At 42.4% G+C, this 576,716-nt stretch overlaps 7 protein-coding genes across 17 annotated transcripts in view; 3 read left to right on the top strand and 4 right to left on the bottom strand.

Annotated features, from left to right (window-relative positions):
• Positions 1-39,179: 39,179 nt before the first annotated feature.
• TRIM16 (tripartite motif containing 16) lies at positions 39,180-47,750 on the bottom strand. The gene is made up of 6 exons (XM_082210995.1): positions 47,009-47,750; positions 44,361-44,456; positions 42,439-42,672; positions 40,745-40,916; positions 40,567-40,662; positions 39,180-40,416 (listed from the first exon to the last, which is right to left on the bottom strand). The coding sequence occupies exons 1-6, from the start codon at positions 47,570-47,572 to the stop codon at positions 39,749-39,751; spliced, it is 1,830 nt and encodes a 609-aa protein (XP_082067121.1). The 5' UTR covers positions 47,573-47,750; the 3' UTR covers positions 39,180-39,748.
• Positions 47,751-185,533: 137,783 nt separating this feature from the next.
• Positions 185,534-220,431, bottom strand: METRNL (meteorin like, glial cell differentiation regulator). The gene is made up of 4 exons (XM_082213887.1): positions 220,103-220,431; positions 212,821-213,209; positions 189,420-189,479; positions 185,534-186,602 (listed from the first exon to the last, which is right to left on the bottom strand). Exons 1-4 carry the CDS (start codon positions 220,234-220,236, stop codon positions 186,286-186,288), a joined length of 900 nt encoding a protein of 299 aa, XP_082070013.1. The 5' UTR covers positions 220,237-220,431; the 3' UTR covers positions 185,534-186,285.
• A 23,251-nt stretch (positions 220,432-243,682) lies between these two features.
• B3GNTL1 (UDP-GlcNAc:betaGal beta-1,3-N-acetylglucosaminyltransferase like 1) lies at positions 243,683-418,489 on the top strand. 5 transcript variants are annotated; one of them, XR_014217136.1, is made up of 14 exons: positions 243,683-244,295; positions 247,119-247,235; positions 248,216-248,315; positions 253,099-253,163; positions 260,877-260,942; positions 262,815-262,847; positions 282,114-282,209; positions 368,988-369,083; positions 377,610-377,734; positions 394,663-394,798; positions 401,564-401,632; positions 403,192-403,266; positions 413,673-413,850; positions 417,854-418,489. XR_014217136.1 is itself a non-coding variant. In XM_082213875.1 (13 exons), exons 1-13 carry the CDS (start codon positions 244,098-244,100, stop codon positions 413,751-413,753), a joined length of 1,257 nt encoding a protein of 418 aa, XP_082070001.1. In that variant the 5' UTR covers positions 243,683-244,097; the 3' UTR covers positions 413,754-414,207. The 5 variants fall into 5 exon arrangements, 4 of the variants coding, with proteins under 4 accessions (XP_082070001.1, XP_082070002.1, XP_082070003.1 ...); XM_082213875.1 differs by lacking the exon at positions 417,854-418,489 and having other exon boundaries at positions 413,673-414,207; XM_082213876.1 differs by lacking the exons at positions 262,815-262,847; positions 417,854-418,489 and having other exon boundaries at positions 413,673-414,207.
• TBCD (tubulin folding cofactor D) lies at positions 415,379-541,332 on the bottom strand. Of its 4 annotated transcripts, none has more exons than XM_082213799.1 (40): positions 541,230-541,332; positions 540,054-540,270; positions 534,840-534,890; positions 533,302-533,399; positions 531,169-531,270; positions 529,719-529,865; positions 528,854-528,909; positions 527,021-527,153; positions 516,281-516,326; positions 513,480-513,612; positions 511,641-511,789; positions 510,730-510,790; positions 509,489-509,563; positions 508,204-508,298; positions 481,125-481,281; positions 473,955-474,012; positions 467,228-467,257; positions 457,931-458,016; positions 453,617-453,697; positions 452,180-452,253; positions 451,572-451,689; positions 450,378-450,438; positions 449,449-449,471; positions 447,425-447,456; positions 446,489-446,551; positions 445,614-445,690; positions 444,310-444,391; positions 441,526-441,644; positions 440,087-440,178; positions 437,550-437,690; positions 433,422-433,505; positions 432,565-432,723; positions 431,200-431,338; positions 426,631-426,752; positions 424,534-424,611; positions 422,228-422,317; positions 420,487-420,574; positions 419,907-420,016; positions 419,046-419,130; positions 415,379-415,703 (listed from the first exon to the last, which is right to left on the bottom strand). In XM_082213799.1, the coding sequence occupies exons 2-40, from the start codon at positions 540,244-540,246 to the stop codon at positions 415,695-415,697; spliced, it is 3,597 nt and encodes a 1,198-aa protein (XP_082069925.1). In that variant the 5' UTR covers positions 540,247-540,270; positions 541,230-541,332; the 3' UTR covers positions 415,379-415,694. The 4 variants fall into 4 exon arrangements, with proteins under 4 accessions (XP_082069925.1, XP_082069928.1, XP_082069927.1 ...); XM_082213802.1 differs by having other exon boundaries at positions 540,054-540,265; positions 541,230-541,310; XM_082213801.1 differs by having other exon boundaries at positions 540,054-540,265; positions 541,139-541,235.
• On the top strand, positions 499,655-507,141 carry ZNF750 (zinc finger protein 750). 2 transcript variants are annotated; one of them, XM_082213831.1, is made up of 2 exons: positions 499,655-501,253; positions 503,407-507,141. In XM_082213831.1, exons 1-2 carry the CDS (start codon positions 499,848-499,850, stop codon positions 504,110-504,112), a joined length of 2,112 nt encoding a protein of 703 aa, XP_082069957.1. In that variant the 5' UTR covers positions 499,655-499,847; the 3' UTR covers positions 504,113-507,141. The 2 variants fall into 2 exon arrangements, with proteins under 2 accessions (XP_082069957.1, XP_082069956.1); XM_082213830.1 differs by having other exon boundaries at positions 503,404-507,141.
• A 1,082-nt stretch (positions 541,333-542,414) lies between the features above and the next one.
• FN3K (fructosamine 3 kinase) lies at positions 542,415-552,000 on the bottom strand. 2 transcript variants are annotated; one of them, XM_082213885.1, is made up of 6 exons: positions 551,590-552,000; positions 548,652-548,803; positions 547,723-547,814; positions 546,816-546,898; positions 546,279-546,401; positions 542,415-544,894 (listed from the first exon to the last, which is right to left on the bottom strand). In XM_082213885.1, exons 1-6 carry the CDS (start codon positions 551,728-551,730, stop codon positions 544,556-544,558), a joined length of 930 nt encoding a protein of 309 aa, XP_082070011.1. In that variant the 5' UTR covers positions 551,731-552,000; the 3' UTR covers positions 542,415-544,555. The 2 variants fall into 2 exon arrangements, with proteins under 2 accessions (XP_082070011.1, XP_082070012.1); XM_082213886.1 differs by having other exon boundaries at positions 551,624-551,770.
• A 23,790-nt stretch (positions 552,001-575,790) lies between these two features.
• MYOCD (myocardin) overlaps positions 575,791-576,716 on the top strand; it is a 224,187-nt gene continuing 223,261 nt past the window's right edge. The window contains exon 1 of one of the 2 annotated variants that reach the window (XM_082213806.1): positions 575,791-576,628. In XM_082213806.1, the coding sequence (XP_082069932.1) occupies positions 576,626-576,628 (3 nt within the window). In that variant the 5' untranslated portion in view covers positions 575,791-576,625. The other variant, XM_082213807.1, reaches the window with a different exon arrangement.

The following is a 576,716-nucleotide window of genomic DNA, read 5'->3' as shown; positions in this document are numbered from 1 at the left end:
TTTCATTACTGTATTGTGTGTGTGTTTTAGTGTCATTGCCTTAATTAAAAGCATGGTAGATATAGACTTCCATAGTGGATAGAATAAAGCATGTCCTGTTTTTAAAAAGAAAAGTCTTCTCAAACCAGTGTCGAAATAGCAAACCAGTTACGTTATTTATGCTGCAACCAAACCTAGAGTGAATTTCACCTCCTGTTAACCATTTCACAGATACCTTCCAGTTTTGTGAGTTTGACACACGTTTCCAACACATATGGCTCATCGCCCATTTCAACGAAGTTTAAATATCGGGTTATGCAGAACTGAGCTTTGTATCCTAAGTATCCTTTTGAGGAGAGGGATAATGCTGCTGCTTCCAAGGATATTCAGTGCTCTCCCTATAGCTCAGTTTCTTCAGCTGCAGACCCTCAATGTACATGGGATATCCTGCATTGGCTCTTTGAATATCTTACAAGCCTACCCGTAGAGTAGAAAATTGGTTTTACCAAAGCCCCTGCCTACAGCAAACTGGAATGTTAGGAATGAGATTAAAAGGGATTATGTATTGCTTTCCTGGTAATGAGGATTGATAGCAGTCACAGGCTCTGCCTCAACCAATTTCCCCCCCTGAACAGTTATTATGCAAACCCTCTGTCACCTCCCCCTGTTCAACATTCCTGCCAACTTCTCAGAAAGTAGAGGCTCTGGGGATGAGCCATTTGCCACCCAATTAGCATTTTGTGTCAATTTCTTATTGTCATAATATGAGATGTCTCTTTGATGTTTGCTTGTTCCCATCATCTTCTGCCTTTCTGCACAAGGAGCTCAATGATGGTTGGGAACACACATACATGAAACACTAGGATAATTGGAGGGGGAGGGAGGGAGGGAGGGAGAGAAGTGTGCCCATGCTCAAGTGGCCTTTGTTGTGAAGGGCACCCCACCTCTCTTTGCGGAGATGTTAGCAGGTCAGAATTTGCCAGCCATTCAGCAAAGGTGGAGTGGTCTTTTTACAAAGCAAAGAAAGAAAGAAAGAAAGAAAGAAAGAAAGAAAGAAAGAAAGAAACAGGCTATCTGTCATGATGAAGTACAGGTTGCATACACATCTCACCTTTAAAACACATTCCCAAAGAATCATGGGAACTGTAGTTTACCTCACATAGATCCTCTGGCTGAAAACAGTGCAATATAAGACCAGCACAGAAAACAGGAGATTCCCTTCAAACCACCACAAAACTGATTAACTTTCAAAAATGAGCTTCTGAAACTCCTAAATTCACAGTATTTCATGTTATGCAAATATGGAATTTAAATCAGTATGTGTCAGACACTGGTGGGGATGGGGGAGGAATCCAATTCAGTTTGCATTTAAAGCTGAACATATCTAATTTGCATTTTCTGAAATAATACACAAACTGAAAAACAGCCACCCTTCAAAATTCGTACTTTTCCATATTTTGCAGTGGAATTCTTGAGCAAAGTAATGTGTACAAAAATGCATATACTAGGATAAAGTGTCCATATAAATGCATATATTGGTGAAAATGACATGCATAAGCATTCTATTGATTTGCAAAAATGGGCATATTACGCAAAACTGCAAACAAAAATTTGTCTCTTGGGAGAAATTTGCATTAAAATGCTGGTGAGTTTTCATTAGAACATTTTTTTTTTTAATCACAAACTGATGTGGAAATGTGGAAAACTGATCTTAAGACTGGGGGGGGGAAATGAGAGAAATCAAAATTGACGGATTCACTCAGCTGCCACACCAGTAGAGCCCATCCTAGGAAGACTAAAGGTCTGGGAGATTCCAGCCTGCTTGCAAAACTTTATGTGTTCATTTATGCACTGAGACACTAAAGAGGTTTTCTAGGTACAGGCTGCAACACTGATTTGGGAAGCAGTGTTCCTACTGCTAAATCAGCGATGGGAAACCTGTGGCCCTGCAGATATCACTGCCCCACACCTTCCATCCTCCTTGATCATTGGTCATCCTGTTTGGGGCTGATGGGAACCGGAGTAAAACAATATCTGGAAGGCACCAGGTTCTCCACCACTGATTTCAAACATGCTATATGACTTGCTCTGCAGTGATGAATAATATAGATCCTACTGCTATGTATATTAAAATGTCCTTCCTTCTTCCTGAAAGAATGGATTGATAGAAGTGCAATTACACTGCACATTTTAATTTTTTTGTTGCTGAAAGCAATGCTTCCCAACTCTCAGTCCCAGTTCAATTTTTCACTAGTAAATTACCATATTTTGTGACTAAGACCCTTCACAGTAGATTAGTTAACATTATGGTTTTTATTAAAGCCTAAGTTAATATCCTAATTCCCTGAAGAGGGCTTCTGGGGATTTAGTGCTCTTTTTCTTTCTTCTCAGAGACCTTATCTGTAACTGGAAAAACACCCAGCCATAGCTGAAAGGTTTATAGGGCCTCCCATGGTTTAACCCTTTGATGGGCCAGTCATCATGCAAATATTGCAATGCCATTATTGACATGAGACTTCTGTATCAACAGCTGTGTATCCTGTGCCTGATAATAAGCAGTTCTGAATGCCTCTGAGGCTGCACTCCTGCACATACTTACCTGGGAGAATACTCTGTTGAACTTCTAAGTAGGCATGTTTAGGATTGGACTCTAGGGTAGATTTTAGGACCTTCGAATGGGAAACAAAACAAGTATCAGTGCTTAAACTGTAAAATGATGTGCCAGGGTCAGGTTGACGTTTACTGTAGTAACTTACCTGGAAGATCTTCTCCCTAATGCCAGATGTGCAGCATAAAAGCACTCTGAACATGCCTGGAGACCCTCTTTTTGTGTGTGTGTCTTGAGGGTTTGACATTGCATTGAAAATATCTTATGAGGCTAAGCTTTTTAAATTGAATCTTTACATATATATAAAGTTCAATCTACAAACTGGTGTTCCTCTCTCTAACCTCCATTCCTGTCACTTAATCTTGCAAGAAGATGGCTGGGTTCTATCTAAATATAAATGGGAAGATATAATTTCTCCATCAACAGCTATCCCACCTGGCTGCCCCTTCACACTGCCCACTCCACTGCTGCAAGCACAGCTCACTCCCCATTCACTGCATACCACCACCACCCCACTCAACCTGCCCCACCACGGCAAGCCCTGCTTGCTCACACACACTGCCCAGGTTCAGAATCTGATGCTGTCATGTGGTTGTTTATCAGAAAACCTAATCTGGAAATTGTTGTTGTTGTTGTTTAGTTGTTTAGTCGTGTCTGACTCTTCGTGGCCCCATGGGCCAGAGCATGCCAGGCACTCCTGTCTTCCACTGCCTCCCGCAGTTTGGTCAAACTCATGCCGGTATCTTCAAGAACACTGTCCAACCATCTCATCCTCTGTCGTCCTCTTCTCCTTGTGCCCTCCATCTTTCCCAACATCAGGGTCTTTTCCAGCGAGTCTTCTCTTCTCATGAAGTAGCCAAAGTACTGGAGCCTCAGCTTCAGGATCTGTCCTTCCAGTGAGTACTCAGGGCTGATTTCCTTAAGAATGGATAGGTTTGATCTTCTTGCAGTCCATGGGACTCTCAAGAGTCTCCTCCAGCACCATAATTCAAATAATTCAACCTCTGGAAATAGAGGTGAACTAAATGATCAACTGTTGAATTCCTAGTTTGAGTTTAGCTAGCAAGTCCTAACGCCAGCTACTCTTTCTGTATTCTGGCTGTGCTTACTGAGCTTTTGCGAAGAAACTCAGGGGGCAGGATAGTATTCAGCATTGCAGGGGGAATTTATTGCTACGAACACTGCATTTTCACGTTACTTTTTACAGTGACGTCCACATTGTACATATTTCTTCCTCTGGATCCATGAAAAATATTAATCACACAACTGGCCAGAGCCCATATCTATCTTGACTTCCTCCAGTGTTGACCTGCTCCTGCACTACATTTTTAATTAACCTTGGAACAGCAAAGAAGGGTATTTTCTCCAAATTCAAGCCATATTTTATGGGAATGACGACAAGCTAATTAAGTTAATTCTTAAGACACCTCTTTGCAAGATGAGGCTAAGGTTGGCTTCCTCTTCAATGTGCAGTGATGGGCTGATTAAAAAATAATTACTACTTTGCCAAGGACAAGAACATGAAGTTAATTAAAAGAATGAGGTGCAACCTTAATGAAGCTCATTGGATTGTACTTTGCAGTCAGATCCCTGCCTCAAAACCTAAATTCAATTTGTCTCTTTCTTTACACATATTTGGAAATTGCACATGCAACATCCATAATCACTCCCCTTTTTTGCCAACATGGAAGGGCAGCAGAAGAAAATCTTGGCATGCATTGTGGGCTGCTATTTTTCAGAAGAACTTAATTAAGGATACAAATGTCTGCTGGCAGTTAGGGATGTCAGCGAATTCCAACGGAAATGGGAGTGGAAATGGTCAATTTTCACTTACTCATCCCATGCCCAAAAGAGAAATCAATCCTGTGAATACAATCAGTATTTGCTGTTGTTGTTGCTTCCAGTCCACAAACAATATGTAATTGATTATGTCTTCCCCCTCCTCATTTGCATTGTGTTTGCATTGAAATGAAAGAGATGGAATTACATAATGACAACCTAATTCATGCAATTTACAAAGTTAACACTATCAATTATGTGAATGACAAAAGTTATGAATTTTTGCCTGCATGGCATATGCAGCTCTGACCTCCAGCATCTTTCCACCATTCCTCCATAACGTCACTCCCCCTCCCCGAACATCAGCTGCCTGAGGTGGCTTCCTCACTCTGCCTGATGGTAGGACCAACTATGAAGGCTTGGCACAGTTTGGCTCATAGTACTAATAATAGTAAATTGGCTGGTCAGCTTATTCATATATTTAACCCCCCCTCCAACCCTATAGTGGAACAGGAGGGGTCTGGGTGTGTATAAGTGATGGGGAGATCCAATGTGAAACACACAAAACCACGTTACCCTGGAACAGCCTCACTGATGCCGATGGAACAATTCTAACGTGAGCACTTAGTGACCTAAAGCCATAATGAGAGGAGACTTTGCCAGCCTTAGCCTAGCTCAGTTGATGCAGAGGTAAGAAGCAATCAAACTCTCCCACTGTCATCTTCTCCTCATCACTGGGTTCTTGGTGTCTGCAGCTCAAAGGCTGCAATGCAGCTGCTGACAGGTATCACACCCAAAGGGTCCTATCAAAGAGTCCCTCTCCAGCCTAAGCTCCCTGGCAATTATTGAGGATAAAAGGATATCATCCCAGTTCACCACTGGGGAGCAGGTGCAGCTCTTTGCCAGGCCCCAGCAGGCCTCTTCCCCTGCCTTTGAATGTGTGTGGGCCCCACCCTTGGGCCTCGGGGAGATCAGATCAGGCCTCTTGCTGGAGAGGTTTGCGCAACAATAGCTGGGTTGTCCAATTAATTGACACCATCACAAAGGAGAAGAATACATTTCAATTCATCACGGGATCTATTAGGCCATAGTCATGGAGACTAGCATGGTTCTGACGGGCCTGTCATCTACAAGACATGCCAAGTATGTTGTCCTGCTGAGAGCAGTTCCCACAATTCCTCCTGCAGCACCCAGCAACCCCTGGCCATTCAGGCCTCAGCTGCAATGGTGTGAGAGAAGGACGAGTCACTGGATGGGGTCTTGGCTTAATTGGGAAAGCATCCGGTACCCAGCTGGCATATGTAAACCACGTTTCCAATGCATGCACACTTTAGAATGTCACACTGTATATATATACACACACACAGTGTCTCTCTCTCACACACCTTTATTGTGAGTTTCCAGGCTGAAAAATTGCCAGTGCCAACCCTGGTCTAAGCTGATGCTGAAGCAAAGCCAAGCAGTACAAATTGGCCTTGGTGTAAAGATGTCTGGCTTGCTTGAAAAGTTCAGGAGAACAGAGAAGAGATTGATAGCACAGATTAGCCGCCCAAAGGAGAATTGGAGTGCAAAACCAGGAAGTGTTAGTGACAGTCCTCCTATCTATTAGAGATGCTACCAGGCTTTGAGAGTGGTGACCTCAGCATGCAAATCCCCCCAACTCAAAATGTATGGCCTCCATTTGAGTCAGATCCAGGCGTACCTCAAAATGGAGTTTACACTCTTGCCTCTCTGCCCAACCCCAAGTCCCAGCCCAGTCCACAAAGCTTGGGGAAGGCAGGGGAAGAGTCGGAGAACAGAGACCTGCCCTTTGAGGATTTTAAGGGTTCCTATCAAACTTTTGAAAAGAAAAGAAATAGATTGAAGGTTTACAAATGTTAGACAGGCTTAACCCCCCACCCAAAAAAAGGCCAAATGGAGGAGTTATACTCACTACTTTCTGCTGATCTGCAGTCTTACTTACATGACATATTTTGCGTAGAACTACATAATACACTTGGCGTGGGTGGCACTGTGAGTTAAACCACAGAGCCTAGGACTTGCCGATCAGAAGGTCGTGATTCGAATCCCCGTGATGGGGTGAGCTCCCGTTGTTTTGTCCCTGCTCCTGCCAACCTAGCAGTTCGAAAGCACATCAAAGTGCAAGTAGATAAATAGGTACCGCTCCGGCGGGAAGGTAAACAGTGTTTCTGTGCACTGCTCTGGTTCGCCAGAAGCGACTTAGTCATGACCCGGAAGCTGTACGCCGGCTCCCTCAGCCAACAAAGCGAGATAAGCGCCGCAACCCCAGAGTCGGTCACGACTGGACCTAATGGTCAGGGGTCCCTTTACCATTGGTGTCAGGACCTGCAGTTGGTGTCAGGACCTGCAGTAAGTGATCCTGTGCATTATTGGAAGGAAAAACAAGACCAGTGAATAATACAAATCAACTGTCCATGTTGTTCCACTCTTAGTATTTTCTGTGCCACAACAAGACCTGGGCCCTTTAATTATCATGTGAGGCCCTTCTTCATATGCCTCCGCCATGAGAGGTCTGTAGAACAGGCATTTTCTGCAATGTCTCCGTGTTCATGGAACGCTCTCCCCAGGAAGGCTCACCTGGCACCTTCACTTCATAACTTTATTTGTCAGGCAAAAACATTCTGCTTCTCCTTGGCCTTTTGCTAATTAAACAAATGGTGGACTTTTAAACTGGTTTGGGGGGGGGCATTATTGGTTTGTTTGTTTGCTTGCTTGTTATGTATTTCTGTTTATGCTGTAAGAGTGGTATATAAATTTAAATAATAAATAATAACATTATTATGACCTAATTTGAAATATTTGTTTTGTGTACTCCTCTCTTAAATGCTTCACAGCAATACTTGTGTAATGAAAAACAGAATAACCTATTTGCATGTAGAATGTACATACTTATCTACTGCCTAATGTTCATTGCACTTCCTGATCTGGGCTTCACGTGGGCTCCTTGCCATTAGAGATCTGATCCCTTGACTCTGCAGCCTCCTTAAGTGGGGTATCTATCATTGTGTCCATCTCAAGGTGTGTATCAGGATCTGCGGATTCACCTTGGTCCCCCATACATCCTCAGGGTAGCAGTGAGATTGCCCTCCAATAAGGAGAGCTCATTAAGTTCTGGCTCCAAGCTGGTCTTGATAGAAAGATGGCAGATTCTGACAAAATATGAAAATCCAAAATATGTACACAAAGTGTACACAAAGGCATATGCACAGGTTCTTTAGGACCATCACATAGGCACCTGTAAATAATCCAGAGATACATTCTCATGCATGGATACGCTTTGAACACCTATGTACATACTAGGTAGGCAGGCATCTGGAAATATCTGTGGATGCACGTACATAAATCTCTATGACAAAATAAAACACACATGTGATATTTTCAAAGATCTTATATTTGATAAGAATGCCAAGACAGAAAAATAATGTATTTTTAAATTAATTTTATAAAGCTATTTTTCATATGTCAAGATTGATGCTGAAGTGTGTACTCAACAAGACCAGTGAATAATACAAATGCTTTCAGTCTTAACAGGCTGGTGGTGTCATAATTACAGACCCATAATCCATAAAACAGCTGCTGATTTTAATTTAACTAGCAGGTGATGTCAAACTGCAATAATATTATCCAAGAAACTGGAAATTTCATTAAACTTGCTATTTTTGGAATTCAACATACCAGGTTTTTTAATGTTAGTTCCCATACATGCTTTTCTACAAGTTCCCTTCCAGGGCACAGATCTAATTTGCGTGGTAATATTGAGGAAAGCATTCACTCGCTTGGGATATACTTTTCTGTATGGTGCAGAATTAAAAAAACAACAAATTGCTCTTGGGTCCTACAATTCTGTGCATGCCAACTCAGAAGCAGATTCCTCCGGCTCACACCCAGGCAAACTGGAATAAGACTGCAGCCTTACACGACCTGATAAAGAGCTCTGTGAATTCCATAAAATTAGCAAGAAAGTACCCCCTGTATCTTACGTTATGGACCTACATAGCAATATATACACTTATTATGTCAATCTACATAAGTACACAAAGGTGTGTTTTCAATCCAAAGGAGCAGCCTAGTGCCAATCACGATGACAACATAAAGCGATTTATTTTGGTTTCAAGTGCTTAACAAAAACAACCAATGTATCCCAAACCCAAGCCCCTTGTATAACTAATGCAGGGCTTTACAGTAAAACAGCTGATGAAACAAAGGGGGAAGGAGCAGCCAGTCAAAGCAGGATTGCCCTCCATTCTCATTAGTAGGGTCCAATTCTGCACAGCACTGGGTTCAAGAGTTTGAGAGCTTCCTGAAGGGAACTCATGCACACACCCAGACCAAGCATGATTGCCTTCCCTTCTCATCAGCAGATGCAGAGGGGACAATTCTGCTTAGTGCTGGGTCCCTGCTTTGTACAGCACTTCAAAGGCTCCTGACAACCAGCTCTGGAAGCTGGGCAAGCAGGTTTTGGGTCCCTGCCTTCTGACCAAGCACCATCCTAACCCCAAATGTAAGCTGGATTTATGTGACTTGCTCAAAATAGTCCCATGGACCAAATGAGGGAAACTGACAGGTCAAGACTGGCCCACAGACTGGAGGCTCCCACCTCTGCAAATCTACTTTTTTAAAAAATGACTTTTCACAATTAGGAAAGTGATGGGGAAATGCATTGAAAAGTATGGGATGGATAAATGAACCCACAAGCAAATCAGAACAAATGCTCAATAAAGACTGGACAACCTCCAAGTAGGTCTTGTGTAAGCAGATCAAGATGAATGATCTATAGGAGGCCTAAAGTGAACAGGTCTTCTCTACCATATCAGGAACTTAGCAATTCCATGTGTTGCATGAGTACAGCTGAAATTAACCCCTCCCCTGTCCAGGACAGCAAATCAATTACATTTACTCTGTTAATACAATATCAAGCCGCCTATCTCTGGCTTTGATAACATAGCCTAGTAACGACTAAGGTCTCATGTGCCATAGAGTTTTTTGTGGCCTCACCTGCTAACCTCCTTTCTGGAGCTGAGCTGAAGACTTTTTGAGCAGATACTTCTGCATTTAGCCTGGCAGCCTGGGTTCTAATGGGTTAATGGCAGCTTGTGCCTATGTGTATAATATAAAACTCTGAGTTGATAAAAATCAGTGGGATTTTTACAAAATTCCCCAGCTTGAAAACTTGCTTTTACATGTGTCAATGAAAAGAAGAAAGACTTGTGGCACCTTGAAGGCGAATAAATGTAGCTACCCTTCTGGAAAATATATAAAAATGGGAATTTTATACTTCAAATTTGCAGATTTATATGCTCCAAACCACCTAGGGACCATACATGTACAAAGCAATCTTCTGCATGTCTATTCTTGGCTAGATGTGGGAGCCCAGCCCAATTTAGCAGCCACAGCTCTACGTACATAGCTCTACAAAGAAATCTGGGCACCCTACTGATCAGCTTAAAATGAAGAGTGATGGACAGGATTCCATCTCTGCCCTCTCTAATCTGGTCCTCCTTCCTCACAGTGACTGTTGAGATCAGAATTTGTGGATTAAACCCATAGCTTACTCCTTGGGTGGATTCTCTCTTGGCTGCCCTAAGCCGCTTCTCTTCAGTTGAGGTTCTGCAAAATATATTTTTTAAAAAATATCACAAATTAGCACATTACAAATCAGCACATGGGAATGATTCAATTTTTTCAAAGGCACAATAATTATCTGAAGTCAATGGATCGGCATTTTTGAATTCTGTTCTAAGCTTGGCTCAAGTCATATTTTATAGGTTTTCTCTGCAAGCTCGCTCTATAAAATGAAACTGGAGGCTTTCCATTGTACTTCAAGACTCACACTTCTAGGTTTTAACAAACCATCGACAATCTCAACTCTTTGTAACCTCGGTATAGCTTTATTGGTTAAAAAAAAAACCCAAGGTACCAATTATGGAGTGGACAAATTAAAACTTTAAAGGATTTATTTTTAATAAGTAACAAGGTAAAATACCCCTTAGCAACCAGACTGGCAGATGAAGCTGGAGCTACATTTATAAATAACTTTTTATGAAAATAATAATCCTTGAATAAGCTGCAGCCAAAAGGACTACGTCTCTGCATCCAATTTGTATCACATTGAGGCAACTGATGTTATGATGCTGGGCCCATATATTATACAATTATGTGAATATGACTTTCATTATCTTATTAAAGCTGGAGTTGTTATGACACAGACCATACTATCAACAGATGTTCAGTTGTGGCAGCTCTGTTGCTCCTGCAACCTTCCTTTCGGCTGGTGCTGTATTACCTCTGCTGATAAAGGCCACGCGGGGTTAAACAGGAAGGGCTTCCAGGTCCCTTGGCTTGTTACTGACTGGGCTCAGCTTTCAAGGGAAACTGGGCTTCTGCAAGGCACTGCCAACTAATGGTTTGTTAGCTGTCAAAATGCACCTCTTCTCATCAGCAGAAGTATAGCAAACATAAACCAGACAGGCAAGCAGGTAATCCCAGCAAGGAAAGAAAGAAGGGGATGGTTTGATACAATCCCGATGCAAACAAGAAAATACAGCAGTTTCTAGAAAATGATCCATCTCTGTGCTTTTTGTTTTTGAACTAAAATAAAAGTTGAAAATGCATCAGTTCTCAGTCCCTAATATTTGCATGTGCCATAAACCTCCACATAATCTGATAAACCTCCACAAAAGTGAAGTCAGCCTGATTGCCATACATGTAAAATGGTTAGGGTTATCCACTGCTAAATATCTATTGCATGCAAAACCTTTGGTCATGCAAAACCTATCCTGAAAAATCACCATTTGCAAGAATGTAAGAACAGCAAAAGAGCTCTGCTGGATCGGACCCAAGTATTTCAAGTCCATCGTTCTATTGCTAGAATGATAGTACTTCCAAGGGCTGGATTGCTTGCTGCACAAAAAATCAAGGTAGAAAATTATATTATTTCAGTTTGTCAGCTCTTTATGTGCTAAAGACCCAGGCCATGTCACATTTCTTTCTGTCTCTTCTACCGCTCAGCATATAAATCATTGATCAGTTATCATTCATAATTTGGGGGTGAGCTGAATTTATTGGAATGGGATAGCATTTTTGGTTGCTATTTTTAAACAACAACAACACATAAACAATCTTGTGCCAAATTTAATCTGATAATTCCTGCTCTTTCTCCAAGCTTTAATTTTGCTCTATTGTGGGTCTAAGATGATATGTTATTGGGGTTTGGGGGTGGCTTGTATATTTATTTTATACTGCAAAGGGGGAAAAACCTTTTCACCCACAGGGCCACATTTCTCCATGGGCAAACTTCCAGGTGGACACAGGCCAACGATGCATGGGGCCAGAGACAAAATTGAACAGAGCAAGTGGAGCAGCTCTTACCTGTGTACAGTAGGCATCATGGCAACCACAAAGAAGTCTAAGGCCACAATCACACCATACATCTCTCCATCCAAGCAACCAGAAGGCTTCCTTAGAGTTCAAGGACACAGACCAAACAGGCAAAAACACTCAAGGAGAGCATGGAGCAAGGCCAGTGAGCAGTGTGGCCTAGGGGGAAGCAGGAGACCTGGGGAGAGTCCCAGTGGTCAGAGGGGGGGTGGGCCTAGAGGGCTGCATTCATCCACCAAGCCTGAGGTTCCCCACACTTAATCTGACAAAAAAAGCAGGATAAATGAATACATTTATATATACCTGTCTCTCTAGAGGCTTCTGGCTCTTCACTCTTAGTTCTGTGCTAAGTCCCCCCCCCCCACTTTGTTTCTGCAGAAGCCACAGGAAGCCTCAGCACCCCTAAAGGGCGCCCCTCCTTTAGGGTGCCCCTTACTCCTCACTGGGTGCACTTTCCCTCTTCCAGTTCTCCTTGCTCCATCCCACGATTACTCCAATGTATGTTGGTGCTGAGCTTTCTGTGACATTCCTTTCTCTGCCGCCTTCGAAGCCTCTCTGACATATTACGCTGGCTTAATTTCCTACATAAATCTGTCAACCACTCGTGAAAGTTCAGAAAAAACAGCCCTTATTAATAAATGCACCGGGAGCACTTTGCAAAGTGCCTGCTGGTCAATTCATATGAGAGGCCAAAGCGTGAAGTGCAAGTCTTAGGTCTGTGTTGTTCTCAGAGGTGTTGACTTTAATTAAAAGTTCCCCTCAGAACAAACAGAGAGGTGAGTTTGTGTGAACAGAACAGCCTGGTTGTCAGGTGACACCTCCATTTTGAATTCCCCTGTGAAAAACAGGCCGCACAGCAACGACATTTGCCTCCATCTTGGCTGGAGGCATTCTTTCCTTTCGATCCATGATGCATCCTGTCTGACTTCCTGGCATGCCTGGTTCCAAGAGACAATGAGCAGAAGAATTCATTTGCTTGGAACATTGGGTCTTCAGTAACTTCTCAGGGCTCCAACCAAGAACTTCGCAGCTTCAGACTTAGCCCAGCTTTCCATGAACTGGGTGTAGGCTACGATGCCACCTGCATACAAAATTTGGACAGGGCAAAGTATAAAGAGTCCAGGAAATAAAGATGTGCAACAATGACCCCTGCACCTGGCAGGCAGCCTCTGGAGGACCAGACTTGGTATGAACGCTAAGAGCGAGGCCTTCAGCATTGCCCCTTCACTGACAGAGCAGGGCTTTCTGTTAGCTGCCGTCCAGATTCCAGCAGCAGCCGTTGGCCCAGTCCATTCACTCCCACCACCTCTCCTTTCCTTTTGCTCAGGAACAAAATACTGTCCCATAATGACATTTTAACTAGGTTCTGCACATTTTTATAGAACGCACTGGGAGCCTTTTGAAGAAAATACTTATTTTTGTAACGAGGCTATATTGGGGCTCATCTGGTTTCTTTTGAAGCCAATTGCTTCATGTTGGCATATGACCATATCTGTTTTCAGAGCTGGTAATCTGGTCCGAACAGGGATAGGAAGACATACATACCCAGCACACGCCTCTAGTCCACAGTAGAAATAATTCAAAGGAACCAGATTCTGTTGCTGAATGTCTTCCAGACATTTGGCAATGTGACTCAGGACCCAAATTAGGTCCGGTATGGATGGCGCAACTGCACAGTACTACCATGACTCATGATATTGTGACACTTCCCAGTACTGCTTTTCCTCAGCTTACCTAGATTCAAATGTGGTTGCTGTATCTGGGGACACTGGGAACATGGGGACAAGATTCCTCATGGCTCGCAGTGGCTCTGGACACTGCTGTTTATGCTCACAGCAGTGTCCAGGACCTAAAAGAGGTCCTGTCATGGTGCCTGGTAAGCTCCTTGTCTAGCCCAAGCAAGCAGGGAAGTGGAGGGACATCAAGTGGGGAATTTAACAGATCTGCCCTGATTCAGTATAGATCCAGTGACTTCACCCCATTCCATTTTCAGGTTCCATCCCATCACTAGGCATAGGAGAAAAATGAATCCCCAGTACCACACCCTTGGAGTGTATGCATTTTTTTGTCTTCGTTGTCAGAAGAAGCAATTGACAGGCTTAACAGGGAATTAATGTCTGGTTTCAAACCTGTTTTACTGAAAAAGTCACTGTGATTGCTGTTTGAGAGAGCTGTTTCTCAGAATTAAGACCAATGTCACTTACTTCCTAGGAGGTGTGCATAGCCAGGACTACAACCTAAAATGATCCCTGGAGAAAATCCAGCCAACGTTAAGCGCTTTTAAGACCTGCTGATTTCAAGGGGAGAGATATAAGCATTTGTCACTGAAATCAACATGCCAGGAGCATCATGGCAAACCTGGTGAATTTTAATCAATAATGGTCTTCAGATATCTGAATTTCAGCTCCTGATCAATGGGGTTTTCCTCACTTCTGAAAGATTTAAATGAATGTTGTTGATACTAAAAAACAAAAACAAAAACTCCAGCCATTTAAAATAATTGTCTTTAGGAGCCTCCAGACGGTCAACATTTTGTGGAAGGGATTAAAGTACATACTAGAATTTCAGGTTTGTGAAGATAAAGAGTTATCTGTCACCCTAGTGCAACATATCCACTTTCTAAAAGAGATGGGCTTTCTGCAGTTAGAAAAACGATGGGGAACTGCATTGAAAAGTGTGGAGTGAACAAACGATTTAACACCCCACAAACAAACCAGAATGGGTGGCCATTGTTGTATAAGCCTCACTGCAAACAAATCAAAATGTTCAATAGGGACTGAATATAATCTAAACTCCATGTAAAATTAGTGTAAGCAAATCCTGCTCCCTTAGTGCAATGGCAGATATTTAATGTTCCATTTTCCAGCACCGACAGCTCTCATCACCAGCCATGGCAAGTCTTGTGCCCAGATCACAGGACTTTTAGGCAGATGGTTGCTTTCACTCTTCCTTCAGGTGCTCCTTCAACTGGAAATGGCAGAGATCGAGCCTCATACACAGCAAACCAACTACTCTGCCAATCCGCTAGGCCCCCTCCTTCTCCTTTCACAGGAAGGAAATGCCAAAAAACACTTTATCACTGTGTCCTGATAAGCTAGAGCAAATTAGCGTGGTTCCTTTGAAAACCAAAGAGTTCAAAGTTGATTTCAGTTGTCTGAGAACCTGGATATCTATAGAACAACATGAGGGTTCCTTCCATACAGCAGGATTTTTAAAAACTTATATATCAAATGGGTTCGTTCTGTTTAATGAGTGAACCCCACAAATGTTCCCTGAAATGAGGGTGATAATTGCAGCTTCGGCAGCGCAGGAAAGAGCCACTTAGGGAAACAAAATGCATGTACTTAGCTTTAGTTTTTCATTTGTTGACACATTGGAGCATTTGTTTCCTGGCAAGCAAAGAAACAAAGCTACAGCAAAAACCACTAAGTCCTGAGTTTCTAAGTCTGTCTCTCCCAGGGCATCATCACTGTTAAAAAGAGACCATGTCACTTTCCTGAGTCCATTTGGACAGCAGCTGCCCGCCTTCTTCTAGAGGCAAGATCGTTACTCTGCTTCCAGTACAGGATGCGTAAATGTGAATCTCTACTGACACCCAGTGGAAAAAATACAAATATCTTAATTGTCGTGACTTTGAAAATCAAGGCTATTGTAAGGCAGGTATCATCAACCTTTCAGATGCAGGACCCAGTTTTAAACCAAACATGTATTTAGGGACCCATTTCATAATTTTTTACCATATATTTACATGGTGGTTGTGCTCCTGTTGTTGTTACTGGCTTTGGCCGCAATAAAACTTAAACCTGAACTGCTCCTGTTGCAATCCACCCTGGATCAGGCCATGGCCCCACTAGTGTTTCTCAACCAACCTGTTGAAGACCAATGTTTTAAAGCTTCTTCTTTTTTTAAGATAATGATAGCTCATCTACTCACTGGTTGCCCACATCTGGTTCCAGTAAGTGCCAGAGAACGTGAGTCTCACAATTTCGGGTATTGTGACAGCTGTATTTTAATAGCATTGATTATTTTATGTCATTGTCATATTAATGCTAAGGCAAATATTTCAATTTATTGTCATGTTATAGCTAGATAAATATGGTTATTGTTAATGAACTGCTAGCAAGTAAGGTGACTTGATGGCTGACAAAACAACAACAACAACCCAACACTGTGAAACTAGGTGTGGATGAAGGGCAACAAAGATATTCCTCCATTAATAAAACTTACAGTACCATCTGCTGGAGTGAATGCTATCCACTGAAATACATAGTAAGTGCAATACGAACAATTATAGCAAGCTGTCAAAGCTTTCCTCTGTACCGTGGGAACATCCTTACAAACTCGTATGTTGGCAATCTCACCCAATGAGTTCTCCTTCACTTTGAGAACTGTGGATTTGGTTCAACTTTCCTTTCCATCACAAGTGAATAGCAGAGAACCTGCACAAGCAATGCTGACACCAAACCCTACATACATTAAGCAAAATAGAAACATCACCACCCAACCCCAACCCCACCCATCTTCCACCCCTCTCCCCCTTTTCTTCCTAATGTCTCAACAAATGAAACTGATTTGTAAAAATGTTACATGGGAAAAATACCAGAGAGAGACATTACACATACTTCTGCAAATCAAGAAAATCTTTAATAAAAATACAAAAAACCCCAAAAACTTTCCTTTCCAACAGCCATGGCTCTCATGTCATGTCATGACATGACATGTCATGAACATAGTCATTAGGAACATGAGCTGTAATACAGGAAGCCCCAGATTCAAATATCACCTGGCCATGAGCTTGTGGGATTGTCTCAGTCAAGGCACTATCTTGCAGCCTTGGCCCCATCCACTTCCAGCTAACAATAAACATGTATCTTACAGGGTTCTGGTGGATGTTGTAAGGCCGTGATGGCAAACTTGATCCATCTCCACAAGCAGATATTTTTTACTCCATCCCCCACCCCCAAGAACTCACCCATTTTGGTGGTAGCAGCAAAAACAAATTTTAAAGTGAACCCAGTACCTTGATGGGGATGCAGATTGCCCCCTCCCTGGTCATCAGATTAATCCTTTGTTAAGCAAGGAGGGTACAAGGATTCCCACTTCTCAACAGATCAGATCTGTGCCTGTGTGTTAGCATCCTCTGTGCATGTATGTGTGCCTGTGCCACCCACCACTAGCACAAGGCTACAATCTCTACAGTCACACTTACCTGCGAGTGAGTCCCATGGGTTTACTTCTGAGTAGATATGTGTAGTATCGCGCCATAAGTCTCCCATTTGCCGTCGTTCTTAATGGCTTTCTGACAGATTGAAACAGGTCTAGGTTTTTCTGACTAAGATCTCCTCAACAACAAAATCTGGACTCCCAGAAGTGGTTTTCCTGTGGTACAATAGTCCGTGGCGTCAAAATCCAGATGTTTTTGGTGTGAAAGAATATGGAAGACCTGGGAATTAAAGCCAGGTCTCTTGGCTCCTTTCCAGATGTTCTACCAGCTGCTCGCCCCAGGTCCCCACTGGTCAATTACTTTACTTGATGCGTCTAATCAACAATATTATATATGTGATGCTATAAACGTTTGTGTTTAATATTAGCTCATAACTCAGCATCCCGAAACAGATGTTTTTGGTGAGAAAGAAATTGATGAGTTATCAGAGGATTGGACCCAGGCCCCTTGGCTATGTTCCAGATGGCCCTGCCAGCTGAACTGCAAGGCTGGAGGGGTTGCCTCTAGCTCCCTCTGGTCAATTTCGCGTCATGAGAGGGAAATAAAAAGTATTTCTGATCTCCTGTACTGCACCAGGTAACAAACATGTGAAAAGAGTTTGTAAAATGACTTCTTTTAAAAAAATAAAAACATTAAAAGTGCAGGCACCTCCAGCATTCTCCTTTGAAAGGGACAATTTAATTTCAACACCACACTCTTTTCGCAGGAGCAGCCGGCAAGATACAATTTTACCACCATTTTCATACAAGGACAAACACATTAACAGGACTCTAACCCATTTTTCTAAGGAAGACTTAAATGGTAGGATTGTAATTCTAATTCTCAATGCCTATGCAGGAACAATGTTCTCTCTCTCTCTCTCTCTCTCTCTCTCTCTCTCTCTCTCTCTCTCTCTCATACAAACACACCATCTTAAAAATACGCTGTTTTGACTGGAAGCGTTTGGTGGAAATCTGGTCACACCATAAACTATTTGATTACGGACACATTCCACTTAAGCTTTAACAGCAGTGGGTGTTTTTCCTGCACCAGTGTTGCAACTTTAGCTTCAGTGAAACTTGTTTCAGTAATAAAGTGGCTAAGGGGAAAACTGGATTCAGCATATGTGCAAAGCCACACACACACACACACACACACACACACCCATTGTAGCCCCTTATCAACCTGGCACACTGATGGAGAAACACACATTTTACCTCGACATTTACAAATACATTCATTTCACAGAAGCTTCTGAACATCAGATGGAGATAATTAAAACAAGGTGTTCTCAAGTGGGAAGAAATGCAATTCATTTACCATTTTCAAAGTGACTCATTAAAAACCTCCCTGCAGATGCAAATGTGTGCTTATTTCACAGAGAGAAAGGAGCAAGTGCTTATCAAATTCAAGGACTTATCTTTTGTCTTACTTTTATTTGCCACATTCAAAAGAGCTGTGTTTGAATCCTGTGCCAGCTGATTAGCCCATGAGGTGAAGGTCAATTATTATTTTTCTTCATGAGCGCTGCTCATTGGTTATCTCAGAAGGTGGTACCAGATGATGACATCGGTGATGTGGCTTTAGCAGAAGTTCCTGGATGGTGCCATGGCTACAAGAATCACCTCTACTCTTCTTCCTCTCTCATGCACACACATACATACACACAATCCCTCATCAAAAAGATAACCTTTTTACACAAATTAAGGAAAATACAAGCATATGTACCAATTTGCTGCCAAACTAATAAAGCCATGGTTACTTGAAGGTGCATCTTTCCCCATAAATACCTGTGTGTGCGTGTGTTGAGATCTTTAGGAGAGGGGCTTCTGATTGCGCCACAACAAGCTTAAATTCACTATAAGCCAGTGTCAGGGCTTGGTGGTGGCACCCTGACTTTAGAACTGCCTCCCCTCCAAAAATGTCTGGCACCAACTGAGTTTCTCACACAAGCTGAAGACCCAGCTCTTTGCTCAACCTTTGGCTGAACATTAGTGTCTGAGCTTGATAGTTTTAGTCTTGTACTTCCCCACCCACCTGGGTATGAAGTTGTACCAGGACGGGGTTTTTTGGGTGCCGCTGTGTTTTATCATATGTTATCGGTTTAATTTTAAGATGCGCTACTCTCAAATTGCATTGGAAATGAAAAGCGAGTAATAATAAATATTTTAAATAACTTAATTAAAATATGCTTGCTTCAGCTCATGTACTCTTAGTGTGGTAGTCAGGGATTAGCAGTCTTTGGGATCTACTTAGTTAGTTAGTTATGCATCAGGCCTTTAAATGTTAACATAGCTATGTGGAAGCTGCTTTTCAGAGAGCAGATCCTGTACTACTTTGGGGTCCTTTTGACAACCCCTCACATGAGGTCAGGTCATCGCACTGTTACTCCAGCTGTGATAAAGTGACTTTCTGGCACCTGCTCAAAACATTTTTTACTTAAGCAAACCTATCTAGACACATAGAAGGTGCTGTGTGTTTTAATCTAGTTTTAGCTTTAGTTTTAAATTATTTTCTGAATGCTTTCATACCCTCCAACATTTCTCCGATGAAAATAGGGACATTCCATTCCATAATGATAATTTTACTATTTATACCCCACACATCTTACTGGGTTACCCCAGCCACTCTGGGCAGCTTCGAACACACATAAAAAAATAATAAAACATTAAACATTTAAAAAAAAACAAAAAAACTTCCCTATACAGGATTACCTGTGGACAGCTCGGGAGTCAGATAACTCCCTACCTTCAACATTTCTGAAATGAAAAAATTGTTGTTGTTTAGTCGTTTAGTCATGTCCGACTCTTTGTGACCCCATGGACCAGAGCACGCCAGACACTCCTGTCTTCCACTGCCTCCCGCAGTTTGGTCAAACTCGTGTTGGTAGCTTCGAGAACACTGTCCAACCATCTCGTCCTCTGTCGTCCCCTTCTCCTTGTGCCCTCCATCTTTCCCAACATCAGGGTCTTTTCCAGGGAGTCTTCTCTTTTCATGAGGTGGCCAAAGTATTGGAGCCTCAGCTTCACGATCTGTCCTTCCAGTGAGCACTCAGGGCTGATTTCCTTAAGAATGGATATGTTTGATCTTCTTGCAGTCCATGGGACTCTCAAGAGTCTCCTCCAGCACCATAATTCAAAAGCATCAATTCTTCGGCAATCAGCCTTCTTTATGGTCCAGCTCTCACTGAAAATAGGGACATCCTAAGGAAAAGTGGGACATTCTGGGAACAAATCAGAAACCGGGACAGCTTCTCTAAATCGGGGCTATCCCTAGAAATTAGGGACACTTGGAGGGCCTGTGCTTTAAATGCTTGTTTTTAACTGTTCTTTGCTGATAATGTTATCGTTACCTTCTTTTTATTAACTGCTTTGGGGTTTTATTACAATCAAGTAGTATGTATATACTGAAATGTGGAATAAAGCATTTTCCACATGGCTAAATGTTTAAAGGGGAAATGATGCAAGCATTGGCCAAGGTACAAGCAATAAGGAGAGTGCGCCGAAACAACAACAACCCTGAACATATAACATGTGATGGGGAAGACAGAATTTCTAACTTTTTACCATTGTAGGATCTCACCATGAGGGGCTAATTTCATCCATTGTGAAGGCTTTTGTTGTGGGATGTAAAACACAGGAGCAGTCAATTACAACATTCCTAGAGTGTACATGTTAGGACATGGGGAGGGATGTCTGTCCAGCAAGCAGGTAAACTTCCTGGGACAGACTTCCTCCGCATGTGACCAGAGGTGGGTGTGGCCTCACCTGTGCAGGTAATGATAAAAGCACAGGGCAGACCAGCCATCCCTCTCTTGCCTCTTGCGTCTCTCTCTCTGCCATCTTCCTTTGAAGAAGAAACATCTAAGGATGCCCTCTTGGCTCCCAGCCAAGAGAGGAGAAAAGGACTAATTTCTTATAAGATAGATTCTAAATGTATTTTTCCTTTTTAAGCCTGTCTGCCTTCTGGGATCATATTGTGAACAGAACGTGAGTAAACTCTTTTATACTTTTATCAAGACTGTGTCGTGTCTTGTATTTTAAGAGGGAACAAAGGGGAAATTACCAGAGTAATTATTATAGAGGTTCTAGCGAACCTGAGCACACGTTACCGTTGCGAATTTAAAAGGGGAATGTGTTAACTCTGCTGATATTTTGGGAACTTGTTAGCACAAGTTGGATAAGGATATAATCTCACAATATATCCTCTCCTGCACCCCTGAACATTCCCACATTTGTGACATCCAGCCCATGGAGGGCCTCTTCAAGGAATATTTGTAGAGCAAGAAGTACATTTTGTACAAAAAAAAACAACCCTTAAGGAAGTTATTCATAACACAAAGTAGCATGAGGAGAGGAACAACTCTCAGAATAGGCGAGAGGCTGTGCTGAGCAAAACACCCCTCTTGATCCCAACAATGCTATCAGTGAGATCCAAGCACCATTCATCTTGATGAATCAATTTCACCAGTTCCTGAGAAATGTTCTCAGCACTTGAGAGCTTCAACCAGGTGTGGCTGTTTCTGACACTCTGGGAGTAAAGTCTACCAAAGTGTTTAAATGAAGTGCTTCCTCACTCAAATAGCCCATCAGTTCTGCCACAGTAGATGCTGTAGAACTGTCCCACTCTGAACTACAAGGCATCTCCTCTTGGACAGAAAGCTATTTCTTTTGAGGATGCTTCGAATTCTCCAGTAGTGAGCAGGGGAGCACAAGACCTCAGCAGTGGGCATCTACAAAAGTGAAAAAACCAAGACTGAGAGATTCAGCTGAGTTGGGATGGTCTCCTTAACATTTTTTCTTTCCCTGTCTCTGCATGATTTAATTTGTAACTGCTGAATTGGCAAAAGCTCCAGGTTCAGGGAGTAAGACCTCCTTAGCAAGGCTTGCCAGGTCTGAAAGAGTGGTTAGCAGGGACCGTTAACAGGTGCTTTTATTGCTAATTGAATCTGCAGCTCATTAGAGCTCCGTGCTTTATGCAGATCCTGAGAAATGGTTCGTGGTTATTTATTGGGGAGGCAGATAGCCTGACAATAAGCTGGAAGGAATCCAGCGTTTGGAGTATTTATCAAGGTTTCGAGCAGAACAGGGGAATGGCTTTAAAAAGAGCTTGCTATCATAGACCTGATTTCAAAGGATGTCTTTTTCATGGGAAGCATGAAATACATACCAGGAGATGTATTGCTCATCACCTGACCCAGCAATAGCATTAATCTGAGCTGGGGAGTTCAGAACAGCTGCAAGGCTCTGGTATAGGGAGAATTTGACCCATCCAGGATCTACAGATCTCTCTATACATCTATATACCACAAGTAACCAACTTGGGAAGGTGGACAAAATTTCTTGGCTTCCAAGCAATGCTATCCTGTATTTCAGATTTTTTTTAAAAGAGAAGAATTCCAAGATACGTTACATGTCAATCTAGTTTGACACAAGACTGCCTTTCATCAGAAATAGCCAGCAACTCTCCACAACAATGGCAACTCTTGCTTTTTATTTCAAAAAACGCAGTCTTGTGTGGCCAACATACATGCATTGAAATTCAAGTTCAGCACCCCAAAATCTATAGCATATCATATGGGAAGCCAGCCTGTGGTCCTTCTGATGTTGACGTACTCTTAACTCACATTAGCCACAGCTTTCATAGTCATGGTTAGGAATCAAGAGAGCTGTAGTTGAGCTCAGGGAGGAATTCAATGTTGTGCTTTTTTGATCGCTCCATCAGCCCAAGCATTTTGGCTTGCCAGATAAAACTGTCTCACCACTACTCCTCCCCCTGCCCACATGCTGTTCTGGGAGTTCTCCCAACCCCCTGAATGGGACTCATTAATTGACACCTGCCCCAAATCTGGAGCACATCACATTGGCTATCCACGTCATATAAGATGAGTCATGCCCATTCATCCATAAAGTGTCTCTAGTTCAGGTTTTAACCTGTCTTCTTGCATATAACGCAAGTGTTTGCAAATACAAGTGTTTGTTACTGTCACACTTTACGTGTTAGGGGTACATTGAAAACATTCTAAATATACATCTAAGCACACCTGTGATGTTGTCCTTATTTTGCCCATCTACATCTCATGTGTCTTTTCTTTAGAGCTTTCCTGACCCTGGCTCTCCTGATCAAATAGCCATTGGTTTGTAACTACATGTCCTAAGCTAGAAATCTTCAACACCACTTGACCAGTTCTCAGTTCCAGCTGTGTGCACATTTTGTGAAAGTAACAGGATGTTACTTAGCAGTGAACGTGATGAAGCAGAGAATCTCTCCCAACCGCGTAATGCACAATAGTAATAGTAATAGTAATAGAGTATTACTAAACAAAAATGTAGTCTCCTGCATTGATGCTGGCAATATCAGTCATATACAGTGGTACCTTGGGTTACATACGCTTCAGGTTACATACGCTTCAGGTTACAGACTCCACTAACCCAGAAATAGTACCTCAGGTTAAGAACTTTGCTTCAGGATGAGAAGAGAAATCGTGCTCTGGCGGTGCAGCAGCAGCGGGAGGCCCCATTAGCTAAAGTGGTGCTTCAGGTTAAGAACAGCTTCAGGTTAAGAACAGACCTCCGGAACGAATTAAATACTTAACCTGAGGTACCACTGTAAATGAACTCTGAAGAAACATCCAGTGCATCTTTAAACATGTTACAATGTTATTTTTTAAAAAAATAACAACAAAAAAGAAAATGAAAATTCATTACCAATTATCCTTGAATGAACATGTTAAATTTCACGTTAAATACCCTCCTTTAAAAACAACAACAAACCATGCATAAATAGCTTTCACTTGAAGAGTTTTACTTATGGTTGTTGCAATGTCACCAGAGTTGCAGCTGAGGAATGAGGATGTTTTACTGTGGAATAGCCTCCCACAAGGCACTGCTCCTTTATAGCTACATTAAAGCATTTCCCCCGCTTTTGCTTCAGTTGTCAACCTGTTACATACTGAATTAAGGGTTTTTGTTGGAGCCAATTCAGCCCAGGGCCGGGCTATATTAGTGGTGCCCTCTCTTATCGTTTTATTCTGCTTTTTTACCAGCTTCAAAACACACACACACACACAGAGAGAGAGAGAGAGAGAGAGAGAGAGAGAGAGAGAGAGAGAGAGAGATTTGCTCTGTGGCTCCCCAAAGAAGCACAGGACTACAGGGGCTCTAAGGAGATCATTATCACTATTAGTGCAACCAAAGGTCAGGTTTGCAACAAAGAGCTCATTACATCTTTGAGACTCGTGCTGGACGCTGGATACTTGGTATTTCGTAATCTATCAGGGGTTACCATGGAAAGGCGGAAGAAAAGTCATACAGAGGTCAGAAGACAACACTCAAGGCATTTGGCTGCAGACAGGTGAAATTTGCCCCTTTGTGCACCTCCACATTCCCCATACACACACACTTTGCGGATTCCTTGAGATCAGACAATCCAATTACCTCTGAAAGAGATTGTGCTGTGCGAGAAGCTTTAGGAAAGGAAACTATAAAAGAGGACTGGATCGAACAAACCCATAAATACACACCCATTGTGTGTATCCATTTTTGAAGTGTCCTGTGTGTTCACTCTGTGCACTGAGGTTACATTTTTATATACAAGTGCCTCCTTTGTATTCAGTCATTGTCCATTATTTTACAACATCACAGTTCCACAAATGGATGGATGCCTCGTATTACAGATAAGTCCAAAGCAGTTGAAACATTGATCTACTCCCCTTTGTATCTCACAACTACACAGCTAATTCTACATCTTTGATGATGCCTAGTGAACTTTTCTGCAGCCCCTGTATTTGCCTTTACATTGAATGGGTTATCTAATAAGGCGATGTTATCCAGTGATTTGCAATAGCTCAGTCAGTAGAACACGAGACTCTTAATCTCAAAGTCATGCAATCAAGCCCCACGTTGGGCAAAAAAAATTCCTTCATTGCAGGAGTTGGACTAGATGACCCTCATGGTCCCTTCCAACTCTACAATTCTGTGATTCTATGATCTTCATTTAAACTCTCAGTGTTATTTTTATGGGAATGCTGTTGTGGCTCTCCCTGTTTCCTAGCCCCTCTTGCAAAACAATATTTGTTTTTTTATGAAACACTGACTCAGAGTGAACACTGGAGAAATGAGTTTCCTAACTTCAGTAGGACTTTAGATTAAACAAGCAAATAATTTAAAACAGGTACTGTACTTGGTGTTGACACAGTATGTAGCTCTTGGCATAATATGCTGGTGCAGACCAAGAGGTAGGTGGTAAAAGCAGGGTCCTTAATCATTGTCACCTATCACACATGACTTCAAATGTTGTTTCCATATGTCGCTGCAGGCAAGAATGGGGTGCCAAACTGCAAGTGGAGGCTGCAGTTCCATACTGATTCTGCTAGTCCTCTGGGCTAGAAGTGATAAGTACCAGAACCAACACACTATGGTGGGCGGAACTACTTTTTCTAAACATTTTTGGCAGTGGCAAACAACACCTCTGTTTTTTGGCGATGCTTCTGCCCTTTTGGGAAAATGTCTATTTACTGATTTACATTGTCCCAACTTCCCATTTCCTTCACTTGCCTTTCGTGATGCTATCATGTTGCCAGACCTGACTAGCTGCATAGCATGGTGATGTGATCACATGATGCCTGATTGGGTGGAATCACCCATGTGACGAATCTGGTAAGGAAGAAGAAGAAGAAGCAGCTGGGGTGAAACAGTGCCATGATATCAGCTGTCAAGAGAAACAGCGTTGCTGCAGCTGAGCAGGATTTGTAAAAGATAAATATTTACCCAGCCTATGTACTGGGGGGGGGGCATGCACAGAATTTCTGCCCCATCCAAATTACCAGATTTAAGTTGCAACTGTAGAATATTCAGTGTGCCACTATGTCACACAGTCTAGCGTACATTGATAATGTTTGGCAGGCTGACAGAGCATGCAGTTCACTCCGAAAGCCATTCCCCTGGGGAAGCACTATGATCTGTTTGGTCTTTTGCAACATCAGGCATAAGCAGCAATTTCTTTGCTATCATGCATTTCTGGTTTGAAAGATGTCCTAAATTTTGAACCTTTGGAATATAAGGATCCCAAACACCAGTAAACACAGAGGTGACATGCACTGTTGAAACATGACAGAGATGCCTTTGGGTGATGTGAAGCAAATATTTATAACTCCCAGCTCTAGTGTGTTTATAACTTTTGAGCACAAAGCCACATTTGTTTCTGGTCCTGGTTGTATCTACAGCCAGAGTAGGATGAAAACGATCATCTCTTTGGGTGGCTACAGGAACTGGTCTGTGAGCTTCTTGCTCTGTCAGAGCCAGACTGGTGTCCCTTTCTGTAACCCACACACCTTGCCATGTGTTACTTTGACATATTCCATTGCACAGACCGCATGTCTGCAGGGATTGGACTGGGGAGAGAGGGAAGGAAGGAGGAAGGAGGGGCGAACATTACTAATGAAGTGTAAAAGCTGTCCAAGAGCCTTTCACTGGCTCCTGGAGCTCTCTGCTAATTAGGTGAGACATGCTGGCATCAAGTCCTCCTATCAGCCAAGCCAAGGGAATGTAAATATTTGTAACACACACACACACACCCATCAGTGGCTGCTTATTTGTTTCCCAGACAGAAGTGAAGAGTAGCTGGGCAAAGACTTTAGATGAAAGGAAAGGGATGGGGAAGGTAATCGAATGAAGGGGAATTAGGGGTACCCGGCTGCCACAGCCACACACAGACCGTGCATCATAAGCAGTATGTGTGAAGTCAAATACCGCACATTTTTAATGGCATGTCCCACAAGCTCCTCTTGTTTCTTTGACTGCTGGTGTGGAGGGAAGATTTTTGAATATCCCACTCGTACAAAAACAAGGATGCTGCTGTGACCTCCCCTATCCATCCATAACAAGTCAGCTGGGTGACAGGAGGTGTGGGGTGTTATGAGCCAGGAAGAAAGAAAAGACATTGCTGTGGCAGCATACCTGTTCTTGTCTGCACACACCTCCTCCATCGGGCGGAACTGTCCTCTGCCACTATCCTAATGGATGGGGTGGTGCCTCCAGGAGTGTCTGGTAACTGACTCCAGCTGAGAGGTCATCTTTTTTTCTATTGGGGAGAGTTGGTTACGAGTGGGGCCAAGGCATAAAAAAGGGCACCTTTGGCCAGCAATTTCAGAAGCACTGAAAGACTTTCCCCTCCCCTTTCCTGGCAATTTTTGGCCATTGCTTGAAAGTGTTTAGAAATTCAGGGAGCTTGGCCGGTAACCCTGAATAATACACACGGTGTTTGTACTAAGCGATGCCATCACATGACAAATGGGATTGGCTGTATAGTGTCACGATGTCATCCTGTTCACTACTTTACCCTAAACTGTCTGGGAACAACTGTGTGACTATTGCCAGCTTAGTAGTGTTGCCATAAGTGAACATTGTCACAGATTTGAATGCCCACATAGGATCACGAGGAACAAAGCCTGTGTGCTTTGTTCGCTTTCTAAGGGACCATTGCTCTGGAAAGCCCTCTTCATGAACACTCCCCACCACAACTGTGATGTCACATTGGACATGTGGCCTTATTAATCAAAGCCTGAAAGGACTGCGGTGTGGTGTCAGAGCAGGGCAGTGCCAGGCACTGTGCTGCCAGATGGTAAGGGCACTAGTGACATTCGCCCGAGAGCAGGCAAAGTGTCCAAGTTGTCCTTGGAACTTAAAGCTGGCTTCAGGAATAGCTTAAAATCTCAAAATCTGTGCATTCCCCTACTCCCTTTTTATCTGTGGCTTGTAGCCCATGATGCCTGTAGCTTCAGAGGCAATAAAGTTTATCAGGTACCGGGGAACAGCAGGGAGAAGGGACTCTGTTGCCTTCATATATATATATTGCTTGTGAGCTTCCTAGGGTACCCGGTTAGAGAGGGCAGGAAGCAGGATTAGATGGGACTTTGCTCTCATCCAGCAGAGTTCTTCTGACGCCAAATGCTGTGTTCTGGCTCCTGTCTGAAGAACACGTGTAGCAAAGGAGAGAATGGATTTGATTTCTTTTTTGTACTTACAGCCCTTCCTTCACTAGATGGGTCCCAGAGCAGGTTACAACACTGTCACATTTTTTAAAAAAGTGCATTAAAATTATAAAAGGGGTTGTCATTAAGGACAGTTGTTGCCCTCTGAGCCACATTCTCTGTAATCATACTCAATGGCTTAGCACCATTTGAAGAAAAGGAAAAAAGCTTTGTTAATTGAAAAGCCAGTGCATTTTTTAGTGTCCTGTGTTTTTAAGTTTTAAGGGGTGGGAGTCTGAGTCCTGGATTAAACATTATCTGACTGCCAGTGGTGCGTGTGTGTGTTTGTGTGTGTGATTTATATTCCATCTTTCCTCCAAGGACCATGCATAGTTCTCTTCTTCCTCCTACCTTTGGTTATGCCGAGAGTGAGTGACTGGCCCAAGGTCACTCAGTAAGCTTCATGGCCAAGTGGGATTTGAACCCTGCTCTCCCAGGTCATAGTCCAACACTCTAGCCACTACACCACACTGGTTCTCAGTGTAAGGGTGGTTGTGCTGGTATAAGGATGAGAATAATGGTTGCACAATATGAGATCCATGACAACAGCTGTGCTAGCACAAGCTTGTTGTGCAATTGGTTGTGCAACAGGAAATATTGAGGCTACAGTGATCTGTTGCACAACCAGCCACAAGAACCACACTGGCTCTTTCTCAAGCCATTCCACTAGCACAAGCTAGTGTAACTAGTACAGTACATTTCTAAGGGAATTTAACTTAGCACTACATTGAATTCTTCCCAGATATCACCCAGAAGGCTACAGGGTCCTCCATCCCTGCGCTACTCTAGACAACATCCTCTCCCTTTCCGAGCTACGGAAGCGAATTCTTCTGGCAGGTCCAGCATAATAACTCTGCTTTTTAAAAGCAAGGAAACTCTGCGTAGGGAACGAAGTGTATCCCACTCCCCAGCCAAGGAGGATCACAGAATTCAGCGGTGGCAGCAGACATATTGCTCAGCCTGCAAGAGAAGCGAAAAGTCTGAGGGAAATGTAATTCGTTCCTTTTATTTAAAAGGAGATTAAATGTGCAGTTGAAATACCTTCAAGGAAATGCCATCAAAGGAGGTGAAAGGATTATTCAAATTCTCTGTAAGTGGCGAGATGCCAGATGTCGCGGCCTGCAGCTTTAAACAGAAAGTGTCAGACATAAATGCTGAGATGATGTGCCTTGGAAATAGTGGTGATTAGGTAATGACTGCAGCTAGTCCAAAGATGGGGTGTCTCTACCGTTATACGTTTTCTGCAAAGGGGTCAGCATTATGGGGATGGAAGCAGGGAATGTTCCTAAGTGATAAAAGCAGGGCTCACAAGTTAGCATTCCATGAAAAGTCTTCCATCCATGTTTTCTCCCTGACCCAGAATGCCCATTCATCTTCTGCAAGTCCTAAAGCAGACTTAGATACAGCTGAATTCATTCACGGAAAATGTTCAAAAGTGGTTCGTTGCTGGGAAGGGCCATAGCTCAGTAGAAGGGCATCTGCTTTGCATGCAGAAGGTCCCAGGTTCAATCCCTGACTTGTGAGAAACACCTGCCTGAAACCCTGAAGAGCGATTGCCAGTCAGTGTAAACCGGGTCTGTGTGTCCGTAGGGGATGGGATCTGACTGGTGGCCGCCTTGTAATCTCTCCCCGCCCTCCAAGCCAAGATAAATGCCTGTCAATCACCTGACATCAGGTGACCTTTTTTTTGCATACAGGGGTCTTCAGAAGTCCCTTTCAAAGTGCTGGCGTTTGCATAGAGCTTTGCAGCCAGTCAGAGGTGCCTGCAAATCCCCTTCTAGCCAAGCCGTCAAGTGTACAATTTTACAAGTGTACAACGTCAAGTGTACGGTAGGTGGGTGTGGTGTTGCCATCTTGTCTCTCATTGCTCTGCCCTCTTTTTTCTTTTTTTTGAAATTTTTCATTGTTAGTTTATTGCAATGTGAACCAGTTATTATGAATTATTGACACATGGAACTTCTGAACATATAAGTTGGTTTTATGTCGCAGCTGAATATAGTACAATAAAATCTGTTTATACAAAATACTCTATTGGCTTTATAAACAAACATATTCTAAAATATGAAAATACCCTGACCTGGTCCTTTTTGTACAATTTTAGAGCAGAATGCAATTACAAAAAAAGATTAAAAATCTTAATTTATCTGTATGTTCCTCTCCCCAAGGGGTGGGGAGCTGGTTGCTGCAAGAGGTGAAGACTCCCTGGATTCTTCAGCAGCCTGCCTCATCTCTGTCTCCTGGTCCGCCTCCTTTCCTGCTCTCTGCCACAGCCTCTTCCTGCTCACTCAACCCTGTTGCCCTTTCAGCTTCTGACACCTCCTTCTTCTTCCTCTGTCCACTCATTGTCATCCCACCGCCAATCCCCGGCTCTGAGCCTTCTTCTCCTGGGGAGTGTTCCCTTGGGGGGTTCCCCAGCTGGTGCCTCCCCCCCTCACTCCTCTACATCCAGCCAATCCATGGCATTCAAGCACTAGCAGTAGGAGCACACTGAAGCCAGGGTATTATTAAATGGCCATGTCTACACAGCTAAATACAGAAGATATGGGGAAGGCGGTAAGAAGTCAAGCTGTTAGGGGAAAGGGAAAGTCTCTCTTCCTTCCCCATCTCTTGTGGTTCCCCACTTGCTACATGGTGGGTCAACCTGCCTGTCTTTCCTCAGCCCTTGTTCTTTCCATTAGCTCCCGTCCTGCCTGCTCCAGACAGTAGCACCAGGAGCCAGTGATGACATTTCCAAGCCAATGGATTTCGGGGCTGACATCGATGGGTGGGCAGAACTGTCAGTCCTGAGATGTTGATAGTGTGCCGCAGACGCAGTGCAGGAGCCTAGTCGCCAGCCTCCTCCGCAGCTTGTACAAAGCTGTATATCTAATACCGATTCCCTCTTATCTCTGGTTTTCAGCACAGCATATTGTAAGCGCTCAGCCTGCCTGCATTCCATCCATCACCAGAAACCCCAGTGGCAGGTCCAGTCTACTTTTATTATTTATCAGCTGTAATGCAGGATCCAAAGCATGGCCTTCTCCCAAACAGATCGGCGTTTGTTGTCTGTGTGGAGCTACTACACATTGAGCGTACACAGACTTCCTCGGTACTGATGGGCGTGCTTGCGGAAAAGACAGGGCAGGATGCAATGTTATAAGCAGTGATCAAGCCTAAATATAGCATCTATAGCCTAGTACCCTTCCTTGCATGCTACTGGCACATGTCAGCATGCAAAGTGGAAGCCATTTCAAGCATGAAAAGTCTACCTCCTTGAGAGATTAATTGGATGCTACAGACTTTAATTCAAAGGAGAAAGGTTCCTCTTAAGACTCAAGGAGGAACTACACAGTGGTGAAAGCAAAGCCAGGCTCTTAACTCACTGCTTGCTGAAGAAGATGGATGCAGAGCCGGGAAGCTTTTTGCACGGAAAAAGCAGATTAACCCTTTCGCACACCCACATCCTGCTTTTCTCTTGCATGGGATGGGAGCGTGGCAGGGGTCATAGAATCATAGAGCTGGAAGGGACCCTGAGGATCGTCCAGTCCAACCCCCTGCAATGCCGGAATATGCAGCTGTCCCATACAGTGGTACCTCGGGTTAAGAACTTAATTCGTTCTGGAGGTCCATTCTTAACCAGAAACTGTTCTTAACCTGAGGTACCACTTTAGCTAATGAGGCCTCCTCCTGCCGCCATGCTGCCACCACACAATTTCTGTTCTCATCCTGAAGCAAAGTTCTTAACCCGAGGTACTACTTCTGGGTTAGTGGAGTCTGTAACCTCAAGCATCTGTAACCCGAGGTACCACTGTATAGGGATCAAACCTGCAACCTTGGCAGTATCAGCACCACACTCTAGCCAGTGGAGCTGACCAGGGTCCCTGAGTGGCTCATGGGATTGTGAGACCTGCATTGCTCAGGAGCATGGAGAAGCAACAGGTTTTGAGAGAGGAGGGTCTTGGAGAGAGAGGGATGTCCCAGGACAATGGGAGGGGCAGAAGGTGTGGTGCTTGGGATCAGGAGGTCCTGAGGTGGTCTTGGAAGGGGACTACGGTCCAGGAAATGGCCATGTGTGGATAGGTTTCAGAGTGTATGGGTGGCAATGTATTCTTATGACTGTTTTGGGATTTAGCCAAGTTTCTGTTACCAGTTTTCCGTTTTCAGAAATGCTTTCCCAGGGATAGAAATCTGCTGGGGGTGGGAGATGACCTGGGAGGAGGGGGCTTGGGGGATTAAGCAGTGGATCTGGGAAGAGATAAGTACCACCTTTCTGCCCACTACTTCTCCCCTGATAAAGTTTACACACCCTGCACATTTTGATTCCTCCATAAACTTGAGGACCTGACTTAACTGAGCCTGCTGACACAAAATGTAGTTCCGCTTTAACATCTGCAGCTTTAATTTTTAAAAATTCTCTTACCTGCATAGCTGCATGGGGGGCAGATCCTGAAAACCAGAACCCTGGGACATTCACTGTAGATCATGGGATGGAAAGAATCAGGAGCAAAGATCTCAGGGGAATGTAGAAACCATCAGTTCCTTTGCCACCTTCTTTCCCAGACACTTATGTGGAGCAATGGGAGGAGAAGGTTCTGTCATTCTTCCTCAGCTCACTCTTCTTCCCCCCTTTTTGCACCAGCCAATCAGAGCACTAAAACATGACGGAAGGGACTGATAGCGAGGGGAGCTACAAGGAAACTAAAAGACTAGGCTTCTCTCAGGTGTCTCGGCTACTCTACAAGATCCTGTGCTTCATCCTTCACAGTTCCTCTGTCATGTTTTCAACTCCATAGGGACATGAGAAACTGCCTTATATGGAATGAGACCATTGGCACGTCTAGCTCAATATCGACAACACTGGCTGGCAAGTGCTTCTTGAGGGTTTCAGGCAGAGGTCATTCCCTACCCTACCTGGAGATGATGCGGGTTGAACCTGGGACAGGTGCTCTACCATTGAGTTCCTTTCCCAAGAACCAAAGGACGTAGCATAAAAGGCATTATGCAGCTAAGAACCAACTACAGTTTAAGGAGGTTTGCTAGTCAGAGACCATCTAGAGATCACATCTCTAGACCATCACATATCGAAACAACCAGCTTCACAGCAGCCACTGATTTCTCCAGGGACCTTTCCCAGCCTGATGGTTTCCAGCGGTATGGAAATTGAGTGGGTGGGGTCAGGCTACATAAAAGGGCACCAGGTCCAGCAGGCCTTTGCTTCTACAGGGAAAATTAGCCCCCAGGGAAGATCCCCCACATCTTATCTATGCAGAGCACAAAAACCCCATACAAGGTTATTTGCTGCCTCTGCAATAAAAAAAACCCATTTCAATCAAATTGGGATGGTAAATGTCAGTTTAAATTAAATAACCCAGTTTACCAATGATGAAAATTATTCAGGACAAAACTCCTATCTGGGACAAGTTGCTCTTTGGAGCGGAGCAAAGCTTTGGTTTATAGCATAAAAAGCAGCTGTCTTCATAAAAGCTAATAAAATACTCTGGGGATAATTAAAACTTTAATTAAAAATGTGAAGTCCAAATAGCTTTTTATGGTAGTGGGGAAACTTGTTTTGACATCCAAAATTGCCGCACAAGCCGGATCTCCCTTGTATTCTCTCCAGGCTATTTAGATGCTGGTGTTCAGCTCAAAATGTTCTCCCACTCCATCCAAAAGTGTCAATTTTTAGTGGGTTTTAAAGTGTAATGGGGACATTTGCTTTACAGCTTAATTCAAAATTATTAATCTGATCTAGAAGCAGGCTTGTTTGCATGCCAATTCTTGCAGGATGGCTTCCCTAAATATATAGAGGGAATAAATCACATCCACAGAATAAAATGCGTTCAGCACTCTGCATATATATGCGGCATTATTGGAGAGCAAAGGTGGGCGTGTGTCCCCTTTAAACTGCAATTGGCAAAGCAGTATTGGTAGAACTGGCAGACTGCCATTCCAGGAATTACAGCTGCTGGGTGGCCAAACAAGCTTTCTGAACATTTTCCCTAACAGCTTATCCATATGTGACAAAGCTTGCCTCCCTCATAATCTACTTTGCCCTTTGTCACCCTCAAGTATTTTTGTTCTAATGCCGCCACTAAGAGAAGGACACACCATCGTTCAATCCCAAATTCCATCTGTGATGCACAGTTCTGCAACACAAGCCCAAATTTCAGATGTCCAGGTGCCAAGCAGAGAAAATTGACCGTTTATCTCTTCTCTGCATTGAGGGGTGTCTTCAAAACTCACATTAAAAAAAGACCAGCCCTCAATAGTCAAATGGCAAAGGGACAGAAACTCAGGAAGGAGGATTCCTGGAGAGCCAGGCTAGCATCCAAAAGGGAGCCTCAGGATGCTGGGAGGAGGAAGGAAAGAAGAAAAATTGCTAAAGTTTTCCTGGCACTGCCGGGGTCTTGACAAAAATCTCCTATCCAAAACATTGCCTTGAAATGCAAACTCCAGATGGTGCCAATTAAGGCATCTTTTGAAAAGCAAAAAGAAGGTTCAGAGTTGTAATTTTGATTTCTACCAGGGACATAAAGAGTTAAATTTCCCCTCCCCACCAACCAACCAACCCCTCTGAGACTGCTAAGGTGTGAACATTTGCTACATTCAGGGAATAAACATCATGTCTAGTTTGATCCCTGTTCACCAGCGTATACAAGTCTTGCAGCACCTTCAAGAGTTAAGAGATGAAGTGAGTTCATCTAGTCCACAAATGCTTATGCCACAAAAAATCTGCTAGTCTCTAAGGGGCTCTTAGAGGCTGCCCCCCATCTTCAAAAAGGGGAGGGAAAGAAGACCCAGGTAATTATTGACCAGTCAACTTGATCCTGGAACAGATAATTAAAAGAGTTGGTCTATGAGCACTTAGAAAAGGATACTGTGATTACTAAGAACCAGCATGTTTTTCTCAAAAACAAAGTCATGCCAGACAAATCTCATTTCTTCTTTTGATAGTGTTACAAGCTTGGTGGATCAGGGGAATGCTGTGGACGTAATGTATCTTGATTTCAGATAGTCTTGTAGAGAAGTCGATAAAATGTGGGCTGAATTAGATAACTGTTAGGTGGATATATAGCTAGTTGACTGACCAGACCCAAAGAGTGCTTACAAATGGTTTCTTATCATCTTGGAAAAAAGTGAGAAGTGGGGTGCCGCAGGGTTCTATCCTGGGTCCATTGATGTTCAACATCTTTATAAACAACTTGAATGAAAGCATTGAGAGGATGCTCATCAAATTTGCAGGTGACACCAAACTGGAAGAGGTAGCTAAGGCCACTGAAGACAGCTAAAAAAACAAGCTAAACATCACATTTAAATGAAAATCCGTATTATATGATACACAAATCAATACAGCATTTAAAATTTATAGAACAATATTAGCAACATTGACAAAATAACAGCCAAAAATTGAAGTTCATACACACATTCGCCACAACCCCAAAACTCATAATATTTCAGCTACTTAAAATACATATATACATAATGCCTATGGCAGGAACTCCCTCCTGGAGGTTCCTCGGGCTGGAGGTGGAGGAGCACAGGTGAAACCAACCACCCCCTGATGGCAAACGGAGTCTCTATCCCCTTGCAGTTCTTCCTCACATTCAACTCCCCACATTTCCACATCGGTTTGCAAATTCGCTTTGTTGTTGCTGTTAAAGCCCTCGTGAAAATTCATCAGCTTTTGGTGCAGATTTATTCTACTATGCATCATTTTGTATGCAATTTTGCCTAACAGTCCCAATTTTTGCCTCGTTCATTTTTGTGTTTTGTATTTTCACCAGTTTTTTATTCCATATATTTTCATACTACTTAGGATGGTCTCTAAGCTGTTAAGAAGATGCAGTTATGCTACAATATATAACAAACAGCAAAACTGGAAAACTACAAGACAATGCAATAAAATGCAATAAAATCCTGCCCTACCCCCTCACCAGCAAAAACGTAGCAGCATATTTTAAAAGCATCTTAAGAGTCGGAGATCTCTTTCCCCTTCAGCATCCCTCTTGCCAAGGCCAGTAATAGCACTCACCCCAACCAACACATGCATATATGCATTTATGTACACATCACTTGACTGGAGAACTGCATTGCAAAATGCAGAAAAGTGCACCTGAGTGTGTCTCAGTTCACGCATTGTTTCAGAAAGTGCAAATCTGGCAGATTCACCTTTCAACTCTACAATCCTATGATTCTATGAATGTCACCCCTATCTCTATGAACCAGGAAAAGAGACTCCTGGCCACAGCTGCGCATCTGGGGGCATGGCACCTTAGCAGACGTTCCCAGTCGCAAACCTACTTTTGAAGGGAAGAAGGTTGAGCCTTTATCCCAGGCATAGGCAAACTTGGCCCTCCAGACATTTTGGGACTGCAACTCCCATCATCCCTAGCTAACAGGACCAGTGGTCAGGAATGATGGGAATTGTAGTCTCAAAACACCTGGAGGGCTGAGTTTGCCTATGCCTGCCTTATCCCATGATTAGGCCCTTTTCTGATCAGGAGCACCTCTACCTCGTTTACATTGCGATTCACTTCATTAGCCCCCCATTACTGCCTGCAGGGGATGCGGGTGGTGCTGTGGGTAAAACCTCAGTGCCTAGGACCTGCCGATCGTAAGGTCGGTAGTTCAAATCCCCGCGGCGGGGTGAGCTCCCGTCTTTCGGTCCCAGCTCCTGCCCACCTAGCAGTTCAAAAGCACCCTTAAGTGCAAGTAGATAATATAGGTACCGCTTTATAGTAAGGTAAACAGCGTTTCCGTGTGCTGCGCTGGTGCTGGCTCACCGGAGCAGCTTCGTCACGCTGGCCGCGTGACCCGGAAGTGTCTCCGGACAGCACTAGCCCCCGGCCTCTTAAGTGAGTTGGGCGCACAACCCTAGAGTCGGACATGACTGGCCCATACGGGCAGGGGTACCTTTACCTTTACTGCCTGCAAAGGTCGAGACTGTGCTTCAGAAACGGCCCCATCCCAGTCAGCAAAGGATTCTAAGGTTCCTACAGCATGTGAAGAGATTTGCATTCATCTAAAACGGCCTTCCCAAGCACTTGAGTTGAAATTGCTCTGGTAACCTTACATGAAATCAGACTCGTAGCACATGACTCACGGCCAGCACATCAGATCAGTTATGCAACAAGACTGCCCCCTCGTGGGGAAAATGCATTCCTGGGCCTTCCCAAAACAGTTGTCTTGCGAGACTCCCCAAAGTTGGTATTCTCTCCACTTTTCCTGAAAACAATTCTTGTCCTATGAACGTGTTTATTTACCCAGCCTTCAAATCAAATTGGGGGATGTATAAAACAAGTAAGTTAATTTTAACCCCACGTTTTGGCTACCCTTTATCTGACCCTGAGCAGCAACCGTTCAATGCTTCTTTTATGTCTTTCTTCCGTCACTCGCTGCCGCTAATCCTCGCTCTCGCGTTCTGCCAAAACAAACCCACATCTTACAATGTTTGTCAGAGGAAAATGGGTGCACGTTACACGAGGAGAGCCACACACAGAGACAGGCCAATTAGCTTGCCCGAATGCATTGATACGATCTGACTTCAGTTACACTGATACCAGTGGAATCAAGTCACTGTAAAAACCAAGAATTTTGACTTAATTGGGCTTTGTTTGTTTTTTAAGGACAACAATCAAAGGGAGCCAACAAAATGCCCAACAATATTCAAAATGTTGGAATAATTATGCAGCTCTCCAGAACAGTAGAAACACATTTCTCTATCCAGATAACGCAGGCATTTCAAACAGAATCTGTTACAACCACTGCACTAGAGCCCAATTCTTGCATTATACACATTGCTCTTCAAGCAAACAATTACTGGGGAGCTGGCACAAAATGATGGTGTGTAAGCAGCTTTTCCTGCTCCTGATGTCCCTGTGTTAGCCATGGATGTTTACAGAGGTAAAGCCAGGGCCTTTTTTTTCAGCCAGAACTCACCAGAACACAGTTCTGGCTTCTCTCAGGTGGGCGCCATTGCCATGCTAAGAGAATGAGGGAGGTGTTCATGGTAGAATGATGGTGAGTTCTGGTACCTCTTTTTTCTAGAAAAATTAGCACTGGATTAAGCCTATGTGAATAGACTACCTACAAAAGCTTCCTTGGGAGCTAGAAACCTGAGTGCATAGCCTTCTTTGCCTGTGTACACATTGTACATTTAAAGGACATTCATAGCACCTTTCCCCCTCCAATATTTCTTTGCACTGTAGTTGCTTAGGAGTTGCTGGGAACTGTAAATCTGTGAGGGTCAAACGTATGCTTCGAAACTGTTTCAAAGGTATACTGTGCACACAGCTCTCAAGAAAGCCCACACACTCAGAAGTCTACATTGGTAGGCCTTTCCCTTGCCTAATCGAGGATGCTGGAAGCTACACGACTTTAGGAGTTCAAAGTGGTTTATGGGGCACAGGTTGTCCTAAAATCTTGACGTCATCAGCCTTTGCTTAAGCAGCAGAAGCTAGCTGAACAACTCCTTCTCTGGCTAGGATGGCTGGTACAGGAGGAGAAATTGTACAGAGAGGAGCTATGAGACATTTCTTTTGTGTCTGTGCAGTTTGAACTTCACCTGTACTGGGGAAAAGGCAGTTTTATCATCACAGCCATTTCTCCTCCATTCCTGAATTCGCAAGTGAATTAAGTTAAAATAAAATAAGGTTTCCTTTTTGTAACGCACTTCCCACAGGAAAAAGGGAATTCTAGAGAAAAACAAAATCACTTAAAGAAAGGGAAACCTTGGCCATTAGTTGCTTTGTTTCTCAGTTTAGAGGTGGTGTTTAACCGGCTAGCAAGCAAACAAAACTGTCAAGATGCAATTGACAGTTTACTCAGTGATAGCCTTGTCCAAAATGGTCCACACCCAAGTTTGCATGACCCCTGTCCTGAATCAACAGCCTTTGTACTTGCCACATACTGTGAACCTGTGGGTCGGGGCCGTGCTCATTTGATTTTTGTGAGCACCTAGTATTAAAAAAATCAATCAATGATTATCTGCTTTGCTATAGGCCAGGAATGGGCAACAGGTGGCCCACAAACAAAGTCTAGGTCCTGGGACAATTTCACCTGGTCCATTGTTATCCAGCCACATTTCACTCAATGTAACGTTATTCGTTTAGAAAATCCAAACCACAGATTTTTCCAGACAGTGTAAGCAGAAAACAAATGCTGACACCATATCAAAACAGTCAAAGAATCAAAACATGATAAAATGTGATAAATAATAAACCAACGTTTATTCAACCTGCCAAAATAATGCAGTAAATGAGAAATGCCCACAATTTCCTTTGCTAAGAAAGAACAGTTGTTTTCAGAAACTGAACAGCTCTAATGCCGTGGTACTGCTCATCCAGGCCACATGACAAGAGAACTGGAGACTTGCAGCGCTGATGCTGATGTTGTTAAAAATGCTTCCTTACAAATGTAGCAGTTGAGCATCAGGGAGCAGGCGAACACTGAGGCAGCCAATGCCAGTCTTGAAAGGTACATCAGTTCCCTACAAAGTAAACAGCGTGACCTTGGAGATTCCCTTTCCCCCAGCTGTTTCTCAGTTTGGAGAAGATATTTAGTGGGCTAGCAGGCAACCAAAAAGGTAAACATGCAACAAAACAATTCAGCTCACCCGATTTTGTGACGTGTTTGTTGGCCAGATAAAAGTATTGCCCTAATATGGATATTTGATTCCCCCCCCCCTTAGAGGCCATCATGTCTGCCTTTACCTTTTAATTAATTCAGTGGCACACTTGTAGTAAGAAGGAGTGCCCATGATCACATCACTTAATCAGTGGCTGTGTCCCGACTCTGATGTCTTTGTACTTGCCTCTGCTTGGCTCTCAGGTGCCAAGACCGTACTGGAAGAAGCTGCTTCTCCCAAGGGAGCAGGAAGAGGTGCCAGGGTGGCCTCAGCCTCATCCCACAACTTGACAATCTGCACACTGTTCTCCTTCTTGGAGAGCCAGAAGGCTGGGTAGAGAGGTTCAGTAAACTTGCACTCAAACTTATGCAAAAGAGTCATGACATCCAAAGCAATGCCGTAAAAGGAGAGGGTGCCCCTGGGGTAATCCAGGTAAACTCCTATCCTGCTGAATCCCTGGACTTTCAATGGTGTCTCCACATCACTATGCCAAGCGGAGAACTCCTTCCCATTCCACTTAACACACCAGGAGAAGTCATTCCCCGAGATGCAGCTGTTGCTTTCGGAACCCTTCCGATCAATGCTCTTGTTCGTCATGCCAATGTAAACGCCAGCCCCAAATATCTCGACTTCAAAGTAGTAGCGGCTGATGTATAAGCTTTTGCCCGACAGCACCTGGCGCCAGTGCTGAAATCTCTCTGGGTGATCCGGGTACGGGTGCTCCCACGGCGTGGTGTTGGTGACTTTGTGGTTGTCTTCCAAGAGCCTCAAATAGCGATGAGCAGTAACCGGGTCAAACGTCAATGGGCAAATATCTTTGGAGGAACAAGAAATATATTGTATTAGTTTAAAACCACTGTTTCCTCTCGCTGTTCCCCTCAAAACTCTGCTCAACAAACTGACAGGCTTGCTCTTAAGAGTCTATTCATCTGAAAGATACAGTCATGTATATAATTATGCCTTACATTTCAAGAAGTCACTCCTGCTTTTCGGTTCTGGGGCCGTTATGCGGTGCTTGAATGGGATCATGGCGGACACCATTGTTTTGATGCCAGCGTCCTCTGCAAAAAGAAAAGTAACACAACAGCTTAGTTGCAGGAACAACAGAGGAAATGGTCTCTGGACTGGTAGATAGGCACTCACCATCTTTAGCAAACTCTTGCAACTTGTCCTTGTAGGAAGTTTGTAAAAGTTGTAAAATATGTTCCGTGGACTCTGTGACCACCCTTCGGATCCCTGACAATTTGTCTTTTAGGCCAATGTAGACACTGGGCAACGTGTCGTCTCCTTCATTCTTCTTGAATTCACAGTATTCCTGTTAATAAATACCCAGATACATACATAAATACCGGTAGGGCCTCTCCAACCAACATATAATCGCCCAACCTCAATGCTACCTCCCCACACAGCAATTAGGCAAAACCAAACAAACCCTGCATCCATTGGTGGTAATGGAAGTTGTTTTAAAAGCCTAGTTGCAGTGCAAGGGCTGTTTTGTGGGGGGTCAGACACAGGTGAGAAGCCAAGGGTTAACCATTTCCACTCTGGGTGTTTGATTCCCTGCCCCCACCTCTCTCCCACACACAAACCTCACGCAACAATTAATATTTTTAAAACAACTATAGGAGTTGTTATTTAAGCCTAACTGGATTGCTTTTCAGGGGACTCACAGCTGGGCTGGGCTTATCCTTCCTTTCCAATGTGCTAAACAGGAAGATGCTGCAAAAGAGGGATATGCACTGCTTAGCCTGGCCTCACTCCCTGCAACTAACTGCTCTTCTGTGGCAGCTACAGAAAAGGAGGCACACATAATGCACATGATTGGTTCAAGTTATTGCAGCCTAATAACCTTCCCATTTCCTGACCATCATTGTTATTAATATTTATCTTCACTTTTCTTTTCCAAATCAACTCAAAGTGGCCAAATCCCAGGTCCAGAGACATAGCCCCTGTTTGGCAGGCCAAGACCCATCTGATCTCCTAACCCTGCTTGGGATGGGGAGCAGGAAGCAACAACTGCTCCAGATCAGGGCCTTGCGGGTACTCCAGGAAGGAGCTGGGCATCAGAACCATCCACAAAACTGCTCAGTCATTGTCTGATGGCTGCTAGGGCAGCAGTTTCACCCTTGCCTCTTTGGCTGAACAGCTCCCCAGCTGATTCAGGTCTCCTGGTCTCAGACTTGCTCCTGCTGCTTCTGGAAAGTCAGACAGCTCCCCAATCTCATGGTACAGGAGGAGTTTGAGCCAAGAGGCTGAAGGCTGCAGAAATGAAGTACATGCATAGGAGCAGCTTCTCTCACCAGCAGCTTCTGCTCACTCAAATGCACACATTAGCTGCCCATACAGCAGCAGCTGGTCTCACAAACACGTACACAACACATAGTTTAACGATGGAAGTTGCTCACACAGGAGACAGTGATGGGCACCAACTTGGATTGCTTTAAAAGAGGACAGGGCAATTTCGTGGAGGATACAGCTATCCATGGCCACTTGCCACCGATTGTCAATGTTCTACCTCCACTGTCAAACCTAGTATGTCTCTGTATATCACATGCTGGGAATCACAAGTGGGGGAGGGGTCTTTTGCACTTGGTTCCTGCTTGTGGCTTCTCAGAGGCATCTGGTTGGCCACTGTGAGAACAGGATGCTGGACTAGATGGGCCACTAGGGACTGGTTAAGCATCTTAGATCACGCAAACACACACGCACAGCTTACAGAAAGAAATGCAATGAGACAGCAAGGGTTGCATTTCATTAGCATTTCCTTAACCCAAACATTTGACCATGTTAAGTCAGCAACACCAACTGACCGTTTGCCTCTTTGCCACTTAAGGTACCTTCAGAAAGATGATGTCATTCGTGTGTGTGGCCATCTTCTCCAGCCTGCTCTTGCATTCCTCCATCACCACCCGCTTGTTCTCAAGGTGGATCTTTATCCCATTAGCATGATTAACAGCACCACGCTCCTTCTCCTCTAGGAACGCTAGCACAACAGACTGAGTCTTCTTCACTGCTTGGAGCAGCTCCTCAAACTTCTCTTCCACCAAGGTTTTGACTTCAGATACAGAACTCTGCAGGGGGAGGAAATCACCATCTTCGTTATTGGAAAAGTAACATAGTGCAGTGGTTAGAGGTCCAGTGTGATGTGGTGGTTCAAGTGTCAGACCAAGTCCTGGAAGTTCAGCAATCAAATCTCCATTCAGCTAAGAATGTCACTGAGTGGCCTTGGGTCTTGGGCCAGTCACTGTCTCTCATCCTAACCTACCTTAGAGCATTATTGCAAACATAAAATAAGAAAGGGAAAGAGAACCATGTATGCCCCTTGAGCTCTTTGGAGCAAAGGTGGGATATAAATATAATAAATGGATTGATAAATGTGCCCATATTAATATGAGATGTGAGGGCAAAAGAAAGAAAAAAAGCTGTTGAAGGAGAGAAAACAGAAGGCACTGTGAAAATAAATGAGCAACAGAGACAGAGAATATCCCCTTCCTCTAGTAGACAGCCAACTCCTGACAAGACCAGTCTGTCAATAGCTGTCATTCAACTACTTGGCACTGGGAGTGTGCCATACCTGGTCAACATGGAGACAGAATCATCTACATCAGGGGTGGCAAACATACAGATTTTCAGATGGTGTTGGATTCTAACTCACATCATCCCCTGCCAACACAATCAATGATTATGGATGATGGTAGCTGGAGTCCAAAAACATCTGAAGGGTCGTAAGTTCCCAACCCCCAAGATAAACCTTCAAGCCAGAGGAGCAACCCACAGAATATTTTACATTCCTCAGGCAACTACCAGGCTGGCAGAAGAGTTACGCAGTTTAAGAAGCTTTCCAATAAGTGAAAATGAATCGCATTAGTCACTCCTCTATTATTTTAAGGAGGACCAACCCTGTGGGAACCTCCCAGCCACGTAGAAATGTTACTCATCTGCTGGATGATATCATCAAGCTTTTGTTTCCACAGCAGAAACCCACATAGCGACTGAGCCTGCCACTCCTCTTCCACATTGGCCATCAAAGTTGGCACATGTGAGAAACAATCCAGACAAGGTAAGAAGTGTTTTGGGTCCATAGGAACACTGATCCTACGGTCACAGATTTTGTGGCTATACTTTGAGAAGAATCAAAGAACAAGATGAGCATAAAAGGGGGAATGAGAGAGATCAAAATGATTAAAATGCTAAACCACAAACTTTAGTCCCTGTTTTTCCATGATGACAATGGTCATCATCAGCACTCAGCATCCTAGGGGGACTACCATGGTCCTTCACATCATGAAGCTACATCTGCAAGCCATCATTTGGATTTCCCAGAGAGTTACGACATCAGATGCCCCAGGGCATCCTTCCCGAAGCCAGTGCCCTCCAAATGTTTTGGGCTCCAGTTCCAATCATCCCTGACCATTGGCCATGCTGGGATGGGAGTTGGTATCCAACAACATCCGTAGGGCACCAAGTTGCTCCAGGACATTATGAGAAATTGTTGCTGTTGCTAACACTACCAGCTATGCCTGAGAGGTCCACCAGAGGACATTTTGCCCAGGACCTTTCCAAACCTGGAGCCAGTGCTGGTCCAGATTGTTTTGTGGGGTTACAGTCAGTTGGCAAAGTCTACGAAGATACAGCCTGCTTATAACAAAGAGAGGGCTATGGATATGCCTTTCTTAATACAGTACAATACAGCCAATTTGAGACCAACCTGAACAGGAACTTAGCTGCAAAGAAAGAGGTGGCCTAGTGAAAATCTTACCACTATAGACTCTGAATTTCTCTGCAGCTTTTCAATTGCATTTTCTGCTGACTTCAGTTTCCAGTCATAGCCTGCTTGGAGCTGAATAAGTTCGTACTGTGGGCAGATAAAATCAGAGGTTATTGGAAGAGGCAACTCAACAGCAGTTTTTAAAAGCCATGAATCAAATGGAAATATCCATTTTCCCTTAAAAGCAATCAATCTGGGATTCGTATCCCCTAAGGGCCAAAGTGCACATTACATTAAATGCGCAATCATGGGCTAACAAACTGAGACAGATAGTTGGTCAGTAGGAAAGCTTAGTCCATCAGATATACCTGATGAGGATGCACTGCCCTTCAAGGACAAGGTTTGAAGTTTGGGGCACTCTTGGAACCCAACTTTGCCATGGGATTGTTTTCACAGCTTTGACCAGTGTGCCAGCTGTGCCCTTTCCTGGAGAAATCAGATTGATACTGTCACACGTGTTTTGATCACATCTATTCTAGATGAGATGCCTGAAATGTGCTCCACATGAGGCACCTTTGAAAGGTGTTCAGAAACTTCTGCTGAGGCAAGATGTGGCAGGAATAATGTTAGCCAGTTTTGCTTTCCGAATCAACATTTTGCTGAAATATACTACATTATTTGGTTCCTCTGGGCCTTTAAGGTGGGGGCAGATCTACTTGTGACTTAAGAGCATGTTCACACTGCATGTCCACATGCATTTAATACTGCATGCAGGTGCATTTTGGGGGTGCTAAACACATGGTGGCGTCCCCATGTCATTCCTATACCACATCTCCAATTGATCTAAATTTGCATTCTTCAGGGGGATAGATTATGAGTTTAACAAATCCCTTTGGTATTAAATATGAAACATCAAATAATAGTTCAATTCCAGAGAACAGGAATAGACAGAAAAAGCCAAAAGCTCACACCTTCTACACAGGTAGTCATAACGGCTATGAATACCTGCCTCTTTCACACAAACTATGATTCACAGCAATTTCTGGAATTACTGCTACATTATAAAAGCCTCAGGCTGGGAAAGTTTCAATGTAGAATCTGGGACATGGAAACAATCATCCAAATGGGAGGAAATCAGAACTCCTTCGTAATTGTTTGCCCAAAACTGCACCCTAATTCATCATTAAGAACACCGGGCACTCCTTTGAGATTATTGCTGTAGGTCTGTTTACTTTTAAGCTAAATGTTTTACAAGGAGCATGTAAAGTCCATGCTTGTTTTTGCCTAAACATCTGAATGAAAGATGCAGCGGCTTATTTTTAACACTGGGTGAAATGTGTGTTCATATTCAGTGGTTTAAATAACACTCACCTTGCATAACTACTGGGGGGGGGGGTGATACGAGTGTGATAGAAAGGGAAAGTGGAAAGGAGGAAGTAATTATTACATTATTTCTTACATTCTGTCCTTCCTCCCACATAGCCAACAATCATAAAATGACGACATTAAAACCAGCATTTTAAAACCTCAGTTCAGAATACATTGCAATATCCAATACGCTACAATGGATATTATAACACAAATCATATCAATGGAGGTACTGTAATTATGCTCCACTGCTCCAGTGCCCCATGAGAGTAAATTTCTAAGCTGCTGCCTAATTCAAGATAGTGTGGGAGACCATTTGATCTCAACTGGACAGGAGTTCTGTAACTAGGGTGCCACCACTGAGAAAGCCCTACTTCATGCAGTGGTTCCTTGAACCATATACCACTGGGTGCAAGTAGAGTTCAATGCGCACAATTGCCACAACAATGCTAACTATCTCTGAGTGAATGAATCTTAACTTTAATAGCTATTGGTCCCATGATGGTGTCGTATATTGGAAACTCTCACTGCAGCTGAGGATCTTTCCAGTTCAATTTCTACCTCGAGCCTCTATCCGTAGGAATTATGCCTACTGAACTACTGATTCTCTTGTCCTGTGGCAGCTGCATTTTTGTCTCAGTCCTCACTGAGAGTCAAGACATAAAGCCAAGGGCTGAGCCACAGAGCCAGTCATCTAAACTGCCAGAAAGACAGGCATGTGTCAGCATTTGACACTCAGTCACAGCTTCCCAGCATCTGTATCCAAGTGCCAAAAGCTGATCTGTGCCAAATTCTGCATGTGCTGCCAGTGGTGACACAACCAGTTCAGTCCTTAGTAATATAGCAAACTCCCCAGTTGCCCTGGGCTTGGGATAATTGCAAGCAGGCCCCGAGTGTAGATAACACTTGGCAATACCACCCTTTTCTAACAGAAAGCAGGCACACCCCATTTTTGTCCATCCAACTTTTGTCAGATTTCCCCTGAACTGTGATCCCTTCTGTGGGATAGCCTCCTGGGTTTCATAATATGTCAAGCTACATAACCATGAAACCCCAGGCATCCGACATTTGCAGCAAAACCCTAGCATGTTTACTCAGCAGCAAGCTCAGCTGCATTCAATGAAGCCTGTTCTCCAGTAAGTTTGCAATTCTAAACAATCTTAACATGATATCAAGCAGGAATCCCTCCAGCAGCACTCTGGGCCAGCCATGAACATGTAAAAAGGCTGTGCGCGTATGAATGAGAACTCTAGGCCCCATATTTCCTAGCAAGCCAGTATCCCATGACATTCCCCGTGAACATTGACAGCGCTCAGAAAGCTACAATTTACCTCCTTTTCTTTCCTGGCTACCCCACAGGTGACAGCCTTATGTCCCTGGTGTCCATCTGCAAGGCACTCCTCACAGACACACACAAGGTCAGTATGGCAGAACCAACCGAGGTGCCTCTTGTGGACTTCGCAGCTCTGCATGTCAATGTCCTTCATTGGATCCATAAGCTTATGGGTCTGGAGTTTGGCGTTCTCCAAGTGAGGCTTCAAGTGATCCTGGCAATAGTTCACCATGCAGGTCAAGCAGGACTTCACCGCCAGCACCTTCTCAGCCAAGCAGAAGTCACAGAGGACCTCTTCTCCCTCTACCACATCCCCTTCCCCAATCTTGCCTGGTGGCTCCTCTTGGGGTCCATGTTCAGTCACATTCTCTCCCAGGCCTACTCCATTGCTGGGAACATGTCCTCTTCCTGGATCCGATGACAGAGGGTCTGCTTCATTTTTCAACCCTACACTCTCACACTCTTCCTCGCAGATCTGTGATCCATTTGCCGCATGGATGGAGTCTTCAAGTATCAGTTCTTGAGGCAGTTCTTTGGGACGGCTGGAATCAGAGTCAGCCATTTTATAATATCTCCTGAACAGAGCTGCTTCTCCAACTCCGACAGCTGCTGCCTTCTAAGGTGTTTGCACTGTAGCTGCACGCAGTCCAGATATGAAAGAACAGTCACACCTGAACACTCCTCAGCGCTTCAGGATATTAACTCTTTCCCGTCACCTTCCATAAGCTTGAGTTAAATTACGCAGCTTGGCATCCAATAAAATAAGCTGCTGACATGCTCAGCCTCTTCTCTGTTAAGATTGCTGTGAATAAGCACCAATCCACAAGTGGCTAGTTATCTTTCTTATTTTCAAAAGGAAGGGGGAGGCCCTAACCAGAAGGCGATGGTGCGTAGTTCAGGAAATACCTGGCATTATTACTCATTCCTTCTCTCAGCTTAACTCTGAGTAATGTATACAGACCAAGAGGCTTTTCTGAAGCCGGAATGTGGCTTGGGAGGCACGAGAAAGAATTGTGCAAGACAGCGATGGGAAACTCCGTGGCTTTTCGGATTTTGCTGAACTCCAGCTCCCATCAGCCCCAGCAATGGGGCAATGGTCAGGGATGAAGGGAGGCAGAGTCCAGCCATACCTGGTCCCCAACCCTGGTGCAAGAACACGCTGCACAATCCTATACATTTCTGCTCAGAAGTCCCGTTGCATGAAATTGGAAACCAGAAGAAAAAGGCACAGCACAAGAATGATTCAAATTAATATGGCAATATGTGGGGGGTTTGGGGGGGCAGACCATCAAAGCAAATAAAAGCATCCAAACAAGAAAATGTGGAGGACAACTCTTATGGACAGTTCTATGGGTTCAGACAGCACAATCTCTTGGAAGCAAGCCCCACTGAACTTCATGAACTGTGTGAGACTTTGCTTAAGCTAACATGCTCTGGGATACACTACTAGTTGATTATTCAATGCTACCCAACAGGTTTGGAGATTGATCACACATAGTCTGAGAAGCCAATGAAGAGGAGGGCTTGGGGTGAGGAATCAGGAAGATACAAGGACCTGAGAGGGAACTTCATCAAGATTCTGAATATTCAGGTTGCAGATTGTACGTTCTCTGGGCAATGTGCACATTCTCTCATCATTATGCATAGTCTCCAGGAAACATGCCTTTTTTCTATCTCTAGTTCAGAAGCTAGCAATGTGAAGGCACTGGGCTGCTTGTCAATCACAGCTTAATCTTACATGACCCACAACATACCCTTCCCAGATCAGCTGATAGGGTGTAGGGCTCCAGAAAAGACTTCTTTTTTTTGCATTTCATCCTCTTTTTTATCCCTCTCAGCTGTTTTCCACTCAGCTGCACAACACAAGCAAAATTGTAGGGACAGGAAAGTTTTAAATCCTGCCTCCCACCATCCTGATGTAAATTGCCCCTCCTGTCATGCTGCTATTGAGCTTAGGGGAAAACTCGAAAGCAGCATGGGGGGTCAATCATCATTAGAATTGTAGTGAAGGGAAGAGTTAACCACCTGTGCTGGTCCCATGGGTTACCCGAGAGGCGAGGTCCAAGTCCGGTCCATGGTCAAAGATGCAACGTGGAGGTAGTCTGTAGTAGCTGAAGCTGAGTGCAGGGCAGGGAGTCGGGTGAAGTCAGGAACAGGCATGCAAGCAGGGAGTCAGGGTGGGTCAGGAGCTCAGGCAGGAACTAGCAACCAACAATGTTGCTCCCACAACTTGGGACTGGGGCTGGCCGGCTTTTATCTGCCCCGAGGCATAGGGTGGCCCCGATCCTCTGGTGACTCGCCTCTCCTGGCCTGGAGGCTAGCACTCCTCCTGTGGGAATTTAGTTCCCTCCACCTCTCTGCCCTGAGCCTCTGCAGCTCAGGAGAGGCTGGAGGGTTACCGGACCTAGAGGCAACCTCACCTTCCTCTGACGGGGCTGAGAGTGGAGCACCTGCAGGCAATGGGTCCTCCATCACCTCAGGAGCCAGAGCAGACTCAGTTGGTGCCTGCACCTGAGGATCCAGTACAGGTGAGGACCCTTCAGGCTCATGCCCCAGCCCTGGCTCAGCTGGTTCTGGAGGCGGGGGATCCTGTGCAGGCTGGGATTCCTCAGGTTCAGCATCCGAGTCCGAATCCCAGGCCATCACACCACCTGAGGAAGGGTTGCTCAGCAGAGAAAAGAAGGCTGAATAAGCAGAAACTGAGTTTTCTTGTTGCACCATTTGGGTTTGCCTTAAGGAAGCAAGAGACCCTGCAGCCTCCATGCATTAAAGCCCTGTTTCTCCTACTGGTCCCCTTCACCCTCTCTCTGCTGCCCTGCCTTCTGCAGCAAAGAGGAGTTCAGTTTGTGTTCCCCACAACAGATGAGAAAGAGAGGGTGGGCAAAGGGATCTGAGGGAGGGCTATGGGGCAGGGAGCCAACCAGCTGGATAGTCTCCCTGCTGCCTCAAGACATTTAAAGGATTCTCATATGAAGACATGACAAATATTGATTTAGGTGCATTGTTGCTTAGGAATAATCCAAACACTGTGGCCCCAGTTTGCCATGTATTCTTAACGAAACCTGTTTTTTGAACCCCGCCTTTTGCCTGTACAGTTTCATAGAACCATAGAATCATAGAGTTGGAATAGACCACAAGGGCCATCGAGTCCAACCCCCTGCCAAGCAGGAAACACCATCAGAGCACTCCTGACATATGGTTGTCAAGCCTCTGCTTAAAGACCTCCAAAGAAGGAGACTCCACCACACTCCTTGGCAGCAAATTCATAGAATCATAGAATCATAGAATCATAGAATCATAGAATCATAGAGTTGGAAGAGACCACAAGGGCCATCGAGTCCAACCCCCTGCCAAGCAGGAAACACCATCAGAGCACTCCTGACATATGGTTGTCAAGCCTCTGCTTAAAGACCTCCAAAGTAGGAGACTCCACCACACTCCTTGGCAGCAAATTCCACTGTCGAACAGCTCTTACTGTCAGGAAGTTCTTCCTAATGTTTAGGTGGAATCTTCTTTCTTGTAGTTTGGATCCATTGCTCCGTGTCCGCTTCTCCGGAGCAGCAGAAAACAACCTTTCTCCCTCCTCTATGTGACATCCTTTTATATATTTGAACATGGCTATCATATCACCCCTTAACCTCCTCTTCTCCAGGCTAAACATGCCCAGCTCCCTTAGCCGTTCCTCATAAGGCATCGTTTCCAGGCCTTGGCATCGTTTCCAGGCCTTGGCATCGTTTCCAGGCCTTGGCATCGTTTCCATGCCCAGCTCCCTTAGCCGTTCCTCATAAGGCATCGTTTCCATACCTTGACCATTTTGGTTTCCCTCCTCTGGACACGTTTCAGTTTGTCAGTGTCCTTCTTGAACTGTGGTGCCCAGAACTGGACACAGTACTCCAGGTGAGGTCTGACCAGAGCAGAATACAGTGGCACTATTACTTCCCTTGATCTAGATGCTATACTCCTATTGATGCAGCCCAGAATTGCATTGGCTTTTTTAGCTGCCGCGTCACACTGTTGGCTCATGTCAAGTTTGTGGTCAACCAAGACTCCTAGATCCTTTTCACATGTACTGCTCTCAAGCCAGGTCTCACCCATCTTGTATTTGTGCCTCTCATTTTTTTTTTGCCCAAGTGCAATACTTTACATTTCTCCCGGTTAAAGTTCATCTTGTTTGTTTTGGCCCAGTTCTCTAATCTGTCAAGGTCGTTTTGAAGTGTGATCCTGTCCTCTGGGGTGTTAGCCACCCCTCCCAGTTTGGTGTCATCTGCAAATTTGATCAGGATGCCCTTGAGTCCATCATCCAAGTCGTTGATAAAGATGTTGAATAAGACCGGGCCCAAGACAGAACCCTGTGGCACTCCACTAGTCACTCTTCTCCAGGATGAAGAGGAACCATTGATGAGTACCCTTTGGGTTCGGTCAGTCAGCCAGTTACAAATCCACTGAGTGGTAGCATAGTCAAGATCGCATTTTACCAGCTTCTTTACAAGAATATCATGGGCACCTTGTCAAATGCCTTGCTGAAATCAAGGTAGGCTACATCCACTGCGTTCCCTTCATCTACCAGGCTTGTAATTCTGTCAAAAAATGAGATCAGGTTGTCTGACATGACTTATTTTTCAGATCCATGCTGACTATTGGTGATCACAGCATTCCTTTCTAGGTGCTCACAGACTGTTTGCTTAATGATCTGCTCCAGAATCTTCCCTGGTATTGATGTCAGACTGACTGGGCGGTAATTATTTGGGTCCTCTCTTTTCCCCTTTTTGAAAATAGGGACAACATTTGCCCTCCTCCAGTCTGCCGGGACTTCGCCTGTTCTCCAGGAATTCTCAAAAATGACTGCCAGTGGTTCTGAGATCACATCTGCCAGTTCTTTTAATACTCTTGGATGCAGTTCATCTGGCCCTGGAGACTTGAATACATCTAAACTAGCCAAGTATTCTTGTACTATCTCCTTAGTTATTCTGGGCTGTGTTTCCTCTGCTGAATCATTTGCTCCAAATTCTTCAGGTCAGGCATTGTTTTCTTTATCGGAGAAGACTGAGGCAAAGAAGGCATTGAGGAGTTCAGCCCTTTCTGTGTCCCCTGTTTGCATTTCACCATCTTCTCCTCTGAGTGACCCCACTGTTTCTTTGTTCTTCCTTTTGCTACGGACATACCCATAAAAGCCTTTATTGTTGCTTTTAACCTCTCTAGCAAGCCTGAGTTCATTCTGTGCTTTAGCTTTTCTGACTTTGTGTCTACATGTGCTGGCTATTTGTTTGAATTCCTCTTTGGTGGTTTCCCCTCTTTTCCATTTTTGTACACATCCTTTTTTAATCTTAACTCAGTTAAAAGTTCTTTAGATAGCCACCCTGGCTTCTTTAGGCACCTTCCATGTTTCCGTCTCATTAGTATTGCCTGAAGTTGTGCTTTTACTATCTCCCTCTTAACAAACTCCCATCCATCATGAACTCCCTTTCCTTTTAGTATTACTGTCCATGGGATCTCACCCAGCACTTCCCTAAGTTTTATGAAGTCGGCTTTCTTAAAGTCAAGAAATTGAGTCCTAGTATGCTTGGCTGCTCCTTTCCGCTGTATAGTAAACTTCAGAAGAGCATGATCACTCGTGCCTAATGATCCTTCCACTTCTACCCCACTAACCAGGTCATCAACATTGGTTAGGACCAGATCTAAAATGGCTGTTCCTCTTGTTGCTTCTCCCACTTTCTGGACAATGAAGTTGTCTGCAAGGCCAGTGAGGAATCTGTTTGACCTTATGCTCTTGGCTGAGTTTGGCATCCAACAAATATCCGGGTAATTGAAGTCCCCCATTACTACTATCTCCCTTCCTTTTGCATGCTTGGCATGGGGCTCTATAGTAAACTCCCACAATGAGGTTTCTGTTATTCTTCTCTCCCTTAATTTTGACCCAAATGCTCTCACTTTGGCTTTGAGGTTCTAAATCTTGGATCTCTTCACAGGTATACACATCCCTGACATATAACGCCACTCCTCCTCCTTTCTTGTCTGGTCTGTTTCTCTGAAATAGATTGTATCCCTCCATTATTACATTCCAATCGTGGGACTTATCCCACCAGGTTTCAGTGATGCCTATTATGTCATATTTAGTTTGCTGTACCAAGAGCTCAAGCTCATCTTGTTTATTTCCCATGCTTTGCACATTAGTGTACAGACATTGAAGTCCATTAATCATTCCCCCATTTCTCTTACTTAAGGATTTTTTCCTCCCACCACTAGGTCTGCGTGCTGTTTGCTCCATTTGGTCTATGACATTTGGATGATCATCTTCATCAATTGATAGACTCCTACCTTCAGGAGCACTGTCTCCCTTCCCCACATTAGTCAGTTTAAAGCCCTCCTGATGAGGTTTCTGAGATTTTTGGCAAAAACATTCCTCCCAACTGTTGTGAGGTGCAGCCCATCGTTTGCCAGAAGTCCATCTTCAAGAAACTGCAGTCCGTGATCTAAGAATCCAAACCATTCCTGTTTACACCATTTGCAAAGCCAGCTGTTCACTTCCACTATTTTTCCTTCTCTCCCAGGGCCACGTCGTTCAACTGGGAGGATAGATGAGATGACAGTTTGTGCATTTAATTTCTTCAATTTCCTGCCCAGAGCCTCGTAGTCTCTTTTGATCTTCTGGAGGCTATTGCTTGCAGTGTCATTGGTTCCCACATGAACCAAGAGGAAGGGGTATTTGTCAGTGGGTTTTATGATTCCTTGCAGTCGTTCAGTTACATCTTGGATCTTAGCCCCGGGGAGACAGCACACCTCCTGAGACATCTTGTCAGGCCCACAGATCACTGCTTCTGTTCCCCTCAGTAGGGAATCCCCTATCACCACTACACGCCTCCTCTTAGGTTTGGTCGGGGTTCTTCCGTGAGTTGTCCGTTCCAAGGTCGCCTGCACATTCCCTGAGGACTGACTTTGCTGCTCATCTTCATATACCTGATCGACTGTAATGAGGGAGAGATCCTCAAATGGAGTCTGTTCTTCGTCTTCCATGCTAGTGGAGAGGACTTCAAAGCGATTGTGTATTTCTAAACAATCAGAGTGAACCCTGGGCCTCCTACTTCTTTGAGTCACGTTTCTCCATATATCTGGCACCTGTGTTGGTGAACTAGCCTCCTTCTCAGGGGTGTCCCCTGTCTCCTCCTTGGTGGAGACGGTGTTCTCTGTTGCTTCCAAGAAGAGCTCCAGCTCTCTAATTCTTTGGAGCGTAGCTACACGTTCCTCCAGTTGCTGGACTTTGTCTTCTAAGAGGGCAATCAACATACAATTGCTGCAGGTAAAGCTGCCTGCCACCTTTGGCAAGATGGCAAACATTGCACAGGAACCACAGGTGACTGCAGCTGTTCCCTCACCCTCCATCTTGAGAACGTGTCGTTGGGGGTGGCTACAGTGGTCCTCCATCTTAAAAAGCGTGAAGACAGGACAAATAACCCCCCCAAAAAAACCTAGGTCTCCCCCAACAAACGTTTGAGACTAGCTCCCCTAAATCTAAAAGATGGATCAAACTGCGTGCGCCGCTGCCCTGCAAGCTCTTAAGATTACAGAAGACCGCATCTTTCAAGGTGAATGCATTCCTAAAGCTTGATTGTGTTATTTGCTATGCTGAGTCAAATGTATGATGCCAGGTATAAAGCAGATAAATAGGTGACTGCCCATGGAAAGTAGGGTTGACAAGCACTGCCTATAAGCTGGTGCTTGGTGCTTGCAAAGCCTTTTGCATTCTCAATTCACGTGGGGCATTGCTGAGGGTTAACTGGCCTGGCTGCTATCCCACAAGGACTGTGCTTGTGCTCTAAAGATAATGTCCCCACATTCGCTACAGGATGCAGGAGTTCCTTGACATATTAGTTGACATGGAAATAAAGTCTGAAAACCATGCCCATGGGGTTGCCAGTTTGCAACTCAGAGACCTTTCAACCATCTTGAGAAGCTGTGGTTTTCTGGATAGAGAACAAGTCACACACAACAGAGGGGGGATTTCCCAGAGTAATTTTGTTAGCTAATGTGACCACTGAACCCTGGGCAGAAATTTCAGGAAGATCATACAAACGCTGCCAAAATGGGGCAGAAGTAATCATGTCGCAATGCTCAGATCATAATATGCTGACAAGCTATTTTTCACATACAAACATGCAGTAAGTACCTGTTCTATGAGACTGACTGCTGTGCAAATGATCGTTATAAGCATATCAAAAGGTCTTGATCAGGCTTCCTCAACCTCAACCCTCCAGATGTTTTGAGACTACAATTCCCATCATCCCTGACCAGTGCTCCTGCTAGCTAGGGATCATGGGAGTTGTAGGCCAAAAACATCTGGAGGGCCAAGGTTGAGGAAGCCTGGTCTTGATGGCTTATCACCTGTGATGCTGTCACCATGAGTGATGAAAGCTCTCCCCATGCTCCATATTGACAGTGGTTTGTGCCTTTGAAATGTCTGCCTGAACACTCCATCACTGCACCACTCAAACTGAAGCACATATGCAGTCTTTTAAAAACAAGGGTGTCCTTCCTTTCTAGCACTTGAGCATTTCCTGATAATAATAAAAATAATTTCCTGATAATAATAAAAGAATTACTATTCATAATGGTGTTAGAGGTAATAGCAAACAAGATGAGAACTACGCCAGAGATACGGGGGTTAAAATTGGTACCAAGGAGTACAAGTTGAAGGCATATGCGGATGACTTGGTGTTATCCTTAGAAGAACCACAAACAAGCGTCAGTAAGGTTTTGGAACAATTAGAGGAATTCGGCAAATTATCAGGTTTCAAATTAAACAAAATAAAGACTAAAATGCTGGTTAAAAATATGGATAGGAATATAAGAGAGCAATTAGAACAAAAAATATGGAATTAAAGTCGTAAAAAAGTTAAGTATCTAGGTATCTGGTTGACATCGAAAAATATTAATTTAATCAGTGATAATTATATACCTACATGGAAAGAGATTAAAAAGGATTTGAATATATGGAATAGGTTAAAGCTTTCATGGTCCAGAAGAATGGCAGCAATCAAGATGAATATTCTCCCGAAAATGTTGTTCCTATTTCAGACTATTCCGATAATCAGGGGGCCTTCGATATTTAAGGAATGGCAAAAAAATTCTTTCAAAATTCATATGGCAGGGAAAGAGGCCAAGAATTAAATATCAACTACTTACGGACCGGAGAGAAAGAGGCGGGTTTTCCGTGCCAAATCTAAGATTTGTGATTTGGGTTTGTGAGGAAATGAAGCTTCCTGTTTATGTTGGCTTAAAGAGTGGATTGTTTTAGAAAATTCGGACTTGTTGGACTTAGAAGGCTTTAATAATAGATATGGCTGGCATGCTTACTTGTGGCTCAACAAAGAAAAGGTTCACAAAGGTTTTTCAAATCATATTTTTAGAGGAGCCCTGCATGAAGTTTGGGAGAAAAACAAAAAACTTCTAGAAAGAAACACCCCCTGGTGGTTATTCCCGGTAGATATTTTAACAATAAAAAAACTGAACATGGAGGGGAAAAGGTTAACATACGAAGATTTATTGGTAAAAACAGAAAAAGGTTGGAAGATTAGAACTTACGAGGAATTGAAAGATAGATTAACAGGTTGGCTACAATACCACCAGATAAATGCACTTTGGAATGAAGATAAAAAATTGGGAATGAATGAGAAAAAATCTAAATATCAGATAGAAATTCTAGAAGGAAAAACCAAACTTTTATCTAAGATGTACAATTTTTTGTTAGAATGGGATACAAAAGATGAGTTGATAAAGGAGGTGATAGTAAAATGGGCAATTGATTTTGGATATAACATAGAGTACGACAAGTGGGTGAGGCTATGAAATAAAGGAATGAAGTTCACGGCATGCGTCACATTAAGGGAAAACCTGGAGAAAATGATGTACCGATGGTACATCACACCGGTAAAATTGGGGAAAATGTATAAAATTGGAAACAAAGCATGCTGGAAATGTAAGCAGAAGGATGGGGACCTTTACCATATGTGGTGGGTTTGTGAGGAAATGAAAAAATTTTGGGAGCTTATATATAACGAATTAAAGAAAATTTTCAGATATACTTTTTCAAAAAAAACCGGAGGCATTTTTGTTAGGAATAATAGGTGACAAAATAAAAAAGGAAGATCAGAGATTGTTTCAATATGCGACGGTGGTGGCCAGGGTATTGATCGCTCAAAAATGGAAATCAGCAGAGATCCCTACGGTTATGGATTGGCAAGTAAAATTATTTGAATACGCAGAATTAGCAAGAATGACACATAAAATTAGACACCAAGAAGGTACAAAGTTTGTTGAAGAATGGAGTAAATTTGTGACATATATTGAAAGTAATTGTAGAAATTTAAAAACTACAGTAGGCTTAACATAAACCTTGTGACGTGTACATAATTGGAACAGAAACTGTAAGAGTAGAAGTATACCAAGAAAACCGCAACGGGATAGGAAGGAAGTCGAGGCGTGATCCAACGCAATGTAAATAAGATGATGGTACCAAAGAACGATTGTTATGAGTGTTTGCTTTAGTTTTTGATTGTTTGTTTTGGTTTGTTTTCTGTTTAACTGAAAATCTCAATAAAAATAATAAAAAAATAAAAAATAAAAAAGAGGTGGAGGCAGAAGCACCCAGCTGGATTGGACGTTTCCACCACCACCACCAAGAAAACTGGTATAAACCGAAGATGGAGTACTGCAGATTCTACTTGCGCTGTTTAACACTGAAAGCAAAATCTGGATTTTATTGTCATCTGGAATGACTCCCAGATTTAAATGCCTCTTCCTGCTCCATTGCAAAAATGGGAAACCTACATCTTCCTTATTGCTAGTAAAAGAAGTCCTGTCACATGAAGCAAAACACACCAAGGCAATACTTTCCAGCAGTTCACATAAAACCCCAAATCCATCAAAGCTTGCAAAAATTTGAATCCTGTTTATAAGCAGAGGGAAAACATTAATCTCTAGCTTTCTTATTTTGTACCCATTAAACTGTAATGCAAGGTGACATTGTTTCTGCTAGAAGTTCTGGTCTTGATGTAAGAGTATATTATATCCAACAGGATAAAACCTAATGAGATAATGATGGCTGTCAAAGGCAGTATGCCTCAATACTGCCTCAAAGGCAGTATGCTGCAGGTCACAGATGGGGAGGGAGCTGTTGGGCTCATGTTGTACTTACAGGCTTCCTGACAGGCCTCTGGTTGGCCATGGTGAGAACAGGATTCTGGACTAGATGGGTCTTTGGCAGGATCAATGGGGCTCTTATGCTCTTGGGGGGAAGATGAAGCAAGAGTCATTCAATTGAGACATTAAGTCTGCTTTTGGCAAAGATGGGAATTAACAGCACATTTTCTTGATGTAACAGACCCTCCACTATTAGGTGTCTTTAAAGTATAACTGGACACCATCCAGCTGAAATTAATATATTCTTGCTGTGTTTTTAAAAAAGAGATGCATTGAATTTCTGTCACCTGTTATTCAGAAGGTCTGTACCACCTTCTTTTTGACTGGACTCTCTCTGGGGATCAAGACCATGTGGAACAAACTGAAATAAAAAGATTTGACAAGGGACCCTGGTGCAGCCATGTCCTAGCATCACAGAGGTCTTGTTTAGATTTAAATTCTGTCATCACAACAAGTGTGGAAATGCTGTATAATATGCATGTAATACATAGAAGCATAGGAAGCCGTCTTACATCAAGTCACACTATTGGTTTTTCTAGCTCAGTACTGCCTCCAACAAGGGACGCGGGTGGCGCTGTGGGTTAAACCACAGAGCCTAGGGCTTGCCTATCAGAAGGTCGGTGGTTCAAATCCCCATGACGGGGTGAGCTCCTGTTGCTCTGTCCCAGCTCCTGCCAACCTAGTAGTTCGAAAGCACGTCAAAGTGCAAGTAGATAAATAGGTACTGCTCCAGCAAGAAGGTAAATGGTGTTTCCGTGTGCTGCTCTGGTTCCCCAGAAGTGGCTTAGTCATGCTGGCCACATGACCCGGAAGCTGTACACCGGCTCCCTCAGCCAATAAAGCGAGATGAGCGCTGCAATTCCAGAGTCGGCCATGACTGGACCTAATGGTCAGAGGTCCCTTTACCTTTACCTTACTGCCTCCAACAGCAACAGGAAACTAGATTTGGTGACAGCGCCACCCTCTGCAGCCCAAACTCTTCCTTTGTACCCCAGGCTTTGAACCCCTAGTATACTGAGGGACTTTTAAAGAGTAAGAAGCTTTATCTCCAATAAAGGCTTTGTTTAAAGATACGGTCAACAGGTTTAAATTGCAGAAAACTCTTTAACTGCTGTCTTTCAAGATGGTCTCATAATGCCAAGATTGGAGATTCTCCACAGCCTGCTGCTGTTCAGCAGGCAGATGCTTATCTCTCTGACCTTAGCCCTTAATACCACAGCACTAAGACTGGAGATAAGCCTATCCTGAATTTTAGTGCTGTGCTGTGCTGCTTAGTTCTAAGATACCTCATCTCTGATCTTAGCACTTACTGCTTAGATTAGAGATAACATATCTTCACGCCTAATGTCATAACATTAGGTTCCTGGGCATGGTTTGTGTCAATGTTGTCAACATCTACACATGCCCCTTCCCTGTATAAGAAGCATACTAATCTTCTGTTGTGGGATTGGCAAGGGAGAACTGGAAACCCATATTCTTTCTTCATTTCTGGTGGATTCTTGCTTCCCTCCTGCAATGTAGGTGATTTCTTACCTGCCCTTCTCCATAAGGCCCCAGTGCAGCTTATAGAAAATGCAAAGATCTAAACAGATAAAATCATACAGTTATGAAATATATAAAATACATAAAAAATGTTCCAAATGGAACGGAACCATGCAAATTCAGCAATAGAGCTGGGTGTGACAAAACAAACACAAATGATCTCCGACTGCTGCTTAGCAATGGGCTTCTAGCTGCTAAGGAGTTAAAGCAAGGGCTGGAACCCAGTACAGAGCTAGATGCTTAGCCAATTAAAATCAATAGGCTGAGGTAACTTGGCTCTGCACAGGATTGTGACAGAATACAAAAACCCATATCATCATAAGAACTTTATATTGAGAAATCACAAAAATCCTTCTCTGTTTACCACTGGGAATGCTTTTACTGATCATGCCTTTCAAATGGAAATGAAATGAAGTACAGATTTGTTTCAGTATGTTTTCCAAAACCACTATGATCTGGATTTTTAAAAATTATACTTTCTTACTTCAAAATAAATTCCATATTTCCCCTTTCATCCCATTATAATAACAACTTTCATTTCATTTTTTCAGAGTCCACATCAAATGAACAAAAAAATTTGCCAACTGCAGTGGTTACTGTTATTTTTTACACTCAGTTTTTTATTTTAAGTGTGTGTGTGTGTGTGTGTGTGTGTTGCACAATATTTATTCAGATTTACAACAATCATGAAATAATTTTATAATTACATTGTACCAAACAGTATATATATGGCTCAGTGTCTTCTTGAGCTTTCTTACATCAATACATTAAAAAATGTCCCACTTTTCAATAAAAATATGAAAAGGGTGTTAGTTAGCTTTACCATGTGGGGCCACCACTAAGATCCTGAAAATACAGTAAGTAGCAGTCGATGTAGTAGGAAGAACTGCTGAGCCACCCTGCTGACACCAAGGTTACTACAGATTATGACTGGGGCAGGGCAAGGCAGTAGCCAGGGTCGTAGGAAGCAGGACAGGCAGATTGCCGTCCCAAGTGTCATCCCGGGGGGGGTGACAAAATCCCCTCCGGGTGGATCGCCACCACGCCAATCACCCCCTGGGCAGCTCGCCCCACCCCCAAGTGCACAGCATGTGCACCGCTCCGGGTACCCACATGGATAGCTCCACCGCTGGTAGTAGCAAGGCCACACCTGCATGGACACACCAATGGAGCCAATCTGGTGTTCCCTCTGATGAGTCCACACAGCCCTGATGACACCATTGCCCTTCCACATCCTATCCCCACCCAGGTAGTAATGCCAGCATCAGGAGGTCATCTCCATTGCTCTGCCCCACCACTACGGCTGCAGCAATCTATTATTCTCTTCAGCATTATTTTGACTTATTAATCGCTCACTACAAGAGTCTCTAAGCGACTTGCAAAAAATTAAGAGCCAAAGGCATAGCATAAAAAAAGAATACATTACAGTAAAACCATCACAGTGGCCACTAAACAGACACAACAAAACTTCAGTGGCAGAAAATAGTTAATAAAGAGCACAATATTTATCATAATTCATCAAATGTCTGGTGTTTTTATCTGATGCAGAAAGGATTTTAATGATGGTTCCATTGGGTAAAATGCTGGGGTTCTTATTTTTCCTCCACTTGCATTATATGAGCAGCTGTTAAAAGATGTACAACATCACCATCCCTCTGTCCTCTAATAAAGCTAAATCTTTCACATAACCAACCAAATAACATAAGTACTATTTGGCAATAGATTGTGTCTGCTGGCAATTCACTTTATTTTTTCTTACTATGACTGACCAAAAGCTTCTTGCCTTTGAGTAAGACCAAAATATATGATCCAGGCCTCCATTTATTGCCTTATGTCTCCAGCAGATACTGCTTGTGATTCTGGAAGACTGCCACCCTCCACCACCCTGATACTGTCTGAAAAAATGAGATCTAGTTCTCCACAAAGTTATCCTTTTTATTAAGCCTCATGCTAACTTATCCAATGGCCACTGGGGGCCAGTAGTCAGCAATCTCCCTGACATATTGCTTACCAGCCACCATAGCAACATAAATTGCCCTCCTAGTGTGCTTCTGGATGAGCTGTTTATTGAACATCCATCTTGATTTGTTTGTAGGAAGGTTATGTAATAGTGTCATGCTACTCAGCCACGGCTGAGCTCAGTGGTGGGCAAGGCCAGCCACGCAGCCAAGTCTCAGGGGGGCAGAGTCCGAATGCAAGTTTCAGGCGGGTGGTGCTGTGGGTTAAACCACAGAGCCTAGGTCTTGCTTATCAGAAGGTCGGCGGTTCGAATCCCTGTGACGGGGTGAGCTCCCGTTGCTCGGTCCCTGCTCCTGCCAACCTAGCAGTTCGAAAGCATGTCAAAATGCAAGTAGATAAATAGGTACCACTCTGGCGGGAAGGTAAATGGCGTTTCTGTGTGCTGCTCTGGTTCTCCAGAAGCGGCTTAGTCATGCTGGCCACATGACCCGGAAGCTGTTCGCCGGCTCCCTTGGCCAATAAAGCGAGATGAGCGCCGCAACCCCAGAGTCATCCACGACTGGACCTAATGGTCAGGGGTCCCTTTAAGGTCAGGAGTATCTCAGTTCATGTCAGACGGTCCGGGGGTCAAGAAAGCTGAGAGTCCAAGGTCATGAAAAGCAAGAAGCGGCAAGGTCAGGCCAGGAACTACAAATGTTGTTTTCAGCAATTGACTGAGACTGGAAGCCCTGCTTAAGAAATCTGGAACCAATTGGTCCAGATCAGGAGCAAGAAGGCTGATCAGCAATAGGTGGAGCCACTCTGCCTTCTTCTCCTTCAGGCTGCTGCTCAGCAGGTGAAGCCAATTCCTGGCCCATGACAGGTTAGATGGTTTTGCATCAAAACAAGTGTTATCTCCCACTGGTATTTAAGGTGAACCAATCCTAATACCCTTGAATGGATCTGTCCTCCATGAATTGTTTGATCTACTTTCAAAGCCATCTAAAGGGGGCACCTTGATGCAATGATGTCAGGGACTGGTACGACTCCAAAGAATCTATGAAAGAGGCAGGGGACCAGGGGAGGGACCCAGGAGAGGGGGCTAGTGATTTATGTGGTTTGATGCCACCTGCAAAACAGGAGCCAGGGAGGAAGAAGAGTCTGGGCAGTCATGCAAGAGGAAAAAGGAAAGGAGTATAAAGGAAGGTGGTGAGTGGAGGGAGGGAGGGAAGGACGCACAAAGGCAGGCAGGCAGATGGACCAACAGAGGAGGAATAGGAGAGGAGGAGGAGCAGAGCAGACCCCGATGACCGCAAAGGAAGGTACTGGTGGAATGTGAAAGTTGACGAAAAGCAAACTTTTTGAGTTTCTTGTCCATGGTCTCTCCCAGCTACAGAAGCACCGATTCAGTTCCTTGCCAAGGGCACAAAGGAGCCTAGGTACGCCTCTGCTTAGAACCCTGTGCAATCAGGTTCCACATCACAGGGGGACCCTGTTGGGAATTTCCATCCCACCTTTAGTTGCAGACATGGAACTGTTGCGTGTCACATGTCTGTTTACATTCCAGCACAGTTTGCTGGGAACTTCCATTGTGTATAGGCTTTTGACTCTCTCTCTGAGGAGACGAAAGAGAGACGACATGTTTTCTTTGTCCTTGATTTATGCTTAATAAATCTGTAGCTTACATAGAGAGAGCAGCAGCTCCTCTTCACACCTTCCCCCAATGCGTGAGCAGCCAGAGGCTGGGGTTTGCAGAGGGCAGGATGGGTAGGTGGGTGGGTGTGGGTGTGGATGAAGCTATTCTCTCTTCCTCCATGTAATCCATGTAAGAATTACAGGGAGGATAACAGAGAGGATACATAAATGATATCCAGGTAGGACAGTGATGGGAAAACCTGTGGTCCTCTTTGTGTTGTTGGGCTACAGCTCCCATCACTCCTGCCAATTGACTCTACTGGCTGGGGCTCATGGGAACTGAAGTCCAATAACATATCAAGAAGCACAGATTCCCCATCCCAGTCTAGTGTTATGAGAGGAAGAGGAAAAAATACCTCTAATCAGTTCCTGTGATCCGTGCATAATTTTTAAACCACTACCACACCATATCCCCTCTTTCTTTTTCTTTTTAAAGTTCCAAATATTGGATAGTCTTTCCCCATAAGAAATATGTTCCAACCCCATTGTCATTTTTTCCCCTTTCTGTACCTTTTCCAACTCCACTTATATCCTTTTTTCAGGATATGGCTAGAACCACATGCAATTTCCAAAATGAAGTCAACTATCATTTTTATAAAGACATTACTGGCAGTATTATTTCCATTTCCACTCCTCATAATTCCTGGCATCAAATGTGCCTCTTTTACTGCTGCCAGACACTGATTTTATATTTTCACTGAGCAGCAGTGGCTCTAGGGGATAGGAACCTTTTTTTGTGGGGCGGTGGGGGGGGGAGTTGTTACTATTTTAAAACAATTGGGAAACAGAAATCTTTGGCAATGTACTACAAGTCACCCAGAGATTTGTCACTGGATCACAATCTACCCTCTGCCTGCCCCTGCCATAAACCCAATCATCCTAGGCATTGGCCTCACAGTTTGGCAAATTTGCAACTTACATAGCATGCTCTGTGTTCTTTGCAAAAGAACCACTAGGTGTCACTGGAAGGTCAAGAAAAGAAAATTGAGCTCTTTAAATATTCTTAGATGGTTGCAAGTTATTACTGTATTCAGATCCCTGGAAGAAGAGAGCTGCAAGGACAGAACTCAAAAGAAACATTTTAAAATATGTTCAATGTAGTCAAACCAAAAGCTCGAACAGCAGTATTCAAATTGTAGCAGAGGCAGTCCAGGTCCCAACCGTTTGTGCCAGCCCTCTCTTAGCTACTGTTTTTAGAAGGCAACGGGCAGATTGGCTTGGCAAAAACTGGGGGCTGAGGGACACTATGGATTTCATTAAAGCCCTCCCTATATTTTCTTCCATAAACCTACCACTGTTGATCCAAACAGTACTTGATATCCCCCAGGCATGATTCTGCAAGTTTAATGAAGGCAGAATAACAAATAAAGCATCCCTTTGGGATTTAAGACAATATTAAGGGCATAAAATGAGCCCTGCTGGATCAAAACAGAAGCCCATCAATTCCAGCATCCTGCTTTCACAGATGCCCACAACAGGACACGAGGGCCACAGCGCTCTTTTTTAACCTTACTTTTTAATGCATTTGAGGCAAGATGGCAATCTGTTGGTGGATGATTACGAGTGACCACAATGCACGAAATCTATCCTCCCCACCCTACCTTGTACTGTTGCTCACTACACATGTAGCCTGCTGTATAACCACAGACAGCCATGAGCAAGGCTGTCATTCATTTCCCAAAGCAAGTTGTGTAAAAATGCAACAGCTGTTGTTGTATACTAACAATGAATCCTTATGTATGTTCAAAAGTAAGCTCTGTTGAGTGTCACAGATTCCCTGCTCTTTAGGATTGTAAGGAGAGAGGCATTCATGCTCTCTAAGTAGAAAAGAATACTGTGCAGCAGTCTATGGCTCTCTTAGGAGATTTGGTCTTCAGATTAGTCCTAATTCCTCTCTACTGGGCATCCATGCATTCCCCAAGGCTCCACACAAATAAACTATCTGAGAGCTTTCTTTCCTTTAGGTTAACCTTCTTAAAAAGAATTGTTTCTGCGGTACATCATGGCTGAGACATTTACCAAGGATATATACATATATAATCTTCCTCTCTTGGCTTGTTGGTTTCTGTTTTCCTTTCTTTTCTCCCCTAGATAAAATTGTCTCCTCTACAAATTGACCTTTCAGGACACAGCTCAAAAAAGTCCAACAGGATAAACAGGAAAAGCCACCACCCCCTCCCATCTCTGTCTCCGTTGACATAGTTTCGGTCTAGTTCTTGGTGTCAAAGAAGTTATTCACCTCGGCCATCAATTTGCAGGCCCCATGCAAGAGGCGGGGGGGGGAGGTAGGGAGGCCGAGGGTCTGCAGGAAGGCAAGCTTCAGACTTTGAGGCCTTCGTGTAAAACAAGACTTCTCTGTGTTTTCCCTGAGAGTGTGTACACATCCTGTCAGGCGATACTCACTCCTGCCAGGCCTGCGCACACAAAAAGGGCACCAAGAGGAGGCAAGAGCTATCCAATGGCAAATTCCACCATTTAATTGAGAGGTAAAGGGCTCGAGGTATTTATGTCCCTCCAGACGTTCAGTGGGAGCCATGCTGCCACTCCACACATCACGCAGTCCGCCTGTGAGAAGAGGATTCAATTAACTGCACCGCTGACTGTCAAGGTAACAGCAAACAAACGTGTAAGGAATGATGTCGAAACATCCCTATGGTGTACAGCCTGGCAGTCCCGAGTCTAACTAGCTAGGCCTTGACCACTTACAGAGTTGGCTTTTGTGTCTGACTGAGAGAAATTCCAGAAAATGCTTTCCATGTCAAATGCCCATTAGCTGACAGCCTCCCTGAAGTGATGAAGCAGAATAACCAAAGCCACTCTGGATTGCTTATAATAAAAAATATGTAACACATGCATAACGTAGCAAAACTGACATATGGCCAGTTTTAGTTTATGTACAATCACTACCCTATTACATTGTTCCAACATTGGGGGGGGGGTTAAGAAGGACTGATGATCAATGACTATACTCCTAACCCTTTAAGACAGAATGCGAGGATTTTTGTTGTTTCTCTTCATTGCCTTCTCCCCACTTTCCTGAGCATTGAGAAATTCCAGGGGCTGCATGGTTCCAGTTTTGGTTTCTTTGGAAGCTAACCAAGTAGAAGCAGCTCCCTGCGTGGGGTAGAGTCGCTAGTCTAGCTTCCCAGCAGGTTGGCCCCTGTTGCTTATTGAGAGAGAGAGGAGTGAGGCAGCTGGGAGGTTGGTGTGGTGCAAAAACACCAGCAGAGCCAATCTGGCACTTCTGCTGGCACGTTTGCACTGTGCTGACCTCCCTGCTGCCTTGCCCTCTCCCTACCGGTGAGCAGTAATGACCTACTAGCTGGAAGGAAGGAGGGATGGGAATGAAAGAAACAAATAAATTTGTTGTTGCTGTAATATTTGCCTTGTTTACGCTTGTGTACGCTTATAGAAGTGGAGCAGAAGTGGAGGCAAGCAAGGGGCCAGAATTGCTACCCCATATCAGGCCCACAGAGAAAGGCACCAGGTATGCCATAAATTCCCTTAGATTAATATCTATCCTTGTAGAAGTTATATTCATGTTTCACAGTCATCGTACGTGCTTCGTTCTTTACAGTAGATTAAGGAATTAAGATCATAGACACATTCAGAAATAGCTTGTAGCACAACCTTCATGGAATATTGTCACCAGAGTGGAGGGGTGGGACCATATGACTGAATGCTTAATCACCAATGCCCTATTTATGATTTGGTTTGTTTTATTAAGAGATTTTTAAACTGCCTTTCAGGGCAGTGTAAAAAAAGAACAACCCACGAAAACATAAAATATACAAAGGACAGCATGAGCATTGAATCACATGGTATTATAGGATGAGTGACAGGTGGGTGGCGCTACCAACATGTCAGAAATGATTCATGGAAGGTAGGTGAGTTCTGGATCTGCCTGCTGGTCAAGTCCATTGCCTCACTCATGTCTAAAACCATCAGATTAAAGTCCCATTACACCCCCTTAAAATAAACAAAATTTGGTGGGTAGGTAGATCCACTCCACACATCCCATAATAATCATAACTCTTTATTTATTTTTTAAAGTGGACCTTTCTTCTTCTTTTTGCAAAGCAATAAAATTCACGCCTTCAACATATAGCAGTCACTCTGTCAGCATGCAGAAGCAGAGAATTGTCCAGAAATACAGGGATTTTTTAGAATAACCACATGTGGTGCGAAACAAGGGTGCCCCAGCATTCTTTCTCCAATATCTCACCCTCTTTAACCTGATTTGAAACCTGGGTTTTCCACAGTCCCACACTTCAGTATCTTCTTACTGGCTTTACTTCTCATTGCCATTACAACCAGGCAGCTGGCCCGCAAGAGCAACCTAGTCAGAAAACCCCATAGAGCCCCAGCCCTAATTAAGGAGAGAAGCACCAAACTTCCTAAAACTTGTAAGCTAAGGGAGGGTCCCCATGACTGACACAGCAGTCGCCATTCTGGAAATTCAGAATTAGTAGAGGCCCAGTGTGGTGCAGTGAGTTAGAGTATAGGACTCGAATCAGACTCGGGTTCCAATCTATACCACAAAGCTCACTGTGTGCCGTTGGAGAGACATCACTACCTTATAGGGTCGGTGTAAGAATTTTAAAAAAACAAACAAACCTGGGAGACCGAAACTGCATATGCCAGCCTGAGCTCCTCCAAAATAAGTATGCAACAAATAAGAGCCTCAGAAATAAATGCCAAACGCAGAGTCCTGCATCTGCATTTTGATCAGACACGGGTCATATTTGGAAATACATTGTCTCCCTGCCCCCTCCCTTTCACCAGAAACCAGATCTGTCACCACACATCAGCATGTTGATTCCACATCTCTCCTCATCACCTCATTAATGTCAGCAGCCAGTGTGCATATTAAATCCTCTTTTAGCCCCACCCAGCCCTGAAGGCATAAGGCAGGAGGGCAAATTACTCCGAGGGAGGGGGGGAGATGGTCTTTCCTGTTAAGCAGGTTAGGGTTGCTCAGTGTGTCTGTGTCTGTTTCTAAGATCTGGTATGTGGGTGGCAGAGCCCTCAAAAGACACCTGTATAGAGAAGGGGGGATTTATTTGGTTGCAAAGTCAGTGAAAACTATAGCTTCTGCAGTGAGGGCTTAGCACCAAGAGATCTCAACCCCTCCTTTTTGCAGTGAAAACTCCGGTGACACAGAACAGCAGCTTCCTTACATTGAAAGAGCCTCTGGTGCTTACCTGGGAATTGTTGGGATTTACAGGCTGTTCTGCCCCTCCTGCCTGACTTGCCAGCTCATGACCCCTTTAGCACTTGCGCAGCCAGAAGAAATTCAGCATGTTTGGTTTCTCCAACATGGATAATGCAAAGATGGTTTGATGCAATGTGTGCAACGCCTCTGTGCCTGCCTACCACAGACAGGTAGTCAAAGGAGCCCACCAGCAAGGGAGAGAACACTACCAAAGGCAAATTCCCAGCAACAGCTGCTTGGGCTTTCCACCAGGGCTTGACCTTGCCTTGCAACAGGGCAAAGCAGCTGGTGGCAAGAGGAGCAGAGTGGATAGGCGAGAATGAATGCTTGAATGGTGCAGCAAGGCTTTCTAAAGTAGGAGTGGGAAATCTGGCCATTGGCGCTCTCCCCAAGCCACACCCCCTCTCTCCAAGCCACACCCCCTCTCTCCCCAAGCCACACGCCAATTAGGATGTGACCTGGAACTCAAATGTCTCTTGTTGTCTGGATGGGAGATAGAAAAGAGTGTATGTAGAAACTAGCCCACCAGTGCCAGATTTACGTACAGTGGTACCTCAGGTTAAGTACTTAATTTGTCCCGGAGGTCCGTTCGTAACCTGAAACTGTTCTTAACCTGAAGCACCACTTTAGCTAATGGGGCCTCCTGCTGCGGCCGTACCACCGGAACACGATTTCTGTTCTCATCCTGAAGCAAAGTTCTTAACCCGAGGTAATATTTGTGGGTTAGTGGAGTCTATAACCTGAAACGTATTTAACCTGAAGCATATATAACCTGAGGTACCACTGTATAAGCTAAACAAGCTATAGCTTAGGACCCCACTCTCTTGGGGGGCCCCAAAAATTTAAAGGAAAAAAGTTTTTGCATTATTAAGTTTGTTATGAATAAAAAATAATTTTAAGTTAGAGCTTAATAATTATTTCACTATTAATATACTTCTTAATTGTATTTCAGTTCAACAATTACTTTGATAAATACATATTGTGTTATGTGCAAATGGCTTTAGATACCTATTAGGTCCATAAATAGGGACGCAGGTGGCGCTGTGGGTTAAACCACAGAGTCTAGGACTTGCTGATCAGAAGGTCGGTGGTTCGAATCCCCACGACAGGGTGAGCTCCTGTTGCTTGGTCCCTGCTCCTGCCAACCTAGCAGTTTGAAAGCACGTCAAAGTGCAAGTAGATAAATAGGTACCACTCCGGCAGGAAGGTAAATGGTGTTTCCGTGTGCTGCTCTGGTTTGCCAGAAGCGGCTTAGTCATGCTGGCCACGTGACCTGGAAGCTGTACGCCGGCTCCCTCGGCCAATAAAGCGAGATGAGCGCCACAACCCCAGAGTCGGTCATGACTGGACCTAAAGGTCAGGGGTCCCTTTACCTTTACCTAGGTCCATAAATTACCATATAGCATATATTCAACACAAAAAACAGTGACAATTTGTTGTTGACAAAGGACAGCTGGACATATAAAGGGCCCCATTACCTTCAGTAACTTAGGGCTTCATCAAATTTAAATCCGGCCCTGTAGCCCACTATGCCAAGATAATATTTACATTCATTATTCTGGTCACTTTTGCCTCTGGCAACCCAGTAGGTTATGTGGCCCTCCAGCTGGAAAAAAAAGTTACATTCCTTGGCCCTAACAGGAGGGAGACACTATTTGGGCTACAGACTGAAAACTGCCCTCACACATCCACTCTGCTTTCATCACATAGAAAGTTCAGGCTTGCAAACTCTGTGCCTGTTTGCAAAGTGGGGACAGAGGCAATATGAGGACAGAAACAGCCTTCAGACATGATGGAGGCTGTGGTCAGGTCTAGATTTAGGAATCACACAGTGCTTGTGAGGTCAGTGAGCTGAGAGGGTGCCAGCTATGGACCACCTACTCACTTGACGGATGAAAAAAAAAATAGGACAGACAGCTCGTCTTCACTAGTAAAGCTGGTTGTACAGACACCAGCGTTGCATTAACATGTTTATTTTTCAAAGCCGGTGGAGCACAGTGACTAAAGGACTGACAATGCAGTCTTAGGCATGTTTACTCCTCACCACAGCATCCATGTTTACTAAGTTCAATGAGGTTTGTTTCTTGGTATGCAAGTATAGCAAGGGTGGGGAATCTGTGGCCCTTATATGTTGTTGGACTACATTTTTTAAAAAAATGATATTTATTGAAAAAAGAATTTTTAAAATCACAAAAAACAAAGAAAAAAACAAAATTACAGAAAAAAAACAGAGAAAAAAAGAAAAAAGAAAACCATCCTTTTCAAATTCTCCACTTTCTTTACCTTCTTTCCATGACCTCCTCCTCCTCCCATCTCTTGTATCTTAATTAATAATTGTCACAGCAAATCCTTTCCATAGTTTATTCTATTCTGTCATTTCATTACCTAGCTCTACTTTCTTCTTATCTTATATAAAACCTTAAAATTTAAAATTTAAATCTTATTTTTACCAGCTTCTCATAACCTTTACCTTTTTATCTACTTCTTTAAACATTCTTACAAGAGCCTAGTAATTTCATTTCAACATTTTTGCAACTTTCATAAAAAACATTTCTGACGATAGAAAAAAAACAACGAGAATAACAACAATCCAATCTTCTTCCAGTGTCCCCTCCCCCCCCCCCGGTCCCAGGATTGTCAGCCCTTTTTGTCCCGTTAATCTGGCTCATTTAACCTGGTGATCTGATATCCGAGGCCATCAAATCTCCTCCATGTCCCTTCCGCAGTTCTTCTTCATATTTTCCTTTCACTCGTGGGAACTCCAGCTTAGTAGTGTTTTTGACCCTTTTCGACAAATCGGCCCCTTTCTCATAGTCCAGACTAAGCTCCATGTGGTATTTTAAAACATGTTTCAAGTAGTAAGCATGTTTCACATTCCCTCCAAGATAAGTCCCAACAGCTCCAAACCTCTGACGGCCCATTGCCATTGCCAGATTCTGAAAGTCCAAACATCCCTGCGTAGGGGGGTCAGTCCAACCCCCCATTTCCAGCCAAACTTTATCTTTCCAAATCTGGTTTTTTCCAAGTTCATTTATCAAATCCAAAGGTTCATTTTCTTGCTGGGCCAAAAGACCCTCCATCCCTGGTGCCCAAGATTCAGCAAGATCCTCTTCTTTCAGCTGTTCTGTCATGGCACGCTCCTGTTTTGGTTCCTGGGTGGGCTCCATATAGATTCCCACTACCTGTTCAAAGGTTCCGACAGCATTAATCATAAAATCCGTCTTCTGACTTAACTGATCCAATAGGGCACTTATTTTACAGAAAGCACCCAACAGTGTTTCTGAAGGCATTGTCCTACAAGGTCACGAATCCTTTCCCACAGTTGTAATCAGTAACAGCTGCAAGTTCCATAGGCGCCGACTCCATGGGGCTTGAGGGGGCCCGAGCCCCCTCAAAAATTCGTTTGGGGGGGCTCTGCCCCCCCCCAATAATCTCCGGCGCCCCTCCAGCAGAGCGCCATCGCCGCCCCTCCCCCAGCCCAAAATGCACAGGGAGGGTCGGGCTGCATGCCTCCTGTCCTCCCTCCCGAGCAAAAGCTCCACCCAATTTCCTTTGGAGCTGATTAATAGGCGCAGCACGCTCTCCCCTATTCGCTCACGAGGAGGCAGCGCAACTTTATTTGCATATTCATGAGCTTATTTATTATTCATGAGCTTTCCCGGGGCCCCCCCAATATTTTTTATAAGTCCGCGTCCCTGGCAAGTTCCCAGGATTTAGTTACAATTTCACAGTTCCCCTCTAGGTAGTTATTTTCCCCTTCTGATAGTTATTTTCCTTAGGAACAATAACAACAAAGTTTCTTTTTTAAGGTATTTTGTCCATATTTGTTCTTTTAAAAGACGAAAGGAAACAATGGAGTCACAATGTTTCTCTTCTTTTAACTATCTGTCAAAGCATTTATTTCTGGTCAATGAGCTTCAAACATCAAATCCGACACCCCGCTCCAGGGTCAGGACGGTGGAAAATTACTTTACTTTAACCTCACTTCTGCAGGTTTAAACGGCTCAGGAAAAAATCCCCCTTCTACTCCTGCTGCCGAAGGGGGGTTCAGCGATTTTAAATGATGAAAGTCGATCCTTTGAAAGTAGTTTTTAAGGCTCTAGTTTGTGTTGTCTTTGCTTTGTTCTGACTACAAAGAAACGGAAGGTGACTTCCTGTTTAATCCTTCCCGTTTCAGTACCAAATTAGGGTTAGTTTTAAAGTCCAAATTCCTTCTTATTTCTCCAGTTCTTATCTGGAGTCCAAATATTTAATGTTCCAGTACTCACGGTTGGTTCTTTTAGATGCCAAATTGTCCCAGGAAAAAGGCAGCGCTCTCCGGCAACGGCTATGCGGCTTCGCTCCACAGAAAAAGCAGTTAACTCACAGTACCGCGCCACTTCCCCCTCTTCACTTTGTGGGTTGGGGGGGCGCTAAGGGTGCCCGCCGAGTCCCACGGTCACAGGCTTCATCCGCCTGTGATTTCCAGAAGGGTCCCCACTACGCCACAGCGGAAAGACCCGTTTCATGCGGAGCTGGTCCCTCCGGTTCAGAGGGAGTCCGCCACTGCCGGTGGCGCCACCCCGGAAGTCTGTTGTTGGACTACAATTCCCATCTTCCCTCACCATTGATCATGCGATCTGAGGTTGATGGGAGAGAGATGTCCAACAACATCTGGGGGACTACATGTTCCCCACCCCAGAAGTACAGAACAGCAGCTTGAGACACAAATTAGGAACTTTCCAATTTTGAATCTCTCCTCTGCCATGAGCTGCCTAGCTGGCCCTGGGCAAGCTGATCTCTCTCAGCCTCAGTTCCCTCATCTGCAAAATGGAGGAATAATAATAGTGACTTACTGTACAAGGTTGGTGTCATGATTACAACCTGATCATATACGCAAAGTGCATTGAACACTTGAAAACATTGTACAAATATTAAACGTTGTTGTTGTTGTTGTTCACAGGGGAATTTTCCAAGAGTCAATGCCCATTGAGCAAATAGTTTGCTTCTGAGTGACTATGATCAGATCCATGCATGCACATGTATCTTCTTATACAAGATAAATAATAAATTAGTAAGGATAAATTATCTGCACAAATGTTTCATTAAAGTCATGAAATGAGCTGCAAATACAAGCTTTTTAAAAAAAACACGACACCCAGATATTTAATTATTGAGCAAATGAAAGGGCTGAAGATGCTCCTTACCTGGGGTGCCACAATATTGTACTCTTGGCTCCTCATGCACCTGAACCATGGGGGGGGTCACTAACCGAGACTTCCTCTGTAGATCTCAGTGACTTGACAGGGATGAAAAGATTCAGCCTTAAAGTATTCAGGACACAATTTGTTAATGGACTTGTAAATTAATACACAAAACTTGAACTTGTCCCAGTAATATATAGGCAGCTATTGCAAGCTTTTAAGCACTAGAGTCATGTGCTGGTGGTAGTCTGTCACTGCCAGCATAGAACAAGAATCATATAGAAGAGCAAGGCTTCCTGAGGACAAATCAGCATTGCTCCTGCAGAGGAAAGGCTGGCCTCACCAGCGCTGTATTACTCTTTGCACTGACCAACCGATATATAGAGAGAAGCAATATGGTGGGCTCAGTCCCTGCTCCTGCCAACCTAGCAGTTCGAAAGCATGAAGTGCAAGTAGATAAATAGGTACCGCTCCAGCGGGAAGGTAAATGGAGTTTCTGTGCACTGCTCTGGTTTGCCAGAAGCAGCTTAGCCATGCTGGCCACATGACCCGGAAGCTGTATGCCGGCTCCCTCGGCCAATAAAGAGAGATGAGTGCCGCAATCCCAGAGTCGTCCACGACTGGACCTAATGGTCAGGGGTCCCTTTACCTTTACCTAGAAATTTGGACTCTCAAAAGCAGGGCAGGCTTGCCATGCAGCAATCTGTTTCTTGTGGCACCATGAAGGATGCTCAGGAATTTGTGCTGGACTGCTGCAGCAATACTTTTTATAGCACTAACCAAAGGGTAGTGCAGTTTGGGCTTTGCTTCAGGCAACAAAATGTTGTCACTGTCAAAAACTTTAGACACACTTCACAAAAGATACAGAAAAGGTCAAGTGGGGGGGTGGGCCTTTTCATTTATACAAAAATTTCTAAGTAGACTCTTGCTCTACTCCCAAGGCTCTAGAAACTAGAGCTTTCATGTGTTGCTAGGCTCACAACAGAATTGTACCACCTGGCACTCCACAATGTATTACATTTCTCCCCTGTTTTAACAGAGCCGACTGCTTCCCATGGGAACAGCTGCATTTTTGTTTATTTTAAATGCAATAAAAGAATATAAAGGAAAGAAAAGGGGGTGAGGGGAAGAGGCAATAGAGTAAATATAGACACTCTACTTCTTCAATCATTTGTGCAAACTGTAAATCACCAGAGATTAGGGCTCCAGTTCTTCACCTCTCTGTGTTTTCAGCCTAATATAGGCACTCAAGTTTGACCATGTTTTGTTCCCTGAATTTGGAAATGTCTGCAGTGGATTTTCTCTTCCTTTTCTTCATGTTATATCCATCTCTCTGGTTCATCAAGGACATGGGTCCAAACATGCCGCTCATACTCAACTTGATCCAAATTCCTTAGAGCAGAATTTTAGGTTCTGTGTACACTTTCATTCCTCTCCCTCACTGTGCCGCAGCTGGAGGGAAGCAGAGAAGCAGTTAAACTGTAAGGCTATGTAACAGCATGTATGCATCAATGTAATCAAGTGACAATAGCTCAACGCCCAGATCTCATAAAGACAAGCAATTCTTTCAACTTACCATTTGAGCCCTTGCACATCACTTGCACATCAGCATGTGGTCAATGGACAACTGACACAAACTGTGGTTCATGGGGCCAGCATCAACACCTGGCATCCTTGGGCTACTGCCAGGGCAGCAGCACCCTGGCAGGGCCCACCACCTTTGGGGGTAGCAGGAATTCCTGGTCTAGCAGTCTGGGCAGTCCTGAGCAACCAGGTTTGGCCACAATATGGCCAGTGCCCCTCCTCCAATGCAGTATCACTCTGGAGCATTCTGGGAAACTAAAACAGTGTCTAGACTTAGCCATCCAACCTGCCATGGCGCAAAAATGCTGGAGATGTCTTCCCTCAAGGCACATTGCCCAAGGACCCTCTTAAAACCTGGAGCTGGCCTTTGTGATATACATTGTGTGTATAACTTTGGCCTGAGCTACATAAGTAAGCAGTCAGTCTGGGGAGTCTGTACTAGAACTGGGATACCCTCAAGAAGCCTTTTAGGTTTGCAGATTGTCCTTCACCTCGTTAGAGTAAGCCCATTTAACTTTCTGGACATGAAACAATGCAAGCATAGTTAGTGAAGAGGAAAAATCACAGACCTCCAAGTTTTATGGGGAGTTGGAATACCTCCCCTGTACCCTCAACCACCTGCCAAAAAATGTAACTGTAGAAAGGCATCTATGGTCTTTCATCTGACACTGGTTTTACCAGCTAGTGAAGGATATGTAGAATTTATTGTATCACCAAGGCAGTTTATAAATATCCATAAGTGTTATATAGAAGGGAAACAGCACAAGCAGTGCCTTGGCCTAAGGTGCACTTAAAGGTCACTGAAAAGGTCCATAGTTTGATTTGTAGCTCACTAATTTGGCTGCACAGCCTGTTAAACATTAACCAAGGCTTCAGTTTCTGCCGATGCTGAGGAACTGGGGACACTGAAATCATGTGCTATGTATGTGTGAAAATTGATTCACGCATACACACACCCCTTAGTGAGCCAAACTAGCTACCGTGGGGAAATGTATCTTGGCAAGCACAGATAACTGCTGAAAAGTTCAAAATACTGCTGGAATAACATCATCGTGGGCACTGAAATGTTGACTGACTGACAATTCCCAAATGTCATACCTCACTGTGAACGGTCATGAAGCAATTCATGGTTGGTAAGGTGGAAAAGTTTGAGGTTTCATACGGGAGATGTGGAGTGGGGTAAGTGGCTTTGGAGGAGGTGCTTGTATTTTTGTGGACACAAAAATCAGTTTTGAATTCATTCCAAATTTAAAATTTCTGTTCTAGTTCAGAACAATCATTTCTATTGACACGTTCAACCTTGAGCCTTTCCCATTTATTTAGAGCATTTAACAAGGGCAAAGCTTCCACATTTTCTGAACTACATGAAATGGAGTCCCTTGCACTAGAAACATGAGAGGCTAATTCATTTTTCCTGGAATAAGAACTGGACAACATATGTAGCAGCTGTCACCTGTGCCCAATAGTAGAAATGGCTATCAGTAATTCACACCTGTGTATAAGTGGAGCCATTATTCGCAGCAACATTCACTAGCATTACATTTAACCAATTTCCATTCATGCTATCTCTGCCTCAGGATCTTCTTTGCTTCACAATCTCCTCTACTTCACACCACACATGTTAAGCACAATGCTTCCACCCAAGAATTGTGGGAATTGTAGGTTACCTCCACAGAGCTGCAATTCTCCACACCTTTAGCAAACTACAGCTTCCATTATCATTTGGGGAAAGCCATGTGTTTTAAACATGTAATTGGATGTGACTGCAATAGCCTTTCTCAAACAAGATAACTCAAATGTACCAGGCAACTAAGCACAGCATTCCAAAAGATAAGATTATGATTCCTTTACTACTTTCATAGGATGAAGACACATTTATGCAGATAAATTGTATGCACATTTCACTAAAATTACTCAGAGCTTACACATGACAATGTCCTTTATCATTGTCACTTATTTTTACATAAAACCTGGTGTGTGACAAATGTACATCATCACGCCTTGTGATCAGAAGCAAATCTTACTTCATCTTGCATACACAGGGCCAGTCCACCCATGAGGCAAGTTGAGGCAACCACTTCAGGCGGCAGAACCCACAGGGGCAACAGATCCCAATGTAGATCTTTATTCCCTGCCCTCAGTTGTTTCTAATGTAGACCTTCACTCACCCCTTCACTGGCAGAGAGGGGAACACCATTTTGTGGTTTGCCTCAGGTGCCAAAATGTCTTGGGCCCTGTGTGTACATGTGGTGGACACAACGTTTGGAAGCTGTGACCAGTCATGGTTTTCCTATGCATGTGTATTCATCACATACGACAGTGTACATGGGATGTACAGATGTTTTCCTACTTAGAAGAGATACCTATGTGAGAAATCCTTCATAGGGGGGAGCAATAACTCAGAAGCAAAAACACCATATCCCTTGGTTCTTGTTCCAGTGCAGGATATTACACTATGTCAGAATACTTCAGCAGACATTGCTGTGCACAGACGACAAAGACACATGAGCAGCTTCATCCACGTCTAATGGCTAATTCTGCCCCACAGATGCATATGGAAACAAAAAGTGAAGCCAGACATAGCAAAACATGCAAATAAAATTGCCATAAGGTTAAGTTTAGAAAAATTCAAATGATTTTTTAAAAAAAATCTCTCTGACAAGTTGCCCCAAACTGGCTAGAGCATAACTTGGTCAGAAGCACAGTCTGCTCCCAAAAAACTCAATGGCAGGTGGGTGTTTCACCCACTTCAGATCTCCGTGTTCCCATCATATTTTTCACACCAATTTCTACGCTCATGTTGATTCTCCTGGCAAGATCTTTTCCCCGCAAGGATGGAAAGGGCAGGATTTTGTGTTCTTTTGGCTGCAGGGCACAAGAAGCTTGGGAAAATGAAATCAAGAGATGCAGTTGGCAACAACAAACATTCTTTTGTGAATGCTTCACTAATGCCCAACAAATATGGAAATAGCTAAGAAGCTTCCAAATTATGTCACTGGAGTAAATGGAGCATAGTAGATACATGTGCATATGATGAATTAAATTAACTTGATTTCTCCTCCTGCGATCAGCTTAATTTTCTGTTTGCATGAATCTGTATGTGGATGGTACATATTCCTAGGAAATATCTGGGAAGTAAGAAACATGGGGCTGTATCCAACTGTTTTACTTGCAGTAGACCCACTAATTTAACCAATCCAAGTCAAGAACCTAAGAAACGCCTGCTGGATCAAGCTAATGGCCCATTTAGTCCTGAAACCTGCAACTTTGGTTGGTTGCCCTGGTTGACCAGGGGCCCTGGTAGGAATTTTTACCCATTTGACAAATTGGCACCAGCCTCTTGGTTTTTCGCCTACCTCATAGCAAATCGTCACAACTTTTCGGGTATTGGTGGTTAGGCATTGGAATATGTGTTGTGTGTTGGTGGGCAGGGTGTGGCCATCGCCTACCCCTCCCCTTGTTGGGTATTCCGTTAAAGGAATCCGGCGGTCATGGATCCTGTCCGATGCCCTGCTGGTGGCTAAGGCCATAGCACGATCCCCTGGTGACATCAGGGGAAGCTTCCAACTGTATTTGCATCAACAAGCTCCTCCCACTGGTTGTTAACCTTCAAATGTCCCCCCCCTCCGCCGGCTGCACGGGGTGGGGTCATATATAGGTTGTTTGATCCAATGCCTAAGCCAATACCACTCACATGCTGTAAGCAATAAAGTTGTGGCCTTCTTTAGCCCATTAACCTAAAATACATGTGTCCTTGTGTCTTATTTACCCCTACACAGGTTGCGGGTCCTCGACTTACAAGAGCACTCTCCCCTCCTGTGGTTTCCAGCAACTGATATTCAATAGTATTGCTGCCTCCAACCATGGAGGCAGAGCACAGCCATCATGGCTAGTAGACATTGACAGTCTTCACCTCCATGAATTTGCCTAATCTTCTTTTAAAGCCATCTAGATTGGTGGTCATCACTGCCTCCTGTGGTAGAGAGTTCCGTAGTTTAACTACGTGCCACGTGAAGAAGTTAGCCATGTCCATAATCCTCACTCATTGGCCATATTTGCCGAGGTTCAACAAGACCTGGAGAGAGCCACAATCCCTAATGTAGGAAAGAAATCGTGCTTTAGATATTCTTATTGAAAGTGCCAGCAGTAAGTTCTAATGCAGAGAAGAAGCTGAAATGGGAAATGACCTGATTTCTATGAGGGCTAGTTAGTTCCTCAGAATAATAAAGATTTTCTGTTTCTTTGGGGGGATTCATGATGACGAGTGACTATCCTTTAAGGATATATTGAATGTCACATTCCTTACACTGTGGAAGACCTGCTGGCAAGGCAGTCCATCAAAACCTGTGGTCTGCAGCTGAAATTTGTAATTATGGTGAGATTATGAAGCAGAAAATGCATAGCAGACAGTGGGTGAAAAGCACAAAGTCAGTTTCCTTCAAGCTACATAAATTTTGACGTTCAAAGGAGGAACAGATCCTGTCATGCATGAACGAAAGCACAGAGGCAACCTTTAAGATGAGAAATGATGAGGGCGAGCTCTTCCCTTTGAGAACAGTGTGACTTTCAGAATAAAAATAAATAAAAGCCTTCAGACTCCAAGGCATGAGATCAATACAATCAACTTTGAGAGCATATTTGTCTCATTGTGTACTGAATTACCAGACGGCATAAACATGTAAAAATCACAGTCAAATAATAAGGAAATGTTGAGGAGCAAAAACCGCAATGGGGCAAAACCTAAAAAAGTCAAATCATAAATGGCAACTGCTTTACTTTTTTTCAGGAGATGAAAACTTAGAGACTGGGAGACTGAAATCACATCTTCATTTCATTTTGCTTTAAATGGTCACCCACAGATATTCTCCTGCTTCAGTTAACAGGCATTCAGATACTGTATGCTTTCCCCCTTTTAAATGTCATTTATGATTCCCATTCCAGCTAGTGTGAGAGACAACACATTTGCTTACCCTAGAAGCTAGTCTGTTCTGTCCTACAACAAGACTCTGATGAAATCGCATCATGACTAGTGATGCCAGTGACAGCGTATAACAACCCTTAGGTCTTTCTTTAGCATTACAGTGGTACCTCGGGTTAAGAATTTAATTCATTCTGGAGGTCCGTTCTTAACCTGAAACTGTTCTTAACCTGAGGTACCACTTTAGCTAATGGGGCCTCCCACTGCCGCCGCGCCGCCGCAGCACGATTTCTGTTCTCTTCCTGAAGCAAAGTTCTTAACCCGAGGTAATATTTCTGGATTAGCGGAGTCTGTAACCTGAAGCATATGTAACCCGAGGTACCAGTGTACCTGCCTTGCAGGCCCAACCTTCTGACAAGGTCAGAAGAAAGGCACGGCAATTTTATCAGTGCTTTGCAGTTTTATTTAAAAGGCAACATTATGCTCACAGCTCTAGTCCTTTTGAGGGGGGTGTTTCTTAAAAATATAAAGCGTTATAGAAATGAAATGAAATGAATAATGATAATAAGTCTTTTCCATTACCATGTTAGTTTCACATGGGGTTGGGGACACTGAATAAAATGGCAATGATCGATTGGCTGATTGGTCCCCTTTCCATCCCATCTTTTCCTCCCTGGAGCCCAAGGCTCTCTTCCCACCGCCCAGATTGTGCTGCACCGGAAGATGCCATGCGGATCGTACCTGCCTCCTCCTCCTCCTCCTCCTCCTCCTCCTCCAGTGCCTCAGACAAACTTCTGGAACTGCCATGGCAGAAGGAGGAAGAGGAGCGGTGGCGCACAGAGTCAAGATAAGTTTTTCTTCCATTTTTTGGTTCTACACTCTGGTGTGAGCCAACTGACTCACGCCACAGCACAGCATCAAAATAACACCTGTCTTTTGGTCCCTCACTTAGGCGTGGCCAACGCAGGGAGCAAAATGGGGGCATTCAGGATTGGGATCAGAAGCCGGGGCAGCTTCTGTCAATTCGGGATGTTCGGGTCAAATCAGGACACTTGAGGGGTCCGCCAACTCCACTAAAAGATAAGCAGAAAATTAAGATTGAAAGGCCTGGGTGAAACAGAACATTTTTGCCTGGTGCCTAAAAACTGTACTGGCACCAGGTGTGCCTCCCTGGAGAAAGCATTCCACAAACGGGGAGCCACCACTGAGAAGCCCCACAACTCGTGTCACCACCCTCCGCACCTCCCTCGGAGGGGGCACACTGAACAGGGCCTCAGGTGGAGAACGCATGGTGCAGATTGGTTCATGTGGGTGAGGCCATGGAGATACCACCAGAGTTTATAAATTAAAGGCTCACAATGCAAACTGGTGGCTCGTAATGCTCAGCTTCGATTCACAGGTGAGCATTTGGTTCCAAGTTCTTTTCCAGGTGAAATATGAATCCAGGTCATAAAAAGGCTTCTGCCTCCCATTCCTACCCAGCTGCCCACTTCAGGTCTTTTCACACATGCACCTCAGCAGGAGGAGTGCCTCTCAAAGGCACTATGCATAGCATGTGTGAAAATCTCACCCAACAGTTTCCCCAGCAATGGCAAGTTTCCACAATGAAACAGGCAATTCAATGTAATCTGTACTTGTATGTAACCTTTTATGGATAATTAGTGCATCTGTAAAGGCTTCCAGGCCAGTTCTCTCCCTGCCAAATCCTCAGGGTCTATATCATCCCAGATTTGGCTGCATTTTTAGAAAGATTTCTCTTTTTATTTTATGAAGATCAAACGTTTGCTAGCTTAACCAAGATTAGAGGCCTTGTGCTTTCAAGCTGTGCAATCAATAGCTTTTCAGAGGCTAATTTCTTCCATTAGACTGAAATATGACAATGCCATTTTGGTGATGTGGTGCTTTTCGTTTCAACAAATGACTACTCCAGATCAGGAACACAGTAGACAGGAAGGATTACAGTTCAAGATGGACTGAGACTTGGATTGTCAGACCTATGTTCTCAGGGAGGAGGGGGCAAGAAATGCTAGGTTGAAGTGCTCTTTTCTGCTCTGTACCTTCATCACAGAACATATTTGTAGCTGAAAGGTTCTTCTGTCAAGATGTAGGTGTCTAATAATAATAAAAAGACAATGGATTTGCACCCAAGCCCTATGCATGTTTAGCTGGAAATGAGTCCAACTGAGTTCAGTGGGTCTTACTCCCAAGTAAGCAAGTATGCTTAGGATTGCAACTTAACAGTGGAATCCCATACAGTCTACTCAGAAGTAAGCCCCACTGAGTTCACTACTCCTAAATTAGCCATTATACAATGTATACAGACTCACAAAGACCCTCTCATCCAAAGCCTTTTGTCTAAAGCATAGCATCTTGCCGCTGTAACAATCACCCAGCTGCTAATTCTGAATCATTTTAAAACTTTATTCTACAACTATTGCCAGGAAACCATTTTTTATCAGTCCTTCCTTTGATGCATTTTCCCTATCAACTTTCCTGCTTCTTGATGCCCTAACAATCTATGGAAATTTGTCCTAAAATCTCTGGCAATAAAAGCAATCTCATCTGCTTTCTAAAAAAATAATAACCCTAAACTCTCAAAACTTAATACATATTTTAAGATGGTTATCATGTCAAATTTGCCTCAGTCTTCTCCTCTCAATGCTAAGCACATACAGAATTGCAGGTCCTTTAACTCTTCCATATACGGAAGCACTTAAAAAACCCTTTCACCTCTTTGTTGTGTTTTGCTGAAACCTCTGTACTGAATTGCACAAAATCAATTGTCTTCCCATCATAAAAGGGCTGCCGCAGACTAGCCAGGATTGCCACATTCCTGTAGAATGGTTGAAGCTAATTTCCAGTGAACATGTACTTCCTGGTAGATGTCATTTTCCCTCTCTCCATGTGCAATAGGTGCACAGAAATTACCATAACTTTTCTCTGTTGCAGGGCAAAGCTAGGGCCATGCATTCTGTAGCAAGAAGGAGAAGAAAAGCCATTCTTCCTTTACAATAGGGTATGTTTCCGAGCACAATTCAAAGCCCTAAAAGGCCTTGGTCCTGTATACCTGATGGAGCGTCTCCACCGCCATCGTTCAGCCCGGACACTGAGATCCAGCACCGAGGGCCTTCTGGCGGTTCCCTCATTGCAAGAAGTGAGGTTACAGGGAACCAGACAGAGGGCCTTCTCAGCAGTGGTGCCTGCCCTTCAGATGTGAAGGAAATAAGCAGCTATCTTATCTTTAAAAGACATCTGAAGGCAGCCCTGCTTAGGGAAGTTTTTAATATTTAATGCTATATTGTTTTTAACACTCGATTGGGAGTTGCCCAGAGTGGCTGGGGAAACTCAGCCAGGTGGGTGGGGTAGAAATAATAAATTATTATTATTATTATTATTATTATTATTATTATTATTATAGCCCTGCTGGATCAAACCCAAGGCCTATTTAGTCCAGTTCTGCTCTCACAGTTGCCAATCAGATGCCCATGAGAAGTCAATGTCACTCTTCTACTCGTGTTCCCCAACAACTGGCATTGAGAGGCATAGTGTTCCTGCTATGAGGGAGGAAAATATAGACACCACGACTAGTAGCCATGTGCAACCACTGCTTTATTGATTGGGGAATGGAGCACCACATTCCAGGTGAGCAGGATAACATTCAGTCCTGCACTTCCCCACCTTCAGTGGAACAGTCCAGGACTAGTTTTGCCATGTGAAGAGCTGTTTGCCAAGGTTGTTGAGTGGCATCCATCATTCATTGCACACCAGGTATCAAAAACTGCATGTGGATGTGGATAAGAGGCAAGAACATAAAACAGGTTTTCTTCCTCTGTGATCACCAGAGAGCAGCAACTGTGGGCTGCAAGCAGGGGTGTACCTAGGAGTTGGCCAGGTCGACCCCCACCAAGGACGCAGGACCAGGGGGGTGCAAAAAAAAATGCCTCTCCATTTTGGCACACTTCCTGAGCCTCTTTTCTGCTGCTCTGGGCCACTGAGGCACACAGGCTCCTCTGGCAAGGGCACAAGAGGCAGGGGGCGCCAATAAATCTCCTTGCCAGTGGTGCAAGGGAGCCTTCTAGCTGCAAGAAGGGAGAGGAAGAAGTGCCTGTAGATGTATCACAAGAGGAAAACAAGGAAGCCCCAGGAGCAGTTCAGTTCTCTTGTTACTGACAGGTGATATTTTGTTGTTCAGAAGAAGCGATGGTTTCCTTCACACTTCCGTGTCTGAAATCTCTACAGCAAAACTGTATACGGATCTGCTTTTCTGGCTTTAAGCAGTTGCCAGCTGAAATCACTGCCTGCATGCCTCATGGTGTTCTATTTTGAAAATGACAATACTACAACAGCCCAGCATTGGCACAGAAGTAGATTTTGCCCATTTAGAGAGAGAATCTCTTACAACAAAGTACTTCAGCAATAGAAACAGCACTCAGAATCCAGTTCACGTTCACCTAAAAATCCAGTGCAGGTTTTGCCTGGAGCTGCGGCAGGTAAAGGGAGTTGCCTAGCAAGTGTATGACAGGTACCAAAACACCTCCCTGTAACAGGTTGGTTCACTTGGAGTAATAAGAACTGTATAACAGGTGAACTCCTTTGCTAGGTTTCCCTGAGGGTTCCTTTGCCACCGACTGCTCCTTGTCACCACTACTATAATAACACAGGTGACTATAAAATTAGCAACACCGCCACACTTTAGTCTGTTTTGCCAGGTTTTGTTTTGCAATTGTGGCCCATAGATCTTCTAGCTCCACAAGATGAAAGGAGTCGCACATCACAACAGCTGTGTTTTCAGTTTGCTGGACCTTTTCAACAATCTGCTACGTAGGTTGCTCAGTTCTTAGAAATAAAGTGGCCCCTTACAACATCCTAGAGAACAAGAATATTAGAGTGTGACATCATTCTAGGGTGACTAAGCCCTAGAGTTCACAGCCCCCATTACAACAGGCAACTGGAAAAGTGCTGAAACCTGGCTTGAAATTGTTCGAAATCCCCTTAATTGCTGTTGAATTTGGACACAGAGTGAGTGGTTTTATTGATTTTTTTTTAAAAAAAATACAGTTTCCATTCTTTGTATTTTGCCCAAATAAAAACTCTATAGAGCATAAGCTGGTCAGAAGCAAGAGAAAGGCTTAATTCAAGACTATATTCCCAGAATCTAAAACCCCAAAGGAAACAAGGTAGCCCATATAGTCCAGCACTATTTCATCACAGTGGCCAACCAGATTCCCTGCATTGCAGACGGTTGGGCTAGATGACCCTTCCAATTCTACAATTCTATGATTCTAAACAGAAAGGGCATGCCTGAAGTATAAAGGAACCTGATGTATAAGCATCATAAAGGGTTCCAAAGGCAAGAGTAGGAATCAGACCTAGAGCTACTAGTAGATCCCTAGGTGATTTGCAGTAGATTGCCAAGGTTTCTGTAGTGACAAGAAAATGACTACACACAAACTAAATTGTACTTCTGGGATTAAATGAAGAAAACCTGGGGGTAATCAGGAGTGGATGTTTGTGTGAAAGGACTATGAGCTGCATTCAGCTCTAGTACCCTTGGTCTCAGAATCTTACATTTTAACCGTTTGACTTTTGCGCCAGGTTGGTGGGCCCCAGGGTTCTAGTTTAAAAAATAATAATAATGAAGTAGACCCCCACAAGGCTGAAGTCTGCCCACCCATAAGAGGTGCCCTGCTGAATCAAGCCAGTGGCCCACCTAGTCCAGCGTCCTGTTTGCAGAGCGGCCAACCACATGCCTGTGGGAAACCTGCAAGCATAACATTAATGCAACATCAACTGGTACTCCCAACCCCTTCTGGGTACTTCCATAGTACACAAAGGGCATTGCTTGTAATTGCACCATATTGGCCTCCATGCCTTGCAGTTTATGCACCCTTTGTTCATGCATTGCAAAGTGCACAGAGAGAACAGGCATGCATGCACCATCCTCAATGCCTCCGCTTTGCTCCACAATGAAACTTTCTGCATCAAGCAGGAAGGCCTGAAGAGACCTTTGAAGTGTATTGGACTGAACAAGAATCAAATCATTATAAGCGTTCCTGATCATGAGGAGAATTCTAAGCACGCACAGCCCAACATGGTCAGTAGCCCCCTGCTCAATGCAGAAAGTCTGATCATGGAGTGAGGTGGAGGGAACTTTGTGGGTGGTGAAGGCATATCCACCCCCCTCCCTTACACCCACGTTATGTTCTCACACATTCTTTGGAATACACAGAGAGGACCACAAACCACAAGTCTGTTTTGCTACAGGCAGTTTGCAGGAGTGATGCTAAAAACACCTCTTAGTCTTGAGAGGAGGCTGTCACGCTGACCTGCCCTTAACAGCAGCCTGACACACCGAAATTATGCAGGTGAAGCTACTCCTACACTTAACCTCCTTGCCAGGAAAAGCATCCCCTGCCAAATGTGTCTGTGGGTGTGCAGCTGTTGTTGTTGTTGTGATGGTTAAAGATTGCTGTTAAAGCCACAGGAGCAAAATAAAAAAACGAGAAAGGGAAAGCAAACTCATCCCGTTTGAATGCTGCTAATTTGTCAGAGAGAAGAGAGGGGCGTTTTAAAGACGTGCATTCCAGCCAGTTTTGATCTTGCATTCAGATGTATAGTCATGTGAAATGCACAGACAAAAAAAAATCATATTAAAACAAGTGTTCCTCCTGAAAACTGCCTAAGCCTGTTTGCTAAAGAGCCGGAGTTTTTAATTTACCAAATTAGTCGTTCCAAAAATGGTCGGTAGGGGGGGATGAAAGAGTAGCCTAAGCAAGCAGTTCCCAAGAAGTCTCTGCCTGATCTGGTTTGAATCCTCTGTTCTCCCACTCATCAAACCTTTAAAATATGTGACAGCACAATTATTCCCATTGGTAATGTTTTGTATTGCAGCTACAGACATAATTATCTGATACAGCTGGAGCATGCATGTAGGCCTTAAAAAAAAAGGCCCTGGCTCATAGATTCCTATCCATACCAGGTATAGTATGGCATGATTGGGAGACTGGCTTGGAAGATGTCTTTGGGTCCCCTCCAAGCCTGTGGTTTTTCATCAATAAGATGGGAGCCTATAGTAGAAAGGATTGCTGCAATGGACAGACCAATCTCTTTGCTAAGTTAATGGCCCTGGCTAAGCCATTCATAAGGACACAGTGTGATTGACAGATGAGCAGCCCTACCCCCCTTCAAAGTTTGGCCCAATCCCAGTAAGGATCTGACCCCCCTGGAGCCAAAAAGGTTCCCCACTCCTGGTGTAAACTTGCTCCTGTTGAAAGGCTTGATGGGTGTCCCTAAAGGTGTCCTGAATCTTAAAGAAATTCATTCCCAAGCAGAAGTGTCCTTTGAAAACCTTGCCTCTCCCTTGCCTGTGTTGGGTGGCCAGAGGCAAAAGTGAACTGAGCTACTGCACCTTTAATAGCTGTGTGGTAGAAATAGGAAATTTCGGCAGGTGTAGTTAGCAAGGCAGGTGGAGGAGCCTTGACATCTTTTCCATCTGGCTACTGTAGCATAATGGGGTACCCAAACATAATCGGCTGCCTTTGTCTTGGTACCCTTCACTCCATTTGAAGGCAACAGGAAGCTGCCTTATTCCAGAGATACCCTTTTACCCCAGTATGGTATTCTAGTCAGAGTCTCAGGCACAGGGTCTTCATGTCACCTACTCACTGAACTTCTTCCAAGGATGCCAAGCACTGAGTCTGCCTAGGATCTTCTGCATGCAAAGCTTTGCCACTAAGTTATAGTTGCTTCTCCATGAGGCGGCAGCTACGGTCTCCAAAGCATCTGGAGAAGGGAAGAATATCTCCATATATTCCATCTGTTTCTGTTACCCTGGGTTGGTCTCTATATCTGGCAAACCACTCGTCCTGTTTTGTCTTTGGGGGAGATTTTAGGAAGACTGCTTTTTTTAAAAAACACATGTGAATGTGTCTGCCTGTAAACTGGCTCTTATTCCTTTACCTGCATAGCTTTCTATCCAAACACACCTGCATTTCCAGTGCTGGGTTTTTAATCTGTGTACACATGACATTATCCAACATGCGTATGCATCCTGTAAAGGTAAAGGTAAAGGGACCCCTGACCATTAGGTCCAGTCGTGACCGACTCTGGGGTTGCGGTGCTCATCTCGCTTTATTGGCCGAGGGAGCCGGCTTACAGCTTCCGGGTCATGTGGCCAGCATGACTAAGCCGCTTCTGGTGAACCAGAGCAGCGGACGGAAACACCATTTAGCTTCCCGCCGGAGCGGTACCTATTTATCTACTTGCACTTTGACGTGCTTTTGAACTGCTAGGTTGGCAGGAGCAGGGACCGAGCAACAGGAGCTCACTCCGTTGCAGGGATTCGAACCACCAACCTTCTGATCGGCAAGTCCTAGGCTTTGTGGTTTAACCCACAGTGCCACCCACGTCCCTTTATGCATCCTGTACTTTGCTATAAAATACTATTGTTTGATTAGCTGTTTCTCAAACCAGCTTCAGTCCATTCCCAATTCATCCTTTAGTCATTCCTAATCTAGCTCTAGTCAAGGTGTAAACACCTTTGCATAGGGTGAAGTATGCTCCCACCCCACCAATGCCCCCTTGTGAGGAGACAACATCGCGCTCTATGGCGGTAATGTGAGCGCAATGCTCTTGCGTGTCTTGAGTTGTGACATTAAACATTCTATTACACAGTCTTAAGCATTCAAAAAGTAAAATCTTAGTTTACCAACACAATCTGCATCAGAGAAATCAGTGCAGGACAGGCTACTGCAGAGATAACACACAGCAGAAAGGCAAGCATTTAGCAAATATGAAATAGTAAGTTGAAGATGCTTAAGCAGTACACTTTGGTGTGATAACAGGGCTGTTTCATGTATGCAGGAGTGTCACTATTTCTACCTATGAAAAGTTGGGAGGGTGTGTATTAGACCAGAAAGTAAGGGCTTGTCATCACCAGAGCAAAATTTAGACCCCCACCCCGCCCTGGATCTTTCCCCCTTTAATGGTGGGGTTTTTAGATCCTGGTTGTTTCCGACTTTCTAAAGATCAAAGTAATGGTGCAAAAATATAATAATAATGGAAAAGAGAATTTCTGGATGCCAAGATCCAAGATTGAGGCAAGTACGCTTTGGTGAGAGAACCCCAGTATATATTTAAAGTCACAAAATAGGCAGCAAAGTAAAGTGTGGAAATATAGGCTATAAAACCTCAAAATGTGCGCCTCTCCAAGTGAATTCCAAAATGTCCCATTAAAAAGTTTCTTTCCAAAGTTTCCCTCTTCCGCCGGTGTAGCCAAAGACTACACATTTGATAAGTTTAAAAATGGTACAAACTCTCCAAAGGTCAGATTCATTCAGAAAAGTTGCACAAGCAGTAAAACTTAGCTTCTTTAAAAAGTAGTGAAAGTCCTAAATTATTGATTTACAAACTCAAGAGAGGCTAATGAAAGCCATGCAGTTGAATCGGAGCAAGCAGCTCAAACCTCTTCACATTTGCATTATATTATACTTAAGCATGTTGGTTATATGAGGTGGGTTATTCCACACAAAGAGCATCATGTTTAAAGGAGAAATAGTTCAGGTCAACACTAGGATATACAGGATGTAGAAGCCCCTACATTAATGGGGAGACAGGTTGCTTCAGTGTGGATCAAGGCTTGCATCTAGTGGTGACTGGTACCGCATAGGACTCATAAACTCTTACTTACAAACTGGCCTAGTTCAGAGGTACAAATCTCAAGAACCTTGCCCAAGAAGGGGAGATTAGCAACTGGCTGGTTGTTACTTAGATTTTCTGAATCCAGGGAGGGTTTCTTGGGGAGTTGTTTTGCCACTGCCTCTTTCAAGCAGGCAGGGACTAAAATCTGTGAAGCTGCCTCAGATCAAATGTCTAAGCTGAGGTCTCATTGACAATGATTAATCATGATGGCACATTTTTGCCTGCTACATCTGTTTACTCATTTTTGTGACTCAACAGACTAGACATGCTACCATCTCAGACTATTAAAAACTGCTGCAAGAGGGCTTATTAATTTTGGCAAAATAATCACCACTTTCTAACCCGGTTGTGAACCAAAGAGGAAAATCCCCTTGCACAATAGTGTACGATTTGCACAATCACTTGGACACACCCAATGCCTCCACATGAACTTGGGACTGAGTGGCACCACAGCTTGCTCACTTGAATTATATTTTTATATATGACCCCCTTTAATCACTGACCCTGGTGACACGTTTATTGTCATGTTCTCTATTTGACAATGTGTATGGTGCATTATGTGCTAGCCATGAAGGATACCATTACAATGACATGAGTTAACCTGTGCTAGCTAGTTTTGTGCTACGTATTTGGGGGATAGAATCCAGCAATCTGAAATGAGCACAAATGGAGCTGAACGATGCTATCTTTCTCTCTCTGCTTTGTTATTATTTTTATATCTCTCTTTTTAGGTATTCTATTATCATTTCTCTTAATATTCTTTCTCACTGTGTTTGGGTAAGAACTGCATGCAGGTGAACAGTCTGCCACTTGGACACAGGCAGGCCCTCTTGGAAGATGGAAGAACTGCAGTACCTCCTCAAAGGGTTGGCTTAGCTTGGCTCTCCTCACACAAGAGGCAGCACCACAGATTTCATTCATACAAGTGAACAGTCAAAACACTGGTCCATTTAGCTCAGTACTGTTTGCACTGACTGGCAGAGGTTTCAGGCAGCCCAGCCCTAACTGGATATGCCAGGGGCCTTCTACATGCTGTCACTGAGCTGAAGCCTTTCCCCAGGCGTAGGCATATGGCCTTGGCCCTGTATACCTTAAGGAGCGTCTCCACCCCCATCATCCAGCCCGGATGTCCAGTGCTGAGCGCCTTCTGGCGGTTCCCTCGCTGTGAGAAGTGAGGTTACAGGGAACCAGTTGGAGGGCCTTCTCGGTAGTGGCGCCTGCCCTGTCGGAACGCCCTCCCAGCAGATGTCAAGGCAATAAACAACTATTTTACTTTTAAAAGAGAACTGAAGGTGGCCCTGTTTAGGGAAGTTTTTAATGTCTGACCCTGTATTGTTTTTAATATTCGGTTGGAGTGGCTAGGGAAACCGAGCCAGATGGGCGGGGTATAAATAATAAATTATTAAATTATTAATATTATTGTTGGTATCTTATTTATTTATATTTCTATACCGCCCTTCATCTGAGGACCACAGGACAGTTTACAATATAAAAACAGAAAACTGCATACCATAATAACAAACAAAAACAATACCCCCCCCGAACAAACACACAGAGATATCTACACCTGCCCATCTACCTTGCCAGAGAAGGCCTGACTCGGGCACCATTGCTGTTGCCTCAAGGGCTTCAGGGGCAAGGCAGAGGCGAGAGATTTATTTATTTATTTATTTTAAATTTTCGGCGTCTGCCTATGCTGGGGTCGTCCCATTTCTCATGAGTGAGGAAGCCCAGGAGGGAAGAGATTCCGATTGCCCAGCTCATAGACCGCTCTTGATCTCACCCCACCCACCCTCCAGAATGGACAGGCATATGGATACTATAGAAAGAATAACAGCTCAGCAAACCTCAGTGGGATTACCTACATGCTAGTAATTGAGAGCAGACCTATGTTCGCATGATTAGGCCCCCACAGCATGAGGCTTGTGCCACACCCATTGGAAATATCTATTGTTCTGCCAAAGTTAAGCACCAGTGATTTGTTCTTATGGTTCTAATAAATTCCTGGAAGAACTCAGAGTAGCACACCAGAGTTCTTGGGGCTACTCTGCCTGATAGTTTTGAAGACAACAATGAGGAATGGGTCAGCGAAACACCTGGAATGCAGACCCAAGCACCTAACTTGCTGGCCACACCATTGTGGGAAGCAACAAAAGAAGGCTGGTCTGCTATTCACAGTCCTTGGGCACCACCAATGCAGATGGATAAGAGGGGCTATGGGTCATTAACACAGCAGCTGTGAGGTGACATAAAGGGCAAATGAGGTGACACCAGGTCCTATGAAGACTCAGGCTCCGACAAGGATCCCCAGTCTGAACAACTTGCACACTGCCTAAAAGATGAACCTCCTTTGGAGCTAGCATCTAACTACGTCTTTGCTTCCCTGTTCTGTATCTGCCTTGCCACACTTCCTGCCTGCGCAGATCCAGCCACCTCTGTTTCCAGTCCACCTGCTCTGAGTATTCTAATTCAATATTCTCCCATTGGTCAAAACTATATATCCACAAAGAGGCCCCTCTTGGTGACTTGTTTGTCAATAACGTGGATACTTGAGCACAACGGCTAGCATCAGTCATAGCATGTCTAAAGGTGCAAAGCTGTTGAAAGTCTGCAATCACATTTCCCAACTTCTTCCTCTTTGTTTAAAATCAGACACAAGTTTTAAATCAGGGCCACAATATTTGGAAGGGGAAAATTCACCCTTTTCCCCTGCTCTATTCCGATTTAAATCAGCCATTGAAACTGCTATAAGCTATTAAAGGGACAAACGTTACGATGCAATGCTGAAATCTTAGCATTGTCAATATTGTGGTTTTATTGCGGGGGGTGTTGTTTTTTTGCTTTACTGTTTAAATGTTGCATTATTTTAATGGAGTGGTTTTACTAATTGCATTGGAACCTATTTTGTGGAGAAAAGTGGTATAAAAATGTTGGAAGAACCTGAATAATAAAAGAAAGACAGGTACCCATATGGAGCCTGCATTTCCCCCTCCTATGTTATTATTAGCATCTTGGGGTAGGGGAGATGTTAAACTGAGGAAATGGCACAGCACCATGGCCCCTATCCAAATGCGCTCTCTCGCTCGCTCACTCGCTCGCTCGCTCGCTCTCACACACACACCCTCACCGGCAGCTGTTAGTAAGTGAAGAAAAATATGTCACAGGATACTGGTCAAAAATTCACAGCAGCAGCTCTGCCTTCTGTCAGAACTCCATCGAATGAAAGGAACCACAGGCCAGGTCTTACAATGGCTTGGCCAAAAAACCTTTGGTTGACCGTTATGTGAAACTCCCAAATTCTCATATATTTTCAGTGCTGGGGGTGGAGAGAGAGTTGTTTTGCTCTCTCACATCTTGTAAAAAGCCCCTTTTGTGAAACCCTGCTCCACCTCATGTGGTTTCACTGAGCAGACCAAAGTATGATCCAGGAGTTGTGACAGCCTTGGCCTCTGTCCATCCACACCACAGCCCAAAGAACCATCTGGAACTTGCCTTCTGTCCCAAAGCTCAGAGCTACATTGCTTCTGTGCCTCTCCATGGAACTGGCCCAGAGAAACATGAGGCCTAGTCAAGTGATTCATTTGAGCTGGTGTGGGCAGAACAGAAGACATAATTCTCTAGGAGAAGTTCTCATAAGCTAATGCAACTTGTATTGTGCTGCATTTTCCCCCCAAAAAAGATTAATCATTTGAATAACATCTTGCCCAGCTCAACTGATAAATTCCAGATGGATAGCCATATTAATCTGTGAAGAGTCCTACAGCCCTCTAGAGCAGTACTGGGAACCTTGGTCTCAGGGGCTTAATAAAACCTATATATGGCCCTCAAAGCTCTCCCTAGGCCATGCCCCTCAGTGTTCCCTACTTCACAGCTCAAATGTTTTACCAAGCTGAAATGTGCCCTTAAACTTGGATGATGCCTCTTGCTTGTCTAGATGGAGGACAGAGGAGTGTTGGAAGTGGTGTGGTGAGTAGGTGTGTAAGCTGGCCTACTGTACAAAGGGATCATTTACATTCATTGCACCGCCCACTTTTGCCTCTGTCCCCAGCCTTCAGTGGCCAGTGGTTGTCAGAAGGCTGCCCAGATGGGAATGTGGCTCTCAGGCTGAAAAGTTCTTTCAGCCTTTAAGATGCCACAATACTTTGCATTCACGGCACAGAATCCTGCGACCCTTTCTCCGAGTCACAGAATTATTGCTTCAGCAAACTATGTCAGCGCAATGAAATGCACAAGACTACAGCAGACCTCCACAAACCGTAGGAGGACAAAGACTCCTGTTGCCTTTTTTGCATGTAAAGAATCTTATCTGTGTATCAAGAGCATGCATATCAAGTAGCATAAAGCGGGCATGTAGGTGTAGATTTCCATCCACATATATGTGTCGGGAAGCCAAGAGATTTGCATATATTGGAAGAAAATTGATATTCACACAGCTGTTCTTACAACACAGAGAGGGATACTCCCTGTGTAGAGTGATGATTGGAGTGCTGGACTAGCTTATAACACTCAGAGTGCTTTCATGCTGTTGCTAACTCTCAGACTAGCCTACCTCACAGGGTTGTTTTGTGGGTAAAATAGGAAGTGAGGAACCATGTAAGCCATCTTGAGCTTCTTGGAGGAAAGGTGGGATACAAATGTTATACTCAGCAGATACACACACATGCACAAGTAATCACAATGACTAGTTCCTCCAGTTGGATGCCTCTGAACATCAGTTGCTGGAGATTGTAGCCAGGACTGTGCTACTGCACTCATTTCCTGCTTATGGGCTCTTCACAGACATCTGGTCAGCCATCGTGAGAACAGGATTCTGTACAACATGGGCCTTTGGTTTGATCCAGCAGGGTTCTCCCATTGTTCTCATGTTCTTAATCTCAGCGTCATAAAGAGTCAATGCAATAATTTGTCTGCGGTGACAACAAATGAGGCCTTGTTCTTAGCAGAATGAGGTGGTAGAATCCTATGGTGGTAGAGTAGACTTCTCCACATCAGACAGCAGCCTGAGCTATATTGTACCATTTTCAATGCTCCTCCACCCAACTCCTGCAATTAAAGATTTACATATCCTAGAAGTGAGCGCTGGGGAGTTCTAACTCAGAACTCTTCCTGTTGTGCTACTTGAATACTGATGGAGAGTTTTTCAAACAGGGAAATAATTCAATATAGGTCACAGTGAAGTCTACCACTTCGTTCCCACCATATTCTGCTTCGTGTGTAGACCTCATTTTGGAAGCAGGAGCAATGGAAGCACAATAAAAACTCCATGGTTTTTTTACAGAGGGGAGAATGCACGGGAGGAGATGATACCCAAACGCAGCGTCCTTCCTTCCCGTAAGTCGCAGATACAAGGGAATGCATAGAAGGATGTTTCCTTTGATTATCAGGCTACACTCAGGAATGCACAGCTGGGCTGAAGGCACAAAATTAAATTAAGGCATAGAGGAAATGCTATCATACCATGTGCCCACTATGCATGAATGGACTGTACTAATTATCAGTCTTCTCATACCTCACTATAAGGAATAGAGCACATTTTGCTAAGTCCCAGAGCAATCCAATTCATGTAATACTTCCAGGGACAGGAATGTGTGGGCCAAATGGTGAGAGTGGAACCCTGCTCACTGGCCCCACCAACCTCCACATATTCACCTGAAGCTGAGAAAAGACTCTACCTGCTTGGGCTCTCCCTGCATGGCTGGCGACACTGCAAAATAATTTTCGTAATGCGGACGTAGCCATGAAATGATTCCAGTGGGATAAATGAAACCTGTCCTCTCCCAAGGGTAGCTGAGCAGATGGAGGTAGTGTTTACATTAGAACACCTGGAGTAGTTGTAAACACAACACAACCTGGCAAGCTGCCTTGCGACAAAGGAAAGAGGATTTATTTGACAGGGTGGGTGTCAAAGTCCGTGGGATTTACAATGGGATACTGGAGGACAGGTTAGGGCAGGGCTGGTGAACGCTCCAGGTACCCCCTCACGGAGAAAAGCCCTTGGAGTCACTTCTGCATTTCTCAAAAGCAATATAATATCTACATACATTGCAAGACCCGTGTGCATTTATTGGCTATGATTACTGATACAAATAAGCTCCACATACTAACTCAGGCTGAGCAAAGAAGCCTTGGGCCTGTTCCCACACACATCGTATATCTCAGACCTAGAGGTCCACCACCCAGATACTTCTGAAATGTGGACAGAGCCTTTCAATTAATGCATTACGCCACAATCAATACATATGTTATTACTGAGTTGTGGCAAGGGCAGGGGGACTTGTTAACCTGTCAGTGTAATGTTCTTGGGACCATGAAAGTGGGGGAAGTGAAACAAAGATGACTAATGACTGCCAGTTTACTTGACCTGTATATATTTGTGAATCCCTTTTGGTTTATTGTCTCAACACAATAAAGACATTTTGGAAAGAGCATATCACGCTGCGGCTTGCTTTTCACCTTGCTGATGCCCCAGATGCCTAAGCTCCCCTGCCAGCCCTCCTTGGTTCAAGAGCTATTTCTAGAAAGGCTTTTGGGCTCTCTTGTAGGACTATCTCTTTCTCGTATGCTGCTTCTAGTGAAGAGGTGGAAATAGGGAGCTACTGATGCTCACAGTGTGATTTGGGAACATGGGGTAGGCACACAGCCTAATCCATGTTTATTTGGAAGTAAGTCCCAGGGAGCCTTTGGAACTGAATGGGACTTACCTCAGAATAAACATAGATTAGCCTGCATGTCAGCCATACTTTACCTAATCACACTTTGAGCATCAGTAGCTGCCCTTGGGACTACTCCGAAGTAGTATATTGGATATCAGGATATGCTCACAAGTTCTAAGAATACTTAGGGGCCCCTCCAGACAAGGGTTGGTGGAGAAATTCAATTCAGTTCACACTAAAAGGTGAACCTACTTAGTTTCCAAAACAGTATGTGAATCAAAATGCAGCCCTCTTTTGAAATTCGCACTTCTCTGAATTTTGCAGTTCAGGTCTCCAGGGATGCAGAGTGTACAAAAAATGCATATACTGGGATAAAGTATGGATTAAAATGCATGGAATTAGTGAAATAACATACAGTGATGCCTTATGTTATAGCAAATTGTGTGTGTGTGTGTGTGTGTGTGTGTGTGTGTGTGTGTGTGTGTGTATGGCAAAATTGCGAACTAATATGTGTATACTGCATTGGGGAAATCCGTACTAAAATGCTGATGAATTGTCATGATAACTTTTTTATTTTAAAAAATTGGAAACTGATGTGGAAATGTGGAGAACTGAACTTAAGACTGGAAAAATGAGTAAAAGGCGAAAGATTTATACGATCTGAAGAGAAACCAGAGTATTGGAAAAATGAGAGAGAGAAACCAAACTTTGACAGACAAGCAGCTTTTTCAGCATTCCACCTGTTTTGCTGCCACAAAGCTTGTGTGGTGTTCGTACATCTTCACATTAGTCATCCTGTGCTTTTCAATGCATTTCTTCATCGTTTTCCAAACCCATAAACCCACTTTTTAAAAAACTGGATTTGTTGCACTATGGCAACTTTAATGATGCAAATCTAAAGTTCTGGAATGCATTTGGATCCCTCTCAAGAAATACTGACAGCCTGGAAGCACCCAGACTTAAAACAATGAAATAAAGTGGTTATGTGCACAGGGGAATTTTCTGAAGTATCTGGTGGGTATTCTTGAAGTCAAAATAATGTAGGGACGTGTACTGGGTGATCTATCCAACTTTATATGATTATGTCCTAGTACCTCATTTATTCCTTTTAGCTCATGACTATTGCCATTGGCTGGTACTAGCTATCCAGGATTTCAGACAGGAGTCCCTGCTAGCACTACTTCATATGCCAGAGATGAATTCTGGGACATTCTTCATGGAAAGCATATGCTAAAACACTAAGCTATGGCCTTTCCTTCTTAAAAACATAACAGATTTCAAATCCAGTGTCTCCTTCTGGCCTAGAATATAAGCAAATGAGCCACTGCAATGCTTGATATATGTGGGGGAACTAAGCCAGATCGGAGACATATTGCAGGGCAAAAGTGTCAGAGAGAACAAAAAGTAAGTACCAATTTGACAGTAGCTAATTCTTGTCTAAATCTTCGCAGGACCTCTTGGTGCAAGTTACAGCTACCAGGACATTGTTTCAGGTTGGAGGCATCCGTTTGCCCTTGATGCAGCCGCTGGCTCTGGAAGACATCGCTGGAAGACTAAGCAGGGACATTTGCGACCACCAGCAAATTGCTGCTGCGACAGCACATTCATAAGGTTGGCTGTGGCCACGGGTGCTGTGGAGGTCAGCCAGCGACTGTGGTGAGTTCCTCCCAGGGCGGATGAAGTGTGGCTTTGAAAAAAGAACTGGCTGCAGAATCCTTTCCTTCCAAGAGTGCTGCACTTTTCTGGTTGAGCTGCTTTTAAAAAAACACACCAAAAAACCATGTACAGTATATAATTTCTCTAGAAAAGGAACACGCCATCTGCACAATGTCACACCCTTCTACAGTGGTACCTCTGGTTGCGAACAGGATCCGTTCCAGAGGCCCGTTTGCAACATGAAAAGAGTGCAACCCGTAGTGGCGCATCTGTGCATGCGTGGGTTGTGATTCGGTGCTTCTACGCATGCGCGAGTGGCAAAACCCGGAAGTAACCCTTTCCGGTACTTCCTGGTAGCCACGGGACCTAACCTGAAAGAATGTAACATGAAGCAAACATAACATGAGGTATGACTGTACTTTATATCAATGGATACAGACCAATATAACACAGAGACACCTCCCACTTCTGTGCTTGCCATTAAACCTGGGTTGGAACCCCTACTTACATTCATAAGTATGCACTGAAGATGGGGAAAGGGATTGCACCCACTCTTTCCTGTCTTGTCTGGGAGACAGACTTACAAGGTGGCCAGAGGGCATTCTGAGGTCACTGATCTGCATGAGTTGGTCTCCATGAGCTCTTTATTAAGAGGCCAGGCTTCAGCTGACAAAGAGGGATGAAAGCACAATGCACCACAAAGGGCACTGAGGGGTTAGAAAGCTGGGCCAAGGACTATGTACCTTTCCAGCAGAATTTCCTGAGCACCAAGGTCAGGATCAAGGCTGCAGACTAAATGAAACCGCAGCAAAGTCTGCTTTGTTTGCAAGCTACCCAGCTGCTTTGAATAAAGGTGGTTGGGTGGATGTGTTAAGTAGATAGGGTTATAAAAAGGTTGGTCCCCATTTCCAGTATTTGGGGTCAAGAAAATGTATGACAAGAGGCATGGGCTGATCCCTCTCCCCTGTTCCGCCCTTCCGTTCCTCACACAGCCTGTTACCCGACCACAAAGAGCTGCTGCCCAGCACATTAGATCACAATGAATCACTGGCTGACCTCTGCCTTCTGGAGTGTTCAGTTTCTAATTTTATGGCCTGTATCAACTGGATTATTGAATCCAGATGTCTGTAAAATGCAGCCATCTAGCACAGAAACCCAACCCACATGGAACGGAGCTAAGGTCGGCAGCTAGAGTTGGTGGATGCTCACTTTTCATAAACTAACTTCTGGGTTACCTCCTTGCCCTTGGCCATCATAGGTATTGGTATTGGTAAACTTTACCATTACTTAAAAAAGAAAAAAAAATCTCCAAGTCTGTGCCAGGAAAAAAAAATCTAAGTAAATATTCCAGTGCACATAGCATTTCTCATTGGATCTGTGACTGGTACTTGGGTTGGAATGCATGTTGTTGTTGTTTTGGTGTATGATTTTGGAGGAATCAGATCTTTGAATGGACTGTCTTGGCAACCAACAGCATGGAATTCTTGTTCTAGGTCTTTCAGCTCAACAAAATGATACTCTGTATGTGGAATTCAATGTAGTGCTAAGTCTATCATTCCGTCTGCACAAGGATTTCTCATTGCATAGCAGAACAGACCTTCCACAGACACCCTAACCAATACACACACACACACACACACACACACACAAACACGGAACTGATGGGGACTTCAATAAAAACATCCTGGTTTTTGTCAACATCAAGATAAGGATCTATTAACCTTCAAACAACCCTGCCCAATGCTCCTCATGACTCGTGTTTCAAAACCTCAAGAGAAATATTCCAAAATTTCCCTGGGCAGCCTGTTCATTTATTCAGCTGGTATTGCAGTTGCTACCAGCCAAAGATCATTCTAACCACATTCATTTAAATAAAATATCAAAAGAGGAATCTAACTAATGACTGTCTAAATCCAGTTCCACAAGTCCCAGATGTGAGCTGTTGCATAAAAACAGGTCAAGGTTTCTTTTTGGAGTTCCAAAATCTCTACTTTTCTTGCCCATCTGATCAAGCATAAATGGTGGGTACGAAGGAAAGCAGAAGGCATGAAGCCAGGTTATGGGGCAAAAGACAAAAGTTGCTTCTATAGGTGGAAAGGAAAGTAAAGGTTGGCAAGTTTCATGTTTGACTCTTGCCTTTGGGGGGAAAAGAGACGTTTACCAGACTTTCAAAGAGCAGGCACAATGTTGTGAAATTATTCTGATTTTTTTGCTATTGCTTCTTTCTATTACCCTGAACACAGAGACATATGAAGCTGTCTTATACTGAGTCGGGTCTAATCCACCGAGCTCAGCATATTGTTTGCACTGACTGGCAACAGCTCTCCATCATTTTCGACTTGGGACATTCCCAGTCCTACCTGGAGATGCTGAGGACCAAACCTGGGACCTTTTACATGAGAAGGAGATGTTCTACCACTGAGCTACAGACCTTCCCCAAAACTACCCTCCACCAGCTAAGGAGGCCGGAAGACAATTCCTGATGCAGTTTATTTATCATGGCAGTCGCGGGCATGAGCCTGATAGAGACAGTGTTCAGGAGTCAGAAGATGAGAGGAGCTCCTTTAAAAAGGAGAAAGCTCAACTTTCCTTGTGCAGAAGCATGTTGGGTTTTCCCTTGACAAAGTTTCTCACAGGGAAGTGCGGCAGGGGAAGAGTCGGGAGAAGAAAACTACAAACTGCTACATTTGTTCCATTTCCCTCTAGCTTGCTGATTCGCTGTGGTTCTCTGTCATAGCAAAGGATTTCAAGATCCGCACATTCCAGGCCTCGGAGACTGGAATTTTCAGTGTGTAAGTCATTTCAAGTTTTCTGTTCTGAGGCCAGAAAGTTGATGCAAATCCCAATTCTGATGAGGCATGAGGAGTGTCCAGGCCACTGCAAGGGGAATGTATGCAGGGTGTGATTCCTTGCTATATATTTGCAAATCCTCCGTGCCTTTTCCTCTCTGTACTTTCCCCAACAGAATGAAGAAGGAAGTGGTGATTGTGATCTTGGTATACACCCACCCACAACATCACACACACGCCCATTGCCAGGACTGACAACATCTGTTTTCATCCATATTCAAATGGACATACTGCAAGGTAACGCAGAATTAATCTGCAATTACCTTTTATTTTTGCAATGAAACCAGATCTCAATTGTGCATGTACATAGAAAAAACAAGTACCCAGCCTCCATTGATAAAATGCCATGTGTAAAAAGCCTTTGGATCTTAATGGCTGAAGCCTGGTCAAAGCAACCACCAGTTGTTGTTGGCATTTGTCTGTCTTGAGAAACAACTGAGTGCACCTCCGAGTCAAACCACTCCCTTAGCAGCATTGAAGTGACCTTCCAAGGGCACAACCATGGGCAGTATGTACGAAGGTTCTGGGCTGCCCAGATGATAAAACCTCCCTCTTGGCCTCACTGGTGTGGTCCGAAGGAAAGCAGAGCAATACCAGCTTGGCTACACAAGTTGCCAGAAGGAGGAACACAAGGCGCCATCCAACCGCCTTAGGGACTCCACTCTGGATTTGTGTAGGGTTTACTCCTTAGCCTTTTCTTCACCCAGACTGAGCTCTCACCGGTGGCTCCTAGAAGCTGTCAGCATGCGACAGCACCAATGCTGGATTTATGTATAAGCTAAACAAGCTACAGTCATGTTGCGTCTTTTCGGCTTGCGAACGCGGCAAACCTGGAAGTGCACAGAAGCACCGCTGTAGTTGCAGACTTTTCGGGGTGCGAATGGCACCCCGGAACGGATCATGTCTGCAACTAGAGAGATCACTGAATAGCTTAGGGCCCCACTCTCTTGGAGGACCCAAAAAATATACTTCTTAATTGTATTTCACTATTAATATACTTCTTCTTAATTGTATTTCAGTTTAACAATTACTTTGATAAAACACATTTTTGTTATGTGCAAATGGCTTTAGATACCTATTTGTTGTTGTTGTTGTTTAGTCATTTAGTCATGTCTGACTCTTCGTGACCCCATGGACCAGAGCACACCAGGCACTCCTGTCTTCCACTGCCTCCCGCAGATTGGTCAAACTCATGCTGGTAGCTTCGAGAACACTATCCAACCATCTCGTCCTCTTCTCCAACATCAGGGTCTTTTCCAGGGAGTCTTCTCTTCTCACGAGGTGGCCAAAGTATTGGAGCCTCAGCTTCACAATCTGTCCTTCCAGTGAGCACTCAGGACTGATTTCCTTCAGAATGGAAAGGTTTGTTCTTCTTGCAGTCCATGGGACTCTCAAGAGTCTCCTCCAGCACCATAATTCAAAAGCATCAATTCTTTGGCGATCAGCCTTCTTTATGGTCCAGCTCTCACTTCCATACCTATTAGGTTCATAAATTACCATATAGCATATATTCAACACAAAAACCAGTGACAATTTGTTGTTGACAAAGGACAGCTGGACATATAAAAGGCCCCATTACCTTCAGTAGCTTAGGGCCTCATCAAACCTAAATCCAGCCCTGGACAGCACCCACACTCCAGGAACAACTTTGACTGGCCAGCTAAACCAGCAACCACCAGTATACTCTGACTTTAATTCAGAGAAACAAGTGCACCTCACATATCAGAAATGCTAGGAAAGTTAAGCAGTGGAGCAAACTGCCTTGAAGAATGACCATCTGTGCAAAAGCCAGAGGTTTCTATGCTGCTATGCAAAACAAAACAAAAATCTTAATCCTGTTAAGCAAGAAGCATCATCACAGTTGAAGGAAACATTCCAAGCTGTAAAAAAACCTTGAAGAGGATGCAGAGCAAGGCTAGTGAGGCCCTGGGAGGAGCCTGAGGACCAGACAGAGTGGCCTGGAGGGCTGCATTTGGCCTGCAGGCAAAGTTTCCCTATAACCCACCTCTGGTTCTGACATATGATTCCTGGGACCTGTGTCTCCAAGGGCCCAGGCATGCATTTGGTAGCTTCCCCTTTTCCTCTTTTCAAGCAGGTCAGCCAGTGTGAAGCGTTGTGGGGGAAGAAGGGCTGGTTCTACCCAAGAAATCACACGTGACCAAGGAGAAACTTCTGCATCCTTCACTTTTCTTGCGTGCAAATGCTGGAACGGGGAGAGCTTGTGGGAAGGCCCAGTATACCTGAAGGAGCATCTCCACCCCCATCGTTCTGCCCGGACACTGAGCTCCAGCTCCAAGGGCCTGGCAGTTCAATCACTGATAGAAGCGAAGTTACATAGAACCAGACAGAGGGCCTTCTTGGTAATGGTGCCTGCCCTGTGAAACGCCCTCCCATCAGATGTCAAAGCGATAAACAACTATCTGACTTTTAGAAGACATCTGAAGGCAGCCCTGTTTAGGGAAGTTTTTAATGTCTGATGTTTTATTGTATTTTTAATATTTTGTTGGAAGCTGCTCAGAGTGGCTGGGGAAACCGAGCCAGATGAGTGGGGTATAAATAAATTATTATTATTATTATTATTATTATTATTATTATTATTATTATTATTATTATTATTATTATATTATTATTATTATTATTATTATTATTATTATTATTATTATTATTATTATTATTAAGAAATGTGGCAGTGCTGGGGTGGGACTGAGGCAGAAAATGAAAACCAAACATATCAAGAAATCGGAGCAGGGACCGGCAGCTTTGCATTGGGTTCTTTGGCATTCGTTGTGTATACCTGCAGAGCTGAAGCTTTTTGGCTCCATCCTGCATTGCAATAATGCCCCATTGTCTTTCAAGGCCATAAAAAGCAATTTAAGGACGTTGCATCTGTGCTGATAATTCTCCAGTGTGAAAAGCTGTGCACACTCTGCTAATGCTCAGAGGACCGAAGAGGAGATGGTTTCTGCAGATGGACGGCTGCCTGCCAAGCTCCGGCGTGATGTGAAATCAGAGCAACTGCCTTGTAACGGCTCCCTCTTTAAAACGGGGGTTTATTGGGAAGACGTTTCTGCCAAAACTGGAACTATAGCAACTGCTGTTTTAAAAGAAAAGTAGAACAGGGCTAGAGTGCAAATGTGGGTTTTCATGTTATTTCTGCAAGTCAGCCCATGACATTCTGCACAGGACAATCACAGTTAAATCCTATCGGACCTCACTTTCTGAAATCGTAAATGGATAACAGAAGAAGTGCTCAGTTATAAGCATGGGCAAGTTTGACCTTTTTTCCTTCCTGTGCCACTTTCATATGTTTTTTATCCATAATTCCATTCCGTTTCTGAATTTCCCTACACATTTTGTTTAATCCTGTGCATTAAAGTAGGCATTTCAAAACCATTTTTGAATGTGTGCTTCATCTCAAAATATGTATTTAAAGTAGCCTCTCTTTTTTTTCTTAAACTGGATATTTAAATGCAATATTAAAAATAAATTTAGCATGCTGTCTCAGAACATATAGAGAGTGGGAAATCTTCCAGGGCACTTAGGCTGCCCATTGGTCCATCCGAGACCAGGAGGGTTAACCATCAAGGGCTTCCTGGCTGAGTATGGATTTTGTGTGTACAGCAACAGCTACGGTCCTCCCAGCTCCAGTGAGTTCTTTGGTTCTGACTTCTGGCTCAGACCTTTGCCTCTCATTCCCTGGCGCAACTCCTGATTCCTGGATTCCCTCTGACTACACCCTGAAAGACCTGATAGGTATGTTTTAGATGAAAAGTTGATTTGAAAAATAATAATGTTTGTATTGCTTGCTGCCTTGGGCTCCTTTGGGAGGAAGGGTGGGATAGAAATTTAATTACCAATAATAATTATTATTTACACAGGCATTCTATTTTGATCTCTTGATCCGAATCTTCTGTTTTGATTGCTGTGTTTTTAAAATTAGGATTCTTTTATTGTGTATTTTAACTATCATGTTTACATTTCCGTGTTTTATTAGGATTGTGTTGTTGTATATTTTAAGTATGGATGTTTATATTTTAATGCTGTGTAACTGTTTTTTTTACAATATTTAACAATAAATAACTCTGCAATTGCCAATGTAATATAATGGCCCAGTATTACACGATGCAATTCAAATAATTATCTGGCTGCCTGCATATATAAAATCACAGTGTTGTAGAGTTGGAAGGGACCATGAGGGTCATCTAGTCCATCCCTGAAATGGAGGGATATTTTACCCAATGTGGGGCTCGGACCCATGACCCTGAGATTAAGAATCTCATGCTCTCCAGACTGAACTATCTCTCGTGTGTGTGTGTCAAACAACCAAAATTTTCAGAGAAATACAGCATACTCCTTTTCATTTTCTTTTTTCCCTGCTTGATCTGGGTGAAATACACTCCGCACAAATACACACTTGACTTCTGTGCCATCTTTGCATCTATTCCATCTACATTACTGTGAGAGAGGACACCATACCATACTAGATATCAATAACTTACGCTTGCCTTGTGTTGTATGTGGAACCTTAACCATGAAATTCAGGCTCCCCACATGTGTTCATAACTAGCAAAATAATCCTATGCAAGTTTCTTCAGAAATTAGTCCCATTAAATTCAATGGGACTTACAAGTTGGTGTACAAGGCAACCATTCCCACCTGGGGCTCTCTAGAAGCTCTGGACCGCAACTCCCATCAGTGCATTCTAGAACCTCATGGTGTTCTAGAACTCCCTGGTGCTTTCTAGAAGTTTTGGACTACAACTCCCATTAGCCCCTGCTATGGACTACATCTTGAGGGTACCAGGTTGCTGAACACTCATGCATAGGATTGCAGGTTTAATTCCTTCACTGGCAGAGGTCATGAACCAGGCCTACACCAGGTTTTCTCCTAGGCCAAATAGATGTTATGGCCTGAAAGCTAAAGAAGTCTGTTGACAGTTAATTCAATGTGCCTGACTACAACACATGCCTCATATCCCCTGAAATATTGTTTATGATGTCATGTGTATGCAGAACTCCAATTTTGTGGCTGAGGATGGAAGGCTCTGAATGATATACAAGTGTCCAGGTCCTGAAGGATGCAGTAAAGATGTCAGCAATAGTGCTAATTCGCACCTCATTACTGAAGCGTGCATAGCAGCTAACTCTAAAGAAGGAATTGCCCTTGAGTGGCTGTACTCACACATGGCCAAATACACTTCCTGGGAGGTTTCCGACAAGTGTAAATGAGCTGTTCTAATTCCTGTGAAATCTCACGGGAAGAGCATTGTTCCCTTTACAAATAACAGGACTCTGGGGACCTGATCCCTCCATTTGCAAACAAGCACACACCTTAAGCTGTGCAGAAGTAAAAGAAGCAAATATTGTGGGCTCTTCAATCAATATTTAGTGAAGACATATCTCATCCACCTTCTTAAACAATTCCCTGCGTTATTAGCCCTGAAGAATAGAAGGGAGAGCTATTTCTTTGCCAAGTATTTACCAGAGCCGTTTATGCATGACCCCCCATTAGCGAAGCTACACAAACTCTCAAATGTGGTGAATGATGTGTCAGCAAGTAGGACTTCCCAAGACACTTTTAAGATGGCAGCCCGACAGCCAGGGTGATGCTATAAAACACTGCAATGCAGCCTACACCACTCTAAGCTTTACCTGTTCCTGGAAGTAGGCATTACCTTACTTCCCAGAAAGTTGTTACAGATGCAGGGAAAAACAAGAGTGTGTGTTCCACCCACATAGACTGAAACGTCTCACATTACTCCAAATGTACATCCAAGAGCAGTGTTGAAGCAACCTCTATCAGTCCCATGTCCAGTTTTGGGGGACTGTTGCTCAAGGGGTCCTCAGTGAAACCCCTCTTCCTCCTCTCTGGCAAGGCTCACTTCCTCTCAGCATAACTCTGTGGTGTGTGAGTTTTAGGTAATAAATGTAAAGGTAAAGAACCCCTGGACGATTAAGTCCAAAGGTGACTATGGGGTGCAGCACTCATCTTGCTTCAGGCCAAGGGAGCTGGTGTTTGTCTACAGACAGCTTTCCAGGTCATGTGGCCAGCTACTGGTGCAATGAGACACCATGACGGAAGCCAGAGCGCACAGAAACGCCTTTTTTCCGCCGCAGTGGTACATATTTATCTACTTGCGCTGGTATGCTTTCGAACTGCTAGGTTGGCAGAAGCTAAGAGGGCAACAGGAGCTCACTCCGTTGCACGGGTTCGAACCACCAACCTTCCAATTGGCAAGCTCAAGAGGCTCAGTGGTTTAGACCACAGCACCACCCGCGTCCCTAATAAAACTCACCCGTGTGAGTTTTACTACATGCACAAGAATTTTATTTTATCTGAGTGAGCATTCAGATGTGACATCCCACCAGCCACACCTGAAATCTGAAGTGGCACAGTATGGAATTCTACCACCTCACTCACTGTAATGTGTACAAAATGCCTCAGTTCTCTTTGAATGAAGCAACATGTGCTCTCGTTGCTGTGGATGAAGGAGGAGGATAAGCCACAATTCATTCATAATGGACTTGCAGCATTGTAATCATTTGAATCAAAGTGTATTCCGGTAACTGCAGGCAGATAGCCAAATCAACCCTCAGGCCAAAGGGAAGGAAATATAAATACAGTAAGAAGGCAGTGCTTGACCCACGACTTTTTTTCAGCCGGAACTCACAGGAACTCAGTTCTGGAACCTCAGGTAAGTGCCATTCTAAGAGAACAAGGGAGGCAACACCTCTTTTTCTAGAAAAATAGCACTGGATTCACCTGCAATTTATACATCTTTTAAAGTGCTGTTTTCCAGATATGTTACATTTGATCACACATACCTTCCACCTTGAAGCTTTTTTCATTTTCATTTTTGAAAATATGAGTGTTTTGCTTGACAAAAATGATTTCTGAGCAAACTATGAAGGCAATCATACCCAAACAAGCGGTGTGTATCTTGGGCATGCCTAGTACATGTGTGTGGCTGTGAATGTGCAGCTGGTAAGGTAACCTTTGGCATCTGTTTATCATCTCACTTGTGCCCACACAGAACTCTTAACTTAATACTAGATGTATATCATTTTTTTAACAGAGTGCACTATGTGCCCTACATTTAAAAGGAACTGTACAAATCGGGAAAATTGCACTCAGCAGTGTGCAGGTGCTTAGAAGTATGGGCAACAACCAATTGACACACATCCAACTGATGCATAATCCATTACACCGAACCCAGAAGTGACTTTAAAAATGGCAAAAACAGCTCTAAAAGAGCCCAGAAAGGGCAAAAAATGTGTAAAAACAGCACCTAGCAATCCCACAAGCATTTGCAAGTGCAATCCTAGGAGCCCTTGGAGCGTTTGAGCAAGGAGACTGAGAGCCACTATTGGCACCATTCATGCCCGTCTGGTAAGTGCTGTTGTGTGTTTAAAGGGGTTTCCAGGGGTTTCCAAAGGTTTAGAGGGTGTTTGCAGGCTTTTCCAGTGGTGTTTCAAATATACATGATTTCACTTATGCATACGGTTCCTTGTAATGTAACCCCAGCATAAACTGGGAGTTATGTAATAACTCATGGATGTAATAACCCATTGATCTATGGTTGCAGGGTTTGTGCCCTGACAACAGTATCTTCAGCAGAAAGATGCAGGAGAAATGCTGTTCCAGTTAGAAGGAAGTTTTTGCCATTAAGAGGCACCAGTTCAGCAGAATCAGAGAATCTGGTTTGAATAAATGGATTGTAGAGCTGATTGCAATTTATTGAAAATTGGGAAGGGGAAAGAGAGAATTATTTTTTTAAAACCCTATTATTATTTTCCAGCCATTGCCCTCTAGGAAAACCATTTTGCTGAAATGGGAAGAGCATTTTTTGTCAAACACAAAAGACTCTGGCTGTTTTCTACTATTGAGGAAACATAACAGGAATAAGTCAACAGTATCCAACATATCAAACAACAGCAGCAGCAGCAACAACAACAACAACAAAAAGCATCCTCCTGGGATAATTTAAAGCTGATCTTGGAGCTGCGAAAGATTGAGCAGAAATGCCCTAGGATAGAAAGCCCATGTGATTTATGCCCATCTCCTCCTGTTCTGCCAACAATCCAGGCAGCTCAGAACAGAATATGCAACAGGCTGCAAGAGCATCTCCAAAGTAAATGGGGTTGGGCTTTTTGTTTTGTTTTGTTTTCCTCTGGACTGACATTTGTGCTAATGAAAGAGAAAAGTCTGGCAGTATCAGAGGCAACCTCGATTTGTTATTCCTGCCAAGAGCTGTTCAGACAACCGCAATCTTAGCAGGAGCTTTTTCTTCTTCTTCCTCTTCTTTCCATTATGCTCTTCCAAGATAACACTCCAGAGAGAAGACACAATCCAGCCATCCAGCTGTGATAACTAAGTGATGGGTCCAGTAAACGCTGCAAGAAGGTAGGAGTCGTTCCAAGGTTAATTTGCTGATGAATGGCTCTGAATTCCAGTCTGTTCCTCTCCGAATTTCCGCTTAATGGAAACGTGCCTGAGGTTTAAGCAACATGCAGTTACCTAGGAGTAAGCCAGCACATTACAATCCTGTGCATGTCTACTCAAAAGTAAGCCACTCCAAGTATAGGATTGCAACCTCAGTTATGTCTTCTGTGGTCCACCTAGCAAGCTGAGATTATGGATGAAAGATTAATAGTAGCCACATGCTAGCTAATTCAATACAGTATGGCTGAGTACAGATAATTATTCGGAGCAATATGAGCAGCTTTCCCCTTGCAGCTACTGTGGGATTAGCTCTGTTCCAGCACTGGTAGCTTGATAGATGTACAGATTTGATGCCAGGGTGGGGGGAAGCGCTGTTGGGGGAAAGTGTTTTCCTCCCCTAAATCCTAATTTTAGCTGGTTCCTCTGACCATAGTGAACACTGATGAGAGGATGATGAAATTGGCCAGAAAAAAAAGAAAATGGCTAGTGTTGTTTCTTCTGGCTTTAAACTGAAAGTTCCAATTCACCACTACATTCAGAGGATAGGCGTCTCTCTATCCCTATGACCATACCCTACATGCTTTCCACAGGAAAAGGGAGAGGCAATGAGCTTTTTAATTCCAGAACAGGGGCTGCAATGAGGGTATGCCACACTGAGTGTCCAGCAACAACCTAAAGAGGCATGGGGCAATGGCAGAATCAATATCTCTTGGCACTGCTACGCACTCTCCTACACACACTGCCCCCCCCTTTATTCCCATAACAAGTCTGTACTCTGAATGGTGACACCAGAGACCTAGAAGGGGCAGGGCTTGTCAGTCCAACCCCTGCACAGTCTCATCAGGGCTGACCTTAAGGCAATTGGAGCAATTGGGCCAAATTGGGCCCCATGTGCCGCTCCTAAGGGACCCCCCGCACCAGGGCAATCTAGATGGATTTTATTTATATCTATAAGATTTTGCAGACTTTGGCTGTGAACTGGGGCCCTACAAAAGAAAAAAGGTTGCGTCACAATGCTTCAAATTGGGCCCTACTGGCTAGCCCTGAGTCTCATAGTTGCTGGGCCCAAGTTGCCCTGCCCTTGCAATGAAGTTTTGGGTTTGCAATTTTGGGAGAGAGGAGATTGTGGCACTGGAGAGCAGGCAGGCCAGCGAGGCCCCCTAGACTTAGAGGCCTGAGTTGCCCTGCCCTCACATGAAGTCTTGGGCTTGGGAGAGGGGAGATTGCCTGCTGGGGAGCGGGAGGGATGGCGAGGCCCCCTAGATTTAGAGACCCTAGGCTTCAGCCTACTTAGCCTATACATAAATCCGGCACTGATGGGTCTTGTGATGGAATTTTCTGTCTGCCCCCTTGCAAGAGCAAGGTGCCCTGAAAAGCAGTTTTTAAACCTCTTAATCGATAACATCTGTCCAATACAGAGGCAACTAACATACAGTGGTGCCCCGCAAGACGAATGCCTCGCAAGACGAAAAACTCGCTAGACGAAAGGGTTTTTCAGTTTTGTGTTGCTTCGCTAGACGAATTTCCCTATGGGCTTGCTTCGCAAGACGAAAACGTCTTGCGCTTTTTTTTTAAAGCCGCTTGAAGAGGCGCAGTTGCAACGGGCCGTGCTTCACAAGACGAAAAACATCACAAGACGAAAAGACTCGCGGAACGAATTATTTTCGTCTTGCGAGGCACCACTGTAGTGCCTTCCAGATTCTGCTAGACCTCAGCCTCCATCAGCCCCCACAACCATGATCAGGGAACAGGGATTATGGGAGTTGCAGTGAAACACCACATTTGCTACCCGTGGTCTAATATGCTGGTGAAGGAAACAGAGTTATAAATCAGTTTCAGCGTCTGCATTTGTCTATCTACAGTGGTACCTCAGGTTACAGACGCTTCAGGTTACAGACTCCGCTAACCCAGAAATAGTACCTCGGGTTAAGAACTTTGCTTCAGGATGAGAACAGAATCGCGTGGCGGCAGCAGGAGGCCCCATTAGCTAAAGTGGTACCTCAGGTTAAGAACAGTTTCAGGTTAAGAACGGACTTTCAGAACGAATTAAGTTCTTAACCTGAGGTACCACTGTATAAAGGGTACAGAGAGAAGTTAAATCATCTGCTTCTGGAGCAGGAGGTTACAATTTTTCTGTCACCCTAAATGCCTCATGCAAAGCATCTGGGGAGGGTGGGGAGGAGAGGCATTCATTAACCCTCTGCAAGTTGCCACAAATTGTGAGCAGAAACAGCCAGAGCCTGCTTAGCATTTTTTCTGACTGCTAATGACGAGAAATCTGGAGAGGCCAAGATTCAGACCTAGAAATGCTGCCAAGGAAAACACTGTCCAGGGATGATGTCCTGACAATGCAAAGTAGTCTACACCATAAAACAAACAATTGTAGAGATTAACAGGAGAGGGTGCTCGGAGCTACCGAGGAGCTCAAGCCAAGAGTTTGCTAAGGCAGCCTGAATGCAGATGCCGAGTAAACAAAAACTATCTAAAGCAGGATCCACAGATCAGTGTAAATCTTCTAAAGGCCATCTCTTAGAACACATTCAGTTCACACACAGGGCATTTTCACACGTGACGCTGAAAGGCCATTGAGCATTTCTCACGCTATTTGCGGGCAAGGGTTACACATCACCAAAGTGCTAGTCCCCAGACTGTTCCAATTCACTGATCAGCCAATCGGAAGAGAGGAACTGCAGGCATTCGGAGCCTTCTGATCAGAAGCCTCTTAAGCACGGAAGCTCAAGTAGTCCAGTAACTGTGGGCGACCAAGCAGATTCCACTGTCAGTTATGCAACTCCCACAATAGCACAAGCGATACTACCCAGACTACCCACAAGTCTCAAATATTCTTCCCCAGAAAGGTTGAGGAAATATTCCATATCCTCCAAGTGTCCCGATTTCCCACAGACAGTCCTGGAATTACAAAAGCCATCCCAGCTTCTGATTTCATCCTGGAATGTCCCAATTTCCCCTGCTAGTGATGCCGCCATGAAGCTTGAGGAGGAGGAGGAGGAGCTGGTGCTTGTCCTGAGTGGTGGCGGCAGTGAGGCACCATCCTATTGCTTTTCCATGGCCTCTCCATAGCCGCTGCTGCCAGCCTCCAGCAATGACTGCTGGAGAACAGGCAAGGAGGAAGTGAGGCTCCCACCGCCATGGTTCAGCCCCATGTAAAGCACCAGGGGCAGGCAGAGGGCAGGGCTACCCTGGGCAGACAGAAAGGGGGAGCAGAGCCGAGTGCAAGAAGACTTGGTTTAAAGGTATATATACTTCGTGTGTGTGTGTCTAATCTTGCCCCTTTCTAAAATTTATATATTGGTGTGTGTTTTTCTTTTTGTAAATCTGCCAAAGAATAAAATAAAATTGAGATTATGGGTTTTTCTCAGGATGGTGGAGGTTGTGTTTGCTGTGTGAATTGGTGGCATTTTCCCTACGGATAGGAAATGCTCTGCAGTGGTGGCAACAAAAATGAGGGGGGTGGAGGATGGTTAGTTGTGAGGGAGTGAGAAATGTCCCTCTTCTCATCTGTGGAAAGTTGGAGACTATGATATTCTTCCTTAGTGCTGGTATATGTACAGTGGTACCTCGGGTTAAGTACTTAATTCGTTCCGAAGGTCCTTATTTAACCTGAAACTGTTCTTAACCTGAAGCAACACTTTAGCTAATGGGGCCTCCGGCTGCCGCGCACCACCAGAGCCTGATTTCTGTTCTTATCCTGAAGCAAAGTTCTTAACCTGAAGCACTATTTCTGGGTTAGCGGAGTGTGTAACCTGAAGCGTATGTAACCTGAAGCGTATGTAACCTGAGGTACCACTGTATTTATATGTGCCACACTGATAGCCCAGTCCATAATGCAGAAAAGAACCCAGAAGGGCTATCTCGTATTTTCGTCATATAAGGCCAGGCCTGGTGGGAGATAAAAAGCAAGGTTTGTTCTGCCATCACCCTTCTTGTACCCGCATTGGTGGGACAAGAGCATGTGCCTGCCAACAGCCAAGGTATTTGGCATCCAATCTCTTGTGTCACCTCCAACTGCATGTGACACTTGAGTGACTGGCGGGTGTTGCACTGTTTACTTTCCTGGGGCCCTTGAATCAATGACTGTTTTCTACATCCAGATGCTTAAAGTAAACAGTCACATAATTTGTAGATCCTAAAGTGTCAAAAAGGAGCTGAAGTTTTTTAAAAGGACATTCTTTAAAAAAATAAAAATAAAAAAACCAAACAATTAAAACTTTCCCTTCTTGGAGGTAAGGCAGATGAAGTCATCTCTGTGACTTCCAAGCTGTAAACATTTCACTAGAAAATGGAAATGTGGTTTCTGTGGGTGAGGGCAGGGAGGGAGATGGGCCTGATAGCAAAGCGCAGATCCTAGTTAAGAGAGAGCTGGGAATGTCAAACATGCTTGACCTCCCAATCAGCAAATAAGCACATTATAAACAACACGTTTCATCGGAGCTATGCTCAAGGGAATGGGAACCCTTGTGTTTGTTTAACATATGGGTTAGGCTGTGAATTGTTTTGTGGCCAAGCACAATTAAAGCAATTGGTGAGATTTACTAATATTGCATTGTAGCATGCTTCACTGACGCAGCATTTCACAGACGGCACTTCCCTTTTCCGGATGCAGCCACACCCACAAAGCAATGTTTGCTACAGTTGTAAACACACATTGTGAGAAACAGAATTCTCGCCAAGGGCTTCCCCATCAGCTCAATGGACTCAATAAACAAACCCAAGCCAAGAGCTATGGTGGACACCGGATCCAACTAGCTATGAAGCAGACCAAGGCAGCTGTCAAAGGCAACCATCCAAAACTAGCCTTCATCGCCATCTTCCTACCTAAGAATCAGTGGCAGGGCATATGCCCGCGCTGCCTAGGGTGGGCACACTCCCGAGGGGCGCGGAGGGTGCCCTCCCAGGAGCAGGATAGCCACACGTGCACCCACCGATCCCGCTTCCTTCCTCTCCCCTTCTCACTCACCTGCCTCCTTCCCATCCTCTCCTGCACCTACTGCCAGCCATCAGGGGAAGGGGGGAGCTGCTGCACCATGCTCCCAGCTGGAGGAGGCAGGCAGGCAGGGGAGAGGAGAGGAGAGGAAGGAACTGGCAAAGCAGCGCAGCAGCTCCCCCCTTCCCCCAACGGCTTGCGGTAGGCGTGGGAGTCTGAGTCGCGGGCAGGCTGTGCGCCGAATGTCACCCCCGCTCAGGAATGACACCCAGAGCAATGCCCCTCCCCCGGCACCCACCTTCCTCTGCCAGTGCTAAGAATTAGAAGCATGGGGAAATGCCTTCAACATCCATCATGCTTTGCTTCTGGATCTCTCCATATTGCTTAAGGGCTCTTGGTACCTGATGGGTAGCTGTTGGGAAAATCTCTGGGTAATTTGCAGTAGATCAGGAAGTGTTTCTGATTCCCAATTATACAACAATAGCTGCAAACTCCTCCCGCACATGAATTAGTTTGAGGGAGGGGAATGCTGGAGGGGGAGGGGAAACCAGGAGTGGGGTTTTGTATTAAAGAATGTGTTAGCATGGTACTGATAAAAAGATTCCTGGGCTTAGCATATACTCAAAAGCACCCTATTCCCTAATTCCTAGCACATGTACGCCACTATTTGTACTCTGCTCTTGGTAGACCTCAGGATTCTAGGGTGGAGGAACTAAGTACCGTATTTTTCGCTCTATAACAGGCACCCGACCATAACACACACATAGTTTTTAGAGGAAAACAAGGAAAAAAAATATTCTAAACGAAACAGTGGATGTATGATTTTTTGTGTTCATGCTGTGGCCACAGACATGTGATCTGACAGTGAGTTTGGAGTAGCCCAATGCAAAAATCCTGAGGATCCATGTGGATCCGTGCTTTGTAACCACGTTTTAAGTGGGGAGGGAAGGAAAAGCACTCAAGGGACAAGGAGCACGTGTGGGGTGGGTGGAGAAGGATGCTGCTAATAATGAAGAAGAGGGATATAAGGGGAGAAGGCTCCTCTCCTCTCCCACTTTGCTCCTTAAAAGCAAACAGGCTCTGCTTTTCTTCCTCCTCCCCGCTCATCCCCAGCTTAGGGAGCTGAAAAACTTTGCTGCTATGTAGAGAGCTGAGTGGGGAGGAGAGAGGGACAGAGAGCCTGCTTGCTTTAAAGGAACCAACCGGACAGGAGCCGCTTTCACTTGTGTAAACGGCTCCTCTCCTCTCCCGCTTTGCTCCTTTGAAGAAGCAGGCTCTCTGTCCCTCTCTCCTCCCCACTCAGCGGCTCTTCTCCCGCTTTGCTGTTTCAAAGCGAGCCACGGAGGAGGGAAGGAAGGGGAACCATGGATCCTCTGCTCATGACTGCAGCAGATCCCCCCGCCACCCATAGGCATTCCCTCCATAACATGCACAGACTTTCCCCTTACTTTCTAGGAGGAAAAAAGTGAGTGTTATGGTGCAAAAAATAAGGTAGATCCCGCAAGCCTTAAGTCTCCCTGCCCCTTCTGTAACCAATCCCTGACAAATTTATGTTTGTGATACACATAGCTGCAAACACATATTCATCACATGGCATTAAGATGTCCAATCATCCTAGGGACGCACCTAAAAATAATGTGTATGGTGCTTTCTTCAGCTGTGGCAGAACGTTATGCTGCCAGTGAATTTCAGCTCTATCCAGCATAGTCATCATCACTTTTTTCATTGCATGAGTACAAGAGGAAAAGGAACAGATTAAATTACCATTTTAGTAACCGTGCAGCAACAGCAGAGAGGAGGCAGAATCCAGGGAAATGGAAAGCAGATGTGCTGAAAGCGGTGTCTCCTTGATATTGCAGAGCACAGAAAATGAACAGGGGAGCTTGTGTGTGTGACACACTGAATCAGCTAAAGGGTGTCTGCATCCAGAGCGCAGGTGCTTCAAACTGTTGCAAGAAGCTTGTGTTGTGTTGGCTGTTTCTTCTTGCCTGCAGGACAAGAGCTAGGGAAGAATAAAAGCCCAGCAATGGATATACGGGAACTTTTCGGTTTGGGAAAGGTCAGGGGTGAATAATTGTAGACCTTCCAAGCCAGAAAGACCAGAAAGAAGCACGTGCTGGGCAAAGGCCTTTTATTTGTTTGTTCAAGGATAACAATACAAGCGAGTGCTTGTATGGGTACTTGCATGAATGACCCTTGTAGCACAATTCCCCTCCTCATCGCTGCCGTTTGTTTGGAACCTGGATTTTTTTAATCTGACTTTGCCATTCTTCTGACTAGTCCAGGGCTCAAAGAATGAACTTGGCCATTCTAATTGTTTGCTAATTGTAGCACAGAAGCCTACTCTGCTTCTGTCTCACACCAACCCAATGTATCTCCAGATCATTTAAGGGCCCTGTGTGGTCTTATAACTGCAATTTAGATCCACTAGGCTTTCAGCTGTTGAGAGGGCTAATTACAGTGAAGGACAAGACCACCAAATTTTGTTTCCAGCAAAGGTTTGGGATAGTGTGCTGTTTATTCAGTGGACCAACAGATGAGAGTTGTTGCAAGGAATAAGCTCCAGACATCATTTCAGAGGTGCTGTTTTTTTCAAACCACATTACCTCATTGAAATTGCAAACTATTTAAACTTGCAGCTGGATCACCTGGTTTCTTCCTCTTCCAAAACTGTATCTAGCGCCGCATTAAAAAGATTTATTGTCGTTCTCTGCTGGCAATGTTTTTGGCAGTTTATTCTTCCCTTTCCAAAGGAAGAAAAGCAGCCTCATGATGCTTATGCATCACCTCCACTTAGATTCCTTGTATGGGACACCTGGTTATAGCATTCAATTAAATATGGACAGATGGTGGGGTTTAACATGCATTTGCTCCTCTGGCATGTCCTGCTTCACAAAGCGACATTTGTGAGATCTGTGCCAAATATCCCATATACCATTTTGATGCCCAAGTGGGAGGTTGTTCTTTTACCAAACCTGTACATCCTCTCCCCCATGTGACATATCACAATAGAACAGCGGAGAGAAATTGGGGGGGGGACTTCACCACGTATGCCTCTCCCCTCACATTTCCCTGGATCGCCATGACTTGACTTGATTTAATTTTTTTATGGCGCTTTTCCAAGAACCAAGTTAAGCTCAAATCAGCTTGTAACAACAATAAAGCATTAATAAATAAAGTCGTACCTCAGAAATCGAACGCAATCCATTCCAGAAGTCCGTTGGACTTCCAAAACATTTGGAAACCAAAGTTTGAAAGTTCGGCTTCCAAAAGAACGTTCAAAAACCAGAACACTTGTTTCTGGTTTTCAATCACCACCTATGGGGAAATGGAAAGGTGCCGCCAGGTTTGTGCCTCTCAGTGCCTCTTGGCCAAGTATGGTTGGCCTGGATACTTAGAATCATGATATTATCCCATTCTGTATCCCGAAATAACTAGAATCATCCATGTGATGAATGGGGAGAAGGGAAAAGGCATACAATTTAAAATATGAATATGAATATGAATATTCTAAGAGCTTTCTGAAAAGTATTTCAGTGTTACCAAAACCATTGCTTTTAATTAAAAATCAAAATGGGAGAATATCCAACATAGTCTTCATTCAAGTAATAAAGGGAACTCATAATCATTCTCTGTGTGTCTTTGTGATATTTGTGCAAGATGCCTATCCTCTTCAGAGCTTCTCGGGTGCCCAGTGACAGACACTGCGTATTCAATCCTGCAGACATGGATAATGGTTTCTTCCCATTAACGTAAAGCGGGGAAGAGCAAGAATAAAGTGTAAAACTGTGAGTGTGTCAGTAAAACCAGAGAAGATGGTCACTGATTTTTTTTTAACCAAAGGAAAACTTGGCTCCAAACTGTGCTCCTTAAAAACTTATCATCATCATCAAGCTCCTTTGGCACAAGCTGGTATAGATGTTCACCATCTTCAACTTGTCAGCTCATGCAAGCAGAGATTTTGGACCCATTGCATGTTTTCATTTCTCATTCCTTAGTTCTAACCAAATAGGAATGGGAGTGTGTGTGGATGAGGCAGCCCAGCATCGCAGTGTCCAAACAGCAGGGGTCATAAACTGCACCTGCGTTCTTGATGACTTGGCAATTTCAACCAAAGCTCTACACACACACACACACACAGAGAGAGAGAGAGAGAGGTCACTGAGGGTTTTTTTTTAATTGTTTTGTTTTCTCAAAGGCTTTCTTTATGAAAACACAGCCTCCTACCAAAATAATAATGCTTTTTACCAAGCTGACAAAGCGAATTAATTAGTTTGGCATTTTGTGTGTTTGTTGCTGCCCTCCTCTGAGTCACGAGCTGTGAATTGTAGGACAGAGAGCAACCGGCAGAAGATGGGGGCGGCCTGGTGTTTGTCTTGGAATGTTGCAGACGGGGCCAACGTCTGCTGAGCAGATCGCTCGTATATTCCTGCATCCCGCACAGCAGACAAAAAACCACAACTGCCTCTTGTGCCATTACAGGAGAATGTTATTAAACTATAACCGGGGTGGGGAACCAGTTCAATGTGTTTTGTGTGTGTAAAGAACAGAACACATGCACACAATTTTAAAATGCTCTGCGCAAGTTTTTGGGACAAATAATAGTTCTGTAGTAGTTGTAATAGACAGAATCGGTGTTTTTTTCTGGGGGGGACGCATACCCCTAAATGTTTTGTGAATCTAAGTTCGGCCTCATTAAGGGGCAGTATTTCAATATGAGTAGAAAAATGAGAAACACTTTTTTAGGGGGGGGAGCACTGGACAGAATAAACCTGGCATTTGCTTGTTGTGCTACTAGCTATGCTAACTACTTTGCACTTATTTTGTGGAGGGTTTCCCCCCTAAAATGATTTATAATGCATAATATTCTCTCAATTAATCCAGCAGTCCAGTCCTAAGGATCTAGGCTTGGATCAAGGCAAAGGTGTTTCCATCACTGGCCAGCCAGCTGCATCCAGAAGCTCAAAAGTAAAGTATAGCAAAGACAGAAGCCCTTGGAATTCAGAGGACATGGAGCCTCCGTTAGCTATCATAACTAATAGCATCTTATATATCAGGGATGAGGAGCCTGTTGCCCTCCAGATGTCAGGCTCCCATTATCCCTACGCATTGGCCATGCTGGTTGGGTCTGAACATCTGGATGTCTTGCAACATCTGGAGGCCTACAGGTTCCCCATTCCTGCTATACACCTGGCTAGGTTTTACTGTTTAAATAGCCTTACAGTGCATATTCTATACATGTATATTCAGATTACAGCTTTAGGCTGCAATCCTATACTCACTACCCTAAAAAGATGCTCTATTAGACACTATGGGATGTAATCCAGTTTCTACATGCATGGGGTTGTACTGTTACTTCCTACTAGGTGTATTTAGGGGCACAGAAATAAAACGGCGGAAATCTGGTGTCTTTATTTTTTGTCTGTTTCTGAGCCTACCACATGCATAGTCACTTGTAAGATAATAGAGTTGTTGCTCCAGGTTCCTTGCTTTAAGAGTCCGAATTAATTAGATACATATATAAGTCATTTGGCATGCCTAAATATTCTATAACAGATTAAAACCAGTATATTATTGGGGATTAAATTTAATACATTTTAAGCACACAGTACCCGTTTTTAAGCATGCTGAACAAACATTTTTAGGAGCCACCTTATTTTGGTAATTACAAGGTGTTTTAAGCATATATGAAACCTGAGCATAAGATGGAAAGGCTCAAAGCATTAACTCTCCAACACATCTTGTTCCCCCATGAGGTTTCGGGGGGGGGGGTCATGTGGTTTCAGCACAAGTGAAGCCTCTCTGTCTTCTCAGCTCCAGAAGAGACTATATATATTGCATACCACCACAGTATATTTCTTCTAGCTCAGAGTGAAGAACATGAATTGAATACACACTTGGCTGATCTTTACAGTTGAACAAATCTTGGGTTGTTTCCTCTTCTGGAAATGCTAAGCTTTGCAGGTACTGGAGTGTAGGCGTTATGAAAGGGATTTGGAAGGGTGTATGTGTTTCTAAACAAAAAATGCAGAAAGACTCCTACCAACACTTTTCAACCACTATATCTGAAACACTTGGATGAACTAACATTGCCAGAAGCATAAAACATTTCACAACGGGTGATGTCACAGTGGAGTGCAAGGTGAAGCCAAGAATGTCAAGAGTGGCAGTTTTATAGAAGCCGCATGTGGACAAAATACCCACATTTTGCAATGATATGAATATTTCACCAACAGACGTACTGCAAAGTAATATCTGTGCACCACCTCCAGCGCTGGAGGTGGTATGTTTCTGAATGCCAGTTGTTGGGAATCTCAAGTTGGGATGGCCCTGTTGCTCTCAGGACCGGCCTATGGGCTTCCCATAGACATCTGATTGGCCACTGTAAGAAGAAGATGCTGGCCTAAATGAGCCTTTGGCCTCACCCAGCAAAGCTCTTCTTTCGTTCTTAAAATAAATCTGCAGGCCACATATGCTGAACATTGCTAGAAGAAACTGCGGGAATTATATACAGTTCTCGATTTTAGGTCCTATGCTAGCAATATCCGTGACATTTCATGACGTTCTTCATTAGGAAGCAATAACTCAAGGGATTTTTGTGGAGAAATGGGAGTTATTTTAGCATCCCTTCTCAGTGCAGCCCACACCCAGATGCTTTCCCGCCACACATGAAGGCTGCAACTTCTAACTCCACAGCAAAGTGTCTCTTATTTCCTGGTCCCTCTGACAGAAATTCCTTCTGCCCTGGGGCTGTTATACTGACAGTGACTCTTTTATCTCTTCCCTCTTGTGCTAGTGACCCTGGAGGCACCCAGCATGCTGGGGATCAATGCCTCTCCTTGTAAACATGTGTAGGAAGCATCTATTCATCATTCCTCCACCCCCCTCCCACCATTCTGTTCTTGGGCATGTCTTTTGACAGCCCATTCTCTATTGTTCCGCCCTCACCCAGTTAGTCCCTCTCTGCTGGTTGAGTGACAGTGGCAGGAACGCCTGGCAGCTCAAGACTGAATCGGCCTCTGTGCTCCCCATCCTACAACTGTGGAGGGGAAGCATTTTGCTTTTTGCTGCTTCAGGCTTTGCTTTGGAATCCACAGCCTGGAAAACGCCATGCGTAAGACTGGCCATTTCCTTCACAGGAGGCACCCTTGAGTATGCTGCTTGAGAAATGACCAAAGGAGGAAAAAGCCACTCTCTTTCAGGTGTATTCACAATAGACAACCTGTCTCAAAAATGTAGAGTTACAGCTGGGAAGCTGTCCAACTCCAAGCTGTTTCTGCATGCACTTGTCAGTGGTTTTCTTGTGTACTATGTATAGAGTGATCATATTAGTCATGTCCCCGTGTATTGTTTGTACAGCGCTTCAGTCTGTGCTTTGCAATCTGCCCCAAGATCAATATTATTCCCATTTTACTGATGGGCAATTGAGGTTGAGCAAATACAAAGGCCTCCTGTACATTCAATATTTGCTCTGAAGAGGGTTTTTTCAGCAGTGGCAGATTTTCCTACCCTAGCATGATAAGCTGTGCCTTCCAAAACTCTCTTTTACACAAGTGTTCAGGGTACAAAGTAAGCACCCTGCCCTCTCTTTCTCCTTTGATCAGTGGCTACTAGCCATGATGGCTCGGCTTTACCTCCACTGTCAGAGACACCATGTCTATGAATGCCATTCGCTGGGATTCATAGTGAGGAGAGTGCTTTTGGGCATCCCATATAAGCATCTGGCTAGCCACTGTTAGAACAGAATGCTGGACTAGGCGTGGAACGTGGGTGGTCACGTTGTGGGTAAGGAATCAAGGATAGGGAACCTGTGTCCTCCAAATGTTGTTGGACTCCATTTCCCATCAGCCCCAGACAACACAGTCCATTGTTAAAAATGATGAGAGTTGTAGTCCATTCAGTGTCTGGAGTGCCACAACTTCCCCATTAGCATATGTGAAAGACACAGATAATCCACTCTTCAGTTTTATGCAAGGCCCTGTGTGATAGCTATGCTGAGACTTTACTGCAGAGCCTAGCTGTTTGGCAGATACTTGGGGCATGCAAGGAAATATATCCCTAGCTTAAATGAATCTCTTGCCCAGAAGAGAGCTTCAAGTGGATAAACTGTGCTTATATCTGCTTTGCCTTATGAAAACTTATTTCAGGCTTTATAGAGAAGGAGGAAATGTATTCGCCTTACTTCATTATTTGGGTGTTAGCTGGCAAAGAGAAAAATAAATAAGAGTAAGAGATAAGCCTTTATATCCAACCTCATATCTTCACAACAATGAATTGCTGGTAAATCGAGTTGAACTTGTTGTCCAAAGCTAGGCTTTATATGAGGATCACTGTTTTTCCTCTGCGGGTGGAGGGAGGAGAGCAATCCCCGCAGAGGCTTGGGAGGGGAGCTGGATGCCTCATGTGAGCAGCATGCATGCGCTGGGCGGGCTTCTCGACAGCCCACCAATCCCAGGCGCGCAGGAGGGCGGAGCCGGCCGGCTGCCTCAGCGCCCACAGCAGAAAAGCCTGCGGCGCTCCAACGGGCTCGGCTCTGCTCAACAGCAGCTGTCGGCTGGCCTGGCTCTTCAATCGCCAGGCTCCAAATCTCGGTCCCAGATGTCTGGCGCCTGGCGCCTGGGTGCCCCGCACTCCTAGCGCCTATGGGTAAGCCGGCCCTGGGAAGAGGACCTAACTCAGTGGTAGAGCATTAACTCAGGTTCCATCCCTGACATCTTCAAGTAGAGCTGGAGAAAGACTCCTCTCTGAAACCCTGGAGAGCTGTTGCTAGTCAGACAATACTGAGCCAAATGGCCAATGGTCCGACTCAGTGGAAAGCAGCTTCCTATGCTCCTATTCCAACTCTATGGTGGAAGTCATGCTTTGAGTTCTTACCCACCCAACCCAATGCTTTGTCTCAACTCTTCATTTAGCATGTAAAAAATGAAACTGGGAGTACCAGAGTATGCAGCCTGGAAGTGCCTTGTACATATCGGAAGGGGACGACGACACAGGGTGTTGGTTAGTCTTTCTGTGATAGTGTTATCTCTTAGTGATTTCTCCCAAGACACCCAAGTCCCTGCTCAAAAAAGTCAACATTCTTCAAAACAGAGATTGCAAATTAAGCATATCTATGCAACAATTTATATTAAGCATAGTTTGCTGAATGAAAAATTTTTGGAGGAGGGATTCATTCTCTCTCTCTCTCTCTCAACAGGGGTTGAACTTTTAGGGGTTGAAAGTGCACCCAACTCTGCTTATGTTCAAATGATTGGGCAGCCTTAAACATAAATAAACTCTCACACAGTGCTGCTTCTGAAAGACTAGGCCAATTTTGTGTACAGAGCATGACCACCCACCCAAGAAGCCCATAGGGTATGTGGTCTGTATCTCTCGACATTATTTGGCTGGGCATCCTGAATGTTTCAGGAAATAATAGCTCTTTTGCCACATGTAGCTAGAGTGGCTGTCGCTCACTGGGATTACAATCTCCAGGAGCTAACAAGTCCTTGCTATGAGGCAAGTTCATTGCCTCGTAGCAAGGCAGCACCTACCGGTGCTAATTAAGTTGCAGTAGCGGCACCCAACTTAATTAGCAGCCACCAGATTTGAAAATGATTTTCTTTCTTTCTTTTAATCATGTGTTAATTATACTTGAGACTTAGAGCCAAACAAAGCTCCAATGCCACAAAGTAAATATTTTAACTTACCGTGTAATCTTATGCATCTCTTCTTGGACGTTAAGCCCCACGGAGTTCCATGTTGCTTCGTCCTACAAAAGAGGGCACAGCATTTCAGCCTTAAACATAGATGACAAAGGCTCTGTGCCTTTAACAGCTTCGTATCAGGCAGAAAGCAAAGGGCACAGCTCTTCATCTTGTAACCTGTCGAATTTCTGCCTGTGGTACTGGATTTAGGAGTAAGCCATGGCCAAGTAAGCCATGACTTGGGGCTTGCAGTGTAAAGCACAATTGGCTGGCTTTGGTATGTTTGACTTGGAAGTAACTCTCTATAAATAATAGCCAGTAAGGTGCGACAACAACAGGTTTGTTGGCAGTATATCCATATTTACCTAGGATAGGAGATACAGGCACAGCAACATTCTCTTGTCTTTCATAATGTTTGGTTCTTATGTCTTTGTTTGCGGAATGTTCTCCCCAGAGAAGTTTGCCAGGCACCTTCATTATATATCTTTAGGCACCAGCTAAAAACATTTGTCTTCAAGCAGGCCTTTGGCTGGCTACAGCCTTACATTTGTGTTTGTGGGAAGGGGCTATGGTTTTGTTTTGTTTTAACTGTTTTAAACTGTTTTACCTGTATTTTTACTCTGTGAACTGCCCTGGATTCTCTTGATGAAGGGGGTTATATAAATCATTAGTAGTGGTAGTAGTAGTGGTGGTAGTAGTAGTAGTAGTAGTAGTAGTAGTAGTAGTAGTAGTAGTGAGTAAATGGCACTGAGCACAGCAATGCTCACTTCTGAGCACAAAGGTGTGGGGTTGAGTCCAACTGGGACTGGATGGTCAATGTCACTTTAATATCTCAATAAACTAGCCTTCTCTATCCTGGTGCCTTCCAGATGTTTTGGATTACAACTCCCATTAACCCTGACCACTGGCCGTACAGGCCAGGGCTGATGGGAGTTGTGAGGAAAGCTGTAATAAGCACTGCATCAAAGCAGAGCTAGGATAGCAAGTATGGTGGTTTTGTACAGGGAGTGTACTGAGTAGCACCCTGCCAATGGAGGAGACGGCAGATGTATCTACTAGGGATTAGTGTACATATTTATGGAAAGAAAAAAATGGAAATATCTGCCACTATGAATTTCTTTAAGAGGGCAGGATCCAGGAGGTAGCAACACACACACACACACACACACACACACACACACCAGAGCTGAAGGTTAAAATATGTTCAAACTAACAAGGCTCTAGATCAGAGGAACATACATTTCGTCTGTTAATGCAGTGAATCCATGGTTTCCAACACAGTACTCCATGTTTGCATACCAAGGAGAGCAAGAATGCACTACTAAACTCTCCTTGGAAACAGGATCACCTTGGGGAACATAGAAATCTGCTTAATACCAAGTCAGGCCCAATATTCCCAATACCTGGCAGCAGCTTTCCCCCCAAAAAGTTTTCTTGGAAGTATCAAACATTGTTAAGTACAAGAGAATGGGATTAAAGAGGCGGCAAATTGGAAGCCATTGCTCAGTATTTGGATTTTGACTTCATGCTCAGTTGTTAATTGATCAACAGGTTTGGGATCCTCCTGCCCGATGAGGCTTGGCAGGAGATACTTTTAGCTGCTGCCTGCTGCACAGCCTGCTTGCTATGCTAAACACCTTCCTTGATATGCTAAGGAGCATCATGAGCCTGCTTCTCCTCTGAAGGACAACATGTGTTTGCTGCCTCCTGCTCATTCTGCTAAGTGGGATACTGGACATCTGCCCTAAAGTCCCTCCCCAATGGCACCACTGCCCAACCTTGTTTAGTAATGCCCTGCCCTCCTTCTCCTTCATGAGGATGAATGAGCTCAAGTTTTCAAAGTCCACTGCATGCTTAACATGATAAAGAAGGAGCACTTCTTTTGGAACATCTTGATAATTCATGGAATTGTACGTGCACAAACACAAACAAACAAGTGGGTTGTTACGCCACTTGAAAGTTATGCTGAGCTTTTCTCAACAGCTTCTTCAGTGGCCTGAGTTCAGTTTTATGATATATCGCCTTGGATGGCTCACAACCACATTCCTAAAGACACTTGAGTGTTCCAAAGATGTCCCAAAATACTGAGGCTATTTTGGGATCAAGAGAGTGATAAATTCATACAAATAAGAAGTGCAAGAATTCAAGAGGCAGGGAGAGAAGTCTTGCAGGCAACCAAACAAAAACAAAGGAGTCTATTTCAAGGCACAAGTGTGGGAGAATGAATTACCGTGGCGGGGATATTTTTGTCAGCTTCCTGGACGTGACCCAGTTTAAAGCAGAAGCTCAGGGCAAACAGGTCACCATTTAGTTTGGGTTTCTTATTAATATTCTCAGACTACGGAGACCAGCTCTTTTCGGTGGCTGCTTACATTCAAGCCAACCCTCCATTAGCAAAAATTAAGTACAGAGAAAATGGGGCATTCATTCATATTTAAATCCATGAACTCTTTTGAACTAAATAAGAGAAAGTCCAGCTCATTCAGGACAGCTAAAGGCTGGTACATGCCTATGGAAGTCTCATGTGGAACTCACAAGGAGGACTGAGCAATTTCATCCCTGCTTCTACAAACATATTCTGTACATATTCTGGAGAGAAAATTGCCCAGTCTATGGCCAGCTGCTGATAAAGGCCTCAGATGTTGTGTCTCAGTGGAGTAGGTATGGTGTTCTTTCCAGGTTTGCATCCATAAGTTTGTGAGTTCAAATCTTATAACAGAAGAGAAGCAGAGTATATTCCTTCTTTAGATAATATTGAAGGGCCACAATGATAAGAGTGTGTAAGAGTGGTAAGCAGGGCTTTTTTTTTAGCCGGAAATCACCGGAACAGCGTTCTGACACCTCTCAGCTGAGCCCCACCACAGCTGAACAAGTGAGAGGTGAGGGGAGCTCATGAAGCTGCTCAGCTGAAGTGAGAAAGCCTCTCCATGCCAAAGCGGAGCAGCTTCAACATGCCTCTGGCTGGCGAGGAGACACACACACCAGTCCAAAGAGGTGCATTCTGGCACCTTTTTCTCTATAAAAAAAGCACTGATGGTAAGAGTGCATAATTTATATCATGCCACATATATACAAAGCAGTTATAATGGTCCCTGGTACAATTTTTTCTGGGTGTCGCCACTCTCCAGTTATAGGAACCAAAGTAGCAAACTGGGCAAAACCTCTGCCTGACAATGGAGAGTTGTTATCAGCACAGGCGATAAGGGGCTCAGTCAAACACTGTACGGAAATGTTTCATGTAGGAACCACAAACCACAACTAGTTCAGCTCATGAAGACAGCTTTCATGTGGAGATACACCTACAGAGATAGATGATAGATGATAGATAGATGATAGATAGATAGATGATAGATAGATAGATAGATAGATAGATAGATAGATAGATAGATAGATGATAGATAGATAGATGATAGATAGATAGATAGATAGATAGATAGATAGATGATAGATAGATATAGATAGATAGATAGATAGATAGATAGATAGATAGATAGATAGATAGATAGATGATAGATAGATAGATAGATGATAGATAGATGATAGATAGATAGATAGATAGATAGATGATAGATAGATAGATAGATAGATAGATAGATAGATAGATATAGATAGATAGATAGATAGATAGATAGATAGATAGATAGATATAGATAGATATAGATAGATAGATAGATAGATAGATAGATAGATAGATAGATAGATAGATGATAGATAGATAGATGATAGATGATAGATAGATGATAGGTAGGTAGGTAGATATACACATATCCTTCATCTGATGGCTGTTACGTATACTTTGACCATCACTGTATAGGAAGGAAGCAACTAGCCGGTTTATTGCGGGGGGGAGTGGTCCTATGCATATGAGGGACGCTGGTGGCGCTGTGGGTTAAACCACAGAGCCTAGGACCTGCCGATCAGAAGGTTGGTGGTTTGAATCCCCGTGATGGGATGAGCTCCCGTTGCTCGGTCCCTGCTCCTGCCAACCTAGCAGTTCAAAAGCACGTCAAAGTGCATGTAGATAAATAGGTACCACTCCGGCGGGAAGGTAAACGGCGTTTCCGTGCGCTGCTCTGGTTTGCCAGAAGCGGCTTAGTCATGCTGGCCACATGACCCAGAAGCTGTACGCCGGCTCCCTCGGCCAATAAAGTGAGATGAGCACTGCAACCCCAGAGTCAGTCACGACTGGACCTAATGGTCAGGGGTCCCTTTACCTTTACCTATGCATATATTTGACACGCTGCCTCTGTTCTCTACAGACTCCCTTGGATGTTATAATCAGCAGAGGGGGCCCTCTTGATAGTCCAGCCACCCTCAGAAGTTCAGGGGGTGATGACCTGAGAGAGGGCATTGTCTGTGGCAACCCCCAAGTTGTGAATTTCCCTCACAACAGAGGTACATCCAGCACCTTCACTTTCAGCTAATGCTGAGGATGCATCTCTTTACCCTCCTTACCTTTGACACATGAAATGTGTATTTTCAGGAGACCCACTCTATCCCTGTGCTTTGTTTTTACTGGTTTTAAAGTAGTATTTTTATATTGTGTCAACCTTTCATATAAGATCATTATGGGACTAGGTCAAGAAACCAGTGACTTTCTCCCTTTTGCTGTAGCTTTTGCCTGCCTAACTGAACTGTTCTGACTTATAATTATGAATCTGTTGTGATTTTTTAAAAAACAAGGTAACCTCTAGATTTTGATTGTACCATTTGTTCTTTTCACACAAAAGGCATTTATTTTGCCCAATAAAGAACTTCTATGAGGCCAGTTTTGCATCTTTTCTCATGCTAAATGGAGTAGCCTTGTTCACACAGGCATCTATGTTAATGTGCCTATTCAAGGATTAAAATACTAATTAATATGAATACATGGGTTTTGAATATGTCCATAAATAAATAAGCGTTTCGTATTGGCAAAATGTTGTGCTATATGCATTAGTTAATCGCCAGACAGAAGGATGCCAGCTCTGGTGTATTAGCTATATGACCTTCACTATCTGGAACACATTTAAAGTCCTGCACGCTTATCCTGCTTTTCAATTCCTAAGTCAGAACGCAAACAGCTTATTTCTCCATTTCCCTTCCTGCTTTTGTATCATTTTGACTGCCTTTCTCTTTCTATCTATTCAACAGTTTCAGTTAGCTTTCTTATGGATTTCAATCTTTTTCTGCTATCAGTGCTATCATTGTTTACCCATAATACCTTAGGAACCCATCTAGTTCACACGCAACCTTTTTTCCCCCTTCTCCCTCTCTTTCCCTCCCATGGCTTCCCTTGCAATTGCCATTCCAGTAGCAGAGTCTTCTCAGTAAGACCTTGGATGTCTATGTCTTCGAATTTTAAACTGCTCTCTCCAGAGTCGGTCAGCTGAAAAGGCCTCACAGTTACAAAAGAGAGATGACATCAGTTATTTGCAGAATAACCATGGCAACCCTCTGGAGACCAGCAGGGCTGCAACATGGGCTTTGAATAAAGAAGGAAAGCTTCATTGTCTCAACAAGATTTTAGGTTGATTTAGATTTTAGATTAATTGGAACTGGTTCTAGTTCTGGTTTGGGTGGGGGTGGGGGTGGGGTGGGGTGGCGGAGAGCTGGGGGGGAGAGCAAGAGCAAAATAGACTTGGAGCCATTTTAATCAATGAAGATGTCTTCTCTTTCAGAAGTATTTTTATGAATGGAAGTAGCCTTGGAGTCACTGTAGATGGAGAGGAATTGTTTGGAAGTAACAGTTTTAAGTGCAAATCTACAGTATCGGGGGAATAAAATGATTGGAGAGTTTTGCCCTAGAAAAGCCACAGGAGCTTTGCTAAAGCTGGCAGATCGGTTTTTCAGTGGTAGATCATTCTTCCAAAGTTTGTTACATGTTCTAAATTTTATGTTGAGGTTTCCTACAGCCTAAATTACCAGATACCAAGCAAAACTGCACTCTGCATCCTGGTTGCAGCTTGGAAACAGAGAGGAGTTTGCTTGAGCTTCCTCTGTGCATTGCCTTCTGGCACCATTGCAAATCCAAATAGCTCCACTTCCCTGTCAACTACACATCCTGGTGCTACACTGGGTTCAGCATCAGTGTGAAAGAGATCTAGTATGGTATAGTGGGTTGGGTATCAGACTAGGCCCCAGGAGGCTTAAGGGTCAGATCTCTACTCAGCCATGAAATTTACTCAGTGACCTTGGGCCAGCCACCATCTCTCAGGATTGATTTGAGGATAAAATAGGAAAGAAGGTGAGAAAAATATGTATGCCACTTTGAGTTCTTTGGAGAAAAGTTGGCCTATAAATGTAATAATATATACATTTGTACAGATGCATGCAAACAGGGACTCCTTTGTGTGAGTGAAAGCCCTGGCTAATCAGGCTTCACACTCACATGGAGAAGCTCACAGACACGTCCAGCTGTACACATGCACAATGGCACAATAAGCAGCTGTGGACTGTTTTCTATTTGATTTGGTTCGCTCTGAGTTATTTGAGGCTTACACAACCACATGCAGAATAACATTATCAGCAAGAATAGAAGCAGAGGTGTCTACCTGGATGGCTTGGGAAGAAATTTGTGATGCAGATTATTATTACATTTTTGGAACATTCAGAAACCCATTGGAGGGTTTTGAGCATTTGAAATTCTAACTGAACAGTTTTGAAGATGAGCAGCATGGTGCTTCAACAGCTCTAAGGAAGACCACACTGGGAGCAAGTCCACTTGGCAGCGTCATAGAGTAGCTTGTGAGAGAGGAGACTGTGGGAGTTTTGAAATTCCAAACATGTGCATGCCCACAAAGGACCTCCAAAGGATGGCCAGAAATGCTGCTTGAAAACTGACTAATCTGATAGGTACAATCAACCTTCTCAAGACGGGTCATGTGCATGTGGTTCTTTGCTTCTTTTCATGGTTTCTTCTTAGTTAAAACACTTACATTCTGCATTCAGTAAAGTCACTTATTTGATTTGTTAGCAGCCCTCTTCTTTTTTACCCTGGAACATCATTGTTGACATAATGTGCAAAGCAGAATTCTTTGAGGCATTTGCACAGCTTTGACGTTTTAGAGCACCTCCCTTCTGGGCTTCAACCATCAGGAGTACAAGCGATTCCTTCAAAGATCCCTTACAGCTGAAAGCCACTGCAGTGCTCTGGAGGGACTGCGTGCTGTGTAGCAACAGCTAGAGTTAAAAATCAGCTGCCATTTGCTATTCATACTTTGGGGATGAAATGTCAAAACCCGCAATGCTTATGTTTTGCATTTTGGAGTGAAGCATCCTAGCCAACATTCCGGCTGTCCGGAAAGCTTATTACATGATCTGGAGATGGATGGGAGCCATTTGCTGAGTGAATGCACCATGGCTAATTTATTTACCATTATCCAACTTTCTCCTTATTGGCAATGACTTAAAGGTTGAAACTGAGCCAATCCTTGGATCATTTACTAAGCTTGATAAACTTTAGCACAAGGTCTTCATTACAGTGTACAGCTTCACAATCTGGTGGGGGTGGAGGTGTAACCGAAGGTAATATATGGTGATGAGGCAGACCCCCACCAGTGTTTTAGTATGTAGGTGGTGATTTTAATATTTCAACCCTCACACGCAATACATAGCCTCAGGCCTGCTAATTGCTTCAGAGGAACTGAAGAAACCCTTCCATTCTCTATCCCCATCCCCCTATCAGAAACACGAATGTTGTAGCCCAAGTGCAAAGAACGTGGAGCCTGAGTACAGCTGCATCTAGAAAGCAGCATTCTCCAAAGATGAACAAGTGGTGTTTGTGGCAAAAGGTCTCCCTGAGGCCAAAAGTGCATAGGACACTATAGTTCCTACTTCTGTGTGGTTCCTACTTCATGTGTAACTGGCTCTTGATACAATACAAAGGGGCTACAGAAAGCCATCCCCTTTCCCCAATTCTTTGCATATTTTATATTGAGCCATCTACAGTGGTACCTCGGGTTAAGTGCTTAATTTGTTCCGGAGGTTCATTCTTAACCTGAAACTGTTCTTAACCTGAAGCACCACTTTAGCTAATGGGGCCTCCCACTGCCGTCGCACCGCCGGAGCACATTTCTGTTCTCATCCTGAAGCAAAGTTCTTAACCCGGGGTACTATTTCTGAGTTGGCAGAGTCTGTAACCTGAAGCATCTGTAACCTGAAGCGTATGTAACCCGAGGTACCACTGTACATCGCTTCCAGTGACTGACATTATATATCTGACCCTTTGCACCAGGGATAGGGAATCTGTGATCTCCAGGTGTTGAAAGAGTACAGCTCTCATCATTCCTGAACACTGACCATATTGGCTGGGGCTGATATGACTTAGGCATCCAGCAATATCTCACCCCTGCATTAGACCCAGAAACGCTTCCCCTACCCTTCCCTACCATCAGCAAGAGTTTCACTGCCCTGCTTATTACACTCAACTTGTTAAGGGTTCAGGACAAAATCTTAAAACTGCTTTAGCCCAAGCCCCATAAAGATTTCTAATCAAGGGTCCACATGCCTCACCTCTGCTGTTTTACGGCTGAATTATAACTCTGCAAGGTCTATCAGGTACTGGCTGTGTAATCTCTCAGAGCCCCAAGATAGACCTTGGCCTGCTGTACATTCCAGAGCTTAATTGTCCCAGAGAAAGTTATCTCCTTTTCACTTTCCATTGCAGAAGGTCCCGCTGCAGACGCTCCAAGCATGCAGGGAATGGGAGTGAGAAAGGAGAGCTCTTGACATGACAGCCACAGGCTAAAAGAGTGATAATTGGATCAAATTATCAGCGCACACATTCCTTGCACAGCTACAAGGACAGCTGACAAGGTCCGAAGTGAAGGGAGAAATTCTGGACTATCACAAATAGCTCCCCAACTAGCTCTGAGCATTGCTTTGGTGCATCTTTGGAGAGCAGCAAACACTAGTGGATCAACCCTTTCCCCAAAAATAGTAACAGCCTGGAAGCTTCCTTAGATTGTCTAAGCTATCTAAACTCATTTAAAGTAAACTTACATGGGATAAGTCTATCAATGGCTGCTGGTCAAGATGGTTGGGCCTTGCGCTGCTCAACAAAAGAGACCTTTTGCCTACATGACCTGCTTGTGTGCTTCCTGGCAACATTGTGGGAAACAGGTCATTGAAGTACAGTGGTACCTCATTCGTTCCGGAGGTCCGTTCTTAACCTGAAACTGTTCTTAACCTGAAGCACCACTTTAGCTAATGGGGCCTCCTGCTGCCGCTGCGCCGCCAGAGCTCGATTTCTGTTCTTATCCTGAAGCAAAGTTCTTAACCTGAAGTACTATTTCTGTGTTAGCGGAGTCTGTAACCTGAAGCGTATGTAACCTGAAGCGTATGTAACCCGAGGTACCACTGTATTTAATTTAATTCTACTAAAGTCACATAATATGCAGAATCCCTAAATGGTTTAGATAAAACACAGTAAGGTTTTTTTAAAAAGAAAAGAAAAAAGTACTGATGAAATACCAAACCCAAGAGAACATAAGAAAGAATTCCACTGTTATCCTGCATCAGACATGTAAAATTGCTTGTGTCCCCTGGTTCCCCCTCTGTTGCAATTCTTACAGTGCAATCCTATACCCTAAAGTAAGTCTCATTGAGTTCAAGGGGCTTAGAGCCTGATTGCTTGTTTTTTGTTTTGTCTTTGGTTGTCCCTTCCAAGTTCGGGTAAGGGCCATAGGTCAGTTGGAGAGCTTCACGTGCAGAAGGTCCCAGTTTTAATCCCTGGTAGTCAGTGCAGACAGTTTTAATACCTGCCAGTCAGTGCAGATGGTGATGGGCTAGATGGACCAATAGTCTGACTGCATAAGGCAGCTCCCTGTGTTCCTAAGTTTTATGTTCTTATGTGCTTCCACTTATGTGGAAATCCATAGTCCTATAAAGGCAAACGAACAGCTTAATCAACCCAACTAACCTATCCTGGCTATTTCAGAAGTGAAAAGTAGCTGTATTTTAAGGACAGAGAGTTTAAGTGCAAGCTTGTAGTTCATGGCCAGACTTTATGATATGGTATTAATCTTTATGCAGTGTTTCTACTGAATCCTCATTTCATTCACCCTTCTACCTTTTCTACAGAATCATTTTATTTCACATTTTGATTTCCAATAAACTTCTCTCTCCTTCCTTTTTTCAAAAAATTATTTCCCCCTGATTTTTCTTCTTCGGCTTATTGTTTGAGCAAGTAATTAAAAAAAAATAGACACGTGATTCTGACAAAGTAAAGCCCTTTTAAGCCCAATTTAGTGGGATTTATGCTCTCCCACTGAACTCAAATGGTCTTAGCTGAGCTTAACTGTTTTTGCGTCAAAACTTACTGAAATGATAAGATTACGAGAAGGAAGACAAAGCAGCAGACAGTTTAAGAACCCTTGTTGCCCTTTTATAAAATACATGAAATAACAGTATAATTCAGAATCGTTTAAGATGTTTTCCATGCCTATTATAGTATAATACAGCTTTCACCAACCCAGTGCCCTCCAGATGTTTTGAGCTACAACTCCCATCAGTTTTTTTTTTTAAAATGATATTTATTAGAAGTTTAAAAATTACAGAAAAAAGAAAGAAAACAATAAAAAGTTTAACAGGACATACATTACAATACATAAAAAGAAAAACATAGAAAAACAATACAACAATACAGCAAAAAAACAAAAACACTAAAACACACATCCAATATTCCATATCTTTACCTTTCATTTACTTGTTTCATCGACCACCTCACACCTCCCTTTTTTGTATTCTAGTACAATTAATTATTTCAGCAAATTCTTTCCATCTCTCTCAATTTTTGTTCTATAATTTATCTTAACGGTCTAACCTTAAATTTTTTCATTTTGGCCCATTATCAATCAGCTTTTACTTAATTCTTTATTGCATTTCTGCTAAAACCATATAGCTTCATTCCAGCATCCTTCTAACATTCATTAATTTTGCAATGCTTTTGTAAATATACTTTCCAATCTTCTTCCACCGACTCTTCTCCCTGGTCTCGGATTCTGCCAGTCATTTCCGCCAGTTCCATGTAGTCCATCAGCTTCATCTGCCATTCTTCCCTGGTGGGTAGATCTTGTGTCTTCCAGTACTTTGCAATAAGTATTCTTGCTGCTGTTGTGGCGTACATAAAAAAAAATCCTATCTTTCCTTGGCACCAATTGGCCGACCATGCCCAGGAGAAAGGCCTCTGGTTTCTTCAGGAAGGTATATTTAAATACCTTTTTCATTTCATTGTAGATCTTCTCCCAGAATGCCTTAATCTTTGGGCATGTCCACCAAAGGTGAAAGAATGTACCTTCAGTTTCATTACATTTCCAACATTTATTATCGGGCAGATGATAGATTTTTGCAAGCTTGACTGGTGTTATGTACCACCTGTAGATCATTTTCATTAAATTCTCTTTTAAGGCATTACATGCCGTAAACTTCATACCAGTGGTCCATAACTGTTCCCAGTCAGCCATCATAATATTATGTCCATCGTCTTGTGCCCATTTAACTCCCATCAACCCCAGCATTTAAAAAACAAATTATCTAATTCTTCACACCATTAATTTGTGGGCAGTTTTTTTAAATCCAAAACAGATCTGATCTTTAGTTGGAATGTGCTCAGTACGTAAACTAACTGTGGTGCACCTCTGCACAGCAGGATCTGTCAGGAGGTGAAAATGACAAGGAAAGAAAGATGTCTGATTACAATGAGTAAGAACAACTACTCAAAATCAGATTTTAAAAATAAAGGGATAGGAATTCTGTAATTGTGGAGGAGGGGGAGCATCGGTAGGACATTTGCTAGTGTTATGTACTGAAGTTCTCACCCAGGGCCAGCAGGGGGATACTGTAGATAGTTATGCAAATAAGGGATTGAAAGTGACGTTCAGTGATTGGATAGTTTTAGGAAATTGTTACAGTTACGTTGTACTTGAGCTCTATATAAGCAGGCTGACTGAACCCTTCAATTCAGTTCTGGTCTGACCTCTGAATAAACAAGAGCTGTTTGAAGAATCGCTGTGTCGTCTGATATGTTCACCCACAACTTAACAGCTAGCATGAAGGAAATGGTGAGGGACCAATGAAGGGACACTGTGAGAAGTTTTCCACATGGCTCACATAAAGTGAAGTACTAAGCAGGACAGGACACTGAATAGTGTGTGTTTTCAACTGGCTGTGTGTGTTATGCTGAGATACATTTTTAGATTAGAGTGCTGGTGCAGTCATACTTTCATGCAAAAGTGCTATGATCCATCACATAGCAAATGCTATGCCTGCACAAGTTCACAATGACTTGTGCTACAATACAAACAAAGGGGGGATGCCAAATGCTAATGATATATAGCATGTTAGTATTATATTGTGCTATCAACAAGGTGCAATACTAAGTAAACGATCAAGGCAAGTAAGCCATCAATGCATTCTGCAAAGCAATAAAGTGATTATCCTGCAGCAAATGGTATTGGAAACCCTGAATAAATCGCTCCAACAGTGGCTTAAAGTTGTATACTCCATAATTATTCCAAAGTCCAATACATGACTTGCTCCTAGGTAGATGCCCTTTCACACAGTAATGCTCACCATTCTACAATTGCCACAGCTAAAAACCATTCTGGAGCTGGAAAAAAATTATGTGGGAAGCCAGCCTGCTTTAGACTCTGATCACAAATGCTGCAGTATTCAGAATGTGCAATAACATTCACTGCAGGATCATCACAATATTAAGAAAAACTGGTTTGCACTTTGGGAAGTATTTTATTGATGCTTTGTTGGTCGATACTCATCATGCATTGCAACTGTTTGCTTTTATTCATCTATGAACAACTGCCCATTTCCCCCCCAACCTCATGGTTGTAAATAATAAGGTAAAAGGCAAAGGACCCCTAGACAGTTAAGTCCAGTCAAAGGTAACTATGGGGTGTGGCACTCATCTCGCTTTTCAGGCCAAGGGAGCCGGCATTTGTCCACAGACAGCTTTCCAGGTCAGGTGTCCGGCATGACTAAACTGCTTCTGGAGCAACGGAACACCGTGACAAGTGTCAGAGTGCATGGAAATGCCATTTACCTTTCCACAGCAGTGGTACCATATAATATAATATAATATAATATAATATAATATAATATAATATAATATAATATAATATAATATAATATAATATAATATAATATAATATAATATAATATAATATAATATAATATAATATAATATAATATAATATAATATAATATAATATAATATAATATAATATAATATAATATAATATAATATAATATGCCATGTATCAGGTACATAGGTGCATACTTACTGTTATTCCCACATTTTCCCTTTACTGTCATTTTTCCATGAAGAAATAAAGTATACCTGCCAAAATATGTAGCCTCTTTTGGTTGTTTCTTGTTTATATTTAGCTGTGATTCCTGCACTTCAGGCGGTTGGATTTCAGGGGTCAGTAAACTTTTTCAGCAGGGGGCTGATCCACTGTCCCTCAGACCTTGTGGGGGGCCAGACTATATTTTGAGGGGGGAAATAAAGGAATTCCTATGCTCCACAAATAACCCATAGATACATTTTAAATAAAAGCACACATTCTGCCCATATAAAAATACGTGCCAATAAAGCGAGATGAGCGCCTCAACCCCAGAGTCGGTCACGACTGGACCTAATGGTCAGGGGTACCTTTACCTTTACCTTACCCCAAACTCACCATCAAATCACATACCATGTCTGTGGCCACAGCATGAACCACAAAAATCATACATCCACTTTTTCTTTCAGAATATTTTTTTTCTTGTCTTCCTCCTCTAAAAACTAGGTGTGTCTTATGTTCAGGTGCGTCTTCTGGAGCGAAAAATGCGGTAAGTCTTATAACTTTTTTGAGAAGCATCATTACAGTGGTACCTCGGGTTACATACGCTTCAGGTTAGAGACTCTGCTAACCCAGAAATAATGCTTCAGGTTAAGAACTTTGCTTTAGGATGAGAACAGAAATCGTGCTCCAGCAGCGTGGCGGCAGCAGGAGGCCCCATTAGCTAAAGTGGTGCTTCAGGTTAAAAACAGTTTCAGGTTAAGAACAGACCTCCAGAACGAATTAAGTACTTAACCCGCGGTACCACTGTACTAACTTGTGGTGCATTTCTTGAATAATTCAACTGGTATCAAGAAAGGTGCATACCAGTACATTTAAACTATAAAAGTATACAATACATAAAATGTCTTTCTAGGCCAAGGGCGTGCAGTGTTGGTACATGACTAAAGCTGCAAAACTGGCTTGTGATGTGACGCTGCAAACGATGACTCTCTCTCTTTCGTCGGAAAACAGGCAATGGGAGGGTGCTTTGGAGTTGGGTCACAAAGTAAAGCAGGATTTGTCCTGTCCATTTCCCGCAGCAAAGCTTACCCAAACTGAACATGATCCAACAGGATTGTGGGAAAAGGCAGCAAAGCAAACAAATGCAGTAATTAAATGCCTAATTAAGGTAAGTGTGCAGGTGTAGTACCTTCTGACACATGTGGGTTTCTTTGCACTCTGTTCTGGAAAATCATTTGCAGCAGGAAGAAAGCTGTGCCTCAGCTATTGCGCCTGTTCTCCATTCTCCACTCACCCACTGCAATTCACTGTGCTGAAGTCTGGATGAAGCGCAGCTTATTCCATGCACTGCTCTGATACCTAAAAGCTGAAATGTGTCCCTTTTGAAGTTCACGTTGTTAGCAGAATGAAAGTGAGAGCAAAATTACTGAATTACCTCAAACATACATTACCTCAGTAAGCCTTACCAATGTCCAGCAAGTTAAGCGGCCACTGTCAGCCTCACATTGAAGATAGCAAGCTGAGGGAAAGCAGGCTTTCCTGGTGACCTCTAGCAAGGTACACAGCTGAGGTAAGAATTGAACCAGAAGCTTCCGGGCTCATGGCCCAAACTCTCACAGTGCAGTCCTATGCACTTTTTCTCAGACATAAAGTCCTGCTGTCCTTACTGGGGCTACTCTACCACTATATAATATTTATATTTATGCAGGGTTTGTATTGAATCCTCGCTTCATTCACTTCTCCACCTTTTCTCCAGAACCCTTTTCTATGCTATTATTTCCTATATTCTTCCCCTTCCCCCTTCTTCTTCTTATAATTTCAGTTCCCCTGATTTCCCGCCCCTCCTACAGTTAATCCGTAGTTTTTGTATGTTTTGTGTAATCTGTAAGCTCTGTTTAATACACTGTTGGGGGGCTGTTGTATGTTCCCACATGGGGCTGGGAGAATCTCCAGTTGTAGATGAGGAAATAAATTCCCACAGATATAGGGATGGAGGAATGCAGTAAGAGGCACTAACATTAAAGGCTGCCATTCTATTCACACATTCAGGGGAACCAGACCCACTGAACTCGGTAGGATTTACTTAAACATGTGAGGATTGAGTGGATGGGCAAGAAGACAGAAGGCCCAGCATAAAGCTCGATGTAGCTTAGTTTTATGTCCATGAACCATGAAATCCATGGCACTTGCAATGCATCCTAAGCATTCCTAGTTGAAATTCCTTGCCATTCTTCATTAAGCAACTGTTGAGTATCTTGTAATCTAGACATTCCCAGTGACACAGTAGGAGGTATCTCTTCTGCTAGCTATTGAACTCCAATGCATACAAAATAATGGTTTGGCAATTTACAGACTCTCTTTTCATCTTTTTGATCCAGATTACCCTAATATTTGAACATGGAAAGTTGGGGAACTGCCTCACGGCTCAATATCATTTTACAAAGCTTTATTTTTTTACAGACGAGGTTTGTCGTAAATTATTGTAAGTAATGTATGTATTAATGTATGAAAGATTCAATTTTTCTCTTTTAAAATGAAAAATATGCAGAAGGGGGAAGGGTAAAAATGAGACACCCGCAGCATTAAGCGGCAGAGCGAGTTTGGTGCTATTGGCTATGAGGAGAAGCTGTCAGCAGGTAGCTACAGGCTGGCCAAGCGTCCATCTCACAACCTTTGCATTCAGGGTTAGTTCTTACCCCGCCCCCCGCCCCCAAATAAATATTATTTTGTGCTATCAATATAAATTCCATCCAAAATAAAAATACCTGCATCTTAAAATGTTAAAAAGAAAAACCAGTGCAATTCAGAAAGTGGGATAGAATCATAAAGCTGATGAGGAAACAATGATTCTAGCAACTTGTAATGGCCAGGATTTGCTTTTCCTAAGCCAATTCTACCAGGCCACATTCAAATTATTTACAGAAGACATAAAACTGTAGAGTTGGAAAGTACCCCAAGGGTCATCTAGTCCAATCCCCTGCAATGCAGGAATCTCAGCTAAAGCATCCATGACAGATGGCCATCCAGCTTCTGCTTTGAAACCTCCAAGGAACGAGAGTCCACAACCTCCTGAGGGAGACTGTTCCACTGTTGAACAGCTCTTACTTACAGAAAGTTTCTTCTGTATGTTTAGTTGGAATCTCCTTTCTTGTAACTTGAAGCCATTGGTTTGAGTCCTGCCCTCCAGAACATGACACTGACTTATACCAAGTTGGACCATTAGTCCATTTAACTCGGTACTCTTTGGCGGCAGCACTCCAGGGTCTCAGACAAGGCTCTCTTACAGCTGTGCCACCTTGGATCCTAGGAGATTCCAGACATAAAGGGTGGAATGCAACGCCATGCTATGACAAACCTTCCATCTGTGCAAGCCTTTCAGTTTGTCAGATGGGACAATCTTCACTCTCTCTTCCCACGCATGCTGTTTTGGGTGTTTGCCTGCCCTACACCCGAGTCAAATTCTGTGGGCATGGGGGAGGAGACAAGGAAAGCCCCACTGTGCAAGTGGAAGTCCTTGTTAGAGTGTGAGCTGTACAACTAACCTGCAGCTTCTGCCAGGCTCTTATATAGTGGTACCTCAGATTACAGATGCTTCGGGTTACAGACGCTTCAGGTTACAAACTCTGCTAACCAGGAAGTGGTTGCTCCAGGTTAAGAACTTTGCCCCAGGATAAGAACGGAAATCATGCGCCAGCAGCGCAGTGGCAGCAGGAGACCCCATTAACGAAAGCACACCTCAGGTTAAGAACCGTTTCAGGTTAAGAATGGACCTCTGGAACAAATTAAGTTCTTAACCCAAGTTACCACTGTAAAATCTATACGGTTTTTTAAAAAACCAAAAAATGCCTTCGAAGGAAGGTGACTCTTCAGCTTCCCCTTCCATTGCACAAGTATCTGTTATCATTGAGAAAGTTTTGCCTAATACTGTCCCTATTAGCCCCTAGAACAATCATTCACTGCAACAATTAATGGAAGGTCACACAAACCGTACAGCATTCATTTTCTGGACCAAGCACTCTGGCATATAAAGCAGAAAGAACCAAGGGGAGGTAGAGGCAAGTATGGTGGGCTGTCGTCAGCATCACAGCTACTTACCTGTATGGGGCTGAGGCACCATGGCGGTGAGGTTGGTGCTGTGTGTGTACACTGGTGGGACCGCTCCTGCCACCAATCTGCTGCTTCTGTAAGTATACCAATATGGCCACAACCAGGTAAGCAGCAGTGATGTCAGTGGTGACCCACCATATGCGCCACTCCTGCAAAGGGCACCTCACAGTTCGCTGGATAGATCCCAAGCCAGTTGAATTGAAGTTGGTTAATACGAAGACAGCAAAGCAGGGTCAACGATGCAGCTGAAAGGACATGAATTTCATTCCACGTAGTGAAAACCATTACTAAATGTCTACATGTTTCCATCCATTCTTCAACGGAATTAAAATGTAATTCACTGGGATCAAGAGCCTGCTGCGATGGTATTCTCATTTTCCCCCAGGTTATGTAATAAGAGGAGTAGTGAGCAGTATCTGGAGGAGTTTTCCCTGGATTCCAACCCTGTAGACGGGTTTACAACTAGCAGCTTTTCAAGCAAAAGATTGAACTGGAAATATGGCCCACTTCCCCTGTGGTAGTGACATGTCTGTCTTCAATGCAGCAGAAGAAAAGTGCTTTCTGCTAAAAAGAAAAACCAGAAAATCTCACCCTCTTCTGACACCTACAAGCAGATGTTCAGAATCCACTACTACTTCTCTATTATCCATCTCCTGCGCTCTCAAAATTGGAAAGTCTGGCACAAGGTGTAGGTGCTGCTGTGCCCACTGGAAAATCTGACACACAAAACGCTCTAAGTATTTCTTTCATTTGCGCACAATACACATTTTCCTTCTGGTCCTTTCACCTATAGGAACATTTTATATAGTTTTGTCAGAGAAGGAAAATCTAAACTCCCTTTTTTTATTACCCGGTGGGCCCTGAAATGAACAAAATAAATGAACTGCATGTGGATGGATCCTAAGTTTCCATGGAAAAATCAGAGCTTTTAACAAGACAGCAGCAAGTTGCTCCAGGGACCTGGTAGTTCATACTAGTTGGGCCCAAATCCAAGTAAATTCTCCTCATAAACCCAAGGCTAATGACAGTGTTGAGAGGACCCAAGGCTCTCCTCCACCCCCAGCAATCTTACCAAGGGGTGGAGGAATTAGTGGTTGTGGGCAACAGACAAGTGGCAGTGGGCTGCTCAGCACTGATATGAAAAGTGTCAAATGAAGTGTTGGCCGCTGCAACCACAATATTATTTTCCCTGAAACACCTTTGGGGCCCAGACACATTCTGGGGAAATTAATATGGCACTAACTGCAGCCTGTCTTCATTCATAATACTCAGCCAAACCACAGCTTAGCTCCCAGTAGCAAGTAGCAGCAGGACTAGAGGAGGAGTCATGATTCTCTAAATCTGAACCAGCACGCTTGCTTGTTCACGCTAAGCCATAGTTGGTTTTAGTGGCACATGTAAACTAGGCCATTGTCTCACAAAATACATACAACCAGAGCTCTTCTTCAGCGTGTTCAGGGCATTCCGGCACCTCTCAGGTGGGTCCCGGAAGTGAGGAGAGAGACCTGATCGGCCTCAGCAAAGCCTCTAGCTCATGAGGATACTCTCCCTGGAGTCTGAAAGGGTCATCATCTATGGCTTTAGAGAGGGTCTCTTCACAAGCCGGAGGGAGAGCGGAGCTTTGCTAAGGCTCTTCAGCCTCCCAGCTAACAGGTGGCATGCGGGAAAGCCGCAACTCGGCTGAGGAAGCGCCCACTCTGCCCCAGCTTACATGAGTTGGAAAGCTGGGGGTGGCAGCTCATTAAGCTGCTCAGCTGAGGCCCAGAAGCCTCTCCACACCTCAGCTGAGCAAGCGCCATACTGCTCTGGCTCAGGTGAGCCGGGGGGGGGGGGTCATTAAGGTGCTCAGCTGAGGCATGGAAGACTCCCCTCCCCTCAACAAGCCTCTGGCTGGCGAGGATACGTCCCTCCCCTCAGCCCAAAGGGTCCTTTGAGGGTGGTGCGTTCTGACACCTTTTTTTTCTCTCTCTCTCTCTCTCTCTAAAAAAAAGCACAGGTTACCACAACCTAGATTGCTATTACCTCCCCTATTATGGATGTGAACTGCCCAGCTAAGGAGCATCCTCTGGACATACGGCCGAACTATGATTTGGAGTCTTCAGACTTGGGGCTCTCACACAACTACTGTACCTCTCACACAACTATTGTACTGCAAAAGGAAGTCCCACATAAAGAAAGAAACGGTTATATTTCTTTGCAAATATGCAAAAAAAATATTAATGGCATACCTCAACCTAGGCCAAAGCCCCCAACTCTCCTTGCCCTTATCCCAGGGCCATGAAAGGTTAGTGGGAGATGGTTATCAGGTTCTTTTTCAGATGGTGGGTATAAGGAAGCCATATGCACTGATTTACGGGTGCTGTAGTCTGCTCTGTGGCAGGTGCTTCCTGCTGAAGGCAGTGATTTTGTTTTTTATTATAATCTCGCTCTTTATTAGCATTGGAACTATGTTTTAAGATCCAGCTGACACGCTACGTTTTCTTCTTTCAGTAGATTTATGGCGTTGCGCTTTGAGAGCTACAGAAGCCAACTTTAATATGCCTTTTAAGTACGCTTTGGTTTTTTAATAGTTAAGACCTTTGAAGGCTTCTGGAAAAACACTGAGACGCCTTTCCTCCCTCTTACTTTTAGAAGAAGAAGGAGAAAAATAAAGCACGCACATTATCATTTAAATATACTATTTCAAATATACTGTGTCAAAGTGGGATTGTCATTTTGCCCACAAAGTCAGGAATTACCTGGATTCCAGGCACAACAGCAGCTTCCTTCCCAAAAATGGAACTATTGGCTCGACTTCTCAGCCCTCACTACAAAAATAGCTCTCTCTGTGTGTATACATGCGTATGAAGGTTTCTGGAGGGGGAAATGAAAGGAAGGGCATTGAGGCAATGCAATCTGCCCCATCTCAATCCAGTACTGTATTACTACACTGTTGGGAACCTGTAACAGGCTTGGTGTGGGAAATTTCAACACCCCCCCCCAGCTTCAACCAATGCCCAGGGTGAAAATCTGTTCTCGCGTCCCTTCTCTCCTTTTGTCAGGTATGTCTATATGTCAGGTAAAGGGGTATACAAATTGTGTAACAGAGTAGGGCTTTCTAAACCCACATTTGCACCATTTATTTAAAACAAAACGATCCCACTTTAACAGTCATAACTTGCTCCAATAATCCCAGGAGCAGTAGTTTTGTTAAGGGAATTGAAGTGCTCACTATGGTCTTACTCTCCTCTCCTCTAGGTGGCCAAGTGTGAATCTGCCTCAGGTGTGCTTCAGACAACCAACATTTATCTTTTCCCACTCCGCACTGCCATACCATACAACTGCTTCTACATGTCTGATATGTTAGAACACAAGAACAGGCAGGAAACGGTTTGCCAATTCTGATTTTAAAAGAACAGAAATAACTGTATAAGCACAGTTCTGCATTTTAAACTCACTTAAATAATAGCACTTTCCCAATTACACATGGAGTTTGCTTTTTCTACTGTGATACTAACCAAAATGATAATTAAAAAAAAAATTACTGTATTATTACAATTTCAGTAAACAATTACAGTAAAGGAAATTACCCTGGAATTTATCTTCCAACTTTTTTAAAAGACATCTGAAGGCAGCCCTGTATTGGGAAGTTGCTAATGTTTGATATTATATTATGTTTTTATATGTGTTGGAAGCTGCCCAGAGTGGCTTTGGCAATCTAGCCAGATGGGTGGGGCATTCTTAGTAGTAGTAGTAGTAGTAGTATTTGTTAAGTTGTGGGTGAACATATCAGACGACACAGCGATTCTTCAAAAAGCTCTTGTTTATTCACAGGCCAGAACTGAACTGAACTGAAGGGTTCAGCCAGCCTGCTTATATAGAGCTCCACTAGAATGCAACAGTAACCATTTTCTGTAACTATCCAGTCATTGAAAGTCACTTTCAATCCCTTATTTGCATATGTGGACCTGAGTGAAAACTATCTACAGTATTCCCCTGCTGGCCCAGGGTGAGAACTTCAGTACATAACAGTATTACCAAGACACCACAAATAAGGACCACTTTTGTGTAAACTTATTTGACCATTGTTCAAATGCATTTATAGAAAGCTAACAACCATTTCCAAATCGACATCAAGAATTAAGTCCTTTTGGTAAATAATATATTTGGTAATAAAGAACACTTAATTAGATTTTGAGTTGTAGTCTATAAAGTCTGAATTATGGGGCATTTACGAAACGCCTGCAGTATTTGCTAATACAATTCGCTTGAAAATTGACTGCAGAAAGAACCTTCAAAGATGCATTTTCCGTAACAAGGACCACACTGAATCTTGCATACATTGTTTACACTACCCTGCACCGTGACCACATGCCCATTTTTGCTTCTTAAACGCCACTGTCTTTTAAACCAAATAAGTGTCTAACTATAGAAAGCGTTCTCTTGGGATATAATGAACATGGAGCAGTGCAAAGTAGTAATTTGGAAACCCAGCAGAGGACAGAAGCCAATTGTTCTGACGTGTGTTTGGTTGGGTTAATTTCCTGTGCCAAGGCCCAAACGCATTAACTTCTGACTGGTTGGGGATTTCAAAAGAGGGTGGTTTGGTTTAGGATGACACTCACTCAGAGGAGCAGAGTGAAAGGTGTACTCAGGTTATTACGTAAAATTATTGCTATTATTGTTATTAAACCAATAACTGTCTGGCTGAAAAGTGCTATTTAATGGACAAACCAGCCCAGACTAAAACATCTGCACTGCTTCTAGCCAAGCGGAACTAACTGCATGCTGTGAAGAATGCATAGAGATGTACTGGAAAAATAGACTCTGAAGACCTCAAAGCCGAATGGATGGGCAGGGCCAGCTCTGAAATGGTATGTGGTGAACATTATTGCCCCTCTCCCCTTGTACTGGGTGCCCAACATGTGGGCATAAGAAGCTGTCCGACATTCATTTTGATTTGTATCTATTTATATGTATAACACTTTTGAGTTAAAATGGTCAAAGCAGCACACTACTAAAACAATTCAGCTTTAAAACAAGACTTATAACAGAAAAGTCAGCAAGAGTGGAGTTTTCACTAAATCTACTTCCATCTAATTAGCAGCAGCATTTTTAAAATGCCTTAGTTGTTGTTGTTGATACTGGATGAAATTAATAAGGTGGTGGTCAGCCAAATTTCCCAATAGCTCCCCCCCCCCCCGATAGTAGGGGCTACTATTAGAAAGGTCCTGCTCTGTGCTTTAAGAATTCCAACCTGAGTAAACCTGTTGGGAACATGGAACATGAATGACAATATCTGATAACCTAAGGCAAGCACTCTTGAAGATGTGCACATGACATATATTTTTTTACACAAAGGTTCGGCAGCACTGGGCTTTCCCATTTCCCTGTCTCTGAGATATATTTGCTTCACTACAGCCAATGTGCTGGCTGTGAAGAGCTTGACCACATACAAACAAGAACAATGGAAGCCTCCTAACCCATCTTCCTCCATTTTTTATTTGCACATTTTAATAGCCTTTCCGTGCATGTGCATTTAAAATTCTCCATTGCTGAGCATGTTGACTGAACTTCCAAAAAGGAAAGCAATAGGAAATGAAAGGAAAATTGACTTGATAGGGCGGTCATCCTTAGCTGCAGATCTCCAGGCTATTTTAAGTCACGGTAACAGAGAATGGAAAATATAATATCCATGATAGCTTTCCAATGAGGAAGGGTAACTTGTGTTTATTCAGTTATAAGTCATCTCACACTTCCTTCAGTATCTCAAGAAAAGCACCTGCCTTGAGGTCTTCGTAATATGCAGCTTCATTTACATTTAGTTAATGAATTAATGGGTTATGTGAAATCCTATATGCACTTACTGGTAACTCAATGGGACTTACTTCTGAAAAACAAGACGCTGAGGATTCAGAGGACGTGGTGGACGGCTAGGGATGTTCCTTTAATCCTTGCCTGTTTTTGGTCCTCCATTTGTGTAAGTAAAATATGTCCCATGCCTCCCCCTCCCCTTTGGAGTTCTGTATAGGAGGATAGAGTCAGAAGGAGAAGGCTTAGGTCCCAGCAGTATCCCCTTTCAGCGTGACACACAGTTCACTGCAGTCAACAAACAATCCTAATGAGAACAGTTTTGCAGTTGTCGTACCCGGTGTCAGTTACACAGCTTCTTCTGATAATCCCAGTTCCTCCTCGGCAGGGATACTTGCAGAGGACATTTCCTCACATATTAAGCAATCCTGAAGGCAGCCACAAGACTCCAGTGAAGCATTCGGAAACTAAGCCTCCTCCAAAGATTCGGTGTCTGGCAAGCCATTCAAGCAAGGGCTTCTCACAACGTTCATTTTTCTCTCTCCCTCTCACTGTGATTTAACTGTGCAGCAGGACTCATCAGCCTTAGCTTTATTTTATGGTTATACTCATCTGCATCCAGGCATAGACATCTTGAAATAAAGCAAACCAAAACTAGCAACTCTGATTAAAAGCCATACATTACTTGGACACAGCCCACTGAATAAGACACAAGGCATATATAGTAAATTTTCCTGACACCACCAGTGAGAAGTCTCTGGGAAAAGACCTTAGAAAACTGCTATGTCTTTAGAAGTTCCCTTGACAGTATTGCTTCAGAAACTGTTTCAGCTAAGCTCTGTGAAGTACTTCATAAAATTCTGTACTTTTAAGCACCTGCTTAAGTCACTCAGGGATTGAGAACCAATGGAACTCCAGATACTGGACTACAATTCCTATCTATGGCCATTAATCGAGCTAGTCAAAGCTGATGGAAATAAATCCAACTAATCTGGAGGCCCACTGGTTCTTCAGCCCTGGCGTAAATTCGTATTTCACTAAGCTGGAACTCAAAAGAGCTACTCTTTAGAGCAGTGGTCCTGTAAGCAAATTAAAACATTTTTAGTTCTATTTGTATGTTCATTTTAAATGTGTTTATCCTGCCTTTCAGCATAAACTTTCAAGGTTTGCATTCCTTTGCCATACAATGTAGAGGAGGGTATTGGGAGGGTGCAACAAAATGGGGTTGACCCAGTTGGGTTTCCATACAGAAGTCTGTCCAACTGGGGAAGTCCAATTTCGACCTGTCATTTTTTGTTATATTTTCTTAGCAGGGTCAGAGTTCATTCTGTTTGCTTTTTTATAGCTTTTCTCAGGCTTTGCTCCTCTGTTATTGACACAGCCAACAATTCTGTGTTCTAATTTGACTCTGGGTTCAGTGCAATTATTTCCTTATAGATCCTTGCCATTTATTTGCTTACCATGGAGCTATCTGTCAGATTTAGGAGTTGCCACAAAGCTGTCCCAGAGGGTTTGAGAGCCCCCATTGATTCAGGGTGTGATCCCAGGCTGCGAAGGCTGCAATCTTATCCTCATTCTTTACTCAGTTTTAATTTACTTCTGACACCAGGAGTCTTAGGCTTAAAGGCTTCAGCTCATTGCAGATGCTGACCACTGCATCAACTTTCCACTGGTTTCTTTGCCTTAATGGAAAAAGTGACATCATGAGACATTGTTTCCATGGGGACAGACAGCAATCACTACTGGTTTCCACGGTGTTGTTTAAGACATGTGCTGATGTTAAGGGAATGAAGAATACACACCCGCCAAGCTATTTGTATGCTGTCTAATCATCTTACAAGTTAAACAGTTTACCTTTATTCCGTTCATTTTCAGAGTCTAATAGATACCAATGAGTCTGTAGGCACAGTGAGACCAAAAAAGATTCCTTCACCCGGTGCTATGCTGTATTATTTGCTTGTGAACAGCAAGCTCTGCTGTCCTAGGCTAGACTGCGGCAAGAAAGTCAAAATACAGTGATAGGATTCAGTCAGGTATATCTTAGGGCAGAACATGCATATTTATCATTTCAACAATTTGCATATCATTTTATTGCTGTCATCTCCAAGCAGCGTACAAGAGACTCAATAGAACAAAACTAAAAATGAGTTAAAACTATAAAAAGCACAATTCAATTAAAAGTCTGCTCCATTTTTTTTTAATCTTCAGTAAGCACCGGACATTCAACAAGGTCATCCATCTCAATACAGGGTCATCCATCAAGGTGACCAAAAGTGGAAGAGCAAAGAAACCTCCTTTCAGCAAGCAGGCCAGGGTTAAGGGCTGAATTCTGCTGGACTTATCTGGGGAGATGGATGAGATGCATCACTGCATGATCTCCCACAGTTTGCATGAGCTGCATTTAGTCCAACTTGGGCTCCCACCCAGGGGCGGAGGAAGGGGGTGCAGTAGGTGCAGGCCATCCTGGGTGTCACCACTGAGGGGGGTGACAAAATGCCAGGCGGCACTCACTGCGGGGCCTGCAGCACGCCCGAGCCACGCGTCTCTCCTGGGAGTGACGCAGTGGCTTGGTGCCCACAGACTCCGCGCTGCCTCAAACAGTCCGCCCATTGCCTTCCCCTCAGCTGTAGGGCGGCTGAATGGGAGGAGGCAGGCAGACTCCTTGGAGAGCGTCCTGCCCCTGTTTGCCCCATCCCGTGGGCAGCTGGCCCCGCCGCTGCCCCCACCTGGCCTCATGACTGCTACAGGCAATTTCAGGACCTGTACAGGCTGAAAATTCTACATAGCTGCTTGAAAGCCAGTGTGGTGTAGTGGTTAAGAGCAGAAGATTTGTAATCTGATGAACCAGGTTCGATTCCCACATGCAGCTGCTGGGTGACCTTGGGCTAGTCACACTTCTCTGAAGTCTCTCAGCCTCACTCACCTCACAGAGTGTTTGTTTTGGGGAAGGAAGGGAAAGGAGATTGTTAGCCGCATTGATACTCCTTCGGGTAGTGATAAAGCGGGATTATCAAATCCAAACTCTTCTTCTTCTCTTCTCTTCTCTTCTCTTCTCTTCTGTCTTCTGGCTGTGAAGTTAAAAATGTACCTACTTTTTTCCAAGGAAAAATTACTTAGTTAGGATGGGAACAGATGCAGCATAGATAAATAGATGCACTTTAGGTATGCGTGTCATGGTATGTAGAGCTGGGGCCGGGGTGGGCAGGACCAGAGTCAAATGTGGGTGGAGCAACAAGTGGGTGAGCCGCCTCCTTTCTCTTTCTGCCACCCCTTTCGCCATCCCTTTCCCTCCTCCTTGCCACTTGCTTGAAATTAGCCATTGGACGCAGCCCTCGGAGCCCAAGTCACCCAACCTGCTGAGCTAAAGAGTGCTTGACTAGGACTGGAGATCCCAGGGTTCAAATCTCCACTCGGTTACGATGTTCATCTGGATCCAGTCCCAGGGTTGTTGTTAAGATAACATGTAGAGCAAGTCACGCATACTGCCCTGGGATAAAGGTGTAAATAATAATAAAACTGTAGTTTATCCAGCCTGCCTGGGAACATCTTCTTTAAAATGAACACCCAAAATTTGGCACAAAATTGAGTTTCCTCTCGGTGGTAGTATGATCGTCGTGCTCCTTCCACATTTCCCAAACCGGAGAGACATGAGAAAGTTCAATAAAATCCTATCTTTAATTATCCAATATGCATTTAATGATGTTAATACTTCACACTTTCAGGCCCTTAATGCTGTCATGCAGCAGATGTTTGTGGCTGCTGGCATTTTAAGAAATACATTTCAGCCTTGTTTTCAATGTCTATTGTTTAAGACTTGGTTCTCCATCAAGGGCTGAGTCTCAGCTGCTCATGGTCTTTCCCTTGCCTCAGAGAATTCCAGTGGGCTTTGCTGCCTAATAGGTAAAGGCCAAAAGGCAACACCAGAGAAGACGAAGACCAAGGATGAGGGCAGAAATTTTGGTATTAAATATTCTTCTCTAGATGCTCTCATCTTGTCTAAAAGCACTTCTGTCTGTTTTGCAGTTATCAGCTCTATAGGCCATTTCTGTAAGGTCATCCTTTTTATATAGCCCTGGATATTATTACTGTTTACTGTGAATGCTTTCAGGTTTGGTGGTTCTGTTCTTCCCTTTAAGCCATTAATGTGGTGCATTGTGGCAAATTCAAAGGCAAATATTGTAGCTTTGCACATCTTTTCAAATACAACATTTGTGTCATGAAACACTGACAAAATCACATTTCCTTTAAACCTGCTCAAATTTTAAGCACTTTGTACAATTTGTGAAGAAGAGTATCTCAAAACAGCAATTTAGAGACTGAGTTTTTCTTTCTCTTTTGTTTTCTTTTTCCTGTTCCTAATATTTATGTACCGGTAGCTGCACCAAGGAGGCATTTCAGTGGGAAGAAAGCCCATGCTGTACCCACTTTTGCCTGGGCTGTGTTCCAGGAATTGGATCTGTCCGTCACTTAACAACCTTCCTGCTTTCAAGTGATCTCTTCCTCCTTTAAACTTTTACTCCATAGCTCAACCCCACTAATGGTGGAAATAAGCTATTGTCTGTATAAACTCAGCCCAGAAGAAGTGAGTGGTGATTGCTTGGAGATTAGACAAATTATGCTCCATAATATATGGAGGGGATTTAGGAGTCTTTAATCTCCTTTTCTCCTTACAGACAGTCTCACATTACTTCAGGGGAGTAGGAATCATGGAAATTCCTACAGATCATTCCAAGGAACAAAGATTTTCTAGGAGGTTGTAAATTATGATAGCAAAGGAAGCATAACCTTTGCAGAGCCTTGAGGTCTTGATGGTTTATAATAATATCTCCAGCATTTTTTATCTGCTTCCTGCTAAAGTAAACAAATTAGCTGAGTAGTTTGATTTCTTGAGCATATTCAAAAATAAAATCATTTCTTTTGAAATTTGAAATTATTTAACCAGGAACAGAGCAGAGGCCTGGACTTTTATGAAACACAGGGGTGTCTATTCCCCCCCCAAAAAAAAAAAAAATTGTCTGCCTGAGTCCAAAAATAGTGAAAATTAATGGGAGAATGTTGATGTTGGACTTGAGCTTTCTATACCAATGTGATTTTCAAGCTTACTCTAGTATGGGTCAAAATACCTTTGGGCCAGATGCCACATTAACTGACCAAGGACCCAATTGGTTCAGGCTTACAAACCGACAGCCATGTTCGGCCACATGTCCTGCAACACCATTAAGTTTGTGATGACAGGGCTATAAATTCAGAAAGCAGTTCAGGCTATTGAAGCTTGTGTCAGAGATGAACTAGGGACATATAAATCATCCCCCTCTTTCCTCTTCATGTCCAAAGACTTTCTTGAACACAGTTGATAATTTACCAGAGCGTCCTCTGTAATGTTTCACCCCACACACTGCTTCACCCTGGGGTTGAAGCTAATACAGTGAACCCCACTGGTTTCAATGGGCCTACTGGCGGAGTTCCTGCACCAGTCACTAAAGAATTTCTTGCAGAGGCGCTACCTCAGATATATAACCTACCATTTCTTGACAGAATGCTTTGTCCCTGCCATCTTGGCAGGGGATTTGATTCAAAACATGTGTACTAAAGGAATAGCAGCAGCATGACATACAGGATTTCAGTGTTATTTCCTTTTGAAGCCTAGTGTGTTCTGTGGATAAGACTGTTTCTCTGCCACCTGTTTATTTTACCTGCATTAAGCCAGGTGCATTATGCAGAGTCAGGCAAAGACACTAAAATTCGGAAGAAGGCAGTTATGCAATAAACCTCTAGTGCATATAGAAAAGCAATGAAAGAATTTTAAAGCTAAGCGCATGGTGAGTAGTTCATATACACTTCCAGATGACCTGCTTACTGAACATGGATTTGTTTGCAGATAAGTTAGACAACATTGGCTTTTTAATGAGTATCCATTCTCATTTGTTTGCGGGGAGGTTAGAGGATGCTACTACATTTCCACTACATTTCCACTTCACTTTCTTTATCACATAAAGTCCAGTCCTTGGGGGAACCAGGTTTGTTGTACGAGAGCTCAAGATGGGCTTTAATTGCATACCCTGGATCTGCCTGTATGTGATTCCCACTCCAAAATAGCAACTATCTAGAAGGAGCCTAATAAAGAATTCCCTGAGTAATTATGGATTACTTGTACACAGGTTGCTGTCAGGGCTGGTTTCGATGCAGGTCGGCCCTCAAGATGCAGAAACAAGCAGAAAAGTTAACTCTTTATTCAAGGAAACAGCATACAAGACAGCAGTGCCTCAGAACAGGACTGGTCCCTATGAAACAGTCGCCAGGACAGTACCCATCTCATCAGCTGGATGTTTCCCACACACCCTTAAACTATGTTGGAGGAGGGGAGGAACCTGTGCTCTTTGTTCTGCTACACACATAGCTCTCCGTGTGGTGTAGTGGTTAAGAGCGGTAGACTCATAATCTAGTGAACCGGGTTTGTGTCTCCGCTCCTCCACATGCAGCTGCTGGGTGACCTTGGGCTAGTCACACTTCTCTGAAGTCTCTCAGCCCCACTCACCTCACAGTGTGTTTGTTGTGGGGGAGGAAGGGAAAGGAGAATGTTAGCCACTTTGAGACTCCTTCAGGTAGTGATAAAGCAGGATATCAAATACAAACTCTTCTTCGTCTTCCGTGTCCTTAGAGACAACTGGGGTGGGGAGCTTACTATAGTAGGAAAGGCAAGCTCTGTGGATGCTTCTGCAACCTCTGCTTCATTTGCTGAGTCTGAACTGCTTTCTGCACCTGTCTCTTTTTGCTCACTAAAGTCTGTTGCCTCTTCAGCACCCAACCATTCTTCTCCCCCTCTCTTCATTCTCTGACCTGTCCTCAGTGTCTTCCTCCTCTGGGGGTTCCCTGGGGGTTCCCCAACTGGTGCTGCCCCCCACTTCTCATCATCCAGCCAGTCCCTGGCAGTTGCTCTACAATGCATAGAAATGGGAGGTATTTTTTTACAAGAAGATGAATATACAGGTAATGGCAGCTAAATCCTCTGCTCCTCATCTGCTGTCTTACCATGCTTCTTACTCAAGCACTTTTCATCCCAGCTCAACTTCTATGACGCTTGGCTTCTAAAGGTAGCAGAAGTTTGTCCAGGTCAAATCAACAGTATTGCTGTTGAAAGGTCACAGGTAAGCTGCCTACACCATGGGATGCAAAGTAGAGTTGTCACCTTTGCTTAGAAGTTAAGTCATTTAAATGTCTGGGAATGTAAGCTATGAAGAAAATATATTTGAATAGCAGGTGCATGCACACACACAAACATCCTAGTCAGGATTGTTTAAAAGTAAACAGCTGATTACCTTACATGGTGTAAATCCTGGGAAATGTATTTTGAGCCCTGAAGAAGACAGTGTTCATTGCCTCCTTGGGTTCTGTCCCTGTCCCCAGACTGCCACCCCCTTCAACTTTCCTAAAAAACAATTTCCTTGCAAATGTCCTCCCTACAAGTGCTGGGACCATATTTCACTGCCTGGATATGATTTCTAATAGAGATTATGGGCCACGTATACATGCCACAAACTCAACATTGCATCCTTTTATTCCAAATTAATTGATCTTGAATAACTACCGCGTTTGCGTCCACATTTTCAGATGCTAATGCCCACAAGTTTAAGAAAAGTGACCACTTTAGCCAACTGGAATATGCATAAACAGGGATAACAACACTGTAGTCAGTGACCTTGAATATACACTCTATTCCTTGAGAGTGGCTGAGCTGAGGATATCCCTTCCTTCTCCATGTACTTACATCCCTGAAAACATAACTAGTTCTTGCTCATGAGAATATAAATCTGTCACAGCTGAGCTCATCGACTTCCTTTGAGCCGCTCTGCCCTTCCCGATCTTAATTGGTGGCACTATTTAAAGGGATTTCCCCTTAGTGAAATGGTTAAATGCAAAGCATTGTGTCCAGCCTGCATTGGAAAGGGTAGGCAAGCAACTCAGGAAAAGATTGTGCTGGCCTCTGCGGCTTGACGTGTCCATCATGCCACCCTGTAATTAATAACAGATACCCTCTTCTGTCACTTGTGATGTTATCATCAGGAGTCTTATGTTTCAAAGTGAAGAGAAGCATGTAAATTAGGGGCAATTTGGTCTCTGAAACAGTCTTTATGGAGTGGAGATTTTAATGCTGTCAAGGGAATGAGATGCCTGGGGTCTGTTGCAAGAAAGCCATTCAGGAATGGGGCCACTGAACCCTGTGTGTGTGTCTCATACATATACAAAACTGTTATGTTGTGTAATGGTGATAACAAATACATCCGCATGCCAGTCATTCTAAAGTGTGTACATATTACATGACAGAGCTAGCATGTCCCTGCTGTCCGTGCAAGAAATGCTGAGAATTGAATGAATTCCTTTTTCCCCCTTGAAAGCAAAGAAGAATAGACAGTCTGCATAGGAGCTCAAGTCCTGGAGCAGGGACTGCACTTCACAGGTATGCTCAGTTTAAGGAAGACCGAGAAGTTGCAGTTGCCTCTCGTGGATCTTCCCAAACTTCCCCCATCTCCCTCCCTAAGACATCACATAGTTGTGAGAGCTGAAGACTTCTGGGTGGCCTCAGCAGCACCAGTTTCTTTTAATTATTCAAACGATTAACCAACAAGAACACACACACGGGTAAAGTTCTCATCCCTTCAGGTGTGAGAAACATTGTGTGTTATCATTTATTTGCATATACACAATTGATTACAACCGAGAGGCACTTCGCATAGTGCAGTCGTAGCATGGCCCTTTAATGGTCTAAGGCAGGAGTCGGGAAACCTGTGGTCCTCTAGATGTGTCCAGCCAGTCATGATCAGGGATTATGAGACTTGTGGTCCAACAGGTTTCCATTTCCCATTTCTTTCCCTCCACGTATCCCTCTTTAGGTAGTAAATGTTGCTGAATATATTTGACTTGCAGTTATTCTTCAATAAAAACATCCAGATCCACTGTCAGATTAAGCATTCTGTTTTGGATGGTGGTGGTTTTATTAAACACTATTATGGTCAAGATACTAACATATCTAGACCCACGTGTGCACCACCAAACGACTAATTCTGCCCTGAATGAAAGTAATTCAGGCATCAGGCATTTTCTTTGATCATTCAATTGGCCTTTTAAAAACACTGTAGTTAAGAGTGTTATCTTCCTCTAAATGAAATTTAAGTTATGTTTAGAGAAGAGTTAACTCTTGAACCCATTATGGTTGCAACCACATCCTCAGGGCTGTTAACCTACAGCTGAACTTGCAACTAAAAAATGAGAAGAAGAAAGAATCACGCTAACCTTGCTCCTTTACAGGAGTCAGCCGACAACTGTTGCTTTAACTCCTATTTGGTTATCTTGGTTTCTTTTCAAGGGGAGACAGCTATTAAATCTTAAACTCCATTCCAATGTATAGTAGCCTTCAACTTCTCCCCAGCTGCAACACTTTCCCAACATCCCTGCTCTCAGTTAAGCAAACATTATGACACGTTCTAATGGCTTTAAACAAACTTGATTGTTCCATGTTCCTGGTAGAGTAGGGTTATCTCTCTCACTTTTAAAAATAAGGAACATTCATTCCTCTTTGCTATGTTGACTGGGACATCACCGAATCCTACAAGGAGAACTGTCTTTCTTGTTATAGTCTTTGGCATTCGCATTTTCCTGTTTTTGAATGTAGCAAATATAGGTGTTTTATTTCTTGGGACAAGACAATGAATCAGAGGTAAAGAGCTGCATAGAAGACAGAGTGATGTTGTGAAAGGTGATTGATGTCCGTTTTGCCTAGAAAACCACATTCTTTCAGAAGACATGGTCCATGCAAGATAAATTATTCTACTGTAGGGAAAAGAGGTGCACTAGGGAAGCTGAGTAAATCAGAGATGCTCACCAATTTGATTGTGTGCAGGCAAACAAGGTATCCATATAACTCAAGCAACAATGCACTGATTTCTTGCTCATCTATCAACTCCAGCAACAGAGAGCTACCTTACTTTTGTTCTCTCATGAAACTATTTCTGATGTCTGGGAGCATGAGAGGGGAAAACCTACTGAGAACTATATTTTGATATCCTTGCTCATTTACTGTTGTGCTTAATGAACCCAGTCGCACAATAAGGTGTGAGTGATTTTTTAAGAAAATCAGCCATTGTTCAGTATAGATTTCTGTACAGGCACTATATATTATACTGAAAGTCCAAAATGCAAAGACTGTTCACAATCCCTGATACTTTTTCAATATGTCTACATTCACTGGTGTCTCTCAGTACTTTTAAAACAATCTCCTAAACGGTACTTGGCAACATTCACTAGTGTCATTCCATAATTTCAATCATTCACCAGATGTGTGTGTAACTGATCATATTCCCTCCTGGTTGTCAACAAGCTGCATTTCGGACATGCACCACTGTGATATATGTTACTCTGACTGTGCATCTATATTCCAGCTGCACAGATGCTGTTGGTGTGCTTTTTCAGGAACTGCATTAAGCTGCACCTAATCTTTGCTTTGTTTCTTTGTGTTTGTTCTAGTTCCGAATTCTGGCACATCTCTAAAATGTTCACTCCACATGCAAAACAAAGCTCCCTTAGGGGGGGAAATGGTCACGGTGCTGAAATGCTGCAGGAAATGATGCAACTTGATACCTTAAAATCACCTGGGAAAATGTGCTGCTTCAAAAACGGGGGTAAAATGAAGCAACAGATATACCATCTCAAATCCAGACTGGCCTAGCAGTATAGGGGCAGGGGAGAGAATTGCTTTTTTCTGGGTCACAATAAAATTGATAACTGTAAGATATCTCATGGACATAGATATAGATATAGAGAAGTGTTCAGAGCAGACAGACATTTTACTGAAATAACAGGGACCAATGGAAATGCAAAGACCCCATAGAATGGGGCTGGTACAGGAACTGGTACCACTGTATGGTTATCAAGACTGCAAACTGATTTGCATCTGCTGTTCCATCACAAAGCTGTGAAAATGAAGAAGATTTAGCACAGATTATAGACCAGAGGTAGAGAGACTGTGAACCTCCAGATGTTGTTGGACTCTAGCTTCCATCAGTCCCCAGCCAGCATGGCCAATGGTCAGGGATGGAAGTTACAGTCCAGCAATATATGAAGGGTCACTGAGCTCCTCTTTCCGGATATTTGCTTTGCACAATCATACGCATTACTGGCTTGCTAAAGTTTTGATGGCAGGCAGCTGAATGAATGTCTCTGTTGATAAATTTTGTATGTGAAATGGTATGATTGTTTCATGTGTGGTAGTATAGTGATAGTGACTCAGACTAGGGTTAGGGAGAGTCGGGTTCGAATCCCGGTGACTTTGGGCCAGGCATCAGCTCTTAACAACAACCTGCCTCCCAGGATTGTTGGAGGGGTGAACTGGAGGGAGAGCTACCTTCAGCTTCTTGAAGGAAAGGTCATTCATTCATTAATAGCATATTGTGCTTTGGTTCATTCATACATACAAGTCATTACTTGATGCTGCAGCCATCAAGTGATGAATCTGCTCACCAAGGTACCTTTAGAGTTGCATACCCTTTAGTCTGAAGAAGAGCTGTCCGTGCAAGCTTATTTCTGAGAGCTAAATGCCACTCCTAGGGCTACAACCTATATCTGGAAACCCACTGCAGGGTCAAATATAGAGCTATTCAAACCACATCTATATTGTCCTGCTCTATCAGCTTAGATCTCTCACAGGGAAGCTCTCACAGGGAGGCACTGCTGGTCCTCAGTAAGCTCCTGGGGTCCTTCTATTATAGGTTTATGAGCTGTTGTCGCTCCAAGTGCCTAACTCCAATTGAAGCCTTATATATGTTGGCAGGACTGTAGTGCAGGAAGCCCCACATCCCCAGACAAGTTGGCTTACTGTTAAAGGGCCCTTGCCTTATTCTGCAGTCTTTGGCTTCTGCTAGGTTGGGGAGACAAGGGTACAGTGGGAGAAACCTCCTCTGAAATGGAAGTAGCCAATAAGACTGTGTCTTCCACATCTGAAGAAGGTCCTGGCAGTTCTTCCCCCAAGGATAGAGCCAGAGCCTTATCCTCTGAGTCAATCACACAGGGCATTATCTCTCAGTTATGAAGACACATAAGAACAGGCCTTATCCTATATCAGGTGAGACATTATTCAATCTCATCTGATATGGTGTGCCATGGCTTGAAGCAACAAGAGTCACCTGGGATCTTCTGCTTGTAAAGCACATGTTCTACCACAAAAATTACAGGTCCTCTATGAACTGGTATATGGTACAATCCCCTGACCAACAGTTAAGTGTTCTAAGTAGAGCTGCCAGGTATTCCTAAATTCATGGGATAGGCCTGTATTTAAATATCCCATTCCTTCCAAGGTACGCCAGCCATTTGGAACAGCAATTTAGCCAGTCAATCGTCTTCTCTGGCCAGCTGCTGGCAGCAGCTCCCTGGGGTCTCAGATGGAATATTTCCCAGTTACCTAGGATAAGTGGAGATGCCAAGGACTAAACGGCCCCAGACTGCTGCGTTCCTAATATAGGATATGATTCTACAGCCAACTGCTGAGTGCTCCAGGTAGGGCTGCCATGTACTGTAAAGAGGCTGACTTCCATTGAAAATTTGCTTACGTTCCAAAATACACCAGCCGCTTGGAAAAGTTCAGCTCTGCACAGCCCCTTTTTTGGAGTGCTCAGGGATGGGGGAAGAAAGCGCAGACAGAAAACCCCGAGGCCAAAATATCTCCATTCCAGAATGATGCTGTTTCCAACTTGAGTCCCTCCATTCACTAACTGGCCAGCTCTGCTAATGGGATGAGTCTGTTTAAAGCATCTGGTCAGCAGTGAAGACAGCTGAAAGAAAAGGGAGGCAGAGAGATAGAATAGGTGCATTAATCTTGCAAATTATGCCTATATCAGGAGGGAGGAAGAACTCAAGACAAAACCAGAAAAGCCGGCTTGTCCTGAAAACAATGTTCACCACTGTTTCCTGCAAGGAGACATCTGCTTGAGAATTCTCTACTGTAAGAATCCTACTGTTATAGTTAGGGGGAATATCATTTCCCACCATTGCAAAGCATCCTGCTTTAGTACTTAAGAAGTGGAATATGTAGATGCTTTAACAGGCTAGCAACCTGATCCCCCAAAGCAAGTGTGTTAGTGTATTAAGGAGGGAAGGAAGGTGTAGCAGCTATGTGGGAGCACTCAGTCCTGGAGCTTTCCATTCCTTACATTTATTCACTGCTTTTCACAGTGTCCCAAAGCAACATACAACATAAAAACTGCATATATCAGAATCATAAAACACAATAACTAAATATGCTCATCCAATATTATTTATAGCAAGACAGATCCTACCCCCCAACCCACCCAAAGATGAGTACTAAAAGACCAGAAAACATAACAATCCTTCCAATTAAGAATCTAAGGCCGGGGCAAAAAGAAATGTTTTAGTCTAGCGCCTAATAGCAAACAATGATGGTGCCAGGCATATTTCTTTGTTACACAAATGGAGGGCCACCACTGAGAAGTTGCCACCCTCCACACCTTCCTTGGAGAAGGCACACAGAGAAGGAACTCTTGCTGAATGTGGAGCCGTTTATTAAGAGATCCTGCCATCACCATATGCTTAGATACCAACAAAGTACTAATGTCCATGCCATATCATCATCCATAGCAGTAGTAAAGTAAGTTATTGTAGGAATATTCTGTAAGAAAACAGATAATTGGTATTTAAATAGCTTATAGCAACACATATCTAACTTTATTTGGATTCTTCTGTACCCGTACAGTGCAGTCTTGTCTGTGTTTAGTCAGAAACAAGTCCCACTGAGATCAAGGAGGGACGCACAAAGAAGTCATGTAACAAAGGAAGTTGCTAAATGCAACTTGGGTGCTAGGTCTTCCCTATATTCCCTCATGCATTCATTTCTGATTAGATCAGAGAAATGGGCTGAGCTGCCAACCAAGTTAACTGTGTCACTAAAAACACAAAGGTAGTCCTTTGCTCTGTGTGGTCCTAGCATCTAAAGACCCTGATGTTATGGCGAGAACACAAAGCACAAAGTAGCTCTCCTGACTTGACAACAGAGAACAAGAAGAGTAAGGGAGGGCACAGAGGGCGCACAGAGAGAGACTGTTTGAATGAAGCAATCAGTGATAGCTGATGGGATGTGTCATCTCATATGCAAAAGGAACAGATGAAAACCATCTGCTTTTCACCAGCTCTTCTTTAACTTGGAAAAAAGTGGAGGGGGGGAGCAAGCTTGGAATGAACTGTTATCCGGATTTACTGCCAGCATCTGACCCACAATGGGGACTTTTTCTTCTTAAATTTATAGTCTCGTGTCTCATCATGTCATGACATCATCCAGCATGATGAATTTTAGGCAAGATGCACTCACATCTTGTTGGGAGCCAGGAGAAGACACCCTTGCAGCACTGGGTCAGCTCCCCAGGCTCCCCCATTTCTGAGAATCACTCGGCACATCTGCCATAGATAAGGCCAGAGGAAGCCGCCTCCCTCCCTCCCTCCCAAGATGTACTGCATCTAAGAGAGTTTTTTTTTGTTTTGCTTTATTTAATGCAACATTTACTATTGTGTCTTCATGCTCCTCCCTAAAGCTGGATTTATTTATTTTTTATTCTTATTTTTCTACAAGGCAGCCAAACAGATTGAGGATCATAGGAATGATTTGTGTTGTTTTTCTCTTGGCAGCAAAGTGCAACCCTTCTGAGACTGGGAGGGAATCTGAAACACCACATCTCCATAACTTACTAAAGAACTTGGAATCAGAAGGGCGAAGCATTTGACACATTCCCTAGTTAAGAGAGAAATGCAGGCCAAGCCAGGACGTACAGAGTTCCCAGGGGCCTTTAAACAGATGAGCAGCTCTTAGGTGGCCAGGGCAAGTTTTCTGCAGTTTCTCTGAACCTTACACTCAGAGCTGTCAAGTAAATCTGAAGAGAAGTTATGGAAGGGCAATGAATTATGAGAAATTTAAGCACATAATCTTTGAAGAAAATCTGAAGGAAACTGAGGGCCAGTATATATGCTACAGGGGTTGTCAGCGCAGTGGTTGTGGGTACCAATGTACACACCAGGATCTCCTGTGCGGCCCATGAAAAGTCTCATTACAGATCCCCTCAAAACTCCACAATGCATGAGAGATTGTTTACTCTTCCTGCTCCATTCCTCTTTTGTGTGGCTTGGGCTCTCCTGGATCGAACACTTAAACATAGCCAAATTGAACAGATGAGAGATGCAAAGGGCTTCTCATTAGGAGAAAGCACAGCAGTGGCTGATGTAGGCATCTTTCCAACTGGTGGGGGCATGCAGACACCATTTTGCAGTCCTGTCTCTACATCCTGCCCTAAATCCACGTCTGTTCGACTGGATACCCACACATTACTCAGCTTCATTCATTGTTCTGTGATGCTTCCCCACATTATTGCTGTCTAGAGATCATAGCCGTCAACCATCCCTTATTTGGCGGGAAAGTCCCTTATCCCAGTGCTGTGTCTCTCTGCTGTCCCTTATTGATGATGTCCCTTAAATTTCCCGGGTTTCAAAGGAAGCAGCTCCTCTCCCTCCCGCCCTGCCGGCCAGGGAGGAGGGAGGCTCCAACTGTGTTACTTGGCTGCGTTGCTCACCCAATAAGGAGTCTAAGAACAACTGGGGGGTGGAGCTTGCATGCCTTGTGCCAATCAAATCGGCTGTGTTGCCTGGGGACTCGCCTTTGCTCAGCGCTTCCCAGCGGAGAGGTGATGGTGGTTTTCCTTGCTGCATCCCCTTTGCCGGGTTGCTGCCAGGTTGCTGCGCTGTGGGATCCACCGCTTGAGGCTTCATTTGGCTGCTGGCTGGGCTTTCTGCCTTTGGCTCGGAGGGGCTCAGAAGTCGAACATACATGTGCTCTGAAAATCCCTTATTTGGCTACTGATCCCTTATTTCCGAGGCTGCTGGTCTGTAAGTTGACAGCTATGCTGGAGATGCACTATTGTGCAATCAAAGCAAGACCTACACACACACTCTGACTACTTGGGGTATGAAAAGTTACAGGATTTCAGCAAAAAGCGTCCATGTGCGCTAACTGGAAACAACGCAGCCTGACCACCCCAAAAACTTTTGCAGGTGCAAACAGTTTTGAAAGCAGAATCATCATTAGGTACCCCAATACCACAAATAATCATGAATGCAGAATAAGAAAAGAAAAAAGTCATCTGGAGCAGTTACACAAAGGCAATACTGTACAGAGAGCAAGGAGGAGGAAGCTGACAGGCAGCGCCATCCCTTGGACTGGATTTAAGTAAAAATACAAGCAGGTAGGAGCTGCCTGAGGGCAGAGTGAGGTTGGTGGGGCAGTGCCCCATTTGTCCTAATGGACCTGCCTCCATTGCAAGTATGTATATGAGCACTGTGGATTATTTCAATGCACAATACAGCTCTGTCTCAGCTCTAGGTCACAGCCACTTTGTTTACAGAGACAGTCCCACGTTCAATCCCTGGCATTTGCAGCATGGGGGATCTCTGACAAGAAATCTGGAAATGCAAAGTCTCTGCCCGAGACCATGGAAAACCTCCGGCACTCTGAACAGGCAGCACTGAGCTAGGATGGCCAACAATTTGACTCAGTGTAAAGCAGCATCAACTATTTCTCCCCAATCGTTTCTGATAGAGATCTTTTAGGAAACACAAGAAATCTCTATGCTCCTGTAGCTCTGCAGCGAATCCAATTGGCTTCTGCACCCTTTTCCTACACTGCCTCATTTTCATGGCCCCCTGAGAAAGGGGGAGGGAGGAAACCCTTTTGGTTCATGCACCAGGTCGTGACCCCAGGATTTGCAAGACATTATTAAAGTTTAGCAGATGAATCACTTCTATGACAGGGAACTTCTGCCTAAGCATTTGACTCAAATATAGCTTCCTAATCAAGGAGACAAAGGGTTCTTTTTCTCTTAAAGTCTGGCCCATTTCCATCTCCCTCCCAGGTCTATAAACATGGTGAATATAAACACTGAGTTGATTCCAAAAGTAAAAAGGGGGAGGGGGTGGTTGCCTGACAGTGACTCCATTTCTGCTCTCCATTTCTACATCTTTTACAGCTGCAGAGAAAACAAATTTACGCAGCCTCCCATCAGTGCTGTTGTTGTTGTCTTAGAAATTAGCTTCACATTATAAATTAGCTGTACCATATACAAGTAACACTTCTTAGGTTACATTACATGGGCAGCTCAAGCAGCAGGGGTGGTATAATAAATCCTGTGTCAAGTCACCAAATTCTCTGCATTCCTTGACTTCCCAGTCTGTGTCAAATGTCAAATTTCTTGCTGTGGCAACACAAGCAAGATCCAGAGCCACTGAGTTACGTGGGTTTTCCAGCCATCTCAGAGCAACGCTGATAAAACATTGTAAATGTGACTTCACACTATCATATCTCATTCTGATACTTCATATCTGAAGCCTCACCCAGTTTGTGGATTACATACGCATGCGGGAATACAAGCAATTGCTGCTCTTAGCATCATCAACATCACCTTCGAATGCAATATCTTTTTTTTTTACAGCCTTTTTATCTTGCCCATGCTGTCAACGACCCAATCCATGAACTGTGGTGCTATGCCTGGTGATTGTATATCTTCAGGAACTGCAGGTGTCAGGGAAATTATTCAAAGAATCATACCCTGCCTTTCGATTAGCAACTTCTTAAGGTGGCTCGCAGCAGATTGGAAATCTCATAAAACAAATCTCATAAAAACAAATCCCCACCACCACACAAAATCCAGCAGCCCTTAGACTTGTGGTAGATGGACAGGACCAGAGACAGAGGTCAGCCATGTTGGGCAATGTTGTTGCCAAGGCCCATGTCCCAATGGGGGTCCTATGCACTGATACTCTCTTTCCAGGGTGAACAAGCAAGGAGAGAAGCATGGAGGAGCAGTAGACTCCACACACCTTGTCTTCTCCCTCCGGGAGATGGACAGATTGGGCCCAGAGGGAGAAGCAAGCAGCTGAGCAATGACATCAGAAGGAGGTGGGTCTGTTGAAAGCGATTCCCTCAAGGAACCCCCAAACGTGGAACCAGCACTGCCTCCGGATAAGGCCCTTCAGTTCTGGAGCCCCAGGGAAACGTAGCCACACTGAGGTTGTTTCACTTGCCTCCCCAGAAAAAAACACATCCCAGTAAGGGAGAGGCCAGTTTGGTGCCAGCAACCAGCCATAGGAGGAGGAGCTGCAGGGAGGTTGCTTCCCCTTCGCCCTGCCAGAAAAAATATCTTTGGCAGCTCAGGTAGTGCATGGTCGTAGAGCAGTCACTGCTCTCTTCCTCTCTGAAAAAAACCAACCACTGCCATTTGATAGAAAAGTGGCCACAGGTGAGAAGACAGGAACCAAGTATTTATAGGAACTCAAACACCAGACTCTGCTCTGTTCCAGTAACAAGAAGCCGAAAGCACCAGCCTGAAGATGACGAGTGAGACCTCGTCGAAACGTCGCACAGACACCCCGACTCTTACACGGGAAGACACCCGAAGACACCAAAACCTGCATTCCTGTACCCGTGAAAATCTACGAAAGCATATATATATAAAACTTTGGCAGTGAGTTACTCATCATGGCATTAGCCAACTGTAGGAGTCTGCCAATGTCATGTGTTATGTGTTAACTGGCATGAAGCGATGATACAATGAGACATTTTGACATGTAGGAGCTCATCAGCACAGCTCCCATAGTTACACCCAAAAGAGCTTCAAAATGCAGGCTGCTGTGTTGATTTGTGCATAAATCATACATCCCACCCCCACACCAAAGAGCAGTGGTACATTACATAATGCCCAATTTACTAGGATCAGCATTAATGTTTGATGTTTTAATATTCTGTTGGGAGCCACCCAGAGTGGCTAGGAAAACCCAGCCAGATGGGCGGGGTATAAATAATATTATTATTATTATTATTATTATTATTATTATTATTATTATTATTACTGCAATACCATTCATAGCTACCTGTAAGCATTGGATTGAGTGATGCTAATGTCTGATTCAGAGCCCCCAGGATGTGTGTATGCTAGCTGGGTTTTTTGACCCAGGCGAAGCCTCCCAAGGGGTACCATTGAAGCTCCTAGCCTGTGTGTATGTGTACGCAAATGCATGGGAGAGGGTGCCAAACTGGGTTTATGACCTAGGTGAAATAAAGCCTAGTTTCTCCTCTGTCTCACTGCATAGGTTCAACTTATAAAACACCTGACTTTAAAAAAACAAACAAAAAACTTCCATCATTTGAAAGGTGAGGTTCTGCTTAAAATCAGAAATGCAAACCATCTTGCAAAGGAGTGCTACCATTTAAGCTGCTGGCATAAAATAAGAAGCAAAGAAGTACCCACCCAGTGCTTGTTTTTGTCATTCTCTGTGCTAATCTGACAATATAATCATAAAAATTGACAGCCTCATTCTCACCTCACTCATTTTTCTGTGCAAAGAGAGTCTGAAAAAGTCCCAGAGCTGTGCTCCCCTACTTTCCCCCTAGACCAGGAGAAGCCATGGCAATGCCACAGATCCACATTCTCAACACCAGCATCACTATTGCTAACCAGAATGGCAAACAAACATAGTCTTGCAACCACCACCACCACCCCATACCATCCAGGTAACTAGGAAGAGCACTGGCAGTGGGAGGGTGACTCTAAGACGCCACCCTTCTGCTCCAGCAGCTCTCTGCTACCCCACTGGTGCAGGGCTCTCTCTTTCCTCCTGAGTTTCATGTGGGCCTCTGCTGCTGTTGAAACCGGCCTTGAATCCAGCCACTTTGGAAAGAGGTAATTGTTATGTATTCAGTGGTCTGTGTTTGCCTGAGCTTAAGTCTGGACTAAGGATTCTGAGCTCCTGTGTTCTGATTTGATACATGTTGTCCAATCACAGAACATTGGCCCTTGAACTCTGAGTTGTGATTAGCAGTTTAGAAGTTTAGACAGCCAATCACATGGGGCGTGGGAGTGGCCCAGGCTTTCAGAAATGTATATTAGCGGTTGCTTTGCCTCTATTTCCCAGTTATGTAGTTCAATAAAGGTTATTGCTGTGTCTTGCCTTGTAGGAACCCACCTACACTTCAGTAAGTGTGTTTGAAACAACACTATTTTTTTCAAATCAGCTTGGAAGGCGGGACAATTTCTTATGAGTTTTCCCTTGTGTCCTTTTTGCAGAGAGGAACCTTGTACCAGGAACCTTCAGGGCAGGACAGAGAGTGTGTATGTGGGGAGGGCAGAGACACCTTTTTTATTATTATTACTATCTTTATTGCAAAACATACAACACAGATAAAAACAATACCACAATGACAACTAAACCTTAATTAACTACACATCATCTAACATCACACATATTTTTGACTTCTGAATCACCTCATTGTGCTTTCTAAATATTCTTAACCTATACGCACTTCCTGTTACAGTGGTACCTCCAGTTATGAACTTACCGTATTTTTTTGCACCATAACACTCACTTTTTTCCTCCTAGAAAGTAAGGGGAAATGTCTGTGCGTGTTATGGAGCGAATGCCTGCGAGTGGCGGGGGGGGGGGGATCTGCTGCAGTCGTGAGCTGAGGATCCATAGTTCCCCTTCCTTCCCTCCTCCGTGGTTACAAAGCATGGATCCACATGGATCCTCAGGATTTTTGCATTGGGCTACTCCAAACTCACTGTCAGATCACATGTCTGTGGCCACAGCATGAACCACAAAAATCATATATCCACTATTTCGTTTAGAATATTTTTTCTTGTTTTCCTCCTCTAAAAACTACGTGCGTGTTATGGTCTGGTGTGTGTTATAGAGCGAAAAATACGGTAATTCGTTCTGGAGGTCCATTCTTAACCTGAGGCCTGCTTTCGCTAATGGGGCTTCCTGCTGCCGCTGTGCAACTTCCACTAGCATCCCGGGGCAAAGTTTGCTACCAGGAGCATCTACTTCCGGGTTAGCGGAGCTCATTACCCGAAGCGTTTGTAAGGAGGACAGTACGTAACCTGAGGTTCCACTGTGTATCTATTACATATCATGGACAAATTTTACATTTATAATTTTTAATATTCAAGATTCAATCTATACCAGAGATTTGCATTTTCACAATATTGTTTTAAATATTCTTTAAATATTGTCCATTCTTTGCTCATTTTCTGATTTGAGTTTCCTCTTATTCTTCCAGTCATTTCCACAAGTTCCAGGTATTCTATCATCTTCACCTGTCAATCAAACTTTGTAGGAATTAAGTCACCTTTCCATTTTTTTGCTACCAGAATTCTGGCCACTGTGGTTGCATACATAAAGATGGTTCTAAAGTTTTTTTGGATTTCAGTGGACATAATGCCTAACAGAAAGGTTTCTGGTTGTTGTTTTTTTAAGGAGAATTAAAAGATATTTTTGAGTTTGTTGTATATTATGTCCCAAAATTCTTGTATCTTCACACAGTCCCACCACATGTGCATTAAGGTGCCCTCCCCTTTTTTACATCTCCAACAAATGTTTGAGAGGGTTTTTTTTATACATTTTCGCCAATTTGGCCAGGTTCAGGTACCATCGATAAAACATTTTTATCACATTTTCTTTCAAGTTATAACATGCAGTGAACTTTATATCTTCTCTCCAGAGTCTTTCCCATTCATTCATATAGATGTTATGTCTAAAATCCTGGGCCCAACGGACCATAACTGATTTCACCTCTTCCTCCTTGACTTCCCAGGAACCTTCAGGACAGGACAGAGAATGTGTATGTGAGATGGGGAAGGGAGAGACACCACATTCCCCTCTCTTTTTGCATTCGTTTGCTCATTCAGGAAACGCAATCAAGGGAAAGATAATTTACTATATCAGCTTCTTTTCAAGAAGCTTAATAAACCACAAATAAGGCCTGTGGATTCAGACTTCAAGGATTCTGACCAGCTGTGGCCAAGAGAAAACATCTGCGGGGGAAGGAACTGCCCATTTACTTTCTGAAATTGTCAGTGAAACTCAAGAGGAGGACAGCTGTTCTGCAAGCCTCATGTAACCCGGCTGCTGTTAGTGAAGTTCTTGAACATAACTGATTCACATTGCCTCACCACCATAGTTTCAGACTTACTCAGCTTACAGGAAATATGGACACATACACATGCCTCCGCAAATCATAATATTCTTCAAAAGGGGAAGAAAACTATTTTGAGGGTGCAATACCCCTAAGAATTGGATTTCAGCCAATCATGGTGGCATGTAAAGAGTTATTTGCTTCACAGGGTATTTTGTAAGTTGTTTGCTGACAGCCAGACTGGAATATGCAATGCAGTAGTTTAAAAGAGACCCTCCTTTATTTTCTTTATAATAAGAAATATAGTTACAAAATATGAAAAATAATAGTTCTAATCAAGATCACAAACTAGGGAGAGAAAGGTTGACCCTGTCTTCTCCACACACTGCAGTCCCACTGAAAACCAGGAAGCCTAAGTCTGTTATTTAATTTTTAAAAACAAAAACAAAACCTCAGACATGGTTGCTAATAACCAGGCTATTAAAGTAATATCTGGTTATGTTGGTAACTGGCTTGGGTTGGGGGTGAGGAGAATAAGGAAGATCACAGGCTATATATCAGACTGAATCTGGGAGTTACATTTGCTCCGATCATTTGGCGAAACAGTATTCACAGCCAAAGTGGATTGCTTTGTATTTGTACTGGGATATTTAATCACTCTTGCTTAGCCAACCGTAGAGTGTGTATGTATGCACACTCTCTTGGGCAATTTGTAAGCCTTGTATGAACAAGCCTTGAGTGCTATAATCTGAAATATCAAAGGTGAGAAGACGTACAGGTTGCCTATTACCTGCCTCTGCAGGATATTTACATAGCGTCAACCACCACCCTAACAAGGCGCCAATAAATTACAATTCAAATTGGGTATAAAGCACCACCATGATTTGATTAATAGTTTGAACAGGCTGCCAAAGAAGAGGGTGGATTAGCCACCACTTTGCAACCTTCACATCAAGTCCAAGTACAATTTGAAAAAGATATGGTGATCATACTTCAGATATGCTTATTGATTCCACCCTTCATCTTACTCAACAAAGGAAGAGTAATGCTAAGCAACATAGTCAGCGTGATGCATGTCACACACCCACCCCTCCACACACAAGGCACTTCTGTGCAGTTTGTGGGCCTTCTTAGAATCTTAGCACTTAAAGCCAAGTCTAAGTTTCTAGTCCTAAGGTTTGAAGATGTTCATTTGAAAATGAGATGTCAGAGGTGGTAGTTCACCCCCACAAACACACAGCAGGTTTGTTTTTAAAAGATCAAAACCAGAAAGCTTCTCTCTCTCTCTCTCTCTCTCTCTCTCTCTCTCTCTCTCACACACACACACACACACACACACACAATCCTAACCCCTGGGTTGAAAACTCATTCATAATTGTATGGTACCTTTTCATTATTATGAAATATTTATATTGGCACTGCCAGTTTTGTTTGGATTATCCAGTGATGAATATCAGCACAACACAAATGTGTAAAACTCCTCCAAATCATGTAACTTACTTTTCATGGTCGATCCTCAGTGATATGACCTGGGATCTACACAACAAGATAATTTTTACTTTTTCATTGCATGCTGCAAACTGCACAAGCAGCGCCACAAGAATGCAACAAACCTGTTCATCTGGTTTATATCTGTGTTATGCAAATTAATTTATTAATGGAACAGGATTATTATTTTTTAACTTTTTGGTAAATGATTGTGCAAATGAGCAAGGACCCATGACACCCAACATGCCCTGCCATATGCAGCTAAGCAAGGTGTCCAGTGCTGAGCAAAGACATATGAAAATATAAATGCATGGAAATACGATTGTATGTGAACTGGTTTCACTCCGTAAGCAACTGATGGGTGTACGCTGTAAGACACCAGTGAACTCAGAAGAGGGAATCTGGCAGGGCTCAGGTACCATACTGTGTACACTGGAAGCTGATAGGTGGAGAGATATTCTTAAGTGGGCCCCCATACATCTACTCAAACAGTTCCAGCTCTCCAAGAGAACAGCCAAATTGTTTCTTTGTTAAAAGAGAGGATAAACAAGACTAGCACTGAGGCCAGTTTGCACAGAACTGAACTGTTAGGGGGCTGAAACACCCACACACAATATAAATCCCACCCACTGAGTCTTCGGAGGACCAATGGCTGCACCCAATCACCTTTTAATCCTGTATACATTGTGTACCACAGATGAAGTGGCTGCCATCCGTCTTACGGTTTTCACAGCCCAACCATAGCCACTTGCCAGTGGCAACAAGGTAAGCTGCAGCCAATCAACTCAGACCAGACCAGATCACATGACTTGGAGAGCCCATAGCAGTCCTGCCAATATTATATAAAAACAATTCTAGACTTTCCATAGTAGCAATTCCCAGAAGCATGGCCATGTCGGTCTGTCACAGCAAACACATCAAAGAGACTTGTGACACCTTAAAGACTAATGTGTTTATTAAGGCATAGACCATAGTCAATGAAAACTGGTGCCATAATAAATGGGTCCGGTCTTTGAGGTGCCACAAGACTCTTTGTTGTTGTTGTTGTTGTGTTTTTCTGGGCTTGGCTCCAAGTAGGAGCAACTCGTCTGTGACAGAAGATGCAGAACAGGTTCCTGCTCAACCCCTATCCAGATCCTGCTCTGGAATCTGACCGGTTCATCTTAGACTACAGTATCCATCCTCTGACCCTTTGCCACCAGCCGCACAGGGCCACACCATTTGCCTCTGACCGCCACTGGTCCCTAATACATGGAAAGAATATCTTCAGATAATGAGGCGACTGAAATGACTAGTTTGCATCAAGCCAACAGGCCCATCTAGCTAGTAGCAATTGGCAAGGAAGGGGCGCTTACCAACCTCCCATCACCAGTGTTGCAGCAGCTTACTAAGAGGAAGAGGAGGAGGAGGAAGGCTGAGGTGAGATCAGAATGGTGTGAATGCACTGGAGGCAGCACCGGATTAGCTCCACCAATATGTTTGTACTGTGCTGAACTCACCACTGCCTTGCCCCTCTTCCTCTTGGTAAGCCACAGCCATGTGGGTGAAAGGAGGCCAAGTAAGTGTTCCTGCCTGGATGGCTGCTTCTGGGAGTAGCCAATGTGGCGTCCGAGTCCCATCAGCATGACCAAAAGTCAGGAATGATGGGAGTTGTAGTTCAAGAGCATCTGGGGAACACTATGCCTGCTACCCTGGTGTAGCTTATTATCATGCTTTCTGCAGTAGTAGGAGCTGGTTTCTTTCAGAGGAAGTGTATGACAACCAGTGATCATTTCCTGCTCCATCACTGCATCGAGCAGCTAGACTCTAGACCAGGGGTCAGCAAACTTTTTCAGCAGGGGGCTGGTCCACTGTCCCTCAGACGCTGTGAGGGGCCAGACTATATTTAGGAAAGAAAAAAAAGAATGAATTCCTATGCCCCACAAATAACCCAGAGATGCATTTTAAATAAAAGGACACGTTCTACTCATGTAAAAACACATTGATTCCTGGACAGTCTATGGGCCGGATTTAGAAGGCAATTGGGCCGGATCTGGCCCCCAGGCCTTAGTTTGCCTACCCATGCTCTAGACACCCTGTTACCAACTATCTACCTACCTACCTACCATCTATCTAGTATACCGTCCATCATCTGAAGTTTCCAGGGTGGTTCACAACATAAAAATACACAATGAGAACACAAAACCAATAACCCCCCTCCCAGAAAAGCCAATGGCCAATAGGGGGGCAGGCGCAGCTAGTGTCACACCCAGCAACAGGCTTTCTGCCTGTAGCAACCGCACCAAAGAAGGCAGGGTGGGAAAAGGGGGAAGGAAGAACAAAAGAGCCAGAGGGAGACAGTGCTGGTGCCAAGAAACAGAAGCCTTGGAGCATCTACCAAATATAGCACAGCAGTCAGCATTGCAAATGCAAATCCACGCTGTTGGTGCAAGCCGCCTGGCACAGAGAAGCACACTGGCATTGGGCAACTGGAGCCAGATGGGTGTCGATCATGGCCTGTAGCAGCAATCAGCTCCTTGCCAGCCTTTACCTGCCTTTTCAGCTCAAGCCAAGCAAAAGTGCTAAACCGGAATGCCCTGTATTTTGGGAGCCTGATTCTTCAGTCCACCTACATGAAGCAATCCGTTGGGAGTGCAGAAAGCTTTATGTATGGAGACAATGGCTCATATCCTAATTATAAGGTAGAAGGAAGGCCCACTTAGAGCTGAGCTGTATTGATAGTGGATAACAACCCATGGTGGGGAACAACTGCTACAAATGGTCATCAATCCCCAACGTTCCATTTCCTTTGTTGCCTGCTCAGTGCCATCCAAATACATTGTGCTGCTGCTCCTGATACAGCCAACGCTTTAGAGCAAGGATCATCCAGATGTTGTTGGGCTACAAATCCTATCATTCCTGACCATTGGCCATGCTGGCTGGGGCTGAAGGGTATTGGAGTCCCACAACTGAGGAAGGGCCACAGCTCAGTAGTACACCACCTACTTTGTACCCAGAATGTCTCATGTTCAGTCCCCAGCATCTCCAGCTAAAACAGGGAATATACCATCTCTAAAACCCTGGAGAACGCCAACTGGTCAGTGTGGACAATACCAAGCTAGATGGACCAACAGTCTGACTTGGTAGAAGATAAGAACATCTGGATGGCCAGAGGTTCCCTGGCCCTGATTTATAGAGCCTCACCTACCCACTACTTATGGTGCTGTCTGAAGCTTTGCCCTGTATCTCCTAATACAGTAAAGGAAGCAGCAATAGGAAAGGCAGGCCTCACCAACCAATTAAAGGTGGTGCATTCCGTGAAAAGCATTGACACAGCTTTTGAGCTACAGCAGACAAGAGCACCTGGTTTCACCATTGTTGTCTTCTTAAAGGAAGAGCCTGGTTTAAAAAGGAAGGCTTAATTAACAAAAGAACATTTAGGTATGGATGGGTCTCATTTAGAGCCAGCTCCTCTCTGTGCCAGCCATTTGTCTGAGTCAGTCCTCAAGTGCTTCAAGGAGTCAGTACATCTTCTTACTACAATGGTGTTCTTAGGAAAACCACAGTTTCTGAATGAGTGAGTGTTAAAAGCAGCATCTTCTTTCTATTGAAAGGGTGGCTCCCCACCCCCCACCCCTTTTTTTTTACCCAGGAGGAAGCTTTACAAGGTTGTTATGAAGAATATAATGCTATGTTAAGTGTTGTCTGGAGTCATCGTTTTTTGAGCAGGATCAGGGAACCTGTTATCTTCCAGATAATGAACTCCAATGTCCATCTGTCCCAGCCAGCATGGCAAATAAGCAGGGATTATGAGAGTTTTAATTGAGAAACTTCTGGAGGACAATACATTCCCGATCTCTGCCTTAGAGGTAAAATATGTCTAAGTGCACACTGGACTGGAATGGGGTGGCTGGAATCCTGAACAGCAGTGCTTCATTTTGTTGCAGTTCCCACCAGTTTGTATTAAAAGATCCCTTTGCTTAGTGTAGAAGAGAAGTCATAGAATCATAGAGTTGGAAGAGAAGCTGAGGATCATCTAGTCGAACCCACCCCCCATATTGTAGGAATATGTTGCTGCCCCATATGGGGATCGAACCTGCAACTTGGTGTTATCAGTATCCCTCTCTAACCAACTGAGCTATCCAGGCTCGTCCTTCCTGCCTCCACCGCTGCTTACATATGCTCTTCCAGTTCTTAACTTCTGGATGATGAACTAAATGTACTTTTTATAATAATAAAAACCCACCCTAAAATTCAAATAAATGGAAATAAAACTGTGCTACAAACCTGTTTGACTTTGTTTGAGTCAGCATTTCCCTAATTAACTGGAGAGGCCTGTTTGGGGACTAGGTTGCTGGAGGTTGGCAAATCCCACCTACCCGTCCAAATCTCCTTGGCACTTTAATTACTACTGTGTCAGCAAACATGACTGCACAGGAAAACTGGTGCTTCTGACTCTGCTAAGTACATGGACATCCCCCAATTCCTGGCTCTGTTCCACTAATACATCACCCTAATGCTCCCTTCTCTATTCAGTGCAGAGTGTTGCAGTTGCACAGCTCTAAATTAGGTTCTAAATATGATATTGTTGTGAGTTTGGGGGAGGGTCAGGCTGCATGATGCCCGAGTCCCTTCTAATTCCTTCATCCAGCAAAGGGTTAAAAAATCTAATGGAGGATCCCATTGTTGAATGGCAAGGGCCATAATGGCCCCTAAGTATGGGTTGTTAGTGTAAGAAAGGACATTTCTCTGTGCCAGAGGGCAAATGGGTGGGCCACCTCCTTCACCTGGCTGAAAGGCAATAGCCAGAGAGTCACATCTGGACTTTTTGTGGTGGGAAGTGAAGTGATGCATAAATAAAAGCTTTCTAGCCTTGCACTTTTTGAGTCTACATGCCCACACACTTGATATTCAGACATATTCAGGGGAACCTCCCGGCCTTGTAGTTGTCCTGTGACTCACACCCACACCATCTCCCAGTCTGCCTGATGAAACTGGGTAGCTTCCAGCAAGTCTCGCAAAGCAAAGGGAGAACCAAGTGCCCTAAGGGAGTTGGGTCTGTTAATTCTGGAGAAAGGCAGAGATGATATGATAGCCATCTTCAAACATCTCAAGGGCTGTCACATGGTAGATGGAGCAAGCTTGTTTTCTTCTGCTCTGGAGGGTAGGACCTGAACTACTGGCTTCACGCTGCAAGAAAGGAGATTCTGACTAAATATCAAGAAGAACTTTCTGAGGCCAATAGCTGTTTGGCAGTGGAACGGACTCCCTCAGAAGGTGGTGGGCTCTCCTTCCTTGGAGGTTTTTAAGCAGAGGTTGGATGGCCATCTGTCATGGAAGCTTTAGTTGAGATTCCTGCATTGCAGGGGGTTGAACTGGATGACCCTTAGAGTCTCTTCCAACTGTACGATTCTATGATTCACCCATTAGTTTTAGGGCATGTTACATCATTCAATATATTACTCCAACCCTGACCTGCCCAGTAATTAAAGTTACTCCAGGATGGGTGGCGGTGTGTGCTGCGTTATGCAATTGTAACGTCTACTGTTGCAAGTATTTTGCAAGCAGCCTGATCCTTCACTTTTTTTCAGCTGTGTCTCTTCATTCTTGCTTTTGGAACACTCTTGTGTCTGCATTTAACTGGCAGTGGCTCTTCAGGTTGCAGACAGGGTATCTCTTACAGGCCTACCTGGAGATTCTGCAGGTTGACCCTGGACCCTTCCGAACGAACGTTCCTCCCTCTGCATTTCTGTGCTGGACTTGGAGGATGGGGGCTTGTTTGCTTTTAGACTGGCACGGAGCCTAATCGGGAGCCACTCACTCACCTGCATGGAGTTCCTGGTCACCTTTGGTTGCCAGAAGAGTGTTTCAGAGCCATGGGGTGCTATACTGTTATTGTTATTTTGTGGGGCAGAACATCAAGCCATGGGCTAAAAAGAGTGACAGTGGCACATACAGCATTTCCCACTAACCTAGGATCCTTCTCATCCTTCAAGAAATTAATGGGAGGAATTCAACATGTCAATTGTTCTGTTTACGCAGCTTCCCAGACAGAACAAGGCTCCTTCCCTTCCCCCAACTGTTTTGGGCATTCTACTGACACACACACCCCAAGCCAATTTCAGGGAGCATGGGAGTAGAGAGGAGGCTGATGATACACACTAGTTGAATCCCACCCCATATATTTATTTTGCTCTAACTGGCTTCTTGCAGCCTCATAAATCTGCCCGAGATGTGTACACAGCCTGTTTGCCTACGCATCTATCTGCATAATGGGACTATTGAGTTGGGAGCTGTTTGATGGGGGATTCCCATGGAACTCAATTGTCTCATTGTACAGACCCCAAACCTAGAACTCCACACTTTACATGTGCACAGAACACCATAAAGGGATTCTAGATAGATGACAGATAGGTAGATAGAGGCAACGTGAAGCAAGGGCTCCCCAGTCCCACCTAGCCTCAGCCTTCCAAGATATGCCTGTTCACATGTAACCTTGTTTACACATGCATTGTATGTTAGATATGGCAAACATGATGCCCCAGATGCATCTTTGTCCCCTCTCTCTTTGACTGCAGCAACAACACCTGCTCTAAGAATGTATTCCCGCCGCGCACACACCAAGTGATATGAAGAATAATATTGTCAAGCTGCACCTACGCTCACTTTGCAGACGGGTGCAAAGTTTTTATGCACATCCCATGCCCGTACACAACTGTCTTGTTACCTGGGGCATCCAGCTTTACCAACAACAAGTTAGCTGGAAAACTTGACTTTTCTTTTGCCTTCCTGTTGTGTTGCAATGATTTCCACCTACATAATTGCTGCTTGTTTGGGTAGCCAGTACAATGAGATGCTGACTTGCCTGGCTTGTCTATTTCTCTCATTTGTACCTCATTCTTCCTCCCCGGAGCTCAGGGCCACATATAGACTGAGATCACCTTCGTTTTTATCCTCACAACCCTGCGAGGAAATTTAGTTGCTTTCCATTGATCTTGTGTATTTTACTGTCTCACCTGATGCCCCCCCTCCGCCCACAACAGGGCAGCCACCTGTGCTGATTCTGCATAATGGTATACAGTGCCTGATGGAATACAGGCTTTGATTATTCTTTCAAAATGTAAACATACAAGATTCCTTAAAAGTCTTGAACCCAGGCACTGGTCAAGCTTAGTATTGCTTAGCTTTACAGATGAAACTTCATATAAAAGCTGCATGGCGTGCTGCTATCTGGGTTGCACAATGGGGTTTTTTAATATATAGGATTATGTTCACACAAAATAATTCAGGATTCTTCACTATTTACCAGATAATGTCAGCTGCTAACAGTTCGAATAGTGCTTTCCCTTCCATTGGAAGGGCATTCCCTTCCGTTGCTGCCCATGGAATGCTGTCCCAGTAGTTTTGCCTAGATGTTGGAATGGTCACTTTTCGGTAGCCTTGTCGCTTCTGTGGCTTTAAGGTAGCATTCCCTACATCCACTCAACAAGGTGCCCTTCAGAATAGACACAAACACACACACACACACACACACACACACACACACACACGGCTGCACTTAAGTGCATTAAGCAAGAAATGCTTCTTCTATCACTTAAACTCCATGCCAAGAAAAGATTCAACGTTGCATGTTAAGTCGTATTATAGACAGTGGCTGTTTATAAAAAAGTTTGCAACCCAGTGAGTTGTTTTCTAATATCTATACACTGGGGAAAGAACATTCACACCAGTATGCAAACTTCCAGAATTATACTTACTTGCATGACCCAGCTGCCAAATTTGAGAATCTGAGTTTTCCTTGAGGCTGAATTTGTGGTAGAGAACTTACAGGGGCATGTGTGTATTACAGCTACTGGCAGACAGAGGTTTTGCAGAAGGGGGAATTTTAGCAAGCTACACCTGCTGATTTCCTTCTTCTATGCAACTATTAAGGGTGCAGGAGCCTATTTTGCACCTGGCCATCCTAAGTCTCATTCCTCCAGTGCAGGATGTTTTGAGACTACAATTACCATCATCCCTGACCACTGGTCCTGCTAGCTAGGGATCATGAGAGTTGTAGGCCAAAAACATCTGGAGGGCCGAGTTTGAGGAAGTCTGCTCCAGTGCATTAACAGCAGTCCTTGTGTTTACAGAAAAAGGCGGATGCTGGCAGGACATTACAATGCATGGACCAAAAAAGACAGGCCAGATCAGCACTGCAGGAAAAACAGGTCTCTCACACAAACATGGAGCTCTTAAGCCTACTAGAACCCCATATGTCTGGCAGGTGTCATATTTCTATCTTGTGGAAACCGAAGGAAACTTTGCTAAAATGCACATAATAGGTTCTTCTAGACAGAGGTCCAAATACATCTTAAGAAGATCATTCAAGGTGTTTGCAGGAAAGTGTATCCCTTTTCTAAGCAGGAACAGCAGTTGCAGTGGCAGTACACAAAACAAACTCATAATGGCAGGCTCCAAACTTTCCTTCAGGGAAATGTTGTTTACCACACCCTTACTCTTCCAGTTCAGGGCGTGCACACACACAAGTAGGCCAGTCCAGACAGCCCACTCATCATCTCCTGCAACATGTTCTCCAGACTCCTAATCAGAGAGCTAATAAACTGAGGAGGCTCTTCCTCTGAAGTTGGATTATGACAGAACAGACGCCATCTTGAATTTATTGTTCCTGGCAAATGGAACTCTCCTTTGATGCTATGCTCCCCAGCGAAGATGTCACCTTTGCCTTTGGGGGATAGTACGCTTGTTTATGAACGACGTTGGAAATGTGTTCATCCTACAATCCCTTTGTATCGCAAATGGGGATCACTTGGGGCAACTTTCCTCAGGCACATTCCCCTGCAGATAGATAGGCACAGCTCTTTCTCACTTGTGTACAAGTTCATAACCCCTGCCCCCTCAAATGATGCATTGGTGGGAGCCAAGCTGCACGCATATAGGCAGGAGTAAAGTTGTTTTAAACTGTTTTTAATACCATGTTTTAATTGCTGTACCCCACCCTGGAACCTTAAGGGGAAGGGCTTGTAATTATTAATAAATAAAAGTAAAATAATAGTTTTAATAATAATACACATATACTAGAGCTGGTTCACATGATGAGTCAAACTATGGCTTTGTGCAAACATGTAGCCTCATTGAGAGGGGCTTGAGGCTTTGCTCCACACCTCCCCAGTCCTTTTTCCTGTCGCTTCACTTTGAGCTAAGCCAAAGTTTGGCCTCATACACAGAGGCTCATGGTTAAGCCCTCTCCTCACTAACCACAAGCTGTAGCCAAGGTTTATGTTCAAGGTTTTTTATTGGCTACAGCCTATGGTTAGTGAAAGGGGAGATGTTGTTTGTTTGTTTTGATATACCGCCCTTCATCCGAGTATCTCAGGGCAGTTCACAAAAATAACTACAAGCCCTCGTTTAGGCAGCATGCAAAACTAAACCTTGGCTCGACGCAATGTGGTGCAGCTAGGGCCACAGAGGAGGAAAAAGCTGGAGGTTCCTCTCTGGAAGCCTGCCCATTTGCACCATGTCGTCAATGAATCATAGCTTGGCTTACCACATTGTGCAAATCTGGTCACAGGCAGCCATTTCCCCAATTCTAGCAGCATCACTCATTTCTCATTAAGAATGCTGCCATATTCTGAGTTGGAGAAAAGTGCTGCCTATTAATGCTATTGCATCAAAGCCATTAACTACCATTTTAACCTCAAATGAATGATTTTTTGGGGGTGTATTTTAAACAAAATCCATCAAAATGTTGAAAGGAAAAGATGCCTTTTTGAAAAATTAAGAAAACTCAGGCTCTAAAGCAGTGCTTCCCAAACTTGGGTCTCCAGCTGTTTTTGGACTACAATGCCCATCATCCTTGACAACTGTTCCTGCTAGCTAGAGATGATGGGAGTTGTAGTCCAAAAACAGCTGGAGACCCAAGTTTGGGAAACCCCGCTCTAAAGTGTTACCCTATTTTGAATCTGAGTAAGAATCTAATTCAGCTGTAGTTGTAAGAGAAAGAGGTATTCACTGTGGCCTTTCTTTCACCACATCCAAAGTTTAGCACTCCCAAGTAGGGACTATCATCATCATTGTATTTTTAAAAACCAACCCAAGCTGGCACTTGGTCTAAACATAGCCTTAGACAAGCAAGTGGTATAGTAACATAGGGACCTTTACAAAGAGTCAGACCATTGGTCCATTGAACTCACCATTTTCAACACTGGCTGGCAGTGGCTTCTCCAGTGTTTCAAACAGAGGACACTCCCCGTCCTACTGGGAGATGCTGGGGTTTGAACCTGAGACCTTCTGCATGCAATGCAGACGCTCTACCACTGTGCTACAGCACCCAGTATTTCCAGGTCATCTTTCACCCAAGTACAAACTGGGCCCAGCCCTGCCGAGTTTCCAAGATCAGACAAGACTGGGCGTGTTCAGGGTGCTATGGCCAACGGCTATGTAGGTAGGTAGGAGATATTGCAAATTAGACATCATTCTGCGAAGGACAGGGTGTAGCCTTACTGGCCATCCAGGGTGGCTCATGATCAAGACCATGACAATCCCTCTTTACAAAAATATAATAAGAAAGACAGACGGGCTGTGTATTAAATTGCAGTTCAGCCAGTGCCTTCCTTGCACACTCTGTAATTTTAATGTGTGCACCTGCCAGTATTGTGATAATAGGCATGTAGCAATGCATGTCAGCAATTTTTTTTTTTTAACTTCCCACACAAGAGAACTTGCCGTGTGGCAAAGCACAAGATGTAAGGGAGGATAAAAACCTCGGGGGACGTTGCTGGCAGCAGATACACAGCAGGCCGTGGGGTGTGCAGCGTGGCTGGAGGCAGCAGGCAGGAAGCCAGGCTCCAAACAGGGTTTGCAGGATAAAGGAGGGAGCCAGAATCACTCAGATCACAGAAATGTACTATATGGATGGGCTAGTCTTCTTTGGAAAATGGGTACATAACTGGGAGAGGAGTCCCCTTGTTAAGAGATGCAGGGGAAGGGATCGGGACAAGGTGGAGGAAAAATTCCTCAAATGGAATGCTTAGTTTTGGTTTTAAATGCAGTGTAAGGTAGTCTCTATGTGAGTATATTGTATTCAATTATGGGGTATCAGAGTTTTTAGGAGCCGTTGCTGCTGAATGTAAAGTAACACAACTGGAGAGAGAGAGTCCCAGCCCTACAGAGGCAACTTGATGAACATAAGTTGACGCTGGCTATGATTGAACTTAAAGAAAAACAGACGAATCTGAGGATCAGAGCCCTACCTTAAAAGGGTATTGGAACTGATTCAAGAATTTGGACAGGGAGCAGGTTTTAAGTTGAATAAGATGAAAACTAAGGTTTTAGAGAAAAACTTAACTGTGAATGAGAGAGAGAAGTTTCAGGAGGAGACAGGACTAACATTGGTTAAGAAAGTGAAATATTTAGGGGTTAACATGACTGCCAAAAATGTGAATTTATTTAAGGATAATTATGAAAAATGTTGGATTGAAGTGAAAAAGGATTTAGAAGTATGAACAAATTTGAAGTTATCATTGTTAGGCCGAATTGCTGTGATAAAAATGAATGTGTTGCCAAGGATGTTATTTTTGTTTCAAACATTGCAAATTTTGGATAAGATGGATTGTTTCAAGAAGTGGCAGAAAGATATTTCCAGATTTGTTTGGCAGGGCAAGAAGACTCAAATAAAATTTAAGATATTAACTGATGCCAAAGAAAGAGGTGGATTTGCCCTGCCAGACCTTAAACTTTATTATGAATCAGCTGCTTTTTGCTGGCTGAGAGAATGGCTGCTTCTTGAAAACACTGAAGTGTTGGATCTAGAAGGCTTCAATAATGCATTTGGCTGGCATGCATATTTGTGGTACAATAAGGTAAAAGCACATAAAGCGTTTAAAAATCATATTGCTAGAAAAGCATTGTTTAATGTTTGGATAAGATATAAGGATTTGTTAGAAAAGAAAACTCCAAGATGGTTGTCACCAATGGAAGCGAAGGCACAGAAAAAACTCAATATGGAGGCCAAATGGCCGAAATATTGGGAAATTCTGGAACAAGATGGAGACAGAATAAAATTGCAGAGCTTTGAAAAATTGAAAAACAAGGTGCGAGATTGGCTCCATTATTACCAAATAATGGAGGCATACAATTTGGACAAAAAAGTTGGTTTCCAGGTGGAAAAAAATCAAAATTGGAAACAGAATTGTTAGATCCAAAAATCAAGAATTTGTCAAGAATGTATAACTTGCTGTTGAAATGGAACACTCAGGATGAAATGGTGAAATCAGCTATGATTAAATGGGCACAAGACGTTGGACATAACATAATGATGGCTGAATGGGAACAGTTATGGACTACAGGTATGAAATTCATGGCATGTAATGCCCTAAGAGAAAATTTAATGAAAATGATTTATAGGTGGTACATGACACCAGTCAAGCTTGAAAAAAAATTACCATTTGCCCGACAATAAATGTTGGAAATGTAATGAGACTGAAGGTACATTCTTTCACCTTTGGTGGACATGCCCAAGGATTAAGACATTTTGGGAGATGATTTATAACGAAATGAAAAAGGTATTCAAATATACCTTCCTGAAGAAACCAGAGGCCTTTCTCCTGGGCATGGTTGGCCAATTGGTGCTAAAGAAGGATAGAACTTTTTTAATGTATGCAACAACAGCAGCAAGAATACTCATCGCGAAGTATTGGAAGACACAAGATTTACCCACCTGGGAAGAATGGCAGATGAAGTTGATGGACTATATGGAACTGGCGGAAATGACTGGCAGAATCCGAGACCAGGAAGAAGAGTCGGTGGAAGAAGACTGGGAAAAGTTTAAAGACTATTTACAGAAATACTGTAAAATTAATGAATGTTAGAAGAACATTGGAATGAAGTTATATGGCTTTAGTAGAAATGTTATAAGGAATTAAGTATAAATTGATTAATAGAATATTAAAGGAAAAAATAAGGTTAGAATGTGTTAAGATAATTATAGGATAGAAAACAGAGGAAATAAATTGCTGAAACAATTAACAGAAGTGGAATACAAAAAGGGAGGTGTGAGGAGGTCGTTGAAATAAGTGAATGAAAGATAAGATACTGAAATTGTTTGATGTGTTTTAAACTGTTTTTGTTTGGTTTTGTTTAATGTGTTAGTGTTATGTAGTGTTTTTGTATTGTATTGTTCTTTTTTTTGTAGTGTTTAAATTGTTGGAAAAATAATAAATATTATTTTCAAAAAAAACCAGAGTTTTTAGGAGCTAACCGGGCTGGTATATTTGGGTCAGCAAGCTTGTTGGTTTTTGAATGTCTGATGTAGATTTTTCAATTTTGTTGTTCTGTATGGGACAATGACAATAAATATTTGTATTGTATCGTAGTAAGCATGAGAGGAGGTTCAAACAACAGCCTAAGTGAGTAAAGGATTCCTCCTCCTGTTATGTATAGGGGCCAATTAATAACTTCCTTTTAATTCGTATATCCTTTGGCAGCAGAAGGTTGTTATTAAGTCTCTGTTTTTGCTGAATGTTTATTGACTGTTGATTTGCTTCCAGTGTGTGTGTGTGTGTGCGCGCGCGCGCCACCTTCAGAGACCAGGCGAGAGGGGAGATCTGAAAGGTTCTTGGGAATTAGCTCAGATGAGCTGCAGCAAGCTGCTGCTTCTACTTTTGCAGACATTGAAGTGGCCACAGAAAACTAGCTGAAACATCTTATTATGTCCCCTAGTTGCAAAGCAGCATCTAGTGAAAAATTGTCAAACATCCATCCAAGCTGTTCTTCTCTAGCAATACTCAGTCAAATGTCCGAATACCCCATTTAACATATAAATGGAGCTAAGAATTCAAAGTCATTCCTGAACAGCTCCTGGTGATCAGCATCCAAGATTTAATTTAGGAATGCAACTTTTCAGCCTATAGGATAAACAGAAGAGAAACGGAGGAATCATGTACCTGCTGAAAGTTATTAAACTGGGAAAGAGCAGAGGTAACAGCTTCACCTGAACAAGTGGTTGTGATATTTACGTTTCCAATGTTCAAGGAAACTTACACCCCCAAGTAGAATTATTAAAAATGTCATTGGATACATATAGCAAGTTAGGCTTCTCTCTACAACAATGAACCCTATCTATAAGTTGTCCCCTCCAATGCTTTTGAAATACACTCATGAGTTTTCCAACAAAATGCAAGTTCTGTTTAGGGTGCGACACTTACCAAATCTCTTCTATAGGTCTTGGAGTATTAGAATCTCTGCAGGGCTGTCATAATTAAGGTGGCATTCTTGGCAAATCTTGGGAATGTTATATGGAAGGTAAGGAAACAGCATCCTTGGTTTGCTGAGTGGTACAGGGTGCTACCATATGACCCGGAATCTGTACGCCAGCTCCCTCGGGCAGTAAAGCAAAATGAGCGCCGCAACCCCAGAGTCGTCCATGACTGGACCTAATGGTCAGGGGTCCCTTTACACAGGGTGATACATTTCAAGACTGACACCATAACTTGTACCCAGACAGAAGTCAGTGCAGACATCTGGCACATGTGTGAACATGAAACAAGGGTAACATGAGGGTTAAGTAGTATTTTTGTCACCTCTCTGATACAGAAGAGCACCTTTGCATCCTGAACCATGAAAGATTTAAAGCAGGGAAGGGAAGAATGTATGGAAGTCACAATAACACTGGCTCAAATCCAGGAACTTTTTATTTCTCTGGAAACAACTCACCAGCCTGAGCAAAAATTGCAGGTGGCAATTGTACATTCTTTTAATTTTTTTTAAAAAGGAAAGAAAGTGTTTGGTTTCATAAATTTCTGTCATAAGAAACAATTTCAATTATTGTACACCAAGCTTTTTACAAAGCATCCACGTTAAGATGGTTTCACCGGCTTCTACCATGCTGTCATCCTCTTATGCCATGCAACAATGCTACATCTGCTTAACACATTTTAAAACATTAGTATTACAAAGATACAAAGGGTCACCAGTCGACTGGTATTTTTAAGACATGGAGATTGTGACACATTTCCTCTTTCGTCATTTTCCTAAGGAAGTTACAAAAAAATAATTTAGTTCACGTGGACAAGATGTGGGATTGCAGTCCAGCCTTGGATCGTTTGGTTCGTACCTCCATTCGTGTAACAGTGCCATTGGCCTCAAGGATTGGCTTCTGTGGTTCTTGTATTTCATAAGATCATAACAGTTATATGGTACCTCAAGGGTCATGGACTCCAGCCTCCTGCTTCAGCATGAGTCACTAGACTTGGACCCTCCCTGATAGATGCTCCTCCAATCACCTCTTAAGGACCTCCAAAAAGGAGAACGTCACTCCTGACATCAGATTGTTCCACTCCAAGTTATTAGTTCCATTTAGATCAGCGCATCTGCAGCAACTAAGAATTAGTTTTGGCCGAGCCCCAAGGGTTCAGGAATGCCATTTTCAGTCTGGGCCAATTTCACATGGATTCAGCCCTTTGTCCTTGGCCTCTTTGTACATCCTTTGGAAGTCTTTGATGCGAGGGGCACAGCCTAACCTGGCCTCCCCAAAGTGCATGTGGCCCATGAAGAGGAAGTCTCCTTCTCCTGGTTTCACCCCACATTGCAGCAGGGTCTTGATCTGTCCTCGCCACCTCCCACTCTCCTCTGCGGGCTTGAAGATCTTGGTCTTCTGCCTGTAGATTTTGTTCACACTCACGTCAATGATGGAATCTTGCTGTTCCTCCTCATTGATTACATTTTGGATGGTACCTCTGACAACTGGGAAGAAAGATTTGGACACATAATTAGGTTGAGGGTTTATACATGCAAATATATTCACCTAACATTCCGCTTAATATCAGTTGGGTTCTGCATAAGGATTATAATTGGGGCAACTGATTCAGCAGCACCCTTGAAGACAATGGACGGTGGCACCACCAGAAAGTGAGGTACAATTCAAGCAATGTTGCCCTCAAAACACATTTCCTTTAGAACAGAGTTCCCCAAACTTGTGTCTCCAGCTGTTTTGGACTACAATTCCCAATATCCCTGACCACTGGTCCTGCTAGCTAGGGATGATGGGAGTTGTAGTCCAAAAACAGCTGGAGACCCAAGTATGGGCATCCTGCTTTAGGGTATTTCTCAGCCTCATTGTATATTCCTGCACTGAAGTCATAACACCTGCATGAGTAGCTTTTTAATGTTAAATTTACAACAGTCAGCCGGATTTGTCTTCTTTTGAAGACGTTACTCACAACAAAGTGTTATATCATACTCAAAATTCCTCTTACAGAAAGTACCACCGAATAGGGTTTGCATGGTTAAGGTTATTAAATACACACACAGAGAGAGAAGGACATTTCAGTTGCATTCTATTAATGGCCCAGGAACATTTATATTGAATTCTCTGGCACACTGCCAGGGAGAAACACTTGCAGCAAGATGCCACCTGTCTGGGCAGCATTTTCCAGCATGGCTAACCTAGATCAATCCCACTGCAATTCCTGGGTGCTGCACCCTCACGCCCCCAGTCAGAATATTGCCCATTCTGTTCACTGTATTTATATCTGCAGCACATGTCCAAGACCCAACATGCCCAGCTGTTTCATTACAACATTTCCTTAACATTCCAAGCGTGGGAAAATTGCTTTAATGCTCTCTAACGATCACTAGGAGGAAAACAGCTACCTCGCAAGTCACGTTGGGCAAAGCCACTAGTCTTTCTCAGTGGCGGCATCAGGGTAGGGCAGAAGTCTAGGGTCCCATTCGGCAGGATGAAGAAAAGCCCCCTCCCCAACACGAGAGACATACCACCATTTGAAATAAGCAAGGTAAAACACATGGTGGCAGGTGGTGCTATGGTCTAAATCACTGAGCCTAGGGCTTGCCGACTGGAAGGTCGGCGGTTCAAATCCCCACGACAGGGTGAGCTCCCGTTGCTCGGTCCCTGCTCCTGCCAAGCTAGCAGTTTGAAAGCACGTCAAATTGCAAGTAGATAAATAGGTACCACTCCGGCAGGAAGGTAAACGGCGTTTCTGTGCACTGCTCTGGTTCACCAGAAGCGGCTTAGTCATGCTGGCCACATGACCCAGAAAAACTGTCTGTGGACAACCGCCAGCTCCCTCAGCCTGTAACGCGAGATGAGCATCGTAACCCCAGAGTCGTTCGCGACTGGACTTAACTGTCAGGGGTCCTTTACCTTTACTTTACTTTAAAACACATTAGTATCTGAGGCATCAGACACTAAGGGGGGCATAAGTTCATTGTGTGCAGACCATTGGGGGAGGCTGGAAAGAAAGAGGATACCTTGTAGTAGTTGAACTCAGGGTGTTGGAAATTTTCAAACCCCAAATAGGAACTACTGTATCAGACTCTCTCAGGCAAAATATATTTAGAGCAAAATAAAGCAATCAATCTTACATATTCTGGCATGCTCTCTGCTTACAAAACTGATCAGAGCCATTTACACCACAGCAATTCATATACAGTGGACGCTCGGGTTGCGAACATGATCAGTGCAGGATGCACGTTTGCAACCCGCAGCGGTGCGTCTGCACATGCGCGGGTTGCGATTTGGCACTTCTGTGCATGTGTAAAGCACAATTTAGCACTTCTGTGCATGCGCGCCTGCCGAAACCCGGAAGTAAACCGTTCTGGTACTTCCAGGTTTCGGCGTGTCCGTAACCCGAAAAAATGCAACCTGAAGCGTCTGTAACCCGAGGTATGACTGTATACAAGTGGGACTATATGCCACAGTTTCAGTGGATACACACATGAAAGAGATCTGTTTTCTCAGTGGTTCATAGCTCACAGACAGTTCTTTGAATTGGAACTGTTTTAAATTTCACCGCCCATCATGGACTTCCACCTTACTGAAAGGTGAGCCCGGTCATACGGGCCAAATTAAACTGCAATAGTGGCATGGCTAGGCGCAACGCTCCCTGACCAGCACAGCATTATCCTATTCCATCCTGACACAGACTGCCCCATCTCATATTCTGCTATTCTTAAAGCCCATTGTGGGTTGGCCTCTATGGGGACAAAAAGGCCTATGGTGTAGAAAAGGGCCCTACTCCATCCACATCATAAAGGGATAACATGTAAAACTCATCCATTCTTTTCTTTTTTTTACCTTCCCCCCCCCAAAAAAAAACCCCAACCCACATTTATATGAAAACAGGCATTTGAGTATTTGGGCTTTTGTTAAGGTTCCATTTAGGAACATCAAGAGGGCAATTCCTAATGGTTTCCCCTAAAAACCTTTGAACTTCTACCTCTATTATTGCTGCCTGTCCCTCTTTGTCCAGCACAGAAAAGAGCTAGCCAAATATAATGACTTTAATTGAAGCGCTTCAGAGCTAAAACCCATAAAAGCCCTTTCCTTCCTTTGTGCTTCTGGACACACTTTGTTTACTCCGAAATGGGAAGAAAAGGACACCCTTGTTTGTTGCAATCCGGAGCTTTCAGTTTGCTCACTGTTTGCTGAGGTCTCTGCAAGCCAAATCCAGCAGGTTGTCACAATGAGGGAGTGGGGAAAGAGGGGTTTGAGAGCGTGATGGTGAAGGAAACAGAAACGGAGAAATCAAATAAACTTACCGAAGTCACTAGTGCAGACAGCCAAGAGGACTTCCGTGTCACTGCAAGGTCGGCAGGGAGCTGAGGAAAACAGAAAGGGCATTTCAGTATCTCAAGAACGTGAATGCCACAAAAACCGAAGGATTTTCACTAAACACACACACACACACACACACACACCCTTTAACCTCAAAGGTCATGCTTGATGCACCACTGAAAGCAGGATGCAGGGAGCTCACATCTTTAGCTTGGCAAAAATAATGCAGGGGAGGGACCTTTGGCCATGTCCACATGATACATTTCAAGAACTCTTACTCCACTTCAAAAAAGCCCTTAACAAACTACAGGTCCCAGGATTATGTCAGGAAAACCACATCTGTTAAAGTGATCTGAGTGCTTGGCATGTGTGGTGTGGATGTGGCCGTTTTTCAGCCTGAAGCCCACCTTCCCTTCTTGAAGGGGGGGGATGTGTGTGGATGCTGCACATATCAAAGGTTGGTGGGGCCAGTGGCAAAAATGGGCATAGCAATAATAATAATAATTTATTATTTATACCCCGCCCATCTGGCTGGGTTTCCCCAGCCACTCTGGGCGGCTTCCACCAAAACACTAAAATACAATAACCTATTAAACATTAAAAGCTTCCCTAAACAGGGCTGCCTTTAGATGTCTTCTAAAAGTTTGGTAGCAACACATCCACCTATGTACAAGAGGTTAGTTTCTACTCACACTCCCCCTCCAGGCAAGTTAAAGGCATCATTAGACTTCAATGACATTTTCCAGCCAGGCAAAAACACCTAAGGAAGTTATGAAGCAGGACTGGTGAGAGGCAAGGCTGGAGGAGAGAAGGTGGGGAGGGAGATCAGAGGGCCAGATAGACACAGTTGAGGCCCCTGGGTCTGAGGATACCCCCCTCCCGCTTTAAAGACTAGATTTACAGCAGGTTCTTCCCTGCTTCTGAGTTAATTTGGCTATCTGGTTGCAATCATAATCCTATTTTTCTTATCATTAACCTTTATAGGGGTTTATTTCTTCTCTCATACACAACTGTCATCTAAGTGGAAAGTAATGTGGGTGGTGGATGATCCAGGAAGCAAGTGCTACAGCGGGGAAGGTGGTTATCTTTAATAATTGCCACAAGTGAAAAACCATTCAAGTGCCATGCCTACAGTCTTGTTTGTTTTGTTTTGAACGCCTGCCACCTTTTTGGCACTCCTTTGCAAATTTAAACCAAAGTCACTCCCATACCTAACTGCATGGAGTGCAAAGAGAAGAGTTATACATGGAAAAGTTTGATCATGACAAGCTGGCAATTCAAGATGGTGTAGATCTTTTCTATGGCTTAAAACTATGGAAATGCAGGATCCGGGCAGGCTCTCCAGGTTTGTTGGACGGGGCCATTTTCTACTTGTTTTCTCTCCAGCCACAAGGTGCAGAAATGCTTCACAATAATCATGGCAGCTGTGTGCCAGAGGACGGTTATGGGAGCCTCAGCAAATCACATCCATAAATGTGACTGGCACTTTTTCTGCACAAATCATGATCATGGGGACCAGATCACAAGTAAGAAAGTCCCCATCCCTTAGCTACTTGGTGACCTTTGTGATCAAACACAAACACACACTGGGATATAATTTGGAAATTAGAATAGTGCCATGTAAAAAGTCACATAAACGAATCTTCTGTAGTAGGTCTGCTCCAAAACCTCATTGGTCTAAGAAAATGCTGATTCAAGTATGTTTCAAGAAACAAAGGTTCTTGTGTCATACATGGCTGACACAGGAAGATCAAGTGGAGACTCAAGGCCAGATCTGTTACAGCTCCCAAGAATCATGTAGGCTAGAAACAGTAGAGAGACCCTATTGCAGGGGTAGGCAACCTAAGGCCCGGGGGCCGGATGCAGCCCATTCGCCTTCTCAATTCGGCCCACGGACAGTCCGGGAATCAGCGTGTTTTTACATGAGTTGAATGTGTCCTTTTATTTTCAATGCATCTCTGGGTTATTTGTGGGGCATAGGAATTCATTTATTTTTAATTTTTTCCCAAAATATAGTCCTGCCTACCACATGGTCTGAGGGACGGTGGACCGGCTCACAACTGAAAAGGGTTGCTGGCCCCTGCAGTAGAGAGACCCTATTGCTAATCTAATCAAGGGAAGAATGTAGCTGCTCTTTGTATGGGGCCAGCTACTTCTGCCGGGAGAAGGTGGGTGCTGTTAGGAGTGCAGATGTTTCTATAATACCCTATTCAGTTATGGAATTCCTTTTCTCTCAGAGGTCTGCCCTATCTAGCAACATGCTAATTAAATCTACCCGCTAGAGGCCCAGAGACTGGGAAGGGGGTTGGGTGAAGAACACGACCTTCTTTGTCATCCCAACAAGGCACTTGCAACCATCATAAACGTGAAAACCCTCCTCCTCCAACTGTAGTAAGGATCCAAAATTAAGCTCATTGGTGGCTTAAGACAGAACTGAAGCACTGGAAGATTATAGAACCTTTGCCCTCCTCTCATACCACCTGCTATTTAATGACTATATTTTTTCCATTTGAGCAAAAGTGAAACAAGTAGCCTGGGATCCCATCCTTAAACTCATATTTTATTTTATTTTATTTTATGTTTATATTCCACTTTTTTTCTCCATGGAGCTCAAGGTGGTGTGCATGGTTCTCCTCAATTAATTCCCACAACAACCCTGTTAGGTTGAGAGGCAGCGACTGGCCCAAGGTTACCCAGCGAACTTCATGGCTGAGTGGGGGCTTGAACCCTGGTCTCCCAGGTCCTAGTCTGATTATCTAACCACTACACCACACTGGCTCTTCAGGACTGGAAAAAGAGTCCAACTGATTTCAATGGAATTAAGAAGATGTGAATCAGTTGCCCCTCACTCCACCCCCTTTTTATAGCCACATGAAAGGCATTAATGTGCACACCGCCAGCTCATAGAATCCATCAGTGGCTGCTTCTACAACTTCACTGTATCCTGTGAGTCGCTAGCTAGCACACTAGCATTCTGTTACTATAAAGAAAATCACCCACAACAGCTGAGAAATTCAGGAGGAGGAGCTAACTTGTGACCAGCCATATGTTGTTGGAGTACAACTCCCATCAGCATGGCCAATGGCCATGGATGAGGGAAGCTGTAATCCAGCAACATCTGGAGAGCTACAGGTTAACCACCCTGGACCTAAGAAGCAGAATATAACACATTCCAGTAAATGTGCTCAGGATCATAATCCTACGACCTGGTCAGATACTGTTCCCCATGGAGAAGTAGCCAGCTTAGATGGAAATGATACCTTGGGTTGTTTCTTGTTTTATCTGAATGCAAACTCTTGTTTGAATACAGCATCCACTCCTAAACTGAGGGGACTGGATTTCTGGATAATCAAGTAAAGGTTCAGCCCAGTTTGCTTATTACTTTTTAAAAGGGATAACAGGGCAGAACAAGGAACTCAAGAGGGCATCACTACAACAAGAGTCCACTCCCAGAGAACATCTGCCTAGTCCAATACAAGTAACATTTGACGGTTTTGGTCAGGATGGTGGGTAGACTTTGGACTTGTCAGACATCCTTTTGCTTTTTATAAGATTCCTGTGACCCACCACAACAGGCATATGGTTTTCAGCATGGGAACTAAGCTGAGTTTTTCACACAAAAGCCCTCTTCTGGTCAGCTTTCTTCATTTCGGCCACTTAACTCAGGTGCTATTGTTAAGCAATTGGGAGTCAGAAAACCCTTCCTGGTCTACTGAAAATCACCCAAAGATCCACCAAGAGATGCTGACCTACCTTGTGCTCACCCCAGCATAGCTAGCTAGCGCCTAGAATACTGAATTTCCTTGCCTCAGCTTAGAAATCTAATATTGCAGAACAGAAGGTCCCAGAGAAGCACTGACCCAACCTGAAGGATTATGTCTCCAAATCCAACCAATTGCTCCAGCCAGATGATTTATATACAGCTCAGTACTTCATATAATAGGATTACACATACAAAGCACGACTTTTTCAAGAGGAAGAGAAGCCTGAGCAGAGAAATTGTTCCCTCTTTGATGCAAGAATGATTTCTTGATTAGTACAAGGAACTAATGCAAGGGAAAGCACATACAGTACTGAATACTACTTTGGGGTTTCTGTACACAACTCTTGAGCATGCTTGACAAAGGGTGCTTTAATTTAGACACTACAAGGAAGTGCCTAGAAGAAGTCTGAGTGATTCGTGCCTTCCTTTATGCACTTGTCATGTAACTACCTGAAGCAGCATGCACCTAGAAGTCATTATCACAGTGGAGATGGCAGGCACTGGATGGGCAAATCTCTTCTGTGACATCTGAGTGCTTGAGTCTACTCAATGCCACAGTTAGGATCACTTGTAACAAACATGTAAGAGCAAGTTCCCCCAACATTTATTACCTTATATAAAACCTTCACAGTGCACCAGGTGCTTTCTGCATTAAGGTGGGGGTTGGTAGGAGAAGAAGCACATGTAGAAACTCTACAATATGCTATTCAAAGTCCAACAACATTCAGACCATCAAAAATGATGGGTCTTTGTGATTAAGGATTCTCACAAGGTGAAAGGATGCCGATGAGGAGCACATTTATGCACTTCTATATTGACTTCCTAAAAGGACACGGGTAGCACTGTGGTCTAAACCACAGAGCCTAGGGCTTGCCAAACAGAAGGTCAGCGGTTCGAATCCCTGCAATGGGGTGAGCTCCCGTTGCTTGGTCCCAGCTCCTGCCAACCTAGCAGTTCAAAAGCACGTCAAAGTGCAAGGAGATAAATAGGTACCACTCTGGTGGGAAGGTAGACGGCGTTTCCGTGCGCTACTCTGCTTCGCCAGAAGTGACTTAGTCATGCTGGCCACATGAACTGGAAGCTGTACGCCGGCAACCTTGGCCAATAAAGCGAGATGAGCGCTGCAACCCCAGAGTCGTCCACGACTGGACCTAACGGTCAGGGGTCCCTTTACCCTTATATATTGACTTCCTAGTTTGTGTGTTGCTATGGGAAGGAATCGTTTACAGCTAAGATTTATGAATAGAGACATTTTTATGAGAAAATCTCCTGCACACTTAGAAAAGCAAAGCCTGCCCCCCCCTGCCGCCACCATGTTGAGCAATATAAATATATTTTAAGAAAACAAAAAATACATGCATCACGCTTACTAATGCATTTTCTGCTTTTGGCAGAGGTTTAGATATCCCCAATGCTCAGAATCCCAAGCAAGCAATAAAAACCACGTATGCTCCCCAATAATCCAATCTGCAAGAGAAAGAAAAGCAATTTCACTCCATTTCCAAAGTCGGATGCTAGCTCTGCTAAAGAGACCATGGCATAATGCTGGCATTGTGCATGCTTGCTATCAAATCAACTGGGAATTCCTTTGATGGAGTGTCGTGACCTGAAGTAACCTAAAGCAGCCCTTACCCGCACTTGCAACCCCTTGACCCCCACTGCCAACTAGTGCATCTGAAAGCCCTCTGTTTACTTCTGTACAGGAAAAGTGGAGATATTTTTACATTTTGCCTTGTGAAACTGCAGTGTAGGCCCAGGTGCCTTTAGCCAAGTGACTTCTGCTGAAACCATGGCAATAGGGTTTACTGCAAGCCAACTAATGCTGTAGAACACTTATTTGCTTCAACTGCAGTACTTCTCTGCAACAGGAAGAAATGGACATGAAAACTCCTGGGTCGGTGCAAGGTGGTCAAAAGTCTACATTATTTCTTGCAGCTTTCCCCCTGCGGTTAACATGTCTTACTGAGGAATTCTCATCATCTACATTACACAATATGTAGATTTCAGTTACCCCATGGCCAAGCCTCTCTTGCCGGCAGTCATTCACCTCCAGCTACTGCCTGGAGATAGGTTTGCCATTAGAGCTCCTCAAATACCGACCAGGGTGAGAAGTTCTATGTATACTATTGGGTTTTTGTGTTCCTAATATTAGCACAAGGAAGAAAGAGTGGGGCCAGTAATTTGTGTGACAGTTCTTTTAAGACAGGTTATTTCATGATTACACAGCAAAGGATGCACCTAACCTTAAAAGAACAAAAAGAACAAAATGCACCAAGCCCAGCGTTAAGGCCCAGCACCTTCAGAAAGCTGCTGGAGCCCCACAGCTAACACCTGCCCTGGGACCACCACCTTTAAACATTTTGCTCCAAGGCACTGCCAAAGGAGTAGATACCAGCAAAATGGAATGTAACTAAGGAAGCAGCAAAGATGGTCAGGGACCTTGAGACTGATCCACACCCTACATTTAAAGCCACATTCAACACACATGATGTCCCCCTAAGAATCCTGGGAACTGCAGTTTGTTAAGGATACTGGGGATTGATATCTCTATGAGGTGGAAACTACTGTTGCCAGAATTCTTTTGGGGAAATAATGTGCTTTAAATGGTGTGGATCTGGCCTAAGCTCTAGGATGAAAAGCTGAAGGTGTCAGGCACATTTAGTCTGCAAATGAGGCTATTAAGAGGCTGCCACATGCCAATTTTATTTTCCTGTTGCTCCAAAGGGTAGAATCTGAACCAATAGGTTTGAATTACAAGGGGGGGGGAGTATTTAGATTGCAAATGGTTAAGGACAAACCTCTTGATGGCATGAATAGTGGATCAGACTGCCGAACAGACACAACACATTTCAGCCCTCCTCAGATGTTTTAAACTGAGTCTGAATGAGATGCCGGAGTAGTGGGCTTTCTTTTTTTTTTTTTTTTTTTGCATTTTAAAAATTTTTTTATTAATCTTTCCATATATATACATTAAATCCTTGTTTCATACATCTCATTCTTTTGGACTTCCTTCAACGTCCTTGACATTCATTCGTATTTATCTCTTAATAACGCATTCCAGTCTTTCGTACTGCCATTAGTACCATCTTTCAAACATTGTTTTCCATAAGCAATACTTCTTAGTGTTTTACAGTGCCTCTTTAAATCCTGCTAGTGTTGTGTTTACTAAACATTTGTTCTCCAGATAGTCCGCAAATTTTCCCCAGTCATCTATAAATTTTTGATCCTTCATATATCTAATTTTCCCTGTTAATTTATCTAACTCCGCATATTCCGTCAATTTTAATCTCCACTCTGTTAACGTTGGGCTTTCTTCCTGCTTCCACTTCTGCGCTATCACCATTCTAGCTGCTGTTACCGCATATTGGAAGATTTTACAATCCTTTCTTTTGATATCTTTTCCAACCATACCTAATAGAAAAGCTTCGGGTTTCTTTACAAATGTATAGCTTAAAATCTTTTTGATTTCATTATAGACTTCGTCCCAAAAGCTTTTAATCTTCCCACATTCCCACCATTGGTGATAGAACGTCCCTTCTTTTTGTCTACATTTCCAACATTTGTTATCTGTTTTATACATCTTGGCTAGTTTAACGGGTGTTATATACCACCTATATAACATTTTTAACATATTCTCCCTTAGCAGTACACATGCTGTAAATTTTATATTCACTCTCCACAATTTCTCCCACTTTTCCAATTGAATATCATATCCGAGGTCCTTTGTCCACTGAGTCATCACTTTTTTAACTTTCTCATCTTTCATATTCCATTCTAACAATATTTTATACATACTTGACAGATTTTTCCGATCACAATTTATTATCTCTTTCTGAAATTTCGATGTCTTTTCATCATAGCCCCTCTCCTTCACTTCTTTTTTAAATATTTCATTTATTTGATAGTAACTCAGCCAATCGTATGTATATCTTTTTACCTGGTCGTATGGTTTAATTTTCCACTTCCCTCCTTCCTTCAATACCAATTCTTCGTACCTACCCCATTTTTTCCCCATATTGACTTTCTTTACACTTATTAACTCCACTGGTGATAACCAGTGTGGGGTTTTTGGTTCTAGTATGTTCTTATATCTGTTCCAAACTTCTATCAGAGGTCCCTTAAAGATATGGCTGCAAAATCCCTTATGTACTTTTATCTTATCTTTCCACAAGTAGGCATGCCATCCGAATTTGTTCTTATACCCTTCTAAATCCAATAGCTCTGTATCCTCCAACTTTATCCATTCTTTAATCCAGCATAGGCATGCCGCTTCGTAGTACAGTCTCATGTCTGGTAGGGCGAAGCCCCCTCTTTCAGTAATATCTGTTAATGTCTTAAACTTAATTCTGGGCTTCTTTCCTTCCCAGACAAATTTAGAAATCACCCTTTGCCATTCTTTAAAGTTTTTTATGCCCTTTATTATCGGAATCGTTTGGAATAGAAAAAGCATTTTGGGGAGTACCATCATTTTGACCATGGACACTCTTCCCCAGAGTGATAATTTCATTCTTGCCCAAATCTCCAGATTTTTCTTAATTTCATTCCACACCGGGATGTAATTATTTTGGTATAGGTCAATATTTTTTTCAGTAAGCCAGAGTCCTAAATATTTAACTTTTTTAACTGCTTCAATTCCCGTTTGTTCCTGTAATGATTCTATCTTATCTTGGTCTAAGTTTTTAACGATCATCTTTGTCTTATTCTTATTTAGTTTGAATCCAGCTAATTTCCCGAATTCCTCCATCTCCTCCAGAATTCCCTTTAAGCTATTTATAGGGTCTTCTACCGTTAATACCACGTCATCAGCGTATGCTTTAACTTTGTATTCGTTTAAACCTAATGATATTCCCTTAATTTGTTTGTTTTGCCTTATTGCGTTTAGCAGAACCTCCAGCACTACTATAAAGAGCAGCGGAGAAAGCGGGCAACCCTGTCTTGTCCCTTTAGATATTTTTATGTCTTCTGTTATAGCATTATTTATTATCAGCTTTGCTTTCTGTTCGGTATATATTGCTTTTATCCCATTCCAAAATTCTTGACCCACTTCCATAATTTCTAAATTCTTCAGCATGAAATCCCAGGTGACATTATCGAAGGCTTTCTCCGCGTCAATAAAAATCAGACTAGCTGGCTTATCAATTCTGTCCGATAGATATTCTATTATATTGATTATGCCTCTTGTGTTGTTTTTTATTTGCCTTCCCGGTAGAAACCCCGCTTGGTCTTCATGCATTATCTTCACTAGTATCTTTTTGAACCTTTTTGCTAGAATTCCCGCAAAGATCTTATAATCTGTATTTAATAGGGAAATGGGTCTATAGTTTTTTACTTGGGTTAGGTCAGTATCTTGTTTTGGGATTATTGTAATAAATGCCTCCTTCCAGGTACTTGGGATCTCTTTTTCCTTTAGGGTCTTATTCATCACCTCAGCTAGCGGAACCGTCAATATATCTTTCATTTCTTTATAGTAGCTCGCAGTAAACCCATCTGGGCCCGGTGCTTTACCTCTTTTCAGTTCCTTTATCACTTCCTCTACTTCGTCTCTGGAAATGGGGGCATTTAACATTTCTCTTTGCTCTGTCGAAATCTTCCTTACCATTTTCTCTTTTAAATATCTCTCTATTTTCCTATTGTTGTTTCTATCCTTATTTCTGTATAGTTGCTCGTAAAACTCCACAAATCCTTTTCTAATCCCTTTTGATTCAGTTATCTCTTCTCCGTTTATTTGTATTTTATTTATTGTGTTTTGTTCCTTTCTTTTTTTGACTTGCCATGCAAGCCATTTTCCTGGCTTATTAGCAAATTCGAAATTTCTCTGTCTTAATCTTTTGATGTTCCACTCAACCTCCTTATTTATCAACATTGCAAATTGGGTTTGGAGAGATTTTATTTCCTGCAGTATCCTTTCATTATTTGGTTTTTTAATTAGTTTTTGTTCACAATCCATAATCTGTCTCAAAATCTCCTTAGTTCTTTTTTCTTTATTATTTCTTTTCCATACATTTTGTTGAATGAACAGGCCCCTCATAACTGCCTTGCTCGCGTCCCATACCACGTTTATTTTAACCCCTTTGTCTAAGTTATCTGAGAAGTACTCCAATAGTTTCGTCCGACTCTTTTCCACAAATTTTTGATCATCCCATAGGTTATCATTAAGTCTCCATCTGAAAGTTCGTCTTTCAACCCCCTTCATCTCCATTATAATAGGGTTATGATCTGAGATAATTTTGGCCTGTATTTCAATTTTTGTAGTTCTTACTGTTAGTTCGTTTGATATCCAAATTTGATCTAATCTTGACAGTGATTGATTCGATCCTGAATAAAAAGTAAATTGTTTCTCCAGGGGGTGTCTCAATCTCCATATATCTACCAAATTATAGTTCTTCACCATTTCAAAAAATGTCTTAGGTAGTTTCCCTCCTTCTGTCTTAGTTTTCCTTAATCTATCTATTTCTGTTGAGACCACCCCGTTCATATCTCCCATTATTATGATTTTTTGGTCTATATAGTCAAATAATCTCTCTTCCAATGATCTGAAAAATTCTGTTTTATTGCCATTTGGTGCATAAACTCCCACTATTATCATCGTTTCCCCTTGCCATTTAATACGGACTGCAATCATTCTCCCTTCCTCATCCTTAAATAGTTGGTGTGTTTCAATGTTATTTTTAATGTATAGTACTACTCCTCTTTTTTTCTTTTTATCGGAAGAGATAAACTCGTTTCCTAACCTTTTATTAATAAGAACTTTCTTATGTTTATTGGCCACGTGGGTTTCTTGAAGACATATAATATCTAAATTTTTCTTTTTTAGAATGCGTTCAATTCCATTGCGTTTTTTCTTATCATTCATTCCATTGACATTCCAGTTCCATAGTTTTAAAGACATATTGTTTTAGGTGCTACTCTGAGTTAGATGTTACTCTGTAACCTTTCTATTTCCTCTCCTTCTTCCTCCTCTACTTCTTCTTCTAGTTCTCCTCTGCTTTGTTCTTCCTCTTCACCTAATTCTAAATCTTCCCTCAGTCTGGGTCCACCTTCTGCGCCCTTCTCCTCTTCCTCTCCCGCTTGGAGCTCTTTATATCTTCTTGTGAATTTTCCTATTTCTTCGTGACTAGTCAATCTTCTTTTAACACCTTTATAAAAGAAAGAGACCCCTTCCGGGAATTCCCATCGGAAGTCAATTCTATTCTTTTTAAGTAGTTGCACTAGTGGTTTATATGATTCCCTCCGTTTTAACAGCCTTATGGGGATGTCTTTAAATATGATAATATAATGCCCATCAATGTATAATCTTTTTTCCCTATTTCTTTGCAAGACCAAGTTTCTCATCTCTCTATCTTTAAATGTAACTAGACAATCCCCTGGATATTTCCTGGCTTTATTTGTTTTAATTTTCATTCTATACGCATTTATAATTGTCCTTGCCACATCTTCCTCCTCCACTTCCATCCACTGTGCTATTTCCTTCACTAATCTTTCTTTTATATTCTCGTTTTGTACTTCTGGGATTTGTCTCAATCTTAGGTTAATCTCCCTCTGTTTTAGATCATTCATTGCGATGGAATCTTTAATTTCTTCCTGTATTTTATTTAACTCTACTATCTCATTTCTCATTCTTTCTTCCTCTCGCTTCATTTCTTTCATTTCCTGCTTTGTCTTTTTTAATCCCTCATCCACTCTTTTTGAGACCTCTTTAATCTGTCCTTTTAACTCACTTACTGTCTCTTCAATTTTCTTATCCATTTTCCCAATTTTATTGTCCACCTGTTCCAATTTAGTTTCCAGATTTTTTTCACTTTGTTTTATTTCTGCGAACATCCTCAATATTTCTGTCCTAAATTCTGTTTCTTGTTTTGAAGCTCTCCTATCAGTTGGGATACCTCCCTCTGCTCCTTTCTTCTGCGTATGTGACATTGTCCTTAAGCTTGGGAGTTCCTTTTATGCCGAGAAAAAAGATATATAACTGTATTCCTTATAGTTAGACTATTCAGCTTTCAATTAACCCCTAAGAGGTCTTAGTCCCTCGGGATAGTATAAACCTTCTTATATTTAGCCACTTAGAATAGCCACTTGAAATAACAGCGTTTGTTTCCCCCAAAACTAAAAGGAAGATTATCCCTCCCCTCCAGAGATTTTAAAGAAGTTAATTAAGTTAATTAAGTCCACCAACCAGAGTCTGATTACACTTCTCCTGCCTCAGTTCAGACTCCTCCACCCGCTCTTTAACAACCACTTTAGCAACCACTTAACCTATAAGAGTCTGAGTCTCCAAATAATCTTTTCCAAAATTTAAGTGCAATGCTTAATTCAGTCCAGCAGGAGGAATCAGTTCTTAAGCAGGGTTTTTAGGTGTAAAGAGAGTTAGTCAATTAGTCAATTAATCTTTCCTGTTTGTGGTTTCTCGCTGTTCAAACTGTTCTTCCCCCGTTCCTTCCTCTTTCCGTAACCCAAATGTTAAGTCCAGAAGAGGTTAAAGAAGGCGTAACAAATGTAGCAGATAAAGAAAGCCCCCAAACAGCGATACAGTAGCAAAGCGATTCCGAATGTCCAAAGAGTAGTCTTCCTTACCCCCGGAGTTTTCCTTTAAGCCACCTAATGTAACGTCTCACAGGAGTCTTAGTCTTAGTAAACGTCCTCTTAACCGAAATCTCCTTTGTCTTTTTTTTTTGTATAGTTTGCTCTTTGTAGTTCTGTGTCTCCGTTGCCGCGACGACTGGGTTTTTCCTAGTACCGCGTTTCTCTGCCCTCCCTCGGTTGTTTTCCCTTTCCCCTCTACAGCAAGAGAGAGTCTAATTACAAAGTGAGCCAATGGGGGAGGGACGGACTGTGTAACCACTAGCGGTAACTTACTTTCTTCTTCGGCTCTGCAAACCACCCTGCGTCTTTCCCGCTGAAGACAAGCTGACGCTGAACTCGGCTGTTTTTCTTTCTTCTCAGATACTTCCTTACGCTTTCCCCTTTGCAGTTCCAGCACTCCTTCTGCGTATCTGAGTTTCTTTGTATCGAGAGCAAGGCGCTTAGCCTGCAGGCTCGAGGCTTCGCTAATTCGCCGCTGTAATGGCTGCCCAAATTGCCGTCTCTCGTTCCGTCGCTCTCTTCGCCTTTATACAAAGGCTACCTGGCGGCCAGACGAGTGACTCCTTCGCATTGCTGGGCACCAAGACCTCCGGATACCCTCCAGAGGGTTAGCGGGAGTTTTGTTGCCCTCAAAAACTCCCAAATCGGCCGAAAAGCTAGAGCTCTCTCCGGAGAGACAAACCCTCGCCTGCAACCGGATCCGCGCCCGCCGGAAGTCGGAGTAGTGGGCTTTCTGCAATGATAGAGGTTTGCAGTAGGTGCCATTTGATGCCCACCCACCCCCCAACTCTGTAATTCTGCTACTCTCTCCAACAATAATCAGCTTCCGGTATTAATGAAAAGCTATGAAAGCAGTAGAAGAGAACTTTTGTTTTCTTCTGGGGTTTGACAAAAAAAAGGTTTTTTAAAGGCACGCTGAACTTAAGATTGTGTTTCTCTTGACTCGTCACCATCTTCATTCCATCCATAAACTTGCCTATGCCATAATTGCAGAACTGAGAACAACATCCAGCTGCTGAACAAAACGAACTAGCTTCTCTCACAATGTTTATAAGAAAAAGCTGTGTAAATTATAGGGAATGTCAGGGAGGAATAGACACACTGGAAACTTATAATGAGGAATCATAAGTGGTTCCAAAGTTCTATCGTTCACATTCAGAAAGTAAAGGTAGAGATCCTGCACCTAGGTACATATGTACTAACCTCATTAAAAATCAAAGCAATGTACGCTTCCATTGCTGGATGCAAGATCATAAACTTACGCCCATTTAAATCAACACGTAGCGACTATTTCAATCCAAAATCGAGACAAGGGCAAACTGGTTGCTCAACTATTGGCAGCTGTTTGAGTACCAGTGGTCAGAGTTTGATTATATTCATTATGGAAGGAAATCTGTTCCAACACTAGTGGCTCTTCTGTAAAATTATATGTGGGTTCAGAGAGTCCAATTTTCTCCAAGGTTGACAACAATTATGATCAAATCTGACTGGAATGGAAATGTTAGATGGTGGGGAAAACTATGAACAGCTGGGAATTGTTTTAGGTAGGGTGCACTCAAGGGCCAAAAAGCCACAACTCCAAAACAAAACGAAGCTCTAGTATGCAAAAATAGGGAGGGGGGAGATGCTTCCTGAATAGTTCTAGTGCTACAAAAATCTGAAGTGCTTCTCCCCAAACAAACCACTCCAGCTCCTTATCATGCCCAGCCTGCATGACCAACCATCATGGATGATAGGAATTATAGTCCAGCAACATTTGAGGAGGACCATGTTACTTAAGAAGATGATCTCTCTCATGTCACCACACTGAGAAAATGGACATCCCACCGACACCATTCTTGATGTGACCCAGAAGTCCCGGGTTCTCTCACTGTTTCTGTGAAATGCCCCTTTGCCTCCTATCATAAAAGTGCACCAACCCTGCCCTAACACTTCAACAAGTTCACTATTTCAATGGAGAAGTAATTGTGTTAGTCCAGAGTCATACAGAAGCTTGATATCAGCACACTCAAATGTAAGATTTAATGGGTGAACGGGTTCAATGTCTGCGGGTCTCTGGCACAAGTCGACTAAAAACCAGAGCAACATACACCTGAGGAAAGCTTAAGGTTTCACTGTGGGGATCCTGGGGTTTGCCACCACAACTGGGGACTGAAGAAAACATAATATATTCACAAGGCTTAAGCGCTCTCGATGGTTCTTTTGGATTTGACAAAGTTATTAATCTCAAATTCTCTTTCATTCCTGTTAAGACTTGTGGCTTATTGTCATAAAAAGGTAAAAAAAGCTAAGAAAAACAACAATTCGTCTCATTTTGAACATTCAACATATAAAACGATCCCTGCATCCTTTGACTGACTTTGCCCGCTGGGACTGTGATATTTCATTAAACGTATTTACAGGTTAACCTGTTTTTCTTTTTTAGAAAATTCAAGTCCGGAACCCCATGCGCAGCAGGGCTTGGTCTGTGTCCTAAAGAATGGACTGCTTTAGTTTCTTTTGCCCCTTCCTAAGGGAAAATGCTCTGTGTAATGTGGAAAAGTAGGAAGGCAAACCTTGGGCCAGGGAGACATGGGTTCAAACCGAAAACCTGTCTCGGCTTTGTGGCTCTAAACAAGTCACCATGTGCACACCAGCCCTGCCTTTTCCATCTCATGACGGAGGGAGCAAATACAGTGGTACCTCGGGTTAAGTACTTAATTCGTTCCGGAGGTCCGTTCTTAACCTGAAACTGTTCTTAACCTGAAGCACCACTTTAGCTAATGGGGCCTCCTGCTGCCGCCGCACTGCCAGAGCCCTATTTCTGTTCTTATCCTGTAGCAAAGTTCTTAACCTGAAGCATTATTTCTGGGTTAGCGGAGTCTGTGATCCGAAGCATATGTAACCTGAAGCGTATGTAACCTGAGGTACCACTGTACAAAGCTTCCCAAAACTTCCCTGCAATCAAAAACTCTGTGTAGCATCACAGACCTCCCTTTGGACCATGCTGCTAAATGCAACCTGGTTGATAGGTCTGGGGGCAAGACATGCCCCCAAACCTCCATCACAGAAGAAGGGTACAGGTCAGCCAGTTTAGAAGTAATAGGAAACTAGAGCTTGCCCTGACATCAGAAGTCATTGAAAGATCATCTTTACTGATAGTGCTGTGAACACACTAAAACCTGGTCCCAAACTATCATTCCCTGCCTCAACTGATCTCTCTTTCAGAAATTTGGATCGTCTATACTCTGCATTGTATGTCCTGTTTGCTATGGACAAAAGGGAAGATCTTAGAACTATCTTGTTCCATTTAGTTAGAAGGAGGGGGGCGGCTTGTGGGCACACCACAAGTTTCCTGCCCTTTTATACTTGTAAGTTCTTATCTGTTATTTTGCTGAGCACAAAAATAACTTTCCCTTGCCCTCTGGTATCAGGACAATAAAACTAAGCCCTGGTATATATTAACCCAAGCTGGAGCCCTGCCAGGAAAGTGTCTCAGCCCCATATGGAATCCAGATTGGAGTGGAATTGAATTAAATGACTAGGAGCTGGTTAAAGTTAAACTTGGAAAGCAAGTTAGTGAAAGAAGATCAAAGTTTAAGGAAGCCTTTCAAAATAACCTAAGCAATCTTTTATGAGTGGTTTCTGAGAGAGGCTGGAAGTGTGGAGGAGGAGGCATGGATTTTGGTTCATTTCAGACTTTTTTCACAGAAAGTTGGGCAAAATTATAGCAACATCTGGAATTGCAAACGCAGACAAGGCTTTAGCTGAAGCATGGAACGTGCCACAGCGGCTGCTGACTAAAAGGGAAAATGCAGTCCACGAAGCTGTTCTCCTGGGCCAAGTCTCAATGAAATGAATGTGAATTACCACAAAATAGGATTTTGCCATACACACACATAAACACACACACACACACAGAGAGAGAGAGAGAGAGAGAGAGAGAGAGAGAGAGAGAGAGAGAGAGAGAGAGATCTAGCCCTTCCTTCTTTTGGTCTCAAATAATAATAAAAATGTTGTTTCTTGTATTACAGCAAAACTTCAGAGAAGTCACCCTTGAACCCAAAGAGTTCCCTTATGTACCGTAATCATTTCAGACTGCCACATCAACTCACTCTAGGGGACCTGCCTTTTGTGTACACTGTGCCCAATAACCCCAAATTCTGATGCAAGGTAATCCAAATTCTGCAACCTAAATAAAATATCCTTATCATGCCACATTTATTCTGTTTCTGCTAAAGCCCTGGAATGGGATGAAGAGCCATGCAGAGCACAGAAATCCCACCCTCTGGTAATTCTGCTTGGTGCTCCTTGAATTCAAGAAGGCACACACAGTTAAACTAATCTCTGCCATCAAGTGCTAGGAACCTGCTTCTTCAACAGTTTGATCCTGTATGTGAGTACTCAGACCCAAGTGCCATTAAACTCTGCAAAGCTCATGCCTTCCTATAGGACAGCAGCCTCATATTTTCTCTGTCTCCTATTAAAACTACATCAGCAAAAGTGACCACACTTTTGAGAAATCCAGCGAGGCGCTTCAGAGTTCATTTGCTCCTCATTAAGGTGGCTTGAAGTTTCAGGGTGTTGTTGTTGTTTTTTGGGGGGGAGGGTGTTGTAATGCCAGTTGCCTGTGAATTGTTGCATTATTCATCCCGCAGGTGAAACTTGGTATAAAGCCATACTGCTGCTCAGGGTAACCACAAGCATGAATCAGCCTTACTCAGTGGGCTTTCATCCAGAAACAATCTCAGAGCTTCAAGGGGATGAGATCCAAATACTAAATTCTGAATACAGGCAGGTGCCCTGACATCAACAGGAGATGCACAGCCTAAACCCCATGCAGATATATTCTTGGGAACTGTTCAAAACCTATGCAGGATACTGGGCTGGTAAAGGTTGTGGTACTTAGACAAGTACCTGTACACGTCTCACCTAATCAGTTTTGGTTTGTTGTTTTTTTAAGGGCACTGCAAGAGAAAGATGCAAGTATGATGTTAGCTGGCTAAAAATTGACTGGGCTTCTAAAAACGAGAATACAAGCTTGTGTTTCCAGTAATCTGCATCATATTACTCCGAGTACCCGCAGAACCTGCTGACCTTTTTTAAAATGCATGTATGTCTGAAGGATTAGAAAAAGAAAAAAAATGCTCATTTATTAATTTTAAATAACCTGTTTTGCCTCTCCAGAATGGGATGTGTCACTGTTAGGGTGGAAGGGCTCCTCTCTCTGTCTGTCTCTCTCTCCTTCTTTTTCTTTCTTTCTCTCTCTCTCCCCTCCCGGCCACTGCTTTTGGGTGTAACCTTGCTTTGGCTCTGAAAACGTAGCTTTTTTGTGAAAAGGTCATTATGAGCCTTTTGGCAGGCAAAACTCTGCAAAGCAGGTTCCAGGGGCCTGTGCAGCCTCAAATAAGCTACAGCAAGTGACTCTCTTTTGCTCACACATCCTTCCGCCCTTTCCTCTCCTGCCAACAAAATTTAAGCCCAAAAGAAGAGGGTAGGTGGGGGTGAATCATTAAACAAGGTTCAGTCGAATGCCTACTTGACATTTGAAAGAGAAGCCCTGTCTGAGAGGAAAGGTGGGGGGTGGGAATAAGCTTTTATTAATTGACAGGATTGCAAGGCGTCAAAGTGACTTTATTGCCACCTTAGGCCTACTCAGACCATACATTCTACCCCAAAGAACCCTTCCACAGGACGAGAGGGGAGGGAGAAGTTTCAGAGCTTACACAGCCCCCTGTGCTTTTCTTGGTTTTGGTGCTATATTCGGAACACGAGAGATACTAAGCTCACATAGATGTGTTTATGCTGTTCCACTGACCGTGGTTCTTACCTTGGAATCAGGCCGTGTGCTCTCCACCACCCGCTCCCCCCACAAGCAAATTCCTCTGTTCATTCTGTTCTGCATATTAACCCATGGTTACGTCTCCACCAGGGTTAACCGTTTTTACAGTCAGGACACCGTGGTTCTCCCGCAACCATACATTGGTGTGGATCACAGGGTCAAGAGAGACCCTGAATTCAAATCAATGCATGTCCTTGGATAAGAGCTATAGCTCAGCAGAGGGTGTTGCATTCAGAAGGTCTCCGGTTCAACCCATGACATCCCCAGGTAGAGATGGCGAAAACCCTGGTCTGAAACCATGGAGAGCTGCTACAGTCAGTGTGGCCAATGCTGAGCTACTTGGGCAGTGGCCCGACTGTATATAAGGCAGCTTCCTAATTTCTGTATCTTATCAGGCATTCTGTGACATTCCTCACCTGCCCTTCCGGAATCTGTCCCAAATGTCATCATGTGCAACTGTTGAGGTGTGTGTGTGTGTCACCTCTACACATCCATCCTTCATCTCTGTTTCCCACCCACCCACACTTTTGCCTCATACCAGAGAAAAGGCTTTCCAAGGGCTATATTCCTCAAACATTAACCTTTGGAAAATAAGCTGGTTACTGTTCTCACATAACTTGAGCGGCATTTCAATGTGGGCATTTATAAATGTTTTCAACTCGCTACCGGACATTAAAATATAGCAAACCCATAAACCGGCAGACCTGCCTTACCAGAAGTAGATCCCATCAAGATAGAGGAAATGTTTGTTAAAGTTTGACTTGGCCTAATGCAGAACAACCCCTGAAGGTAACAGGGGCTTATATTTCTGAATTCCAGTAAATTAAGTTTGCAGATCTTGGCTAAGGCACAGGGAAGCAGTTTTCCAGTGAAAACTAAGGAGCTTGGAGTTTAAAAAGCACTTTGAATATACAGAGCAAACTCTCATGGAGTAAAGTGCTTTTCAACATGAGTAAGGGGATTGGAATCCTAGATGAACAGCTGCAAAGAAAGATTATTCAAGCTCAGTGAGGGACCCCAACTTTCCTTCCTTTCATTAAAAAAAAAAAATTTGAGGCAGCACTGTATTTTTGTGTGCGTATATAGTGGTTACCTTTGAGCGAGCCTCAGCCCCAAACCTTCTTTGTTTATTCTCAAGTGCTTTAGTAAAGTTCCCATTCCAGATTTATATGAGAGTGTGAGACAGAGTGGAAAGGGAAGGAGGGATGGGGCTGTCTCTAATTTTATTAGTTTTCCTCTCAGTTGGTAGTGCCACTGGCTATATAGCTTTCAAGCTGATCTCAGAAGATTTCAAAGAAAGTTACTCACTACTTTGTCCTCTTCTTAGGAAAAGTAGCTGTTCTCTCTCTCTCTCTCTCTCTCTCTCTCTCTCTCACACACACACACACACAGAAGCCCCATGTTGAATTTCTATTGCAAATTACCCCATGTCCTGATTCATCATTATGCCCCCACCCACAAAAAAAAAAATACATCACTGGTTGCCAAAGATGAGGGCATGAAAATGTGTAGCATATTGATGCAAGGAAAGCAGGCAAAAAAATGTTACAAAGACAAAATGCAAGTTCTCCGCCCTTAGATCCTACACATCACATAGTGGCCTGGTTCACACATAAGGCTAAGCCATAGTTTGTTTGTTCTTTTTTTAAAAAAAAAAAGAATGTGTTAACAATTTGTCCCACAGAAGATGGCTTGTTCTTTGCCTGCTCTTGTGCTTTGGTAGTTTAGTGAGCACCTGGTGGTGATGGTGCAGGTGTTAAGCATGTCACGGTTGGGAAAGGGTGTTAGGTTTGCACATAGCACCAAGACATAGCTTGTGGCTTCATAGACCATAGCAAGTCAGAATTAAGCTGCTGCGTAGGGCTTGCTCATAGCACTAAGCCATGGTTTAGCACTATGTGTGAAACCAGTATCTCCTGGATGATGTTATATAGTTCACTTTCAGCGCCACAGTCCAGTGTGAACTTTGTGGTTTTGTGCTTACAGGAGGGGGTGGCATGAGCATCAGACACACTCTTTTTGCCACATATATAGAAATGCTGCCTAATTGCTCCTTCCTATTTACATAACTCCAGCCTTAGGTCAGCATACATCAGTGGACCAGTAATTCACTTTCAGCCGCTGAAACTAGCAGCAGACACAACTCACATGTTGCTATCCATTAAAAAGGTAATTCCCAATCTTTGCTCATTCACAAAATGTTTCAAACTCACTTATGGAGCGGAGGGAACCCAAGTAAAGTGCATACATAATGGAGATCACCTGCCATGGCTTCTGCCAATCCTATGCCCTGGGATGTAACATCAAATGACAACAAAGTCCACTGTATAGCATGTCTTTGAATGAAACTCCCAAAAAACACAGAACATAAATGGGTATGTGCCATAGGAATATGGCTAAACCAACAGAACATGGTTTACAACACAGTGTTTGTTCCCTGCTCCAAGAAGCTTGCTTGGGGAAGTCTAGTTGCATTATTTGCAAAGCCCAGATTGAGAATGGAGGAGTGTAAACTAATAAAATGCTGGATCTACTAATTAAAACCATGGCACTCTGCCAAACACTGCTTATGTGCTGATGCACTCTGCAATGTCATAATTCTGGGGGCACAACGGGTCATTAAAGTATTAATATGATGACTCGGGTGCTTTGATGACAGCTAGGTTAGGAAAAGGAGCAGGAAAAAAATTAAGGGCAGGGTTCAGTAATATCATAAGGGTGCAGGAAGAGAGGCAAGTAGTCATTTAGCTGATGAGAGTACATGACTGCAGGGAGGGGGAAGTAGGGTCAACTTATGTGAAACCTCCTTAAGCATGAACTTCACAGCTGCCTTCTTTTAGCCCTTCAAAACTATTATCTCTCAAGCTAGGATCAATTCACACCTTTCTTGAACTCTACCACCTCCCATTAGTCAGTAAGGAAGGCAAATGCAGCAATACTACACATGATCCCTGGAAGCAAGTTCCATTGAACTCAAGTGGGATTTGCACCTGAAATGCATAAGAACGTGTTGTAAATGTGGTGTAAAAAAAGAAGACCGAAATCACTAGAATTTAACTGATGGGTCCTAGCTACCAAACATGAGACAGCCTTTGTGTACCACAGTAAACCACGAACCATGGCTTACCTCCCATGAGCCGAGGTGATCACACTTGCTTTATTCCTCCTGCTCACATTTGGGAGAAAGAAACCACCATCCCTGGCTTAGCATTACATTGGAACTGAAGCTTGCTCTTCGCTTATCATTATGGTTTGTCTGGAGTAGAATAAACCATGGTCCCTAGCTCAGATGCAACACTAAACAATGGAGTGTGGTTCATTTCTCCCTAGTTTCAGTGGGGAAGAACTAAGTGGGTGCAAAAGGGCTTATAAATTTATAGCTGAATCTACAGAAATTATCAGAAGGTGGTTTGCTAGAATATGGGCAATCATATGCTAAAGTTACTATCTTCTACCTCAAGTCCCAATAAATTAAGTGGGACTTAATACTGCACAGAAGCAGGAATGCACTGCAACAGATTTTGTTGCAATGTAGTCTCTAGAATAATTTAAGATTCCAAAATATCCAACTTTAAAATATCTCAGAAAGCAAAAAGAAAAACATAATTGAGAGCAAAATATCCAATTGTCAGTTGCAATGCCAAATGCGCCACCTATCAGCTGCTGCGGAGAATTGCAGCAGCTGTTGCAGCCAAAGTAGAGTTACACGCGCAAGGTCACCCAAAAAAACAGATGTCTGCAGTCTACACATTTTGAATTGACAGGCAGCCAACATTACTTTGCAGAACCGAAAATTTCTACTCAAAAAGACAAAAAAAAAAACACCAAAAAGAATGCCTGAAGCACAAGTAGGAGCTGGACTCAAAAGTTGTGTTGTGACTTTGAAATGCAGGTTATTAAGTGGTGCTTCAGTAGCCACAAAACATTTGTATCGTGTCTCATCAGAATCAAAGGATAGCAACTGACCTAATATGATGTGAAATTTCAGCTCTGAAGACCACAACCAGCCCAACCCAGGTGCCTGAAAAACTGCCCAGTCATGAATTTGTCTGAAAACTGGTGGCAGTACCCAACAGCGCCCTGGCCTTTCCCCGTTTGATACAAAAGGTATCTGTGCCCCCTAGGATGCTGTTAATAACTCAGTGCATATTCTTTAGGCCATGCCATGCATTCTTTATTCAATGCAGTTTTGAGGATGGAGGGAATAAAACACATGAAGATACAAACGTTTGAAAGAAATGGGTTTTTTTTTTTACATCTTAGTGCAAAAGTGGTGGGTCAGAACTCAGTACTGGGCCATGGCCTGCTCTATGGTGGGTCACAACAGCAGCACTACCACCATACAAATATCTGGCTGAAAACCTAAGTAGTAGGTCCCTAAGGCCTGTTTGGGCTAAAGGCACTAAATTACACCACATGGCAAGATGTGTCATATCAACTGTACATTTCACTGAGATTGAGGAGTTTATAAGATGTGATAAGGCAGGCCTTGCCCCAGGAGAAGAACCACTCCTTTGCAACAAAAGAGTAATTAGGTCAAGGAATAGGAGGAACAGAAGCAGAACAATAGGAGTGGAATGAGGAAGGAAGTCTTTGTCCAGCAACAATTGGCTGAATCACTTGCCACTGAACCACTGTACATGCAGGACAACAGGCTGATGTGATTCTCCCAATGAGGTACATGCACTTTCCTACTGGGAAGTCTATCATGTGCAAAGTAGCTCCAAGTTTACAATTCATGACCTCTCTTTTCAGTCATTTATGTTATCATTTTGATTTGGAGCCTGTCTCACAATTCATACCTGTACACAAGGTGTGGGGTAGAGAGAAAGCAATAATTTTTTTTTTTAAAAAAAAAAGGGCAGGGGATTTGTGACTTGGTACCTTGAGGTAAACACACACACACACACACACACACACACACACACACTGAATACAGGTTGTTCATTTCAGGGGCAACAAGCAAAGTTGCATAACACTGACCTGTTAGAAAGGTAAGAAATATCTGTTTATTTCTTAACAATTTTCTTCCTAGAAGGAGCTCCTCTTCACCATAACCATTTCTGAAGAGTACAACTTTCTTTCTAGCTACTTTGTGTAACCAGACAACTGATGGACTGTAGACCCCCCCCCCAGTGTACTATTTTCACATTCACTTTGGCAGACACTGAGCATTCAAAACCAGGACAGTGCAACTGCAATGGATCGTCTCGCAACTTACCAGAAACCATGTGCAAATCGGATGCCGTCCCCTTGTTTATCAGTTCATACTGGAAGCCTGTGATCTTCCTGCTAATGTCCTGCTGAGGGGTGGCCTCGACAAAGAGTCCGCCTTGTTCAAAGCTGAAGCAATGCACTCGGGCAGGGCTGTGATCCCCATCTTGGACCAGCAGTTTCAGTTCTCCAGTTTTTTCCAAATAAATATTTGCTCCTGCGGAGTCCTTGAAGGGCTTTATGCAGACAGTCCAATGCTTGGAAGAGGAAGATACAATACTGGGTCGCAGGTTCACTATCAGCGCTCCTGTGGGATACATCCAGTCTATGGATCCTTCGGCGCAGCGGAGGTAGACCTGTTCAACATCTTTTTTGTGAGACTCGTGTGTTAGTCCACTGGGGGAGGAAAGGAAAGATGGAGAGTTTACTGTAAGAGCGCCTCCATTTATTTCAAGAGAATATACTGTACATGCTCAGATAAATAAGTTGTGGGGATTTAAATAGCGGCTGCGGAACACGGCAAGGCCATGAAGTTTGAAAAGGCTTTCAGGTATGAATTCAACTCTGGTGCTTATCTGAAAAAGTTGCAACAAGGGTAGCCAACATGGTACCCTTCAGATATCACAGACTACAACTCCCATCATCCCTGAACACTGACCATGCTTGGCTGGGGCTGATGGGAATTGGGAGTCTAAGAACATATATAGGACACCACACATTGGCTACCCTTTGGTTGCAATAATAATTTCCATTATCTGGGGCCATGCAAAATCTTTGGGAGGTTCAAATTATTAACATTTATAATAGACGTTGAGTGACAAGACTTAACTCGCTCACAAAAGCTGTGGATGACAGGTAACACTGAGGTTTGCTCAGTCCTCCACCGCATTCACACCAGCCACCCAAATCTCCCCATGTTTATGTAAATCAGCCTTCCCCAAATTTTGGTTCCCACCAGATGTTACTCAACTCCAAACCCCATCATCTCTGACCATTGGCCATGCTGGCTGGAGCTCATGGGAGCTGGAGTGTAGCAACTTGTGAAAGCAGATGAAACAATTGAGAGAATATAAGTGATGTTAAACCCCAGGAGTCAAATGACTTTGCTGCTATGCAAGAGTGGGGGGGGGGAGAAGAGGATACATATTTAAGCTCAACCGGCGTTTAAAATTAGTTGTGGGAGATATTACTGGGAAGGAGGAGAGGGAATAGGAAGCAGCACACAGCCCAACATATGGTTTCCATTTAAGAGCGAAGTGGCTGACATTATTGGGAATGTCAGTATAACATTCTGTTCAGAGGTTACATGAGGAAGCTCCAAAAAAGTCAAATTCTAATAATCATCATCATAATACTGTCTACAAACACATGCTGCTGAATAATCCTGAAAGCCACATCAAGAGCATAGATGCTTGTGGGAGAAGGAGCTGGTTCTTGACCTCTGTGCTTTTGCCCACCAGCACAAAGAAACACTTGATATATTTGAGATCTGCATCACTCAGCTGGGACATGAGATGCAGACAGTGTTCTTTGCCACAGTGTGGTCTGGTGGTGGGTAGATTGTTACACTGAGCTGGATTCAAACCCCTCTTCTCAAAAGGAGGAATTGACTGATTTTGACTAGTTGTGCCCTTATCACCCACATTTACAAAAATGAAGTCAGAGTCTCACTCATAGGGATGTTGTGTGGCTACAGTCATTCCAGGGGAGCCACTACCTACAGTGTTCGGTTCAAAAATCCAACGTACATGAAAGTCCCACTCCTTTAACCCAAACACATCTGGCATTCTCAAGGGCAAAGCAGTTGACAGCATGCTAACTGGGCTCTGCAGCCCATCAAACCTCAGATAATCTACATTTTAGTAATGACTTTACTGTGGTTGCATCAAGCGAAGAAGTTGCTGGATTTCCCCCTAAAAGCAGTTTGCGTTATCAACATCATATGAGCAAAATACTATTCCTGCTCCAAAATGTGATCATTCTTCAGCGGGGGTAAAGTTATCTAGAAAGGAAGATATAAGTCATTGGAGAAGAAAATGGGAGTTTCGCTTTGATGTTTCCATAGTACGCAAGCTTGACATTGGGACAATGGATTTATGCATGAGATGTCTGCAAGCTTTCCTTGCTACTGAAAGGAAAGTGGGTGCACTGTAGAAGTTTTCACTGGGGCCAATTATATCCCACAAGCCGCAAATGGGGTAAGGCAAAATTGGGAAGAACAAGCAGTTAGGGGTAACATGCCAAGTTCCTAATGGAATGGAGAACACTGAATGCAATTTCAAGAAACACATAGATTTCCTTGGCTAAAGACTCGTGACCTAGTTAAAGCTGCCACTCACTAGAGTTGGTCAGGATGAAAGTACATCTTTTGCATGGGGTGGTCAGAAGATTCATTACCAAAAGGTATGAAACATGAAATTAAATATCTAATATGTAAGAGGCCTGACAGGACAACAATGCATTTAATTTAACTTCTATGGTATTCTTGCCAAATAAAAATGGAAACAGAGATCTTGGGGTGGAGGGTGGAGAGAAATAAAGTAAAAGAGTAGGTCTGGCATTTTTTATTTAAACATCTTAGGACTTTTGTGATCTTTAACTATGGAGATTGCAGATTGGCCACCACAGTATAGGTACTGATGCACTACATCTCTTCACAAATTCTTGGCAGTACCTGTAACCTCATCTGCTGCCACAGGGCAATCTATTCCCAGTGCCTGGGGTGACACAAAAAGAGACCTATTTCTTCCAATGTAATCAGTCTGAATGCAGACGGGAGATTATGTGGGGAAAGCCGTAACATTCTGCGGTAACAAACGTCTTATGAGAGCAGACTACAAGGATACAGATGGGATGTAGAATACTAGGGCTGGTCACAGCCTTCCTGGTTGAAGAAATTTCCCCAATTCCCCCAGGAATCAATTGCCTCAAGCTGCTTCTTTAAAAAAAAATGCTTGCTTACAAAATCCACCAATTAAGAATTGGTGTAGTGTATTGATTACATTACCATACTGTATAGCTGAATCAAGGACCTCACAGCACAAGAACACTTTAAAGGGCAATCCTAACTTGGACTAGACAGGAGTGAGAAGCTGGACATGCACCTAGGCACCCCAAGACCTTTGGCTCACACTCAGCCAGGATGACTACTGAGTGGCTCTTCCTTTCCTTTGTGCTATGCCAGCTCCAGACTGGTGCAATGGAGGGGCCTGGGAATGGAGCTCCTTAGAGGGATTTCTAGGGCAGGGGTCAGCAACCTTTTTCAGCCATGGGCTGGTCCACTGTCCCTCAGACCATGTGGTGGGCTGGACTATATTTTGAGGGGGGGGAATGAACGAATTCCTATGCCCCACAAATAACCCAGAGATGCATTTTAAATAAAAGGACATATTCTACTCATGTAAAAACACACTGATTTCTGGACCATCCGCGGGACGGATTGAGAAGGTGATTGGGCCGCATCCGGCCCCCGGGCCTTAGGTTGCCTACCCCTGCTCTAGGGAGTGCTGGATGCAAAGCCAAGGTGCCCTTCCCTGAAAACAGCGTACCACACCACAACCCTTTCCAGTGTCAGATAACAACATTGGGCAAGGAAGGATTGCATTATTAAGTCTCACAACAACCCTGTGAGGTAGAAGCTGGTTAAGCTGAAAATGTAAAACCTTGCCTGTGGCCTATCCAGTGAACGTCAAAGCGCAGCAGGATTCTGAACCTGGTATTCCAACTTCCAAACTCATCCCTCTAGTTGAACCATGATGCCAAAGCAGCTATCCATTAAATAGTAACCATTGACTACGGCAGCTGTTGTGTGCCTGCTGGATGTTGCTGGACTGCAACTCCCATCATCCCTTACCACTGGCCATGCAGGCCGAGGCTGCTGGGAACTGGAGTCCCAAAAAGCATTTGATGGACAGCACACCAGCCAGCCCTGTAAACAGAGAGGTGCATAGGCTGTAGCATCAGTCCTTGTCCATTCCAGAAGGCCAAAAGCTCAATTTGTTACCCGTGTGATGTTCTTAGATCTATATAAGCACATAGGAAGCGGATCAGACCATAGGTCTGCCTAGTCCTGTACCCTGACTCTTAAAAATGGGCAGCCACATGCCTCTGGAAGCCCTCAAGCAGAATACACGGGGGCAACAGACCTCTCATTGCTAGTACCTGGACTGTGATCTGGGATGTGGCATCAGAACTAGCAGCCATTAAAGGCCTACCCTTCCAAGAAAAAACTGCCTTAAATCAAGTCAGGCTATTAGTGTATTCACACTGACTGGGAAGCAAATCTGCTGTGTTTCACACAGGTGAGTCTCTGCTACCTGGAGATGCCAGGGATTGAATTTGATACCCTTTGCATGCAAGACAAGTGCTCTAGCCCTGAGCTACAGCCCTCCCCACACTACTCTGCAGCCTAGGCAGTATGGCTCAGACCAGAGGCACCTGTTTTGGTCAGTTCCACCTATTTTTCAGACGTCAGATGTTCTCTGCTTGTGCAACCACAATAATGTGTCATTCCACGAAACTAAAATACATGATGACAGACGGGGGGGGTGAGGAGGGGGGAAGAGGAGAATGGCTGGGTCAGCCTCACAACAGGAAAGTGAGTCATGTTGGCTACACACATTCCCTGTGGCTGGCATTCAGAACATTGACGAGCTTAGAAGAGAGACTTCATTCATCAGCATAGCAATATATTAATGAGCTGGTAGCTGAAAGACCAAGTAGAAATCAGGAAGTCCTTGGGCTTAAATGTTTTGCCTCTATGAGGCAATTTTAAGCATGCCACTCTCTAGGACCCCAATCTAGGTTGGAAACACTAGTATCCCACCTTATAGGTTTGTTGTTAGGGCTGGGTTTAGGGACCAGCGATCAAAGCGAATCCCGAGGGCTCTTAAAACTTATTTTTGTGGTAAACCACACTGATGCTGATAGAAAATGCTTCTGTTTCAGGCAGATGTATTTAGGATCACAGTCTGAGAATTAGTGGGTTTTGCTCAAAAAGCTACCTATTTCAGCAAACCACATTGTCAGGAAATGTGGCTGTGAAACTGTTAAAATCATGCCCTGAGTCAATTGGCCATTACAATTACCTGATTCCCCCCCCCCCCAGCAAGTGGCCCATGTCACTATTTTCGGCTATTATCTTTCTAGATAATGCAAAAAATATGGAAAAATGCCAATGTACATGTGACAATCCTTGACACTCAAGATAATTCATTACCATCTGGATTCCCGTCCCCAATAAAAGAAAACAGAGGTGCCTGGATTCTCCCTCACACCCCAAACAACAATAGGAATCAGCTGAAAAGAATGTAACAAAAACCTTATTTCCGCCTCTTTGATCTTTAGCTATTCCCCAAAATACTCAAGTTGTTACTCAAAGCCACCCAATTTATGTATTAGTTTTAAAGTCTTCCACCGGTAACCCCATTTGAGGTTTTTTTAAGTGTCCAGAAGAAACCGAATATAGATTACAAATGCAGTCCATTTAGCCATGGTTTCATTCCTGAATGAAAATCTAGCCCTCAAAAGTCACGATCTATAAAAGGTTTTTGAAAACCATAAAGACACATTAAAATGATTACAGCGGACTAAAGTGGGGGGGGGAGGAGCTTTTGGAGCCAAGCAGTTTTAAAAGATTTCACAACCAGAACGATTAGCATAGCTGTGGCAGACATGGAACACTGGGTAAGAATCTGCCATCAGCGATGCTGATTTAAATCTGAAGGAACAGGAGTGACGTGATGCCACAGGTGTAACAGAGACCAGACCAGTATCTTTTCAGAGATCAGTATTGTTCAGCAACAGGTGAACTCCAGAGGAAGTTCGGGCAAATGTTAGAAACACCCACAAGTACGCACCACTTTTACAATTTCCGAGGAAGAGCTAACTCCACCCAGAACAAAAAAAAGCAGGCCTCTAAATTAGGATTTCGCCCCCTCCATAAAAAAGTATAAAAAAATCTTAAGGTAAGTAACCCAATATGGCAAAGAAGCAAAAAAACAACAACCCTGAATTAATCAAGTGTGTTCGAATTTGTGGGAGTGTGGGGGAGAGACTAATCAGGTGCGTTCCAAAGCGGGGGCGGGAATGTTAAGACAGCGAAATCCCACCGAGGGGATTTAAACAAAACCGAAGCCAGCTCTCTCGCTCTCCGCGTTGCAGCTTCGCCAAGCGCGAACAATCCGCACCAACCCTGTCAACTCGCCTCCTAAAAGGGAGGACTTACAAGCCTATTGTGTTACAGCGAAGTGAACGCTTGAATGCAGAAGGTCAGCGGCGAGGAGGTGCAGAGTGTGTTATTCGGGTGTTGGGTTGCACAGATGTGGCCGGTGTCGCTGCGTGGTCAGTCCAGAGAAACGCTCTACCTTTGTCTGCGAAAAGCCAAGCCGCCCTCCCGCTCCCGCCTTTGCCCGTTGCTTTGGCAATACTCATCCTGAACACTCCTGGAATGTTAATCAAAGTGCCCCCTCCTCCTCCTTCCCTCCGCGCCCCCCCCCTTCCCGCTTCCAATAAATCAGAGCAAACAGCAGAGGAGAGGTTGCTTTTATCCCTTCGCAACAATCAAATCCATGTGTCCGTGAGCCGCTGGAGCAAGTGAGCCCAGCGCGGGACGAAGCGCCTCTTCAATTCATCTCTCCAACACTCCCCCACCCCCACAGCCAGTTACTCCAACCCGGAGCGAAACTTTACTTAACAAAACCGGGAGAATAAGTAAGGGACCCCCCCCCCCACTCCCCTCTCCCTGCATTCATAAGGGCAGAAGTTGCAAGAGGAAGCAAGCATTCGCTCCGCGGTGAAGCCGGATCCAAGCCCCGGTTCTCTCGAAGAGCAAAAGGGAAGAAATGGTCGTAAAAACAGAGGCGCGGGGGGGGGGGGGCGGTGAGGAAGAGCTCCAAATGCAGAGCGCATGAAAGTGGCCAGAGAGAAATGGAAGGACAACATCTGCCCGCCCTTTCTGCGCCCCTAGAAGAGGAAGCGCTGAAGCGCCTCTCGGAGGGTGCGCGCTCGGTTTAAAGGGAGCTCGTCGACCCCCTCGGAGGTGGCACGGGGAACTGCCCACCGAGAGAGTAAAGAGTAGAGAAGATGGGCTCGGGCGGAAAGGAGAGAGGGAGGAGGGCGCATCCCAAGCCGTGCAAAAACCTTGCAGGGGCGCATCCAGGGAAGCAAAGCCTAGGTGCGGGGATATGCCCGGACAAAGACCGAGTAGTTGGCAGCGCACATGGAGCGCCGGGCTGATCCGTGTTGCCACCGGGCGCCGAGGGTTCCCCGTCCGCCCCGCGAGCTCTTACCTCCCCTTCCAGCTGCACAGATCGCTCGAGTACTGCGCCGTGCAGCCCCTGTCCAGCGCCAGCAGCCCCAGCAGCAGCAGGAGCGGCGAGGGCGGCGGGAGCACCAGCAGCCCAGGCGCCGGGGCTCTCCGCATGGTCCCCGCCGGGCTGCTCGGGAACAGTTCCACCAGACCAGGCGAGAGGAGAGCGCCCGCGGCCAGCGCTACATGGCGAGCAGCGAAGGCGGTCCGAATCGAGCCCTTAGCACGAGCTGCCCATCCCCTCCGTCCGGCCACTCACTCGGCGCAGCAGCCTACTAGAGCTCTCTCCAAGCCGGCGCTCGCTCTGGCTTCGCACGGGGCGGGGAGCCGGGCCAAGTCAAGAAACCACCCACTCGAGCGTCAGCTGAGAAAACCCGCACCGGAGTAGGCGCGGAGCGGACTCGGCTCCTCCCTGCACTGCCGAGCTGCTCTTGGAAGCACTTAGGAGAGACGGGGGTTCTTTTTGTGTCAAGGGATTTCTTTGGAGCACGTCACAGGCTCGGATACGTAGGAGTCAACTCCTAGGGGCCGGGGGGGGGTCTTCGGGACTCCCCAAAAATATTTGAGGAGGCTGCCCTGCTCCAAGTGAATGGGCACTGCCAGCCATAGTGATCGATTATGCAAGGCAGGGCTTACTTGCCCACCCCCAATATTTTATCTTGATGATGGTCTGGGTAAAAGGTAAAGGGACCCCTGACCATTAGGTCCAGTTGTGGCCGACTCTGGGGTTGCGGCACTCATCTCGCTTTATTGGCCAAGGGAGCAGGCATACAGCTTCCATGTGGCCAGCATGACTAAGCCACTTCTGGCAAACCAGAGCAGCGCACGGAAACGTAATTTATCTTCCCGCTGGAGCGGTACCTATTTATCTACTTGCACCTTGACGTGCTTTCGAACTGCTAGGTTGGCAGGAGCAGGGACCGAGCAACGGGAGCTCACCCCATTGTAGGGATTCAAACCGCCAACCTTCTGATCGGCAAGTCCTAGGCTCTGTGGTTTAACCCACAGCGCCACCTGCGTCCCTTTGGATGGTCTGGGACACAGGCACAAATCCAGCAAGTATGGCAGGGGGAGGGTTTCACTGCACATTAAGGACAAGTAGAATGCTTAGCTGTATATAGTATGAACGTTGACTACATTTGAGCTGCAATCCTGAATCTGCTTACTTGGGAGACCCATTGCAGTCAATGGGACTTACTTCTGAGTAGATATGCATGTGATTGTGTTGTTGATCGTGCTCTTTATATATTGGAGGGGCTTTCTGTGCGTCCCCCAAAATGTAAGACCCTGCTGCATTGGCCACTGGCCCAACTAGCCTAGAATTGTGTCCTCACACTGGCCAACCAGATGCTGATAGGAAGCACGCAAGCAGGACTTGAGCACAACAGTCCCAGAAAACTAGTTAGAGAGAGAGGGATGCTTCAGACTATGTTTATTATTTAGGACTACCTAAACCACTAGTTCAATGCAATAAATAACCACTCATGTGTTATTTAAAATTTAGTCCCTCTTCTATCCCCTAGCCTCCCTAAAGGCCACTAGCCTGTCCCAACCTGGGTTTGTTGTATTAAAAAGTGAGTTGGAGTCCTGGCATGTGATTTTTGTGGTCATTGCATATGAGTTTTCGTAGTAAAGACAGCATCCTTCTAAAAGGAGACAGTGACACAATCTATGGACTGCTTCACCTAATAATTGGACCTGTAGCAAGCTGCTGTGTCTTTGTTGGTATGGCTTACCTGAGTAAATGTGTGCCTAATGTGGCCGTCCGTTGAACCAGTCCGTTGATCCATCTAGGTACATAAGTTTATATTCTGATGGGCAATGGGTCTCCCAGTCCTCGGATCTTTCCCAGCCCCAATACCTGAGGTCTTTGGACCTGGAGCTAGAAGGCACTCCAAATCCCTGTTCAGCAACAGAGCTGGGTCCTTATGTGTCCTTAACAGGGATATAGGAAGCTGCCACTGATACATCTAGCTCATCATTGTGCATGCAAGCTGGCAGAGACCCGCCAGGGTCTGAGAGAGAAATCTTCCCCAGCCCTGCCTCAAACTGCATGCAACACATGTGCCCTAAAACTGAGCTACAGTTGTGGGTGGATCAGGTTTACGCAGCCTCAGCAATGAGCTCACTTGCAGGTTTGGCTGCACCTTCGAGGAGCATAAACAGTTCCTGATCATAACAAAAAAGGGCTGTGTCAGCACAAGGAAGAAGGGTGCTTACTGGTTATTAAACACATTTCCAGGTGCACCAATGGGGCTCCCGCATGGATACTGATGGAAGCATTCCTGCCTCATTGCAACATAAATATTTATTAGTATATACAAACCGGCACGGCATTGGAAGAGTGGTGAAGAGTGAACAGGTATGGTCAGGTACCAACATCATGCTTTCAGGTGGTGTGGCAGTACTACCATAAGCCTTAATTAAAACAAAAACAAAGCAAGCATTTGAACCGTATTTTCGGAAGCCGTAAAACTTTTTCAGGCTAAGTCTGAGGCGCACGTACACTTTTGGTTAACTTTCCGGTGTGGGTGTGGCCAAAGCAAAAGGGGCGGGGTCAAAACAAAAGGGGCAGGCCTCCCAGCATTCTCACATAGACACTCATACATATCCACACAGAAACATACACACATTGCCTGTAAAGAGAGGTGATGATTGTGCTTAATTTCTTAAGAGTGAGATGCTACAGCTCATCATACACAGGAGCCCCTCCTGGAAGCAAATATTGGGTGGGAAACTACAGCTAGTCACTGGGGAAGCCTGTACATGTTCAGAAATACTTTTCTTATGCTATTTCACCTCTGTTTCTTCATTATTTCACATCTGTGGTGTGGCCATGGATGGGAGAAGGGAGCTAAGTGGATAAAGAAAGGAGGATGAGACTCCCGAAACAACAAGAGCAACAAAGGAGCATCTTTACATACATCTGTGCAAGGGTGCCAAATTGAATAAAAATTGGGGGGGGCAGGTAAGCCCAGTCCCACATAATCAATCACAATACGCAGCACATGCACACCATTTGAATAGCAATGCCCATCAATTTGGGAGGGGGCAGCCCCTCAGAAAAATGTTTGGTGGGAGGCCAAAGGCCTCTCGGCCCCTAGGAGTTGGCTCCTATGCATCTGTGCATCAGAGGCTCTGGCCAGTTTTTGTGGGGGGAAATCAGGTAGTTTCTGTAACTGTCAGTAAATCAAACTAACACATGAATTCAAACAAAACAGTGCATTTAAGTTTGCGCAGAATCAGGGCCGGATTTAAGTTTGATGAGGCCCTAAGCTACTGAAGGTAATGAGGCCCTTTATATGTCCAGCTGCCCTTTGTCAACAACAAATTGTCACTGTTTTTTGTGTTGAATGTATGCCATATGGTAATTTATGGACCTAATAGGTATCTAAAGCCATTTGCAGAAAACAAAATATGCACATCATAGGAGCCTACACAACACAAAACACTGTTGCTGTATGTAGGTTTTATTTTATTTGTTTTTTATCTTATATTTTGGAAATGTACATCCAGTGGGGGTTTTCGGTTTTGGGGGCGCCCAAGAGAGTGGGGCCCTAAGCTATAGCTTGTTTAGCTTATACGTAAATCTGGCAATGTGCAGAATCAGCAATGGGTAGCCCCCAGGCAGAGAATACTTCCCAAACTATGTTTTAAATGTTAATATATGTGAATGTATTCTCGTTTGAGAGGAGGGTCGGCTCCAAGAATCTAAAAAATGTTGCCTTCAACCACATGCTCCCATGCTGTTGAACTGGTAGCTGGGAACTTGGAAACCACTACACAGCAGAGATTGTCATTGTCACCCTGTGTCCATTATCACAGTGGGGAAAGTCAATTGTGTGAACCTGTTCTTGCACTATAGTTCATCAGTGCTGGTATTCCTTTGCATAGGAACACACACACACCCAGTCTGCCATTTACAAGCCTGGCGGTACTGTAAATGCTTGAGAAATACACACTAGCAGATTTTGGTTTGGGGGTTATGTTCCCATAGTGCTTATGACGGAGGAGGTTTCAATCTTACAACTGTATTACCATCAATTTGTGGATTATTATTTTTGTCCATGTCAATTTTGTTTTGCAAATTAGGGTTTCTGTTTGTTTGAAAAAACGAATCAGTTGATTGCAAAGCTTCAGTGTGGTTGACAGTAATTACATCAAATGATGATGCAGTAGCCGAAACATCTAATTACTGGGCTAAAACAACACTAAGAGGCATCATTCGGAGATGAAATATTGCAAAATTCTTTATTTTCTTGGGCATGTACTATAATGAGAACTTACATTCTCAGAATCTTAATTTTTCTTAGAGGGATGTTTTATTCACCACAGGATTCTGTCTGTATGTACTGTACTACTTGGAGGGAGAGAGAACTCAAAGAAATGTGAAGGGCTTTCTTGTTCCTCCTTAGATTATCTCTGTAGTTCCTTACAAGCCTCTGCTTCACCACAGTATTATCAGACTCCACTTCTATGATAGATTGCTTATCACAAACATTGTTTCACATATGATACAAACAGGTCCTGTTCATCTAAAAGCTATGCAAAGGGGCTCCCAGAAAATGTCTACAGCTGACTGAATGATCCATTCCCTATTTCCAAGCGACTTATCTCTGCAACCAGTAATGAAATTAAAGTGAGTGGGGCCCCAATATTGGATGTGCCACAAAGTTTCATAGAGTTACAGCTCTGCTAAGAAATCAGCTTATCCTTCTCCAACCCATTTTTCTAAATAACCCTCTACTGCAGGAAATGAGAAATCCTGTCCTGGATGTTAATGCCTAGGAAAAACTGACTATTGAAGAAGCAAAGACATGGGGTTCGATCCACAAATACCATGGAGCTCCCCCCGATCTCCCTCCTACACTTCAAGTAGTATTTGTACTCTCCTACTAAGTGACTGAGGAAAAGGTCTTTCATTTTCCACCTCACTTTTTGAAAATTAATGCCATGAAGGAGCAAGAAAATGACCAAACCTGTGTTTGTATCTGAGTGTTCACATGCAATTTTTGAAGTACAGTGGTACCTCAGGTTAAGTACTTAATTCGTTCCGGAGGTCCGTTCTTAACCTGAAAATGTTCTTAACCTGAAGCACCACTTTAGCTAATGGGGCCTCCTGCTGCCGCCGCGCCGCCGGAGCACGATTTCTGTTCTCATCCTGAAGCAAAGTTCTTAACCTGAAGCACTATTTCTGGGTTAGCAGAGTCTGTAACCTGAAGCGTATGTAACCTGAAGCGTATGTAACCCGAGGTACCACTGTATGTGAACCTGCATTTGGGAGACTTACAAGATATGCACACTTTTCCCCCCTTCTGCTTTCATGTGCACTATTGTGGCTTCCCCACATGCAATTCCATAGCTTCAGATGGGATCTATCAACATATTTTAGCTGCAAGAAGGAAAGAGAACCTTCATGTTCAGAGGCAATTATACCTCTGAATACTAAACACCGCGGTGGGGGGGAATAATGAAGGTTCCATGCAAGATGAGAAAGACAGAAAGAGCAAAACAGGAGAGATACACAAAGAACCCGACAGACTGCAAAACGAGAGACATCTTCTCTAAAGCGACAGATACTAGGATTGCACAAACACCAGCGGTCTGTCTGGTCCTCCCCATGGTGCCAGATAGACTGCTAGCGTCTGTTGCAATCAGCTTCAGCTGTTTCATAGTAATCAAAGAGCACTCCTGGAGAAGGAGTCCAGGGTTCTGAAATGCATTGAACTGTAATAAATTGATGTGTTTGGTGCTTTTGAGAACAAGTTTCTCTTTTTGCATTCTTTCTGTTAATTCCATGCAGTGCGTGCTGTCTTCCCAGAATCATGTGGTACTTATTGATATTTTCTTGTGAACATTTTGTATTGCTTTATTGCAAATCGCTTAAGAGGTTTTTCTGATTAAGCATTACACAAATCTTGTCATTTGTTTAAAACAAATGTGACTGGCTGGAAATATTATGCTGGAACGGATGAGATGGTGATCCAGCAGGATTCTTCTTAGACATGCAATGGAAAAAGCAAGGCACAGCAGCTTTGGGCATGGACTAGTATAATCAGTCAAGTCCTTTCTCACCCACTGTTGTGATTTGATGGGTCTTGAAGTTAGTTCATATGAACACTTTGCTCTGTGGTATATTGGTTATTTTTTCTATTGTGAATTACCTTTTGCTTTCATTCGACCTAGCATAAATTGGTGCATGTTGCAGTTGGGTGTGTGCTTTTGCAAACGTAGTGAACTGGATAACAGCAGTCCTAATATGGGTGAACTGATCATGTGTCCCCCCCCCCTTTTCTCACTGGTGTAATTCCATTCCTGTTTGAGAGTTTGATTGTTCACAGGGTATTAGGGTGGCTTGGGGGCAAATAGCAAATTCTGGTTTCTATACACAATCTATGGGCATTTGCCAATTTAGTGCCATCCAGATGTTTTGGACTACAACTCCCATTGACCCCAACCAGTATGGTTGTGCTGCCTGGGGTTGATGGCAGTTGTAGTCCAAAAACATCTGGAGGTCATCAGGGTTGATAAAGGATGTGTCGGGACCTCCTGTAATATGCCTCTATTCATACCAAGCTACAGAAGTAGGGACAGAATTTAACACAGAAATTGCATTCCCTTTTCTCTCAATCCCATCACAAAAAGGTGGAAATGATATCTCTGTATAAAGAAAGACAAAAAATGACAAGGAAAGAAACAGAAGCATAACAGTGCAATCCTAGAAAGAAGTCCTATTGATCGCAATCAGATTTTAGAGTAAGCATGCCAGAGTGCACTGTGAGGCTTTGATCTTACTGTACAGTGGTACCTCGGGTTACTTACACTTCAGGTTACATACGCTTCAGGTTACAGACTGCGCTAACCCATAAATATTACCTCGGGTTAAGAGCTTTGCTTCAGGATGAGAACAGAAATTGTGCTCCGGCAGCACGAGGCCCCATTAGCTAAAGTGGTGCTTCAGGTTAAGAACGGACCTCCGGAACAAATTAAGTACTTAACCAGAGGTACCACTGTAACTTGCAAGAAGACACACAGGCACCTGGGACTTTACAGAAGGAAAGGATCAGACAACAGAAGTAACTTAGTCTAAATTTCCGTTTCATTATTTTAGGGGGTGGGTTCTGTATAATTCCCTATATAAATGTTTTCTTTTCATTTTGACAATAACTGTTATTTAAAGAAATAAAGTATTAAAAAAATCCCCAGGAATCTCATGTTCAGATGAGTTAAGACGAGCAATAAAGTGAAGATGAGCAATTATTTGGCCTTACATCTAGTAAACATTTATTTCCTGTTTTAAAAAGTTTTAAGTTTTGCAACTGTCGAGGCATATATTTATCTTGCTGTCCGTACTCCTGGCGGGCTTAGTTTTTCATTTTCTTCAACTTCTCTTCCCTGCATGCGCATTGCAACCTGCGGACTTCAGCGCAGGAGATCAGAAGCACTGCAGATAAACAATGTCTTATAATTTCAGATACTCAGCAAGGGGCTCTAAAAGCAGAAGATCTCTAGACCAAAGACCAAATCCATCTCACATACCACAAAGTTACATTGACAATAGCGTTCTCAAAAACCCTTGGCATGATTTAGACAAAACAAAAGCAACAGTCAGCTAAACAAATGTGATACTTAACCAAAACAGAGTAGTGCAACAATGGGAGTAAAATAATCTTGCACTATAACAGTTGCTAAGTTACCAGGAAGGAAGAAGAAATATTTTTGCAGCTATAAGAGACCGTGGCATGTAAATTTGTTTAATGGTACTGATATTGCATGCTTGCTTTTCAAGTGCATATCTGAAGAACATCAGAAAAGTTCAAGGGCTTGTGAAGGCTCTACAGTTTTAAGCTGTCTGAAATCAATGGATACCCAACAGCTTAATGCTGTGGTCATGGGCAGGTTTCCAGAGCTTCCACCATATCTGGATTGGTCTATCTGCTTTTGAGATTACTGCTGAGTTACAAGGGAACCTGTTTGCACAGCAATGAGTTCACCTGTGCCAAAAGTTGAGCTACTGAGCAATGGCCATTGCATTACATTTTTGAAAACCGTCCTGTGATCCTGGGATGAAATTTAATCAATCAATCAATCAATCTTTTATGCCTTCAGCAATGACTGAAAGACAGAGCCACTGAGTCAGCACAAAGAACCTTTGGCATAGGAATGAGGGACCCATTTGAATGATGTCATTGGGTGATTTCATCCTGTGATTTCATATCTGTAAGATTGGCATCTGTAATAGAAGGAACTGCAAAAGTGTTCAAACTAATTTCTAAGTATACGGCTCTAGCTAAGCCTCTTTCCCAACAGATGTGGGTAAAATCCAAATCCAGTAGAATTATTCTGAGTCCTGAACATTACATACAGCTGAAAGAGGAAGTGGGAAAGAATGTCACTCTTTCAACTTCCTCCTACAGCTGTATGTACTTTTCAAGGGACAGAAAGTAACCGCCCACCCCTCTTTAAGATCAGCAGGGGGTGTCTCAGAGGCTTCATGGGTACTAGGAGACATTGAGGGTGATACTGTGCCCCCAGGCATCATATTGTGAACTCCTAACTCAGATGTTCATTTTTCTGCACATTGTGACATAGGAATGTATTCAACTAGGTCCCACTTGAAGGTTGACTTTAATGAACCTTGGTTAGTCATGTCTATAAACTTCAGTGGGTTTACTCTGAGTAAGACAAGCAATGAGTACTGCCTATGGTATCAATGGGGCTTTCCCTCTCAATATAAATAGAAGGTTTGGACTGGGGTGGGTGGGATTTTCGCCGGGAATATGGTGAGGGAGGAAAGGGTTAACAATCACTCCAGTCTGGGTCATTCACTGGCTGCTATTGACAGTGGGGCGTGTGTGTGTACGTACACATAACAACACAAACAATGATATTTTAACATCACATGTTTGACCCTTAGTATTCAAAAGTCATACAGGCACACAACAAATACAGTGGTACCTCAGGTTACATACGCTTCAGGTTAAATACGCTTCAGGTTACAGACTCCGCTAACCCAGAAATAGTACCTTGGATTAAGAACTTTGCTTCAGGATGAGAACAGAAATCATGCTCCGGCGGCGCGGCAGCAGCAGGAGGCCCCATTAGCTAAAGTGGTGCTTCAGGTTAAGAACAGTTTCAGGTTAAGTACGGACCTCTGGAACGAATTAAGTACTTAACCCAAGGTACCACTGTACTGTGTTTCCGTGTGCGGCACTGGTGCTGGCTTGCCAGTTGCAGCTTCGTCACGCTGGCCACGTGACCAGGAAGTGTCTTCGGACGGCGCCGGTTCCCGGCCTCTTAAGCGAGATGAGCGCGCAACCCTAGAGTCGGTCACGACTGGCCCGTACGGGCAGGGGGTACCTTACCGCTGTACTGTAAACTCTTCAAGAAATAGATGGAAGGAAACCCACCCAGGTTCTTACACACCCCATCTCACTGTTTTTTAATTATTATTTTCCCATTGGTTCTATGCAACTGAAACATTGCTTTCACCTTCAGACCTTGCTCTGCAGAGCCCGGAGCTGAAAAGTGAAATGAATGCCTGCAAACCGTAAAGGTTTTTACATTGTGCAAATATTAAATGATACTTTTTTTCTTTTCCTTTTTTTACAAAATACTAAGCCCCATGATAAAAACCACATGAGCAGAAATTACTAACACGGATTATTTTTCTGGGGGGGAAATTGCAACATAATGATTGTGGCGTAGTACCGGACGTCATAAGGGAGGTCTGTTCTTCACCACAGGAGACATCTTTGCCTGCAAGGCATCCCAAACTTGATTCCTAGGAAGCAGAAATGTTGCTGATTTCTATTTTCCAAGCGTTGTCAAGTCTTGTTTCCTTCTTCCAGTGTCCAGCTATAAAGGGAGTTCAGTGATATTATGTTACCGTCCAACTCTAGTCTCTGAGAATTTTCTGCTGGGGACTTTACATTTTGCAGACTTTTACTGCTGCATTCCATTCCATTGTGATGGCTTGTTGCCTTTTACTGCTTCTCCAAATTTTTAGCTCTGAGCATAGAACTATTCATCTTTTCAAGTTAGAATGTTTTTTCGGTCCTACTAATGTGTCCCTTAGTGATGCCTGTGCTTCACTTCCAAGGAGTTGAAGGCAGCAAACATGGTTCTCTGCCCTCCCCTCATTTTACCTGTACAACAGCCTTATGAGGTAAGGTTAGTCTGGCTTGAGCTCCTTGGAAGAAAGGAGAGGTATCAATACTGTAAATTAAATAAATGATGGGGGGACGGGACCCACAGGATAATATGAAGGATGCTGTATTTCAGAAGTCTGCTTTTAGTGCAAAACTGTGGTGGGAACGGCACTTAAACACTATTGGAGCTTTGCACACCCATAGAAACCAAGTATTTAATGTCAAAGTTTGCCATGAAAGTAGAGCCAACGTTTGTTTGTTTGTTTTAATTTTATTTGCAAATGAAGAACTCACCTCTGAACATGTTTTTAGAAGAATCAATACCTTTAAAGGTGCACTCTGTGCACTATCGGTTGCCCTTGTATTTTTAATTTAACATTAAAGTAGGTGACTCATTCAAAGTTATTTACCAAGTAAGGCATGGCAGGGGGTGGTGGTGAATGGAGGGTGGTAGTGCCATGGTACATGGCCTATTAAATAATGGCCCATTGAGAAAGAGAGATTAAAGGATTCCTGAATGCATTTCAAAGGCGAGACTACAATCTGAATCAGTCATCAGTACTTCAGGGGGATATGGAAACTTCCCTCCCAGCGTACGTGTTGCACAGAATCTAATTATCTTCTAATTAAATGGAGAAATTGGATGCTGATGGAATACGGTTATAGGTTGTCTTATAAAGGAGTATGGGCTGAGACTCTGGAATATTACTTAATAAAAAAAAAATCTGTACCCAATCACATATGCCCAAAATAATTAAGTTATCCTGCAAGTGCACATTGTGCCTGTACACACACCTTCAGCCCACTGATTTACCCAACCATCATCCTTTGCAATTAGCCACTCAGAGACAAGTAATTCCTTGGAGGCCAAACCCTGGCACTTAAGCTGCCGTATGCCTTGCTAGCAGATGTGCTGGGAATATTTGTCAATGGTTGAGATTACCTGCCTTAATGCCCTCATCAGATATCCATGGGAAACAGTTTGGCTGCAATCCTATGCACAAACTTGCCTGGAAATAAGCACAGTTAATAAGAGGGCCTTATGTGTGAATGAACATACATAGGATCAGGCTTCTAGTTGGCCCAGAATAGGGATAAGGAATATGTAACCCATCAGATTCTGTTGGACTCCCATCAGCTGCAGCTAGCATAGTCAGCACTCAGGGATGATGGGAGTTATTTCCATTTCCATTATCTGTTTTTAACGTTAGGTATCTTCATGGCTCGATTTGGACCTGGAATTGATTTCTATGTATTGTTTATCCAGTAATTGTATGGGAAGCATCCAATCTTGGCAAAGCTCACTCTGAGAATCTATAAAAGCCACTATCTGTTTTGCCTCAGTAGGAACTCAGAGAGAACTGCTGCAGCTAGCATAGAATGATAGGCTCCCAATATTTTCTTGGGGGAATATAACAAAGACAAAGGAATACCCACCACCTCTGCAACCTTTGAGGTACCTTCAGGCTCTATCATTTACGAAAAATACATCACATATATCAGAACTTGTGGAGTCTAAGGGCAATTCAGCCGAAGTTATTCTATAGGAGTCTAAGCACTGTGAGGAGATTGTGAATTGACCTGGAAAAAGGAACACAAAATTGTAACAAATGTGGAAGTACACGTACCTAGCTGATGCCAGTATTAATTTTACATAGGAAGTTGCTGCTGAATGCATCACAATCTGTCTCTCGCTTTTTTACTTTTATGTGTCACAAAATCAGCAACATACCTGGAATGAATGGTGCTCTCCCTCTGTAAATATTGGGCGATGATGCAATCCCGATTAAGAAAATTGCTCCCATTCTTCTTTATCTTCATGTATTGTTCCATGTTCATCAAAAGGTAGTCAGTGACACGTTTGAAATGCTGGGTCAAGGAGCCCTAATGTTGTCGATTGTTTGAGAACATTTTTGGAGATAAACATGGCAACAGTATTTACCAGCTACTATGGCTTTTGATCTTCAGTGCACAAGTCTATCAAGTCTGACCAGGCTAGTTGGGGAAATCATGCATAATACACTTTTCATCCTCAAAACGTCCATGACACACATTGGGTAAACAAACATGATGTATGACCTGGGCGATCAAAAACACAGCAACTTCCATGACTGACTGATCAAAAGTTCCACTATGATGACAGAAATTGCTGCTAGGCTTACCTATCTGCAATAAGTTTGTTCTCATGATGTTCCACACATGAGCATTCACCTGAAGAAGTTCAGGAATACTCTATTATGAGGCAATGTATTGTGTGGCCCTCCAGATGTTGAACCCCAACTGCAGGTGCCCTTGACCACTGGCTATGCTGGGGGGGTAACCAATATGAGTTGGAGTCCAACAACATCTGGAGAGCCACAGGACCCCACCATTCTGAGGACATTAAACAGAATGTCTCAAGTTATTGTTAACATATCCCATTTCCAATCTTCTGAATGGAAATTAGGATGCCCTAATAAGGTGGCTGAAAAATGTCCCACCTTCAGACTTATGTGATAATCACTTTGCCTTGGCCTACATGTGTACTCAGTTGCAGCTTTTTGTGGCATGCTAAAGTACTTTTGCAATTTGGAATAGTCCCTTCTTTTGTGGCAGAAATCTCTTATTTCCCAACATTCCTAGTAATCAAGCAATCTTGGGTTGTATGTATGTACCAAATTTCATCAGTTTTCTAAGCTATATGGAAATAGTCTAACCATTCCATTACTCATAATTGACACAGTGAATCAGTTGGTCAGTGGGGTCCAAGTATCTATCTATCCATCCATCCATCCATCCATCCATCCATCCATCCTCCGATATTTGCTAATAAGAAGGGGGCCTTCTTTGAGATTTGTTATTTCTGTTTCTTTCCCAGTTCTGTGGTATTTCACACCTAGCTCCCACATTTCTCACTGTCTACACTCTTTGATTCACTCTCTGTGATATCCTGAACTTGCTCTGTTGACTATAGCTTGCTCATTCATTGCTTGTTGGCTCAGCTGGGCATTAGAAAAATGAGCCTTTGTTATGCCTCCTGACCATCTGAAATCATAATATTGAAGCAGCACAGGGTCGACTTCCTCTGCTACTATCCTTCTTTTATACGATTCCTTCCTCCTTCCGCAGTTCCTGAGTAAATGAAAATAGTCATATAGGGAGCCTGAAAAATGCGTCAGGGTCCCTAACATTCTGCTTACACGAGTTTGTGCTGCAAAGTGCCATTGTTTCCCCCTCCACAACAATGTAAAATTTAGGTTGCCAAGAAGCCAATGTCGCTTTTATGTTTTCTTAGCTAGTCTGTGGAGGGAAGTAGTTTTGTTTACTTTGCACAAATTATGAGTTCATATTTTGTTTAGGAAAGTCTTGCGCTCTGGCTGGAGGTGTTTGATAAATCACACTTACTTTTAGATCTCTCAGTCCATTTATTTCTGTAGTTGAAAAAGGGATGCTTCCCTTTTCAGACTAAGCGAGCGTGAAAATATCCAGCAGCGAGTGAGATGCAAAGGGGTGAGAATATGCATCCAAATCTGAAATGGAGTTCTATCTGGCATGCAGAAAGAACATAACTCTAGTGAACAGGATCCCATCTGAATCATGCAGGCCAGTTTTTGCGAAGGCCGGACTGCTACTGCACATTATGATATGCTTGCTGTTATGGGAATTATAATTTCCATTCCAGTGACTTTGTGCCCTGTGTGCAAGTGTTGTAGCATTTAGGGTCTCTGCGCAGGTTGCTTTCTGCTTAGCGAAGATCAGGTCCTTCATGCCACAACAGTGCAGCATTCCAAATCTATGTTGAGTTCTGCTTGGCAGAACCCCAGAATCCAACATGAACTCCACCTTAGCCCTAGGAATTTAGCACCACTCTTACCTACAACTTCCCTTCTTTCCTGATGACATAGAGTTCCAGGATACAGTTACAACTTTTCACATTCTCCATCCTGGGCATCTCTCATCCTGAGCACCTCTTAACTACAAGTTAAGCATAGATTATAGGTCTGCAATTGCTCTTATTGCCTTCATTCCCAATACCGTTTCTTCATCAAGTCAAGCAGTTATGAGAGCTTTCCAGTAAAGCAGAGGGTAGATTGGAGGGATAGAGGAGAAGAGTGCAAATTCCACATCTTAGGGAACTATTGTTATTTCCTAGTGGGATTCAACCACACAGGGGCAAATTCACATTGTGTAATGATACGCAATGTATCTTGTGCACAAAAGTCATTTCTCCCAAAGACACGACTTTCTGCATTAAGGAAAGTGATGAAGGAAACGAACTGGAAAGCGTGGGATAAAACTTGCTTTGATGCAATGTCACTTAACCTCCCCACAAATCAATCACAGTAGCCATTGTCTCCCTGCAAACAAATCAGGATGAATGCTCAACAAACAGGTCGTCCAAAAGCACCTCTGGTTGCTAGTCTCTCCAAGACATAAAAGATACAGGGACTGTCCAAAATCATATAATCATCTATAATGGGATAATTAGCCCATGAATTATTTTCATGCTCTTAGCGAATTTACGCATGGGGGGGGGAGGAATCAATTTGAAGGGAAGGGAAGGCGCATTAACAGCTACTGGTAAGATCAGGGTCTATTGACTAGTCTTTCACCTTCAAAGAAGTGGTCTCAAAGCAACAGTAGGGTTGTTATGTTGGTGGGAGTTGCTCACTGTTCCATAGCGAAATACTAAATACACCTGGATGTCTATTTAGGAGATGTTCATCAATTAAACTTTGCCAATGTACCCACATGTAATGATATCAGAATCTCCCTCTTAGTTTTATTCATCCCCAGAAGCAACTCACAAGAGAATTACAGTCTAGCAAAAGAAAACTGGGATGTTCTCATCTGGTCTGTCTGGGGATTTCCAGGGGTAAAAGCCTCAGAGCGTTGGCGTTATATAATTGTATATCTAAGGGAGCTCAAAATTGAGGTTTGTGGCAGGCTGCTTTATATGCCTCTGTGTATATCTTGGTGGGCTTGCCCCAAATGGGATTGGCTGGTGAATAAAAGATTCACTCTTATAATACAGAAAAGAACTCTTTGTTTTCTCCCGCTGTTTTCTTTCTTTAATTCCAGTACAAAAATTCCATTGGGGGAGGGATCATAGAACTCAAGAAGCCCCTTTGCTGACCAAAGGCCCTTCTAGTTTAGTTGACTCTTGGGGTACCTTCAAACTCTACAATTCTAATTCAGCATATTTGGATTTGCTTGGTTCTGTATGGGGTCCCTGAAGAACCACCATCAGATTAAAGCTTACAGTGGGAGACACCACAGTAAACACACACACAGACACACAAACACAGATCCAGTGCTTGCCAGCACCATAAAACCATGGAACAAATCTGCACGGATATTCATGTTTTTGACATGATATTCATGTTTGTTTGACAACAAACTAATGAACAAATCACACAACACATATGTGGGCACAAAGACGACCTGTGATTTAATGGTGGCTTTGAGGGGATCCCTTACAAAAATTAGGAGGAATAATAATAATTTGTGCATTTGATCTATGTTTTTGTGCCATAACAGTGCTTCAAAGCACCGGATTCAGAGAGTTCAGTTAATGGAGACAGATGTGCCTTGTGATTTCAGTTTGCAGGGGCAATTTCAAGGGGATACACCTTACTGGACTCAGCTTACATGTGTATGTGCATGTGTGCTCACTTCCTCGCTTTCTGACACTCCCCTGGTCAAACTGCTTTCTTCTCTCCTGCGACCCAGATTGCTCTCCTTTGTCTCTTGCTCATCTGCTCAAGTGCCAATCTGAGCGCTGAAAAACACAGAGAACTGAAAAGAGGAAATGGAAAAGTGTTGCTCTTCTAACTTCCTCCTTCAGCCCTGTACACTTTTGGGGGTGTGGGGAATTAATGGTCATGGCAAAGGAGCAGTAAAAGGGACGTGGCTCAAAAAATGCCATTGCACCTGTAGGCCCCATATTAGTGACATCACAGGTAAACAATACTGGATGGACCCAGTCTGTCATGGAAGTACACTATTTCCTATGTATGTGCCAGCTTCTGTCTACCTTGAGTAGGGAAGAGGTCACTAGTCCCTGAAATAGGGATTGCACCAGGGTTGGGAACACCATAGCCTTCTAGATCTTCAACCTCATCATCCCTGACTTTTGGCTATGCTTGCTGAGGCTGATTGGAAATGGAGTCTAGCATCTGGAGGGCCACAGATTACCCATCCCTGGCTTAAACTGGCAGCCTGGATCAGCCATAGAGGTGTGCAGCAAAATCCAAAGTTGTATCAGCAAGGCTGTATGAGAAGCTTCCTTACTCTAGAGAGCATTGGATCCCTTGAAGCCACAGCTTTTGGGGGCAGGCTAGTGATTGAGATGGCGGCTGCAGACTATTCTGGGGGAAGGGGAATTTATCATGGTCCAGCTCTCAGCTACAACACACAGTAAAGTTCTACTCTTCCTCTTCATTGTCATAGACATAGGAGGTTTCATCAAGTTTGGGCATGAATGGACACCATGTCTCTTTCTCTGAAGAAAGCCAGTGGTAAAAAGAGGATGCTTGATTGCCAGGACCTTTATCATTTGAGGTACAAATTAGATAGATACCATAGAGTCATAAAGCTGAAAGGGACCAGATTGGCTAGCCTTTCTGCCCTATGGGGAGAATCTTCATAGCAGAGAACAGCAGGCAGCTGTATGGTTGATTGGCAGGCAATTTGTCCTCTCTCATGCTTCCATGAAAAGATTCTTACAAGACATCCCCATATTTGGGGGTTTCAAGTTACCTGATCCAGTTAATAGTGTGGTACCAACATGTGAGCCTGTCTGTCTGCATTCTGTTCTTGATTTCTGTACTTTCTTCAGTTTGTAGCAGTTTCCAGTTTGTTAGTTTTGGGCAGAAGGGTTTATAGATCAATGCACACCAGTGGATTGTAAAATTGCATCCAGATTCCCTTTTGAATCAGCAACATGACATTGGTGATATATTTTATACAGCTGTCTTTTAATATGTACTTTATTGTTGCTTCCTGCTTTTTCTCAAGCAAAGTCAGGATATACATTTAAGAAATAAATAAACCATAAGAAACAGAAGTGAACTAAAATTCATGTTAGATATTCTCCAAGTTGAATTGGATATAAAATTGCCCCCTCTCTCACCTACGATTAGTACACTTGGAATCCACGATAATAGAAAACTGCTTGCCTATTTACTTATTATTTGTAATCATGCAGAATAATTTTACTTGTAAGAGACAGTTTTAGTCACATGCACTGTTCTCATATTAATTTGGTTTCTGCTGCAAATATTTTAGTTATTGTATTGAAGGGGGGAAAGAGCAAAGTTTGGTTTTTTAAAAAATCACAGATACTGCACTGATAGTTAATAATTTAATTTGAATGAGAGACAACATGCGTGAGAACCACCATGATGATTAAGGCTGTAATTTTATACCTATTTACTTGGGAGTAAGCGCCACTGAAGTCAATGGGATCTGTCTCAGAGTTTTGTATTGTGCCATGTCTATTACTTAAGTTGAAGTCATAATCTGTTCTTGAGCAAGCTAGTGTATGAATTATTTACTTTTGGATGAATATGGATCAGATGTTTCTGACTTGCACTCCAATCTTTATAGCCCTTAATTAATGCCAAGCCAAGTGAGAGTATCTTAAACTCTTTGAAGTCTCTTAATAACTTATATTCCTTTCTGGGTGTATAGCATATAAATATGCATATGCAATATGTCTTGTGGAATTCTACTGTAGATTCCCCCTCCCCGGTTGTGTGTACATTCCTTTGTCAGATTATGATTTATTTCTATAAGCACTTTCCCCTTTTAGGCTGTCAGATGTTTCCTGTACTTACACACTAAAATGTTTAACCTCTCAAATGTACTGTGAAAAGCAAGTTTCTAAAGCTGCAATACTGAACACATTTACATGCTGTCGTCCCACTGAAATCCAACGACCATTGTTCACAACTGGATACAGGATCTACTTAACAGACTTACCAGGATCTCACAGTACTGATTTTTTGAAGGCATGCAAGAAATGTGGAGTACTATTTTTCCACTATATTATGAGTGGCTTGCCCTTGAAAAGTTATAAAGATCAAAGGAGCCATGTGCTGGGGTGGGGAGAGAACGAAGAACAGCAACAGATTTATTCTGTTACAGCTTTGATTTTCTGTGGTTACAGGATTCTGTCAAAAGCAAGGAAATAGGATTAAAGGTTAATTCAGCAGCCTGCATCAGCTTGTTATTGCCTTTTGTGACATCTCTCCAGATTGTCTAAAAAATAAATAAATCTCCTGTTATATAGCAAACAGGAGAAATGACACTTCTGATGGTGTGTTGCCTGATCCTGTGCCACCTTTCTTAAAAACAGTCTTACTAAGCTCAACAGGGCTTATTCCCATTGTAAGCGTGCAGCCTTAATAATGAAACATCTGTTTATTTAATTTAAACATAGATAGCCTGCCATTCAATATTTCTATGTCCAGGGTGGACAATAGTAATGCAAAGAAAAACAGCAACAAACAGACAAGACAGTCGAGCAGTAAAATCAGGACATCCTAACTGCAGAATAAAAACCAGTGCTTTTATTATTGTTAAAAAAAAATTGTTATAACACCCTTCATCTGAAAATCCCAGGGTGGTTCACAACAGAAAATGCCTGCCTGGTCACAGTTAACTATGGTATTTAAGTAGTATTTGGAATGGATGATGCCAAGAAGCCTTTAAAGACATTCTCACATGTTCTGAGCATGGATTACTGTAACTAGGCTGTTTTATACAGGCTGGGTTGTAGTTGTAACACCAGCCATAGCTGGTAAAAGACACTCAATGCCACAGGAGCATAATGGGCCTTCACTGATAAAGCTATGTCTATAAGCACCCCACCACTGTGAACACAATCCTTTAAAAAGATTACAAGTAGATCCAGAACTGGTTTAGCACCACTTCCCTGGGCTGATGAATCATCCAGCAACAGTAATCAGCCACCATTAATCCTGAGATTAAGTTTATTGGACCTCATCCAGCCCATTACTGATCCCGGACATGGGTTTATCACTTCCGTGTCCTTACCCGACTCTAGTAGAGACACGGAGCTGGGTTTCACCAGGATACTGGACAACGCCTCATTTCAAATCCCTGGATGACCTTGGTCAGCGGCTTCATGTAGACACTAAAAAGCATGAGGGACAAGATGAATATCTATGATGGGTTGTCTTAGCATGAGTGCCATGGGGCCCAGCAGTACATTACAGTACCATCTTCTGAAATTTGTCCTCTAGGTAGGAATAGAACCACTGAAACACATCAGTACCAATCCTGAAACCCGTGAGAGTCTAGTCGATAGTACAGAAGGCATCAACCTAAGAGAATTATCAGAGTCACACTCCCACTGTCCTCCTACCATAGTCATCCACCAGGGTAAGCAAGGCAATTTGTGTGTCAGTGCTAGGCCTGAAACCAGATTGGATTGAGCTCAGAAATTCAGTCTCATGCAAGAGTGCCTAGAGTCCCATAGCAACTACCCACTTGCCCAAGAGTGGGATGTTCGTGACCAAACAATAGTTGTTACAACCCTTGGGGTCTATTGTGGCTTTCTTTAGGAAAAGTCTACCAACTAAATTTGTCCATGCTTGTGCTCTTAATTATCAGGGGTCAGGAAGGACTTTTCTTCAGGTAAAATTTGCTGATGGTCCCAGGATTTTTTGGGCTTTCTTTAAAGCTTGTCGTCTTGGCTAAGCTACACAAATCACCTATAGCTCCAGCTTTGGACAGGCCTCTTGCAGCACCTCTGCTCTCTGCTTGCAGCACGTTGTCTCTAAAAGCACAGATCAGTTGGAAACCTGCTAGGCAAATAATTCTAGTTTTGGACAGGAAGTTGGGGTAGATGAGTTTTTGGCTCCTTCCAACTTCATGATTCAATGTGATCACTTTAAAAAGAAACCAACTGAAGCACACCTGGGTGAATGAGTGCCAGTCTACAATACGAATGTGTACAGCAACACACACAGCAACTCCTGTTGCCAAAAGCTATAGTGTTAGCATACTGACATCTAGCACCCTAAAACTTCAATGCAATGTAAGCAAGAGTCTTCTATGACAAGTAGCAGAATATGCAGAGCAGCTTTGTCAACGTGACTTATATTTGACACTCACCCTTTGTTCCTCATTGACAATACCTTCTCTCCCTCCACCCTCATGTTTTCTGATGCAAATCTTAAGCAGGGGCCATAAGACTTTCACATCCTGAATAGTGCTCAGAGTGCTCTTAGTAGTTTCACTGATTTGTTAATACTAACAACTAAGAAAACAAGCCATGTTTCCATCTATAGAGTATTACGACTGCTATGATTCATTTAAGAACAAGATGGCTACTTCTGGTGTTTTGGGAGACAATGTTTAACATTAACTTAGCGTTCCTTTTGTTATCAGATATGCTACAGTTCAGCTCATTGTAACCTTCAAATGGGAAGAACTAGGATTAAAACTATTTGCGTGTTCATCATAATCAGCTAAACTGTAACTGATAAGCTCTGAAATGGAACAACATAGTTCAGAGACTGATACAATATTCTAATACATTTAAGATGCCACAGATTCAGTGTAACTTAATAGCGGCCTTGCTTGTTTTGATATCTTTGGGTTGCTTTGCTCAAATTCTGTAAAAAGAGTTACAAAGAAGACAAAACTACAAGCCTTCTCCCCATCTCTCTCTCTCTGTGGCAGACTGCATTCTATGAGGGGTTTATCACCCACATGCCTTCTAATGTCACACACAAACACACACACTTATACTTGACTTTTAAAAAGTTTGCAGAACTTTGAAAGACTAACTTAAAGAAATAGAAGGAAAACCAACTGACAAAGGATTGATCTTCACACCGCAGTGTACCTGTTTTCCCTCACATGTGTCCACCTGTTTCCTGAATGAACTGTATTGCCTTTTTCAACGATAGCATTTACGCATCAATATCCCAGAAATGTGGGGATTTGGTTAATTATTTATTGCTGTTATACCACACCTTTCCTCCAAGTAGCTCAAGGTGTTGTGCAGGGTTCTACCCACTTCCCTATTTTATTCTCACAATCGCGCTGTAAAGTAGGTCAGGCTGAGAGGCGACAGGCCCAAGGTCACACAGTGAGTTTCATGGCTCAGTGGGCATCTGAACACCTTGGTCTCCTAGGTTCTAGTCCAGCACCCTAAACACTGCCCCACACTGGTTACAGGGCGTGCTTTTATTTTAAGTTTTACCTTCTTCATGTGAGTACTGCTCCACTGTATCTAAGAGTCTTACTTACCACTTCAGTTTACTCTGTGCATTTTATAAAGTAGAACATTGCCTATGAAAGGTCATGTTGCAATATTAATGCTGCTAAGGCACTTTTGCTGGGCTCCTGAGAACTGCTTAGGCTAAATGGATTCAAGTTACAAGAAAGGAGATTCCAACTATATATCAGGAAGACCTTTCTGACAGCAAGAGCCATTACAGCCGGTGAAACAGAGTCCCTCGGGAGGTGGTGGACTCTCCTTCATTGAAGGTTTTTCAGCAGAGGTTGGATGGCCATTTTCCATGGGTGCTTTAGTTGAGAAATTCCTGCATTGTGGGGGTTGGGCTAGATGATCCTCAGGGTCCCTTCCAACTCTACAATTCTTTGATTCTATGAAAGGACTTGTGCTAACCCAATCCCATCCCCACTGAACAGCTGTCCCCTCTGCAAAAGCACAAAATGCTTTTGAGCACTCCTGCCACCCCAATTTCATATGTAGGTTGTCATGCAGGGAAACAAGGGGCTGTGGGCGGTTTTAGAAAAAACACACATGGTTTAAGCTTGCTTGGGCTCATGGAACTGGTTTTCTGGTTCTTTGGAATCTGTCTTCTATCTTTTTGCAGTTAACATTACTATCACACACAAATTCAGCAACTTCAGAGTGAAAGCGCGCGGGGGGGGGGGGGGATTCTGATTCTGCAACAGATTTACTCCTGGGCTTTTTTCCTGCTGAAAGTAATGAGTAATGTTTAAGATTACAACCACGCCATTAGAGTTTCCAACACTAAAAGTAAAAAGTCATAAAAACAAATGCCAATGTTACTCTCCGATAGCCAGTGTGAGAAAATACATGCATGCACAAACAACTTATGACAGGGTGCAAATACACTTAGCTGAATTCCTACTGAAAAGAAGAAGTGGAAAAGCTATTAGGCAGATAAAGTTACTAGGTACCTAGTATAGTACCCACTATTATGTGAATGTCAATAAATACTTTTAGATAACTTTAATCTATCTATGTATTTGTTTAGTTAGCAAATTTAAGTAAACTTAAACAATAAAGACTTACTAAAACAGTATTTTGTGCTGTGTAGCTGTGTGCCACCCTGTGTTTGTTTGAGTCTTGAGCCTGAAAACACAAATTGCAACAAGTTATTTTTATTTATTTCAATTCTATTCTGCCCTTCAGCCAAGGATCACAGGGCAGTTTACTGCAGCAAAATAGAAAAATAACATTACATAGTAACAAACAAAATCAATAAATTCTGTCAATGACATAAACAGGGGAAGCACAACACATAAAAGGAAAATACATGCATGTTTGCAAGATTTGGAATCATAGTCTTACAAGACTAGAAAGAATAATTAGAAATCCTATTGATGTTCCTGTGTCTAAGTAGTCAGGTGTTAATGCAAAAACCCCTGCACACAAACCTGTGAATTCAGGCTGAGCACAGATATAACTTGTACAGTGTAGCTTCTGTAGCTCAGAGCTACAGGTGGGAAAATGCCTGCAAGGCAAGGACCAGGACTCGCAACGAAGATGCTGCCATAGAGCATAGTGATCATTAGCTATGCAATCACTTCCAGCCAGGTGCCTCTGAACATGTGCAGAATGCTCTTTGCATACGTGTTAGAACAAGCACCAAGCTTAATAATATATATTAATATTAATAATACAACGCAAAGGATCTGTGCATACGCAGAGTGCCTGTCACTCGACCGGCAGCTGCGTTTTAAAAAAGCGAACGAACGGCACAACGCCTTGTGCAAAGCGCTTTTAGAGTTTGGCGGCTGCTGTTTTTAAGCGCATCTTTGTAGGAAAAAAGGGAAACGATGGCCAGCACGTGCCTCTCTCTCTCTCTAACCGGCCAGGATGATGTCGAAAAGAAATACGGCCACCGCCCCAAACCCATGGATATAAGCTCTCCTTCCCGGGTCCCCCCAGCCCACGCCGCTCCCGACTCGCGGGCTCGCCTACAACATCGCAGGCGTCGCCTCCCTAGCGCCGCTCTAGGCGTTGCGGTCTCTATTTCTCCTCCGAAAGGGGAAAGGAGCAGGAGGCGGGGATGCGCGCGCGCGGCTTCTCCGGTTGGGCGCTCGCAGAACCTCTGAAGCGGCGGGCGAGAGGGAGGCGGGGAGGCTCCGCGCACGCGCAGGGCGGGGGGCGGGGGCAGAAGAAGGCAGAGTCGCTGCGCCCGCTGTCCGCCTTCTTTGTATTTCCTCTTCTCTGTGTGGCTTCCTTCCCCCACCTCATTATTGTTGTTATTATTATTATTATTATTATTTATTAATTATTTCCTCGCCTCCTTATACCTGGCTCTCAGAGTTCTTCCCTCTGCACTTTGTTTTTATACGTCTCTCTCTCTCTCTCCTGGGGCTTTTTTAAAAGCACCTTCCCACGTGTCCCTCAGGCTTCACCTGGCAGCTCTCTCACCCTCATCTACTTTTTGCAGAAGGTGCTGGTCAGTCCCATGTTGCAGCAGGTTTAAAGAAGTCCTGGTCTGTGAGATGCCACGTGCACTGCTCCCCCCTCCCACGGCCCTCATTTTTTCCTTCATTTTTCTGAGTGTGTAAAGGTCAGGGATGGAGATGGCCAAAGGGGTCTCTGGGGGACCTGGGAGCCCCTTTTTGCAAAAAGGCACCTGTGCTGGTGGTGGCTCAGGGCTTACCCAGCGCCAAAGTCCAGTCGCCCCATCTCCTCCTCCCTTACTGGAGGGACCTCAGTCGCAGTCCGCCGCATCATTCAGTAAGGAAGGCAGAGAAAGCAATGAGATTCAGGTGGTATGTTCCATATTCTGCTTTCGCTCTCGGTTGTCTTTCTACATCTGCAAAGTTTGTCAATGGGTGCTGAATCTAAATACTGTATACTCGACTTCAGGAATGGTTGTTAATGTGAGCTGCTGCAGAGCATCAGCAAACATAACCTTAGCGACAAGGTCTTTTTCTTTTGGTCAGGCTGATACTACCAGGGGTAGCTAATGGGGTGCGCTCCAGATGTTTTGAACTACAAATCTCATCAACTCTGACCATTAGGCCATGCTGGTGGGATTTGTGGTCAAAACGTTAGGAGGGTGCCATGGGAAGTTTGCCTAGTGCCATCATTATATGCTATATCATTAGGTGCCAGGCAAAACTCTATTGCCAGGCTTTTGGCCTTTAACTATTTGTAGCCTTTTGGAAGTGGATGGGATGTTTTCAATGTATTTCTTTTTTCTCTTGGTTTTAATGTAACTATGTGGGGGATTCCCCCCCCCCTTGTTGGGTTGTAGGTGGCTTTTGGTTGGCCTGGGACAAGTTAAAATGACTAACAAATTCAATAAAGAGTAACAATAATACTGTAATAGTCATCGTTTGAGGCCTTTCCCCAGCTGTGTGGATTTTTCTAGAGAAGCAAGATGGTGTAATCTTGAGGGCTAAAGGTTCATGCAAACGCATGTAACCAAACCTTGTCAGCTGTGGTTTGTTTGCTTGTTTTAAAAGGAAAGCCACTCCAGAAGGGGCTGACTTGAAGTGGAGACGTGCGCATATTGCTTTTCCGTTGTAAATTTCCCCCATCCAAATCAGCTTGTTCCTTAAAATAGCAATAATAGTTGTGGTTTTGTCACATGCTATTAGCATGTAAAGTTAAGTTAGCTCCTACTTTTACGTTCCTGAACTTAAGGACTGCTGGGAATGCTTCCAAGAACCGTGTATGTTTAAAAGCATGTTGTGGAAAAGATACGCTCATTTCTTTGATAAGTGGATATCCTAAGAGTTTAAGGGTGCTCATTGTAAACATGCTTTTAAGCATGATATGTTCCTTGGGAAGATGTATGTTCCCTAAGCTAGCTTCTAGAGAGTTTTGCTAAATAAGAGGTGAGACTCTGTTGGCCATTCTCTCTGCCTTGCCCAATGCCCAAGACCAGGGGTGGCCAACTCCCAAGAGACTGTGATCTACTCACAGTTAAAAACTGGCAGTGATCTACCCCCTTTTTGGGGGGTTCAGGTCAAAGTTGTTGAGCTTTTTTCAGGGAGGAGGTTGAGGGTTGAGTTGTTCGGCTTCTTTGGGGGGAGCCAGTGATCTATTTACAATTTACCTGTTGGACATGCCTGCGCTAGACCTAGGAGCCTTCTTAAAGGAACTGTTTTCAGAGGAAGAAATGCGAGGGGAGAGAAACTCTGTGGTTGCTTTCAGGAAATGGTTGGTTTCACCTGTGTTGCTCACCCTCCAGCCCCAGGAGCCTTTATGAGGGAGTTGCTTAAAGGATACTTTGACATGACACATTATTAAGTTGCATGCTTACTTAAACATTGATATATGTGAAATAAACCATTAATAATTGATTATATATATTTACTATGCCTTGTAATTATTGTTTTACTGTATTTAGACTTTGATTTTTCTGTGAACCACTTTGAGCACATATACAACTTAAATATACAGCTTAAAATCAGGAGGAGGGTGGGGACTTCATATTCATAGTGCCTCTAAAGTACAGGGGAAAGGTATGCTTACCGTGTGAGCTTGACAATCAGATTTGTAGACCTTTGCATATACATTATTTCCCATGGGGAATAATCAGGGATGGGGAACTTGTGACCTTCCAGATGTTGTTGTATTTAAACTCCTCCCATAATCCCTCACTGTTGGAAGTTCAACATTTGGGGGACCACAGGTTCTTCATCCCTGATTTAGCTGCTCATTTCTTAAGACATGGGCATGCATGCTTGCGTTTCCCTGAACATAGCAAAATAGAGATACTGAAAGTGAACTTAAATGCTGACTCTAAATGAAAGTGGGGGGGGGGGAGGAGGAGTTATTTTTGTCCTTTTAGCAAACCACATTTTGCTGTGTGGCTAATTGATTAGAGAAAAAAAGTGTTAACAATTGAATAACAAATATCGTATTTTTTGCTCTATAAGATTTACTTTTTCCCTCCTAAAAAGTAAGGGGAAATGTGTGTGCGTCTTATGGAGCGAATGCAGGCTGCACAGCTATAAAGAAGCCAGAACAGCAAGAGGGATCGCTGCTTTTGCTGCGCAGCGATCCCTCTTGCTGTTCTGGCTCCTGGGATTCAGAATATTTTTTTTCTTCTTTTCCTCCTCCAAAAACTAGGTGCATCTTATGGCCTGGTGCGTCTTATAGAGTGAAAAATACGGTATGTTCTATGGCTTGATAATGCTCCTCCAATGTTATTGGTTACAGGAGTTCATCTCTTCATCCAGTTATTATAATAATAGAATAAGATTTTGAATTTATGAAACTTGATTTAAACGAGAGGATTATGAAATACGGAATTAGTTTACTATTCTTGATAAAGAACTGTGTAGTTGATAAGTGTGAAATTATGTCAGTCAGTTTGAAGCAGTCCATAGAAGTAATAACTACTACTAATTTTCATTTCAATTTATTAGTTGTTAAAATAACAATAATCAATAACAGAGCAACATTGAAGGATAAAAAGCTGTTTGTAAAGAAAACGACAGTGTCCTTTGTTTTCTGCTCAAAAACTATTGTGTGTGTTTGATTAGTGGATATAATAAAAGTAACCTTTTTGTGGAGCAGGGAATAAAATGTTGGTGCGTTTTTGCTGATTCTATGTCATGTATTCTTACTCCTTGTAGTCCATAATTCTGCCAGTTTACAATGCTGAGTGCTGGCTGGATGAATGCCTGAAGTCTGTTCTGGAGCAAGACTTCCAAGGTTCCATGGAACTATCTGTTTTTAATGACGCTAGTATGGTATGTACCTGTCAGTATACAGTTCTAGTTCTACTGCACAATTATCATTTGAATACCAATTCCAGGAATGTGTTCTTACTGTGTTTATTTCACCAGGGGTGGGGGACCTTTTTTGGGGTGAGAGCTGTATTACCCTGCTGGAATGCTGTCAGGGGCCCACCTTCCAAAGTGGATTTGGGGGGGGGGGTCAGTCCCAATAGTGTGTGGTGTCAGAGATACAAACTCACACCTTTAACACACGCAGACATACTCCCAGTCAGACCCTTCCCCTTCTTCTTCCTCTTGCTCCCAATTCCTTAGTTTGTGGGAAAGAAAAGGGCTCTCTCCCTGATGTAGCATAATTGTTGTATCAAAACTGGCTGTTTTGCAAAGTGACTTTCAGGAGCTGAGCTGGATTGAAATGCTCTGGCTTTTGAAAGGGGTTCTGTTCTCTCTCCATCCCCATGTCTTGGTGCCATTTTGTTAGTCCAATCTGTTGAGCTTGGGTGCAGTACTGTAGCTCCAGCCAGTTCTTCTGCAATCAGCTTGAGCTCTGGGGTAGTAGTGGGATACGAAAAAGGCTGAGGCTGAGGTACCTTGCAGCTGGGTTTGGTCTTTGTGTGCAACCCTTCCTCATTGAGCTGTCTTCCTCTTTTGCCACCCAGCAGCCCACAGGGGTCTGTGTCCTTTTCTTGGGACTCACTGCCTACCTGATTGCTCCTCTTCAGAGAAGAGGAAGTTGTGCTCCTCAGCAGAGCCCTCCAGAAACTCCTGATGATGTCCAAGTGTGGCTGAAAAGCACTGGAAGATGTCATTGATGTCAGATTGTGGGCAAATACTCATAAAAGTGCAGTTTAAAAGCAGTATGACGACTCGGCTGTGACTTTGCAGTGACCTTATCCCTTCTCACATGTAGCAATAAGATGTGGGAAAGAAATGCGAGGAATTAAATGTTTAACTTTTAAACATTATACCTACTCAGTGTCAATATTTCTAAACAGGACAATTCAGGAAATATATTAAAAAAGTGGAAAGTTCTATTGGAAGAAGCAGGCATTCAGATGGTACTTGGAGAAAATGGTTCATCTCAACCACGGGGAGGTAGGTGCCTTAAAAGAACAGCAGCTATTCAAGACAGTGGGATAACTTAGTTTTCTGCATAACAGCTTCCCACAAGTTGTGTAGCATTCTAGAACATTCTGTTTGTCAGTGCATCCACGTTCAGACCAAGACTCTTCCTTAATAACTGTCAGAAGTGACTCTCTTTTTGAGGTTGCTGAGGTTTTCTTTTATGTGCCAAGACAGAATTTGGCCTAATACTAAGTACACTGTTGCTGCAATCTTAACAACTCTTATGAGGAAGTAAGCCCCATTGAACACAGTTGGACTTATTTCTAAGCAAGCGTGCATAGGATTGTGCAGAAAAATAAGTCCCACTGAAAATCAATGGGACTTCTGTTTAATGGGTTTAGAATCACGTTGTAAATCATCATGACTCTGTTGGCAAAAGAAAATAGTTAGATTCACCGTATCTTATATTGCTGGAAATTCACACCAGTTTTTCCTCAGTTCTCTAGTCAGTTTTTCAATACGCGCTTAAGAGGCAAATAATATATGGCATAACTTAGCTTAGAGATGGCCAGGAAATAAATGTTGTGTGGATTGAGAGAGAGCCATCACCTTTGCTGCAGACTGGGAAAAAGCCAGGTTTGTTATGTGCTAGACTGAAAAAGCACAAATGAGGTTAAATTGTGATCCAAGCCAAAATAAATAGCTCTGGAATTGTTGTAATAGGCTGGAAAGTAATGGATTCGAGTTGAATTGCCAAGTGTGACCACTCCAGAATGAAGATCAGCTCAGTGAGATGTGAACTGTAAACGTTTGTATTGAGTTTTAAAGCTTGCTGTCCTTTCCCTGTGAGATGGTGAAAAAGGATAGCATGTTGGTGTTATGAGCAAGAGGGAATCTAAGAGCTAAGGAGAAAAATGATGAAATTAATTTAGGAAATGCTTTCTTTGTTTTCCAGAATAAACTTTTCATATACTTTTATTTAGGAAGTTTTAGTTTGTGTTTTCCTCCCTTATCTTGTTAAACATAAAATCATCTCTGTAATATAATCCTGTTGTTGCTTTTCCCCATTGATATCTATAATTTATTCCTATTCATCCTTATTTTGAAGTTGCAAGTAATGGGAAAAAAGGGGGAAATGCCTATTTAAACTGTAAAAAAATATAATTTGACTCTTACATAAAAAGAGGGAAAATATAAGTTACATGCAAATATGTGCAATGTACCCTTGATGGACTATGCTTTTAAGGAAAAACAACTCTGAGAGAGGGACTCTTTGGAAAGGCGACATTTAATGACTTCGCTGCCTTCCTGCTCCTGCTCCTCTCAACCGATCTTTCTTTTTCAAATTTTGATCTCTATGTTTTGACCTCATAGCATTGTCTTTCCCCTCTGCTGCTTCTCAGCTGTGTGCTAACCCCCTTCCAACATTTTTCTAGTTGTAAACTGGAAATGGGTCAACTAAGATTTCCAAGCCTCTTCCCATTATCTCTTCCCCAACAAACACAAGCTAAGGGGCAAAGGGTGCATTTGCCTAACCAAGAATCTCCTAGAGGGATAATGGGCTCACCTGGGGGTTGGGCTTCTGGCTGAAGTGGGGGCTTGTGCTAGGTGCAGAGTCCAGGAAGACCAAGTCATATACTGCTAGCACCTGTTTCAGATCCAGGAAACAAAGTTAGGTCAAATTCCAGTGAGACAAGGTCATGGTAAGCAGAAGGTAAACCCAGATAAACAAGGTCTGGTAATGCAGAGGTCAATGTCCAAAAGGCAAAGAAAGGAAGGTCGGTAGCACCTTGGATAGCTCAAAGTGAAGCCTAGACTTTAATTCAGACAAAGCAAGCTTGAATGTTTTTCCATCAACTAGCAATGCTAGACTGAGGGCTTATCCACACTTACCTTTCCTCCACTCTTTCCAGGCATGGTCCGAGATTTAAAGCTCTGTATTTAAGCACCCCTTTTTTGCTCTGGAGCTTTCCCCACTAAAATCTGCTCTTTAAAGCTCAATTGGAGCAAACATTAATCTGCGGAAAACCTGAATTGACGTTTGTTCTGAGTCAGTTTTAAAGCTTCGTGGCGGGGGGGGGAAAACCAATCGCTTAGACACAAAGCATTAAAGTGCAGACCTCTGCCTGGAAAGAGCAAAGCAAAAGGTAAGTGTGGAAAAGTGTGCAGTCTTAAACAAGCTCAGAGAGTAAGCTAGCCAGCCAGTGTGGTATAATAATTGGCAAATACTGGACTGGGATCTGGGAGAACAGGGTTCAAACTCCCACTCTGTCATGATGCTCATGAGGTGACCTTGGGCCAGTCGGTGCCTCTCAGCCAAACCCACCACCCAGTGTTATGGTGAGGATAACATGGAGAGGAGGGGAGGGATTTGCTTCTTCCTGTTAGAATACCAGTAGCAATATGTGCACCCTTTGTGGTATTGCAGCCCAGTTCGAAACATTTTCACATGAAAGTAAATGCATGATGACCTGAGTGAAGCCTGCTGTTCTTTCCGCATAGTTGATTTCCTCCATCAGATGTGGCCCCCTCATTTACTGTAACTATTCCTTGTATTTACCAACAATTCCTCAAGTTTATGGGTTGTTACATGGTGGCTACTCCAGAAGCATAAAACTGTCCCTTAGACACTCATTAAAGCCTGAGCCTCTTTTGGAAGCTGTGTAACATTTAAAAAACAACCATAGACTTGGGGAAAATACTGACAATTCCAAAAACAACAACACAATAATTATTTGACATTTGGTTTCCAGGCTAATATGCATATGATTGGTAAAGTGTTAGGGTTTGGGAGTCTTAGTTTTTACTTTAAAAAAGTACATTTTATGATGTGAAAAAATGCATAGACACAGGAAGGAAAAAAACGTATGGCTTCTGAATTTTCCCAGTCATTGGTAAATTGGATTAGGAAAGGTGTATTTTGTTCAAACTATATACCTTTGAAAGCAGGTTGCCATGAAGTAATCATTTTCCAGTGTGGAGCAGCTCGTTTGTATTTACATTTGGGCAGCCAGTTTAGATGGAAATCTTTGTGACCCCTTTGTCCTTAGTGATTTACTTTCCTGTGGTTAAGAGTAGTTAAAACTTGTAGGGAGTACTTCCTTTGAAACAAGCAGCCCCAATAACGAAACAAATGTGACAGTCTTCATGTCCTGGATTGTTTACCCTGGATTAAGATTCATTTCTGATTCTTTTCTGCCTTGGAAAAGGAAAAAGGAAAACAAAGGGGAAACCTCCCCCCCACAAAAGAGAGGGGTCAGTGGCTTTAAAGAAACTAACACAAAACAACTTCTTTCCAAGAGTGAGGAATGTTAATATCTCACGGGGTCTTAGTTTCCCCCCCTCCTGTGACCATGGTAACAGGCTCTTTTTGCTAAGTAAGCAGGCCTTGCAAAATGCAAAGCCTTGGCACAAACATTTGAGTCTCATCAGTATAGCAATATTGCAGCGAATTCTTTGCTTATGCCAAACAAAATTCATTGCCTTAGACCAGTTGTTTAAATAATCCAGTTTCCATGCGGAATAAAATCTTTTGGAAATCCTATAATTGTGCTGATGTCAAAAGGGCATTTTATGACTAGCTAACTACCAAAACTTTGGGTGTCTTGTTTTTAATTAAGCTTACTTCTAAACTATTTGCACTTGAACGAACAAACAAACAAACATGATTGTTTCTCCTCTGACCCACTTATCTCACCAGCTTGTTACCCATATGTGCATTTAAGTGCTGACCTTTTAAAATATTTGTAAGATTGTTTTGACTTACATAATTTTTTAAAAACATATCCTTAAACTTTGCCTGTCACATGAGTAACCAAATGTTCTCCAGCATTCATATATTATGAAATCCGAATGACTCAAGTCAGCCTTTATGACCGATTTTGTGATGTGTAAAAGCAGCAACATATGGATCAAGCTACTTATTGAGTGTTGGGCAAGTGATTTAAATGACAATGAATCTAAATTTCTGGCTACCTTTCATCACAGTGGCGACCCTACAAGCTTCCTTATAAGAATCATCCATGACTGATTTTATGACCTTTGAATGTGCCCTTAATCATAGCATCCTTTTAGCCTTCTTTGCTATAATCAGACAATTATTTGAAACATTATATGCTTGGGATGGGGAGAGAGAAAGACAAACTTGATTACACAACTGATCCTTCTGGAACAGTTACTGCTCTGTGGCAGGATTAGTTGTTCAATTTTAGTCTATTCATTTTATTCCTCAGGAGATAATTATTCCGAGCTATTGGTTCTGGTCATTCAACATGCCCAGACCTGCTTTACTTTTCAGTAAACATGTCCAGGTCTTGTAAGGTTTTACTGGGTTTTCCAGTCATTTAAATTTAGTTACGGCAGCCATAGAACTTTGAAGGGTTGAGTTTTAATTTAAATGATTTCCTAGAATCATAGAATTGTAGAGTTGGAAGGGTGTTCCAGTCCAGCCCCTTCAATGCAGGAATCCTAGCACATCCATCCCTGGGTGGGCTCAAACCACCAACTTTCTGGTTAACAGCCAGACACACACTGACCCATTGCACCACAGAGGCTTAGTTATCATTTCTTTGTGAAGTTCAAGGCTATATATTCATAATGTTCATATACATGAAGAGGTATCCAGGAAAGAAAGAATAGAATTTGTCATGGGTGTGCAACTCAATCATCCATTATGGCTTGCTTACTGTGGGCTGCAATTCTGAAATCTGGCAAGGAGCTTTAATGTCACCTAGTGTGTTTTTGAGTAGAAAAACTTAGATTGCAAATTGCAATGATGCTCATGCACTCTTTTGTAACTTTGCTTTATCTACAGTGGGCTTTGCTAAAAATCATGCAATAGATCAGAGCTCGGGGACTTATCTGTGCTTTCTGGATTCTGTAAGTGATTTTTTTTAATTTTTGCCAAATGTATTGCCTACCTGAAACAAAATGTTTAATTGTCCATTTCCTTTTTATCATTCTACGCTAATGGTTTTCCATAATTTGGTATAAAATTGTTTCATGTGGTTATGATGATGTGGTACTTTTTAAATTTAATAAGCATTCCACCTTATAAAACTCTGCTGCCGTATCTGGACATTTTCTTAGCCGTTGAGATACAGTGGTACTTCGGGTTACATATGCTTCAGGTTACAGGTTAACCCAGAAATAGTACCTCGGGTTAAGAACTTTGCTTCAGGGTGAGAACAGAAATCGTGCTCCGGCAGTGTGGCAGCAGCAGGAGGCCCCATTAGCTAAAGTGGTGCTTCAGGTTAAGAACAGTTTCAGGTTAAGAATGGTCCTCCGGAACTAATTAAGTACTTAACCTGAGGTACCACTGTATTGGCACACACCTTTTAAATCTGCAACTTAGCTGGCACTTCTAATTGGATAATAGGTATTGTTTTACATGATGTGCCATTTTTCTTAGACCTGATGGCATGAAAACAGAATAAGGAAAATTCTAATATTCTACTGTCAAATGGGTCATTATAAGCAACCACTGTGCCACGAAATAAATTTCATAACATGCACTCCAAATAATCCAGAATTACAGGAATTTGATAATAACAGACATGCTTCTGTCCTCCAAAGTCCTTTCTGAGCAGGTAAGCAATTTGTTGCAAGAAGAAGATATCTGTTTCACATGAAAAGCCAGCAGGGATTTCTAAACAAGGCCAGATGTTTTTATGTTGTTGATCTCCATCCACCTCCAGGAAAGAAGGCATTCAAACCACATGTATTTGTATCGGGTTTACCTACTTCCACAAGAGACTAGCCCTCAAATTCTGCAAAACTTAACCCTACTATCAGTTTAGATGTTCCCTTTACAGTCAAGGCAGAGCACTTTAAATATATACAGACCAGTTTGCTATTCTAGGATGATTAAGTAGGAATTGTCCCCTTCTCACAGAAAGTGAAACTGTGTGGCATCTAACCACAAACCCTCAGTTCACCCCCCCAAAAAAGTCTTTGACTGACTTATTTTGTACAGAAAAATCAGAAGTTATCTTGTGACAAGTGGAAATAGCTTACATACATCATACATGCAATCAGCAAATGAAAAAGCACTTCAAACCAGCTGTCTTTCCTCCTCTAGTCAGCTTTTCAGCCCCCGTCCCCCTGCTAGCTGCCACTGTCCTCTGGTGGGGCCAAGAAACTGTAGTGCTATAGCTCTGGTAGATTTTTGAATGGGGTTTCTCCTGTTTGAAGAGGTGCAGGGGCTCATCAAGCACCTTTTGTGAGATTAAATGGCAATTTTGATGAAGTGATAAGATTTAATTAATCTGTAGAAGTAAAGCATATAAATTTGCTTGCAGTGCAGGAAGAAGAGGCATATATTTAGTTCCTCTTTAATGCCTCTCAACTACAAATGTTAGGATGAATTCAGGAGGCCCCCAACCCACAGAAGCTTACCATGTACCATCTTGTGGAGCTGCATGAAGTGGTAGCTTCCTGTATCCCTGAGAAATACAAGAATTTGCAGTAGTGGTAACACTGAGCTTAACCTAGTTGTCAGGGGCCACACATAGCCAACTCTACATGCAATTGTGGGGACTTTATACTGTAGCTGTGTGGCCTCTGGATATCTGCCCCCACCCACACTGAACTGCCACTAAATACAAGGTGGAATAGGAAACATACTGGTAAACCAAAACACATTGCAAAGGTGGGTCTGGATTTTTTTTAAAGAAAAGGTTTTCCTTCCCCATCAATATCTTGGACTAATGAATAAATAAATTCAAAACCACAGTAGTTCCTAGGCTGTTAATCTCAATAAAACATGCTTTTGTCAAATATTCCTGAGCAATCCCCTGCCTCAATCCCCCCTCCAAATGTGTGTGTGTTTCTAACTGAATTTCTGGCATCCTGAACTCAGAATCTCTTTCTCAGTGCTTGAGAAGAGATTATTCACATTCAAGAAACTCTTATTTAAAGGTTTATAATGATTACAGATTGTGTATATTTCGTAACCGATTCAATCTCTTTGCCAGTTCAAATGCAAGAAATATCAATAAACCATCACCTACCAATAGATTTTTCTTGCATGTCTGATATACTAGAAAAATAGAAGCAACACATTTTTTTCAACCTATAACGTACCTGAATGTACAAGTACAACATTTTCTGAAGGTCAGTGCCTTGGCAATAATCAAGAGCATTTCACATGACTGACACCAACATGATATTCTGAATAATTTGATACTGAATTGGTGAACTGAAACCAAGAATCAAAAGAGGTATATAGGAGCAGTCACAGATAATGTTAGCACACACAGCTGGTAACATCTGTTTTTCAGCAGTTACTGCATAGCACCGAGAAATTGATTCCAATGAGAATACCAAGTAATTCATGGATGCGTATAAATTTCAGGAATTTCTGTTATGTTAAACACAGAAAAAGACACAGAAAACAAATGTTTATCAACACATCAGATTTTCAAGTTGCTTTGCAAAATAATTTTTAAAACATTGTGGTAATTTACATTTCTTCTAAACAAGCATGCAAGGAGAATGAGAAAATGTGTGTGTGTGTGTGTGTGTGTGTGTGTGTGTGTGTTAAGACACAGAGACTACCTAATGAATATTTTTCCAGACTGAATTTTACTGTAGATCATAAAGATTTTATTGGGAATAAAATCAAAGGCTCTGAACAGTAAACCATCTATTCTACGTTCATGCCAATAGAGACTGTCCCTTTTGTTGGAAATAAACATTTATTTGAACACTTTGGACAGAAAAAGCTATCTTACCTTCAGTGTTGGATTCTGGAACATCTCCAGGAAAGAGAAAAAGAAGGAAAGAAAGTTTAAATAGGTACAGGCACTTTAAATATAATCATGAAAACAGCTGTATAAGAACTTGAGCAGATGTGCATAACTAAGCAAACTTGCTCAAATCTAAGAATCTGTTGACCCTCAAATGTGTACTTAGATCTTATGTGTCTGTTGTTTCCCCATTTGTTTGAACTAAGGTAGAAGATCTCACATGCAAATGAATGCACTATTGAAATGAATGCAGAAGTTGTTTGAGATAGGAAACCATATGCACACGTGCAGGGCTTCTGGATCAGATCAATAGATCAGCACACACATTTCCAGTACAGTACTGGAGTTAATAAATTAATTCATTTATTGCTTGCATCTGTGTAAAGCGGATTCCCTCCCCCCCCCAAAAAAAATCACCCGCAAGTTAATCAAAGAAACAATGCAGAGTACGTTTGAGCACTTCTACAGTCCCTGCGAGTAAAGTGTCTAGATGGGTCAATGAGTCAGTTCCTCATTTAATCTTTTCATTCAAAATTGTAGGATAATCATTCTCTCTTTAGCAGAGATGTGAACAGTCGGAAATCTGCTATTCATAGAGCAAGTGGAAATATTTCAGTTTTACTGCCATAGGTCCTGCTAGGAATTTGTTGTTGTTGTTGTTTAGTCATTTAGTCTTGTCCGACTCTTCGTGACCCCATGGACCAGAGAACACCAAGCACTTCTGTCTTCCACTGCCTCCCGCAGTTTGGTCAAACTCATGCTGGCAGCTTCGAGAACACTATCCAACCATCTCGTCCTCTGTCGTCCCCTTCTCCTTGTGCCCTCCATCTTTCCCAACATCAGGGTCTTTTCCAGGGAGTCTTCATGAGGGAGTCTTCATGAGGTGGCCAAAGTATTGGAGCCTCAGCTTCAGGATCTGTCCTTCCAGTGAGCACTCAGGGCTGATTTCCTTCAGAATGGAGAGGTTTGATCTTCTTGCAGTCCATGGGACTCTCAAGAGTCTCCTCCAGCACCATAATTCAAAAGCATCAATTCTTTGGCGATCAGCCTTCTTTATGGTCCAGCTCTCACTTCCATACATCACTACTGGGAAAACCATGGCTTTCACTATACGGAACTTTGTTGGCAAGGTGATGTCTCTGCTTTTTAAGATGCTGTCTAGGTTTGCCATCGCCTTTCTCCCAAGGAGCAGGCGTCTTTTAATTTCGCGGCTGCTGTCACCATCTGCAGTGACCATGGAGCCCAAGAAGGTAAAATCTCTCACTGCCTCCATTTCTTCCCCTTCTATTTGCCAGGAGGTGATGGGACCAGTGGCCATGATCTTCGTTTTTTTGATGTTGAGCTTCAGACCATATTTTGCGCTCTCCTCTTTCACCCTCATTAAAAGGTTCTTTAATTCCTCCTCACTTTCTGCCATCAAGGTTGTGTCATCTGCATATCTGAGGTTGTTGATATTTCTTCCAGCAATCTTAATTCCGGCTATGGATTCATCCAGCCCAGCCTTTCGCATGATGAATTCTGCATATAAGTTAAATAAGCAGGAAGACAATATACAGCCTTGCCGTACTCCTTTCCCAATTTTGAACCAATCAGTTGTTCCATATCCAGTTCTAACTGTAGCTTCTTGTCCCACATAGAGATTTCTCAGGAGACAGATGAGGTGATCAGGAACTCCCATTTCTTTAAGAACTTGCCATAGTTTGCTGTGGTCGACACAGTCAAAGGCTTTTGCATAGTCAATGAAGCAGAAGTAGATGTCTTTTTGGAACTCTCTAGCTTTCTCCATAATCCAGCGCATGTTTGCAATTTGGTCTCTGGTTCCTCTGCCTCTTCTAAATCCAGCTGGCACTTCTGGGAGTTCTCGGTCCACATACTGCTTGAGCCTTCCTTGTAGAATTTTAAGCATAACCTTGCTAGCGTGTGAAATGAGTGCAATTGTGCGGTAGTTGGAGCATTCTTTGGCAAAGTATAAAAAGCAATGAAGTCCCTCGTATAAAAGAAAAACCCAGTTGTATCCAGTTGCATACAGCAAGCTAAGGTATTGCATCTTTTCCAGTAGTTCCCCCGCAGATAAAATCATGGAGGGCACGATAGCAAAAACAACTGGATCATTGCAATGTGTAATCCTACTTCCTACTTGATTCAAGATGAGCTATTCATTCATGATTGCATTTATATCCCACCTACGTCTCCAAGGAGCTCAAGTAGCATACACTCCCCCCCCTGCATTTAATCACCACAACCATCCTGTGAGGTGGGTTAGGCAGTGACTTGCCCAAGTTCATCTAGTGTGCTTCGTTACTGAGTGGGAATTTGAACTCTGGTTTCCAGGTCCTGGTTTGCACTCAAACCAGTCCAGCACACTGGCTCTCAGTAGTAGGAAAACAAACAGGAAGTATAATGAATAAGTTATAGCTTGTCTTTATGTAGTTTATAAGAGCCAAGCAAAGCAGACACAGAAATATTCCTAAGCAGTTAAAAAATTGAAATTCCTTCAGTTAGAGATGGAACATTGTGGAAGGGGTTGAAAAAGGTGGGAAAAAAATATATGCCTAGAGAACTTTAGCAAGGGAAACCCCCCAAAATCTAACTGGCCGTGATAGCATCCCACAGCTTCTAAAACGTATATCAGTTTATAGCTGTGTTGTATTGTATTGATTTCAACTATTAGCATAATTGAATAAGAGCAATCTGATGATTACATTTTAGGTTAGTGATTATAAAGTAGTTCATTTCTTCTAAACTAATGCTGCAAAAAGATGCACTAATTCTGTTGTATGCCTACTTTATTCATGCCAATGCAATTCATGTTATGTACTTCTGTAGCAATATGCTATCTAGGTGTATGCTCAGTTGACCATTTTCTTCCTGACATGTCTTTGAAAAAAACATTATGCCCTAGTTAGAAACTTGACAAATGTATGAAAAAAGTCTTATGACTCTTGTCACCAGGTTTCTACAACTGATAAGTTTACTTTCAAGTTTTTTGTTTTACCTTGAGGTAGATTAATTGTATGTAGCTACTGGCACAGATTTGTTTCCCAACCTTGTTATCATTTTTGGATAAACTGTAGTGTTAGGGTGGCTTCAAGTTCCTAGAACAGGGAGAGGGAACTAGTTGCTGAGTCTTGGACCAAGGGCTCCTTAATGTTCCCAATTGCAGCTCTTAATCCTTGTGATCCCCTGACTATGCACCTTAATTGCTTTCCCCACAAGCAAAGCACTCCACCCCCTTGCTCAAACGGCAGTGGCAGCAGAGGTTTTAGGAGAGTTCTCCCCTTTATGCTCTTCAAATATTTGCCCATGTGCAAGCTGGGACAGAGGCAAATAGGAGTGAACGGCTGCAACGTGTTAATGGGAGACTTGTTAGAAACTTCATAGGTGCTATGGGGGGCACAGGGCAGAAGGGTGTTTTGTTTAGTTGGGTTTTAAAAAAATTAGGCAGCTTATGTGGGTAGTCTCTGTCCAAAGTGTCTTACAACAATAAAAATTATAAAATAACAACCACCACCAAACTATCAACAGACCCCGGAGAATAGCCAATAAAAAAGCTTTCGCAGCAAATTAAAACACTTCCCACAGCAGTAGCAAACCACAATCCAGGACATAAAGCATCAATCACCAATTAGCCCATTGGAAAAGTTACGTCTTTAGGGAAAGGCTTTGAAGCGTGGGAGCCTGTCGAAGATCCACTCGCATGGCGTTCAGAAGTCGTAAGGTTACCAAGTTCGCTGATCTGTGAGATGGACACACATAGAAGGCCTCTCTTGTGCATCTGAATGTGTGGGTAGGCTGATATGGGTGCAAGAGGTCTGTCGAATATCCTGGGCCCAATTTTTTAAAGCTTGAAACCAGACCCATTCCACAAGGTGGTAGACTTAAGTGGTTGAATTCTGGACTATACCACTTCACCATAGCTTTGCTCACTAATCTTTTAGTTTAACAAACTGAAAAACAATGTGTAGCAGCACTCATAAAAATAACCTCCCGCCTACAGGCTGAAGAAGTACAGTCAAGAATTTGACCCTCTTGGCCTGCCACCATATACTCGAAACTTGTAGAATCAGTAGATCATGTCTGATTCTTGAGGCTCATAATAAGATGATGGCTCTGAAGGGGTCTAGAGGAGCCCTTATGCTCAGCCAATACCACTGGCTCTTCAGCCTCAGTTCAAAATATGGCTTCTTGAATGAGTTGTTAATATGATGATCAGTCTATATGCTGGCGTTGATATAATTTACAAATACCTAAACAGGCAGATACGAGTGGGTTCAAATGGCTACAATATAGTATAGTCAGTGGTTTCAGTGATACTTTGGTTCAAATCCTAATGAGGCCTTTCTTTTAGCCTTAGTTCCCCAAGTATAAAATCAGAAGCATAACCAACTCCCTCACATAACTCTTGCTAGAGTTGCTAGGAAAATGATTTTAAAGTTATTTACACATCAATATACATAAATAGCAAGACATAGTAATAGTATATTTTTGAACACTTAGGCTCTGCCGTGGGTAGGAAATTCTGAAATGTGGTTTGGTTTATTGTATAAAATGGTAACAGTTTCACTTTTGGTCTACTGTAAAAAGTCTGGATTTTCCCTTCTAGTTCTAATTTATGTTAATTTTCTTTTGGGGGCTAAATTTACTACTCTGGTAGCCATGCATAAACTATTGAAATAAAGTGGTATCTGGAATCCCTCCAGTAGTTACAGCCAATTGTGTATTTTATAGTTTTGTACTTGGGCTAGTAAAGTGACCAGTTAATCTGGCAACCATCTCTAGTTATTGTTTGAGAACAGTGGTGGGCCCTCTTTCACATATAGTTACAGTGTGCCATTTATTACAGGATGATGTGATGATGCCCCAGAGAATAAGACTGCAGTGGGAAGCTGCTATTCAGCATCCAGAAAGTGTGAGTATTTCTCTTTGTCATTTTCTTTTAACAGTGAGGCATGCAGCTTGTTTTAACAGGAAGGCTTGGGAAATGTTACAGTGGTTTTGATTGTAATTGGTGCTCCTTAATCTAGCAAATTTTAAGGAAATGTTTCTGGAAGTTTTTACTCAAGTACCTTATTTGTTTGTTTATATTCCATGAAAATTCTATATGTGACCTGATTTAAAAGCTTTATCTATTGCAAAAATGTGCTAAACAAGTAAATGACCACTGTAGTTAATGAAAACAGAATTAATGACTCATTCATCGATTAACTTTGTAAAAATGCAAACAGATTAAAACGATTGGGTTGTATCCAGCAGTGTCACTCAGCTGTGACGGTAAGGCTTCCATAAGACAAAAGTGGCAGGTTGCAAATTTCAGCCATTCTCTCCTGCCCTGCATCCCCTAAACCTGTATCAGATGGTTGAGTGACCCAGAATATATCGCTTAAAGTGCTTTGTGAATTAACACTGTTAAGTACCTAATTATAATTGTCTATAATTTTCTGTATTTTGTTTCCTTCTCATCTCACTTTTTATACCCCCATGCATATATGTACCTGCAATGTAGAATAACTCCTTAATTCATCTGATGCTTTCTGCAAAGGCAAGTTGGACGCTTCAGACGTTCTATAACTTTCCTTCATTGTTGACACAAAGCTGCTTTTTGGAGGAGTCTTCACTCTTGAAGGGATGGTGTACAGCACGCATAAGCAAACTCGGCCCTCAAGAGACTTCGGGACTACAACTCCCATCATCCCTGTCCACTAGTCCTGTTAGCTAGGGATGATGGGAGTTGTAGTCCCCAAACATCTGGAGGGCCGAGTTTGCTTATGCGTGGTGTACAGTCAGAGCACCTCTAGAGCTGGATTAGGAAAAGATAAAAGAGAAGCATTTTTATTGCTGAGGGGAAAGGTAGTAATGGCTAAGTAGACCCACCTACTAATGTTGAATAAGTTTTACAGTATTAAAGGTCCATATTTGGTAGACTGAAATTGTCCTACAAAAGCATCCTTGATAAAGAGGTAGCACTGTAAAAAGGAGTGTTCTTTTGCTTCTGTTTTTTTAAGGACCCACCTCTTGTCTATAACATATTATAAACTGATTTTAATATGTAAATGGCTGTAATGCCTCCTGGGACAGGTGGTGAAGGGGCGTGTCAGAAATTGAAATTGAATGTGGAATAAAATATTACCTATAAGCCAGGAGGTTGCACAAGGGTTAGATATTGTTAGTCTGCAACTTAACTACCCTGCTGCACTGGTTCTGCTATGGCTATCAAATTGCTGCTTTGCTTAGGCATATGAAAGGAAGTGGTTCTGAAGAACTTATTTTGCTATTGCATGGCTCATGTGAGGGAAAGCAACGTTGCATTTAATTTTTGTTTTCAGTTTCATAGTTTTAAAATAACTACTAAGTGAAATTGCTTGGCACTTGTTTCATTCTTGATGTGATGCTCTGTTAAAAAACCCCAAAAACCATAAGGGAAAGATGTGAAGCCATAAGGGGTTGGGGCCAGATGTATAATAATCATTTTCTTTGAACTAGAATGAAAACAACAAAAGTGGAATGGCTTGAGTCTAATTTTTAGGCATTAATCCATACCACAAGATTACCATACATAATTTGGCAAGCAGCCTTGTTAGAGAGGCCCACAGATGACAAAGCTTCAAAAATAGTCTAATGGGCGCAATTTTTTCTTGCTAGTAAAATATAGATCTTATAGTTGATATGTATGAGCTCATATTCTGCCCAGTCTGATTTCACTTGTTTGGACATGTTGCATAATAGTGAGATGTTACTGGGGATGGAAATTGAACAAATGCATGGTTTTTTTATGACCCTGCAGGTGTCTTCGACTGTGGTTGCTGCTAAATCAGCGGTATGTGTGTTTGGTTTGGGCAGGCAATTCATTGCTGATCTGTGCCTTTGCTTTCTTTTGCTGGGTGTGCCATGTTTTTCTTTATCTTCTTTCGTTTGTTGCTCTGTTTTCACTGTTCTCTACTTCAACATTCATTCTATTAATATAAAGCTGGGGTAGGTAAGTATAGTTGCATGAGCAATGACAATATACTTCCTCTTTGGCCTGTTTAGGAAGCTGAACTACTGGGAGGATTACAGTTCTCTTACCACAGTTTTCTGTTGCAAGACTGAGGAGTCATATGATGATATGTCATTCAGAGGCAGCATTACACAGTGGAACAAGGCACAACAGATTTGTGCAATGGATCCTTCTGCTTCAGAGAGCCAGTGTGGTGTAGTGGTTGAGAGCGGTAGTCACGTAATCTGGGAAACCGGGTTCGAGTCTCCGCTCCTCCACATGCAGCTGCTGGGTGACCTTGGGCCAGTCACACTTCTGTGAAGTCTCTCAGCCCCACTCACCTCACAGAGTGTTTGTTGTGGGGGAGGAAGGGAAAGGAGAATGTTAGCCGCTTTGAGACTCCTGAAGGGGAGTGAAAGGCGGGATATCAAATCCAAACTCTTCTTCTTCTTCTTCTTCTTCATCAGCAATGTGTACGAAAATGATCCTTACATTTTGGCTGTCGACTTTATTGGATGAGAGGTTTAATAACATACGAACTCAGCAAAGTCTGTATTTCTGAGTTTGGCCAGATTGAGGATGTCTCTCATTACCGATGTAGTTTCCCCTTACGTGAGCACCCTAGGCACACATTCCTTACTTGTATCTTCCAGTATGTGTCAAACAGACCCACCCTGGACATGATATGTACCTTGCTTGCAGACAAAGACTTGCTGATCATCAAAGTAGCAAAGAAAATACAAGGTACAGTGGTACCTCGGGTTACATACGCTTCAGGTTACACACTCTGCTAACCCAGAAATAGTGCTTCAGGTTAACAACTTTGCTTCAGGATAAGAACAGAAATCGTGCTCCGGCAGTGGTGCTTCAGGTTAAGAACAGATTCAGGTGAAGTACAGACCTCCGGAACAAATTAAGTACTTAACCCGAGGTACTACTGTAAATTCCAAAAAGCTTTGGGATGGGGGTGGGGGATTCAGATTGTGATTGTGATTGTATTTATAGCATCTTTATAATTTATTGTAGAAGAGTAATGTGTGATTTACATGGAGAAGAGTATTATTTTTCTGTTTCCTTTTGTGTATATATGTTAAATAAGGGACGTGGGTGGCGCTGTGGGTTAAACCACAGAGCCTAGGACTTGCCAGTCAGAAGGTCAGCGGTTCGAATCCCCGCAATGGGGTGAGCTCCCGTTGCTCGGTCCCTGCTCCTGCCAACCTAGCAGTTCGAAAGCACCTCAAAGTGCAAGTAGATAAATAAGTACCACTCCGGCAGGAAGGTAAACGGCGTTTCCGTGTGCTGCTCTGGTTTGCCAGAAGTGGCTTAGTCATGCTGGCCACATGACCCGGAAGCTGTACGCCGACTCCCTCGGCCAATTAAGCGAGATGAGCGCCACAATCCCAGAGTTGGCCACGACTGAACCTAATGGTCAGGGGTCCCTTTACCTTCACCTTTCATATAAGTTAAATATGTCAAAAGTATTTTTGTTTTTAAATCATAGAGCTGCAGAGTTGAAAGGGACCCTGAGAATCATCTAGTCCTACCCCCTGCAATGTAGGAATCTCAAATAAAGCATCCATGACAGATAGCTATCCAACCTCTGCTTAAAAATCTCTGAGGAAGGAGAGTCCTTCTGAGGGAGCCCATTTCACCGTCAAACAACCCTGAATGTCAGAAAGTTCTTCCTGATGTTTAGTCGGAATGCCCTTTCTTGTAACTTGAAGCCGTCAGTTCGGGTCCTACCCTCCGGAGTGGTAGAAAACAAGTTTACTCTAACTTCCATGTGACAGCCCTTATCGTGGTAGCCTGTGGCTTTAAACAATAGAGTTTCATTCATGAAAAGCAGAGTATAGAGGGAAAGAGAGCTGGTTTGAAGTGCTTTTTATTTGCTGATTGAGTGTATGGTGTACACTCTGCTTTTGAAGTTTGTTCCTACCACCCATTCTTTATACTTTGTGCCGGCCCGATAGGCAGATATTGATAAACATTCTTAGCTCAATCAAACTTGGTTTTGCTACTACTGAGCTAAAATGGTTTGGTTAGTGTTGCAAAATTGTTTAACGTTACATAATCTCATTCATTAGCCTTGTGTTCAGAAAGCTCTCTGTCAGTTTGGGATTTTTGCTGCCCAACTCTCTAGTTCGCAAGTGTCCCAGTTGTACATATGTGCCTAAATTTTTTTTACCTTGTTTTCTAACTGATTGCGCTATTCTGCATAATGAATTTGCAGTAGTCAGGTTTTTCCCCATATATTATCTGTTAAGGAAATTATTGAAAAATAAGTTTATCTAGTTTTAAGCAGATTGTATCTATTGTTTATGTGGAAACACAGTTTTTCCACTTGCAAAATATGGATATTGGAAATGAGTTTTCTATACAACAAAGTGTAATAAAGCTGAAGTACTGTAAAGTTCGTTTTTACTACGTTCATCTGTTATTCTATTGTTCCACTGTACAGTTGTCTGATGACTTCCTAATTTTGGGGTGTCAAAAAAGCAATGTGCAGGACCACTTCCTCCCCTTAATTTCTTTTAAAGCTGTGCCTGTGATCCTCGATTTTCCAACACCCATCAGCCTCAGATAGCATGGCTATTGGTTAGGAAAGGTGATAGTTGTAGTCCAAAGCATTTGGAAGGTACCAGTGTGGGGAAGGCTGTACTAAATTATAGTTTACTACAGGGGTCAGACTATATTTTGGGAAAAAATATATGAAAGAATTCCTGTGCCCCACAAATAACCCAGAGATGCATTTTAAATAAAAGCACACATTCTACCCATGTAAAAACACCAGGCAGGCCCCACAAATAACTCAGAGATGCATTTTAAATAAAAAGACACCTTCTACTCATGTAAAAACACGCTGATTCCCGGACCTTCCGCGGGCCAGCTTTAGAAGGGGATTGGGCTGGATATGGCCCCTGGGCCTTAGTTTGCCTACCCATGGTTCACTATTATAAGAATGAGCCTAAACAACCATTGGGCTGTGTTCTAGCAGGGCCACAAGATGGAGTTCAGAAGCTTTTGCTTCCTTTTTTTTATCAACTGTAGCTTGATGTGTCATTTGAACTCAACAAACACTGATTTATCTTAAGCATGGTTTGTTTGAAACTACTGTTTAAGCTTTGGATATAGAATTAACTGTGGTTCAATTGGAAGTTTAAAACCTGATCTCCTTGAAGGAGATGGGAGAGGAGAATATGAAAGCTTGAGGTTTGTGTAGGTTCGTTTCCATCTTGCTAAAACTATGGTTTTAGTTGGAATCCGGCCATTGTCACTGCTAGTTTTAAATGGTTACAAATTCAACAGTCTCTAGTTCTGTAAGTTTTGGTGAATCTGCTACAGCGTAAGGAAAAAGCCTGTTCTACATCCTTGCCTTTTTTCTTTGTCTCCTTTTCACAAGAGGGTTTGGTTTGAATAACCTTCTAGACCTTTTTCCTTTTGTAATTACAAGTCTGCACCAGCATTTGGGCCATGCTGCCACCCCATCAGACAACAATATGAGGAGGTTTTCTTTTTGCAAACACATGCCATTTAGAAATAAAACATCTATTGTGACAAGGCTTTCTGAGTAAGGCAAGGTCTAAGGTAGTATTTTTCCTTGGAGTTGATATGCACCGGAAACACTTTTGTCTCTGTAAGAATGTATTTAAGCAGACCTTGGCATGTTTTGACAGGCAAAAAATAAAGGCCCAATAAAGAATATGAATACTATGAAAAACTGAAAAAGTTGCTTGATAATTAGTGGTAATCCCATTTCTTGTTAATTCAGGATGAACAGAGAAATACAGACAATTACAGCAAGATTTGGATTGTAGAGGCCAAACATTAGATGTATCTTTTTTTAAAAAAAAAAAGGAAAGAGAAGAAAATGATTGAAGACCTCTTTGTTAGCACTGTTTCAATTTTTATTTATTTAGTCAATATAATGCATACAAATTGAACATGGATGCAGCAGTGTTTGCTTCTGAGATGGAAGTAGGTATGCTAAGATCAGTTTCTTTTAGCCTTGTGGCTCCGCAGGTAGCTGCTTCACTTCTCCATGTATACAGAACATGTGACTGAAAATTGTAACATAGGAATATTCACATATCTGAAGGAGCTGCTCATGCATATAAATATCTGTATACCTGGAGGAGTCTATAGCTCAGCCTGGACACTGAGGTCCTCCTCCGAGGGTCTTCTGATGGTTCCCTCACTCTGAGAAGTGAAGTTATAGGGAACCAGGCAGAAGGCCTTTTCGGCAGTGGCACCCTCACTGTGGAATGCCCTCCCAGCAATGTCAAGGGGATAAAGAACTACATAACTTTTAGAAGACATCTGAAGGCAGCCCTGTATCAGAAAGTTTTTAATGTTGGATATTTACTATGTTTTTATATGCACTGTAAGATGCCCATAGTGGCTAGGGAAACCCAGCCAGATGGGCGGGGTATAATTCATAATAAAAATTATTATTAAATGTAAAAGAAATAGAATTTTTTTAAAAAAATCAGAATCCCTTATTAACTTTCTGATGGCACCATCTGCATGTTTGACTAAGTGGTAGATGGAAGATCTGCCTTTCCTGCTAATACTGCTGAAAAGTTGCTAACTTGATACATAGGCTGTGTTATCTTGGCCAACTTATAAACAAGTCTTGTGGCCCCACACATAGCAGCTTCAGCCCTCCCATTACATGAGGATTAAGTCTGAAGTATTCAGTTAAGTATAGCATTATGAAGTAGATAACTATGGTTAATGGCTTTGGAACAAGCAGGGTATGCAGAGCCAGGATGACTCCATATCCTGGCTTGTTCTGAAGATGTTAACCATGGTTTCTCAGTTTGAATGGCCTGTTTGTGTAGTAGTCAAGAGTGAAGTAGTTGCATGTGAGTGCACAAGGCTCATTCGTATCTCAGCTTATTGCTCTCTACAGTCTTTAAACCCGATTTTCATAACAGATGTGAAAGGAGATCCATCAAGCAATATCACCAAATTGAAGTCAGTCTGTCCTCAAGGTTGACTGATATGAAAATCAGTAGAGAAGCTGATAAATACTATTGGATTCTATTTTGGATCTTTGATTTAATATATTGCTGCAATGTTTATGGTTTCTAAAAACTTGGAGTCTTGTATATCAGGGAATTCATCTTTCTGCAGCTACAACTGTGCCATCTGCGCACAAGAGCAAGGGATCAGCTGACTTGCAGGAATCCCAAGGTCTTCATGTATGCAAAGATTTTTAGGGGGGAAATCTAAGAGTAGAAACCAAAAAATGACCCAATGGTGATTGAGCATACCTTGTAGTCATAAAATGTGGCTGACTGTTGGAGGGAGAGACAAATCAGAAAGGGTGTGGAATGCAATGGAGTAATCTAGTACAGTGGTACTTCAGGTTACAAACACCTCAGGTTACAGACTCCGCTAACCCGGAAATAGTACCTCGGGTTAAAAACTTTACCTCAGGATGAGAACAGAAATTGTGTGCTGGCGTTGCGGTGGCAGTGGGAGGCCCCCTTAGCTAAAGTAGTACCTCAGGTGAATAACTGTTTCAGGTTAAGAACGGACCTCCGGAACGAATTAATTTCGTAATCAGAGGTACAACTGTAAAAGAAATGACTGGCTGTCTGGGACCCTGAACAGAAGCGGGCTACACTGCAACGTTGTTTTGCAAGTCAAACATGCTGCATGTATATTCCACAAACACCAAGATTTGATGTGCATTGCATTTTATTTTAAATAATGACTGGAAAAGTCTGCTAGTTGCAATTTAAATCTTCAGAATAATGTTCTGTAGCTTTAGTTCAGAAAAATAATCTCTTAAAATCTGTTTAATTTCAAGCATTCATGAAGTTTGAGGGATAGAACTGCCAAATGTAATGCTTTCAGTATAACAAACAGATGTTCTGGGAATGATGCACAAACAAACTGTATATAAAATAGAATGTGTACCCTTTTAAAACTCTTGACAATAGAATACCTGGAATGGATGTCTGTACTAGGTTTCTGAGATCCTGAACCTGCAAGATGGTCTTGGTGTGAAAAACTGCCATGATACTGTTGGAATTATTTTAGTGTCTCCCTTGGCACCTAAGCCCCTGGAAAGATCATTTAATAGACACACACTTGGCTGAAAGAGCAGTACTGGAAAAAATGTAAGAGTGACTGAAGCAGTACTGGAAAAAATGTAAGAATCCCAAGTAGTGTGAAGGAAATGGGCACACAAAAATCTCTGTATTGGAAAAAGGGTAGTTTATTGAACCTGGAAGTGCAATGCTTATGGCAGCTTTCATTAATTGGGTGTTTCCACATAAATCCATTGAACCATGCTTGAATTTAGCGGTGTGTTTGTTTTTCATTAAGCTAGGCCTGTAGATTTTTTTTTTTTAATTTGGTGTTTCTGAAAAACCACAATGGATTTTCAAAGCTAGTTGTAGTTCAGGACTGTTCTAAATTTTAATGAAACGTCACAAATGAAAACCATCCCTTCTGATACAACTTTGTAATTAAATTTATATCCAGTATGGCCTCCACATGCCAATAACCACATCTAACAATGGTTCTGTTTCTACAGCGCTATAGTCCTAGATTCATAGTATACAGCTGAATAGATTCTGTATTATATTCTCATGCATAAAACTGGGGCTGGAGTTACTAAATGTTAAAAAGATCATTTTCTCTTCCTCATGTATTGGGCAGCTAGCCATGGGCATTGCATGAGATGTGATATCTTTTATGGAACCCATATGTATGTTTACTGTTGGCATGTTACTGCTAAAGCAGTACAAAAAAAAACAAAATCCTAGCCCCAGCTTTCTAGCCAAATAGTTTCCCCTTTGTAGTGGTTATTTATGGGTTGGGTTTCTTGTTTCATCGGCTTCTAGGACTTTTCATCACTAAGAACTGCACTGGAATCATGCCAGGGGCCTGAGGATTCCATTTAATCTGCATAAGTGAAAGTTTCATAAGCCTTTGAATTGACCTTATTCCTAGTTAGCTGTTTGCTTGTTTTTGCCTCCATATAATGACTAATCTGCCCCCTGCAAGTTTGGTAGGGAGACATGCATCCTCCATTTGACCCAAAGTTTCTCCTGTAGTTGTGAGACAAAAACGGTAATCAGAAAATGATTGTGGACAAAGTAAGCATTCAACTTGCAGTAGCATTGATCTGCAGATGGGGGACATAATGAAATCTGCCCCATTTATTACCATGAAGTTTGAATATATCAGGAAGGGCTTTTTATTCCTCAGATGTTGGCTCAAGCAAGTTTTGTCCTTCGTGAATGAAAAGAGTTGGAAGAATGTTAAGCCATAGCCACAGGAAAAAGGTGACTAGGGAGAGGGCAGGCTGAGAATTTCAGAGAGAGAACGTATAGTCTTAAATATTGAGAGGGGATATTACTGTGTTTGCAATAACTACTGTTTTCTATAATTAATTAATGATTGCAGTTGCCATGCCTCCTGTAGCCTCTGCACCATAGAATTGGGATTGTTGAGCAGAATTGGGAGTTCTGAGCAGATAGCAAATGACTGTTGATAAATTTCAGTCAACCATAGTTAGCTTATTCTGCATTTGGAGCACAGCCATGGTTTGGGTTCCAAGCCTTGATTACTGTAGTGCAAATTAAATTTAAGGTTAATGGAATGCATTTGTAAAATCCAAGTAGGATGTACGTGAACATGTTCATATGTATCCTCTCAAGGAGCAGCAATTTAGGTACCTGTGCAAAAATTTTGGCAATAAAGACTTCATCTTGGTAACTGGATGAATCACAGTGAACAGAAGTAGTTTACTCCCTATTGTTTTGGCACTGCAGAAGCGGAGTACTGTACTTTACTTTGGGGATTTCAGTGTTTCAGAAGGTAGATGTGAAAGCACACATAGATGTACTGGTACTTTTTTGCCGTGCCTTTTTGCAAAAGGCTATGACCTCACCCTTCATACACGGAGTGTTATTGTTTTTTTAAAAAAAGATATTTGATTAAAAATTACAGGTGCAATATACAGATTATGAATTTATTTAAGTTTATTTACATAAAATGGAGGTAGGATGTCATAAAATGGAGGTAGGATGTCCATTTATGAAAGCAAGGCATCTCATCCATTTAAAACCTTCAAGGTAATATCCTCAGTGGTAGCAGCAGTGTTAAGTTTGCCATGTTCTCCACATAGACCTGAGGCGTAGGAAATCGTTTCAAAGCCAGGTCTCTCCTGGAGTCTTGGAGCTGTTCAGATACATGGCTTTGGCTCAGCCCCATCTCTACAGCAGTCATTAACTATAATCATGAACACATGAAAACATGACTTTTCTTCAAAGGAAAATGAGAGAGGGCAGCTTGTTGGTGAAATTTTAGAACTTCCTTCTAATTTTCCTTTTGTTTTTACCTGCGGCAGCACTTCTGAAACTCATTTAATTTACATTCCATCATAATCTAATACAGCTTGTTCCATTCCAACTTACTGTGGAATGCCTTTAACATATTACTTTATGCTGTTCCTTTGAAAATTTGTTGTTTCAGGTTCCTCTCGACTTCCTTTGAATGGCAACATTTTGTGTTCTACACGTGCGATGTGTTAAGTTATAAAAGAGGGGGAAATGTTCCTTAGCATCAATTGAATTCAGTAGAATTCAGTAACTGAACTTGTGGGTTTATATACCAAGGTTTGCTGCAAGCAGTATTTATGTATACTGAAGTATTCCTTGAGTGGTATTTTATACAGATTTGGGTAGCTTATTTGAATGCAGAGATGAATTATGTTTATTACAGGCTTGTGACTGTCTCTTTGCCTCAAGCCAGTATAAATCGCCTTCAAGTAGAGAAAATGAATTTGTCTCAGTTTCTTATTTTTCTAGTTTTAATTTCAGTTCTCCACAATTTGAAAATACAGTCTACATGAAAATTCATAATACATATGTGTGGGTTCTCCTAATACAATGGTAAAGTAAAGGTAAAGGTACCCCTGCCCGAACGGGCCAGTCTTGACAGACTCTGGGGTTTGTGCGCCCATCTCACATCTATTGGCCGGGGGCCAGCGCTGTCCGAAGACACTTCCGGGTCACGTGGCCAGCGTGACAACGCTGCTCTGGCGAGCCAGAGCCGCACACGGAACGCCGTTTACCTTCCCGCTGGTAAGCGGTACCTATTTATCTACTTGCCCCCGGGGGTGCTTTCGAACTGCTAGGTTGGCAGGCGCTGGGACCGAGCAGCGGGAGCGCACCCCGCCGCGGGGATTCGAACCGCCGACCTTTCGATCGGCAAGCCCTAGGCGCTGAGGCTTTAACCCACAGCGCCAATGGTACCTCGGGTTAAATACGCTTCAGGTTACATACGCTTCAGGTTACAGACTCCGCTAACCCTGAAATAGTGCTTCAGGTTAAGAACTTTGCTTCAGGATGAGAACAGAAATTGTGCTTTGGCGGCGCGGCGGCAGCAGGAGGCCCCATTGGCTAAAGTGGTGCTTCAGGTTAAGAACAGTTTCAGGTTAAGTACGGACCTCCGGAACGAATTAAGTACTTAATCTGAGGTACCACTGTACATGCATTTCATGTCTGAGAAATTGATCAGTTGCCTACTCTGGATGGGGTTGGCAGGGACGCAGGTGGCGCTGTGGTCTATTCCACTGAGCCTCTTGCCAAGCAGAAGGTTGGCAGTTTGAATCCCACGACGGGGTAAGCTCCCGTTGCTCTGTCCTAGCTTTTGCCAACCTAGCAGTTTGAAAGCATACCAGTGCTTCCTCTAGTGTCGCCATTACCTTTAAAAAAGAATCCTATGTATATGTGCATATTCACTTATTGTCTGCTGCCTTAGGGGACTGTTGCCAGGTTCAAAGGCAGGTTAAAAAAAAATATGAAGATACAGCAATGACCACTCATTTGCTAACGACAGCCAGAATTGGAAAGATACCATCCCTCCATAGATTCCTGGAGAGTCAAATCTGGGATATGGCATATACAGTGGTACCTTGGCTTCCAAACTTACCGTATTTTTCGCACCATAGGGCGCACCGGACCATAGGGCGCACCCAGTTTTTAGGGGGGAATTCAAGAAAAAAAATCTTCCCCCCCCGCAGCCCCAAAGAGCAGCGTACAGGCTGCACACAACCTCTCCCTGCCGGAGGGGTTGCGTGCAGCTATAGAACAAGCCAAGGCAGCGAGCAGTATGGATCCCACTCACTGTACTCACTGTTTTGGCTTCCCCTTTAGCCCCGTGCAGCCTCTTCTTGGCGGAGGGGTTGCGCGCAGCTATGGATCAAGCCAAGGCAGCGAGCGGGATGGATTCTGCTCGCTGTTTTGGCTTCCATTCTGCTCGCTGTTTTGGCTTCCCCTTTAGCCCCATGCAGCCTCTCCTTGGCGGAGGGGTTGTGCAGGGCTTTCCTGGCTTTACTGGGAGGTGGGGGCATTCCCTCACCTCTCCCAAAAGCCCGCAGAAGCCGTGCAACCCCTTTAAAGAGATCGCGGCTTCTCCTGGCTTTTCTGGGAGGTGGGAGAAGGGACTGATGCCGCCAGTCAGTCCCTTCTCCCTCCTGTGGAAAAGCCCACAAGAGTGCACGGAGCTTGTGTGCGGCTCTTGGGGGCTTTTCCCGCCTGCCTCCCCCCTGCATTCGTTCCATAGGACGCACACACATTTTCCCTTGCTTTTTAGGAGGGAAAAAGTGCGTCCTATGGTGCGAAAAATACGGTAATCTGTTCCGGAAGTCTGTTCTTAAACCAAAACCATTCTTAAACCGAGACCCGCTTTCTCTAATGAGGCCTCCCGCCGCCGGTGCCCTTCCACTGTTCGGATTCCGTTCTTAGACTGAGGTAAAGCTCTCAAACCGGGACACTATTTCCAGTTTTGAGGAGTTTGTAAACCGAATCATTCTTAAACTGGACTGTTCTTAAACCGAAGTACCACTGTATGATCAAGTTGACAAATCTGGTTAAAGTAAGAGAGGGTAGGCAACAAGAAAATGTTTTTAGTGAGAGAAGGAGTTTATTTCTTATTGGAATAAGAAAATGCAAGTGAATCCATATTCTCTGTTGGGGGAAAATTAAAACTCTGGGGAAGGAATTCATCATAGTGCTATGACAATTGTTCCATCAGCGCAAAAATTTCTGCTGCCAGATGGAGCCATTCCCCCTCTCCTCCCCCTGTGTGCTGTTCTGGGGGCTCACCTGACCCCCTCAAGCCAATTGTGGGGTGGCTTGGGGAAGAAAAACCCATTGCACAAGTGGAAACCATTTAATGGACTTCTGCTGGCAGAACTCATTAGTTGAATCTGGCCCTCAAGAAGTACAAACTCAAGAAGTGTCAAGGAAACTAAGAAAAAAAACAACTGCTTCTTTTTGAATAGAAATAGTAAAAGCAGTTAGATGATTCCTGGTAAATATTTATTGAAATGCAAATCTATAACAACATTTTAGAGCAGACTTCCTCAACCTCGGCCCTCCAGATGTTTTTGGCCTACAACTTCCATGATCCTTAGCTATAAGGACCAGTGGTCAGGGATGCTGGGAATTGTAGTCTCAAAACATCTGGAGGGCCAAGGTTGAGGAAGCCTGTTTTAGAGATACTATGATCCAAAAACATAATGTTTTGCAGGTTGTGTATTTAACCTTTTCTGTTGTTTTCATAATCAATCAATCAAACACCCACCCACCCCTTATCCCTATTATGGAGCCTTCTGGTGCTGTGTATTTGCCATGCTTAGTGGACACAGTTTGCTGCATTATGAGGATTTTTGGACTAACCCAGAAAAGTGTTGCTTTATGTTCTTGGCAATCCAGCACTTAGTAATACCATTAGAGTATTGTATAGTTTGGGCACTGCCTGTTGGCAAGTTTGTATACTTCCATTGTGCAATAATAACTGCAAAGGAACACTTCTAAAAACAAAGTGGGAGTGACAAATAAGCCCTTTGTTCTGTTTTCAAACTTGGGGCATTTTTTTTTTTAAGTCCAGTGATTGCAGCAATGCTAGACATAAAGATGTTGGAAGATGTTTAAACTGTTGGTAAGAAACCTGCTGTTAACCTTAAAGTAACCAAAGATTGTGCAATTTTTTGTAGGCCAAAAATTCAGTCCTTTGTTTGAAGCTTCTGTCTCCCTACTACTGACCTAGTGTCTATGTTCTGATATAGCTCTGTGGCTCAATGTGCTGTTCAAGCATCAGGGGCTGCATATCTATGAAAGTGGATTCCATCTAACACATCTGGTCCACTGCTATTGTTTTGTCATCTGTACAATGCACACTCCTGCTTTGAAGGGGAAAAGTTGTTTCTCTCCTGTTGGCTCTGTGTGACCATTCAAAATGGGTATACTTTAAGTGGCAATGCAGGTTCTGGGAAAATATGAAAGGACCTTATATTTTTCATCTTTGAGCTTTGTTGTACGTGCATGGCTTGGGCACCAAGGGCCACGATTTCAAAGGAATTCAAGACTCCACAGTTCAGGGTCAGACTTTCAAAAGGTCTTGGATCCCCTTAGAACATCAAAGAGAGTGGGCAGGCTTTCAAATGAGTTCAGTATTTATGGAATACATCTAACAATCTGCTCTTTATTTAGGTTTTTAATTAATTTAGCCTTTCATTCTTGACAAAAAGTTAATTCCGTCTTTAGGTGCCAATTTGAAATTGTGTTGGAAATCTGGGTTTACAAGTGGAGGCTTTCTCATTTCATAGCATCTTTCTTGAGGCAACTTGATAATCACACGTGGCAGACTTGTTGCTGCAGAGGGCAAGGCTTAGAACCAGTGGGTAAAAATGTCAGGGAAGGTTTTTTATATTTTTAGGATGGCTTTTAAGTTGCATAAAATCCAGAACAGTAAAGCAATATGAAAGAGGTACAACAGATAGACAGTATCCTTAAAACAATTCAGTACAAGTTAAAATTCATTGGGGGAAAAATTATATTTAAAATTCACCTGGGGAAAAAGGTAACAAGATTAGACACAAAGGTAAGCCTTCCTTGGGAATGCATTCCACAGACAGGTTGCCACCACTGAGAAGGCCCTCTCCCAACTCACCATTCATCATGCTTTAAATGACAGGGTCATCTAGATATGACCTCGTTGAACAGGTAGGTTCATGTTTCTGTGGACCTGTGGATGCTCCAAGGGCTGGTAGACAATATCACCTCCAGGTAGTGTGACCAATGCTCCATGACATCTGGAGGGACACAGGTTTCCTAACCCAGGACTATATTATCCTCCAGGTATTCGGGTCCCAACTAGTGAATGGCTTTAAAAGTAAGCACCAATATTTTGAATTGTGCTTGGAAGTGGGCTGGAAGCCAGGACATCAGCAAGAGATTTTCTTCATTGCTGGGTCCCAGGTAACAGCCTAGTACAGGCTTCCTCAAACTTGGCCCTCCAGATGTTTTGAGACTACAACTCCCATCATCCCTGACCACTGGGATCATGGGAGTTGTAGGGATCATGGGAGTTGTAGGCCAAAAACAGATGCAGGGCTGAGTTTGAGGAAGCCTGGCCTAGTAGCTGTAGTTTGATTCCATTTCCTGATTAGTCTTCAAAAGCAGGCCAGTGTGCAGCACCTGGGTCTAATGTACTCAGGCATCAATAACTATGGCCAGGTTGTTCCAATCTAGGAGGGATTGCTTTTGGTTAGCTGCAAAAAAAAAACTGTCAGTGCCGCAGAAGCTACTTTGGTCTCCAGAACAAACATTGGACTTGTGAGTATTCCCTGACTGCTAATCTGATCCGTTAGGGGAGAGCATATATTCATAGCAAGTCAAACAACATGTACAGAAGTCATTCTTTGAGACATGATCTCTCTAGGTTTGAAATGGTTTTTATTTTATTATTATTATTTATTTTATATTTTTATTTGTACTTATTAAATTTGTATGCCACCCTTCATCGGAAGATCACAGGGCAATTCACAACATAAAAAATATGAGAACACAAAATACATAATAGAACAAAAAACAACCAATAGCCTCTGCCCCCACAAACACATGGTTTAAGTAGTTTGTGAACCTTGCTAATTGGCAAGTATGTAATACAAAATTAATACAATCTAAATTTTAATCTATGTGGGATATCTTGTCCTTTCAGCTGCAGAATATTTTAGGTGCAACAGGCATACATTGGAAATAGGATTTTGCTTTTAATCTTCAGTTTATAAGCTTTCTGGTAACATAGAGACAGGATATATTAAAAGGCTGCTCTTATCTTCAGGGCTCTTGCTTAATTGCCACTTCATATATTTTCCTAAACTCCCTCACAGTGTTTGTTTCATGCTTCTAACAGGAAATCAAATATTGATTTTCTGCATACTTATACAGAGTGAATTTATGCAGCAGATTTGCTTTGAGAGTAATATTTCATTAAGCCAGAAACTCTCATGATTTAGCAGTATTTAAAACACTCCCTTTAGATTTTTGTTGACTTTATATCTGAAAGTAAAGGAAGAACAACAATCAAAATCACTTTGGGTTGGCTTTTGTTTGTTTTTCTGCAGCAGTGTATGAAAGAACAATTTGAAAGAGCCATTTCAGCCACGTTTTAAAGAAGAGACCAAAGGACAGAGATCTTCATATTTTGGTCCTTATTTTTCACAAGAGCCAATGGCAGTTAGAAATGAAAGACTGGGCATCAAAAACACATCAACTTTGCTGTTATAGGTTATGATGCACACTACTTGAAATAATGGTCTGAAGAGGACCTTGTTACTGTTTATACACATGATGATGGTGATGCCAGTTTCCTCAAGAACTTCATATGCATGCATGACAGTAATGATCCACTTGTTCTGTTTTCACGTTTTTGTTTACAATATCTTTGCTCCCCTCAGCCTCACTTTCTGCTAGCCCCATACTTTTTCCTTGTGTATATTTTCCTTCTATGCATTCTTATTTAGTTAAGCTGTGTCTGGTCATTGGTACCTGTGGCAGACAGTCAAGTGCTTGTCATGTGCAGAAAGCTGAGTAGGAGGGACATCCTAGGCAGGGACTTGGGCAAGTTGTAGTACTGTCAATATAGTGGTCAACATAGGTGCTGGGGCCCTGGTTGTGCTAGCCCTCCACGTCCCCTGGTGCTTTGTGGTTTTTAGCATCTTGGCTCAAAGTTTGGGAAAACTATGCTACTTCTCTTATGAAGCAAGACACTATGCACTTTTGTGGGTTTTGAGCATGCTGCCACATTCAGGTTGTAAGGAATCTCTCTCCCCCATTCAAATTGCTTGATTGCTTTTCTTATTAATGGAATCATTTGTGCCCAAACCTGTTGCCAGCAACCACCGTGGTTGGGCAAATTGCAGGGTCCACTGGGGTTCATGCTAGTTGCTCACGTCTTGTGTTATATATTATTACATTTTGGGTGCCTGCCTTCTCTTTTCCTCCATCTCTGATGTAGTGGGGCCCAAGGGCAGTATAGTGGTACCTTGGGTTAAGTACTTAATTCGTTCCGGAGGTCCGTTCTTAACCTGAAACTCTTCTTAACCTGAAGCACCACTTTAGCTAATGGGGGCCTCCTGCTGCTGCTGCGCCGCCGGAGCCTGATTTCTGTTCTCACCCTGAAGCAAAGTTCTTAACCCGAGGTACTATTTCTGGGTTAGCGGAGTCTGTAACCTGCAGCGTATGTAACCTGAAGCATATGTAACCCGAGGTACAACTATGGGATAATGAAAATGGCACTTGTATTGTGAACACTGTCTGGCATGTAAATAAAGGAGGGGGTGGGTGGGGGAGACTTTGTACCTGATAGTGTGCAGAGGGTCCCTTGTCTAGGATCCCCTCAAACTCAAATTAAGCCTTTCAGTTTTGCCCACTGCCATGTATTTAAAAGAAAATAATAGCAATTAATAAAAACAGTTAAAATAGAACAGCAAGAGATTATATCTTTTTTTCATCCATTCATTCTTTTAAGTAGAGGCGGTTTTAGAAAAGAAATGGAGATGCTACCTGAGATGGCATTTTTGGACATGTTCACCTCAGGTTACAGGCTACATTTGGGAAATGCGGAGTTGCTATAGATTGCTTCAAGTGCTTTCTTAAAGCAAGAGTTGCTTATATCAAATGGAGCAGAGGCCTCACTAAAGAAGAACAAGAGCATGTATATTAAACCATGAAGACTGGATGTTTTTGGCCGGAATCAAGTAAGTTGTTGCACTAGCAGAAGCCAGTGCAATGAGTCCCGCCAGCGCAACAGGGCTTAATCTCCCCCTACCCCCCCCCCATGCTCATCCCAAATCCGCTCAGGTGAGTTGGGACTTAAGTTTAAATTACTGACATGAGTGCAGTAGTAAACTTTTCTTTATTGACAGTGGATGTGCTTGGACTGTACTTATTGATCTCTACCAATTTCTTTCTTTTGAAAACCGCAGCAAATCAAGCTCTCATATTGGGAACAAAGCCATAGTAGAGCTCAGGATAAGGAATTATTGCTTTTTGAGGTGTTTCTTGAAGTGGGATCCAAGATGTCAATTGTTTATTGAAAGAGCAAGCTATTCTCATGGCTGTATCTTGGTATTCACAGAAAAAATATAATTGGCTATATCATTATGTTATGAGAAGTTGAATAAAATCACTTTTTAATTGTAGGAGCACCTGGGTTTTGTATTAGGGAAAAATTGCTCACGAAAGGTGTCCATTGAAAGCTCAGATTGGCTTTCTTTTTTGGGGGATGTTGTTGGACAGGATTTAAAGGAAACTTTGAACAGTTATAGCAGACCTAAGTTATAAGCATGTTTATTCAGACTCGCTGAGCTCAATCAGCTTTACTCCCTGGTGCGTTCAGGAGTGTACTGTTGAAAGTGTTTTCACAGCGATTCCCTCTCTACAGGTAACCAAGGGAACTGTTACTCTGGGAAGTGTATGGCATGGGTCTGGTGAGATGTTTAAAAGAATTTTCAGCACCCTCACTAAATTACAATGCGCAGATTTGTTTGGGGGAGATCATACCAGTTAAAATGAGTTCTGTAGTGCAGTGTTTGGTAGTGCAGATAGGCCCTTTGTTTTGGCATCGTGAATCTCGCTTTCTGAAGCCCAGGTGATCCTTTAGACTTCCTTTTGTACCCAAACCCTGTGCTTACACTGAACTGGATGCTTTAGAAATGTTACTTTCTTCTGAACTATTCTGCCATATCGGCAGGAATACTTGGGCTGAAGTCGTTGAGATTAGAATCTCCTAAATCCTGGTTAATCTATTTCAACTGGCTCATTGATTGGACTGCTAGTATATTTACCCCAGAGTATTGTGCATATCAGAGGCAGCTTTAACCTGGTGCCTCTTCATTATATAGTGTTTCAAGGGTCTGAACATAGCTAAAACCTGGTTGCTTTGCATTACTGCTTTTCACAACTTGGGGTGGAACAGCTAACATTCTGCTCTAATTGGAAACCTGGCCATAAGAAAGCCAGTATTAAGACTAATCTGTCACCTCCTGGCAGCTGTTCATTAATTTATATTTGTGTAGCTTTGGCCGGGTCAGTCTGCTTTGTGTACAGAAGCTAAGCTTTCTTATCTTTTTGTTATGGAATTCCTTTCAAACAGGCAGAGCTGTGTTTGCCCAGCACTTCGCAGCTTTTCCCACCTACTTCTTCCATTTTGTCCCACCCCCACCACACTTAGTTCTTGTCTGTACTTTAAAGCTTATTTTGTAAATCCTATGAAATGAAAGAGTCTGAGAGCGCATGTATATATCCACACACATGTGCGTATGCACATGCACACACATTCTTTGTCAAATCAATATGAAATGCTCAGTTCTTAAACAAAAAGCAAGCTATCTACCATTAGTTTTGGATGGGCTTCTCCCAATTTTGCGGTAACACAAAGGCTTGCTCCCTATGAATTATTAGGAAGAGATGCACCCCAGGGGTCTTTGTGAATGGAAACATTAGTGAGCAGTCATGATAGAAACATTTAAAAACTGCTGCTCAAGCATGGAAATTTGATTTGCGTACTTAACAAACTACATCCCCCACTATACATGTCAGTGTTGTGACCAGACAGTTGATTGAACTTCAGTTGATATTATTCTCCAGCAACCAAACACTCGTGTCGCATGGCAGATCAAATATTATACAGTTAAAAGACTCTTCATACTATGACATTTGACAGTCCACGGTGCATTTCAGGAATGCCACAGCTTGTGACCAGCCAAGCATTGGTCCTGCCAGAAGGTTGTCAACCTTCATGAGTTAGCTGGAACTGCAGATAAAAAGCAAAATATGAGAGGGTTCTTGCTCCCCAGGCCAAGTGACGATCTATGGCTGGCATGCTGTGCTTCACTCCATGGGTTACAAGTTGAGCAAGTTTTGATATGTACACAGTTACATTAAGATTGTTTTATGAGTGAACAAGACTTTGATCATTAGAACCAAAGCTCGGAATTTGTAAGTCACTTCGCCTAATGTTAATTTTGTATTCAGATAGCATCTCCGAAGTCTGTAAGCAGAAGGGCGCAGCAAGTGTGAAATGTCAGTAACAGTGCAATTAGCTCAAGATCTCTTTTGTTTACTTTGGATACATAATTAGTGGGAAAGACAAGACTAGCTTGGGGGGCCCTACTGGCCACCTAGATAAGCAAATAGATGGAACTGTACGTGTATATGCTGCTTTGGCAGTCCAATCTGATAACATTAGAAAAGCCATCACAGCTGTCGGAATGAAAATGTCTAAACAAAACTGCTGCACTCACTTAAAGGGTATTGTAGTTTTTAACTATGTATGTGACTTGATATGTCTTTAGGATGCATGGTTAACTGCTCCTTGTATCTGTAAAGTTGATGGATGGGGTAGATTGCAGTGTAAACTCTGTTAGTAGTAGCATTTCCTATGTTGAGAGTCGTGGTACATTGATACCATGTGCATAAAATCATAGAATTGTAGAGTTCAAAGGGATAACGAACCACTGCATTAGTAGCACCAAGGTGACTTCCCTGGGGTGCAAGCCCGAGTAGTGTGTATGGAGGTCCTGGGCTGCCCAGATGACAAGTTTCCCCCTCTCGGCCTCGATGATGCTGTCCAAAGGAAAGCGCAACAATACATTTGGCACCAGCTTGGTTAATGCTGAAGGTTATTGCTGCAGGGCCTTCTTCTCTCTTCAGAAAATGTCTGAAATTATTTAACTGTTTTAATGTTCTGTTATCTATACTTCCTAAAGGTAATGTCTGTTTGTACTTTCAGATTATAGGTTGCCAAATTGAGAGAGAGCCAGCAGAGGCAACTGAGCGATACACTCGATGGATCAATAATCTAACCTGTGAGCAGCTTCTTACTCAGGTATTTTCCATTTATCTTTTTCACCTTGAGATGCCAGAAGGCTGATTGCCATCTATTTATTCTGTTTTATGCTGTTTACTCACTTAGCTTGAGTACCCAGGAAGTGGAAGTGTACTTATATAAATCTACCAGGTAGCAAGAGCTAGACAGTATAAGTGTATTTCTATGTTCTTAAAATGATTATAATAGGGAGGAGAGAAGGTATAGAAAGCAGCTGTACTCCTCATATTTCTTGTTCCAAACTGTAGGTGGACAGAATCTATACCATGATCACTGCAGTTGGGCTGCACTTCATTACTTACAAGTATCATCACTTTAGCTTCTTTCACAAAATGATATTTTTGATTCAGGCTTCTATGCCTAATTATGCAGAGCAGTTAATCTATTGACATAGAAACTAGGGTAGACATTATTATACGCTTTGTTAGATTTAGATTCTTTGGGAGAGCCAATGTGGTGTTGTGTTTGGCGTACTGGACTCTGACCTAAAGTGATCTGCTGTTCAAGTCCCTGGTCAGCTATAAAGCTCAGTTGGTGACTCTGGGCCAGTCGTTCCTTTTTATGCTTGGCCTGGTCTACCTCGCAGGGTTGTGGTGAGGATATCCTTCATCTGTGCATTTTACACTGAGCTCATTGGAGGAAGGATGGAATACAAACACGATTAAGAGGAATAATTCATTGTTGTCCTGCTATCTTATTTGCCTAAAAAATAGGTTATGAAGACAGTGCAGAATTGTGATAGGCCATGCTAATTACAAATGTGAAAGGAACAGGAAACACAGAGAAATACAGCAAAGAGAACATGATTTTTAAATCTTCATCATGTTGACGCTGCTGCCGATAACCAAATACCAGCACAACTGTTCTCTTTCTAAGTTACATTGTTGTAGTTGAAATGTTCGTCACTAAAGTCAAACCAAGTGCTAGGCACAGAGAAACAGGGCAATAACTTTCGAAAATGTAAGAAACAGTTGTTCTCATTTGTTTCTGCCGAAATAAAATTTCCAGTTTCATTGGCTACTTTTTCAAAGAGAGGATTCCCCCAAAGAGCAAATAGTTACTCCTTTTTCAACGTGTAATAATAGCCCTGTTTAAGTTGGAACATTGATTTGACATTTAAGTACCCATACACATATCTATATATGCTCATTCCAATGACATGATTAGAACAGCATTGTTAATAACAAGTGGTGCCCTTTAATTATTTTATGATTCTTGTGGAGGGCAGTAGGCAGCCTTCCAAAGCACTGAAAAACCGAGGAAATGTGTTTGTGATCTGCCACTGCAGTATCTTCAGTGTGGTAGCACCAGGGTCATGGAACTCTCTACCTAATGAAAATAAGTTGTGAGTTGTAGGCACCAATTTAAGATTTTGTTGTTTGAGCAGGACTTATTTTGAAAACAACCTACTATTTTTATAACTTTGCCACATAACCCATTCTGTACCTCTCCCTCCAAAAAAATAATAATTGAAATATAGTTTGCTTTGGTTTTATTGTTATGTTCTTTGGGCCTTAACTGGGATCTTGTACACCAAATGGATATAAATATTTAAAATGAATGAAGATTCTTTCCCCTCTCTGCCTTCAGCTCTGAATTCCTTGAGTCTCAGGAACTAGTTTAGGAACTTGAAGTGGGGGTGGGGGGTAGAGGTGTTGGATGTGGTTGCCATACTGAGCTCTTTCCTACACACACCCTTATTTTTTTCTACAAGTCTGTGGATCCAACCTTCCAAGTGTCTTAACATAGCATCTCTGTGTGTATATATTTAAGTATGTGGGGAGACTAGTTAGTGTGCTACAAATTTTTACCATGGCTAGTATTATGGCTTCCATATATAATAGCAGCATTCAGAGACATTGGATTATATCCATATTTATGCAAGGTCGGGTATTTGATGGGAAGCTACCATATTTTAGTTCATTTGAGGGTTGAATAATTCTGGCCTTTCCTGAGGTGGCTGAAATAATTTTTACTATTGGTTTCCCACTAATACCCTGCTAGGTACAAAAGTGTTCTTTGTTTTTTGTTAGGTTTGATTTTTGCTGCTATTAATAGCCCATGTCATCAGATCAGTGGTGTGTTCTGTATTTGTGCATGCTCAAGTTTATGGAGTAAGAAAAAGAGGGTGGGGAGAAGAAAAATATATATTTTGCCTGTCAAGAAATTCAGTAGTATCTCGAGAGTGGCTTTATATAACTGACCCTTTTACTGGTCAGCAAATACTTATTTGGAATTCTTGAAATGCAGAAACCCAGGACAAATTATCTCTAAGTGAGATGCTTGTGTGATTTGAAACCAACATAATTACCTTAGCAACAGATTGTTTCCTACCTAATGCAACAATCACTGGATGAAAAAAAGTTTGGCAAACGCAAGTACATTTATGGAAGAAACCCATTCCATTTTCAGGGAAATATGTGTATTAGCAAAGTATGATGAGGGATCTAATGTCTGGGTCATGGCAGACCATCACAGTGTGTCTTAAGAAGCACATATTTGGGGCTTAGATTTTGTGGTATTCTGGCAGGAAGACAGGTATTTTTAATTTTTTTAGGCTTAAGTTTCTCAGAAGAGGAATAAATCTATGCTAGGTTTCATATTGTAGGAACTCTTGTTTCATTTCCTCACTGCTCTAATGTTAGCAGCAATCATGCAAGTTTCAGGGTGATAAATATAATGCAGGGAAATGTTCATGTTGCACCTTCAAACTAACTATCTGGTGACATCTCCGAAGTATGAAGCAAAATACATTGTACATGTATAAATTATACATGATTATACGGTATAATCAATAGTACATACTATAGAACGAGGCACTGATATTTAATGTCAGTTTCAGTGAAAGACTCACAAGAAAATGCCTTCTCGGAATGGAAGTACATACTTGAGTGGTCCTCAGATGAATTTTGTGTCAGATGAGCAATCGAGGCAGAAAAAAGATTTGGAAATAATGATCTGTGGAATATCCCACATCTCCATTTTATTGAATTGGAAAATGCTTATCTGTAGAGAAGTTTTTTCTTAATAGCCAACTTGATTAAACAACTAAAATGATATCAACATACTGCTTGAATTGAGGGTGAAAAGGAAAGCAACAAGTTCAGGGGCATTCACCAGGTTATATTTCTGTGGATCATTTCAGTCACTTTTAATGGAAATTGATTTGAGCTTATATAGAGTTAAGAGGAATGAGAATTGATGTGAAAGAAATCGAGTTTGCCTCTAGAATGGGAAGCTGACTCTGAATATTGATATAGTAGTTTCTAGTCAAGCGACTAGATGGATTGTTGAGGGAGGGAAGCTAAGCATATTGAAACATCATTAAATTTTGTTAGGCCAATGACTGTGTGAGGTGAAAAGATATTTATTGATTGGAGTTTAGAAATTACTTATTGTAACAGTTAAGAGTGGATTTTTGATTAATTTTAAAATGCTGATATTTAATATTATTCTATATTATTTTAATGAATGTTGAATGTTATTTTATTTGCATATTGTATATTGTATTATGCATATTGTCTTGTTTGTATAATGTTAGCTGCTCTGGGCCCAGCTTTGGCTGGGGAGGGCAGGATACAAATAAAATTTAAGATGATGATGATGATGATGATTATCCCAGGCCATTAAGGCAAATGGGTATGAGTGGAACAGGAATCCTTTATGAGCAGGGTGGCAAAGCTGCCAAGGGTCACAGAAGTTATGGTTGCGAAGGAGCTCTGTGAAAGACTTACCAGTTTTGAGAGCTTAGAAGTGGAGCCTTTGTGGTCAAGCATTAGGGTTCAGACACTCATTCAGGTGTGCTAAAATTATTTCACCATCATGAAAGTCTTGTAGAGTTTTTTTAAAAAAAAACACAAAATCAACCTGTAATAGGAGCATAAAAACAACCAACTGTGTGCTTACCTGCCCTTAGAGAGCTCTTTAGTAGAAGGAACCTGCCTCTTGGGTGTGCCAGTGAGTTTTTAACAACGAAGGGGCACTTCAGTGCAATAAGCATCAAGCCCCCCCCCCTTGATTTAGAAGAGTTGGAGAGCAGAGTTGATCACTAGTCATTTACTTTTAAAAAGGTATTAGTTTTGCTTTTTAATCGTGTGTTCACGGCCTAGGACCCTCGTACCTACGGGACTGCCTCTCCCGGTATGCCCCACGGAGAGCCTCAAGGTCCCTAAATGGCAACACCCTAGTGGTCCCGAGCCCTAAGGAAGTTAGATTAGCTTCAACCAGAGCCAGGGCCTTTTCAGCACTGGCTCCGGCCTGGTGGAACACTCTGTCTCATGAGACCAGGGCCCTGCAGGATCTGATTTCTTTCCGCAGGGCCTGTAAGACAGAGTTGTTCCGCTTGGCCTTTGGCTTGGAGCCAATTTGATTCCCTCCCCCTCTTTCTTTTTTCTTTTTTCTTTTTCCTTTCTCCTCCTGTGATGAGGCTGCATTTTAATATTTTAATGTTTCAGTATTTTAATGTTGTATTTAAGTTGTATTCATTCAACTTGCTTTTATTATTGCTTGTTAGCCGCCCTGAGCCCGGCCTTGGCTGGGGCGGGCGGGATATAAATTATTATTATTATTATTATTATTGAACAAAGAGTGTTATTTTTAAAATATATATTCTACTTTAAGAGTGTTTAACAACTGAGCCCAGTCCTATATGCAGTACAGTATAGTACAGCCCATGCCTATATACAGCACAGTTTGAGAAGTAGCATGATCACAAGTGAAGTGGAGGTGGGGAAGAATGGGTTTTGCGGTTAGCAAAATGTTAGCCAGGCCCTCACCCAAGAGGAAATGTGAGTGGTTGTAAGCCATCCAGTACACGAAGAAGGAGGAAGTGGTATGCAGCGGGCTGCTGGGTAGCTGTTGGGTTTCTGCCCTTTCAGTGGATGAGCTGGCTTCTCTGATGTGGGTGAATTTAACCTTTTGCATCAGATCTTGCAGAGAATCACTCAGTATGCACATTTTAAAATATCTTATCGTGAACTTGTTAAGTCCTCAGTGTGATATGAAATGCCACGTATGAGTTGTTCTTGCTAATTATTGAAACAGAAACTCTCAAAAACAGTGTAGGGTTTTGTTCTTCAAGGGGAATTTTCTTCTGTTTTCCATGATAAGCCCACATTTAAATTTATTCATTTATTATTCACTTATAATCAGATGGAAAGTATGCTGGTAAAAACACTTTTGGGATCTCAAAAACACTTAAGTAGAAAATATTTTTTTACTGCCAGTGGTAGCTCAGTGCACTTATAGAAATTTAATATGTTATTGGGAATAATTAAATTCCTAAACGTTCTTAAATGTTCCAGTGCTGCATTAGGAAAAGATCTCTTAAAGAGCACTCTCAGTGAGGAGTGTTTCTTTGGTCCTCTGTTTCCTTGGAGGCAAAGATCTATTGAACCGCTGTCTGGTGGGCCCAGGGAAGCAGAAAACCAAACCACATTGCACCATTCCCTTCTTACTGGCTTTTGCTATCTCCACACTGCATCTTATCTCAGCACCTAGTGACCATATGCATTTGTCTTCTCCTGCTTTGCTGTTCAACCATAGGAATGTGTGTGTGTGTGTGTTACCCCCCAACCTGGTAAACTAAATATTTGTGTTTTTTCCTGTTATGTTCGTATTTCACAAAACTCTCATTTTGGCCAAATGATAGGCAGAAGTAAGCTGTCATTGGCTGATATTTGTTGTAGTAGTTAATTTGTAATTATTTTTGGTAGAGAGAAGTAATGGAGCAATCCAATCCTGAAATGATTAAACTCAGTGGCTCATATTCTTGAAAAACCCTGAATTGTACTGTATGCCCTTTCCATACATTTAGTTTTGTCAACTTTAAGCTAATGTTTAAAGCTTCCTCAGCATGGCCAGGAAGGCATGGAATATTTTATTCTACATATTAAAATTACAAGGCAGGTTTTGTGCTGTCAGATAAAATTTTTACTAGTATGTGGCCATAAAAAGACGACTTGCTTAAAGTGTTTTGGTCTTTGCTTTTATACTGTGCATGCTATCCTTTGTAGTGTTTAGTATTTGATGCTGATTTTTTCCAGATATTTCTTGTCTGGTGACTTATTTTATTGAACACTATTTATTTACTGCTTAGTGGTTTAAAATAAAATATTAATATAAAATAAAACATAAATAAAATAAAATAAATAAAACAAAACAAATTTTTCAATTAAAAAAACAGCTAAAACATAGTATTTGTTCTGGCACAAATACAACAGAAGGTTGAGAGCTTTTTGTTACCCTCTGTTAAACAGAATTTACATTTGTTCTTTTGCAACACTGTGTGTCATTGTCTCACCACAGGACAGCCACAAAGTCACCACAAATGCAACTAACGGTACAGAAAGCAAAGGCTATGCTAAGATTATTAGAAGGAGCTGTGTGATCTTTTTTTGTGATGGGGAGGGGGTGACACTAAAATTTAGTGGTGTTCTTTCAATCATTAGATTGTTATTCCAGCAACTTAAAGGGCTAATTTTGACACAATCTTTTTCACCCACAGGTGAAGTTCCCATGTATATTCCCGTGAATGGATATACATGGAGATCTGATGTAAACAAAATATTTGCTGATTTCTTTACTGTTGTTAGGAAATCAGGAGCATACAATGGGTTTCCATTGTTCATAGTTCAGAATTGGTCATAGTTCGTGCATGAAAGGCCTTTGTACCCAACCTGTGTGTGAAAATCTAAAAACTGCTTCCAATATAGGGCCTTGTGCACCTTAAAGAGCTATTTATTATTTCATAAGCTTTCATGGAATAATAAATGAGTTTTTAAGGTGTCACAAGACTCTGTGTGATTTTTGCTGCAAGTGACTAAAACAATTACCCTTCTAGAAATCATTATGTGTGCTAAATTATGGTTTCCTTATATATTGACTTTTTGGTGCAAAGACATGCAGAGTGGTGAACAGTATATTTATGCAATAAAATAGATCATGATTATAAACAAATCATTAGAATAATATAAGAAAGCAAAATCATAAAATAACTGATAGTGGCATACAGTGGTACCTCGGGTTACATACGCGTCAGGTTACATACGCTTCAGGTTACAGACTCCACTAACCCAGAAATAGTGCTTCAGGTTAAGAACTTTGCTTCAGGGTGAGAACAGAAATCGTGCTCCGGCGGCGCAGCAGCAGCAGGAGACCCCATTAGCTAAAGTGGTGCTTCAGGTTAAGAACAGTTTCAGGTTAAGAATGGACCTCTGGAACGAATTAAGTACTTAACCTGAGGTACCACTGTACTTACACAGTGAGTGGCCAAAGTGCTACAGTATTCAACCTACTCAAGGCAGTCTTATTCAACCCAATCACCAACTTTTATTCCTATAGTCTCTATCCCTCTCCTACTACGTCAGGGTGAACAAGCAGATCCTCTTGCCCCATATGTCCCTCTTAACAGGACCCTATCTAGCCCCTCACTCCAAACTAAAGGAGTCTCCATAAAAATACTTCCAATCCTGGAAGTCCCTGTCTTCACAGGATAGGCTGGCTGTTCCTGAGCCTGCCAGCTCTTGGTTTTTCTTAAGGCACTGCAGGCCAGATGAAGCCTGAGGATGCTTGAGGGGAAACACCACCTCCTGGCAGCTGGTCCATGCCTTGTAATTTAGAGTCTCTGCTCCTCAGCTTTCCTGGCAATTGCATCTGTGTGCAAATTCTGTTTCCTAGAGATTCTTGCAGGGGTGGCAAATTGGAATTCCCCTTCTCTCATTCTTGTTATCCAGTGCCTTAGTCTGTGAGCTAAAGGCTCACATTAACTAGGCAGCTCCCCCCCCAAAAAAAAAATGACTCCTGCCTGGGGTTCAGGTGGGGAGACAGTAGAGTGCTGGGAAATGTTCCCCTTTTGAAGTGAAATATGACTGTGTTGGACTTGCTTTGGAATTGTCTAAAGGTAAAGGTAAAGGGACCCCTGACCATTAGGTCCAGTCGTAACTGACTCTGGGGTTGCGGCGCTCATCTCGCTTTATTGGCCGAGGGAGTCGGCGTACAGCTTCTGGGTCATGTGGCCAGCATGACTAAGCCGCTTCTGGCGAACCAGAGCAGCGCACGGAAATGCCGTTTACCTTCCCGCTGGAGCGGTACCTATTTATCTACTTTCACTTTGACGTGCTTTCGAACTGCTAGGTTGGCAGGAGCAGGGACCGAGCAACAGGAGCTCACCCCGTCACGGGGATTTGGCAAGTCCTAGGCTCAGTGGTTTAACCCACAGCGCCACCCGCATCTACTTACATGTAAATTGGATAGCATTGTGATTACTATTTTCAGTCAGTTGGAACTCCACTGATATCTTAACTAGATCCTAAGTACCACTTAAGTCCAGGATTGCCTCCTTTCTGGTCTGTTGCAACACCAACCTGTGGAGAGCACAATCATTTCGAGAGCACAGTCATTTAGGCTATCTCAACATTTTTGCTCTTGGTTGAGACTTGACCATGTGTTTACCTAGTCACTATGAGTGCAATGAAGTCACCCATTAACAAATTACATTTGGGGCCTTGTATTGCCACCCACAGAAAACTGGTTTGTGGAAGAGTGTTCAAAATGACTACTTCTCCTCCCTTATACGTAGGTTTAATAATTATACCTGGATCTTATGTCAAATTGTTGATGCAGAGATAGGGAACCTGTGACCCTTCAGATATTGTTGGACTCAAACTCCCCAGCAAGCCTGGCCAGTGGTTAGGGATGATGGAAGTGGAAATCTAACATCTAGAGGGCCACAGGTTTCCTATCTGTGGTTTAGTGCTTTCAAATCTACCTACTCCAATATGGCTTACATTTTTTTTCTTCAGATGGTTCTAACTACTTCAATAGTAAATTCTCAAACACACTTAAATGATGACACACAGATCCTGGGGGATTAAAGTGAACCTAGAACAGAACAAAGTATTAGATGTATGCATGTTACTGGCAAGCTTTGTCACCTGAGCAAAGCTGCTTTTTCTACTCTGTCTTCCAGTTTGATAGAATTCTGGCCTAGGAACAAACAGGTCCCTAATAGAAGTGTACCTTGAATTACATATACAGTGGATTGGAGTGGGTGAGAGCTTTTCATTGTGAAATTATTCATAGATCTGCCCAGCAGATGTTGGCAATTGCAAAAGGGAACAGAGGCCATTCTGTGGTCAGCCAGCATGCTTCATTTCACGTGGGCAGATCAAGGCTCAAGGCAGCAACTATTTCCTTTTAGCACGCTGGGTGACAGTGTGAGCAGCCTGTGTGGGCAAGAGCCCCGGTTAACTCATACAAAGTCACTTTTGTAACGCATCTGTTTTTTGTTAATAGGTAAGAAGGGACTTCAGTTCAAGTTTCCCTGTCCCCTGTTTTAATAAAAATGCTGACTCGTGAGCATAAACTTCTGCATTTGGAAGTTGATTTTTCTACTTTCTCACCTAGGAGCATTATTTCCATACATTAGTATACTAGCTGGCTCCATGAAGTTCATGGACAGAAGCCAAATTTAAAAGCAGCTCAGTCCTATGCCTGTGTAAAAGTAAAGGTAAAGGACCCCTGACCATTAGGTCTAGTCGTGGCCGACTCTGGGGTTACGGCGCTCATCTCACTTTATTGGCCGAGGGAGCCGGCGTACAGCTTCTAGGTCGTGTGGCCAGCATGACTAAGCCGCTTCTGGCAAACCAGAGCAGCACACGGAAACGCTGTTTACCTTCCCGCCGGAGCGGTACCTATTTATCTACTTGCACTTTGACGTGCTTTCGAACTGCTAGGTTGGCAGGAGAAGGGACCGAGCAACGGGAGCTCACCCCTTTGTGGGGATTCGAACCGCCAACCTTCTGATCGGCAAGTCCTAGGCTCTGTGGTTTAACCCACAGCACCACCCGCATTAGGCCATGCCTGTGTACTCAGAAGCAAATCCCTCTGAGTTCTGTGGGATGCAGAGGTAGCGTGTGTAGAACTGGCCCACAAAAGTGTCTTTAAACTTTAAACCTTCAGGTTGACTCAGGACCACAAAATCACATCTGTTGGTCTACCATCATCCCAGATATTGAATACCTTCTTCCACTTACCTTACCTGTGAACGCTAGGTTGGTAGCCTTTGGGTATTTGAAAAAAAGGAGGTTGGGGAAGAAGCCTATGGAGGGACTTCTTTGAATGTGGGTGGGGGAGTGATTGAGAGAGATGCATTTGGGCAGAGAGGAGGGAGGTGTGGGGCTGTGTGTGAGAAAGTGGGGAGTAGAGGGGACGAGAGAGAGGAAGGAGGAGATACACAATTGGGAAGAGAGAGACATGCATGTGTGACTGTGTATACATGATGTGCATCAGGGTGTGGGAGTGGGGGGTGGATGAGTTAAGTGCTGCGGCCACCCTGTATATTTTTTCTGGTACTTAGGAATGCTCCCTATTACTGGACAGAATGTGTGTGCATGTGTGTACCCGTATGAGTCAACAATGTGTGATCTCCATAGTTAAGAGTAACAGGACATAGGTGACTTCCCACAGCAGGCATGAGGTTGTGCAGTGGTGGTGAGAAGGGTGGGAAGCAGCAAGGACTTTACTCTCTCTGATTTCCGTGTCCCCTGCCCCCCAAGCAGCCAGCCATTTTGTAACTAGCATCCACAACACATTCCCAAAATTCAAAATGTGTCTCTGGTCTAAGAGTGTAGACACCCTCCTGCTTTTAGTCCTTTGGTATTAATAGTCCATTGATAAAGCAAGCTTTATCTCTGCTGGATTTCGGCCATTCTGTGTGGAAAACTAGGGTGACACCTAGGGTAAGAACCTTATAGCGTATTGTTTTCTATCCACATAGGTGTTTTTTGTTTTGTTTATAGGGTGCATTCATACATGAGGTGGAACATAGTTCGGGAGCGATTGTACACATGCTATGCCTTAGTCAACTCTTGAGCTGAACCTTCGAGGTAGAAACACGTCTGAACCAAGTGTTTCCTGGATGTAATCCAATCAGTGGTCAGAGTGGTAGCACTTTGCTGTCTTCTTATTTGAATTGCCTAGCAGCTTCATTCATTATTTCAGCCGTTAATGAATTCTGATAACATTGGATATCTCCTCTCTCTTTTGCTTCTACTGGAAATGTTTAGTGAAAGATAGAAGTGCAAAGAGGTCAAAATGTTTCAACTCTTCCAAGGGAGTAAATACATACTAACTATAATTATATAGTTAAAGCATTCGTTTGAGTTAAATATGTGCTTTCTGCAACATTTTTGCATCTTTAGCTGCAATAACAATTGAGCTTTTGTTTCCGTGAAGATGATCGCATGATTTCAGCAGTGATGACAAACTGCTGGTGTTGTAACATTTATGCTCACTTGTTGGGTGCAAGAGCTCAGTGTGTAATTCTGTTTGTAAATACACAGAAGCATGAGCCAGGAAGCAAACACCCAGCAGCTCAGATGAAATATTTCAGTATATTTAAATCTATGCATATAAAGGTGCTCCTAAAGAACATCCATCAAACATATGCAAGCCTTGAATATGTGATACTAGTTTTCTCAGGCTGTGTGGTTTTTGTATTCAGCAAGGCTGATTGCACTATCTTGGACTTTCTAGACTCTTTGCATTATAGCATTTATCTTTCAGGAACAGCACCCCTCCCAATCTTTCTTCTTTCTTTCTTTCGGCTTGTTTTCAGGGATCATATAAACTTGCTTCAAAACATCATGTTTATGGCAAATGCTTTTTTAAAAACAGAGGGGACAGACATAACAGTTGTAATAAAATAGATGATGGCACATGCATTATCTAAAACAATATTCCATTTTGGTTTTTGTCATTTGTGGTTTTGAGTATGGAACATGGATGTTAGAAGCATATTGTAATTTGGTCAATTAATGTCCTCCTACTCATGTAGTACTTGAAAAGTTAACATCTGTGTTTATGAAATGATGATACCGTGAGATTAAATATCTTGGCTAAGTATATGAATTAAATTTAATGACCAGTATGGGAAGTAGATATGGCCTTTGCCTGGTCTTCTATTGATTGTGACATATAGGGGTCAATTTACATGGTGAATTGGTGAAGTCCTCTGACTTTTTATGTAGCCTCATGAATCATTTTTTATCAAGGAAACTTAAATATTTCATGAAACATTACGGATGCAAAATGAACATTAAGCAATGACAGAATTAAGGTTACCAGGTTATTGTGGGGGAATAGCCAAAGTAGACATTTGTTAAGGGCATATGAAGCGCTCTGTAGCACATGGTCAGAGGTGCAGCTAGTCCAACATTCAGTTCTCACAGTGGCCAATCAGATGCTTCTGGAAAACACATGAGCAGGACATGAGCACAACAGTACTCTCCCCACTCATGCTCTTCAGCAACTTACAGCCCAAGGCCTTCCACCTCTGATACTGGAGGTAGTTGAGCGATCATAAATGATAGCCACGGATAAACAGATTCAAGGAAGATAAGGCTAACTGCCTTTTAAAGACCTCATAGTTGGTGTTCACTGCTGCATATTGTGGAAGCAAATTCCGTAGTTTAATGATGTGCAAAAGTACTTCCTTTTGCTGTCTTGAGTTTTTGAATATTCAACTTCATTGGGTGACCTCAGCTCTAGCATTACCGTATTTTTCGCCCCATAAGACGCACCGGCCCATAAGACGCACGTAGATTTTAGGGGGGGAAATAAAGGAAAAAAATTTTATTTCCCCCCCAGGTGCGCTGCGCTACACCAGGAGCTTGGGGCGTGCGGAGCTCAGCGCGCCCCAAGCTTCTGCGTGCAGGCAAGGTCTCCGCTTGCGTGGGAGAGCCGGGCGCCTCTCCCAGGGCTAGCGGACCCCTGCACTAATCCAGAAGCTTGGGGCAAGCTGAGGTCAGCGCGCCCCAAACTTCTGCGTGCCGGCAAGCAGTCCACTGCCGCCCTAAGCCTCGCGCACCCGGCAGGAGGTCCCGCTGGGTGCGCGAGGCTTGGGGCGGCAGCGGACTGCTTGCGCGCACCTAGAAGCTTGGGGCGTGCTGAGCTCAGCGCGCCCCAAGCTTCTGCATGCCGGCAAGCAGTCCGCTGCCGCCCCAAGCCTCCCGCACCCGGCAGGAGGTCCCGCTGGGTGCGCGAGGCTTGGGGCGGCAGCGGACTGCTTGCGCACACCTAGAAGCTTGGGGCGTGCTGAGCTCAGCGCGCCCCAAGCTTCTGCATGCCGGCAAGCAGTTCGCTGCCGCCCCAAGCCTCCCGCACCCAGCAGGAGGTCCCGCTGGGTGCGCGAGGCTTGGGGCGGCAGCGGACTGCTTGCGCGCACCTAGAAGCTTGGGGCGTGCTGAGCTCAGCGCGCCCCAAGCTTCTGCATGCCGGCAAGCAGTCCGCTGCCGCCCCAAGCCTCCCGCACCCGGCAGGAGGTCCCGCTGGGTGCGCGAGGCTTGGGGTGGCAGCGGACTGCTTGCGCGCACCTAGAAGCTTGGGGCGTGCTGAGCTCAGCGCGCCCCAAGCTTCTGCATGCCGGCAAGCAGTCCGCTGCCGCCCCAAGCCTCCCGCACCCGGCAGGAGGTCCCGCTGGGTGAGCGAGGCTTGGGGCGGCAGTGGACTGCTTGCGCGCACCTAGAAGCTTGGGGCGTGCTGAGGTCAGCGCGCCCCAAGCTTCTAGGTGTGCGCAAGCAGTCCGCTGCCGCCCCAAGCCTCGCGCACCCGGTGGGACCTCCTGCCGGGTGCGCGAGGCTTGCAGACACTCGCCCCATAAGACGCACCCCGATTTCCCCTTCATTTTTGGAGGGGGAAAAGTGCGTCTTATGGGGCGAAAAATACGGTAAGTGCAAAAGACAAAAGCATTTACCCATTCTGTTCTTCACTTTGTACACCATTACAATGATCCTCCCTTACTCAAGCTTTCTAAACTGGAAAGCCACAAATGTTGTAGGGGAATTGCTCTCGTAGGGGCGTTGCTGTCTCCCCTTTATCATGATGGTTGTCCTTGCCCAGCTCTGCAGTAAACTGTTTCATGTGAGGTGACCAGTAGTCCATGTGTGGTTTCACCCAGTGCTATTTTTCTAGAAAAATAATGTCAATGGTGGCCACCTGAGAGGACCTGGAACTGAGTTCCAGCTGAAAAAAAGCCCTGGTCTCACCATAAATTTGTATGATAACATTGTGATATTGGTTTGCCCCAATGAGCAACCGAGCTGCCACATTTTGCACTAGCTGCAGCTTCTAACTGAACTTCAAGGGCAACCTCACATCAAACCCACGGTAAATAAGCATTGAAGGTTGCCCGTGCATGGACAACAGTGATTAAATAGCAAAATGTTTTGTGTTTCATACCTCTGCAATTAACTGCAATATGTCATTATCTGAAAACAATCTTATCTATACAAGAACCTAGAGCAGTGCTGACCATGGTCTTATCTATGCTCATCAAAGCTTTTAAAAAGTGAGGATTGCCTTTAAGCTTTTCCATTCCTCTTAAAAATGTGCAGTGGACACTCCTAGTGGCTAGAAAACCTGACTGTTGGCATGGCTGCTGCCTTGCACATGAAAAACACAGCTGCAAGTGTTGGGAGGGAGGGAGCATTGTTTTCTGAGGACTTTATATGGGGGGGTTGTATTTTATATGAATTAAAGTGCAGATTTTAAATATGCAGGCTTTAAAAAAAAAGAAATGAAAACAGGACGGCATGGACTTGGGGGGGGGGAATACATGTTGAAAGTGAGACGGATGAAAGTAGACTGATCCTTCAACCCTAGTACAGTAGCACCTCTGGATGCGAACGGGATCCATTCCGGAGCCCCATTTGCATCCTGAGTAGAGCACAACCCGCGTCTGCGCATGCGCGGGTCGCGATTCGCCGCTTCCGCTCATGTGCGTGATGTCATTTTGAGCGCCTGTGCATGCACGAGCAGCGAAACCCGGAAGTAACATGCTCCGTTACTTCCGGGTCGCTGCGGAACGCAACTTGAAAATACTTAACCTGAAGCTACTTCAACCCGAGGTATGACTGTATACGGCTCCTGTCATCATTTCATGCGCAAAAATGAACAGTTCACAAGGAAATAATAGTTTATAATGGATTATTGTGGAGGGGGGAAATGCAAAGGAATGTAGAATAGACAAATGTAGATAAATGCAGTTATGTGTACTTAAAATTTGGTTACATCTGAGAATGAGTTAAAGAGATAAGCCAAAGACTGCAGAAAGGCAAATAACATGCTATGCACATGTTCAAGGAATATATTCTGCTCCTGGGGACGGGGCAACAATGGGCTTCCTTGCTTTATAGAGCAAAAGGCTTCTTGGTGGTGGGTGTTAAGAGTTTGAAGAGCAGAGTTCATAGGCAAAGATGCAATATGATAAAGTGTTGAAATATAGGGTGGATAATTAGAGGGTAACCTAAGAGTCAAGAGAGTGCTTTTTGAGAAGCGGGGCATGGTGTCATGCTTGAACACAAGAGGGAAGAAACATAAATATCTGGACAGGTTGAGATGCAGATAACTAGGGACATGGTAACCCGAGTTGGAAGGAAACGGGCTCATGGGGGGTACATTAGAGGTTCAAGAAAACAGCTGAGAGGCAGTTTCTCCTAATATAATGCATTTTGTATCTTATTTTCACCAATAAGAATATAAGAATAAAATATGCATTTTTGTAAACATACTTGGGTTGAAGAACTTCATAGCAAATTTCAGAGGTGTGAATTTTGAAAGATGGCTGTGTTTCAGTTCTCCTGTTGTTTCAGAAAGCATGAATTTCATAAATTTAGCTTTAAATGCAAACTGAACTGAATTTCTCATCCATCCCTACTCTCAAGTCCCTCAGCTGTGGTCAAAGAGATAAATGTGAAATTATTCACTCCCTTGTTCCAGTATCTCTCTCCCCCCTAACCAACCTGAACATTCCCCTTGCTGTAGTTTACTGGCCTTCTCTGTAGTTATTTTTTGGAGTTTTCACTAGGATTTGAAATAGAAAGCTAGTTAGGGTTAATTATGGTTGATGTCAGTGCCAGTATATGCCCGACATGTGGTTAAAGCTAGCTGAAGAAACAAGTGGTGGATTTTATACGTGAAAGGAGGGAACATTACATGTGTGCTGGTACTTCCCTTTGTATACTACATATTGTTCTTCTGCCTTGTTTTCTGGGATTTCCCACTTCAGGCAATACCATATAGATGCTTCCTTCCTGGTTTTGCAAGGTTCTTAGTGTTGTATGTCTTCCAAATGTTGATAATTTATCTAGTTTTGTCAGTCATGGTTACCCCCGCCCCCGCTGATCTCTTCCTCCTTTTCCACTTTAGTTTGCAAAAAAATTCACTTAGCTGGCTGCATTTTCTAACACCACCTTCTTGGTTTGCTTATCTGCTGATATTACTATTAGTAGCTTCAGCAAATTTTTTTGCTAAGGTGCATAAGAAGGTGAATGGCATGTTTGTGGTGTAATCTAACTGCAACCCCCATTCAGGTTTACTTACTGGAAGTAAAATGGGACTCTTTTGTTTTCTAAGTGTCCTATCTTACTTCCTGTCTTGCCCGTCACATTGCAAGGCTTTTTCATTGAAATCTCATTGATTAAGCTTCCAAAATGCACAGAAACTTGTAAGGGCATGTTGGATTTGAATAGAAGAATTCACTATGTCCATCAGACAGCAGAGGGACGCGGGTGGCGCTGTGGGTAAAACCTCAGCGCCTAGGACTTGCCGATCGCAAGGTAGGCGGTTCGAATCCCCGCGGCGGGGTGCACTCCCATCGTTCGGTCCCAGCGCCTGCCAACCTAGCAGTTTGAAAGCACCTCCGAGTGCAAGTAGATACATAGGGACCGCTTACCAGCGGGAAGGTAAACGGCGTTCCGTGTGCTGCGCTGGCTCGCCAGATGCAGCTTGTCACGCTGGCCACATGACCCGGAAGTGTCTGCGGACAGCGCTGGCTCCCGGCCTATAGAGTGAGATGAGCGCACAACCCTAGAGTCTGGCAAGACTGGCCCGAACGGGCAGGGGTACCTTTACCTTTACCTTATCAGACAGCAGAGAGACTGCCTGACGTCAGAATGAGATAATAAATTGTGAGAGGTGCCTACTGAAGATTTTGCAGGGGTGAATAATTTTCATGCCATGTTTAAATGATGGTGGTCGTAGATGCACTTTTGAGGTTGCTTAGTGTACAGCTAAATATTTGTCCAAGTCTGTTCAATACGTTTGTTTACTTTTGTGTATTTTTATGTTCTTACTATCTGTTGAGCTAGGAGTCGTGTACGTAGTTCATTCATATCTACTCACTAAGATACAACTTCAGTGGCCCAAATGAGAAAATGAAGGACTAAAATAGAGAATAAGTTCTGGCTGGTGGACCAGGTTCTGAGCTGCTCTTGTGTCACAATCACCTGATATCACCATGACATCACACGTTTTAACTTCAGAGGAAAGAATTGGGAGGACACAGTTCGTTTGAGTTCATGCTGTGCTTCCAAAGAAAAGCAATCATTTCCCTGGAAGCCTTTGAATTTAGACTTTGCATCCCTGACTTGAATTCAAGTCAAGGATGCGACAGAAGACTGCAAGTCCTCCTTACGTTAGGGATCTGCTCCACTTGGGGTCTTGTGTTGGGAGCTCCTGTATGGAGGCATTTGGTGCCAAATTTAAAAAGTGCTCCCAGTTGTTCCTTTCTAGCCATAGCTTTACATGCCCCACAAATCATGTCAGGTGTAGGGCATGACTGGGGTCAAACTGCCGCATGGGCCAAATTAGTACACTGGTGGATCTAATTTGGGCTGATTGCTGTAGGTTCCCCATGCTAGACCTGTGTCAGATTCTGTCACCGGTTTGTCAAATCTTGTCATGACAAATAACAATACAAAAGTCGAGAGTATGGTGCCATTGCAGAGAATGATGATTGAACTTCCCTTTGCAGCCAAAACACATATTGCTAGCTTAGCTTTATGCTGTCATTGGAAATGTGACCTCGGTCTGAGGAAGCTACAGTGGCCCACATGCTCGGAAGCTAGTGAAGTGGATCTGCCCCACCCATCAAGCTACGTTTTGCTCCTCTCCTGCCACTTCTGTGACAAGGAATCAGCACTGCCTACTCTCACTTTTTGCGAAGTGAAGTTAAACCAGTGTAGCCCTGGTGAGTCATTCGTGCTGGGGCTTCTACCTACAATGTTTTCCAGTGCAGTGGTATGTTAATTTCCCCCCAATCTGGTGTAAAATGATTATGTTGTAAAGAATATAGCTAACTTTAAGGGATTGAGACCAATATCTTACTAAAGGAATAGTTCTGTTTATAATTTACTCTTCAGAAGAGAATTGTGTGCTCATCTAACTTCCTTGAAGAGGTATTTATGAAGCAGTTTCTTGTCATGTTGGTTACTTTATTAAGCCCAAATTCTTATACAACACCATGTGAGTAGTATGGTGCTAGTTGGCATACTGGAAAATGGAGGATAAGCATCAAAATTTGTTATATTATAAATTAGGAGGCAGAGAATTGAAGTAAGTCCAGAGTGTGATAATAATAAACCTGGTTTGCTTAGGATACTTTTTTGTGAATTTTTTTTTACATGACCTTTTTGCATATAATAAATGCATTAAAGGGAACTGGATAGAGACCTTTTTCTCCCTCTCTTACAACACAAGATCTTAGGAGCATCTAACAAAATTGATTGGCAGTAGAAGCATGACCAACCAAAGACAGGGCAGCACACAATGCATAAGATGTGGTTGTAGCAGGATAGGTCTATCAAGAGCACTTGGCTATGATAATTAAATGGAGTCCTCTGGAGCATGATGGGCGGGTGTGGGGGCTGCAGGGGGTAGGGGAGGAAGGGGGATTCCATTGCATCAGCTAACATGATGTTGGATATCACCCACAGGAAATAAAATAGCATGACATTTCATTGACCTTTATGAACTAGTGCTAAACAGTCCTGCTGAAGCCTTCACTTTATGACGGTAAAACGTCTGTGGATCAAATTGTAGAATAATAATGGAAATGTAGAATCTTATTTTTCTTTGGGCCTCCACTCCCTGCCAAAATGCTTAGCTGACAATATGTGTCATTGGCAAAGGGCATGTTTTCCCATTTGGAGTTGATAAAGGCCAGATAATTTTGAAGCCTGAAAAACAGCTCAGCGTCGGAGGTTAGATCAAAACTATTTCCAAAGAAAATCCTCTTTCTTCTTTGGAATGTTTTTATGTTTAAAATAAGATAATACGACTTTGCCCATAGTCGTACTCTGTGCGAGGCCTGCTGGTTGCTGGCAAAATGCTTTTAGATGATTTTTGGCCAATATTTGAGTAATATTTAAGGTAGATTTGCAATTGCAGTAATAGAGACTTTCCTTCAGTATAAGCGTGAGGCCAGAATTATATGTTAGGGCCATGAAAAGCAACAGCCTAGCACAGCCTTCCCCAACCTGGTGACCTCCAGGATTTTTAACTATCATCACACCTTGCTGATTTGGTCAGGTTGGTTTAGCATCTCCTCCTCCTCCATTTGGAAAAGACTCCTTTGCTGCAGTTGGTGGAGCTTTATATGGGTTTACCAATATGCGTACCTGAAAGTAGCCGTTCACAGGAACTGACTCCTCTCTGAGGATATCCACTTTTAAGTTGACACATGCAGAAGAAATGTTTGTTAATTTATGCTTCTGCTAAAGTGCATATTTACGTTATTGGGTTCTTATGTTATCTGCTTTCTCAATACTTAATGGAAAACCTCAATAAACAAATATTTAAAGAAGAACAACAACACATGGAGAGTGTGATGCGTTAGGTAAAGGTAAAGGGATCCCTGACCATTAGGTCCAGTCATGACCGACTCTGGGGTTGCTGCGCTCATCTCGCTCTATTGGCCAAGGGAGCCAGCGTACAGCTTCCAGGTCATGTGGCCAGCATGACTAAGCCGCTTCTGGTGAACCAGAGCAGCACACAGAAACGCCGTTTAGCTTCCCGCCAGAGTGGTACCTATTTATCTACTTGCACTTTGACGTGCTTTCAAACTGCTAGGTGGGCAGGAGCAGGGACCGAGCAACGGGAGCTCACCCTGTCGCGGGGATTCGAACCGCCAACCTTCTGATCGGCAAGTCCTAGGCTCTGTGGTTTAACCCACAGCGCTACCCGCATCCCTTAGCTTGTCTCAAACAAGCCAATTTAATGAAGTAGGAGAGAGTGTAGACATATTGAATCAATCGCATATGTGAAACACACCTATTCTGTTAACTGCCCACCACGCCTCATCCCCTGATGGGCTTGTCTCTCCCCATACTAGGTTGACAGAGGTTTCTTAGATGCAGTATGAAGTTGGCAGTGTGGTGTTGCAATTACTGCCATGACACATGCCTATCTTTAATGCAGGGGTGAGGAACATATTGCCCCCAACAGCCCCAGCCAGATTGGCCATTGGATGATTAAAGTTGTAGTCCAACAACATCTGGAGGGCCACAAGTTCCCCACCCTGCTTTAAGGAATCTGCAGTCCTTAAAATGAGAATAGTGAATAGCTGCTTTATAGGCTAGATGAAAGAATGCTGTGAGGGAGCAGCAGTACAGGCAATTGTAGTGGGGAATATACAACCAACCCTTAAATATTTGCATGATTATATTGTTTTATATCAAAATTCAATGTGGATGTTATAAAAATTATATCAGTCAATTTCACATTGTAACTAGTAAGAGCAGTATGCTTGTCTGAAGGGTTTTCACTATGAAACAATAAAAGGAAATTTGTTTTATACTTAAAAAAATACCATACACTAATTGGCCTCTTCAGGAACATTGCTTTGTCAGGCATATTGAAATTATTCCCCCCCCCCAAGTCTTATTTATATGAGGTAGGTTGAAGAATGCATTGAGGAGGAATCCACAGAGTGGCAGTTTTAAAGAGTATTAGTCAATTTTAACTGCAGAACAGGAAGCTAAATAGGATTGATGGGGCTTTCATTTGCATATGGAGTCAATTAATTCTTAAGCAGCCTTCTAACAGTAGCTACTTTGTGGAGCTTGGAGAACATATCTGCCCTCCTTACACAACTGTTAGAATGTATATTATAGAACTGAGTCCTTAAGTATGTTTAAAGCCAAGAATAGAACAAATTGAAGAGTGTAATTTATTAATAGCTTTGCTTGTTAGGAAAGCTGTAGTCAGAGTGCAGCATGAATATATTTACAGTTATTGCTTTATTATCTACGTAAGTTATTCTACGTTATTTCTATATCTAAAGTTTTTACTTACAGAAATTGTTTACTGTTGCTTTCTCAATTAATGTGGGAAAATAAACTATAGTTGCTTCTGAAGAGGTTTTTTTCTTTTTTTCTGTGTAGATTCTCTATTATTCCTGTTCCTGAAATTCCTATTTAATTTTTAGAAATCATTTAAGCTGAAAATATCGAGCATCAGCAAACGTACATTGTGTGTCTGCATTGCGTTGGTCATTTTGACCAAAATAAAGAGAGAACTAAAAGTAGAGTATGGCGCAATATGTGTTCGGACAAAACGTAAATCCATGGTTTGTTTTTAGAAAGGGAAATGCTTTCTTGTAGTAGTTGTAGTTGTTGTAATAGTGGAAATAATAATAGTGAGAAATCACTGTATGGGTTTTTTTTTGGGGGGGGAGGAGTTTGTTTCTATGCCACCTTTTCTCCCGAAAGGTCAACAAGGTGAAACATAAAGGTTAACAGTAATAAAAAATTCAAGCAGTTTGGCAGATTACATTGCTGGGCAAGCCCATAAGAATCTTTATTATCTTCCATATGTGGTATTCAATTGCTGGTGTGACAATAAATACAAAGGAAAAATAAAATGATACACAAGCCCCTAAACATAATACTACAATTATGAACATGCTTAGCTAGTTGGATCACTCTCTCAAATCAAAGATCAATGACACAAAGCATTGCACTGGATTTTTTAATTTAAAACTGGCATGAATTTTGGGAAGGGATGGTGTGCATGCAGGAGGAGGAGAAATACCAAACTTGAGTTATACCAGTATGTACATTTAGTTCTGATTTCACTTTTATCTGCCCTGTCTTGGCTATGTGTAGCTATTGAGCGTAAAATATTATTGGGAAGTGTATATAATAAATCTGTAGACGATAGGGTTCTTTCCATAGGAAGAGTACAAGCTGTGCTTTCAGGGCATTTCCCAGAATAAAAGTCTCATGAATAAGGCCCTCAGTAGTTAACAGTTAACAGACTCTTGGGCTTTTCCAAGTTGAAAATGCCACCGGGGATTGAGGTTATTATGCAGGCACATGAGATCAGCCTGCTCAGTGCTGTGGGTGTCAGTGCTCTGCATGTAGTAATGTTTGTTCTTCTTTCTGCCAGCTGCAAAGAATTCAAGGCCAACTTCAAGATACAATGAATTTTAAGACTGCAGGGGGTTTGTTCTGTTTTGTGATACAGTTTTCTGGTAAACGGTCACACTGCTTCATTCCTATTCCAGTGGCAGTTAAGGACTAAAATAGAGCGGTTTGTATTAACACAGAGTTCCATGCTTGGGTTTGGCCACATTCATGCGCTGTACTTATTGTGAGGTAGATTAATTAAGATTTTGTTTGTGGCATAGGCACCAAGCCAGTTACTGTACGCTATGTAACAAATACGGAAATACACAAAGGGATTTCCTCTCTTTAGTCCACCTGCCACAAAGCAAATATCACTTTGTGTGTCTTTTTATTATGTCTTTTTGCGGCGTGTCTTTTACAGTACAAAATAATTACGGGACATAATACTTGCATAGATTTACGCTTATAGAAGTAGTTTAGGCTAACAATGGAATAGTAAACTTTTAATCCTTTTAGAAAGTTTTGACTCTGTTTTTTGGAAGGAGCTGAGCCAATAAAAACAGAGAGCAGCGTTGTGTGACAACTGGAGTCTAGCTCTAGGAAGAGAGAAGATAAAGCTTTAAACTCAGTCTCCTAATTCCTGTTTTTGGCTCACAACTAGGAGCGTTTCCATTTCTCTGTTTCACCACTGCGCTTTGTTAAACTTACCAAATCAATGCCATTTCCCTCAAATTTTAGATTTCTTAGTTCCAGCTTCCCTTATATTGTTACTTTAAAACATCAAGCAACATTGCACTTTTCCTTCAAGTTACGATTTTCCAACATCTTCCTCCTGTTAGGATTGGTTTCTCAGATGTTTATGTGCCAAGAAACATCTAAAATACAGACTGTTTTATCAGCAGAGCCGTATCTGTTTTTCAGCTTTATTCTCATTTTTTCTTGTGCTGAGCAGTGAGTCCACATGACTAATGCACTGTTCCCTGCCCCCTGAAAAGTGCCTCCATTTGGAAACCTTTTAAGGCCAAGTGAGGTGTGTCAGGTTGATCAAGGTGAACTTCGAGATCAGCCACATTCCCATATAAAGCAGTGAACAGGAGAATATTTTGCTTTACCTGTAAAATGAGTGTGTAAACTGCTGTTACTCTTAAAATATCTTTTGAATTCCTTGTTTATATATGGACAGGGCATTGAAAAGAAACATAATGATAATAATAATAATAATAATAATAATAATAATAATAATAATAATAATATCATCTTTATTGTCATTGCCCCCTTCGGGGACAACGAAATTACTTGACTGCTCCATAAAAACACTAATTAAACAATACAGTATAATACAGCAAGGGAGATTAGATGACTTTCAAAGTCCGGGCTTCCCATTCAGGGCCGAGATCACTCTGGAGAAGAAGCTGTTCTTAAGACGGCTCGTTCTTGCCTTCATCGTCCTGTATCTCTGTCCCGATGGCAAGAGCTCGAAGAGACAGTGACCAGGATGCGATGGATCTTTTACTATGTCCAGTGCCTTCCTATGGCACCTTGTGGCATAAATCTGCTCTAAGGTGGAGAGTGGGCAGCCAACAATGCTCTCTGCTGCCTTAACAACCCTGCACAACCCCATCCTGTCCTGGGTAGTACAGCTTCCGTACCACACACATGTCTGTCATGTTTAGTTTGGCCTGTATTGATTTGTGTGGGATCATTTGTCTTGTGACCTATTGTAAAATGTAGGTTCATTCTCAGGACCACCACCTGCTGATATCCACCTGCATGGATGCTGCTGCTGCCACTTAAGAAGGGTGACCATGGTGCTGGTGCTCCCCTGATGAGTGCTGATGCTGGCCTTGACCCAAATTGTAGTTGTTGCTTTCTATAGAAGCAAGGTGATTGGAAGAGGAGAGAGGGATGCAGCTGTAGTCATCGTTTTATTTGCATCTTTCTTCATAGGTCTTGGGTCTGAAACTGCCATATGATTAACATACTACTTCTGATATAACATTTAAAACTGAGCCTGACAATTCAGCTGAGACCTGATTCAAGTATACCCAACTCTTCATTTTTTACAGTCTGCTTCACCCTGACGACTTAAGTCAGTTAGTAATTTTAAACAGCAAATACATTCGAATGAAACTCACACAGGTTAAAATATATTAGAAGCCTCAGCCTCTCTATCAGATTGAGTTTTAACCACTGAATTTCACCCAAATATTGCAGTGCTTTTTTTTTTTTAATGCTTGGGTTCTGGTGAGTTCTCCAGCAGGAGGAAACTATGTAAAGACAGACACCCTCTGACAAAACATGGCCTGTGCCAAAAGTACTGCTTCAAATGGTTGCAAAATTAAATTTATTATTTTAACAGCAGCAGCTTATTGCTGACATAGTCTGAAAGATAACATTATGATTTACTAGTTTCTTTAGAATCTGTTGCCTGCTTGTGTGCCTCCCAGTTTGTGTATTTCCCTACCTCCAACTCTTTCCACTGGCCGACAGTTTCAAAAATGCAGCAAAAATTAAATTCTAGTTAATCAGGACAAGTTTGAATTGTTATATTATATTGAAAATTGTTTTAAGGTACAGTGGTACCTCAGGTTACATACGGTTCAGGTTACATATGCTTCAGGTTACAGACTCCGCTAACCCAGAAATAGTACCTCGGGTTAAGAACTTTGCTTCAGGATGAGAACAGAAATTGTGCTCCGGCGGTGCAGCGGCAGCAGGAGGCCCCATTAGCTAAAGTGGTGCTTCAGGTTAAGAACAGTTTCAGGTTAAGAATGGACTTTCAGAACGAATTAAGTACTTAACCCGAGGTACCACTGTATTTTCTAATCCTCATCTCGTGTGCCCCATTTTAAGATTTTAATCAGTGTCCCTTTCTTGTTTAAAATTAAGACACTCATTGCTAGAATGGTAAAATCTACCTAATTCTTAATCATCCTTGTTGATGTGCAAATGATTTGCTTATGACCATTTTGTGTGGAACTGTCAGAGAAGGCTTACTGAAAATGAGATATATTTATGCCCAGTATGTACCGGTACCTCTTATCTGTCCATCAGTTATTATCAAAGGAGAAGATTAAATTTGGTACAGTTTATACTGATGAGTCTGTCATCTACTTATCATTTCCTTTTCCCTTGGCTAGATGCAGAACAAATAACAGTGTGGGTTGATTTATTACTTTTCTGTGTATTCTACAAACCATTTTCTTCTGCGTTTGTTTTATGATAGTATCTTAGCAATGTTTTGTGTAAACACTTGAAACATTTTAACACTGATTATTTGTACTTCTTTCTTTGGGATGGAGTCTTATATTTAGGCAGATATCCATGTATCATAGCCTACAGCAGCTTTTCTCAGCCTTAGGTCCCCAGATGTTGCTGGACTACAACTCCCATCATCCTGGCTAGCAGGACCAGTGGTCATGGATAATGGGAGTTGCACTCTAACAACATCTAGGGAGCCGAAGGCTGAGAAAGCCTGGTTTACAGTAATCTGAAGGAGAGATTGTATGACTGAGGCCAGTGTGATGCCATACTAAGCTTTTTGTCTCCCACTATTTTTACTTTAAAATATTGCTGAATCTTTATCTCTGTCTGGCACATTCTCTAAAAAAACAACAACAGTGCTGCATTTTCTTTAGGAGGCTTTTATGTTACTGAAGTGTGGAATGATATGCCTTAAATGTTCAGTAAGAGCACAGTGGTTGCCTCTGTGCCAGAGCTTCACACTCAAGGAATTCTCTTCTCAGGGTGGACACTTGCTTTTTCTGGCATTCCATGAAAGGTTCCAAACTCCATGGGCATTAAAGACTCTCCCGTTGACTTTACGGCAGGAGCCTTCTGATGCAGCAGGCTTCATACTTGAGGGCTGTCTTGTCATTTTTCTTTTCTGTTTTCTATGGTTCTGGGAAAGCTGGGGGTGGGTCCGTTCCATCAGTACAGACTGTCCTGGAGAAATCCACCTAATTAAGATTAAACATCGGTTTACTATCTTTTGGACATGTTGTACAAAAAATGTTCTTTTAGCATACAGTGGCACACCTCTTCCTACCTGTGTTCACCCCTCCAATGTCCATGCAGCCAGAGAAAAGCAACAACAACCCAGCTGAGCCAGGGCAGAATGAGGAAACAGAAGTGAACGATGAGTGTTGTATTCTCATGGCTTTTTGGATAATGTTTGTTATGATGGTTGGTTGTGATTTGCATATGTTATTAGAATTAACTTCTCAGCAAAAGCTAATAACAAGGAGAGGCAAAACCTCCCCCTCCCACCAGGGAGTGGAATCAAACACTAAATAAATTAGGCAGGGTGTTTCTGTATCATTTTGCAGTGCATTATAAAATGCAACCTAGGATCAGGCCTTTTTTTTTCAGCTGGAATTTGCGGCACCTCTCAGGTGGGTGCTATTGCTATTCTAAGAAAACAAGGGAGGCGTTCATGGTGAATACTAGCACCTCTTTTTCTAGAAAAATAGCAGTGTCTGGGACCATCTCCTGAAAGTACTGAGCAAAACTACAGGCAACTTTTCAGTATTTGTCTTTTTAGCCCTTTCAATGGCGGAATCAACAAGTCCCAATATGGACAAAACATCAGTGTTTCAATTCAGACTCATATCTGGCTGTCTTCATGGCTGTTCCTTTAGCTCTGGTACTTTGCGAAGCCCAAGGAAAGGTACTTTGTACCACTGAAAGCAAGTGAGGTGTATGTTAAAGCTGTTGTAGGCCTGTGATATGTGATTGCACCATTAGTTAGGATGTGCTAGAGTCTAGATTACCAGCTTGATCATACACTGGTATGTACTGATTCACTGCCATCCCATAATGTAGTTCAGATCCGCTGAGCATCAGCATGTAGCTTGAAGTTGAATCAATCTGCATGCTGTACACAATAAGCAATAATTGTCATTTGTTTGTGGTCAATGAACTATTCACTGAAAGGCTCCAAAAACCGTTCAACTGATTGGCACTGATTGAAAGCCTGTGGCCTGGAGGCAATAATTATATGGTTTATTTGGGGGGAAGAAAGCTGCACCTGCTTTATATTCTCTTGTATAAATGAACACAGTCATTTACTTCTGTGGCAGGAGGTAAGGGAACTGCAGCTCATGATGCTATTGAGACAAAGTCAAAACCTCCCCCTGCCCCAGGCAGCAAAGTCAGTACTGGCTGGTGGTGAGAGCAGGTTTTGCTCCCAGGTCACCTGTGCTGCTGACTGCAATGGCTTTATACTTCCTGTGAATTGCTCCCATTAGCTAATGCAGCAAAACATTAATTGATATAATGGGAAAGATTAAAATGCTGGGTGTGTTTATTTCCAATTCATGTTTTTCTTTGTGAAAGAAGATGACACATATTGATTACAGGAATGAGGAAAAGGTATCCTCTCCTTGATCTGTTCTTGCCCTCCCATGATGTCTCTTATCTCCTTTTCTCAAAGTAGGGTAGAAGAATGAGAATCCCCAATGGAAGAAAGGAAACTTTTCAACTCCTTAGCTTTTGGGGAACTAGTCCCTATTCTTTCTGCATCCAGACCACCTCACAGTAATTACTATAAAACAGTAAGTGTGATGTTCTAGGCCAATTTTGGTACCTGAGGTGGAGATCCTGAATCTCAAAGACCACCGCAACAGCCAACATCTTTCCTCACCTTCTTCCTGCTTGTAGAGAGAGTCAAGCGTGCAAATAAATGCATTGTAATAAGTAGCTCGCAGCTTACACACATTTAACTTTAGTGCATTCAGCTTTGTGCACTTGGCTATATATATATATATATATATATGCTTTCGTAGATTTTCACGGGTACAGGAATGCAGGTTTTGGTGTCTTCGGGTGTCTTCCCGTGTAAGAGTCGGGGTGTCTGTGCGACGTTTCGACGAGGTCTCACTCGTCATCTTCAGGCTGGTGCTTTCGGCTTCTTGTTACTGGAACAGAGCAGAGTCTGGTGTTTGAGTTCCTATAAATACTGTTGAGGGGTGTGGTGTATAGCCTTCAACGTTCTGGGCAGAGAGGAAGTTCCTAGATTAGTGTGCCTTTTCTTCTTTTGTTCCTTAATTACTTGAGGGATATCTTGAGTGATTTCATGAGTGATATTCTGAATACCACTGGGTGGGTCATTAAGTGTAGATTAGTTGCTAAAGCTTTCGTGTCTTGACCTCTTGAGCTTGTGAAGAGTTTTTCTGAGAAGATGGCTGTGCTGCATTTAGTTGTGCTCTGGCTTGGCTTCGTGTATAGGGGCGAGCTGTGGTTTTGTGCTTTGTGCCAGCCAGATCTGTGTAGGGATTGCAGGGGGGTGCAGCATCCGGAGGTGCCACTATAGTTTGGCTACTGGATGGAGTCTGTAATATGTCTGTGGAGAGGGTCTGGGTTTGGGTCTGGTGTGGTTGATTGGTGACGGCGTTCTGTGTGCCTCTGGTTCTGGTGTCGGTTTTTGTGGGGAGGGCTAATTTCCAGATGTCTGGCAGGCGGGACGTGTCGTCACGCTTGTTCATGTTGTGAGGGTGTTTCTCTATCTCGATGGCTTCCATGATTATTCTCTTGTGGTGATGTTCCATGTTAAAGAGCAATTTGGAATCTGCAAAATTAATTTCGTGTCCTGTTTCTTTCATGTGTTGGAAAAGAGAGGAAGTTTTTTCTTCTTTTTTGATGGCATTCTTGTGTTCTGCGATACGTGCATTTATTCGTCTGTTTGTTTGTCCAATGTACGTGGCTGGGCAGACTTTGCAGGGTATTTCATAGACCCCTTGGTTTTCCAGCTGGATTTTGTCTTTTGGGTTTCTGAGGATATTGGCTATTTTTTGGTTGGTGCAGAAGGCTGTTTTGATATTGTGTTTATGGAGGATTTTGCTGATTTTGTCTGTAGTGCCCTTGATATAAGGAAGGAGGGCCATGCCATTGTTTTCTTCTGTGTCTTGGTTTTTGGGGGGTGTTTCTTTTTGGATTAGCTTCGTAACCCTGTTTTTCTGGTATCCATTGGCGATTAACACATTTGAGAGATTCTGTAACTCAGTTGTCAAGTGGTCTTTGTCAGCCAGGCGTTTGGTTCTGGAGATGAGAGTCTTGGCTACGGAGTTTATTTGTGCAGGGTGGTGGTGTGATTGTGCATGTAAGTAGCGGTTGGTGTGTGTTTTTTTCCGGTAGATAGTGTGTCCTAGGGAGCCATCAGGTTTTTTGTAGATTAGGACGTCAAGAAAGGGGAGTTGGTTGTTGTCTTCTATTTCCATAGTGAATTGTATTTTGGGGTGTAGGTTGTTGAGATGTGTGAGGAAGCTATCTAGTTTTTCTTTCCCGTGTGGCCAAATTACAAAGGTGTCGTCAACATATCTGAGCCAAAGTTTGGGTTTGTGTTCTGACTTGTCTAAAGCATTGGTTTCAAAGTGTTCCATGTACAAATTTGCGATGACCGGTGAGAGGGGTGATCCCATAGGTGCTCCTTCTATCTGTTTGTATCTTTGTCCATTGTGGGTGAAGTACGTGTTGGTTAGGCAGTGGTTGGTCAGGTCCAGGATGTATTTGGGGGGGTTGTATTTGTTTTGAATGGCTGTCAAGGCTTCATTAATGGGCACTTGAGTGAAGAGAGATACAACATCGAAGCTCACAAGTAGGTCATCGGGATGTAGGTATTGCTTCTTTATTGTTTCTATGAACTGGAAGGAGTTAGTAACGTGTGAAGCGATGGATTCTGCATAGGGCTGAAGTTGCTTAGCGAGAAATTTAGCGAGATTTTGTAGAGGTGAGCCTATGGAGCTGACTATTGGTCTGAGTGGTGTTCCTTCTTTGTGTATCTTGGGGAGACCGTAGAGTTTGGGGCATCTGGATGATTTTTCTCTGGGGATGATTCTTAGCTGGATTTCTTCACTGATAGGAGAGGCTTTTATTTTGGATTTGGTGGTTTTTTCCAGATAGGTGGTGGGATCTGTTTTTATAGGTTGGTAGGTAGGGTCTTGGAGTAGATTTGATAGTTTTGCTTGGTAGTCCGATGTGTTCATCACAACAGTGGCGTTGCCTTTGTCTGCTGGGAGAATGATTATGTTGTTGTCTTTCCTCAGGTTGGTGAGTGCTTTCTGTTCTTCTTTGTGTAAATTGCTTCTGGGTGGTTTGCTGGAGCAGAGGATGTTGGTGACTTCAAGTCTGATTTTATTGGCTTCATCTGGGTCGATTTTGGTCAGGCTAGCTTCGACTCCGCATATGATGTTTTCCGTGGGGATGCGTCTCGGGGCGACTGCAAAGTTGAAACCTTTGGAGAGTACTTTGGTTTCAGTTGGGGTGAGGATCCTGTCTGATATGTTATGTACTGTTTGTTTCATGGGTTGTTGTGGAGGGTGGCTGGGTTTCTGGCGTTTCTCTAGTTTGTAGAGTTTGTTGGTGTGTCTGTCTGTCTTATGTGAGGTCTCAGTTTCAGCTCTCCAGACGGCTAGTTGTTTGCATTTGTCCGAAGAAATCCGAAGAGCCACCATCTTATGTGATCTCCTGTTCCTACGCAACTGCCGAGACAACAACTTAACTCCCACATGCTTCCAACTTAAATTCCACTCTAAAACCCCAGCTACCGAAAGGATCCTGAAACGAACTGAACTATCCCTAATCAGAAACGAAATACATAAGAAAAGATACCTACTAAACCAAACCAACAAAGATCTGCTCACTCTTCACCTCAAACTATGTAACAAAATCCACCCTGCACTCTGGGACAAATGCAAACAACTAGCCGTCTGGAGAGCTGAAACTGAGACCTCACATAAGACAGACAGACACACCAACAAACTCTACAAACTAGAGAAACGCCAGAAACCCAGCCACCCTCCACAACAACCCATGAAACAAACAGTACATAACATATCAGACAGGATCCTCACCCCAACTGAAACCAAAGTACTCTCCAAAGGTTTCAACTTTGCAGTCGCCCCGAGACGCATCCCCACGGAAAACATCATATGCGGAGTCGAAGCTAGCCTGACCAAAATCGACCCAGATGAAGCCAATAAAATCAGACTTGAAGTCACCAACATCCTCTGCTCCAGCAAACCACCCAGAAGCAATTTACACAAAGAAGAACAGAAAGCACTCACCAACCTGAGGAAAGACAACAACATAATCATTCTCCCAGCAGACAAAGGCAACGCCACTGTTGTGATGAACACATCGGACTACCAAGCAAAACTATCAAATCTACTCCAAGACCCTACCTACCAACCTATAAAAACAGATCCCACCACCTATCTGGAAAAAACCACCAAATCCAAAATAAAAGCCTCTCCTATCAGTGAAGAAATCCAGCTAAGAATCATCCCCAGAGAAAAATCATCCAGATGCCCCAAACTCTACGGTCTCCCCAAGATACACAAAGAAGGAACACCACTCAGACCAATAGTCAGCTCCATAGGCTCACCTCTACAAAATCTCGCTAAATTTCTCGCTAAGCAACTTCAGCCCTATGCAGAATCCATCGCTTCACACGTTACTAACTCCTTCCAGTTCATAGAAACAATAAAGAAGCAATACCTACATCCCGATGACCTACTTGTGAGCTTCGATGTTGTATCTCTCTTCACTCAAGTGCCCATTAATGAAGCCTTGACAGCCATTCAAAACAAATACAACCCCCCCAAATACATCCTGGACCTGACCAACCACTGCCTAACCAACACGTACTTCACCCACAATGGACAAAGATACAAACAGATAGAAGGAGCACCTATGGGATCACCCCTCTCACCGGTCATCGCAAATTTGTACATGGAACACTTTGAAACCAATGCTTTAGACAAGTCAGAACACAAACCCAAACTTTGGCTCAGATATGTTGACGACACCTTTGTAATTTGGCCACACGGGAAAGAAAAACTAGATAGCTTCCTCACACATCTCAACAACCTACACCCCAAAATACAATTCACTATGGAAATAGAAGACAACAACCAACTCCCCTTTCTTGACGTCCTAATCTACAAAAAACCTGATGGCTCCCTAGGACACACTATCTACCGGAAAAAAACACACACCAACCGCTACTTACATGCACAATCACACCACCACCCTGCACAAATAAACTCCGTAGCCAAGACTCTCATCTCCAGAACCAAACGCCTGGCTGACAAAGACCACTTGACAACTGAGTTACAGAATCTCTCAAATGTGTTAATCGCCAATGGATACCAGAAAAACAGGGTTACGAAGCTAATCCAAAAAGAAACACCCCCCAAAAACCAAGACACAGAAGAAAACAATGGCATGGCCCTCCTTCCTTATATCAAGGGCACTACAGACAAAATCAGCAAAATCCTCCATAAACACAATATCAAAACAGCCTTCTGCACCAACCAAAAAATAGCCAATATCCTCAGAAACCCAAAAGACAAAATCCAGCTGGAAAACCAAGGGGTCTATGAAATACCCTGCAAAGTCTGCCCAGCCACGTACATTGGACAAACAAACAGACGAATAAATGCACGTATCGCAGAACACAAGAATGCCGTCAAAAAAGAAGAAAAAACTTCCTCTCTTTTCCAACACATGAAAGAAACAGGACACGAAATTAATTTTGCAGATTCCAAATTGCTCTTTAACATGGAACATCACCACAAGAGAATAATCATGGAAGCCATCGAGATAGAGAAACACCCTCACAACATGAACAAGCGTGACGACACGTCCCGCCTGCCAGACATCTGGAAATTAGCCCTCCCCACAAAAACCGACACCAGAACCAGAGGCACACAGAACGCCGTCACCAATCAACCACACCAGACCCAAACCCAGACCCTCTCCACAGACATATTACAGACTCCATCCAGTAGCCAAACTATAGTGGCACCTCCGGATGCTGCACCCCCCTGCAATCCCTACACAGATCTGGCTGGCACAAAGCACAAAACCACAGCTCGCCCCTATACACGAAGCCAAGCCAGAGCACAACTAAATGCAGCACAGCCATCTTCTCAGAAAAACTCTTCACAAGCTCAAGAGGTCAAGACACGAAAGCTTTAGCAACTAATCTACACTTAATGACCCACCCAGTGGTATTCAGAATATCACTCATGAAATCACTCAAGATATCCCTCAAGTAATTAAGGAACAAAAGAAGAAAAGGCACACTAATCTAGGAACTTCCTCTCTGCCCAGAACGTTGAAGGCTATACACCACACCCCTCAACAGTATTTATAGGAACTCAAACACCAGACTCTGCTCTGTTCCAGTAACAAGAAGCCGAAAGCACCAGCCTGAAGATGACGAGTGAGACCTCGTCGAAACGTCGCACAGACACCCCGACTCTTACACGGGAAGACACCCGAAGACACCAAAACCTGCATATATATATATATATATATATATATATATATATATATATATATGGGGGAGGAAAGGGGATGGTCTGGAAAAAAGGATTTTGGCAATCCTACCTGCCATTGAACCCAATGTGCTTTGACTATATGTGGTTTGGCTTTATCTCGGGAACGTAACCCCCATGTAAGCAGAAAGTTGCCTGCGTAAATGCAGTCTTCTCTCCTTCACTTTCAGCCTTTCAAGCAGTTGACCGCCCAAAGCTGTGGAGGAAACTCGCAGAACTAAAAATTGATCAGCGCTTATTGATTCTAATACAAAATCTATACTCTTCCAATGTCTGTCAAGTCAAACTTAACACCATAGGTCATCTTTCATCAGACATCCCAATCTCGAAAGGGGTAAAACAAGGATGTATTCTTGCCCCCTTTCTATTTAACTTATTCTTATCAGACTTGCCAGATCACCTTCAAAAAATAGAATCACATGCCCCTAAACTTAATCAGAAACCAGTTCCTCTCTTATTATACGCAGACGATGCAGTCCTACTATCATTAACGAGCTTGGGTCTGAAACGTCTTATATCTTCTCTGACCCTTTACTGCGAATGTAATAAACTCTCTATAAATTACGAGAAGACAAAAATTTTGGTCTTCTCAAATGGTTGGAAACTAGAGAAATGGAAAATAAGAGGGCAAGAAATCCAACAAGTAAAAATCTATAGGTATCTGGGAATCTTATTCCAGAGCAATCTAGGGTGGGCAAGTCATCGCACAAATGCCATAAAACAGGCAAAGTGCACCTCATCAGCAGTTGCCCGTTTTTATTATCAGAAAGGTAATCAATTTATTCCTGCGGCCAATCAGATTTTTCAAACAAAAGTGCAAGCCCAGATATTCTATGGAATCCCGCTATGGATTCAAGCATATAACAGTGATTTAAATAAGATTCACTCCAGCTTTCTGAGACGTATTCTTGGACTCCCAGCTGCGATCAAATATGAAACAATGTGTGCAGAAATAGGCATACACACAATGGAATACTGGGCCTGGTCCACCTCAATAAAGTACTGGTTACGCTGCCATTTTCGCTGCTCCCCATCAAGCCTGCTCGCTGATCTGCTCAAAGACCCCCTATAAATCAAGATGGTATCAGTACCTCGAAAAAAAGATTGAATCTTTAGGCATCGAGCTGGAGCCCCTGTATAATTCTAATGAGCAATACATTTTCCATAATATCCTAGCTAGACTAAAGGATGTGGAGAGACAAAATATTATGGCAGCTGTAAATAAAATTTGCTCCCCCATATTCTATGATTTAAATATCTTAGATAGCAGAGTCAATTACGTCACTAAATTAATAATCCCAGCCCAACGTAGGGCTTTTATGCTGGCCCGGTTGAATGTCTTTCCCTCAGCATTTGTCTGGGGAAGATATCAAAACATCCCTAGAAACAAGAGACTCTGCAGATGCTCTATGAATGTCCCGGACACTGTAGAGCATATTCTCTTTCATTGCCCATTGTACAGTACGCTCCGTCAACGCGTGCTGTCCCCTCTTTTGGGTGGTCTGGAACCCCAGCAAGGTGAATGTGCGGGATTCTGCCTATCCGACGTTGACCAAAGGGTAACGGCGGGGGTAGCCGAGTTTTTGGCTGCAGTCCTCCAAGGAGCAGGATAACAAGGAAAACCACTGATTTTATATGTATATATATATATATGATTGTAGCCAACTGCTGCCTTTTTATATATATTTCAAGGCTTTTACATGTTATTTTCCTTCTTACGGTTTTTATTTGCATAATGCCTAATAAAGGTTTGATTTCAGACCTGCCATTGAACCCAATGTGCTTTGACTATATGTGGTTTGGCTTTATGCGCTATCTCGGGAACGTAACCCCCATGTAAGCAGAAAGTTGCCTGCGTAAATGCAGTCTTCTCTCCTTCACTTTCAGCCTTTCAAGCAGTTAATATAGGATTGTTTCATTCTATCCTTGTTTCCCAGAACATGTTCATGTTAAGCACAGTTAACACTTGATTCTTCAATTATATTAATTTCTTCCTCATCGAAAGAAACTTTTAAAATGAGTCTTCAGATGAGCTGTCTCATCTTGACATATCTGGCTGGTAATGTCTTAATCACATGCAAACTCAAGAAATGGCAGCAACACTTTCACAGTTCTTTTCCCTTCTCCATTGCAAAGTCCTTGGGCAGGGAAGAGGTTATAGGGCAGTGGAATCCCTAGCCAAAGTGGATCCTGGCAAATCGCTGTTCCTATTGGCTGCATTTTTCACTAGTATGCCCTGTAAGGATGTTGGACATATCATCAGAAAACGCAACCAGGAAAAAAGAGTGCTCCAGATTTGAAGCTGCGGCGGAAAAGGAACCAGAGATTGGGGGCTGAATGTGGATCAGTACTTTTGGCAGTAGATCCAGTGCGGTCCTGACACATGAGAAAGGAACAGCTATGATGGTGGAAAGAGGGTTACTTTTCCAACAGCCACATGTCTTTAGCTTGGGCACATGATACCCCTTACATGGAGCTTTCTGTGTAAGATTTTAAAAGGTTACAAACAAATATATCTGTTCAGATATAAAAGGATAACTACCAAGTTTATGTTCAGGTCTGTTACCACTAGGAAGAAGAAGGGGTATAAAACCTGCAATTTCTCTACAATCAAAGGCTGCTACAGAAGTCAGAATATCTTGGTCGATAGGATGTGTTTTTGTGATTGTGATTAAGTACAGTGGTACCTCGGGTTACATACGCTTCAGGTTACAGACGCTTCAGGTTACAGACTCCGCTAACCCAGAAATAGTACCTTGGGTTAAGAACTTTGCTTCAGGATGAGAACAGAAATCGTGCTCCAGCGGTGTGGCGGCAGCAGGAGGCCCCATTAGCTAAAGTGGTGCTTCAGGTTAAGAACAGTTTCAGGTTAAGAACGGACCTCTGAAACGAATTAAGTAGTTAACCCGAGGTACCACTGTATCTCTCTTTGATTTTAGATAAACTAAATTTACCCACCTCTTTTTTAAAAAACATTCACTTCCCACTTGACAGGGAACACTTTCCTTAAGCCAGGCATGGCCAAACTTGGCCCTCCAGCTGATTTGGGACTACAACTCCCATCATCCCTAGCTAACAGGACCAGTGGTCAAGGATGATGGGAATTGATGTCCCCAAACAGCTGGAGTGCCAAGTTTGGCCATGCCTGCCTTAAGCAGTCCAGTCCGCTTCCAGTGTTCAACATTATGTGATCATTTTCCTGTGTTGCAAGGCAGACAAACTTCACTATTTTTTTAAAAATAGCTACTCATTCTCAATTGCTTACAAACTTCCTTTAAAGTATCATCTAACGATGCATTGTTTTATAGAGGCTTGGAGAAGAGAAGTAGGATTTAAGCCCCATATTCATAGGTCTTAGCATTTCAGTGTGTTGGGAGAAACATCCATGCATTTATGCTGAGATGAGCATTGCTCTGCCCAGGATCAATCTCAGAGCTGTGCAACGACATGCAGGGCTGGGGGCCTGGAGTAGTGGTGGGCAGACGGGGACAGCGTGGCACTTGAGATCATGCAATGTGTTGAAAATGGAAAGGGATGGAGGAAGATCCTTTCAGCAGAGAACAAGAAGGTTGGATTTGCCTTGTCTTCAGCCAGTTGAATTGCATTATTCACCACTACAGTTTCAGTTTTTCAACTGCAGAGTTCTTTTAATAAACATTTTTTTTTTATCACTGTAGGATGGAAATCTGTGCGGATACTTCGTGCTGTGAAGTCTGAGTGCGCACAGCTTTGGTAAACAGCACAGAGTGAGATTGAGTATTTGTAAAATAGTCTCTTTGGGGATAGGCTGATGAAAAACACAAAGAAACATAGCTGAAAGCCTGATGCAGAGGACATGCCAGCAGTGTAGCTGGATAAAGTAGTGGTTTAAAAGTTGGCAAGGAATGAGGCTATTCAATTAACACCTTCTTTTTTGAGTGCTCTAGACATGTATATTGGATGAAATAATGTTGACTAGATATCAGAAAGGCAAGAAGGCTGCTTATTTCTTCTCCACACTCTTCTCCACAGTGTCAAATGGTGTCTCTAGATATTAAAGGGTTGTTGGTATGTCTTAAGTTTTGTTGTATGGAGTGGGAAATCTTCTGTACATCAAGTTAATATTCCAGAACAATACCTCTATTTATGCTAGTTCTCCAAAAAGTGAGGCACGTGCAGCAAAGTGATCAGTAAAGAAGAAATAGCTATTTTGACAGATCCATGCCTTTCATTTAACCCAGAAGCTACAGTATTGGAATGGACAAAGAACATATTCATGTAGCGTTTTTTAATTATTATTACCAGTACATCCCAATTTTCAGGTGGGCACAACTGATTGTTAGCTGATGACAGAAGCTGTATAGGAGACTTGTCCTAACAAGCAATAATTGTGTAATTAGGGGCTTTTAATCAAGTCATGGAATTCTAATTCATTCTTTGCCTTCATTCTGCTGAAAGTTAATATCATCCTCATTGACTGAAATCCATCAGCAATCCTTTGTTCTCCAAACCCTTTGCAAGTGCTAGTGGCACAGTCGACCTTTATTTACGTACAAGGCAAACAAGTGGTAAAAACTGCACTATGTCAAAAACTAATATCCAAAAGCAGTCGAAGGGTGCATCTTGTTTAATCCTTGCCACCACAAATAGCCAAAAACTGCACTCCAAAATCGTATTTTGGGGAGTGTTTCAAAAGTAAAGAAAAGTGAAATCCATTACAGGAGTTTCCTGAGCAAATGTGATATTTAAGAGCAAGAAATACGTGAAATGTTAACAAACAAGCAGTGCTGAAGGTCCCTAGCATTATGGTTTTGTAACCCTTTCTGTGTTTGATTTCTCATAGAACTGAAAAATGTAGTGCCCCATCCTTTGCAACCAGGGTCATTGACAGGGTGTGTCACACGTGTAACAGGCTTTAAGCCTGCAGGGGCTCCAGACTCTTAGCTTTCATTTAAGAAAGTAAGTCATTTGGACATTTGTGAAGAAAGCTAGAAAACAAAGCATGCAGGCACCACTCTAAGAATGTAGATGGAGAGAAGCTGCTGTTGTTAACCAGTTAATCATGAGAGAGAAAAGATGCAGAGCCCTCAAATATTTCATTTCATCCTTGCTTTACACAATCTGCCATTGTTTTAAACCACCACTCCCCCCCCCTCAGTTTTCATACCTACTTGCTCCCATGCTATTGTTGTAAGCCAAAAATGGCTTATCTTCTGAGTTTATGCCCATAAAACTCAGAGACGTAAGGAGTTAGGAGTCCATCATTGTTTACTGCGAAGCAATAGGTTACAGTCAGATTGTTTTGCGAAACTGCAACCACACCCAGTGGTCGGGCAGTGGTATTTATAACATTTCAAACAAAGCATTTCAATTTTCACCAATCAAATAAATCACTACCTCATTTCATGTTTAATATGCATGCGCAATAAGCACTGGCAATTTATGGTGATTCAGGTTTGATTCTCACCAATTTCTGTTGGCTAAGCTTTGATTCCCACCGTGTGCTGTTACATTGTATTAGTATGCGTGTTGGGAACCTGTGTAACGTGTAGCCATTTGCACAATGTAGCAACTGTTGTTCTAGCTTTGAGCTGCATCTTTGTGATTCACATATTCCTGCCCCGGGGAGGGGGGGGGGCGGCAACTTGCAAAATCATCAGTTTCATAAAGCAATAGGTCACCATAACTCCTTTATTAGAAGTGCACTCTAGGATTTCCAGGGGTACACATTATCACATTTATTTTGGCCCTTTGGGCCACCACCACTATGGATACTGTTGTTGTGCAACCCGCCTTCAATTTTGCTCCCCTGACTTCTTGCAAATCCAGCACTGTGATGCATCACTACAAATCCCCCAAGGCGGGTGCGCAATGACATTATTACAATTTTTATTATAACAGAGAGACAAACTTAATATTAATATTTAGGCCTCAGCTTTCTGCTGAGGTTCTCCCCTTGTCTTTCCCCCTCTCACCTCCCTTATCAGCTCCTTTTCTCTCCAGTTCCCCAACTATCAAATCTCAACTGACTCTCCCCACTAACAAGTTTACTCTCAATTGACTAGAATCTCGAATCTTACTCAGTCTCTCCTATCACCCAGAGCAAGTGGAATGAATTTGCCTGATCCAGGCCCTGCCTAATAAATTATCAAACCAGTGGTTTCTCCGCTCTCAGAACCTGTCACCAAGCAGCTACTGCTGAACAGGCAACATATTAACAGTACGAGGCCCTGAACTTTGACAGTCGCAGAGGTCACACAATATATTTTCCTTAAAAGCACATGCATTAAATAATAATTTCAACATTTTCCCACACCATGTTATGAGCTAAACATGGTCGGCCATGTTTAGCCATGGAGGCACTTGTTTGGGTCAAGAGAATTATGGCACAGCATTATCATATTATAATAATAACAACTTAGCTTTCATTGTTCTGTTGTGTTTTTCAAAATTGAGTGTGCAAGTATTCAGTACAATTGTTTTGAATACCTAGCAGTGAGTTAAAAGTTCAGGTTACTGGTGATATCTGATCTATAATACTTTTGACTTGTTATTTTTTATGTTTAGAAGAAAGGCAAGGCAAGCTACACATTAAATTAGTCTATTTATAAAGGAGAAATAAATTCAAGTAGGATCCTAGCACAATTAGCCATGTAAAATAAAGATGATGGATAGCCTAGATGACAGACCTCCTCAAGTCCAGATGCTTTCCCTCTGAACTCACTGGACAATTATTTTCGCATTTGCCAAGGAATATTTAGTGTCTTACAATGAAATTTTAGGATTTGCAGTACTATTATATTATTCCAGAGATTGCTATAATTCTGAGGTTATTAAAGAAAATCTGGCAGCTCTTCCAAGTGCCTTAAAAGCATTTTGTTGCAATATGAGACGTAAAATCGCCTTTCTGAGGGCATCCTTATCCTGTATCCAGATTCCCATCACATTTTTCTTAAGCAGCAAAAAGTCTTTGATGCTTATTAGTTCTGTCTGTTGGATCTTAATGGGATTTTCTCCCATCTACGTTACATTTGGTGGGGGGAACAGAGAAACTCTAAATTATTTCTGTAAATTTGAAGAAAGCAGCGATACTCATTTTATACGTCAGTGCCAGATAATGAATGTGGTTTGTTGGTCTGACATGGCCAATGCAGGTCTTGCCGCATTGCCTGTTTCATTTTAAGCTGCTATTGCAAATATGTAGGCACTTTGTAGAAGTAGTTTAGCATAGGCACTTCTTTGAGTCCTGTCTGTGTTCATTCAGTATACCTGCGGTACATAAGCTCCACAGCATACATAGGCTGTTCTATTTATTACAAACCAATTTCATTTCAGACCTCCTCACCCCCATTTTCCCATTTACCTCGTCTGGTAATGGCAGCATGGAGGCACTGCTGTAGGTCAACTTCCTTCCCTACCTGTGTCTGTTGAAATGCTGCTATGGTGGCACTTCTGCACTCTGCAACATGTGTTTTTTCCAGGATTCCTGAGTTCTTTGGTTTTCAGTTCTTGGAATCTACATCTCAGGACTCTTTAGGTGTGCCTGGCCTTCATACAAAGAATTGGGGTGCTCTTGGAAAAAAAGTAAGTTTCCCGTATCTCTAATACCTGGAATATTCCAAGATATTGTGCCTGTTGTCACAAGATAAAACGGGAAAGGCAGGTGAGAATGAGGAGGGATAGGCAAGGAGGGAGGAGTTCTCATATTACAATTCTGGTTGGAAAAGAACTCATGGGGCTGTAATACTCATCTCACTTTAAAGTCCAAACAAGGACATGATGGATTTGAGTGACATCAGTAATGCCATGATTTCTTGCCATACAAATTGAGATGAAAATGGTTCATTGAAGAGAGAATTTCGTCATCTGCTGCTGTGAAAACAATGAAGGAGAGGGGAAGAGAAAATAAGGGAAACACATGCTGACTATAAAACATTAACACAAGAAGAGGCTAAATACTGCAGATTGAGGTTTTCTCTAAACTTTTTTGTAGGTATATTCAGAATTGTTTGGGATTTATAGATTCTTGGTTATGCAGAAAAAATAGAATTTCCACAAGGCAGTATGCCTGAAGTTGCTTAATAATGGAACTTCTTATGTGCATAATGCTTTCTTTAAGCAACTTGCTAGGTCTGGCAGAAATATCAGCTTTGCAGAAGAATTTTATTTCTAATCTCACTTCCTGTCTCAGTCTTGAATTTGCAAGCAATTCTTTCAGATTATGCTTAGAGCAGTGTGACACACAGAGAAGTTGTCAAAGACCTCAGTGTTCAACAACAGTGGGGTGGTTGCTAAGGGAAGTGATGCTTTTGGGTGGACAGGGCTCGGCTTCTACGTCCTGTGGTATATTTATATCCCGTGGTATATTTTTCTGCCTACAAAATATCGCAATACCATGTAATATATATTAAAGCAGAGAAACGGCCCCCTTTTTATATGGTACATCAAGTTGTGTTTCAGAGTTAATGTAAATGGTCTGTCTAAACAAATACTTTCCATATGATAGAATTTGATACCTAAAAACTATGTTTTTATTTTGAAATAAATATTTTTCTGTAGCTGCCTGCTCAATGGCTTTAGAAGCTAGAATGACATTTTTGCAGTTAGCTGTGTAATCTATTTTGAGTTGCACTTGTAGGTGCATTGTAAACATGTTTTCCAGTCTTTTGCCATAGAGTGCAAAACTCGGGATTACATGCTATTTTCCCCAGACCCTCTCTTCTTGTGTAAGCCTTAACTATGGCTAATGTGAATCCAGGGTTTGCTCTTTCTTTAAAAGCCAACTTTAAATCCCGATTAAAGATAAATTACGTTAACAGCTGTGGAGTCATGGGGATCAAAGCAGAATAAGAGCAAATGTTTTGTAGGATAGGAGAGGGCCTCACAAAAGTGCAAGTCTCATAGTGCTCTCTCTTCCTCATTCACACACACACACACACACACACACACACATTTAAATATGGAACAAATGAAGCTGTCTTACACCAAATCAGACCATGGCTGGCATGGTTCTCTAGGATATCAGGCAAGAATCCTTCCCTATCCTATCTGGAGATACCTGGAATTGAACCAGGGACTTTAAAAAATGCAAAACATGCGCTTTACCACTGAGCTCTGGCCCTTCTTTTAATGTTAACACACAACTGGTTAAGAGATGGGCAGTGGCTTGTGTGCACTAGTGCATGAAGTTATTTGGGGCTTATGCATTCCTCACCTTACCATAGGGTTGAACTGCAAACTTTAAAGCTCTTTTGGGGTGGGTGCTCACAATCACCGAAATTACAAGCCACGTAATGACATTTCTCTCTTATATATAAAATCATAAGCATGTTGTCAGTTGCAGTTCACGTGGTCATAGGCAGGTGGTAGTTTATACTTCAGTGAGACAGCCTGCTGGGCCATCAACCTAGGCAAGGTGAGGAGAAAGAGGGATATGTAGAATATAGGTACAGGTCCAGGAAAAGTGAGGAGAAGGGAACTAGAAGGTGGAGGAGTGAGCAGGCAGACCCAGGCAAGCCTTGGAGGTATGGTGAGCTGAGGGTGAGGTTTTTTGAGCAAGTTGTAAAAGGGACAGGGTTGGTGGTGGTGGTGGTGGGGGTAAACAGAGTTGGCAAGTGAAGTGATGAGGGGTACAGCACCTAGTTATGAATACATGTATAAAATGAGATATTAGTGCTTGTAATATCATTTTTATTAGTGCTGTTAATATTCTTAATACCTGTTTCTCACAAAGGAAGCTAGTAGATTTTGAAACAGCATACCTGCATACATTCTGTTAGCTAATGAATTGATTTTGCAACTATTGCTTTTAATTATGCATGTTCTTAGGGTTGGCTGGGCTTCCATTTGTGTACATGTGTTTCCTCTGCTTTCCCCCATGTTTAGACATTGAAAATGAGCCTTATGAAAAGGAGAATTCCCCCCAGAACAACCTTTGATACGAATGTGAGTTGTGGGTTGTGCCAAAGGCTTATATTTCACATTTGCTTTAGACTCCACGTCCGAGAAACAAGCGCCTTCCTGCTTTCAACAAGACAAAGTCTGTGTTGTGGGCAAAAGGTCCTCAAGGTATTCTTGACACTGCCATTCCTAATGGTTCCTTGTCATTTGTTGATCCATATGTATGGCTATGATCCTTGACCAGCTCCCTATCTTAATAGGAACAACCTGTGATGAGAAGTATATGGAGTCTTGAGATGTATAAGAAACCCATTCATCCACACACACAAAAATTGACCCGAGGGCAGGACCACCAAGAATGTACGATAAATGAGTCCCCAGGAGTACTTTAGATGTAACAGTTCTCTTTGACTTGTTTTTACAATATTTTTTTACAACGTTCCTTATTTTATTATTTTATATATTAAGGTGAAATTGAAACTAGAGTGAGTGATGATGGCACACGTTAACATTTGCAGGGATAAATTTGAGAATCCTGGAGTGTACCCACCCAAACATTACAGATGAGAATGTACTGAAGCATTAATTCACACAAAGAGTTTTATTCTGGGTTTGTAAATTAACGTGATATTCACACTTTTCAATTTTTGTTTGAATATTTATAGGAGTTGTGTTTTAAAATCTTTGCCTCTTGTACACCCCACTTATTTCTGAATATCTGTCGTTGGAAAGAACGAGTAACAAGTGAATATTGGATATAAAGTTTACAAATTCTTCAGCTTCTTTTTGTACACTGTATTGGAGTGCCAGAGGATGATAGCAAAAAAGATCTGGTTTCTCTGAAGACTTGGGATTATAAGGAACTATAAAAATAAGCTGTGTTTAATGGTCTCTGAGATTTATGAATCCAATCTCTTCCTCTGGGAACTGGACTGGCTTCGTTTTAAAACTGTAACTCTCTGATTGGCAAACGTATTTTCTCCCTATAGTCATAGATGGTATCTGATGATGCCAGAACCGAGGAGTAGTAATAAAACAAGAGGCTTTTAGTGGGGGGGGGGCACTGTTTGCTGCTAAGATACTTTTGTAAATGTAAAATTGCCACTGCCAAGCAGGCACATAAAACAGTAATGGTGAAAACCCTAAAGTGATCAGTGGAGTCTACTTAATGGTCTGTTAATTTGTGGCAACGTAATATCACTTGTTTGGATTGACATTCTTGTCTCTTCGTGTTTTTTTTATGGGATATTGAAGACATCAAAAGTACTTCTTTACCTCAGCTGAACATTTCTTTTGTTTCAAAAGAAAATATGGGATTATATTCAACTAAGTTTTACTCAAAATAAACCCACTGAAATTAATGAACATGACCAAGTTGGGTCAATTATTTTAGCAAGTACTTTGATAACAGCTTAGTTGAATAGCACCTGTGAGTTCTTTTTGTTTGTTTGTTGCTGGAAGCCCCACTTTCACCACAGTGAACATATAAAAAAACCTGTACGGAAATTCTTCATTTCTGTTCAATAAATGGAATTATTAAGAGGTATTAGTAAATACATGATTACTCATTTTTGCAATGTCATTCTTGAATGATTTTTTTTTTACTTCGTTATATGAAAAAGTAGAATTCCACAGACCTGCAGTAGTTCTTACGTGCATTCTTTCTCTCATCGCACACAGCCAGATCCATGTACATGCATGTAAGCAGAGCATTCAACTCCATTCATTCATTCATACATACATACATACACACTCTGTCTCAACATCCCTCCTGTCTTTCCTAGAAATACCAGGGATTTTTTTAATTTATGAGAAGCAAATAACAGTTTCTGAAATGTCCAGTGAAGTTTCATGGGGATTTGATTTCTGTCCCCCTCCACAGTCACTGGATACTTCAGTAACCTGGGAAATAAATTAATACTCCATCTCATTTCTTCTTCACCCAATCTCCCTGGAAATACAAAAGATCCCTTCTCACTCCATCACTTCATAATCAGTGTGTTTCTTCCTTCCTCTGAGCATGGAGGGAAAAGATTGGGGGAAAGATGCTTTATTGTCTCCATTGTAGAACGGAACAGGCAAGACAAAGAAGAAATTATTTGCAGAGGCACAGCTTCTCCCACTCCTTCTCTACTCAGACACATTCCCTCTTTGGCAGATAATGCACCATGCAATTTAGCACCCATTTTTCTAGCGAAAGGATCTGTTTCCTCTCATCCCATTTTCCTTCTTGGATCATTCCATGCTAAGATTATTATACATCTAATCCTTCAACACCTAGAACATAATTAATCAGAACCATCTGATTTAAAAAATACATTTGAAAAAACACCCAGTTTCCTATTCTAAATTGCAAACTTCATCTTCACTTAACTACTACTTGCTCATGTTGCATTATTATGTTTATCTAGTTTTAAAATCTAGAAATATGCAAGTGTTGCCTAGTCAAGTCAGTTAGTACTTTTTTTAGGATGTAGTGTGGGCTGCAGTGTCTGCATTTATCTCTGGGGAGGAAGTAATGAGAAGTTATGCAGAGTGGCTTAAGGTAGGTGGGAAGGCATGCAGTGAGAACGTGGGGGAGAGAGCAGAATGAATGTGGAGTGGTGAGAGGAAAGGCTGCAGCTGAAATGTGGGAGAAGGAAAAATGAGATGATTACTTGGGGAGGGAAAAGATAAGAGAGGGGGAGCTGGTTAAAGTGCATCAGATGGGAAAATACAAAAAAACTGATGGTTTTGGTTAGTGATTTGAGACAGGAAAGGAGAGTTGATAGAAATAAGTTGATTCAAACGACTGAGGAGGAAGTAGGGAGGCAAGTTTAGGGTCTGTGAGAAGGATATGAAAACTAAGTATTTAACAGCATGGAATAGATTAGGAATATTTTAATGAAAAATGAGATTAATTAGTACTAGGTTTTCTGGCCTTTTGAAATTATTATATTAAAATTATAAATGTAAAGTAGAAATCAGTAGGATTGCTTGATGCAATTTTGTATGCATTGTTTTCTTCATCCCCATTTAATTCCACCAGTCTTATCTTAATGACATCCCTTCTATTTCTGGTGCTGGTCTCTTATGTAGACAAAATGGCATCATCCTAACACACTATGAAGATATTGGTAGGTTGGGTAAACCACAAGGTTTGCAGAAGTCCCCCCAAAACTCCCAGTGCTGTAGGGGAAAGTGTCAGGAGCTCATCCTACACTCAAGTAGGACCCCGGTAGAGACACATGCCCGACTGGCATGTTCCCTCCCTCCTAGTCGATTGTTCAGGAGCTTCAAAAGCTTTCTTCTGCCTGAACATCACAGCGACCGATGCCAACAGACATCGGCACACTTAGTGATCTGCAGAGTCTTCGCAGCTTGCGTAACAGACCTCAGCAACTCAGCATTTTGGCTAATCTACTTTATTTACATATAAACACACACGGAGCACTGCAACATGGCTCCCTCTCTCTCTAGCATCAGACAGCAAAGAGAAAGAACAAAGGATAATAGTCCCACTTCACGGAAGACAGTAACACAAACATCCTGTCTCCGTCACTTCCCACTCTGTGGAGTCAAAACATACACTGTCACGTGATAGACAACAATCCCATGACTGCAATCACAGAGCAGGAATTCTAACAGAAAGAACCCAAGGGGTGGGGAGTCCCCAAATAGCCCAATAAGGACTGAACATGCTTATTGGCAGCAGAATGATGGTTGACTCTGGAGGGACAACATGAAAAAACAAAAACTGGGTGAGAGGTGGAATGGAAGATGGCAAGGCTGGCTAGCTGCAACAGTGAACAGGAGCATTCCTTATACTTTCAGTCTTCTCTCTATTCAAACCCACAGACAACTTGTTTGAGAAAGCAAAATGAGCAGGAAAAAAAGAGGAAAATGAAATGGAGGGAAGAAAAAGGTATGGGAAGGGGAAAATAAACAATGCTTAATGATGCACCAGCACACTTGCTCATTCATTCAAAGTAAACCATTATTTGTTTTATACTATGTCATACCATGAAGCATGAACAAAGCCAATATGTTCCAAATTCTGAACTGCTTGCACAGAGGCACAACTTTTTAATATATCTTGCACAGCTTTTAGTATAGTTGGAAGTGCATAATAAAGTATTTGAAACTGTGTGGTGGAACTGTATGGTTGAAAGTACTAGAATCTATTCTGGAAGAAAGATAGTTTGGGACCTTTTTCCCTTGTAGTCATCTCTTAAAAGAATAGTCCTTACACTATTTTCTTTGACAGATTTAGGATGTGCAGTTTTGGGGCACTTGAGTTAAGAACCTCATAAATTAAAAACTTTATGAATGGTTGCCATAGAGCATATCCCTTTACTTTCAGTGTCTGGGAGCATTTTATGCTTGTTGCAATTAAGAATAAGTTGATAAAATTGATTACACTTTTTGGGAGGAAGAAGTCATTTCCAGTCACCTGTTATTTGTAGCCCCTCTGAGGTTGAGAGACATTACAAAGCAACACTTTTCAGTTGGCTTGGCTTAATGTTTTATTTATGTCATGTCTCAGAGTTTGTGTAGATTCCAGAGAGGTTGGGGGGGGGGTCATGATGCTTTTATATTCCAGTCACTCAAGAGGATAAATATTCTATGAAATTCAAACCAAAGGGGTATGCTGAAGGCGAAGCAAAAAATAATTTTGTTTAGGCTTTGGTGATTTGTTACTACTGCCATTTTTCCCCCCTCAGCCTTTTTTTAATTGGCTAGGGAAAAGGGATATCTTTTCCAGAGTGGGATATATTTATGTCACCTGACCCAACTCCGCAGTAGCGCACACAATATATGAAATCTGTAAAATATATTTCAGGGCTGTATTTAAAGTTTAGGAATAACCCAATTTTTCCATTTTTTGATAGTCTTCTTCCCTCCCTATCAATGCTCTTGCTCTTCCCTGCTTGCATGATGTGATATATTGTTTAGATAAAGGTAAAGGTAAAGGTACCCCTGCCCGAACGGGCCAGTCTTGACAGACTCTGGGGTTTGTGCGCCCATCTCACATCTATTGGCCGGGGGCCAGCGCTGTCCGGAGACACTTCCGGGTCACGTGGCCAGCGTGACAAAGCTGCATCTGGCGAGCCAGCGCAGCACACGGAACGCCGTTTACCTTCCCGCTGGTAAGCGGTACCTATTTATCTACTTGCACCCGGGGGTGCTTTCGAACTGCTAGGTTGGCAGGCGCTGGGACCGAACGACGGGAGCGCACCCCGCCGCGGGGATTCGAACTGCCGACCTTTCGATCGGCAAGCCCTAGGCGCTGAGGCTTTAACCCACAGCGCCACCCGCGTCCCGCATTGTTTAGATAGTGAACTGTAATTCTTCCTAGGGAAATTGGCTCATAAATGTTTCTGCAGTCCAACAATTTTTGTGGGTAGCACCTTTTGGATTGTCATTTCAAGATAACCTGCCTTTTTGTTATGCTGAGGGTTTATTGTGCTCCGACTGCACTCCCTTGTCTGATTACAATTAGCAGGTTTATTATCCCATTACAGGTCATGGGGTCATTTTTAGCCAGCTGCTATAAGAAGTTCAACTACTCCCTTCACGACCAAATTAATATTACTAAGAGTTGGCTGTTATCCTGCCTTAAAACTCCCTCTAGGAGTGTATATTAGACTCATAATTGCTGTTCCTGGTTCTTGTATAATAGATTAAAATATAACCAATAAAATTTGCAGTGTGAAGTTGTGCAATGGGCCAACAACAAAAAACTCTCCCACTGAAAGTCCAGCCCTAACTGCTTATGCAGACATTATTGAAAATCGCATTAATGTGCATAACTACAAAATCCTAGTGTGTCAAGAGTTGGAAGCAACTTCAATGGTTGTAGTGTGTGAGAGGTCTTTTGGCAGTTATGCTGCAATGACTGAGGACTGTCCATAAAGTATGCCATGCTTTCAAAGACCCTTTCAACCCTGCTCTTCCTACCAGTGATATTTTAACCATCAGCCAATTCCTCCTTTGCTACCCTTCCCTCCCTCTTGATGTACGACATACTTGAAGGCAGGCCCTTGTGTAATTGTACCTGGTTTTTTGTTTGCATTTGGGTTAAATAGATAAAACTGTAGAAAACGAGTTTGTGCTTTTTGTATAACCTTTAAAGTTAACATGCACGCACATATAGAATAGAATAAGCTGAATATTTTTACAAACCTAAGGAGGATGCTGAGAGGAATTAAGAAAATGGATTCAAGATTAATCTTGACACATGGGTGAAATTTTGTAGACCACTTTAACATGAACTGTTTCACATATGCAAATTTTATGTATCCCATCAAAAATGGGTTCCAGACATTTTACCCTTTCCAAAGTTAATCTTGTGAGAGGGTGATTGCCTTGCCTTTCGCCAAGCATGGGAGAACTTTGGTGGCCAATAGGTTTCAGTCCTATACACACGTACACTTGGAGTAAGTACTGTACTGTTGAATGCAGTAAAGCTTCCTTCTGAGTAAGCATGCCTAGATTGCACTGTGAGACTTACACCCTATGAATTTGTCTTAATTTCTTTTAAAGCCATTTTTTAGCCGTATATGCTGCTTCCAGATTCAGAGGCAGCATGCTTCTGACAACCAGCAGCTGGGGAAGAATCCCTGGGTGTGGACTGTTGCTCCATGTTTGTGAGTTTCCCAAAGGCACCTCAGAATCAGAATGCTTAACTTGATGACCCTTTTTTCCTGATCCAGCATGGTGGTTCTTATGTTAAAAGAATGGTAGTAGAATCTTCCATGTCTTGCACTGAACCTCAGAAAGTTAAATGCATGCTCTTTCCTAATATTTTTTCACCTATGCAAATGTGGTTTAAAGCTTTGCGCGACTATGTTCAGTGCCATAGCTGCATGATATGCTTGGCTGTCCACACAATGGGGATGGAATTTGTAAAGCAGTGGGAAAGGTGTACTTGTATTTCCTGGGTTGTTGTTGTTATATTTATTATTTTAAAAACTATGTATTCTGCACTGAAGAAGTGGGGGCATAACCATCTCAAAGAAAAAAAATAAAACATGGGCAAATGTTGCACTAAACAGCAGATTGTTATTTTTATTTATCGGTTGAATTTCTATCATCCTTTTGCCAAGGAGCTTAAGGTAGCATTCATGGAATTTCCCCCATTTTATTTCCCAAAATTCTACTTATGGGTGATTATTGGGGAAGGCTCGGACAAAGTAGGATGTGTGGAGTCAGCCAGGAGGATTTAAAACTACAAGGGAGAGCTGCTAAGCATGATAGGAAGCAAAAAAAGGAGAAATTGTTGTCCTCAGCTTTCACTATAGCTAGTTCTTCACTTTCCCTTTGCACGTTAAGTGTGGGCAAGAGTAGAAGTTGAAGTCCAGGAAGGCTAGGGGTGGCTGGAGCTCAGCCAAACTAATTACAAACCAAATTCCTGGGCAGAGGTTGGTTTGGTTCCTAATTGGCCCAGCTTTTCCAAAGTGCACAAGTTTGTTTGCACTTCTGATTCTACATTATGAAATTTTGCACCAAACTTACTTGCTTCAGATACCTGGGAAGATGGCCCCCTGGAACACTGGCTTTGAAAGGTTTACTTTGCTCATATCTGAAGTCATTCTGGAATGCTGAAAATATGAAGCAGATCTCTGCCCTGTCACATTGCTTTAGTTTCAAAAACCAGCATTCCAGTGGTCACTAAACAGCTTACAAAGAGCTTATCAACACAGTCATGTGTTTGAAGTCTGAAAGTGCTATATTGTTTTGTGCACAATCCGCATAAGATGCACTTTCAGAACTGGATACCCACCACGCAATTTCTTAACTGTAGCGGTTTCATGACTGCCTTAGCCTACTCCTCCTCTCCTTTCAATGTGAGAATTAATATGCCTGATTATTTTGAGTTAGAGATAGGAGTAGGAGAGGAAGAACAGATCAGAAACATCTGCTGAGCACCTGTGCTCCTGGTGTGACTGGAGGAGCTGATGGAGCTGGCACTGATCCCTATTAAGCTCCAGCTTGCCTGGTAGGACAGAGTCCCAAACTGTGACTCCCAGCTGTGGAAGCTCCGGTGTCCTGCTCCTCCAACCATAGACCTGGTCTATGGAGGCACCTCTTCTTCTTTCCCCTCTCATACCTAAAAACTGTACTAACTGAAGAGCTCTCTTGTGGAAAAACAATAATGTTCAAATGTATTTATTAAGAGATGTTCATCTTGCTTTATTTTAAAGCAGTTTAATGCTTACAGCTCTGTCTAACAAACTTATGGAGTGTGTTGATGAAGTCGCTTAATAATAATAATAACAACAGTTATGATGGGGTTACCCCAGCCACTCTGAGCAACTTCCAACAAATTAAACCACAATAAGACATCAAACATTAAAAAATCCATATGCTAGGGAAAGCACTTCAGCATAAATTGACAGTTCTGCTTGGTAAAATAAGCATTTTGAGTGTTATTTACACTAAACTTAGTCTTGCTGAGGTGACCACCTTCTTCTGTTATAGAATCATCAGAATTGTAGAGGGGCCATAAGGGTCATTAGTCCAATCCTGCAATGCAGGAGTCTTTTGCTCAGTGTGGGGCTCAAATCCACGACCCTGAGCTTAAGAGGTCTCATGCTCTACCAACTGAGCTGTTTGTATAATTGAAACCTGGATCTTCACTTTATAGGTTCCGTTTTTATCTCTACATCAGAGGGATGGTTGCAGAATTCTAGTGTGACTAATGAAGGTAGATTAGAGTAAAACAACTTTGCTGCTAAAACTGGGCAAGTGACCAAGATAAGCATAGTTCTAGTAAAGGTTTGGAGAAATAGCGTGTAAGATATTCTAGACTCTCGCGTCCGCCCCCCCCCCATACTTGCCTTTCAACGGTTAGAATGTCAGTTCCAGTGGGCCAGCAGTAGAGTGGGAGCACATGTAATGTACCTACATGGGGCCATAGACATGGCTCTTGGGATGCATATGTTTTACATCTTAAAATTGCATTGTGGCCAAGGAAAGCATTCTTTTTGCTTCTGAAAAGTGCCATTGTTTGGCACTCGTAACTGCAGTCCGACTGACACAAAATCTTTCCCACACTTTTACTACATTTTGAAAACATTTTAATGCATTAATCTTCTAAATGCAGGAGCAGATATCCTTATACTCTTGCTGACTTCATCTTGGAGGTTAATCTGAAGAAAGATGGGAAGGACTTGTCCTAATAAATCTTGCGACAGACTTTGGCTGCAGGACATTATGATAAACCATGGTTTATTGTTACAGGAAAGAGGCTAGAGAGCGTCAGGTTCACATGAGCCCCATCTTCCACTGTAGGTGCAAGAAAGAGTAGTACATCTAGTTTGTGTGTAGACGCCTGAATAATTGTGAGCATACAGGGGTGTGGAGAAATCACCTTTTATAATGTGTTCACTGAGACTGGGTTTGCTTTACATATAAAGTACAGTGGTACCTCAGGTTGCATACGCTTCAGGTTACAGACTCCGCTAACCCAGAAATATTACCTCAGGTTAAGAACTTTGCTTCAGGATGAGAACAGAAATTGTGCAGTGGCGGCGCAGCGGCAGCAGGAGGCCCCATTAGCTAAAGTGGTGCTTCAGGTTAAGAACAGTTTCAGGTTAAGAACAGACCTCCAGAACGAATTAAGTGTTTAACCCGAGGTACCACTGTCTAAGAGTCAATTATGTTTGAGGGGTTATGTGAAGGGTTAAGTTTCCAATGGCAGCTGGCAGGTGGCAGCTACTTACATAAGACTGGGCTGGGAAAAGCTGGGTTCTTTTTATACTAAGTAAAATTTTGCTTATGATTGGCCTGCTGGATTGAAGTTCTTCATCACTCACTGGACGGGGGGAAATGGTCCAATGAGGGGAGAGACTTCAATGCCATTCAGACATGAGTAGTTGAAGGGTAGAGTGGGTGGAACATAAAAAGGCCAGCTTTGCCACTGTTCAGGAGAGTGCGACTGCTAGGACTGTGGACCAGAAGAAGAAGAATCTGGAAGAGAAGTCTGGAGCTCAGGCAGGTAGAGGTTACTGAAGCTAAGGAAAGCCTAGAGGTATGGCCTGCTCCCAAAGAGCTGAATCACTTTCTTAAGCCAAATATCCACAAAGAGGCCATCAAATGCTGGTGAGTAGTGAGGAAGAGTTCAGCAAGGAGTTTCTGGAGCTGACCAGAGAGGGAACTGCCTGCAAGCTTGACTCAGGGAAAACTAGCAAATGTTTTCTGTACCTGGTGGTGGCGAGAGTGACTGGGTGGGGAAAGGGTAATTGGCACATAATTTTGATAGGGAGAGGAAATACGAATTTTAAGTGCCAACCTTATGGAAGCTTTTTTATTTGAAAGTAACTGCTATTTATAATAACAGTAACTTTATAAAAGTGATCGCAAGTCTTCTAGAAACAGTAACAGTATTTACTTTCTTTTTCTTTATAGTCAATAATAATTAAAGGAAAACTTTTTTTACTTTTGTTTGCTTATAAAGTGAGCCTGGCTGCTTTTGTAACACATCTAAAGTGCTGCAGTTATTGGGTCATAGTTTAAGTTGTCGGTAAACAGCATAGTATAGATGGTGCCAGCAATTAGAATGTTATGAAATATACAGTATGTACTATGCTGGGAGTGAGAGTAAAATAGGAACCTCCACACACAATTGGTGAATCAACAGTGGTAGGTAGAAGTTGCTTTTCCGCTTATTACAGGGTTTCCCAACCTTGGGTCTCCAGCTGTTTTCGGACTACAATTCCTATCATTCCTGACACTGGTCTTGCTAGCTAGGGACGATGGGAGTTGTATTCCGAAAACAATTGGAGACCCAAGGTTGGGAAGCACTGGCTTATTGGTAACCCTCTACACTGAGGAATAAGGACCACAATAACTTAGAGCTTTGAACCAAATTGGGGGTGGTGGTGGATATATTTTCATGCTTTTTGGTGTGTACAGTCTGAATCTACATCTATTGTAGCCCGTACATTATTTAGACAAGTGAGATGTAAATAAGCATACTCAACTTATCTTGGTCTGAATGCCATGCTACCTTTGTACAGGGCTTCCTGATGAGAGGAAAGAGTGGGACAGAGGAAGTGTTCTATATTTTGTTACTCCTCTCTGTTTTTCAAGCTTAAATTTCTAGCCGAGTTTGAAGTCAACAAAAGTAGATTGTTTACTTTCTTGGGTGGGCCCTGCAGACAGACTAGTTGTATAAGAATTTATTTGTGGACTTAAGCTCTCTTGGTATCTTTCAGACACAAGGCACCAAACCTTGCTGGTCCCCTATAAGCAGTGGCTGTTAAGTTATTTACATCTCTGCTGACAGATCTATTTATATGAAACAAAATTGGATATTTTAAACCAAGGCCTATTCCTCCCCAGGCAGTCTTACAGAAGTTGATGTTTTTGACCAAAAACTTCAGTGATGCCTTTAAATATTGCCATTGGGGAACTTTACAGGTCTTGGCAATGATGTGCAATTCTGACTGTAGTTTCAGATGAAGCCAAGGGGAAACTGGAAAACATGGTACTAGCATAAATGTAGAAATACCGTGGACAGTTTTTGTAATATCAGTTGTGTGCAAGAATGTACAAATGTTTATGTCCTGTGGTATAGGGGGAAATACTTGAAGGAAGTAAGCTTAAGGCAGAGGGATAGTTCACACCTACGTGGCTGTTTCTTCATGATGATCTTAGGCTCATGCATGTCATTGCTCAGACATAAATGTGGGATGTGTTGTATGAAGCAGAAATACATATGTATATCAATGCACATAAATGTAATGAGTAAAAAATTGTGTTTTTGTTCAACCTGGATTGTGCACAGGTATAATATTTTTGTACCTGAAAACTTTCCACATAGCTGGTAAAGTATGCATCTGACAATAAGAATGCACACAGCTGAGGTGATTGCATGGAGCCACAGCCATATAAACTGACCCTTATGGATAGTCTTTGACATATATCCAAAAATTTGGTAGGGGCTGGAATTTCTGTAAAAAGCATATGTTTCATTATGCATGTGCTACTCAAAATCTAGCAATTCTTGGTTGTGTCAAGAATTTTAATGTCAGATGAAAATGTCAACATAGCTATTACAATCAACACCTCCTGATGTATTGATGCAGGTAACTTGAGACCAAAAATATTTTACCGCTGGACAAGCCTGCAAAATGTGTCTAACTAAGCCACTGTCATTATTATACTTCCAGCATCTATCTGTCTTAGACCTTGCCTTGCTATACAGACATTGTGAGGTCCATTGTACTTAAAATTTTAATTCTCTGGACCATAATAAAAATTGATTGATTGATTGATTGATTCTCAAATTCCAGTTTACGGAAACATTTCATATAGATTTTAAAGCAGTTTCCCATTCTTTAAACTGTATGATACCTTCCGGTTCCCTATTCTACACCTCTGAGTTCTTTTGCTGACTTGTTTTAAAGCAGCACATCAGTGAAGAAACTTAATCCTGTTTTCTGTCTGTAATGCGGCGTAACCTGGAAAATAATGTTTTAACTGTTAGGGGCATTTGGCAATTTTGTTGTTTCTTGCAAATATTAAATGTGTTGTAAGTTGAAGGACAACAGCAAATTTATGAACATTTTTGGCAGAGTGTTAGCACATATTAGGGGGGTGGAATTGTCAAAGTACATTGCAGCTATGTAGTATAGTACATTGCAAGTATGCAAAGGGAAAAGAAAAAGACAAATTACTATGGATAACTTATGATGCCCACCCTGAACTTGTTGAGATTATAGAAGTACAGAACTGGAAAAAAACATTTCTAGCCCAACCCTCTGATCTGAAGCCAAAATAATTTATTTCCTGAAGGTTGACAAAACAAAGTAGCAGCTGGTGAGGCAGTGTGGACGGAAGTCCATTTGCTTTTTTGGCTTCCTAACACAGTGGATTCCTAACTTTTACCAAGAGAGAGAGTGGAATAGCAAGGCATGAGGAGCTTGTCACAATGCAGCAGCTGAGAGTGGAGTGAATTCAACACTCCTGCTGCCCCATAGGGAGCTCGCCTTGCCCCACCACCCTTTCCCTCTTGGTAAGTTCCAGCAACCCGCTGTGTTGGGAAGCCAAGAGAGCAATGGAGCCCCACCCAATGGCTGCTACTTCCAAGAGACAAAGTACATCTGCAGTATGGGTCCTTAAGATTTTTAAATTATCTAGAACCCCAAGGATTTTTCAAACAATGTGGGAAGGGAGAAGTCTCATTTGCAGATTTAGCTTTCCTGGCTGCTACAGCAGATCTCCTTCCCTCAGGCAGCTGATCCCATAGCCCAATGCTCAGTCCCATCTGTGTGTTGGCTTGCTTTGCTGGAATTGTGAAGGCAGAATTCATGTTCAGAGTTTTGAAGGAGGGAGATGAAAAGGTTGTGTTTCTAGACCTTACTAATAATCAGAATATGTTGTACCACATGCGTTCCATTTCAGCTTTTTTTTCAAAAAAGAAAACCTGTCTTGGAAGTACCTTAATGCATTAAAACTCACGCAAGGAATGTATATGATAAATTTGAGTCGGCTAGATCTGGTTTCTGCCATGGGACTGAAATGTCCAAAGTGCAACAGTTACTTTAGAGCACATGCATTGTGTTATTCTGGACTGTTAAGTTGGTTGTATAAACATGTGATTAAATGTATTCCAGCGCAGACAAGAGTGGTATTCACAGCTGGGACATCTTGGGGGGAAAGAGTTCATAGTGCATTTCTCTTTAGCTTTTCCATAAGCCTTCGCCTCTGCACCACTGTTATGCCTCCTATAGCTAAGGAAGTCGCCCCCACCAACAAAACAAAAAGCCACACCTTTCATTATCTTTAAATGTCATGAGTGGCCACATTTCTCTCTTTAAATGATGGGAAATGGAATACTGCCTGCTTTTGACTTGGTAAGAATAGAGCTATGCATGCTCTGTGGAAAGTATGGCCAAAAGAAACAGAAGGCAAAAATGTTGACAAAAGAATGTCTGAGGCTTGAACAAGGAAAGGAATGCCTTGTTCAAATCTAAAATTTCTCCCCCCTCTTTTTTTTATTCTGAAATATTCAAGATCATAAGCTATTGTAGTGCTAGCTGCGAAAGTATTTCAATGTTCTATGAATGCTGAATGTCTTCTTCATTTTCTGAGGAGGCACTTGCAGCCAAGTGAAAGGGGTGTGTGCAGTTGGATATTGTGCTGGAAAGACTATTCAAATATGGCGATTTTGCCACGGCAAAGAAAAATTGAGGATTTTGTTCTGTTCATAGATACTAACTGATATTGCTCCTGTTAATTTTTTAATAAAAAGATTAGTGCAATCTCTTGAGGGGAGAGCACGTGTACAAATTCAACAGGGCTTTGTTTGTTTGTTTGTTTTGTTGCTATTTTGTTAACGTTGTTAATATTGTTTTATAGGTATGAATGCTGTAGTACTTTGTGAATCCTATAATAGGGTTTTTGGTGTAACTGTGATGTTTAGCTTATGTTTTAGTTGTTTAGTTGATAGTGCTACATAGATGGTGATTGTTTTATCTGTGATTTGTGATTGTTTTGCTGATGATTTGTTAAGTATTCTAGACTATTTATGCTGTATTTTTGATGTTCCATTATGCTTATCTTTTGTTTGTAAGCCACTTTGGGATTTATTTGCATAAAAATGGCATAGAAATAGAATCAGTCAATCAACATATCAAGTTTCAAACTAAACTATGGCTTCCTATCATCAAATTAATAAACAAAAAAGTATCCGTGTCACAGTTCTTCAAGTCAAGCCAGTTGGCTGCAGCCCTTCCAAGCATTGCAAGGGAGAATGGAATGTAGAATATCTGGTATAATCCAATAGTAATGCCCAACCTGCAGAGCATGATATTGAGGCTAAACCTGGGGGTAGGGAGGTGCCTGTTCATGCAGGTTTCCGTAAATATTTGTAAATTACCCATGGGCTGGTGCTTACTTTTAACGATGTGATATTTCATGAAAATAAGTTATTGAATAATTGGCTCCATTCTTCAGACTGAGCACCGTAATTATCTTCACTCTTGATTCTGTGCAAGTTGGATTTATATCTGTAACTTTTAAGAAGATTAAACCTCTTGCCTTACCTATATGACCTGCTGCTTACCTCTGTAGGCAAAAACTTCTAGAGGGCACCAGGTTGGGGAAGGCTGCCCTAGCACCAAGAGAATGCCCTCAAGTGTGTTCTAGGCCCCAGAGGTTCATGAATATATCACTTCAAAGTCAAGTGTGTTTTTTTAATATCTCATGTTTCTTTTGAACAAATTACATTGATTTTTTAAAAAATATGTGTTTATAATCTCCGGGAAATTAGAGGTTTTCTTGGGGGAGGAAATAGAACTCCCCAACCACAAACATGTAGATGAGAAGCAGAGGCCAAGGACCTCATGCCACCAGTTAAAAATTATTGGGTTTTAATATTTTGATGTTTTAAATATAGTTAAAACTGCTTTGAACATTGGAAAAGTAGATGGCTTAAATAAAGGCTGTGTCTACTTGAAAAAGGATAGTTTCCTCCTTCATCTTCTCATCCCTCTAGATACAGCATACAGTGGTACCTCGGGTTAAGTACTTATTCCGTTCCGGAGGTCCGTTCTTAACCTGAAACTGTTCTTAACCTGAAGCATCACTTTAGCTAATGGGGCGTCCTGCTGCCACTGCGCCACCGCAGCACAATTTCTGTTCTCATCCTGAAGCAAAGTTCTTAACCTGAAGCACTATTTCTGGGTTAGAGGAGTCTGTAACCTGAAGCATATGTAACCCGAGGTACCACTGTATTACCAACTTCTTACCTGTGCTTTGGCGTGTAACTTTTAACCTGCCCCCATACATTCCCCTTTGCTGTTTTTCCATAGCTCTTTGCCTTCAGAGACGCCTTATAAACGAGCTTTCACTGACTTTAATTTCAAGAGCTACCCACTTGTCAGCTGGCTCATTCTTAACTGCATTGAGCCTTTTTGCCATCCATTTATTAGAGCAACAGAAACAACAAATTTGTATTTAAAGCATTCCAGGAGCAGAAAGGTTACTAGCATACACATGGGTTCAAGGGGTGTGTGAGAGAGATATATGGGGAGAGCTAGCACAGCAAGTTCTCAATTTCTGAAAACGGACGTTTCTGGTCATTTAGTGGAATAAACAATGACTACGTAATATACTGCTCATTTCATTGTGGCCTTTAAAGAACTTCTAATTATTTTCAGCAGCAGGCTGGAAGCTTTTACAACACTGCAATTGTGGTAATCTGCAAATAGAAAACTGTTGTTGAACTTGGTGTTTTCATTCCAGGAGCCTGCTAGTGGACATCCTTCCTCCAACCTTTCCTGGCACATCAACAATGGTTGAAGGATTTGAGCAGGCTGTGCTTCAGAGAAATCATTTGCGTCATTTTGTACAGGGCTTTGGGGTAAAGTAATGTGTGTCATGAAGGGCCTGTAGGTTAGTGGCTGAGCACATAATTTGTATTTTCTCAAGTCTGTCTGACAGCTTGGAAAACTACTACCATTCAGAGTAGACAGCACCAGGCTTGATGGACCAGACGTGGGTGGCGCTGTGGGTTAAACCACAGAGCCTAGGACTTGCTGATCAGAAGGTCGGTGGTTCAAATCCCCGCGACGGGGTGAGCTCCCATTGCTCGGTCCCTGCTCCTGCCAACCTAGCAGTTCAAAAGCACGTCAAAGTGCAAGTAGATAAATAGGTACCGCTCCGGCGGCAAGGTAGACGGCGTTTCCATGTGCTGCTCTGGTTCGCCAGAAGCGGCCTAGTCATGTTGGCCACATAACCCGGAAGCTGTACACCGTCTCCCTTGGCCAATAAAGCGAGATGAGCGGTGCAACCCTAGAGTCGGCCACAACTGGAGCTAACGGTTATGGGTCCCTTTACCTTTAAAGCAGCTTTTGGCATTCCTGCTCCTTCCTCTGCACTATGTTGCTTAACCAGAAATGATTTAACAGTTCTAGAGCAATGCAATTTCATCACCCGCTCCTAAGCTTATCTCCCCTTCCTCCCAGCATTCTGCATTCAGAATTATTGGAGTACATATGGTTTCAGTTGGGTAAGTTCAGTGTAGTGTAAAGAGGAAATAGCTGAGCCTGCAGTAGTAAGTGTAGGATTGAATTAGAAGCACCAGGGGTTTTGCCAGCTTTCTATTGATAAACGCCTTGCTAGGCTCTCCTCCCCCCCCCCCCCCCTTTTATCCTTCCGTCCTCTGTCAGGATATTAAGAGCAGAGAACGTTTTCAGCATGCCTATTTGATTGATAATACATAATTCCAAGTCAGTGATGGGGAATACTAAAGGCAAATAGGACTGAAAGCAGGAACAAACACTGCTAGTGACTTTAAGAAGCAGTGTCTGTTTCTTTCTTCTTCTTCTTCTTCTCCTCTCTTCCTGTAGTAGATGTTATCTTCAGGCTATTAGTGCTGGGAGGATTTCTTTTTTGGTGGACCTAGTAAACAAAACAGAATTTTCCAGCCGTGCTTCTGAGCAAACAATAGTGAATGAAGCTGCAAAGCTAATCCTGGGAGAGTAAACCCACGGAAGGTTATTAAAGAGGTTGACACTGGGGAATGTTGATGGGCTTTTTACTCCTCTCAGCTCTGGCTTTTCTTCGACCATGGCAAACTAATGGACACTTTATATTTATTTCCGCTTCATTCAGAGTCATGGTAAAAGACTTGTAAAGCTTCACCTCTTGCCCTGCTGCAGAACAAGTTGCTGTAACAGATCAGAGTGTTCTTGGCACAAGCAATGCCCTCTCCCCACTGACAAAAAATCCCTTTGTTGAAATGCTTGGTTTCTTCCCATAGCTCTGGGGGGGGGGAGGGGTCGTGGTGATATTTAATATATATATTTCAGTAAAGCTGGTTTTAAACATAAAATGAAAGAAGTTACTAGTGATATTCAAGCAGGAAGACTTTGCATATAGCCCCTGTATTTGGCAGGCTGTGTGTGTGTGTGTGTGTGTGTGTGTGTGTGATGTTAGAATCCTTGTTTTATGTTGTTAGGTAGCAGGCAGCTTTAATGTTTGAAAGGGCTTTCTATTTTTAGTACTTTGGCTCTTTGTTGTTGAGAGCTATTTTAAAATAGTCATTAGAATGGTGCAACTTTCCTTCCCTGTAGTATCCTTGCACCTGTTACATAGACAGAAGGAAGAAGCCGAAGGGGGGAAAGTGCTTCCGGTCCCGTCCCCCCCCCAAAAGAATTAATGCAGTTAATAGCTAAATATTTATCTTTTTAAAACTGTGCAGGCATTTGGGAGAACAAATGAGACATGCTGAATAATGATGATGATGATGATGATAATAATAATAATAATAATAATAATAATAATAATAATAATAATAATAATAATTTTATTTGTACCTCACCCATATGACTGGATTGCCCCAGCCACTCTGGGTGACTTATAACATACATAAAAACACAGTAAAACATTAATAATAATTTTATAATAATAATAGCAGCAAACCAGTACCCAGTTTAGTAGAGGTCTATGAATGTGTTATCATGTGGTGTTTCAACGAACCATTTCACAGTAATGGGGAAAACAGGAAATAGTGCATTGATTGGTATGGGATGTGTTTCTGTTTTGTACCACTGGCTGCTATATTTCTTATTTTTACTGCTTTTATTAGTTCAGCTTAGTTGATTTTCTGTTATGGTATGTGGGTGCTTACATTATTTTGTTGAATTGAAATGAAACTGTGGTCAAGATGCATTAGAATATTGATTTAGGTATGCAGTTACATTAGTAGTAACTGGAGGTGATGAGACATGAATATACTGTTAAATGAAGAATTACACAGTGGCGTAGCGTGGGGGGCGCAGGGGGGGCTGGCCGCACCGGCCGCAACATCTTGGGGGCGCGGAAGAGACTTGAGTGCTAAAATCCATGGGTTAGGGGGCGCAAATTACTTGCCTTGCCCCGGGTGCTGACAACCCACGCTACGCCACTGGAGTTACATAATGTTCCAAAAGTACACGCACCAAGTAACTTAAGTAACCCTAGCATTAAATAACTAATCCAATATGAGAACATTGATTTCTTAATGGGTGGCAATTCAAGTATCATGCAAACCATGGTTAACTTTGCTTTGGTGTGATAACTGAATGCAAAGGTGGACCTAGGGGAGCGTGAGTGACTCAGTTGCACTGGGCACATTGCTTCTGATGTGCTGCAATGATGAAGTCCAGTGGAAGGCAGGGTTGCCAGATTTTGGTGTTGCACAGGTCACTACTGAAATCTGAGATGCAAAGGGCTGCCACTGTTGAATGGATAGCATCATGGTTTGCAACTGGCCTGCAAACTAGAATCATAAGCCAGGGTTTGAAGGAGGTTGGCAAACCATGCTTTGTACTAATGATGTAGTTGGACATAATGTCTGCTTTGACAACCCACAGTTAAAGCTACTGTACGGCGGCACCTACTACTAGATACAAGAATGGTGAACTAATGGAAAATGAAAACAAAGAAAGTAGCTTGAAGTTGTGGTTTGACATCTAAACCATGTTTTGGGCGTGTGTAAAGTCTGAATTGATCCTATGCCAGATTGTCTCCCATGGCAGATCGCAAATTTTGCTTTATTTGCTTTAAATGCTGCAGCGAGACTCCTTACGAGGTCTTCGCTGCGAGATCACATTCACCCGGTGCTATACCAGCTGCACTGGCTCCCGGTGGAGTACAGGATCAGGTTTAAGGTGCTGGTTTTAACCTTTAAAGCCCTATATGGCCTAGGACCCTCGTACCTACGGGACCGCCTCTCCTGGTATGCCCCACAGAGAAACCTACGGTCTTCAAATAAAAACATCTTGAAGGTCCCAGGCCACAGAGAAGTTAGGCTGGCCTCAACTAGAGCCAGGGCTTTTTCGGCTGTGGCTCCGATCTGGTGGAACACTCTGTCACAAGAGACCAGGGCCCTGCGGGACTTGACATCCTTCCGCAGGGCCTGCAAGACAGAGCTGTTCCACCAGGCCTTTGGCCAGGGCACAGCCTGACTCCCTCCCTCGGCAATCTTCGCAGAGCTCTGGCCCAATGGTTGCTAGTGGCTTGAATTAATTAATTTTTATAATGAATGATTTTAGAATGTTGTTTATGTTGTACCTTTGTACTGTTTTATTGTTGTTAGCCGCCCTGGGCCCGGCTTCGGCTGGGGAGGGCGGGATATAAATAAAATTTATTATTATTATTATTATTATTATTATTATTATTATTATTATTATTATTTCCATGACCCAAAAGGCTTGACATCCAGTTATTGCAGTTCTAATGATGTTTGCATTTGTGTGTAATTTCTGTCAAGTTGTAAAAGTTTATGGTTAGAGACCTCTTTTCCTTCCTATAGTTTGTTCAGTTTAACAAACTTTATATGATTTATTCTAAAAGCACTAGTTTGGGCATGCTTTGGGAGGGTATATAATAGAAATATTAATGTGTGGTTTCTAATTTTTACAATCTAGCATAGTGTCAAAACCACCAGTAGCTTAAGGAAAAGCACATGTCTGTACACTCAAAATAAGACCTTGGATAATGTGACTATGGAAACTAATGGTTAGGAGATACAGAATTACAGGCATTGGGCTTCATAGAAAAGGAGGCTGAACAGGAACCCTTAAAGGTGCTCTAAAGATGCTATTTTGATTGATACCCAATTTGACCTAAAAGTGACACAAAGTGGAATATAAATTCCTTTCTGAAGACCCAAGAAGCTGAAGTCACTGGGCGTGTTCAGACATATCTACCACCCGTTGTTTAGCACAATATAAACCACCTTGGCGTTGCACATTTGCTCCTCTTCGCTTGTATGCTGCTATCCCTTCTCTACCTCCCCCCTGGCTTTTGGGAAACCTTTAGTTTGCTCCTGTACTTGCCCTGTAAACTAGGGATGGAAGTTTTGTTTGCAGGAGAAGCACAACCCATAATCCCAGAGGAGAGGAACAGGGAACATACAATTTTGAAGGTCCTTTCAAGGGTTGTTCCTTTTATTGAAGCTAGCCTACTAAAAATGTCACTCCCTGCTTAAGATATCTTGAATAAATTTGCTTTTTGGAAGATATATTCAATTGAAAGTCCATCCACCCAACATTAATGATTTGAATTTTCCACTTCATGATGTCCCCAGTGAATCCCTTAATCAGTGTAATACTACATAAAAAAGCACTATCATTTCTCCAGACTTACATTTATAAGAACATTTTGTATGTTCTTTAAATAAATGAGATTGAACAAAGTTGGGAGTTGTTACACTAAGACTGGATGCCAGAAAAATCAACGGTGGTGTTAATTTCAGAGAATGTCTATTTTGTGCTAATTGAAATATTCTGGCAGGAGCTTTCCAACCTATCACTAAAAAAAGTTTCAGAAAATGTCATGTTTATATAAAGAAGTGTTTTAGAGAAGAGAGCTACTTAGCTTTACCAGTTAGTCTGGAAGACTGTGTTAAAGGCACAAGCACTGAGAGATAATAGCAAGTTGAATCCTGAAATATGTAGCTTTAAAATATGTAAGCCATATTCAGCTAATTAATAGGGCTGGACTCTCCTTTTTACAAAGTCACTCACTATAATGACATTGATAAAAAATAAAGTGCTGTGTTGAAGACAGATGAGTTCCTTGTCACATACCCACACACCTCTAAAAGGCAAGGCATCAAATACCAGAAACCATTTTTGAAATGGGTTAAGGACTTTCTAGATGATTATATTGCTTTCTTATGCTGTGGCTACCAGATATTTTTAGCAACATGCAAATAACATTGTCCATAGGAAATGCCTCCTTTGCAGGGCCAGGAGAGGCCGCAGTTCCATAGCACCCAGTGTGCTAAACGGAATGAGTGAGAACTTGGTCTTGTTAATCAAGACACTGCAGTTGTAAACCCTGTATAGAATATGTCCGTATGAATTCACCGATGCTGCACAAGATTAGTGAACTGCAGCACAATTTTCCCCCTTCCAAGCACAGCGCCATGAGATAGGCAAACCTGTGGTCCCGCTAAGATGGCAGCCAGTAATCCAAGAAGTAACCAGTTGTGGCCCTGTGCTCAACCAGTTTGAGGTGTTTTGTTTTGATTATAGTCAAGTGGCCTATAAATTTTACGAAAGAAACAAAAGCAAACAGCAGCATAGCCAAAAGCACAATATCTACAAAAACAGTGAAGTTTGAACACTTCCACTGCTTGGCAATTCCAAGTCCTCCTTTAGTAACAGTGCCCCCACATAGACAATTATCTGAGCACTCCATGCAACAAATTTCTATTGGTTGTACAGTTGTAGGAAACCAGTTATGCTCGACCACCCACAATACAATTTCCATGTCACAAAGGAAAAGGCTTGTGCTCCCAGCATATTGCGGAAAATGTATAAGATGAAGTCCTGAAGAAGTGAGGGAGCCGAGCACAATGGGATTTTCTGTTTGGGAGAAACTAAAAATCATGCTCTTCCAAATAATCAGCTAGTCATGGAAGAAAGCTTGTGGTCTGACATAATCAAGGATTTTTGCAAAGTTTCAAGGAGGCCAATAGCAATGCTGTAGTTTGGGGGCAAGACAAAAACAGTGCCTTATTCTTGACAAATAAAGTGGACTTTAACCACGCAGGGAAATGCTGGCTTTGTTGGCTGTATTTTGCTTAAGAATAACATAGTGGAGGTGGCACTTTTCCAGGATTTCGTGGTGTCGTCTGGAATTCTGAGCTAAGGAAGAGAGGTTTTGAATTCCATTATATTTTTTTCTTGTGTTTCACATTAGTCATTTGCCATGAATAACATCGAGAGCCAATTGTGACCATATACTATATATTTCATGGTACCAGTTGGAAATACACATATGAAATCCCGTCAGCAGAAAAACAGTGAAGGTGGAAATTAAAGTGGGGGAAAGTTAGGCATGTGTCTGTTTCCCTGCAGATCCTCCATTCCCAGTCACTTTCTCTTGGTATCTGGATGCGTTGCTCGTTAGCAACTAGCATAGTTCTGTCCACAGAAGGAGTTGATAAATCTTTCTCTCTATGGTAACTGAATATGGTAAGAGATGTAATTTGCTTCAATTGAAGGAAATTCAACTAAATGTCATGAGAAAGGTAAAAGGCCAACAATAGGACTAATAGTGCTGTCATTCAGAATTCTCATTTTCAGAGGGGATTGTTGTAGGTTCCTCATAGATAAAAACTTTTGAAAACGTATCAACTAAAAATATCGGACGATTTAAGTTGTTTTGGTTGGACTTTCTTTAGTATAACGAGTTGGGCCAGAAGGTGATTTAAGACTCCTTTCTAGTCCTGTAATTGAATAAATAGCCAAGATTTGTTTTTGGCTTATAAGTATACACCACCATTTTCTTAAGAAGTTTCCATCAACTTTCTTGATTCCCCAGGCTCTGACTCAAGTTAAACGTTCTTTCTCGTGACCTTGGAGTCTTCTTGTCATGCATCAAGGTGTCATAGAAATATTTTAAATAGGAAGGGTACAGTACACACTTACTGGGAATAAGTGCAATTGAAAATGCATAGCTCTCCTTTTTTAAAAGCTACATCTTAATTTGCACATTTAACAAAGAAAAGGAAGGCGGGAATGATTAAAGGAAGGAAAAGAAGGAAAAGAAATAATATATGAATAATACTAACCAGTTCACATTATGGATACAGTAACTATCAATGCATGCATTTTAAGTTATACATATAAAAGAATTAATATTAGCTGTCTAGTTGTCCAAATAGGTATCCACATGAAATTGACATATAGATGAAATATTCAAATGTAGTCAAAGAAGAGAGGGTCTCAGACCATTGTATGATAGATGGTGGGCAATTATCCTTTGAGGCTCTTAGCAACCATAAAGGCTTTACAAAATCCACTTTGATTATCCTGCCATTAATTGCTATACTACAGGAATCTAATTTAAATCTGTATGAACATGTGCAAATATTAGGGATTTCGCCGATACAAAACTGAAGCATGTAACTACTAGACAAGTCCTTATTATGTGCCTCAGTGAGGCATTCTCAGCATTACCATGCCAACATCTTATTTGTATTAGGCAGTACCTTCCTAGGCAAATACTGCGGAGTCCAATATATTCTAAATATTATTAATTTTTGTGACTGAATCTCAATTACAAGTCTAAGGAAACATTCTGTATAGATTCTAAAGCAGTTTTCCATTGTTAAGGCTCTGTGATACAATCTAATTTGTTATTCCACACCTCTCTGAGTTCATGAAAATTTACCTCTTGATATCCATTTATAAGCAGTGCTAAGTTTATAATCAGTTATAAGTTTAGCATTTTGTAAGGATTCAACAATTTAAAAGATGCTGAAGTGTTGAAAGGAGAATGGGCCAGAAACGGGCACCAACAGATGTTGTAATTGAAGATACTGCCATTCAGCTCTCATTGAAATCGATATTTACATTGTAAAATTGGAAATGACAAAAAATTATCCATCTGAACCTATCAGCTCATCTAATATATATATTTCACACATTCAGCTCATTGCTTCCACAAAAAGATTGCCTCTTGCTTTCAATTCTGGATTACCCCATAAAGTTAATTTGTGAGCTTATGGGTCATCTTGTAAGTGACAACCCAGTTTACACCACATCTCTCTGGTTGCTAAAACTGAAGCTGGTATAGGTACTTTCTTTTTATTATACTTTTTTTTACCTTTTACGTAGACCTCAAATATAGATATCCAAATGGGGGTGTTAAATAATCCATGCCTAAAATCCCACATGGGAATTCTTAGCAGGAAAAACTTATCAATGATTTGTACATGGGACAGATATGCCTTATGATATAAACTAGAAAATTATAATTATATAAAATTATAATGATATAAACTGGAAAATTTAAATCTCCTGATATTGACAGCAGCCTTTTCTCAAGTTAAAAATAAAGTGGAGAATTATCCCCAATAAACTCCCTATATATTCTTAATAATAATGCTAAATTAATATTTTAAAAACATTCTTGGATAATATATAGTGAAATACTACAAGTATGTATGTTATTTGTGGCAGAATATTCATCTTAACTGAATTAACCTTACCCCAAATACTAAATTTAAATGATGCCCGCCTTTCCAGGTCATTGGAAACCTCCTTTATCAGCCTGTTCAAATTCAGTTTAACCATTTGAGACATATCTCTTGGAACCAAAATGCTATTAATATAAATATTAATAAACCATCCACAAATAAAACTCAATTCTACTAGTTCGTGAATAAAAACATAAATTTCCCTATACTGTCTGATTGTACATGCCATTGGTTGCATTTGGTTCTTATTGCTGGAGGGTCTGCATGGGTTTCCCCCCTTTAAAACAGAAAGAGTATTTGCATGGGTTGGATAATCCACCGAGTGTGTTAACACATACAACTGGTGTTGTGGGAACTATAGTGACGGCCGTAAAGACTTCTGGGAGGTATTTCCTAGAGGCTAGCCAGAAGTGAGATACGACCTAAAATGTGCACATGAGCATTAACTCCAGAAGTTACACTTAATCTTGTTTACTTTTTTAATCCAGTACTCTGTTAGACCAATTGAAACAGCTTGAGCTGTTTTGTACAAGGTGTGATAGTTTTTGAGAACAGTGTGCCTCTATGTTATAGAACTCAGCTCAAGCAAAATCTTGTTGTTTATTCCCATGAAGATTTTTTCCTCTAGGGAATCGTAAACCTCTGTTAGAATTTACTGAATCTGTATATTTTATGAGCACAGTTCATAGGCTTGTTACGTTATGGGCTCCATAAAAGGAGAGTTACTGTATATTGTTATACAGCTTTGCAGTCTCCAAAGCCGCTTAATGCTTCACATGTGATGTAATAAATATCTGTATGTCTGCAAATAACAGGATTTGTTTTGGGGAAAATGGAAAACAGGCAAGTATCTAATCATGTGTGGACAGTAAATTTATTATCAACCAGTTATTTGTCTTCACTCATTTTTTTATTGTTTTGTTGGGATTTAAACCTAAGGATTGCTCTTTTTTTATTCCCTGTGGAAAGTTGCTGCTCAGCTCAAGAACCAGCTTATTTCTTCAAAAGAGAGAAAATAAGAACCAACAGTTTCAATATATTAATTTATTATACACTGTTAAATGCCAAATTCCGTGCAGAATCAAAGAAATCAAGGCAAGCTATGCCTGCAGGCTTACAATCTAAATGAAACATAAAACATGACGAGAAAGAAAAGGTGATGGAGAGGCTAAGGGAGACAACACCAGGTACAAAAAGCCAAGGCAAATGGACACATTTTAAAAGTTTGGCAATATTGGGGGGCAGCGAATCCCAGCACTATATTGTTGGGAAAGGCCTGTAAAGGAGAGTTAGAACTGGATATCCTAGGTTAAAGAAATGACTTGTCCCTGAGGACTGAAGCATGCAATACGTTTTATAGTAGAGCTATGGAAGAAAGAAAAAGAAAATACTAAAGTAAATACTGGTAGCTTATAATGAATTTGATAGGGTAGGAGAAAGTGAGGAAAACAGATAAAAGAGGGGACAGACAGAGAAGATCAAACTGGTGCCACTGGTAAGTGAAAGTAGGTGGGGGGGGGAAGGCCAAGAGGATCACTGTGATCAAGATGGGACAGCTTTTTCTTATCATACAGAGGCATCTGAATTCATTACCCAAGTTGGTTTTAATAGGCATAACCTACAAGAGCCATTTGTGTGTGCAGACCTTGTGGAATTGGAAGCGGAATTATGCAAGAGTCCAGAACAGTGCATTTTGCACAGGAACTGTTCTCCATAGATTCTTTTCTACCTACCCCTACAAGTTGTTTATAACTTTCCCAACAATTTATTGTATGTAGAAGTCACTTGAATAAATATATAGAACTTTGAATTTACCCTTCTCCCCCCTTAAGATTGCTATTGGGCTTCCTTTTCTCAACTTTTTTCATATTCTTGTATTCAATAATATTAATTTTGCTTCTGATATATTTTCTGTTACCAACCACTACTAATTACTGTGTCTATTCTCAAAATGTTTTAAGCTGCTCCTCACTCGTATTCATTCTCGTCTTAATTGCGATAAACATCTACCTAGAATCATCATCATCATTTTAATTGGATGCCGCCTTTCCACAATTAAAACAATGCTCAAGGCGGCTTAAAATATGAACTCTTAATATGAACAATGAACTCTTAAGTGAAAATTTAGCCAAATGCTGCTGTAGTTTGAAACACTATATTGACTATATTTTAAAAGAAGTTATTGTATCCTCAAAGTGAAGGGGCCAGGGTTGGACATCATTATTTGTGAAGCTTCAATGTCAGCCACTTTTAGTCTCCAGACATTCATGCTTCCTAGCATAAACGTGCCGTATCCTCTGTTTCTTGAAATTTTATTTTTCCTACAGTTTTCGTCCTGGTTCTGGCAATAAACATGTGGTCTTGATTTTCCCAGCTGTTACTTCAAAACAAAACAAAAAAATCCTTACATTATTGTTCATTCCAAAATGTTTGAATGGGCCAAATCATGGTGTCATTATGATTTCTAAACACACAGGTAGCATGGGGTGGTTGGGTTTTGTTTCTATAGTTAATAAATATAAATAACATTGCGATTAGATGAACACTCCACTCGAAAAGGTTATTCAGAGCTGAATTGGAGCACATATTAGAGAATCAAGGAATGAATCAAGTGTGCTATTTTTTGTTACAGTGAGAACTTTTTCCTACAGAGATGTAAATGTGGCATTAAATTTAAATGTTTTATTGTGAATAATGTGCTCTTTAAAACTGTAACTATCGTACGCGACTGCACAAATGCCAATCAACAGATTTTGTGCTATCTGTTTAGTCTTTATTGTGGTACCTTAAAAGGGAGGAGACTGGTGGAATTGGTTGATTTTAAAAGTTTGTGTTGTTTTTATAAGTGGAACTGTTTTCAATTGTTTTAACACTTGTTTTATTGTTGTAACATTTATTTGTTTTGTTATTGTATTTTTAAATTTATTCATAAACTGCATATATGACAAAAGGGCTTTTAAATTGTTTAGAACTAGAAAATGAACAATAAAATTCATGTATAATGAAAAGGTGCAATAACAGTTCCATCAGATCATTAAAATATCCTTAATACAATAAGACAAACCTGTTAAAAAGCTTATTCTTTTAACCCAATGAAAAAAGATAAAACAAGTTTTGGCACCTAAAAATGTGTAATGATAGCACCAGGTGAGGCTTCCTAGGGGGAGCATTCTACGAGCTGGAAGCCACCACTGAAAAGGCCCATTCTCATTTTGCCACCCTCCAGACCTCCTGTGGGTTATTTGTGAAAGCACTGACTAACAGCTTGGTTTGGGTGTATTGTTACAAAAACATTTAAGGTTACAGAAATGTTGTTTGGACATGCCATTCTTTTAATGTCAATTACCTGCAAGTCTAAATTATCATCATCCTATAAGCAGAGCACAGGTAGCTTTTATTATGTACAAATTGTGGTGTTTTGAAATAGTCTGGTTGAGAATAGAGAAATGGAGTTTAAGATCTATTATCTGAATGATAGTGCCTTTGAAATGTCCTGAAGCTCTGGCCTCCCTGTGGGCTAGGAGTGTATAATAAATGAAAAACTGACCAGGCATTTCAGATAATCTTAGTGAAAAGGTGCTGTTTTACAGATTGCTGCTACCTATAAAACCATAATGGCTTCAGGCAATGTTCCTAGCCTCGGTGGAGATTTTTGAAATTCTTTCTGTTTCCTTATATGGATTGGATTCCTTTATTGAGGCATAGTCAAGGGGCTTCAGTGAACTCTGAGTTCAGAGTATGTGCATATGGCTTTGATAATAATGGATTCTCTCTTCCCCTAAGTGAGATGAAGGATATTAAGAAGTCAACATGAATGGAATGGAGGATATTCCAAGAGTTTGACGCCAAGCCACACATGACAAGACAATTTATGCTACTACCGTTTGTAATTCTAAATTCTAAATAGAATTATCAATCATCAATAAGATATCGATTATTGCATGGTTGTGTTAAAACCTATCAAAATCCATCAGTGATGTGTCAAGGCTGCTTTTGTTGCTTCTGTTGCTGCTATTTGCTAGTTTTCTTGTCCACCCTTCACATGAAGTCCCAGAGCAGTTTGCAACAATTTAAAAACGCATTATTAAGAACAGTTAAAATAGAATGCAGTCAAGAGAATAGCAGGTCTTAAAAATTCTATCTCAGGTGTCAAAGACCACAGTAAACAGGTGTATTTTCAGTATCTGACAAAAACTACATAATGAAAAGGCCAGGCACATCTCTCTGGGAAGAAAGAGGACCTCTTCTTATCACCTAGAAAGGAATGCTGTGATCACCAATAGTCAGCATGGATTTCTGAAAAATAAGTCATGTCAGACTAACCTGATCTCGTTTTTTGACAGAATTACAAGCCTGGTAGATGAAGGGAACGCAGTGGATGTAGCCTACCTTGATTTCAGCAAAGCATTTGACAAGGTGCCCCATGATATTCTTGTAAAGAAGCTGGTAAAATGCGGTCTTGACTATGCTACCACTCAGTGGATTTGTAACTGGCTGACTGACCGAACCCAAAGGGTGCTCATCAATGGTTCCTCTTCATCCTGGAGAAGAGTGACTAGTGGGGTGCCACAGGGTTCTGTCTTGGGCCCGGTCTTATTCAACATCTTTATCAACGACTTGGATGATGGACTCAAGGGCATCCTGATCAAATTTGCAGATGACACCAAACTGGGAGGGGTGGCTAACACCCCAGAGGACAGGATCACACTTCAAAACGACCTTGACAGATTAGAGAACTGGGCAAAAACAAACAAGATGAATTTTAACAGGGAGAAATGTAAAGTATTGCACTTGGGCAAAAAAAATGAGAGGCACAAATACAAGATGGGTGACACCTGGCTTGAGAGCAGTACATGTGAAAAGGATCTAGGAGTCTTGGTTGACCACAAACTTGACATGAGCCAACAGTGTGATGCGGCAGCTAAAAAAGCCAATGCAATTCTGGGCTGCATCAATAGGAGTATAGCATCTAGATCAAGGGAAGTAATAGTGCCACTGTATTCTGCTCTGGTCAGACCACACCTGGAGTACTGTGTCCAGTTCTGGGCACCACAATTCAAGAAGGACACTGACAAACTGGAACGTGTCCAGAAGAGGGCAACCAAAATGGTCAAAGGCCTGGAAACGATGCCTTATGAGGAACGGCTAAGGGAGCTGGGCATGTTTAGCCTGGAGAAGAGGAGGTTAAGGGGTGATATGATAGCCATGTTCAAATATATAAAAGGATGTCACATAGAGGAGGGAGAAAGGTTGTTTTCTACTGCTCCAGAGAAGCGGACACGGAGCAATGGATCCAAACTACAAGAAAGAAGATTCCACCTAAACATTAGGAAGAACTTCCTGACAGTAAGAGCTGTTCGACAGTGGAATTTGCTGCCAAGGAGTGTGGTGGAGTCTCCTACTTTGGAGGTCTTTAAGCAGAGGCTTGACAACCATATGTCAGGAGTGCTCTGATGGTGTTTCCTGCTTGGCAGGGGGTTGGACTCGATGGCCCTTGTGGTCTCTTCCAACTCTATGATTCTATGATTCTATGATCTTAACGCCCAAGAGCATCTATAGGGAATGAGGTTGCCTTTCAGATATTTGGGCTCTAAGTCGTTTAGGGCTTTAAACATTAATGTATGTGAGCACTTTGAACTGGGCTCCGAAATGAACTGGCAACCAACACTATGTAGGATTAGATTCTTTGTAGCTTCCTGGCAGTGCCTAAGGGTTTCTGGTGACTTTTGCAACAGGTGAAGAAGAATGCGAAGTTTGTGGGACAGGCACAGGTCCAAAATCAATAAAGCCGCCCTCAAGTAGAAAAGTAGTTAGACCGACCGAAAAAAGTCGTGGGAGGGGAGGGGTATTATAGGGCTGGCCCTAGAATAAATTGCACCTGAACAGGGAGCATGTTTGGCTCCCTACTCACTTCCACTTAGTTTTGCAGCTTTGCCAAATTGTGTGGCTTGTGCAGGTTTGCAAAAACCTAGTGGTGTAATCGGCCTTACTGCTCCCAGGCTTTCCCAGAAATGACAATGAAAAGCGCCCAGAACTAGCAATTTCCTACTTTGCTGCCAGTGCTTTCCTGTTCTGTTTCGGACAGTATGTTTGTATTTTTTTCCTCTTCAGCCGGAACTTGCTGGAACTCAGTCCTGGCACCTCTCAGGTAGGCTCCATTGCCATTCTAAGAGAACAAAGGCCTCGAGGGGTTCATAGTGAGTTCCAGCTCCTCTTTTTCTAGAAAAATAGCACTGTGCTCCTCTCTCTTTTTTGAGATGCTTCTCTTTTGTGGACATGTTACAGAATAACTATAGTTACAGAATATCTATAACCTGACTGCTTATAGTATTAATAAATCCCAAAATCCATTTTAGGGCAGTATCTTTATTAAGCCAGCCAAAATTACTCAGGCTAGTGTGCAAGCTTCCAAATTCCCCAGAACTCTTCATCAAGCTAGATAGTAAAAATGAAAAAGGGGTGGGGTGGGGAGATTGTTGGGCAAGTTAGCTGTTCCTGCATCTTCAAACAGAATAAGTATTATATGATTATACTCCATTGGTAATAGAGTGCCATTGATCCCTATATAAAGCTGGCTTGTTTGGAGACAGACCACTCACCAAACTACTTTCTGCTCACATAGGTAGTATGTTTCCCAGCCTTGATACCAAAGTTCATTTAAATATATATAAACACACCTGGAGATCTGAATTGGGATTGAACCTGGGATCTTCTGCATTCAAACTTCCATTGCACCTCATCCCAAAAATCTAAGTAAGTGATTATGACACAACAACCCTTGAAGGTTTTATAGTCTGAGGGGTAAAAGGGTTGTCAGGTCATCCAGTGAATTCATGACTGAAGGGAACATGGAATCATAGCTCATGCTCTTAACCATGATGCTGCATCATGTTGTTCACACTTGATTCTTAAGTTGCTTCTTTTACTCCTACAGTACCATGTTATGGTGTGCTGTTTTATTTTCTACTCTGTAAAGCCTTATTCTACTGTTCCTAGAATTAAATGCTGCTTAGTCCTCAATGCATCCTGCCAGCATATGCCACGTAGGATTTACTGGATATTTCTTTTTTTAAAAAAATAAAGCATTTATATATCATTTTTCAAGTTGTATCTAAATGGTGTAAATAAACCTCCCAAAGCATACAATTTTTGAAAAGCGATGTGGCATCAATAAAAATCAATACAATAAACAGGAGAAGACAGAGGCCTGTTTTTTGTGAAGTAGGTGATCTACTTGAGGAGTCTTGGCTGCTCAAGAGTATTCTTTGCTCTTTAGCACTGCCTGTGGAAAAAATCAAGGTAAAAGAGAAAGCCACGTGGTTTGGTCAAATTGAATTTGACATAGGCCAGTGGAGGCTCATTGTATGTAACTCTTGTTAAATAGGGTCCCTTTCAACTCTACAATTCTGTGACCCTAGGGTGTCATATGTTGAAATCTGTTCACCCAAGGATTCCACTAAATTCTTTATAATTTGATTAAAAGTAGAAATGGCACTTGTAACAATAGAGCACAAAGCATCACAAGCAAAATATTAAGATCTAGTTTCATATGAGTGTTTCCTTTTTATAAAAAAAAAAAATGAATTAGCCCAATGAAACAAAAAGCAGGTACACTTTAGTGGCTGATTTGCTAGCTTTATTGGATGGGGAAATTCCTGCTTATAAATTCTCTTGAAACTTTGAATCTGGAAACTTTCCAAGCAGTGTAGGGGAACTTGTTAAGACGTGAAAGGTACCAGCATGCTTTTCAGAAGGTTGCAAGTGGCACGTCCCCTTTGCTCCTAGTGCCAAGCTCTTTGAATCATGCACCTTATTACTGTATTTTAGATAAATGAGTGAGTCTTACCGCTTTAGAATTGGGCTAGTGAATTGGCGTCATCATGAAAGTTCTTTATTAGGATACAGCTAGACCTAAGGGCAGCATGGCCCACATACATAAAGTGTGGGTGGGGTGTTTTTGTTTTGGCAATTTAAAGTCCAACATGGGCAAGAGAAGAGTGCTGCCCCCTGTCTGTAGTCATCCCCCAACGCCTTCTATTTGAAAGCAGTTTTTCTCCTAATAAGTGACACACAACACCAAAGGAAAAAACTACTTGTAAACAGTGATCGGTGATGAGTACAGCTCATCTACTCATGTAGTTCTTTGAATACCTCTGCCAATTTACGGGGATTCAGCAACAGACCTGATTTTGCACACGGAAAACTGCAGTGCTGGCCTGTCTAGTTTGGCTCTTAAAAGGTCATAGATCACTTATAGCCACAATCTGTAGACAACCATTTTTTGTTTGTGTTACTACTAATTACTTCCCCCCGCCCAATAATACTGCAAGATAGTTTACGGAATGGAAATATCTACCTCAGTAAATGTTCACATTGGAGAGATATGGCTGAAAATGTTTGAGTGCATAGAAATGTTGTGGGAAAGGAACATTTTCTTTTTTATGTTTAATTTCTTATTTAGAGTTAGAAAAATATTTAGGAGAGGCAAGAGCAAGTGAAATACTAACGAGAAAAAATATATATTCTAAATATATTGCCTTTATGTGTATTTAGTGCTCCATTAATTCCCCCCCCCCCGGTGTAGTCTTGTTATTTTGTTTAAACCGTTACAGTGGTGCCTTGCAAGACGAAAATAATCCGTTCCGCGAGTCTCTTCGTCTAGCGGTTTTTTCGTCTTGGAAAGCAAGCCCATTGGCGGATTAGCGCTATTAGCGGTTTAGCGGTTTGGCAGCTATTAAAGGCTTAGCGGCTAAAAGGCTATTAGCGGCTTAGAAAAAGGGGAAATCGAAAGAAATCGCAAGACTCGCAAGACATTTTCGTCTTGTGAAGCAAGCCCATAGGGAAATTTGTCTTGCGAAGCGCATCAAAAAACGGAAAACCCTTTCGTCTAGCGGGTTTTTCATCTTGTGAGGCATTTGTCTTGCGGGGCACCACTGTACTGTGAAAGTTGCTCCTGCGAGAAATGCTTTTGTCCCTTTGTTAACATGGTCAGAAATATTGCAACAGCTTGAAAATGGGAACACCTCTAAATCCCACTCTATTTTCCCTGGTCACTCCTGCTCACAGAGCTGTACAGCTCCTGTGTCCATCACTAGGCAGTGCTTGCAGAACTCAGCAATGGGTGATATAAGTGGGGAGATCTCCAGAATTGCTAAAGAAAAGCTGATGCGAATGAAAGTGATGGTGGAGTGCTCATCTTCCAATTTAAGTGCACAATCCAGGGATTTTGTATGCAGGCCAGTACAATGTGTCATTCTCAACAGGATTAGCATGAAGCCAGTAGACCATGGGTAGGCAAACTAAGGCCCGGGGGCCAGATCTGGCCCAATTGCCTTCTAAATCCGCCCCGTGGACGGACCGGGAATCAGCGTGTTTTTACATGAGTAGAATGTGTCCTTTGATTTAAAATGCATCTCTGGGTTATTTGTGGGGCATAGGAATTCTTTCACACACACCCTCAAATTATAGTCTGGCCCCCCACAAGGTCTGAGGGACAGTGGACCGGCCCCCTGCTGAAGAAGTTTGCTGACCCCTGCAGTAGACCAAGTGAAGAGGCACCATAGAGAAATGACAGAAGAACCTTTGTTACATGGTCATTTCGGCATAGCAGTAGGGCTGATACGCCCTGCACCATGCCACTGAATAAAGACACCCACGCACAGCTTTCAAAGCCTCAAGTCAGTTTATCTACTGAGTCGAGGATGCTCTGAAACACAGTCAGTTGGTGTTTTCCCTCTGAAACCCTAGGAAATCAACTTTCTGTGGCTGACCAAGTCACAGTTTGCTAAAAATATGACTTAAGCTTCCTTGAGGCAAGGCAGAAAATGAAGAATAAACTTATTATCCTACTGAAGAAGCCAGATCTACTCCTACGGATTAATTCACAAAGTGTTTCATAATGCAGTTTTACCAGTTCGTCTTGCTGACTGCAGAACTTGGCATAGTTTACGTGTGTACGAGTGTCTTATCCACTTCTCATGATCACTGCACAGAACTTGAGAGTTCCCATTGCTCTAGGGTTTGGCAGTAGCTGCAGATGAGTAAATGCACAGAAGTTTGAGATGCTAGGGGAAGTGTTATTCCCAGCTATTTAAAGAAGAAAAGACTGCTTTAATGTTCTTTGTTTTGTTTTATTTTTTTAAAAAAGCTGTGAAGAAGAGTGAACCTATTCCAAGTGTTTTCTCCCCCCCTGTTTCCTTTGTGTGTGTGTGTGAATGATGAGAGGTAAGTATGGAATTGAAAATCTCAAGCCTCCTTGATTTTCTCTCTGTGCACAAAATGGAATGTTTCTGATCTTTCAGGGCTGGCTCTTAATAGATTGCCAGAACATAACTTCAGAAATCAGGAAAATAAGAATTTGTTTACAGTGGTACCTCGGGTTAAGTACTTAATTCGTTCCAGAGGTCCGTACTTAACCTGAAACTGTTCTTAACCTGAAGCACCACTTTAGCTAATGGGGCCTCCTGCTGCTGCCGCACTGCCGGAGCATGATTTCTGTTCTCAACCTGAAGCAGAGTTCTTAACCTGAAGCACTATTTCTGGGTTAGCGGAGTGTGTAACCTGAAGCATATGTAACCTGAAGTGTATGTAGCCTGAGGTACCCCTGTATTTGTTTAGTGCGTGTTTAATGCAGGCCTGGCCAGAATGCAGGCCTGGGCAGGATGCAGGGGCACAGCTGAGGCTCTCAGCCCGTGTGTGTCTGCGTGTGTGCCAATGTGTGGGTGTGTGGCAAACTGGGTCTTTTTCTGGATCTAGACCCATCAAAGAAGTTGTCAGTGAAACGCATTGCAAACTGTGTGTGAGAAATCGAGTAAGCAAAAACAGAACTCCACAGCACCATCTGGTGTCACGGTGTTAGAATGCATAAACATACAAAGTGTTCTTGCTTTGGCAATGTAGCTGAGTCTTGGGACCCACCAAGGCAATGCTGTCTCTTCCAAGGTTGTATCTTCACACTGCAGCTCCAGTCCAAATAATGTGTCAGGAGAGCTATGGCCTGGCCAGGACGCAGTACTCTGCATGGTTTACAAACCCATTAAAAGTGTAATAACAGCAGGGCCTTCAAACTTGGTTGTATCCACATCACCTCGTTCTACCACCTTCTGTGCACTGGGAGAGGAAGGCTGAAGTGAGGCTTCCCATGCAATTTAGAACCCTTTGGGCTTAGGACTCTGAGCTCCCAAATGCCAAATAAGAAACAGCCTGTTTTTTGGGGCAGTGAAATAAATATTATCATGTAATGAATGTCAGAACAGTTGGAATAGTCTTAGTGTTCTGAGGGGGGGCAATAATAGAAATGGGGGCTGATAGTGGTGCCCCTAGGAATGTTCCACTCTCAGCAATACTCTAGTTTCATTGTAGAGGATAAAGTTGGGGAATGCAGATCTTGAAATGGGACTTTCTGAGTCAGGGGCCTAACCCAGGACTGTATGAAAATTGATCTCGGGTATCTAGTTAGGTAGAGAAAGGAAAAGGCCTGTAGACCATTAGCTATTGTGATTGGCAGTCAGAGTGAGGCCTCCAGATTGACTAAGGGTAGATGTTATACAGTGGTACCTCTGGTTACATACTTAATTCGTTCCAGAGGTCCGTTCTTAACCTGAAACCGTTCTTTACCTGAGGTACACTTTAGCTAATGGGGCTCCTGCTGCCACTGGGCTGCCGGTATGCGATTTCTGTTCTCATCCTGAGGTAAAGTTCTTAACCTGAGGTACTACTTCTGGGTTAGCGGAGTCTGTAACCCGAAGTGTTTGTAACCCAAGGTGTTTGTAAACCGAGGTACCACTGTACTAGGAGTCTGGCCTTCCATTGCTTAATGGAGCAAACCCTCTTAGATGTCTGCACTTAGAGCTCCGGTAAAAGGTAAAGGGTAAAGTAAAGGACTCCTGGACAATTAAGTCCAGTCAAAGGTGACTATGGGGTGCGGCGCTCATCTCTCTTTTCAGGTTGAGGGAGTCGGTGTTTTTCCACAGACAGCTTTCCGGGTCGTGGCCAGCATGACTAAACTGCTACTGGTGCGTGGAGGACTATAACAAGTGCCAGAGCTCATGGAAACGCCGTTTACCTTCCCACAGCAGCAGTACCTATTTATCTACCTTCACTGGTATGCTTTCAAACTTCTAGGCTGACAGAAGCTGGGACAGAGCAATGGGAGCTCACTGCTTCACTCAAGGTCAAGATATAGCTTAGACTCTCAGCTTCAGAAGAGACCCTGGAGCTGCAGGTGTGGCTATTGTCGTGACAGAATGGCAGCCAGCTTGCACTCTTGCCCTTCAGAAATTTGCTTACTATTTACAGGATTCCCAGGATGCACACATTGATTGCATACAAGTGCCCCAAAGCGGAAGTGTCCACAGCTCTGAATTTTGACATATGCACGGGTTATAGTGCTTGGAAGGTGCTAATTACTCTATGGAAAAACCAAAATCTCTTAAGCTCCCCTCAAAATAAAGTTAACCTGATTTCCCAAATTGAGAACTAAACACCCTGTTTAAAAATAGCCCACAGCACAGCCCACATGAGACTGCACTGCATTCAGACTGCAAGGAGTGCAGGAATCACATTTTAAATTCCCACCCCCCCAACACACATAAAACTCCCTTGACAAGAAAAGTTAGCATATGAAAGAAAAGGGATCTGACCTAGATTTTCTCTCTCTAACATGCCCATTTCTCTGAACAGGGCATTCAGACACGTGTTTCCTCACTAGGGATAGAGGAAGAATCCATTTTAAGTGGATTTATACACAGAATCTGACAGCTGTAACATGATTAAGCTTTGCTGTCACTGGATTGACTCTTATATTGAGCATTTGTTTTACATCCAAGCTGCTCATACATTGCTGGGTATTTGAAAATTGACCAATATATCCAAAATTGTATGCAAAAGTATATCTAGTATACATAAGTCTAAAAGTCAAGCCCTATGCTCACCTATACTTCTACAGTGTGTGTACATTGTTCTGCCTGCCTGTCTATCTGTCTGTCTATCTATCTATCTACCCACGCTACCCCATACACCCCAGAATATATGTGTATATATTGAATAATTCATGTAGTATGTTGGAATTGTTAATATTTTTAGTGGACCAATGAGGGTGCCGGGACTCATTTCTCATTGAGATTAAGGAGTGAGACAGGAAATGGATAAGCTCAGCATTGAGATTTACAGAAAACTCCCTATACTTCACTTTGATATGGGGTACTGTCCAGGATCCATCTATGCTATGAAATAGTACAGTCTGTATTACATAGGGTGTTTTGCTCAAAGTGAGGTTTGTCTCTGTGAATGTTTTCAGAAATGATCTCTGTTCCAGTGATCAAGTCATTGTTTATAACACTTGGACCCTTTTGGTGTCATTTTAGTCTTGGTTAATTTTTTTATAGATTTCATTTATTTCAGTTGAGTCTGTGTACTGCATCAGTGCGCATAGGATTGTGGCAAATGTTTTTACATATGTACAGTATTTCTAATCAGCTTGCTTATTAATGTGGGGTGCTTATTTTAATGTATAAATTTGACTATGCTTTTTTAAAAAAACTTACTGAGTATCTTCATGTAAAGAAACTTTTTCCCCCCTAGTCATAGTGTGGGCTGAACATAATAAATGTGATTTATGCAAACTCTTGGCAAGAATGGTTCCATTGATCTACCCTAACATGCATGATTCACAGTGTGCCTGACTGATAAAACTGCTCCCTCTTCTGTTCAGTCACAGTTATTTCTATGACTCTAATTATTATTCAGAGTGAAATATTTAAATGTTTATGCTACAGAAACAGTTATAGAACTGTATTTCAACAGATTTTGAATGGGACCCCAGATGAGTTGTTTGTGGTTTGATCAGAATGTGGTACTAGAATTTTGTGAGTTCCATTTTAAAAATAAAACCTAAAAATATGACCTGCAGCTTCTTCTTACACTCTATTTTATGCCCACCTTACACTGTCAGTCTATTTCCAGAATCCCTGCCTATGTCTGAACTCACTTTTCATCCAGTTTTGTCTTGTTGATTTTTTGCGTATGTTTCTGTATTCAAGTCTGTGACAGTTGGGCAGATGTTGAGGATCATCATTCAGCCCAGTGTTGACAGAATTATTTCAGGCCACTGTAAAAGAGCATATTGTATTATAGGTCAGATGTATGCATTTATGTTCAACATGGTGAGTATTCTGCTACCCTCTGGAGAACATTGTGACCCCCAGGGTTCCCTTGTGACCTTGGAGAGGAAGTAGGGGTCATTACCACAGGGTACCTCAGATACATCAGAACAACTTGAGGGACAATCCCCGCCCCATTACAATTCCCTCTCTCCATGGTTGGGAGGATAGCTGAGATTTGTTGGGTGCTTCCATTCCAGCGTTAACATGAAAAATGCCATTCATCCTCTCCAGCACTAAGCTTTTATGCTGTTTCCAAGTAGTATGATTCCAAGAATGTTCCCATAAGCTTCTTGGGAGATGAGAACTTGGAGCTCAGGAGAACAGCGGCGTAGCGTGAGTTGTCAGCACCCGGGGCAACGCAAGTAATTTGCGCCCCCTAACCCAGGGCAAGGCAAGTAATTTGCGCCCCCCAACCCCTAACCTGCGAGTTGCCGCTGGCGCTGCTGCGCAAACAACGCTGCTTGCCCGGAGGAGGATGGAGGCAGAAGCAGCCGCCGCCTGTGGCTCGGCCGAGGGGATGGTGGCGGCGGCAGGGTGCAGAGGCTGCCCGTGCCCGGCCAGGCGTCGGTGGCGGCGTCGGCGCTGCTGCAGCGGCTGCTCCTCCTGCGAGCAGTGAGCGGAGCGCAGCCACAGCGACGGCGGGGGGCGCGCGCGCTAGGGCGCAAGGCTGGCGGTGGCGGCGGGGAGCCCGGCGGAGGAAGGAACTTGTCCCTTCCCTCTGGACTCGCGCCCCCCCCCAGATGTTGCGCCCGGTGCGGTCGGCACCCCTGGCACCCCCCACGCTACGCCACTGCAGGAGAAGAACCTGACTTGGTGCTGTGCTTCGTAAGTGTAGTACATGATGAGAGCCAGACTCTACTATATGGGGGAGAGTGTGTCTTAGCAGTAAAAAATTCCTGGGAGGTCATAACACTCCTAACCTTCAGGGCTCCCCAGATTTGTGGCTGTCGGTTGGGGAAGTGTGCGATCACATTAAGTTATGTACTTTATGGTGGGTGTCTTGGCATTTGGGTACCATGGGTCTCTTTTGCTTTCTGGAATAATTAGAAAATCAACCTCAGAGCTGGGTGCCTCTTGGGTGATTCATTCATTGATCTCAATTGTTCTGCTAATTAGGTTGTATTTCTTGATTGAAACTCATATCTGAAGATCCGCTCTCCTCTTTCCTTCATATTGTTTCATGTACTGCAAGGAATCTCTGTTGAAGTTTCCATGGATCATTGTTTGTGAAGAAACACACACACATATATATATCCTTGATTTGTCTAATCATAGATTACTGTTCATTTTTCACAGCTAATCTGTTTTCATATTTAAGGTTGCTGAAGCAGTATTTTGCTCCAGTAGGCTTAGGGATTGTTATCCTTTCCCTTATGTATTAGTGAATGCGGTCTAGTAAAGTATCACGTCACCTGTAGTTATGTTGTTATTTTAATTTAGTAGTCATCTCCCTGGTGATTAACTACAAACGGATGAGCATCCCTTACTGTGCCTAAGCTGTCTTTCTTTGTGAGATGATTATATCATCTCAAGACACACCTGTGTGGCCTCAAATATATATGTATGGCTAATTTTCCTGAGGCAGTTAAATATCACAAGGCCTTCTTTTTCACAGTGGGTCTTTCAGGATTAATACAATTGCTGCCTTTTTCATTCTGGGATCTGAACATTCTATGTTGGGATTTGTATTGATTCCGCTAAGAATGATTAGTGAGCACAGACTGTATTAAACCATAAAACCAGAGAGCTGTGGCTGCTCAGTCTTAAAAAAACACACACTGACAGTATGAGATTGTTAGGGCTAAATGGTTTAACAGATTATGACCCTAAATTGTTAAAATTGCCTCACAATTAGACTATTTTCTTCTCGGGAAGCTTTGTCCTGCCAGTTTGCAGAATGTCAGCTGCAAGAAACAGAGTATGTTGAAGACCTTCGTGGCAGCCACAAGGGTTTCCATGAATAGCATTTCAGCAAAAACCAGGAAGTACAGAGCAGTCGTGCATTTTTCTACAAATCCACAAGGCCATTGATTTATATATGCTGTGCACTGTGCAGTATCTAGCATCTAGCACAGATGACTTCGGGATAAGCCCAGCTTCCATTATTATTATTATTTTAAAATAAATCTTGGACGTATGGGAAGAACTCAGCACTGCACTATGTCAGTTGTTCCATCAGTGCAAGAATTTCAGCCAGAGGTGCCAAGTTGCGCCCAACATGGGGCCTATCATGTGTGTGTGATGTCACGCAATGTGCATTGGGAGGAGGCCGCCACAAGTATATAGATACTTGTCCCATGTATTATTGGTTACTACTTTTTATTGCCGTTTTGTTTTTCTGGCTACAGCTCATGGTTAGTGTGGAAAGAGCTTAACCATACATATTAGTACAGTCAACATGCTTAGTCAAAGTTTGGCTTAGCTCAACTCAGGGACCAGGGGAGAGCAAAACAACTGTGAGCTCCTTTCCTGGAGCCCACACACTCAGGCAGTCTGGTCCTGGTAAGCCATAGTTTGCCCTACTATGTTGTGTGAGTCAGGCCAATGTGTCTTTTGCTAGGATCCTTGGTTTGAACATAAACAGTAAGCTGGGATTCTGTAGAAGCACAGCTGAACTTTGTCACAGTCCTTTTCCCAGCCATATGGAAAAACGGAGAAGGGAGCATATGAACTGCACTTGGGCTCATTGAGGATTGCCCATAGTTTAGCCTCAGAGGTTATGTGTTTCATATCACTTGAAAAATAAGGATGCTAGTGTAGATTTAGGAAGCTGGTGTTAATGTTAGCTTTTAGAAGTTTTAATGCTAGCAGTACCATCAATAAATTGTTTGGCCATGGAGAAAAAAAGCATTTTCAATGAATAGAAGGCAGTCCTTTTGTTTTTTATGTCTTTGTCTGCTTAACCAGCTCATAGAATATCTTTGTTTAATACTTAAGGCAGAGTGCATCATGGTTCTTTAACTTCTTGTCAACAAGATTAGTCTATAAACTTACTAGACATTTGGTCTTGTATTAATGGAATGAACAGGTTTACCTTACATAATCCGGATATTCTGGTTTATTTCAACACTAGGTTTGAAACATATTTGTTTAAAGCAGAAAAGGGCGATTATAAACCTTCCTGGTTTTGTTGGTATTACTCAGTGAAGCTGTCAACATTAAAAAATATACAAATTATGGGCTACATTCATTGTATTTCCAAGACACTAGTTTCATTCAGATATCTTTTTTCCAGGTACCAAAAGGCTATCTGTGTTCATATGTGTATACATGCTCAAATATTTTCTGTTTGGTTTGCATGCAAGTCAGTACTTTCCATTGGCTGTTAATTTTGGCATGTTCTTTGCAAATAGTAAAGCACCCAGGTGTGCTTGATTCACAAGAACTCCATTTCCGACCCCAAATCTTCAAGGTTTATAGAGATCTTGCTACACACCACCGAGGAGCAAATGGAAGATGTTTGCTTGAGCCTCAATCTTGCACTCAGGTAGCAAGCAGTCTTAGCAAACCCCATGGTCAGGTTGATATTTGAGAGCTTCATCATAAATGCTGCACACAGAAACAAGAATATACGTAGAGAATGCAAATCAATCTCTGGACAGAATATAGCATTTATTGTGTAAACTGTGTTGTGGAGTGTGTGTGTGTTTTCTACACACACGACTTGGGACACAGCGACTTAGGAGGGTAGGCTAGATAAAATGCTTGGAGACTCTTGAGTTTTGTTCTGCTTTGCTTTGTTTTTAGTTGAAACAATTCACGAGTGTAGAAGGAGTCAGGCCAGAGGAGTGGATGTCCCCCATGTGTGGGGAGTGGATGTCGTAATTTCCTAATTTAAATTCCCTCCCTGCATCCTCCTCCAAAGGTACTGCTTACCTAATAGGGGATACGGATTTGTTTGGGAGGGGAAGGGGGGGCAAGAAAAGAACAGAGAAAAGTTTACATTATTGTATTCCTCAGCCTGTTCCACTAATCTTACTCCTCCTCCACCATCCATTGCTGCTTTGAGCTAAGAAAAACGAAGCACGGGAGATATTGTATCCCAGCATCTCTTATAATTTGTCCGTGTACACTGCTCATAACAGGGGAAAAGTTTATGCCACACTTGCTACAGTATGCATGCTATTAGATTAATGTCAATGAAGGAAGTTGTCGTGCACATGGTTTGTAAAACATACTTGTTAAGAATGGGACTCTTTATAGTAATAGTGTGTGCTTTAATGCTCCTTTTTCAGGTTTTTACTTCCCATGGACCAACTGTAATTATGCCAACTTGGTTCTGTTCCCGAGAATGGTTTTGTCACGTGGGCAGATTTGATGAAGCGGGAAAGGTAAGCACTGTGAAGACGAGCAAAACCTTAAGTGTGGTTTAATGTTACCTGTGCTGAGCTCTCGAGTACATCTGGCATCCCACTTCAAATAGAGAGTTCAGGTTGTACCTGATAAAGATGCCCTCTTGACTCCCATACAATAATTAGAACACAAATGAAAAATGCATGAGCAGATAAAAACTAAGGGGCAGATCTGTTTCCATGAATTTATTTCCATAGTGCTAAAAATGATAACATTGCCATTAGCAACATTGCCACTGGGAGTGTGTCCAAAGGTGCTGGTACTAGTATGGAACCATTTATTGGCTGTGTTCACATGTAACCCTGCACCAAAGCAAGGCTTAAAGCAAAAGTGCTGGCTTCCATGGAGCCTCCTCCCCAGTTCCTTTAGCTCAGTCCGGTATGGGATTGTGTTTAAGCTTTCTGCTCCTTAACCTTGATGTGCAGCTGAGGTTTCTTCTTGGCTACAGATCATTGTCAAGGTGCTGTATGAAGAAGTACCAGATTGAAGTGCCAGTGAGGAATGTGGTTCTAGGACAGGATTTCCCAAGCCTGGGTCTCCAGCTGTTTTTGGACTACAACTTCCACCATCCCTAGCTAGCAGGACCAGTGCTCAGAGATGACAAGAAGTGTAGTCCAAAAACACCTGGAGACTCAAGTTTGGGAAACCCTAAAGAGAGGCCAAATGACATTTGGTCCCAGCCGTTCTGATGGAGTGGACCTCTCTTGTCTCCTCTTTCACTCTGATGCAACCAAATGGGATGCTCTTGGCAGATGATGGTTCTAGAAAATGAAAAGCCAAATGGCACTTTATCCCCACAAGGCCGATGGAGTGGCCCTTGCTATCTCACATTCTCCTGAAATGTAAAGTGGTGGGATATAACCTGACCATGTTTGTACAAAGATAGACTTATTGCCTGAACAAGTAGTGCAAGCTTTCTCTTCATAGGGGAAACTAAGTACACACATGACACTGAGGGACAATCCTTCTTCCTTAGAAGCCACTTTCCTCTCTAGGGCAGAGGAAGACTGCATAGTGTTCTCCCACCAACTACACCCCTAATATTAGGGGGGATGCCTCACCACAGGAGAGAAAATGCCACAGAAATGAGGGAAGAGAAACACCCCCGATTTACCAGATGCTATGTTAAGTAATCATCTCCTTTCCTTCTTTTAGTATCTAGCAGAGTAACTTGCAAGTGTCACGTTGCTGCCAATAAGTATAGAAACAGACTGAAACGTCTACATTCCAGTATTGCCATGCACTGAAAAGTCTCCATAGCAGCAACCTGCTTTTCTCATTTGTGACTAAATTTGTACACCTGCTCTTCAAATGTTAAAATGAAAGGCATACACCAGAGACATGAAATAAAGATCTTATTACGTAATACACTTAGAATGCATGATCAAAAGCCTTTTGCAGATCCCTTTGATAGCATTTCCTCCATCTACATTTATTTTAAAGCTGTAGTGGGTTCTTCTGCAGCTAACGTGCGATTCCCAAGTTTCAGAACGGTGTTAATTTATTGAGGGAGACGGGAGTTGCTGCAGCAGTCTTGTGACATCTTAAGAACAAACAGATTTATTGTGAAATAAGCTTTGTGGATGATGAAGCAGACTCTAATCTACAAATGTTTACACTACAATAAACCTGTTCGTTCCTTATACAGTCCCAAGATTTCAGGTTGCAAGGTAAGGCTCCACTGTGTCTTTAAATAGGTCAGTAAGGAGGACTGTTTTGTAGAATTGATAGGAGTCCTTTCCTAATTTACGGGAGTTGAGTTTTGCGTGATAGCCTTGATTGAGAAAACACAACTTTTACTGCTCAATAAGTGTAGCTTTCTTGTGCTTTTGAACCATTGCCATTCTGAATTGTTTACCTTTCTGGCCTTCCCTCCTTCTAGTCAGCCTCCGCTGGAGACGGAGTAATTCAATCACTCCTGATGCAGAGAATTCCTGTGCTCCTCAGAGGAGGATGCTGATTTCCCCACAAGTCATTGCTGTAACCTTCTTTTCATTTCAAAGGCATGCCCAGATCAATAACCCATGCAGGAACATGAATGGTGGGGATGGTATCCTTTTTCTTACTCTTACGTGCTAAAGCAGAAAAGAAAAGTTGAGTATTCATAAGAGTGAAAGATGCCGCTCTTACGAATTCAGAAAGAGTGCTTAGCAGACGTGTGTGAAACATCGATCTTTGCTTGAGACTTTAATACATTTTATCCCTGGTTTTCTAGACTTCCCCATGGTCTATAGTTATCTGCCAGAAGTTCTGCCTCTGGCTTATGCGATACCTTCCCTCAATATTTCCAGACTTAATGTTAGGCATGTCAGTTTTCAAAAATCTTCAGGAGGGAGTAATTTTTAATGAATCCCAAGAACAATAGTATATTGGAAGCTGGTAGTGTTTCAACTGCAGCCTGTGAATTAAGTGGCTTTGTCCTTAATTTTGTTTCTTTCCTTGCAAGTAACCAGGAAATAAGTCTACAGAGCTAAGCTGCAGTATGTAATTCGGTGAGGATTATTAGAATAGTTTCACTTATGTTTTGTTAGTCAAAGTGGGAGAGTGTTGTTGTTATTTATTATTTAAGCCATGAAATGGGGGGGGGGCGAGATTTGGTTCCGCTTTGTCTTCTTTCTTTTTTTTAAAAAAAAAAGCTGAATCAAAGTATTGTAAGGTTGTCAAATGATTTGTCAAGGGGCTCTAGGGAAAAATCAAGACAAAACGCAGACTCTGATATTCTTGGCACATTATGGGTAAAACTGAACAGAGATCTGTACTTGAGATGTGTCCAAGAAAGAAAGTGCTGGAGCCAAATAAATTAGGCTTATGAACTGCTTTAAAACAAGCCCTTTTAGCGACGTGTCTTGATAACATGTTACTAAGCATGCTGAGGTACTCACTGAATTTCCACCGCTTTCCATGTTTAATTAGAGTATTGTTTGCCAGTGCTGTTCACATATTTCTGTTTGGGAGACTAATCCTTTAACTTTATTTCCCAAACAATGCGGCAATTATAACTTCATCACAGATTTCCTGTTTTAGGATCAGGTCAAAATGATTTAAAGGCCTATTGGGACAGGACAATGGGGTTCAGTCACACAGCTAGCAAGAGGCTTAGCAGGATTTGTATAATTCTGGGGGGAGCGGTTTTTAAAACAGTCTAAGCATGAAATTAATGTGCTGGGTCTCCGGTGAGCATGTCTCTGCTGAGATTTAAAGCACCTATGAAACTAAAATTTTGCTACAGGCCCAACACAGGCATGCATACAAATACGCAAAGATAAGCAACAGTGAAGTGAGGGCTGTACCCTCCTGCAATTGGTTTACAGGTGGAGCAGATACATGGTTAGAGGACATGAATAGTAGACTGTCACTGATCAAGCCTCTGACCCAGCCACTTGACTTTTGTATGCTTTGCTTCAGCTTAAGCCAGTTGTTTTTCTGAGGTCAGATATGTCCTCTGCCAGATACACATTGGCCTTTGTATCTCTATATTCAGTCTGTGTGCTGTTATCATTTCCACGGACTTAACTTGGACTGTCTGAAGCACATTTGATCCTTTCTGTAAGTCAATCTTAGACTCGATTCTTTAATTCTAATGCTTCCAAGTTGGTAGTATTGGACTGAGTTCCAATCAGTTCAGTGGGGCATTTAGGATTTCAGCATTCACCTGTTGAGACGAATTTTTGTATTATATATCTTTTGAAGGATTCTTGGTGTGAATCAGGTTCGTGTGATGTTACTATTTGCTGGGCCACACATTATTCCTCTCCTGATAAGTTTTGCCCACAAGCATTCAAGAGGCCATGGGTTGTAGTCAACTAGCTTTTTAACTCAGACAAATTAAAAGTATTGCTCACGACTAATTTAGGTCCATAAATTTCATTGGGTCTATGTGGGTGTATCCAGGCACATGTGCTTGCATCTGGTGATACTGCACTTTCACTATTGGGATACATGGCCAGTGGTTCTGATGCTTAGCTGCTGAACCATTACATATGTAAGAAATACGCTGTCCAAGTGTGGATGTGCAGGCTGAAGCTGCTTCCTCTTGGAACAAAGAGAAAGTTAGGTTCTGCATCTAGACTTGGCCAACATCATTTCTCCCCTGCCTACCTATTATATGCCAATTTTTATTGGGTTAAAAATGTTTAGGCATCAGCACCAGATTTCTGAGCACTTGGAATATTTCTAGCTCTGCCTTCTGCAGTCCTTTTTTTACTGCACTCATCTACTTTGTTCCACTGTTTACATCCACCAGACATGGTCGATGAAGAATTGCACAATATGGAACTTGATGAAAATAATTGCATCATATGTGTGTGTGTGTGGGGGAGAACCTTAAGTACTCGGTACGGTATGTAGTGTAATGGAATCTACAAATAGGCATGTGACCTTGGGTAGCAAGCTGCTAGATAATTAGAACCAGGTGCCTAACTTGACTTAGCTTGGAGCGTGACATGAGGAACAGAAGCAGGTTTAAATTTTGCAGTTGACACAAAGCAACACCACAGAGTTGAGCACAGGGGAAGCATAAATCTAGCTAGATGGTAGGTTGAAGGAATTCTGGTTTTCTCCTTCTGGCGGTTATGTCTTCTTTCACCCTCCCACAGCGCAGTTTTGTTACCGCCCACCGTGTTACTTAATACACCTATTAATACAAATTATAGAAACCTGAATACAATATCTTTCATGTAAGGGCTGAAGCTCAGAGGTAGAGCGTCTGCTTTGCACACAGAATGTCCCAATTCCCAATCTCCAAGTAGGCCCGGGAGAGACCCCCATCTGAAATTTTGCGAAAGCTACTGCCATTACTATCATTACTGAGATAGATGGACTTAATGTGTTGTACTCATTAACCATTATTTGCATCTATTAAAAGTTGTGTGGGTTTTTTACTAGGGGCTCTGCTCCTGCTTGCTCCACTCAACCAACCCCATCTACCGCCATGCCAACTCCCAGCTCTTTATCCCTTACCCCCAAGTCCCACAGCTCCTTCCAAACCCGCAGTCAGAAGCAAGCCAGCAGTAAATCACACTGTGCAAGTTGGAGCGAACTCTTTATTAGCAAAAACACGATCTGCGGAGGAGTGTCAGGCCTAATGAGCACAGCAACTCATCTCCAGTAGCTCTTGCCCCCATGAAGCCGTTGCTGAGACTGAAGGTCCCTGCCTCCCCACAGCTGTCTAAGTCCCCTCCTCTCTAGGGTCCCCCCCCCAAGCAAAGGGAGACAGCAACTGCCCATTGCCAATCTCTCCTCCCCTCTTTTCATGCTTCTTCTGGTTCTTGGAGACAAGGGAGAAGAGGAGCTTGTCTCAGCAGGAGGGGGAGACACCTGTGCCTCTTCACCAACCGGATTAATTTCCACTTTTTAGCCTCCCTTCTTCCCTGCTTCAGCTTTTGCCTTTGATTCTGGACTTCTTTCTGTCACAGACTCCCAGCTCACTGAGCCTCATTACCCCTTCAGCTTCCTCTTCTTCCCCACTTTCTCCCTCGTCTCCCTGTGACCACTCATCATTTTCCCACCACTGGTAAAACCAGATCTTTAATATTTCTAAACAATATAATTAACTGTGCCTCTGGCAATTCATACCCTCTTATAAGTTTAATCTCATTTATTGCAACTTTCCAAAATACCACAATTTTAGGGCATGACCAAAAATACGAATAAATCAGCACTCAATGCTCCACACCTCCAAAATGTATTCGCTACGCTGTTATATATGTTATATATATGTAGTTAATGGGACTGAAACTGCCTTGGTCACGCTTGTCGATGATCTCCTGTGGGCTAGGGACAAAGGTGAGAGCTGTTTCCTAGTTCTGCTGGATCTCTCAGCGGCTTTTGATACCATCAACCATAACATCCTTCTGGACCGTCTAGAGGGGCTGGAGCTGGGGGCACTGTTATACAGTGGTTCTGCTCCTTCTTCCTGGGCTGTGTTCAAAAAGTGTTGGTGGGGGATGAGTGTTCAGACCCCTGGGCTCTCACTTGTGGGGTGCCTCAGGGTTCTGTCCTCTCCCCCATGCTTTTCAACATCTACATGCAGCCACTGGGAGAGATTATTAGGGGGTTTGGGCTGGGTTTTCATCAATATGCGGATGATACCCAGCTCTACCTCTCTTTCAAATCAGAACCAGTGAAGGTGGTGAATGTCCTTTGTGAGTGTTTGGAGGCAGTTGGAGGATGGATGGTGGCTAACAGATTGAGGTTGAATCCTGACAAGACAGAAGTTCCGTTTTTGGGGGACAGAAGGCAGGAAGGTGTGGAGGACTCCCTAGTCCTGAATGGGGTAACTGTGCCCCTGAAGTACCAGGTGTGCAGCCTGGGAGTCATTTTGGACTCACAGCTGTCCATGGAGGCACAGGTCAATTCTGTGTCCAGGGCAGTTGTTTACCAGCTCCACCTGGTACGCAGACTGAGACCCTACCTGCCTGCGGACTGTTTCACCAGAATGGTGCATGCTCTGGTTATCTCTCACTTGGACTACTGCAATGCGCTCTATGTGGGGCTATCTTTGAAGGTGACATGGAAACTACAACTAATCCAGTACCTCTGGATGTCCTGATGCATCTTTGTTAAGATTGCAATTGCTAATATGCAGTTGTGAATTTTTTGTTGCTGTTTGAGAGACTACGTATTTTGTTGACTACCGCTCAGGTGCCCTCTTTTGATTCCCAAGGCATGGTAGGTTTCAGTGTGCTGAAAGCAGCACCTTTTTAGACTTTTTTTTGCCACTCCTGCCAACCTAGAACAATCTCGTCGTCCGATGAGTCTGAGTGCCAAACTCACTTCCATACTTATTCAGGAACATTTTCTCTTAATTCATTGTCCCAATTGTGTTGATATGTATACTTTTTAATGCGTCCATAGTCATAATACTATAGATTTTACTCCGTAATTGTTGTTTCCATTCTTCTTTCATTTCAAATTAGAAAAAGTAATTTTAGAAACCCAAAGTCTGGGTCCATGGCACTCCTAGATGTATGATTCAGCCTTAAATTATAGGGTAATTGCTGCGGGCACACTGACTTTTTAGAGAAGCAGCATCTCGGCATGTATTTGGCATTAATTGGAGGCCAAGAGCATCCAGCTGAGATTTGGAAGAAGGAGGAAGAAGGAGAAATCCCTGAATCAGAGTAAGAAGGCTTCCTTAGAATGTTGTCTCAAAAAATGAGGAGAAGGGAGGCAATTAGATCTAGAGGTTTGGTGGGGATGTTGGGAGTTGGCACGGCGACTGCCATCCATCCCACCCCTGTTGGGAACTGTAGTGTTTGCTTCATATAAGTACTGAATTCCAAGTTCTTATTTGCAGTGCCTCTGAAGAGGAACTGTAATTTCAAAATGCATTGGACCAATAAACCCTGCAGTGGGGGGAGAAATCAGCATTTCTCAAATTCAGTACCAAAGGTTCATTTAATACACATTTCTCTTAATAATCTGAAGCCAAAGGAAAATCAAGCAAAGTAACACAATGTTCTAATTATTTTAGCAATTTCATTTTGTACAGGCATTAAATGATGTGTAATAAAAAGCTAACATGCTCCTCGAATAAATATTTAGCCACCTAGCGTGTGGATAGGCATGTGGCGATTCATTTTCATTCTGATGCCACAATGCTTGAATAAATACTCCATGCCGAGTAAATCAGTTATTTATTTACATAGCACCATCACATGACAGCTTGGTAACCGAGAGTGGGATGAGAAACAAACAATATTTTGAGAACATTTGACAATTATACGGGCTGTTTTATAGTCTCAAGAGGCTGCAGTGTTGCTAAATTAAAACAGATGTTGTTTAGTCATCACCTTCGGTTATATGAAAACAAGAGGGCAGGGTTTTGAAATGGTTGTGCGGCTTAATTTGCAGCAGAATGGTACTGGGGCATGCCCATAGACCTACCCATTGAAATGGACTCTCGCATCATGAAACGATATTGCACATTTGGGAGGCTATAAAGATCCTGTCCCCATTTTGCTAAAATACTACTTTCATGGCAAAGGGATGTTTCTGATCAGATCTCTCTTTCTCATTCTCAAGAAGTTTTTGTGATGAGATGCTCACTCAGCACTGTGTTGTGTGGATGTATTTGGACATGCCACCTGCTTCTTAGCAATCTTACGACAAGCAACTGGAGATCTGGAAGGTTTGCCATTCACAGTATTATTATTACTTTTACAGGGAGCATGCAGGTGTGCTTTTGACATTGATAAAGTACAGCAAAAGGCCTGTAACATTTGATCTGTGGATGTCCTGTGCAAGAGTAACACTCTATATTAAATTAGCTTTAGGGAATGTCTCTAAATATCCATTAGATAGGTGTATGCATTGGTTCTAATGTCGAGATTTTTTTAGATGTCATTGAACACAATCACATAATATATCACACAGGATTCTTACTCCACTTTCCTTGGCGTAAACCCTATTAAATTCAATACAACTTGCTTCTGAGTAGGCATGGTTACGCTTGTACTATTACCTGTTTTGATCTGAAAAAAGTGGGGTTTTTTTCTTTCCAGGGCACCCCAGAAGACCTGCTGTTCTTTTATGAACATCTCCGAAAAGGTGGTGGAGTCTTTCGAGTCAACCAGTGCCTCCTTCTGTACCGTTACCATCCACAGGCGGCAACTCATTCAGTTCTAGAGTAAGATACGTTCCGTATCAAACTGTTTTGGATGGCGTTGGTGGGTGGGGAATCCTTCCCCAACAAAATATGCATGTGGGTTCGTATATATTTGATCATTTGTCTGTATTTCCAAGCCATTTGCAAGCATATGAGAGCCAGTGTGGTGTAGTGGTTAAGAGCGGTGGACTCGTAATCTGGTGAACCGGGTTCACGTCTCCGCTCCTTCACATGCAGCTGCTGGGTGACCTTGGGCTAGTCACACTTCTCTGAAGTCTCTCAGCCTCACTCACCTCACAGAGTGTTTGTTGTGGGGGAGGAAGGGAAAGGAGAATGTTAGCCGCTTTGAGACTCCTTCAGGTAGTGATAAAGCGGGATATCAAATCCAAATTCAAACTCCTCCATATGTGACTTGAGAATGTTGGCCTTTGAAGGCTACTTTCTTTTATTTCCTTGTAAGCTACGCACCCTTATGTTTCAATACATCATGGATTTGAATAACTACTTTTTCAGTGGTCATGTGATTTGGTTCTGGTATTGCTTTGGTTCTGGCAAGGCTGGTCGCCAAAGAATTGATGCTTTTGAATTATGGTGCTGGAGGAGACTCTTGAGAGTCCCATGGACTGCAAGAAGATCAAACCTCTCCATTCTTAAGGAAATCAGCCCTGAGTGCTTACTGGAAGGACAGATCGTGAAGCTGAGGCTCCAATACTTTGGCCACCTCATGAGAAGAGAAGACTCCCTGGAAAAGACCCTGATGTTGGGAAAGATGGAGGGCACAAGGAGAAGGGGACGACAGAGGATGAGATCGTTGCACAGTGTTCTCGAAGCTACAAACATGAGTCTGACCAAACTGCGGGAGGCAGTGGAAGACAGGAGTGCCTGGCGTGCTCTGGTCCATGGGGTCACGAAGAGTTGGACACGACTAAATGACTAAACAACAACAACATTGCTTTGGCTTAGGCAAATCTGTTATTCAAAGTTTGAAACCCTGGAATGCAAGGCCACACTGTTTAGGGGTTTTTGTTGCCGGGGGGGGGGGCGAGGGTCATTGTTGCTGTTGCTGCTGCTTTTTTGTATTTTTATTTTAGTTCTTCTTGTGATTTATGAGGAAATTGTTCAGTTTGGTTATGTATTTTTTAGTGTTTATTGTTTATGATGACTTTTGTTATGTTGTAGTTACTTTTTTTTTAACGTAAGCTGTCTTGAGCATGGTTTGAACTGCAGAAAGGGCGGCATACAAGTTAAATTATGTATGTATATACATAATATATATGTATACTGCTTGTTATGCTAAATGTGTAGTATGCAGCTATGTTTGTGTTTTTTTCTTTATTAAATTATAAGCCTGTGTGGAGAGAGGAGGAATTGTCATCCAGACCACATTGTGCAGGGAAAAGTTTATTTTTTCTTTACCCATCCATGATCAGGAGAAAAATCCCTCACTCACCCAGGCTCAACATTGAGGGTGGGGAATAAATCTCCCATTGTCACTTATTTAATTACAGGCTCAGGAGGGAATGAGGGTTTCCTTCTGATAGCATCTGTGGAGGGAAGGAATAAGTTTTTCTTCTTCCATGTTGCCATGATAATCTCTTGCCCCTTTGAGCCTGTATATTAAATGAAGGGGGAAAAGAGACATTGTTGCTTGCTACACAATTAACATAACATCTACTTTGACTCTCACTCTCATGTTGAATTCCTTTTCATGTATTGATCCCAGTATTTTGGATTTGGGACACAGGATTGTTGTTGTTGTTTAGTCGTTCAGTCGTGTCTGACTCTTCGTGACCCCATGGACCAGAGCACGCCAGGCACTCCTGTCTTCCACTGCCTCCCGCAGCTTGGTCAAACTCATATTCGTAGCTTCGAGAACACTGCCCAACCATCTCGTCCTCTGCCGTCCCCTTCTCCTTGTGCCCTCAATCTTTCCCAACATCAGGGTCTTTTCCAGGGAGTCTTATCTTCTCATGAGGTGGCCAAAGTATTGGAGCCTTCCTGTCAAGCATGCCTATTAAGAGTGCAGGTTTCATTGGCCCTACAATAACTTTTGAACTGATTGTTTCTTTGGATGGGGCGCTTTCATTGTCTCTCTTTCTCTTTAATTTGTCTTAGAATAGCCTTCTCCAGCGTGGTACCCTCCAGATGTATAATTTCAGACTATAACTCCCACCAACCCCAGCTAGCACAGTCATAGTAATCCAAAACATCTGGAAAGCACAAAGTTGAGGAAGGCTGTCTTGGAATGTATAGTGTGTCCCTCTAAGTAGGACTGGGGTTAGGGTAGGGCTGTTTTCAGTTATATGAACTAAGACAGGGTTTACCAAACTTACCGTATTTTTCACTCTATAACACGCACCAGACCATAACACGCACGTAGTTTTTAGAGGAGGAAAACAAGAAGAAAAAAATTCTAAACGAAATAGTGGATATATGATTTTTGTGGTTCATGCTGTGGCCACAGACATGTGATCTGACAGTGAGTTTGGAGTAGCCCAATGCAAAAATCCTGAGGATCCATGTGGATCCATGCTTTTTAACCACGGAGGAGGGAAGGAAGGGGAACCATGGATCCTCTGCTCACGACTGCAGCAGATCCCCCCCGCCACCCATAGGCATTCGGTCCATAACACGCACAGACATTTCCCCTTACTTTCTAGGAGGGAAAAAGTGAGTGTTATGGTGCAAAAAATACGGTAGGTCTCCAGCTGTTGTTGGACTTGCAGCTCCCATAATTTCTAGCTAGCAGGACCAGTGGTCAGAGATTATGGGAACTGATGAGACCCAAGTTTGGGAAATTAAGGAGATGGCTTAATAGGGTAGAAAAGGACTACCTCTTAGAAGCTTTAGCTCAGTCAAGCTGAGGAGCATCTCTGACTTTGGTCACACAAGGTCAGGGACTGTCTATTTCTGTTGCTCCTAAAGCTTTGCTGTTTCCAAGCTCTGCCCTGTTCCTTGAAGCCTTAAAGAACCAGCCGTTGGGGATTTTATGGAACTTCCACAATCTGTGCCCAGGGCTTCAATAAAAAACATAGGAACATTTCAGCTTTTGTGCCATTTGCTTGATGATACTTTCCCCCTAAACCAACATGATATGAAAACAGAAACTTGCAAAAGGAGGGGGGGTCAGCATTTAGTGGGGTTCAGTTAATGTAAAGGTTGCTCAGCACACAGTTATGTGAGGTTTGAATCATGACCTTCAACTGCATTAGCAGCATAATAAAATATCTTTCTGTTTATTCAATGTAAATCTGTTTTATCTCAAAGGTGCTGAGCAGCATACCCCAGTATATGTAATATTTTCCATTAAAAATGGAGGGGGGAGAGAGATTTTGTTCAGAATGACTATTGCTTCACAGCAGTGATTCTGAGATCTGCTTGCAGTTGTGCTTGTTTATATATGGAAGTAGCTAGTTGTTGCGTGGAATGAGATGGTTAAATAGAGTAAATAAATGATTTTCTAGGGATGTGTTTGATTCCATAGCTTTCGATATGAAGACATTGGAACTACATAATGAAGGCAATGTAGATGAAGAAATATGAAAGTATTTCCCTTTTATTACTAGCTACATGATGGAACTATATTTTTGATAGTTTATTAGACTTTTCCTAACCCTGTATTTCGACATGTCAAGCTTTTTGGAAGCGCATTGCTAGTTGCTGTGGCATTTTTTAAAAATGTATTTTTGGAAGGGAATTTGTTCCGAATTAACAGCAAGCTGTTACTGATTCCATTTTGCAAGGTTGTGTGGCTCAGACTCCTCTGGAATACGGCATACGTGGAGAATGTGGAAATGTCATAAAGCTGCTTCTGATGGGGTATTTGGACTGCCAGCTAAGAAGCTTCAAGTTATCTGATATGTTTACAAGCATGTGTATGTAATCCAGATTAATTTCAGTTACGAAGTAGGATCAGTAGAAAGTTACGAAGTCAGGTCAGAAGTGAAATTGCCAGAGAAAATGGAGTTTTGTCCTTCCAACCTACCTAGAATTCGACAATGGAGTTGTCACCAACTTTGATGGCTTTAAAAGAGGAAATAAGACAAATGAATAGAAGATACAGTGGTACCTCGGGTTTGTTTTTTTAAAATGGAAAATTTGGGGAGCTCTAAACAAGTGTTTTGGCTTCATAGCATCATACCTATACAAGTGGGGGGGGGATAAAAAAGGGACAAAGTTAGGGGGTCCACAAAAAAATTACCCTGCCCAATATAGATGCATAAAGATTTCTAAAGAAAGGTAGATACAATGGTACCTCGGGTTAAGTACTTAATTCGTTCTGGAGGTCCATTCTTAACCTGAAACTGTTCTTCACCTGAGGTACCACTTTAGCCAATGGGGCCTCCTGCTGCTGCCGTGCCGCCGCCATGCGATTTCTGTTCTCATCCTGAAGCAAAGTTCTTAACCCGAGGTACTATTTCTGGGTTAGTGGAGTCTGTAACCTGAAGCGTCTGTAACCCGAGGTACCACTGTATAATTGTAGATAATTTGGCTGAAAGTGTATTTAAGACAAAGTTTGTGACTCGTAATACCTGTAGCTTACAGCCAGAGTTGAAGAAATAAATCTTTGTGAAACTAAAGAACATGATTTGTTTAAAGAAAGGTGTGTCAGTTAATCTTTTCAGCAAAGGTAGCAATCAAGTCTAGATCTTCAGTGTACTGATCACAGTTTGTCAAAGCCCCCATGCCCTACAGGCAGAAACTGCGTAGTATTTGCCTTATTTTGCAACTCTCATTACAGCAAAAAAAGGGAAGTTCATGTCTGATTGGCTAGTGGGAGTTCTGAACAGTTTGGTGACGTCTAAATGTAGGAATTAATTACTGCTTCTCCCCCCACCCCACCACCCCATGAGTAATTCCCATAATTAATTTACCCTACAGAATAGATTGCTGGAAGGCAAAAGGAATCTGTGAAGTAGGAAACAGTCTCACTCCCATAGTCTTCTATGCTTAGAAGCATGGGAATACATTATCAAATGACATGTTCTCCGTGTTTATAGAATCTGAATCCTGGTGTGCATAGAAACAATTTGACAATAGTAGCAACTTGTTCATATCTTGTTAAATATATAATGGTTATCCATTTTAATGTTTCGCCTGCGGTTGTGAGCATGTTACAATATATTTTAACATTGACACAATAGAAAAGAAAGTTAAAATTTGTCAAGAAGCTTTGCATTGTTAAGCTCCTCGCCATAAAGCTCATTTTGCGTTATCCATCAGGCCAAAGTAGTTGAAGGAGGAGGTGACAGTCAGTGGTTTTCACTATTACATTAACTGTTTTTCTATAGAAGAAGGCTGTGTGTGAAATAGACGGAAGCCTAGTAGAAGAATTTGTCTTGAGTTTAATTCTGAATTACTAGAATCAGACTCATTGCTAACAAGATCAGATGAAATTGGGGGGCGACACTTTCAGGAAAGGGCAGAAATAGTAAAAACAAAGCAAAATTCTTGTTCATTGGGAATGTGAGATAAAGAGTCTCAATTTGGCACTCCTTGAGCCTTGGATTCATGTTGCTTCTGGCTATGAAATAGTAGTTAATGTGAAGACTGAAATGAACCAGTGAGAATCTTTTGTGGGAGGTGGCTTCTTATGTAACTTTTAAGAACTGCTTTTAGTTTCATTTGTTTCGGGCGGTTTCTTTAATTGCTCTTTGCAAGTTGCTGCATCTCCTTTGCACCTGCCTTGGCGCTGGGAGTCTGGGAAAGTGGCATTCCCTTATCCCCCAAGGCAGGAATCCCAGCTACTGGCCCTGGGAACGGCCCAGTGTACAAGGCAACCTAGGTGAACCGGAAACCTAAAGGGGGAAAACCCCAAAAACCCATCTCTCTTTTGACACTCCTTAAGCTACATGTTTTTTAAAAATCTATATTAGTAACATTAACTTGTGTTCATTACAGGTTTTCACAAAGCCCACACCTGTAATAATCATATAATTAGCCTGAAGGCACAGTCACACACTTCTCTGCATGAACCCAACATCCACCCACTGCTTGTCCTTATGACACAACCTGAAGCTATGAAAATATTCCCAAGGTAAAGTTCTATGATGTAGACTTTCTGATTTAACTCTCCCACAAAGGGGTGTGTAGGAGCCGGAGTGGCAATTCGCTACCTGCATGAGGTCCAAGCTCACTGTTATAGTAATAATGCATGTACAGTGGAATGCTAAGATGCTTGGCTGCTGCTTTCTTAACTCCCTACCCACACAATTTTAAACATCATTTTGCTGTTAAATTCACCCCTGCTAAAAGGAAGGCCTTCTCTTTCATTTTAGAAGGGGATTTGAATGCAAAATCCTTCATGATTCAGGAGAGGGTTCACATTGGAATCTTGCTAAAATGGAGGGCTTCCAAGCAACCAGCACCATTCTTTGAACCGTCAAAAACTGCTGGTTCAAAAATTCAGTGGAAGAATTTTGCTCAGTGGGGCGCAATATTCTTCCTCCTGATTCAGGGCAATTTCTCTTCCTCTCACTATGTATTTCCAAATGACACAGACCGCAATGTTTGGTAGCTTTCGGCACCCCTGCTGCCTTCTGCTCACACAACGTTGGATGAAACCCCTTTTCCCCCATGACAACAACTTGTGTTTCCTAGCCCAGAATTTAGTAGGTTTTTTTTGTTTTTTTTACTGCTGTGCTTTAGGTTTGATTTGCAAGAACTGTACATAAATCTAAAGATATTTGGCTTGATTCTGTGATCTGTTTCTGTATCAGGCCAATATTTTAAATAGTTTTACCAAGTCTTGTTGAATCATAGTCATTGGACCTATTTTTATTCAATCAAGGGGCTGGAAAATGTGGTGAACATGTGTGCGGAGAATGTGCTGGCTGAGAAGTAGAGAGTATCTTAGTTCTATAACTTACTTTAATGAAAATATAATTGGCACTGCATCAGCACAATTCTTACATATCAAACCATTCTATATTTAATAAATCACAAATGGACCCATCAGCCCTAGTCCTTGGTTTTCTATAGCTGCTTGGGAATCCAGCCTCGGTATGAGTCTGGATTTGGTGGCTGACAGATACTGTAATACAACGAGGCAACCATTCAGAAAGAGTTTTAGCTAGCTGGATTACTGCTTCGCTTCCAGTCATTCTTTAAAGTTTTGCTCGGCATTCTGTGTTGTCTCTTGTGTGTGAACATGTAGAAATGCTTTTTGTGCCTCGTATTCTAGTTCAGAAGCACTGATGATAAAAAAGAGTCTATTTCTTTTCGCTTACAGATAATCAGGATTGCTGGCTTTCTACCTCACTGCTCACAAATTTTGGCCACAATCTAACAACAGACAGTGCTTACGTCTATTGATCCCAGTGTCTTTAGAACATTTAACTCTGTCTTAGACTTTATTGTCTGCAGCTACTTTTTAGTTTATGTATGTTTTTAGTTCTGTACTGTACTTTGATCTTACATTTGATGCACATATTCTTGGGATCGTTCTGAGGAAGGAAGTTTTATAAATAAATACATAAAATTATCATTCATAATACAGTGGTGCCTCGCAAGACGAAATTAATCCGTTCCGCGAGTCTCTTCGTCTTGCGGTTTTTTTCGTCTTGCGAAGCACGGCTATTAGCGGCTTAGCGGCTGTTAACGGCTTAGCGGCTTTAAGAAAAAGGAAACAAACTCGCAAGAACTCGCAAGACGTTTCGTCTTGCGAAGCAAGCCCATAGGGAAATTCGTCTTGCGAAGCGACTAAAAAAACGCAAAACCCTTTCGTCTAGTGAGTTTTTCGTCTTGCGAGGCATTCGTCTTGCGGGACAGCACTGTATTTCACAGGTGAAAAAGCAACCAGATGCCTACTGCTGAATGATTTACAGCTGTTATATTAGGGGATATCTGCATTAAAGATCTGAACCAGTCTGAAACTGGTTTATATGCTGTAGCTTTCCCCAAAGAATTGTGGGAGTTGTAGTTTGGGGTGTGTGCAAAAACCTCTTTTGAAGGGTTTCATATCTTCCCGGAAACCTTCATAGAACAGGGAACCCCTTCATAGAACCCCTTGTTTTTTGGTTGGGAGCTAATGTGTTGAATTGCCTTTGGAACTGGCTCAAAAAAGTGGCATATATAGAATCCTAGATTTGGAAGGGACTCAGAGAGTCATCTCATTTAACCCCCTGCTGTTAGGATTCCTGCTCCATGATTGCAGTCATGGGATTGTTGTCTATCACATGACAGTGCATGTTTTGACTCCACAGAGTGGGAAGTGACGGAGGCAGGATGTTTGTGTTACTGTGTTCAGTGAAGTGGGACTATTGTCCTTTGTCCTTTCTCTTTGCTGTCTGATGCTAGAGAGAGAGGGAGCCATGTTGCAGTGCTCCGTGTGTGTTTATATGTAAATAAAGTAGATTAGCCAAAATGCTGAGTTGCTGAGTTCTGTTACGCAAGCTGCGAAGACTCTGCGGATCCCTAAGTGTGCTGATGTCTGTTGGCATCGATCGCTGTGATGTTCAGGCAGAAGAAAGCTTTTGAAGCTCCCGAACGGACGACCAGGAGGGAGAGAACATGCCAGTTGGGCATGTGTCTCTGCCAGGGTCCTACTTGAGTGTAGGATGAGCTCCTGACAACTGCAATGCAGGTATCTTTTCCCAATGTGGGTCTCAAAACCACAACTATGAGATTAAGAGACTTATGCTCTACCAACTAACTGAGCTAACTCACAATATTTTCTGAAGCTGATAGAAGACATCCAAGTTTATTTGGGCACATAACTTTCCTCCCTGATTTTATACTTACTATGGAAGAGTTCTCGAAATAGGAACAAACAGATTTCAGTAGGCACAAAGTACTACAGCAAGTATGCTTTCAACAAGAAGACCAGGGAGGACTGTTTGGTAAAAAAACAAGCATGTTGTAATTTTTTGTTTCCTATACCCATTCTGCAAGCTGAAATCTGATGTGTGAGGCTACAGAGGGCTATGGTGACCATTAGGCATTTGAGACCCGTCTTTCAACTACATCTTCAGTATCCATTGGTGACTGCATACACATTATTAAGCTAGTCCTTTTGTTCCACTGATGTGCTGAGTGGCAGCCCTACCTATAAATCTACTCACAGTTCTCTCCAGTCACAGGGAGAGGAGCTAGCAGTTGTTGCACTTGGTTACCACAACAAAAGCTAATCCTATATAGCCCTTGATTTTAGTTTGTCACTTTTTTGGCAAAAGTAAATGTTTTCGTCCTTCAGATAGGCTTTAAATTCTTGTAGCTTTATATTTTTAAGTGCAGAAAATTATTAGTTTTTTTATGACTGCTTTGATTTTGGGAGTGATGTGTTTGTGTTTGTGTATTTTTAAAAGGCAGATCTGGCTCCTTTTAAGGACCTAGAAGAAGGTTCTAGAGTTTCCACTACTGTCTAATCTTGGAATGTCGTGCAACATTTGTAACGTTGTGCATTAATTTTTTTCCCCTTCTGGGAATCGTGTATCCTATAAAAACTGATTAACAGACATCTGTCGACAAATGCCAGCAGCAGCTAAGCTCCAAATCAGAAGATCTTGTAACTTTGCGGTTATTATTTAAGAGATTTTTTGCATCAAGTCCAAAATTCCATTGTTAGCTAGAGGGGCAGTAAACATTACAACCCTTGGTCTCTAGACACTGTTGAAATTTCATGTGGACTGGCTGTTCCAATTGCTGCATTTATTTATGAAGAGTTTCCAAGTTGTGACACCCGTTGTGGTGATGAAGTGCTAAACTGCCATAAAAGGGGCATGTTGCACTTGCAGACGCGAAGAAACAAACGTTCACTCAACTCCTGAGATCCAATTAATAATTCCCATCAGAAATCAAAACACCTTCATGCTCTACTTATTATTCCTGCCTTTACGATTCTCATGTCATAATTAGAGGGGATGTGAAATCTTGACTCGTAAAAACTACGCATGTATTCAGTGTTTTGCAGTTTAGAAGAATATTTCTTTAAAACAAACTTATTTCCATTAAAGCATTTCCAGAAGTTTCAAATACTTCATAGCAAAAGTACTTTCTATATGGCCGTAAAGAATTGACACCTGGGCTCTGCCTTGCATAGAAGGAAGGATCCTTTAAATGACTTAACATTGAGTACTTTCAGCATTTACATCAAAGCAACCAATGTTGCTTTGTATCGAGATACCTCACACTGCGGTCCAGTTGTATTACTGTATCCAGTTGTATATGTTTAAATAAAATCAAAATGATTTATAATCGGGTGCAGGATTACAGGCCAGGTAATTCAGAACATTATGCTTTTGGAATAGGTGTATGCGGGTGGTGCTGTGGGTTAAACCACAGAGCCTAGGACTTGCCGATCAGAAGATCGGCGGTTTGAATCCCCGTGACGGGGTGAGCTCCCGTTGCTCGGTCCCTGCTCCTGCCAACCTAGCAGTTCGGAAGCACGTCAAAGTGCAAGTAGATAAATAGGTACCACTCCGACGGGAAGGTAAACGGCGTTTCTGTGCGCTGCTCTAGTTCGCCAGAAGGGGCTTAGTCATGCTGGCCTTATGACCTGGAAGCTGTACGCCGGCACCCTCAGCCAATAAAGCGAGATGAGCGCCGCAACCTGAGAGATTATGATTCTAACATGTTTAAGTTTCAATGTCCCTCTTGCTAGTTCCTCTCCATGCATCTAGCCCAGGGGTCTGCAACCCGCGGCTCCGGAGCCGCATGTGGCTCTTTTACACCTTTGCCGCAGCTCCGGGGCGGATACTAGCAAGGGGAGGAGGCGCATTGTGCGCCCCGACACTCCCCACTGTGGTGGGCGCTGTACTGGCTGTGACGCCGCATGGGGGCGGTGCATGCGTTAGTCACACACCGTCCCGACGTCACCTTCCCGCCCGCTGTCAGATCGCGGCTCTGGAGATATATTTGTTTTAAATGTCGCAGTGGTTTTGCGGCTCCCAGTTTGTTTTTTCTTCGAAAATGGGTCCAAGTGGCTCTTTTTGTCTTAAAGGTTGCAGACCCCTGATCTAGCCCATAACAGATTGTTTCTCTGAGTGAATTTACACCCATGTTTTAGAAGTTCATTGGGTATGTCATGGACATACAGGATAACATTTGTTGGATCTTCACATCCTTGTTCTTCCTATACACAAATGGCAAAGAGCAAATGCTCTCAGACATTATTTTGAAAGGGGAGAAATGTCCCCACCACTAGTACCTCTACAAAACATCTACCACATCTGCCTTGGGATATTGCTGGCACTGCTTTATTTAATCTTGTAGATCTCACCACTGGATAGAAGGACAACTATGTACTGCTGTTGTGATCCTGTCAAAGCCCTGGTTTCGCTGTGGAATAGTGAGATGGAAAGGGCCATCTACACACCACTCCTAAGCACCATCTCTGGCCTTGGAGTGTCTGGTTTAAAACCTCCTTTGCTGTGGGCAATGAAGCAGGAGTGGTGTTGGTTAGAACAGAAGTCCTGGTTCAAATCTGACTAAATAGAGCCATGGGTGCATTCTATGTCCCTGCCACATGGCAGTGACGGTAGCAAACAGAGCTCCCCTCTCTGCCACATCACCCAGCAGAGCTTTTTAAATCCAGATCCAAACCTGTAAGAGATTTCTGAATCAGTTTGAGGAGGAAATTGCTCAGGGCTGTGCTAAATTTGCTGTCACTATTGGTTCAGGTGTGTTGGAGGTCTCTAGAGCACCTTCAAACAACTTGTGGGATTGGTTTCAGTGGTTGCAATCCAAGGATGTGGACATGACGTTTGCAGTGGCGAGGACTGACTGTGTGTTCATCATAGCTCATATAATCAGCAGGTGAGGCCTTGGTGGTGGTGCCAACACTCGGGACTGACTGGTTGGTGGTGACCTATTCCGTGGTGGTTCCCCATTTGTGGAGCTCTTCCCTAGTGAGGTGCATCTGTCTCCATTATTGATTTTGCAGGGGGGAAACCTTAAAAGCATTCATTTTTACCCATTTGATGGCTGAAAGACACTGTTCCCGGCAAACCTGAGATCACTGTTTAAGAATGTTTTAAGCTGCTTTGTAGAATGTTTCAAAACTATGGGGGGTTGTAGCGTTTGATCATTGTCCGCTGCCTTAGGGTCCTTTGGAGGGAATGGTGGGATATAACACAGTCAATCAATCAATCAATCAATCAGTGTGAATCCACCTCCATTCAGTGGCTGATCTGATGACAGGAGCATGAGTGAGGCAAGCTACAAATCTAGTTTTGACTAAAACAGGTATTGTACCTTGGAGACTTGTAAAAACATGTGTTATGGGATGATCCATTACTTCACCTGTTTGTGGTTACTTTTTACTCAGTCAGGCTCGGGCCTGCATTTGATGCAATGCATGAGGTGATTTGTGCGTGTGTGTTTATTGATTGTGTGGCAACCTGGCAGTGATGTGGTGGGCAGGAATGAGTGATCACTCCTCACATATCATGCACTTCCATCCTCTGCCCGGTTGCCATTTTGCGCATGAAAGCTCACAGCATAAAATCAACCAGAGAGTAGTTCCATGTTGAACGAGGCCTTTTTCAGTCTGCCTTGCATAAATTCTCTTTGCCCAAAATTGCATTTCAGTGGTTTGTATATTAACAATGTTGATAGTTACTGAATGATTTTGGAAATTCATAAAATTCATAACCAAGTGTTATGCTATTTTGCACAGGTCTTCTGCAGATTTAATAAAGGTTTAGCAGTGATTAATGACTTGGACATTCTATCCTGCCAAATTAAGATCCGAAGGAGAGGCCTTAACTGTCAAATGTGAAAGTAGGATTTCTGTTTCAGCAAACCACACATGGGTTTGTCTTTTCAGCTCTAGAGAAGTCGTTTTTTAAAGGGTTTGGCTAGCCAACAGTGCAATAATCAATCTTTCGTCCCTGGAGACCAGGCTGCTACAAATCTTACTTTAGGTGAAAAGTTGAAGAATTTGATTAGTTGGTCTCATCCCAGCTCCCCTTTTCCCACATTTAACAGTTTGGCACAAGTCGCAATCTTTTGTTATGGGAGGCCCAAATTTGAAACAGTGGGGAAATTTCTGTTCAGAATCAAAGTATCTTGACAGCAGTAAGTGTGCTAGCTTAGACACAGTCGTTTTTGTATCTAGCTAGCTCTGTTGATCTTGTAGTGACAGAAGCATATTCCTCTTCAGGGTGTGCAGTGCTTCCAGTGGAGCATTTTTTCATTAGAATATACGGATTTAAGAGTCCTATTATATCAGACCAAAGTCTACCTGATCCAGCTTTCTGTTTCTAAGTATGGCAGCCAGGTGCCTCTGTGAAGCTTACAAGGCAACACCTGCCCCCTGTTGCTTGCCTCCAGTAGACCACATCAGACAGCCATTGGCCCTAGATTAGCATTTGCCTTTTCTTAACCATTTGGCTGCCCTTTTCTGTATGATTTCTATTCTACCCTGCCACTTGGTTCCTTGAAGTTCCAAGATAGCTCACAATCATACTGCAGTAAATAATCCATCTATTTAAATGATTTTGTGAACACAAACTAAATTAAAAAATGATGGTTGGTAATTGTGAGAACAGACTTAGTGTTGTTTTCCCCCCATCTCTGGATTAACTAACAAGATGCTTAATGCAATTCTATGTAAAGCCTACTCATTTGTGGTTTCCACTGTTCAATGCAGTTTACTCCTGGAGAGGTGTACATAGCATTTCATCCTAAAAGAACATGCAAGGTTAATTCCACAATTTCCCATGTGGCCCAAAGAGATTTTGAATTACAACAAAGAGCCCTTTCATTTAAATGTTTGCTTGGGGTTTACTAATTTATACAGTCGTACCTTGGAAGTTGAATGGAATCCGTTCCAGAAGTTTGTTCAACATCCAAAGCGCTGCTTCTGATTTGCTGCAGGAAGCTCCTGCAGCCAATCAGTAGCCACAGAAGCCCCGTCGGACGTTCAGCTTCCAAAAATAGTTCTCAAACCGGGACAGTCACTTCCAGGTTTGTGGTGTTTGGGAGCCAAAATGTTCAAGAACTAAGCTCTATCTAAGCACAATAGTTTGTTTCCAGTTGTGTCCATCCACTCATGGAAAGCTTTCTTTCAGCAGAGGCTTCTTTGAACACAGAAGAAGGAAGCTCTTTTGACAGATTCTTTCTTCGCTGTAGAACTGCTTACACCAGGGATCAGCAAACTTTTTCAGCAGGGGGGCGGTCCACTGTCCCTCAGAACTTGAGGGGGGCTGAACTATAAATTTTTTTGGGGGGAGGGGGGAATGAACGAATTCCTATGCCCCACAAATAACCCAGAGATGCATTTTAAATAAAAACACACATTCTACTCATGTAAAAACACGCTGATTCCCAGACTGTCTGCAGGCCAGATTTAGAAGGCGTTTCGGCCGGATCTGGCCCCCGGGCCTTAGTTTGCCTACCCATGGCTTACACCCTTCCCCCCTCCTCAATTTGCCCCAGAGGATTGGGGTGCTTTCTAGAATTGTTTGGGTGGTAGTGCATGGCTGCTGCAGGAGAAAGCAGGAGTATGCCAAAATCGTCTCCTCCCCACTATTGGAAATAAATTTATTCTACCTAACAATGACAGGATTATTTTTAAACATGATTTGGCAACTTAGTTAGAATATAGAGAAAGAATCCTCAGTGTAAACTAGTGTTCTGTGCTATGGTCATTTTTCTTTATGCCATACTAGGTAATAACATTCTGAAATATTACTTTTATGGTGGGAATGATTACTTAAGAAAACACTCAAAGCATGATGGAAGACAGTGAGAAATGAGCCTAATCAAAACGAGCATAAATTCTTGCAAACAGAACTGATTTTACCAAATTGTAGGGAAGGGATGGGCAGAGGGGAGAGAGAGTACTGCCTGCCCTGGGTCTGTTGAGGGTGCTTAAAATTGATAATCCTAACCTATTCTCTGCGTTTGCAGATGTTTCCTTGTTATGGTTGCAAAGCATGTGGATTCAACATTTCAAATAGGTCCAGTATTTGCTTATGTTATCTGGTGTTTATATGTGCCAAATTGGAATTTTATTTTGTAAGTGCAGACATAAAAATACACTTGGACAAAAAGACATCTGCCAGCTTGCTATAAAGCCCACATTTTAGCAATACTGTCAGGTTTACAGTGCTATTAGTTGGCTTTCACTACAATTTATTCTCTGGCTCCTATACTGTCAGTGTGCTCATTTTGTGTGTGAAAGAGAGGGCAGGGAGAGGGAGAGACTGTGCTAAGGAGATCACTCTGGCAGCAGAAGCATTCCTGCTTGCCTTCTGGAATGATCTGCCCTCTCCCACACCGTCCCCCACTGTTCCAGGGGTTCTGCCCCCAAATCAGTTTGGGGGCACATGATGAGTGTGTGGGAGGAGGGGGAAGAAGAGGGAAAGCACACACACACACACACACACACACACACACACAGTACATGCATACACACCAAACCACCACCATCACAAAACTGTCTATCTGTGTGTGTTCCTCTGTCATATTTATTCCATTATGACTGTGTTATCCTTTCACTTCTTGAACACATATTTAATAGACTAAGAACTATGACTTCCATTTGATAACATAATATAGGGAGCAACAACTGAGGATGGAAGGGAGGTGCTATTCGGGGGTGAAAGAAAGTTTAGCTCTAAGGCCCTTCGTGATTAGCAGTTTTTACACTTTTCCTAAATAAAAAAAAAAAAGATTTTTCTGAGAATTTGAGTGCTGAGTGTGTTCAGAGATGGGGTGGGGGGTTGTATGTGTGCACTGCTGCACACTGCAGTTTATGGGGAAAACAAACCAAATTTTCAGACATATGAACAGAAGACCAAGTATTAGAAGCCCCCCCCCCCACCCTTGTTTTTTGGTTTTCCTCTCTGAAATGCCTTTAGATTTTTTAAAGATCACCTTATAAAACAGACATCCATTAAGTTCCAGAAAACACGCAGAGTATTAACTTGTGCAAAACTAGCCCTGGGAAAGAGCATGTTTTTAAATACATGGTCCAATTAGTTCTGCCGCATTTGAGCACTTAAAGAAAGAGCAATTACAAAACACCTCAAGTTGGGGGGTGCTGAATGGATTGTGGGCGTTTTTTCTCCCCATGGTCTCTCTCATGGAATGAAATCCTGTTCAGTTATATTCCACCAACATCTCACACACAGATATTGGTGTCAGTTTAATAACTCTTGCCAATAGTGCCAATTTAGAAACAACAACCCATTGCTGAAAAATGTAAGTTTTTTGTTCATTTGACATTTGTGCTTAGGGTTTACAAAATTTTATTATTATATTTTGGTTCAGGTCAATAGGGTGTTTCCCCCTCTTAACTATTTTTAATTTCAGTTGTGTTGCATTTAGCTTCCTTTTCTTAAAAAAAGAAACATTTTCAGTACGGTATATTCCTTAGGATTATAGGAAGCTGCCTTATACCAAGTCAAACCTCTTGCTCCCTATTGCCTCTGCTGACTGACAACAGCTCTCTGGCAGGGGTCTCTCCCAGCCTTCTCTGCAAAGTCCAGGTATTGAGTCTGGGGCTTTTTGCATGCAGAGCAGATGTTTTACAACTGAGCAATGGCTCTTAAAAGAACCAGTGCAGCGTATCAATTCCTTGGGGTGATCTATGTCAGATATTTCACTCTCCCAGACAGCTCAGGGCATCTTACATACAATGCCTGGTGGCCATCCATCCAAGTTGGATAAGACAACAGCTAAGAATGTCTTGGGCATCCTCCTGCTCCTTTTGTTCAACTTTTGGCAGCTTTAATGGTCTTAATTGTAACCTATTTCGCAGCTTCATGTTCCTATGATCTGAGCAGCATGGGCTGATCATGTCCTAAAACCTACATGTTGAGAGTCTTCATCTCCCAGAGACATCGAGTTTACTATTTACACAAGGAGAATGTTTCCCTGGTGACAGCTTTCGGCTCCTCTGGCAATGTTGCTGGTCCGTTTTCTGTGCAAGTGTCTTTGGAATGCACTGTGTCTTACTGAAGAGGAGTCTTGGTCTCTCACTCTTTCCCTCTATTTCTCAGGGGAACCATCTGGACACACCGTGTCTTGTTTCTGGAAGAGAGAATCCTCAGTCGGTGGACTTTCTTCACCATTTGGAATGCTGGCAAACAGGGAAGGAAGCTCTTTAGGAGTTTGACTCCAGCTAATCAGAAAAAAGTGAGTTTACAAGGAAAATGCACACATGAATGCTGCTTAATAAATGTTCATTCTTGCTGCCATATATTTTAATATCCATTTACTTAAGTTTCATCCTTCCACATTATCTCAGTATGAAGAAATACATAGCCATATTTACACTGCTGGTGGGGTTTTTTAAAATGCTAAAATAGATTTCAAAATGGCATAGCTGAGACGAGATGCCATCCTAAATGCCCCATAAAATATACTTTTGGGTGACGCTGGCCTTGCTGTGTCAGGTTGTCCTGTTTATGTGTGACTTGTTACCCTTTCAAGCATGCACCATGACTGCAGTTGTAGGCTTGCTCACATGTGAACACTGAACACAGGTGCAAGCTGTGTCTATACATGTGCAAATGTTTGTGTAAAAGAGCACACACTTCTAGAAAAATAGCACTGCTTGCTTTGATGCCTTCCCGGAAACAGAGCAGAATAATGCTCAATAAATAGCCAACTTTGTTTAATCTCCCTGCAAACAAATCAGGACGAATGTTCAATAAACAGGTTGTCTGGAAGCAACCCTCCTAGAATCAAATGACTTTCCCCCCTGTAACTAGCCTTGAACCATTAATGCACTCCTAAACAAATGCGGAGAGAAAGCATGAGAAAGAAGACATGATAACCTGTTTAATCAGCAATCCTGAGACCACCCATCCAGGCAACGGAAAGGACACATACAGCCCACAAAGTGCAGCACTGCAGATTTCATCATGACAGATTTAGTTAACAGAGAATAATGTATTGTCATTAACTGGAGTTAAAATGCATTGGAAACCAGGCCCTGAAAGCAGACAACAACCAGTGCATTGAGTCTGTAATTTCATGGATTATATTATTATTTTTATTAAGGTGGGTAGTGCCTAAAGGTGTTCAACACTAAACAGAACATTTTAAAAGACAGGAGTCCTGCCTGCAGGCTTACAACCATTGGTCATCTGTAGAAAAGTCTGATTGTAAGAAATACTAAAATTAAACTATACAGTGGTACCTTGGTTGCATCCTGTGGCCCCCCTACATGTCTTTGACTGACTTTTGGATTGCACTTTCAATTGAATTTTAAAATGTATTAATGTGTAATGCAGTTAATGGTAATAGCACATTATGAAAGCCCCATTTAAAATACATTGGTGGCTCAGGTTACATACGCTTCAGGTTGCAGACTCTGCTAACCCAGAAATAGTACCTCGGTTTAAGAACTTTGCTTCAGGATGAGAACAGAAATCGCATGGCGACGGCACAGCAGCAGTGGGAGGCCCCATTAGCTAAAGTGGTACCTCAGAACAGTTAAGAACAGTTTCAGGTTAAGAACAGACCTCCGGAACAAATTAAGTTCTTAACCTGAGGTTCCATGTATAGCCCTTACTAGGATTTCATCATAACTAACCATGTGAATAAAAGCATACAGTGGTACCTCTGGTTACGAACTTAATTCATTCCAGAGGTCTGTTCTTAAGCTGAAACCCTTCTTATCCTGAGGTGCGATTTCGCTAATGGTACCTCCTGCTGTGCACACGCCTTCCGCTCACATCCTGGGGCAAAGTTTACAACCAGGAGCAACTACTTCCGGGTTAGCGGAGCTTGTAACCCAAAGCATGCGTAACCAGAAGCGTTCGTAATCAGAGGTACCACTGTATATAGTAAGGGATTGAAAATCACCATAGCAGTGTGCCTCCCAAGGCAGTGTCTGGAAGGAAGAGGTAGGAAATAAACGAACATGCATGCATTTCTGTCCTGCTTTGTGCAAGCTAGACGCAACTCACAGCACCCCTTATCCAGAAATAAAACCAGACTGTAGAATATTCTGCTTTTGAATATCCACTTCCCACCTCTTAGTGACAAAGAAAGCATACTTCCGTACATTTTCCGGATGTCAGCTGAAACTCAGTTTTGGATAATCTCTCAAAAGCAATGTCATCACCTGGAATCTGTGAAAATTGCAGTGAGGGAATATGCAGTTGGACCCAGCTTCTCGCTTGCGTTCTGTGGAAGCTGCACATGAACCCAGTTCTCCTGAATGCTAGTTCAGTGCTTTATTTGCAAGGCCACCTTCCTTCACTGTAAACTTAGCATTAAGTGGATTATTGCCAGCATGAGAAGCTTAGGTTCTGGAAATATGCAAATGATTACTACTTTTTAAAGCTGACTGAAGTCTGTGCACTCCAGAATGTTGAGTCACCATAGTCACTTGAGTGCAGTTTGCAAAATGGTTTGATGTTGCTATGGAAATTTCATCATTTTCCTCCATCGTTGTGCAATGCTTTCTACAAAATCCCCTGATTTGCTTTCATTTATCTTGGATTCCAGCTGATGCAATTGTTTCAGAGACAGTGGGTGGGGATGGGGATTCAGTCTTACACAAGGCAAAACCTCTGGACACAGCAAGCCAACCCCTGGGACCTCTTTTTCCAGCCTGTTGCTTGTTTAGCCCCCTCGCTTATCGGTTGAAATTCTCACTGGTGTGAGCAAGTTACAGCTTCCAAAACTTGGCTTGCAGTTGGCTTCTTAGTCCCTGATAAACTTTTGTGCCATTTATAGAACTGCATGCTAGAAACTCAAGGTTGCCACCCACTGAGAGAAGCTGTGGTGCAAGAACAGAATGATGCAGCTGTCTGTGGTGTTTCGCCATCAGGCGAGTCAGCTTTTCCCCTTATTACAAAATGGAGAAGCTCTTCCTAGTGCTGGTGTGGCTCTGATTAACTGAGATGCTGACATTCTTCCAAGCTGACCTTTGCATAACATTTGCTTTGGCAACACTTAAGGCCAGGATATTATTTTGCTTGTATCAAGGTTGTAATTAGTCTCTTTTCTTTCTGCTTTATTTTGCTATGGAAAACAGCTGGCAGCATTAACCCTTACATTTCTGATTGTTGTTTTATTTTGATAGTTGTCTTTATTGCAGCTTTTTAAGGGAAACTGCTTACAACACACACCTCCTTCCCTAACATGTAGTGTCTAAACAGGAGAGTGTTTCACTAGATTTCTGGTCAGTACAACCACTCACATGTGTGTGAGATTAGCTTTTTGTGCTAATCTGTAGAGATCTGCAGGGTACTGAGCTTTCAGAAGAGTCCAATGCATGTTAGAACTTAGGTGCTTCCAACTGAAGCACATAAGTTCTTATTGGATCAAATACATTGGGTCTTTCCTCTGACCAGAGTCCAGCAGTCACAGAACTCCTGGTTTGGGTTTGGCTGTCCTTGCCTCTTCTTATCCGTAATCCCTGATCATTGCCTTTTCCCTCTTTCTGCTGACGTCAAGGTTGCAAGGTGCAAGGGGTTGTTTTTGTTGTGCTTGCTCCTTTGTCAAGCACTATGCGTTTATTTGGAAGCCATCCCATGCTGACATTCATATGCTGGGCAGCTGACCATGAAGATTTTGATGGCTCAGTATAAATAGTGGGATGGTTTTTTGGAATGCATCATGCGTTCAATCCTGGTCTTTTACAGCTGCTCAGTGATGTAAACACCCATCCCATTGCGCACTGGTGGCTGTGTAGGTGCCTTTTCATGTCTGAGGGTAGCCTGGATAGGAGAAGAAACTCTAGTTTGAAGACCCTGCTGAACAACAACAGGAGGAATCAACCTGCTTCCCACCCACTTAGTGCATCAAACACTACAAAAGACAGAGACATGTACCCTTGCCAGTCAGGGCACCTTTGTCTCCCACACACCCTATTAAATGGGGACCATTTTCATGGACCAACCTACATAATGCCATGGAGTGGTGCTTTAACGTTCAGTTTTATGGGCTTCATGTCTGAGCAGTTTTAAGGAAGCCCAGCTTCCTAGCTGTACCTTTCTTAGATTCAAGGGATTGACAGGGCAAAGTTATAACATTTCTGCAAGAGTGAAGCTGAACAGACCCTTTTTGTTTTTAAAAAAACACATCCGATTCACCTCAAGGTTGCAGCTGTAGATAGAAACCCAGATTTTTACGGGATGCTTAAAGGGTCTGTTTTGTCTGCTTTTTGCTTGTCAGTCCAGTTTCAGCATCGTGAATGTTTGGGTTACTTTTATGAGCTTATTCCCCTTATTGATTCAACGCAAGCAGATTTAATGAGAAAAGCACAACATAAGCAACATAGGCTACACATATGGGAATGTGCAAGTCCATAAAGTTTTCTGTACTGGAGATACTATGCAATTGGATTTTTTTCAGACTTGTTTAAAGTTTATTCTGTGAGTTTATGGATAAAATAATGCATATCAGAAGGACTGGAAATGCTGTACACACTTCCTGGGCTTTTGCCCAAATGCACAAAGGTATCTATGCAAGCTCTGGCCCCAACACAGGCAACCAGTTACTCTTAAGATCTTCGTGCAGTTACGTTGAAGGTCTGAAGAGCTATGCACGTTCAGTTGAACTCAAGAGCAGCTAGTGCACATGGAGCCTGATATGTACCTGATTCCCGAATCCTTCCACATCAAACAAAAGGGGTGGGGAGATTATGGAAGGAAGTTGGACTGGGCAATAAGAAAACATGGCCATAGTTGGTAGTTTCTTCTGCAGCAGACAGTTTGCTAACCTGGTTCCCTTCAAATGCTGCTGGACTCCGGTTCCCATCAGCATGGCCAATAGTCAAGGATGAGGGGAACTGTAACCCAATAACATCTGAAGTACCAAAGGTTCCCTGTCTCTGATTTAGAATCCTGGTTTCCACTTCCCCTCCCCCCAAAAAAGCATGGCTATTTCAGATGATTTTGCAGTTGGACCGGAGGCAGTCAAGCTTATTGGTGTCTGCCAAGAGCAGTGTCTGCTCAGTATACCAGACACCGTTTTTCACTCAACATGAGATCATATAGGCATTGCAGGAGCTGTGGAATTATGACCCTTTCCCTGGAATATTGTGTTTTCTGATTGTTAGAACATTTGCCTTCTTGGTATATATTATGCAATACTTCATGCAGTCTTCATAAAAGACATAGGGGCCTACTGATGGGAGGGAAATAAAGTGTTTAGATCAATCCTAGTATTTTCAAGTTAGCAGTTTGTGTAAGCCCTTACCCAGAGTTCTGTTTATTGCATAAACAATTAGGCATAAATTCTTGCTACATGACTCTTCCCCCCCCCTAATTAAAAGGTAAATAGTGATGGCACAAAAATAAGCATCTTAAGACTAGACCACCCATGTGGGATATAGGTTAGTGCAGGAAGTACCTATTCCGAGACTGTTTGTGCACTATTTTAAACAGTTTCTGTGCTACCAAAGAATGAAAATTATGCATACAGAGGCCTCATATTTAGACTTTCATACATCTGATTGTGTATTGTAGGTTGCTTTCACTTCTTTTTACTGACAGAAATATTCATCAAGTGCTATGTTTTGTTTTTTTCAATGTTATGCCAAATATTAGTGCTCTAACTTCAGTTTTGTAAATTGGATCTGGGAGGCCTGGACTGTGGCCAAGTTGATCTCTCAGCCTCAGTTCTTCCTATGTAAAAATGGGAATAACAATGACGTGTTTCACAAGTGCTGGCCCTTTAAAAAAAAAAAGTGCACCATTAATCCAAGCAAAACTGTATAGAAATTGGAGGCTTCTCTTTCACCTGCACCAAAAGAGAGTTTCTTGTTATTTATTCAGGTACTACGAACCTTAACCAAACACACCACTATTTGCATTCTATATTCATTATATTCTTCTATATTCTTCTCAGTCAACTTTACAGCAATAAATAAGGTAAAAAATTGAGAAAATAAATGCTAAACATACAAGCCTAGATGGCAAAGCAAGACTTCAGAGATGGATGTTAACACCCTTTATTACACTGCTTGTTTAGCCTGATCTATAAATACTGCATTACTAAACTTTTTTGGTAGATCCCTGTGTGATTCTGCAAAAATATCATGTTCCATCTTGGAGTTATCACACCATCTTAAGCACTTTACTGTTTCATTGTAAGTTGTGTGTGCTTAAAAGCAAACAAACTCAGAAAGGCGAATATACTTTCAATAAACTGATACGATTTTGATAGAACCAACTTTAAGTTGAAACAGTTTATTCCCTCCCCTGATAGATGTGGCTTCTTTCTCCTTGTTTTTGCTTTTTTTCAGAATGCATTTTCTACAGGACTAATATTCTTGGCTCTGGGTTGAGAGCTCATCAATCTTCCATCCTGCTAGCAGATGGATTTCAAACTGCTAAAGTGGCCACTTTAAACTGGGCATAGATGCCCATGGGAATAGTGTGTGGAAGGAGAAATTTTGTTGATCTTGACCGTTTTTTAGCAACTTGGTAGAGGCGCTGTGTGTATGGTCTCTGACATTTGGGCAATAGTTAAGATAACTTAAAGGCCAGGAAATAAAGAGATTGAGCTGTTCCTGTCATCACTGCCCATCATTGTAGCCTTAACTTGTACTGTGTTTTACATGTTGTCTTTCACTAGGACCTGGCAACAGCATGGAGGAAATAGTTTGGCTCATTAATTTTAATTTTAAACACATACAGACACCCCTGCCTCTAGACTTGCTTACATTATCCAAGTAAATATGCTCATTGCTGCATGACTCTTGTATGCAAGCACATTGTTGCTCATTGTGATTCACGTTCACTTACTATGGAACTGTTGTTTTGTACTACTATTAAAACAGCCTAGTAGTGTGTGTGTGCATGCACGCACACGCATGCGCGCGCACACACACACATGTGTGCAACAATTAAATGAAATAGGTTCAATATCCCCATCGTTGCTAAATAACACTTGGTCAACTGTTGCCCTCATTTTTTCCTTTCTGGTCTCCTTTAGGTGACTGCATTTTGTGATGTGGATACAAATAAAATCTCAAAAGGATTTTATACCTATGAAGAATCTAAGGTTGGTAGCTGCCCTGATAAATGCATGTTCTGAATTTCTGTCTAATCACTGTGGAGGAACAATGTCTAAAAATGCATCATCACCAGCTCTTTAATTCTTAATATAGTTGTTGTGAGAGAAGTTGCCAATCCCGCAAGGAGAAGCATAAATGTTGCAGTCAGAAGACGTAATTGCTATTGGATCAAAATATACAAAATCAGAAAATGTAACTGCTCTTGCATTTACATATACATATTGGGATATATTGCTAAAATTCTCTATGTTGCCTGCATTATTTGGGCTGCAAAATTGGGAACCACTGTGGAATTTGGATTTATATGTCAGCCCCTTAGCTGTTGAAGACGAGAAGGAAATGGTAGGGTGCTTTGTGATAGAAGTGAAAAGGAAAAAAAATAATCTCAGCTACTAGAAAGAAACACATGGCTCCTGTTTCTAAACTCGAGCAGAAATCGCTTACATTTTTTTCAAGCTGGTCTTGCCAGTCATGAAACCTGGAGGCGGGAGGTGGCGGTGGCGGTGATGGTGGTTTGCTTTTTTTGAAAGAGACATTTGGTTTCTAAGGATTCTAAGCCCATGAGATCCTAGACTTGAGCTAGATTCTGAGAAGGGCTGCAGGATGGAAACAGATCCCACAGCGCATTTGGCAAGCAAGGGGACATCCAAGCAAGCTGATATTTCATCGTGTAATATGAACATTGATTTGAGATTATTGGCCGGCTTAGCGCAGCTTTCTAAACAACCTTACAAAGAAATGGAGGTTTTGGTTTGTTACCAAATCAGTGGCCCATAGTAGAATGAAGGGCTCTCTGTCCCGTTCCTGAACACTAGCTGGCAGCCTTCACTCTCCTTATGAATGGCTGTCATCTTGGGTGAGAGTGAATAGTCAGAAGAGAATGAACTATTCAGAATGAAAAGATTGCCTTAGAAATACAGAATGGTGAAGAATGAGAAGCAAAACTAAAATTCTAAACAGAACATTTCCCACTAGGAAATCCAGTTCCTGCTGCTTTTCCTCTTCTTTGCCAGACAGTTACCCTGAATGGGAGGCTGTAAAATTAATACAGTAGAAGAGGGGAAACTGGGGGGGGGGGGTTGGGGGGGGAGAAGGTAGGTTGTGAATTAGCTTCTGTTATGTCAATAAATTAGGCCAGCTAAAGGAAGAATGCTGCTTCTGGGGCTGGATTCTGCTCATTCTGGCATCAATGGGAATTTGATGCCTGCTTAACGAGGGGCCAGGACTTCATATGCAGAGGCTGAAACAATATTTTGAGGAAAGTGAGATATCTATGGGGGTATAATTTATATCTTTGGGGGGGGGGTAGGAGCCCTAAATGCTGCTTCATCTGAAAATGGCAGTCCTTGAAATAGGAGTATTTCCACTTAGCTCTGGTGAGGATAGGAGAGCAAAACTAAATTGTTGCATGTGAGCCACTGTAGCGCACAGGGCAGTTCGCGATCACAGAACCCAAATTAGGCCAGGAATTATGCCATTCAGTTTAGTGGGCTGCAATGCAGCTATGGAATACAAGCTAAAAAGAAATGTGCTTCTCTCCCCATAGGAAAATCCCAAGCCCAGAATCCCTATCCTACATTTCAGAGATGCTTCCCCACCTTTCATTATTTGTGTGAAGTTGGTGAGTATAATTTCATTATCTAAGGCAAGCGTGTGGAATCCACACCAAATTAAAAGTTGCGCCTTCAGTTGCAATAAAGCACGCATTGAATAATTATTCCTTTTTGGTTTCGTTTGTCCCAACCTGGGGCAATTTTTTGTCCTTATATTGGCAAGTAAAAGGAAGTGTGAAATTGAGGGTTTGGGCCAGGGCTGCACCACTACTGACTTTATATTTTTTGTTGACTGAAGCCCACCTGGTAAGCCAGTGCATTCTTTGCTGCCTTCAAGTGGTGCTCAGTCATGTCAGAAACACACAGAAAGAGGAATGCTAAAGTTTTAAATTACCTAGAAAAGCACCATATCAAAACCACTCACCCAAGCAAACTCATTTGTTATTGAGAGCTGCAGCTGCAGTTGCATTTTTTCTTTAAAAAACAATTCTTTATAAATAATGCGTCCTTCCTCCCCCAACCCCCTTTTTCCTTTTGTGTCTTTTCTATCATAAGCCCAGGGACTGTCTTACGGTATTTCTGATCTTTGTAAGCTGCTCTAGAAGTCCTCTTTTTTTACCGAAGAGGAGAATAAAAATGCACGCATTTATGAAATAAAAACACCTCCTTTTAAAAGGATGGATTTTAGGGCTCACTTTTCTGGCGTTACAAGGTGTCTTTTCCTAACTTCGTGAATAGTGACACTAAGGTGGGTGAGGGAAGCTATGTCATTAGCCACTACAATTTTGCCTGCGTTGCTCTAAAATCTGTTTTGTTTTCTTGAGAAATCAGCAGGGGAGGAATGATTTACATGGCCCCTGTGGTTTAATTCTTGCCCTGCACTGTGAGAGGGAAACCACTACCTGTTGTTGTTTAGTCGTGTCTGACTCTTCGTGACCCCATGGACCGGAGCACGACAGGCACTCCTGTCTTCCACTGTCTCCCGCAGTTTGGTCAAACTCATGACTGTAGCTTCGAGAACACTATTCCAACCATCTCGTCCTCTGTCGTCCCCTTCTCCTTGTGCCCTCAATCTTTCCCAACATCAGGGTCTTTACGAGGCAGTCTTCTCTTCTCATGAGGTGGCCAAAGTATTGGAGCCTCAGCTTCAGGATCTGCCCTTCCAGTGAGCACTCAGGGCTGATTTCCTTAAGAATGGATAGGCTTGATCTTCTTGCAATCCATGGGACTCTTAAGAGTCTCCTCCAGCACCATAATTCAAAAGCATCCATTCTTCGGCGATCAGCCTTCTTTATGGTCCAGCTTTCACTTCCATACATCACTACTGGGAAAACCATAGCTTTAACTATACGGACCTTTGTTGACAAGGTGATGATTTCCATTAAAGTTGCATATCTCTCCTTAGTGATGGGGATGTGATAGTTAACGTTGTGCAAATTATCCTGCTACCCATAGATGGGGTGTCCTTCCCCCCACTCTGAACATTTCACCTAAACTGGATCAGCTTATTTTTCATCTGATGATGCCAAGCAGAACTAGCGCAGCAGCGCCAGCAGGCAGGTAGTAGAGTTAAACCAAAATGCTCCTCCTCCTAGGTAAGAACTGATGCAAGTGTCCCTGATTCAAATCTTATAATAGACATAATTTCACAGCATAGCATTAGGCAAGTCGCAATTTCTCAGCCTCTGCAGTAGGGGGGATAATGCATACCTGCTGTCCAGGATTCATTTGTCATAGTGTATGTGAAGCACTTTGAATACTTGGAGCATTATATAAGGTTAATTAGCATCAACTGCAAGAGTGGAATGGGTGTTAAGAAGTGGGAAGAAACCTTGTTTCCGAGAGCCTGCAGAAATTCATGGAAACAGCCTCTCCCACCCTCACCCACTCCCACACCACACTGATGTCAAAAAACCGCCAATTTCTATTCATTCTTATGTATAACACATGGAATATTGTCCACCACCTTGGTTTGGTTTAATGGAAATTTTTAATCATTTGTCTATAAAACGTTGAAAAACTTTTCCAACCTGTTTATCACCCATGAAACGTGATGGTTATCGAATATTGGTAGAATGCCTTGGAGATGAGCATAGATCAATTCAGAGAACGCGCAAGAAGAAGGCCCTTTTTTTATTACTGCTTAAAACTTTGGTTGCATTGAGAGTTACCCTTTGCATTTCATGTCAGGAATTTTTAAACTCCCCTTTAAAAAATGCTTCACAGCAGCTAAATGACTTGCCAACTGGAAATGCCTTTTTTCTGTTTCCCCTCCGTTCTCACTTTGCACGAAGCAGACCTTGTTTTGCTTCGCATCCAGTTTGAGCTGAAAACCTCACCCCGCCTCTCTTTACCAGCAAGAAGAAGTGACTTGTGGTTTCTAAAGGTTGGAAGAGTCCCCTCTTTGCAGGCCTGATGGCAGAGGAAATGGTTTCTAAACTGGTTAAAACTTGCTGAGAGAAGTTGAACTTTTGTTGCTCTATGGTGATATAATGCAGGCTAAGGATAAATCCGAGGATTCAGACCGAGATGTATTTCTGGGCCCCTTGAACTTTCGTTTCTGCACAGGCCACATATGAAAGAGGAGATGAAAAACAAACCCACCACACTGCTGTGTATTTAATTTCCCCCAAATACATGAGCCCTTCCTCCTCCCCAGCCTCTGCTGACACTCCTGAAAGAGATGAAGGGGGAGATGCAGCACACAGTGAGCCCTGCAGACAAAGGACAGCAGGGAGTGTTTGGAGGGAGAGGGGCAAAAGTGGGGGAAATGCCACAGGCAGGCAGCTTTATTTAATGAGTAGCAGGAAGCCAGAGTCAGCCCTGCGATGTTGCGGCACAAAAGCTGCAACCATTATAAGCTGCATTTAAACGTCAACATCTTATCTAGGCGATAGTATTGCAAGCCAGGACTTTGCTGCATTGGTCAAGCAACAGTACAGTTGCTTTGCAATGTTCCATTTTGGACACCACAGTTCAAGAAACATGCTGGCACCCTGGAGAGGATTCTGAAAAAGTCGAGACATGCTAATGAAAGGGAATGAGTACTAAAACTGCAGACGGAAGAGACGCAAGTTCTCTGGTAGTAAAATGAAGTCAGAAGGTAGAGGCAAGAGAGGAATTGCACATAAGTGTTCATTTGATGAGAAGCAGCATAGCTCGTATATGATAGATGAAGATAAAGAGGACGTAGGTTTTTAAAATATTTTTGGCAGATGCGGTGGTGTGAGTTGTTAATTTCAGTTTTAAAACATTCCCCAGATTCAGTTCAGTGTTTGCTTTCTCTACCCTCCTTTTGTTTGATCCCTGCTTATGGCCCACTGAGCCATGTATCATAAAGCTTAACCTTGTAGTCTCCTTGGTTGCTGGATGATCTGACCCAGAGCTTTCCAAACTGTGTGTCGCGACATGTCAAGTGTGTTGGCTGCAGTGTATAGGTACTTTGTCTGAATGCTCCCCACGCTCCTCCCGGGGCTGGAAAGGGGTTAGTTTAATCTCCAGTTTGCTAGTAAAATTGAATTACTGTGTCACAAAATGATGCATGTCTAAAAAGTATGTAACGGACATGAAAAGTTTGCAAAGCTCTGATCTGACCTTTAATCAGGTGCCTTAAGCTTGTATGGTTTTGGTATACCTAGACACTCACATGACCCAAATCAGTCCTGGATTTGGTCACATCTATCGTCTGTATTTTTAACTGCAATGTGCCAAACGTGGAAGGCAGTAGCAAGTGATTGATGATTGAGTTGTTGTTGTTGTTGTCGTCATCATCTGGGTTATGCACTCACATGCGACTGCCACATTTATATTTTACTACCAGTAAGTTAAAAAGCATACACAGCATGGCCAGCCCATTTCTGGATTTATCAAGTTCTTCCAGCCACAGTAAAAACTATAGTGCTTAATTACATAGAAATCAGTGATAACTCCTTAGGAGGTGCCTGGGGAAGAGGGTCTAGTGAAGCCTGGATAGCCAGCCTTGTGCATCCTGAACATCTCTAGCACTTCCAGCGTTGTTAGCCGTATAGTCTTAGCAGGGTCCTGGTCCAGATGCAGAGGAGTCTGTACCAAGCGCATCTCCTTCCAAACCTTCCATTGCAGGTTAGATCTCATGGAATACTTTGCATCTCGATCCATTTAGCTATGCCGCCCCAAGCCCAGGGATGAGATCCATGCAACCCTGCTGATTGTCATGAACCCAGCTGATCCTGCTCACCACATGCTACGATAAGCAATGGCTCCTCAAGGGCAAAGTCTTTCCGAGTCCTGCTACAAAGACAGGCTGTGTACGTGCAGAGCATGTGCTCTGCCATTGCTTCCATTGTAATCTCCCGTGCTAATGGGTGGGGGAGCAGGGGGGCATAATTTTTAATATCTATAAATCATAATTTCCAAGTGCCAGTTATACTGTTTTTGTTCCTGCCACCACCCTTCCTTTCTGCATAATTTCCACCAAGTTTCCTTTTAAATATTATAGGCTAGATTTTGTTTTGTCACATACTTTGCAGTATGAAAATAGCTGAACCCCCCCCCCCCGGCCAGTTTTTATTCAGCATCTCCTCCCTTCCCCCCATCTGCTTTGGGCCTCAGAAATTACGGTAGAAGCTTAAAAGCACAGAATGACTAGACACTCACTCCATTTATCTTGCCAGTTCAGAAGTGGAAGCTATGCCAGATTACTGTCATGTAGTAACAAGGGTGTGAACTACGAAAAGGTCACAGGAGTGTGTTGATCTATAAATAGTTAATGCAGCACTGGCTGAGACTAATGGAATTGTTAGGTTTTATTAATGGTTTAGTATGAGTCTATAACTGGGCCCCTAAACTCCAGGGCGAATTGCACCCCTATAGATTGCAGAGCTGCGCCACAGGAGTGGTGGGGTGCAATTTTATGGGCATTCGCCCAGGTATGTGGAGTGTCTCCATGACAGCACAGAATGTGCAGTATTCAGACTTAGGGGGCTTGCAATTGACTCTTAATCAATCATGACAGGGAGGAAAAGTGGCGGATGGTAAAAGGAGAATTTGACAGCTGAACTGGCAGGCAGGGCCTGTTTAGGGGTTTTTGAAGCAGGATAAAGCAGTTCAGTTTCCTCACATGGGAGGAAGGTACCCAGAAAAATGCTAGAGGTGTTTTATGGGCAGAGTAAAAGTGGATAGCCATACTAGGAAGAAATAGATTTAATAGAAGCAGTTCTGTGTGGGGAATTGTAAGTAAAGTTATTGTGTAAACCCCAAACAGCGTTTCTTACTGAAAATAAGTATTGTGCCTTTAATAGTGAAACCATCAAGCTTCATCCCTCGTTGAGTTTGTTGATAAAAATACAGCTTGTGTTTCCATTCTGCCCCAGTTTTGATTTGTGCCTAGTTCAGTGAGTAAGTTGTCGCAGGAACCCCAATATCAAGAGTCCTTGCTATGGAATTATATGCTACCACATGTAGAGAATCCCTGACTTGTCAGTTCTTATAGACAGGGAGTGACCAAGGCTTTAAAAGGTCAACAGACTTGGTCATGTTGCCACACTCTCATCTTCACTGAGTTTCACTTCACAAGGCTATCTGGCTTTGTGTCACCAAACTGGCAGGCCTCACTAAATTGTAAGGTCTTTGTGAATAAGATATTTAGCAATGGAGAATCTCATTAAGACTCTGTCTTTGAAGGAACCTGGCTGTCCTGGCAAAATTATCTGCATTTTGGGCTGAGAGAAATAGGGTTTTTCCACCCCCAGGAATGAAGGGTCTGTCAGAGATTATGTGTTAAGATGTGAGAAACAGGCTCTCGTTTAGCTTTGGCCTGGGCTGTTTGCTTTGGAAACAGTTTAAACCCATGGGTGGAACTTCTACAATTGCCAGCTGTGCGGCGCACCTTCCATCCTGAAAGCAGCTCCTGGCTAGCTTGTTTTGGCATTCTCTTTAAAGTCTTCCTTGGTAGGAAGAATTACCCAGTGCACACCCTACTGGGTATTCAGTAAAAGAAATATTCAGCACGTGAAGGCAAAGGGTTTCAGCTGGATCAAGCAGAGAATGTTGCTCTCCATGTTTCATTGTGCATGTCTTTAAAGTCTATCCACTTACGAAGCAGAATATTTTTTTGCTATTGCCCTTAATCCAGTTTGACTCTGCACTCCTTTTGTGTTTGGTCAAATTCAGAGAGAGAAGTGCACAATCATCACCCAACTTTTCCAGTTCTTTGTTCACGCAGTTGAAGCTTAATAATAGGGCAGATTTTTGAGGTGGCACAATGTCTTGAATTCTGTGATTCAAAAGGTTTTTAGGTTGAAGATATTGTATGCAGCTCTGTAAGGATTGTGTTAAGAGAGAAGGCTCACCGTCTCATGCCATGGTTTAATATGGGAACACACTTTGTTAAGTGGTGGATATTGCTGTAGGATCTCCAAGTAGCAACTAGAATCCAGCTTTGTATATGCTTCCATGCAGGTATGTTCTCCTGACGTCTGTGGAATTTGCATGCACTTTGGGACCATCGAATTAAGGCAAAGCTTCATGTTAGTGTCCTACTTTTCAAAAGTGTTACATTACCCTTTATTCATACTCAGAAGCAGTAGCTCCTTTGTTGTTACTAATCTTAATGATGGAGTATTATTTAAGGCTAATCCCACTGGAAACATAAATTACAAGCACCCTGAAATTAAAGGCTCAAGAGAAACGCTGAAGTTGCGAATGATGTCATCTGCTTTTCTTGCCAATCACAAGGTTGGGTGGAGGGTATCATCACATTAGACTGTGCAGGATGGCAAGTAGGCACAAAGTTCCTCTTCGTACAGTAGGTAGGATTTGAAGGAATCACCAGTAGCCAGAGTTAATAGTCCAGTTGCTTGGTGAAAGCATCTCTCAATAAAGAACCCATTCATTATGCAAAATCCACCAAATCACCAATATGTTGAGCTGTCATCAGAATGTTATTTATTTAAGTTGCTTGAAAAGTAGCATCTGTGGGTCAAAAATGTAGTCCTGCTATTGGGTTGTCGTCCCCCCCAATAGGTCTAGGTCCTCATCTGCAAGACAGTAGTTCCAGTAATAGCAATATTTGTGCTAGGGAGAAAGATTTTCCTTCACCTTAACCCATCTCTGTCCATTTTTAACCTCTACCCTTCGCTATCCTACTTGCTTTTATGCACTCTGTTGAAATCACTATCACTATGAAAGCTGGTGTTGTTCACTTCCTGGTCAAATTAAGGGCCTTGCATTCTCCTTGACCTACCTATTACCTAGTATTGAATCCATCGTTGTCGTTTGGGTATAGCAGAACATCAGGTGCTGGGACATTTGCTGTTACCTGTTCTGCAACAGATAGAATCTCACCCCCCACCCCCAAGTCATTCAGGGGAAGGGATAGTGCCTGATCAGAATTGTGCTACAGCACATTCTAAGGTTTATGCTGATACTGTTCAAGCACAAGGAATCTGCCTTTACAAAGCATCAAAGCAGTGTAAGTCTTCTCTCCCCCTACATTACTCCATAAAGGACATGGGGGTAGGTCACAGAATATGTAGAGTTCTATATGTCCGGGGGGTGGGGGAGAGCAATGTCATTAGCATGTGCAAGTGTCAAGACTCCCCAGATGTTGTTGGACTACAACTTCCATCATCCCTACCTAGCAAGGCCAGAGCTCAAGGATGATGGGAGTTGTAGTCCAACAACATCTGGGGACCCACAGGTTGAGAGCCACTGGTCAAGAGGGATGGGAGACCTGATGAGCTCTGATAAGCCAGTATTTATATGACCCATTGTACTGCTGGAAGCCCCTGACTATGCTCTGTGGTCATTTCTTATCTGGAATAATGAAACCTTTATTAATAGATAGTAATGGTTATAACATGGATCTAATTTATTTCAGACTTGCACCCTCCCCCCCCCAAAAAAAATACCCTGGTCTGACAATAAACTCCCTTCCGGCTTACCAGTAAGATATGCAGGTATCCCCCATTCAGTAAAAGGGCATGAAATGAGAAATGCTCAAGTTTAAGTCCTTAAATTATTGGACTTTACAGTGTGATTGTAGTCGAAATGTTCCTACAAGCTCAGCATGTTAGGAAGAGAATCCTACACACCCGTATTGGACTCAGTTCAACTGACAATGACTGTTGCTGTGACTAAACATTAATATTGTATGCTTGGATCATGGAAATGATGTGGTTTCATGCTAGAGGATTTACATAGTTTCGGGGCAGGAAAAGAAGCAAGGGTTGAGAAGGAAGAGAGAGCAAACTATTATCGGTTTCTCTTAGTACAGCCTTTAACTTGCCCACATCAACCCAGAGTGACTTACAACCAACCAACCAGACAAAAAGAAAACCAACCATATACAGTGGTGCCCCGCAAGACGAATGCCTCGCAAGACGAAAAACTCGCTAGACGAAAGAGTTTTCCGTTTTTGAGTTGCTTCGCAAGACGAATTTCCCTATGGGCTTGCTTCGCAAGACGAAAACGTCTTGCAAGTTTGTTTCCTTTTTCTTAACACCGTTAATACAGTTGTGACTTGACTTCGAGGAGCAACTCATAGAACGCAGTGTACATAGTAGCCTTTTTTGAAGTTTTTAAAGACTTTGGTGATTTTTGAAGCTTTTCCAAAACTTCTTTTGCAGCCATTTGTTTAAATTAAGCTTTTAAAACTTTTTTGGGGGGTTTTGGATTTTGGGTTGGGGTGTTTGGAATTCAAGGACTTGGTGTTGGGGTGGGGTTTGCAAGAATCTGGAAGCTTGTGTTTTTTTTCTGCATTTTTATGATTTTCTGTGACCATTGGGCCACTCTGCTGTTTTTTTTAAAAAAAAATCTGGGTTTGAATTTCTGTGTGGTGGGTGGCTGGGGGAACAGTTGGGGAGGGGTTTGCAAGAATCTGGAAGCTTGTGTTTTTTTTTCTGGCATGGCGAGGCTGCCGGTTCTGATGTTTCTGCGGCTGAAGACTTTGCAGCGGAATTCCTGGAGGTTGTGAAGACGGAGGGCTACGTTCCACAGCAGGTCTTCAACTGCGACGAGACTGGGCTGTTTTGGAAGAGGATGCCCAAAAGTACTTTCATCACACAGGAGGAGGCCAGGTTGCCTGGCCACAAGCCCATGAAGGACTGTCTGACCCTGCTCTTCTGTGCCTACGCAAGCGGCGACCTGAAGATCAAGCCCCTGCTGGTGTACCAATCGGAGAACGCACGGGCCTTCAAGAAACACAAGGTCAACAAGGAGCGGCTGAGTGTCATGTGGCGATCCAACAGTAAGGCTTGGGTCACACGTGTGCTGTTTGTGGACTGGGTCAATCATGCTTTTGGCCCTGCTGTCAAACAGTACCAGCTGGACAACGATCTGCCGCTGAAGGCTTTGCTTCTGATGGACAATGCTCCTGCTCATCCTAAAGGCCTTGAGGAGGACTTGTTGGAGTTCAGCTTCATCAGCATCATGTTCCTGCCGCCTAACACCACGCCACTGCTCCAGCCGATGGATCAGCAGCTCATCGCCAATTTCAAAAAACTCTACACCAAGGAGCTTTTCAGGCAATGCTTCGAGGTGGCTGATTGCACCACCATCACCCTGCGGGAATTCCGGAAGGACCACTTTGACATCGTCACCTGCTTGAAGATGATCACCACGGCCTGGAACGGGATCAGCCAGAGAAATTTGAATTGCGCTTGGCGCAGCCTGTGGCCGGACTGTGTGATGCACCAGAGTCAACAGTGGTGCAGGACATTGTTGCTTTGGGGAGGACCATGGGCCTGGAGGTCACAGAGGAGGACATCAGCGAGCTGGTGGAGGAGCACGACCAGGAGCTGACCACCCAGGAGCTGGTCGAACTGCAGACAGAGGCTGCGCAGGAGCAGGCCTCGCTGGAAGAGGAGGAAGCAACTGAGGAACGGCTGTCCTCCAAAGAACTGAGGGACATTTGCCTGAAGTGGAAGGATGTGCAGGCTTTTGCACAGCGGCACCACCCTGACAAGCACGTGGCACATGACCTTGTGAACACTTTTGATACGAGGGTCATGTCACCTTTCAGGGAGGTGCTGAAAAGGCGGATGAAGCAGCAGACCATGGACAGGTTCTTCAGCAAGAAGCAAAGAGTGGAAGAGGAACCTTCTTCGAGTTGTCCCCCAGTCTTAGAAAATGTACTGTACACTTTGTTGATTTTTAAATGTTTTCCTGTCATGTTTGGAAACTTAAATTATTGTTCCTTCGATTTTTGAAATGCTCTTTACAGTATGTGTGACTTTAAAGAGCACTTAATAAACTCTTGTTGTACCAAATTTGGCTTTGTTTGGACTTTTTTTCACCATAGGAACGCATTAATTGATTTTCAATGCATTCCTATGGGAATTTGTGATTCGCAAGATGAAAAATTCGCTAGACGAAAAAGCTTGCGGAACAAATTAATTTCGTCTTGCGAGGCACCACTGTACACTCCTGTAAAGAAGGATCTTTGAAATGTAAGTATGTCAGACAGATTCAACTAATTGATCTTTTGTTTTGACAGGATTTGACAGGTGGACAGTTTGAGGAAAACTTGAAGCTGTTGAATCTGAAGGAAGCTGTGGATTATTATCATTTTAACTGAAGAATGTGGTGCACTGGAAGCCTTTATGTTGCTAGACAAACCAGAGGAGACGCTAGACTGTTTCTGCCCCCACCTCCAAAGGAATTCCTCAAAACAGGTATTAGTAAATTAAAAGGTGAAATACTACTTGTATTCCCTTAAAAAAAGGGGGGGGACAGCTGAAGGTGGAATGGCAGCAAAGCTTAGTATACAATCTAAACTCTGTTCTGTGAATGCTGCTCTCGATCTGAAGGTGTACAGAAGGACTTTCCCACAGAGTTGCTAGCATTTCAAGGATGTCACTCCTTTGCACTATTCACACATTGTAAAGGAATAGCAGGATGAGATCCTGCTGATCCATTACAACCTGCACATTGGGGGAAATGAGACAAGTCACAACTTTGATGATTCCCCACCCTACCCCAGCTAACACGTTGAAATGTCTAACATTGTAGGGGACACACCCCGAATTGTTCTTGCAGTCGGCCTATGTATCAAGAAGTGGTGAGGGAACAGCTGGAAGCTCCTCTAAGGCTCTGCTATGCTGTGTGATGCATGTGGTTTATATGCGGGCTTAAAGAGGCTACACATTATCCTCGGGCTAGGTAAAAGTCGAACGTGAGAATTAGAATATAATTTACATAAATGTGCTTGCAAATGGTCTCCATTATATTTTCCCCCCTATTGTGAGATTAACTAGTCATTTAGGGCACTCCTGTTCCATAGTAGTGAAGTCCATTGTGATAACAAGAGCTACTTCTACATAACCTTGCTGGTTGTTCCTCTTTATCAGATGCTTCTGGCTACATGCTTAAGACCCTTTCACTGATGTAAAATGAGACACCAACCAGAGGGAGGGACTCACATTGGTTTTCCAGTCTAGACAAATTTATTTCGCACCATTTTTGCATAGCCAAAAATGGGGGGAAATAACATTTCCAAAAACATTCTTTGGATGCTGCTCACAGCAGCTTATTGCCCCTGTAGCTCCAGGTAGGATATTTAAAAAACATCCCCAGGCTTTTCAGACGCAGTTTTAAACCTGCAGACTGTATCTGGGCTGCTTTTCTGGTATTTAGCTTTGTTTTTCTGTAAAGTGCCCTAGGAATATAACTGAAGGGTGCTATATTGTTATTTGTAATATATAATGAAACAGTACCTGAACACTGCCAGATAATGTTATTGTATGGCAGGCTGAGAGTTTTCATATCAAATTGGTGGTGGGGCAGCAGAGTCAGCTGTACTTCCTGTTTATAGAGGTAACATTTTTCCAGTTGAAATCACACAATGAATTTAGGTTATGATCCCATTGTTTTGGTGCCCTTCACACATGCCAAGAACATCAATAGTCCCTTTCCTGAACATCATTGTGCCACACTGCTCTGCTAATATACCAAGCGTACAAACAAACCTTTTTGCTTGGTGTGTGTGTCTCTCTTCTTTCCTATACAGCAAAGCTGCTAGCTGCCCTTCTGTGCACAGCAACTGGAGTTGTGCATTGGTTCTTCTTACAAAACAATGGTACATAATTTCATTTGACAGGATAAAGTCCCTTCGTGCATACAAATTGCCTTTACTGGTGCATTAAATATTCACTGTAAACCAAGCCAACAGCTGAAGAAGATGGACTATACAGGAAACGCTGGTAGGATGATCTTTCCAATAGATGTTTAATCCAGTTTGGGGAAAGAAACACAAAACATCAGCATACATACTGAACATGAAAGACAAGAGAATATCATGTGGCCAAACTGCCATCTTGTGGTTAGAGATTAAGGAGTGACTAGAAATATCGACTTTTGTTTTGTTAACATACATTTGAGTTTAAAACCCCTTCTGCACACAGCTTCTGAAAAGACACTTCCACAATCCTGACTTTTCAAGTTGCTGTGACAGTAGCTCCTTCTGCCGTTGTATCTACTGCTCTGAAGAACTTGTTTTCCTAATATTGACTGTTTTCAATTATGTGCTCTGCAGAAAAGAAGGAAGAGCCGTGAGTTATTAAGAGCTTATTTTGAAACAAAATAGATTATTCAGTTCCACAGATGATGTGTCAAACAGTTAGCTTAGGCATCTTAAATCTATGCATAACAAATTAAGTTTCCTTATGGAAGGGATGATGCTACCGTACTGTGTATATATATATATCAGTACTGATTAGGGCTGGGTGATACCTGGTTTTTAACATCATGATATATCAGTAACTAGATACCACAATTTACTGATATATTACGATGTCTGAAATGTATCTCAGCTGCTTCTTCCTTCCCACCTTAGGGGAGGAAGAAGGAGCAGAGATACATCACCCAGCCCCACACTCCTCTGGCTTGTGTGAGCAAGAACATTGGGGAGGGGCTTGATAAGGTACCGTATTTTTCGCTCTATAGGACGCACTTTCTCCCCTCCAAAAATTAAGGGGAAATGTGTGTGCGTCCTATGGAGTGAATGCAGGCTCCTTGGCTTCAGCGATAGCAACGCGAAGCCTCCAAAGCACAGAGGGAGCTCTCCCTCCGCGCTCTGGAGGCTTCGCGTTGCTTTCGCTGAAGCTTGGAGAGTAAGAGGGGTTGGAGTGCACCAACCCCTCTCGCTCCCCAGGCTTCGGGGATAGCCACCTGAAGCCTTTGGAGCATAGCGGGAACTCGCACAGCGCTCCAAAGGCTTCAGGTTCCTTTTGCTGAAGCTGGGAGAGCAAGACTCTCCCGGCTTCAGCAGAGAGGGAGAGGGGGCTCTGTTTCTCCTGCCACTTCGCTGAAGGGCCCTGAGCAGAGAGGGGAAGATTTTTTTTCTTGTTCTCCCCCTCTAAAACAAGGTGCGCCCTATAGAGTGAAAAAGACGGTAAGTGAGCAGCTTCCCGTACCCCTCAGTTGATCAAGCTCCCCCCCCACTCCAGCTCACATGAGGCAGAGGTGGGGGGCTTCCTTGAACTGTTCCACTGGTGGTAGGCAGCCTCCCACCCACCCCTCAGTGTAGTTTAAGGAAGCCCGCTTCCAGCTCACCTGAGGTAGCACAGCCTACACATGGCTGGACTTTTTGAGCTGCAGGTACATTGTGGCTCCCCAGCCACTGCCAGCGCAGTGAACGTAGGGAGACTGGAGTGAGGTGTGCTGTATGTAGAGCCATGATGTATTGGCAGCTCAAAAAGTGTGAAGCCGGTATCGTGATCTAGAAACCATATCAGTTTCAGACGATTCCTTGATTTATCGCCCAGCTCCAATACCAATAATAATATTACAAATTATCTATTACCCCTGTTCAGAGCAACACATGTAAGCTCCAGTTGCTGATATCCAATACATTGTGGAGTGCAGCTGGGGCACTACGTAAGTTGCACATGTAGCAACTTTTGTATACCAAGATATGCCATTTTATTAAACTACTAGGTATTTAAAATATTTATTCTGACCACTTCTCTTTATATTAAAGAGAGGAGTCTTTCATGGCTACAAGTTTATTTAATGAATTCAACTGTAAGCTTGCCCCCCACCCCACTAAAAAAGGTGAATCGAGGTCAAGAGAGATGGTAAAAGATACACACTTGAAATGTTCTTTCCTTATTTTATAAGGCATTCTGTGGTTCTCTTTGTGAAATGTGAGCTCTGAAAGCTGGATAGCACTTGCATATTTTTCATACACTCCCTCTGAAAAATAGGGTAGTAGGGAATCAACCTTGTGTGAAAATTCCTCCAGCTTGTGGAGAGAGAAGCCTTCAGCTACAGCACAAAGAGATGCAGATGTGGCTGTCAGTCTTAGATCAGAGAGTCATGGGACCATTTTCAAATCTTTTGATACCGAGGAAATGCAAAACAGCTTTCAGGACTCAGCATTTTTTTGTCCTAGTTAAATCTTAACTTGAATATTTCTTTGTAATTGCTATTCCATCGTCACTTGGGAGGCAAACACAAACACACACAACCAGCAAATAGAATCATACTTAAACTATCACCACCAGTCATTCCTCAGAGAACAAACCCCAGCTCTGGCTTAGAGCAACAACTCGTCACTGGCGGCTGCTGCTGCTGCTACACAACCACTTTGCCGTCCACCAAACCAGGAACACTAATGTACTGTTGTATTCCTACTGAATATTGTAGGACATTTCTGTCCCATTTGCCATTTAACAGGTGTCACTGTAACTGCCTGGACATTACTTCTTCCTGAAAGCAGTATAAGCCTCAGCACAAAGAAACCTGGAGTTAAGTGCATATTGGGGACAGGTTACATACCTTACATTAATGTAAACAACTGCAGCGAGCACTGCAGGTTGGATACAGCTATATTCAACCAGTACTCAAAACTACTTTGCGAAGAGCAGATGGGCACACACACAGGTCACACTTTTCAAATCTCACGTGTGAGAAGCAACTCTGAACGGGATACCACTTTATAGAATGTCAGTATTTTCCTTTTTTAGTTTAAAACCTCAAATTAGCATCGCTGAGATTTGGTACTAAAAGAAACAACAGAGAATATGGCGTATTGTTTTCTCTGTCGCGGTTATCATAAAATTGTAGAGTTGGAAGGGACCCCAAGGGCCGCCCTGCAGAGCAGGAATCACTGACAGATAGCTATCCAACCTGTTTGAAAATCTCCAGGGAAGGAAAGTCCACCACTGCTGTCAAACAACTCAAATATATGAATGGTTGTCAAATGAATGTTGGTCATTGATTGTTCATTTTCTGCTCTTTTCTTTTGGCTGCAAATATGTATATATATACACTTGTTCATGGAAAATTTAAATAAATATTTTTTTTAATGGCTCAGTTCATACAATAACATTAGGCCAAGCTCACATGGCTTAGTTTTGCATCGCCCAGTAGCAGGACGAGGGGTGGGCATGAAGGAGCCATGAGTTCTACTACAAATACCTGAGGCTGCACATATCCATGTTTTGACTTACTAAAATCTCACTGGTGTTTCTGCAATTATTTTGGAACAAATAATCACCTAGCCTCCTCTCTTTGAACTAAAGTTGGGATCTAAGAGACAGATGCTATGATGTTCATATTTTCTTGTAAAATTCAGAGTGGAATTTAAGCCCGCTTTTGGAGCCAGCTGCACTGTATTAATTCATGCTCAAGTAGCTAAGCACCAGAAGTCTGGAATGCTTTCAAGAGAATAGAAGGGAGCTATAAAGCACTTGCTTTTTGGCAGTTCCACAGATGCACATACTAAAGAGGGCTAGGCTTGAAGCAAAACTCTGAATATCCTGCCCTGAAATTGTGGGCTTTGCTAAATGTGCAGGTCACAAGTCTTTCCTGGAAGAATCCCCAAAAATATTCACGGTCAGTTAAATGGATCCTTTAAAAACTTTACCTTAGCTGCTAGTTGTGGCTTGGGCACTTTCATTAAGTCACAGAGATAGTTGCGCTTCTTCCTCAGAAATGACAATTCTGCATCCCTGTTTGGAGAGGGAAAATAGCATCAAGTTATACGGACAGATTCAAAGTCTATCACATCACAAGTACTTAAGTTAGCAAACTTTACTCCAACCCATTTAAGTAAACCTATGATGAATTAAGTAGTCCAGAAGCTAAGCAAACATAAATGCAGTTTAAATTCGCTACATAATAAGCTGTCTGCCCTGAGCTCACTGGAGGCTCCATAAGGGCAGTAACTAAAGAGTAGGGAGAGGTTTTAATGCCGCATTCCCCAAGTATATCTCTTCACTGCACACCACACACACAAAGCCAGGAGCTGTGGAAAAGCCCCACTCAGGAGTGACAGCCCTGCTTCAGAAACACTGCCTGAAACTAACTGCTCTGGTCTCACTAGAAGCCCTTAAGAACAGCAATGATGGTGGCAAAAATGCTAGAGAGATAGGAAGAGGCCTCAACAGTAACATCACACAGCCTTGTGTGTTTCTCTTAGCAGCCAGACACCAAAGGAGAGGAGTTAATAGATTTGTATTGTATAATTGTATAAGCTACCTTGGTAGTCAATTAGCTCAAAAGGTGGTGTATAAAACTACAACATAAGCAAATGCAGTTCAAGATCACTCCTTGCATCAAATGAAGTTTGTATTCCAGATTCATGTGAATCGAAACTGGCATCAAACCTCCCCAGTCATCATTGTAACACACATTTGTCTGGTTGTATCTGCACTCCAACATGGAGGGTTAAATGTCAAGGGTTGGGAGTCAGCATAAGGTTGTAGGTGTGGTTGCATTAACTCACCAGTCAGTGTCACTTAGAATTGTCATGACCTCCTCTATAATATCCGGTTCAGCAATATCACTGTAAGTTATGAGCATTTCATAGACATTACTGGCTGTTGCCTTTCTTATCTGGAGGTAGAAAAAGGAATAGCTTTCAATTACTCTAAAGAGACTCAATGTTTGGATAAGAACACCCTTGTATCATGTCCAGAAAATCACAGGTTAACACTCTTATCTGTATGTACTGCTTGCTCTATACACATGCACTCCAGTCAACCAGCATAGTAAATTAGAATATACAGTCACTCTACCTTTCAGCTATGTAGGTCCAGAAAACAGGATACTGGTTCAATAGCCAGATATGTCTAGGAGTGGACTTTAAAGCTGGGTTATTTGCTGTGCATTAAACAACAGAGCTGAGATGAGCCCAACTGCTAAACTGAGATCACTCTTCAAGGAAGATGGTAGTGATTTACAAACACATTATGGAAGAAGAAATGCAAATAGTCATGAAGTTGCCCAACTACATTTACAGAAATCCACACAAGCAATAAAAGATCAACACCTCCAAGTTCCTAACCAACATCTCCAATACTTACAACAGGAAACGGATGACAAAGGAGGAGGAGGAGCTGAAACAGAACTTTCTCTCTCATGCTGCCTGAAAACTGGATCAGACCACAAAACCTTTATAAAAAAATAAGCAATGTTATTTCATCAGTGGCTTTTTTCATATTACCACAGAGGAGAAATTGTATTACTGAGTCCAGAAAGGATGTGCAATGTAGAGGAGCCCTCTGCTGTACTCTATCAGTGTCACAACAAACTCTGCAGAAATATATTCATGGGGGGAAATTGAGTTTGGAAACCGTTCTTGGAGAGAGATGTGCCAGATATGAGGCTTTAAAAACTAAAAGGTGCCGGTATTATATACTCACCTGACACTACAAAAAGAAGTTCTCTTGCATAAAACAATAGATAAGCATTTGCTAAACTGTGAAGTTTCACAAGAGAAGTACTGCTGATTTTCAGCCTATATATCCTTAACAAAGAACAGGTGAACGCACAGACACTGAACCCAGAGAATGTAGCAAACAAAGCTTAACAAATCTGTCTGCCATGTCTATCTCTCATCATGCATCTGAAAGCTGGTATCAGGGGGAGGGGGGGTTAGAACTGATTATTAGAACTGCAAAAACAAGAAGTCTTATATCTTAAAAAAAGAAACTTTAAAAGTTTCCATAACACACTCTTAGAAAGATTAATTTTATGTGTGTGTTTTTAAAAAACAATAACAGAGCAAGTGTTGTCTAGTTCTTCAGTTGAATCAATCAATCAACTACGATGGCAGCAGATCTGCTACATGAAGGAAGTGAACAAACTTGAGAGAAGCACCTTACTAAAACAAGTGAACCATTAGCAGCAAGGTTCTAGAAATCCCCATCAAGTCCTACAAAGACCTCAGAATGTTGGTTATTTCAGCAGCTAGCCTATTTAGCTGGTGGGGAGTATCTGTAGAGCAGAGGTTTTCACCTTTTTGAGTCCACAGCTCCCTTGACCAACTGCCTTCTTTCTGCGGCACCCCTGTGGGGCTCAGCAGCCCAGTTATGTCACCCCTTGCCTGTAGAGCGGACAGCCACTCGCCCTTTTTCAAACACACTCCCTTGCGGAGTGTTCCCTCAGCCTTCTCTCTTCTCCCCTCACCTTGGGAGTCCTCTGGGCAGCCACAGCTGCCAACCCTGGTCTCTCCCCTGCCCCAAAGAGAGAGGCCTCCTCACACTGCCCCACAGGGGCCTGGGAAGCACCCCCTGACCAGCCCCAGAGGCACCATTTGCCTGGGGAGCTGTTGCAATAAACAGCTGTGCAAACTTTTGGGAGGCAGAGACGCAAGAGGGCATCAGGGGAGGGAGGGAAGGAAAGAGGGAAAGGGGCCAGTGTTGCCCCTGACTATCATTCAAGGCACCCCAGGGTGCCACGGCACACTGGTTGAAAACCACTGCTGTAGAGTATCACAATCCAAACTGCCCTATGGTTAAGGCCATACATCAACAGACTAGGGATGTTTTAGTTAGCAGTATTTGCTTTAGAATCAGCACTCATACAAGGTGCTTCTAAATTCCGCATGGCAACAATGCATTGGCACTTTTTTAAAAAAACAACAGAGTGAAATCACAAGATTTCTTTACAATGGGAGGTGAGCTTTTTGTTAAATTTTCATGTGCCCCCCCGCCCCAAAGCCACTACACAAATGCAATGATAATTCTTTCCACAATGCACTAGGTTATTTTAATAGTTCCCTAGTTATCCCTCTGCTTTGTTACAATTTTTTTTTCAACTTACACTGCAATGCTGGAGCGAAGTTTCTGGATATCTTTAGATCTTCTGCTCTCTTCTTTACAGAGTGTGAGTAACTTCATAGGAAATGGGTGGCTGAAAATTTTAAGTAAACATTATTTCAGAGGGGACCAGTTCTCCTGAGTGTTGCAAACTGTGTTGGACGTTACATAAGCAATCACTAACCACTAAGCTGGCACAGTGGACTTCAGTTTGGGGTGCTAATATCTTGGCCTAGTAATCACATGCTGGTTAAAAAGGTAAAGGGACCCCTGACCGTTAGGTCCAGTTGTGGACGACTCTGGGGTTGCGGCGCTCATCTCGCTTTATTGGCCGAGGAAGCCGGCGTACAGCTTCCGGGTCATGTGGCCAGCATGACTAAGCTGCTTCTGGCGAACCAGAGCAGCACATGGAAACACTGTTTACCTTCCCACCGGAGCGGTACCTATTTATCTACTTGCACTTTGATGTGCTTTTGAACTGCTAGGTGGGCAGGAGCAGGGGCCGAGCAATGGGAGCTCACCCCGTCATGGGGTATTCGAACCGCCAACCTTCCGATTGGCAAGCCCAAGGCTCAGTGGTTTAGACCACAGCGCCACCCGCGTCCCTCCACATGCTGGTTAGTATGATATAAACCACTATTTTCTATGCCTAAAGCTTTGAATATATATATTGTTAATGTTATGTTTTAAGTCCACATGGGAAAAGATTTCATGTAGCTCTTAAACTAGTTTAGACGCACAAACACATACACCCCTGAACATAAAGCTGGTTCAATAAGATTAAGTGTTTCTTAGTGTGCATATTTAGTGAAATCTTATCCAGAATCTCCATTTGTAAGCAAGGCTGCACAAAGTTGCACATGTGTAAATTACCCCTAAGGAAACACATTCTATCTGTATAATATTGCTACAAGGTAGAGTGCAGAATGGATTCTGCATTCTTTGTTTCAAGCCAGGTTAACTTTGTTAGCAATTATGCAAGGCTGTGCATAGACAGGATGGAATTTATTGAAGATTAATTCAGTTAACAGGAGTGCTTGCTGCTTTTCAGCACAGGACAATGGCAATATAGGGAATGAGGTGTGATTTCCAAAGGAAATGACAATACAGGCATTCAGCAAAGAGGCCAATTACAGCTCAGCATCTGGAAAAAATTTAGTGCATGTAGTCTAATGTGTAGTATTCTGCATCTGAAATAGACCTGCTTTGCTTTCTGTCATCTGCCAATTCCACATTTGTAATAACTAACTCTAACCTATGGGTGATCTCAAATAGCACAGCCTCTCCAAAGGAAATTGAGAAAATTCCTTCTCCTGTATGGGCAGCACTCCAGCAGAAACAGGATCAGTGAATAGGGAAAAGGGATCTGTCTAAAAGGTTCTGTGTTATGCAAATTGGGCACACGTGTTCCTGAAAATGGAGCTTTTTAAAAAAAGGTGAGCAGCATTTTTACCAGATCAATCACGACATCACTCAGGGTGGTCCCTAAAATCAAGAGCACAGAGTGCCCCCCAGATGAGAGCCTGCACAGGTATGAAATTACTGTTGTTAAGGAAAGCACCCATCTGTGGACGAAGTCAAAGCGTCACTGACTTGTTGCTTAAAACCTGTAGCAATACACTCCATTATATGGCACATTACTGCACCTTCGGCAAAGGGACATGCAAGTAAACACAGAAAACTGCAACTGACACTCAGGTATAAATACTGGATATGCTACTAAAACTGGAAAGAATAGTTTCTCCTGCCCTTTCATTTGGTATTTCATAGGACAAGAGAACAACATGACTCAAGTATCTACTTTGAGATTTTGTTACGATCAAGTGTGCATGTGTGTGCACACACGCACTTGAGGTAGTTTTACTAAGATACTGTTGCGTGGTTCATTGGGATTATTTCTACAAAGAGACTGACATCGCAGGTGATCATCATTAGTTCTGTTTAATTTGTAAACAGGATTTACAACTCAACTCTTAGTACGGCTTATGACCTGGTTTGCACATCACATTAAACCACATTTAAAACAAACTGGTTCAGTGTGAATGAGCTGCAGGCCCTTTGGTTCTCCGCATTCCAGCTTTGTTGCAGGGGAACATGCCATAGTCTGTCTTGTTGTGTTGTCTGAACACAGGCTAGTTTGTTTGGAAGAAACAAACCACACACAATAAGCAAAATACCTTGGCTTCTGATCATGACCCTGGGTTCAGATGACACAGCCAGCCATACTATGGCTTGTTTTCCTGCAGCACAGCAGCAATTGGAGGAGAGGCAGGGAAAGAGAGGCTTTATACTATGCTCATTAGTACTTACTTCTCTTCTGTTAGAAAAATATCAAAGCAGCCATTGGCCAATATCTGGTCCAGCATCTTTAGCAACGGTACAGATACCCTATTGAGGAAAACACACAGAAGACAGAACAACATGTTTGACACCACTTGCGATGGGACTTTCACAGTTCAGATTAAAAAGAGAAACTTTTGCCAAAGTTCATACACTTCAGTCTTTTCATATAGCCAAAACTAGTTTGAGAGCATTACTGAGAGCTAACTGCACACTTTGTGTGATCATAAAGCAGTAGTCAGGTGGTAATACAGTCACACATGTTTGCAGTGCCCATATGACCATTCTTACTCCGTAGGGGGAATCACACACTGTGGTGTTTACAGGGCAAAACTAGATGCTCTTTGTGTTGGGGTGAGAATCAAAGGAATACTTTCTCCCTATTTACCAACCTGCCGGATTTTTAATTTTTCTCCCTAAGCCAGGATCTGAAACCAGGTCTGCCCAGAAGGTAGGAATCATTTGCAAGGAATCAACATGCAATGAAAGGGATGGGGAGACGGGACTGTGCACCTTCCCTCCTGCAAAAACTTCCCTGCAAGTGCCCTCACCATCACATTCCTGCTATCTTGGCAAGTGTGGACACCACACATTTGCAAGGCTACTGTCCAGTTCTGCCCACAAACAGTGCAGGTGTGAAAACTTGTGACGCAATGGCTCTCCAGTATCCAGAATCTAACACAATACCTGGTTCGTTTCCTAAACAAAATTTGAAATGGGAAAAACAAAGTGCAGAAGTTCAAACTTCAACCATTTTAGCTCCAGGGAATGGTCAGATAAGAGTCTGCAAAAGTTTGGCAAGGCTCCTGGATTCCTTTCTGTAATTTATACATTGAGACACACATCTGAATATTCCCATTAAGGAGTGGGGCGTGTGCCTGCACACAGTCATTTTCTGGCTGTTGGCCTACATACCCTTTCAGAATGTGATGAGGAAATAGTTTTACTGGCAGTGCTCAAGCATTAACATACACACCCTATCCCTCATCTGTTTCGAAAATTTAGAGCAGAGGTGGGGAGCATGTGACCCCTCCAGATGTTGCTGGACTACAACTCCCACCACCCCTGACCACTGGCCATGCTGCTGGGAATTGGAGTTCATAAACATCTGGAGGGTCCCCACCTCTGCTATGGGAAAGCCTGCCTTGGTTTAAGAACGCTTTGGTTTAAGAACGGATTTCCGGAACGGATTAAGTTCGTAAACCAAGGTACCACTGTATCCATATTAATTGTGCATGGTGACACTGCTCCCTGCCCTTGGGATCTCATGCCCTATATTCTTGGATGATCAGAGGCCTACAATTCATTTCCTCACCTATGTTCTAGAGCCTGCATCCCATGTTTCCTGATAACTCTAGTGTTTGTTCCTCCAACATGCTGCTAACTGGCTACCACTCCACTGGCTCCTCTTGCCTGTGCACAGGAAATAAATGCCAAAAGGAACAAATGAGCTCTTCTTGGACTCCTAGTTCATGAGACAAAGCATGTCACATAGTGAGGTGCACGTTTCTCTTCTAGAGTGCTTTGTGGGACCATAACACCAAGTTCAGAGATAAGCCTCCATTTGCCCCTTGATAATTAAGAGGTAGCCAGCAGCAGAGGCTTTGCTTTGTTCTCAGTGCTGTGAGGATATAGTGCCAAATTTTGAGATTAGCCTGTGACTGCTCCCATGGCTTGAACACTGAATCAACTGATATCATATCCTGTGTCAGGTGACAAGACAGGGAGGCAGAGGTGGGGGCCAGTTCTGGATCCTCAGGCCAGATCCAGTTCCCCATTCCTGCCATTTAGTTATGTAGCCTGTGCGCCATTCAGGAAAATATCCCCCAAATGCAATTTGGTTAGCCAAGTTATTGTGCCTTCCTATCTCTTATGCCTGGCAAATCAGCAAAAAAAATTTGGCCCACTGACTTGCACTTCTGGCCTTAGGCTTTTTCATAACCATAGATTCCAAGTCTAAGAGAGTAGAATGAAAACTATAGTGACGTTTTTTAGCGATTTATCTGGAAACACGGGAATACATTCAGGAATGTGCCCAACAAGCCCCTATAGAAAGATATAGGTTACCTGTCATTCAGCAGATTGTCCTCAAAGACCTTGAGCAGTGTATCACAAAATATGTTCATTGCATCCATATTGCTCTGAATTCCCTTCAGATAGCTGAACAGGCTCTGTGATGAGCACCTTACCTGCAAGCGAAAAACACTTCCAATAAACAAACATGAAAAGATTAACTTCAGCCTTCACTATATCTCTGAGGGACTTTTTTTTTCAGAGTGGGGAGCAGGGGAGAAGAGAAAAATTGATTTTTGAGGTTTTAAAGTCGATGGGAATTCTACACTACATGAACAATAGGAAAAGCGCACTTCAGCATCCTTTATAACCAAGGACCCATAACAACCAAGGACCCATAACAACATTGTGCCATTTCAGTTAAATAGGAAATGTAACTGGATGTTTAAACATACAGCTAAATAAGCAAGAAAAGCAGCCAGTGGCATGACACATTTTGCATTTTATCCAGGAAATATGTGCACTGCTAACACAGTCCCTTCTACATGTGCACAGTGTTTATAACTGCTAAACAGACTTGGATGGAAGGGAGAAAACAAGGACCTCTTTCCACAGACTGCTACGTTTTATGGCTACTGGGGGATCCTGCCTATGTTTAGGACGTTACCTTCGTCCACCCTCTGTGACTAACCCTTAAGATCCAGACTGCAGTAAGATGCACAGGAACTACTGCACTTCTAAGAAATTCAGCACGTTTTGTGAGTCCTTAAAGTTCTTTTAATATGGTATAAAGGCACAAGAGAACAGTGCCTCAACACCAGTGATTTTCCAAACAGTAAGATAAAGGCCTACTCAGCGAATCGTGTTTCTTTTCCAGTGCAGGGGACCGGTGAATAGTGCATTACAGCCCATTAGGGCCAATAAAAGAGAGCATCATTTCTGGATTATTTCAGATGTTGACATACTGACTACCCTGAAGTGGCAAAAATATAGAATCCTGTCATTAGCATTTGGTCATGCTGGACTGGATCCAGAGCAAGTTAAGTCCTACTTCAGTCCCATTAAAATCAACATGGAAATTCATACATCACTAACTTAGAACACATTAAAATCAATGGGAGTTAAGTGTGACTTAGGCTCCAACCCGGTGCATCTTTTCTCCACTGAAATAATTATACTGAGCCTCTGCCTCTGTACTCTTTTGCCTTCCAGTCCCCTTAGTGCTGTCTCTTTCTTTCCCTTTCAAGTGCTTTTAATATCTATTTGCAAACTTGACAAGCAAGACAACTTGGATGCAGAGGCACTTCTTTAACAATACCAGAGCTCTGAATTGTGTTCAAATACTGAACTGTATGTTCCCAGACGGAAGTTGCCATCTCATCAATCTGAAAAGCTCACCTTGTAATGCATTGACTTAATTTCACGATTGGGAAAATAGTACATTGACCCACAAGAACTCACGGTATTTCTCCCCCTCCTACTTTTATCAGCCACTTGATTATGCAGTCACGTATACCAGATACAACCTATGAGCCCACTTTATTATCCTATGTGACAACACTTTGTGCTGTTTTTCTAGATGAATACCTCCTGTGTTACATAGTTTCCTGCAGCTTTCACCTTTGGTTTGATCGCTAATGGCTAAGATGAGAAGGTTGAATATGTCAGTTGCAGTTTCACAAAGCAAAAGGGAACCTTAGGCGGGGTATTATTGCTGCTCTTCAATTTCCCATGGTTTGTAGTTCATGTTTTTCTATGCACTGATCTTTATCAAGTTATCAAAATATATCTAATAAAAAATTCAAATGTGGCTGTTAGGATTAATCTCACAAATTATTTTGAAGAAAAAAAAATGGCAATCCATTATGCAGATTGGAAATTATTATTTTGACAGAGCACAACAAGGCCTGACAGACCCAATACAAACTTTTGTGTCTCCAGCTGTTTTTTGACCACAACTCCCATCATTCCTAATTAGCAGGACCAGTAGTCGGGGGTGATGGGGACTGTAGTCCAAAAACAGCTTGAGACCCAAGTTTGGGAAACATTGAGTTACATAATTTGAGACAGTGAGTTTTTCTCAACTACAGCAGCTTCCTCACTGAAGAATAAGAGCCACTGTGCTGTATAAGCTAAAAATAATTTAAAATCTTTTGTTCGTTTCATAGTTCCAAATACTTATTGGAGAGACATGAGCTAGAACAGTGTTTCCCAGACATTTGTTAAGTAATGAACATTTGTTTCCCAACTTAAAATAGGAAGCACACTTCATTCTTACACTCGAAAGGTTTACATTGAAGAGTGTGCAAGAAGAAGTACCCTCATTCACAATAGCAAATCTGCTGTGTTTCTGGGCAAATCACTTTTCCAGGTGCAGCTCCCCAAAGGCAGATAAATCTGCTGCATCTCAAGAACGTAAGAATCATGCTGGAACCAAAAGTCTACATAGTCCACAATCTTAATTCCAACAGTGGCAAGGCAACTGCTCCTGGGGAGTCCACAAACAGGGCAGGAAGGCAAACATGTTCTATGCTGTTGCCCCCATATTGCCTCTGAACACAAGAGGTTTAAAATAGCTTTTTATAGCTAAAAGCAATGGATACACCTATACTCAATTTGTCTAATCTCCTTTCAAAACCATCTAAACTAGTGGCAATCACCTAATCGTGTTGTGCAGAATTCCATAATTTCATAAATGTGCAATTCATAAATCTGCACTGGGAAGGACTGACTGATCAAACCGATGCAAAGACAGGGTAGAATTACCCGGCTCCGCTGGAGGCTAATGGAAATATTTCAGACATTCAGCGAGCAGTCCAATTTGTAGGTGGTATATGGGCTCACAGGAGCATTTTAATTATTTAATGAATGCATTTTCAGAGGCACACTAGCCCTTCTTTCATGTCTGGAAATTACTGGACTACAACCCAAGTAAACTGAAATATTCTAGGGAGGTCTACAAAGAGCTAATGATTCAACAGTGTTTTTGAAGCGGAACAGAAGGTTGTTCTCTTAAACAAGCAGGCAGAGCCAACAATAATCAAAAGAGCTGGAAGCAATCAAACTGTTTACACGTTTCAAAACTGAAGTGTAACAAATTCTAAAAACCCAACATGAAAATATTGGGGGCAAGAACCTCTGTGTGACCTCTTGAAGTAACTCAAGGCTATTTCTCTGTCTGTGAAACTTGGGGTAGGAAAAATCTCATATTTAAAGCAAAATTAAATTTAATCTCCACCTCATTATGAAAACCCGCAAAAGTTTGACATCATGAACTGAACATTCAAGCATTCTACAAATGTGAAGGCTCAACACACTTAACAGTGCTGGGAGCCTGGTGGTCTGTTGTAGAAAGAAAAGGACCAGAATTAGGTTCAAGGACTCTTGCACTCGCATGATTCTGAGTAGTGATATTACACCACTGCAGTAACTCAAGGCAGTGCAACTGTGCATGAAATGAATGTGGACAAGGACATAGTATTGCAGGGGCAGGATCAGAAAGGTGCAGTGATTTCATGAATCCTGTGCTAAAAAGAACAAGGCTTCCCAGACACTAGTAGCTCAGCCTCATTGGTAAGCTGCTATACAGTAAGTACTGGGTGGGGAGACTTGCAGAACCAAAGCACATTACTGCAACAGCCTGCAAGGACATTGATGGGCAGATGGGATCGTGTTCTCACTGGCCAAACAAAGCTATGTGACTAAGCTGAATTTCACCAACACCCATTTGTAAATGGAGTACAGAGAAAGGACAGCAAGTAGGAAAGAGGAAACACTAAGCTGTCAGTCACTACCTGATGCTGATTAGGTGGCAATGGTGTCACAGCCCTCTATAGGAACCTATAGGGCTGAGCTGTAAGCTGCCCCACATTCTTAATTTACTTGTGACTGCCAGTAGTGATAATAAAAATCCTCCAAGTTAGTTTCATTTTCAGAGGCAACTAGAGCCGGAAATTACAAGGAACACAGTGACAAGTAGAAATGCTTGTTAAAAGCAAAATGCAGTTGAAGTAATTTGCAAGTGAAATAAAGTTAGAATACCAATAGGTTTCTAAGGCTGTATGGCGTCTGACATTATCCAGAGAGACTGGCAAGATTGCCAAGTTGTGCTCAAACTGTGCTCTTCTGGATTTCGGAAGCCTGCCCAAGAACAAGGTGCTAATTGTAATTTATATAGAAAATTTGGAAAATGGGGGAATGAAAGGCTATGTTTGTGATGTTTCTTTGGCAGTCCTCTCCATGCCAGCATGACCTCAGTTTTCAAGAAAGGTGATGTTGGTGTGGGGAGGAACTGCAGTGTGGACTTCTCTCATTTGGCCTCGGGTTACCAGAGCTGTGCTGTAGCACCTTAGAATAAAGGAAAAGAGGTATGTTGTGAAGTGATGAAAATTGCTACATGGAAACAAACAGAGATGAACTGAACCAGGCTTCAGCCACGCCAAACAGCAATAGGCTGGGTGCCTCCCACACTTTCATACCCCAATAAAAGACTTTAGCAGTACAAACATCAGCAACTTGCTTCCAGAAATGAACTACTACCTGAATTGATACATGGCTCTTAACATAGTCACTCTTAAGATAGACGCCGCCTACCGATCAAACATTTTCTTAAAATTCACTTACTGTTGATTCGGTCAATCCACCAACAGACACGGTCAGTCCTGTCAGAACATGGTATTGATAAGATGGCAAACTCAGAAGCTGTGTGATTCTGGGAAAGGCTTGTGATGGAGCATTCCAGTTTAAGGTTACTGCTTCTGACCTGTCAACAATAGAAAAGATGGTCCGTTTTGAAGAAAGGGCAACAGAAAGCAGGTAACATAAGCCTTATTTCCTCCTGAGCACTGGTTTGTTTCACCAAAACTGCTGCTAAGCTCTGAAATTTCCATTTTTAAAGTAGAAAAATTATCCACAGAAATCAAAGCTGGCATCCTTTGACAGTAAGACTCAGAAATGCTCTTTGTCAATGCAGCAGTATAACTGTATTTTAAATGGGGCTTTCATAATGTGCTATTACCATTAACTGTATTACACATTAATGCATTTTAAAATTCAATTGAAAGTGCAATCCAAAATTCAGTCAAAGACATGTAGGGAGGCCACAAGATGCAGCTTGTGTTGGCAGAGAGAGATCACAGCCAGTGGGACGGCACTTATAGTGCCACAGGTACACCCAGGGAAAGGTTGGCAGGTGCAGATGTCCTGCTGGGGTGGGGTTAGAGCAGTGAAACATTTTGGGTGAATACCAGGAATGGCGCAAGGATCCAGAATGTCCTGGTCCCCTCATTCTTTCTGCATACAGACACCCACCAGAAACCTCCAACTACCCCAGTAATTCTTTCCTGCTGACCACGAGGGAGCTATAAGGCAGGAAGCCAGCAAGTAGCTCTACCATGGAATTTCTGCATCAGCACCATAGGATTGCTCTGCAAAATGCAGGAATGCTTGAGATGCCAAGTTGAATTGTATGCACAAAGTATGCTTTGCTTACATCAGCTTCTGAAGCATTATTTTTAACAAATCAGTAAGTAAATTTTACTTACTTTTGGAACTGCTGATAACTCACACCCTGTCCGAAGTCCGGTTACTGGATTAACGAAATGACCAAAGGTGGAAAATCCCACACACTTGATAACTTATGGCAGGGATGGGGAACCTGTGCCCCCCCCCAAGAGTTGTTGAACCCCAATTTGCTTCAGTTCTAACCAACATGGTTAATGGCCAGGTAGGATGGGAGTGAGAGTCCAACAACAGTGGGAGGCTCCCCAAGCCCCATTTATGGATCCGGCCAGAACAAAACTTAGGTTGCCTTTCCCTTTCCTTCTCTAATAAACACAAATAGCCTCTCTGAATCTCAAAAGTCTACTCCTAATAAGACAGAATGAAATATTCCCTTTAAACATATTTCTAAATACAGAGTTCTTTCATGTTTATGGGCAAATGTTTATTGTGCAATTCTATGATAAACCAATGAGATACTTAAGTTACCTTGGAAATATTTTCTCTAAATCCTCCCGGTGGGGTATGTGTGGAATTGGAGGGTCGTCAAAGTACAGAAGTGTGAGGAATACAGATCCTGCATGGGCTCGAAATCGGTCGATTTTTTCAGCTGATTGCTGAGCCACACAGCACATGATCCGCTTGGAGCTAAAGTTTAGTACACAGAACACTCATTCATTTGGAGCGACATATTCCAGAGAAACCTCTCCCTATATGACTACTCCCCGTCCCCATTAACATTTTCCATTCAGACCCTGCTAAGGATTCCTTCAGCAAAGGAAGTGAGAACAGGTGTGTAAAGAAGCCATACTTTTACTTGCCCTGAGATTTACTAGGGGTGGTTAGACCAAATTTCTCTCCTAGCTTTGAAGACCCATGAAGCACATCTACTCAGCTTGCCTTTTTTACAAGATTGGCAAAACAGCTGCTTTGACTGCTTTCCCTGTGCTCACTATTCTTTATAACTATATCTAGCACAGTATTTTTAAGGTTTTAATTCTTTTATTATAACCCATATAAAGCTATAACTTTTTAAATGTATAATTATATAAAAAATAGATACAGTGTTTCTTGGTGCAGGAAAGGCACAATATCTATCTTAAGCGGGAATAGCTATTAATGTAAAGCAGTTTAACAAAGAAGGGATAATCAGAAGCTACAATCTGCATTCCCTGTACTCACAACAGATGCAAGATAGGCTGTGCTCCAGTTCTTTCATTAGCAGTATTGATGGAAGTAACTGAATCCCATAGGTAGGAGGGATTACTGAAAGAGCCTTTTACAGAAACAGCTCATCACCTAACCATACAGCAGGCATTCACAGATTATATTTGCAAAATACATACACATTTGCATCGATTAGCTCTGGCTCAGTCCGTGCTAACAAAAGGGTCATTTCCATTAAACTGGTCATAGCAGCTTCCCTCACCCTGTAAAAATAAGCAAGTTGCCATTGTAAATTTATAACTTCTTACGGACATGCTTCATGTAAATCTACATTGCTTCTATGATCAGAATAATATACTTTCAGGCCACAGTCTCATATATCAGAGTGCTTTCTTCCAGGTCAGTCTCTGTGATATAGAATACATACAGCCCTGGATGTATAACAAAAGAAGAGTACAAAACAAAGGACCATTCTAAGAGCCAAGTTATACGTCGAGCTAATTGCAGGAAAGCAAATGATGTGATTCTTACTTTACTTCATTAGTAGACAGCAACTGTTGAGGAGGGTGAGCAGAATTGGGACTGCATCCCAGCTGGGTGTTAACAGAGTAGGGTGTGGTACAGAGGGCTGCAGTGTGTGTGGAGGGGGGGGGGTATCAGCAGAAAATGGGTGTCCCAACCTGCACAAGCAGCAGCAACTTATTTTCATCTAGGACACAGTGGGATGGCCCAGAACATTTCCTTCCTGATCTCAATGGAGAGTTTGGTGTCTTTTTCATGCATATGAATACTCCATGTGTTCACATACAGTGGTGCCTCGCAAGACGAAAAGAATCCGTTCTGTGATTCTCTTCGTCTAGCGGTTTTTTCGTCTTGCGAAGCAAGCCCATTGACGGATTAGCGGATTAGCGCTATTAGCGGCTTTTAGTGGCTTATCTGGATTTGATATCCCGCCTTTCACTCCCCTTCAGGAGTCTCAAAGCGGCTAACAATCTCCTTTCCCTTCCTCCCCCACAACAAACACTCTGTGAGGTGAGTGGGGCTGAGAGACTTCAAGAAGTGTGACTGGCCCAAGGTCACCCAGCAGCTGCATGTGGAGGAGCGGAGACGCGAACCCGGTTACCCAGATTACGTGACTACCGCTCTTAACCACTACACCACACTGGCTCCTTTTATCTGCTGATCGGATCAGCTGATAAGCGGCTTAGAAAAAGGGGGGAGGGGGAAAAACCCGCAGGAACTTGCAAGACATTTTCGTCTTGCGAAGCAAGCCCATAGGAGATTCGTTTTGCGAAGCACCTCCAAAACGGAAAACCCTTTCGTCTAGCGAGTTTTCCGTCTTGCGAGGCATTCGTCTTGCGGGGCACCACTGTAATTAAGCTAAAACCTGGTCTACAGATGCATTACCCCTGTGCTTCCAATGATTATTTAAAGAGCTATTAACCTACTTTAGTAACAGAAAACTGTTCTTCTTATCACTATCTTATCACAGTGGCTTGCCTTTTGTATTTTTGTACTTTTCCAAGGTGAAAAGAAGGCAAATGCATATGAAGTCTGAAAATGGGTGGACGAGTAAGTAAGAATTAGGGGTGGGTGGGGAATATAAACTGCATCATAGCGTTTGGCAACCTTTCATCAAAGAATACTTCTTCCTCTTTTTGTATGACATCTTACTATTAAGGTACTCATATCCAACACCTGAAGACAGTTTATGCGCTGGGACATGTCCAAACTGTCAAAAGGAATGTTAAGTTTGCATATGGAAAATACAGTTGGTTAGCTTTCCCACGAATCTTTTTTTTAAAAAAGATCCAACCAAAGCTTTCTTCATATACAAGAGCAATTCTTTCCTAACCCTGTTTTATACATAAAATACATACTTTTAAGAAAATAAAAAAGAGCAGTACCAAGTAGGCAAGGAGTGCCCTTCCAGCCAGTTCTTAGGCCAAACCACTCATCTTTGTTGCAAGAAGAGGGGCAAGACCACCGAGAGCTTTCCCATCTTCTAGTCCTCTCCTCAACCAACAAGCTTTATTTACTGAAGAAATGTCCACACTGATCTTTGTGAAAATATCTCCACAAAGCAGCTTATAACAATATTTAAAATCAAAACAGCATTGCAATCTAATAATAATAATACCATTTCATGTCTACTCTTAAGAGCACAACAAAAGCAGTCAGCAATAAAGCAGTCAAAATCCAAAAGCCAGCATAAAACTGCAGTATGCATTAACCAGAAGCCATCAAGAAAATAGCAAGACTTCAAGGCCCTCTTAAACATCGACAGGGATGAGGCCTGCTGAGTCTCAGAAGGAACTGAGTTCCACAATTGTGGGGCCACTGGTGAGAAGCCTCTGTTACAAGGGCTGGATAATCTTAACAAGTGGGCAATGTAGCAAGTCCTCCAATGCCAATTGCAAGGTATATGTAGTTTGTTAGGAGCGCAGGCAATCCTTCAGTTAACCTGGCCACAGATTCTTCAGGGTGTCAAAGGTAATGACAAGCCCTTTCAATTGGGCCTTGATATACATGGGCAACCACTGCAACTGGTATGGTATAGGTGATGTTCCTATAACCTGGCCTCAGCCACAAGTTTCCGGTTGCAGTTTCCAGCCTTCACAGGCAACAGCACACAGAAAGCATTGCAGCAGTATGGTTTGGCTGCAGCAAATGCATAGATAACTGAGGCAAGATAACTATCAAGCTGGTAAGCCACATGTGACCCTTCTAGATAGTGTCACATGTGGTGTACCAGCTGAATTTATCCTAGCCACAGCTGCTACCTGAGCTTCCTCAGTTGGTGACAAGTTCTGGATCATTCCCAAACTGCTGGTGTGGTTCTTCAAGGGGAGTGCAAAAACACCTAGAACCGTAAATCCAGAGACAGCAGTTCTCTTACTCATACACCTTGGTCTTGCCTGGATTAAGCTTCAGCTTGTTCAGCCTCACCACATTAACTTCAATGTTTGGCTGGGAATTTTATAGGTGCTGCACTGTAGTTTCAAGACTGATGGTGACTGTAATGTTATGTCCTTATGTTTTGATTAGTATTTGTTTGTATCCCACACTGAAACATTGTGCTGAATATTTTAAATAACTACATTTTCTTGACGCTAAAAAATAATCAAGACGAATTTTAGATAGCTACATAGCTTATGTTTTCTAGGCACTGGGCACTTGACATGACGTTACCCTATTTATTCTTAGATTTGGGGCTCAAAGATGAAGACTTGAGTTTATTACGCTTGTTGTGTGGTTGGAATGGAATGAAAGCACTTGTTAAAGGGTACAAAGTGTAACGATTTATCTTATTTATTTGTAATCATGACTCGACACGATGTAACAGTGGGAGAGTGAACACTGCACACCAACCAACTAGAATTCTCACACGAAACTATCAAAAAAGCTTGAATTTTGAAATTTTTCTGGCAGAAAGGAGGTTGTTTATTAATGACATTTAAATCCATGGGCTTCAGTGCACCCAAGGCAGAGCTGGATTTATGCCATTGTGTTTATGTGAAATTAGCACTCTAGGGAATGTAGATAGTAGAGATAGCAACAGCTCATTTGCTTTTAAAATAATATGTGCAAATGCTTGCAAAAGGTAGCAACACATATGAGAGAGCCCAACAGCTGGTACAACTGCGCCCTCTGCTGTCTAATCACCAGCATGCAAGTTAAGCAGTCAATCTTGTTACTTGGGCTATAGATATGCCCTAGGAAGTATTAAAACAACACTAAAGTACCGGCAAATGAAAGTGAATAGTGAAAGGGATGGGAGAGTCTGTAACCTTCTTGCTCTATGAATTACAGTCATCCCTCCACTTACATATCCCTCCACTTACATAAACTTTGGGATACGTAAGCGGCAAACCCAGAAGTATATTTCTTGGTTTTTGCCATGCACACGTGCGCAGAAGCGGTCTACTGCTTTGCGCATGCACAGAAGCGCTCTACCGCTGCGCATGCGTGCACAGAAGTGGTCCCTCCGGCTGTGGAAACCTCGGGATCCGACCGGAGCTCCAGAATGGATCCTGTCTGCAACCGGAGGTACCACTGTATATTTTTTGCAAGTGAATGCCCATCAATGGTATTCATGAGTCGGAAACATAATAAAAGCCTTTAGCACACTTTTAGCATTTTCATTCTACAGGTTACATTTGTAGTTCAATAAGAGATACATTTGGGCGGGATAGAACTGAAGTGGCATCCTATTCCAGAATGCCTTGTAATATTTGCTGGGCTCTTTCTCTGAATGCTATCCACATTTTGCCTTGATGGGACAATAAGCAACAACAAAGCCTTACCATACTCCAACATCACCCCGACTGTCCGTTGTGTAATCATTAAGACCATTCAGCAATATGTTGTATATCTCCGTGACATTATTTCTGCATACAACTTCAGCTGGTGATCCTTCCCCCTTCACCCCTACTGTCAGACAAACCCTGTAGGAAGAGGATATATACACACACACAAATCACTCACGTATTAAAATTTGTGCATTAATAGCAAACAAAACTGCTAAACATACTTATGAAAGGTATCAATTATCGATGTTCATGAAATGTACTTTCTCTGGATGTTATCCTAAAATTGTGGGCTTCTGGAAGTGCTCTACAAGCTTCCAACTCACAGGTGAGTTCCTGGCTCTCAGGGAACAAGTTTGATCTTCTGAGTGAAAGAGAGGGAAGGTGGTTGGTGGGTGAGGTCTTCGGGGAAAATGAAAGCAGCATCTTACTCCCAAGGCCGCAATTACTCTACGGGGCCCAAATCTGGACGGGAAATCATTGCCGCACACTTGAAACGGTCCAGTCTAAATTCTTAAGACAGATTCTAGCCGTTCCACCATGCGCACCAAATGTGGCCCTATGGCTGGAGACTGGCCTCCTCTCCGTCGAAACTCGAACCTGGTTAAGAACATTCAACTATTGGCTTCACTTAAATTTAAACCCATCCGGACTACTACCTCTAGTAGCACGAGATGCTCATAGAAGTAGGTGGTCCAAAGTAGTGCATCAAAAACTACTTACATGTGGCCTCCAAGCACAGCATCTCATGAAAATGGGTCTCCCCAAGGCAAAAACCATTATTGACCAGCACATGAAGGATATTGAGCAGCAGAATAATCTGGCCTATTTTAAAAATTTTAGTGCTTGGTACGCTTATCTGCCCCCCTCCCACTTTGATTCTCGGGCACCTTATTTGTCTACCTTAACCATTCCAAAACTCAGGTGGGCCTTTACACTGGCCAGACTAAATATGTTACCCTCAGCTGTTCTTGAAGGTAGATATCAAAAAAAATTCATTCGAGAACCGGCTCTGCCCCTGTGGAGCTGGATACATGGAGACTGTGTCACACGTTCTCTTGTCTTGCTCCCTATATAAATATATCAGGGACGAGACCATCACGCCACTCCTATCTGCCATCCTGGGCCGCTCTTGTGAAGCCAAATTGTTCTCACTCCTAGCTGACCAGAACAGCTCGAGAACAGAGAAGGTTGCCAAATTTATCGAGAGAGCAATGAGACTGAGAGCTGCTATCTGAATGACATCAGTGTCGTCACCCGGATTCCTCGCCTAGGATCTTCTTATTATTATTATCATTGTGTTTTATTATTATTATTTTATTACCTCTGCCAAGTTTTAAGTACTTAGATTATTAATTTATCTGCATCTGGTTATTATTATCTTTCTCCCTGTCCTGACCATCCCTCCGAGGTTATATTTATATGTGTTTGTCCTTTGATGCTATGGCCTGTCGGCTACGCAAATAAAGTCTCTGTTTCTGTTACTCCCAAGGGGTGGCAGATTATCTGCTGTAACATGGACCCGGGGTATTATGGAAGGAAGATGTCACTCTTAGGAAGAGGGAAATCTCTTAGAAGTGACTCATTCCTTGGGAGATGAAGAACTATCCAACTGTGCTGTGGTTACTCCTCTGAGAAGCAGGGGCCCTAGTAGCAGGTCTGATTGTCAGAGACATAGATACCTGGGTTTGTGGTGGCCATGTAGATCACATGGCGACTTGCCACGCAGAAAGCTTTGAGGGAGCCACATTCCAGCAACCCACAGGGCCAGGCACACCCATAATCAAACACACGTACGCAGAGACACATAGGGCCTAAGTGAGCTTTTCACAATAACCTTCTTCAGGCATTTCCAGTAAGGTGTGAGGAGGCAGTGGGGATGAATATGTTAGCTCCACCTGCCTCAGCAACAGTCTTTTCATCCGCCAACTCGGGGAAGGCAACTTTGAGCAGCAGGAAGCCTGAGGGAGGCTGTTTGAAAACCTGTTTGAAAACCTTATGGTCCAAGTTTCTAAAATGCATGGGGAACCCCACAAGTACAGGAGAGGCTCCCTACTTCACATGGTCATTTCCCAGGAGTCAGAGGGCAGCAAGAACAGTGAAGAGGGTGCAGAGGTAGTGCACCCATCCCTACCGGGATGACTTAACCCTTCCTGGTACCACCTAAGGAGGGCTTGTGTATACATATGATGCAATGGATTGGTTGCGACCAATACAAATTACATGCGCAGCAGCCCAATCCAGACTGGGACAACAGTGGTGGGGAAAGGGGCGAAAGCCCTTCTATCCCCCACACTAGGACCTGATCCAGAGTGTGCCTTAGGGACTGAAATTTGCTGCTTTTCTGTTCCTTCCTGTGCCAGCAAAGAACTCAACGTCATGTGGGTAAGGCCCCAGGAGCTAGACAAGGTTCCCTATTATCTGATATAGAAGGACAGAGTCTTAAAAGCAAGGCCCACACTTTCTCCTCATTAATGGCACTCACATTACAGGGCAAATATAAAGGCATATACAAAACAAACTGTTGAACATACTTTGAAATAGCTTTTAGGCCATCTTTTCTGGATTCAGCAAAGCTCACATACTGAGGGGAAATGGTAGTGACTCCCTTTAAGCCGTCTAAAACCTGGAACAACACAATACAAAAACAGTATATGAGTATTGTACTCAGCTTGCTTGCGAGAAATTATCTAAAAAGCAGTAGAAGTTAAAAGTGGCTACACACACACTTACTTTGCACACCTGACATGAACACACAACCAGTAATCTTGTGTTTGCTGCCAGGCATCTAGGTCCATCCTAAATTCACCCTCTGTTTGTGTGACAGGTACGGGATACAAAGACTGTCCAATGCAAGCCTCCTGATACTCCTTCACTAACATGCTCTATCTGACAAGGAAGGATAGCCTTTCTATAAGGCAAAGGTGGAGAACTGGCCAGCCCTCCTTAGGCCATTTTGACAGCTGGGCAGGGCCACCCACCTGGCATCATATTCAAATGTATAGCCACAGCTACAAAGGAAGAATAGAGAGTCACTCCCAATTCTTCCTTTGGAATGTGGTGCCACAGCTTCACCAGTACAACATCTAATGTCATATGACATCATAGGTGGGTGTGGCTTCACCAAAATGGCCTATAGGCCAAATGGGAAGGACTGCTGGCCCTCATGGAGGTTCCCCATCACTACTGTAAAGATATAAAGCAAATTTGTCTCTTTCCACTTAACTCCTTCTCATAAGTGTGCATAACACTTGTTCTTTTCCCTGGCACAACTCTGAGGTTTGAATGTCTAACTGTATATAAAAAAATCTAAGCATTTTATTGTTAGCTTTCCTGCTTCCCTTGCCATGGAAGAAAGCAGTGACACCCCCAGGAAGAGTTGCCCTATGTGGGCTACTGAAGAGTGTTGCTGGAGAGCAATACATTAGAAGAGGAAACTACCGTATTTTTCGCTCTATAAGACGCACCAGACCACAAGACGCACCTAGTTTTTGGAGGAGGAAAACAAGAAAAAAACTATTCTGAATCTCAGAAGCCAGAACAGCAAGAGGGATCGCTGCGCAGTGAAAGCAGCAATCCCTCTTGCTGTTCTGGCTTCTGGGATAGATGTGCAGCCCGCATTCGCTCCATAAGATGCACACACATTTCCCCTTACTTTTTAGGAGGGAAAAAGTGAGTCTTATAGTGCAAAAAATACGGTATTTGCCCGCTCCACAATATGGCAATAGTTATCCATTGCCCATTACTTGGTTGCCTTTTTTTGTCCTATTATGAATATGGTGTCTATCTCTCATCCCTTCAAAGAATCATTTCCATAAGAAACCAAGATTAACACAGAAATCTTGACAGAGATTTGGTTATAAACCACCAAACATGGCCTGCAATACTGTATTGTTGTATGTTCCTTCATGATATTCCTTTAAGCACTTACAAAAAAATATTAAAAATATTAAATCCCCACTCTCTAACTCACCTCCTGAAGCTTGCCTTTTAAAAGAAACCTAGGAAGGGCACCTAAGGCTGATGAAAGGCCACACCGAGTCATTTCCTCATGGCTCTGAAGGCCTGAAATGTATTGATTCACCAGTTCATCTAGATAAATACAAGTCATAGTATCATTAATTAGAAATTGGCATGGGGTGGAGAATAGGGAGATTGCGCCAAAGTCCTAGAATATTTGCATAAATTATTTCCAGAGAGAGAGAGAAAAGGTGATTTCAAATTGCTGCAGTCATTGTCTAGTCATTCAAATGATTTACTATGGAAATTTTTTACTGTTAGGGAAGCAGGACAGTGTACTCAACATGACTGTGCAGGCCTAATTTTCTTCAAAGTTTCATCCTTTCACAACTGAATTGAAGGATGTGTTCTAAGGCAACAACGAGCATAAATCTACTGAAAGTTCCAGCCTTGTATCTTTTGAGGAAGATGCTTCACTGGATTCCAGGAAGTGGTTTCCATACGCTGGAACCTGGTAACAAGGTGACATTTCTGAAGGAATTTCTCTGAAGCAGCACAGCTGTTGGAGGTAGTGCTTGATTTTTAAAGTGAGAGATGCCCACATTCGTTCCTGCCTGGAACTGCAACTAACACTGTTATCTGGAAATCGTGTAGCTGTGAAGGGGCTGGTTGTGATTAATCAATGCCAAAGGAAAGGAGTTCTGAAACAACTCAAATGCATTTCCATTTTTTTTTATTATTGCTTTACACTGTCTGGGGTTGCCAAGCCCTGGTACTGATTGTAGAACCAAGCCCAATGACCCTGGCTCAAATTAAGACCACGTTAAGATGGATTTTCTTAGCACATGCAGAGGATTATTACTTCTGCTTAAATCAATTCATCAGTATGCTATACAGTGGTACCTCGGGTTAAGTACTAAATTCATTCCGGAGGTCCGTTCTTAACCTGAAACTGTTCTTAACCTGAAGCACTTTAGCTAATGGGGCCTCCTGCTGCCGCTGCGCCGCTGGAGCACGATTTCTGTTCTCATCCTGAAGCAAAGTTCTTAACCTGAGGTACTATTTCTGCGTTAGTGGAGTCTGTAACCTAAAGCGTATGTAACCCGATTTACCACTGTATAAACTTTAAGATGCTCAGAGAAGTATAGAATGGGAAAATACACAAACACACACCTCAAAGAGGCAATTCTCTGCGAACATCTGAGAAACAGCACAGGTATTTTAGATATCTCTAAACTATTTGTGCAAATATAAAACACTGAGGCCTGAAGCAACACAGGCACCCTACTCTTGTCTATATGTCTTGTGAGAACACCCAAGATAATGAAATTTCATCAGCACTCATTTTAATTTCAATGACACTTTGTTAGCAGCACAAGGAACCAAATTAAAAGGTTGCAGAAAACTCTGCATAGGCTGTTTCTTGATAAGTACCCAACAGTGCCTATGGGACTATAAGATGGCACTAGTAAGAAAATGTAAATGCGATAACACAATGAAATACATGATCTCTAAACTGTTAATTTAACAGAAATAATGGCTACAAGCTAAAGCAAGTGTTGAAGAAAAAGACAACAAATTACAGAGGGAAGAAACTGCTGGAAACAGGGAGAATGAAATTATGTATAAAAATATCACTACATATAAAAAAGAAATATGATAAAAAAGAAATTATGTATAAAAATATCACTACATATAAAAAAGAAACCTGGGCATCTTCATTTCCATTGTGAAGCTTGTACTTTGAAGATGTAAGCTAGATCTTCAAGCTATGACCAAAACCCAGAGCATCAAGCTTTGCAGGTAAATTATCATGCCCAAATGCGTACAAAAACTAACCATGTTTTGCTATGTTACTTATTAGGGTGGAGGCCCTGTAAATTTTTCCAAATTAGAGGACAGCTGTTGGGGTGTTGCTACCCACCAGCAATCTTACTCTAATTAATCCTATTTCCCTCCAATTGCATTCCTCTCCCTTTCAGGCTCTCTGCAGGGTAGGTGAAGAGAGAGGGAGGGGAGAGAGAGAGAGAGAGAGAGAGAGAGAGAGAGAGAGAGAGAGAGAGGTAGAAGGCTGTGCCTGGGTGCCATTTGCTGGATCATGCCTGCCGGCACCAGCTGTTTTATGCATTATGCCTTTTTCTACTTTATGCATAAAAGGCTGTACTCAATGGAATGCTAATTAATGAATTCTGCCAGCACAAGGATTTCTGCTTGCACAATAAGGCCTTCTCCCTTCTCCTCAGCTCACCCCTGCCCCAAATCTGTCCCAAGGTGTTTCCTCAAGCTTCCAGAGCGGATATGAGGAGGTTTCTGGATGTGTGCAGGGGGGAGAAGGGAGGAGTCCCATTGCATTAGCAGTATTATAGCACTTATGGAACACCCCAAATACCACCATAAAAGCTCCGATCTGCAAATTTTCTTCCCATGTTACAAAACTTTATTAACTCTAACTCCATTGTAGAGAAGTAAAATGGTAGTGAAGAGCTGATTCAGAAGTGCACACTTTCACTGCTTTAATTCAAGTGGCACTTTACTAGGCATACTACAAACAGCATTGTCCCACACGTGTGCAAATCAGAATTCTTTCATTTCTCCAAAAGGGACAAGTAATGCTGCTGTCACCTCCAATTAAGTGCGCCTTAGAAGCCCACATAACTGGGCTGGTCCCGAGAAGTTGCTAACCACTGAGATGTTTATTTAAGGACTAGTTCTGCTCCTGTAGGAAGTTTTCTAGCTAACAAGATCATCATAGGCTATCCCTTAATAAAGGCAAGAGACAAACATTATGAATCAGTACCTTGCTGAGCTGGATTTGCTCCCTCCTCTTCAATGTAGTAGTATTCATTACACAGAGCAGCTAATGCAGCGACTGCTGATTCCTAAGACAAAGGCAAAACTCTGTAACCATCAAAAGATCTTTCCTTTCAACTATTGTAGGAAAACCCAATGAATAATCCCTCTCCCTATGAATAATTTTACTGTAGTTTGCTATGGGCCCATTCATAAAACAGCTGAAGATAAGCTTTGCATTCCAAGCAAGGAGATTTTCAGTTCGTGACTTGTTACTGTTTAGGAGATAAAATAACACTCCAAAGTATCTTGGATCACGTTCTCCATTCAGGTCTGTCTGAAGGCACAGTAACTAATAGCTCATGACTTATAAAACTGTTTTAAAGCTCATCAGTATAATTTTATGGAGGCTAAATTAACAACCCTGAACCTAATTTTAGTAGACTTAAATTAAAGAGTTGAACTTGCAACAGAATTTACTTGATGCTTACTCAACAATTTGTTCTAATTTAACTCAATTTAGCACAAGAATAGATGCATGATGTGTATATTGCCTTCCATACCTTTAAAAGCAAACACTAGTCAAACCAGCAGAGGTTATTTAGGCTTTAAGCTTCATTGTATACTCGCACAATGATCCCTCTCCAGAATAGCCTATGGGGAGAGATGGCATTCTGGGCAGGGCTCATTAGGTTTGGGTGTGGCTGTATTACAGCCAGCTTCCTAAATGACTGTAGCTTTTGCCATGAGCTATGGAGCCTCTCCTCACTCCCACAGATAGGTGGGAAAGACTGGACCATCATTTTATTTATTTAAACGAGAAAAAACTATACAGTATCACGCAAAAGATTTTATCTTTCTGCACACGTCACTTATGATCAGGCAGTAAATTTACAACAACAACCACCCAGATGACTAAAGAGTATCTCAATTTAAGAATGTGCTTGGTTAATCTTTTCCTATGGTTTGTTATGGAGTCTCTATAACAAGCCTATTCAGTTCCATATAGAGTTCAAAGAGCAGTGCAACTTGAGTTGAGTTGCTGTCCTAAATTTCATTTAAGTGGTATCTATTTCCTCATTATAAATATAAAATTGATTACTTCAGGATGAAACTGAGGTTCTGTCCTTTCACAGACACAATTAATTTACACCACATGGAAATACAGGCCCAAAGTGCTCTTGTGTTCCATTATATACAGAACCTGGGTAATTTAAGAATACCTTGAGAGCAACTTTCATAATACGAAAATATTAATGTTTTCTTTTTTATCAAAACAAGCAACAACAATATAGATACAGCAAACTGTACCTTTATTTGTTGCTTTGCATTGCTTGAAACAAGGTGGAGACTTTTGAAACTGTCATTTATCAGCGACTGCCATTCAGCTAGAGGGAAAGAAAGCATGTTTGATAATACACTAGTTACCTAAAATTAAACATACTGGTATTCATCACCTTTTAAAAAAACAACAACTTTTAATATATTCAAAGGTTCCAGAGTGTGTTCATAAAAACTCCAGCTGATCTCTGCAAATTTAAGTGTGCATCTTTATGGATTTTTGTTCCCAAATTAAATGTTTTCAACTTTGTTTTGAATTTGCTTTTGAGATTAGTGCATCATCTATCACAGGGGTCCACAAAGGCCTTTTCCTGGCACCCAGGGTTCCCTTTCCCACTAAAATGAAGTTTGAGAGAAGCATTCTGTTATAGATGGAACATTCTGTTGAGTGGGGTAGAATTGCTGTCCCAGGTCTCCTGCAGATGACATTACCCTATACAATTTCCTCCACGTGCTGCATCATTTCACAGAATCACAGAACTGTAGAGTTGGAAAGGACCATGAGGTTCATCTAGTCCAACCCTGTGCAATTCAGGAATACTTTGCCCAAAGTGGGGCTCAATTTGGCCAATTCTTTTCTGAATTAAACTGAATATGACAAACACAGTCATAGCATCATGATGCCAATGACAGCAAGAGGCAACAAGCAAAAATACTAGGTCATGAAAGGCATGTTAGGACATTCACAGCCCTAAAGAACATCTTGTGACGATAGAGAATAAGCTTATCTCTGTGAGCCATATTTTTGGCAAGTGAAATCAAAAGGACTGTGCATTTGAATGCAATTATAATCTTCAATAGACAAAAAGACAGAATAAATTTAAGACATCAAAAACATCACCTACCTATTATGGGATCTCCTCTAAAAGGCATTTTTGAAAGTGATAACTTTTCAATTAAAGCGCAGACTGGAAGAAAACGAAGAGAATACAATTTCTGAAAACAGCAGAGAACAATCCTGTGTCAAATATGGTCCTCTGAGTTCAGTGGCTCTTGTACACATATATTATACAGACACAGGGTCAGAACTCAAGCAAATGTAATAACAGGCATACTGGTATTGCTACACAGTAGATGTGTTGCACTGTGAATATGCATACTGATCAGCACAAAAAGTATTTTAACAGGTATTCTAGCACAAGATATATTCTAGCACTACACTTTAGTGTAGCTAAAGTTACTCCCAACCTTACCAACTGAAGCATACAGAAATGGCGCAGGCAAGTCCCAAATTAAGGCTCCCTAGGTTTCTGCATGTAGTGCATCCAAGTACTCCTTGACTTAAAGTTAGTGTGGAACATTCTGCTTGTATAGAGCTTTTTCAAATGGAGCCCCTATGTGCAGGCTACATGAGAACCCCTCTGAAAAATCATTATTTTTGGTGGGTTACATCTGCGTTCCTTGATACCAACAAGCAAGAAAACAAGTTTTATGGTGGCTGTTAAAATGCCACCAAGGAGCACTACCAATATGGAACCTGTTTGTGTTTTATCTGCACTGCATTAAAAAAAATAATGGGGGAGGTATTTTTGGGGTAGAGTGAGCGGACAAGGTATGGTTTAAGGGAGAAGTTTGACCTTGGGTACAAATTGAAGGAAGGATTGGCAGTGTGCCTGGTGAACCAGGGTAGCAGCTGAAAAAATGAGGGAGGTTCAAGATGCAAGGTTCATTTCCAAAGTACATTTACTTATAGTCAAAAAACCTGAGAAATGCATAATTCCACAGAATGCTATATAATAAACATTTGGATTAAAAATATGTGTGTGTGTCATGTGACGTACCAGCTGGCCTCATTAGTTCTCCACCTAAACCCCTGAAAAAGGAAAAAGGAAAATGTATTGGCTGAAAATCTCAAATCACTATCTTTACGAAGAATACAAAGGAACGGAAAGGTAAAATTCTCTTTTCTGTCTTGTTAAGATTCAAAATCAAAAATAAATTAACTCTTCCATCACTTCATCTTGCTTCATGTGAAACCTTTTACATGATGTGGCAGTGCAGAGGAAGAGGCAAAAGAGAGCAAGCTATCCTAGAAAACTCATCTGTCTCAAGACTTTGAAGTTAATCTCATAAATCCCACACGTTCTTTGTTTTGTGAAGTAATTCTTAGGTTTATCTAATACCCAAAATACATTTATTTCATTGTATGGCCTTGTGCTCTTAACATTTTCATTGAGAGAGTATAGTGCTTCTTAATCCACTGCCTCTACACGATGCATTACACATGATCTATACAGTTCATCACTTGGTAATGTGACTTCACTGCTGTTGCTGATATACTTCACTTACACAACAAACAGAAATCAAATTACTCTCTTCTGAGAAAGTGTTTCATATCACTCCTATTTCTGTAAAAGAAATCTTCATTCCAGAAACAGATAAAGAAAACCATGAAAAAAAAATGTTTTTTATGTTCTTCAACAGATGGCTGACGACACTTTCTCAAAATCCAAGAAACCACGTCTCAGCTGAGCACCTTCAGGGCACTTCAGCTTGGTTGCTCTTCAGAAAACAAGTTCAGCTTGTTTGGCAAAGTGCTTGCCTATTAAAAGCTAAGTGGCTTGCTATTACAAAATGATCCAAAGCAGAATATTTTATATACCATTTAAAAGGTATTTTGATATCCTGAAACTATGTTAATATGCTCACAAGTGAATAACTCAATTATGCAAAGTACTACGTTGAAGAGAAACATGATGCTTGTTTGAAGTCTAATTGATAAGAAAGGCACTATTAAGAATCTAATGAAACCGATAAATGCAAGCTTGCATTTTGTGAGAAAAAGTCAAATTATACCCTAGCCTCACCCTGACATTAAAAGAATTTACAGAAAGTATAACAGCCAGTGTGATACCTCTATAAATATGAACATATTATGAACTAAGGCAGATTAACCAATGTGCCAAATGAAGAAAGCTGTCTCAAAGAATGGTTCGTATTTAATATAGTCATTTTGCTCCCAGAAATTCTGGTTCAGTCTTACATTTCAAAAAGATGGAAGTGAACATGTACTACACAGAAAGACAATTCAAAAGGTGCAACTAAACACACATCTGGTATATACTTTCCTCTCCCTTTCCAAACTTGGAATTGTTCTTAATAAAACAGCTGTGACATATATAATGGACCTGTATATAAGGGGGATAAATTCTAGAAGCTTGACAGTGTATCAGTTGTTTCCTGCCTCTACATCCTTTCCCAACAGACTCTCCAATTTTGAAGCATTAAGCCTGCCTCTAGGCTCTGTATTTTCAGTTCGCTTCACCAATGTTCCAAATTTTAAATGTTACAAAGTGAAGCATCAAGAGAAGGCGGCTTTAAATTATCACAGGACACTCTTGGCTACTTCATGGACCAATGCCATGGTGTTTACTGTACAAGACAGAGTAAGGAAGGTGTTGGTTATAATTTTCTACCTTGCCTAGGGTGGCAAAATACCTTGAGCTGGTCATGGTCTCAACATGGCACCCCTTGTCTGCCTGTTGCGCATCTCTTGAGATGCCAGACAGCCTATGCAGGTTGCTATAAGACAGGGTCACACTTTCCACTGGGCTGTAATTATGTATGGGCATCATAAAAGAATTTCTAAGACAGGCTGCTCCAGTCATGCCCTCTATTCCAAGCAGCAAGTTCTGCTGTGGCCACATGCCAGCCAAGCTATGCTTACGCTTAGGAAACACAGCACACCCATGCACAGAGTCAGTATGAAAGCAGGCACCCAGGCTTTTTTGTGGACTGCGTATTCTATGAGGCTTTTTCTTTATTCTTACAATTGAAACAATCTACTTGGCATTAATTCTCTTACCGATACAACTGACGACGGAAAAGCTGTAAGAGAAAACTGGTATTAGATACGGAATAAAGAAGTTCTATTTAGTTCAGTGAATCTCAAATTGCAAGTTATAACCCACAGCTAGTTCCTGAGTGGACCACACAACAATGGGACTCTGGATCCCAAAAGGTTATGTAAATTTACCAACAGGTCCCACTTCAAAATGGCTGAGAAACACCAATTTAGTCAAAACTCCACTCCATAGAAATATGTTAACTGTACACAGTATTTTTTATAAGAGTACAAGGATTACGTTTTTGTGACATAATTCGGTATTGTTTCACCCATATTTGATCATACGTATAGATTTTATCACTGATGGCTATCAAAATAGCATCTATTTTCCTAATAATAATATTAGTTATACTGGTACTGCCCAGGAAGCTCCAGTAATAGATCCCACGTACATACAATATTCTAAGTGTAGGGTAATTCTCTGCATGTTTATGTTGAAGAAGAAAATTCACTTCATTTCAAATCTCATATAGACTTTTGTATAGTACTTTATGGGAAAAGTTAAAATATATATCTAAGTCTGCATTACTGGTGAGCCACTTCTTCTGTGAGCCAAGGAAATCCATTGGTGCAGGCAGCAGATTGAGAGGAGCAACAGAACGTGCCACCTGCCAGTTTTTGCAGGGCTGGCTGCAGATAGTCTACCTCCCTACTACCGTGCAGCTGTGCAGCTGCCATTGATCTGTCCTATCAGCCACAGCTGTCGGGCTATGGTCCACTTTGGGAAACTCCCTCAAACATTCTGTGAGCTGCAGGAAGGCGGGCATGACATCTAACAATGCACACATACCAAATAATTCTTACATTATCGATTTTAACAAAAGAAACTTTCCCATTTAATGAGTGCAAAAGCATTTTCTTTTTCATAAGACAGAATTTGTACCAACCTCCACATGAATAAGTTTAAGTCCTTCCAAGGCTTTTTCATCCAAATATGATGTAATGGATCTGCAAAGTTAAAAGCCACCAAAGAAAGCATCAGAGGAATACTATTATGAGCTTCTTTCTGTCACATGTGAGGGAGTCAAGGGAGTGGCAAGACATTAATTGGAAAGTATAGATGCTTATTCTTCTCTCTGAAAACCAAGGTGTCAGTCAAATTTCTAAAGCCACCAGCGTCCCTGACAGATGTCACACAACCGTCCAAACCAACATTAGGCATTTCTTCCCATATTACCTGTGAGATCATCATGTATTGACTAGTAAGTTTATCTTAAGGTTACCAGATTTTTTTCAATTAATCTGGGGACACTTTTCAACTTCAATGGATTTTGTATGGGGACTGATTTGTAAATCCGGGGACTGTCCCTGGGAAATGGGGACATCTGGTAACCTTAGTTTATCTAGTATTACCTGTTTCATAACCAAAGCTCTTGAATATATTTATAGCCATTAAAATATTAACAATTCTAGCTTTTAACTCCCTTCCTAGGTGAAATTATGTTTTCTTAGATCTCTTAAGCTAATTCACTGAAAGAAGTTCCAACTAATTCACATTATCTTTCCGAGGCACATTAATGCACCCTGGTAAATGCCACCCACAATGAAGAAAACCACTGATGTAGATAAGAAGGGTATGATGCTATTTTTTCTTATTTAATTTTCTACTACCCTCGTTTTCTTTCTGATCATAGTAGTCCCTAGTATGCAGAACTTAAATGCCATTATGAACTCTACCATAATGCACTGGGGGAAATGGTAGTCAACAACAATTCATCTTTGTATCCATGCCTTATTTATTTATTGACCCAATTCATAGACCGTGTTTCACTACAGTCTCAAAAAAATGTACAGTGGTGCCCTGCAAGACGAATGCCCCGCAAGACGAAAAACTCACTAGATGAAAGGGTTTTCCGTTTTTGCGTTGCTTCGCTAGATGAATTTCCCTATGGGCTTGCTTCGCAAGACGAAAACGTCTTGTGCTTTTTTTTTTTAAGCCGCTTGAAGAGGCGCAGTTGCGACGGACCGTGCTTCGCAAGACGAAAAACATTGCAAGATGAAAAGACTCGCGGAACGAATTATTTTCATCTTGTGAGGCACCACTGTATAAAAACAATGCCATAATGATTTTGTCTTTTTACCTCTTATTTTCTTCTGCTAGTTTACTCAAGGCGTGAGTGATCTCAGCACAGGCCAGAATTGCTCCGTGGCGAGTATGAAGATCTGTGCCAATTGCCAATGGCAGCAGTTTTGGTAAAACTGCAAGAGATTAAACATGAATAACTTACAAATTTAAAAGGGCAAACAGACAAGAAATTGTCCCCTTCCAGTCTGAAGACTAGATGCTGGATCCATAATAAAATGATAATTCTATCTTGAATTCATTTTACATACATTGAGAAGTTTACAAAAGTATGTAAATGACTAGCATCTGCAGTTCCCTGGTTTAATTTCCCAAAGAAGTTAACACATTTCTTCATATGCTAAATACAAAATCTTTTCACACGCTAACCACATGTATTCTACTCTAATGCCACAAAAGCCTACAGTATGTTAACATTACTCTTAAGACAATGAGTTCTGTATATACATTTAACCCATTATAGGATAAATTTCTCTCTCTGTTAGAGACACTTAATTACCTTGGTTGTTAGAAATATTCAGTTTGCTTCTCTATTAGGCACATAGGATTAAGGGCTTTTGCAGTAATATTCTAGGTGCTTTAGATCATAAGCTTGTTTTCACTCACCTTCATTTGCCAAATATTCTGGAGCCTGTGGTGTGATATTATGCAGAGCTTTGGTTGAAAGATCCCGAATAACACTGAAAGATTGAGAGATAGGGAGAGAATGGGGTGAGGGATGGGAAGCATGCAGCAGATGTGCTTATAAGGCTGGCATATGAACTCAAAACACCTAGTTCACGAGTAATGACATTTCCAGTGTCAAGCTAAAGGCAGGAACTTAAAACTGAAGCTGCTTTCAGGAACATAATCAATAAAAGTTCCTAAGAGACAGCAAAGTTTCTGCCTCGAGATAATGGGCAATGCTAACCTCACTGGGCGCCCGGGAGGCCAGAATGGAAGATAGATGGCTTCCTACAACATGAATGAGCCTTGGGCCCGCATGCTGCCGATCCCTCTCCTATTTCACTTGCCAAAGAAATAGGCAGAACCTTCTGCTCCTGATTTTAAAGGAAGCACAGTTCCCTGTGATATCTGAATTTAGGGAACTGTGATTTGCTTAAATTGGTGGTTTTCAACCATTGTGCCACGGCACCCTGGGGTGCCTTGAATGATGATCAGGGGTGCCACAGGCAACACTGGCCTCTGTCCTTCTTTCCTTCCCTCCCTCCTTTAATGCCTTCTTGCTTCTCTACCTCCCAAAGGCTTGCACAGCTGTTTGTTGCAGCAGCCCTGCTGCTGCCCCTGCTGCCTCTCAAGATAAGGTGCTGGCCTCATGTCCACCTCTAGCCAGTCTCCGTCTGGGGTCATTCTCTGCCCAGGCCCCTGTGGGGTGGCATGAGAAGGCACCTCTCTTTGGGGAGGGGGGCAGCTCAGACACCAGGGGTGGCAGCAGTGGCTGCCCAGAGGACTCCCAAGGAAAGGGGAGGAGGCTGAGAGAACTCCACATGGGAGGGTGTTTGAAAAAAGGATAAGAGGCTGCCAGCTCTGCAGGCAAGGGGTGACATAACTGGGATCCTGAGCCCCACAGGGGTGCCGCAGAAAGAAGGTAGTTGGGTCAAGCGAGCCATGGACTCCAAAAGGTTGAAAACCTCTGGCTTAAATGATAGAGAAAAATTTAGGTTCACAAACTGTGGCTCCTCACGTGAGCAGGAGAGGAGGAGAGGAAAGGAAGATGTATCAGCTCAAGGCTCACAATTGCTTGTTGACAGGGCAGGTAAAAATGGTTCCTTGCTGCATCTGAACCACAGGCTTATCTCATTTCTTAGGGTCAAAACAACACATTTAAGTACTTGTACTTATTCCAGTCTTAATAATTAAGATACAAGTTTCACTATCACACCTGATTTTTATCAGCTATAGGTGAAAGTCAACAAATGTTAGCAAAATATAACAACAAATTGAAAACAATAAAAGCAGTCTCACTACGAATTAATTTAGAAATCAGCTATACTTTTCTGATCAAAATACCAAATCCCCACATATTAACATAATTAAACTTACGGATCCCAGTGGTTGATCTTCATGTTAACCAGGTGATCAATCATTGACTGTGTATACTCAGGAAACCCAGCAATATATACACTGAAAGGAGGTGGAAAACACAAAAATTACAAACAGAAATTTCCTCCAAAAGTTATTTCAAAGTCAATTTCAAAAAGAACCCAATAACCCCAAACTGTCCAAGGCTTACCTGTCGTGGCACAAGTTAAGGAAGGAATTTAATAGACATATATGTGAAGTCAAGATTGACACATATAAGCTTTTCATTTATGTTTGCCATCTCATCCCAAACATATACTAATATACTGCTTTTAACCAACACAGCATTATGAAAGCCAATGCTGAAATTAACTGTATATTAAAAATGCATGTAAGCAAAGGGGCTGGCTAAAATGAAGTGTGAATACGTTTTTGTAGAGAAAGTATTAGCATCATGGCTATTGCTGGGGGTGGGTAGAGATGTTTAATCAGGGAGGGAAATTAGTCATTTATCTGGCTTATCTGGGGTACATAACAGAGAACTTGGTATTTTTTGCTATTTTATTTCTACTGCTTAGTAAAATAAGGCTATTTCATTAGTCATAGTCAACATTATTAAGAACTGGCCATCAAAAAAAGAAAGTGAAAGAAAATAGAACCTTCAGCTCTCCTCCAAGAATGTATGTAAAAATGCTAACCAACTTAGATTTTTGAAAAGTTTAAATTAGCAAGATAAATATCTATGGATAGAACTGAGTCATTCCATTAATTAAACAACACTATATGGAAAGAGTAAACTAAAAATCATGGATATTTTAAGGTCTGAAGGACTCCCAGTCTAACATTTTGTGCTAAGGCAGAATAACCTATCCTAGTATCCCTGAAACATACTGTAAATAAGCCTGTATCAACCAAATTATCATGGCAGGGCTGCTTGTGTAGGATTGCCATTTTCAAAAAGTAAAATTCCTGACACCCACAAGGTTGTTCATCTTTTTTGGGGAACAAATCCAAATTGGGGAACCCCCCCCCAAAAAAAAAAAAATTAGTGATTTTAAGCTTTTGGAGCTGTTTCTGCTGCTTTTTCCATACGTTGCCATACATCTGGGTTTTCCCTGACATTTTGCCGAGTAGGCAAAATTCCCCCCCGACGCCATTTTGACACCTGAAAACCAGGACATGTCATACATGACGTATTGCAAGCCTATGCTTATGCAACAAGAATCTGTGTAGCTAAACATACACAGTTCACAGATGCAAGAGAAGGGATAGCATACCTTACAGTAGGCCAAACCCTCTAAAATTACTGATTGTTTATGAGTCATGGAAAAAAATAATTTACAATCAAGGCCCTGATCAGTTTTCTCCATGGAATGGGACATTTGTACTTTAGTTGAAACCTAGTCAATCCTCCAATTATGACCTGTTCATCCGGTAACTCGAAAGTACGTAAGAAAAATGGGAAAGAACTGCCTTCCGGACCCATCACATTTCCTTGTTTTTGTTTTGCTATAGAAAAGAGTTGGGAAATTGGCTGCGTGTAGGAGGAAGGTGTGTACCAAAAAAAAGCAGAGACTAAAGGGAGGGTGGAGTGCCATGGAAGAGTGTGGGCTGAACAGCTTAAGGATGAAAGGGACATTAAAAAAGGTAATTTAGAAACTGAGTAAGTAACAAAAACAAAGTATGCTCACACCGTAGATACCTAAACAAGCTACTTTCTTCAAGGCCTGCAAATTGCCAGCCTCCCTTCAGTTCACCATTACTTGACTTGTATTCAGTAAGCACATTAATTCATATGGTTCTGCTGGCCTTAAGAATATTCTTCAAAGCTGATGTACAGGAAACATTTGGTTTAGAACAGATACGCATAGTAAACACAGTGGGTTGGTAGAATTCTGGACTATACTACTTCATACAGTAAGTGGGGGTCGTATTTTTTAACGCTCCCCCATGCTGTTTTTTCAAAACCCCTGCATGCAATGAACAAGCAGAGCCAGAAGGGGGCTACATTAATATTCTCTCTCTCTCTCTCTCTCTCTCTCTCTCTCTCTCTCTCTCTCTCTCTCTCTCTGTGTGTGTGTGTGTGTGTACACACACACACATTATACCAGGGGTAGGCAACCTAAGGCCCGGGGGCTGGATGCGGCCCAGTCGCCTTCTAAATCCGGCCCATGGACAGTCCAGGAATCAGTGTGTTTTTACATGAGTAGAATGTGTGCTTTTATTTAAAATGCATCTCTGGGTTATTTGTGGGGCATAGGAATTCATTCATCCCCCCCCCCAAATATAGTCCGGCCCCCCACATGGTATGAGGGACAGTGGACCGGCCCATGACTGAAAAAGGTTGCTGACCCCTGCACTATACCTTTAAAGCACATTCAAAGCATATTGTTCCCCTCAAAGAATTCTGGAATGTGCTTTAAAGGTATAGTGTGCTCACAGCCTCTGCTCCTTATATGCAGGAAAATGTTTGTTTCTTCGTTTGTTGTTAATTGAGGGAACAGTCAAATACTAGCAATGGTAGCAGCCCAACCTCACCACATGAAGTTACCAAGGAGCTCAGCCTTGCTATCATTTTAAGTATCACTGTCAGCACCTTCACTCTAGGAAACTCCCATTTTCCCAAGGAAAACATACTAAGCATAGGCTGAGACACCCGGAACAAGAGCATCAGCACGCATATGGACAGGCGTCATCCAGGAGACAATGTTTACTTGGACTTTCAAAAAGCTTTTAGCAAAGCCCCTCAACAAAGATTCCTGAGCAAATGTAGTAGTGATAGAGAGAGGGGGAAGTCCTCTTACTGATCAGTAACTGGTTAAAGCACACTTATTATAACTTGACTACTGTATTCTTGGAAGGGGTTCCTCCAAGGATCTGTATTGCAACTGGCACTTTTTCACTTGATTCATATTTAGGGGTTTCACTTGGTTCATATCAAGATGGTGAGATGTGCTGGTGGCAAAAAGTTATTTAGGGTGGTAAAAACAAAACAAGGTAAGTGAAGAGTTCCAAAAGGACCTCTCTAAAAAATCCCCGCTTCACATATATGAATAAGGGGTCTGAAGTGGCAATGACTGGGCAGGAAAGAGATCTTGGGGTTGTGATGGTCACTGTAGGAACAGATGCTAGACTAGATGGGCCTTTAGCCTGATGTAGCAGGGTTCTCCTTATAGTCTTACATTCTTAAGAAGAAAACAACACCATAGACTGGCTATTCTCCTTGATCACATTCACTAGGAGTGACTTCTGTCAGTTTTGCAAGAAAACTCCAGAAATGTCAAATGTCTTCCTTTCTGCCTAGATCCTAACACAGTCAAGCCATCCAAGGCATTCCCACCAAACCGAAAATCTGAGACCCCTGATGAAAATAAGCTCCATGCCAGAAGCACTAGGAAACTATCTGCAAAACACATCCCAGTGTAGGTACTTAGCTAACAACACTTATGAGCATCCATCAAGGGAAGGAATCGCCAACCAAATTATGCAAACAGGACCCTATTTCCTCCCCAGGTATTTATATTCACCACCATGACAAGGAAGCTTAGCACCAGTTAATACTCAAGGTAACATTACCCCTCTTTGTTTCTGGAAACCCTCCCTCAGGTAATTGACCCATAAAAGATATCTATATAGAACACAGTGTTCAACTTGAGGACATATAAGGTTGTCCCATCTACATTAAAGCTCCCTCTTATTTAGAATTGCCCACCATCTTATCCTTTCCCCCCAGGTTTTCCTTCCACGCCATCATGTTACTTTTGTACTCAGTTCTTAATTAGGGTTTCAAGGTAACACACACCTAGGCAGTGCTTGCGATCCCACTTGAAGCCTCCACCCAAAGAGGCTAGTATAGCAACCTGAAAGGGCTCTGCTTGGCCCCTGGCCCCCATGTAGATTTACTGAGATAACGTAAGCAACATTTGTGTCCTGCTGCCAAGGACAACTTCACAATCCAGGGCATCCCACTGAAGAAGAAAAATTATTCCCCCCCCCCCACTCAGTTTGGTGTAGGTAAATGCCCTATTTCTTGTAAAAGAAAAGGAAACACCATGTGGCACCCTTAATAGTGCCTCTCCTATTAAACATAAAAATCAGAGGGATATCTATGGACTTCTACTTAAAATTATTTTACAAATAGTGAAGAACACAAGCACTTCCAATTTCACTCAGTCTTCTCACACAGAACATTGCAGAAACATATTGTTCACAATGTTCTCCAATTTCCCGTGCAACCATAAGTAGAACAAGAAATACTTTTTTAAAATCCAAAATTATCTGCGTGTCACCCATAAATATAAGGCAGAGGAGGTGCTTACATTTAGAGACTCTTACCTTATATTGAGGAAACAATTTGCTCTGCTTCCAACCGCAAAATAATCAGCTGCAGTCAAAATGTCAATCCCATGTGGGAAAGTACCCTATCAAAGTTAGAAGAGAAGATAACACATAATCACATATAATCACTGTAGTAATACTGGGGAATGTTTCACTTAAGTAGACACAAGAATAATTCCCAAAGAATTTGTCCCATATTAGCATCACAAAAATCAGTGGAATCCAAACCAGGAAATATACAGATAAAATGGTGTGGCTACACAGACAGGATTTGGCTGAGCTTTCAGTACCTCCCACTGAGATCTAGAACAAAGGCTGGGATCCAAAAGGCCAAACAAATTATTATTATTATTATTATTATTATTATTATTATTATTATTATTATTACCCCACCCATCTGGCTGGGTTTCTCCAGCCACTCTGGGCAGCTTACAGCATATATTAAAAATTGTAACACATCAGACATTAAAACACTCCCGATACAGGGCTGCCTTCACTAGGAATTTTCTTAACCCCCTTCCCATTTCAGCCCCCAATCAGCCCCCAGAGTGTTAGGAGAGTGTCCCACCCCTGTGATACCAACTATCCCAAGCGTAATGTCACCATCTGTTCATGTGACTCTGGTGCCTTCTGCTGTTAGGGAAAAAAGCCTCTCCTTCTGGTGAGGCAGCTGGAGTTAAGTCCAAGAGTGAGCCATCTCCATTGACTTCGCCACCATCTCCAAAGATGCAGAGGCAACAGCACCTGCTCAAACAAACACTGTAGCCTCAAACTCTATGAAGGAGAACAAAATTGCTTGCCCAGGCTCAGGATGGCAAATAGCTGTGTCTGCTTCACTCTTCAGGAGAGCACAAGGAGTGTGTCCTGTATTGGATCAATGTCTTAACTTCAACTTAGCCATGCACTGTAGATCTCTACCGTGCCTCATCCATTGGTAATCTGTAGAGACCCATGTTGGCACCCTGCACCAACCTTCATTGATAAAACCTTTAAAACTTCCATGGGTGAGCTGGGGAGAGGCAAAACCTTTCACGTGGTTGGCTGGCAGGCGTTATCAGTCAGCCATGGGGAGTGGTGAGACTTCAGAATTTTAACAGGTCAATTAGAGGCCAGACTGTGGGGCGGGAATTTGGAGACAGACCTGAGTAAGCCCGTCTTCACTCAGGTCTGCCTCCCAAACTTAAAATATGGCTGTGCTGCCTTCCAGCAATGCAGTCGGCATCAGACATCCCACCCTCCCAACCTGTATATATTTGGCCCCGCCTGAAGGGAAGCATGGTGTATACGCATATGACTTTGCAGTGGACTGAACTGTTTGTTGTAGTCAAGGCCAGGGAGGAATTTTCCTGCAGACTAATTGTCATAACTTGTTGGCAGAAAAAAGCACTGGGTTGGATCCTTAGTCTAATCGGGGTGTGCGTGTGGAAAGGAGCCTTATCCCCTCTCTCCTCTGAATGAAAGTATCATGGTACCCTGGTAAACTGTTCCCAAGGGGAAGGATTCTGTCCATATGCCCAGATGGGAGCTAACAGGCCACAGATCACCCTGTGAAGGGGTCACTCTTATTTGGTGTGCGTCAACTGGGGATGCTTAACCCGGGATTGATCCTGAAGTAGTTATCAGACAGCAACAGGGTTAGCTGATCCAGGATACACATCCAATGCTTAAGCAAAACTCTTCTTACACTTGTAACCCATTTGGATGTGGCCATTTCAATCACAAAAGGTGCTCATGTCATTTATTTCTTCCTATGCCTCTACCATGGTGACCCCAGGTTTACTGCACCCTCAAAGGCGTAAATTTCTCACTCCCTCACTCAGCAGCTTTCCAACCTTTACTGCTGCAATTTCCCCCACCTCCTTGAACACTGTGACATCATTATACAGTCATACCTCGGGTTACAGCAACTTCAGGTTGTGTTTTTTCAGGTTGTGGACCGCCAAAACCCAAAAGTACCAGAACGGGTTACTTCCAGGTTTCGGCAGTTGCGCATGCGCAGAAGCGCCGAATTGCAACCCGAGCATGCGCAGACACGGGTTGCGAATGCTGTGGGTTACGAATGTGCATCCCGCACGGATCATGTTCACAACCCGAGCGTCCACTGAGTTTCCTGGGACCTATCACTTTTATTTTACTCTTGCTTCTATTGCTCCTTCCCAAGTCCAAGGGCAATCTACTAAGCCAGATCAACATTTTAAAGTTACAGACATCACACTCTCATGTCTTTCAGTTAAAGTGTCAGTATTTGGGACAAATCTATCAGCTCAACAGCAGCTCATCCTCCAACAAAACACAGCTAGAGCCACAGAGGGGAGAGACTGCCCTAGCACTAGACTTTAATTCCTTCCAGTCATTCATTTTCTATGAGGGCTTATATCCAGAGTACAGAAAAGTAGGTTCTCAGGATTAATAGTTCAGTATTCAATCCGCCCAGAAAAACCCATGTCTACTGAGAAGGGCCAATGAACTGGGAATGAGACTTAATGTCACATGGGTATAGAACCACAGCCCAAGTCTGTAGCACACCTTTTGTTGCTTGAAAATTTACTTGAGTCATTCCTAATTAACGATATATAGGTCACAGAATTATTATTAGTTGACCTTGTTTTGCTTCAGCATCATATTACAGAATGAAAATTTCCCTACAAGAGGAGACAACACATCAACTAAAGACAAAGTAAACTAGAACTAGAAACTAATCACCAAAATGCAACAAAAGTGAAACCATAGTTGATAAGGATGGATCAATTTTAGACCTTTTCATAATTATTTTTGTAAATAACTTTGCTTTCATCAGAGAGCTATACAAGTGTAAAATGGTCTAAAATTTTACTGTTTCAATCATATAATTGAAGTGCTTGCAGTAGAGAGTGAGACTTCCCATGCTGGGATGCCAGAAAGACAAAAAAATATGTCCACAGTAAGTCTTGCTCATAAAGAAAGAAATGTGAATACGGAAAATTTGCATAATATAGGTTTTATTGCCATCCCAACACTCTGTCATGGTTTGCTAAAAGAAAGCATAGGTTCTACCTGCCACCAGATTTAGAATTTAGAGAGAGCTTACAATCTAAAACAAACTATTCAAGTTGTTAGAAATGTGGTAGAAAGACCGGCTTTTAAAAATAACTTCTCTAAAGGAAAACACAATGAAGTAGAGCTGAGGCACAAAAAGGAGACATATGAAACTATCTATCTCATGAAAAAGGGGTTTCCAACTTCTGCAATCTGTCAGGAGAAAAAAGAATGGGACAAAAATGTCATCTTTAAAGTGGCAGCAACATACAGTGGTACCTCGGGTTAAGTACTTAATTCGTTCTGGAGGTCCGTTCTTAACCTGAAACTGTTTTTAACCTGAAGCACCACTTTAGCTAATGGGGCCTCCTGCTGCCGCCATGCCGCCGGAGCACGATTTCTGTTCTCATCCTGAAGCAAAGTTCTTAACCCGAGATACTATTTCTGGGTTAGCGGAGTCTGAAACCTGAAGCGTATGTAACCCGAGGTACCACTGTACTCAAAATGAGGTCATCCACAACACTATGTGCAACATGATCCACTCCCTCCTTGTCAAGAGGAGGAGGTGTTCAGCATAGCACTGTAGATTGCCCCATTTAAGTAGCTGTTGCAGTCACTTTAAATAGGTAACTCACAACAGTATGAGCATTGCAAAATTCCCTGATTGCTTGGCAAGTACCTCCCTAACAGCCAGGAAGAGACTGCAATTTCACAGTAAAAAGTATAGTTGATTGATGAGCTGTCCTTTTGGAGAAAATGTCATGCTACCTGAAACGTGATCTTTCATTGTGGAACGCCCACTCCAGAAAAAAATTATCTCAGCCCTGCAAGCAACTGTAATCAAGAAAACAGAAGGACTACACACAAATCCAACACTGTTTTTGCTTGCAAAACTCAGCAACAACATTATGTCTTCCGATGGAAAATAAGTCCTAAATCTCCCTTGTAGTCACGGGGAAAGTTGTCTGGCTGATTCACATTACAAAACTGATTAGGAAAAAATGGATCACACATACCTATCATAATTAGCAGCCATTTTCTTACGCTACAAGGTGTAATTTGGTACTCCACCCTGGGGGGAAAGGTGGTTCACTAGTATAGACTTCCTTCTTGCTGTCATTTTTTGTGACACAGTAGCAAATCTTCTCTTACAGCAAGAAAAGCAACCCAACACACAGGTCCTCTGGACTGATTTTATGGCATGTGAAATGAGCTGCTCCTTATAAACTCAAGGCTCGAGGCAAATCTGTCACCACTCCCAAACAGATCCCAAGTTTCCTTCCTTTTGATTTAGAATAATTGATCTCCACACTTTCTCAAGGCAACTAACAACAGTCAAAGAACAAATAACTAACAAACAATAAAGTAATCAAATAAAAACCCAAGCCCAGAAACAGTATGGCAAGGAATTAATAATCAGGATCAGTTTAAAATACCAAAAATTATAAAAAGCCCACCTGCACAAAAATTATTCATCCAGCAAACTCTCTGCAGGAGAGTGTTCTAACACTGGGATGTGGCTACAGAAATGACCTCTTACACATGCTGATTAATCTAACACACACTCATACTGGGATGCAGCAAAGGACCTCTCCATCAGAAAGCCACATTCCCACAAGCATCCAGGCTTGAATTCTTGACCAACTAACACCTTCAAAGGCAGCCCCACAAAAAACACATTAAAGTAATAACTAAGGCATTATGACTAGGCGTGACTCTTCCCCAGAAATGGGAGCAGTTGGTACATCTGCCTGAACTGGGCAAAGCTCCCTCCTTGACTGCAACCATTGTTCTTGAGAATCCAACAGAAAAACCAGACCCAGAAAAAAAAAAACCCAAAAGGAAAGAGATATCCATCAAGAACAAGCAAAATCTCAACATCAGGAGAAGCTGCACACTGACATACACAAAGCATCTCCATCTTATCTGGATTAAATTTTTATTCATCCAGCAGATTACTCCTTAGCAGTAAGCAGTAAAGCCATCTCTCTCTCCTGCCATGTTCTGCTCTCCCTATCCATGTAAGCCCATCTCTCTCTCTTGGTGTGATACCCATCTCTCTTTCTCTCTCATTTATCTTCTCCCGCCTCTCACACCCCACTTGCTGCAATTTTATTACTCCGTCTCTTTCTCTCTCTTCATCTTCGCTCCCAAATGATTCCTGTATTGCAACTGGAATTGCTGCTTTGTCTCAAATCCTCTTCCACTAGTTTTTAATCCAAGTTCTACCCACAATAAATCAATGATCACTTCCGTGTCCTAGCAACACTGATAACTGCCTGCATCCTGCTCTTCTGAGTCACTGGAGATAGTACCTCTGATTTTGAACTACAATACAAATACTGTGTACAGAATGCCTCCCCTTATCAAACAAACGACAGAGGCCTAATGGCTTTTGCAAAAAGTAGTAGTAAGGGAAAGCCAGCCATTTTGGCAAGACATCTCTCTCATCTCTTTACACACTCATCGCAAGAGGCTTCACTATCATAGCTACAATACAATACATGGCATCCGCACAGTCAGGTATGCAACAGTTACAAAAGAGAAGCATCTCAAAAGAGAGAGGGAAGCTTTTCTCAATGGATGTTAAGCTCATCCTGAAAAAGGAACAAAAGGAACGATGGATAATCAAGTGTTTTGTTCTGAGGCAGCATCATTTCGTTAATTTGTAACCACCATTTCCATAGTTAAATTACAGTATTTGCATTGGGATATGGGACATGTGCCACCAATAAATTTCAGCAAGACCAGCTAAGGTAAAGCTGCAAGATTGAGACCCAAGAAAACTGGCAACTTGAAACAGGATGAAGTCAGAGCAGGGTGTTTACTCAATCCAGTTCTAAACGTTGAGTACTTTTGTCATTACTATAATCTCTGGAGTGACAACACAGAGAGCAATTGGAACATTCTGCACCTTTGTCACAGGTCTTTTTGGGACACACTGAAGTCGATATCAGAAGTGAGAGCCAGCAGGTCAGATAAAAAAAGTAGTCATTCCTCTGCAAGCCATGTTTGACAGATGGCAAGATCCAAGACCATCGGAAAGCAGAGGGATTTGCATTCAGTGCTAAATATAAACCCTGCTGCAAAAGAAGAATTTGAAAAGCAGTAAAGAGCCATGACTTTATCTGTCCTGCACCTGACATAAATTATGTCAGGTAGTTTCTGGTATGTCATGCCCACCTGACACCAAATGATGTCAGGTGAGCATGACCTCCCACAAAATACCACATTAGCCAAACAGGCCTAATTTTGCCAGCCTGGTCTATATCAAAACTCCCCTGTTTGAAAAGCTGAATTCTCTTTCCAGTTATTAGCTATGTTTTGTAGAGATGAGGTATTATTTGTTAATAATAATTTATAATTAAGAGATTCCAGGAAAATGTAAACTCCTATATAAACGCTAAGTATCAGCATTTGAGTAAAATGAGATGTGAGGTACAAGATTCTACCAGCAGCGCTATCAGCGTAAACTGCTGCACTGGCCACCTCATGAGAAGAGAAGGCTCCCTGGAAAAGACCCCGATGTTGGGAAAGATGGAGGGCAGAAGGAGAAGGGGACAACAGAGGATGAGATGGCTGGACAGTGTTCTCGAAGCTACCAGCATGAGTTTGACCAAACTGCGGGAGGCAGTGGAAGACAGGAGTGCCTGGCGTGCTCTGGTCCATGGGGGTCACGAAGAGTCGGACACGACTAAACGACTAAACAACAACAACAATTGGAGCGGACTGCACACATTCAAGTGTAACCAAACCAACCAAAAGGAATTTATGAATATGACTCTGATGGAAAAGAAAAATAATCAAAAGGCTATATTGGTAGAAATGAAGAACTTAGCCAAACTGCACCCTTTCTCACAATGCAGCATCATAACCAGCACTGGCATGTTCACCAGGCTGTTTTGCCACCTCAGTAAGAAGCAGTCAATGAAGGGTGTGGTAAAAGGCACCCCAGGGTGCAGACACATTCGAGGGAGTGTTTTAAGTTTCAGATGCAGTGGGAGTCAAGAGTTGATACTAAATGAAAGAGCTGGCAAAACTCTAAAGGCACCAAGGATTGGCCACTCCAAGCATGAAGAAATACTAAACCACATTATGACCAAACAGAAATAGAAAAGAAAATCGAACATGCCTTATGGAGTCTGAACTGTGGATAACTGACCAATAAAGGCACATTGGGATTGTGGTAGATAACTCAACAAGAACATTGCCCCAGTGTGAGACAGCTGTGAAAAAGATGAATGCTATTATGAAAGGAACAGAAAAGAAAACTCTCAGCATTATAATGCCTGTATAAATATCTATGGTGCAAAGATACAAGGAATACTGTGCAGTGTTGATAACCAAACCCCGAAAAGAATAGCATAGACCTATTTTTAAAAATCCAAAAGTATAGAGTTTTTGGGCTAAGAACAAGGGCATCTCACAGGCCATGTAGAATAGGATAATGATCAATGTTTCTTCTCAAAACTTTATGATTAACTATCCACTAAATTCACAAATGCTAGAACAGATAACCAGCAGTACTGGATATGATGAACCAAGCCATCTTCAAATCTTTAAAAGGCTGCCACATGGAGGATGGAGCAAGTTTGTTTTCTTCCTGCTCTGGGGGGTAGGACTTGAACCAATGGCTTCAAGTTACAAGAAAGAACATTCCAGCTAAACATCAGGAAGAACTTTCTGACAGTAAGAGCTGTTTGACAATGGAATAGACACCCTTGGAAGGTGGTAGACTCTCCTTCCTTGTAAGTTTCTAAGCAGAGGTCATGGATACCTTACTTGAGAATCCTGCATTGCGGGGGGTTGCCTAGATGACCCTTGGGGTACCTTCCAACTCTACAAGTCTATGATTCTAACAGCATGGGGAATGTGGGTGCCAAAACCCACCAGAATATAGTTAACATGGTCACCTGGTCCATATGGACTAGGGATGGTATTGTAGGACCACAGAACACAAATTAATTTCCCCCCTCTTGCCATGGTCTCTGCCTCTCTGGTCTAACAGGTTGTGCACATTTCTGGAGTATGTCAAACAATACTTGAAAATTGCTGAATACTTGAAAATTGCTCCCAGGACTGCTAGAATAGGAATAGAAGTGTATACAGTTGGTGTAAACGCATACCAGGAACAATGTTTAAGTCCTCTCAACTTTTGAAACAGAAGCACAATACAGGATGGATCCATCAGTATCGCATATCCCTTAAGAAATAGTACCACAAAAAACAGTGCTCCTAGTGAGTCTGTTACCAAATAACATTTTGTCCCCATGCTTTCAAACATGTTTCAAAAATGCTTTAATCTCCAAAAAGGCTTATGTGTTTCCACTTACCAATGTATACATATTCACTACTGATGGACTTTCAGAAAAGAAACAGTGCAAGGCTACAATCTTCTACATACCAATGGCAAACCATTTTAGCAATTTTGTCTTATTTTTTTAAATCAACCTTTTAAATCAACTTCTTTAAGCAACCTCATTGAGGTTCCCTTAAGAGTGAAATTAATCTGACTATAAATTATTTACATTCTGGTCTAGAAATGTGCAAAACTGTATAAAAATTAGGGAAGTGGGCACCATTGGGAATTAGAAGTACTTTTCCTTTCCAACAAAGTTGTGCTCAACCCTCATTCTCCATTGCATTTATATAGCTACCCAACTACCACTGCTGCATCAGGTTAAGGAAGGAAACAGGGACAGAAGCTGTTCCTATTGCTCAAGGGAAATACTGTATTTTTCTCTCTATAAGACGCACCAGACCACAAGACGCACCTAGTTTTTGGAGGAGGAAAACAAGAAAAAAATATTCTGAATCTCAGAAGCCAGAACAGCAAGAGGGATTGCTGCGCGGTGAAAGCAGCAATCCCTCTTGTTGTTCTGGCTTCTGGGGTAGCTGCGCAGCCTGCATTCGCTCCATAAGGCACACACACATTTCCCCTTACTTTTTAGTAGGGAAAAAGTGAGTCTTATAGAGCAAAAAATACGGTACTTCCCTAACAGCTTTTGCACTGTGCTGATTTTCAGAATGGTGGTATTTGGTATGCCGCCTTTTAAAAAGCTAAGGGCTCTCCCTCAGAATATACTCAAATGTCGTAATTAGGTTTTTAATAGGTACACATGAAGCATTACCAAGATCATTTTGAAATCATTTGTCCAAATTCACCAAACTCTCCCTTCACTTCCACAAGTGACAAAATATCGGCACTTAATTTTACGCTACAGTAGATTTACAAGAAATTAAACGAAGAGAGTTAAAAAAAAAGAGAAGTTACCATACCTGTCTACCAACATTCTCCTGGAAGGCAGCCTAAGAACAGAAAGAACAAACATACAAAAATGAGTCAGGTTTGCTTGCAGATAAATACTAGTTCATGAATTCAAAATAAACATGCAGCAGTATAAACGACCCATGGGCTTTATTTAAAAAAGTAAAGTCAGCTTTGCTGGATGAATATGCCCTCAAGGAGTTGTTGTCACTGCTACTTTATGTGCTAATGCTCTTTTAAATCTGCAGGTTGCCTGCCAACTGTTTAAGAATATGCATTTATTAAAAATAGGCGCACCCACAACAGTGGCCTTTATTGCTGACACAGGGCTTCCCAACAGAAATGAAAAGGCAATGCCCTAAGAACTTAAGTACCAAGAGAGGGTGGTTTTCCAACATGCTTCCGGAAGGCCTGTGTGTGGTTAATGTGCATTTTCAGATTTCAAAGCTCATGAGCCTCCTCCTCTCAGAAGCTACATGAGGATTCTCTTGTCAGCAGCTTAGTTGGAATGTTCTTCCTTTATGGACTTCACTTTTATATGCTAAACTACCAGTATTTGTTATTCATATACATACACACATATATATATATATAGTGAGTGTGTGTGTCAAAACTTCTGATTTTTAACAGTACACTCTAGCGATCAGGAGATAGGTATTAGAAAGAATTGCAAAGTGGTAAACCATAGGTAGTGGAGCATTTTTACATTAAGGCAGCCTGACTAAATTACACAGCGAAGTTGAGATTTTAGTACTTTACCTGGTAGTAAAGAAAAACCTGTGTTCTCTCTGAACAAACTCAAAGCTGCCACACGTTTTTGTTTACTAAACCTTTGCACTCACCCTACCTTTGCCAAATTGTAAGACACTGAGAGTAGCCTTTGTCAGGGCAGTTTCCAGGCATGAGTAACCACAGATGGTAAGTTTACTTCACATCCTAACAGAACTTCACCATGCATTGACAGATGACCTTTGGTAAAATTCTCCTATATGGTGATACAGGTGACACTGCTATCCTGAAGTGACAAGAGTTTATTCAGGAGAGGCTAGTTGTCTAGGTGGGTTCAAGCTCAAACACACCACTATGGATAGCTAAAGTACTCACTGGTATAAATTTAAACGGGAACAACTGCACAAAATAACAAAGCAGCAGTATTGAAATGGCAGTGTAGCTCTATATTTCCAAGGCTACACTGGCTCTGAAATTAACATACTTTATCTTCATATTTTTTTTACGGGAATAGTAAGATTTGGACTTAGGCTGTTAGCTAACATTTTTGTAGTGTCGTGTTTGTTTGTTTGTTTGTTTGTCTAAAGATTTCTCAGCTGCCCTTCATGGAAAAAATTCCAGAGAGGTGTGAATAAAATTCACAAAACACAAATACTGTATAATTTTAAGGGTTGTATACAAATATTACTCAAATATTAACTGACCAAGTTAGTCATGTCCATTAATTTCAATGGGCCTCCTCCCAAGTATGATGGCATTATAAAGTCAGTGTGCACTCTCCTTTGTACAAGCACAGCGAATCTCTACTAAACTGGGTACTTGGAGCAGGGCCTATAGAAGAACTTAAGATACAATAAGCAGCCTCTTATGGGAAGAGATGTTCTTTGGGGTATTTGGGTCCCAAGCCATTTAGGGTATGAAAGCATCTTAAATTAGGCTCTGAAGCAAGCAGACAGTCAATGCAGTTCTTTCAAAAGAAGTTATGAACAACTCTGACCATACAAGCAGGCAAATTCTACACTAACTAAAGCTTCCAAGACACCTTTAAGGGCAGCCTCGTGTATTATGGGAATCAAGCCAGGAGTTTACCACATATTAGATCACCACGGAAGGCTATCCCTCTACAGAAAGAGTCAAGAGTTGATACTAAATGAAAAAGCTGGCAAAACTCTGAAGGCAGCAAGGATTGGCCACTCCAAGCATGAAGAAAAACTAAATCACATTATGACCAAACAGAAATAGAAAAGAAAATCGCACATGCCTTTTGGAGTCTGAACTGTGGATAACTGACCAATAAAGGCATATTGGGATTGTGGTAGATAACTCAACAAGAACATTGCCCCAGTGTGTGACAGCAGTGAAAAAGATGAATGCCATTAAGAAAGGAACAGAAAAGAAAACTCTCAGCATTATAATGCCTGTATGGTGCAAAGATACATGGAATACTGTGCAGAGTGTTGATAACCAAACCCCAAGAAGAATAGTATAGAGCTACTATAGAGTCAAAATTAGCAGAAAGCCAAAGCACTTTGGGTAATTGAGGCCATGTAGGCCTCAAGTATCACTGCTGGAACAAGGAGTACCTTCAAACTGCATACCTATTATTACAGGGGGAATTGCAATCCTAACCTGAACAGGATGAGCACCAATTTCATGCATCCAATCCACCCATCCACAGTGCTTCAGTGACAATTTAATTAGCCATTATCTAACACCCTTTAGGGGTGAAAATATGTGTTTATTCAACATACTTGAAAATCCAAGGTCTAGCTGGGTGTTGTTTCAGTACTACATAGAAGGTCACACAAAAACTAGGGCTCTCGATAGCAAAGTGATGTAGTATACTGTTCTCTTGATTGAATTAGGAAGGGGAGGAGATCTGGCTTTTGAGCCTTCAAAAATGCCAAGGCAAGCTTATATACAGAGGACTGAGACACTCTCTTTTTCATTTCAACAGAGGGTGTTGACAGGGCCAGCAAAGCTTTTACAGTTATGCTGCATGAAAGTTTATTTTTAAGTTTGCCTAACTTAAAATAAATAGGATAAACTGCTTGCACAACTTGCATTAAGCAGGAGAAACTGGCTTCCGGTAAACCTCTCTCCCTACCATGGAAGGTATTGCAAACATTGCAACTCAGCTCATTTCTAAATATCCATGAGGTGAATACAATTCCCACAGACTTCAAAAGAAAACTGAGCACCTATCTTGGGACAGTTAAGTGTATTTTTAATTTCATAATCCGGCATGCCCATCATTTCAAAGTAACAAGCCTTAAATCACAGAAATTATACTCATCAATTTGTTCTACACTCTAAAAACAACAATTGGGGGGAACGAATTCAGAAGACATATAAAACCACTGCAATACATAGATAAAATTTGAATGAAACTATGACTTCGTTGGAAAGGTAAGAGAAGGAATTGGTTAATCTCCCTCCCCACCCCCTTTAGGTGTTGAGTCATTTTAAATCTGTCTTAGCTTGAATTGCTGGTAAATATCCAAAATGCTAGTGGCTACTTATTTCTGCTTACAATCTTTTGTTATGTCATGGGAAAATGCTACATTCAATTAAATAATAATAATCTACATAAATAGCAGCCCTTTAAGTTACTGATTCCTGATTTCACTATCGTTAATATGAAGGGTAATTCTACTTGCTGTATCAAATTAGCAACATGCCCACACCTGAGGCATGTGGGAATCACTATGTTATTTTATACACAATCAGAAAATTTAAGTTCTTTAGAAAACTCTAGCCACTGTAGCCAGAAGCACCAGATCCCATGTGACAAAATATGGGCTTGCATGTAATTTCTAGGCACAGAAATCCATATCCAGCTTAGCATATGCTACTTGAGTTCCTTTCTCCTTATAGAAACCTCCCTATGGTTGTCAACAAGCTGCCTCCAAAGCTGCTAAGGGCAGCTTTCAGCATAATGTGCTACAAGAGCAGCGTGAAGTAGGCAAAAAAACCTGAAAGCTTGCTGGGAATATGCCTACCTAAACAGGATCTTTGAATCCGAGCCATAATCACAAAGAATCACACAGAGTTTTAATTTGTCTGTTGGCCTTGGCTGGATCTCTCACGGTCAAATAGCAGGGCTATCATAATTTTTAACTGTCACAGACAAAGTAGAAAAGAGATAGAAATGGGGAAATCATCAGAGAAAAGACACAAGTGCAGAGTGGCATGTCTAACACAGAGCCACTCTGCACTTGTTGTGCCACCGACAAAAGAGGATCTGTGTTAAATTCACAAAGGTAGGAAAGAAGCCAGAGCAATGGATCTCTACCTACTCCAAGGATTCATGAATACTGACTGTAATGGGTATGAGTTACTCGTACGTAAACTGATGAGTTTCTCGGCTAATTTGCCTTGTTAAAACTTTCTGACTGCACAGCCCCTTCTCATGGTGGCTGCCTCAGTCACTGGCAGAATCCGTCAGTGGGCGTTTCTTGAACCTCTTCCAACATAAAAGTTGTTTGACACCCAGTCTCCTCCTCCTCTCGCTGCGCGGGAGTCTTCTGCGCAGGGAAGGCGTGGGTAGCGGAGGACCTGGGCTCTCCTCACTGATGTCCAGTGAAGAGTCCTGGAGCCCTCTCTCCACTTCCCCCGTCTGCCTCCCTTTATCCCCGGTGTTGCGCTGATTGGCTTCCCCCTCTACTGAGCTGTTTCTCCCCCTGCTGCTGGGACCTTCGCCAGCATAATCTGGGAGCCTCCCCTTCGCCTCTCGCTCTGATGTCAGTTCCCTGACACTGACATACATATAAACAAGCAGTAAAAATACATAAGCATGCAAATGAATATGCACACAGTTGGTGCAAGGAGGTAAAGCCTCTATTTCCTCTCCCCTTCCACTCATGTGTGCATGCACAGAAGCATATGTACGGCTACACCTATTGTTGGTGAGGATGAGACAGAGTGAGGAATACCCTCATCGCCCTGACCAGCTGAAATGCTTACAGTGATGGAACAAACTCCTTAGTGCTACACTCAGTTCCTCCCCTTGAGTAGAGTGGCTGTTTAACAATAGCTGAATAGGTGCTTGCACTATGGAAAAGCAAGTGGTCCATACATGATCTTGCAGGATCCCAATGATGGTCTGATAGCGAAGGGGATGTAGTTTTTAAAATAACTAAGAAACTCTCGTATGTATTTTAAAGAACTGTATGAGATTGAAAGGTCCAGTTTCTTAGGGGAAAGTCTATGGAATTCATTGGTACAAAGTGGCTGGCAATGTCTTCTCTTAAAAGTGCTTGGCTTTAGAGATTTACAGGGAAAAAATTGAAATGTTAATGCTTTATATAGCATTTCTTTTTACATGTGCAAAGTGTATAGTCTGCTTTGTTTGTCTTGCAACAGCCAGGTGAGATAGTCAATTATTTCCATCTTACAGAGGAAAAGCTGAGACCGCTATATCCATAGCCTTTATAAGCAGGAACTACTGGCAATCATTTAGCATCAAAAAATTGTATGAAAGTGAAAAATACTTTGACATATTTTATTAATTTATACACATACATGCAGTTGGAGTTCTCAATCTCATAGAATATATTTATAAGTGTTACAAGCTTTCAATCTCATACAATTCTTTGTTGCAAAAAGGAGTGCCAGTAGGGTTGGACATGAAAGGCAGTCTGTGTGCAGTGTTAGCCTGCAGCTATGATTGCAGCATAACCCATCGTGGAAGAATCTGTATGATTAAAATGCTGGAGTCTGATTTCTTCAATTAAGGTTTCTGATCCTCAAGCTATGAGATACAGTACAACCTGGAGAAGAAGCACTCAGCCACAATGGTTGTGGGCTTCTGTATATGACATTTGGCCATTTCAAGCTGCCTGCTGCCATCTTTGCCGCTGTCTGCACCTGCTGCTGCCCCCTCCCAACCCTGGCCGGCTGCAGCTGGAGGGTCTCTGGCCACAGCCCAGGAGGAGGAAGAGAGGAGGAAGGGGATTGTGGAGGGGCAGTTGAATCCTGAGATTGTGTGTGTGTGTGTGTGTGTGTGTGTGTTTGTGTGTGTGTGTGTGTTTGTGTGTGTCACACACAGAGGTGGGGGGGGGAGAGACTGAACCAGGCATCTGTAGGAGCTGTCCCTGTGAGAGGGTCACTTTTGTTGTGTAGGAAGGGACACCCCCCCAGGGCCAATGGTAACCTCGCCCCCCCCACTGCACCTCCTGCCCCCAGTGTCACTGCTTGTCACACTGTAAACAGAGAGAGAGAGTGAGTGAGGAGCAGGAAACAAGGGAGTGCAGAAGATCAAAAAAGAGGAGAAAATAGCCATTGTGAGATGAGACAGAATAAACATTAGCTCATGAAAATGGCCTCAGGCTTCTCCATTTGTGGAAACAAGGTTGGGGAGAAGAGGAAGTCAAGGGTACTGGGCTGGGGTTTTTGGAGGGGGTTTGTTGTGGTGGTGGTGCTGTTGGCTTTATTTTCATCTTTATTTTCGATCTTGTTGAAATTTATGTGGAAATTGTTCAGTTTGGTTGTCTATTTCTGAAGGTTGTATTTATTGTTCATTACTACTTTTGTTATGTTGTAGTTATGTATTCCCCTCATGTTATGATCTGCCTTGAGGATGGTTTGAACCGTGGAAAGGCAGCATACAAATAAATTTATGTTATGTATGGCAGCCATGTAGGAAAGGTAGAAAAACAGCTTTAAAACGCGGAACGCCTGCACAGGCCAAATGTGGGCAGCTTATTTCAATACTGGAAACGCAAAAGTCCATATAATCCAGATATACTAAAATATTTAAACTAGAAATCACCTTAAGATTTGTACACTCAGAACTTGAGTTAAGCTACAACCCGACAGACAGAAATTTAATAAAAAGGGGGGGGGGTAATTTTTTCCAATTGGAAAGTAATTATATAAAACCTTTAAAAAACTGATATTGCATGTTAGGAAAAGCTTCCTACCAGTAAACTGCACGGCTCAAAAAGGCCACAGTAGTGTCATAAAGTATCAGAAACATTTAGAACATATTGCAAACTCACAACTTACCGAGGCAGCTCTTCTGCAATTAATATCACGGTCAAATATAGCAGTTATAACCAGGGCACTGAAGACAGAAAGAAGGAATATATAAGAATAATTGACAATCGTAAGAATTTCAGTGTATTTTTTTTTAACACTCAGGCCACTGCAAAGTCAGGCATTCATTATCATGAGTAGCTGAGATCAGGCAGCCCCCCTTCTCTGTTGAACCTCTGGTGCTTGGTGACAAACTTTTCATTCAGCAGATATTTTGAGCAAGTTTTTTTTTAATCTTCTGCTTCATTTTTCATTATTGTATCCTTTGTAGCCATACTGTACAGTGGTACCTCAGGTTAAGTACTTAATTTGTTCCGGAGGTCCATTCTTAACCTGAAACTGTTCTTAACCTGAAGCACTACTTTAGCTAATGGGGCTTCCCGTCGGCGTCACACCGCCGGAGCACGATTTCTGTTCTTATCCTGAAGCAAAGTTCTTAACCTGGAGCACTATTTCTGGGTTAGCGGAGTGTGTAACCTGAAGCGTATGTAACCTGAAGCATATGTAACCCGAGGTACCACTGTACATCACTCAAGGGTTGTATCCAAAGCTATTCCTATGCAGCGTAGATACACTGAAGCTAATGGACATGACTAACTTAATGTTAACTTAGGTTCATTAATATTGACAGGTCTACTCTTGAGTATTACTTAGCTGTATAGAACCCAGAGGCTACAGCTTTATGTACTTAAAGTTCCTTGGAAGAATACTTCCTGTATTCTGTATTTTCTGTACTTTCCATATTCTGGGGGCACCACCACTATTTGACTGAGATCTGTCTGGATATACAAATTTCAGTACATAGTTTAAGGAACACTATAGCAACAATGAAGAAATGGGCCACAATGTAATTAGCAGGGTCTATTCTACAACGCTGTACAACATTTATTAATAACCTTGGCAAGCATACTTAATCTCCCTCTGGCTGGACGTAAACTCCCCTTTGTACCCGCAGTCTGGGGCAGGGAGATGTTCACAAGTGACATGACCAGAGGCAACCTGATCTGAGGGCTCATCACCAGGGCAGCTAGGACATCCCAACCCTCTGTGGACCCTTGCTGCTTATAGCAAGGTAGGCAAGTGTTGCACTGGGTAGACCAGAGCAAATAGTTTCTAGCTTGCCTTTGGTGCATCATGAAAGGAGGCCCAGATGCAGAGAAGTGACAATTTGTAGCCTGCCATCACCACCAACCCATTAGGTCCTATTTTAGATGCCGGTTAACAGAGCCACGAAATCTTTTTTACTAGTTCTTCAAATAATAATAATAATAATAATAATAATAATAATAATAATAAATTTTATTTATATCCCGCCCTCCCCAGCCGAAGCCGGGCTCAGGGCGGCTAACAACACTAAAATAGTGCAACATTATAAAAACATCATAAGAATTAATTAAAATCAGAATTGATGGCAACCATAAACTAAAGTATTGTAAGGATTGCCAAAGGAGGGAGTCAGGCTGTGCCCCAACCAAAGGCCTGGTGGAACAGCTCTGTCTTGCAGGCCCTGCGGAAAGATGTCAAGTCCTGCAGGGCCCTTGTCTCTTGTGACAGAGCGTTCCACCAGGTTGGAGCCGCAGCCGAAAAAGCCCTGGCTCTAGTTGAGGCCAGCCTAACCTCTCTGAGGCCTGGGACCTTCAAGATGTTTTTATTTGAGGACCGTAAGTTCCTCTGTGGGGCATACCAGGAGAGGCGGTCCCGTAGATACGAGGGTCCTAGGCCGTATAGGGCTTTGAAGGTTAAAACCAGCACCTTAAACCTGATCCTGTACTCCACCGGGAGCCAGTGCAGCTGGTATAGCACCGGATGAATGTGATCTCGCAGCGAGGACCCCGTAAGGAGTCTCGCTGCGGCATTCTGCACCCGCTGGAGTTTCTGGGTCAGTCTCAAGGGCAGCCCCACGTAGAGCGAGTTACAATAATCCAGTCTGGAGGTGACCGTCGCATGGATCACAGTGGCTAGGTCAGGGCGAGAGAGGTAAGGGGCCAACTGCTTAGCTTGGCGGAGATGAAAAAATGCCGCCTTTGTTATAGCTGTAATCTGCGCCTCCATAGAGAGGGAGGTATCGAAGATTACACCCAAACTCTTGACGGACGGTGCTGGCACTAATTGCACCCCCGCAAGAGATGGGAGTTGCCCCCTCAATCCCATATCGTCCCGTCCCAGCCAGAGGACCTCTGACTTCGAAGGATTTAACTTCAACCGGCTCCCACGTAACCATCCAGCCACAGCTTCCAAGCATCTGATCAGTGTGTCTGGGGCCGAGTCAGGATGGCCATCCATCAACAGATAGAGTTGGGTGTCATCAGCATACTGATGGCAGCCCAGCCCAAAACTCCGGACAAGCTGGGCGAGGGGGCGCATAAAGATGTTAAAAAGCATTGGGGAGAGAATCGCACCCTGAGGCACTCCACACACCAAGGAGTGGCGGGATGACAGTTCCCCCCCAAGCGCCACCCTCTGTCCCCGACCAGAGAGAAACGAGCGCAGCCATTGAAGGACTGTGCCCTGGATCCCCACGTCGGCGAGGCGGTGGTCCAGAAGTTCATGATCGACCATGTCGAAAGCTGCTGACAGATCTAGAAGAATCAGCAGCCCCGACCCGCCTCGATCCAGCTGTCTACGAAGATCATCTGTTAGGGCGACCAGAGCCGTCTCGGTCCCATGACCAGCGCAGAAGCCGGACTGGAATGGATCCAGAGCCGATGTTTCATCCAGAAACCTACCAAGGGAGAGGATTAGGTTTCTGCCTGTTGTGGAATTGGAAAGTAGTATGTTATCTTTCGTATTGTCAGTTACTGGTAAGTCAAAACTGGCACTTGGTCATTAGGCAGGTACTATAATTAGGGGCAAGAAGGGGAGATGGGCTCTCCACAAAATCCACAACACCAGGCAGAAGGCTCATAGTCACGCAAGGAAAGCACTGTGATACACTAATGAGAAATTACACCATGAACCCATGCTTACAGCATCTGATTAAGCTATCGCCTCCCTTCTACTGAGGGAGTTTACATGAGACTCCACCAGGATTTCCCAACATAATGGAACAGCCAAAGTGGGATTTCTTTCACAAGAAAGGAATAAAACATGTTTTGACATATCACGAGTTAATTGCATCTGATTTCCAACAGGTATGGCAAAGAATGGCTCACTCTTTCAAGTGTCAATGATACTTCTTATGTAGTATCCTAAAGCATATTAAAACTTTTGTTATGACATTATATTTGCTTTGCATAACTCAAGAGACAATAAAGGTATACTGAAACCTCCACAATGAGGGTTGGCAATGAATGCTGTTAGTGTGTAAGTATCATATTACTGAAAAACGTTTTTCCAACTAATCTAATTTTCATGGATGCGGAAGTAAATCTAAGACAGCCATCTTAAATTTCACTAAATCAAGGTCATGGAGCTCATAGTACTATGACTCTTGGATGGAACACAGTGGACAAAAAGTCACGGAAATTTGGGTTCATACTGTGAAGCTAAATATCTGGGTATCTAAAGTAGTTCAAAAGTTCAGCCGGCATGGAGCTTGTACATGATGATGCAGATTATTTCATAAAAATTAGATATGAAAGTTAGCTATAGCCTTCTAGCTTGTAAATTAGATGCCACTGCTACTGAACACAGTAACATTCAAAGCCAGGAAATATCTGCCCACTTTCCATTGCAATCTGTTTAGTTGCACACCCTTTCACTAAACAAAAGTTGGTGTCACTGTTTCCATTTTGTATATTTAAGCCCCAACAAGTTTAAAGGGCAGGGCAGGGCAAGCAATCGAAAGTTTCGGTCCTGTTCCCCTACTTCCTTCACCTCTACTATTCTGACAAAAGAAGAGGCAGGACTAGGCGTGGTTTTCCAAGCCAGGCGCTGCCCTGCTACACAAAAAGAAGGAAGTGAGAAACATTTCTATCTTCCCTACTGAGAAGAACTTATGTGCTGTGTGGGTGTCCACAAGTTGCAGAACCTTCTCTGTGGTAGCGTGAGTCTTAAGAAATGCCCAGCCCAAGGAGACTTATCTGACTCTTGACACAGGTGTTTAGGCAAACACATGGCTTCTCAAAGAAACAAAAACAAAACACCTCTGGGATAGCTGGGTTTTATATTTACTGCTTTTCTGTGGTTTCAGTGAAGGTTGTTTCCTCTTTTTAGGAATCACTGCTGTTTCTATTATATGGACTTGGTTTGAGAAGAACAGTAGGGTATATATTTACGGAAATGAATATATTTGATTAGTCTGTGTTTAGTTTTATGGTTAAGGACAGCTGAGCCCTGGAATGCCAAAGATGACAGATGAAGAGGGTCAGGGAGAAAGAGGGAGCTGGCCTGCTTGATCCCCCAACCATTCATTTAGCACCATTCACATTATCCTGGAAGTGTACATTAGCACCAGGGAGATGGACATGTTGCTTCTCAGGCTATGCAGCAATAAAATGCTCAGGTTCAATGCTGGCAACCAGCCAGTCTCAATTCTGAGCTCTAATAGTGGAAGTGGTTTTGGAAGGGTGATAATTTTTTTTTTTTAAGGTATCATGCAAGGCTCCATGCTGGCCGAAGCTCCTGAAAAAGAGCAATCCTGTTGGGCACCAAACTCACCATCAGTTACAGCGAGTTATTAACACCATTTCTGGTATTAATCCTTGAACAGAAGGTTCTCTGTTTCTCTCTGTTGGTAACCGCTCACATTACAGTTTGCCAAGTGGAAGCACACTTGCCCTCGTTTGCTCTTGGAGACAGGCATGATCTTTAGAGGTTTGCTAATTTGGGTGTACAAAGGAGCCACTGGGGTCAACAGCAATGCCAAAGTCATTATGACAGAACTATGAGTAGGCAAGAAGAGACGCAATGTTAAAAGGCCTCACTGAACTACTGCCACAAATCCTTATTTCTGCAACGAAAGCCAGACACACACATTGTGAAAAATGGAGTCTGAGAGTGCAAATATGTTACCCAATATGTAACAGATATTACTTTTAGCATGAATTAGTCAGACAACAAAATATATTCCTCATGTACAGGTTATTCTCAACATTTCATCAGAGCACAAGATGTAGCTCTGAGCAATATTCATATTTCCTGATTCTGCAGGCTAATCTTGCCCCAGAGTCAAGTGGCTCCATTTACCTAAGAGCCACACCTTTCTTTTCTTCTCACCAGGCAGTACTCCAGGGAAGACTAAACTGCCTGCACTCCCACAGTGTCATCAATTTCTTCTGAGCTGCGGGGTTAGTACTGTTCTCAAGCGTAAGTAAAGGAAGAGCATTCATGTCTTCACAACAGTAGACCCCCTTTTCATTTTCATCAGCAACACAACAATACAATTATCTAGGGATTCAACTAAACATAATTTTTAAGGATCTTTAAGATTTATAGAAACCCAGCATACAACAAACCTAGCTTCCTGTGCAGGAGCATTTCAAAAAACATTAAGCTATTTTGTATAAAACTGCTTAGTGAAAAGATACTGATTTTCAATTACGGCATGATTATAAGGAACAGCCTAAATTGATTAACCAAAACCACTGGAGGAAACCAGATTGGGGAAAGCAGCATTTCTGAATTTTACATGTCTACAATTTCCTTTTTCCTGCAAGTACAGAGATCAGTAACACTTTGTTCTTGCCCGAGTGCAAGTAGGAGCAACAGTACACGACCCTGGCTTAGGGATAAGCCCAGACTGAGGATTCATTATTTGTTTTGCTCAAACAAACCTTGGCTTCAAATCCCTGGTTAAACCAGGGATTGTGGCTTGTTGCTGCTGCTCACCCTAGGGGAGAAATGAAGCAACAGCAGCTTACTATGCCATAGAACTGCTGCCACAGAATGCAAAGTCCTAGAAGATCACACCATGTAACCATGAAAGCATTATTTCAATAAAATGTTGCATACTGTACATGAGCAGCAAATTAAAAATTGCAGGTGTACCATTCTATGACCTGATGTGCACTGCAATATTTCTTCCAATTAATAGCTGAGGCAAGAAGGCATGAGGACATTTGCAAGATTAATATGTTGCAAAATCTCGAAGGGACACAAAAGATCTCAATAACTGCACAAATTAAGCCCATCTCAATGCCTATATCCCTTAAGTTTACTTTCAGAGAGAGTTACATGCGAACTATACAATGAAGTTCAGCCTATTTCAAGATACCGAATTATTCAATTTTGAAAGGTAGCAGAATTTGTTTCTGGCTAAATATATCACTCTTCTCAGCCAGAATGAGTGACACACCTAAAGTTAGAACTGAAGAGACAAGAAAGTAAAGGCATATGATTAGTGTTTCTGGCTGTAAACCAAGGTGTGCTAATACAGGTGAAACTGTGTGTCATCCTGTGAAAGTTCCTGATTCTCAGCATAGAGCTTCATTGCTCCCACACTACATTATTCCAAGAGGAAAAGACAGATAAACACACAGCTTTAGGGCCTCATTAGAAGAAATGTATTTCTTAGAAATAGGATGTTGAAGTATTTTCAACTAGTGCACTGCCAAGATGGAAGGTTTGTAGCTAAACACCAAGTTGCTACCAATATATTTAGACTCTGGCTAAAGAATTGATTACATAACAACTGTGTAAACACATGTTCCATTGATTGGAGATCTTGTGACATTTCTTCAGCCAAGATTGCTCGGGGTGAATTTTTCTTTAAGTATTCAAAAAAAGCAAAAAAGGATGTTTTTCACAGAGTTGACATGGATGATCAAAAACTTTTAAAAATTGCCCCCAGAAGAATAACATTTATTTATTACAAATGCTTCCTTAGGTAACTTTTCATCTACAAAGATACCAGAGCAGTATACAAAGGTAGGGGGAAATAAAACAACCACCCCCCAAATATAATACAATATAAAGTTAAAACATCATAAACCCAAAAGACAATTTAAAAACAACAACAAGCAGAGCAGACTAGATAAATTCATTCAGTGCTAGAATAAAATGATTTCCGAGACAGACATGTAACAATAACAGGTTCCAGTTTTACCAAATTATTTTGAAAGTGGTAGGGGACTGTTTTTGTTTATATTGTATTGACTTGTAAGCACTACTGAAATGCAAATTTATTCCATAGTTCATTTTCTGAAATCTGCCCCATCTATATGAAACAGATAAACCAAGCATTTCACTGTAGTAACTTACCTTGAAATCTGACTGACAAATGGTCTCAGTTCTAAGGGATCATAGGCACGAGCAAAAGCCCAACATACATAACAAGCAGAATCCCGAAGGTTAGAGCCGACACTGCAAGCTCCTCGCTTCTCATCGTAGCTCAGTCCTTTTAAAATCACAGGAACAACTGTGGAGAATTTTTGAAATAAGAAAAAATAAACTGCATGGAAGTCATTCAATGAGATACTTGTATTAGAAGAGGAATAAGGACAGTTGGTGAATGATTTGTGCAGGTGGTGACAGTTCTGTAGCAAAGGGACAAATTCCATCTGAGATGATTTTGTTCCCTGTAGCCTCATCCTGCATCAGTGGGGAGAGACAGTACAAACAAAATGGAGGAAGAAGGTGTGAAGAACTGCCTTGCTATTAGAGGGAAACTTAAACAAAAACTGCAGCAACAAACACCTCAACAAGTGGGAAACGCTAATTCAGGTGCTGGAAGGGATGAAGTGCACATAATCATTGAAATAAAATTGCGTTGTTTTTGTTTTCTAATTGAGAAATGCCATGCATTGCTGCAAGGGATAGGGGAGCTTTCCTGAGCCTATTTTTCCTATATTTTGAAGGTCTGCATGAGTGCTTATGTAGAATAGCAGGGAAGCTCAGATAGCAGTATCTGGGCTTTCTACAAGGCAGCTCAGACCTGGATGGAAAACAACTACACCTTCAGTTGACAATATGCTTCGAGTTTCTATTCTTTACAAAGGTAGTATTTCAATGATGGCTAAAACAAGAAAAATCATTAAAACAATCAGAAAACATAATCTCATAAGTCAAGATTACCCAAGAATTGACTCAGTGGCTGCATTCAGACATCATGATAAACCATTGTTTATTGTGATATCTGAATGCTTTGTCTTGTGTTTTGTTTACATTTATGGGACCTCATTTCAGAATAGACACACAATATATTCTATCCACTGTATCTTAAAACCTGCCATTAAGGTAAAGGTAAAGGTACCCCTGCCCGAACGGGCCAGTCTTGACAGACTCTGGGGTTTGTGCGCCCATCTCACATCTATTGGCCGGGGGCCAGCGCTGTCCGAAGACACTTCCGGGTCACGTGGCCAGCGTGACAACGCTGCTCTGGCGAGCCAGAGCCGCACACGGAACGCCGTTTACCTTCCCGCTGGTAAGCGGTACCTATTTATCTACTTGCCCCCGGGGGTGCTTTCGAACTGCTAGGTGGGCAGGCGCTGGGACCGAGCAGCGGGAGCGCACCCCGCCGCGGGGATTCGAACCGCCGACCTCTCGATCGGCAAGCCCTAGGCGCTGAGGCTTTAGCCCACAGCGCCACCCGCGTCCCCTGAAACCTGCCATTAAATGCCATTAAATGCCATTAAAATGAAGTTAATGGCATTCAACCAAGCTTTGTATTTCTGATTCCCACAGCTGTCCATACAAGAGTTAAGAGCCTTTTGCATTGCAAGCCTAAGCATTATTACCCAGAAGTCCTTGGGCGTGAGCCCCACTGAACTCAGTGTCTGTTAACATGCAGTAGATTGGGCTGCATGCTGTTTTTACTGATTAAATGATTCAAACAATATTTACAGTTATCTCAACACAGATAAAATTCTAATGCTACAATAACACTAAAATTAAAGTTTGACTGAAGAACCTTTCTTTCTAGCCTATCATCTGTCTAGTTTTATTGCATAAGAGGGGCTTGGCTTAACTCCCTTCCTCAAGCAGAGTACATCTTGCTCCCTCTTGAGATGCAGAGTTAGCATATTCTGTACTTGACCCACTTCTACACCTTCTACTGGTGTTGGCGAGACTTGGCCAAACCAAAAGGTGGGGGGGGGGGGCGTGTTGCAGACACCACCAATGAGCTGACTGGCAGTGCTGCAAAACCCTATGCAAAGTGCTCTGTAAGACAGCACTTTGCAAGAGGCTTATAAAAACGTAAAGATCAATTGATTGTTGGTGCAAGAGCCATACAGTCATACCTCGGGTTGAATGTGCTTCAGGATGAGCGTGTTTGAGTTGCTCTCCGCGGCAACCCGGAAGTAACAGAGCGCGTTACTTCCGGGTTTTGCCGCTTGCGCATGCGCACTCAAAATGATGTCATGCGCATGTGCAGAAGCTGCAAAAAGCAACACGCGCATGCGCAGACGTGCCATCGCTGGTTATGTTTGCTTCTAGATGCGAACGGGGCTCCGGAACGGATCCCATTCGCATCTAGAGTTACCACTGTACAAGCAAAAAAGGTCACATGGTCTGTGGCTCAGGCCTACAATCCACATCCAGTTCTCCATTCCTGCTCTAATAGTTGCTAGACGCATGTAGTGCACAGTTTGGCCAAAGTTAAGTACTTTTGGATCTCCTTCATTTTAATGCGAGTTAAGTATCTGTTCAAATTTTCTCAGCAAATCAAACTGGTAACTTCTCCTTTCCTCAAAAGCATATACCGTACTTATTATTATTTATCAGTTTAATGTGCAAAACTGCTTTATAATGAGCCTGATATGAAGCTGACTCAGGACAGACCAAAGAAGACATCTCATATTGCCCATCACTGTGCTGAGCTAAGGTTCAACTGCCAACCTTCTGATCGGCAACCCCTAGGGTCTGTGGTTTAGACCACAGTGCCACCCATGTCCCTCAAAGAGGAATTAGATAGCAATAAAGAAAAAGAAGAATGTTCCATTATTCATTATTATTACTACTACTACTACTACTACTAAAGAGGAACTAGATAGCAATTTAAAAAATGTAATAACTGGCTTTCAAAGGACCTCCTGTATTTCATTCTAATTTTAAGGAATCGTACACAAAAGGTTGAAATTATATAAGGGGTGTGTAACACAATGAAACTAAGGACTATACAAGACAAGAGCAAATACACTAAACAGCAACCCTACGGTCTTACAGTTTTTCTTTGCTTTTTCTTTTTTGGCGAGGCTGAGGAAGCTTCTAAATTAAACCTTTCACACAGTTCCAATGGTCCGATGCCAAAACCTACCAACCACACAGGTTTCCCTACAAGGCTTTCTCTTGGCACCTGCCAGTCAGGTAATATAGTTCAAACATACTGCTTACTGAACAGTATGTAATTTAATCAACTGCTGTAGCCTACAGAAATAACAGCCTGCAGGGGAAATAAAAGTCACTTAACTCTTATACTTCCCCTTCTTTCTGTGGTGAACAAGTAAGGGCCGGGAAAGAGGCATAAGCTTTAAGGGAGGGGGGAGAGAGGCATAAGCTTCAAGTATTTCTGTTTTAGGAGGTACACATTCTGATGGGGGACACATTATGCCCCTTCTAGGGTAGTTTGTCCACCCTACATACACCCCCCCGAGACACACTCCATTGTCTCTAAGGCAGATGGTGCCAGCACAACACAAAACACAGAAAGTACACAACACAGGCTTGTAATGTGTTCAATTAAAATTGGGAACTTCCTCACAGAGATGAGGTGTGATATGGTGTAGTGGCTCAGACACTTCACAGTGCAATCCTACTGTACAATGCCTTCTTACTACTAAATTCAGTGGAGCTTACTACCAGGTAGGTGGAGTTAGGATTGCAGTTTAAGCCACAAACTGGAAAATCTCTGGTTGGAATCCCACCTATGCAATGATCTCAATAGACAGCCTTAGGCAAGCTGCCCTCTCGCAGTCCTCACATCTGAAATGAAGGGGTAATAAAGGTAAAGGTACCCCTGCCCGAACGGGCCAGTCTTGACAGACTGTGGGGTTTGTGCGCCCATCTCACATTTATTGGCCGGGGGCCAGCGCTGTCCGGGGACACTTCCGGGTCACGTGGCCAGCGTGACATCGCTGCTCTGGCGAGCCAGAGCCACACACGGAACGCCGTTTACCTTCCCGCTGGTAAGCGGTACCTATTTATCTACTTGCACCCGGGGGTGCTTTCGAACTGCTAGGTGGGCAGGCGCTGGGACCGAACAGCGGGAGCGCACCCCGCCGCGGGGATTCGAACCGCCGACCTTTCGATCGGCAAGCCCTAGGCGTTGAGGCTTTAGCCCACAGCGCCACCCGCGTCCCACGAAGGGGTAATACCGCTGTCCTAATGACTGCAACTATGTGAAGCACTTCTGAGACTTGAAAGCACTGTATATCAAGGTTTTTTTGTTTTTGTTTTATTAGCCTCTCTATCAACTTTGACACCATTAAGTCGAGCATTCATGTCTGGGAATTAATACAAATCACTGTACTCTTGCATTATTCCCTGTGGTCCTGCTTTTTAAAGGTGTTAGCTTGTAGTAACTTTAGAGATTCCTTTGCATCACATGGCTTACAAGTATGAACCAGCAAATGCCTATGGTATCATATAGTGTAGAGGAGTTCCTCATGACACATGTAATATTTTTAACATGTAACAGTGCACTCAAAATTTGATGCAAAGACAGTCCTTTTCAAGGATAAGTAATCTCCCCCAACTCTTCCGACCAGCAGGAAAGACAATAGCAGAAAATTGGAAAAGGCATGAATAGAATCAGCTGCCACACATCTGTTATTTGCACCGGTGCAGAATAATGCTTTATTGTCACAGAACAGGGCTAGTACTAATTCAGTATTGGAAAAAGTCATTTTTAGCAGTGTGGAGCAGTGGTTAGAGTGTCACACTATGGCCTGGGAGACCGGGGTTCAAATCCCCACTTGGGCAGGACTGAGCGACCTTGGGGCAGTCACTGCTGCTCAGCTTAACGTACCTCAGAGGGCTGTTGTGAGGATAAATGGGAAGGGTGTGCCACCTTCAGGTCCCTGGATAAAAGGTGGGGTGTAAATTTAATAATAATGATAATAATGATGATGATTATAATAATGATAATAATGATAATAAGTGCCTAAGATGAAAAAACACGTCCTCTAAGGAGGACGAAGAAACTGCTTTTAAGAGGCACAAAATTACCCTACACGGGAAAACCACATCGCAGGACCAAAAGTTTAGTATTCTCTTTTTTGTTTGGTGAAAGAAAATAAAACAACCTGACAGCACTAAAACTGTCTTGAAAAATGTAGTTTAACTTGTTCCCAAGTGTGTTGAATAAACTGGTGAAAAAATGGATTTAACTGGTTATACAAGAACACAAAGAAGCCCCTGGAGGCAGTTTTTGAAAATCTGCTGTAAATTTTTTCTTCTGGAGATTAAACATTACTGCTACTGATATTACTGTTTATGTTGTACTTTCCACTTCATACTTAAATAAAACCAGGGGGAAATGTTGGTTTCTCTAAGAAGTGTAGAAAGAAAAGCTCTATTGATCATTACACGATCTTTCATCTTGGGAAACACAGATGAGAGGTGTCAGGCAGGAGCTACAATGGTACCTCGGGTTAAGAACTTAATTTGTTCTGGAGGTCCGTTCTTAACCTGAAGCTGTTCTTAACCTGAGGTACCACTTTAGCTAATGGGGCCTCCCGCTGCTGCCATGCGATTTCTGTTCTCATCCTGAAGCAAAGTTCTTAACCCGAGGTAGTATTTCTGGGTTAGCAGAGTCTGTAATCTGAAGGGTCTATAACCTGAGGTACCACTGTACTACATTTTGTACTTCAACGAAAGGTTAGGCATCTGAAGAAGCAATTCCATGTCATAATAAAGTTGTTGATTATGTAGGCCATGTATAGAACTCACCTTAAACAATGGTTTAGTGTGGCATGGTTATTCCCCCCCCCCCATGCTCAAGCACTCTCCTCTCCCCTCATCTCCTCCCATATATACAAGAGTGGCAATTCAGAAGCTTTCACTTCTGCTTTTAGCAAACCACGGCTTCCTACATCATCCCAACTGGAAACTATGGTTAAATATAAAGTATGATTAGTTTAAACAAGCCTGCTTCAGAAACCATGTTTTGAAGGTGGCTTCTTTTAAACTAGCCATAATTAATGTCAGCCATAGTTTCCCCCCCCCCCCTTCAGATAACAGGACTGAAAGCGCAAAGATTCCCAAGGTTGGGAGGTGGCTAAGTTCATTTCCATTGCATTAAGCCATGGTATAGCAAAATATCCAAACATGGCCTAAGAGTTTATCAACATGTGTGACTTGCCTATATTGGTTATTGCCTATAACCAATGAAAGAAGATTTTCTCATGGTCAGGGAAGCTGGGTCATAATGGGCGAATGAACTCCAGTAACTCAACTCTGAGGATTTCACTAGGTGTATTCTGAGCAATGCATTTTAAGCCTTAAGCAAATATAACTAGTCAGGAGTACCACAGAATTTCTTACACCAGGATATGGCAGTTGACATTTTAAAGGATCAGAGGAAAATAAGGTAGGGTGAGTATTGAGGAAACCTTGGGTCTGCTGTTAGGATAACCCAGGACACATTCGGCAGCTAAGCAAGGTATGCTGGCTCTAACAATTAAGCTGCTTTGGAGGCCTGGCTCTCACATATCATGCATGACATACAGTGCAAGTTTTATTCACTAGTCCATTCTGTTGTTGCCCACTAAGAAGAATGTCTGCCTTTATCTAAGACACTGTCAAAATGTGTGTGTGTGCATGCACACATTTTGTGCTGGAACGATGGACAGAAGTAAAATTTGAGATATATTATGTACATGAATGTACATGCCCAGGCTTGTGTAGTAAAAATGTGTTAGTTCTTCTCTTTTCTTTTTTTGGTAATATATGCTATTAGCTATTTTGAACTTGGCAATGTATCCAGACCAATAAATGATCTTAACCCAAGATAAGCCTCTCTGTGTTATCCTCTCAAAATAATGTTATACTCAAATCAACTGTTCAAACATTTTCACAGTTCATTTCAAAACAATTCACACTCCTATTATCAAAATAAAAAAGTACCATTAACTTTTTATGTGGTGGTAAAGATATACATAACCAATTTGACATAACCAAAAACATTATCATAAACACAAGTTTTCAAATTAAAAGAATTGCTATGTGATTAGCAGGTTGCATATATTGTACATGGAAAACTGACAGAATCCAGATTCACTTATTGAGTTTCAGCATTCGTTTTTAAAATGTAGTCACCTGTACGTGTAGCCTAGAGGTATTAATGAGCACCTGTTCTATCCCACCATCCTTAACTTAACAGCATTAACTACAGGTTGCAACAGGACGCTCTGCTTTGAATCCCATGAAGCACAGAAACAACTTCTGCCTTTCCATCACTATAGAGTTCAGAAAGACCTTTTTAATGTAATGAGAAAAGCATCCTTTCCTTGTGTTCTTTAACTCAGTTTCTGAACAACCGTCAACCATGAGCATTATAACATTTTCTAAATAAAGCTACGAAAGGAAAAGGAAAATAAAAAATCCCCAACGAATTTAATTGAATACCGCCCATAGTATTCCATTTAGCCAAGTCCTTTCTCCGGCAAGCAACATTTAAATATGCTTCCTTGTGCTGAATAAGTTCTGTGAATCTGCCAAAAAGTGCTTTGGGTTTTTTGTTTTGGTTGTTTAAAAGAGAGATTGTCTAATCAGATACAACATTCTTGGTTCAGATCCTGTACAATACAATCTCTTCCAGGTTTGCTCTATGACCCCTAGCATCTAGGAAGGCCGCTTTTCTAGAGGGCATAATGTTCTGCCTTTTTATGCATGTGCAGGGGACCATAAATTAATTTATCTCCTCAGCAGCAACAAGTGACTCCCTTCAAGCAAAAGCCCTGGCCATGGAAGAGAACTACCCTCCTTTTCTGCAGGCAGAATGTGGAGGAAGCAAAAGGAGGCTCACCCTTCCTTTTATACAAAAACCCATCCCAGTGATATTGCCTTCTGCAGAAGCTTCCCAGGAATGGGAAGAAACCAGCCATCCTTTCAAGCGAATTCAAGCCAAGCCAAAATTTGGGAATCCCTATGCTTGCGTGCTGAACCTGGAGCAAACTTTACACAATGTGAAACGGAAAGAAAAGGAGCAAGGGAAAGACTCCCAACTCATAGCTATTTCACTAAAGGCTATGTTGGCTAATTCACAGAAGTGGTAAGAGAGAGAAAAGGTTGTATGAGCAAAATGTCCTTCCACATGCCCTGTTTATTGAACAAAAAAGTTGTATGTATATTTATCCTAATGAAGTGGCAGAAATGCACACCCACTCTTTGTAAAAGTTCTGAAATTACGGGGAAAATACAACTCCTTTCACCTCTTCCATGGAACATAGAAACCAATCTAAGTAATTAGCAGGAATTGGGAGCAGGACATATACATAAATAGGTAGTGTAGTGTATCAATGCTTACTGATCAGTACAAGTGGAATAAAATAAGTTTGGAAGCAAAGAATCCTCACCAACACAACTGTAACATGGTTAGTTTTGTCTGCTGATCATTAGCTGTGCAAGTCAGATAGTCTTAGACCACTGGTCATGCTGGCTGAGCTGTAGTCCAACAACATCTGGTTATCACCTGCCCTGTGGTTCTTTCATCTCAGTCTGCTTTCTTTTTCTATATGTTCAATATTCATTTTGCCTATTCTTTGCCAACCTGACAACAAGAGAAGTGGGGGCCATCTCTAGCATCATGCTTGAGAGACAAAGCATCTCTTAACACTCCATCTCAAAGTTTCATGGCTAAGAAATTCAGTGATCCTATCCAGTGTCCTTACAGCATAAAGCACCCTGCTAACTAAAGTTAAATAGGAAAAGCACTAACAGACCAACATAAAGGTAAAAGTAAAGGGACCCCTGACCATTAGGTCCAGTCGTGACAGACTCTGGGGTTGCGGCGCTCATCTCGCTTTATTGGCCGAGGGAGCCGGCGTACAGCTTCCAGGGCATGTGGCCAGCATGACTAAGCCGCTTCTGGCGAACCAGAGCTGCGCACGGAAATGCCGTTTACCTTCCCGCCGGAGTGGTACCTATTTATCTACTTGCACTTTGACATGCTTTGGACCTGCTAGGTTGGCAGGAGCAGGGACCGAGCAATGGGAGCTCACCCCGTCACGGGGATTCGAACAGCCAACCTTCTGATCGGCAAGTCCTAGGCTCTGTGGTTTAACCCACAGCACCACCCGTGTCCTACAGACCAACATACTGAGTCTCAAATCAGCCAGCAGCAAGCCCCAGCTACAAGTGATCCACAACTTAATTCTTATGTTCCATGTCAGAAAATTTAAGATGACTCAAGATGTAAACATTTTTTTATTTTCCCCCAATAGAAAACCTTTGTACTACCTAGAAACTAAGGGTATTATCTAACCAACTTGCTCTGACTTGTAACATGCCACCAAATTTGGAGATTAGAAGTCATTAGGAAGGACAAAAGAGTGTCTCAAAAGGTGTTAAATGTAAGTCAGCAATTATGCAAACAGGACTGAGAGAGGACACTTGAAAAGAGATTGTGTATTTATTTTTTTTTGCAAGTTTAGGGGTACAGCTAGTTCTCAAACTGGTTTCAGCTATTTATCCAAGGTAATGTTGTCATATAAAATGGATCTCCTGAAGGTGTAAGAAAGTACCATCAAGAGAAGATTATATATGGGAACAGACAACAAGCTGAAATATGGCTACATTCTTCTAAAGAAGTCCCATGCCTGTGATAATGTTATTTTCTTCTGTAAAACTGAACTGCCAATATATTTCACATGTCTCCAGAATTTATACTAATGAAAATACTCTTTCTCTGAGAGGATGCAGTTTCTCAGACACATCTGAGAAGAACAGAGACTACCAAAACATTCTGAATGCCTTTTCTCAAAGCACACTGAATCTCAGAAGCTAAAGTTTGTTTTAAGTGATACAGGTCCTTAGCTACACAGTGGAACCTGTGTACTTTTAAGCACAGCAGCTTTGATTAAAAAGAAGAAAGACAGACACCACTTTTCCAAATGACACTCCAAATGTGCTGGCATTAATTCATCCCAAGTGCCGCACTGTTAGGAGAATAACAATGATAACAATCAGCGTTGCATCAAGCCTGGAATTATATCGCCTCCAATATGACTATTGCGTTCATCTTCTTTTAATGGGTGTCACCTATCAGGTGACTGGTCTACATGCTTATAATAATTATACAACACTAGATGAGAGGACAATAAATTCACTCCAACAATGGAAAAACAGCTGCCAGTATCAATTTGACCAGGACCAGTTATATTCATTAGTGAAGAAAACAAGAAGCATCCTGTCTCCAAGGCTCTACTCCCTGAACTTACATATCCAGGTATTTTGCTCTATTGCCTCCAGTTTAATACAATGCCTGCTGCACCTGCACATTCTGCTCTACTTCAGCTACAGCCCAGTTGAGCAGGTCTGCCTAGCAGCTACCACTTCCAGGGAGTGGCTGGCTTTTAATAAGCTCTTTGCTGCACTAGGATCATGCCCAGAGGCCAACATCGCTACCCTGGCTTCCCTCTGATTCAACAGCACAAGAAACAAAACTAAAACAGACAAACTTACAGAGTATACAGCAAGGGTTGTCAAGCCTCATCAGGTCCTTTGGGGTCCCAAGCACAAGTCACACCTGCCCAATCATATTCCCCCCCACACACACACAAAATACTGAACCATCTTCAGGTCAAGAACAAGACAGGGTAGAGGAATTGACCTACTATAGTCAACTACTGATTTTCTAAGCACCAGTCCCTTCTCCAGGCCATTTAAAATTAACAGCAAGGAGTTAATGAGTGAAGAATATTCAATGTGCCAACATGTGGAGTCAAAAGGGGAGAGGGGAGAATGGGGGGGTGTCCTTAGTCAATGGAAAAGGACAAATGGATAATAGGATTAATGAAGCTGACAGGATGAGGCAAGCAACCCTTTTTTACATGCAGGAGGATTTTAGAAGGTAAACAGTGGGAAAGGCGGTTAGGATGAAAGAAAGCTGCAATGGATGCTCAGGCTTAGAGCTGACAACTGTGGTCTGCAGTAAGGCTAATGAAGAAATTTTGAAAGGCAAGTTGTAGAACAATGGCATTCCAATGTTGAATAGAGACAAGTATATTTAGATGTTTACTACAGATCCTACTACAGTGGTACCTCAGGTTAAGAACTTAATTCGTTCTGGAGGTCCGTTCTTAACCTGAAACTGTTCTTAACCTGAGGTACCACTTTAGCTAATGGGGCCTCCTGCCGCAGCATGATTTCTGTTCTCATCCTAAAGCAAAGTTCTTAACGTGAGGTAGTATTTCTGGTTTAGCAGAGTCTGTAACCTGAAGAGTCTGTAACCTGAAGCGTCTATAATCCGAGATACAACTGTATCAGCCCTATCCCCCATCAAACCATAGGTTTTTATATATATATTTATGGGGGAGAGGGATTATGAGCATGGACTCTGGAAAATGTATTTGCTGGATGGGATGATCGTGCAAGCTTTTGTGGGCTTGATAGTACAGGCAGTGCCCATTTCGTACAGGAGTTCTGTTCCCAGCCCCACGTGCATCGGCGGAGCACGTATAAGCAAACCCCCCACCCCTGTTCTGCCTTCTTCTGGATCCAAAAGCACCTGTGCATTGGTGACTGCATGTCAACTGGACACACCTAAAATAATCGTCACCTGTATATCAACAGTATATCCACCTTAAAAACTCTGGGGACTCTCAGTTGCCAGTCTACTGTGAAAACACCTTAGAAGTTATTTACCGTATTTTTCGCCCTATAGGACGCACTTTCCCCCCTCCAATAATGAAGGGGAAATGTGTGTGTGTCCTATGGGGCGAATGCAGGCTTTTGCTAAAGCCTGGAGAGCATCCTTTAAAAACCCATACACATACTACTTATGGCTCCAATGCTAAATTTTAAAAAGCATGTGCAAAACATCTGTCAAAATAAGAGAAGCCAGTAAGCTGGAACTGGCATATCTGAATGCTGCACAGAATGCAAAATTCATAAATGTACTCATAAATGTACAATTCATCTTGAGTTGTTTTTAAAGTAGAGGGCACATTTTGTCTTAGTGTCCACTGTGATAGACCACAAGGAATTAAGTTGACGCTTCCGTTTCCAGTCCCATAACTAGCGCCACAAGAAAATTTACACAAAAATTTAATGAAAGTCTGTGCTTCTGTTGGCTGTGAATCAGTACGCTCTCTACTTGCCTCCTGACCGCCCTGCACATAACTAGTTGAGACAGAATATAGATGCATATCCTACAGATGGATGGCAACTGCATCCTGCTGCAAGTGTTGTCCACCCACATTTCATTACTTTCAACAGGATGGGAAATTTGATGGGCTTCCAAGTGCACATCTCCATCCTGCCACAGCTAATCACCTATGCACTAAACAGAGGCCAGGTAGCATTGGCTCAGTTGTTTCAGTAACCAAAATGCACTCTCTCTCTCACACCCCTTACAAACACTGCTGTAGGCAGCACCTTTCATGTGTATGGAGAGGGAGATTTTGCAAAAAAAATCTAATACTAAACAACACAGGGTTTTATATATAATTAACAACAAACACTTTCAAATTATGCAATTTGAAACAAACAATTTTCAGATTATACATTGTGCATGGTTAGCAAAATAGATTGTGCCTTCACTCTGGGTATAGACTGATCTAAAAACCATATAAAATAAAATAAAAACCCTTAGACTTACTCATTCACAGCTATAGCTTTGTAATTTAGTACTTACTTAGTCAGCTAACCATGTTATAACTGTATACAAGCCACAAAGCACACTACCAATTCTACAAGCACATTACCAATTCTACAAGCACATTACCAATTCTACCAAAGCACATTACCAATTCTACAATGACTGTACGACATGGCTCTCTCATTTTACTTACAATGGTACTGGATCTTAGAAGGTTAAGAGAGTCTTGCAGGTAGCCTCCACAATGCTGCCCTGTACAACAGTGTTGCTTGCGGCTCTATCCCAGTGTTAAAAAGGCAACTAGGATAGCCCAGAGCCCACAAATGTGGGAAGAGAAGAGTCAATGACAGGGAGAAACAGCATGACTGAATGGGGCAGAGTAGGAAGCCCAATCTGCAGCCTATTATTATTATTATTATTATTATTATTATTTGCAATGGTGTACTGACACCCCCCTTCTCTCACATGTGGTGGAGAGTTATCAAACAATAATAGTACAATCACCATGCAGTGTGTTCAGTGGCTGGAAAGTTGAACTACTGAACATAGAAACTAAGCAAATATTCAGTTTCCTACAGAGGTGACTCCTTTCCATTACAATGCAATTGGCTGCTGATTCCTGGCAAGCTTTGGCAGGTTTCTACAGCAAGTAGGCTTTGAGTTAGTTCTGTCTCGCCGTTCCCAGGCAGAAGTTATCATGAGGACAACTGCGGGGGGGGGGGGGAGAGGAGGAATCTTGCAGCATTCAAGTATTCTCACACATCCACCACACACACACAAAAAACCAAACCAAGAAACGTCCCGTGCAGCAGCCTACAATTTCTACTACTGTTTTATAACCTTTTAAAGCCTTCGTGACGATCTGCTTCTCACTCAGAAATGGTTTAAAAGATCTTAAACTGAGAAACGTGTCTGTACCGTGTTCCATTCCCCTTGACAGGAGATTATTAACTCAGTGGGAGAAACAAAAACTTGCTTGTTAGAGGGCACAAACATGACAAGAGTGCTGCTGCTCGATAGCTCAGATGCTGAGGTAACATCAAATGAAAGAGTAAATGGAAACACATGAACTGTAGCTTCAGGCTGAAGTAATATCAGGTGCATCTCTACACCCGCAGGGCTCGACTCCTACACTTTTAAGTCCCTCCCATTGAAACAGCCTCCTTCAGTTTCACTTAATCAAGCAGCAAACAGGTACTTCTCTCTCAACACTGACAGCAACAGTTTAACAACTCGGAACATCTTGGACCTCGGTTTCCCAAACTCACAGGTGAGTGGACTTTAAAACCAGCAACCAAAAAAACAAGAGATTTAAAAGGAAAAGCCACCAACTAACTGAAGGAATGTTTAGCCAAGTTGTTAGCCTGTGCTTGTGTTTTACTGTCCTCTCAAGAAAGGCAACTCCTCTACGAGCAGGTGCATTTATTCAGCAGGTTTAAATTAAAAAGCAAAAAAATACTATTTTACTCTCTACCTAAAAAGAATCTTGTTTTTTTGTACTACTATGACAGTCTTGAGGTTGAAAGCTTGAGGTTGAAAGCATGCTTTATTTTCAAGTTAAAAGTAGATATTTTAGGTTCCTTGCTTAACTTATTATGTTCAGCTTATTATGTTGTGTTCTATTGGAGTATTTACTTCTAATAAATAAAAAAAGGGGGGCTATTTCCAAGGTTTCTAACTTTTACTCAGATAGAATTCAACTGCTACATTTGTCCTAGTTCAGTCTTCAGTTAATGGAAATACTTATTTTATATACAGAGGTGGACCAAGGAGGAAAAAAACATAGTTTGAGAATGAATTTACACTTGTCTATTAGACATTCAAAAATGATTAAGGGCTTATTCTTATTAGCGCAAAATGGTTTTAAGCTATTTTTAAAGAATTTTATTTTTAATATTGGGACCAGATGTTTGCTACACAGATATATCTGAATCTTAATGACTCTTCCTCACAGTCCATCTTGACCTCTATAGCATGTCTGTCCTTTTGTTGTCCTCTATCATGCACAAATTGATATTTTTGCAAGAGTAGATATTTTAGTTTTAAAGATTAAAAGCCCAGAAGGGAAGAGCAGTCAACCACTGTAAAATCTAAAGTGAAATAAAACTCAGAAGTCTTGTTCTTGCAAAACGCTGGATAGGTGACAATGGCATGATCTTGAGTTATGCAATAATGCCACATCACAATATTTTAATCACAGCATGCCCTTCAAAATGCTCCACCCCAGTGAGGACTCGTCAGCCAGATCAATATCACCAAAAAGAATGCTGCAACAGCAGCCAAGCGTGTGCATATTAATGTTCTTCAAAAATGGTTGCGCAGCCATTCATAGCATTGAACTATTAAGCAAGATAATTACACCATTGTCTGCAATAAAAAAAATAAATCGGAGCTGTCCCTTTGTATTTTTAAAAAAGTAAGCTACTACACAGAAGGATAAGGCAACAATTACATTTATTCACTGAAAAATATTCCTCATTTTATGTGACCTGTAATAAGCCATATGTTGCTGGTTTTGCATCTTTAAAGAAACAAAAAATAATTTACAGACAAATGAAACTGCATACTTTTTTCTGGTGGTGTTGATCTTTGCTGCAATTGCTGGGTTCAATGATAATAGTAAAGGACAGCCTAGCTTAGCACAATATGAAAGAAACTGCAACCAGGAGGGTATCAGTACAGCGCAGGAAATATCTTTTTACACCTACCCGAAAGCCACCAAGTGGCGTTTTGCAGTGCACTGTGATTTGCCTTGCAAAAACAACTGCAGTTTGCTTCAGAAACCTCCCCACAAAATTCTAATAAACTTCCCTATGTCCAATTAAATGTGTACAGTAATAGGAATGCTTTTTGCTGCAATTCTAAACATAATGTAAATAAATCCTAACCATCTAAGTAAACAAAGTTACTTTGTATCCAGTGTTTCCCATTACCACTTGGAACAACCAATGAAGCCAATACTTCCAGAAATAAGTTTGGTTACTGAATTTCCTGAGTTGGAATGATATACCTCAATCTAGTCTGGGAAACTCAGATATAAGGGAGCATACTTTTCCTCTAAAAACAACTTTTCCTGCAAATAGAAATAAAAATCCTGGATTGCTTTTAATGCACTTTAGCAAACATATATAGTTTGATACTGCTTTCTGCTTCTCACGGAGAGATCATACAGTGCAAATGTTAATTTATTAAAATGTGAGTCTACGTTCATAAAATAATACAGCATTCTGCACACTAGGAAAATGAATAAATATATTTATCTAGCAATATCAATATTGTGCTTATATAACATATTTGTATAATTCAAACAGTCAAAGTCTATTAACTTGGTAATCCTGGGGAATAGTTTGTTGTGACAACAGTAACTTAAAGCATTATTTGCTCTGGGACTTACAGGCTAGCACAAAGGTATAACTGGTACAAACTGAACTCACCAAGTATGTTACAATTCTTCCGTCTTTGGTTCTACGCCATTACTCAAAATTCAACCTGCACTCTCCAAAAACTGGTTTGTTTGTTGTTGCTGAATCTCATTTCATAATAAGTAATGTGTTGATTTTCTAACAGTACTATCTAAATAAAGCTGTGCATGTATAGAAACAAAATAATTAAATTCATTAACTCTGTGACACGCTTATTTGAATTTAGAATTTTCCCAAACTGTGATTCTATTTTGTTTGTATTTCTATGGGTGGGATCCAATGTTTTCCTACCAGCAGCCACTCACACACTAAATGGCTGTTTCTGAAACAGATGGAATTTAAGTTTGTTGGACCTGCTGATAAACAGATAAAAATCCCTCTTGAGCATCCTTTAAGTAGTCCTTTGGATCCCAGACTCCGTCAGAAATCACTAAAATTTGTCCCTTAGTGCTTTACAAAGACTAAACGGTATGCTTTTCTTTTAATAATCTAAACCAATGCTAAATCCATGCATTATTAGTTGAATAATATAATAAAAATACAAAGAAAATAAATAATCTAAAATGCTATATATCTCTTATTATTTTAAACAAAAACTCAACTGCTTATATAATTACCTGCTGAAGAGCCATGTCACACCTTCATGGCATGAGCTTTTTATCAGATATATGAAGCTGCCTTCTATGTAAATCTAATGAGATTAAAGACGAAAGCTCAAACTGTAATAAATTTGTTTATTTTGACATGCTATTGGTCTCTTGTTTTTATCATTAATTACAGTCCCCTCATTTGAATATTTTCCCATTAATTCATTTAATGTTTTAATTTAATTTCTAATTCAAACAGCAATGTAAGCAAGGTTTGGTTTTTAAAAAAATAAATAAAAATAAAAAGCCATCAGACTTCCCTATTAAACTAACAAGTGGTATTAGTGTAGTTTCGGGTAACTCAAGATACTGTATGTGGTTTTGCAACAGTCATCATTTTGATAATGGTGCTTACAGTTCATGATGAAATCATCACTTTTTAGATCTTTGCCATAACACATCCTATAAAATCATGAGAACATGACTCTGAGAGATTCTCACGCCTTCAGAATCAGCGAACATAATGGAACAAGTCAATACAAGCCCGTCTGACTTATCTGCCGAGAAAATCACCAGCCTGTATTAAAAGTATCCACTTGTTTCGGTTTCTAAGGGAAAGCAAGTTGATCGTGCCCCTATAAATCAGTGGATGCTTGACTCAGATTTATACCTGGCCATACGGGAACAGAGACACACATACTTATAAGTAGCTGTGCAGCAAAGAATGCAAGGTCATTTCAACAGCAACACACTCAAACTTTAGAAGAAGAAGAAGAAATTTGGGAGAGTGCGCTCTTCTAAGCATTCAGAATTTGGCTTGTTGTAGTGTGTTGAAAGTTACTCACACTAGTTAGTACTTAAATATTTGTTTAGGCTGTTTAAAAGCTTGTTTGCTCTATAGCAGAGCTAGGTCAGCTCTCCAGGATGGAGTCAATCCTACTCCACCCTACTTCTCCCCATCAAGGAATCTCTTCCTCTTTCCCCAACAGGCTGGACTGGATTGCACTCAAGCTTCTACTATTACCAAGCACCGCCCTCCCTCCTCCTTGTCTCCTCCACCTACAGTTCTCTCTCTCACTTTGCTTTCATCTTTCCCTGTCACATCCTAAGTGGATGTTCCACCACTGTTGTTTGAATGCGTTCTCTCTAATTAATCCAACAGGAATTTCAGGTAGTAGGCACCCCTGAACTTCAGGCTAGTTAATTAGAGCTCTACCTACAGACATGTGTGCTTTCCCTGAGGATAATCATGTTTGCAAAGGCATCTAAGAGTCTTCTACATTAGCTTCACTTTTCTCATGCTTGTAATTCATGAATATAGGTGAGCAATGAGACTGTCAAGTTTGCTGAGGGTGCCATGTTATGCAGGATGGTGAAATCTAAAGCAGATGATGAATAACTCTCCATTGTGAGTGAAGGGGCAACAAAATGGCAAATGAAATTCAATTTGAGTGCAAAGTAATGCACACTAGGGCAAGAGTCCTAGATTCACCCATAAACCAATGTGGTCTTAATTGGTTATGACTAACACCCCCCCAAAAAAAAACACAACACAACACCTGGTATTTAGGTGGACAACTCACTGAAAATTGTTAACTCAATAAGCAGTAATAGAGAAAAAAATGAATTCTAAATGTTAGGATAAGGAATTGAAATTACAACATCGGTAGTCTAATTCTTTGATATATAATTTATTTCACACAGTGTATAGTTGGTTTATGGAATTCACTGCCACAGGATGAGGTAATGGCTTCTAACTTAGGTTGGTTTACAAATTTGTAGAGGACAGGTCAAATAATGACTCTTAGATGACAGCTCTAGAGACCTTCATGTTCGCAAGACAGTAAACCTAAAAATACCAGATGCCAGAGACATGAAACAGAAAATAGTCATCAGCATCATGCCCTGCTCATAGGCTTCCAAGTTGGAAACTGACTTTTTTGTTCGAACCAGAAGGTTTCTCACAATGTGCATTTGAATAAAGCATTGACATATGTATTTGTTTCAGTTCTCAAATTCTAATATTACAATTTCTGTTTTGCAGTTTCCTGTTGCGTGCTGTTTTGTTCTGATGTCTCCAGAAGAAATGGCTTCAAATAATTATTTTTGAGAGTCTCCTCAAAGTTAGGAGTAAATCTGGAAAACTTAAGATATCAACCATATTTTATAAATTAGGGCAAGGAAAACAAAAAAGTCTAATCACTGAAACAGAAAGATGAGCCTTCTCAAAGAACGTAAGCCAAAAAAACCTCATTACATCCCAAGGCCTCCAGGAAAACCATTCAAATACAAGTGTTTTCAATGCCCTTTCACCTGCAATGAGAAATCACATCTTTTCAACCACATGAAGTATGGGCTCTGCAAAAACTCAATTACTTTAGTGTCTGAGCAGGATCGGGTTATCAAGTGTCCAAAGTCAAATTCCTTGGAGCCTAAGCAGATCAATCAGGCGGAACCTGGAGCGAAACCAACCTCCTCCAAACCCCTCTCAAATCTTGAATCTAAACCTCAATGTGCTTTCCCCAAAGATGATGCCAAGGAAAACATGGAGGTTCAAAACCAAGCAACAGGTAAATTAGTAAATGGGCAAACACCATCAATTCAGAAGGAATTAACTCTTGTCGGTCATGAAGAAGAAAATACAGCTAACACACAGCCTGGTCTTGAAGGCATTGTAAGACCTTCTGCCTTTGTCCCAGTAGGAGAACATCGTCACAGTAAAGACAGCATTGAGCTATCTCAGTTGGCGTCTCTTTCTGATTCAAACAAAGGCCCTTCAATCCACACAAAGTCAGCATTTCATGCTCCAAACAACCCATGGAAAACAGCGTCCACACTTATTGCACCAGAATTTACTCATAAAATTCCACCTACAAAAGGTTTCCCTTCCATTCCACCTTATATGCAGCCTATAATTCCCGAGTATTCACCTTCATTGTATGAGCATGGATTGGCCATTTATGCACCTTACTTTCTTCCTGGAAACTCTCATGAGTGTGAAAGTTCAGTGCTCTCTGTCTACAGCTCTCAAGATCAGAGACATTTTCTTCCTCACCCTGGACCACTTCCTAAACCAATAAATCCAGCAGCTTATGAACACTACCGTTTATTCCAGCAGTATCATCCTAATCCCCCAGTACCATACGGACTTTGTAGACCAACAGAATCAGCATTTTACAGACTACCACACATTACAGGTCTTAACAGAGACTCTAGTTCTCATTTAATGGAAGAAACAACCTTGCTATATCCAGCTTCTTCAAGCCCTGCCAGGTTACAGTCACTGAATTCTCACAAAAAAACAGATGATTTGGAAAAAGAAAGCCCTATGCTACATGCCAAAAGTCATTCCAAAGAGGAACAAAATGAGAGAGAGAATGCAAAAATGAGCCCCCGTGCTGGAAGTGCAGCCACAGGGTCCCCAGGCAGACCCAGCCCAACAAACTTCACTCAGACAAGTCAAGGTTGTGAAGGCCTATTTGACCTTTCTAGCAGGTCTTCATCTATAAACAAGTACAATCAAACTGAAGAAAATGGCACGGCTTTCAGACCTGTGAGGAAAAGTACGGATGAATCCACTCAGCCTCTTACAAAAGAGGATAGAGGAAACACACCCAGGAGGTAGATATATAAAGTTTATATATATATATATAAATATAAAGATATTTCTAATCTGTGTGGGGTTTCTTCAAAACACTAAAGAGAGAGCGAGCAAACATGCCCTTAGGTTACATCACACAAGGACTCCCGGGACAGTTTTTATTACATGTCAAACTTGTAAACCCAAGGCAGGTAGGACATATGCAGGTGGCAAGCAGTACAAGCCTAGCCATGTCTACTCAGAAGTAAGTCCTATCAAATTGAATGAGACTTATGTTTAACCCCACTACCTGCAAGTAAATAGAACTGAATTCAGTAAGGCTTACTTCTGAGTAAACTTTGTTAGGATTGCCTTATCAGCTTAGAGTAGGTTGTGAGAAACATTTGACCCTCCAAATGGTGCTGAACTACAATTCCATTCAGTCCCAGCAAGTATGGCCAATGGCCAGAGGTGATTGGTTCAGCAACATCTGGGGGGGGCAAAGGTTCCCTACAGCTGGGTTGGTTTTTTAAAAAAATGGAAGTGGACAAAGGGTGGATGAAATATGCTTGGAGATTACACCATTATAGTGGTTATTCAGAATTATAGTAAAATGATATTTGCTTTATTAATTTTTATACTTATCATTGTTGTGTTTGACATCTCTGCTGTTTTTCCTATTTGAATCTGAATGTTGCTATTCACAACCTAATGTTATGCACTTTTACTCAGAACCAAGTTCCACTGAACTAAACGGGGCTGATTCCTGAGTAAAGAATGCATAGTATAGCCTTAGATTATTGTTTTTCAAGTAGAGGAAGACATTCATCTATTGAATGTGATTTAAAAAAGATTAAAATTCTGTAATAATAAAATGGAGACCTATTAAAATGATAAAATACCAAGCAGGAAGAAACCAAGACAGTAGCACAAAGTAACCCATGTCGAACATACCAGGCAGAAAAAATAAAGCCATAGGCATGGCAAATGTAACTCTTATTGTTGAAGAGGACTGAGCTAATCTCCTAAGGGAATGAGTTCAAGAGCTACAACAGCAAAGGCCTGCTTATGTCCCTAACATCTGCATTTATGACAGTGGTGGGATATAGAGGAAGACCTCTGCTGATGATCTCAGTGGGAAGGCCATTTAATATGAAATAAGCCTTTTTGCTTTCCCATGCAACAAGACTGAAGGATGTGGTGAGCTCTCTTTCATTATTTTCCCAATCTTTAAAGAAGGACAGAAGGTAATGGTCTCCTGATATGGTACAACATAGTGAACTGCCAATTTTGCACACTTTACTCTTCTCTGTTTGCACACACGAGGATCAAATCATGATTGGCACCATCATATTACAGTCTAACCATGGGTTATGGTTTGTTTCACTTCAATAAATCACAACCAGAAAGCCCAAGAACAAACCTTGGCTACAGATCATGGTCTCTTTGGACAGAACAAACTAAAATCCCTGGTCCAAATGTAACACTAAGCCAGGAGTCATTGTCTGTTTCTCCTGTGCACTAACAGAGAGAAGCAAAGTGGATGAGATTGACATATAAACAGTCAATCATTAACTATGGTTTAAAATGATGTGCAGACTGGACCACTGCAGCAACCTGCCAGCTTTCCAATAAACACTAACATTTATTATTTTATTTTACTTTTGAATTTATATCCAGACTAGACCTCCGAGGCAGAGAAGTGTAACAAACGTGATCTTATAAGTCCTGTGATGGATCAGCCTGGGACCATTTTCATTACAGAAGGATGGTCAAATGAGTTAATGTCACTCTTAAACAGCTGTTTGTATTGCAATATAAAATACTTGTAGAGCACACAATTTATTGTGCCCTGCTCTCAGAGACCTCAAACATTGTTGATATTTCCTTCTCAATATGTTCCAGGAGAATAGGTTGGCTGCAACAAATTATTTTAATTTATTGCAGTAAATATGTAAGAATTGCTTGTCCATACAGAGATTTAAAACTAGGTTTCTGACATGCAAACCAAACATTACTCACTGTAACAAATTTACTCCATAGCACAATTTCTTCTGATACCTTTTAAATCAATTCATTGCATTGCTTTTACTGCCACAGTATGTAAATCAAAATATCATACTAGTCCTACATCAGATTTTAATTACATAATGGAATTTTTCAATGATTTTTCTTTCCTTTTCTTCCCCAGTAGTGATGTCACTAATGAAAATGAAAATATACAGCATGAAAGTAATGAGAACGATGACCCTCTATCCAATTCTGATGACGACACAGGGATAGTACCACTTAATCTTTCCAAGAAGCCAGATGCAAATGTTGTTAATGAACATATGTACAAAAACGGTCTCCATGTGGAAAACCAAAACTTTATGGAACTTCAGGAAATGCCTCTGAATCTCTCCGTAAAAGACAACTGCAACATAAAACAACCCCTCCAGAGGTCATCATATGAAGCTGAAGACAGTGGACCTCAAAAAACTGAAAATGGACATTTGGAAGCTGAGGACTGCAGCCCTAAGGATCATATGGAGAAAGGTTCTTGTGATAAGGTCCCTACTGTGATGCAGAGGAAAGAAGTTCAGGAAGTTAGGACAATTGACCATTGTGATGAGCAGAAACAAACTGCAGCTGTTGCTCTTTGTCAGTTAGCTGCCTATAGTCCTAGTAAAGTCCAAATAGAGACTGCACATAAAAGTAATCAGGACAGCAATTCTCAGTATACAGATTCAGCTCCTGAACCATCAGATACTCAGGACTGTCACAGTAGTCAAAAAGGAAAAGGACAAAAAAGGACCAATCAAAGACAAGTGGCAAAACTGCAACAAGGAACAAAGCGAGTACAAACAAATGACTGCAGTAGGGTATTTACTCTGAGAAAAAGAACCAGAGTATCGTAATACTTCACGTTTAATCCACTACCAACTACATACAAGAGCAGCTGACAAGCACGCTGTCCACCAGGAAGCAAAGACAAGTTTCCAGTAACAATTCCTATTTTTCCAATCAGGCAGACTCATTTGATCCATATAGGTTGAAACATGTAAATATAAACTGTTCTTAATTTTGTATTTATGTTTTAAAGCATTCTGAATATTTTCTGATTGTATCCTGATTTTTTGAGTGAACGTTTAAAAGTAAACTGAAGCTAATGATGTTTCTAAAATGCACTATGGTGGAATGACTTTTACATCTACCTTTATTACCAAAGGTGTAAACTATAAAATTAAGAATATCTTATCCATGACATTGGCGTATCATACGTTGCTTGTGACTCACATAATGTTCTCAAATCTTTTTAGTTTAGTTTTTCTTATTCAACATGCTTTTGTTGATTATTCTATAATTTAACTAATTGTGACAATTTTCATTTGCTTTTAAAGCTTAGTAGTTGCTGAGTTCTGGACCTGGAAGTCTTCATATTAATTCTTGCTAACATACAGATTTGCGTCAGTTTTATCCAAAATCAAACAGCACAAAGCAAAGATGCCATCCATGAATCAAAATCTAAACTGTGCTGTCATGTCTTTTTATAATCCTACTGTAAATCCTTCTTAATCTAGTGTGTAGAAATGTGTGAAGCAATGTTGGACAGCACTAATACACTATCCTAAAACTCATTTGTCAGTTCAGCAATAGTTTGATTTCACTGATGTTACAGATAACATTATTTGTGAAGAACAAGCGGGGTTCAAAGAAGGACACTGTACCATTGATCAACATTCTACTCTGAAACATACTAAAAAAAATACACTAAGAATATTATGAATAATCTTTATGAAGCCTTTATTGATCTTTCTGCTGCATTCAACTCTATTAATTGAAATAGACTGTGGGAGAAATTTCAAATTTCCAATATTGACTGCAGACTTCTGCTATTCATCCAAGAACTATAAAGCAGCACAAAAATGAGGGTCAGAGTAGGTTTAAATGGTGCTTATGCCTTCAAAACATTGCAGGGAGTCAAGCAAGGTTGTATTCTGGCTCCCGATCTTTTTAGCTATTATATTAATGATCTGGTACCATATTTAACCAGTAAAAACTGCCCCTCTTCAGTAATTAGGAACAGAAATATCTCAATCATGATGTATGCAGATGATTTAGTGCTCTTCTCTCTTTCCCAATTGAGCCTCAAAATTCTCTTGCAGATGTTCAGCACAGACTGCAAACAAGAAAGTCTATTTATAAGAAAGCCTATCTATAAATTACTCTAAGACAAGATTATGATTCTTGGCTAATAGAGTCCTAGGTATAAATGATATTTAGATCTGCCAGCTATAGAACAAACTTACTCATTAAGAGTGTACTCTTTAGTGAAATGTCTTCTTGGAGGCAGAAAAATATTGGGTCATTGATGAAGTTCTGTTACGACAAGGGAGAGCAGCTGATTGAAACTGCCCTAAAGATATTTAGTAGCAAAGTTTTTACTCAAATGCTCTATGGCATTGAAATCTGGGGCTCCGATTCAAACTCCATTAAAGCTTTGGAAACAGTGCAGAATACGGTATAATACGGTATATTTTTTCAGAAGCTATACACTCTAGCATCAGAAATATCAGCAGCTGTTCTTCATACCAAACTCAGGTAGCCAACAATCAAGGCAAGAGTAGATTGCGCTCAACTAAAAGATTATTAAAGGAATTGCTACTATGCCAACGTAACATTTTCCTGCTCTGTTCTGTTATGGAATTGGGTGATAACCAACACTGGAAAGCAGCCTGTCAAGTTGTTTTAGACTATTATTACTTTCCAGAACTGGGCTCTGTGCTGACCCTGAATAAGAGCTAACTAAAGGATTAGCTCCTCTGCACAGAATCTAGAAGGCACCTGCAACTAATTAGAAACACCAGATTCCACCCCCCCACCCCCACCCCCCGGTATCCATTCCTAAGAACAGAGCACCAAACTCTCACCAGCCTATATTGAGCTGTGTTTCCAAGTCATGTTTCCTGTATGCAGATTTCAGATCTGTGGTCAACCTTAGGTGGGAGACATCACTCATTATCTGTTAGCCTGCCCCTTATACAGAAACCAAAGAGATCGCTTTCTGAAACCTTTGTTTACACAAGCAACGGGGAACATTGCGGCAGAAATGGTTTGGCTTCTTTCGAGTGAGAATAATAGCTTTCTAACACAGAGAGTGTTAGAGTGCACAGAGAGTACAGCACTGGCTGCAAAACAAATCAGGAAAAAAGTTAGATAAAATAGCTACATGTTGTGCTGATTCGGAGGTTTAAACTGAAATCAAGCTAGATTTAAGCTTGTTGGTGTCTCTGTTATCTTTTTTCTCTCTCTTACAACACAGATGTTGACATATTATGGATATATGTTCTGTATTGTTTTAGTAATACTATTGCTACAAGTTTGTTATGGCCTTTGGCTAGAACAGTAAGCTTATGAACTAGAATTGATGTTACTGGCATTACAGCATTGCAACTGAACTGTCATCTATCTTAATTAATTAATTAATTAACTATTTGTACCTCACTCATATGACTGGGATGCCATGCAGCCTTTGCACATCTTTAACAAACGGATTACTTAAACCACACCTTAAATTAAACTAATTCAAATCTTGGGGTTGGGATTTTCAAAGGAGTTTGAAATGACAGAGGTGGAGTGATGCTCCCACACAAATGCTTTCATTTCCTTAGACACCAAGCACCTGCTGAACACAAGACCAAGGGGATATTTATTTTAGTTCATATAAGAAAGTACACTGTGGTGAAGGAGTTATTTCTGTACTTTGCATCCATACTAATTTGTAAGCAATGAAATAATGGCATGCTAAGCGGGGGGGGGGGGGCTGTTTTGCAAACCAGGTGAGAGCAATTTTCTATTTCATGAGTTTTACCATGACAACTTTTCTAATCTTGCAGTAAAATGCTTTGTATTATACTTGCAAATTAAAATAAAAGTGTTTACATCACCTTTGTTTTACTATGTGTTTTGTGATCAAAAACAAAATCCAAAACAAGACTACAAAAAAGAAAGCTTACATTTGTTCAAGTATAGAAATATTGCACATCTTCTTGTAGTTTATTGCACATTCTTATACGCACAAACACACATTTTCAAAATTTATTTAGTCATTGAAAAGGTCCTCTTGCACATTCTCACTAAACTGACATCTAACTTCACTGGACACAGAGTCCACTTGCAGATTTAAATAACCAGGCAGTTCGTATTGGAGCAGACATCCTTCAGGTATCCTGGTCCAAAGCCAATGAGGGCTATGAAGGTCAATACCAGCATTTGAATTGGGTTTAGAAACCAACTGGTATCTAATGTAACTGTTGTTAGCAAGGGAATCACATGCTCCTTATACACTGCTCACTGTGGACTAACTGCCTTTTTCAAATACATTCCAAAGGAAGCACTCACAAAGAATACTGCAGCGTATCAAAGGCATTGCTGGCGGGGGGGGGGGGAGGTAACAGACTCTGGCAATACTAGAATATGGGAGAAGGAAACAAGATCCAAAAAGTAAAGCAAGTTTGTACAGTGGACGGTTGGGTTGCGAACGTGATCCTTGCAGGATGCACGTTTGCAACCCGCAGCATTCGCAACCCGCAGCGGTGCGTCTGCACACGCACAGGTTGCAATTCAGCACTTCTGCGCATAGCACAATTTAGCATTTCTATGCATGCGCAACCCCCGAAACCCAGAAGTAACCCGTTCGGGTCCATAACCCGAAAAAACACAACCTGAAGCGTCTGTAACCCGAGGTATGACTGTAATCCTGTGAAACAGCAGGAGATAAAAGCAAAGTCAGCAATATAAGGGGGGGGGGAGGGGAGAAAGATACTAAGGAAAGAAAAATATACTTGCTAGTCTGTAGGAAATTCTCAAGACCAGAAGCTGACAAAAGTCTATCAAATCTTTCATGCATTTGATTGTGCTTATTACCTTGTATTGTACAAGTCATCTATTTTGTTTTGCTTTTGTTAAGCAGTATAGATAGGACCTAGTTAAATGACAAGATACTTACCATCTGAGAGCCGGGAGGGAAGTAACAACCCTCTTCTTCCTAATTCCGCCAGAGCCAAGCATCCACCATGCCAAGCATTATCAGTTTCCTGGAAACTATAGAAGAAGAAGAAGAAGAGTTTGGATTTGATATCCCGCCTTTCACTCCCCTTCAGGAGTCTCAAAGCGGCTAACATTCTCCTTTCCCTTCCTCCCCCACAACAAACACTCTGTGAGGTGAGTGGGGCTGAGAGACTTCAAAGAAGTGTGACTGGCCCAAGGTCACCCAGCAGCTGCATGTGGAGGAGCGGAGACACGAACCCGGTTTCCCAGATTACGTGACTACCGCTCTTAACCACTACACCACACTGTGGTGTAGAAAACGTAAGGATTGCATTCAAACTAATTTTTCTGAATTTAATAAGATGATATATTATTGTCTGAAAGCTGGTTGTACACAGTAATTGCATGCTTTCAAAAGCATGACAATAGCAACTAAATATTTCAGGCATCAAACAGTAACAGTAATATATTAAATTTTCCCCTAACTGCAAAACAATTTCTCCCAAACTGTTTCTTTTGCCCCCGTTTTAAAAATGTGCAACCCAAGCCTAAGCACTTTTATACTGAGAAATAATCCCCATTATGTTCAATGGGTAAAGGTAAAGGTAAAGGGACCCCTGACCGTTAGGTCCAGTCGCGGACGACTCTGGGGTTGCGGCACTCATCTTGCTTTACTGGCCTAGGGAGCCGGCTTACAGCTTCCGGGTCATGTGGCCAGCATGACTAAGCCGCTTCTGGCGAAACCAGAGCAGCACATGGAAACGCCGTTTACCCTCCCGCCGGAGCGGTACCTATTTAACTACTTTGTGCTTTTGAACTGCTAGGCTGGCAGGAGCAGGGACTGAGCAACAGGAGCACACCCCATTGCGGGGATTTGAACCGCTGACCTTCTGATCGGCAAGCCCTAGGCTCTGTGGTTTAACCCACAGTGCAACCCTTTCAATGGGACTTCCAACTAAAATTAATATTCAAGGGATAGCAAAGTTATTTATTTAATATATTTTATTTATTTATGCAATTTTTAAACATCAGAAACCAATGTAAAGGATATTCTTATTTCCATTCTTCATGCCCATGTTTTTTTTTAAAAAGCTAGTGTTTCCAATGAGAGTTTCCACTCCTTAACTCATATACATCTGCTATAATTGTTGTATCCATATCCTCCTTACTACACCAGAGCAAGATGTAGTTCACTGCAGTTTGCATGGTATTTGGAAAACATTCTACACAATGTAAAGTGGTACCTGAAGCAATCTAAGACAGATCCAACTACATCATCAGCCAGCTCTTTTGGTAGCCTTCCAGTCAGTCTCCCGATCCTGCAAAAAGCAGTAATTCATGAAGGCTTAGATTCAACAATGCACAAATTGTTATTGGTCACAAGCTACAATGAAGCTGGTATCATCCTGTGCATTCTTTTAGACCTTCCAGAGTTCTAGGAACAGAACTTGTGGCCCCTCTAATCTTGCAGGTTCTTGTTTACACAGCTTTTTGGGTGGTCCTAATAAAGATTTTGCCCAACTGTGGAGTTCTTTCCTCATAGACCAGCATGATTACTTTTGCTTTTTTATGTACCTTGAATAATACACTATTTAGCCATTCAAGGAGGAAAGTGCAACTAAAGGAAGATGATTTTCTACTACCTAAAGAGAAATTTTGCATTTTGGTGCCTGTCCTCCAACCACTAAGTAAAACTTATTTGGCTTCAATTTGCTCTTACCTAGCACAGCGCCCAAAATTAATATCTGGCTTTAATAATATAAATACTGTTATGCGTCACTTTACACCTGCTGTCTGATTTATCAGGAACCTGTGTGTTTTGCTTAAGGCATGAGACACATCTGATTTTCAAAGATGGGGATCAGCCATTGCTTCTTCATCTCATCCTAGGTGTAGCCCGATACCTGCAAGCACCTAGTAGAATCTAAAGTGATCTGCAGTCTCCATTTTCAGACTGAGTCTGAAGTGCAGAACTCACTTCAACACTCAGTCTTCGCATTTTCTGCTTCTGTTTTCCTTGTCCCCTATACCTGCTTTGTGTAACTTCCAGGCCAAAGATGGCTAATCAGTGGCCCTTCAGATGCTGAAAACCACAACTTCCAGCATCCCTAGCCACTGCATGCTACAGGTCTCAAGAGACATTTGCCCTGACATCAAAAGTAAAGATGATGCTTCCTTACTCTGAACTGGAGCTCATTTTCCTTTTAGGTATTTAAGAATGCTTTAAAGAAAAGAAAACGGTACCGCCTCTAGAATCAGCTGCCCAATATGGCTGCTTGAGGGCAAACCTCTCAAAAAGTCCAGTAATTAATTAGTACAAAGGGAAGATCTGTGGACTTGGAAGCCTAGAAAACAGGAGGTAGGTGGAAGTAAGAGCTGGCACTGAATTCTAGGTACTGAATTCAAATAGCCAACCATGTGGCTTTAGTTAATGGATATTTAAATATTAATCACTGTAAAGCCTATTTGATTTGAGGATACCTACCCTTTTGCTGCAGACCATCTGACAATGGTGTCCTTGTCTTTCAGTCCAATCAGCAATTGCTCTGGAAAAACATATGTTTTTGAAATATAAATCACAATAGGAAGCTAAAAGCATCCATAGGTCTATATTTTGTCACAGGCCTTTTCTAGATCAGGCTCCTTATCCGGGGGGAAATAAGTGGCCTTTATTCACCGCTTCACTAGTTCTAGCCACATCAAGAGATATCCTCAAACCCGTCTCAATGAAAGGTATTTGTGGTGCCTTCCTCCTGAGGGTGGCATTGGAAGGAAATAAAAGCTTTTATTTATCTCTGCTGAAGAGAATACAATGGATGGTGAGCAGACACCTTTTTATTCAAAAAAGTGAGGGGAAAATATATCTTTTTAAGAATGATAGAACATTCAAAACATTGTAAGAAGGCAGAAAAGGACGCACAACGCAGCACAAAGTGATGCTATCAGCAACCACCAACAGAAAAGGGAGGCAGAGAGAAAAGCAAAAGTCAAGAGCACCTACAAGAATTATAGCACTATTACCCCTTAAATGTTAAAAGAGACCTTGGCTTAAATCATTTACATTCTTGCTTTGCAGGTTAACCATAAGGAGTAAGGAGATCCTTAGAAGCAAACAAAGAAACCACAGCTGTATTTAGTGAAGCCATCCCATCTGAAGAGATAAGCCTGCACAAAGTGATTTCCTCTCCCTCTTCTCTCCCTGTGTGCCCCCCACACCTTACCCAAATCTGTTCTGCAGGTTTCCGTCTGATTAGATGGGGGGGGGGGGGTTTGCAGAGAAAAAAAAGAAAGGCCTGCTATATAGCCAGAAGTCCTTAGACTAATGGGATACAACCACATGTTCGCACTGGCTATGGTATCAGACCTTACACTGCTTCCCATTTTCATCAAACACACCTATAACATTTTCAACCTCTCCTGGGATGTCATATTCCTCTTCCTCCTCCTCCTCCTTGACAGCCGTTGCATTTATTGCTTCCTGTGCAGCAGGACTACTTGCAGAAAACTGCAAATTTGCAGCTAAAGAACGGAAACCCCGTTGATACCTAGAAAGAGAAACTTGGAATAGTTATTATATTCCAAAAAGGTCAAAGAGTTTTCTCATACACTGTATGTATCCCCTTCAAAAACATCAATGTAGTGTACTTCAAAAATGTAAGATATTAACTTTTAAATGCATTTCTCTTCTGTAGGGAATAGCACCTAGCAGCCACAACTTAAGAAGGCTTCTTCAATATTCCTCAGGGAAGTTGCCTGTGGTCAGTTGCTGCTTGCTTACTGTTGCATCACTTATTAAAATAATAAAACATTTTTAATAACAAAAACACTCATCTGTTTACTTCCAAAGGAATACGGCACATTAATTCAAGCAATGACTGCTCATATGCCTAATGGCATAAATATCAAGGGATACGTACAAGCAATATGTAAACCATATCACTTTTTTTAAAAAAAATCCCTTTTGTGTCCTCATGACATAAGTACTCATTTTGTTTATTAAGACTGTGAGAACCTTTCAGACCCCAAAATATATACTTTAGGCATACTCAACATCTAGGTGTGCCCCATGGAATTTTTGATATTCACCCCTTCTAATGGGAGTTTCAAAAAGGTTTCACACATGGCAACAGATTGGTGATCGTTTGAGAAAAGTTTGAACTAGTGCATAGAGAACTAGTGCACTTCTTTAGATCCAGCCATAGAAAATAAAGCTCTTCAACTCAAGTGTTTGAAGAAAACCTTATGTTTAAATTCTGAAAAACTAAAAACAGCAGCAAATTACAGCAACACAAAATGCATTTAAGATGCTAAACTAGGATCTGGGTTTTGCAGTAAAAAGATCGCAATCTGCAACAATAAACACTTTGCTTAAGGCAACGCTTAAAGGTAAAATGTTCAGCTCAACTAAGGATAAAAAGTGGATTGTATCATCAATAGTGATACCAGGACAAGGTACAACATGCTTTGTTGGACTGGTAGGACTGTAGCTGGGCTGCCAAGCAAATGCTTTGCCTGCACAAAGTCTCAAGTTCAATCCCCAGTATGTCCTCGTAGGGCTAGTAAACATTCTCACCTGAAACACTGGAAAACTGTTGCTAGTCAGTTTTGACAAAAGAAAATAGACAGCCTGGACTTCATTTGAAGCTGTTTCCTATTTCTGTTTCCAGCTAACACAACAGAAAAAGCTAAAAATAGTAACACATTAATGAAAATAGATATAAAAGGGGAGGGAGCCCCCCAAAGTAATAAGCAAAATGAAGAAAGCAATAATTGGCTGAGAATATAAATTTCCATGGGACTGTGACTTTTTAAATGTAAGCAAAGTGTGAATAAGACTGGAAATTCTGTAAACTGGTTGGATTACACTGCACACATCTAATTCCTAACTTTATTTTGTTTTGCTTTTGAAGGTGGGGGACAGGAACACCATATCGCCTTGGATTTTAGTGGACCTGAATTTATTCATGGAAAGGTTATTTAAATCCAGAACAAAATATGCAAAATACTGAACTGATAATGTAATACAAAAAAATACAAATACAACGTAATACAGGGAAGCAGTCGCTTCTATCTCTGGAATAGCCATGTATATTTAAAACATAACTTCTGATCACCAAATGAACATGTGGTGATCTATTACTCATCCGCCCCTAACAATGAAAGATAGCTTTATAGTTCACCTTAGTCCAATAAAAGGAAGAGGCAAGTAAAAACATGAGTCTGAAAAGAACAAACCTCCACTTTGCCACCTTTGGCTTAAGAAATGTCAGGCCAAGTCGCTGAACAAGTTTCACTCCCAGCTTGCGAAGGAGTGTTTGGTTACTTTCAGAGAACTTGCAGTTATCAAGGCAGTCAAGCACTGTAGAAGCTGCAGTGAAGAAACGTCTCGTGAATAAATGTGATATACTTTTATTTTTTCATATTACTTTAATCCATGATAGACACAAGGTTCTGGGAAGTTCTAACTCCAAGTCTAGCAAGACGTTTATCTATATTCCTTTAGAAAGCGTTAGTTATGATATTTACAGCTTTCAGTATACTAGTCACAACTCAGTGAGCATGCATGTGTGGTATAAACTCTATTGGCCCCAATTAGGATCATGCTGAAAGATTAATAAAATTCAAAGCATATTTTGAAGGAAAACATTTAGCTATAAACTTTAGGCAACCTGTGGTTTCAGAGGAGCAAATCCATACATTTTGTAGAAGGCTTAACTAACCTTTCCCTCCCTTACCCACCCTTTTTCTAAATGAGTGATTAATTCTGAAGGGAAATAATGTTGAGAAGTATTTGAGTTGTTCTCATTAAACAATATCTTCCCTTTTTTTAATCCTTAAACATACTGGGTGATCTCCAAAATCTTGCCACTCATACAACGGCACCTGCCTTTCCTCTCTACTTGCTGCGCGCACATGCACCACCCCAATCTGTTCCAGAAGACATAGCAACCTTCCAAAACAGGTTTGTGGGTGCACAGGAATGCAGGGAAGAGGAGAGGAAGGGCAAGTTGCATTTCACAAGTAGATGCCCATTCCACCGGTGGGCACTGGATTTCACCCATTGTTATAACTTTCCCTCAGGATAATTATTTCCAGTTTTATGCTACTGTTTTAGTTTGAAACAGGCATAGGCAAACTCGGCCCTCCAGATGTTTTGGGACTACAACTCCCATCATTCCTAGCTAACAGGATCAGTGGTCAGGGATGGTGGGAGTTGTAGTCCCAAAACATCTGGAGAGCCACGTTTGCCTATGCCTGGTTTAAAACCTTATTTTATATTTTTTGTTTTTGTTATTGTTTGTATGATACTGAATGTGGACCACCTTGAGAGGGCTTTTGAATAAACGTAAATATATTTTTGCCTATCTCTAGTTAGACGGATTTTAAAAATATATTTTATTACCACCAGAGATACATACAGTGGTGCCCCGCAAGACAAATGCCTCGCAAGACGAAAAACCCGCTAGACGATAGGGTTTTCCGTTTTTCGATGCGCTTCGCAAGACGAATTTCCCTATGGGCTTGCTTCGCAAGACGAAAATTTCTTGCAAGTCTTGCGATTTTTTTTCGCTTCCCCCTTTTTTCTAAGCCGCTAAGCCACTAATAGCCTTTTAGCCGCTAAGCCTTTAATAGCCGCTAAACCGCTAATAGCGCTATCCGCTAATAGGGTTGCTTCGCAAGACGAAAAAACCGCTAGACGAAGAGACTCGCGGAATGGATTATTTTCGTCTTGCGAGGCACCACTGTACTGGGTGTGTTGTGGATTTTGTTACAATGTGAATAGAAAAAAGTACTTTCTTTACTATCTCTCTAGAATCCTTCCTAAATATAAGAGAATGAAAATATACTTGAGGCGAAGATGATACTACTAATAGCCAAAGGAAGAGGGGGGAAAGGCTGGTTATATTTGTCACCTGAAGCAATGCTTAACTATGTTAAAGAATTTCCCTAAGGCTACCATATTAATAGAAGAACCAGAAAACCTGCATAGCTCTGTAATTCAGTTAGCATTCTTCCAGAATACATAGTAAATATGCCGATTTTAAAAGGTGCTGTGGATCTCGTTCAGATATGAAGATGGCTGCATATCCTAGCTTGCTTTGAAGTTGTTAATGACAGCTTTCTAATTCAGACAAAATGGAAAACTAAAATTTATGAAAGCTTTACTGGTTTGTTTGTCAGCTTGTGCAAAAAGGGCTCATTTTTATGTCAGTTTATTAAGCTGTGATACGATCATCTGAATTCAGCCACTATTTTCCTCTATCCATATAAATACATTGATGCTTACGGCTACAAGTGTCAATCTTTGTTACTGAGCAGTGATAAAATGTCACTGGTCAACAGAGGCACTCTTTCAGCAACTATCATACTCACATACATATGTTTTTGTAGGAATCAATGTAAGAGATGGACTAATATGTACAGAAAAATAAAGCAATTTAGGTATTGTAAGTCATGCCCAAATCCACTATAAAAGTGTAAAAAGTTGGGCACATTTCCACCAAAGGGTAGCACTTAAGTTCATTGACTTGGATTCGAAAAACCATCAGCAGAAGCCAACAGAAATTGACTTCCCTTCTTCCACAATCCTCCCAACAAAAGGCCCCCTAGAACAGCATAGGATGGGACATAGAAGCCTCATATTGGACAAAACTTGCCCGAACATGTTGCCTCTATCCACTTCTGGGATATTTTTTTCTTCCCAACAGCACCCCACAATCCATCCCATGTTGTTCAACAGTGGCCCACAACCTCCACCAAAGCTTTTGGGGACCCAGGGGCTAACTTTCTTTCCAGTTCACAGTTCTCAGAATCCAAGCAGATGCTTCAAAACTCTCGCTGTGAAACCAACAGGACTTAACAATGTTTTTGTTTTATTATGTATTTTGTGTTCTTATTTTGTATTTTTATGTTGCAAGCCACCCTGCGATCTTCGGATAAATGAATAAAATAAACAAGTAACTTTGGCTGCCTTACAATCATTGTCATTCTTGTAATGGGAATTAAGATATTTATAATATTACGAAGTTTCTTACCATACGGCAAACAGTCTTCCCTTTTGCCGTGTTTAAAAAGTTGTGCCTGGAAAGTGAAAGAAAAAAAATGTGTTACTAAAATGATGGAACAGGAAGAGACGATCCTAAAAGACAGGGTTTTTTGTTTGTTTTTTAAAGAATCGCTTTTTCAGGCTTGAAACAGAAGCCGTAAATAGAATATAGTCTGGTTTGCACGGAACACCAAGCAAAACCATGTATTAGCACAAACGTGTGTTTCCAGAGATGAGAATGTAGCCACTTCACTCCTCCCCTGGTCCTGGTCCTCTCACATTTCCAATGGCCAAACCATGGTTTGGCTAGCATGTCTTCAAATCCAGGCTTTTGATCTGTCTTGCTTCAGATAAATCCCTGTTCCTATGGGACCTTGTTGCATTTTCAAAACATATCCTAAATTTGAGGAAATGCAAGATGTAAAGTAATCCTATAACCTAAGCAGCTTAGTTTGCTACAGATAAGAACTTCTATGCTGAAAGACTTTCTATCTTCTCCGTTCTTGCCTTAGCAATTTCTGGATGCGTAATCATACAGCCTAGCGAAAAGGAAACTGTCTAAACTGGTTTAGTCTCATATTTACCCACTCTCTACTTTGGCAGAGAGCTCTACCACCCTGCTAGTTCTGTAGGACTTAAAAGCCCTCATGGTTTTGCAAACCTCTATGATGCATCTTCACTACATAAGAAACGGATGGAGGGAGCAATACAAAAATATGCTCATTTGGAGTCCAACATACAGGCAACAAATGTTGACAGCTCTAGGATGCCAAAGTGGGAATCACCATAAGAGAAGAAAAAACTAGACATGACCAAAATGTTTAAGATAGCAAAGAAAATATGAGAAGCAGAATCTTAACATTTTGATGGCTCTCGCTTGGGTTTTATTCTCTACTGCTCAGGGGCCAGATGCAATCTGAGTCTACAATATATTGTTATACATTGTTATGATTTAAGCAATTTCGCAATCTTCACCTGTTTTAGTCAGTAAACCTGTCATCAAATGTAAGCCTCAAGACTGTGAAGCTATGACACACACTAGCCAATGTCCACCCAAACTGCACATTTCTGGCTACTCCCAGTGCTCTTGCACAACATGAATTAACCGAGAAACAAAATAATAATCATGGCTGCTATCTGGGATTTTGGACTGGTAGCAGGTTTAGTTTGTTTAACCAAATGCACTGAGGATACAGTCATTTGCAATGCAATCTAAACTAGCCTTAGAATGTATATCAAAAGAAAGAAAGAACTTTTCTCCTTCCCTAAGTTATTATATGTAAATATGTACACGGACGCGGGTGGCGCTGTGGGTAAAACCTCAGTGCCTAGGACTTGCTGATCATATGGTCGGCGGTTCGAATCCCCGCGGCAGGGTGAGCTCCCGTCGTTCGGTCCCAGCTCCTGCCCACCTAGCAGTTCCAAAGCACTCTTAAGTGCAAGTAGATAAATAGGGACCGCTTTATAGCGGGAAGGTAAACGGCGTTTCCGTGTGCTGCGCTGGTGCAGGCTCGCCAGCTGCAGCTTCGTCACGCTGGCCACGTGACCCGGAAGTGTCTTTGGACGGCGCCGGCTCACGGCCTCTAGAGCGAGATGAGCACGCAACCCTAGAGTCGGACACGACTGGCCCGTACGGGCAGGGGTTCCTTTACCTTTACCTTTATGTACATGGAACAAGAGACACTTATATGTATGGATATCCTGAAATTTTATATTACTGCAAGTGAACACCACACTTTTCCCCCCTAGCAGTAGCATCCACCATCAAATCATACAAGTCACCATGGGTATGGCTCAATAGGACACAAAAACAAGCTCTATTGGAGCTGAGGAGAAAGCATTTCACAAGGGAAACTGTGCAAGTCAGTGTTGCAGTCTGAATGATAGTGTTGTATTTAATTATGAAAGTGTGGGCTGGATCGTGCCAGAAGTTTCTTAAACTAAAAGAGCAATGACTAAAGCAACCCAAAGAATATCCCTATGAGTTATTCATTTTTACCCATTCATTTAAACGTTCAGAGACTCCAGACTGGGTACTTTATTTTAGCCTATGTTTTGTCACTCCAGTAGGAAGGAAGCCTTCCAGATAAATATGGCCAGGAGTTAAAATTAAAGGAACATAGCCCAACCCTAGAAGTATTTCCTCCTATGGAACAACTATTTACAGACTTAAGTAATTTCAACTACAGTGCATATGCAACAAAAACTCCCCGAGGCTATGCACCTGCTTTGTTTTAGGTTTTAATGAACAGCATTTCATGATCTTAAAAGTAGCATTAATGAACACTACATTGCAACGTACAGAAAACACCTTGAGGATTAGGATCAGTTTAAGGCTTTTAAATAAAAAAGATGCTAGTAGCAGAGGACTTTCAACAGATCTTGACACTTCCCTGCTAACAATGTTAAAAATGCCAGCTATATTTGTGCCAGAAAGAAGGGCCCCCCCAAAAAAAAAAATCAGGAGCCTTGCAGAGATATATGTAATATTACTTAAATCTTTCGGAGCGCTAACTCAAGATCTTCACAGAGCTTTTAGAGAGATGTTCACATCATAAACATTGTTGAGCAATCACCAGACTATATAGGGATTTTCACCTGTGACAGAAATCCATGAAAAGAGGTTAAACCAATAGGCTTGACTGCATAAAAGATGTTATCATAGACATAGCTGGATCTTTCCGATTCAGAATAACTTTTGGTTGAGTGTACATAAACATAAGGCCTTGGCTGGCTGCAAGTCATTGTCAGGACTCTTCTTAAGTCTGGGATAGCTCACTCAGTAGACCATGAGACACTCAATCTCAGAGCCGTGGCTTCGAGCCCCACATTGGGTGACAGCATTCAAGGGGATTGGACTAGATGACCCTCATTGTCCCTTCCAGCTCTACCATTCTATGATTCTAATCACCTAAAAGGAGTTGGAATTAGTTCCACATTCCGTCAGTTAAGATGGCAATATGTACACAGGACTCAAGGCCAGAACTAAAGTCCCCTAGGACCTCCCAATGTGTCCTTTCATTCCCAACACGAAGTGAATCAACTATAGGGCTATGAATCACATGCTGAAGTATCAACTTAACATGAGCCCAGTGTAGAATAGTTTATCAGAATAGAGATATAAACTTTTCGCATTGCAGGCTTACTCTCTCATTGAGATCATCATAATTGAGATCATCAGTTAAGGCTAAAGAATATGTCCCCCTAACATCTGATCTGCACTTGGAACAGACACGGGAGAGGATCTTTTCTGTGGCCAAGCCTAGGTTCCCTGCTAAGGCAGCCTACTTTGCTCTCTGCAATAGTATTTTGCAGAAGCATTTTAAAAAAAAACTTTTTAGAAGGCATTTCATTTGATTTTAATTTCTTCCCAAAAGTTTTAGGACTCGCTTGTCTTTTTAGAGCCGTGGCTTCTCTGGAGGAAACTTTTACTGGCTAGGTGACTCACTCTCTCCCCTACCTCCACCTGTAACATGGGAGTAGTACTTCTCAAATTCATAGAGTTGTTATAAAGAAAAACCCAATAACGTTCCTAAAGCACATACATAAAATAGTTGGTTATCTTTGACAATAACTACAGGAGTTCTGTACTTAGTTACAATATAGATGTGTTTTAGAGTTTGGGTGAATAATAACAACACAATGGTACCTCGGGTTACAGATGCTTCAGGTTACAGACTCCGCTAACCCAGAAATAGTACCTCGGGTTAAGAACTTTGCTTCAAGATGAGAACAGAAATCACACGGCAGCAGCGGGAGGCCCCCATTAGCTAAAGTGGTACCTCAGGTTAAGAACAGTTTCAGGTTAGGAACGGACCTTCAGAACGAATTAAGTTCTTAACTCGAGGTACCACTGTAAAGCAGAGATGGGCAAAAATAGTCAGGGTGGAAAACCATCGCATGGGGATATACCTAGTTTATTTGCTTGTACGACCCTATCCAGGTGCATTCAAACTACATTCCACCAAGTTCAACAAGACTTGGAACTCATTTTATAGCATAGATGAGAGAGAGGTGGTGCTTTCATATTGACTCTCTCCTGAAGCAACAAAAGGTGTGCAAAGGTCTCAGCTGCAGAAACCTATTTCTAATTAGGAAGCCAATAATATGTTTGCTTTGTCTTGTCTTCAGGAACTTTAAAAGGCCACAGCACATTATGTTAAAAGCAGGGGAAGGTGTCTATTATATGCCTTGGGCATTCCAAAGTTACACCACGTTCCTTCCATATTAATGGGGGCGCATAACATGTGCCAAACTAACCAGCCTGCTGAGAGGAATGCAGCTCTCTCTCTTTTAAATAATTACACCACCTACAAATTAAAGAAAACCATTGGCGTATCCTAGCGACAGAAGTGTCAGATCTGGTTTTGTTGCTTTTGAAATAACATGGTGCAAGGTACAAACAAGAACTAGTTTCTTAGTAATCAGGGTAAAACCTGACACACCTCCTAATTGTCTGCATAACCCACTTTGGTTTTGCCTTTGTAAGATGTAAGAATCAGCATTACCTCTGGGAAATCTTCCCCAAGCTATACAAATCATCACTATTTAAGACTGGCATGACTGCTTGGCAGCAGGTACATCTTGCTGCCAAACAGATGGGAATTTGCAGTTACCCTCTGGCTCCAGTAAACTATGAGCAATGGGTTGTGCCCAACCTTAAGGGAAGATTGAAGAGAGCACAGTCAATTGCTCTTCAGCACCCCTCACAGGTCAGACAAGCAATTCACTGTCTCTAGTCCCATTTGCCCACCACACATTACTAAAAGTGCAAGAGAGTATAACAGTTGAGGAATGATTTCAAGAGGAAATCACCTGGGTCAAGGAGGAGCCTATACCCAAATTAGGACAAGTTTCATATAAGCCACAGGAAGCATGCACCTGCCAATGCACTTGGGCTGGCTACTATTAGAATCCGGGGGCTCTCAGCTTTGTTTTTCGTACATGAAGGGAACTTCCCATTCCCTCCTTCACTCTGTAGCCCCCTGCACCACCTGAAAAATTTGTCAAAAGGACTGGGGGACCCCCATGAAGAGCATGAGATGGGCCATGATGTTGCTAGGAAAGAGGGAAAGTGACCATACTTAGGCACGTACTTTGTGCAAGCAGAACCCCGCTGCTACAGGAAACCTTCATCCAGTTCTGACCAGCTTCCCACGCCCTCACTTCCCTCTTTAAGGGAACACAGGGGAGAGGAAGGGACTACAAGGCCCCTTCTGTGAACTTTCTTCTGTTCACAGGATCGATAACATTGTTCTATAATTAATAGTTGCTTGACGCAATTTAGGGGAGGAACCACAGAACAGCTGTATAGCACAAAATGCCCCAGACTTCATCCTCAGATTCTCCAAGTAGGGCTGGAGGGGAAAACCTTGCTGAAACCCTGAAAATATTGCCAGTCAGAGTAGATCATACAGAGATGGTTAGATCAATGGTACAACATGGAATAAAACAACTTTCTTTGTACCCAATTTAAATGAGCATACAAATCAGGGACTTAGCAATTCACATAAATTTTTGAATGAACTTAATTTAAGCCCACACTGGAAAACTGTAAGTAGGATTAGAACCAAACTGGAATTGAACCTCCAAAATGGTCTGGTGGTGAGTGGGGGGGGGGCAGGATAATGCACTTCTTGTCACTTTCTTCCAAGAAGAAAGGGAAGGGACAAAGAAGGGAATCAGCTTAGAACCCCATCTAAGAGGCATGTCAGCTAAAGGCAGGCAGCAAACCTCCACATCAATGTGTCTAAAAATCTAGGTTAAAGGCTCTTCACAATTAGAGACATCAAACATAGGTATATGGGCAACCCTCATAGCTACACTTCTGTTTTTTGTGCCCCTGGGACTAAAGAACCGCATAGCAGGGCTATCTCTAACCTGGGGCACAGTCTACCACAGCACAGCAGTATTTACCAAACAATGCTTAAGAGCAGGGACAATTCTCAGAGAAATGCCCTTTTCTTAAGACACAAATAAAAATAGTTCTTAAGGTACTTCTTTTCACTAACTTGCTGCCTAGGATACTTTATTTTAAAGTCATTACTCACATTTGTGTACTGTATCTCTTATGAAAAGAAATTAAGCACAACTTAATAAGTTTCTATGCCCCAGGCTACTTCAAGATGAGGACATCGCTGTCACGCAAGAACTTGGTGTGCTACGCCCTGCAGGGCTAACAAAAAAAGTTGCTGGTTACACAGGGGCAGGTTTAGAAGCAAGCCTGCCAACACAGAGCGTTTATATTGTAAAGTTATTCAGTAGAAGCTTCTTGTAGTTATAGACCAATTGTAGGAGCTTTGCCACGAACTATTTCAAATGTATCCATAAGTCAACATGCACAGATACCAGAGCCTCAGGACCAAGCTACACCTTATGTTTAAAGGCATCACTGCGTCTAATGTGCAGATCAAAGCAAATTAATAAATGGGAGGGGAGGCTGAAAACCAATGGGATCAAAGACATGCAGAGGGAATATAACCTTTCCTTTGCCTGCTACAATCCTGAGCAAAACCCCTTTCCTGAGCTAGTGTTACTGAGAGAACATATCCCATTAGTGTACTAATGACCCCCCCATGCAATTTGCATTTTTAAAAGTCTTATCTCGTTTGGTCATCAAACTTTTAACGAAGGTTAACTACGGTTTCCCAAACCAGAAAAGTATCACATAGGTCCTCATGCTACACTTTTCCTAGCCTCCGTCAGTGTCATGCTGGCAACCAGCACAGGCTCACAGAACACACAGCCGACAAAGGCACATAATGCAAATATTGCCTGTCAACAGGAGAGTACATTCAGCAGCCAATGCTGCGTTTTACATTCAATACAGACATGCCTTATTTCAAAAGTGTATCTGAAAGAAATCAAGTAGTGCTACCTGTTGGCAATCCATCATTTCACAACAGGTGCGCTAACAACAGGTGCAGAAAAACAAGCCCATAAGTGGAATCAAGTTGTGCAATATGCAATGCATGTTTCAACAAGAACTATGTCAGTGTTAACCACTACGCATTAAATTACAAATTAAACAGCAGCATTCCTGTTTGCTCAGACCGATTCAGGAAGAAACATTCAAAGCTCAAGAACTGTTCAGATCCTACTTCTCTCCCCACTCTACCCCTCCCTGTCAAACTTCAACACGTGGTGAAACTGAGTGTGTGTCTTAGCAATGCAAGCACAATCCCCACCTTCTCAGCAGCTGGAGCCTATGTTCAGCAGCTACTGCTGCATTTTAGTTAGAATACTTCATCTGTACAGTGCTATGTTTATTTAAATGTACGACCCTGATTCCCTGAGATAGAACCTGCTTTTCTAGTGGCTTCTATATCACAAGGTTTGAGGAGAAAGATATAGCATTCATTTAAATACAGCCATTACCTTCTGTGCGTTGTGAGGTGTCAGGGGTGCAGCTCACAAACCCAAGATTCATATCCACCTTTGCATAAGAAATAGCAACTGAACAAGCTCTAAGAGCCTGCATCTTTCCACAAAAGCTGAACCACTTTGCTATAAAGATTGCCAAGGTAATTTGGCCACTGAATCTGCTCTGATGAAGTCACGAGGATGTAGCTGTTTATCACCTATTTTTACATAGCTAAATCCAGAAATGAAGCCCTCTTCCATTTTGTTATGCCATTTCAGCAAGTTATGTCGCTTCATAATCTTCAATATACGTCAAAGGCTTCAGGGAGTTGTATTCTTTAATGTGAAATAACTGCTGTAAATGGCACCCCCAAGCCAAATCTTACCTTACACAGAGACAGACTACTGGTACAGTCAATACCTCGGGTTGAAGTAGCTTCGGGATGAATATTTTCAGGTTGCGCTCTGTGGCGACCCAGAAGTAACGGAGCGCATTACTTCCGTGTTTCGCCGCTCGCGCATGCGCTCAAAATGATGTCACGCGCATGCGCAGAAGCGGCAAAACGCAACCCGCCTATGCGCGTCTTACGTTCGCTTCAGGATGCGAACGGGGCTCCGGAACGGATCCCGTTCGCATCCAGAGGTGCCGCTGTAGTCCATTGATACATTAAACCAAGTACTGTCTACTGTTTTCAAGATACCATACAAACCTTTTTCCTCAGACCTGATTTTTGAGTCATCTTTAGCTGGAGATGTTGAACCTGGACCAAGAAGATTATCTTAGGCACGCCACACTCCCTCAAGCCTTGCCTTCTCAGCCTCAGTTCCATCTTCCTTCACACTACCAGCTACATCTCTTACAAGGTTTGTGTAAGGACACCATATGTAATGCTTTAAGAAGCCTGAACTCTAAAAGGAAAAACACACTCCTTTTTTCAAGCACTACTCACTACCACTAGCAAAATGCCCATGGAATTTCATGGATGGGTTAATGGAAAGTGTTTTGTGTTTAAGGTAGGGAAGAGGGTTCCAGCTATTTCTGCATCAGATCTTGCATATTATCTCTATCCTTGCACCAGTCCTGTTTTCTACTATCTATCTAGACAGGCCAAGATTGGAGTGCTCTGTGTAGGCAGTGTCTGCTTTCTATACTCTTCCCAGATGTAATTGGGCTAGTATCCTATCCTATTGGGGCATGTCAAAAGTGGAAGAACTTGAATGTTATCCTACTTGGGCAGGCTTAATTATTTTAGGGAGGGACATCTATTTTTTAAAAAAAACCTGCTAAGCAAGGAGACTGAAATGTGTAATCAATGCAAATTCTACAACTATGCAGATACAATGTGAGCAAATATATCAAATGTAATATATTTATATAAATACCATTCAACATTCATAACACTAATTGTTGTTCATTTCCTTTTCTTTAATACTCGCTGACTCCATAATACCATTTGCCTGTCACCTGTAACTTTACCTTTCATTGTAAAAGGAGAAGAGCCACTGAATATATTGGGCAACTTATATTAGCCCCCTGGATGTGTGGCTGCAATCATATACACTAAACTGGAAGTAAATCCCATTGAACTTAATGAGACTTACTTCTGGATAGACATGCATGAGATTATGCTGCAAGCAGTCAATCTATCAACAGCAGAAAGATATAACCAAAAGGGCAACCTAATCAATGAAGTTGCTCAATATGCATGCCGCTCCTTAAGAGGAAGCAAAACCCAAACATAGACAGACAGGCTTAAGGTTCCTGGTTTCAAGAAAATTATAAATCATTCCAGTTTTGATTCAACTTGTTAAGTTTTCACCTGTTTCGTTTAACAGACACTAATAACAGGAGAAATAAAACCGCACGGAACAAAGGAATTATGATGCACATTTTGTGTCCTACATGTTTCATCATGCACCAGCAGCAATGATCAGCCTTTGTTAAGTGGATGTAGGTGGCATTTAACCCTTAAAACTTGCAAAACAGGAATCTGATAGGGTAAGAAAGGGAAAGGGAAAGAACTGCATATAAAAGCTTTTTCTACTACTAATAGCAAAATTCTTGTGAAACTCCACTAGTGTTACACTATGGTTCAACCAAACTGGGCAAGTATTTACAGATGAAGGCAAAGAGCTATCCATATAGAAGCCAGCTTGGTTTTGGGGCTATATCCAACCAAGCCATACAAAATTAGATCCACTGAAATCAATGGACCCAAATAATATAAGTCTACTGATTTCAATGAGCTTACTATGAATATAAATGAGCTGGATATAAACTTTAGTGTTTACTATTAATGCTACTGAGGGGAAATTAATGGACTACAATATGGGCTAATATTTGTGGTGGGGGGAAGAACTGCTTAAGTAGTGCCCGTGAATACAACCATTTACTTTCCTCAATAAAAGTAAATGCTTGGCATTCATACTATGCAGAAAAGCAAAGCATTTGAGGGCAATGGTTTTAGTGATGAACCAGAGGTTAGTGGAGCAGAGGAAGAATTTTTCACCCACCCTTCCTTTTAATCCCTTGTACTGTTGAATTCGTTGCAGCAAAGAGCAATGGGCAGTTAGGCCAGCTTGCCCACATACAGAATGGGTGTGTAAGGAACATAGCCTGCACATAAAATTTGACAAGCCTAATGTTGGCCCAGTTATAACACAACCCAGATTAGATCCTGGTTTAAGATGCTGATTTACAAGCAACAATTAAATGCAGCTTCCTGATTTAGATGTCAAGGGAACCTATGTAGTTTAACAAATCAGAACAGAAGTGCCAAAGTTGAGTGCATGAGTGGAGTGAATGAGGGAACAAGGGAAATTTGTTGAGCAAAATATTGTGTGACCTACCATGCAGAACGTTACCAGTACTACACTGGATACAATCCAGAATGTTTATCTTAGTTGATTTGCAATTATCAAATTCATTTCAGTCATAACCAAATTGGTAATAAATAAAGCCACAAATATGATTAATTAAAAATTAATGTTATCAATCCATTTTCAGTGGCAAATTATGGCAACATGCAAGTCTTCTTCTGGGGATGGTGCATATAATACTGGAAATCAGGTTTTCTGTATATTTAATACTTACACAGCTTTCGCAGCTGCAACTTCTCCTGCCACAGTGTTGTCAAGATGAAAAAATCTGTATCTGTATCACTCTCTGCTATGCAACTATTAATAGCAGAGAATTTTTGTTCCATATTGCATCTGGCAACCACATACTGTTCTTAAATAATGATAAATGTTTCCAAAGCTTAAGGGATGGGAAGGTAATTGAATGCCATCTACTGGGTTTCTGCCAACAAGAACATTTAGAGGAAAAATATTTCAGATTATCTTTGAAAGAAATAGCATTGTTTACCAGAGCTTGAAGCATGCCATCCATTACAATAGTTCCCTCCATAGTCTGAAAGGAGGATTTAGATAACATTGAAAGGGTCCAGTCCAGGAAGTCTGCCATTCTTTTTTGTTTGACATCAGGGCGGGTAATAAACCTGTTGCAGAAAAAAAAGAAACATTGCAAGTTACCTATTCACAGCAGTTCAGTTGGTAACTCATTTTTCCTGTTAGAAAAACTGGTTTTTTTGTTCCTAAAGGCAACTAGCCAATGGATGCTTTCCAACATATTTTGGATGGGAACATTCCAACTGTCAGCAATATAACCCTGTCTTTTTCTAAAGAAGCTCATAACCCAAAAAATTATGCTGTCACAGTTAACAGCCAAATTGTCTTAAAATTAGAGTGGGACACTTTATTTACATAAAGGGAATAATATTATGTGTGTTTTGCCTTACTGCTATCTGAAAAGCTGGAAGCAAATCAAGAGATAGAGTGAATACTTAGTCACTGAGGAAAACTGCAAATAACCAGAAAGGTAGCAGAACAATCCTAGGAGCAGAAGACAACTTCTATTCTTCTTACATGCTAATATTAGCAGAAGACCACAGTATTAGTTTCCACCAGTCTTATCAAGAAAGGTATATGTTCCCACTTCTTTTTTTACCAAAAACAGAACTGGAATGGCAAGTGCTTTATAGCGATATTTTTTAAACAAACAAACAAACAACAAAGATAAATACCAATATGAACTGCTGTCAAAAGGTTCATCTGTCACTATGTACCATTGACCAATCCAAAATAAAATGTTTGTCAGTTTGCTTAGAACTCCCACTAGATGTCACTAGAAATCTACATGTACTTTACTCCAATGCTCTGAGGCCAGTTTCATAATACAATCCATTTTCTGTGCCGCCTGAAGAGCCTTTTGCGACAGGCGATATTCCATAACCACATTCTTACAATAGAGCCAATGAAAATATTGTTAATTCTTAACTTCCAAACAATTTTGCCACCATAAAACCAGCATAAAAAAGTGTGATAGGCGCCAGACATTGCCAGGAGGATAACTTTTTAATTTTTACCATAGATTTCACTAGTCCATTTGACAAATCGGTGCTTGGCAGGAGGAGGGAGGGGATCTCATCACTGAATTCAATGGGAGGTTTTGTACAAATGTTGGGGCAGTATTTAAAAGTGGTGGAAGATATCTGGATATGCTTGCACACCATTAACATAAGGAAACCCTCACTTCACTTATAAATTGTTGCATCACTTCATAAGATTATACTGTGGGAAAAAGATTGGTTCCTTAAAGTCAGCACCTATGGCAGAAATATTGCAACTATCAATTTATTCCAGACAGGGAAAAGAAGAAGGCAATTCTCAATGACCCAGGATGCTAAGAGGCTTCAGTTTAGATGTGTAATTTTGTTCCCCACAAACTGAAAATTTAGGTGGCTGAGTGCTGATAGTGGCCTTGTTTTGGTTCCAGCCATAAGAAACAAGAGGAAAGTATTAGCAGGTTCAAGTGATGCACAGCTGAACAAAATGTTTTTCAAAATAACACAAAAAGGAGACACACACACACATACGGCCCAGTGTGAACAGCTCAGTGGTTTCAAGGAACCAATGAGCGTTGAGTGTCCATTGAAAAAGAGAAATGGAAAGTTTGGTGGGAAGCTAGCTTCAACTGAACTGCTTGAGATTATTACAGCTTATGTGTCGTGGGATGAGAGCATGGCTAGCTGGCACCCTGAACAGGAGTCCTCCCATGAGGCAGTGAGGATATTCTTGTACATACACCAACAATAAGGAGACAGTACATTTTCTGTCAATATCAGCTTAAGTGACTTACTTTGAGACCAAAACTGCAGCTGCATCTCGAGCTTTGTCACTTACAATCAAATAGGACTAAAAGCAAAAACAAAATTGAGTTAGAGGAGTTTGCAACATTAAAACCAAATGTGAACAATGTTTGTATGCAAACACTTCACCTAAGTATCTATGCAAGTCAGAACAGGGACAAACTACAGAAAGGGCATCCAAGTATGGACTTCATACAGAGAGTTACTGAAGTGCAAATTGTTGGGACTTCAAAGTGCAGTATAGGGCTGTTGGAAGCCCTTTTGCAAACACCCTCTGTTTCATCTTATTCAAAGTGAAAATTAAATATTGGTGTATTTAAAGCACAAGCAGGGTAATCTTGGTGTTAATCCCAGGGAAGATAACGGAGAATAAATTCACAAGAATTCAAGTTTACAGATGAACAAGATTCCAACTACACATTTTCTTAATATAAACAAACATTATGAGGAATTTATACTGTATTTTTATATTGGGGTATTTTTGGAAAGTATTTTACAGCAACTATCTTGTTTTGTCTAAAATATATTTTTATATGTTATGTTCTGATAAGTTAAACTCTTCCAGTACAGATAAAAGATTAATGTTCTTGATTAAACATCTATATAAAAGCACTGTGCTGAAGGTGCACTGCTCTACAAATGGGCAGCTCACAGAATCTGTACCAGTTACAAAGGAAGTTAAGCAAGGTTAATATAAACCTTGCAAATATAAACCTTTAAATGAGGATTCCCACATCCAAGTCCAAGACTAAACCTAGTACCCCAGAACAACCCCGAACAACTGTAAAGTCTTATTAATATTACAAAAGACATTCTACTTTCTACAGATTGCTGAACAGATCCAGAAATACTTGCTTTTGCCACTTTGAGAATGCGATCCATTGTTGGCACTCGAGGGCATCCTTCTTGGGAAGAGATGTTTCCATCCAGCCGTGCCAAATCAAACGGGATCAGGCATGTTACAGACAACCACAACAAGAGCATGTAGCGTGTCTCCCAAGTCTAACAAAACACAGAAAAAAATTATATTTATCATAAAAGTTGTTTTTAAAAAGTCTGTGCCCCCAGAAAGTTTGCAGCACACACTTGTGAAAACCATCTCCATATGCAAAACTATTACAAAAAAACAGGAAAGATGTAGGAATGAAATAGGACCTCCAAGATTTAGTTTTAATTGACTATGGAAGGACAGTTACACAAATTTAAATGGAACATGGTTCAGCTAGAATACTTTATTCACACACAAGCCTAAGCCCCAACTTCATGAACCCTGCCAAACAAATCATGGCTCCTGAAGACATGTGCAAACATAAGAAAGGAATTTCATTATTCTGAAAAAGCTCATAGATTAAATGCTCCAGAAATAGTTTGCTCATTGCCGTATCTTTTTATCAAGATAACAGCTTGAAATTTTCTAAGTGCAGTTCCCTGGACCTTCAAAAATAAGTGAGAATGCAATTGCCTCCTTAGAATACAAGGTAAGCAACAACTCTCGCTAAAAGGGTATATAAAGCATGTAGATATGACAGCAGTGTTTCAAAACAGTGTGAGTGAAAGAACACCTGTGAACATACAAAGCTGTCTTTCAGCAAAACAGACTACTGCCCCCTCCTCCCATTTAGTGTAAACCACATGGACTGGCAGCAATTCGCCCAAGGTTTCAGATGGGGTTCCTTCCAAGCCTTACCTGAAAACACTAGGAGCTGAACCTAGGAGCTATGGCCCCATCCAGCACACATGCAATCATATTTGCACATGTTCCACATGAAACTGGCAATGTGCTAGTCCAACTCAGAGTAGACCCACCGAAATGCATGGATCTAAGTTAGTCAGGTTTATTACTTTCAGTTGGTCTCCCCCGAGTAGGATTAGCATTCAATACAAGCACTGTATATTTTAATAGGATTCCCCTATCAGTCTCTTTCATTTACATACAGAAGTTTTGGTGAGGGGTGGGTGTGGGTGAAATGGCAGTCCTCTGCACGCCTGACGTCAGTGGGGGAAGTGGAAAGGAGGAGAAGGATCACAAAAAGTTGAAAAGCCTGCCTTGTGCAACCCTTCTCACACTGCCCCTTTCAACCTCTGATGTGGGGATTTGGGCAGGTGAGCAGGACAACCCTCTTGTCAGTCATGTAACATCCTAATTATCTCATGTAATTCAAAGTTAGCCTATGAGGTGGGGAGAAAAATCTTCCCCATTCCTGGTCTAATGAGTTGTGGCGGTGGGGAGAGGGGGGTTGCTGGGAGAGATGCAGGCAGAATTAGAGGTGGGGTTGGTGAGCAACACAAGCAGACATGAACTCACCTCATGGTCTTTAGGATTCTGAGATTCCAGCATATCCAAGACAGGTTGTACATCAACTACTTCATGAGGAAACATGCGAAGGAAAGTTTTATACCCTCGTACCTAGCAAAAAAGAAAGTTTCTCAAGTCAATAATTCATTTCCAGTTATAGTACTATAAAAATGAGGTTATGCAGTATCCCCCCCAAAAAAAACAACAACGCCCTGAGGTACCAGGTTTAATTTATGGCATACTAGGCCTAGTTTTCACTGAGGTGGTCAACTTGTGTCTAGACAACACCATTTCGGGCTGCAGATAGGGATTCACACAATTGGATACTCTTCCATGAAGAAACATTCCTAGAGAAAATTATCATATCATGGAGAAGGCTAGACTATAATGGTTCTTCCTAACATACTAGTTGTCTGTGTAAGCTGGCACCTGCATCCGACGTGGTGCAAGTCAAAGGCTTACCACCTGTGTAACAATGAAAACAAAGTAAGAGAATGCTGAGGTAACACCAAGGAAGACGAAAGAGAAGGCAAATGGTCCGTCCCCCGTCCCCCGTCCAAATCCACCCCCATAATTGATGCCATCAGGCCCCACAGATACAGGAAGAGTGCAGAGGAACAGCATCTGTGGCAATGAGACTTGGCAGCAAACCATTTTGGAAAAGAAAAACCCACTAGTGACATTCCCTGTAAAAAGAGATCTTGCATCAAATTCCAAAACATTTTTTGTATACTCAGAGGCATATAAAGAGTAATTTATGAGCACTTGTGGAAACTGAGAGGGTTTGATGAGATGTGTAGACAACACATGGTAAGCTGTCTGGATCACAGCCATTCAGCTTCTAGTATAGCTGCTCTATTAATTATTATTATTATTAATAATAAAAAATAAGCATGTTCTGTTTCTAGTTCTTCTGTCTCTCATGCCTGGCATTTATGTGCCCCTCAATCAGTAGCTGGTAGATCCTGGGATCTCTTTGGCCACTTAAGCTATGTGACTTTAATTTGAGCTTGGTAAAGTATATAATAATACCTAAGTATCACTTTAACAAGGGTAGCAGGAAAAGTCCTCAACAGCAATCAATATCCACATTTTCCTCCATATATTTTTCCACCACGAAGCAATGTTCTTAAAAATACCAGCCTGTGATGGTTGCAGCACTTGTACAAGACAAGTAACTCTGCACGTTTCTCTTTGCTAGAACTCCAGAAACTGGATTGCAAAACATTCTGACTTATTTCTGATTGATGGCAGTAGCTCACAATCATTAAGAAATCAATTTCATTAGGTATTACCTACCAAGCTCCTACATACTCCCTAAAACTATTTCACAGTCATCCTGCTACCATCTCTTCTCTCCCTATCTCCAACCAACACCTTCTCTGCGCCACTTTGTTTTCTAAAAGGTAAAAAGGACTGTAGCAATCAAGGACCTGCCATTTTGTTTCTCTCCATCGGAAATCCCAGTGGGGCCCCAACCTAGACTTTTGGAAACCCAGAGCCCTTGAGAATGTATAAATATATGATCAACAAAACATAAAATTATCTGTGATCTCACACTACTTTTTGTTTTGTCAGGCACATAGATCAAAGGGAGAGAAAAAAATCAGAACAGTGGTTAACATTCTGCCATTACAGCAGAACAAAGATAGTAAGACAAATCAGTCTTTATTAACAAATCAGTCATGCTAAGACAAATCAGTCTGATATTAACAAATCAGTCATGCTGTGCTGAGAATTTATAGCAACTGCTTTCATAAAAGAATAGGGAACCATTTTAGGACTATGGCAACCAATGTCCATGCCATTGTTCATTGTCTCATTTCTTTTCTTTTCCTCTTTGAACTTCCCTGTGCCAACGGTCACAAGCTCGTCTTTCTGTATCTCACAGTCTAATACACAAGGCTAAAAACTGGGGAATAACCTATAATTAGAGTTATTTATGTGTATGTAGTATTTCAAGCTTGTAAACAATATTCTTATTATCAACATTTGTTCAGAAAACATGAAGTACTGACTTCCCGATAATAAACTGTGAAAGTGGAACCCAAATTATTAACAAACCCAGATTAAATACCATATATTTCTTGAGCTTACTGAAACATATCCCCTGGGGTGGAGAATCCCATTACTAACAGTTACCTTTGAAATGATGTAAAGAAATTGAAAGGTCAGATGAATTAAAGAACAGGGAGATGCTTCATCCTGGATAATAAGCAGCAGTGAATTCAACATTGACTCTAGAGGAAACACAGGCAAAATAGTAGAAAAGACATAAGTCTGCAAATCTGTTTCATTATTTTTACACATGTCTGAAAAAAGCAATGTCAGAAGACTACTTCAGGAACATATTTGTGAGAAAATGAGAGACATACACATTATAATTGGGGAGCTGCCAAAGGTCCCCCCCCCCTTAGTCCTGGCTCATCTATGTCAAGGGGACTAAGGCACTAGAATTGCCAGAGACTTGATCTGAAGTCATTGGCTCAGACTGCTGAATCATTCACTGGAACTTTCTCTCCCTTTTGCAAAGATATCATAATACAGCCTCCTTTAAATCAAGATAAATTCATTTAAGCTACCCTTCAGTCTAATAAAATACAGCAGAACTATTCTGCAAAATGTAATGGTTAGGTTTTATAAGGCCAGAGGACAGAAAAAAATTACTATAGCTCCCCCCATTAAAGGCAAACATGGTATTGCTATATTCTGTTGTCTCATTTCAGTTTAAATATACTAAATTCTTAGTATAGTACAGTGGTGCCCCGCAAGACGAATGCCTCGCAAGACAAAAAACTCACAAGACGAAAGGGTTTTTGGTTTTTTGAGTTGCTTCGCAAGACGATTTTCCCTATGGGCTTGCTTCGCAAGACGGAAACGTCTTGCAAGTTTGTTTCCTTTTTCTTAACATCGTTAATACAGTTGCGACTTGACTTCGAGGAGGTAGCCTTTTTTGAGGTTTTTAAAGACTTTGGTGATTTTTGAAGCTTTTCCAAAACTTTCCCGACACCGTGCTTCGCAAGACAAAAAAAATCACAAGACGACAAAACTCGCGGAACGAATTAATTTCGTCTTGCGAGGCACCACTGTACTATATACTAAGTATATATTAGAAATGTAGTAATATAGCATATATTACTATTGCTGTATGTCTTACCTGACAGCAGTTCCTTCATTTCAAAGTTCATGTGTCAGCAAGATAAGAACAACTGCAGCAACTCACACTCTCAAACCATTTTGACTAACTATTGTATAACCCAGGAGAGGCACCTGCAAGGTAAGAAATGCAGGACAGAAAAGGCCTAGAAGAGAGTAATGCACTATTTCTTACTTTGCAGGTACACTTCCTGAGAAATAAGGAGGTCACCCCAGAGAACTGTAGGCTGCTTTCAATTGCCCAGGAGATGTGCATCTTTGCAGAAGCTCCCCCAAGATGAACTCTTGTTTTCCAGGACAGAAACAAAACTACCCCAGTCTGTTTCTCAATTTTCAGGGAACCCTGCTAGATTAAATATGGTAAAGCTGCTGGGGGAAGTATGGTGAAATCCAACATACTTTCACCAAAGAGAATCTACCCCTCCCCATACTTAAACAAAGCAAAGCTTCTTCACCTGTTGTCCATGCTGACCAGTATTATAAGATTCTATCAAAATCTTCAAAAACAGCACAACAAAACTTACCTAAATGTGGATCCAAAAGGTGAGGCTGTTCCTGATAATTGTTCAATATAACTGAAAGATAAAAGCATATCCAATGGAAAATCTGAAATCAATCTGAAACATAAACATTCCTAGCCTGAAACTACTGTTTCTTTAAAAAATAGTATGTCATAGTTATCCTGAGCAGCAAAGGAGTACCATTTGCTTTTTAAAAAGGCAAGTGGAAATATATGATTAAATCAAATGATTTACCGCATGTCCTCTTGTGAATCTCTAAAAAGTCTCTTACCAGGGGAACTGGTAGGACAGAGCATACTAGACCATTCCACCCCTTATTCCCCTTCCTAAGCTTCTCAACTACTAAGAAATAATTTTGTTCCAACAGGGGTCTGGAGTCACTCTCATAAATTAGCCAGTGCTATGTCCCCAGAGCAAACGCTCCTCTCATTGGCTCATTAGTCTATACTTCAAGCAGTCTATCAGTCTATTCCAGGGAGGGTCTTCTCGGTAGTGGCACCCGCCCTGTGGAACACCCTCCCACCAGATGTCAAAACGAACAACAACTACCAGACTTTTAGAAGACATCTGAAGGCAGCCCTATTTAGGGAAGCTTTTAATGTTTGATGGACTACTGTATTATAATATTTTGCTGGAAGCCGCCCAGAGTGGCTGGGGAAACCCAGCCAGATGGGAGGGGATTTATTTATTTATTTATTTATTTATTTTTACTACTACTACTGCTACTACTTCTACTCTCTTAGTTCACACTCAGTTGGCAAAGCCATTCTTATCATTCATCTTTGGCTCAGGGCATACAGAAGGTCCAAAGTTCAATCCCCTGCATCTCCAGGTAAGGCTGAGAGAGACTCTCACCCTGAAACCATGGAAAGCTATTGCTTGTCAGTGCAGACAATATTAAGCTAGATGGATCAATAGTCTGACTCACCAAATGGCAGTTTATATTTCCTCCATATATGTTCCATCTTTATATTAGACAAAATTAGTTTTTGTCAACATTTATTATTATTTATTGCATTTCTATCCCTGCCCTCTTTTCTAAAGGAGCCCAGTTTGGCAAACATCAAAAAGTTAAAGTAATACTATGGTACCTCGGTTCACGAACTTAATCCATTCCGGAAGTCCGTTCTTAAATCAAAACCATTCTTAAACTGAGGCGCGCTTTCCCTAATGAGGCCTGCCGCCGCTGGTGCCCTTCTACCATTCAGATTCCGTTCTTAGACCAGGGTAAAGTTCTCAAACCAAGACACTATTTCTGGTTTTGCGGAGTTTGTAAACCAAATCATTCTTAAACCAGACTGTTCTTAAACCAAGGTATCACTGTACTATTTAAAATAAAATAACAACATATTCAAAACATTTCAAAACAATTTAAAAGCCATCTAGAAATATTTTAAATCAATTATATACCCCCACAGTTACTAATTTCAAAGTTGCCATGGCCAGTATCCTTCAGCCACCAAACGCCTGGGTAAATAGAAATGTTTTTAAATTTCTCCTGTAAAGGAGTTTGTTTGTTTGTTTGTTCATTCATAATACATGCACTTCAATGATGCTACACTAAATCATCACTAGGTGGCAGTCCAAGGCCAACTAAATATTGGAAAAACCCTAATAATCAAAACGGTGACAGCAGCCACGAAATTAAAAGACACCTGCTTCTTGCGAGAAAAGCAATGACAAACCTAGCATCTTAAAAAGTAGACATCACCTTGCCAACAAAGGTCCATATAGTAAAAGCTATGGATTTCCCAGTAGTGATGTATGGAAGTGAGAGCTGGACCATAAAGAAGGCTGACCGCCAAAGAATTGATGCTTTTGAATTATGGTGCTGGAGGAGACTCTTGAGAGTCCCATGGATTGCAAGAAGATCAAACCTATCCATTCTTAAGGAAATCAGCCCTGAGTGCTCACTGGAAGGACAGATCGTGAAGCTGAGGCTCCAGTACTTTGGCCACCTCATGAGAAGAGAAGACTCCCTGGAAAAGACCCTGATGTTGGGAAAGATGGAGGGCACAAGGAGAAGGGGACGACAGAGGACGAGATGGTTGGACAGTGTTTTTGAAGCTACCAGCATGAATTTGACCAAACTGTGGGAGGCAGTGGAAGACAGAAGTGCCTGGCGTGCTCTGGTCTATGGGGTCACGAAGAGTCGGACACAACTAAACGACTAAACAACAACAACACAATAATCAAAACAGTAAAGGTAAAGGCAGTGTTTCCCAAGCCGCGGGACGTTGCCTGGTGTGCCGTGGGAGGGAGGCGGGTGAGTCGGGCGGCGAGAGGCGGGGCGGCGGTGGCGAGGAGAGGCCGCCCAGTGCGGGGCTCTCACCGTCTGCCTGCGTGGCGCTGACGTCATGGGGCTGTAACGTGCCCCACATAGGCACACGCGAGGCGGCGAGCGAGCTCCCTCCCACATCCCATCGCCGCTCGCTTCGGCCGGCCTACTGGGCTGTCGCAGGCGGAAGGCCTGCGCATGCGCGAGGTTTTCGCGCCTTCAGGATTCCCTTCACGCCTCCCTCCTCCCGGGTCCTTGAGAGCGCGGGAAGCGGCAGCGCGAGACCGGCGTTGAGCCTGGTAGGTATTGCGCTTGCCAAGGCAGTCATTTGGGAAATGAAAACTTGCAAAGCAAGCAACCAGTTCAATCTGAAGTACGTGTATGCTTAATATCCTGTATCTGAAATCTGTTCTGCCCCCTCCCCCACACTTGGTGCCATTTTCATCTACACATGCAGCAGAGTAAGTTGACCCAGAATAGTACCAATTCAGATGGCAGATGGGAGAATGACAGTGCTGAATGCTTTCCCATGTAGAACAGTCCCTGCAAATAAAAACCTAGCATATTTGGAAGAGGGATGCTAGCCTAACCATTACCTTCTATGCTGTTACTATTTTTTTATTTTTTTTTTTACATAAGTAAAAAGTGACCTTTCCCCATCTGGCATGGTGGTGTGCCTCGAGATTTTTTTCATGAAACAAGTGTGCCTTTGCCCAAAAAAGGTTGGGAAACACTGGGTAAAGGTACCCCTGACCAGTCCAGTCGTGACCAACTCTGGGGTTGCGGCGCTCATCTCGCTTTATTGGCCGAGGGAGCCGGCGTACAGCTTCCTGGTCATGTGGCCAGCATGACTAAGCCGCTTCTGGTGAACCAGAGCAGCGCATGGAAACACCATTTACCTTCCCGCCGGAGCGGTACCTATTTATCTACTTGCACTTTGACGTACTTTCGAACTGCTAGGTTGGCAGTAAGAGGGACCGAGCAATAGTAGCTCAACCCGCCGCGGGGATTCGAACCGCCGACCTTCTGATTGGCAAGTCCTAGGCTCTGTGGTTTAACCCACAGCGCCACCCGCGTCCCCAATCAAAACAGTAGCATACACTAAAATGCCTAAAAAGATACACTCATTTTCTGACTGTATCCTGTTCTTGATCTATGAATAAATAATAATATTGATGAAGCGCTCTTTTGAACCTTCTAAAAGTGTTATTGGTATAGCAGAAGTGAGGAACTAGATTCAGTCAGAGGACTGGATCCAGAAGTGGCCCACTCTCCAAGGTGCCACTTCTGAGACATTGGGGGAGGGGGGAATCCATCCACCTGACAATCACCTGACATCAGGCAACACTAAATTCAGGCTGCAGGAACAGGCACAGACTTATCTCCAATACTAGAGCTATTATGTGCTTGCTCCTTGAGAGTACAAGGTGGCAGCAGAGGCTTACCTCCAACTAAGTGCTTGAATTGGATTTAACAGATCACAGCACCTGACATCATTTTACACTGAGTGACTACCAGGTGGATGTGGTTTGCCAATATGGCCCACAAGCCAAAATCAGAGGACTAATTAGGCCCACAGGATGGAAGTTCCCCACTACTGTGCTAGAGGATATTCATTTTTTGTAGAAATTTAACAACCTCATTTGGCCGCTTTGCTCTAATATTATTGCTTCACTGTTTTTTATTGCATTTCCACAATGGACTAGTTTGCACATCACAGCATGGTTTAATGTGAACACAGGAGTGTGTGATCTCCTGGACAGGAGAACCCAGCCACTTTGCTACTGTGCAATGTTGAGCTAAGCCATCTGAACCTGCATTCATTCTTGGATAAAACCTATGGTGACAGCTAAACCACTAGTCTGAATTGGAATGACATGCTAAGCCAAACCATGGCACAGGTCAGCACAGCAACAAAACTGGGTGGGAGAAGTGGCTAGGATCTCTTCAAGTGTTTGCACATTTGCACTATGCCATGATTTGGCTCAGTGTGACATGTGAAGCAGGTCAGTAAGTCATTTAAATGTTCTGTTATTCAGTAATGTTGAACTACCAAATGCAACTGTTATAGTTATAGGAGACAATCATCTGCAATACAGTGGACTTTCGGGTTGCGAACGTGATCCGTGCGGGATGCACATTTGCAACCCACAGTGGCGCGTCTGTGAATGCGCAAAGCGCGATTTAGCGCTTCTACGCATGCGCAACAGTCAAAACCCGGAAGTAACCCGGGTTTCAGCGGCCCGCAACCCCAAAAAAACACAACCTGAAGCATCTGTAACCCAAGGTATGACTATAACAGACCACGAGACCAGTCAAAAATGTTTTATTGCAACCATGTCTGTAATCACAAAAGCTTGTATCCTAACTTTCCTTTGTGGTTTTATTTAGAACAAAGCTCAGAGGTAATGGTAACAATGGCATTTTTAGAGAGCAACCAGTCCACTTCAGCAATTTATTTCAGCAATAAAGAGATTATCAAAACTTGAAAATCTTCAAATAAGCATTACTGTTTGCATATTGTAAATTGCTATTGCTTTCCTATGGCTACCTACAAGGCAATCTTGATCAATCTTTTACTCAGAATAAGTTCCATTGTATCCAGTGGAACTTACTCTTTAGTAAGTGTCAAAATAAAAAAATTCCTTCCAGTAGCACCTTAAAGACCAACTAAGTTAGTTCTTGGTATGAGCTTTCGTGTGCATGTACACTTCTTCAGATACACTGTTTCAGTATTTTTATTTTGACTATGGCAGACCAACACGGCTACCTATCTGTTTAGTAAGTGTGTTGAGGATTGTAGGCCTATAGAGTTAATGGATAAGGTGAACAAGAGTTGTCTTAATTCACAATTCAAATGCTTAACCATTACACTTAGTAGGATCTGGTGACAACAATCCCAATCATCAGTTGTACACACTAAAAGGAAGAGCTCATACCTTTAAATTTTTCAAGCGCCGTCTCTCTCAATGATAGGTCTCCATGCATTGATCTGAGAGAATTAATCAACTCCTGTATTTCCTGACTCTCTGAAAAGGTCTCAAGTATGTTTCCCTTGGCGATGACATCAGACTCCAGGCATCTGCTATCCTCTTGCTCAGGCCCATCTCCATTCATCTCATTTAAAACCATCTTCAGCTCGTGGCAAATTCTTCTCTAGGCAAAGGCACAGCAAACCAGCATTTACCATTACAGTTAAATTTCACAATTAATGTTACAACCCTAATACTGAGCTTCCTGAAAGCAAGACCCATTGAATTCAATGGGGAAGTCTTCCAAGTAGACTTGTGTACAACTACACTGCAAATTTGCCTTGCACGATGGTGGCAATCCAAGTGCACATAAGAGAATTACACTTAAGCTCAATTATTTATCTGTGCTGGCCTGTGCCCGTTCTTTCCCCATAGAAAAATAACGGGACAGTGTATAATAGGGATTTCCTTCCCTTGCTATATACATCTCATGTTTCACACGCAATTTAACAAGAGCCCTTCTCCCATCTCTTCCAAATCCTATCCGCTTCCAGAGGATACGTTTCTATCCTGACAGGGATGGAAAGGTTAGCTCAGTTTTAAAAAATATAAATAAGGCCTTGATGCAGTATAGCCGTATGCATGGCATGAGGCCCCTTTGCAATTAAAAATATCCAGCGATTGAAGCTGCTTACACCAGGCCTGCCTGCGTTCAAGCCCAGCGGGGAAGCTACACCCCTGAACCTGGAATCCTTCCCTTTAACCCCCGACCTATTACCAGGGCTTTTGTTGCCATACTGAGAGGGAGTTAATACTATGCATTCGTTTTTCAGGGCTGGGGCGGGGCAAAGCATTTCGCACGAACTCAAAAGCATGAGAATTCCGCCTTAATTGAGGGGAAAGGCTGAAGCTGAGGGCGGTTTTTTAACATTTGCAGCCGAGCCGCGCACCGCCCTCCTTCTCCGGGGCCTGGCGTCTAAGACGGGCAACCTCATCGCGAGAAAGCCTCTCTCCGTTTCCCAAGGCGACTCGCCATCTCGCCCTGGCCCTACCCTCGCCTTGCCCAGGCTCCTGCGAACCACGGAAAGCCCCGAGCCAAGCTCGGCGCCTCTCCCACAAGAGCTCGCCACTTGCAGGATTTACCTTTCGTCGTTGGCGCCTGCGCTCAGAAGAGGCCTCTCCAGGTACGGCTCCTCGCGCGGGACAGAAGTGCTCGGCGGACGTCCGCGCTTGGGCTGTGAGAAGGGGAGGAACCCGGCAGCAGAGGGAGGAGGGGCGAGGAAGGGGAAAGGGGATTGGCTGGGAAGGAGGAAAGCGCCCGGCTGTGTGCGTTTTTTCTTTCTGTGGTAGGGACGGGATGTAGGTGTTTTTTTTCCTGGTAGAGCTACATCGCGGGAAAGCCTTTCTTTAAACGCCAAGGCGAAGAAGTGCTGCTTGCCCTGGGCTGTGCAGGAGGCGTTTCCTTGGATGCTAGTGCTTTGGTCATAAACCGCAAAATAATAATAATAATAATAATAATAATAATAATAATAATAATAATAATAATAATAATGGCGTCTATAAAAAGCATAAAAGGTGCATGAGCCGCCCTGGGAGTTTTTAAAACAGATGTGCAGGATATAAATGTGCCAGATTGGAAGAATTGTTTGGGTGCAGGAAACGAAGACCCTGCGGTAGAACGACATTGTAATTTGTTGTTGTTGTTGTTGTTGACTTTTGCAGCAAAAACAACGGTGAAAAGGGAAAACAAACAAACTGCCAGTCATCATGTACCACAGATCTGGAAATGACCTCAGTCTTCCAATCCATCGAAATCACAATGCATCGTGAAAGTCCAATTTCTTGAGGTTAGCAGGTGGGAAAAAGAAATCAGTGTTTGGACAGGTGTGACTGTTTCAGTAATAAAAATCCCTGTATTGGTGTGTGTCTGTTACATCCTTTTTTCCAAAACCAATAAAATCATGCCATGTCTGGCCAAAAATATCTATTTACTTGTTCTCTAAAGAACCGGGTCGTTGCATCATTACCAATGCTAAGAATCACATTTTGTGGTACTCAATTGTAGCTCCTTTCAGATCTTTACAGTGCTTAACTAATGTAAACCATACTGCCATCAGGTGTCCCGCAGGTCCCTATGCTTATCTGTAAACAGATTTGAGTCTATTTCCATGTTTTTTATCCTGCTTATCCTCCAAGAAACTCAGGACAATATGCACCAGTCTGCAATTGTCAATGGTGAGGGGATACATGCTCATAATTATTTTTCCAGTCTCACAACTATGTTGAACCCACTCTCACTTATTTGCTGATGGCAATTATAGTTACAAATTCTGTGTGCAATGACAACATTTTATTTGGATTGCATATTACATAAATAGTAAGTGTAGCACAGCAATTTTCATTCAAATTCTGTATACTTAAAAAGTGAGCTTGCTAAGCCTTTGATCAATTGACAGGTTTAATTTCCACTTTCCTATCATAAATGAGGATTGCTCAAACATTCCATTTAACCCAGAATGATGATTCTCACACTATCACAAAATTGGAAAAAATACTTTAAAATTCTAAATGCTACATGTCCTGCGCTATGAAAATGCACAACATGGGTAAAGCATGTAAAGCATGCCAAACAAGAATACCTAATATTTATTTCAGTACAGGCATACCTCACTTTATTGCACTTCGCAGATACAGTATTGCTCTTTACAAAGATGAGAAAGGAAGCCCCCTGCTGCCATCAACCCTCTTCTGGCCACGATAATGGAGCTGGCTAGGACTGGAGCCAGGTTTCTCCCCTCCCACACATGCAGCCATGGGGGGGCGGGGGGCTGGGTCAATAGACTATACTATAGTGAAAAGGTAACTTTTATATGCACTGGGAAACAAACAAAAAAGTGACTCACTTTATTGCAATTTTCGCTTTATTGTGGTGGGCTGGAACCGAACCAGCAATATCTCTGAGGTATGCCTGTACTCACTTACTTTATTATTTCATTTTGTACAATAACCAGGACAGACAACCCTAACACTAAAACAAAATAAGCACGCCTTGAAATACTTCTAACATGTTTCAGTCACTTGCAGTTGTATGTAAAGAATGCAATTTATTGACCCAATCCTTTTAACATTTATGAGTATATCTGTGTAATGCAATCAATCCCATTTTTTAATTCAGCAGTAACTCCCACTGTGTTTGGTGATACTGGATTCCAGTTCCCATTAGACCCAGCCAGCACAGCTAGTGATCAAGGATGATGGAAGCTGTAGTTCAGCACCTCTGGAAAGCCACAGTAGGTTCCCCATCACTGTTGTCAACCTGCAGCCTTATCCGTATTAAACTGGTTTTTAAAAAGGAAAAAGAAATTAGTGTGATAGTACTAGGACTACAGCTGCAGTGCTTTATTGGCTGGGATACAGGGGTCCTACTACTGAAGCTTTGGCTTGCCTATAAATCAGTGTTGGCAATCTGCTGGCTCCTGAAAGCACACCTGTTTAGGCAAGGATTCCCTTGAATTAAAATTGAAATTTTATTGTTTTAACTGTTTTCTGTTTAATTATTTGTTTGTTGTCTATTTTAATCACGAATGTATCGAGGGCCTTCTTGGTAGTGGCCCCCGCCCTGTGGAACACTCTCTCACCAGATGTCAAGGAAATAAACAACTACCTGACTTTTAGAAGACATCTGAAGGCAGCCCTCTTTAGGGAAGTTTTTAATGTTTGATGTTTTATTGTGTTTTTAATATCCTGTTGGGCTGGGGAGGCCCTGCCAGATGGGCGGGGTATAAATTATTATTGTTGTTGTTGTTGTTGTTGTTGTTTATTTTAAACTGTTTGAGCAAGGGAGTCATTACATCCACACAACCTGGTGTACATGTTTACATGGGCTCTCAGGTTTGCAGTCTTTGTTGATATCCAGTTGTGACATCCCACTTGCCCAACAGTCTTCCATTTGTGCAAACGGAATGACTCCATCATTCTCCCCTCCCCTCATTCTCCCCTCCTTCTGCCCCTGTATCCCCACAAAATAAAGCTGTGGGACCCTCCTGAGCAGAGTAAGGAATGCAGGAGGGAGGAGAGGAAGGAGAATAACATCACATCTACTGGCACAGAGACTGGATCTTCTCCACAGCATTTTGGCAAATACTGTTTTTGAAATCTACTATTCTGGAACTCTCATTTACCCTGTTTGTACACTTTGCTACAGAGTTCACTCCCTAGAACAACAAACAGCACACAGTTTTCCTACCTTATCAAAGTGGTCATTAATATGTTGGTTGACAATTAAGAGAATGCAAAAAATACCAAACCACCGCAAGCATTTTGTGAGGAATTAAAGGCGTACAAATGTCACCTTAGCTCTTGCCTTTTGTAACTTTCAGGTGACTTCCCATCCTCTTTAAAACATTGTAGCTGATGTTGTTCTAACATCAAACAGGAGATCACTTACTCAGGATGACCATGTTTGAGGGTTACTTTAAAAGCTTTCGCATAACATTAAGAGTGGGGCCTCGGTATCCTGTCCCAAAATGGTTCCAGTGGTTAATATAGTTAAATAGCTGGTAAAGTTTGTTGCGCTTTTCAAAGCCTGGAGCTTTGGGGATTTTGCTGTGGTAAGCAGAGAAGAAAGAACTGCTAAAGCCACCAAACATCATAGAAATTGCAAGTTCAAATTCTGAATGACCGTAGAAACAAGCAGGGTCAAAAAGAATTGGACCAGAGTCATCTTCAGCTACATTTCCTGCCCACAGGTCCCCATGTAGGAGTGCAGGAATTATCTCCAGGTCACAAAACATCTCCGGAATCTTTGGCTGTAAAAAAGCATAAATGAAAAACCTTTAAAACTGTCTAAAGAAAAGAAGTAGAACATTGCTTAATAAGAAAAATATAAGACCTCAAAACATATAAATCAGAATATATATGAAGTCCTGAATGTTGTGTCTTTTTACTTGCTTTTAGCATCATTTTTACATTTTATATATATACTATAAGTTTTGCTGTTATGAATAACATGATTTAGCCTATCACTATGATTTTGCCTGATGGACTAATAGGTAATGACCGGGACATTTTTCTTGATGATTTGGGAATATATCACCTGACTTTGGAATGTGACACTGATCAGAGCTAGGGGCAGTGGCAGAAAAATGTGGCATAAAAATTTAGAATCAGAAGGTCAACAGCTCTGCTTTTAGCTGAATTAGAAGCAGCTGAGAGGAAGCCTGCAGTGGGCCAAGAAATCCCTCTCAAGAATCCACTACTGGATCATCAGTTTTCCTGCGTCCTGCAGGAGTGCCTATTTGCTTCCAACATGCTCTGCTTTCATTGAACAAGCATAAAGGCCCGTGGGTGTCTTTGTAATATTTGTTTTATATACAAATATACAACAAATATTGCAAAGACACCCACGGGCCTTTATGCTTGCTCAGTGAAAGAAAATAAAACCTTGTAATGGAAAATCCATGGAATTCTCACCACTAGTGAAAATGGGGAGCAAATATCAATGTGTTTTTGTTAGCCTCCCTAATGGAATGAGAAATAATAATAATAATAATAATAATAATACCTTTATTGTTATTGTACAACCTGTGTACAATTAAATTAAACAAGCCTCACCCCCCCAACACTCAATCTCTTATCGAACAACGCACCATCTCGCAAGTCAATTTTGCTATGTTATTTTCCGTTCAACAGCCTAACAGCCCACGAATAGAAGCTATTTTTTAGCCTGTTGGTACGGCTGATTATACTTCTATATCTCCTGCCCGAGGGTAGATGATTAAAGAGGTGATGGCCGGGGTGTGAGTCATCCCTGAGAATTTTTCTCACTCTCCTAAGGCAATGATCCCTTGCAATGTCATCTAGCGCAGTGTTCCCCAACCTTGGGCCTCCAGCTGTTTTTGGACTACAACTCCCATCATCCCTCGCTAGCAAGAACAGTGGTCAAGGATGATGGGAATTGTAGTCCAAAAACAGCTGGAGGCCCAAGATTGGGGAACACTGATCTAGAGGACTCAAGGAAAGCAGGCTGGATAGGAAGGAAACCTCACATCTATAGTAAAATTCTGTCAGAGTGAGGTGGCAAGTTAGAGATGCAAGCATTGTTCCAGCTTAGCCTCCGTGCCTTCTCTCTCTCTCTCTCTCTCTCTCATTCTCTCTCTCTCATATTGTGGCAGTCTAGCATCTCTCACCTACCTTTAACCGAGACCACAATTCCCTTGCTTCTCTGTCTCCGTAATCTCTTTCAATCAAATCCATTTGGGCTTGGAGACGGTGACGTATGAAGAAAGTGGGCCAGTCACTTTGCCATTCATTCACCTACAAATCAAAAATATGCCAGGGGGTTGGTCTAGATCATGAGTAGGCAAACTAAGGCCTGGGGGCCGGATCCGGCCCAATTGCCTTCAAAATTCGGCCCACAGATGGCCCAGAAATCAGCGTGTTTTTACATGAGTAGAATGTACCCTTTTATTTAAAATGCATGGGTTATTTGTGGGGTCTGCCTGGTGTTTTTACATAAGCAGAATGTGTGCTTTTATTTAAAATGCATCTCTGGGTTATTTGTGGGGCATAGGAATTCGTTCTTTTCCCCAAAAATAATATAATCCGGCCCCCCATGAGGTCTGAGGGACAGTGGACCGGCTGAAAAAGTTTGCTAACCCCTGATCTAGCTGTCTTTAAGGGTCCCTTTCAACTTCTCTTTCTTTTTAAGAAATAAAAGGAGGAGCTTACCTGAGCTATATAGCCACAGCAGGTGACAATGTGGAATCCAAACTTATCCACATGATGAGGTTCTGTCTGGCCTGCACCTTTCCCTGTTCAACAACAACAAAACTAATCAAAGCAAGGGTGCAAAATGTAAAAGCAGCCAATCCCTCTTGATGCAGAAAGTGGCTACTTTTTGTATCATCATTATATCTGCAAAAGTATTTTTGACGTTGTAGTACGTGACAAAACCTTAAACTCGAACTAAGCAGCAAATTATTTGTACCACTATCATTAGCTGCATGCTGTTCAAATTGCTCTTAACACCGTGGTACCTAACAAACACCTCAATTTTCATCCAGAAAAAAAAACCAACAGCTGTGTGCAAGTCCTGCTAATTTAAGAAGCACTTAAGTGCAACAACCAACTTACTCTGGATGTCACCAACCAAAGTAGGAACTACTATTACAAATTCAGGTAGGTAGCCATGTTGGTCTGACGCAGTATATATATATATATATATATATATATATATATATATATATATATGTTTGTTCTGGGTATAAGCTTTCGTGTGCATGCACACTTCTTCAGATACACTGAAACAGAAGTCACCAGACCCTTATATATAGTGGGAGAGTGGGGTGGGGGTTTTCTCAGGAGGGTAGTAGGAGCTGGGTGATTGACTCAATGGGTATGGTAAACCTGTGGACGACTGTTAAAGACTGCAATTAGTCCTACAGGAAAAAGCAAGGGATAGTATGCAGATGATTAGCATATGTAATGAGACAGGAATCCAGTATCTCTATTAAGACCAGGTCCCTCCATAGTTTTCAGTTGCAATTCAGCAACTTCTCTTTCAAGTCTGCTTCTGCAATTCTTTTGTAATAATACTATTACAAAGTTATGTTGGTACATAGAAACTATACTCTACCAACTGTGTTTTCTTCTTTCTTTATTTTTTCTCCAAGTTTTTGGTTGTAAAGGTGAAGATCTGCTACTTGCTCTCCCAGTTTTGCAGAATATCTAGAAGAACAAAGAAACATATCCCAATATTATGTATCAGGAAATTTCAAAACCAGCTTGATTTTATATACAAACCAAACATTTCACACCAACGTATAGAATCAAAGAGTTGGAAGGAACCCCAAGAGTCACCCTAGTCTAACCCCCTGCAATGCAGGAATCTCAGCTAAAGCATCACTTTCTCTAAACAACAGAACCCGGAATGTCTTTGCATGGCACTCTTCCAGTAACTCAAAGCCAAAACCTTATGGGAAAGGCATTACTTTTGTTTTAGGTGCTACATCTACTTTTAATTTTGAGCTGAATTGCCAAAATGGAAGGGCTGCAAACTTCTGAGGGAGAAAAGCCTTACGAAGCTATGACTTGTGCATCGCTGGCCTTTGGATAGCTGTATCCACACTTCAGTCAAGACCAAATAGCAAGATCAAACTTTAACATTTTATAGATTATTATTTTTAAAAGTCCTGTGAAGTCTGAATGCTAGCAGTTGGCCCAGTAAACTTCAGGAGGCCAATCTAGCCAAAACATTCCATATAAGACAGATAACATAGTATGGACATTCTCAGACTTCTGACAGATGCATATAATTGTCAAGATACAGCATACATGTTGCTGAAGCAAGTGAAGAGAGAAGTCCCCCGCTGGCATAACTTCACTGAAGGCATCCCATAATGCGATGTGGATGTGCGCTTGTTAATTCCCTTAAATTCACTTCCAGAGACATGTTATTTAAAGACAGTAAAACAGACACTTTTCAGAACTGAGAGACAACAGAGCAGAACTATAAATCCAAGTGGCCAATATTTTAACAAGGGGACAGCCGTGGCACTGTCTTACTTGCCGAGACTCTTCATTTTTAGGTACTCCATGGCAAATGCTGCTCCACCTCCTGGAAGATCGATCACTTTGATGGGCTGGGGAACCCGCAGAGTGTTGGTTTGCTGAATAGCTATTAAGCTTGCCATTTCACCCTCAAACATTGTCCTAGCCTGGTCAGAAAGAATAACGTTACTGAGAACACTTATTTAGCTGTGCATTAGGACTGTGTGTGCATCAGTTATTTAGATTTGTGGCTTGTCCTACCCCCAAGAAAAAAAATATATATATATATATATATATATATATATATATATATATATATATATATATTTTTGCTTTCGTAGATTTTCACGGGTACAGGAATGCAGGTTTTGGTGTCTTCGGGTGTCTTCCCGTGTAAGAGTCGGGGTGTCTGTGCGACGTTTCGACGAGGTCTCACTCGTCATCTTCAGGCTGGTGCTTTCGGCTTCTTGTTACTGGAACAGAGCAGAGTCTGGTGTTTGAGTTCCTATAAATACTGTTGAGGGGTGTGGTGTATAGCCTCCAACGTTCTGGGCAGAGAGGAAGTTCCTAGATTAGTGTGCCTTTTCTTCTTTTGTTCCTTAATTACTTGAGGGATATCTTGGGTGATTTCATGAGTGATATTCTGAATACCACTGGGTGGGTCATTAAGTGTAGATTAGTTGCTAAAGCTTTCGTGTCTTGACCTCTTGAGCTTGTGAAGAGTTTTTCTGAGAAGATGGCTGTGCTGCATTTAGTTGTGCATTTTCTTGACGTCCTAATCTACAAAAAACCCGATGGCTCCCTAGGACACACTATCTACCGGAAAAAAACACACACCAACCGCTACTTACATGCACAATCACACCACCACCCTGCACAAATAAACTCCGTAGCCAAGACTCTCATCTCCAGAACCAAACGCCTGGCTGACAAAGACCACTTGACAACTGAGTTACAGAATCTCTCAAATGTGTTAATCGCCAATGGATACCAGAAAAACAGGGTTACGAAGCTAATCCAAAAAGAAACACCCCCCAAAAACCAAGACACAGAAGAAAACAATGGCATGGCCCTCCTTCCTTATATCAAGGGCACTACAGACAAAATCAGCAAAATCCTCCATAAACACAATATCAAAACAGCCTTCTGCACCAACCAAAAAATAGCCAATATCCTCAGAAACCCAAAAGACAAAATCCAGCTGGAAAACCAAGGGGTCTATGAAATACCCTGCAAAGTCTGCCCAGCCACGTACATTGGACAAACAAACAGACGAATAAATGCACGTATCGCAGAACACAAGAATGCCATCAAAAAAGAAGAAAAAACTTCCTCTCTTTTCCAACACATGAAAGAAACAGGACACGAAATTAATTTTGCAGATTCCAAATTGCTCTTTAACATGGAACATCACCACAAGAGAATAATCATGGAAGCCATCGAGATAGAGAAACACCCTCACAACATGAACAAGCGTGACGACACGTCCCGCCTGCCAGACATCTGGAAATTAGCCCTCCCCACAAAAACCGACACCAGAACCAGAGGCACACAGAACGCCGTCACCAATCAACCACACCAGACCCAAACCCAGACCCTCTCCACAGACATATTACAGACTCCATCCAGTAGCCAAACTATAGTGGCACCTCCGGATGCTGCACCCCCCTGCAATCCCTACACAGATCTGGCTGGCACAAGGCACAAAACCACAGCTCGCCCCTATACACGAAGCCAAGCCAGAGCACAACTAAATGCAGCACAGCCATCTTCTCAGAAAAACTCTTCACAAGCTCAAGAGGTCAAGACACGAAAGCTTTAGCAACTAATCTACACTTAATGACCCACCCAGTGGTATTCAGAATATCACTCATGAAATCACCCAAGATATCCCTCAAGTAATTAAGGAACAAAAGAAGAAAAGGCACACTAATCTAGGAACTTCCTCTCTGCCCAGAACGTTGGAGGCTATACACCACACCCCTCAACAGTATTTATAGGAACTCAAACACCAGACTCTGCTCTGTTCCAGTAACAAGAAGCCGAAAGCACCAGCCTGAAGATGACGAGTGAGACCTCGTCGAAACGTCGCACAGACACCCCGACTCTTACACGGGAAGACACCCGAAGACACCAAAACCTGCATATATATATATATATATATACACACACACACACACACACACACACACACACAAATGTACATGGGGAAAGTAGGCCAATGAGAGAATTATAAAGCCTTGTGTACAAAGTGAGATAACATTTGCTGCAGTTTGAATTAATTTGGTTGATCAGCATAACGTTGACCTGAACATTCTCTTTGAATAGATCTGCACAGTCATTTGCACACCTACAGGGAAATCAGCACAATACAGTAGGCGTTTCTCACTTTGGACAAACGAATCTACGTATGTTTCTTCTGCTTGATTTCCCACGTCAAAATTCGCACCATAAAAAATGCTCGGAAAGAGCTGAGGCTGGTTAAAGGAGGAGGCAGGTATCCACCGCCATACAGGCATGCAGATTACAATTTCATCTAAATGTCTGCAACATTTGGCTGCAAATTTCTGGAGGCAAAAAAAATGGGGCTTTTAGGGCAAGTGCTTTGAAGTTTGGGGCAGCCCCAATTGCGTTCTTATTTCAGACATACACACCCGTTAAAATCACTGCATAGCTATTTATCTTCTAAATATTAACTCGATGATCCAGCTATGGAAAACCTATCACGCCCCCTGTGCAGTCAAGAGTTGGAAACTCTTTTCGAACGAGTTTGATTGTGGCGCAGATAGGAATACAGTAGTGCAGACCTCTCCCCACAGTTCGCCGAACATACGAGCTTTTAACTAGCCAATCACCGTCTGCTGCCAAGTTACGCCCCCCTCCCCGTCTCCCCTCATCCCCAACTGCAGCCATATATTAATATTTAGGGAGCTCTATCGATATCGCCGTGAACCTGAGGCTTGCTGTTGATTTTAACGAACACTCGCCCGTGGTCGGTTTCATAGCTCTGCCCTTGGCTTATGCACCCTCCTCCCGAGCTCCCAAATGCCTTCAGCACGGTGGTTTTCAGTTCGGATTTCAGCAGTTTTTCCATGGCTCTGAAATGCTGGCCGCGGCCGCTGCGCGCCTTCCCTCCGCCTGCAGCCTTATGCGGGTCTCAGCAGCCTTTGCGGCAAAAGGCAAGCGGAGCTGACGCGAAGCAAGCCGGGCGGGCGGCTGGGTGGGTGGGTGGGTGGAGGGGGATGCACAATATGAATAAGCGGGCAGAGAAATTCGGGGATATTATTCTGCAAAATGCTGTTCTCATCTACAAGGGGTAACCATGCAATAAAGCAAATTAAGAAACGTTAAATTTGCTGCTATCTAACGGGGTCGGTCGGCCTACTTTCCGAGGCCTTCCGACCCTGCCCTGAGAGCTTCTGGTATTTGTAGTTCGTCAGCCTGATTTCCCCCCCCCCACCCGCTCCTTTGGACTGATTCTCCCCCCCGCACTCCGCCCCCCTCCCTTATGCTCACATGGGCACTAGAGAGATAGCATTTTAAAAACAAACCACTAGATGGAGCGCGCCTCAATTTTAATCCATCGAATCACATTTAAAAGGACATTTTAAAAAACCCAGTAAGAATTAGGCTGGGACATTACAAAGCTGTTTTTGTAAACAACACAAAAATCGGCTTTTGCATTTCCTGCTGCATCTATAATTTCCCAAACGCTTATTCTGGTTAGGCTGGCTGCATACCTAAAATGGCTCTCTTCTGCTGCCTGGCCCCATTTATCAGCACCATTCGCAAGCCATGTATTCCAGGCTCACGTTATGAATATGCAAGAAGGAGTGTGGGCTGCTGAGTGTTCACACTCGAGCAAATACCTCGGGGCATGATAATGATATCTTAGTTGCTGCTGTGCCATGAACTCCAACATAAACTACCTGCCTCTTTTCTCCAGTCTTCATCTATTGTGGGCTCTGCTGCCCCCCAACCCCATTTCCCCTCAAGCAAACATGGCCTCCAGGTTATGAGGAGTAAGGAAAACAGCTCCCCTTTCAAACCAGAAGCTGTGCTCAGTGAGAAAGAACCAACCTTCTCCATTGCAGCTTTCTCTCCCAAACCAAGCACTTGATTTGGGAGGGGGCACCAGGAACATAACTACCCCCTCACCCTACAAGCCCAAAACTTCCTTCAGATGGGAAAGGAATTGCTGTTGCTCTTCCTTCAGATTTCCCATTCCTTCAGATGGGAAAGGAATTGCTGTTGCTCTCAGTGGAATTTCTGCCTGCGTCAGCAGTCTGGCACTGTGGCACTAAACCATTGCCCCCAAGTGCAGTGCTGGACTTTCCTCTCATAGGAACAAATAACAGCTGTTCACAGGAATAGTGTATCTGTATACAGGTAGGTAGCCGTGTTGGTCTGCCGTAGTCAAAACAAAATAACAAAATTTCCTTCAGGTAGCACCTTAGAGACCAACTAAGTTTGTTACAGTGTTGGTATGAGCTTTGATGTGCATGCAGACTTCTTCAGGTACAGTGTACAGTGGTACCTCGGGTTACATACGCTTCAGGTTACATATGCTTTAGGTTACAGACTCTGCTAACCCAGAAATAGTGCTTCAGGTTAAGAACTTTGCTTCAGGGTGAGAACAGAAATCATGCTCCGGTGGCGCGGCAGCAGCAGGAGGCCCCATTAGCTAAAGTGGTGCTTCAGGTTAAGAACAGTTTCAGGTTAAGAACAGACCTCCGGAACGAATTAAGTACTTAACCTGAGGTACCACTGTATCTGTAGTCCTTCCGACCTCAGCCATTAAGAATATGGCCTGCTCCTTTCTGCCCAGCTGCTTCCGAGTTTCTGTTCTCGGTCTTGCCAGAATTTTAGGCGATATGTTGGAACGTTAGAAAACGGGATAGAAAAGGAACTCTGCCATCTATACAGTATTGTCTTCCCGCTGCCAACACCAATAGACTTTCTACAAAAAAAAAAGCCTGCATGAAGCATCACTTCTTGCAGTCATCTCACTGCCCTCCAGTGGCCGACCAAAACAGGGATTCTGGAAAACTGGTACAGCTACAAATCGTTCCTGCATCCCCAATGTGAAGACATATAGAATCATAGAGTCAGGATTATTTACATGTCCAGTTTATGTGGGCTATGTGCCAGCCAAGAAATCTGAAATTAACACCATAGCTATGACTTTTAAAAATGCAAGGTAATTGCACTTCCACATCAGGCTCACTACCAAAATTATGTACTGTACGTCTGTCTTCACCCTTAATGGATTTCAGGTAGGAGGGCTGGCAAATGCTTCACCTAAGACCTTGGAGAGACTCTACTAAGAGGGTCACCAGCACACGACATCTGGAAAAGTCTCCTTAAATTTAAAGAACGCTGTTTGTTTTTCCTGCTCAGTTACTATTGGCACCAGGTGGGATTCACCTAATGAGTTTCATAGGTGGAAGCCCTGCACAAAGGACTTCTGCTTGTGTAATGAGGCTTTCCTTCCTTCTCTCTCTGAGTGTACCCCTGCGCCCCCTTAAATTGACTCAGGAGGATTGGGATAACCCCCAGGCTGGCACACTGGTGGAGGGAAGGGGGGTTGCTTCATTTGCACTGACAAAACAATCAGAAGAGTATAACAATGAATTCCTTCCACTGTCCCAGTATGTCCTGCATTGAACACTCTCTCTTAAACGTAACTCCATTCAGTTGAAAGCCAGAATTGGACACCATTGCCCCTTCCATTCTGAATTCAGGAGAAGTGCACAGAGCTTATTTCTGTGAGCGCAGCAGTGGCTGATATACCGGTAGATGTTTTCACATACACACCACATACACCATTTTGTGATTCTTTCTCTTTTTTTGTTCTTTCAGGTGTGGCAGCTATTTTGTGTTATGCTACACCACCAGCAGTTTTATGCCCCCATTGAATCCATTTTGTGACACTTTCCTCAAAATTCCAATGTGCCCACTTGCCCAAAGAGATTGGTGATCCTGATGTTAGAGGATTCAATACTGGGTTAGATTGATCATAACAGCTTCGAATTTCATTTATGTGTCCCCCCCCCCCATTCTCTTCCCCCAAACTGTATTTTGTGTTCCTTCCACAGCTGATGGCTCCTGGTCTCAATAGCTGCTATATGGTTGAGTTCGTAGTCTCACATTGTTTGGAAATTGCTGTGCTGACTGGATCATGAGGCAATCAGTGGTCAGAGGGGAGAGAAACATGTACAGATGCTCAACCTTTCAGTTGTTGTTTGATGTGGTCGACTCTGGTCTAATTTCCCCTTAATGTCTAATCTTGTGAGCTCATATAGATCAACTGAGGTAATGACTTCTAGCTTAGAGAGTAATTACAGAAGCATTTCCCCAGATGTTGTCCCAGGTCTAAAGAGAGAAATCTGAAACAAGCCACATCTGGTTTTGCCTGTACCGTAAACAAGAGTAATGCCTGGTTTGGTTAACTAATTGAATTTAAGAGATAGCATCAGGTATATCATGGAAAGAGATATAAAAGCAATATCCCTCTAGATAAGCCAAAAATACACAGGGATGCTGATTATCCCTGTGACTCCATCCACCATTACCCGACTGATGACACTGATACTGCAATAGGTTTGCTAATTCCGAAGCTCCTATACAACAATGCTTATCCAATATCCTCTATAGGTTAAGGTTTTATTGCAGAGCAGATTTAAAAGTAGATTAGATGAAAAACAGAACAATATGAAAAGATTAGGAGGTGCAGAGGGGGCAGCAAAAATTATTATGAACTTAGATGATTTGGAAAGAGAACTGGTCAGAACAGATGAAGAGAGGAAAGAATCTCTAGAGCAAGAATTGGAGGGCACTAATTGAGCCACGGAAGAGCAGAAAAGGGACAAAGAAATAAATACAGTTGAAGAAGATCATCTGAGAGGGCCCTGGATGTAGACGACCCTTTTGCCCCAAGATTGTGTGTGTCACGCAGGGAGAGTTTAGCAGCATGTAATTTATATAATATTTTTTCTACATTTCCATCCCATCTTCCCACCCTAAAATAGCATCCTCGCGCTAACCATCATCATAGAACAACAATTAATATAAAATAATAACTAGAAACACCAAAAGGCAAGAACGGCAGCCTTCAGTAAATTACATGTCAATAACATGTTTTCAGCTAGAACCTTGAGGCGCAAGAAAGGGAACCAGCTGAATCTTCCACATCAGAGAGTTCAACAGCTAAGGCGCCACCACCGAGAAGCCCCTGTCCCACGTACTCACCACTTCACTTGGTAGTGGAATGCGGAGAACAAAATAAGCAGGCAAGTTCAATGGCTTTTCGGTATACAGGTCCTTAACTATGTAGGTCTCTAAAGGTCAGCACTTTGAATTGGGCCTTAAAAGAGATCAGAAGCCAATTAATTTGGTATAGCGTAGATGTACTCCCAACTTCGATCTAGCATTTTGCACCAACTGGACACTTTTCAAATGCATCCCTGTGTTGGGCACATTAGAGTTGTCTAACCTGCATGGTAAGAGACCTAGCTAGACTGAAGTGATTCTCAATGTATGTCTGCTAATGGAATGGCAGCCATGCACTGAACTCCCTTCTCTCTCCACCATATTCTCTTGTAGTAATTACCTGTGTCATGTCATGAGGACACCATTATACGCCATGTTTGCCATCAACATCATTCACTTCTGCTGCTGATGGAATACAGAACACTATGATGTCACAATGTATGTAAATACTATTAATTATTGTGGAGGGGAGAAGACGGAGTTTGGCATATTACTGCAATTTTCAATAGTGGGCCCACTATTCTGACTTATTCATTTTATTATATAATGCTTATTTATCAAAACATCTAAGCAGTTTATATAAAATATAAAATATGCATTAAAATTATTAATGAAATTAGATATTTTTAAACTTAGCCTAGTTCCCCCCCCATATAAATAAAACCAGCAGCTTTCAAAATACACATTGTAAAAAAGTTTTCATAGTTGAAGATAGGCTAAGAAATGCGGTGTGGTAACTGGGAGATGTGAAGTGACCATATGGTGAGAATACTGTGAGATTTGGCGTACATACCACCGCATGAGGCCTCACCTGACCTTTCTGAGCACTTACTTTCATACAAGCTTGCTGGGTAAGAGTTTGCATTTGACATGTTCTAGGACTGGTGTTTGTAGTGCTGGGCCATTATGAGATTAGTGAAGTGGAAGGGAGTATAAAAATAGCATTAAGTAGAAGAAAGACATGATCACGTGGCCTCCTCTTTCCCTAGATGTGCTCCCATCACTCCTTAGAGTGATTTAGTGAGGGGGGGCAGTGTAGCTGCTTCCTCCTTTTTTCTCATTTCCCAGTGCTAAGTCAGTGATGATGCCAGAGTGTTTACAATGGCTAAGTACTCTTGTGGAGTGATAATGCTGGGTACTAACGGGCTCTTTAATTTAGCCAAGGAAGATAACATGAGAAAGAAAGGTCCAGCAACTCCCAGATGTTGGACCAAAATTGTCAGGAGGCACTTGTTGTTGTTGTTTGGCCTTTCATAGCTGTTTTTCTAATAGACTATCAAATACAACTGAATAAGTTGCGCTATAACATTGAACTATCCATGCGCCTGAAATCTGGCTGGTTATGTGGTTTCCTTAGGAGCTAATTAAAAACTCAATTTCCAAGCAAGTTTTTGCCTTGTATGTTTATGAAGAAAACCCATACAGCCCCCCCCCCCCCCAGTTTGGAAATTCAAAAGAAGTTTTGTTTGGAAAGGGAGAATTAGACCTTCTATTTTTTATGTTTTCCCATCTTTATTCTGGGATCCCCCCAGTACTGAAACATTACAAAAAGGCCAGCAGATCTTACAGCTCAGATGTGATGCATTCTCTAGCTACTGGTTGCAGAAGGCTACTGAAGGCTACATGGTTTGATTAAAAGGATAGAGTCTGTGTCTTCTGTACCCTGAAAATAAATAAAAAACATTATTTCAAAGGGATAGGATGCTGCTCCCCTCCCATAATTCAAGCACTGGGTTCCTTTTTCCTTGCCCCTTACCATTCCATCCTTCTCTGTGTTAAATAAACACAATTCATGTATATTTTCATAACTTATTGAGAACATAGCATTCGGGGCTTTGTGGTACGTACACAGTTTGGATATTGTTATTATTTGTGCAGAGACTGGTCTATAACCCTACCTAAAGACAAGGACCAGTGGTCTTAAATACATAATCCATAATCCATAATTAGGAAGAACTTCCTGACAGTAAGAGCTGTTCGACAGTGGAATTTGCTGCCAAGGAGTGTGGTGGAGTCTCCTTCTTTGGAGGTCTTTAAGCAGAGGCTTGACAACCATATGTCAGGAGTGCTCTGATGGTGTTTCCTGCTTGGCAGGGGGTTGGACTCGATGGCCCTTGTGGCCTCTTCCAACTCTATGATTCTATGATTCTATGAATCCAACATTCATATTTCAAATGCATTAGCTTCTTTCCCATGTCTAAAATTTCCATTTCTGTTAAGTAACCAGTTCTACATCAGTGCCATTCTTTGTAAATGGTATTCTCGTTAATCCAAATGTCTGATTATGTTTTGAATGTCCCACATGTCACTTGAATAAACTAGCTCATTCTGTATAGGAACTGTTCTGCACTATTAGCTTGCAGTGCAATGTCTGCTTTTGCTTTGCTTCATAGTAATGTGAAAATGTGGAAAGGCTGATAAAAATGGGTATGGTTACCTGATACCTAGTCTTTACACAGCATATGCCCTCTGTTCTAACAAGACAGGGCACTGAAAAGCAGAGCCAGCCATGTTGTACAATACACTTGTAAAAGCAGGTATAGAACAGGGGTCAGCAAACGTTTTCAGCAGGGGGCCGGTCCACTGTCCCTCAGACCTTGGGGTGGGGCCGGACTATATTTTGAAAAAGTATATATGAACGAATTCCTATGCCCCACCAGTAACCCAGAGATGCATTTTAAATAAAAGCACACATTCTACTCATGTAAAAACACCAGGCAGGCCCCACAAATAACCTGGAGATGCATTTTAAATAAAAGGGCACATTTTACTCATGTAAAAACACGCTGATTCCTGGACCATCTGCAGGCCGGATTGAGAAGGTGATTGGGCTACATCCGGCCCCCGCGCCTTATGTTTGCCTACCCATGGTATAGTGATAGAGTTGGAAGACACACTGAGAGCCATGTAGTCCAACCCCACTGCTGTGTAAGAATCTTAACTTGCAATCTCCCATCCAATATTGAAACCACATTAGACGCTGCTTAGCTTTGCGAATGCCCTAGCAGTTCTACTGCTGCACCACTAAGGGGAAAACTGATGCAATCACCACTCCTGACCCCCATATGGAAACTGGCACAGTATCCATTTCATCACCTCGTTGTCCTTCCATGTGGAACATGCAGTTTAGTTCTTCGCTAGTAAGCCATCTACAGTGCTGACCAGCTACCCACCAATTCAAAGCCAATGTGAAACATGTATATTTGCACTGCTGTAGATGTATTCCGATGGCTGGTCCACCACTGTGTACTATGTATATAACATGGATGTGTACATATTTATACACCCTTATCACACTGCACATTGTGCAGTGGTGTAAAGAGATTTGGAGGAGGACGTCCTACAGACAGTGGATAATTAATGAAGACACAGAAAGCTTCCTATCCACATTAAATGACAGTATGAATGGCCACATATTATTCCTGATCTTTGCTGGAGTAGTGTGTGGCTGTCACTTGTGGTTCAAAAGAAGCCGCTGCTGAATTGCATTTTCTAGTCTATTTAAATGTGCATTATCATTAAAAAAAAACAAAGCACCACCCAACACCTACTCTAGCCAGCCTTTGGCAATCCATGCTGAAATTCAGCATGAGTTTGGCCTTATTATTTTGTCTTCTTCTGGTCTCCCTGCTTTCAGAGAGCACTGCCTATTGTGCACACATGCACACACCTTTGCTACAGCGGTGTGTGCATTTTTGCCTGGAGTGAGCCTTTCTTATGAGACAAATGGACTTTGACATTTGTTAGCAAAAATGTGTCAGCTGTAAAGAATTACCCAAAGGTCTGTTTACACAGTATGTGGCAGGTCCGGCAAAGAAATATGTATTCTATGAAAACACAGAAAAGGCTAAAAGAAGGTTTCATATCCAAGGGCTCCTATACTGTTTAGATCTCCTTTTATATCTCAGATCTGCCCTGTCCTTGAACTTTCAGCCAATAGCATTAATTATAATACAAGTTCTGATATGTCCACACATCAGCTTTTTTCAATGGGTGATACAAAAACCCTCTTCATAAAGGCATAGAAATCTAATTCACACTGGAAGGACCTGTATGTTTTTCCCAGCATGGAGGAAGATGAACACAAAGGCATGTGCAGCATATACTCTTGGTTGTGATAATAGCTGATTATCTGGGGATCCAGGGAAGTGGTGGTTTGCTGCACGGTGCAGCCATGGCTGAGTGTCAGGGCCTTTCCCTCCCCATGAGGCCAATTGGTGGTGCTGGGGCCTCCCCTGGCGGCCGCACAGTTTCGGCACCAAAGCCCATTCAAATGGGCCAATCGGAAGGCAACAAGGGGGCAGGGGCATGGCAGCAGCTTGGCTTCAACCAGGTCCACTTATTCATATTATATTCAGGCCGCACCTGGACTCCTTCTATACAGATCATCATGAGATTACCCACCCTCCCACCGTGTTTGTGTTCTGCCCAAAGGTACAGTCACAGTGTGAGGACCATATTCGGGACCAGGGAGAAATTTTTAATGTGTTAAATTAGATCGTCACACTTGATGTTTTTCTAGGGTCTACCCTCAATCCAGGGGTGATGTACACTATTTGATCAACCAGCAGGTGGGTTCCTTGATACTGGATACATACCCAATGCCTTCACCAAAACCTACTTACATCTGGAACCAATAAAGTTGTGGCCTATTGCAACCCAACATCGATATCCAGTGTCTTATTTCTGTCCTTGGTTGGCCTCCCCACTGCTGCGCACTTTCTGTGCCTGGGCATGTGGAAGGATTTGCTCTAGGGTTTGAAAATTAACTTTTCTGCTTTTCCATACATATTTTGTGCAGTATCTTAGCATGCAAAATCCATGCCCCATTTGGTAAACTTAGGTAACAATGCCTACAGTGTAGGCACTCTTCAACGATCACTCTGAAACAACATACGATTTTAGCTCTTAACATGCCTTCATTTTTTCTAAAGAACAAAATACTAAGTGCCCTGGTTGAGCTCATGGTTCTGCATGTCCTTGCACATCCATCCACAGCCTCTGCGCTTTCTGATCTTGGTCTTATATCTCTAATTGCAGTCTTCAGTGTAGCCATTGAGAGATGGGGGCATACAGGGACGGGGTCTCTGCTTTAGCTGAACGTCTAGACTTCTCCCTCCAGACACATTCTTTCAAATTTCCTCCCACTCTGGATTAGCCTGTGTTATCATTGGTACACTGGAGCCCTTTCAAGATTAATAAAAAACACAATGTAAAAAGTGCATTTTGTGTGCCTACGTGCCTGAGGGAAGCTTCACATGTTACACTTTCAGAAAGAATATGTTTCAGTTCAGTAGATGAGGTACACTGCAGGTATAATGAACAACAAGCCAGAGTTGCACATTTATTTTGCCAAGTGCATTCTGCAGAAACATAGCTCTTCTGTAGTGTCTTTTTATGGTGTGTGTACATTCAAAGAATTGTGTTTGGCCACCACAACGCATTGCAGAGTGCATGTACACACCATGTGTATAAACATGCACTTGCTAAAACTGTGGAGCAGCTGCCCCTCCTAAAAAAACCCCAGACCTCCTCATGCCTCTTGAGTTGTCAATAAACAGGTTATCTAGAAACCATGTTAAGCAATACTACTAGCTAAGATCCTTTAAGTCTGTGAGGCCCTGCCATTTTCAGGACTAAAAGAACCCATTAACATCCTAGGCAGCAAGATAAGCCTTGAGACTCTTCAAGTATTTTAGGACTTGATCTGTGCCATTTGTTTATTCCATTATAGCACTGCTTTGGCGCCCATGCAACATACATCTCACCTGAGCTCTACAGAAAATATCACCTAGTCTTTCATGTTGAATAGAGCATAGAGCTTGTTTGAAATAGAAACATCAATGAACCACACATTAAAAAATGATGCATGGAAAGACACTGTCAGCTGCCATTGTCCTTGATACTTCCATTACACTATGTTTATTGATTCAACTTGTTAATAAGGTAAGAAGTGCGACCATGCAGCTAATGTTTATGCAGCTTTAAAATCATATACATTTTCCAAAGACTTCCAAGGATTGGCAGAATTTGGGTAGAGCCTAGCCTGTAGGTTCAGAATAGCAAAGCGCTAGGATTGAGTGCGTAAGTCAGTCAGGTTTTGTGGACCTAGGACCTAGGAGACCAGGGTGCAAATGTCCACTCAACCAAGAAGATCACTGGGTGACTTTGGGCTTGTCAGAGTCTCCCTCTAGTAGCAGGGTTGCTTTAAGGATAAAATGAGGAGGGGGAGAAGTGGGTAAGCCACCTTGAGTTCCTTGGATAAAAGGTAGGATATTAATATAATAGTAAATAAAAATAACAGTCTCCAGCAAGAAGCCTGCTAGTGCACATGTATCTGCAGAGGCCTTTCCTGATGAAAAGCTGCAGAGTGCCATTCTTTTGCAGAAAATAGGCTTGAAAGAAACTTTCTGTGTAGCGATGTGGAAGAAGTAAGTAGGTGTGATTATAGTGTGTGTGTGTGTGTGGTGCCCATAACAGTTTATCTGGTTCGCAGATGTGCCTCACAAATCTGGGATCACCTCGAAACCGGTGCCAAAGTTTTGCAATCGTTTTGCAGCAAAAACCCTGTGTACTGCAGCACCCAAAAAACAGAGCAATAGCCACTCAAATCCAGGGGTCAAAGGGTAACCCCAAACTCAAAACTGTCCGATTCACTTCAAACTGGTGCCAAACACTGGCAAAAGTTTTGCAGTGTTTTTCAGCGAAAACCCCACATTTTGCACCCCTGTACTCAAAACACTAATCTGTGTCATTGGGGAAATGAAAATCGCCTTTCACCTCATTTCCTGTTAGTGCTTTTCATGTGATGTTGAGTTATGTGTGGACAGTGGATGTGCAAATAGAACGAGCACCTATTGCATGGTGCCTATGGTGTCACCAGAACTGCACAACACAAGTCCCCTCTCTTCCACGGTCATGGCATTACAGAAAGTGTTTCTAGCTAATATTTTGTTTTATTTATTGCAAGGCCATATCGGTTACCTCTCCGAAAAACAACAGCAAATGGGAATAGAACTTAGGAGCATTTCAATAGAAAGGAAAGGGGGCGACAGCAGGAAGGCAGTATGTATATAAATCCAATTAATAAAATGCTTTCTGTTCTGGGAAGCAGGTTTGTCTGTTTTATCAATCTGTGGTTGGTCATGAAACAACCGCAATATGCCAAAATAAGAAATTTAAAATGCCATCTTTTTGGATGCTGACATATTTATTCATTGGTATTTTAATTTATTTATTGGAACTACCTATCATGTGACATTAAGTAGGCACCATAACTGTTCTCTTTCTGGGACCTGCTTAAAATGTTTCTGCTTAAGGCAAGCCTATCCAAATAGGTAGTAGTTACATGGGCTTGTTCTTGCATTCACTTTAATATGAGTAGGATACCTCATGTTTGGGGATTTTTGGTGAGCTTTTGACCCTCGAGTTTGATTGGCCATTGCTCCGTTTCTGGGGCGCTGCAAAACACGGGATTTTTCCTGCAAAACGTTTGCCAAAGTTTGGTGCTGGTTTGGAGTGAATCGGACAATGTTGGATTTTTGGTGAGCTTTGGAACCCCAGGTTTGAGTGGCCATTGCTCCATTTTTGGGGTGCTGCAAAACATGGGGTTTCCGCTGCAAAACACTGCAATTTTTTTGCCAAAGTTTGGTGCCAGTTTGGAGTGAATTGGACAATGTTGTGTTTTTGGCCATTACAGTGGTACCTCGGGTTAATAACTTAATTCGCTCTGAAGGTCCGTTTTTAAGCTGAAACTGTTCTTAACCTGAGGTACCACTTTAGCTAATGGGGCCTCCTGCTGCCGCTGCGCCACCAGCATACAATTTCTGTTTTCATCCTGAAGCAAAGTTCTTAACCCGAGGTACTATTTCAGTCTGTAACCTGAAGCGTCTGTAACCTGAAGCGTCTGTAACCTGAGGTACCACTGTAACTACAAACTTGGTTTTGCTGTATCAATTACTCTGTTTGTGGGGTGCTGCAAAACACAGGGTTTTCGCTGCAAAACGACTGCAAAACTTTGGCACCGGTTTTGAGGAGATCCCAGATTTTGGGATTCGTAGTTAATGAAACCGCTGGATGTTATCCCACACCTTGAGGTGTAAGGAGAGAGAGGAGATGTAGATTTTGCAACCAGAAAGGTGACATAAAGACACAACATTTGCTTGGTACAAATCATAGCTTAGAAACAAAATCTGAAGTTTGTGCTAGCAGAATCTTGACACTGGAAGAATCATATGTAGCATGCAGGATTTGCCTTGCCTTGCTGCAAAGTTTACAGGGGCCACAAGTTTTTCCCAGCAAGATTTTGATAGAAATCAGATGAGAAGACAGTCCAGCTCCACTTGGAACATGCTGTACAACTCACAGGGTATATACCATCCCCTAGAGAAGGCTTCCTACACTCCCAGGAAGAATGGCTTCCTTGGGAGTGTGTCTGCCTTCCGCTTGCATGTCTCTGAGGGGGAGAAGCCCCAACTAGGGGGCAAAAGACTTTGGAGCTGGCTTTCTCTGCTCACAGCAGCATCGGTCGCTCTGTCCCACTTTTGCCATGTTGACCAAAGCAAGCATTTGCTTCATTCTAGTGCTGGCAGGGAGCCTTGCATTCCCCAGTCTGAATCCCAACCAAGTCAGGGACGGCAAATCTAGAAATAGACATTTTTGTTTGTAAAGAAATATGCGAATCTCAAAATAACCTCCCAAAACTGGATGGAGAGACTGCGTTTGGATTCAGGGACATCACCCTTCCAAGTCCGCAGAACAAACGAGATCAATCCCACCCACCCTCCTTTCTCGACCCTGACACTGTCGCTCACAGCGACAAGTGAGATTCCAGACAATTCCTCACGTAGGGCTCACCCTGGGAAAGATTCATGTCTCCAGTTACGCAGGGCTCTGAGAACACGCCCTGCTGCTTTTGCCAACGGGGAATCGAGAAATGAGTGGATTTGAACGCAGCATGATGCATGGGTGGAAAAGGGCAAGGCACATCTTGGCGTGTTGGGCTGACTGGGTGCAAAGCCAGAACAATGTGGGTCAGATAAACTCTCTGGGGCTGTGCTTAGCATAATCTCTGGTATGCAGACGTCCATCATAAGGGGAAAGCAGTGCGCTGATCTCACAAATGGCTTTTTCTGTCATTAGATTTCACAGGACAGGTTTCCCATATGGCAATTACAACTATTACCTGATAGCTGTGGTGTGCTGATACTGCTATCACAGGCATGGCTCTCTTATCATGCCAGAGAGGTGAGACAAGCCAGGAATTTGAAAATTGCTGAACTGAGAGGGGGGTGGGAAACTGGGACTATCCCTGATAATCAGGATACCAGGAAATGGAGCCAGGAACCCATCAGAGTTGGGTGTCATAAAACTATCCACCCTTCCCAGCATTTCCTTCTTTCCTCTGTGCCCCCCCCCCTTCATAGAAAGGGCAGGATACACACACATACAGAGAGAGCAGCAGCTTCTTAGGAGAAATTGCCATTATCTAGTTGCTGTTATGAGATTTTTATTCTATGTCCAAAGTCTCTATTGGAATATTTAATGGATTCCACATTTTTCTGCAGACTGCTGAACACAAGGGAGCCACATAAGCTGAGTGTCTGTGCATCCGTGGAATAGAGGAGATGGACTGCTATGCAAAAGTTCTCCTCCAGACAATCGGTTCTGTCTCCTTATCCTTGGAAGGGCTGTAGCTCATGGCACTGCATCTGTTTTGCATGCAGAAAGTCCTAGATTCAATACACAGCATTGCTGAAATCCTATAACTTTTCATTCCACAATTGTTCCAGGGCTGGTGGTAGTTTGTCCCACTTTTCTTGCACTATAGCACAAGAGTGTCCTTCCAGGCAGCAATAATGCAGCAGCATTAGGGAAGCATCACAGAACAGCTAATACAGTGGAATGATGTGTGGACAGTCCAGTATAAATCCATCAGTAAACAACATGTTGCAGAATACACTCGCAGAAACCAAACACACACCAATCGGGGGGGGGGGGGTAAGTAGAGCATTACTTCTAGGCAGGATTGTCTCTCAACAGCTCTCTTTTTATAAACCCAGCACTGCCTCTGAGTGTTAAAAGAGGGATGTGACCATCAATTTCAATCTATTAACCACCAAGTACAATTTATTAGTGCTTCATCCCGGTTAGTGCATTAATACAGCCTGCAGAAACCTTACACGGGGAATGCATCAGTTTTATACCAGTTTAGCTCTCCTGATTTCCCCCAAGGAATCCTGAGAGCTGTAGATGGGGGCAGTATTCAGAAGACTGTATAAGATCCCTTGGCCTTCTCCCTCACAGAACTACAACTCCCAGAGTTATCAGGGAAGAAGGGTCAGCAGTTAAACCAGCTGAAGACTGCAGGTTATTTCTCTGTCTCAATCCTGATCTTCCCACTCTTTCTCTCTATGTTTAGCTTGCCTGGATGGTTGAAGCTTCCTCAAGGTGGCAGCATATACTATCTGTTGGTTTAAAACTGTTCTCATCTGACAACTCTGATACTCTTCAGCTTCTCTTGGCCTAGCCGCAATGCACCTGCACTGACAGTTCGGATCTGTGCACTGAGAAAGGGAGGGCGCAAAAGGGCAGTGATTGCTACACAGGGAGGGGACCACACCACAGGAGTTTTGTGAGAGACTCTTATGAAGGGGATCCCTGGACTGTAAATAGTTTTAAAGAGAAAGGATTCCTTAAGCATTGGGTTTATTAAGCATTCTTGCGCTGAGATTCTGAGGGCCAATCCAAACATTCCTTGTGTTTATGGCAAGCCTGCTTGTTTTCAATCTGGGCTGAAATAGACTTGTGGTTGTGTTAGCTGTTCCTCTGGAGCACTGTCCATAATTTTTGCCACCATTGCAAACTTTTTCTACGTGAGTTCAGCAGCAAACTTATGCTGCTTATCATGGCCACAAACTACCACTTAAGTAATCTCAGGGAGATTGCACTGAAACTAAGCATTTAGCCCCCCCCCCCCCACAGGCATAATCAAATAGTGCTTTCCAACTTCCAACATGTTCAGGGCAAACGTCTGGAGTGGAGACTCTTCTGTATTCATCGGCTCATCACATGATCTAGAACCCTGCACAATCATGGTACAAGATCACATCAAGACCCTGCACAGCAAGAGGGCTGAGGGTTAAAGCCAAGCCCCCCAATAGCCCCTCAGTATTCACAACAATTCAATACAGTATTGATGTTTCAGAAATGCAAGTCCAAAATATCCCTCTTAGGTGCAGAAAAGTCAGAGTTCTTTGGATCCTAGCTAAAACTTTCAGCAGTTTTCAAAAGAAAAAAAGAAACAAAAAGGCTGCTGTTTTGCCTTCACCATTTCTTACGGTTCAGTAGCAAAGCAGAGTCCAAATTTCTGGCTTTCTAATTGCCACCACCTGAGCATTTAACTCGTTTAAGCCACCAGATCCCATATCTTCCCCAAAAGCTAGTTAGAAAGGTTTGCATAGGTCTTCATCATTCCTAAGGTTTAAAACACACCACTATTACCCAGGAACAGCTCCTATGAAATACGTAAATAAGATTATGCAGCGGTTAGGGGCAAAATCAATGTTGGAAGCTGTGACTTACTCTGCTGATTTCCAACTGAGCAGGGGAATGCTTTCCTGGTATGTGGAGAAAACCTCTGCCTCCTCAACACCTCTGTGCTGGGCTGCTGTTATTGATGCAGGGTCAAGGCCAGCAAGCAAGGTGGCCGCCTAATAGGTGATCATGATGGGCATTGCTGTTTCCCTCTCCAGAGTGCAGTCTTGTAAATGAAGCTACAACAGCAAAAGGATAGGTATTTGCTGGTGACCCAGGTTCATTTTGGATAGCAAGGGGTCCTTCCCCATGAATTATAGGGTGTTCTCTGTGCATGAGGATATAAGAAGTCCTGTATCCTATATATCTTCCAGTGGATGATGGGCACCATCCCGATGGAACAACACTACTCAGCTAGACCCCATTTCTCCTTCTCTACTCCTTGTTTAATAAGCATGCTAGTTCTGTTGGCTTCTGGTCTGATTCAGTATGCAGTCCTGGTACAAATGCAAAATTTAAATCAGGTATAATGTAAATAAGGGGGTGGTTAAACTGTGGCCCTCCAAAGGCTCTTGGACTCCAACTTAGGGTTGCCACATTTCAAGAAGTAAAAATCCAGACACAGAAATTTCTGCCAATATTTTTTTTTTAAACCCTCTGGAGATATGCCCCATTCAATTCCTTTCCCTTAGAAGATGAATTATGAAGACTTCATGTTCTTGGGAATAGCAGACACCACCCTGTCTGCATCTAATACAGCATTTACTAATTTGGGAATCCCACCCTTTCTCTCCCTCTCCCCTATGTTTTTGCAAAAGAAATGTAGATTTTACAAATAGCATTCTAGGATTCAAAGCTATTCGTAAAGCTGACTGTTGCCTTTCCCTCTTCTACATAGCTCAGTCAGTAGAGCACGAGACGTTTATCTCAGGTCCATGGGTTCAAGGCCCACATTGGGCAAAAGATTCCTGCATTGCAGGGGGTTGGACTAGATGACCCTCACGGTCCTTTCCAACTCTATGATTCTTCCCAGCTCTACAGCAGCTCCCTAAAACACCACCTATGAGCTTCCACACAGCAACTGCATCCCCAAATCTAATTTAATTGGATACAGAATGTTTCCACAAGGATCTCTCAATAATGTGAGTTGTAGGGACAGCAACTGAAGAACCCTGGTGTCCATGGCACAGGGCTAGGAAAGCATGTGTGCTCTGACCATCTGTTTTGGGGGATGCATCCTCTGAAATCTTCCTACTGGACCCTCCATTCCGGTTCTATGTGATACACTGAAGCATAGGAACCTGCTGCATGCCACTGGTACACCTAACTCAACATTGCCAGTTGCACTTCAGGGGCCCTTCCAACCCTACCTGGAGATTTTGGGAACTGAATTTGGGACTTTCTGCATACGGAGTAGGTTCTCTATCAGCAAGCCTCATGGAGCATGGTTGAAGGAGCTGAGTATGTTTAACTGAGAGGAGATATGATAGCCATCTTCAAATATCTCAAAGGCTTTCACACGGAGCAAGCTTGTTTTCTCCTGCTTTGGAAGCAGTGGTGGAGCTTCAGCTCCGGCACGGGGGGGGGGGAGAGAGCAGGCGGGGGCAGAGCTGGCACACGTCCTGTGGGTGTGGCGTGTGTCCTGGGGGTGTGGCGCGCTGCCTGCAGGGATGTGGCACCCAGCATGGGCGGGGGGGGCAGCCGCGATGGCACCCCACCGGGATCACGCTGCCATGGGCGGTGCACTCCCCCCGCACTCCTCTTCATCCGCCAGTGTCTGGAAGGTAGGACTTGAACCAGTGGCTTCAAGCTACAAGAAAGGAAATTCCAGCTAAACATCAGGAAGAACTTTCTGACAGAAAGAACTATCCATCAGTGGAACAGACTCCCTTAGGAGGTTGTGGACTCTCCTTTCCTTGGAGGTTTTTAAGCAAGAGGTTGAATGGCCATCTGTCATGGATGCTTTATTTGGGATTCCTGCACTGCAAGGGGTTGGACTAGATGGCACTAGGGGTCCCTTCCGACTCTACAATCCTATGATTCTATGAGCTACTTGTCCCTCAAACAAAACACCCTTCCTTTTCTGCTCTTTGGCAATTTGTACAAGTTGCTCTTATCCCAAACACAGAGCTTTCCAGTCACTACTCTATTTACTGTAATTTTAGCTCAGACACAACCAAAGACTCCCACCCTGTCTGGAAGCCTCTGTGAAGGGGAAAAAAATAAAATAAAATAAAACAAGACTAAACTATTTTAGTCTGCTTTTCCCTTTTCCTCAGACTTGGGTGTTTTCCCAAGTGGCTAACTCTCTGGAGCCATGAGAAGGGTGAACCTGTCTTCTTGTATGCTACAGACTCAAACATGGCAGATATGTTAACTTTCAAGTGGGCAAACTTCCCTATGATAAGCTAGCTTGGCATTACAACTGATTGCTCAAAGAGAGGGGGGTGCTATCTTTTTTATTATTTTAAATATGGTGACGGTATGGCCTGCTGGAAATGTCTGCTGGAATATACCATCTCTCTGCCTTATTCTACAGGGCAGCCTTTGGACTTGTGGCATCTACTCTGCTTTTCATTAGAACCCTAAAGTCTTCCCACCAGAGCCAAGTACAACATAGCAGCTCAAGGACAGATGCATATACTGTATACCCATAGCCTGGTAGGGTTGCCATATTTTGAAAAGCAAAAATGATTTTGAAGAGCTGATTTCCACTTTTAACTATGGATCACTATGATTACTCTGCCTATGAAAAAGAGGACGTGTCCTGGAAAAAGAGGACATATGGCAACCCTAAAGCAGGGTGCCTCTGACCACATGCTCAGCCCAGGAATTTGTTTTCAGTACCAGAACTTAGATGCAAGCTTATTGCTTAGGATTTTTTTTTTTTTGGGGGGGGGGACATATTAATTGGTATAGGATGAAACAGAAAGTTTCTTTTCAGGCATCTGTAAAGCTGCATCCTGGAACAGGAAGTCACTACTTATCTAAAATAGCTGGCGTTCCTGGAACTGAAATGCACCCAGGGAAGAAATGGCTGGTTTGGTTGTCTGAGTGGTTTGTTTATACGTAACCTTTTAAGCATAACGCATTACTGAATGGTTTAATCAAGGGAACCTGAGCAATATTTTGGGAAGGTAGGGGTGTTAATTACTCTGCTTTTTAAAGACCCCCCCAAAGTAGCAAAGGTATAATGCTAATATTACAAAAGTTGGACACACACACTGCCGAGTGGTGGCAAATCGGGTCCTCCCTTAAAGAGGGCATGTATTGCGGTGGGACCTGGAAAACTGACACCCTGTGTTGTGGGTGGGTACGTTTGGATAGCCGCAATACCCAGTTGGCAAGTCCCTCTAAGATGGGTGCAACCTGGCCAATGGGATGCAGTCCAAATGGTTCAAGGGACCTATTTATGCCCATGCACGTGACCCAGGGCTTCCTCTTTTGGCGTGTGCATTCAGAACACCCACCCACCTCTCCCTACTTTTAGGGCTTTGCACTTGACCTTGCTATGCCGTCATTTGTTGTCTGCCGTTGGGACAGGGGCACAGCAGGAATTTTCCCCATTTGGCTGATTGGCTGTGCCATTTGGGTTTCACCTGCAGCGTAGCAAATTGTCACAACTTGTAAGGTTGCGGATAGGCTCTGGTTCAGGTGATAGGAATGGGAGAACGCTCTCGCCATCCCTATGTGAAGGGTATTCCATTAAAGGAATCCAGGGACTCGATGGTTTGGTCAACCCCTGAGAGGGGGTTGTGCCCTTTCCTGAGTCCAGGGGGATATTTGGGTTGTGGAGTTAGCCCATTCCCAGCTTTCCGCTTATCCAGGTGTTCACCCTTGGCTGACCTATGCTGGAACCCTGGGTCAGCGCTACCTGCATGGCAGGGAGCTAGTCGAACCAGAGCCTATGCAACCAGTCACTTTCTGTAATCAATAAAGTTGTGGCCTAAATTCTGCCAAAAACCAAAACCAAAATTTGAGTCGTGTGAATTTATTTAGGGGGGAACACGCAAATAATACCCGTGGCATTTTGGAGAGTAATGTAAGCAAGAAGGAAGATCTTTGCTTCAAGGATAAATTTGACAAGGATGGAAGGAATAGGATGATGTAACATGATATGAATGCGAGAGAATGCAGGCACGTTATACTTGGGTTGTAATCATATACTGTACACAATTACTGTAGAACTTGTTGGGGCTTACTTACTACATATGTGTGCTAATAGAGGGAGATTCATTTCCTAATAAATGTGTACATTTTGCCAAACAAGACAAGCTGAGGTTTGTCTGCCTAGATATGTACTATACTGGAACTTGCTTAAAAAGAAAATTTAAAAACCTGGTAAAAATTTTGTTGAGCTTTCTTTTTGTTTAATAAAAGAGAAACAATAAAGATAAAGCTGAGTATGTGAGTCACTTGTCTATTGCTACCAGAGGAGATGAAGGTTGCAGCTTGTTCCTCTTCATGCAGCCTAAAGAAAGACTGCTTTCCTACTAAGATATTTGCAGATTAAAAGGCAAAAGGATCAGTTTTTGGAATACTCCACTGATGTTGCAAACCCCCTTGTTAATAGACATGTCTTGGTTTGTTACCTCATTTTAATTAATCATAAAACAACGACAGCTGCCAAATATGGAGTCTGGACCCAGGCCTGCAACTGAGTTGAAACCCTTAAAATATACTATTTATGGTACTTGAGGTTTAAAGCTTCAATTTCTTGTATAAACCTTGCCTTTCCTAAGAATTATGCCATGTGTGTATAAGCAGATTTATCTTGACTTCCAGAGGTGCTCCAGCCCTCCTACAAGCAGAATTCACATTTGTATATGTTTTGAAAAAGCAATGAGGTGGCTATGTTGCTTTTTCATACAAATGGTCCTTTGCTGTCATACTGAGAAAAACAGGTTTCCTAATAATGTATATAAGGCAGGGCTTGCTTCTGACTGTATATGCCCCACATAGCTGTATTGGCCTTTTCTTATGTATAGAGCTGGTGTGGCAAAAGGCCATAGGAAAAGTAGATTCCTCATGAGGTGCTGACAATGAGACCATGTCCTCCACCGTAATGTCCATCTGTCCATTTAATAGCTGGTGTAGCATAGCTATATAGAGGCATTTCTTCTACACATGCATGCATGCACACAGAAGCTTATACCAAGAACAAACTTAGTTGGTCTCTAAGGTGCTACTGGACAATTATTATATATTTTTTTTCTGATTGCATCAGACCAACATGGCTACCTACCTGAATGGATAACTACAGTTAGCAAAGATGATTGTGCAAATATAAAGCTAACCAGTTAGGTCAGAAAAAGGGAGTGGGAATCCTCACATGAAAGGAGAGGAGGAATGGAGGGTTGATGAGGACGGTACACTCCCATTTGGCTACACTATGTGTGCAGGTGGACTATGTTTCAGGAATAGGTCTTGCTGCTGATCGTAGGCCAGAAGAAGGCTGAACAATTGCTGCAGGAAGGAAAGGCAAGCATGTCTTAATGTGTATTTCAGCTGGAACTCCCCAGAACTCAGTTCCAGCTCCTCTCAGGTGGGCACTATTGCCATTATAAGAGAGCAAGGTGGGCATTCATAGTGAGCTCCAGCACCTCTTTTTCTAGAAAAATAGCATTTTGTACAGACTGTGTGTAGCAGGCTGAGGCCACATGCAAATTTTAAAATATCAGATAATCACAACGATTTGCTACAGTCTAGGATTTCTCAAACTCTCTAGCCGCGGAGCCCTCTTGAGAGGGATGAAGCTTATTGAGGCCTACCTCTTACAAAATGGCAGCATCTAGAGGTTTGCCACAGAAATTATTTGCCACAGAAATCTCCTTGTGGCCACACATTCTGTAGTTCAAGTTTCTTTAAGTTCCCAACTTTAAGCATATTTTGCTAATCCAGAGGGTTTTTTAAAAAAATTAAATAAAAAATCGCATTACACACACCTCAAAGTGTGTGTGTGTGTATGTGTGTGTGTGTGTGTGTGTATATATATATATGTGTATATATATATATATATATATATATGCAGGTTTTGGTGTCTTCGGGTGTCTTCCCGTGTAAGAGTCGGGGTGTCTGGGCGACGTTTCGACGAGGTCTCACTCGTCATCTTCAGGCTGGTGCTTTCGGATTCTTGTTACTGGAACAAGAATCCGAAAGCACCAGCCTGAAGATGACGAGTGAGACCTCGTCGAAACGTCGCCCAGACACCCCGACTCTTACACGGGAAGACACCCGAAGACACCAAAACCTGCATTCCTGTACCCGTGAAAATCTACGAAAGCATATATATATATATATATATATATATATATGTATATGTATATATATATGTGTGTGTGTGTGTGTGTGTGTATATATATATATATATATATATGTATATGTGTGTGTGTATATATATATATATATATATATATATATATATATATATATATGCTTTCGTAGATTTTCACGGGTACAGGAATGCAGGTTTTGGTGTCTTCGGGTGTCTTCCCGTGTAAGAGTCGGGGTGTCTGTGCGACGTTTCGACGAGGTCTCACTCGTCATCTTCAGGCTGGTGCTTTCGGCTTCTTGTTACTGGAACAGAGCAGAGTCTGGTGTTTGAGTTCCTATAAATACTGTTGAGGGGTGTGGTGTATAGCCTCCAACGTTCTGGGCAGAGAGGAAGTTCCTAGATTAGTGTGCCTTTTCTTCTTTTGTTCCTTAATTACTTGAGGGATATCTTGGGTGATTTCATGAGTGATATTCTGAATACCACTGGGTGGGTCATTAAGTGTAGATTAGTTGCTAAAGCTTTCGTGTCTTGACCTCTTGAGCTTGTGAAGAGTTTTTCTGAGAAGATGGCTGTGCTGCATTTAGTTGTGCTCTGGCTTGGCTTCGTGTATAGGGGCGAGATGTGATTTTGTGCCTTGTGCCAGCCAGATCTGTGTAGGGATTGCAGGGGGGTGCAGCATCCGGAGGTGCCACTATAGTTTGGCTACTGGATGGAGTTTGTAATATGTCTGTGGAGAGGGTCTGGGTTTGGGTCTGGTGTGGTTGATTGGTGACGGCGTTCTGTGTGCCTCTGGTTCTGGTGTCGGTTTTTGTGGGGAGGGCTAATTTCCAGATGTCTGGCAGGCGGGACGTGTCGTCACGTTTGTTCATGTTGTGAGGGTGTTTCTCTATCTCGATGGCTTCCATGATTATTCTCTTGTGGTGATGTTCCATGTTAAAGAGCAATTTGGAATCTGCAAAATTAAACACAATATCAAAACAGCCTTCTGCACCAACCAAAAAATAGCCAATATCCTCAGAAACCCAAAAGACAAAATCCAGCTGGAAAACCAAGGGGTCTATGAAATACCCTGCAAAGTCTGCCCAGCCACGTACATTGGACAAACAAACAGACGAATAAATGCACGTATCGCAGAACACAAGAATGCCGTCAAAAAAGAAGAAAAAACTTCCTCTCTTTTCCAACACATGAAAGAAACAGGACACGAAATTAATTTTGCAGATTCCAAATTGCTCTTTAACATGGAACATCACCACAAGAGAATAATCATGGAAGCCATCGAGATAGAGAAACACCCTCACAACATGAACAAGCGTGACGACACGTCCCGCCTGCCAGACATCTGGAAATTAGCCCTCCCCACAAAAACCGACACCAGAACCAGAGGCACACAGAACGCCGTCACCAATCAACCACACCAGACCCAAACCCAGACCCTCTCCACAGACATATTACAAACTCCATCCAGTAGCCAAACTATAGTGGCACCTCCGGATGCTGCACCCCCCTGCAATCCCTACACAGATCTGGCTGGCACAAGGCACAAAATCACATCTCGCCCCTATACACGAAGCCAAGCCAGAGCACAACTAAATGCAGCACAGCCATCTTCTCAGAAAAACTCTTCACAAGCTCAAGAGGTCAAGACACGAAAGCTTTAGCAACTAATCTACACTTAATGACCCACCCAGTGGTATTCAGAATATCACTCATGAAATCACTCAAGATATCCCTCAAGTAATTAAGGAACAAAAGAAGAAAAGGCACACTAATCTAGGAACTTCCTCTCTGCCCAGAACGTTGGAGGCTATACACCACACCCCTCAACAGTATTTATAGAAACTCAAACACCAGACTCTGCTCTGTTCCAGTAACAAGAAGCCGAAAGCACCAGCCTGAAGATGACGAGTGAGACCTCGTCGAAACGTCGCCCAGACACCCCGACTCTTACACGGGAAGACACCCGAAGACACCAAAACCTGCATATATATATATATGTATATGTGTATATATATATATATATATATATATATATATATATATATATGTATGTATATATGTATTTTTTTCTGGTCATTTCTTCTTCCTTTCTTCTTTCATATTTAGTTTGTATCCTATTCCTCCTTCTTTAACTTTCACTTTTTAATTCCTTTCCCCTGTCCCCTTTACATTAATTTTACTCCACTTCAGCAGCTTCCTTCTCAGTTCTAGTTTACTGTTGTTTAAATATTCACATCAACCTATTTCCTTCAAATGCCAGCCCTTTCTCCTCAGGGAAGTCCCACCCTAGAACACCTTCTAAGCTCCACTTCTGTTCATCCATCCCTATATGGGCCACACACACACACGCGCGCGCGCGCACACACACACACACACACACACACACACTCCAGTTCTACAGATGAGGCTTCTTGGCCTGATAGGAGACTACTTGTGACAGGAGGAGGTTTGGGGTGTGTGTGAGAGAGAAAGAGCACCTGGGTGTGTGAAGCAGAGGAGTCAGAAGATACTGCAACACCAGGAAGGAAGCAAAAAAGAAAGGCCTGGCTCCACCTAACTGTAGACTAATGACAGTGCTACCTAGGGATTAATAAATCATAGCACAGTATTTTCCTCACGGGGCCATGTTGTGTTATGGGCCTAAACAAAGAATCTCTCTCTCTCACACAAACACCCACTCACATGCTTCCAGCCTTTGAATGGGAGCAGAAGTGCCTGGGCCTCTTTGATTCATCACAGATTACATATTGAATCCACCCCCTACATTTCCCCGAGGCTCTTCTGAAAACTCTCATCTATTGATCCTGAAGTATCTCACTAGGCCCAGGGCTTTTTTTGAGCCGGAGCTCAGTTCCGACGCCTCTCAGGTGGGCGCCATTGCCGTTATAAGAGAACGAGGGAGGCGTTCATGGTGAGTTCCGGCACCTCTTTTTCTAGAAATATAGCACTAACGAGACCTTTCAGGAATATTTCAGCTAAAAGACAGCTTTGCAAACTCT

This window comes from Podarcis vaucheri (assembly GCF_965113315.1).
Source record: "Podarcis vaucheri genome assembly, chromosome: 2".
NCBI lineage: Eukaryota > Metazoa > Chordata > Lepidosauria > Squamata > Lacertidae > Podarcis > Podarcis vaucheri.
The sequence above is the reverse complement of the archived record's forward strand: the minus strand, read 5'-3'. Positions and strand labels throughout refer to the sequence as shown.

Bases quoted from the DNA above. Each gene is read 5' to 3' on its own strand.
- TRIM16 (XM_082210995.1), bottom strand. From the start codon at position 47,572: ATGGCTGACTCTGATTCCAGCCGTCCCAAAGAACTGCCTCAAGAACTG. The intron at 44,457-47,008 runs GTAAATTGTAGC...ATCTGCCCACAG, and splicing joins TAGCCAGGAAAGAAAAGGAG to TACGAACTTATTCAGCTCCA. The intron at 40,917-42,438 runs GTACCTTAAGTG...ATTTATTAACAG, and splicing joins ATGACATCATCTTTCTGAAG to GAATACTGTGAATTCAAGAA.
- METRNL (XM_082213887.1), bottom strand. From the start codon at position 220,236: ATGCGGAGAGCCCCGGCGCCTGGGCTGCTGGTGCTCCCGCCGCCCTCG. The intron at 213,210-220,102 runs GTAAGAGCTCGC...TTCCTCCCCCAG, and splicing joins CTGTGCAGCTGGAAGGGGAG to TGGACTAACACACGAGTCTC. The intron at 189,480-212,820 runs GTAAGTTGCGAG...TGTTTTCCTCAG, and splicing joins CGATTTGCACATGGTTTCTG to CTCCCTGCCGACCTTGCAGT.
- B3GNTL1 (XM_082213875.1), top strand. From the start codon at position 244,098: ATGGAGATGGCCAAAGGGGTCTCTGGGGGACCTGGGAGCCCCTTTTTG. The intron at 248,316-253,098 runs GTAGGTGCCTTA...CTTTATCTACAG, and splicing joins TTCATCTCAACCACGGGGAG to TGGGCTTTGCTAAAAATCAT. The intron at 262,848-282,113 runs GTATGTGTGTTT...TTGTACTTTCAG, and splicing joins TGGTTGCTGCTAAATCAGCG to ATTATAGGTTGCCAAATTGA.
- ZNF750 (XM_082213830.1), top strand. From the start codon at position 499,848: ATGAGCCTTCTCAAAGAACGTAAGCCAAAAAAACCTCATTACATCCCA. The intron at 501,254-503,403 runs GTAGATATATAA...TTTCTTCCCCAG, and splicing joins AGAGGAAACACACCCAGGAG to TAGTGATGTCACTAATGAAA.
- TBCD (XM_082213799.1), bottom strand. From the start codon at position 540,246: ATGGTTTTAAATGAGATGAATGGAGATGGGCCTGAGCAAGAGGATAGC. The intron at 528,910-529,718 runs GCAAGTATTTCT...TTTTGCTTTTAG, and splicing joins GCATTCTCAAAGTGGCAAAA to TCCTATTTGATTGTAAGTGA. The intron at 452,254-453,616 runs GTAAGTTTAATT...TCAATCTTTCAG, and splicing joins AAGATCAACCACTGGGATCC to TGTTATTCGGGATCTTTCAA.
- FN3K (XM_082213885.1), bottom strand. From the start codon at position 551,730: ATGGAAAAACTGCTGAAATCCGAACTGAAAACCACCGTGCTGAAGGCA. The intron at 547,815-548,651 runs GTAAGACAGTGC...TTGTTCTTCTAG, and splicing joins AAAATGAAGAGTCTCGGCAA to ATATTCTGCAAAACTGGGAG. The intron at 546,899-547,722 runs GTAGAGTATAGT...GTTGTTGAACAG, and splicing joins GAAAGAAGAAAACACAGTTG to GGAAAGGTGCAGGCCAGACA.